The sequence below is a fragment of the Siphateles boraxobius genome, unplaced genomic scaffold (assembly GCF_051911475.1).
Source record: "Siphateles boraxobius isolate OS27281-9 unplaced genomic scaffold, OSU_SipBor_1 52, whole genome shotgun sequence".
Lineage (NCBI taxonomy): Eukaryota > Metazoa > Chordata > Actinopteri > Cypriniformes > Leuciscidae > Siphateles > Siphateles boraxobius.
In genome coordinates this window covers 1,548,100-2,124,815 of record NW_027509164.1, presented here as the reverse complement: position 1 = coordinate 2,124,815, position 576,716 = coordinate 1,548,100, and the positions used below count along the sequence as shown (strand labels likewise).

Below are 576,716 nucleotides of genomic sequence, written 5' to 3'. Positions count from 1 at the left end.
TACGTCCCATCCCACGAAGCCACTATTTGTCCAATAACCCACTATACGTCCCATCCCACGAAGCCACTATTTGTCCAATAACCCACTTTACGTCCCATCCCACCAATCCACTATTTGTCCAATAACCCACTATACGTCCCCATCCCACGAAGCCACTATTTATCCAATAACCCACTATACGTCCCATCCCACGAAGCCAATATTTGTCCAATAACCCACTATACGTCCCATCCCACGAGGCCATTATTTGTCCAATAACCCACTACACGTCCCATCCCACGAAGCCACTATTTGTCCAATAACCCACTATACGACCCATCCCACGAAGCCACTATTTGTCCAATAACCCACTATACGTCCCATCCCACGAAGCCACTATTTGTCCAATAATCCACTGTACGTCCCCATCCCACGAATCCACTATTTGTCCAATAACCCACTTTACGTCCCATCCCACGAAGCCACTATTTGTCCAATAACCCACTATACGCCCCATCCCACGAAGCCACTATTTGTCCAATAACCCACTATACGTCCCCGTCCCACAAAGCCACTATTTGTCCAATAACCCACTTTACGTTCCATCCCACAAAGCCACTATTTGTCCAATAACCCACTATACGTCCCATCCCACAAAGCCAGTATTTGTCCAATAACCCACTATACGTCCCATCCCACAAAGCCACTATTTGTCCAATAACCCACTATACGTCCCATCCCACGAAGCCACTATTTGTCCAATAACCCACTATACGTCCCATCCCACGAATCCACTATTTGTCCAATAACCCACTATACGTCCCCATCCCACGAAGCCACTATTTGTCCAATAACCCACTATACGTCCCATCCCACGAAGCCACTATTTGTCCAATAACCCACTATACGTCCCATCCCACGAAGCCACTATTTGTCCAATAACCCACTATACGTCCCATCCCACGAGGCCATTATTTGTCCAATAACCCACTACACGTCCCATCCCACGAGACGACTATTTGTCCAATAACCCACTATACGACCCATCCCACGAAGCCACTATTTGTACAATAACCCACTATACGTCCCATCCCACGAAGCCACTATTTGTCCACTTACCCACTATACGTCCCATCCCACGAAGCCACTATTTGTCCAATAACCCACTATACGTCCCATCCCACGAAGCCACTATTTGTCCAATAACCCACTATACGTCCCATCCCACGAAGCCACTATTTGTCCACTTACCCACTATACGTCCCATCCCACGAAGCCACTATTTGTCCAATAACCCACTATACGTCCCATCCCACGAAGCCACTATTTGTCCAATAACCCACTGTACGTCCCATCCCACGAACCAACTATTTGTCCAATAACCCACTATGCGTCCCATCCCACAAAGCCACTATTTGTCCAATAACCCACTATACGTCCCATCCCACGAAGCCACTATTTGTCCAATAACCCACTATACGTCCCATCCCACAAAGCCACTATTTGTCCAATAACCCACTATACGTCCCATCCCACAAAGCCACTATTTGTCCAATAACCCACTTTACGTCCCATCCCACAAAGCCACTATTTGTCCAATTACCCACTACACGTCCCATCCCACGAAGCCACTATTTGTCCAATAACCCACTATACGTCCCATCCCACGAAGCCACTATTTGTCCAATAACCCACTATACGTCCCATCCCACGAATCCACTATTTGTCCAATAACCCACTATACGTCCCCATCCCACGAAGCCACTATTTGTCCAATAACCCACTATACGTCCCATCCCACGAAGCCACTATTTGTCCAATAACCCACTATACGTCCCATCCCACGAAGCCACTATTTGTCCAATAACCCAGTATACGTCCCATCCCACGAGGCCATTATTTGTCCAATAACCCACTACACGTCCCATCCCACGAAGCCACTATTTGTCCAATAACCCACTATACGTCCCATCCCACAAAGCCACTATTTGTCCAATAACCCACTTTACGTCCCATCCCACAAAGCCACTATTTGTCCAATTACCCACTACACGTCCCATCCCACGAAGCCACTATTTGTCCAATAACCGACTATACGTCCCCATCCCACGAAGCCACTATTTGTCCAATAACCCACTATACGTCCCATCCCACGAAGCCACTATTTGTCCAATAACCCACTATACGTCCCATCCCACGAATCCACTATTTGTCCAATAACCCACTATACGTCCCCATCCCACGAAGCCACTATTTGTCCAATAACCCACTATACGTCCCATCCCACGAAGCCACTATTTGTCCAATAACCCACTATACGTCCCATCCCACGAAGCCACTATTTGTCCAATAACCCACTATACGTCCCATCCCACGAGGCCATTATTTGTCCAATAACCCACTATACGTCCCCATCCCACAAAGCCACTATTTGTCCACTTACCCACTATACGTCCCATCCCACGAAGCCACTATTTGTCCAATAACCCACTATACGTCCCATCCCACAAAGCCAGTATTTGTCCAATAACCCACTATACGTCCCATCCCACAAAGCCACTATTTGTCCAATAACCCACTTCACGTCCCATCCCACGAAGCCACAATTTGTCCAATAACCCACTATACGTCCCCATCCCACGAAGCCACTATTTGTCCAATAACCCACTATACTTCCCATCACACGAAGCCACTATTTGTCCAATAACCCACTATACGTCCCATCCCACGAAGCCACTGTAAGGGGTGTACAGTTAAAGACCCAGAACCAGATATGAAGAATGAAGACCCAGAGTCAGAATTATAAAAAATTAAAGAAAATATTTACTGAAGATAGTTTGCAGTTTCATCAGCAGAAGTCAGCTTCAATACTCGCACAGGAGTTCGTAGGCCGCCCCGCTTACAGTTACAAAGATCACAGCAGTTGTACGATTTCCAAGGTCTAAGCTACGTCATTGCTTACAGGATGAATGATTCTCATTGGCTATGAAATAGATAAACACAGTAATTTTCCACACATATACAGATAGACTGAAGCATATCTTCATCGATTATGCAGCTGAAGTTAGGCACGTCATGACCTTCCAGGTCGCAGATTTGGGTTGCTGGGCGCCAGCATGTCCAGAACAACAACTCAGTCAATCTCCAATAATACCAGTGGTTCCTTAACCTGTAACCAAGAAGACTAACACACACACCGACACACAGCTTTTCCAAGGTTGGATTTGGCCAGGCTCTCACTATAAACAGGAGAGTCCTCTCAAAACATCAAGATAATCCGTTCTTTCTCTGAAGGATAGCTAAACTTTAGTCTAACTGGAAAGAAAGGCTTTAACGAAGAAATGGCCCCTTAAACTATTGGCTTCAATGACCCCTATATGTTTTAACACATTGAAGACCTTTCTCAAACAAAAAACAAGTCCCTATTTCATTTCTGGAAGCTGTGTTAAATAAGCAAGCACTGCATTCAGATATCAAATACAGACATTAAAGAATACATGAAAAGAACATTTCAGTAATCACAATGGTAACTTATATAAATAAAGTAAAATCTCCAGAGAAGTCATTCAACTCATTTGATATTTAGAAGGAAAAATATTGATTAATACCTTAATTATAATCAATCATTACATATACATTGAAGCAGCAGTGGATTCCAATCCGACCCCTTCACCACTATTTGTCCAATAACCCACTATACGTCCCATCCCACGAGGCCATTATTTGTCCAATAACCCACTACACGTCCCATCCCACAAAGCCACTATTTGTCCAATAACCCACTATACGACCCATCCCACGAAGCCGCTATTTATCCAATAACCCAATATACGTCCCATCCCACGAAGCCACTATTTGTCCAATAATCCACTGTACGTCCCCATCCCACGAAGCCACTATTTGTCCAATAACCCACTTTACGTCCCATCCCAAGAAGCCACTATTTGTCCAATAACCCACTATACGTCCCCATCCCACAAAGCCACTATTTGTCCAATAACCCACTATACGTCCCATCCCACGAAGCCACTATTTATCCAATAACCCAATATACGTCCCATCCCACGAAGCCACTATTTGTCCAATAACCCACTATACGCCCCATCCCACGAAGCCACTATTTGTCCAATAACCCACTATACAGTCCCATCCCACAAAGCCACTATTTGTCCAATAACCCACTTTACGTCCCATCCCACAAAGCCACTATTTGTCCAATAACCCACTACACGTCCCATCCCACGAAGCCGCTATTTGTCTAATAACCCACTATACGTCCCCATCCCATGAAGTCACTATTTGTCCAATAACCCACTATACGTCCCATCCCACGAAGCCACTATTTGTCCAATATCCCACTATACGTCCCATCCCACGAATCCACTATTTGTCCAATAACCCACTATACGTCCCATCCCACGAAGCCACTATTTGTCCACTAACCCACTATATGTCCCATCCCACGAAGCCACTATTTGTCCAATAACCCACTTTAAGTCCCATCCCACGAATCCACTATTTGTCCAATAACCCACTATAAGTCCCCATCCCACGAAGCCACTATTTGTCCAATAACCCACTATACGTCCCATCCCACGAAGCCACTATTTGTCCAATAACCCACTATATGTCCCCATCCCACAAAGCCACTATTTGTTCAATAACCCACTATACGTCCCCATCCCACAAAGCCACTATTTGTCCAATAACCCACTTTACGTCCCATCCCACGAAGCCACTATTTGTCCAATAACCCACTATACGTCCCCATCCCACAAAGCCACTATTTGTCCAATAAACCACTATACGTCCCATCCCACGAAGCCACTATTTGTCCAATAACCCACTATATGTCCCATCCCACGAATCCACTATTTGTCCAATAACCCACTATATGCCCCCATCCCACGAAGCCACTATTTGTCCAATAACCCACTATACGTCCCATCCCACGAAGCCACTATTTGTCCAATAACCCACTGTACGTCCCCATCCCACGAAGCCACTATTTGTCCAATAACCCACTATACGTCCCATCCCACGAAGCCACTATTTGTCCAATAACCCACTATACGTCCCATCCCACAAAGCCACTATTTGTCCAATAACCCACTTCACGTCCCATCCCACGAAGCCACTATTTGTCCAATAACCCACTATACGTCCCCATCCCACGAAGCCACTATTTGTCCAATAACCCACTATACGTCCCATCCCACGAAGCCACTATTTGTCCAATAACCCACTATACGTCCCATCCCACGAATCCACTATTTGTCCAATAACCCACTATATGCCCCCATCCCACGAAGCCACTATTTGTCCAATAACCCACTATACGTCCCAAACCACGAAGCCACTATTTGTCCAATAACCCACTGTACGTCCCCATCCCACGAAGCCACTATTTGTCCAATAACCCACTATACGTCCCATCCCACGAAGCCACTATTTGTCCAATAAACCACTGTACGTCCCCATCCCACAAAGCCACTACTTGTCCAATAACCCACTATACGTCCCATCCCACGAAGCCACTATTTGTCCAATAACCCACTGTACGTCCCATCCCACGAACCCACTATTTGTCCAATAACCCACTATACATCCCATCCCACGAACCCACTATTTGTCCAATAACCCACTATACGTCCCCATCCCACAAAGCCACTATTTGTCCAATAACCCACTATACGTCCCATCCCACAAAGCCACTATTTGTCCAATAACCCACTATACGTCCCATCCCACGAAGCCACTATTTATCCAATAACCCACTATACGTCCCATCCCACGAAGCCAATATTTGTCCAATAACCCACTATACGTCCCATCCCACGAGGCCATTATTTGTCCAATAACCCACTACACGTCCCATCCCACGAAGCCACTATTTGTCCAATAACCCACTATACGACCCATCCCACGATGCCACTATTTGTCCAATAACCCACTATACGTCCCATCCCACGAAGCCACTATTTGTCCAATAATCCACTGTACGTCCCCATCCCACGAATCCACTATTTGTCCAATAACCCACTATACGTCCCATCCCACGAAGCCACTATTTGTCCAATAACCCACTATACGCCCCATCCCACGAAGCCACTATTTGTCCAATAACCCACTATACGTCCCCGTCCCACAAAGCCACTATTTGTCCAATAACCCACTTTACGTTCCATCCCACAAAGCCACTATTTGTCCAATAACCCACTATACGTCCCATCCCACAAAGCCAGTATTTGTCCAATAACCCACTATACGTCCCATCCCACAAAGCCACTATTTGTCCAATAACCCACTTCACGTCCCATCCCACGAAGCCACAATTTGTCCAATAACCCACTATACGTCCCCATCCCACGAAGCCACTATTTGTCCAATAACCCACTATACTTCCCATCACACGAAGCCACTATTTGTCCAATAACCCACTATACGTCCCATCCCACGAAGCCACTGTAAGGGGTGTACAGTTAAAGACCCAGAACCAGATATGAAGAATGAAGACCCAGAGTCAGAATTATAAAAAATTAAAGAAAATATTTACTGAAGATAGTTTGCAGTTTCATCAGCAGAAGTCAGCTTCAATACTCGCACAGGAGTTCGTAGGCCGCCCCGCTTACAGTTACAAAGATCACAGCAGTTGTACGATTTCCAAGGTCTAAGCTACGTCATTGCTTACAGGATGAATGATTCTCATTGGCTATGAAATAGATAAACACAGTAATTTTCCACACATATACAGATAGACTGAAGCATATCTTCATCGATTATGCAGCTGAAGTTAGGCACGTCATGACCTTCCAGGTCGCAGATTTGGGTTGCTGGGCGCCAGCATGTCCAGAACAACAACTCAGTCAATCTCCAATAATACCAGTGGTTCCTTAACCTGTAACCAAGAAGACTAACACACACACCGACACACAGCTTTTCCAAGGTTGGATTTGGCCAGGCTCTCACTATAAACAGGAGAGTCCTCTCAAAACATCAAGATAATCCGTTCTTTCTCTGAAGGATAGCTAAACTTTAGTCTAACTGGAAAGAAAGGCTTTAACGAAGAAATGGCCCCTTAAACTATTGGCTTCAATGACCCCTATATGTTTTAACACATTGAAGACCTTTCTCAAACAAAAAACAAGTCCCTATTTCATTTCTGGAAGCTGTGTTAAATAAGCAAGCACTGCATTCAGATATCAAATACAGACATTAAAGAATACATGAAAAGAACATTTCAGTAATCACAATGGTAACTTATATAAATAAAGTAAAATCTCCAGAGAAGTCATTCAACTCATTTGATATTTAGAAGGAAAAATATTGATTAATACCTTAATTATAATCAATCATTACATATACATTGAAGCAGCAGTGGATTCCAATCCGACCCCTTCACCACTATTTGTCCAATAACCCACTATACGTCCCATCCCACGAGGCCATTATTTGTCCAATAACCCACTACACGTCCCATCCCACAAAGCCACTATTTGTCCAATAACCCACTATACGACCCATCCCACGAAGCCACTATTTATCCAATAACCCAATATACGTCCCATCCCACGAAGCCACTATTTGTCCAATAATCCACTGTACGTCCCCATCCCACGAAGCCACTATTTGTCCAATAACCCACTTTACGTCCCATCCCAAGAAGCCACTATTTGTCCAATAACCCACTATACGTCCCCATCCCACAAAGCCACTATTTGTCCAATAACCCACTATACGTCCCATCCCACGAAGCCACTATTTATCCAATAACCCAATATACGTCCCATCCCACGAAGCCACTATTTGTCCAATAACCCACTATACGCCCCATCCCACGAAGCCACTATTTGTCCAATAACCCACTATACAGTCCCATCCCACAAAGCCACTATTTGTCCAATAACCCACTTTACGTCCCATCCCACAAAGCCACTATTTGTCCAATAACCCACTACACGTCCCATCCCACGAAGCCGCTATTTGTCTAATAACCCACTATACGTCCCCATCCCATGAAGTCACTATTTGTCCAATAACCCACTATACGTCCCATCCCACGAAGCCACTATTTGTCCAATAACCCACTATACGTCCCATCCCACGAATCCACTATTTGTCCAATAACCCACTATACGTCCCATCCCACGAAGCCACTATTTGTCCACTAACCCACTATATGTCCCATCCCACGAAGCCACTATTTGTCCAATAACCCACTTTAAGTCCCATCCCACGAATCCACTATTTGTCCAATAACCCACTATAAGTCCCCATCCCACGAAGCCACTATTTGTCCAATAACCCACTATACGTCCCATCCCACGAAGCCACTATTTGTCCAATAACCCACTATATGTCCCCATCCCACAAAGCCACTATTTGTCCAATAACCCACTATACGTCCCATCCCACGAAGCCACTATTTGTCCAATAACCCACTATACGCCCCATCCCACGAAGCCACTATTTGTCCAATAACCCACTATACGTCCCCGTCCCACAAAGCCACTATTTGTCCAATAACCCACTTTACGTTCCATCCCACAAAGCCACTATTTGTCCAATAACCCACTATACGTCCCATCCCACAAAGCCAGTATTTGTCCAATAACCCACTTTACGTCCCATCCCACGAATCCACTATTTGTCCAATAACCCACTATACGTCCCCATCCCACGAAGCCACTATTTGTCCAATAACCCACTATACGTCCCATCCCACGAAGCCACTATTTGTCCAATAACCCACTATACGTCCCCATCCCACAAAGCCACTATTTGTCCAATAACCCACTATACGTCCCATCCCACAAAGCCACTATTTGTCCAATAACCCACTTTACGTCCCATCCCACAAAGCCACTATTTGTCCAATTACCCACTACACGTCCCATCCCACGAAGCCACTATTTGTCCAATAACCGACTATACGTCCCCATCCCACGAAGCCACTATTTGTCCAATAACCCACTATACGTCCCATCCCACGAATCCACTATTTGTCCAATAACCCACTATACGTCCCCATCCCACGAAGCCACTATTTGTCCAATAACCCACTATACGTCCCATCCCACGAAGCCACTATTTGTCCAATAACCCACTATACGTCCCCATCCCACGAAGCCACTATTTGTCCAATAACCCACTATACGTCCCATCCCACGAAGCCACTATTTGTCCAATAACCCACTCTACGTCCCCATCCCACAAAGCCACTATTTGTCCAATAACCCACTATACGTCCCATCCCACAAAGCCACTATTTGTCCAATAACCCACTTTACGTCCCATCCCACAAAGCCACTATTTGTCCAATTACCCACTACACGTCCCATCCCACGAAGCCACTATTTGTCCAATAACCCACTATACGTCCCATCCCATGAAGCCACTATTTGTCCAATAACCCACTATACGTCCCATCCCACGAATCCACTATTTGTCCAATAACCCACTATACGTCCCCATCCCACGAAGCCACTATTTGTCCAATAACCCACTATACGTCCCATCCCACGAAGCCACTATTTGTCCAATAACCCACTATACGTCCCATCCCACGAAGCCACTATTTGTCCAATAACCCACTATACGTCCCATCCCACGAGGCCATTATTTGTCCAATAACCCACTACACGTCCCATCCCACGAAGCCACTATTTGTCCAATAACCCACTATACGACCCATCCCACGAAGCCACTATTTGTCCAATAACCCACTATACATCCCATCCCACGAAGCCACTATTTGTCCAATAATCCACTGTACGTCCCCATCCCACGAAGCCACTATTTGTCCAATAACCCACTATACGTCCCATCCCACGAAGCCACTATTTGTCCAATAACCCACTGTACGTCCCATCCCACGAACCAACTATTTGTCCAATAACCCACTATGCGTCCCATCCCACAAAGCCACTATTTGTCCAATAACCCACTATACGTCCCATCCCACGAAGCCACTATTTGTCCAATAACCCACTATACGTCCCATCCCACGAAGCCACTATTTGTCCAATAACCCACTATACGTCCCATCCCACGAAGCCACTATTTGTCCACTTACCCACTATACGTCCCATCCCACGAAGCCACTATTTGTCCAATAACCCACTATACATCCCATCCCACGAAGCCACTATTTGTCCAATAATCCACTGTACGTCCCCATCCCACGAAGCCACTATTTGTCCAATAACCCACTATTCGTCCCATCCCACGAAGCCACTATTTGTCCAATAACCCACTGTACGTCCCATCCCACGAACCAACTATTTGTCCAATAACCCACTATGCGTCCCATCCCACAAAGCCACTATTTGTCCAATAACCCACTATACGTCCCATCCCACGAAGCCACTATTTGTCCAATAACCCACTATACGTCCCATCCCACGAAGCCACTATTTGTCCAATAACCCACTATACGTCCCATCCCACGAAGCCACTATTTGTCCACTTACCCACTATACGTCCCATCCCACGAAGCCACTATTTGTCCAATAACCCACTATACGTCCCATCCCACGAAGCCACTATTTGTCCAATAACCCACTTTACGTCCCATCCCACCAATCCACTATTTGTCCAATAACCCACTATACGTCCCCATCCCACGAAGCCACTATTTATCCAATAACCCACTATACGTCCCATCCCACGAAGCCAATATTTGTCCAATAACCCACTATACGTCCCATCCCACGAGGCCATTATTTGTCCAATAACCCACTACACGTCCCATCCCACGAAGCCACTATTTGTCCAATAACCCACTATACGACCCATCCCACGAAGCCACTATTTGTCCAATAACCCACTATACGTCCCATCCCACGAAGCCACTATTTGTCCAATAATCCACTGTACGTCCCCATCCCACGAATCCACTATTTGTCCAATAACCCACTTTACGTCCCATCCCACGAAGCCACTATTTGTCCAATAACCCACTATACGCCCCATCCCACGAAGCCACTATTTGTCCAATAACCCACTATACGTCCCCGTCCCACAAAGCCACTATTTGTCCAATAACCCACTTTACGTTCCATCCCACAAAGCCACTATTTGTCCAATAACCCACTATACGTCCCATCCCACAAAGCCAGTATTTGTCCAATAACCCACTATACGTCCCATCCCACAAAGCCACTATTTGTCCAATAACCCACTATACGTCCCATCCCACGAAGCCACTATTTGTCCAATAACCCACTATACGTCCCATCCCACGAATCCACTATTTGTCCAATAACCCACTATACGTCCCCATCCCACGAAGCCACTATTTGTCCAATAACCCACTATACGTCCCATCCCACGAAGCCACTATTTGTCCAATAACCCACTATACGTCCCATCCCACGAAGCCACTATTTGTCCAATAACCCACTATACGTCCCATCCCACGAGGCCATTATTTGTCCAATAACCCACTACACGTCCCATCCCACGAGACGACTATTTGTCCAATAACCCACTATACGACCCATCCCACGAAGCCACTATTTGTACAATAACCCACTATACGTCCCATCCCACGAAGCCACTATTTGTCCACTTACCCACTATACGTCCCATCCCACGAAGCCACTATTTGTCCAATAACCCACTATACGTCCCATCCCACGAAGCCACTATTTGTCCAATAACCCACTATACGTCCCATCCCACGAAGCCACTATTTGTCCACTTACCCACTATACGTCCCATCCCACGAAGCCACTATTTGTCCAATAACCCACTATACGTCCCATCCCACGAAGCCACTATTTGTCCAATAACCCACTGTACGTCCCATCCCACGAACCAACTATTTGTCCAATAACCCACTATGCGTCCCATCCCACAAAGCCACTATTTGTCCAATAACCCACTATACGTCCCATCCCACGAAGCCACTATTTGTCCAATAACCCACTATACGTCCCATCCCACAAAGCCACTATTTGTCCAATAACCCACTATACGTCCCATCCCACAAAGCCACTATTTGTCCAATAACCCACTTTACGTCCCATCCCACAAAGCCACTATTTGTCCAATTACCCACTACACGTCCCATCCCACGAAGCCACTATTTGTCCAATAACCCACTATACGTCCCATCCCACGAAGCCACTATTTGTCCAATAACCCACTATACGTCCCATCCCACGAATCCACTATTTGTCCAATAACCCACTATACGTCCCCATCCCACGAAGCCACTATTTGTCCAATAACCCACTATACGTCCCATCCCACGAAGCCACTATTTGTCCAATAACCCACTATACGTCCCATCCCACGAAGCCACTATTTGTCCAATAACCCAGTATACGTCCCATCCCACGAGGCCATTATTTGTCCAATAACCCACTACACGTCCCATCCCACGAAGCCACTATTTGTCCAATAACCCACTATACGTCCCATCCCACAAAGCCACTATTTGTCCAATAACCCACTTTACGTCCCATCCCACAAAGCCACTATTTGTCCAATTACCCACTACACGTCCCATCCCACGAAGCCACTATTTGTCCAATAACCGACTATACGTCCCCATCCCACGAAGCCACTATTTGTCCAATAACCCACTATACGTCCCATCCCACGAAGCCACTATTTGTCCAATAACCCACTATACGTCCCATCCCACGAATCCACTATTTGTCCAATAACCCACTATACGTCCCCATCCCACGAAGCCACTATTTGTCCAATAACCCACTATACGTCCCATCCCACGAAGCCACTATTTGTCCAATAACCCACTATACGTCCCATCCCACGAAGCCACTATTTGTCCAATAACCCACTATACGTCCCATCCCACGAGGCCATTATTTGTCCAATAACCCACTATACGTCCCCATCCCACAAAGCCACTATTTGTCCACTTACCCACTATACGTCCCATCCCACGAAGCCACTATTTGTCCAATAACCCACTATACGTCCCATCCCACAAAGCCAGTATTTGTCCAATAACCCACTATACGTCCCATCCCACAAAGCCACTATTTGTCCAATAACCCACTTCACGTCCCATCCCACGAAGCCACAATTTGTCCAATAACCCACTATACGTCCCCATCCCACGAAGCCACTATTTGTCCAATAACCCACTATACTTCCCATCACACGAAGCCACTATTTGTCCAATAACCCACTATACGTCCCATCCCACGAAGCCACTGTAAGGGGTGTACAGTTAAAGACCCAGAACCAGATATGAAGAATGAAGACCCAGAGTCAGAATTATAAAAAATTAAAGAAAATATTTACTGAAGATAGTTTGCAGTTTCATCAGCAGAAGTCAGCTTCAATACTCGCACAGGAGTTCGTAGGCCGCCCCGCTTACAGTTACAAAGATCACAGCAGTTGTACGATTTCCAAGGTCTAAGCTACGTCATTGCTTACAGGATGAATGATTCTCATTGGCTATGAAATAGATAAACACAGTAATTTTCCACACATATACAGATAGACTGAAGCATATCTTCATCGATTATGCAGCTGAAGTTAGGCACGTCATGACCTTCCAGGTCGCAGATTTGGGTTGCTGGGCGCCAGCATGTCCAGAACAACAACTCAGTCAATCTCCAATAATACCAGTGGTTCCTTAACCTGTAACCAAGAAGACTAACACACACACCGACACACAGCTTTTCCAAGGTTGGATTTGGCCAGGCTCTCACTATAAACAGGAGAGTCCTCTCAAAACATCAAGATAATCCGTTCTTTCTCTGAAGGATAGCTAAACTTTAGTCTAACTGGAAAGAAAGGCTTTAACGAAGAAATGGCCCCTTAAACTATTGGCTTCAATGACCCCTATATGTTTTAACACATTGAAGACCTTTCTCAAACAAAAAACAAGTCCCTATTTCATTTCTGGAAGCTGTGTTAAATAAGCAAGCACTGCATTCAGATATCAAATACAGACATTAAAGAATACATGAAAAGAACATTTCAGTAATCACAATGGTAACTTATATAAATAAAGTAAAATCTCCAGAGAAGTCATTCAACTCATTTGATATTTAGAAGGAAAAATATTGATTAATACCTTAATTATAATCAATCATTACATATACATTGAAGCAGCAGTGGATTCCAATCCGACCCCTTCACCACTATTTGTCCAATAACCCACTATACGTCCCATCCCACGAGGCCATTATTTGTCCAATAACCCACTACACGTCCCATCCCACAAAGCCACTATTTGTCCAATAACCCACTATACGACCCATCCCACGAAGCCGCTATTTATCCAATAACCCAATATACGTCCCATCCCACGAAGCCACTATTTGTCCAATAATCCACTGTACGTCCCCATCCCACGAAGCCACTATTTGTCCAATAACCCACTTTACGTCCCATCCCAAGAAGCCACTATTTGTCCAATAACCCACTATACGTCCCCATCCCACAAAGCCACTATTTGTCCAATAACCCACTATACGTCCCATCCCACGAAGCCACTATTTATCCAATAACCCAATATACGTCCCATCCCACGAAGCCACTATTTGTCCAATAACCCACTATACGCCCCATCCCACGAAGCCACTATTTGTCCAATAACCCACTATACAGTCCCATCCCACAAAGCCACTATTTGTCCAATAACCCACTTTACGTCCCATCCCACAAAGCCACTATTTGTCCAATAACCCACTACACGTCCCATCCCACGAAGCCGCTATTTGTCTAATAACCCACTATACGTCCCCATCCCATGAAGTCACTATTTGTCCAATAACCCACTATACGTCCCATCCCACGAAGCCACTATTTGTCCAATATCCCACTATACGTCCCATCCCACGAATCCACTATTTGTCCAATAACCCACTATACGTCCCATCCCACGAAGCCACTATTTGTCCACTAACCCACTATATGTCCCATCCCACGAAGCCACTATTTGTCCAATAACCCACTTTAAGTCCCATCCCACGAATCCACTATTTGTCCAATAACCCACTATAAGTCCCCATCCCACGAAGCCACTATTTGTCCAATAACCCACTATACGTCCCATCCCACGAAGCCACTATTTGTCCAATAACCCACTATATGTCCCCATCCCACAAAGCCACTATTTGTTCAATAACCCACTATACGTCCCCATCCCACAAAGCCACTATTTGTCCAATAACCCACTTTACGTCCCATCCCACGAAGCCACTATTTGTCCAATAACCCACTATACGTCCCCATCCCACAAAGCCACTATTTGTCCAATAAACCACTATACGTCCCATCCCACGAAGCCACTATTTGTCCAATAACCCACTATATGTCCCATCCCACGAATCCACTATTTGTCCAATAACCCACTATATGCCCCCATCCCACGAAGCCACTATTTGTCCAATAACCCACTATACGTCCCATCCCACGAAGCCACTATTTGTCCAATAACCCACTGTACGTCCCCATCCCACGAAGCCACTATTTGTCCAATAACCCACTATACGTCCCATCCCACGAAGCCACTATTTGTCCAATAACCCACTATACGTCCCATCCCACAAAGCCACTATTTGTCCAATAACCCACTTCACGTCCCATCCCACGAAGCCACTATTTGTCCAATAACCCACTATACGTCCCCATCCCACGAAGCCACTATTTGTCCAATAACCCACTATACGTCCCATCCCACGAAGCCACTATTTGTCCAATAACCCACTATACGTCCCATCCCACGAATCCACTATTTGTCCAATAACCCACTATATGCCCCCATCCCACGAAGCCACTATTTGTCCAATAACCCACTATACGTCCCAAACCACGAAGCCACTATTTGTCCAATAACCCACTGTACGTCCCCATCCCACGAAGCCACTATTTGTCCAATAACCCACTATACGTCCCATCCCACGAAGCCACTATTTGTCCAATAAACCACTGTACGTCCCCATCCCACAAAGCCACTACTTGTCCAATAACCCACTATACGTCCCATCCCACGAAGCCACTATTTGTCCAATAACCCACTGTACGTCCCATCCCACGAACCCACTATTTGTCCAATAACCCACTATACATCCCATCCCACGAACCCACTATTTGTCCAATAACCCACTATACGTCCCCATCCCACAAAGCCACTATTTGTCCAATAACCCACTATACGTCCCATCCCACAAAGCCACTATTTGTCCAATAACCCACTATACGTCCCATCCCACGAAGCCACTATTTATCCAATAACCCACTATACGTCCCATCCCACGAAGCCAATATTTGTCCAATAACCCACTATACGTCCCATCCCACGAGGCCATTATTTGTCCAATAACCCACTACACGTCCCATCCCACGAAGCCACTATTTGTCCAATAACCCACTATACGACCCATCCCACGAAGCCACTATTTGTCCAATAACCCACTATACGTCCCATCCCACGAAGCCACTATTTGTCCAATAATCCACTGTACGTCCCCATCCCACGAATCCACTATTTGTCCAATAACCCACTATACGTCCCATCCCACGAAGCCACTATTTGTCCAATAACCCACTATACGCCCCATCCCACGAAGCCACTATTTGTCCAATAACCCACTATACGTCCCCGTCCCACAAAGCCACTATTTGTCCAATAACCCACTTTACGTTCCATCCCACAAAGCCACTATTTGTCCAATAACCCACTATACGTCCCATCCCACAAAGCCAGTATTTGTCCAATAACCCACTATACGTCCCATCCCACAAAGCCACTATTTGTCCAATAACCCACTTCACGTCCCATCCCACGAAGCCACAATTTGTCCAATAACCCACTATACGTCCCCATCCCACGAAGCCACTATTTGTCCAATAACCCACTATACTTCCCATCACACGAAGCCACTATTTGTCCAATAACCCACTATACGTCCCATCCCACGAAGCCACTGTAAGGGGTGTACAGTTAAAGACCCAGAACCAGATATGAAGAATGAAGACCCAGAGTCAGAATTATAAAAAATTAAAGAAAATATTTACTGAAGATAGTTTGCAGTTTCATCAGCAGAAGTCAGCTTCAATACTCGCACAGGAGTTCGTAGGCCGCCCCGCTTACAGTTACAAAGATCACAGCAGTTGTACGATTTCCAAGGTCTAAGCTACGTCATTGCTTACAGGATGAATGATTCTCATTGGCTATGAAATAGATAAACACAGTAATTTTCCACACATATACAGATAGACTGAAGCATATCTTCATCGATTATGCAGCTGAAGTTAGGCACGTCATTACCTTCCAGGTCGCAGATTTGGGTTGCTGGGCGCCAGCATGTCCAGAACAACAACTCAGTCAATCTCCAATAATACCAGTGGTTCCTTAACCTGTAACCAAGAAGACTAACACACACACCGACACACAGCTTTTCCAAGGTTGGATTTGGCCAGGCTCTCACTATAAACAGGAGAGTCCTCTCAAAACATCAAGATAATCCGTTCTTTCTCTGAAGGATAGCTAAACTTTAGTCTAACTGGAAAGAAAGGCTTTAACGAAGAAATGGCCCCTTAAACTATTGGCTTCAATGACCCCTATATGTTTTAACACATTGAAGACCTTTCTCAAACAAAAAACAAGTCCCTATTTCATTTCTGGAAGCTGTGTTAAATAAGCAAGCACTGCATTCAGATATCAAATACAGACATTAAAGAATACATGAAAAGAACATTTCAGTAATCACAATGGTAACTTATATAAATAAAGTAAAATCTCCAGAGAAGTCATTCAACTCATTTGATATTTAGAAGGAAAAATATTGATTAATACCTTAATTATAATCAATCATTACATATACATTGAAGCAGCAGTGGATTCCAATCCGACCCCTTCACCACTATTTGTCCAATAACCCACTATACGTCCCATCCCACGAGGCCATTATTTGTCCAATAACCCACTACACGTCCCATCCCACAAAGCCACTATTTGTCCAATAACCCACTATACGACCCATCCCACGAAGCCACTATTTATCCAATAACCCAATATACGTCCCATCCCACGAAGCCACTATTTGTCCAATAATCCACTGTACGTCCCCATCCCACGAAGCCACTATTTGTCCAATAACCCACTTTACGTCCCATCCCAAGAAGCCACTATTTGTCCAATAACCCACTATACGTCCCCATCCCACAAAGCCACTATTTGTCCAATAACCCACTATACGTCCCATCCCACGAAGCCACTATTTATCCAATAACCCAATATACGTCCCATCCCACGAAGCCACTATTTGTCCAATAACCCACTATACGCCCCATCCCACGAAGCCACTATTTGTCCAATAACCCACTATACAGTCCCATCCCACAAAGCCACTATTTGTCCAATAACCCACTTTACGTCCCATCCCACAAAGCCACTATTTGTCCAATAACCCACTACACGTCCCATCCCACGAAGCCGCTATTTGTCTAATAACCCACTATACGTCCCCATCCCATGAAGTCACTATTTGTCCAATAACCCACTATACGTCCCATCCCACGAAGCCACTATTTGTCCAATAACCCACTATACGTCCCATCCCACGAATCCACTATTTGTCCAATAACCCACTATACGTCCCATCCCACGAAGCCACTATTTGTCCACTAACCCACTATATGTCCCATCCCACGAAGCCACTATTTGTCCAATAACCCACTTTAAGTCCCATCCCACGAATCCACTATTTGTCCAATAACCCACTATAAGTCCCCATCCCACGAAGCCACTATTTGTCCAATAACCCACTATACGTCCCATCCCACGAAGCCACTATTTGTCCAATAACCCACTATATGTCCCCATCCCACAAAGCCACTATTTGTTCAATAACCCACTATACGTCCCCATCCCACAAAGCCACTATTTGTCCAATAACCCACTTTACGTCCCATCCCACGAAGCCACTATTTGTCCAATAACCCACTATACGTCCCCATCCCACAAAGCCACTATTTGTCCAATAAACCACTATACGTCCCATCCCACGAAGCCACTATTTGTCCAATAACCCACTATATGTCCCATCCCACGAATCCACTATTTGTCCAATAACCCACTATATGCCCCCATCCCACGAAGCCACTATTTGTCCAATAACCCACTATACGTCCCATCCCACGAAGCCACTATTTGTCCAATAACCCACTGTACGTCCCCATCCCACGAAGCCACTATTTGTCCAATAACCCACTATACGTCCCATCCCACGAAGCCACTATTTGTCCAATAACCCACTATACGTCCCATCCCACAAAGCCACTATTTGTCCAATAACCCACTTCACGTCCCATCCCACGAAGCCACTATTTGTCCAATAACCCACAATACGTCCCCATCCCACGAAGCCACTATTTGTCCAATAACCCACTATACGTCCCATCCCACGAAGCCACTATTTGTCCAATAACCCACTATACGTCCCATCCCACGAATCCACTATTTGTCCAATAACCCACTATATGCCCCCATCCCACGAAGCCACTATTTGTCCAATAACCCACTATACGTCCCAAACCACGAAGCCACTATTTGTCCAATAACCCACTGTACGTCCCCATCCCACGAAGCCACTATTTGTCCAATAACCCACTATACGTCCCATCCCACGAAGCCACTATTTGTCCAATAAACCACTGTACGTCCCCATCCCACAAAGCCACTACTTGTCCAATAACCCACTATACGTCCCATCCCACGAAGCCACTATTTGTCCAATAACCCACTGTACGTCCCATCCCACGAACCCACTATTTGTCCAATAACCCACTATACATCCCATCCCACGAACCCACTATTTGTCCAATAACCCACTATACGTCCCCATCCCACAAAGCCACTATTTGTCCAATAACCCACTATACGTCCCATCCCACAAAGCCACTATTTGTCCAATAACCCACTATACGTCCCATCCCACGAAGCCACTATTTGTCCAATAACCCACTATACGTCCCATCCCACGAAGCCACTATTTGTCCAATAACCCACTGTACGTCCCATCCCACGAACCAACTATTTGTCCAATAACCCACTATACGTCCCCATCCCACAAAGCCACTATTTGTCCAATAACCCACTATACGTCCCATCCCACGAAGCCACTATTTGTCCAATAACCCACTATACGTCCCATCCCACGAAGCCACTATTTGTCCAATAACCCACTATACGTCCCATCCCACGAAGCCACTATTTGTCCACTAACCCACTATACGTCCCATCCCACGAAGCCACTATTTGTCCAATAACCCACTATACGTCCCATCCCACGAAGCCACTATTTGTCCAATAACCCACTTTACGTCCCATCCCACGAATCCACTATTTGTCCAATAACCCACTATACGTCCCCATCCCACGAAGCCACTATTTATCCAATAACCCACTATACGTCCCATCCCACGAAGCCACTATTTGTCCAATAACCCACTATACGTCCCATCCCACGAGGCCATTATTTGTCCAATAACCCACTACACGTCCCATCCCACGAAGCCACTATTTGTCCAATAACCCACTATACGACCCATCCCACGAAGCCACTATTTGTCCAATAACCCACTATACGTCCCATCCCACGAAGCCACTATTTGTCCAATAACCCACTATACGTCCCATCCCACGAATCCACTATTTGTCCAATAACCCACTATACGTCCCATCCCACGAAGCCACTATTTGTCCACTAACCCACTATATGTCCCATCCCACGAAGCCACTATTTGTCCAATAACCCACTTTAAGTCCCATCCCACGAATCCACTATTTGTCCAATAACCCACTATAAGTCCCCATCCCACGAAGCCACTATTTGTCCAATAACCCACTATACGTCCCATCCCACGAAGCCACTATTTGTCCAATAACCCACTTTACGTCCCATCCCACGAAGCCACTATTTGTCCAATAACCCACTATACGTCCCCATCCCACAAAGCCACTATTTGTCCAATAAACCACTATACGTCCCATCCCACGAAGCCACTATTTGTCCAATAACCCACTATATGTCCCATCCCACGAATCCACTATTTGTCCAATAACCCACTATATGCCCCCATCCCACGAAGCCACTATTTGTCCAATAACCCACTATACGTCCCATCCCACGAAGCCACTATTTGTCCAATAACCCACTGTACGTCCCCATCCCACGAAGCCACTATTTGTCCAATAACCCACTATACGTCCCATCCCACGAAGCCACTATTTGTCCAATAACCCACTATACGTCCCATCCCACAAAGCCACTATTTGTCCAATAACCCACTTCACGTCCCATCCCACGAAGCCACTATTTGTCCAATAACCCACTATACGTCCCCATCCCACGAAGCCACTATTTGTCCAATAACCCACTATACGTCCCATCCCACGAAGCCACTATTTGTCCAATAACCCACTATACGTCCCATCCCACGAATCCACTATTTGTCCAATAACCCACTATATGCCCCCATCCCACGAAGCCACTATTTGTCCAATAACCCACTATACGTCCCAAACCACGAAGCCACTATTTGTCCAATAACCCACTGTACGTCCCCATCCCACGAAGCCACTATTTGTCCAATAACCCACTATACGTCCCATCCCACGAAGCCACTATTTGTCCAATAAACCACTGTACGTCCCCATCCCACAAAGCCACTACTTGTCCAATAACCCACTATACGTCCCATCCCACGAAGCCACTATTTGTCCAATAACCCACTGTACGTCCCATCCCACGAACCCACTATTTGTCCAATAACCCACTATACATCCCATCCCACGAACCCACTATTTGTCCAATAACCCACTATACGTCCCCATCCCACAAAGCCACTATTTGTCCAATAACCCACTATGCGTCCCATCCCACAAAGCCACTATTTGTCCAATAACCCACTATACGTCCCATCCCACGAAGCCACTATTTGTCCAATAACCCACTATACGTCCCATCCCACGAAGCCACTATTTGTCCAATAACCCACTGTACGTCCCATCCCACGAACCAACTATTTGTCCAATAACCCACTATACGTCCCCATCCCACAAAGCCACTATTTGTCCAATAACCCACTATACGTCCCATCCCACGAAGCCACTATTTGTCCAATAACCCACTATACGTCCCATCCCACGAAGCCACTATTTGTCCAATAACCCACTATACGTCCCATCCCACGAAGCCACTATTTGTCCACTAACCCACTATACGTCCCATCCCACGAAGCCACTATTTGTCCAATAACCCACTATACGTCCCATCCCACGAAGCCACTATTTGTCCAATAACCCACTTTACGTCCCATCCCACGAATCCACTATTTGTCCAATAACCCACTATACGTCCCCATCCCACGAAGCCACTATTTATCCAATAACCCACTATACGTCCCATCCCACGAAGCCACTATTTGTCCAATAACCCACTATACGTCCCATCCCACGAGGCCATTATTTGTCCAATAACCCACTACACGTCCCATCCCACGAAGCCACTATTTGTCCAATAACCCACTATACGACCCATCCCACGAAGCCACTATTTGTCCAATAACCCACTATACGTCCCATCCCACGAAGCCACTATTTGTCCAATAATCCACTGTACGTGCCCATCCCACGAAGCCATTATTTGTCCAATAACACACTTTATCTCCCATCCCACGAAGCCACTATTTGTCCAATAACCCACTATACGCCCCATCCCACGAAGCCACTATTTGTCCAATAACCCACTATACGTCCCCATCCCACAAAGCCACTATTTGTCCAATAACCCACTATACGTCCCCATCCCACAAAGCCACTATTTGTCCAATAACCCACTTTACGTTCCATCCCACAAAGCCACTATTTGTCCAATAACCCACTATACGTCCCATCCCACAAAGCCAGTATTTGTCCAATAACCCTCTATACGTCCCATCCCACAAAGCCACTATTTGTCCAATAACCCACTTCACGTCCCATCCCACGAAGCCACTATTTGTCCAATAACCCACTATACGTCCCCATCCCACGAAGCCACTATTTGTCCAATAACCCACTATACGTCCCATCCCACGAAGCCACTATTTGTCCAATAACCCACTATACGTCCCATCCCACGAATCCACTATTTGTCCAATAACCCACTATATGCCCCCATCCCACGAAGCCACTATTTGTCCAATAACCCACTATACGTCCCATCCCACGAAGCCACTATTTGTCCAATAACCCACTATACGTCCCATCCCACGAAGCCACTATTTGTCCAATAACCCACTATACGTCCCATCCCACGAAGCCACTATTTGTCCAATAACCCACTATACGTCCCATCCCACGAAGCCACTATTTGTCCAATAATCCACTGTACGTCCCCATCCCACGAAGCCACTATTTTTCCAATAAACCACTTTACGTCCCATCCCACGAAGCCACTATTTGTCCAATAACCCACTATACGCCCCATCCCACGAAGCCACTATTTGTCCAATAACCCACTATACGTCCCCATCCCACAAAGCCACTATTTGTCCAATAACCCACTATACGTCCCCATCCCACAAAGCCACTATTTGTCCAATAACCCACTTTACATCCCATCCCACCAAGCCACTATTTGTCCAATAACCCACTATACGTCCCATCCCACAAAGCACCTATTTGTCCAATAACCCACTTTATGTCCCATCCCACAAAGCCACTATTTGTCCAATAACCCACTACACGTCCCATCCCACGAAGCCACTATTTGTCTAATAACCCACTATACGTCCCCATCCCATGAAGCCACTATTTGTCCAATAACCCACTATACGTCCCATCCCACGAAGCCACTATTTGTCCAATAACCCACTATACGTCCCATCCCACGAATCCACTATTTGTCCACTAACCCACTATACGTCCCATCCCACGAAGCCACTATTCGTCCAATAACCCACTATACATCCCATCCCACGAAGCCACTATTTGTCCAATAACCCACTATACGTCCCATCCCACGAAGCCACTATTTGTCCAATAACCCACTATACCTCCCATCCCACGAAGCCACTATTTGTCCAATAACCCACTTCACGTCCCATCCCATGAAGCCACTATTTGTCCAATAACCCACTATACGTCCCCATCCCACGAAGCCACTATTTGTCCAATAACCCACTATACGTCCCATCCCACGAAGCCACTATTTGTCCAATAACCCACTACACGTCCATCCCACGAAGCCACTATTTGTCTAATAACCCACTATACGTCCCCATCCCATGAAGCCACTATTTGTCCAATAACCCACTATACGTCCCATCCCACGAACCCACTATTTGTCCAATAACCCACTATACGTCCCATCCCACGAATCCACTATTTGTCCACTAACCCACTATACGTCCCATCCCACGAAGCCACTATTTTTCCAATAACCCACTATACGTCCCATCCCACGAAGCCACTATTTGTCCAATAACCCACTATACGTCCCCATCCCACGAAGCCACTATTTGTCCAATAACCCACTATACGTCCCATCCCACGAAGCCACTATTTGTCCACTAACCCACTATACGTCCCATCCCAGGAAGCCACTATTTGTCCAATAACCCACTTTACGTCCCATCCCACGAATCCACTATTTGTCCAATAACCCACTATACGTCCCCATCCCACGAAGCCACTATTTGTCCAATAACCCACTATACGTCCCATCCCACGAAGCCACTATTTGTCCAATAACCCACTATACGTCCCCATCCCACAAAGCCACTATTTGTTCAATAACCCACTATACGTCCCCATCCCACAAAGCCACTATTTGTCCAATAACCCACTTTACGTCCCATCCCACAAAGCCACTATTTGTCCAATAACCCACTATACGTCCCATCCCACAAAGCCACTATTTGTCCAATAACCCACTTTACGTCCCATCCCACAAAGCCACTATTTGTCCAATAACCCACTACACGTCCCATCCCACGAAGCCACTATTTGTCCAATAACCCACTATACGTCCCCATCCCACGAAGCCACTATTTGTCCAATAACCCACTATACGTCCCATCCCACGAAGCCACTATTTGTCCAATAACCCACTTTACATCCCATCCCACCAAGCCACTATTTGTCCAATAACCCACTATACGTCCCATCCCACGAAGCCACTATTTGTCCAATAACCCACTATACGTCCCCATCCCACGAAGCCACTATTTGTCCAATAACCCACTATACGTCCCATCCCACAAAGCCACTATTTGTCCAATAACCCACTATACGTCCCATCCCACGAAGCCACTATTTGTCCAATAATCCACTGTACGTCCCCATCCCACGAAGCCACTATTTGTCCAATAATCCACTGTACGTCCCCATCCCACGAAGCCACTATTTGTCCAATAACCCACTATACGTCCCATCCCACCAAGCCACTATTTGTCTAATAACCCACTATACGTCCCATCCCACAAAGCACCTATTTGTCCAATAACCCACTATACGTCCCATCCCACGAAGCCACTATTTGTCCAATAACCCACTGTACGTCCCATCCCACGAAGCCACTATTTGTCCAATAACCCACTGTACGTCCCATCCCACGAACCAACTATTTGTCCAATAACCCACTATACGTCCCATCCCACGAAGCCACTATTTGTCCAATAACCCACTATACGTCCCCATCCCACAAAGCCACTATTTGTCCAATAACCCACTATACGTCCCATCCCACAAAGCCACTATTTGTCCAATAACCCACTATACGTCCCATCCCAAGAAGCCACTATTTGTCCAATAACCCACTATACGTCCCATCCCACGAAGCCACTATTTGTCCAATAACCCACTGTACGTCCCATCCCACGAACCAACTATTTGTCCAATAACCCACTATACGTCCCCATCCCACAAAGCCACTATTTGTCCAATAACCCACTATACGTCCCATCCCACGAAGCCACTATTTGTCCAATAACCCACTATACGTCCCATCCCACCAAGCCACTATTTGTCCAATAACCCACTATACGTCCCATCCCACGAAGCCACTATTTGTCCACTAACCCACTATACGTCCCATCCCACGAAGCCACTATTTGTCCAATAACCCACTATACGTCCCATCCCACGAAGCCACTATTTGTCCAATAACCCACTTTACGTCCCATCCCACGAATCCACTATTTGTCCAATAACCCACTATACGTCCCATCCCACGAGGCCATTATTTGTCCAATAACCCACTACACGTCCCATCCCACGAAGCCACTATTTGTCCAATAACCCACTATACGTCCCCATCCCACAAAGCCACTATTTGTCCAATAACCCACTATACGTCCCCATCCCACAAAGCCACTATTTGTCCAATAACCCACTTTACGTTCCATCCCACAAAGCCACTATTTGTCCAATAACCCACTATACGTCCCATCCCACAAAGCCAGTATTTGTCCAATAACCCACTATACGTCCCATCCCACAAAGCCACTATTTGTCCAATAACCCACTTCACGTCCCATCCCACGAAGCCACTATTTGTCCAATAACCCACTATACGTCCCCATCCCACGAAGTCAATATTTGTCCAATAACCCACTATACGTCCCATCCCACGAAGCCACTATTTGTCCAATAACCCACTATACGTCCCATCCCACGAATCCACTATTTGTCCAATAACCCACTATATGCCCCCATCCCACGAAGCCACTATTTGTCCAATAACCCACTATACGTCCCATCCCACGAAGCCACTATTTGTCCAATAACCCACTATACGTCCCATCCCACGAAGCCACTATTTGTCCAATAACCCACTATACATCCCATCCCACGAGGCCATTATTTGTCCAATAACCCACTACACGTCCCATCCCACAAAGCCACTATTTGTCCAATAACCCACTATACGACCCATCCCACGAAGCCACTATTTATCCAATAACCCAATATACGTCCCATCCCACGAAGCCACTATTTGTCCAATAATCCACTGTACGTCCCCATCCCACGAAGCCACTATTTGTCCAATAACCCACTTTACGTCCCATCCCAAGAAGCCACTATTTTTCCAATAACCCACTATACGTCCCCATCCCACAAAGCCACTATTTGTCCAATAACCCACTATACGCCCCATCCCACGAAGCCACTATTTGTCCAATAACCCACTATACGCCCCATCCCACGAAGCCACTATTTGTCCAATAACCCACTATACGTCCCCATCCCACAAAGCCACTATTTGTCCAATAACCCACTATACGTCCCCATCCCACAAAGCCACTATTTGTCCAATAACCCACTATACGCCCCATCCCACGAAGCCACTATTTGTCCAATAACCCACTATACGTCCCCATCCCACAAAGCCACTATTTGTCCAATAACCCACTATACGTCCCCATCCCACAAAGCCACTATTTGTCCAATAACCCACTTTACGTTCCATCCCACAAAGCCACTATTTGTCCAATAACCCACTATACGTCCCATCCCACAAAGCCAGTATTTGTCCAATAACCCACTATACGTCCCATCCCACAAAGCCACTATTTGTCCAATAACCCACTTCACGTCCCATCCCACGAAGCCACTATTTGTCCAATAACCCACTATACGTCCCCATCCCACGAAGTCAATATTTGTCCAATAACCCACTATACGTCCCATCCCACGAAGCCACTATTTGTCCAATAACCCACTATACGTCCCATCCCACGAATCCACTATTTGTCCAATAACCCACTATATGCCCCCATCCCACGAAGCCACTATTTGTCCAATAACCCACTATACGTCCCATCCCACGAAGCCACTATTTGTCCAATAACCCACTATATGTCCCATCCCACGAAGCCACTATTTGTCCAATAACCCACTATACATCCCATCCCACGAGGCCATTATTTGTCCAATAACCCACTACACGTCCCATCCCACAAAGCCACTATTTGTCCAATAACCCACTATACGACCCATCCCACGAAGCCACTATTTATCCAATAACCCAATATACGTCCCATCCCACGAAGCCACTATTTGTCCAATAATCCACTGTACGTCCCCATCCCACGAGGCCACTATTTGTCCAATAACCCACTTTACGTCCCATCCCAAGAAGCCACTATTTTTCCAATAACCCACTATACGTCCCCATCCCACAAAGCCACTATTTGTCCAATAACCCACTATACGTCCCATCCCACGAAGCCACTATTTGTCCAATAACTCACTATACGACCCATCCCACGAAGCCACTATTTATCCAATAACCCACTATACTTCCCCATCCCACAAAGCCACTATTTGTCCAATAACCCACTATACGTCCCATCCCACGAAGCCACTATTTATCCAATAACCCACTATACGTCCCCATCCCACAAAGCCACTATTTGTCCAATAACCCACTATACGACCCATCCCACGAAGCCACTATTTATCCAATAACCCAATATACGTCCCATCCCACAAAGCCACTATTTGTCCAATAATCCACTGTACGTCCCCATCCCACGAAGCCACTATTTGTCCAATAACCAACTTTACGCCCCATCCCACGAAGCCACTATTTGTCCAATAACCCACTATACATCCCCATCCCACAAAGCCACTATTTGTCCAATAACCCTCTTTACGTCCCATCCCACAAAGCCACTATTTGTCCAATAACCCACTATACGTCCCATCCCACAAAGCCACTATTTGTCCAATAACCCACTTTACGTCCCATCCCACAAAGCCACTATTTGTCCAATAACCCACTACACGTCCCATCCCACGAAGCCACTATTTGTCTAATAACCCACTATACGTCCCCATCCCATGAAGCCACTATTTGTCCAATAACCCACTATACGTCCCATCCCACGAAGCCACTATTTGTCCAATAACCCACTATACGTCCCATCCCACGAATCCACTATTTGTCCACTAACCCACTATACGTCCCATCCCACGAAGCCACTATTTGTCCAATAACCCACTATACGTCCCATCCCACGAAGCCACTATTTGTCCAATAACCCACTATACGTCCCCATCCCACGAAACCACTATTTGTCCAATAACCCCCTACACGTCCCATCCCACAAAGCCACTATTTGTCCAATAACCCACTATACGACCCATCCCACGAAGCCACTATTTGTCCAATAACCCACTATACGTCCCATCCCACGAAGCCACTATTTGTCCAATAATCCACTGTACGTCCCCATCCCACGAAGCCACTATTTGTCCAATTACCCACTTTAAGTCCCATCCCACGAAGCTACTATTTGTCCAATAACCCACTATACGTCCCATCCCACGAAGCCACTATTTGTCCAATAACCCACTATACGTCCCATCCCACGAAGCCACTATTTGTCCAATAACCCACTATACGTCCCATCCCACGAAGCCACTATTTGTCCAATAACCCACTACACGTCCCATCTCACAAAGCCGCTATTTGTCCAATAACCCACTATACGACTCATCCCACGAAGCCACTATTTGTCCAATAACCCACTATACGTCCCATCCCACGAAGCCACTATTTGTCCAATAATCCACTGTACGTCCCCATCCCACGAAGCCACTATTTGTCCAATAACCCACTTTACGTCCCACCCCACGAACCCACTATTTGTCCAATAACCCACTATACGTCCCATCCCACGAAGCCACTATTTGTCCAATAACCGACTATACGTCCATCCCACAAAGCCACTATTTGTCCAATAACCCACTATACGTCCCATCCAACAAAGCCACTATTTGTCCAATAACCCACTATACGTCCCATCCCACGAAGCCACTATTTGTCCAATAACCCACTAATAGTCCCATCCCACAAAGCCACTATTTGCCCAATAACCCACTATACGTCCCATCCCACGAACCCACTATTTGTCCAATAACCCACTATACGTCCCATCCAACAAAGCCACTATTTGTCCAATAACCCACTATACGTCCCATCCCACGAAGCCACTATTTGTCCAATAACCCACTAATAGTCCCATCCCACAAAGCCACTATTTGTCCAATAACCCACTATACGTCCCATCCCACGAAGCCACTTCGTATAGTGGGCCCAATAACCCACTATACGTCCCATCCCACGAACCCACTATTTCTCCAATAACCCACTATACGTCCCATCCCACGAAGCCACTATTTGTCCAATAACCCACTATACGTCCATCCCACAAAGCCACTATTTGTCCAATAACCCACTATACGTCCCATCCAACAAAGCCACTATTTGTCCAATAACCCACTATACGTCCCATCCCACGAAGCCACTATTTGTCCAATAACCCACTAATAGTCCCATCCCACAAAGCCACTATTTGTCCAATAACCCACTATACGTCCCATCCCACGAAGCCACTTCGTATAGTGGGCCCAATGACCCACTATACCTCCCATCCCACGAAGCCACTATTTGTCCAATAACCCAATATACGTCCCATCCCACGAAGCCACTATTTGTCCAATAACCCACTATACGTCCCATCCCACAAAGCCACTATTTGTCCAATAACCCACTATACGTCCCATCTCACGAAGCCACTATTTGTCCAATAACCCACTGTACGTCCCCATCCCACGAAGCCACTATTTGTCCAATAACCCACTTTACGTCCCATCCCACGAACCCACTATTTGTCCAATAACCCACTATACGTCCCATCCCACGAAGCCACTATTTGTCCAATAACCCACTATACGTCCCATCCGTAGAAGCCACTATTTGTCCAATAACCCACTATACGTCCCATCCCACGAAGCCACTATTTGTCCAATATCCCACTATATGTCCCATTCCACGAAGCCACTATTTGTCCAATAACCCACTATACGATCTCCTGTTGGTAATACTTTCAGGCCTGCTGTAAAATGCATTATTATCAAGCAAATTGTCACTGACAACACAGTCATTATGCCTGCAGTCTTAGCCAGGCCACACATTCCTGGCACTCTGAATGGGTGCCAGGGTCTGGTACGCTCCATGTTCTCGGTTACTCTGATCTGCTGTATGACCAGAAAGTGTTAAGACAGTTCAGTTCTTAAAAGCACTACCAAGAAAGTCTTATCTGTTCCGTTGGCCACACGGTTTCCAGATGGATACCGCTTGACAAAATCAAAGTTGTTTGCTTCCTCCTGTCTCCTCCCTGCTGCTTCAATGCAAAGGTCATTATCTGCAGGCTCTGTTATGTCTTTTGCATGGCCTTGCTCTTGCGCAGATAACGGTACCTTTTCTTGCTTGTCAATAACTGGACCTTGACGATTATGATTGTTGAACCCCCCTCCTGCGATTGCTCCGCCTCCGCAATGGGCGGCACCTTCCTGCAATGGTTCGCGTGCACCCACGTGGCCCTCTCTGCGACCTTCACCGCCGTGTACGTCACCAGAAGCACCTGGAAAGGCCCAAGCCACCTTTTCGCCTTCCAGCTCTTTCTCCTGTGATCACGAATCACCACGAAATCACCCGGCCTGACCTTGTGCAGAAACGTCTCAGCAACTTTCCCCTGGGCAGCTTTCACCTGCACAGAAATTTGTGATAACAGACAAGACATTTCTTTGCAGTAATTCAACATGTCATTCTCACACACATCCGTGGATGGCAGCCTTTGTTTACCCCCTTCTATGCCCATGAATGGCGGCCTGCCGAACAAAATTTCAAATGGGCTCAGGTTTGTTTTCACTCTTTTCCTCATTCTCATGTACATCAGTACGATTGGTAGGGCCTTAACCCAAGACAGACCCGTCTCTTCGCAACATTTTGCCAATTTGTTCTTGATTGTTTGATTTGATCTCTCTACCACCCCTGCTGACGAGGGAGCGTAACTGCAATGTGTTCTCATATCAATGCCCAAGAACTCTCCCACCTGCTTTATTGCAGCATTTACAAAATGTCTGCCATTGTCAGAGCTGATTTTTCTTGGTATCCCCCATCTTGGCACAATTTCGGTTAGCAGGGCCTTTGCCACTGCTGCCGAATCTTGCTGTGAGGTCGGGAAAGCCTCCACCCAATTTGACCACATGTCTACCATTACCAGACAGTGTTTCTGTTTCCCACAAGGGGTTAATTCGATGAAATCCATCATCAGATACTCAAACGGACCTGCTGGGGCTGGTTGGGATGCTAAGGTTTTTTTTATCCCTCTTGCCACATTGTGTGTGTTACAAGTGACACACCTTTTGCAAAAATTTTCAGCAAAGGCTGTAAATCCTTTAGTATACCATAAATCTTTCATCTGCATTACCATACTCCCCTTGGACACGTGGTCTAACCCATGTGTCAACTTAGCGTAATGCTGAAAGAAGTGTTTGGGTAAACAAGGAATGCCATCACTCATCCATACACCCCCCTGGAGGCTGCAGCCAGACGACCTCCATTTCTGTTTTTCTGCTCCTGTGGAAAAAGTCTGCATGCTTTCTAAACAAAGAGGAATGTCAGGGTTAGGCACAGATACCAAAGTACAAGTCGTTTCTTTTGTCTCCTGCGCTGCCGCGGCCTTCGCTGCCGCGTTGGCTCTCGCGTTTCCTGTGGAAATAAAGCTTTTATTGTTAGAGTGCGCTGCGCATTTACAGACTGCAACCTTGTCTGGCAAAAGAATGGCCTCCAAAAGCTTAGAGACTAGTGAGGCGTTCAATATCGGATGTCCATCCGACTTCAAAAAATTCCTGTGCTTCCAAATTTCTCCGAAATCATGTGTAATCACGAAAGCATAACGCGAGTCTGTGTAAATCGTCACACATTTGTCTGCCATTAATTTACACGCTTCTGTCAGTGCAACCAATTCAGCTGCCTGAGCTGAATAAGTTGCCGGCAATTTGCCAGATTTTACAACTTCAAATTCAGTGGTCACCGCGAAACCAACCTTATTCAGGCCTGTTTGTGGATCTTTGGATGCCGATCCATCCACAAAGAGGACGTTATCACAATTCTCCAAAGGTGTGTCCAACAGGTCTGGACGTTGAGTACACACCTGCTCCAAAACAGAAAGACAACAGTGATCTTCCTCCCCATCATCTTCTGTTGGCAGAAGTGTGGCAGGATTCAAAGTTGTGCATCTTTTCACAGTTATGTTCGGCATATCGAGCAAAATTGTATGGTATCTCAACCATCTGGCTGAAGATAAGTGTGATGTTTTCTGTTCTTGCAAAATCATGGTAACTGCGTGTGGGACCATCAAAGTCAAATCAGAATACCCCACAAATTCTTTTGAAGCCAGCACAGCCAGCTCAGCAGCTGCCACAGCCCTCAGGCAGAGTGGCAGACCTGCTGCAACTGCATCAAGTTTCGTTGAAAAATATGCTTAGTCTGTCACCATGGGTTTGCAAGAGCACTGAACTCATAAAGCCGTATTTTTCATCTACCATTTGTGTAAATGGTTTGTCAACTGCTGGAAGGCCCAACGCTGGAGCCTGAGCCAGTTGCATTTTCAAAGTTTCAAAAGCTTCCTGTGCTTCTGCTGGCCAATCAATCTTGTCACATGATCTCAGCCCTTTCCCTGCTGTCAGGGCTCTCAAGGGCTTTTCCAACAGTGCATAATTTGGAATAAACGTTCGACAATATGCACACATTCCCAAAAATGACAACAATTGTTTCTTTGTTATTGGTCTTGGTACATCTTTGATCGCTTTAACTCGTTTTTCAGAGAGAGCTTTACTGTTTGGTGTGATCGTGTGACCCAAAAAAGTTATTTTCTGCTTCACAAACTGCAGCTTAGCCAGACTGACCTTGTGCCCCTCCCTTTCCAAATGCTTCAGGAGAGACACACTGTCAGCCACACACACAGCCTCATCTCGTGCACAAATCAACAGATCGTCCACATATTGCAACCGCGCTGTTCCGTTCGACAAAATTAACGGTTCGAGGCTTCGTTTGAGCGCCTCATTATAAATAGTTGGGGACTCAGAAAAACCTTGGCACAAACGGGTGAAAGTATACGGTTTGTTGTCAAAATCAAACGCAAACCAGAACTGACTTTCCTTTGCCACTGGGACGCTAAAAAACGCGTTGGCCAAATCAACCACAGTGAAGTATGTTGCATCTTGCGGAATCTGTGACAAAATCGTGTACGGGTTTGGAACCCGCGGGGCTCTCGCGATAACAGCTTCATTAACTGAAATTAAATCCTGCACAAAACGCCACTGAACCATGTCATTCTGATTAGCTGTTGCCTTTTTTACTGGGAAAATGGGTGTTCGAACTGGAGAATCATGACACGGGATGATGACTTTCTCTTTCAGGAGAGATTCAAAAACTGGCCGGATCCCTCGCAATGCCTCCTTTTTCAGGGGACATTGCGGTTGACACGGCCTGTAATCAGACTTTGGGGTGATTACCACTGGTTCACAATTTTTAATCAATCCAACATCATACTTGTGTTTCGCCCACAATGCTGAAGGTATTTCTGCCAGGATAGGATGAATATCTGTGGCAGAAATAGCTCTGTGATCATGCTTCTCCATTACACTCTGAACAATAGCAGTCACAGCTCTGTGTACATCAACCTCAAAATCACATGGCAGCATGAATGCCCCTACACTGTCACTCTTCTGCACCCCGTCTCCCTTTTCAGCCCAAACTGTGGCTGTCATGCACTGTCTCACAAAAGGGCCCAAATCTGCCCACTGCTGCGCTTTGCCCTTGGTTACTGATAAGTGAGGCGCCGACATTCCTGTTATCAAATACAACTTCATTTGTTTTTCTGACAGGCAAGCTGAAAGCGCACACACATTCTCATTCCAGAACATTTTATCAAACTTCATTTTCTCATCTTCTGTCTCGTTAAACCACTCTTCCTCAAACTGAGGTTCACGCTCAAAGACAACATGTGACTTGCAATGCAATTTGTCAGGCATCATATTTTCTGTGTTATCTGATACTGTTCGATCTTTTGCCATGTTCAAAATCATTTGTGCCCAATCAGAATCTTTTACCTGCCACTCGTATGCCCATCGTGGCTCAAATTTTGCACAACACATATGCTGTTCTTCCTCAATAACAATACCCATCGGGCCCGCAGTGAGTTTCAAATTTAATTCACACATTAGATCTCTTGCCAACAATGGAGCTGGACAGGTTGCAGAGCACAAAAACGCATGTTTCAATGCTTTGCCCCCCTCCGTCTCGCATTGTAACGGCACAGTGAAATTTTCTGAAATTTCATGCCCTGACACTGACGTGCTTTCAAACACCACATTCGTCAATCTTGGTTTGCATGGCAAGTCATATGGCCTTATTGTGGACCGGGCTGCTCCCGAGTCCACGAGAAACTCTATCATTGTACCGTCAACTAACAGTGGATATCTCGGTAGTCTTAAAAATCCTGAACCTTTGTATATTCTCAGACATTCAGCAGAAACAGCGTTATTCAAATTTTCATCACTCACACATAAAGGTTTGCTAGCATTTTCTTCGTTGCAAGAAGCATTATGTGCATCAGTGTATGTGTGCGTGTTGTGTGTGTGTGTTAAAAAAATTTCACTTCCCTTTATCGCAGTCGGTTGAATGCCTGTCGCTCGCCCTCCCCTCTCCTGTTCTCCGTTCCTCTGTAGTCAATCCGCCCTTTGTGTCTCCGGACAATCCTTTGCCCAGTGTCCATCGCCCTTGCACACTCTGCACTTCGTGCATCTGGAAAATTCATGTTCGTTGAATTCATGTTCCTGAAATCGCACAAGCGGTGAGAGCAAGTTACATCGAGTGGCAGAGCGGGCGGCTAACAACCACCCTAGCGCACGCTGTGCACGCCGAGGAACAGCTGCTGACAAAGAAGGACAAAGCCGCGAAAGTAAAGGTGGAGAGAGAGCTGCAGCTGGCTGCTGTACAGATCAAAGTAAGTACGATCGCACCACCAGCGCGGCAGAACTGGGCCAACAAGAAGAAGAAAGTGTATCAGGGAAAGTGGAAATGTGGACAGTTACTTACTTTGATCTGTACAGCAGCCAGCTGCAGCTCTCTCTCCACCTTTACTTTCGCGGCTTTGTCCTTCTTTGTCAGCAGCTGTTCCTCGGCGTGTACAGCGTGCGCTAGGGTGGTTGTTAGCCGCCCGCTCTGCCACTCGATGTAACTTGCTCTCACCGCTTGTGCGATTTCAGGTCTCAGTCCATTCAGGAAACAGCTCTGCAAATGGCACTCCCATGTGCCTGGCTGCTCTCCTCTCTCCTCCGGCTCAGGCATGCCGCTGTGTTTCTGAAATGTTTCAAAAAGTCTTGCATAATAGTCACGAACAGACTCTTCTCTCACCTGGCAACAGCTGTTGATTTTTTCTGTGTCCACTCGTGGTGGGAAAGCCTTCTTTATTTCTTCGGCGAGTTTGCCCACTGTTGTTCGATACAGTTCGTTGGCATCATTCATCCACTCTCCGTGCGCTCTTCGTCGTTCGGCTGCCGGCATGTGGCTGCTCACTTTGTGCCAGCTCGTGGCTCCCAGTTTCACGGCTAGCAGCCGTTTCAGTTCTTGTGTGGTGGGGCTGAACTCTTGACAGAAAGTGACTAGTTCGTTTGAAAATCTGTCACCTGCATCGTCCGGGTTTGGCAAATGGGCCATTGCTTCTTTCATGTCTGTCACCGTCCACGGTCTGTAGACCATCACCGATCCATCCGGCCCCGCCACCTCAATCATTGGAGCCGTGATGTTAGCTGTTTCTTCTCTGACCTGCGATCTTGTGAAGATTTTCTTCGGCTTGGCTCCGCGTTGCTCGTCCGTGTTCTCTGTGATTTCTTCCTTCTCGCCCTGGGTCACGTGACTGGACGCTTGTCCCTCTGCTTGCACTTGTTGCATTGCCTGCGCCGTTTGCATCGCTAGTTGCTGGAATGCCAACGCCATCTGTGCTGTTTGCTGTTTTTGCGCTTCTGCTCGTGCGGCTTCTCTCGCCTCTTGTTCCTCCCGCGCGGCCAGCGCTTCAGCTCTTGCTGCTCGGTCATTTTGCTCTTCTTGCGCTTCACGCGCTGCTTCACGCGCTGCTTCACGCGCTGCTTCACGCGCTGCTTCACGCGCTGCTTGTGCTTGTGCCTCTCTCGCTGCTGCTTGTGCCTCGGGTTGCGGTTCGGCTTGTGCTCGCGGCTGGGTCGGTCTCGATGGAGAACAGTCAAGGTCGGGGTCGAACTTCAGTGCAGTCAATCCGGCTCCTGGGAAGTGTGTTTTGTACTCCGGCGGTGCCGGTCTCACCGCCATTTCATGTGGGGAAACACAAACATACTGTGGGTTAGTCGGTTCTGGTGGTGCAGACACACATACAGGCAGACTTTCACACTTTTCATTTTTCCTTCCTGCTAATTCTTTTTGCAGTTGCCTTCTTTCTCTTTTATCTGCTTCCTCAAGCCAGCAATCGACTGTGTCTTCACATTTTTTGCATACATGTTTAACACACTTGCAGCAGCAAGCTGATTGTTTCTCACTACTCTTTTCCACTGAGTCTCTCACCACTTTCAGCCTTGTGCGGCTCAATGTTCCCCCTTCGGGAAAATCTGGATGCTTGATTAATTTCTCAATATCTAACATACATTTCTGACCATAATGTTTTCTCATTTGGTAGTACACCGGTGTATCATATTTCATTATCTTGCTCTGAGATTTCCCCATACTGGCCGCTTTTCTGTTCTCTGTGGATTTCTCTTCAACGCGCGTTTTCTTGATCTGTTAGGCGTCCCCAACAGACCCGATTTTTTCTGTTAACCCAAATCGGTCGGGTTGCACTATTAGTGCCCTCCTAATTATGGTTCACCAAAAAAATCTTTTCTGGTTCCCCCCAATTAGCCTCAGCACCTAAAAACAATTTGCTCCGTGGTGGAACAACTGATTTTCAGGTTACCTATCTGTTTGAAATCTCTTGATCTGTTACAGACCTCAATTAATCTCAGATAATTTTCTCTCGTATCTGTTTGAAACCTCTTGATCTATTACAGACCTCAATTAATCTCAGATAATTTCCTCTCGTATCTGTTTGAAACCTCTTGATCTATATATAGATCTCAATTAATCTCAGATTACGTACCACAGAAACAGCCCTCAGCCAATATGGTTCAATTTCACTCTTCCCCCCTTTAAACTGAATTTAATTCGCTTACCCAGAGATGTTGCTCTGTGCCACCTTGAGTTCTTTTGATTCCAGTGGCCGGATCCGGTCCTAACGGCGGAAACGGTCCCTCGTCTCTTAATGTTTTTCTCGAGGTAGGGTTGGAACTTTGTCAGTTCCTAGGTGATCAGCCTCCGTCCGTCCGTCAGTCCCGGAATCACGTCCAAGGATCCCACTATTCTGACACCAAAACTGTTGTGGCTTTTTTTATCATCAAACAAACATCATCACTGAGTAAGAGACACTCTAAGTCCAAATTGATAGTTTATAAAGTATTTATTCTCTTGCAAGAGAGATCCTCGTCACCAATACACATTTGTGAGTCAGTGAGGAGAGATAAGGAGAAGCAGTGTCTGTCTTTTTTATATCTCATGTTCTCCAAGGCCTTATTTCTGCCCTCCCCTCAGGGAGAGAGGTATACTTTGTCTTTTCTATTCCTCCCTGGCCCTGAGAGGTAAATGCCCCCTTAACCCTTTAGGCTATAAAGTACAAATGCACTCAAGATGACCCCTTGACCATCTGCTTTTCCTTACCTCCACTGACCACCAACCACAGTAAATTATCACACAAGCCCCCCTCTCACTACAAGTGAGAAAACAGATGAGACCATAATTAGGAATCACTGAAAGAAGGGTAATAGATGGAAAATTCCATAACAGTCCCATCCCACAAAGCCACTATTTGTCCAATAACCCACTGTACGTCCCCATCCCACGAAGCCACTATTTGTCCAAAAACCCACTTTACGTCCCATCCCACGACCCACTATTTGTCCAATAACCCACTATACCTCCCATCCCACGAAGCCACTATTTGTCCAATAACCCACTATACGTCCCATCCCACGAAGCCACTATTTGTCCACTAACCCACTATACGTCCCATCCCACGAAGCCACTATTTGTCCAATAACCCACTATACGTCCCATCCCACGAAGCCACTATTTGTCCAATAACCCACTTTACGTCCCATCCCACAAAGCCACTATTTGTCCAATAACCCACTATACGTCCCATCCCACGAAGCCACTATTTGTCCAATAACCCACTTTACGTCCCATCCCACGAAGCCACTATTTGTCCAATAACCCACTATACGTCCCCATCCCACGAAGCCACTATTTGTCCAATAACCCACTATACGTCCCATCCCACGAAGCCACAATTTGTCCAATAACCCACTATACGTCCCATCCCACGAAGCCACTATTTGTCCAATAACCCACTATACGTCCCATCCCACGAAGCCACTATTTGTCCAATAACCCACTGTACGACCCATCCCACGAAGCCACTATTTGTCCAATAATCCACTGTACGTCCCCATCCCACGAAGCCACTATTTGTCCAATAACCCACTTTACGTCCCATCCCACGAACCCACTATTTGTCGAATAACCCACTATACGTCCCATACCACGAAGCCACTATTTGTCCAATAACCCACTATACGTCCCCATCCCACGAAGCCACTATTTGTCCAATAACCCACTTTACGTCCCATCCCAAGAACCCACTATTTGTCGAATAACCCACTATACGTCCCATCCCACAAAGCCACTATTTGTCCAATAACCCACTATACGTCCCATCCCACAAAGCCACTATTTGTCCAATAAACCACTATACGTCCCATTCCAAGAAACCACTATTTATCCAATAACCCACTATACGTCCCATCCCACAAAGCCACAATTTGTCCAATAACCCACTATACGTCCCATCCAACAAAGCCACTATTTGTCCAATAAACCACTAAACGTCCCATCCCAAGAAGCCACTATTTGTCCAACAACCCACTAATAGTCCCATCCCACAAAGCCACTATTTGTCCAATAACCCACTATACGTCCCATCCCACGAAGCCACTTCGTATAGTGGTCCCAATAACCCACTTTACGTCCCATCCGACGAAGCCACTATTTGTCCACTAACCCAATATACGTCCCATCCCACGAAGCCACTATTTGTCCAATAACCCACTATACGTCCCATCCCACAAAGCCACTATTTTTCCAATAACCCACTATACGTCCCATCCCACGAAGCCACTATTTGTCCAATAACCCACGGTACGTCCCCATCCCACGAAGCCACTATTTGTCCAATAACCCACTTTACGTCCCATCCCACGAACCCACTATTTGTCCAATAACCCACTATACGTCCCATCCCACGAAGCCACTATTTGTCCAATAACCCACTATACGTCCCATCCGTAGAAGCCACTATTTGTCCAATAACCCACTATACGTCCCATCCCACGAAGCCACTATTTGTCCAATATCCCAATATATGTCCCATCCCACGAAGCCACTATTTGTCCAATAACCCACTATACGTCCCATCCCACAAAGCCACTATTTGTCCAATAACCCACTGTACGTCCCCATCCCACGAAGCCACTATTTGTCCAAAAACCCACTTTACGTCCCATCCCACGAACCCACTTTTTGTCCAATAACCCACTATACGTCCCATCCCACGAACCCACTATTTGTCCAATAACCCACTATACGTCCCATCCCACGAAGCCACTATTTTTCCACTAACCCACTATACGTCCCATCCCACGAAGCCACTATTTGTCCAATAACCCACTGTACGTCCCATCCCACGAAGCCACTATTTGTCCAATAACCCACTTTACGTCCCAAACCACGAAGCCACTATTTTTTCGAATAGCCCACTATACGTCCCCATCCCACGAAGCCACTATTTGTCCAATAACCCACTATACGTCCCATCCCACGAAGCCACAATTTGTCCAATAACCCACTATACGTCCCATCCCACGAAGCCTTTTTGTAAAATGCTATCCCGCCCTTCATTCAATAAGCTGCAATTGGACACAATCCCACCTGCCATCGATTGAATGGGGATTGGGACAGTTTCTCTGATAGACATTTGAATTAAAGTTGCTGTCATGATGAAAACCATTTTACTGCACTCAGGGGCCTCCCCTGAGTCCGTAGCACCAAGTCCCATCCCATAATTCCACTGACCGCGAAACCACTATTTTTACAATGGAACAAATGCTACGTGGGATCTGACAGTTTCTGTGATAGTCATTTTTTGAAAAGTTTTTTTCTTGATAAAAACTATTTTACTGTACTCAGGGGGCCCCCCAGAGTCCGTAGCACCAAGTCCCATCCCATAATTCCACTGACCACGAACCCATTATTTTTTACTATTGAATAAATGCTACGTGGGATGTCCATAGCTCTGGTCAGGAAGGGTCTAGAGCCTCCATTTTTGCACTCAGGTCTAAGTCCCATCACCCTCTATCAGAATCCAGAGTTTCAAGAAGATTGGAGAAACTCAAAATCTCGACCCGAAACTCTTGTTCGACCCGAAACTCTTGATTCTGATAGAGGGTGATGGGACTTGGTGCTACGGACTCAGGGGAGGCCTATGAGTGCAGTAAAATAGTTTTTATCATGATTTGGAACTTTCATTAAAATGTGTTTCACAGAAAATGTTTCCCATCCCACGTAGCATTTATTACAGTACCAAAACGTGGTTTCGAGGACACTCGTTTTAATGCAAACTAAACACTGAAATGACTTGAAAATTAGTGAGATGTGTTCAGTGGGGTGTGCTTAGTACAGTAGAGGTGGTTGGGGCTGAAAAAGAAGTTTTTAATCATCTGAAAGTCCCGTTGGAGACATGGGTGACAGCCATATAACCACTGAACGTATGGGAATGTTTGTTTTTCACGAATATCTCAAAAACCACAAGGCGAAAAAATTTCAAACTTGGGTCGTCTGTAGGCCTCGAGGAGCCCTGTCCAACGAGGCCACCCCCGTCCCCGAGGGCCTCGGGGCCAGGGAGTTACGTCCGGTCAAAGGTGCAGCTTTGTCGGCTTATATCTCGAGAACTCCTGGCGCAATGTTCCCCAAACTCTACTAGATCGTAGTGCTGGACGGGCCCTTTCGAATGAGCCCACCCCTGAGGTCCAACTCGCCCGGGTCCCCGAGTTATAGCCGTTCAAAGTCGGGGGCCCCAGCGAACGGCGATCCGCTAGGGGGCGTCCCCGCGGCGCGCCACCGCCCTGGTTCGAGTAAGTCGACAAGTTTGTTTTCAAAACTGTGCAAGAGGGACTATTGCAGTTTATAACACAGCAGGTAGACGGCATCTTGAACACTGCATTCTTCCCTCCATGCAATCAAGTCTGGCGCCTTCTGTTTGTGCCGCGGATTCCCAAAATGCTTTGCGTTCACCACTGGTAATACGTCACGATGACGTCACATTAGCAATCTCTATTGAATGATTGAATCCGACAGAATATGACACAGCCCCACCTCAGATATTTTTCACCAGCCGCCACTGAATACTGCTCTAAATTTCATATGTATATATCATGTCTTCAACATTTAAAATATGCACAATGAGGCTAAACATGTCATGCCAACACAAGCAAACCCGAGTGACTGAACAATGCAGTCTCAACACTACAGGTTCCAGATTCACTGTACTGATGATCCACAGGTTAGTAACAGTACTAAACTCACAGAAACAGCAGCTGTTGAGAGAGTTCCTCACTAGATGTGTTAATGTTACCTGGGACAGTGTGGAGGTCCGGTCTGGCCTTCTCGAATGAAGGCCACCTCCACTCCTGTCCTCTGGCCCACTGTGAAGATCCCGGCTATTGGATGCTCCATTCTTAGGTTTGTCCGTGTTTCTTCTTCTTTTATGCGTTTCCTGATAATTAGCAAACAAACAAAGGTTGTAGGTTCATAGCGCCACCTACTGTGCTGGAGTTGAATTTATTAATCCTCGAATAACAATAACATGTGGAAAGGATGTAAAAGCTAAGGATTGGCAATACATACAAATACACACACAAAATAAAATAATACATAATTTCTACATAATTGACACATCTTACCACAAATTAAGAATAGTTACAAATTACTTGATAAAAGAAACCTAAAAGTTATTTAAAATATAATGACATGACAAGGACAAGTTGTATTAATTCACTAACATGCAGACATTGATACACTAGCAAATCTTCTAAATTATGGTGAAATTCTCAATAAAACAGCTAGTTTGGCATAATCTTACATTAGAACTATTTATCAGTAAATAAAATTAAATGGAACACCGTTGTTGTGAATATTATAATTATTTGGGGAATCATGTGAGTCAAGTGAAATTCCTGAAGTGTCAAGGTGGTGTAACCTTTAAATCCACCTTCCAATGTCGGCTATCAACTATTCTAGCTTTGAGCTGCAGCTATTCAAATGAAATACCTCATCTCCGACGCTGTGTGCAGTTGTGTATCGTCCACCGAGATTTAACAAAGATTTTATGCAAGACTTCGCTGATTTTATAGCAGGTCTAAGGTTAAACTATAATCATTTTATAATTTGTGGTGATTTTAACTTGCATGTTTGTTGTGAAAACAAACCTATGGTTAAGGACTTCTTAAATCTACTTAATGCTTTTAATCTAACTCAGTCGGTGTCTGGCCCAACACATGAAAAAGGACACACATTAGACTCATGTGTCTCATGGCTTGTGTGTTCATGTAAATGAAATGTGTAACGTATGTATTTCGGATCACTTTCCTGTTTTATTTACGATTACAGTCCCATGTTTTGTGGGCAAGTCTCCTTTTGCACACTGCCGCCGTGTAATTAACAGTCAAACCCCGGCACAGTTTCTTTTTTTCAACTCTTTTTAACTCAACCTGCACAAATATCCGTTGAGGATGAAACGCACGAAAGCACTTTCAGAGCCTTGGCTAAATGACGCCACCCGAGCGATCAGACGTACATGTCGGCAAGCTGAGAGAAGGTGGAAGAAAGATAAACTCAGAGTGTCATATGAAATTCTACAGCAATACCTATCTGATTATCAGAGAGCTGTAAAATTTACAAAATCTGTTTTTATTACTAAACTGCTCGCAAACAACCGTCACAGGCCACAGGTTCTTTTTAACATGTTTAATACTATTACAAATCCCCGTAACTCTGCTCCTATTACACCTACGTTGGACCTCTGTAATTCTTTTCTAGAATTCTTTGTTGAGAAGATTGTTACTCTTCGATCTTCTGTAACTTCATCCTTGCGACCATGATCCCTCTGTTCCTCCTATATGCCTCGCGGCGCTAGATCAGTTTGAGCCTATATCAATCCTCTCCCTATCTGAGATGGTCAATCATCTGCGGCCCACAGATTGGCCCTCAGACAGTATTCCCTCTCGTCTGATCCGAGAAGTCTTTGACACCGTTGGACCATGTATTTTATCATTGATAAATACTTGTCTTGTTTCTGGTCATGTTCTGTCCGCTTTTAAACAATCTTTCCGGGGGAGTTGTTGTTCCAGCAGCGGAAGGCCAGTGCTGGCTGGTGCCGAAACAGATAAGATTGGGATTGTTTGGTCTTGGGGCGAGTAGCCGCATTCCAATTTATACAGGCTATTCTCCTGGTCCGTTTTGGTCTATAGGTAGATATCTTCAACGTCCTCCACGGAAAGAGCCGCCAGACACACGACCCGCCACCTCTCCCACGCGTCCATCGTGTAGCCAGCTGCGAACGTCCCGGCAGGGCAGTCAGGTTCCCCCGAACCCAAGCTTCTCGTCCAGAAGATGGTGTCAATTGCGTTGAGAGACCAGTTGATCTCTTAGTTTGGAGGTTGTGCAGTTGATCAGTGCTGAGAGCGTCTCTCAAAGTACAAGACAGTAGACTAGACGTGACGAGAGGAGCAAAGCAGGGGAGGGAGAGGGAGAGAAAATGCGACCGCCTTCGTTGAGAGCAGAAGTAGAAGACATGTTTGTCGTAAGTTTTATTGTAAAAATATAGGATATCAACATAATGATGTAGTTTATATTTTCAGCTTCATTGCAAGTGTGTGACATTTTGTATAGAAATAAACAATGGTAATTGAGTGCTTTTCCTAAAAATGAGAAAGAAAATACAGGGTCATATATAAATATAAAGTCAGTATGTGAGGATAAATATGTGTTTTAGTCTGAATTAGGTAAGATGTGTGCTTCCATTTGTCATGGCCCCTCTGCTTTACAGGGGTGGTTTCTCCTGCAGGCACAGGAGGGTCGTTAGTGATTGGAGCCACCTGGGCTCAGGGTATTTAAACTTCCTCACTAACCACTCTGTCTCTCTCTCTCTGCTCCTCCAGGTATGATCCTGCTTTGTTCCTTTGTAGTTTTACTTAGTTTCCACTCAGTCATGTTCACACACACAGATTCACGCATCCCTGCACTTTACATACATACCATACCGGGAGCAGAAAAGCACCCATTCTTGTTTTCCATGCAGGAACATGTTCATTAGTCTTTGTATTGTATGGTGCAGTTTTGTTTTTGCAAAATCATCAATCTTTATACAATTAGAGAAGATCCACTTGGCTGTGCAAGTTTTCCTCAAGATTAATACGAGCAGCTCTGCGACGCAGCACAAAATAAAGGACGGCTCCTGACTAAATAAATTACAGCCAAATGGCGTTCATCTTCAGAATGGATCAAACTCGGGAGGTTTATTGTTCTGGTGTGCGTTTTAGACAGAAAGGAAGCGTTCCCTCTGACAATCCTCAACAATATGTGGTGAGTGTGTGCATGTGTGTGAGAGTATGTGTGAGTGTGTGTGTGTGTTACGTGCTTGAAGATGTTAACAGGATGATTGTGCAACATTTAAGTGAGATACAACTGTCGCCATGGGTGCAAGTAGCAGAAACTACCAAGAAGCAGAAAAATTAACGTTAAGTATGTTTTAATTGAAAAGCTGCAATGAGTTTACAAAACAGATTATAAGTATAAAAGAAAGACAAGTAAACAGAAATCCAAGAAAACAAGAGCGTCGCCAAATCAATGAAATAATCAAAACAGAATTTCCATAACTATTTAACCCAAACCTCTAAAATTACCTACCAAAAGAAAAATGCAGAAACAAACCCGATATCTTCAACGTATACGACGCCTTAAATAAACTACGCTGGCTAAAACAGAAAAGATACAGTGTATGGCAAACACTCTTCAACTAACTAACAAAAACAATGCTATCTACCGTTGTTTTTGAAGATGGATTTATAAAGGCCAACAATCAGTAGAATTCGAAATCAAGAAACGCTAAGTGGTTACTACCTGCAACACACTGCGTTTGAATCAGATTATCCGTGTGTAACACAGGGATCAGTCATACGCACACACCTGCACTTAATACGAGTTTTGAGTGATCTAGCGCTGAAACAGTGCATTCTCTCAGATCAGTCCAATAATACATCAACAACAACAATAAACAAACCCCAAGGTGTGTTGATTTCGAAATCACCGCATAAACAAACATTAATGTGTCGTGATCATGACTCTATTGACATTTTAACCCAAAGGCACGGGTGTTGAATGAGATCTGGTGCTGATCTGCTCACTCCTTGTCAATGGGGCCTTTTAAACTGCCAGAACATCAGCGGATTGGTCGAACATCAGTCGTGATGTGTGACATCGTTACGTCACGTATATGATGATGGACAGCCGTATTTTTGAAAATTGCATCATCGTCTACCGTAAGTAAGGCAGATCAATAATATTGTTGAATATTAAATGTCCCCAACTAAGCAAGCCAAAAGCCAAGGCAACAGTGACAGGAACCGAAACTCCATCAGTGACAGAATGGAGAAAAAACCCTTGTGAGAACCCAAACTCAGTCACTCAGTTCTCCTCTGGCCAACGAACCAACAGAGTATGATTATGATTCAGGAGCATTACAGGTCAGAGGTCAGATTGGATCGGAACATTATATTATGCAGTTCATCTGTGTGAAGACCGGAGTCATCACGCGTGTCTGGAGACGAGTGTGTGGAGGATCAGTGCCGAGGAGGCCTTCACAGGGAGAGTCTAGTGGACACAATCTCTGCTGACACTTCAGGGATGCGTTGTGGTCGTGTCCAGGCGCAGGTCCACCATCTGATCCGGATACGGCCCAGATCCGGCTGACTTCAGTAAACCTCGGAATAAACAGAAAGACTAATATTAGCGTAAATGCCATTCTTCTTATGATGTAGCGAGTACATCAGGTGTTATAGGAAGTGTTCCCGGTTCCGGCTGAGAGAGCTGCTTGAGAATGAGAGATATAACTTTCATTTGGTGACTAATAATCATTTAACTGATTTGAATAATAGAAATGTATAATGTTCTATATGAATGCCAGGTCAAAGAGATGTGTTTTTAGTCTAGATTTGAACTGACAGACTGTGTCTGCTTCCCGGACAATGTTAAAAAATCCCGGACAGTCGATTTAGATATTCTAGGTATTATCAACTGGCCAGAATTTTGAGATCGCAATAGACGTGAAGGACTATAATGCGTTAAGAGCTCGCTCAAGTACAGGGGAGCTAAACCATTTAGTGCTTTGTAAGTAATCAGCAATATTTAAAAATGTATACGTTTAATAGGGAGCCAATGCAGTGTTGACAGAACCGGGCTAATATGGTCGTACTTCCTGGTTCTGGTAAGAACTCTAGCGGCTGCGTTTTGGACCAGCTGTAGTTTGTTTATTAAGCGTGCAGGGCAACCACCCATAATAGCATTACAATAATCTAGCCTTGATGTCATGAACGCATGAACTAACTGTTCTGCATTTTTCATTGAAAGCTTATGATGTAATTTAGATATATTTATAAGATCGAAGAATGCGGTTTTACAGATGCTAGAAACGTGGCTTTCAAAGTGTGTGTGTGTGTGTGTCACTGGATAGATGCAGTGATGGTTGGAGACTCTGCTCTCCACATCAGGTCACTAAAGGTCAGAGATGAAGGCTTTTTACCAGCTGGAACATTAATCAAGTGTTATCAGTGTAACATTAAACCAGTTCTGAGCCTTAAACCAGCTCTAAACCAGCTCAGTCTGCACATTAACCCACTCGTGTGTCATGTGTCTGTAATCGAGTCACTTTGGCTGTGAGTCTCAAACATTAAAAATGTCTTTGAAACTGGTCAGATGAGATGTGCTCCTTTCACTCTCTCGATTAGTGATTTAGATTCATCTTAAATAACACATTTATACTGAAGGGTTCATGTTAGTCATTGAACAGAAACACAACCTTCACATTTATGCTGTTTGGTGACTCTGTGTGTGTGTGTGTGTGTGTGTGTGTGTGTGTGTGTGTGTGTGTGTGTGTGTGTGTGTGTGTGTGTGTGTGTGTGTGTGTGTGTGTGTGTGACACTACGAGTTGCACTTTTCCAGATTCCACCGCGTCTGGATATGATCAGTTCAGAGTGGCACTCTTAAGTGTCACATTAACGTGAGTAAAAAAAACAGTTTGCCTCATAGTCTGCCTAATTATTGAAAATATTTGTGTTTATTCGTATATTCGTGAAATGAATTATAATAAGCATATAGGCCTACGGTGTAGCCTAGGTCTAAAGAGGCATTTCAGTTAGGCTATTGATTTATTTCCCGCCTAAGTGGGTCGTATTGACATAAAAAAAAAAGTGTGTCGCATTAGGAAAAAGGTTGAGAAACCCTGTTCTAGACGACACGATCATCCTGATGTGAGGGACCAACGTTATTACAGGGTTTCGATCTTTTATAAACACCCAATTATACACTGAAAATTTAACATTATAAATCTAAAATTAGTTTTAATTAAGCTACATAATTATTATATATATTTGTGTGTGAAAACATTAAGTGTATTTATTGTGTCTGTGATCTTTCAGTTCTGCTGAACTTTGCCAATTTCATGGTTTTACATAAATTAGTATTCACTAAATAAATGGATTGTGCCTCTCTGTGGTAAATGATGCTCATTAATAAAAAATGAGCACCTCCTCTGCTCACTCGTGATCTGAAATGCTTTTCAACTTCCTGATGAAAAGCTGACCAGATCAGTGTGTGTGTGTGTGTGTGAGCGATGTTTTTCTCAACTAGGATGTTTATGTTGCTGGATTATTATTCCTCACTCACTCACTGATGTTATGTTAGTGCTGTGATCTAGAAGAGCCTTACATGCTCCCTCTGCTGGACAAGCCAAATTATGATGATGTTAGTCGTGTGTGTGTGTGTGTGTTCGCCAGCCGAAGCTCAGGATGTGGGCGAGTATCTGGAGATCTCTGGGATCGTTCGTTCTCAGTCTCACACACACTGTCGAGCACTCTCTCAGACACACTCGGTCTCTCACACACTGTCGAGCGCTCTCTCAGACACACTCGGTCTCTCACACACTGTCGAGCGCTCTCTCAGACACACTCGGTCTCTCACACACTGTCGAGCTCTCTCTCAGACACACTCGGTCTCTCACACACTGTCGAGCGCTCTCTCAGACACACTCGGTCTCTCACACACACTGTCGAGCGCTCTCTCAGACACACTCGGTCTCACACACAATGTCGAGCGCTCTCTCGGACACACTCGGTCTCTCACACACTGTCGAGCACTCTCTCGGACACACTCGGTCTCTCACACACTGTCGAGCGCTCTCTCGCACACACTCGGTCTCTCACACACTGTCGAGCGCTCTCTCGGACACACTCGGTCTCTCACACACTGTCGAGCGCTCTCTCAGACACACTCGGTCTCTCACACACTGTCGAGCGCTCTCTCGGACACACTCGGTCTCTCACACACTGTCGAGCGCTCTCTCAGACACACTCGGTCTCTCACACACACTGTCGAGCGCTCTCTCAGACACTCGGTCTCTCTCACACACTGTCGAGCACTCTCTCGGACACACTCGGTCTCTCACACACTGTCGAGCGCTCTCTCAGACACACTCGGTCTCTCACACACACTGTCGAGCGCTCTCTCAGACACACTCGGTCTCTCACACACGCTGTCGAGCGCTCTCTCAGACACTCGGTCTCTCTCACACACTGTCGAGCACTCTCTCGGACACACTCGGTCTCTCACACACTGTCGAGCGCTCTCTCAGACACACTCGGTCTCACACACACTGTCGAGCGCTCTCTCAGACACACTCGGTCTCTCACACACACACACACTGTCGAGCGCTCTCTCGGACACTCGGTCTCACACACACTGTCGAGCGCTCTCTCGGACACACTCGGTCTCTCACACACACTGTCGAGCGCTCTCTCAGACACTCGGTCTCTCTCACACACTGTCGAGCACTCTCTCGGACACACTCGGTCTCTCACACACACACACACTGTCGAGCGCTCTCTCGGACACTCGGTCTCACACACACTGTCGAGCGCTCTCTCGGACACACTCGGTCTCTCACACACTGTCGAGCGCTCTCTCGGACACACTCGTCTCTCACACACTGTCGAGCGCTCTCTCGGACACACTCTGTCTCTCACACACACTGTCGAGCGCTCTCTCGGACACACTCGGTCTCTCACACACACTGTCGAGCGCTCTCTCGGACACACTCGGTCTCTCACACACTGTCGAGCGCTCTCTCAGACACACTCGGTCTCTCACACACACACACACTGTCGAGCGCTCTCTCGGACACTCGGTCTCACACACACTGTCGAGCGCTCTCTCGGACACACTCGGTCTCTCACACACACTGTCGAGCGCTCTCTCAGACACTCGGTCTCTCTCACACACTGTCGAGCACTCTCTCGGACACACTCGGTCTCTCACACACACACACACTGTCGAGCGCTCTCTCGGACACTCGGTCTCACACACACTGTCGAGCGCTCTCTCGGACACACTCGGTCTCTCACACACTGTCGAGCGCTCTCTCGGACACACTCGTCTCTCACACACTGTCGAGCGCTCTCTCGGACACACTCTGTCTCACACACACTGTCGAGCGCTCTCTCGGACACACTCGGTCTCTCACACACACTGTCGAGCGCTCTCTCGGACACACTCGGTCTCTCACACACTGTCGAGCGCTCTCTCAGACACACTCGGTCTCTCACACACTGTCGAGCTCTCTCTCAGACACACTCGGTCTCTCACACACTGTCGAGCGCTCTCTCGGACACACTCGGTCTCTCACACACACTGTCGAGCGCTCTCTCGGACACACTCGGTCTCTCACACACTGTCGAGCGCTCTCTCAGACACACTCGGTCTCTCACACACTGTCGAGCGCTCTCTCGGACACACTCGGTCTCTCACACACACTGTCGAGCGCTCTCTCGGACACACTCGGTCTCTCACACACTGTCGAGTGCTCTCTCGGACACACTCGGTCTCTCACACACTGTCGAGCGCTCTCTCGGACAGACTCTGTCTCTCACACACACTGTCGAGCGCTCTCTCGGACACACTCGGTCTCTCACACACTGTCGAGCGCTCTCTCAGACACACTCGGTCTCTGACACACTGTCGAGCGCTCTATCGGACACACTCGGTCTCTCACACACTGTCGAGCGCTCTCTCATACACACTCGGTCTCTCACACACTGTCGAGCGCTCTCTCGGACACACTCGGTCTCTCACACACTGTTGAGCGCTCTCTCAGACACTCGGTCTCTCTCACACACTGTCGAGCGCTCTCTCGGACACTCGGTCTCTCACACACACTGTCGAGCGCTCTCTCAGATACACTCGGTCTCTCTCACACACTGTCGAGCGCTCTCTCGGACACACTCGGTCTCTCACACACACTGTCGAGCACTCTCTCAGACACACTCGGTCTCTCACACACACTGTCGAGCACTCTCTCAGACACACTCGGTCTCTCACACACAGTCGAGCGCTCTCTCGGACACTCGGTCTCTCACACACACTGTCGAGCGCTCTCTCAGACACACTCGGTCTCTCTCACACACTGTCGAGCGCTCTCTCGGACACTCGGTCTCTCACACACACTGTCGAGCGCTCTCTCGGACACACTCGGTCTCACACACACTGTCGAGCGCTCTCTCGGACACTCTCGGTCTCTCTCACACACTGTCGAGCGCTCTCTCGGACACACTCGGTCTCTCACACACACTGTCGAGCGCTCTCTCGGACACACTCGGTCTCACACACACTGTCGAGCGCTCTCTCGGACACTCGGTCTCACACACTCGGCCTCACACACACTGTCGAGCGCTCTCTCGGACACTCGGTCTCACACACTCGGTCTCACACACACTGTCGAGCGCTCTCTCGGACACTCGGTCTCACACACTCGGTCTCACACACACTGTCGAGCGCTCTCTCGGACACTCTCGGTCTCTCTCACACACTGTCGAGCGCTCTCTCGGACACACTCGGTCTCTCACACACACTGTCGAGCGCTCTCTCGGACACACTCGGTCTCACACACACTGTCGAGCGCTCTCTCGGACACTCGGTCTCACACACACTGTCGAGCGCTCTCTCGGACACTCTCGGTCTCTCTCACACACTGTCGAGCGCTCTCTCAGACACACTCGGTCTCTCTAACACACTGCCGTCAAACGCTCCCATCACACACTCCCATCACACACTCCCTTCACACACTCCTCCCACTCGCTCCCGTCCCGTCTCACACTCCCGTCCCGTCACACACTCCCGTCACACGCTTCCATCACACACTCCCGTCACACAATCCTCACACTCGCTCCCGTCCCGTCTCACACTCCCGTCACACACTCCTCCCACTCGCTCCCGTCCCGTCACACACTCCCGTTACTCAATCTTTCCACTCGCTCCCGTCCCATCACACACTCCCGTCAAACACTCCCATCACACACTCCCGTCACACAATCCTCCCACTCGCTCCTGTCCCGTCACACACTCCCATCACAGAATCCTCCCACTCGCTCCCGTCCCGTCACACACTCCCATCACTCACTCCCGTCACAGGCTCCTATCACACATTCCCGTCACACACTCCTCCCACTCGCTCCCGTCCCGTCACACACTCCCGTCACACACTCCTCCCACTCACTCCCGTCACACACTCCCGTCACACAATCCTCCGACTCGCTCCCGTCACACACTCCCGTCACACAATCCTCCCACTCGCTCCCGTCACACACTCCTCCCACTCGCTCCCGTCACACAATCCTCCCACTCGCTCCCGTCACACACTCCCGTCACACAATCCTCCCACTCGCTCCCGTCACACACTCCTCCCACTCGCTCCCGTCACACACTCCTCCCACTCACTCCCGTCACACAATCCTCCCACTCGCTCCTGTCTCGTCACACACTCCCATCACAGAATCCTCCCACTCGCTCCCGTCCCGTCACACACTCCCATCACTCACTCCCGTGTCACAGGCTCCTATCACACATTCCCGTCACACACTCCTCCCACTCGCTCCCGTCCCGTCACACACTCCTCCCACTCACTCCCGTCACACACTCCCGTCACACAATCCTCCGACTCGCTCCCGTCACACACTCCCGTCACACAATCCTCCCACTCGCTCCCGTCACACACTCCTCCCACTCGCTCCCGTCACACAATCCTCCCACTCGCTCCCGTCACACACTCCCGTCACACAATCCTCCCACTCGCTCCCGTCACACACTCCTCCCACTCGCTCCCGTCACACACTCCTCCCACTCACTCCCGTCACACAATCCTCCCACTCGCTCCCGTCACACACTCCCGTCACACACTCCTCCCACTCGCTCCCGTCACACAATCCTCCCACTCGCTCCCGTCACACGCTCCCATCACACACTCCTCCCACTCGCTCCTGTCCCGTCACACACTCCCGTCACATTTTGCTGTAAAAACACGTTATTGTGTATTGCTATCAGGAGAGCTCCAGTAAGCACACATCTCCAAAGTAGATGTACATAAACCATATACCTCTTAAAGATGCTTATTTTAAATGTCTATTTACATCTGACAAGAAAATCCTCTATAAGTATTGCAGATGAGCACATCACAACATGAAATAGACATCTGATGTATGTGTGCTATTTTAGAATTTACTGTTGTGGCAACACTGTTTACATTAGATAAATGTGCTGTAAGTAAGGTAAATACACAAATCTATAAAGTAAGTAAACATGTTATCTATTTTATTTGTCCATTAGTACTGTTGATAAATTGAGGAACATTTGGGGGAGTGGAGAGTGGCTCATGAAGCTGAATGCTGCATCAAAGGCTTTGAGTGAGTATACTACAGAAATGAATAACAAAATCTATTTAAATCTTAAGTTGTAGTTTATTTTAATTATTGTAATTTCAAACACAGTAATTACAGCACTTTTCTCATTCGGATCTGAAATGTCTGCAGACTGGTGTGAGCACTGAGGATGGAGAGCCCGGAGCTGAATCCTGGAAATGGTGACATGGATGAGACGCTCCATCACTCCACCGGCCCTTATCGCCTCAGAACAACCTCCGGCACGGAGGCACGGTCACCTGGTGGTCAGCTGATTCATCAGAATAAAGCCACAGAATGAGAACCGCTGTGTGGAGATGGCAGTAGGATGTGGGGTTCAGCGCCTGTAAATACATGCTTGTAGTTTGAATAAAGCTTTGTTTGTGTTGTTGACTTGTATATGCATTTGTTTATTCTGATGGTTACTTTTATTCATTATTTTACTTATCCATGTTTCTTATTGTTGTTGTCAGTAAATAAAATACAATTATTTAATATATTTATGCTTTAATTCATTGCTTGACTATAACTGTATTTACTGCATTTATCTAGTGTGTATTCATGCATGTCATATGACAAAACAAATTACATTTTGCTTGTTTTTACTAAAATATACAATTTTCAGTAAAAAAAAGTTTTGGTCAGCATTTATCATTATTATTGTGTAAGTTTTGGGGTGGGCTAGCGATGCAATTCATTCTGGGGTAATCTTGTTTTTTAAGGAGTGATACTTACATTTTTCTAGTATAAAAATCAACAGTCTTCTCCAAAGGTGAGATCTTCGAGCAGTCGTGTGCTGTGAGCAATGTGCAGACATTACAAACGCTGAGGAAAACTGTTCTAGGTATGGCTGTCGAGTTACTGATGTTATGAGGTGTTAGTGCACCTGTCGCTCATATCATTTTTTATTGCAGAACTTATAGTTACATACAAGATCAGGATGAACAATCATAATGACAGAAAACATAAATATGGGTTTGCATCCATCATAATATGATATTATATACACAGGAAAAAAAGAACAATGACAAGTTTAAATATCTTTGAATAATAGCGGTACAAACAAACTAATGTTGTTGTTGTTGTTATTTATAATCCAGAGGGATGAAACATTCAACAAGAAAAAGAGGAAAACATAAAGGACAGCCCTTAGGGGCCCAAAAGGGCTTTTTGCTTGTGGGTGAACATTTTGGATTTAAAATAAAGAAATTAAAAACATATTCAAGAGATGACGATTTAGGTTTTTTGTAATGAAAAATTATATATTTAAGGTGTTATATATAAGTATTAATATATATATATATATATATAGCATATTTAAACTGTGGGTCACATTAGAAGCGTTAAAAATAAGAACTTAAATCGACCCTTAATGTATTGATTATACTACAATCACAAAATAAGCAGGTTTAATCAATATCAAGATATTACAGAGATTAATTAAACGTGTCATTCATATCTTTTAAGTTGTTGCACTTGTGATAACGCGTCGTAGGTCACATGATAACGTCAACATGGCAGATGTCCGGTTCGCATTCATACTCAACGAGATTTGGCTATAAAGTACCTACTCTTTTAGAGCTCGTTAAGTCAAGTCAAGTCATCCTCATTTAAATAGCGCTTTTAACAATGTAGATCGCTTCAAAGCAGCTTTACAGAGACAAACATATAATTTAAGGTAACAGAGATTGGTTTAGTTTTATAGTGGTTCTTGAAAATGTTTTTTCCAGCTAAAGTTAGTTTTGATTGATTCACTTCCGTCTAAATGATCATTTGTTATTAAATTAGGGGCCGCTAAGACGACACCGTTCTCTCTAAACAGACTTTAAACGTGAACCTGTGATAGACGCTGATGGCGTTCACATGCGCATTAAGAATTGATTCTATAGTTATGTGCGTTTGAATATATGTGCGCAGGTTTGTAATTCTTACAAACCATGCCTAAACAAACAACTTGTCTTGTCTATAAATTTTGCAGAATTTTATTTTATCTTATCACTTCGGGTAGGTACGCGAACCAAAAAATTCCACAAGGCTTTATCTGTAGAGTGGTATAGGGATCCTCCATAGGGAGAGGCTAGTTGGCACTTCAGCACTGCATTGTCATCGGGTCCAGGCGAAAGTCCTTCGTCAGATCTGGAAACGGCCTGGATCCGGCAGGCTGCGGGAAAACCTCGGGATAAACAAAGACACTAAAATTAGCGTAGATGCCATTCTTCTTACGAGTACATCAGGATTTAAGGGAAGTGTTCCCAGTTCCGGCTGACCTTATCTAAGCAGCCTAATATTGAATTATAGAAGTCTATAGAGTGTTATGTGAATGCTAGGTCAAAGAGATGTGTTTTTAGTCTAGCTTTGAACTGACAGACTGTGTCTGCTTCCCGGACAATGTTAGGAAGATTGTTCCAAAGTTTTGGTGCTAAATAGGAAAAGGATCTACCGCCAGCAGTCGATTTAGATATTCTAGGTATTATCAACTGGCCAGAACTTTGAGATCGCAATAGACGTGAAGGACTATAATGCGTTAAGAGCTCGCTCAAGTACTGGGGAGCCAAACCATTTAGTGCTTTGTAAGTAATCAGCAATATTTTAAAATTTATACGATGTTTAATAGGGAGCCAATGCAGTGTTGACAGAACCGGGCTAATATGGTCGTACTTCCTGGTTCTGGTAAGAACTCTAGCGGCTGCGTTTTGAACTAGCTGTAGTTTGTTTATTAAGCGTGCAGGGCAAGCACCCAGTAGAGCATTACAATAATCTAGCCTTGATGTCATGAACGCATGAACTAGTTGTTCCGCATTTGTCAATGAGAGCATATGACGTAATTTAGATATATTTTTAAGATGGAAAAATGCGGTTTTACAGACACTAGACACGTGACTTTCAAATGAAAGATTGGTATCAAAGAGCACACCCAGGTTCCTAACTGACGGCGAAGACTTAACAGAGCAGCCATCAAGTGTTAGACGGTATTCTAGGTTATTACGTGTGGAAGTTTTTTGTCCAATAATTAGAATCTCTGTTTTTTCAGAATTTAGTAGTAGGAAATTACTAGTCATCCAATTTTTTATATCAACTATGCATTCCGATAATTTTGTGAATTGGTGAGTTTCGTTAGGTTTGGAAGAAATATAGAGCTGAGTATCATCAGCATAACAGTGAAAATTAATGCCATGCTTCCTAATGATATCTCCTAAAGGTAGCATGTACAGAGTGAAAAGCAGCGGTCCGAGAACTGAGCCTTGTGGTACGCCATACTGAACTTGTGATCGATAAGACATCTCTTCATTTACTGCTACAAACTGATAGCGGTCAGATAAGTATGATTTAAACCATGCTAGTGCAATTCCACTAATGCCAACATAGTTTTCTAGTCTATTTAAGAGAATGTTGTGGTCAATGGTGTCAAATGCAGCACTAAGATCGAGTAGCACTAATAGAGAGATACAACCACGATCGGATGATAAGAGCAAATCATTTGTGACTCTAATGAGAGCTGTCTCAGTACTATGGTGCGGTCTAAATCCTGACTGGAAATCCTCGCAGATATCATTTCCTTCAAGAAAGGAACACAGTTGTGAGGATACTGCTTTTTCTAATATCTTTGATAGAAAAGGTAGATTTGAGATCGGCCTGTAATTGACTAATTCTGTAGGATCAAGTTGCGTTTTTTTAACAAGTGGTTTAATCATAGCCAGCTTAAAGCTTTTTGGTACGTATCCTAGAGACAAAGACGAATTAATGATGTTAAGAAGAGGATCTATGACTTTTGGAAGCATCTCTTTCAATAGTTTAGTCGGTATAGGGTCTAACATACATGTTGTCGATTTAGATGAATTAACGAGTTTGCAAAAATTTTCCTCTCCTATGGCAATGAATGAATCAAATTTTACCTCAGGGAGACCATAATGCACTCCCTGATGCGATGCTGTAGTAGACGGTTGCATAGTTATAATTTTGTCCCTAATATTATCAATCTTATAAGTGAAGAAGTTCATAAAGTCATTACTGCTGTGTTTCTTGGAAACTTCTGGGCTTGAAGCTTTCTTTTTCGTTAGTGTAGCCACTTTTTCAAATAAATACCTAGGATTATGTTTATTTTCTTCTAATAGGGTTGAAAAATAAGCAGATCTAGCAGCTTTTAAAGCCTCTCTGTAAGCAATCGAGCTCTCCTTCCATGAAATCCGAAATACCTCTAGTTTTGTTTTCTTCCAGTTGCGCTCCGTTTTTCTGGCTGCTCTCTTAAGGGCCCGGGTGTGCTCGTTGTACCACGGCGTTGGACTATTTTCTTTAATCTTCTTTAAGCGCAACGGAGCAACTGTGTCTAAAGTGCTGGAAAGGAGAGAGTTAAAAGTTTCTGTTGCAATATCAAGTTCTTCTAAGCTATCTGGGATGCTGAGATGATGAAACTGATTAGGAAGATTATTGATAAAGCAATCTTTAGTGGCAGAAGTGATAGGTCTAACATACTTGTAACATGGAGTTGGCTTTGCAGCCTTGGCTAAATGTAATTTACATGAGACTAGATAATGATCTGAGATGTCGTCGCTCTGCTGCAGAATTTCAACAGCATCAACATTGATTCCATGTGATAATATTAGATCTAGAGTATGATTACGACAATGAGTAGGTCCTGACACGTGTTGTCTAACTCCAATAGAGTTAAGAATGTCTTTAAATGCCAATCCCAATGCATCTTTTTCATTATCTACATGTCTATTAAAATCACCAACAATTAGGACTTTATCTGCAGTCAATACTAATTCTGATAGAAAGTCAGCAAATTCTTTGATAAAATCTTTATGGTGCCCTGGTGGCCTGTATAATTTTGCCAGCAGAATTCTCAAACTTGATTTATCGTTTACATTATATATTTTTACATTAAGCACCAACACTTCAAAAGAAGTATATTTAAAACTAGATTTTTTAGTGGTTTTGAAAATATTACTATAAATTACAGCAACACCTCCCCCTTTGCCTTTCAGGCGAGGTTCATGTTTATAACAGTAATCATGGGGGGTGGACTCATTTAAAGTAATGTAATCGTCTGGTTTTAGCCAGGTTTCTGTCATACACAGCACATCTAGGTTATAATCTGAAATCATTTCATTAACTATGAGCGCTTTTGAAGTAAGGGATCGGATATTCTGTAGCCCTAGCTTTATCGTTTGTTCAGCGGTATTATATCTATTTTTTATTTGTTGAATATCAATTACATTATTAACCTTAGATCGGTTTGGAAGTTTTTTGGATTTCCAAATCCGGGGAACAGACACAGTCTCTATATGATGATATCTAGGTGAATGAGGCTCTATGTGATGGGATTTATCTGACCCTGGTGACACGAGGCCGCTAGCAGACGGTCGGTTTAGCCAGTTTGTCTGCTTCCTGACCTGAGCCCCAGATTGTCATGTTTTGTCTCTAAGACTATGAGCCAAATTACTAGAGAGAAGAGCAGCACCATCCCAGGAGGGATGAATTCCATCTCTTTTCAACAGGTCAGGTTTGCCCCAAAAACTTTTCCAATTGTCTATGAATTCTATATTATTTTGCGGACACCACTTAGACAGCCAGCCATTTAGTGATGACAATCTGCTAACTATCTCATCACTCCTTCAACAGGAAGGGGGCCAGAGCAAATTACAGTGCCTGACATCGTACTTGCGAGTTCAAACACCTCTTTAATATTAATTTTGGTGATCTCCGACTGGCGAAGTCGAACATCATTAGTGCCGACGTGAATAACAATCTTAGAGAATTTACGATTAGCATTAGCCAGCACTTTTAAATTTGCTTTGATGTCAGGCGCTCTGGCTCCCGGCAAACATGTGACTATGTTGGCTGGTGTCCCTATTTTCACGTTCCGTGTAATAGAATCGCCAATTACCAGGGCACAATCAACAGAATTCTCAGTGGGTGTTTCACTGAGTGGGGCAAATCGATTTGTTGTGGTAATCGGAACGGAAGAGTTTTTTTTTTATCCGCGACTAGAGCGATCCCTCACTGTCACCCATCTGCCTGGCTGCACAGGCAATAATTCAGCCGGAACCGAATCATGTAAAGAGTTCACTATGCTAGGCGCATCCAAAATAGTATCTAAAGCTCTAGCACACTTACTATCCTCAATTAAAGTTTGGATGCGTGTTTCTAATTCTGAAATCTTCTCCGTCAGCCTGACTGTCTCCTTGCATTTATCACAAATAAACCCTATATTGCCGACGGGGAAGGCTATGCTAAACATGTAACATGAAGTGCAGGTGACAATAACAGGACAAGACATTACTCACCGTATTTGTTGACTGATTCTTACTTACCTGGGCTTTTTATGAACTCAGAGGCGCGGGCGCGCAAGAGAAAAATAAATAAATAACTGAGCGCACGGGTGGCGCGTTAACAGGCTAGCGAGTTACTAGCGTGTTGTGCTAACAATAACGGAAGCTAGCGATGTCAGGTTAATCTGAGATGTTGTCTAAGCTGTATTTAGTAGTATAAACAACTAGATATGGTAGTAAATGATGGTTCAAAACAGAAAGAAATACAAAGCTAATACGAGGCTTAGACGGAGCTTACAGCCTCGAAGCAAACAAAACACAGCAGGCAGCAAGGCAGACAGGAGCAATCGATCAGGATCAGGATCAGCAATTCTGTTGAAAACAGAGTTAAGTAAGTACTTAAGTTAGGTAAGTACTTATTGAAATTAAGTACCTACTCATTGAGTATGCGGTTTCGGACGCAGCCCTCCTCTTCTGTCGCTTACTCTTGCGCTCACTCTCACACACCTCCTCTTCCGTCGCTTACTCTTGCACTCACTCTTCCTCTTCCGTCGCTCACTCACACACCTCCTCTTCCGTCGCTCACTCTCACACACCTCCTCTTCCGTCGCTTACTCTTGCGCTCACTCTTCCTCTTCCGTCGCTCACTCACACACCTCCTCTTCCGTCGCTCACTCTTGCGCTCACTCTTCCTTTTCCGTCGCTCACTCACACACCTCCTCTTCCGTCGCTCACTCTTGCGCTCACTCTTCCTCTTCCGTCGCTCACTCACACACCTCCTCTTCCGTCGCTCACTCTTGCGCTCACTCTTCCTCTTCCGTCGCTCACTCACACACCTCCTCTTCCGTCGCTTACTCTTGCGCTCACTCTTCCTCTTCCGTCGCTCACTCACACACCTCCTCTTCCGTCGCTCACTCTTGCGCTCACTCTTCCTCTTCCGTCGCTCACTCACACACCTCCTCTTCCGTCGCTCACTCTTGCGCTCACTCTTCCTCTTCCGTCGCTCACTCACACACCTCCTCTTCCGTCGCTTACTCTTGCGCTCACTCTTCCGTCGCTCACTCACACACGTCCTCTTCCGTCGCTCACTCTTGCGCTCACTCTTCCTCTTCCGTCACTCACTCACACACCTCCTCTTCCGTCGCTCACTCACACACCTCCTCTTCCGTCGCTCACTCTTGCGCTCACTCTTCCTCTTCCGTCGCTCACTCACACACCTCCTCATCCGTCGCTCACTCACACACCTCCTCTTCCGTCACTCACTCTCACACCTCCTCTTCCGTCGCTTACTCTTGCGCTCACTCTCACACACCTCCTCTTCCGTCGCTTACTCTTGCGCTCACTCTTCCTCTTCCGTCGCTCACTCTCGCGCTCACTCACACACCTCCTCTTCCGTCGCTTACTCTTGCGCTCACTCTTCCTCTTCCGTCACTCACTCACACACCTCCTCTTCCGTCGCTTACTCTTGCGCTCACTCTTCCTCTTCCGTCGCTCACTCTCACACCTCCTCTTCCGTCGCTCACTCTTGCGCTCACTCTTCCTCTTCCGTCGCTCACTCACACACCTCCTCTTCCGTCGCTCACTCACACACCTCCTCTTCCGTCGCTTACTCTTGCGCTCACTCTTCCTCTTCCGTCACTCACTCACACACCTCCTCTTCCGTCGCTTACTCTTGCGCTCACTCTTCCTCTTCCGTCGCTCACTCACACACCTCCTCTTCCGTCGCTCACTCTTGCGCTCACTCTTCCTCTTCCGTCGCTCACTCACACACCTCCTCTTCCGTCACTCACTCACACACCTCCTCTTCCGTCGCTTACTCTTGCGCTCACTCTTCCTCTTCCGTCGCTCACTCTCACACCTCCTCATCCGTCGCTCACTCTTGCGCTCACTCTTCCTCTTCCGTCGCTCACTCACACATCTCCTCTTCCGTCGCTTACTCTTGCGCTCACTCTTCCTTTTCCGTCGCTCACTCACACACCTCCTCTTCCGTCGCTTACTCTTGCGCTCACTCTTCCTCTTCCGTCGCTCACTCTCACACCTCCTCATCCGTCGCTCACTCTTGCGCTCACTCTTCCTCTTCCGTCGCTCACTCACACATCTCCTCTTCCGTCGCTTACTCTTGCGCTCACTCTTCCTCTTCCGTCGCTCACTCACACACCTCCTCTTCCGTCGCTTACTCTTGCGCTCACTCTTCCTCTTCCGTCGCTCACTCACACACCTCCTCTTCCGTCGCTTACTCTTGCGCTCACTCTTCCCCTTCCGTCGCTCACTCACACACCTCCTCTTCCGTCGCTTACTCTTGCGCTCACTCTTCCTCTTCCGTCGCTCACTCTCACACCTCTTCCGTCGCTCACTCTTGCGCTCACTCTCACACCTCCTCTTCCGTCGCTCACTCTCACGCTCACTCACACACCTCTTCCGTCACTCACTCTCGCACTCACTCACCAAGGTTATAATCGTTAACGAAAACGAACGAAAAACCAAAACTAGGTGGGAAAAAACATTGTCGTTAACTGAAATCAAAATAAAAACGAGGCATTACAAAAAAACGATATCTAACTAAAACTGTAATGTGTGTTTGGCAAAACTAACTAAAATAAAATAAAATTATAGAGTAAATGTCCTTAGTTTTCGTCTTTGTCAATGTCTTGGGCCGCCGCCCCGGCCGCCACATATTGCGTTTCGGTATTCATTTAAAAAAAAAAAAAAACGCAGCGTATTCGTTCAGCTGCATTTCCTTTCCCTGCTCTCTCTCTGTCACTCACGCGTCTCTCTCACATACGCGCACACACACACAAACACAGACAGACAGTCCCTCCCGCGTCTCCATGAAAACGAGTGTTCGTTGAAAGCAAGTTCGCGAAAGGTTGGTATCTCGTGAACACCTTTACACAATCACACATTAAAAAGTGGTATAACAAATATTTTAAAATATTTTAAATTCTGAATACAATTTTGTCAGTGTGTTAATGTCGACCCGAGAAGCGATTGCGGCTTCTTAAGGTAAAATGCAGTTGGGTTGTAGATGTCAAAACCATGGTCAAAACACGATATAAGCTGTGATTCAAATATTAGCTAAATAATGTTATGTCATTGTTTTTACTCCTACACTGAATGTTTGCTGCTTCAATCCAGATGAGTATTGTATAGGGTAAAATTAGTATAAAATTGTATAAAAATGTTATATTTTTTAAAAGTATATAAACGTATAAAATTGTGAAAATTGTACAGCTGTGGGATTTGTATAGGGTGTGAATTTTGTATAGAAGATGTGTAATGTAGATTTTTGGTACGGCGTGTGGATTTTGTAGAGGTAAATAGATTGAGCTCCTGACACTGACAGCAATGTCTTGTGAGGCTCATAAATGTGTTGATACATGCTGTTCATGTGTGTCGTCTTTAAGACTAAAAAGGCTATTTCGTTTATATCCTGACACACTTACACATTTTGCACTTAGTCTTGTGTAGACTGTTTACATATTTGTGCCCATATGTATATTTTATGTAGCTACTGGTGTTATTATGGAATACATATTTCTAAAATTGTATGATGTTTTTGTTGAGTTATTACAGGGGTTAAAGTGAAAAAAAATCCTGAGCCTGAACTTTTTCTTGCTTGGGGGGGGGGGGCAGACACTGAATAGACAGACTGCAGAGACGGACTTATTCTCAAATGGAACCATTTATTCTCAAGTATTACGGCTGTATCTTAATTGCATCTTTTTATTACTGGGCCAGTATCACTGATATTAATATAGCTACTGATGTCTCGATGAAAATTATTTCCCCCCCCAAATTTTAAACATTTGTTAGGCTTCAAAAAAATAACTTTTAATTAAAGTGAACTTAAAACAATCCTCACTTAAACCCATAATAAATGTCATATTTATCTGTACCTTTCCTGTCTAACAGGTATGAAATATACAGAAATTGAATAAGGTTATAAAACAGTCCGCACTGCATAAATTATAAATTAAATTAGATTAATCCTTACTAAAACTACAAGCGTTCTTTAGTCAAAGAGTAGTTAGTAGTTTTCTCTGTTCCCTTTGTTCTTAGGTTAACTTTACTGACAGAGAATTAGTGGCTGCTGTAACTTTAAGATCTGCCGCTGCTGACAGGATCTCACGCATCTCATTCTCTCACTACTCTTTAATTCCATTCTCCATCATGACGGACAAGTCTTTTGTTTGTTGTTGTTTTTTTACCGCTAGTGGCATAGTGAAGCTTTTTGTGGCAAACTATGCAAAAACAAGCTCCAGGCTCCGCAAGTTTACTGCACCAAGTGCCTAAAGCCTTCCCGTTTTGTCCTCTTTCTTCAAGCCATGCCCAGCGCCACTTGTTTTTTACTTTCTTCTCCAAAGCAGATGTATTTTCTCCTGGTTTGATAAACTCCATTCTCCATTGCGTGTGTAGTGCCAATTGACCCTTCGCTAAGCCCCGCCCTCCTTAGTTACTGTTGCTACGCCTGTCAAGCTTTCTCGTCTAGCACGTCTATTACAGTGTGTATGCACTGTATGCAGAAAGATGCACACACTGTTTTCCATTTTGAGGCAATCAAGGTTTCAGACATTAACCTCTTGTCACATCTCAAAGGTCAGCTGGGCCTTTTGTTGATCTAATCATCTCAAGACTCTGAGTTACACTGTTACTTGATGAAATCAGGTAACCAGCTGAATCAAGAGTCCCCTCCTCTATGAAATTAATTCCACCCCCTTGAAATGTATATAAACTGCAATGTAAAGTTCTCTTATTTAGACTTGATTGAGATGACTACAGCGACGCAATAAAGAACTTCTGCTCGAAAGATACCTCTTAAAGTCTCCTGGTCTGCACTTCTAAGTTTTCAACACTTGAGAAGGAAAAACGTCACAACAGATGCTGCCGCGACCCGGATAGAGCTACTCACCAGAATCCAGATTGAATCAACAAAAGATCTCAACAAAGAATGAACTTTCTGACTGAGTTCCAGAACTGAATCTCAACTGGACCTCAACAAAGCTGACTGAGTTTTCCAGACTGAATCTTTTCATTCAAACAACGATTCGGTGAGTTTCACTCTATTCAAAGAACCAGACCAGTACGAATTTTGTGCCTCTGTGCCGTCAGAGAAAGAGTTATCAGACAGCTGTAGTGTTTGATTACCTAAAGTTATCCTTTAAAAGTTGTCTTTTAAAGATGAAAATATATCCTCTGTTCAGGCAGGGGCGTTTTTAACATCACATGTTAAAAAGATATCCTCTGTGTCAGGCAGGGAAGATTAGTATTATTTTGCTAATTATTTGTTTTGTTGTTTGTTACCTTGTGGTGTTACCCTCTAAAAAATTTCTTTTAGAGAAGAGAGTTTGAACCTCTGTTCAGGCAGAGAAGTTTTTAACATCACGTGTTAAAAAGATATCCTCTGTTTGTCAGGCAGGGAAGATTAGTATCATTTGCTAATTATTTGAAAGGAAAACTTGAAAGGTCTGTTGGTTTATTTGTATAGGTTGTATAGTATTTACAGTCATTACGTTCCTGTGTATATTGCGTGAATGACGGGTGGTTGGGCAGATATTGTGTTTTGCGGTAGGTGGTATGCCATACGGAACCGTTGCCACTGAAACTGCATATTAACGCACCAGTGGGGCTCGACAGCCTTAGTCAAACGGGTTGGCGCGTATGGTTGGGTTGCGGAGAGATTGTGAGATTGTGGTTAGGTCTCAGCAGCAACTGGTGGTTTATTTGTAGAGGTTGTATTGTATTTACAGTCATTACGTTCCTGTGTATATTGCGTGAATGACGGGTGGTTGGGCAGATATTGTGTTTTGTGGTAGGTGGTATGCCATACGGAACCGTTGCCACTGAAACTGCATATTAATGCACCAGTGGGGCTCGACAGCCTTAGTCAAACGGGTTTGCGCGTATGGTTGGGTTGCGGAGAGATTGTGAGATTGTGGTTAGGTCTCAGCAGCAAGAGGGAAGTAGAGGTCAGTAAGCTGGGCTGATTTGAGTGGGGGACGGAGGGGGGTGACTCTGGGACGCCAGAGTCACTGTCGAGCCCTCTTGAGGTGTCGTGGGCTAGTCGACGAAACACTGAGGACGGAAGGTGCCCACTTGAAGACCCTAGAGATGTTCCCTACTCCGCTCAATCCAGGGGGTTGTTATGGGGGGACCGCACTGTGGTTGCAGCCGTTGTGTGTGCTGACGCGCAATATTAACACCAGACAGAAGATTCACGTCACCAGATGGAAAGAAGCGTAAATGGATGGAGAAGCATAGGTTACTGTAAAGCTACGTCTTAGTTGGTGATTATCTTGGCGAAAGCCGAGTACAAATCAGCATGAAGTTTTAACATCTACTCTCGTGTAATGGAAATCATTATTATTATTATTATTATTTTTTTGTTATTTTGTGTTGTTACCCTCTAAAAAAAATATTTTAGAGAAGAAAAGTTTGACCCTCTGTTTCAGGCAGGGAAGATTAGCGTAACCTGCTAATAGTTTGTGATGTGTTGGTAACAAGTCTGTGTTAACGAGTGTAACCTCTTCTGATCAGAGAAGTTTTAGTGTTTGTTTGTGTGCTAACAAAGAAATCCACAAAATGATTAAGAAAAGTGCTAGACTAATCTCCACAACTAAAAAAGGTGGTCTTGCTACTCCTTTGTGGTCAGATAGCGAATTTAAAACACTGTTAGGAGAACAGATGGATCTAATAGTCACTGAAAAAGTTAGACAAGAACTAACACGGAAATATGAGATTCATCCAGATAAGATTTGGTCTGTAGAAGAGTGTAAAAAAGTACTAGGAGCAAGTATTCGCAAGAACAATGTGAAAGCCATAATTTGTTGCCATAGAGAATTTCTTTTAGCAAAAGCTACAGAACAGTCTCAGCATAACGCAGAGCTAGAGAAAGAGAACAAAGAGCTACGTGCTAGAGTTTCCGCATTGACCAAGAAATTGAACCACAACAAAGATGCAGAAAAAACTGATGTGGAAGAAGTAAGTCAGCCTGATAACATTTACCCTGATTTATGAGCGTTCTTTGAAACAGATGTAGCCGTCTAATCAGTCACTGATAAGCCTGTAAATTCAGTTTATGTATGTGGAGCTAGAAAAAGATCACAGGGAATTGAGGAAAATGAAAGTGTTTCTACCCACCCTTCTGTAGTCCGAATACAAACTGTCGCAAAAGCCCTTGGACCTAAGGATATTCGACTCTCTGAGAGTTTACCCTCACCACGTAAACAGTTTTCTGAATTTAGAAGGGCATTGATCAGCAAAATTCGTCTATATGACATGTCGTTAACAGAAGTCACACAGTTAATGTCACAAATTTTAACTGATTCTGAATTCAACAGTTTTGAATCTGCAGTGACTTCTGAACTACAACATGCCAGTAGAGGCGATATGAGAGAAGGTGTTTTGAAAATCCTAAAGACTATCTTAGGACCCAAAATAGACTGGTCTAGAGTTACTAGCTGTGTACAAAAGAAAGAAGAAACGGTAAATGAATATACTGAACGGTTTTGTCAGTCAGCCATAACTTACAGTGGAATAGTGGATGATTCTGAAAGTGTGCTCGATGACAAAGGACCACTAATTCGTATCTGGTCAGATGGCCTTGTAGCCGAATACAGAAGAGCTTTGCCATTCCTAGATCTAACTTGGTCTAACAGAACTCTCAGAAGTAACGTTGACAGGTTAGCTGCATGGGAAAGAGATGCTGATGTTAAAACCAAAGTGAGAGTAGCAGCAGCAGCTACATTTAGCACAGCAAAACAAGAAAACAGGTGGTCTAAAAAAGAAGGGAGCTGCCACTATTGTGGAAGATTAGGACATTGGGAGAAAGAGTGTAGGAAGAAATTGCAAGATACAAAAAGAAATGCTATGCATAATTCTGCTCCTTCTCAGCCTGTTTACAACCCGGAAGCAGTTCCGAACGTGTCCACTGAAACTTTAGGACAGCTTGTTCAGGCTCTTTTAAGAGCACAAAAAGACCAGGAAAAAAACTAATTGTTGGGGCTGTGAGTAGCTACCTTACCCCTGTAATCCATCATAATGACACAAGAATTTTTGTGAAAGGTAGCATACAAGAGAAAGAAATTGATTTTTTGCTTGATACAGGTGCAGAAATTACCATAATTCCTACAAAATTGGCTAAAGGTTTAGACATTCCGTACAAGAAAACCAAATTTTCTTTAACTGGCGTAATAGGTGAAGATTCTGATTTGTATGAAACCCCGCCCATAGATGTACAATTTGGCCCGAAAACTCTGACTACAAAATTGTTATGTGCTCCATTAAATACAGGTGCAATTTTAGGCATGGATCTCCTGAGACAAATACATCTAACTTTAGACGTGTCCTCAGAATCTGCTAGCATTAAAATTTCCTCAGCACAAGTTTCTACCAATAATGTGATCCCTTCTGAGTATGCTTTCTTACAGAATCATCCAATTTGGGCTAAAGACAAGGATGATTGTGGTTTGTTGACAGGTGTAGAACCAATTAAATTGACGGGGATTCCACCCCCGGTCACCAAACAATATCCGATCAATAAGGAAGCTATACAGGGGATCAAACCTATTGTAGAAAAGCTGATGCTGGGAGTGCTAGTTAAAACCAATAGTCCCTGTAACTCGCCCATATGGCCCATCAAGAAATCCAATGGGACATGGAGACTCATCAAAACAGAGTAGCCAATAAAAATATTGATAAAATCACCCCTCTAGTGGCAGATCCTTCCACAATTTGTAATGGCATACCATTAGAGAGTAAGATTTTTTCAGTAATTGATATGTCTAATGGATTCTTTTCTGTACCATTGCACTCTGACAGCCAGCCATGGTTAGCTTTCACAGTTGACTATGAGCAATACCAGTGGACACGTTTGCCACAGGGATTTCAAAACTCCCCAACCATATACCATCAGGCTGTCAGACGTGATTTGTGTGACCCAGAATGTCCGGTAAAACAGTCCACTATGATCCAATATGTCGATGATATTTTGATTGCCTCAACAGATCACGAGGTACATCAAACTGAATTGGCATCATTGTTGGACTATTTGCATAAGAAAGGACACAAATGCAGCTTTCACAAAGCTCAAATTGCTAAAAAGCAAGTCACATTTCTGGGTCAAACAATTGGTGCAGGAAATAGATCCATTACACAGGATCGAGCGGCTTCAGTCAAAGCCATACCCCCGCCTACTACCATTAAAACACTCCGATCATTTTTAGGAACAGCAGGTTACTGTAGACCTTGGATTGAAGACTATGCCTCAATTGCACAGCCGCTCTATGACTTGTTGAAAGGCCATGGTAAAGATTCTGATACTGTTTGTATGGAAGAATGTCACCTCAAAGCGTTCAATGATTTGAAAAAGAGCGCTATGTCAAGCACCAGCATTAGGAATTGCCCAAACTGATAGACCATTTGTGCTTTATGTCCATGAACATTTAAGCTTCATGACTGCATGTCTAATGCAAGATCATGGGGGCAGTTTACGCCCAATTCATTACTATTCTGGTAAACTTGACATAGTAGCTCAAGGTATGGGCCCATGCCTCAGAGCAGTACAGGCAGTGCATCTAGCGCTACAGGCTTCATCAGGAATGGTGTTAGCACAGTCTGTAAACGTAAGATGTCCGCACGCTGTGTCCGCATTAATGAATCAAGCAAAAGTCACTTCTGTCACTTCCTCTCGCAGGGGAAATTGGTTAGCAACTCTCACAGCCCCGAATATTGTCTTACAGCGTGCACCTGTCACAAACCCATCCTCATGTATGATGTCTGCAATGACTGAGAATTTGTTAGAGGATGAAGGAGAAGTACTCACGATTGTGTTACGCTTACATATACACCTACGAGTGTAGTAAGAGAAACTCCCATAGAGAATTCAGAATTTGAGTTGTTTGTTGACGGGTCAGCTCAAGTAATTGAAGGTAACAGATGAGCAGGTTATGCAGTAACGTCCACCACGGAAGTGTTAGCTTCAGGACGTCTTCCAGATCATTTTTCAGCTCAAGCTGCAGAACTAGTAGCCCTAACAAGAGCATGCACACTAGCTTCAGGATCAGTTGCTAATATCTACACAGATTCCAGATATGCTTTCGGGGTAATTCATGATTTTGGTGTCATTTGGCAAACCAGACAGTTTCTAACTTCTGCTGGATCCCCCATTAAGCATGCTGAATTAGTGAAAGATCTAATGTTTTCCATGAAACTTCCAAAGAAATTAGCAGTGATAAAAGTGAAAGCACATCTCACAACTCATACTACGGAAGCTAAAGGTAATGCTCTTGCTGATATAGCAGCTAAACAGGCTTGTTTCTATGCAACTGTACAAGTGTGTTCAGGTAGTGCAGCACAGAAGACAATTATGCCTCCTGAATCAATAATTGATCTGTACAAAGACGTTCCTCTGTATGAAGCATGGACATGGTTAGACAAAGGAGCCACAGTGGATTCATCCGGGTGCTGGACCAAAGGGGAAAAGTATGTTGCTCCCGAATCACTGTTGCCATATTTGGCTCAACAAATACAAAATTTGGGTCACAGTGGTCCAGCAACGATGAATCACAGGTTCTCAAATCAGTGGTGGAATCCAAAATTCAGAAATGTAGCCACGGAAACATCCAAAAGGTGTGTTACATGTCAGAAAAATAATGATGTACCAGCAGCCACTACACCAGCAGCACATACCCCAGCCCCACCAGGACCATTTTGTCACCTGCAAGTTGATTACATATCCTTGCCTCGTTGTAAGGGAAAAACTGATGTTTTGGTAGTAATAGATAAGTTCTCAAGATGGGTAGAAGCTTATCCAACAGGGCGTGCTACAGCTGCACATACTGCTAAATGTCTTGTCACTGATTTCATTCCCAGATGGGGATTACCAGATTGCATTGACTCAGATCAAGGTACACACTTCACAGGACAGGTAGTCAAGGAAGTGTCTAGAATTTTGAAGATTAAGTGGAATCTTCACTGCCCATACAGGCCACAAGCATCAGGACAGGTTGAACGATCGAACAGAACAATCAAAACCAGACTAAGCAAAATGCATCAGGAAGGGGTACCATGGGTGGAAGCGCTGCCAGCAGTACTGTGTAGTATGAGAGCATCACCTAACAGAACAGTAGGACTGAGCCCTCATGAGATTATTTCTGGACGCCCCATGCAGATGCCAGGTGTGATTGATCTTAGAAATTCTGATGTACACATTGCCTCAGATGCCCTGATTGCTTACTGTGAAAACCTAACAAAGGCGGTACAGAGTGGCAGAGGGAGAGTTGAGTCATGTTGGCAGACTCCACCAGAAGGTGGACACACAATCATCCCAGGTCAATGGGTCATGATAAAGTCATTCAGGAAAAAGCCATTAGAACCTAAGTGGCATGGACCACATCAAGTGATGTTGATTACAGCAGCTGCAGTATTGTGTCAGGGAAGGAAAACCTGGACTCACGTATCACACTGTAAAGTTGTTCCCCCTCCAACAGGGATAGGATAGGACACAAACCAGTGGGGAGCCGAGGGAAGAACCGATTGCAACAGGCGTCGGGGCCAACCCTTCGGTGAAGAATCCCTCATTGGCCTTCCCATCCATTAATCCATCCTCACCTCACTGCGTTCTTTAGGTGTCATAATTAAGAAATAGGGAAAGAAGGAACAACAATAGCAGACTCGGAAAATTTACCACCCTAGTGTTTGAACCAGTACTGCTCTACTGTTTAGCAGACTCAGAAAAAGTTTACAACCCTAGTGTTTGAACAAATACTGCTCTCCTGTCTTTTGTTTTCTGTCTTCCTCTGTGCAGATACCACTTTGCTGTGATGGCTGTTCTGGGATCCATAGGCAACGACCTCATCTGCCTATGAAGCCACAACCTTAAGAAGACAACTAGACGCACTGCTGAACGAGCCAATCACAAAAGAAAAAAAATACACAACGCAGAGACTAACCTATGGGAACTTCAGTCATCCATCAGAGAACATACAAGAAGACATTCTTGATCTTTCAACAAAATTACACCAGATGACTGAAGATAACTTTTCATGGTTCGGAAAAAGATGAACAACACAGATCACGTTATGTGCCTGTAACTTAAAAAAGTTACAAGAATGAACTTGCTATGTGCCTGTAACTTACACAAGTTACAAGAATGAATTTTTAAGTGTCTAAATTTGTATTTTGTGAGAGTTATTTAGAACTCTCAAAGGGGGAAATGTAGGATTGCAAATTTTATTTAAATGTTTTATTGAGCTTCCAATACTATAGTATTTTAACTGAGAAAGATGCACACACTGTTTTCCATTTTGAGGCAATCAAGGTTTCAGACATTAACCTCTTGTCACATCTCAAAGGTCAGCTGGGCCTTTTGTTCATCTAATCAGGCTTGTTGAATTAGCATCTCAAGACTCTGAGTTACACTGTTACCTGATGAAATCAGGTAACCAGCTGAATCAAGAGTCCCCTCCTCTATGAAATTAATTCCACCCCCTTGAAATGTATATAAACTGCAATGTAAAGTTCTCTTATTTAGACTTGATTGAGATGACTACAGCGACGCAATAAAGAACTTCTGCTCGAAAGATACCTCTTAAAGTCTCCTGGTCTGCACTTCTAAGTTTTCAACACTTGAGAAGGAAAAACGTCACAACATATGCAACCGATTAGAGAATAATTTCATAAAAATTGAAGCTAAAGCCTATAGTCGCAGCAGCTGCCGCCTCGTATGCTGACCGATCATGGGAAACAAACACACTGAGGAACAGCTGTGTTCGTGCAAAGCAGGGTAAGTGAAATGTGAAACTAATCTAATAATTATAAATCAAACAGTTTATCCATAAATCTTGTGGAATAACACTAACACCGGGAGAGCCGCGATCGGATTGGGTTAAAGTTACTCAGTCAGGGCCAACAGTAGGCCGTCGATAAACAAAATGCTGAAATATATTTTAAAGTATGTCAGTGAGCCTCCGTCTTGTCTTTAAACGTCTTATTTTACGTTAAAACGTGCATTATGAACAAAGAACCGTTATTATTTCCAACTTCCAAGCAATATGTGTTTTTGTTAATCCTGTCGACACTTAGTTGTGAATGGGGTCACACACACTGCTTGATCCGCGCCGATCATTTCTCCCCTCGGCTTTTAGATTTTCGGGAAGGAAAAAAATTCCACTCCCCCATCCAAACTTTTAGGAATCCCGGGTATCAGATTTGCACAATCCATACGCACAACGCTTCGGCATGTTTCCCTCGCTCGAAAGCTTGCCAGACCTCCCGCGCCTAGTTACGGTTGCTAAGACACGATTGGCTAGTGGCGGTTTTCGGGCGTGGCTTAGCGAAGGGTCAATTGGGCATCGTTTAAATGCCACGGCCTACCTGAGCATTGTTTCTGACCATGTCCATCCCTTTATGGCCACCATGTACCCATCCTCTGATGGCTACTTCCAGCAGGATAATGCACCATGTCACAAAGCTCGAATCATTTCAAATTGGTTTCTTGAACATGACGATGAGTTCACTGTACTAAAATGGCCCCCACAGTCACCAGATCTCAACCCAATAGAGGTTGAGCTTTGGGATGTGGTGGAACGGGAGCTTCGTGCCCTGGATGTGCATCCCACAAATCTCCATCAACTGCAAGATGCTATCCTATCAATATGGGCCAACATTTCTAAAGAATGCTTTCAGCACCTTGTTGAATCAATGCCACGTAGAATTAAGGCGAAGGTATGGTTAGTATGGTGTTCCTAATAATCCTTTAGGTGAGTGTATTTTAACGCTTTGTTAGTTGCAAAATTAAAATGTATTACAGATTAGATATGTTTAACATTTTCAAGCAAAAACTGTAGCAAAATGATTGTTATTTTTCTTAATTGCATTTACACTCACAGTTAAGACACTTGCGATTGCATTTACATTAAATGTCCCGCAATGAATGTAGCAAAATTCAATGTGCAAATTGAAATTGCATTCCGAGCCGATCACGCCCCCTCCCGCCCTGTCAATCACTGCGTGAAGTTTCGGTTTCTTAGATATTAAAATCATATTGGTCATTCTGAGGTCACTCAGCATCCCCACATGCTCCAAATTCACGCAAAAAAGTCTCGTTTGTTTGTGCCGGTTAAAGTGTTGTTTATGCTGCTTCTATCGGGTGAAACTGCTTCAGATAGTGGAACAGGTTTGATGTGTTCCCGCTGCTAGTCGGCACCACTCTCCGCCACATTTTGCAGCGCGCTGAAACCTGAAGTTTTGAGATCTCAGCCGAAACACCACTGAATTAGTCTTTCCTCTCTTATCAACTATTTCGTCTGCTTTCTACTCGCTTGTGGAAGCTCGTTAAGTCACATTTGTATTGCGGTCAGGGGCGCTCATTCTGCAGCTGAAACTTGCCGCGTTGGAGAATGAGATCAGCCCACTCCTGCTGAGCTGAGCACTGGCTGCGTCCGCGTGTCTGTGGTGAACGTCATCACGAAAGTCGCCAATTGTGTTCTGCTCTTTCTGCCGGCTGCACCCCTAACGTCAGTCAGTGACAAATGCTGTATATCGAAATATCGAAAATGTGTTTAAAAATCATATCACCGTTATCGGAAAAAAAAAATATTGCGATATATATTGATATTATTACTTATTCTTCTGCTGTGCGGAACTGAGGAAGAGATGACGGAACAGTTTGATCTGCGGCTGACAAATCAGAGGAAAGGGGCGTTTCATTCCCGCCCACCTGTAGAAATAGAATATTCAAGCTGTTTATTTATTTTTCTACCTCAGAACGAAAAACGAAGAATCAAGCTGAATTCTTGATTTTCTGGGGGAATTTTCTATTTTCAGTATTAAATAAAGACTGAACAAATGATACACGGATTATAAGGTATCATATTTATACTTTCAATAAAGTAGTCTTTACATAATTTCTGATTACTAATTAGGCTGGCTAACTTTGAAAGTTTTCAATGTCAATATTGCTTGTGATCTTAATATGTATGTATTTGTATTCCTTCTGTTAACACTGATGCATGATCTTCTTTTATAGGCTATGAGGAAAAACTCTACCATGCACACAGAGAATAGAGTTCACTGCTGCTAACTGGGAGAGCAGCTGGACAACTAGAAGAGAGAACAGTAGAACACATATTAATACAGATGACTGTATTATTCTTCTGCAAGAACCAAGACAAGCGAAGACTGATGATGAGCGCTCTGAGCAAACACTGCAGTCAAGACGCATGATTGCACATTGGACTTTACTGAGTTCTTCATGTAATGTTGGGCATTTAGTGTACGCAGAACTTCTAATAATTTATGTGGATGCCATTTATAAACCTGTTAGATTTTGAGATGAATACAATTGTATGTTTTAACAACGTTATAGCTAAGCATTTTTTGTTTTGTTTAAGAGAACATTTTGGGAACAAAAATAAAACTTCCCGCTAAAAACTTTATAAGAATGTTAGGGGATGTAATGTTCTAAAAATGTTATGATTAAACCTTAATGATTAAAAAAGAAGGTCATCACAAAACATTTTTAGAGTGTTCTTAGAGAATGTTATGCCGTCTTTTAAGAGAACATTCTGGGAACCAAAATAAAACTACCAGCTGAAAATGTCAGAAGAACATTTGGGAATAATGTTCTAACAATATTAGCATTAAACATATTTAGAATGTTTTTAGAGAATGTTATCCTAGCTTATAGGAGATCATTCTGGGAACCAAAATAAAACTACCTGCTGAAAACATTATTAGAACACTGCATGGTAATGTTCTCAGAACATTTTTAGAACAAAAAAAATTCTAGCTGGGATGTCAAAGCAATAACTAAATCAGCATTCTATCACCTGAAAAATATTTCAAGAATTAGATGCTTTGTTTCCAGTCAAGACTTAGAGAAACGTGTGCATGCTTTCATCACCAGCAGAGTGGATTATTGTAATGGACTCCTCACTGGCCTTCCCAAAAACACCATAAGACAGTTGCAGCTCATACAGAACGCTGAGCAGAACCAGAACACATGAACACATCACACCAGTCCTCAGCTCTTTACACTGGCTGCCAGTTACATATAGGATTGATTTTAAAGTATTATTTCTGGTAAATAAATCACTAAATGGCCTAGGACCTCAATACATTGAGTGATCTGTTGGGTTTATATTCAGTGAGCATATCTGCAGATCATTAGGATCACATCAGCTAGAAACACCAAGGGTTCACTCTAAGCATGGCGAGTCCGCTTTAGCTACTATGCCAGCCGCAGCTGAACCAGCTTCCAGAAGAGATCAGATGTGCTCCTACAGTCACATTCAAATCCAGACTCACAACACTTCTGTTTAGCTGTGCATTTACTGGATGAGCACTGTACCACTGTTCGTCCGTCTGTACGTACTGCATTTTATTTTTTTATTCAAAACGGTTTTAATTATTGTGATTTCTTTTGATTATTTTAATTTCTTCTATGTAAAGCACTTTGAATTACCACTGTGTATGAAATGTGCTATATAAATAGCCTTGCCTTGACTAACTCTAGTATTTTTCATTAACTAGTCTTTTACTCTAATTATTTGTGTGAACTCATGAATTAACAACTCAAATGTTGGCATCTGTCTGGGCCGTGTGGATTGGCCTTTGCTGAAGGAACCATTATATTTTGGTGCTTTAAAGCACAAATTATTGAAAAAAAATTAGAAACAGATTTTTCTACAAATATTTTTTTATTTTTTTTAGTCCTGCTCCATCTGAAAATTAAATTGAAACAAACACAAGTGAATAATTTGCACAGCAGAAGTTGAATCATATCACAGGATGAACAAACACACACATACAAGCATACAAGAGTCTGCTGAATGAAAGAGCTCATAGAAAAGCTTGATGAAATTAATATTCCTAATAATAATACTAATAATAACCTTAATCTGGGACTGGGGACCGGGGACTGGGAGCTGCCGGAGGTCCCGGGGACCGGGGACTGGGAGCTGCCGGAGGTCCCGGGGGCTGGGGACTGGGAGCTGCCGTGGGTCCCGGGGGCCGGGGACTGGGAGCTGCCGGGGGCCGGGGACCGGGGACTGGGAGCTGCCGTGGGTCGGGGACTGGGAGCTGCCGGAGGACGGCTGTGGACATCATAGATCAGGTGTTAATGGGGAAAGGAATCAAGCTTCAGTGTGAAAAGCTACTGACAGAAGATTCAAAGCTTTAGGGTTGTGGTTGAGTGAGAGTGACAGAGTGTGTGTGTGTGTGTGTTCTCTGTGCTCTCAGAGAGGTGTGTGTGTGTGTGTGTGTTCTCTGTGCTCTCAGAGAGAGGTGTGTGTGTGTGTGTGTGTGTGTGTGTGTTCTCTGTGCTCTCAGAGAGAGGTGTGTGTGTGTTCTCTGTGCTCTCAGAGAGAGGTGGAGACAGAAGAACACTTCCTGATACACTGTGATCACTATAACAGCATTAGATCGGACTATTTCACTAGATTCCAACAGCTAGAACCAAATTTTATGGCATTACCAAATTCAGAAAAATTAAATCATATTTTGGGAGAAGAATCTAGCTCAATCACAACAGCAGCAAAGTATGTAACAGCCTGCCACAAACTACGAGAGTCAGCAAGTGGACAAAACCAAAGTCAGAATTGTTTTTGTCTTGTTTGAATGTTGGTACAAAATGTATTCATGCATTTTTTTTTTAATTATAGAGAGAGTGATTGTGAGTGATTGTGAGTGAGAGAGAGAGATTCCTCATCAAATATCACACCAAGAAACAGCTATGATAACTCAGTGAACATTAATGGAAAACAAATGTTAAAACTCTGTAAAGGTTTAGGACTCTACATCATTAATGGCAGGACTCGTGGAGATACTTTAGGTAGATTCACTTACTGCTCCAGATTAGGAACCAGTGTGGTTGATTCTTCAATAACAGATATTGACCCAAGCTTTATTAATGCCTTCACAGTCAGACCTCAGCTCCCGATCTCCGATCACTGTCAAACTGTGCTTTATCTGAAACCCTCATGTGATATAACTAAAACTTCTCCACTTAATTCTGAAAAACTGTTTCCTTTGAAACCTAAACTCAAATGGAATCAATCCAACTCGGATCAATTCAAAGAAAATATGAACAGTCCTACTATATTAAAAATGCTGGATGAATTTATGTCCACTAATTTCACTTTAGATATTAATGGAATAAATTTAGCAACAAAAAACTTAAATTACATATTCAAAACATTGATAACTCTATCTAACATTAAACCGCAAAGCAAACATAACACAAATCAACAGAGAATGAGAAAGGATGTGTGGTTCGATGATGAATGTGCAGGTCTCAGAAAAGAACTGAGGAGACTCTCTAACAAAAAGCACAAAGACCCGTCCAGCCAGACATTACGGCTTTCTTATTCAGACTGTCTGCAAAATTATAAAAGACTTTTGTGGAACAAAAAAGAAAAATATTTTAAAGTCAAAATTGATGATTCGGTAGATCAAAACACTTTCTGGAACCTATATAAAAAACTTGAAAAACCCAAATTAGAGATGTCACTCCAGAATGGCACAATTTGGAAATCTCACTTTGAAATTTTGTATCGAAAAATTGCACCAGCGGACCTTAACCAACCTCAGAGTAAAATACAGAAAACATTGGAAGACTTGGAGAAAACAATTAAAAATTATCAAAATCCATTACATAGCTCTAGCTATCTGGGCATCGACATCAGCGCTTCGGGACGCTTCGGTCTGGCTGTCAAAACACTGAGTGAAAAGGCTCAGAGGGGTTTTTATGCAATAAAATCCTGATGTGGCCACTTAAAATTACCCATTAAAACCTGGATAAAATTATATAATTCAATAATAAAAACAATTATTTTATATGGATGTGAAATTTGGGGACCAGCACAATAATTAAAAAAATTGGGAGAAAACACCAGTAGAAAAATTACAATTGCCAAAAATATTTTAGGGGTTCATAGAAACACATCCACTGCCGCCTGAGAGAGTGAGAGTGATTGTGTGAGAGAGTGCGAGAGAGAGTGAGTGATTGTGTGAGAGTGCGAGAGAGAGTGAGTGATTGTGTGAGAGAGTGAGAGAGAGTGAGGGAAGGAGTGTGTGAGAGAGTGAGGGAGGGAGTGTGTGAGAGAGTGAGGGAGGGAGTGTGTGAGAGAGTGAGGGAGGGAGTGTGTGAGAGAGTGAGGGAGGGAGTGTGTGAGAGAGTGAGGGAGGGAGTGTGTGAGAGAGTGAGGGAGGGAGTGTGTGAGAGAGTGAGGGAGGGAGTGTGTGAGAGAGTGAGGGAGGGAGTGTGTGAGAGTGAGGGAGGGAGTGTGTGAGAGTGAGGGAGGGAGTGTGTGAGAGAGTGAGGGAGGGAGTGTGTGAGAGAGTGAGGGAGGGAGTGTGTGAGAGAGTGAGGGAGGGAGTGTGTGAGAGAGTGAGGGAGGGAGTGTGTGAGAGAGTGAGGGAGGGAGTGTGTGAGAGAGTGAGGGAGGGAGTGTGTGAGAGAGTGAGGGAGGGAGTGTGTGAGAGAGTGAGGGAGGGAGTGTGTGAGAGAGTGAGGGAGGGAGTGTGTGAGAGAGGGAGTGTGAGAGAGTGATTGTGTGAGAGAGTGAGGGAGGGAGTGTGTGAGAAAGGGAGTGTGAGAGAGTGATTGTGTGAGAGAGTGAGGGAGGGAGTGTGTGAGAGAGGGAGTGTGAGAGAGTGATTGTGTGAGAGAGTGAGAGAGGGAGTGTGAGAGTGAGAGTGAGTGATTGTGTGAGAGAGTGAGAGAGGGAGTGTGAGAGTGAGTGATTGTGTGAGAGAGTGAGAGAGGGAGTGTGAGAGTGTGAGATTGTGTGAGAGAGTGAGGGAGTGATTGTGTGAGAGAGTGAGAGATTGTGTGAGAGAGATTGTGTGAGAGGGAGTGTGAGAGAGAGAGAGTGTGAGAGTGAGTGATTGTGTGAGAGAGTGAGAGAGAGTGAGGGAGGGCATGTGAGAGTGAGTGATTGTGTGAGAGAGAGTGAGTGATTGTGTGTGAGAGAGTGAGAGAGAGAGTGAGTGAGTACCTGAGAGTTCTCCTCGAGGAGGATGGCCACCGCTGCGTGGGCCGCCTTCTCTCTGGCCTGCTTCTTTGAGGAGCCGCTCATGGGGAGGAAGGAGCGGCCCCCCAATTTCACCTGGTAGGTGAACCTGAGAGACAGAGAGACCGTGAGAAGAGTGGATGACAGGTGTGCGAAACGTGATCATGACAGTGGGGACACAATGAGATGAGGTCCAGATGCGTGTGGGAGAGTTAAGTCACCTTTATTTATATAGCTCATACTGAGTGTTTCAAAGCAGCTTTACAGAGATAACAGGAAAGTGATGCAAAAGTTTGCTTCCAGAAGAAAATAGCGTCACAGCTTAAGTAAATTAAGTGATGTTTACCCCGTGAGTCAGTTTTAGGGGAAAATGGGGTCTACTGGAGACGTCCAATCGATTTCTTAGGCGGGCCGAAATAACACCACAGACACAGTGTAATCACCATGGGGAAATCTCACAGTAAAACAAGCAGCTGTGCATAATATTGATACACTGGTGTACACTTTGAATTGCCATAGTGTAAAAGGATAAAAGATACTCTATAAATACACTTGCCTTGCCTTGAGAGAGAGAGAGAGAGATAGTGTGTGTGTGTGTGTGTGTGTGTGTGTGTGTGTGTACCTCTGGGAATTGGGGGGCCCCGTCTGCTCCACTAAAACCACCTCCAGCTCCTCCCCATGAGCGGCAGCGTAATAGCGCAGGCCAGAGAGAGACTGCCGGTTCAGGCAGTCCTGCAGCCGTGGCCCTTCTCTGAGTCTCTGCTAGGACAGAGAAACTCGAGATTACATCATGTGACACACAGCAGAAGGGAATAAAAGAGTGTGGTTAGTGAACGTCTGACTCTAGTTCTGTATTAAACTGCTGAAGCGTCTCCTATAGAAACCATACGGGTCGCTACAGGTTTACTGCGGTGCGTCTTGTCTGTTTTACCTGGAATAACAATGGAAAACCGTCCCAGACACTGATGGCTACTAGTCGGAGTAGTTTTAGCACTATTAGTGCATTTCTCTCGGTTTCTGAACGAGTCTCTGCTGTGAAGTACTGAAGTATCGCGATTCTCAGAAATTAAAAACGTCACGATTCCTAAATGTATTAGTACCGATACTAATAAGCTGCAGCTGTCATGTGACAAACACTACAGCGAATTTTTGTCCCGCTAAAGACTTATTTGATCAGTGAGTAATGTAACTTAGATGAACTGCTAAGCGTGACAGGGCGCATGTTTAACTGAACGAGCAGAGAGGGAGAGGGAGGGCGAGAGGGAGGGCGAGAGGGAGGGCGAGAGGGAGGGCGAGAGGGAGGGCGAGAGGGAGGGCGGTTTAAACAACTGATCTTTCCAACACTGAACTCACGAGACGTCTGAATCGGTGTGTAACTAATCGGTAACACTTTACAATAAGGTTTCATTTATTACATAAAAATACAGTTTGCTTACTCAAGTGTAAGCTTTAAAACGAATAAAACCACTTGTTTTTCCCACCCAAAAAAGCATGACTACTTTTTTCCACACAGTGCTGTCAGGAATCGATAAGAGAATCGTTAAAGAATCGGATCGATAAGCAGAATCGTCAGTGGCATTGATATTGATAAAATCTTATCAGTTCCCGGTAACTCTTATTTATTATATTTTTTACCTTGAAGGTCATTGCTCTAATTTATTTTTTATATTTCATATTTTGTTCAAATGTTTAACATATCTGCTGTTCATATATTAGTGTGTTGTATGATTAGAATGTTGTCCCGGTTTTAAAATAAAGCACAGCAATGATATTTGACACTGTTTCTCCCTTTTCAGGAAAAGCATCGAAATCGCAGTTCTTGACTTGGTATCGGTATCGAAACAATAATTTTGGTATCGTGACAACACTACTGTGAACTAAAGCCTCATGCTTTCCACTAGCTGTCAGCGTCAATCATCTCTCACAGAGACTAGATTACAATAACTGGTGACGGTTCACTAATGAATAAAATATCATCTGGAGGGGACCGGTGACAACTATCGTCACACTGTTTCTGTGGTGTCGGTCGTTCTCTCACCCTCTCCGGCAGCGACCCTCTTCTCCTCAGCTCCCGCAGAGCTTTACGGGCCGCTGCCTCCCTCGCCGCCCTCTTATTGCTCCCGGACCCCTCCGGGAACTCCTCCAGTCCCAGGCGCACCCTCACCGTGAACCTAACAGAGGGAAAGAGGAGGAAGGAGAATATAATCTTTATTCCATGTCCACAACATGGACATGAACAAAGCCCATGTCAGTCAGTCAGTGAGAGAGAGAGAGTGAGAGAGAGAGAGAGAGAGAGAGACAGAGAGACAGATCAAACAGTGGAATTTGGAAACATAAAAAAAATACTCCGTCATTTTGTTCATAGAGGTTATCATTCAAACTGCAAAGTGTTTACTTATTTGTGTAACTTACACTCGCAATAAAACCCAACATTGTGCTTTTGTCACACTCTAAACTCTTGTCAAACTGTAACCTCACACACAGTTTTAAAAGCAACATATTTATCCAACTCCATTTCAAAACAGTCTGTGGGTTACATCTTTTGGACATTATTCATATCGCATTGGTTTTCATTTCTTGTCTTCAGAGCAGTTACATATTCAGATGAGAATAAAGTTAGGGTTAATTAAAATTAAGGAAAACAAATATATTGATCCGTTCTTAAAGGATAAATCAGGTATTTAGCACTTTGAGTCTATTTTCTAGTTTGTTTTGGATGAACTAAGTTAGAGTGATGGGTAGAATGTTGACGATGGGTCCTGTCTCGACTTTTTGAATCTTTTAGAATCGCCTCTGACCGCTTCAGAGTGGCTGTCTACGAGCATACACAAACATGTCCTTAAAACAACCCTTAACGTTCGTTTTCAAAACTGTGCAAGAAGGACTATTGCAGTTTATAACACAGCAGGTAGACGGCATCTTGAACACTGCGTTCTTCCCTCCATGCAGTCAAGTCTGGCGCCTTCTGTTTGTGCCGCGGATTCCCAAAATGCTTTGCGTTCACCACTGGTAATACGTCACGATGACGTCACATTAGCAATCTCTATTGAATGATTGAATCCGACAGAATATGACACAGCCCCACCTCAGATATTTTTCACCAGCCGCCACTGAATACTGCTCTAAATTTCATATGTATATATCATGTCTTCAACATTTAAAATATGCACAATGAGGCTAAACATGTCATGCCAACACAAGCAAACCCGAGTGACTGGACAATGCAGTCTCAACACTACAGGTTCCAGATTCACTGTACTGATGATCCACAGGTTAGTAACAGTACTAAACTCACAGAAACAGCAGCTGTTGAGAGAGTTCCTCACTAGATGTGTTAATGTTACCTGGGACAGTGTGGAGGTCCGGTCTGGCCTTCTCGAATGAAGGCCACCTCCACTCCTGTCCTCTGGCCCACGGTGAAGATCCCGGCTATTGGATGCTCCATTCTTAGGTTCGTCCGCGTTTCTTCTTCTTTTATGCGTTTCCTGATAATTAGCAAACAAACAAAGGTTGTAGGTTCATAGCGCCACCTACTGTGCTGGAGTTGAATTTATTAATCCTCGAATAACAATAACATGTGGAAAGGATGTAAAAGCTAAGGATTGGCAATACATACAAATACACACACAAAATAAAATAATACATAATTTCTACATAATTGACACATCTTACCACAAATTAAGAATAGTTACAAATTACTTGATAAAAGAAACCTAAAAGTTATTTAAAATATAATGACATGACAAGGACAAGTTGTATTAATTCACTAACATGCAGACATTGATACACTAGCAAATCTTCTAAATTATGGTGAAATTCTCAATAAAACAGCTAGTTTGGCATAATCTTACATTAGAACTATTTATCAGTAAATAAAATTAAATGGAACACCGTTGTTGTGAATATTATAATTATTTGGGGAATCATGTGAGTCAAGTGAAATTCCTGAAGTGTCAAGGTGGTGTAACCTTTAAATCCACCTTCCAATGTCGGCTATCAACTATTCTAGCTTTGAGCTGCAGCTATTCAAATGAAATACCTCATCTCCGACGCTGTGTGCAGTTGTGTATCGTCCACCGAGATTTAACAAAGATTTTATGCAAGACTTTGCTGATTTTATAGCAGGTCTAAGGTTAAACTATAATCATTTTATAATTTTTGGTGATTTTAACTTGCATGTTTGTTGTGAAAACAAACCTATGGTTAAGGACTTCTTAAATCTACTTAATGCTTTTAATCTAACTCAGTCGGTGTCTGGCCCAACACATGAAAAAGGACACACATTAGACTCATGTGTCTCATGGCTTGTGTGTTCATGTAAATGAAATGTGTAACGTATGTATTTCGGATCACTTTCCTGTTTTATTTACGATTACAGTCCCATGTTTTGTGGGCAAGTCTCCTTTTGCACACTGCCGCCGTGTAATTAACAGTCAAACCCCGGCACAGTTTCTTTTTTTCAACTCTTTTTAACTCAACCTGCACAAATATCCGTTGAGGATGAAACGCACGAAAGCACTTTCAGAGCCTTGGCTAAATGACGCCACCCGAGCGATCAGACGTACATGTCGGCAAGCTGAGAGAAGGTGGAAGAAAGATAAACTCAGAGTGTCATATGAAATTCTACAGCAATACCTATCTGATTATCAGAGAGCTGTAAAATTTGCAAAATCTGTTTTTATTACTAAACTGCTCGCAAACAACCGTCACAGGCCACAGGTTCTTTTTAACATGTTTAATACTATTACAAATCCCCGTATTTCTGCTCCTATTACACCTACGTTGGACCTCTGTAATTCTTTTCTAGAATTCTTTGTTGAGAAGATTGTTACTCTTCGATCTTCTGTAACTTCATCCTTGCGACCATGATCCCTCTGTTCCTCCTATATGCCTCGCGGCGCTAGATCAGTTTGAGCCTATATCAATCCTCTCCCTATCTGAGATGGTCAATCATCTGCGGCCCACAGAATGGCCCTCAGACAGTATTCCCTCTCGTCTGATCCGAGAAGTCTTTGACACCGTAGGACCATGTATTTTATCATTGATAAATACTTGTCTTGTTTCTGGTCATGTTCTGTCCGCTTTTAAACAATCTTTCCGGGGGAGTTGTTGTTCCAGCAGCGGAAGGCCAGTGCTGGCTGGTGCCGAAACAGATAAGATTGGGATTGTTTGGTCTTGGGGCGAGTAGCCGCATTCCAATTTACACAGGCTATTCTCCTGGTCCGTTTTGGTCTATAGGTAGATATCTTCAACGTCCTCCACGGAAAGAGCCGCCAGACACACGACCCGCCACCTCTCCCACGCATCGTGTAGCCAGCTGGGAACGTCCCGGCAGGGCAGTCAGGTTCCCCCGAACCCAAGCTTCTCGTCCAGAAGATGGTGTCAATTGCGTTGAGAGACCAGTTGATCTCTTAGTTTGGAGGTTGTGCAGTTGATCAGTGCTGAGAGCGTCTCTCAAAGTACAAGACAGTAGACTAGACGTGATGAGAGGAGCAAAGCAGGGGAGGGAGAGGGAGAGAAAATGCGACCGCCTTCGTTGAGAGCAGAAGTAGAAGACATGTTTGTCGTAAGTTTTATTGTAAAAATATAGGATATCAACATAATGATGTAGTTGTTTATATTTTTAGCTTCATTGCAAGTGTGTGACATTTGGTATAGAAATAAACAATGGTAATTAAGTGCTTTTCCTAAAAATGACAAAGAAAATACAGGGTCATATATAAATATAAAGTCAGTATGTGAGGATAAATATATGTGTTTTAGTCTGAATTAGGTAAGATGTGTGCTTCCATTTGTCATGGCCCCTCTGCTTTACAGGGGTGGTTTCTCCTGCAGGCACAGGAGGGTCGTTAGTGATTGGAGCCACCTGGGCTCAGGGTATTTAAACTTCCTCACTAACCACTCTGTCTCTCTCTCTCTGCTCCTCCAGGTATGATCCTGCTTTGTTCCTTTGTAGTTTTACTTAGTTTCCACTCAGTCATGTTCACACACACAGATTCACGCATCCCTGCACTTTACATACATCCTACATTATGACATTTTCACACCTCATTCCCTTTTCTTTGGTTAAAGTTAATAGTTTTTGGTTTACAATAAAGAACCTTTTTGATTGGCCTATACCCAGCTAACACAGTTACGTTGTGAAGACGTAACCGGACCAGACCATATTCGTCGTAGCGACGTACCACATAACGTTCCAGCGACGTAACTTTGTGATTCCCATAATCGTCGTGGCAACGTTATAGTGGTACGTCGCAAGAACGTGATGAGGACGTCTTAATGACCAAACTGGTATGTTGTGAGGACGTATCATCAAAGGACCGTGTTAGTTGTAGCGACGTACCACATAACGTTCCAGCGACGTAACTTTGTGATTCCCATAATCGTCGTGGCGACGTTATAGTGGTACGTCGCAAGAACGTGATGAGTACGTCTCAATGACCAAACTGGTATGTTGTGAGGACGTAACATCAAAGCACTGTGTTAGTTGTAGCAACGACCAAAACCACATAAAAAAAATCTCTAATCAGCATTTATTCAGTGTGTTACCTGTACGATTGTGTGTAGCCTATATGCACCGCATGCATCAATGTGTCACACACATGTGCCTCAAGAATCAATCAACTAGAAAACATTCATATCATTTATTAATCAGCAGTTAGTTGATGACATTTTCCACAGTAAGCTAATAAACAATTAACATATAATTTTTTAATATATATTGTAAAAGTTAACAACAAAGTTATTGAGAAGTGAAAATTTGGCATATACATTAATTTTAATTAATTTGATCTTTAAGAAAAAAAAAAGAAAAAAAACAATGAAAATTTCTAATGAATCAAAAAGTCTTATTCGTCTTCAAAAAGTAGGAGTGTTTCATCATCGTCATCATGCTGCTGCACACCTTTTCTCTGGTCCTGCTTCTGCAAAATGAAAAGTATATTTCAGTTTTATACAATTAATTGCACATAATTTTTTTTAGTTGACTTTGACATTTGTTGAAATTAAATTAAATGTTAGATTCAGCTGGTCAATATGATTTATTTAAAATATGATGGTTTCATTATATTAATCATATAAGATAACTATAAATATACTATAAATCCAGTAATTGTGTTTACTAAATGGCTCAAATGCAGGAAACAAATACATGCAATAGTGAGTTTATTAGTATTAGTGGATTAAAAAATAGTAGCCTATATAGGGATTACGTGAGAAAACCAGTTCTCTTCACACTTCATCACAGTAGGTGCACGGCGGCATGTTGGTTCGCAACCCGCCATTAAACCAAAATGAAGAACTGACGTTTGTTCGGCAGTTGTTGAATGAACGATATAAGAAAAAACTTCAGCTGCGCTGTGTGAGTAACCATGAATCATATCTTTCATTCTAATATTTTATTTGTTGTTATGATTGTCAGATGTCAACTGTATGTAAATTATGACGAGGTGAGATGCGCTAATCATGTTAGTTTATAGCACGAGATCCAAACTTTTGTTTTACCTAACGTTAATTAGATTCGAATGAGCGGAATTGGAATAGTTAAAATTCAAACATACCCCAAGCCTAATTGACCTAAACGACATAATGTGAAATGTTCCACTCACATGTACAGTCAGATGTTCTTTGTTTGTGTAAGTAAATCAAACCAGTGACTAAGCGGTCAACTTCACATTGTTTCTACTTTTACTAAGTGAACTGAACATGTCATCTCCCTTTTTTAAATGATATAATTAGAATATAATGATAATAACTATTTTACAGCAAACTGCACCAAAGGAGCTTACATTCTGACACCTTGCAGGAGCATGCTTAAGCGTGTCTGCCACAATGTCCTCCACTGTTGCTTGCTGGATTCTTGGATTGGACATCATCACTGCCTCTGTAATATTAAATTCCATAATTATGCAGCAATGGTTTAAAAAGTACTGGTAATACAGGTTTTTGAGTCACTAACATATTGGACTTACTTTTTATGACCTTCATAATGTTCAAGTTCTGCAGTGGTCTCTTCCCTTTCTTCCCCTTCAGACTAAACTCCTTCCACACACTGTAGGAGGCCACTGCCCGCATCACCCGCCGGGTGTTTTCCCCAGGGTTTGGACCTCCAACAAGACTTAAATGGTGTGTCTACAAGATGGAATACATTTTCAAAATGGTAATAACTTTTGTTATTTAACTTAATTCTAACACTTTTTTGTCATTTCACGTATAGTTCACTATTCACATACCACTCTATTCCGAAATGTCTCCTCTTTCATTTTTTCTTCAAGAGAGAGGAGTTCCTCCATAGTGCCACACACATCAAGGCTCATCTCCTCCACTCGCTGACGAGTGCCATCACCCAGGGCACGAGCATAGAGTTCATACAGGGCTGCTGTTGAGCTCCTCATCGCCTTCATCTCACTCTCTATGCTGATGATTCTCTGAGTGAGTAGGCTCAGGAGGTGATCTGGGAGAATCAATATTGATTCATTCAAATAAAGGTAAAAACTAAGTTTCAAATTATGTTTTGCATTTACCATTCTTCTGGATGTCTCTAGGAGGCGCTGGTCTTAATGATGCATCAAGAATGGTACAATCTTCAGGTCTTGATTGCGTTAGTGTGTTTTGTTTGTTCGGTTTAAATGCTGGGGGAAATGGCAGCTGAGGTTCCACTGTAAATAAGAAATGAAATGTACTGGTATTGGTATCAATCAACTAATGAAATTAATTTGGGTATTCTGAAAACCCCCAAACACTGTGGTAAAGTAAAAAAATTAAAACTAAGAAAGGCCTACCAGTTGTTGTACAGTTCACCCGGTTCTTCTTTTTGGGGTGAGGTACTGAAGAAGTATCTTTAAAGTAATTCAAAAATCATTTTTATTCATTTTTTTTTTAATTGTTTACTGGTAAACTTTTTCACATGCTCAGGTTCATACCTTCATCGGAGCTGCTGAGACACACTTGTCGTTTTTTTCTCTTAGGAACGTCATCAGAGCTCTCCACAGAAGACTGCACAGCTGCTCTTTTGGACCACTTTTTAGCAGTTTCATAGTCACCTGAAGTAAAAATACAGTGAGTATAATTTAGCATTCCTTAACAGTAGTTGCACTAACATTTTGTTTGAATGGTCCTTTAAAGTAAAATGAAATACCTGTTTTTGCAAACACTCTGACCCTGTGCCTGGTCCAATTTTTTTTATCAGGTAGTTCAAGCCTTTTAATTTTTTTGGTCACATTAATTGGTGGCCAGTAACAGTATTGTACTTGCATTAAAATAGTACAATTAAATTATGAAATAAATATTGTAGAAGTAGAAAATAATTGCAAACTGTAATATGAAAGCAATAGTAACTGAAAATCTAACTCAAGTAAAAAGTTAGATGTAAATGTTAATAATTGAGAATTGTACTCAAAACACGCTAAATGGAACTAACATTCGTTGGGAGAACAATGTGTTAAATTTGAAAAGAGAAACATGAGGAAAAAAAATAGAAGAGTTGTCCTTACAAGGAGGGCATGCAAATACTTTTGTAAAAAAAGATTAAAAGTGCTTTACAAAAAATGTGCATGAATAATTTTAAAGATGCACTGTTATGTTCCATAAAAGCAAGAATTGTCCATTTTGATTTTCATGGTGAATGTAAAGATATTTGTTAATGTATGTTGTTGATACAAGTGAGATTTAATACCTCATCTTCTTCAAAAAGCCAGGTCTGTAGTACCAAATCACAAGTCCCCTCCTCCAAAAATTCAACTATTGCATACATTCTGCAAGAAGCAAGAAAAATCATTATAAATGGAAAAGAAGCTAATTATATTTACCAATCGCCTCAAATCACATCATATGACAACCTATTACCTTTGATTATAACTTGTGGAGCAATGACAGAAAAATCACACTCCTGTCTTCTGCATTCATCTTTATCGCATGTTTTGTGAGTTCTGATGTTGGAATCCATTTGATAGTGTTGTTTTTTTGGTTGTACGTGTAGGCACCAATCAAAAATGACATGCATGGGCTGTGGAACAGAGGGTACGGTTTACTGTACACACGGCAAAGCACTCTTTCTTCCTTGTCTGGCACTTGAAGAATTTCACAGCATTGGCCCCCACTGAGGATGTATGCACAGTCTCGGGCCTTTGTAGAGATTTTCTGTACATTTGTATTGTTTGGAGTTTTTTTCTGTTTGCTCATCTCTTCCAGTCTCTTAGAAACCTGAATCAGTGGGTGTCTGCCAGAACGCACCATCTTCTTCAGTGACTGCAGGTAGTTTTCAAACATGAAGGCACTACAATTTTCCAGACAACCAAAGTTTTCTGCATCACTTGCTATGTGCAGCATGGTATGGGTGTTGTACACGAGGAACTCCTGTCCATAGAGTGTCCTACCTTTTTCCACAAAGTATTGCAGCAGTTCATTGGCATATTTGGAATGTTCCTGCACAAGACTTGGACATACTAGGATTGCCATGGCCACACTGAAAGAAAGGAAGTGTAAGTACATGTCATCTGGCAGTATTCCCTTTAACACAATCTTCCCTGTGTATAAAAGGAACTGACGAAACTCGGTTGCTTTCCATCTGTCCAGCTCCTCAAGACCCCTAGGCTTTCGCACAAATGCAGATGGTATGCAGTTCCGGAGAGACGGCAGTCTTGCACTAATCTCTTTGGTTTGGCTGGCCGAAACCCTCACAGCTCTGTCTCCTCTGGTCCAGATGAGCAGGAGCCTTTTCATTACACCGAGACAAGCCTGGTGCATGTAATCAATGGGAAAGCACCTCACCATGTCTATGGGGAGCTGAGACACAGGTGTGTTCCCATGGTGATGCTGAAATTGTGTTTGGTTTCTGAATGCTTCATCTGTCCAGAGTGTGAGGTCAGCAGTCTCTTGGTATGTGACTCTGTTTAACCACACACCTTTTTGCTCACATCGGTCACAGCCAAAGTACCCGGAATACAGTTTAATATTTTTCACTAATGCACGAGCTGGAGCATCACACACGAAGCACCTCAGATTGACATTTATTTTTCTTCCCATGAAGGTAATCCCGTCATTCATCAGATGACCCAGGTCCCTTACTGTGTCTTCCAAAAAACCAAGATCTGTTGGTCGACTTGCACCACATGTCAGAGCCGTGGGGAAAATGGTAACAGGATCTAGCATGACTGCGCAAAGGACTGGCCACATACATGTTTTGGAGCTTTTGTACAGTGGTAATCCATCAACGTTCAGGGATAAATCAATACAGTGGAGTTTAACTACTTCATCAAGTGGGTAACTTTCTAACGTTTCTTGTAATTTCTGTTTTAGTGGAAAGTAAACGTATTCCATTCCAGATGATTGCTGTGTGTCAAGTTGCCGGGGAGTGTGCAAAAGGGTCCGGGCAGTTGAGGGTAATTCACTGTGTCCATGCCTTTTTAACAATTTAAGAAGGTTGTCAAGTGCATTGTGTTTTATATGGTTTTCAATAGCCCAAGTGGACAGCTCTTCTGCCAGTGACGTGTCCTTACTGCCGTCGTCTTCAAGGTGAAAGGCCAAGGATTCATTCAAGCTGTTAATTACCTCCCATGTTGTTGCTATTGGCTGTTCTCTTGCATTTTCAGAGTGCAAATGGTGTTCAGTGTCAGATGAATATTCCTCACAATTCTGCTCCATATCAACTGACATTACTACTCCGTCAGCACCTTCTGATTGTTCTTCAACTGGAAGATCAAGTGATTGTACTTCAACGGCTGGATTAGTCTCCAGGTGAGATGGCGATCTGGACCATGCCTGCCTTGTGGTTCTCCAAGCATGCACATATTTCCTGTGCATCTCTCTCTTTTCAGAGCTCATTCTAGGAGAGTAGCATTTATTTAATTTATATTTAATTTGTACACCCTTTTTATATACCCAATCTGAGCTTTCAAGTTAGTTAAATTGTCTTATTTTTCTTAAATATTTAGGGATCACTGATTATCAGATTTTATTTTTAAATATTGTATTTTTGTAATGTTTGGTCCTTTTGTGGTCTTTCAGCACTAAAACCAAATCCTACTAGAAAGAACATGTTACTGTAAATTTGTAAATGTCTTACCTTGTAGTGTTGAAGGCAAAATGAAAGAACTTATGGACAAAAACTGCAACACATCAATGTGAATGGTTTGTTATTTTTAGGCACTTGCAATAGATATTAATTGGTAAAATGTTACTTTGCTATATATTGAACAATTCACATGAAATTAAACTGCAAATATATAAAAAAAAATCTATTTATCAAGTTGGAAGTTTTGCAGTGCTCTCTTAATTTCTGAATCTACATAAATAGCCTATGTATGGATAGTTGTCCCATCGCAAAAAAATTACCAAATATAAATATCCAATGTAAGTTTAAAAATAAAATATACAACATATATTACTGACAACACATTTAGGAGCAGCTAAGTAATATTATTTACCTTGCAATTAAAACTGAGGCGACAGAGGAAGACAATCCAAAATCTAATAAAACAAAAGTAGTTAAAAAATGTATTTCATTAATCAAACCTGGTAGCAGTCCTAAAGTTTCATGTTACATGTATGCTTCATTATGCCAATAAATACTGAAAACTTGTCTGATAGTTAGTCAAAACGTACTTACGAAACCAAAGCTCTTAAAAGTCTTAGCTCTTAAAAGAACTTTTGGGGTGTACAGTATCGGGCTGCTGTGGACACGTGCAAAAGAAAAAGAGAAAAACAATAAACAAGGCTAAATATGAGTGTGATGGGCCTCTATACGAGTTAAAATGCTGTGGACGAAAGGTTAATATATTAATTTATTACATGGCCTGGTTGAATTCTAATGGTTGAATTCTTGGTAGTATGCGGTCTATTATTTCTTGATAAAAGACATCTGTATAACACACCGTTGCCATGAAAAACAGAGCGTTGCCATGGACACAGTTCTGTTTGCTCTGGAGGATAAACCCCTTTTTAAAATCAATATTTTGTGTCAATTTATTGATTTATTTGTTAGGTAGCCATGTAATAAGTGTGATAATGTATAGCGATGCTGTTGTTATAGCGAATACATCCCCTTCAGACGGATTCAAGACCACTCCGTTCGCGTCGGGGTCCTGATCAGCCTGTCGGATTGCTCTACATTAACGTATCCCTACACATTTAACGTAACTTTACTTACCACAAATGTCACTGTATGTTTTAGCGGGGACAGTGGTCTAATGGACCTGAATTAAAAAACTAAAAATACCTGAACAACAATCTTTATATGAAAAAAATAAAATCAACTCGAGCTCGTCTATATCAGTCTATATCCACCACCGTCTTCAACCAACAAACGTTAATTCCGTTATGGCAGTTATTTAGTATGACTGACGAGGAGCATTCTATGCATTTTAAATGTCTTATTTCCTTTACAACCCTAACTGGGTCAGGGGATTATGATGCAGGTAAGTTAGGCTATAGCTTGTTAAGAATGTTGAGGCTGTTGCTCTGTGTATACATGGATAGTTCATTCATGGGGAAATTGTTTAGAGAGTGCATTCACGCAACCTAACAATTGATGCTCATTACTGTGCCCTCTGTTTCTGTGTTTAAGTGCCTGGTGTCATAGTTTACTTCCTGGCTTGAAGGATGAAGCTGTAGGTAAGCAAATTAAAATGCCACACAACTACCTGACACCTTATCACTATTTTATATATATATGTGTGCATTTTAAGTAATATCAATCAAACTGAAGCTTTGCAACTGTTTAAAATTAATTTTGTTTTGTGAGGAGAACAGTTGCAACTTTGAACTTTGCAACTGTTCTCCTCACGAAACAAAATAAAATTTAAACACAAATCTGGTAGCATCACTATAACAGAAAAGTTAATGTTTTATAGTTTAAGCTCAAACTAACCAAAGTAAAACCTTTAACATTTTAATTACTAAAAGTAATTGAATTTTTAATATACCTCAATACCGGTGTATGTTGCTAGTTTTTACCTTTGTTTAGGCATTTTTTTATACAGTGGTAGTGAGCGAGTGGCCATGCATGGTTTTACCTGTGGTTACCAACTCTCACTATCAGAATATTTTCGTTTATGCCTATGATAATTATAAATGAAATAATTATTACCAATTGCTATGAGTTTGTATAATTCATATTTATTCCAAGGAAAAAAGTTTTACACAGCTGTAAACAAGTTCTGATGCTGCCCTCTGTAACCGGTAGGCGTGGCTTGGGACTGGCCTCATAGGGCAGTGAAGCAAGTGCATTCTGGGAGTTGTCTTTCATCCACATGAGCCAAAAAATACATTTTCTGGATTTTCTCAGTCTAGAAGGCACCAAATTCTAAAATAATTTCACATTTCTACTACATAACCCAATTTAAAAAGACATTAATCTTTCCAGCGGTGAAGTATACCTTTAACCCACCGGCCCACCTCAACATTTCGATTTGATAATCCAGCCCCCGAATTAAGCTAATTGAATAGCCCTGTCATATGATGTAGTTTATTACATGAGAAAGAGTGCCATTTTCCCTAAATATCAGCATGATTACAAATGTGATATTTATTGTATAACAAAACAATAAGCAGAGTGGACTGCGATTAACATCAATGAAAAACATTACTGCAGGCTTCAACATGGCTGTGTTTACGATTAGAAATGTCAAACAAATTTCGCCTACATAGGTGATTGTAGCCCGTATAGGTATCTGTATGCATGAGACTGTCTGAATACCGGCAGAATTCACATTTTTGGTGTAAAAAGAGACACATTATGCAGAAGTATAATTTCCTGTTATGTGTGTTCGTCAGAACCTGCAGAATCACCTTTTGCAGCCTGACTTTTTGACAGTTTGTCAGTTTAAATTAACATTAAATTGTGGTTGTAGAATGTGATATAGCCCAAGATTACATGAGAATGTATGTCTTACCTGTATCTTTTTTGTTTTGTTTTTGTTTTCCAGTAATTCAGCAATTGGACTCGTTTCCATCCTTTTTGGCCTCTTCTGCACTTGGAGTCATTGCTTTCATCCGATTCAGCGACTGTCGGATCTTCATTTCTGTTTGCATTACTCTGCTTAAATTTTAAACCCTTAGCAACAATAAAAAGGTTTTCCATTTTGGCTGTAGTTGTAGTCAAGTTATATATATATATATATAGTGGCATGAAAAATAACCGCTAATAAGCATTGTCATACATTAAAAAAAATATCTGCACACTGATTTACATTATGAAGAACACATTAAATTGACAGTATTTAAAAGTCATGGTAATGGTAGGTTAATGTCAGCATTACAGGAAAGACACAGATTGGTGAAAGATTAATGACACCAGTGTTTTGCTCCAAAATAGTTTATTCTTTCCCCTCCCCCCTTCCTTTATTGGTCCTGCTTTTAATACTATTAGCACAGTTATTTCTTTTTTTTAATGCTGTAAAAATCTTTCTGTTATTTCTATTTTAATAAAACTTTTAAAGCCTGTTAGTGTAGTTGCATTGTAGTTACTTTATGACAACGTTGTGAGGACGTCGTGGTAAAGTTCCATTTTTTATAATCTTGGCTAACGTTCCAGAAACGTTGTGGGCACGTCCTCAAAAGACGTCGCTAGTTTATCCCATGGAGAACGTTGTAGAGACGTGGTCAACTGGTCTCCAGATAACTTTTCAGAATATTGCGTTGCAAGTATTAGCCTAGTGAAACGCCATTTATATATTATTTGGGAAATGTACTTAATTCAGCAAAAATTGTATTAAGTTATCTGGTGACCAGTTGACCACGTCTTTACAACGTTTTCCATGGGATAAACTAGCGACGTCTTTTGAGAACGTGCCCACAACGTTTCTGGAACGTTAGCCAAGATTATAAAAAATGGAACTTTACCACGACGTCCTCACAACGTTGTCATAAAGTAATGTCACGCTGACCAAGTGACGACTAACTGACGACGTCGTCACAACGTACTGTGTTAGCTGGGTTGTCACTTTACCTCCTGAAGGGTGTATGTCCCGTGTGACAAGCAACACACGAGACCAAGTCCAACAAGAGGCGATCGCTGTCTCAGACGTCTGACCAGACCACTTGATCTTAGCCAAAAGGCCGAGAAGCGATGACACAATGACGCAGAGGCGGGGGAGCCGTCAAAGGCCACGCCCACCTGGGCCGTGGCGAGAGGGTCTAAAGGTCGCCAACAAACAAGCTCAGCTCACAGCAATACAAGCTCAGCTTGACTGTTGACACCGAAAATGGATCACAGCAGAGCGCACAACACGACACTTTGGAGTGCAACCTGGGATTTTGGACCAACAAACATTCTGCCCTAAAAGTGAGCGGGCAGACCAAAGCGTACGTCGTAGAGACTTGAAACTCTTGAGGGATGGTAGTACCCGCCCGGTCTACAACATCACCAAGGCTCGGCCCAATCGGCCCCAAGGTGGCGCTGCAGCGATCAGAAGTACGAAATGCCTCGTAACTCCTGAACCGTCCGTCGCAGACCCAAGTGTCTTACATCACCGGAATCCTTGGCTCGGGCCGAACAAGACGCAGGCCTCGGATTCGATGGTTGCGCTGGCGAGATTTTCGGGTATTTGGGATTTTGTGAAAAAGCTACTTTTGCACACTAGTCCTAGGTCTTTCGCCCGATCTGACCCAAACCGGTGCAGAAAGATTCCCTGGAGTATGATTGCCAACAGCGATGGGGAAAAAAGTCGGAATTTCGATTCACGTTGGCGACGGGACGCCAAAACGTTGGGAGTGGGCGAGGCGGGCTTTACTTAAATGGCCATAACTCTCCAACGGAATGAGACAATTACACCCAAGTCGGTACACCTGTGCACGGGCTCAGCCTGTGCTCAGGTGAAAAGGGATGTGGCGACTGGCCACTTGGTGGCGCTGTAAACAGTAAAAACAACAACATGAATACGGCCATAGGCGACTGTATGTCAGGTGATTTTTCACACATGCACAAGGTATTCATAGGACCACTGCTGCCAATCAAAGCGCTGGTTGAATAATGGAGATTATTTGAAGAATGATGAAAAAAAAAACTAAAAAACAGCCCTACTTTTGCAGACTGGTTCTAGGTTGAGAGTTTTACATCTCTCGATCAACCACTGCAGTTCAATTCTCTGGACTTCCTAGGTCGTTAACTACCAGAAGAAGAGGAACTCGAACAATCTGCTCTTTTAACCAGTGTGTCCAGGGGAGAGCGCGAACGCAGTCCCCCACTACCATAAATTATGCAGTCGAGATTCCCACATTTGGGGAATTCGCAGGGGTCAGCACAACCGGAGTGCAATGGCCGAGCCTCGCCTTGGGTGAACCACCTTCCTGATCATGGTGTCTCCCCTGCCAGGTAAGTATGAATTCCCAGGCCTCCCGTCAGAGGCACCGTGTCCCTCTCCGCAATCCTCACCAACGTAAAAATGTCCACCAACAATCAAACACACACCTGATTCAACTCATCAGCTCATTCGTAAAAACTCCAAGAGATAAGAGAGAGACATCAAAAACCTGCAGCGTCGGGCTCTTTTGCTGTTGTTGTTGTGGATGATGTTGTTTTCATGCTCCGGATCCATGAGCCAAAAATCAATTTCATACGCGGTCACCGGATAGTGGACGAATCAGATGTTAAACGAGATAAGAACAGAGTTGTTGTTTTTTTTCCCCTCTCACACCACCATTACCTGTATAGCATATGATCACCTACAACACCTTTAAAGCACCCATACACAGCAATATACGTTACTTCCATTAACACCTGCTGCCACACAAGACTAAAACATCTCTTTCATTGAACACAGTTTTTGGGGGTGCACCGTTCCCAGAAATATTTTCTTTCGAAAAAAGTTTATTGTTACAAATTCATTCTTTACACTTCCATATTTATCTTTTAAACATTCCACATGTCTTTAAAACAAAATAACACAATTAAAGGTTAAAAATAAGTGTTGGATAGTGTGTCGTATAAAAGTCCATGTGTGTAAAATGTTGGTTTTTAAAAGAAAGTTAAAAGGAATGAAAATACAAAAGCAATAAATCAAATAAAACAATAAAACATGCCAACTAAAACATTGTCTCTTGTGCAGGATCGCGGTTGAGTCCCTATCAAGATTGTCCATTCACTCCAGGTCTCCAGAACAGGCCCCAGACTCCTCGTTTCCGATGCCCAGCGGAGATCCCCTCTCCTCCGGCCCGCTGGCCCGCTGTTCCCGTAGCCGGTGTGGTGAGGGTGCATCTACGGGCGACCAGGGTCGGTGGTGGCCGGGACCTCGTTGGTGTGACCCCAGCCCCCCCATCCGAATGACGACATCCGGCGCCTCCTGCAGCGTAGATCTAACTATTTGCTCGCACGCGTGGAGGGGCACCGTAACGCGTTTCCCCACCAGCAGGTTTCTGGTGGCCCAGATGGCATCCTTGATGTGGTTGAGGGTGAGCCAGAGTGAGGTGAATTGCTTTGATGTTAGCTCCTTTAAGCCCTGACCCACCCCCAGGATGGCGAGCCTGTATTCCATCTGGGCCCCACCTGCTGGCAGGCACGGGAATACCAGGGGGCTGGTCTTGGCCCACAGGTCCCGCGCAGCACCGCACTCCCAGAGCAGATGGTAGACGGTCTCCGGGGAACCACATCCGGACCGTGGGCAGATGGAGTTTTTGGCCATGCCTCTGGAGTGCATGACCGCCCTGACCGGGAGGATCTCATGGGCCCCCATCCACGACAAATCCTTAAGCCTGTTCTGGAGAGCTGGGTGGGCTGCGTTCCTCCAAACGTCTTTGGCCTCACCTAGTGTGAGGCCTGGAACCGGACACACCGATTCCCGATCCTGCACAAGAGAGATGAGAGACTTATGATTTGTTCAAACAGTGACATCTTGATTCTCTAAATCATGTCTTTTTAAAAAGGTTTTAATAAAACAATATTCTTGTGGAAGGTAATATCTTTCCCTCCATTTTCTTTCCTTTTCTTCACCACTTCTCTTTTCAGGCGCTCCCATTTTGACCCCCAGAAGAAATAAAACACTGCCCTCTCGACTGTCAGGAGGAAGAACCTTGGTGGCCTAAAAACAGAGCAAAGCAATAAAAACAAGGGTAAGATCACAGCTTTATAAATTAAAATCTTCCCTTCCAATGTCAGCGTCCGTAATCTCCAAAAGCCCAGTCTTTGTCTAACTTTCCCTACCATTTCTGTCCAATTTCCTTGTCCACCCCCCTCTTTGTCAAACTTTACTCCTAAAATCCTAATGTCAGTTTCCTTAAAATTCACGTCTAGTCCTGTCGTGTCTATGTCACCCCATGGTCCAAAAAGCTGGGCCTCGGACTTGTTTCTGTTGAGTTTTGCTCCAGAGGCTCGCCCGTATTGGTCAGTCAGGTCGAGTGCTCTCTGTACTGATAAAAGGTCAGTTGTTAAAATTGTCACATCGTCCATGTATAAAACACATTTTAAGTCCGTCAGTCCTTTTGTACCTGGAATTCTCAGTCCTTTGATCCATTGGTCCCTTCTCAAGAGCTGTGCCAGTGGTTCGATGCAAACCACATACAAGAGCGGAGATAACGGACACCCTTGACTGACGCCACTGCATACAGTTACTGCTTTTGACAAGTGCCCATTTATAAGAATTCTGCTGGTTATGTCTTTATACAGCATCCCCACCCACTTTAGAACCCTCCCTGGCAGCCCCAATTTTTCCAGTACCTGAAACAGGTACTGGTGCGAGACTCGGTCAAATGCTTTCTCAAAGTCTAAGTTTAGAACTATAAGCCAATTGTTTCTGTCTCTCGCAAAACAGATTGTGTCTCTTATCAAAATCAGGCTGTCCGTGATCTTCCTCCCTGGCACAGCGCACGCTTGATCTGGGTGGATCACGTCCTCTAAAATTCTTGACATACGACTAGCTAAAAGTTTACTAAAAATTTTACAGTCAACATTTAAAAGGGTGATTGGTCTCCAATTTTTTAAGTCTGCTTTGTCTCCTTTCTTGTGTAAAAGTGATACTATCCCTGATCTAAAACTGTCGGGTAATATGTCCAGTCTGTCAAACTCTTTAAAAACGGTCAATAGATTGTGTGCTAAAATGTCCCAGAATGTTTCATAAATTTCCAGGGGAAGCCCATCCATCCCTGGGGACTTCCCCTTTTTAAAACCCTTTCTACATTCTGTCAACTCGAGAACCGTAAAATCCTGTGTTAAAAAGGCACACTCCTTATTAATTTGTGTTTCTAAGAGGCTTAGCATTTCTCTTACTGCATCATCTTGCACTATTTTTTCATTGTATAACTCTGAGAAGAAATGTTCCACTTGCTTTAAAATTCCCTCTGTGTCTTTCACTTCTTCCCCACCTGTTTTTAATTTTGTTATTCCCCCACCTTTTGTTATAATCTTTTTAAAAAAATAGCGTGTACATTTTTCACCTTCTTCCATCTCTTGTTCTTTACTTCTAAGTATTACTCCTTTACTTTTTTCTTGTTCATAAGCAGACATTACTCTTTTGATTTCATTTACTTCTTTACTAAAATCAAGACCATTGTTTAAAAGATTAAAATATCGTTGTAACCTCTTTTGCAGCCCTACGATGCACCTCTTTTCCTTTTTTCTCTTCTCTTTGCCCTTCTTTCTAAAAAACGTCTGAGTCCTACCCTTCACCATTTCCCACCACAGTGCTTGTGAGTCAAAGAAATCTTGAAGAGTCTGCCATTGGCTAAACTGCTCCCTGTATTCTTTGACTATCTCCTCATCCTGCAACAGGGAGCAGTTTAGTTTCCACATCCCTCTGCCTACTGTCACGTCCGTGGGTAGTGCGAGGGTGCAGGATAGCATTGCCTGATCAGAAAAGTAAACGGGAGTCAATCTAGCATCAGCTGGCGGGCATTCACGTGTAAAAACATAGTCAATGCGAGAGGCTTTGGTGCCATCACCACTGATCCAGGTGAAGCCCTACTCTCTTGGATGCAGACTTTTAAAACAGTCAACTAGTTTAAAATCTCTGACTACGCTTTGCAGTAAAACTGATGTTTTGTCCACTCTAAAATCATCCCCCGTTCTTTTCCTATCTGCTCTAGTTAAAACACAGTTAAAATCCCCTGCTACTACCAGAGGAGCCCTCCCCAGAATGTGGGGCTGCAAGTCCTCTAAAAGCTCATACCTTTCATTTTTTTCCGTAAAACCATATACATTGCACACTTTAAAATCCCTTCCTAAAAAAGTCATGTTTGCTAAAAGTGCCCGTCCGTCCCTCACCACTGTGCTGCCCTTTACCAAGATATTTGGATTTTTAATCAGTATAGCGACTCCATCGTTTCGATTAAAATTTGACCCACTCCATATTGAGGGTCCAGAGGTCCACATCTCTTCCCATTTCCTGTACTGGGTTAAAAAGGGCAAAGCACACTCTTGTAATAAAAACATATCTGAATTACATGATTTTAGGAAGGTAAAAATGCTCTGTGCTCGAGACGTGGACCTCACACTTCTCACATTGATGGTCGAGATTGTGAGGGCCATGAGCAGTATTAAATAGAAAGGCATGAAGCTTAAAACATACGTTTTGTAAAAGGTTACAGTTTTAAACAAATAAAATCAAAGAATTCCCTGTGCCTCCTGCCTCTCCCTTCTCCCATGGGGACTGGGTTCAGGGGGGCAAGAGTTTGACACCTCCGGATCCACAGAGCTGAACTCTTGTGACTCTTTCGGTGTTGATGTTCTCAGCTTGAAGTGCAGAAAAGAAACTTCATTGGGGGATTCTGAGGGCCACATGCGGTCCAGATCTTCCGGGGAGGAACTATCTAGCCGATGTGTGGCCCTCTGCCTTTTCTCCACTGTTATGCACAGAGGAGATCCCGCAGTTCTCTTCTGCACTTGAGCATTTGGGAGTGAAGATTCAACTTCACTCCCACTGGAGGGCATACTCACCTCCGAGACGGTATTGAGGGAGGAAACCGTTTCGTCCTCTCCGTTTTCTATTTCTTTGCCTTTGTCTTGCCCGGGAGTGGTTCCCTCCCCCTGTTCCGTTTCCATTTGTGACTCCGCCCCTGTGGCCGCCCCACTTTCTCTTTCCTGACCAATCCCTGAGGCTGGCTGGGAATTTGAAATTCCCGCCAAAACCTCAGGGATCACCTCCTCCTTCCTTTGTTCTTTCCTTTGATCTGTTTGTGGGGCGGCCATTTTGTTGCTTTTCAGTTTGTTGGCAAAACTTTTCGGGCAATCTCTGTAGAGATGGGATGACTCCCCACAAAGGTTGCACTTTCTGCCATTGTGGCACTCTTCAAAGGTGTGCCCAATCTCTCTACACTTTCTGCAAATTATTTCCTGACATGCCTCGGCGAGATGTCCAAGTTTACCACATTTACGGCATAGCTTGGGCATCCCTTGGTAGTGAATGTAGCCTCTATTCTCCCCCAACACAATCAATGATGGTATTTGACTCAGGCCATGGTAGCTGTTGGGATCTGCCCGTTGTTGTATGGGCACTCTCCACGCACAGCTCCAGATACCGTCTTCGTCTAAAACCTTGACTGGTTGTCCGCGAATAGAGCAATATCTTGCCAACCACACTACAATGTCTTCTCCACTCACAGTTTCATTAAACATCCTGACAATCGCAACTTTCCACTGCGTGCGTTTTAATTTCAAGCCAAAAGAGGATGGTACTCTCCTGACTTGTTCTAGATTGGATTTTTCACGGAAGTACATCCAACAGACTCTAGGTTTTAAAGCAATGGATATAAACTGTTTGTTGATTCTGCCCCAAAATCGGGGTTTTGATGTAAGTTTTGCATCCGCTACTCAGCTGAATACTTTCTGGTCTCGTTTTGAAACATGCAAAGCCAATTTCTCCATGTTCACAGTGGAAAAACTGACTGATAATTCATTCATTCAACTTTCTGATAAGAACAGATTTTTTTTTCTTTCGAAAAGTTTTATTGTCACAGTTTTCCATTCCACTATTTCCATTTACATCCATTAATATTTTCTTTTAAATCACATTTATTTACACATATTAAACAAAAAAGAAAACAATTTACTGTTAAAAATTTGTTATGTTTGTGTATTGTGTAAAAAGTCCATGCATGTTTTTAAAAGAAAGGTAAATGGGTTAAAATAAATAGGAATAAAACAATAAAACATGCCAAATAAAACATCTCTTGTACAGGATCGAGGGTGAGTCCCTATCAAGATTGTCCATTCACTCCAGGTCTCCAGGACAGGCCTCAGACTCCCCGCTTCTGGTGCCCAGCGGAGATCCCCTCTCCTCCGGCCCGCTGGCCCGCTGTTCCCGTAGCCAGAGTGGTGAGGGTGCATCTACGGGCGGCCAGGTACGGTGGCGGCCGGGACCCTCTCCTATTGACCTCGGCCCCCCCATCCGAATAATGACGTGCGGCCCACCCTGCAGCGTTGTTCTTATTCTTTGCTCGCACGCGTGGAGGGGGACCGTCACGCGTTTCCCCACCAGCAGATTTCTGTTGACCCAGATGGCATCCTTGATCACGTTTAGGGTGAGCCAGAGCGAGGAAAATTTTGGTTGTGTCAGCTCCTTCAAGCCCTGACCCACCCCCAGGATGGCGAGCTTGTAGTCCACCTGGGCCCCACCCGCTGGCAGGCACGGAAAAACAGGGGGCCGGTCTTGGCCCACAGGTCCCGCGCAGCGCCGCACTCCCAGAGCAGATGTCGAACGGTCTCCGGGGAACCACATCCGGACCGTGGGCAGGTGGAGTTTTTGGCCATGCCTCTGGAGTGCATAACCGCCCTGACCGGGAGGATCTCATGAGCCACCATCCACGACAAGTCTTTAAGCCTGTTCTGGAGAGCTGGGTGGGCTGCGTTCCTCCAAACATCTTTGGCCTCACCTAGTGTGAGGCCTGGAACCGGGCTCACTGATTCTCGATCCTGCACAAGAGAGATAAGAGACTTGTGATTAGTTAAAACAGTGGCATCATTTGTCTCTAAAAAGTATTTCTTTAAAGATTTCTTGATAAAACTATGCTCTTTTGACAGATTAAAAGACACCGGGCACTTTAGGTCAACTGGTAAAATTTTCAAAGATCTTAGGTACGACCCCATCCAGAATCGGGTCATAGCTGCTGTCTTGTTCTCTCTGGATGGGGTCAGTGCGTATTTAATGTGGAGGGCGGTGAAGCGGCTGCCTAAAAACAGGTGGGGGTCTGGGAGCCCTTTTCCGCCGTTCTCTCTTTTTTTCTTGACGACATCTCTTTTGAGTCGCTCCCACTTGGACCCCCACAGAAAATAAAACACTGCCCTCTCCAGGTTGGTTAGGAAACTTCGTGGGGGACTAAAAACAGAACAGACAAGTAAAATCAGTGGTAAAATCACAGCTTTACAAATTAAAATCTTGCCTTCTAACGTCAGTTGTCTTAGTCCCCAAAAGCCCAGTCTTTGTCTAACTTTCCCTAACATGTCAGTCCAGTTTCCCTGTCCTCCACCCATTCTGTCAAATTTTACACCTAAAATTTTCAAATCATTATCTTTAAAATCCAAATCTAGTCCACCTGTGTCAACATTCCCCCACGGCCCGAAGAGCAGGGCCTCAGACTTGCTCCTGTTGAGCTTAGCGCCTGAGGCCCGACCGTACCAGTCAGTCAAGTCCATTGCTCTTCGTACCGATAAAATGTCAGTAGCTAAAAGGGTCACGTCATCCATATATAAAATGCAGGTTGCCGTCAGTCCACCAGTCCATGGAATGTTTAGTCCTTTAATCCATTTGTCCCTTCTCAAGATCTGTGCCAGTGGCTCAATGCAAGCCACATACAGGAGGGGAGATAAAGGACACCCCTGACGGACGCCGCTGTGGATATTTACAGCTTTGGTAAGATGCCCATTAACTACAATTCTACTGACCAGACTGTTGTACAGCAGTCCCACCCAGGCTATAAACCTCCCTGGAAACCCCATTTTTTCCAGTACCTTAAAAAGGAACTGGTGCGAGATGCGGTCGAATGCCTTTTCAAAGTCTAAATTTAGGACTACTAGCTGAATGTTTCTGTCTCTCGCGTAACAGATGGCATCTCTAATCAGTACCAGGCTGTCCGTGATCTTCCTTCCGGGCACGGCGCATGCTTGATCCGGGTGGATTACGTCTGCTAAAACTGTCGACATACGTATGGCTACAATTTTGGTAAAAAGTTTGCAATCAACGTTTAAAAGAGTAATGGGTCGCCAATTTTTTAAGTCAGTCTTGTCGCCCTTCTTGTGTAGTAGTGTCACTATCCCTATTCTAAAGCTGTCTGGAAGTCTGTTCAGGTTGTCAAATTCTTTAAAAACGGTTAGTAAGTCATGTGCTAAAACGTCCCAAAAGGTCAAGTAAAATTCAAGTGGAAGTCCGTCTAGTCCTGGGGACTTTCCCCACTTAAAACCTTTGAGAGCTTTTTGTGTTTCTAAAATTGTAAAATCCTGTCTTAAAAGTGCACATTGACTCTGGAGTTTTTTGTCTAAAAAATGTAAAACTTCCATCAAGCTGTCTTCGTGTACTTCTTTTTGGTCATATAAATCCCTGTAAAAGTTTTCCACCCCTCTTAAAATCTCTTCCGTTTCATTTACTACCCTCCCATCTGATTTCAAATTTGTCATAGCCCCTCCCCTCGTTATAATCTTATTAAAAAAATATCTTGTACACTTTTCACCTTCTTCAATCTCTTGTTCTCTACTCCTTAAAATGACACCTTCACTTTGAATTTGGGCTAAAATTGACATTTCTTGTTTTACAGCTTTTATTTCTTCACTAAAATCAAACCCAATATTTAAAAGGTTAAAATACCTCTGCAGTCGTTTTTGCAACCCCATCATGCATCTATTTTCTTTTTTCTTTTTCTCTTTTCCTATTTTCTTAAAAAACAGTCTCGTCCTTTCCTTCACCGTTTCCCACCACTGTGCCCGTGAGTCATATAAGTCTTGGAGGGTCTGCCATCGGTTGAACTGCTCTCTGTATTCTCTAACAACCTCCCCATCCTCCAACAGAGAGCAGTTCAACTTCCACAGCCCTCCTCCTACTGTCACACCCGAGGGCAGTGAAAGGGTGCAGGATAGCATCATGTGGTCAGAAAAGAAGAGGGGGGATAATGTAGCATCGGTTGGCAAGCAGTCCCTTGTAAAAATGTAGTCGATCCGAGAGGCCCTGGTGCCATCACCACTGAACCAGGTGAAGCCCTCCTCTCTTTGATGCAATGTTTTAAAACAGTCGACTAAGTTAAAATCTCTGACTAAATTCTGCAATAAAACCGATGTTTTGTCAATTTTAAAATCTTCTACCCTCTTCCTATCTCTCTGAGTTAAGACACAGTTAAAATCCCCTGCAACCACGAGGGGAATCCTACCCAGCATGTGGGGTTGCAAGTCCTCTAAAAGCTCATATCTTTCATTTTTTTCCGTAAAACCATAAACATTAAGAACGTTAAAATTCTTATCTAAGAAAGTCAAGTTTGCTAAAATTGCTCACCCATCCCTTACCACAATGCTGCCCTTCACCAAGATGTTTGGATTGTTAATTAAAATAGCAACACCTTCATTTTTGTTAAGATTGGACCCACTCCAGATAGAAAGTCCTGGGGTCCAAAGCTCCTCCCACTTCCTGTAATTCAATAAAAACGGCAAGGCACATTCTTGCAATAAACACACATCTGACTTAAAGGATTTTAAAAAGGATAAAACGCTCTGTGCTCGTAAATTGCTCCTCACACTTCTCACATTTATTGTAGAGATAGTGAGGGCCATGAGCAGTGTAGTTAAAAGAATATGAACTTTTAAAAGAAGACTAATAAAAGACATACAGAGGTATCTTTAAAATTATGTTACATCTTGTTTCTCATGCCTCTCCTTTCTCCCATGGGGACTGGGTTCAGGAGGGCAAGAGCTTGACACCTCCGGAACCACAGAGCTGAACTCTTGCGGCTCTTTTGGTGTCGATGTTCTTAGCTTAAAATGCAGAAAGGAAACTTCATTAGGGGATTCTGAGGGCCACATCCGGTCTAGATCTTCCAGGGAGGAACTATCTAGCCGATGCGTTGCCCTCAGTCTTTTCTCCACTGCTACACACAGGGGAGATCCCGCAGTTCTCTTCTGCACCTGAGAATTTGGGAGTGAAAAGTCAGTTTCACTCCCACTGGAGGACATACTCTCCTCCGAGACGGTGTTGAGGGAGGAAACCGTTTCCTCCTCTTCCTCTTCGATTTCATTTTCATTGTCTTGTCTGGGAGTGGTTTCCTCCCCCTGTTCCTTTTCAATCTGTGACTCCGCCCCTATGGCCGCCCCACTTCCTATTTCCTGGCCAATCCCTGAGGCTGGCTGGGAATTTGAAATTCCCGCCAAAACCTCAGGGATCGCCTCCTCCTCCCTTTGTTCTTTTGTTTGCGCTACTTGTGGGGCGGCCATTTTGTTGCCTTTGAGTTTGTTGGCAAAACTTTTTGGGCAATCTCTGTAGAGATGGGAGGACTCCCCACAGAGGTTGCACCGCCTGCCATTGGTACACTCTTCAAAATTATGACCAATTTCTCTGCATTTCCCACATATAATTTCCTGGCATGCTTCAGCTAAGTGCCCAAACTTTCCACATTTTCTACATAATTTGGGCATTCCCTGGTAATGAATGTAGCCTCTGTTCTCACCCAACACAATCATAGAAGGCAGATGATTCAAGCCCTGGTAGCCCCCAGCGTCTTCCCATTGTTTAATGGGAATTCGCCAGGAGCATGTCCAGATGCCATCCTCATCTAAAACCTTGACTGAATGGCTTCGAACTGTGCAAAATCTACCCAGCCAGACACAAATGTCCTCCCCAGTCACTGTCTCATTAAACATTCTGACAATCACAGTTTTAAGTGTGTTGTCAGAGAGCTTTTCAACAGTAAACATGGAGAACTGGGATCTGCTTCAAATCTGTGCCAGAAATCGTTCAGGTGGGAAACCGCTCTAAAGCTAACATCATAACATTTGTTCAGGGGCAGAGTCACAATACAGTTAAGATCCTCGGGTTTAAAATTTAGAGTTTTTTGGATCAGCTTCCTGGAGAAGTCAAGACGTGACATCCCCAGGAGCTTCCCCTCAACTTCTTTAAATAAAAAACGTACGCTGTGGTGCCTCCGCACGCCGGCACATGCAGCCGACATGGTGGAGGCACCAACAGCCTAAAACTTTAAAATACCAATAAATAAATAAATAAATAAATAGATAAAAAGGTCTTACCTTAAAACTGAACAGAAGTGAAAACAGCTGAATCAATATACCTCTCAAAAGTTTGGGGCTCAAGCCACTGAACGACCCAAGCCGGGAAAACCTCCAAGAGGCGATCGCTGTCTCTACCTTCAGACCAGACACTTGATCTTAGCCAAAAGGCCGAGAAGCGATGACACAATGACGCAGAGGCGGGGGAGCCGTCAAAGGCCACGCCCACCTGGGACGTGGCGAGAGGGTCTAAAGGTCGCCAACAAACAAGCTCAGCTCACAGCAATACAAGCTCAGCTTGACTGTTGACACCGAAAATGGATCACAGCAGAGCGCACAACACGACACTTTGGAGTGCAACCTGGGATTTTGTACCAACAAACATTCTGCCCTAAAAGTGAGCGGGCAGACCAAAGCGTACGTCGTAGAGACTTGAAACTCTTGAGGGATGGTAGTACCCGCCCGGTCTACAACATCACCAAGGCTCGGCCCAATCGGCCCCAAGGTGGCACTGCAGCGATCAGAAGTACGAAATGCCTCGTAACTCCTGAACCGTCCGTCGCAGACCCAAGTGTCTTACATCACCGGAATCCTTGGCTCGGGCCGAACAAGACGCAGGCCTCGGATTCGATGGTTGCACTGGCGAGATTTTCGGGTATTTGGAATTTTGTGAAAAAGCTACTTTTGCACACTAGTCCTAGGTCTTTCGACCGATCTGACCCAAACCGGTGCAGAAAGATTCCCTGGAGTCTGATTGCCGACAGCGATGGGGAAAAAAGTCGGAATTCCGATTCACGTTGCGGAACGGGACGCCAAAACTTTGGGAGTGGGCGAGGCGGGCTTTACTTAAATGGCCATAACTCTCCAACGGAATGAGACAATTACACCCAAGTCGGTACACCTGTGCACGGGCTCAGCCTGTGCTCAGGTGAAAAGGGATGTGGCGACTGGCCACTTGGTGGCGCTGTAAACAGTAAAAACAACAACATGAATACGGCCATAGGCGACTGTATGTCAGGTGATTTTTCACACATGCACAAGGTATTCATACCACATGATAGAACTCCTCATTCGGAACAACTTTGCTTCTAGGACCACTGCTGCCAATCAAAGCGCTGGTTGAATAATGGAGATTATTTGAAGAATGATGAAAAAAAAAACTAAAAAACAGCCCTACTTTTGCAGACTGGTCCTAGGTTGAGAGTTTTACATCTCTCGATCAACCACTGCAGGTAAATTCTCTGGACTTCCTAGGTCGTTAACTACCAGAAGAAGAGGAACTCGAACAATCTGCTCTTTTAACCAGTGTGTCCAGGGGAGAGCGCGAACGCAGTCCCCCACTACCATAAATTATGCAGTCGAGATTCCCACATTTGGGGAATTCGCAGACGTTCTCTCTAGCGAAGTGCAATGTCTACGTTGAACGTAGACAGTTACGGCCCCTCATTGGCCCAGAGTCTACGTTCACTGTAGACTCTAGGCCAATCAGAGAGCCGATCTGTCTACGTTCAGCCGGCGAACCGTTATTGGCTCAGAGTCTACGTTCACTGTAGACTCTAGGCCAATCAGAGAGCCGAACTGTCTACGTTCAGCCGCGAGCGTAGACTTTCAATCAGAGCGAACAGGTGATGGAGATCGGAATAAACCTTTTCAGAATTTGAAGGTAAGTGACAATGATATATTATTGTGTAAAAAATTATAAATATGATTGTATTATGTGTCAAACTACAAGCCAAACGTGACGCATGACTATACTTAACTGTTTATTACGTGATGTGTGAGAACGCTAGCATTACCGTTTCATTCAATCTATAATTATGTTAGATTGAAGTCTTTGATTGTATTACTTTGTTATTCATTATATATGTTAGATTGCTGTTTTCGATTGTATTGCTTACTACTGAATTTCCATATATGAACGATTAGCTCACACAAGGTAAACAATAATAAACGCCTGCAAACGATTACACATATAAGAATATGTTTACGATCTGCTGATCCTTCATGCTTATAAAATATCACGTGAAAAGTTAAGGTGAACTACACTATATTGGGCATTCAAGGTAAGCATGATGTCATCAATTTTGGGGGGTTTATATGTGTGAATGTTTACATACACTTAGTTATTGTGAACAGGTTATGTGTATACAATTGTGGAGGACCATTAATCAAATGATCACAGTATGATTAGATTTAGTATTCATCTCTAAGGCTGTGTGGAGGACCATTATCTTTTTGACTTACTATTTAATGTATCCAACGTCATTTTCCACAATTGTATACACATCACCTGGTCACAATAACTAAGGTTATGTAAACATTCACACATATTAGCCCCAAAAATTGATGACATCATGCTATGTCATCAATTTTTGGGGTTTATATGTGTGAATGTTTACATAACCTTAGTTATTGTGACCAGGTGATGTGTATACAATTGTGGAGGACCATTAATCAAATGATCACAGTATGATTAGATTTAGTTTTCATCTCTAAGGCTGTGTGGAGGACCATTATCTTTTTGACTCAAATGATCACAGTATGATTAGATTTAGTAGTCATCTCTAAGGCTGTGTTAAGGTCAACACTTTTAAGGACTGCCAACTGAATGTATATACCATACCATGTAAGGTTCCCTCAATCAGACTAAATTTGGAAGACTTGCAGCATCAGATAGACACTGGGGTAGGTGAGATGTTGCAAACATTACCCTTCTGGAGTTTTTATAAAACTTTGAGTATACTGTTTTTTATTTATTTTTAGACAATTGACCAGACATGGACCCCTTATTGTGTATCCTCGACACAAGTGTGCCAAAGGAAAGGCAACAATGCCTTCTTAAGGCAACAAAGGAGGCCAAGGCATATAAACCGCGCCAAACTACGGACGACGGCGACCTGAGGGATGCAAAGAAGACTTATAACAAAGGTAATACCTTGGGATGTTTTTTCCACCTTATGATTCCAACGCAGTCATGATAACCTACTGTTGTGCACTAGAGAATATGTGCTTGCGTGTTATCAAGGGCCGAACAATTTCTGTTTTCAGCTAAAGAGAGATGCCGGCTGGTCACGTCCACTCCAACGGAGGTGCAGTGTTTGGGTCAGCTAATAATCACGTTTAGGAAATACAACGGGAAAACTTTCAAATGGCTGGTAGAAAACGACGTTGGATACGTTAAATAGTAATCCAACTATGTTCAGTATGTTTTTCATAAATTAATTATGCTTTGTCACATTTTAGTGTCCTTGATCGCCACGTCAAAGAAAGCCGGCATCCTGATAAAAGAGCCATCAATGATCGGTGGATAAAGGACTACCTCCTGAGGTATGCGCAGCTGCTTCCACAGGTCTCCTGCCACCTCGAGATGAACGTGGACAGGGCCATTTACGGGCAGGGGCGGTTCAGGTCGTTCACGTTCATCGAGATGTGGCAGTGGTACAGTCTGCACAAGCTGCTTCAGGCTGTCCCGCAATCTGGGACCGACTACGAGCGAAAGATGGCTCAGGAGGCGTACTGCTCTGTGCGGCATTGGCTGGTGCTGAATGAGGAGGACATCACCACCAAATCCCTGAAGCGCTTCAGGCAGTACATTCTCGATAGAGAGGTAGGTTAAGGTGACTTTTAAACAGCCGTGATTGTTACTACACATGCTATGTTGACAAACTTCAAGAGCACAAAGCTGTAATTCACAGAAGCCTTCATCTGATGCCACTCCTGCTGCCGACTTCCAGCTCTTCAAGAAGAGAACCTGAAAGAGCTTTATCGCCAGGTATGTTTTGCACATACAAGGAATTTGTTTTGGTGACAGAAGCTTCTACAGCACAAACAGAATAACAGTGACAGGACACAGATAATACAAATAATAAAACTAGAATTAGTATGCAACAATGAAAAACATTTATTACAAAAAAGAAATACACAAAATACAAAAATGTATTTTTTTTTTAAAGAAAATATACAAAAAAGTAGACAACAGATGGTATGTACAGGTATGCATGTACAAATGCAAGGGGATGTAAATAAAAATAATGTAAATTAGAAGTGTGGTGTGTTAAATCAAGGTTTAATAAATCAAGGTTCCCCAGCAGCAGCTGACACCTCCCACTCGTCGTGGTCCGATGGCGTTCTGGACGACTCCGTCTTGGTGGATGCCCTCGACACCTTTGAGAGCCAAGAGGTGCCCATGTCCACCAGCCAGCCTGTGTCGGCCGGGGGTCCCGAACAGCCGCCGCCCTCCACCAGCGTGCCAGCAACTGCAGAGCGTCCCGAGCAGCCTCCTCTGTCTACTCGCAAGAAGGCAAAGCACAAGAAGCAGCATAAGGCCATGCTGTCCTCGCTTCACTCCACCAGCAAGGCTGCCTCTAGTGAGCGTCCCGAGCAGCAGATGCTCCTCCCGTCCTCAGCGCCTGGTCAGTCACCCTCTGATGCTCGCCCCAAGGAACTGCCGTCGACCTCCAACAGCCAGCCTGCGCCTGCCACCTCTTTGCCGCAGAGTGACTCTCCTGTAAGTGTAAAATCATAACATGCACAAGCAATTTTTAGAAAATCCCTAACTAAATGTTGTATGTCTTGTGTCTTGCAGGTGGAGCTGGAAGGCTGGGTGCGGCTGTGGGAAGACTCCCATGGCATCCCGTCAGCAGACATCCCCTGGCTGAAGGAGGACAGCGAGAGAGGCCTCTTTACGCCTGTCCAAATCTACAAGGACATCAAGGGCGTCATTAGAAGGCGGCGCGTCCTGAAGTCAGACAGGATGTGGTTTTATCCCCCCGAGCCACCCGGCTTCGTTAGCGGCGGCATCCCCACTCCACAGGCCTTTTTCCGAGGCCGTTTTTTCTTCTGGCGCCCCATCGGAGTGTGGCGGTGCTCCCTGAAGTGTCCGCGTGGAGATAAGTGCCCTGGGGCCGGAGGCAACACACACCTCTCCAAGTCTGGTTACCATACCCGGGTAAGGCTCAGTCTCTTCAGACCTTTGTTTAGAGTAATACATACATAATTATTGACTACTTAACACACATGAATTCTGACTGAGGCATCATGTACCTATTTATTTTTGTTTTTTAAGAGGGGGCACAGTGTCCACAACACACAGAAACATGTGCTCGCACTTACACCATCGGCCTCCTGCCATCCTCCTATATGACTGCTAACTACAGCAACATAAGTAGAAGATAAATTATTAGATAATAGTCATCCATGCATGAAAAAGTCCCCTTTGTTTTCATGAGTAAATGCTTTGGGAATTTTAAACAATTAAATATTTTTGTTACAGCATTTACTAACTTTCTTACAGCATTTACTAACTTTCTTAATGTTATTTACAATTTTCTATTGTTATTGTTAGTTTATGATGCAATAATAATGTTAATATGTATCATGTTAGTCCTGAAATACATTTTTAATTTATCAATAATTGTCAATCAAAATGTTAATCTGAAATGTTAATCAAAATGTTGCTGAAAATGAAATGTCCATCAACATGAATTTTAAATTCCTGAGACATTGTTATTATTATTTTTAATCAAAGCATGCACATTTTACATTCACAATGTAAAATGCTACAAACATTATAATGCTCTGATTTATAGCCTTGAAACCCGCAATATACAAGACGCCTCTGAATGCTGCTCTGTGACTGATGTGTGATCTCGCTCGCTCTCTCTCTCCCTCTCTCCGATGTGTGTTTTAGGTACGTCACATCTGTGACGTGTCCGGTTGGTACACCATGGCAACAGAGGTGGTCTCCTGTGGACCGTGCCTCAAGGCTGCCAGGGGTGGAGCGAGTGGTCCCATGGGTCGGTGGCTGGCCTGGGACGATGTAATATTGCAGCAGCTGAGCGAGGCTCATCGGGCCATGTTTCCGGCCGTGCTGACCGCAAAGCGTGGGGTGGACAAAACAGTAGTTCGCCTCATGCGTGACCGCACGGAGGGAAACACCATGATCAAGGTGTGGCGGCAGGTGCAGGAGAACCACATGGAGGACTACCATCAAAGGAAGGATCTCAACACCACGCTCCTCATGGCCTTGGTGGAACCCGGAGGAATCGTCTCTGCGTTGGGCCACGGGGAGTTCCAGGCGGCACCTCTACCCAGAGAGCTACCCTGCACGCGGCTCCTGCGGCACGCCTTCCTCCTGGCAGAGGCGGACAACGTACAGGACTACCGGAGCCAGATCCTCTCCACGTTCGGCACAGTCCTGAAAATGGATTCCACAAAGAAGGCAAGTGTGTTGACATACAAGTACTCACAGGGAAACGCAACATTATGCAAAACTAAACTAAACTGTTTTGTATTTGTTTGTTTGTTTTGTTGTAGGTGGTGAAGAAATTGTTTGGGGAGGGCAAGGGTTCGGCCGAGTGGTTCACCAGCATCGGCAACGAGTACTCACAGATCGTGTCTTTTGTCCTCACCTGCGAGGAGTCTGTAGAGAAGCTGGGTCCCATGTGCCGTGGCGTGGTGGAGCGGTTTCGGCTCGCCAATCAACCGGCACCCAAGATCCTGTATATCGACCGGGGATGCTGCAAGGCACAGGGTCCGACGGCCCTGGAGACGCTCTTCCAGCCTTGGGTGGACGACGGGATGGTGGTGAGGCTGGATATTTTCCATTGGATTCACCGCTTTGATGCTGCTCTGCGTACCGAGGCCCACACTAAGTATGCCGCCTTCAAGTCTGCGCTGGTCGGGGCAGTGTTGGCCTTCAACCGTGAGGACCTCCAGCTCCTCATCACGGCTGTCAGGGCCAGAGACCCGGCCACAATGGAGGTGGTGACGGACGAGGATGTTGTCCGGCGTTACATCTCCCGGGACCAGCTCCAGCATCATGTCCGGCGTCTCACCCTCGGTGCCCAGGAGACATTTCGTCTTGTCCACCTGGTAATTGAAGAGCTCAAGGGTCCAGCAGGGCTCGACGAGAGCGGGGTCAGCCTCTTCAAGTCCCCTGGTAAGAAAAAACACCTCACGCACACACACAATATGTGCAAAATGACAAGAGCTCATCATGCATGTCTGTGGGTTTTTGTGTTTACAGCAGCAATTGATGAGATGTGGGCCAGCCAGCAGCGACACCTGGAATGCATCCAAGACCCACCAGGCATGGCCATGTATCGGGTTGCCCGCACCACGACCATCAACGGTGTGGACCTCCTGTATTATAAGGGCCTGCGTGGGAGCAACAGCCTGGAGGGGTTCCACAAGTCGCTGCCCCATATGATTCCAGGTAATCTAAGGGAGAAAAATACTTGTTTAACAGCAAACAACACGTGTCCCTTTTGTATCATTCTGATAATACCTGTTGTTGTGATGTTCAGGTCCCCACTGTGCGGCACGCCCTTACCAGGTCTACCTCATCAGTGGGATCGCCAGGTGGAACTCCGACCGCAGCTCGGACGCCGTGTTTGGGGGCAGAGGCCGGCACAACAGAGTATACTCTGCACCGCTCATTGACCGCCTCAACTCCCGCTGCAAGCAGCTGTTTGGTGAGACGGTGGAAGAGAACTTCAGGGCCCCGGCCGCCGTCCAGTCAGACGAGCTGCTTGGCCTTGAATATCTTTTCAGCCAAAGCACGGGGGAGGCCTTCTCTCTTGAGGGCATTGTCAATGACGGTCCTGGGCCGGAGGAGGAGGTCATTCAGCCTGGGCAGGCTGACTCAGACGACGAAGCGGACGAGGCGTACCAAAGCGACGAGGACCATCCTGCTGTCCAGCCCCACATTACTCTTACCAGCAGTGAGACTGCTACTGTCAACCCTCCTGCCTTTGTGAGTAGAGTACCGACTTGTCTCATAGAAGAGAATACAGTAATCAATGTTGAAAAAAAAGATATTGTATGCATTGGAACTTACCTAATTTTCTGTGTGTGTGTGTGTCTCTGTGTATGTTTTACAGGAGGATGTCTGCAGTGACAATCCTCTGCCGGGGTTTCAAAAGCTGGAGGCATTCTGTGCTGCGCTGGTAGAGGTCGGCTTGACAGACGAGAAGCTGCTCCTCAACACCGCGCAAAGGAACAGGGTCCTCGAGGCCTGGAATGCGGTTGAGGAGCACGACAAGCAGCCACAAAAGTACCACCAGCTGTACCGCACACATTGGGGAAACACGCTGTACTGCCGTACTAAGAGGGATGACCTTGCTGACGCCGCCTTGGTCCAGAAAGTGAAGATGGCAAAAAGGTATGCGCCAGCACAGCAGGACATCAGCCCGCAGCACAACCGCCTCATGTATGTGCTTGTCAAGCTGCTGTGGCTGCGCTCCCCTAAGGCCTCTCGCTCCAACCCCGAGAAGGCCAGCATCCTCAAGGCCTATGACAGGATCCAGCACCGGGTCTTGGTGGATGACCCAATCCTGTGCAAGGCAGGCATCCCTCTCCCCAAAATAAACACCAAAACAGTGAGGGACTTCATCCGGCAGCAGAAGAGGTTGGTGAACCTTCACGCCACCAGGCAGCCAGCCGTCATCTCCAAGACCACCTCGGTGTCGTCTGAAGAGCTGCCTCCTGCACCGCGCCAGCCTGCCGTCCTCCCTCCACCTGACTACCCTGTGATGGAGTACGTCCCCACGCCCTGCACAGCCGGCACAAAGGTGTTGAAGGGACGGGCCAGCATGGTGGTGACGACGCCACAGCCTCCTCCACAGCTTCCTCCTCAGCCACCACTGCCCCTGCCAGTGAGAAGAATCCCCCCCACCTCCACCATCACCAGGCCTGTGCTGCCCCTCGTCTCCCAGTCTGCGGGCCCCTCATCCACGCAACCCATGCCCCCTGCTGGTCAGGCATCCATCCCGGTCACTCCACCTGTACCCATCAGGCCAGCTGTTCAGCCGGCCTCTGGACGGAACCCTGTGCTAGGATCGTCGTGGTCTCGATCCACACAGTATAAGAGGAAGCTGGCAGATCATCCCACGGACCTGGGTGTTAAGCTTACGAGGGTGAGGCATATCCCGACCTGCAGGGTGTGCGGGCAAACAATTCAGGGACACAAAAAGTACAAAAAAAAGACATATTGCCCTTCGATAAACCGTTCAGCCTCCAAGGGACTGGAGAACAGAGTATTTAAAAACTATGAACATTTTGTTTCTGTTGTGGACGGATTAGAGGAGTGAACGGCTGGCCCGTTGTAAATAGTGTATATAGTTCTTGTGTACATATATATATAGTGTATATATATATATATATATATATATATGTATATGTATATAGTTCTTGTTTATTGTTCTACGTTCTGTGTGTTCTTGTCTTACAATTGCCCTTTAACACGGCACCTTTGGTTCTCTGCACTGTTGCCCTGTTTCATGCACTAAAAATGCACTATTTCATGTGTTTCATGCACTTTATGAGGTGTTGTTCTGGTATTAAAAGTGCACTTTAACACAGCACCTTTGGTTATCTGCACTTTATGACAGAATTAATTTTTGGATGAACCATTCCTTTAATATGTTCTATTTTATGGTGAAAATTTGTTTTATCATTCAAAAGTGTCATGTGTGCAAGTTACATGTGTATATCTCCACAATGTTTACTTAAAACAATTTTCAATAAAATCAATGTAAACCTTTTGATTGATTATTGTAATGTAATGTGTGTGTGTGTATATATATATATATATATATATATATATATATATATATATTCTTGCATAATATATTCTATTCTATGTAACTAAATAAAATGATCATTTGTTTTATTGTTAAAAAGTGTCCTTTTATTTATATGAATGAGGCAACTTTTGAATAATTACATCAGATCAAACTTTCATCATCATTGTAAAGGAACTACATGCTTATATTAAATAATGAACATCCATAGTAAACTTATGTACATACTTAATTGGTGTGGAAAATTGGGGTACATATAAAATTATTCATAGTACTAGTTTATATAATCTGTACAATAAAGCAATAACAATGAAACATTAAGTTACTTAATATAATTACTTTAAATTAAATTACTTAATGTAAGATGAATACTCAAGTAAAAGAGAGAGATAGTAGTCAATCACATATAAACAGTATTTCATAATCCGTTGAAATGCTATTATTAGCCATGAATGAATGGTTGATGTCATCATAACAAGTTGTATTGGTGATGTCATTGCTCGGGGATTCCATCGCTCACGTGTGGACCTAGGAAGTAAACAGAACGATACCATGTGATCAATCATAGAATGACACCCAAACACGTTTACAATCAATTGCACTCCGGTACTGCGCAAAGCCATTCGCAGGGGTCAGCACAACCGGAGTGCAATGGCCGAGCCTCGCCCTGGGTGAACCACCTTCCTGATCATGGTGTCTCCCCTGCCAGGTAAGTATGAATTCCCAGGCCTCCCGTCAGAGGGACCGTGTCCCTCTCCGCAATCCTCACCAACGGTCGGACAATCAAACACACACCTGATTCAACTCATCAGCTCATTCTTAAAAACTCCAAGAGATAAGAGAGAGACATCAAAAACCTGCAGAGTCGGGCTCTTTTGCTGTTGTTGTTGTGGATGATGTTTTCATGCTCCGGATCCATGAGCCAAAAATCAATTTCATACGCGGTCACCGGATAGTGGACGAATCAGATGTTAAACGAGATAAGAACAGAGTTGTTGTTTTTTTTCCCTCTCACACCACCATTACCTGTATAGCATATGATCACCTACAACACCTTTAAAGCACCCATACACAGCAATATACGTTACTTCCATTAACACCTGCTGCCACACAAGACTAAAACATCTCTTTCATTGAACACAGTTTTTGGGGGTGCACCGTTCCCAGAAGTACTGCAATACCGGGTCGATGCGTGGAGTGGACGGAGCAAGCCCCTGTTCCATCTCCCAGTTCCAAAAATCAATTTAATATATGGTGCCCGGGTAGGGCACGTATCAGATATTAAACTGATAAGAACAGATTTTTTTTCTTTTGAACAGTTTTATTGTCACAGTTTTCACAACATACAACTTACAAAGACATTACATTTTTTCATTAAAAACCACAGTGGAATCATTTAAAAAAACAAAATTTGTGTATGTATGTATGTATGTTTGTTAAAAGTCTTTGTGCTTGTGTTTTGTTTGTAAAGTCCATGTGTGTTTTCAAGAGTCTTGTTGGTGCTGTTGTTGTTAGAATGTTTCAAAAACCATCTTTAGAAGATAAAAATCAATCATAAAATAAATATAAAATGCTAAAAAAGGAAGTCATCTTTTGTGCAGGACCGGGTTGAGTCCTTATCAAGATTTCCCTTCACTCCTCTCTCCGGAACAGGCAACCGGCCCAGCGCTTCCAGTGCCCAGCGGAGGTCCCCTCCCTCCGGCCCGCTGGCCCGCTGTTCCCGTAGCCGGCGTTGGTGAGGGTGCATCTACGGGCGGCCAGGTACGGCGGTGGCCGGGACCTCTTTCGTGCGACCGCAGCCCCCCCATCCGAATAACGACGTCCGGCGCCCCTGCAGCGTTGATCTTACAAGTTGCTCGCACGCGTGGAGGGGCACCGTAACGCGTTTCCCCACCAGCAGGTTTCTGGTGGTCCAGATGGCATCCTTGATATGGTTGAGGGTGAGCCAGAGCGAGGTAAATTGTTTCGATGTCATCTCCTTCAAGCCCTGACCCACCCCCAGGATGGCGAGCTTGTATTCCATCCGGACCCCACCCGCTGGCAGGCACGGGAAAACCAGGGGGCTGGTCCTGGTCCACAGGTCCCGCGCAGCACGGCACTCCCAGAGCAATGCCGCACGGTCTCCGGGCAATTACACCCGGACCGTGGGCAGGTTGAGTCTTTGGCCATGCCTCTGGAGTGCATAACCGCCCTGACTGGGAGGATCTCATGGGCCACCATCCACGCTAAGTCCTTATGCCCGTTCCGGAGAGCAGGGTGGGCCGCGTTTTTCCATGTTTGATTTGCCTCACCAAGGGTGAGGCCTGGGATTGGACTCACTGATTCCCGGTCCTGCACAGAAGAGACAAGAGCCTTGTGATTAGTTAAAACTGTGACATCTAAATCCTCTAAAACATGCTTCTTTAAAAACTTCTTAATAAAACCGTATTCTTTTGGGAGGTTAAAAGACACAGGGGTCGTCAAATCAACTGGTAAAAGTTTTAAAAATCTTAAATAAGACCCCATCCAAAATCGTGCAAAGGCTGCGGTCTTGTTTTCTTTGGATGGGGTCACGGCATATCTCAGGTGCAGGGCGGTAAAACGGCTGCCTAAAAACAGGTGGGGGTCTGGGAGGCCTTTTCCACCATTTTCTGGTCTTTTCTTGACCACCTCCCTCTTCAATCTTTCCCACTTGGACCCCCACAGGAAATAAAACACCGCTCTCTCTAGGTTCCTCAGGAATTTCCTAGGTGGGATAAAAACAGAACAAACAAGTGACATTAGAGGTAAAATGACGGCTTTAAAAATTAAAACTTTACCTTCCAAAGTCATCTGTCGTAGTCCCCAGAACCCCAGTCTTCTCCTAACTTTCCCTAGCAAGTCAGTCCAGTTTTCACGTCCACCCCCTTCCTTGTCAAATTTAACTCCTAAAATCTTGAAATCCGTGTCTTTAAAATCTATATCGAGTCCATCTGTGTCGGTCTCGTCCCACGGTCCGAAGAGCAGGGCCTCGGACTTGCTTCTGTTGAGTTTAGCGCCCGAGGCCCGACTGTACCAGTCAGTCAAGTCCATTGCTCTTCGTATGGATAAAATGTCCGTGGCTAAAAGAGTGATGTCGTCCATATATAAAACACACGTTGCTGTCAGTCCACCGGTCCCAGGTATGTATAGTCCTTTTATCAATGTATCCCTTCTCAAGATCTGTGCCAGTGGCTCAATACAAGCCACATACAGAAGGGGAGATAAAGGACACCCCTGACGGACGCCGCTGTGGATATTTACAGCTTTGGAAAGATGCCCATTTACAAGAATTTTGCTGACCAAGCCCTTATACAGCAGTCCCACCCAAGCTATAAACCTCTCTGGAAAACCCATTTTTTGCAGTACCTGAAAGAGGTACTGGTGCGAGACCCGGTCAAAAGCTTTTTCGAAATCTAAATTTAGGGCTACAAGCCGAATGTTTCTGTCTCTCGCATAACAGATGGCATCTCTAATCAGAACTAGGCTGTCTGTTATCTTTCTTCTGGGCACAGCACAAGCTTGATCCGGGTGGATTACGTCCTCTAAAACGGTCGACATGCGTGTAGTTAAAACTTTACTAAAAAGTTTGCAAACAAAATTTAAAAGCGTAATAGGTCTCCCATTTTTTAAGTCAGTCCGGTCACCTTTTTTGTAAAGTAAAGAGACTATCCCTGTTCTAAAACTGTCCGGAAGTCTGTCAAGGGTCTCAAAGTCTTTAAAAATAGTCAGTAATTCGTGAGCTAAAATATCCCAAAAGGTAAGATAAAACTCCAGGGGGAGTCCATCTGCCCCTGGGGATTTACCCCTCTTAAAACCTTTGAGTGCTTTTTGTGTTTCTAAAATGGTAAAATCTTGGGTTAAAAGCTCATTTGGGCTATTTACTTTCTTGACTAAAAAATTTAAAACTTCCTTTAGAGTGGTTTCATGTACTTCTTTTGGACTATATTACTCCTGGTAAAAATGCTCAACCCCTTTTAAAATTTCATGTGTTGTTTTTACTTCCCTCCCTTCTACTTTTACACTGGTCATAGCCCCTCCCCTTGTTAATATCTTTTTTAAAAAATACCTAGTACATTTTTCACCTTCTTCTATATCTCTCTCTTTACTTCTTAAAATAACCCCTTTACTTTGAAAACTGGATAAAACTGACATTTCTTTTTTGACCTCTTTCATTTCATCATTAAAATCAAAGCCATTGTTAAAAAGATTAAAATATCTTTGTAGTCTTTTTTGCAGCCCCATCATTTATCTCTTTTCCCTATTCTTCTTGTCCCTTCCTACTTTCATAAAAAACTGTCTTGTCTGGTCCTTTACCATCTCCCACCACTGTGCATGTGTATCGTAAAAGTCTTGGAGGGTCTGCCATTGGCTGAACTGCTCCCTATATTCCTTTACTACATCCTCGTCTTCTAAAAGGGAGCAGTTCAGCTTCCACAGCCCTCCCCCTACCGTCACACCCGTGGGCAGTGAAAGGGTGGAAGACAGCATTAAGTGGTCAGAAAAGAAGAGGGGGGTCACTGTAGCATAGGTTGGCGGGCAATCTCTTGTAAAAATATAGTCGATGCGAGAGGCTCTGGAGCCGTCACTACTGAACCAAGTGTAGCCCTCCTCTCTTTGATGCACATTTTTAAAACAGTCGACTAATTTAAAATCTCTCACTAGGCCCTGTAATAAAACCGTTGTCTTATCGACCTTAAAATCCTCTCCTACCCTCTTCCTATCTTTTTTTGATAAAACACAGTTAAAATCCCCTGCCACCACTAGGGGAACCCTACCTAACATGTGGGACTGCAAGTCTTCTAGAAGCTCATCCCTTTCATTTTTACCTGTAAAACCATACACATTAAGAACATTTAAATCTCTACCTAAAAAAGTCAGATTCGCTAAAAGAGCCTGCCCTTCCCTCACCACTGTGCTGCCCTTCACCAAGATATTGGGATTTTTAATTAAAATAGCAACACCGTCATTTTTATTTTGGTTTGATCCACTCCATATGGAGGGACCAGGGGGCCACAGTTCTTCCATCTTGGTGTACCTATTTAAAAAGGGCAAAGCACACTCTTGTATTAAAAACACATCTGATTTACAAGTATTTAAAAAGGATAAAATGCTCTGTGCTCGTATGGTGGACCTCACACTTCTTACATTGATGGTTGAGATGGTGAGGGCCATGAGCAGTAAGGTTAAAAAGGTATGAGACATTTAAAACAGAAGAAAATAAAAGACTACAATAAAATCATTAAAATCATGTGATCTCTTGTTGCAATTGCCTTTCCCTCCTCCCAGATGGACTGGGGTCAGGAAGGCAAATGCTTACCACCTCCGGGGCTACAGAGAAAGCCTCTTGCAGCTCTTTCGGTGATGATGTTCTTAGCTTTACGTGCAAAAAGGATACCGCATTTGGGGAATCTAGGGGCCACATACGTTCCGGATCGGAACTATCCGAACGATGTGCTGCCCTAGGCTTTTTCTCCTCTGTATCAAACAGAGGAGATCCCGCAGGCCTTTTTTGCACCTGAGCATTTGGGAGTGAAAGCTCAGTTTCACTCCCACTGGTTTCTGAAAACGAATCCGGAACTGTTTCTAAAGAGGACACCGTTTCTTCCTCTGTCTCCTCTCCTTCCTTATCTTTCACAATTATGGTGGCTTTCAATTCATTCGTGGTGGCTTTCCTTTCAGTTTGAATGTTTGACTCCGCCCCTGTGGCCGCCCCACTTGCTCCCTCTAGCCCAATCCCTGAGGTTGGCAGGAGATTTGAAATTCCCGCCAAAACCTCAGGGACCACCTCCTCCTTCCTTTGTTCTTTTGTTTGGTGTGCTTGTGGGGCGGCCATTTTTAGCTTGTTGGCAAAACTTTTAGGGCAGTCTCTGTAGAGATGGGTTGATTCTCCACAAAGATTGCACCGCCTGCCATTGGTACATATTTCAAAACTGTGACCAATTTCTTTACACTTCCCACATACTAATTCTTGGCATGCCTCGGCAAGATGCCCAACTCTTCCACATTTCCTACACAGCTTGGGCATCCCTTGATAGTGTATGTAGCCTCTGTTTTCTCCCAGCACAATCATAGAAGGCAGATGTTTCAGGCCCTGGTAGCCCCCAGCGTCTTCCCATTGTTTGATGGGAATCCGCCAGGAGCAATTCCAAATGCCATCCTCATCTAGCACTTTGACAGGCTGATTTCTAACAGTGCAAAATCTACCCAGCCAGACACAAATATCATCTCCAGTCACTGTTTCGTTAAACATCCTGACAATCACAGTTTTAAGTGTGTTAGCAGAAAGTTTCTCCACCGTGAACATGGAGAACTGGGCCTTAACAGTTTCAAACCTTTGCCAAAAATCATTAAGAAGGGAAGCAGTCTTGAAGCTCAAATCAAATCCCTTGTTTAGGGGCAGAGTCATCAAACAATTCAAGTCGTCTGGCTTAAAATGTAAGGTCTTTTGGATCAGCTTCCTGGAAAAATCCATACGGGACATACCCAGGAGCTTCCCCTCAACCTCTCTGAATATAAAACGCACGCTGTGGTGCCTCCGCGCGCCGGGACGGGCAGCCGACATGATGGAGGCACCGACAGCCTAAAAGGTTTAAAACTATACAATGAATAAATAAATAAATAACAAGATAAAAGGATAAAAAAGGTCTTACCTTAAATCTGTAAAATAGAAAGCAGCAAGTTCAATTTACCTCCCGAAAGGTGTAGGGCCCGGGACACAAGCGATCTCGAGCCAGGAAACCTCCAAGAGGCGATCGCAACTCCACCTGACGACCAGATACTTGATCTTAGCCAAAAGGCCGAGAAGCGATGACACAATGACGCATTGGCGGGGGAGCCGTCAAAGGCCACGCCCACCTGGGCCGTGGCGAGAGGGTCTAAAGGTCGCCAACAAACAAGCTCAGCTCACAGCAATACAAGCTCAGCTTGACTGTTGACACCGAAAATGGATCACAGCAGAGCGCACAACACGACACTTTGGAGTGCAACCTGGGATTTTGGACCAACAAACATTCTGCCCTAAAAGTGAGCGGGCAGACCAAAGCATATGTCGTAGGGACTTGAAACTCTTGAGGGATGGTAGTACCTGCCCGGTCTACAACATCACCAAGGCTCGGCCCAATCGGCCCCAAGGTGGCACTGCAGCGATCAGAAGTACGAAATGCCTCGTAACTCCTGAACCGTCCGTCGCAGACCCAAGTGTCTTACATCACCGGAATCCTTGGCTCGGGCCGAACAAGACGCAGGCCTCGGATTCGATGGTTGCGCTGGCGAGATTTTCGGGTATTTGGGATTTTGTGAAAAAGCTACTTTTGCACACTAGTCCTAGGTCTTTCGCCCGATCTGACCCAAACCGGTGCAGAAAGATTCCCTGGAGTCTGATTGCCGACAGCGATGGGGAAAAAAGTCGGAATTTCGATTCACGTTGGCGACGGGACGCCAAAACGTTGGGAGTGGGCGAGGCGGGCTTTACTTAAATGGCCATATCTCTCCAACGGAATTAGACAATTACACCCAAGTCGGTACACCTGTGCACGGGCTCAGCACGGGCTCAGCCTTTAATTTTTAAAGCAGTGATTTTACCACTAATTTTACTTGTCTGTTCTGTTTTTAGTCCCCCAAGACGATTCCTGGCCAACCTGGAGAGGGCGGTATTTTATTTCCTGTGGGGGTCCAAGTGGGAACGACTAAAGAGGGAGGTCGTCAAAAAGAAAAAAGAAAATGGAGGGAAAGGCCTCCCAGACCCCCACCTGTTTTTAGGCAGCCGCTTTGCCGCCCTCCACATCCAGTACGCACTGACCCCATCCAGAGAACACAAGACAGCAGCCATGACCCGATTCTGGATGGGGTCATACCTAAGAACTTTGAAAATTTTACCCATTAATCTTAAAAGTCCAGTGTCTTTTAATTTGTCAAAAGAGCATAGTTTTATTAAGAAACTTTTAAAGAAATACCTTTTAGAGACAAATGATGCCACTGTTTTAACTAATCACAAGTCTCTTACCTCTCTTGTGCAGGATCGAGAATCGGTGAGCCCGGTTCCAGGCCTCACACTAGGTGAGGCCAAAGACGTTTGGAGGAACGCAGCCCACCCAGCTCTCCAGAACAGGCTTACAGACTTGTCGTGGATGGTGGCTCATGAGATCCTCCCGGTCAGGGCGGTTATGCACTCCAGAGGCATGGCCAAAAACTCCACCTGCCCACGGTCCGGATGTGGTTCCCCGGAGACCGTTCGACATCTGCTCTGGGAGTGCGGCGCTGCGCAGGACCTGTGGGCCAAGACCGGCCCCCTGTTTTTCCCGTGCCTGCCAGCGGGTGGGGCCCAGGTGGACTACAAGCTCGCCATCCTGGGGGTGGGTCAGGGCTTGAAGGAGCTGACACAACCAAAATTTTCCTCGCTCTGGCTCACCCTAAACGTGATCAAGGATGCCATCTGGGTTACCAGAAATCTGCTGGTGGGGAAACGCGTGACGGTCCCCCTCCACGCGTGCGAGCAGAAAATAAGATCAACGCTGCAGGGTGGGCCGCACGTCGTTATTCGGATGGGGGGGCCGGGGTCACACGTAGAAGGTCCCGGCCGCCACCGACCCTGGCCGCCCGTAGATGCACCCTCACCACACCGGCTACGGGAACAGCGGGCCAGCGGGCCGGAGGAGAGGGGATCTCCGCTGGGCACCAGAAGCGGGGAGTCTGGGGCCTGTTCTGGAGACCTGGAGTGAATGGACAATCTTGATAGGGACTCACCCTCGATCCTGTACAAGAGATGTTTTATTTGGCATGTTTTATTGTTCTATTGTTTTTATGTTTTATTCCTATTTATTTTAATCCATTTACGTTTCCTTTAAAACAACACAAATATTAACATACATGGACTTTTACACAACACACAATCAATAATTGATTTTTAACTATAAATTGTGTCCTCTTATTTGTTTGTTTTGTTGTTTTAAGATGTGTAAATAAATACTAAATTAATACTAAATACTAAATTATTAATAAATAAATAAAAACATGGAATGAAAACTTGTGACAAAATTTTTTCGAAAGAAAAAAATCTGTTCTTATCAGTTTAATATCTGATACGTGCCCTACCCGGGCACCATATATTAAATTGATTTTTGGAACTGGGAGATGGAACAGGGGCTTGCTCCGTCCACTCCACGCATCGACCCGGTATTGCAGTACTTCTGGGAACGGTGCACCCCCAAAACTGTGTTCAATGAAAGAGATGTTTTAGTCTTGTGTGGCAGCAGGTGTTAACTCTCTGGGGTCGAGAAACGCGCCGGCGCGTTTTGCTGTTTTTTTTCCACATAGCAGCAACATAGACTTAAAATACTCCGTCATTTTTGGTCATATAAATAAAATCAACACATGATTATAAACTATAGAGGGTCTTCTTTTTTTTGTGTACACTCACATTAACATCAAAACCGTGTGCTTTTGTAAAATGAAGAAAATAAACAGGGTGTGCTTTCTGCCTCTCTGTCTCCGTTAAATTTTTTTCTGGTGCACGTCTCTAAACTTAAACAAAGCTCAGCGAATACTATTCACACAAGCACGAGCAATATATCTTTATAATCATTTAAATTTGTACTTTTAAAATATCTAATTCAAAACTAAAATAAATATTCTCTGTTTATGTAATCTATTAAAAAAGAGAGAGGTGTCAGCCGATCTCATTATCGTTCTCTCAGCTCATTATTCTGCTAATCTGACACGCCCACGGAGAGCGCGCGGTATTCAAACGCAAATGATCTGAAGCAACACATGCAAAGTGTCAACGCCCCTCATAAACGCGATAACACAACAAATGTAATCATCAGATTAATGTAGCCTACTATTTCTTCTTGCGAGGCTGTGTGAGGAATAATCCTGGGACATTTACCTCAGAACATGTACTGTTTTTTTTTCATTTCGAGGAGCAACGGATCCATCTGATAAGTAAGTTTTTTTTTATTATTGTTCTAATCGCGATATCATAGTGTATGTAAACCGCAAAAAGACTGTTTAAATATGAATCGCGTCTGTGTGTGAATGAATGAACTGAATATGTATGCCCTAATATAGGCTCATAAAAAAACGACATGCCTATGTTACAGACGAAATATGAAAAACTAGACTACTGCCACATTGAATAAGCTTTTGTTCACCAATTTCTGCTCAAATGTTATATATTAGGCTATGTTTGTTTTGTCAAAAATAAAGTCATCAACTAGGATGCTATTATAGTCTTTGTTCCAATGTAGGCTTTATTCAAACTAATGAATCCTTAACTTTGAAATATGTATGATAAAATGTATACTTTAGTTTTTACAAAGAAATATGAAATATCCATCTGAGAAGTAAGTTTTTGTATTAGTGTTCTAATTGCGATATCATAGTGTATGTAAACCGCAAAAAGACTGTTTAAATATGAATCGCGTCTGTGTGTGAATGAATGAACTGAACAGTTTTTACCAAACCCTATTGCTATACTGAGATGAGTGAAAATCGACTGAAATATGTTGATATAACGTTAAAATGTCTTTGTATTAGCAACGTATTAAACTGCAAATTAATATTTATATGCCCTAATATAGGCTATCATAAAAACAACAAACGATATGCCTATGTTACAGAAGAAATATGAAAGACAACATTTCGTTGACTAGTTTTTGGATAGATTATTAACTGTTTACTGTAGCCTAAACTATAGACTACTGCCACATTGAATAAGCTTTTGTTCACCAATTTCTGCTCAAATGTTAAATATATTAGGCTATGTTTGTTTTGTCGAAAATAAAGTCATCAACTAGGATGCTATTATAGTGTTTGTTCCAATGTAGGCTTTATTCAAACTAATGAATCCTTAACTTTGAAATATGTATGATAAAATGTATACTTTAGTTTTTACAAAGAAATATTACACTTGAAATATTGTTATTTTAATTGTTGCTGTAATTGTAACCTTTTTAATAAAATAGCAAATAATATATTTACAAGGTAGATGTAAACAAAATCTTAAAAGGTCAATATAAGCCTTCTCTTCAAATTATTTGTATTGTGTTTTATTAGTGACAAATTTGGGGAGAGGATACATATCCAAAACTTTCTGAAAATACAGTATGAGAATTAACTACACAATTACTAGAAATGTTCACCTTGGATATTATACAATTTGCAAGCAAAAATACAAGTGGAAAAATACTATTTTTTTATAGATGTTTCCAACTGTGAACCAATTTTGTAGTATATATACACATTTCTTTTCTTGTGTCCTTGTATTCTTTCTTGTGGCTCAGTGACACACATGTGAAAAGCTCATTATGCAGGCTCATTAAGCAGGTCTTTTGTCTTCACAGGTGTGAATCAGACCATTATACATGAGTCACGCCCATTTCGCATATTGCCTTTCCAAACAAAAAGTGTTTTACTAAATTTAAATCAATGTATTGTTTTATGTGAATGATTTGGAAGGATGATTTTCAGATCATTTTGAAGCAAAAATCCTAGGCGAGAACATCCATTAGTCAAAAGTCTTGTGGACACATATTTAGTATGTGTTTTGTGGCCTTATTTCAGAGACTTTAAGTTTTAGTTTTTTCAATAACCATGCATAAACAATATTCTCTCAAAAATACAAACATGTACATACATCTTGCTAACATATTATGGTAGCCCTGTTTGTGCTATATAGAGTGAATTTACACCTTTGCCATTAACATGTTTATAATAACTGAAAAAAGCACAAATGTTAGAGCATGTCAGAACACCTCCAGGACCCCAAAACACATAGGACCCCAGAGGGTTAATGGAAGTAACGTATATTGCTGTGTATGGGTGCTTTAAAGGTGTTGTAGGTGATCATATGCTATACAGGTAATGGTGGTGTGAGAGGAAAAAAAAACAACAACTCTGTTCTTATCTCGTTTAACATCTGATTCGTCCACTATCCGGTGACCGCGTATGAAATTGATTTTTGGCTCATGGATCCGGAGCATGAAAACAACATCATCCACAACAACAACAACAGCAAAAGAGATTTTTGATGTCTCTCTCTTATCTCTTGGAGTTTTTACGAATGAGCTGATGAGTTGAATCAGGTGTGTGTTTGATTGTCCGACCGTTGGTGAGGATTGCGGAGAGGGACAGGGTGCCTCTGACGGGAGGCCTGGGAATTCATACTTACCTGGCAGGGGAGACACCATGATCAGGAAGGTGGTTCACCCAGGGACTGTTTCCTTGGTTCAGATTTCTTTTCTGATTATTTGGCTTCGCCCCTTGGGTTTGGAGTGAGAAAATGGCGGCTCAAGTACCACGAAGGAATACAGCAAGATTTGTGCTGCTGGAAGATCTAGAAATGGATCGGCTGACTTTCAGCAGAAGGATATTGCAAACAGAATTGGGTTTTAGTGCTTCTCAACTGGACTTCATTTTTGCCTTACCGGGTAGGAAAACTTTTGAAGTTATTTTTGCAACGCTATTGCTATACGAACAGTGCTTAGAAAGATTTCAAACAAAAAAGAAGGAAGCTGCTTGCTTCCAAAAGATTGAATTGATTCCATTGGCTGAGAGAGAACTCAGAACTGTGACTGTGATGATGTACTCAGAGAGGATTAAAATTGAGGACTTATCTACTTGGTTTTCAATGCATTGCTCAGTTACAAAAGCCTTTCAAATCAAAGATGAAGATGGAATTAAGACGGGAGCATCTAAATTTCATGTTCGTTTGAGAACTAACGAGAAAGGAGAGCTTCTCCACTTGCCATCCATCATCCAATTAGGCACAATTAGAGGTTTTGTTTTCTACAACGTACAACCCAAAGAATGCAGAAAATGTGGCTCTCTGAACCATTTAGCAGCCCAATGTGAATCTGTTTTTTGTAGAAACTGCAAAAACCAAGGCCATTTGTCAAAAAATTGCCCGGTACCTATGAAGTGTAATCTGTGTGGTGCAGATAATCATAGATTTCGTGATTGTCCTTCTGCATATGCAAATAAAGTTCGACAACAACCTGGGATGATTTGGAAAAGGAAACCAATCCTCCGGAAACAACTGAAACGGATAATATCCCTTTCAGCAACCAACATTCTTCAGCAATCAACTCCACAACAGATCAGAGTGAAGATGCTACTCCGAGAGCCCTTCTTCCTCTGTCTTTCGGCGAGGAGGACCCTGTTCAGGCAGGAAGGAACTACATCACAAAAGATGGAGGAAATGTTACTCTACAAACGCAAGAGATTAATTTAGAAATGAATACGCCAAAGTCACTCACAGATTTTCCTCTTCTGGGCTCCTCCACTCCCACACAGAAACCCCAGTCCTGCAATGGAAACTTACTTCTTGATGTTTTGGGGACTCTCCCTGCGTCCTTTCCACTTCTTTCAGACTCCTCATCATCAGGCGATCAAATGGCAGAAGGGATAGATTCCTCTCCATCGACTAATGTATCATCGGGAATCCAAGATCAAGAGGACTCTCCCAATTGGGCATCCCTGTCATCTAATTCGACTCCCTTTCTTGATTCCAATGAAATAACTTCTCTTTCTTGTACCATGCATATTAATAAACAACCGCTCCCAAAAAGAACGGAAATGCAAGACAAAAAGAAAAAGAGGAAAAGGCTGAAAAGCAAAACAGAACTGTCTTAACGTTATTTGCCTGTCCTCCTTTCCCATCTCCCCATAATGGTTCCTCTATCTGTTTCTACTATTAACACTAGAGGTATCATGGATCCAGTGAAATGTACTTCAGTGTTTTCCTACTTATATAATGCAGATCATGATATTTGTTTGCTTCAGGAATGTAATATCCCCTTTAAACCAGATTATAAATATCTAGAAGACAGATGGACTTATGGTCCGTCTGTGTGGTCTGGAGACAACAACAACAGATCTTCCTCTTCAAAGGGAATGATTTAAAAATCTGTAAAACACAAGAAGTTGTAAATGGGAGATTGATATATGTTGACGTAAAACTTGACAATATTTATTTTCGTGTGATTAATGTATATTGCCCCACAGACTTACAAAGTCGAAAAGAAGTCTTGAAAGCAATACCATCTCTACTAATTTGTGGTAAAGAAGTTATTTTAGGAGGAGACTTCAATTGTCATTTAAGTCAGAAGGATAGAAAGTCTTCCTCTACAGCTAATTTGGACTCAAGTTCCCAAGAATTAATTAAATTAGTTAAAGACTTCGGACTAGTTGATGCCTTTAGAACCAAAAACCCAGATAGCCTTGGGTACAGTTGGTCTAATGGCCAGAGTTGTTCCAGGATTGATTTTCTTTTTACCTCATCGCAGATAACAGTATTGTATTCAGGAGTAAACCCAACCTTTTTTTCGGACCATGCTAAATTGGATGCTGAATTAGAACTTGGAGGGATAAGAGCGAAAGGTATGGGATATTGGAAACTGAATATCACCTTACTAGATCACCAGGAAGTGGTGCGTCGATACAGAGGAAAGTTGAGTCAATGGAAAAGTTTGCAGTCATTATATAATTCTATGGGTGAATGGTGGGAAGATTGTAAAATTAGAACAAAAAAATTCTTTATGAATGAGGGTAGAAAAATCAAGAGGAAAAAAGCAATGGCTTGTAAATCACACCAAAAGGAATTAAAACAATTTTATACTATGGCTCATTCTGGGTTCGACGTTATGGATGATATTAGGAGATTGAAAAAAAGAATCTTAGACATTTATGCGGATCAGAGTAAGAGTTTGATGATAAGAAGTAGACTACAACATATAGAATCTAATGAGAAATGTACACGCTACTTCTTTAAAAAAGTGCTCCGGTCAAAATCGGTTATAAATGAATTAAAAAATCAAGACAATGAATCTATAACTGAAACAAAAGAACTAATTTCATACATTCACTCCTTTTATCAAGATCTCTTTTCTGAAAAGAAAATAGATGAAGAAATAATGGATAGGCTTCTTCCAAAAATTCTTATTGAAGAAGAGTCACTGATCGATATGGAAAAAGATTTCACAATTGACGATCTGACAAGAGCACTTAAAAGTATGAAAGGTAATAAATGTCCGGGAATGGATGGTTTACCCAAAGAATTTTATGTAAAATTCTGGGAAGAGTTGAAAGATACAATGCTGTCAATGTTCAAAGAAAGTCTGGTTCTGGGCAAACTTCCCCCGACATTGAGAGAGGGTACCATTTCTATGTTATTTAAGAAAGGGGATAAAACCGATCTAAAGAATTGGCGCCCTTTAACATTGCTGGGAACTGATGTAAAGATACTGTCTAAAGCAATATTTTTTCGTCTTCAACCTATCATGACAAGTTTAATAGGGAATGAGCAAACAAGTGGAGTTAAGGGTAGATCCTTGCATCAAAATTTGGCTTTGATACGCGATTCTCTTCTCTATGCACAAGATCGCAAAATACCCTTATGTGTTTTAGGATTAGATTTAGAAAAGGCCTTTGATAGCATAGACCATTGTTTTTTGCGTAAAGCATTAGATGGCTTTGGGCTCGGGGAATCAATACGCAGATGGATTAATCTGTTATATACAGAGTGTCAAAGTCGCATATTGGTTAATGGCCATCTGTCCCCCCCTGTTATAGTTCGTTCAGGAGTGCGCCAGGGTTGTGGCTTATCTCCACTGCTTTTTGTGTTAGCTATAGAACCATTAGCTCAAGCTATTAGGCAAAATCCAGAATTGAAAGGGTTAGTAATTCCAGGGAGCTTGGGCAAAGAAGCAAAGTTATCGCTGTATATGGATGACCTCACCCAGCTACTTACAAATAATCATTCAGTAGAAATAGCACTACTGGTATGCGATCGTTTTAGGTTAGCAACGGGTATGAAGATCAAAAGGAAGTAAAAGTGAGACTCTATATTTTAATTGGACAGAACCTCAATACAATTTTGGGTTAAAGAACCAAGACAAAGCCATTAAATTACTAGGAATGGTATGGTGTAAGGATATGGAGGAAAGGAATTGGAATTCTAGATTACATCAAATAGAGTGGAAAATAAACCAGTGGGAAGAAAGAGATCTCACTCTTAGAGGTAAAGTGTTATTAATCAATGCAGAGATCATAGCATCACTTACATATGTAGCGGCAACTTTCCCTGCCCCAAGACGGTTTTTAAACTCCGTAAAGAAAATGATGTTTCGTTTCTTATGGAGTTCTAATCAAGAGAAATTGAAACGCGAAATATTATGTAAAATATTTGAGAAAGGTGGATTAGCAGTTCCAGATATTGAAACCAAATTGGATGCTATGTTTTCTCTTCCTATAATAAAAGCCTGTTTAAAAGACGAAGAAACAAACCTTAGTAGTTATTTTGCGAAGTTTTGGGTAGGCCAAGAAATAATGAGAATATGGAATAAGAGATCGCCACAAAACACTCCACATGCAGAAACTAGACCAGCTATATACGATAGATTATTATGATTACTTAAAAAATCGTCGTGGTCCAATATTTCAATCGATAATTTAAATAGACGGATAATAGAAGAAAAGTTATCCCCTTTCTTATTTAGAATGACCCCCGTGGGTAGGCTGACGGAAGCAGAATGTGTTGTAAGGGGTGTACAGTTAAAGACCCAGAACCAGATATGAAAAATGAAGACCCAGAGTCAGAATTATAAAAAATTAAAGAAAATATTTACTGAAGATAGTTTGCAGTTTCATCAGCAGTAGTCAGCTTCAATACTCGCACAGGAGTTCGTAGGCCGCCCCGCTTACAGTTACAAAGATCACAGCAGTTATACGATTTCCAAGGTCTAAGCTACGTCATTGCTTACAGGATGAATGATTCTCATTGGCTATGAAATAGATAAACACAGTAATTTTCCACACATATACAGATAGACTGAAGCATATCTCCATCGATTATGCAGCTGAAGTTAGGCACGTCATGACCTTCCAGGTCGCAGATTTGGGTTGCTGGGCGCCAGCATGTCCAGAACAACAACTCAGTCAATGTCCAATAATGCCAGTGGTTCCTTAACCTGTTACCAAGAAGACTAACAGACACACCGACACACAGCTTTTCCAAGGTTGGATTTGGCCAGGCTCTCACTATAAACAGGAGAGTCCTCTCCAAACATCAAGATAATGCGTTCTTTCTCTGAAGGATAGCTAAACTTTAGTCTAACTGGAAAGAAAGGCTTTAACAAAGAAATGGCCCCTTAAACTATTGGCTTCAATGACCCCTATATGTTTAAACACATTGAAGACCTTTCTCAAACACAAAACAAGTCCCTATTTCATTTCTGGAAGCTGGGTTAAATAAGCAAGCACTGCATTCAGATATCAAATACAGACATTAAAGAATACATGAAAAGAACATTTCAGTAATCACAATGGTAACTTATATAAATAAAGTAAAATCTCCAGAGAAGTCATTCAACTCATTTGATATTTAGAAGGAAAAATATTGATTAATACCTTAATTATAATCAATCATTACATATACATTGAAGCAGCAGTGGATTCCAATCCACCCCCTTCAGTCCCCCGTTTTAGACCAATGTGGAGTCCTAAACACCAACATCAGGTCTATCCATAAAGAGGCTGCTTCAAAATGTTAGGTTTCTGACCCATGCTCCTCTGTCAGGTTAATTTTTATAAAACAAACAATATATTTTTCCTTCAATGACTTAATATCAACAAAATATCCCACATACTATAATATTGATCTCCAGAACCTTTGGACATAGCTGTCTTTACATGTCTTACACAGCTATTATTCATCTAGGCTAATTTGGTTTCATCATCAAATTAACTGATACAATACAAGTACATATTTATTCTCTGGAAGCCGGCTAAATAAGCAAGCACTGTTGCTGTATTCCTAGCATGGGCTAGACCCGCAGTCACTACTCAGATCCCAAATACAGACATTGTCTATAATCATAAATACCAGGATATATGCACTAGTTTTTATAATTTCCAATTCATTTTATAATAAACTAAGAAGAATAGTTAATCCATTCTTTTCACTACTCCCATTTATAGACCCAAAAGGTTCAAACACTGGTTGAAAACAAAAAGGTTGTCAAACTGAAAATAAACAACAATAAAAAAAATAAGACCCATAATAATCCACTTTAAGTCTCTCCATGAATTCATCCTTCAGTTTACAGTCACCATCTTAATTATATAACATCTTATACTTTTTTTTACTCTTTTCAAAAATAGAAATAAAATAAAACAAATTCACATCATCATTTCGGTCATTATTTTACCACTAAAATATAGGATCGTTCCCCATTCTGCTTAATAAAGCTTTTGTTCATTCCTTATCCTTATATCACTTGAATCCCTGTCAATCATACAATGTCTTATTATTTTTATTTTGAAACTCACCATTTAAACTTAATTTGACTTCCATAAATTCTATCAGAAATTGTATTTTCATAACATACATTTTTTTTCTACTATATTTCTTCCATCTTGCCCTACATGCCAGTTCCTTCTGCATCCGAGTCTCTCACCACTGTCAGCCTAGTGACACTTAAAGTTCCCTCGTTAGGGAAATCATGGTATTTTATTAATTCTTCAATACTCTTGTTTTCTTATCATTAACTTCAACTTTATTTTTCATTATAACTACTTCTCACAGTATTTGTCTCAGTTCCACTTATCTTTATAGTTTTACAGAAACCAAAATATTATGTTACTCAGATCCCAGCCCACAGCCATATAGCTGCTTTCTCTTTTTACCTTTAGTAAATTGTAGTTTTCTTAGACATCTAATGTCATACATACATTTAATGGATGGAGAAATAAAACCTTTTCTTTTTAGAAGTTATATTCACTCCTCCTTTGTTCGCCCTCCGGCCTTTCAATAAAAATGAGGGAGCTCACTCTGGATAATTTGGATAGTGACTTAGCCAATGTGTCACTTTGTCTCTCTGCCGTCAAGTCTATATATATATATATATTTTTTTTTTCCTACGTTTATCCTTATGATCCCACCTAGTTGTATATTTAAATTTAGACCCTCAGTTGAATTTAGACAAGAGTTTTACCCCAGAATGGACGGCAATCTTCTTTACAATTCCAATTTATATAAAATACTAATCCAGAGAGTAATTCAGTTCAATATCATAAATGACAAAAGCATTCATAATTACCAATAGCAGACAGAGCTGGAGAACCACTCCAATTAAAGCTCGTCCCATGTTCTGCATTGTCTTTTCATCAGATTGACTTAGAATTATCAACTTTTTTAAAGTTGGTCATTTCACTTAACCCATCTGTAATGATAAAACACTAATTCCAGAGGTTAATGACACAATATCCTCAAAATCAGGAAATAATAGTACCCCAAACTAATACATACAAGACATAAAGTGCTGTCACCATCACACGCACTCATACTAGACACACATATGTTAACTGTTCATTTTCAATGTTCATTTTTCTTTATATTATTGCTAAAAGATTTAAATTTTAAATAAGATTTTAACTTCCCATTTTCCTGTAGCTTCTACCTAATTTTACATGGTCTCTTAACCAGTTTCAAAGCATGCCTGTTCATTATTCATTAGAATTTAACGAGGTCAGCTGGGTTGTTTTGTTTCATTATCATTATTTTGCTTCAGCTTGCTCTAGCAGGCCGATAACAGAAAGACAGACACAGTTACCAACCCTTCCTCCACTCAGACAGTCTCTCTCTCTCTAAACAAATAATCTTTTCAACAGCCTCCTAAGACTGTAATTTAGACAAAATGTAATATTAAATCCATTACATTAACCTTTTACCATTCAGCTTTATTATCCAGACTTTTCTCAAATCTACAAAGCTGTCTTCATCTTTAGCCACCACCATGCCTAACGACCTTCAGGAGTTAAAACTATGTTATAGACATATTAGCTCAACATTAACTCTTCTGTACATTTTACTTGCCCATATGGCAACCAACATCATGTCCCTCATATAATTAAGTTTTGTTACTGTCTCCGCAGCAAATAATGGCAATCACCTCATGGAATCAGCTGGCTCCTGAAAGCCCACTCCCGTTATCTCTTTATCTTTAATTTTCTTCTCTTCAGGGTGTCTTCCCCTGGCATAGTTGCAGACACTTGTCACAATGAAAAACAAGCCATACAATCAATGCGGTTTCTGGTGAGTGGTATAGAGGAACTCACATTTCTGGGTCAGACTGCCGTAACATTAATTTTAACCTCACAGCGCATCTCACCTCTCAATGCTCTGCTGACCCCGGTGGCCTCCAGTAATCAGCGCTCAACTCTCATACCTTTCTCACAAATAACACCTCCATCCGGAGTTGCCCAGTGTTCGTGACCCCCTGCGTTGGGCTGTCCCCTGGCCAGGAAGATCATCCCGTCATTGAGTAGCCACTCGTACACACGTACACACTGGTGACCGCTCATTCCCAATACAATCAGTTTTCTTCAACAGAACTCAGCTGTTTTCTGGAGCTTAGGAAAGGCACGTTCAAGAGTCACCAGAGCCATTCCGATTGCCTAATAGTGTTCACAGGGAGACAGGTTAATAACAACAGTATTTAATCACTTAAATCCATTAACTATCTTAAAAGCAGCAACCTAGCTACTTAGACTATACTCAGTGAATTTAGATCACAACCGTACATTCAGTGTACTTCATCTGTAGCCGGAGCCATCGGTCCTGAATGGTGGAGACTAAAATGAGACAAAGTTGTTACTGGTCCTAAAATACGCTAATCAAAATGTCACCTCTATCGTTTAAGGTCTGTATTATTATTTTAAAGACTTCTTTAAAGTCATTCAGTTTTACATTTAAAACATTTTTAACATTTAAATACAAAATTGCCCTCTGAATGGTAATGATTTCTTTTAACATCTCTGTGTCTCTGGTTTTCAACTGAAACACTGTGCTTTACTATCAATAACTTATTTTCACTTATGACACAGGCTCAGATAACAGCTTTTAGCTGACATTGAATGAGAGAGAGACTCTGAGGCATTCAGGACTGGTACACTGCATTGTCATAAAACTTTTAACATTAGACTTTATCTACCATCTTTTAACTCTAGCCCAGCTTAAGGCATCTTTGCCAGAAATTACATGTGTTTTCAAATAAACATAGTTTTACAGTTGTCTTTTGCCCACGTCAGGGAATCTAGACATTACAAATTTCCACTCAGATTGAGTCTCTGTCGCACTGGCAGTTTCAGCCACAGCACACATCAGATTTAGATAAGCGAACTGTTTCATTACAGCCAATAGCAGACTTATCTTTTGAAAGCAAAACATCAGCTTCTAGCTCTTTCATGGTCAACTTTTCAAGCTGTTTGTTTAATCAAATGCCTTTCAACACATTTTACATTTAGCAACTGTTAATTCAGTAGCCTACTACTTCTGCTTATTTGTTCTTACATAAAAATAATTATTCTAGTTCTCAATAACGTTTCATATTTCTCAATCTCAATTTTAATTGTCAAGTTCTCAACCATAGTTTAATATTTGACTTTAGTTTTCTCTTGGAGTTTATCAATCTCCAATTAGGATTCACACTATAAGTTTGACGAGGCAAGCACTCTCTGCTTGTGATACTTTTGCAGTTATTGTAAATCATCTGTGAGATTAGTCTCTCTATATCATCTAAAACCTTTTTAAAATGTTTAATTACAACACAATCATCCTTTTAGTTACTTTGATATATTTTGCAACTCACATCTGTTGGAGTCATTCATTTTACATCAACCTGTATTCATCAATTCACTTATAAAAATTACTATTATAGAAATTACTATTATAGATATTTTCTTCAAAAGGATTCACTTTAAGACTTCAATCTTTTGACCTTTTTATCTCTTATTTCTCAGACGAAAAATGTCACTGTCATCATTTAAACACTGATCTACTTTCAAACCAATATTATTACCAAAAATGTGTTGTCATTTTATCACATTTTAAACACCTTCTCGGTGGGCATTTACAGTTACGTATTAAATGGTCCTGATGACCACCATTAAAACACTCTCGGCTCCAACTTACTGCACACCCTTGAAGCAGTGTGTCCCATTCAGGAATGCAAACCGAGCTGATAAGCAGTTCTCTGTATTCTTTTACAGTCCACCAGTGGCTGATTTAATCATAATAGCCCAATCATAATCTTCATCATTATTATTGGCAGAACATTAATTTTCATAAGCTGCAAAATATTCTAAGTTGTTTTCACAAAGTGTCTGTTTAACTTTAGTCACACTTGTCCAAGGAAATGATCTTCGACCCATAATTTAATATACTTGCTTTTTGTAATCATCGTAAGCAATACAAGGCTAAACATTTTAATTTTTCAGTTTCTTTGTTTGTTTGTAGCCAGTCAAGTTGTTGTTTAAATTTCCAAACAGAAGCAAAACTTATCAAGACAACCATTTACTTAATAATTTCTGCAAATTTCTCTGAAGTGAGGGCTTCAGAGCACAGCTGCTTACAGCGTTCGCTCTTTTCTGTCTCACTATTAGTTTCAGGACTGTTCAGGTTACTGATCAAGTTACTCAGTTTGTCTGCCATATCTTAATAACAGTTCAAACTCACCTGAAGTCATTGCAGAAATGGAGGCGGCGATCTTTGAACAACACAGCTTGGCTTCTCCGTGATGAAACTGCAGAGTATACTCCAAAATCACAGTTCAGGGTTCCCACTCTAAACCAAATGTCAAATTCCCTGACTTTTCCCTGACTTTCACTGACTAAAAAGATGAATTTCCATGACCTATAATATGAAAGTAAAATAATGCCAAATGTTTTTTAAACAAAAAGCCTGTTGAATTGCAGATGGAAATTAGCCTAAGGCTATAATCTGACATATTTACATTTGTGAAAATGTTCATTAATATGTATTGTCCCTTTTGTTTTTTCAAAAAAAAATTAAAAAAAAATTGTACTACTTGAAAAAATATGTATTGCATTAACCCTGCTTGTATTTTAATGCTTTGTATTTTTAGGGTTTGCATTTTTATGGGCTGAAATTTAGCATGGTTGAATATTTAAGCTGTGAATATTTAAATTCAAAACATTTCAAACACACTTTCATTAGTCAAATTTCAATAATCCATATTCACCTTTCATATTTCACTTCCAAAATATTCAAACTGATTATAAATACAACCTATAATATTCAACAGGCGGATTGAACAAATTCAGTGGTTCAAATTCGACAGTAAATTCAACATTGACGTCCAGGAACTGCAGGAAACGCAGTAGATTACTCAGCATAATCTCCTTCTGCTGTCTGTCGACCTCACCAGCAGGGGGTGAAAGCGCGTGTTGTTGACGAAGACCGAGCAACAGTTAGTTAGAGCAAGCCATTCATTCATAAAAACTCATTTACAACAATGTAAGTGTATCTGTGACTATTATGTTTTATGTGAAATTCAGTGTCTTCACGATTACTTTTCCTGTGTAGCCTACATGCATCTCTACCGTGAACGAGATTATAATGTTATTCCACCGATACGGATGTATACAGATCCAATGTTACATTTGAGTTTGACATGTTTAGTTGCCTCAACCTTATATTGCGGCAATTGTGCTTCATGCAGTAGCTACTAGGGTTTCCCTCAATACGTCAGGATTCCCCTGCTGGACATATAAAGCGCTTAACGTAGCTTAATGGACTAATACAGTGATATAAAAGACCAAACTCGCAGGCAAGCAGAAGGACTCAGAATATGAACTTAACGCGCAAAGTTTACATCTGAGCGTTTCTCAGTGATACTGGCATAAGTTGGCTTGACATTGGACATTCGCACATTTAAGGACCGTCTCTAAAGTAACACACGACATTGGTAAACACGTTTCTAACTTTAATAGCATTTGAAGAGAACAACTTGCAGTCATAAAACCAACTGTTAAGTGTTCATGTAGGTGTCAGGCATAATGCGCAATTTATTCAAATAAATTGAAGTTTGCTATTGAAGTTAGAAACGTTTAGGCCTATAGGACTACCAATGTTACTTTAGAGACGGTCCCTACATGTGCGAATGTCAAGCCAATTTTACATTTAGTCTTATACATACATCCCAATAAGGTGCGAGTTTGGTATTTTATATCACTGTATTAATCCATTAAGCTACGTTAAGTGTTTTGTCCTGATGGAATGGGAATCCTTGAGTATGATCAGGTATTGAGGGAAACCGATTATAATCCCGTTCATGTTAGAAAAAGTTGATAACATGTAGTCTAATTCACACCGGACGCGAATAGCGCGTCAAATTCGCGCCTACCACGTCTAGTTATACGCTTGACCACTTTGAATCCATTCACGGGTTTCGATTGTGACGCGCGTAAATTTCGCTTCAAACTTTTGTTTTTTTACGCGCGTCAATTTCGCTCTTGACGCGCGTAAAAAAACAAAAGTTTGAAGCGAAATTTACGCGCGTCACAATCGAAACCCGTTGGCGGCCATCTTTTTTATGTTGATCGAGCATTCACCGAGAGAGTCACAGCTCTGTATTTGCCATGGAGAGCAGAACGGCGGCGTAGGGGTCATCGTCGCCGTATTTGTGTCCACCTGACCCTTTGACCCAGTGTGGCGAGTTTCACCATTTGCTCGCTCCAGGAGCTGCGCCTGGATGACAGCCGCTTTCAGCGGTACTTCCGCCGGTCCCGCACCCAGCTTGATGACCTGTTGTCCCGCATCGGAGCGAGGATCACCCTCGCCCTCATCCACCTAATCTGTCATTTATTTTTGTTTTGATGATGGAGCCAGCCTCCAAAAGTGATTAATCTGTCCTGTGATTTTTTTCTCTCTCACACACAACACTGTCCAGACATGAACGTATAATGCAGTATGTTTGTCTTCACATTATAATAATATTTAATATAATCTAGATATGGAATAAATAGCATTCAATACAAAATGAATGTCTATATATTGAAATCAAGTTTTATGTGATAAAATAGTTGCTTTGTTGTGCATTAGAACCATTACAAAATAATGTATTGAAGCATCCAGATACTTCACCACGTGACAGCAGCAAGCAGCTAGGCTTCTGATTGGTAAACGCGGCGCGAATTGACGCCAAAGTTCAGATTTTTCAACTTGGGCGGCAGACGCGAATTCGCGTCAAACGCGTGAATGCACAAAATGCACCATTCGCGCGTAACGCGCCAGACGCTCAATTCGCGCCATTCGCGCGAACTCGACGCGCGAATGAGGCGTATTCGCGTCTACCGCGCCGCGCTACACGCCTCATTCGCGCCGCAGGAATTTTTTACGAGTGTAACGCGTCTTTGCATTGACTTAACATTGAAATCACTCGCGCCTGACGCGCTATTCGCGTCCGGTGTGAACGCAGCATAAGGCTACACAGGGAAAGTAACAATGAAGTTAATGAATGAAACATAAAAAACAGCTTTTGTGCCTTTATCATCTTTTCCGCATATATACTGACCCAGATAATCATCACAAAAAACTTAATGCATGCTCAATTGTTGTAAATGAGTATTTATGAATGAATGTCTTGCTCTAACTGTTGCTATGTTCTTCGTCAACAACACGCGCTTGCACCCCCTGGTGGTGAGAATTGGTATAGAAAAATTACATTTTGATAAATGGAAACTAAAATTTAAAGCAACAAACTAAATTCCCTGATATTCCATGACTTGGACAAAAAATATATAAAATTCCCTGACTTTCAATGTCTGGAATAGACCTTTTAAAATTCCATGACATTCCAGAAATTCCATGACCCGTGGGAACCCTGACAGTTACATATACTGGTCCATGCCAATTTGGGTCACAACTTTTTTTTTTCTCTCTCGGGATCATTCCTGATGCATCCCTGGCAAACAACCCTATTTTTGTTAGTATCCCTAACTGCCTGATTCACTAAATTCGGGGATCCCCTATCTGAGATGGAAGAGATTGAGCAGGTTTACGGTGCCACTGGACCTCCCGTCCAGGGACGTACTCTGCTGGGGTGGTGCTACACCATTAATGCCCAGCGGGGCCCACACAGAGCACGCTTCGCTTGCGCTGTCTGCTGCCGTTACCCTTAACGACGCTCTCAGCGACTTCTTATCCTCTCAGCAGTAGGCCTACAACTTACTCCTTCACTCGCCTCATCGGAGTGAAGGCTACTTACTCCTTCACTCGCCTCATCGGAGTGAAGGCTCTCCCGCTCTCCTTCAAAATCTCTTCCAGTCAGACAGCCCTAACAATTAATAAAAGTTTACTACCTTGTGTGTTGATTTGCCAGAGATGTCACCACGGAATGATTGCCCGCATTCTCAGCATGTCCAGAACAACAACTCAGTCAATGTCCAATAATGCCAGTGGTTCCTTAACCTGTAACCAAGAAGACTAACACACACACCGACACACAGCTTTTCCAAGGTTGGATTTGGCCAGGCTCTCACTATAAACAGGAGAGTCCTCTCCAAACATCAAGATAATGCGTTCTTTCTCTCAAGGATAGCTAAACTTTAGTCTAACTGGAAAGAAAGGCTTTAACAAAGAAATGGCCCCTTAAACTATTGGCTTCAATGACCCCTATATGTTTAAACACATTGAAGACCTTTCTCAAACACAAAACAAGTCCCTATTTCATTTCTGGAAGCTGGGTTAAATAAGCAAGCACTGCATTCAGATATCAAATACAGACATTAAAGAATACATGAAAAGAACATTTCAGTAATCACAATGGTAACTTATATAAATAAAGTAAAATCTCCAGAGAAGTCATTCAACTCATTTGATATTTAGAAGGAAAAATATTGATTAATACCTTAATTATAATCAATCATTACATATACATTGAAGCAGCAGTGGATTCCAATCCACCCCCTTCAGTGTTAAGGTTTGGAGGAATGTGAATGATGATTTTTTATTTAACTGTCATAAAGATATCGCTTGGCAGGTTGTACACAATTGTTTACCCACTCGGGTTTTTTTGAAGAAAAGAAACTGTAACCGCACCACGCTGTGTCCTAGAATGAATTGTGGTGAAGAAGAGAAAATTAGACATTGTTTGTGGGAATGTTCATATGCCCAAAATGCATGGAATTTAATTCGTCTATGGTTGTTAAATCTTTATAGAGTGCCAAGTGAGGGAGATATTTGGTATGGAGAGCTAAAGGAGACTCATTTGAATAAATGGATTCGTTGGTGGACAATTTTAAACCTCTTTAAGGAAGCGTTATGGAAATCTAGAAATATTTGTGTTTTCCAGAATTATGAGATCCCGGCTAAATCAGTGGTAAAATCAAGCTTAAGATGTATTGGGGACCATATTTTAAGAGATATGCAGACACTTAAGACCCATGAGACAAAAATGTTATGGAACATACCAAATGTCCCCCCCTTTGACAAGATATTGAAGATCGGTTGATTTCTTCAATGCTGCATGGAACTTAAACAGTATTTTATTAACATTACAACAGGAATTTGTAGATATTTTGTATTTTGGTTTTGTTTTTTTGTATTTGAACTGTGATGAATTATAAATAAATAAATAAATAAAAAATAAATAAATAAAAAAAGGACTAGGAAGTTTTGCTTCTGCTTCCTTGCTAAGTACTTTTTGGACTCGGTTTGAAATGTGTAAAGCCAATTTCTCCATGTTCACTGTGGAAAAACTGACTGATAATTCACTGAAAGTTGTGATTGTCAGGATGTTTAATGAAACAGTTAGTGGAGAAGATATTTCTGTATGGTTGGCAAGATATTGCTCTATTCGTGGACAACCAGTCAAGGTTTTAGATGAAGACGGTATCTGGAGCTGTGTGTGGAGAGTGCCCATTAAACAATGGGCAGATCCCAACAGCTACCATGGCCTGAGTCAAATACCTTCTATGATTGTGTTGGGAGAGAATAGAGGCTACATCCATTACCAAGGGATGCCCAAGCTATGCCGCAAGTGTGGCAAACTTGGACATCTCGCCGAGGCATGCCAAGAAGTAGTGTGTAGGAAGTGCAGAGAAATTGGGCACATTTTTGAAGAGTGCCAAAATGGCAGAAAGTGCAACCTCTGTGGAGAATCATCCCATCTCTACAGAGACTGCCCTAAAAGTTTTGCCAACAAGTTAAAAAGCAACAAAATGGCCGCCCCACCCAAAGAACAAACAATTGAGGAGGCGGGCCCCGAGGTTTTGGCGGGAAATTCAAACCCCCAGCCAGCCTCAGGGATTGGACAGGAAGGAGGAAGTGGGGCGGCCACAGGGGCGGAGTCAATTCTGGCAGTTGGTGAGGGGGAGGAAGCCAATCCTCAAAATGAAATTGAAAAAGAAGACAGTATGGAGGATGAAGAGGAGGAAATGGCTTCCTCCCTAGTAACCGTGTCTGAGGTTAGTGTGTCCACGAGTGGGAGTGAAACAGATGTTTCGCTCCCCAATGCTCAAGTGCAGAAAAGAACTGTGGAAGCTGAACTGCTCCCTTTTTGAAGATAAAGACGTAGTTAGTGAGTATAGGGAGCAGTTCAGCCAATGGCAGACCCTCCAAGACTTTTACGACTCACGTGCACAGTGTTGGGAGATGGTAAAAGAACGGACGAGACAATTTTTTAGAGAGATAGGGAAAATAAAAAAGAACAGATTAAATCGACGCATGATGGGGCTGCAAAAACGACTACAGAGATATTTGAATCTTTTAAACGATGGGATCGATTTTAGTGAAGAAATTAAAGAAATAAAGCAAGAAATGTCAGTTTTATCCGAAATTCAAAGCAAAGGTGTCATTTTAAGGAGCAGGGAGAGGGAGATTGAGGAAGGTGAAAGGTGTACCAGGTATTTCTTTAAAAAAATTATTTCACGGGGTGGGGCAATCACTGCTTTGAAAAGTGGAGGGAGGGAGGTTTACACCACAAAAGAAATTTTAAAGGAAACTTACTTCAAAGAAGTTCACAATGACACGTTAAGGGAAGTTTTAGAGTTTTTAGAAAAGAAAGTTTATTGCGAATGTAAAATTTTATCTCAAGATTTCAACATTTTAGAAATTCACAAAGCTCTTAAAATTTTTAAACGAGGAAAGTCCCCTGGCACAGATGGACTTCCTCTGGAGTTTTATTTGACTTTTTGGGATATTTTAGCTTTTGACTTACTGACTGTTTTTAAAGAATGAGACTCTTGAAAGAGTTCCTGACAGCTTTAGAATAGGGATAGTTTCACTTTTACATAAGAAAGGGGACAAGACGGACTTATGGAACTGGCGACCCATTACTCTTTTAAACGTTGACTGTAAACTTTTTAGCAAAAATTTAGCCACACGCATGTCGACAGTTTTAGAGGACGTAATCCACCCGGATCAAGCATGCGCTGTGCCAGGAAGGAAGATCACGGACAGCCTGGTGCTGATCAGAGATGCCATCTGTTATGCGAGAGACAGAAACCTTCGGCTAGTAGTCCTAAATTTAGACTTTGAAAAAGCATTCGACCGCATCTCGCACCAGTTCCTTTTTAAGGTACTGGGTAAAATGGGGTTTCCAGGGCGGTTCATAGCCTGGGTGGGACTGCTGTACAACAGTCTGGTCAGCAGAATTTTAGTTAACGGGCATTTATCCAAAGCTGTCAATATCCACAGCGGCGTCCGTCAGGGGTGTCCCTTATCTCCCCTCCTGTATGTGACTTGCATAGAGCCACTGGCACAAATCTTGAGAAGGGACAAATGGATTAAAGGACTAGGCATTCCAGGGACTAGTGGACTGACGACAACCTGCGTTTTATATATGGACGACGTGACCCTTTTAGCAACGGACGTTTTATCGGTACGAAGAGCAATGGACTTGACTGACTGGTACGGTCGGGCCTCAGGCGCCAAGCTCAATAGGAGCAAGTCTGCGGCCCAGCTCTTCGGGCCGTGGGGGAACGTTGACACAGGTGGACTAGATTTGGATTTTAAAGACAATAATTTGAAAATTTTAGGTGTAAAATTTGACAGAGAGGGTGGAGGACAGGGAAACTGGACTGACATGTTAGGGAAAGTTAGGCAAAGACTGGGCTTTTGGGGACTAAGAAATCTGACGTTTGAAGGCAAGATCTTAATTTTTAAAGCCGTGATTTTACCACTGATTTTACTTGTCTGTTCTGTTTTTAGTCCCCCACGAAGTTTCCTGATCTACCTGGAGAGGGCAGTGTTTTATTTCCTGTGGGGGTCCAAGTGGGAGCGACTCAAAAGAGAAGTGGTGAAGAAAAAAAGAGAGAATGGCGGAAAAGGGCTCCCAGACCCCCACCTGTTTTTAGGCAGCCGCTTCACCGCCCTCCACATTAAATACGCCCTGACCCCATCCAGAGAACACAAGACAGCAGCCATGACCCGATTCTGGATGGGGTCGTACCTAAGATCTTTGAAAATTTTACCAGTTGATCTTAAATGTCCAGTGTCTTTTAATCTGTCAAAAGAACATCTTTTTATTAAGAAATTTTTAAAGAAATATCTTTTAGAAACAAATGATGCCACTATTTTAACTAATCACAAGTCTCTCATCTCTCTTGTGCAGGATCGAGAATCGGTGAGTCCGGTTCCAGGCCTCACACTAGGTGAGGCCAAAGACGTTTGGAGGAACGCAGCCCACCCAGCTCTCCAGAACAGGCTTAAGGACTTGTCGTGGATGGTGGCTCATGAGATCCTCCCGGCCAGGGCGGTTATGCACTCCAGAGGCATGGCCAAAAACTCCACCTGCCCACGGTCCGGATGTGGTTCCCCGGAGACCGTTCAACATCTGCTCTGGGAGTGCGGCGCTGCGCGGGACCTGTGGGCCAAGACCTGCCCCCTGTTTTTCCCGTGCCTGCCAGCGGGTGGGGCCCAGGTGGACTATAAGCTGGGGGTGGGTCAGGAGTTGACACCACCAACATTTGCCTCACTCTGGCTCACCCTAAACGTGATCAAGGATGCCATCTGGGTCACCAGTAACCTGCTGGTGGGGAAACGCGTGACGGTCCCCCTCCACGCGTGCGAGCAGTGAATAAGAACAACGCTGCAGGGTGGGCCGCACGTCGTTATTCGGATGGGGGGGCCGGGGTCACACGGAGAGGGTCCCGGCCGCCACCGTACCTGGCCGCCCGTAGATGCACCCTCACCACTCTGGCTACGGGAACAGCGGGCCAGCGGGCCGGAGGAGAGGGGATCTCCACTGGGCACCAGAAGCGGGGAGTCTGGGGCCTGTTCTGGAGACCTGGAGTGAATGGACAATCTTGATAGGGACTCACCCTCGATCCTTTACAAGAGATGTTTTATTTGGCATGTTTTATTGTTTTTATGTTTTATTCCTATTTATTTTAATCCATTTACGTTTCCTTTAAAACAACACAAATATTAACATACATAGACTTTTACACAACACACAATCAATAATTGATTTTTAACTATAAATTGTGTCTTTTTTATTTGTTTGTTTTTGTTGTTTTAAGATGTGTAAATAAATACTTGATTTATAAAAAATGTAAATGGAAAACATGGAATGAAAACTTGTGACAATAAAACTTTTTCGAAAGAAAAAAATCTGTTCTTATCAGTTTAATATCTGATACGTGCCCTACCCGGGCACCATATATTAAATTGGTTTTTGGAACTGGGAGATGGAACGGAGGCCTTCTCCCTGTCCACTCCACGCATCGACCCGGTATTGCAGTACTTCTGGGAACGGTGCACCCCCCAAAACTGTGTTCAATGAAAGAGATGTTTTAGTCTTGTGTGGCAGCAGGTGTTAATGGAAGTAACGTATATTGCTGTGTATGGGTGCTTTAAAGGTGTTGTAGGTGATCATATGCTATACAGGTAATGGTGGTGTGAGAGGGAAAAAAAACAACAACTCTGTTCTTATCTCGTTTAACATCTGATTCGTCCACTATCCGGTGACCGCGTATGAAATTGATTTTTGGCTCATGGATCCGGAGCATGAAAACAACATCATCCACAACAACAACAGCAAAAGAGCCCGACGCTGCAGATTTTTGATGTCTCTCTCTTATCTCTTGGAGTTTTTACGAATGAGCTGATGAGTTGAATCAGGTGTGTGTTTGATTGTCCGACCGTTGGTGAGGATTGCGGAGAGGGACAGGGTGCCTCTGACGGGAGGCCTGGGAATTCATACTTACCTGGCAGGGGAGACACCATGATCAGGAAGGTGGTTCACCCAGGGCAAGGCTCGGCCATTGCACTCCGGTTGTGCTGACCCCTGCGAATTCCCCAAATGTGGGAATCTCGACTGCATAATTTATGGTAGTGGGGGACTGCGTTCGCGCTCTCCCCTGGACACAGTGGTTAAAAGAGCAGATTGTTCGAGTTCCTCTTCTTCTGGTAGTTAACGACCTAGGAAGTCCAGAGAATTGAACTGCAGTGGTTGATCGAGAGATGTAAAACTCTCAACCTAGGACCAGTCTGCAAAAGTAGGGCTGTTTTTTAGGTTTTTTTTCATCATTCTTCAAATAATCTCCATTATTCAACCAGCGCTTTGATTGGCAGCAGTGGTCCTAGAAGCAAAGTTGTTCCGAATGAGGAGTTCTATCATGTGGTATGAATATCTTGTGCATGTGTGAAAAATCACCTGACATATGGCCGTATTCATGTTGTTGTTTTTACTGTTTACAGCGCCACCAAGTGGCCAGTCGCCACATCCCTTTTCACCTGAGCACAGGCTGAGCCCGTGCACAGGTGTACCGACTTGGGTGTAATTGTCTCATTCCGTTGGAGAGTTATGGCCATTTAAGTAAAGCCCCCCTCGCCCACTCCCAACGTTTTGGCGTCCCTTCGCCAACGTGAATCGAAATTCCGACTTTTTTCCCCATCGCTGTCGGCAATCAGACTCCAGGGAATCTTTCTGCACCGGTTTGGGTCAGATCGGGCGAAAGACCTGACTTTTGACCAGATGGCAAAAGTAGCTTTTTCACAAAATCCCAAATACCCGAAAATCTCGCCAGCGCAACCATCGAATCCGAGGCCTGCGTCTTCTTCGGCCCGAGCCAAGGATTCCGGTGATGTAAGACACTTGGGTCTGCGACGGACGGTTCAGGAGTTACGAGGCATTTCGTACTTCTGATCGCTGCAGCGCCACCTTGGGGCCGATTGGGCCGAGCCTTGGTGATGTTGTAGACCGGGCGGGTACTACCATCCCTCAAGAGTTTCAAGTCTCTACGACGTACGCTTTGGTCTGCCCGCTCACTTTTAGGGCAGAATGTTTGTTGGTCCAAAATCCCAGGTTGCACTCCAAAGTGTCGTGTTGTGCGCTTTGCTGTGATCCATTTTCGGTGTCAACAGTCAAGCTGAGCTTGTATTGCTGTGAGCTGAGCTTGTTTGTTGGCGACCTTTAGACCCTCTCGCCACGGCCCAGGTGGGCGTGGCCTTTGACGGCTCCCCCGCCTCTGCGTCATTGTGTCATCGCTTCTCGGCCTTTTGGCTAAGATCAAGTGTGCGATCGACCAGAATGGACGTTTCCAGAGAGGATGCTCCACTGCCGACCATGTTGGTGCGGCTAAAGAACACAGTGCACTTTCAGGTCAAGAAAGATGCACCGATGGATGTTAAGAAACGATTTGGAAGAGATTTTGTGGTGACTGAGCTGTTAAGGGAAGTTTTTGTGATTTCAGCGTCTTTAATTTTCTGTTTGCAAGATTTTTCGACTTCTGGTTTCATGGATTTGACTTTTTTTCAATTGAGAGACTGTGCTGCCTTTTATGAAGCTTGGGAGAAGAAAAAAGATCATCAGCGTTTGAGTGGCATACAGCTTTTCCCGGCTTTTGCTCAAGATTTTCTGCCCTTAACGATCCACCTCTACAATCCTTTTGTGGAAGATGGTGATGTTTTGACCTTCTTGGCCAGGTACTGTGAGACTGTGAAATGTGGTGAGCGGTTGAAAGATCGTTTTGGTATATGGACAGGGAAGAGAAGATACCTGGTGAAGTTGCGTGCAGACCCAGCTGTTGAAGGAGGATTAGTGCATCCGCCCGGTTCCTTCTTCATTGGTTCAAACAGGGGCTTTTTGCACTATCCAGCTCAGCCGGTGTACTGTAGGAGGTGTGGCGCACAGGGTCATGTGAAAGCAGAATGCGCAGGCCAGAGATGCCGCTTTTGTGGATCGACAGAGCACATGGCAATAGCTTGTCCGGAACCTAAGAAATGCAGTTTATGTGGAGGATTGGTCCACCTGTTCCGGGTATGCCCTAAGCGGAAAAAAACATATGCCAGCCTGTTCAAAGAGGGACAAGATCTACAGGCTGATTTTGATGGTCTATTATCAAGTGTTCCTGTGGCGAGAGACAGCCAGGAGGCGGGCCCTTCAAATGCGGGTGTTGGTGAAGCTACTGTGAGAGTGCAGGCAGCTGAAGTAAGGAATGGAGATGAGGTGGAAAAGAAAAGGATTGAAGAAGAGGTGGAGCTTCAGATTGGTTCTTCGCAAGTATGGTCAGAGTTCGATGTGGCAGAAGTCCTGTGTGGCATTTATGAGGAGAATGGACAGGGGTTGGGGGAGTCAGCGGGGGATGAAAAGGAGCTCCAGCCAATGGAAGTTACTGGACAGGGGCAACAGGACACAATGAAGCTGGGACAAGGCATGAGAAGACGGAAGCTTTTCGATCACATGACTGGTGATAGAGAGAGAAAATGCAGTAAGGTCCAGGCTCAGGATCTGGAATTCAACCGAGCCCAGGGAGATGAGGGTGGAGGTGAGATGGACATTGTGGAGGGTTTTATAGAAGAAAGTACTGTAAAGGGAAGAAGGGGAAGTGGAGGGGTGTTGGAAAAAGTAATGTCGATTTTGCAGGAGGATGAGGGAAGAGGGAGGGAAGATGTCGATGAGGAAGGTACTGAATGGACTGAAGTTTTTGGGAAGGGGAAAGGTAGGGGGAAAAAATGTTCTGAGCAAAAGGGGAGCTTGTGACATTGGGATGGGAAGCAGTCTGGTTTTCTTTTTTCCTATTAGGTGTTTTTTTAAATGATATGTTTAAAGATGGCTACCTTGAATGTAAGGGGTTTAAAAATGACACAAAGAAGGACTGCAATTTTCCTTTCTTTATAAATGTTACCTCTTGATGTTTGTTTTTTTGCAAGAATGCCATCTAAAGGACAAACATGATATTACTGTTTTTTCTGCAGAGTGGGATATGGGGCCTTCTTTTTGGGGAGTGGGGAACGTCAATGCGGATTGGGTGGGTATTTTATTTTATTTTATTCATGGGATTTTGTTATTGAGTCTGCTATTGTAATCATCCCAGGGAGGATAGTGGTTGTGGATGTGAGGTGGAGAGGGATTGCTTTTCGCTTTATCAATGTTTATGCACCGAGTAATTTGGGTGACAGGGAGGGGTTTCTAGATAGCTTGAATGCTATACTGTATACTAACAGGCTGCTAGTTTTGGGAGGGGATTTTAATGTGTCTTTGGACAATGGTTCAGGTAGTTTGCTGGCTCTTTTGACATCAGGGTTCTCGCTACGTGACTCCTTCCGAGGGGCGGGGGGGCGGGATCCCATTTTCACTTGGCAAAACAGCAGACAGGTGGGGGCACGTTTGGATTATATTTTTGTGCCGTCACACATTAAGGTGTTTAATTACACGCAAGCACCCATGTGGTGTTCAGACCACTGTATGGTGGGAGTATGGTTGGAAGTAGGAGGGGAGGAGCGGGGGAGGGGTGTGTGGAGGTTTAATACTTCCTTTTTGAGTGACAAAGTTTTTTGTACTGCGCTCTTTAATTTGGTGGCTGGATGGAAAAATTTGCAAGGTTTGTTTCAGTCACAAGGGGATTGGTGGGAGGGGTTCAAAGAGAGAGTAGCCTTTTTCTGCCGTAATTGGGGAAGGGAGAAGGCTAGAAGAAAGCGGGGAAAAATAAGCAAGTGGTCAGAAGAGCTTCAAGCTCTTTGGACAGAAGGTGCATTAGGGTCAGCTGAGGGATGGGCCAGGGCTAGAGATTTGCAGGATGACTTAAAAAACATTTTTGGGAAGAGGCTAAGTCTTTCTTGCAATGGTCAAGTGTCCGAAAACGACTCTATGATGAAAAGCCAACCAGTTTTTTCTTTGCCACAGTGCGAGCCAGACAAAGGAAAAGTTACATAGAGGGTCTGAGGGGTCAAGGGGAGGTGCAAACTTCGGTAAAGGGGATGCTGGATGTAGCTGAGGGTTTTTATAGGAATTTATTTAGTAACAGAACTCCTTCAGTTACAGCATATGAGGAGTTTTTTGGAGGTCTTGGAAGGGGGTTTAGAGGAAGAAGAGAGAGCCGCGCTAGAAGGGCCTCTGACTTTACAAGAAGTTGGCTCTGCGGTGTCTTCTCTTAAAAAGGGCACGTCTCCGGGATGTGATGGCCTTCCGGCTGCTTTTTATGAGATGGTTTTGCCGTGGATAGGAAATGAACTTGTGGGATGTGTACGAGGAATGCCTTAGAAGAGGTGAGATGGTAGCGACAATGAGAACAGGGCTGGTGTCGTTACTGTATAAGAAAGGGTTGAAGGAAGAATTGGGGAATTGGAGGCCAATTACCTTACTAACTACTGATTACAAAATTCTGGCCAAAGTTCTGACAGTAAGGTTGAAAAGGGTTATAGGGTCGGTTGTTCAGGCAGATCAGACATGTGGGGTCCCAGGCAGGTCAATATCTTTGAATTTGGCTCTAGTCAGAGACATAATTAGTTGGGCAGAACAACGTCAGCTTCCTTTAGCTATCTTGAGTTTAGACCAGGAGAAGGCTTTTGACAGGGTTAGTCATACCTTCCTTGAAGCCATGTTGAAGCGGTTGGGGTTTGGGACAGTCTTCAGGGCTTGGGTTAAATTGCTCTACAGTAAGGCTTTTAGTAGAATAGGGATAAATGGTCATTTTTCAGAAAAGGTGGAGCAGCTAGGGGGAGTAAGGCAGGGGTGCCCTTTGTCTCCCCTGCTTTATGTTTTGTCTTTGGAACCTCTGCTGGCGGCACTGAGAACAGCGCCTTCTTTCAGAGACGTTCATTTGCCTGGAGGAGGGGGAATATGTGCCAAAGTGGCTGCTTATGCAGATGATACAACCCTGTTTCTGTCTTCTGGTTCAGATTTTGAGGTGGTTGGCAGAATTCTAGAGGGGTTTTGCAAGGTGTCTGGGGCACGTGTTAACGTGGGTAAGTCCTCAGTTATGTTTTTTGGACTGTGGGATGATAAAACAAAGGCAAAAGGAGGTTATAATATTTGTGCAGACGGGCTGATAATCCTAGGGGTCAGATTCTTGAGAGGGAATAGTGCAAAGGAGAATTGGGAGGCAAGATTGAAGGTAGTCCAGGCGAAGATAGTGAGGTGGAACTCAAGGGGGCTATCCTTGTGGGGTAGGTTAGAGGTGGTGAAGGCTGACCTTCTCCCTAGCTTGAATTACTTGTGTAGGGTACACCTCTAAAGGTGTAGAGAAATCAGTTTCACCATATGGAGTGAGTTGGACTTTGTTGCAACCATCATATCTAACTGGTTTTTGTAAAGATCTAAACTGGTTAACAGTACTGGGCCGGTTACCAGTAAGAGAAAGATTATATAGACATGGTTCAGGTAGGTCTCCGAAGTGCCCAATTGGTTGTAGTCAAGATGAGACTGTTGAGCACGTCTTTTGGACATGTCCTGGGGCCGGTGCGTTTTGGAGGTTAGTAATGCGATGGTGGGATAGATGGGGAGGGCCGATTGTTTCAAGGAATCTGGTGATATATGGGGTGGGTTTAGAAGGTTTTGTAAAAGAACGTAGGAGAATAATTTGGAGTACGATTTCTGAGGGAAAACAGGTTCTTTGGGAATCGAGAACTGTGTGTTTGAGGAAGCAGATTCCTCGGATGGAGTCAAAGAGGTTATTTTTAAGTTTACTTGGGAAAATGTCAGCAGAGGTTAAAGCTTACAAAGTGTGTTATGGGGAAGAGGAGACTAAGAGGGTATGGAGAGGGTTGCAGAGGGTTGGAGTGGGGTAAAGGGAGAGTTTTTCTGTTTTTTTATTCTTTGCTTTTCAATAGTCTTTACATCATGGAATGTAAAAAAGAGAAATTATGCTGTATTAATATTGAGTGATATTGCTGTGACATATGGTTTTGGTGTAAAAAAGAAAAAAAAATCTGTTCTTATCAGTTTAATATCTGGTACGTGCCTTACCCGGGCACCATATATTAAATTGATATTTGGAACTGGGAGATGGAACAGGGGCTTGCTCCGTCCACTCCACGCATCGACCCGGTATTGCAGTACTTCTGGGAACGGTGCAACCCCCAAAACTGTGTTCAATGAAAGAGATGTTTTAGTCTTGTGTGGCAGCAGGTGTTAATGGAAGTAACGTATATTGCTGTGTATGGGTGCTTTAAAGGTGTTGTAGCTGATCATATGCTATACAGGTAATGGTGGTGTGAGAGGGGAAAAAACGGGGAAAAACACAACAACTCTGTTCTTATCTCGTTTAACATCTGATTCGTCCACTATCCGGTGACCGCGTATGAAATTGATTTTTGGCTCATGGATCCGGAGCATGAAAACAACATCATCCACAACAACAACAGCAAAAGAGCCCGATGCTGCAGATTTTTGATGTCTCTCTCTTATCTCTTGGAGTTTTTACGAATGAGCTGATGAGTTGAATCAGGTGTGTGTTTGATTGTCCGACCGTTGGTGAGGATTGCGGAGAGGGACAGGGTGCCTCTGACGGGAGGCCTGGGAATTCATACTTACCTGGCAGGAGAGACACCATGATCAGGAAGAAGGTTCACCCAGGGCGAGGCTCGGCCATTGCACTCCGGTTGTGCTGACCCCTGTGAATTCCCCAAATGTGGGAATCTCGACTGCATAATTTATGGTAGAGGGGGACTGCGTTCGCGCTCTCCCCTGGACACACTGGTTAAAAGAGCAGATTGTTTGAGTTCCTCTTCTTCTGGTAGTTAACAACCTAGGAAGTCCAGAGAATTGAACTGCAGTGGTTGATCGAGAGATGTAAAACTCTCAACCTAGGACCAGTCTGCAAAAGTAGGGCTGTTATTTAGGGTTTTTTTCATCATTCTTCAAATAATCTCCATTATTCAACCAGCGCTTTGATTGGCAGCAGTGGTCCTAGAAGCAAAGTTGTTCCGAATGAGGAGTTCTATCATGTGGTATGAATACCTTGTGCATGTGTGAAAAATCACCTGACATACAGTCGCCTATGGCCGTATTCATGTTGTTGTTTTTACTGTTTACAGCGCCACCAAGTGGCCAGTCGCCACATCCCTTTTCACCTGAGCACAGGCTGAGCCCGTGCACAGGTGTACCGACTTGGGTGTAATTGTCTCATTCCGTTGGAGAGTTATGGCCATTTAAGTAAAGCCCGCCTCGCCCACTCCCAACGTTTTGGCGTCCCGTCGCCAACGTGAATCGAAATTCCGACTTTTTTCCCCATCGCTGTCGGCAATCAGACTCCAGGGAATCTTTCTGCACCGGTTTGGGTCAGATCGGCTGAAAGACCTAGGACTAGTGTGCAAAAGTAGCCTAGCTAACGCCAGACCCAATCTCGTAGAGAATTGGGTCTGGGAACCACATGCGCAATTTCTAGTATTTGAGGCGTGGTTTCAGAATGCCCATCGCAGTTTATTGGGTGCTAAGAATGTCTATCAAATATGCCTGTACGTAGCTCATAGCCAATCGTTTCGATTATACCAGATGACGTATGTAGAGCGACAGAAATTAGACAAGGAAGAAGACGATGGGAAAGATCTTTTTTGTAAACAATGACGTTAAGCGATTATTGCCGTTTGTGCAAGATAAATATGAGGGTAGAAGGTATATATGGACACTCCACAGACATGTTTTCATCCAAAAAACCACCAAGTTTATCCGAGAGGTTAACAATATTAGGGGTGACAGTCGCACCGGAGTCAGGGGCATCGCGAAGATCCTGCCAGCGTTGCTCAAACAGAATTTCCAGGCTGGAAAGAGACTTGCCCACATTCAGACAATGGGAAGAAGAGTTCCGAAACACGGACAGCAACATAGCCAAAAGGCAACGCGAGCCTACACCATCGAAGACCCCGAGGGCTTTGAAAAAGACCTGCCCAAACCCACCGAGTCCACGAGACATCTCCACCAGGAAAACCACAACCCAGGTATCATACGTTTATTTGTATTTTCAGTCGTTTCAGCTTCTTAAATAACATGCACTTAAATAACTATTGTAACAGCTCATTAAAATCTTACGATAAGCAACCTATTAGTTCTTGCTTGGCGCTGCCTGAACTTTTTTTTTGAATTCAGTAGAAAGGGAAAAAAAATATATGTTTTGTTATTTATTTACTTGTCCCAGACAATCTAGAAAGGGGAGAGTATTTGACTTCCATGTTCCCCAAGCACTGTTAGAAAAGGTTGACAGAGGTTTGCTCCTACTATCTGGTTTATGTATGTTTATTGCCAAATGCGGCCTGGCTCATCTTTAAATCTTCTCTGTAATCTACCTGCAAACAGTCTGCCTGGCTGTGGCTTATCTTAACTTGGCTCTGAGCATATAGTAGTTTCAACAGATGTGTTTGATTACTGATTAGTGAGTATCAAACTATCAAAAATGATTCTAAGATTTGAAATTTATCATTTAAAAAAATATAAAAGCACATCAATGATGAAACTATTGTGTATAACTGATGAAATTAAGTGTACTTTTTATTTCAGGTTACCATCACATATCCGTCGCAAACAGTATCAAGGGTGTGCAATCCTGAGGAAGATCCAATCATAAAATTCATAATTCTAAAAAGATGGAAAGAGGCTGCCAGTCATGCATTAAAACATAAACACCTGCAAGAGGAACTCAAATCTGGAATCATTCAGTTAATTTTTGAAGAATGTGAGAAACTGTGCTCTCAAAGAAATGACTTCATTTTATGGAGGTCTAAACCAGCAGACCTTAAGTCATTCTCTTTCCACAGTTTAAGAGATGACCTCCATCGGCTTGCACCCTTTATGCTATCGATTTTCAATTGCATCACCAACAATAACAACTTGTCAACATGTACTGCTGCAGCAATTGCAATCAGAGGACGACAACCCCGTCTGGCTGCATTATCATATTACATCAACACCATTCTCCAGTATGGTGGAGCAAAAAAGTCAGTTTTCAAACGATTGAGCCAGTTATCAATAACCACATCACACGGCAGAGCCATAAAGAAGCAACATGAGTTGGCACTTGGCTGTGGGGCTGACTTCCAAAAACTCAAACTAAGCTTCAAAGATACAGACAATGATGAAGAATTCCAAGAAGCATTCCGAAGCATGGAGGACCTTCATCTGTCAGGTGAGGGAGAAATGAAACCAAAATAAAACACACTTACAGTTCTTTTTTTTTTTTATTGTTAAGTTCATGATGAGATCAATTTTTTTTTTTTTTTTTTACAAATTATGCTTTTATAAAGATGAAAACAGCGCACCTTCCACCAGACAGAAAGACAGCCGTGTGACCTGCCCATCATCATATTCAATTATCATGGACAATCTGGATCTCTTTGTACACAGACACCACCAGTCAATCGATAACAGCAACAGAAGTCTACACTGGATACACCATATAGCCGTCAAAGACCGAATACCCACCCACCACATCTCCAATATCAAACCCACAACAGACATTCAACGATACAATCTTGCCTTATCACTTCCACAGAGGAACACCCAGGCTTTAATGCGGCGCGAATTAATTGTTCTTGGGACCAGAATGCTGAACAAACACCTGACCGTATTTGAAAGCTTTGGAGACATTGTGGTGCATCACATTCCTCACGAATATTCCAGTGAAATGTCTACACGCTCAACCGATGTAAGATGTTACAATGACATTCTAATGTGGCTATATGTTATAAAAATGTTTGGAATTTAAATACCTTTTTATTTTTACTTTTTCTCGTTCTGGAGTACCCCTTAGGCCTCTATTTCAAGGACGAGAACAAAAGAAATGACTTGGTGGAAGTTATGAGACATATACAACAACAGTGAGTATTGATCATGATATATGTTACAATCTCTTGTGACCAAGTCTATGACAATCATATACCAATTCAGTTACTCTGTAAAATTTTTATTTGCATTCAAGTATGTTATTGTGTCTCTTTTTGCTTAGGTATATGCCCAAGGATCCTGATGGGGCACAACACCTACTAATTGGAGGGGACCGTCTCACAGAGGCTAACTGCCGCAATGTACAATGGGGATTTTCAGATGCAGACACTGAGGAGGAAAGAATGGAGGGGATGCATTTTAAATTCGAGGACTGGCATGCTATTCGAGTTATCTTTGAAGTGAGTTACCATGTGAAAAAGAACAAAAATTGGAATTATTTGTTTATTTTCAATATTCATTAAAAAAAAAATTATTTAAAATTATTAAACTTGTGTATATGTTTGAATGTGTTTTTATTTTGAAATTGTAGATCCATCATAAGATTTTCTTTAAGGAGTCTGCCAAGGACCATGGAACACTCTTTGCAAACATGACCAAGTGGAGGTATGACAATAGTAGTTATAACCATTCGGCTTATGTCAAAATGATTTATGACCCTATGATTGACAGGTGGGCGGGGCTAACCTTTGACCTTCCGGAGGGTGTTCCGGAGGTCCTTTGATGTAGGGATTAACCTTTGACCTTCCGGAGGGGTTGTTCCGGAGGTCGCTTAATTTAGGGATTAACCTTTGACATTCCGGAGGATGTTCCGGAGGTCGCTTAATTTAGGGATTAACCTTTGACCTATCGATCGATCAAGTTGACAGTTGTCTTTGCCCTATTGACCTTTGTATGATATATGAAGTTGCCAGTTGTCTTTGCCAGTTGTCTTTGCCCCATTGATTTTGACCTATTGACCCCGGGGGGAAATAACTTCTTGCTGTGGGAAATCCCCTCCGTGTCGGGGTGAGAAAATAATTGTTCTAATGTCGCATATAGATTAGAATAGATTAGAATTACAAAAGTAAAATCATCTTACCGTTTCACTATGGTGAAGAATTGGATTAAAGTTGACAGTCTCCGCACTGTGTGTGTGTGCGTCTGTCTGTGAGTGTGTGCGTGTCATCCGATATCCTGGCATTCCTGAGCACGCTATATAAATGGGGATATTGAGAAAAAGTTTTTCTAATACTCTCACACTAAAGTTGAAAAGCATGCTGCTCCTTTAAAAGTATATGAATGAAATATTTATAAAATTTAGTCATTTACAATTTTCACACTAACTAAAGTTGAACACATTGATCTTTTAAAAAGTATATAAATGATTATAAAAATCAAAACAAAAATAAATATCTTACTAAAAATCTACTGAAGCAGTCATTTCAGATTAAATAAGTTTAAAGTTTTTAAACACTCTGTGTTTTGACACTCTGTGATTCAGAGTGGTGGAGGAATGTGTTTGTGTGTGTGTGTGTGTGTGTGTGTGTATGTGTGTGTGCGTGTGTGTTTCATGACACCCTCCTTCCCCTCAGTCTCTCAAACACCAGCGCATGACAGCAATGGTCTCCGCGCTAAGTGTGTGCGTCTGTCTGTGAGTGAGACACCACCCTATTCCTGCACCCCCTGCTGGGGGCTGAAAGTGAGAAAATATCTCCCAGTAACTAAAGTTGAACAACATTGTTCATTTAAAAGTATATAAATAAAATGCTTGCATCATTCATTGTAAATAAAAAATATTCCAATTATAGCAGTCCAAAAATAAAAATCATCTTCCATTTAGACTGTTGAAGAAGCTATACAGTATGAACGGATGATCAGAAATAAAATCATAAAGTATTTCATGCAGTTTACGAACCGATGACAAAAATAAAAATCAGCTTACCGTTTCACTATGGTGAAGAATTGGATTAAAGTTGACAGTCTCCTATATAAATGGGGATAGTGAGAAAAAGTTTTTCTAATAATGCCAAATACCTTACACTAAAGTTGAAAAACATGTAGCCTACATTTAGAAATATAATATTTTTCATACTAACTAAAGTTGAAAAATCATACTGTTCTTTAAAAGTATATAAATGAAATGTACATTTAGTCATTCACAAATATCTTACACTAAAGTTGAAACACATTCTATTCTTTAAAAGTATAGAAAATATTTTTTTTCAAAATAAAAATCATCCTCCATGTTTTAGAGATACATACAGGTTATGAATGGGTTTACAAAAATAAAATCGTCTTACTGTTTCAGAGAATTGGGTTAAAGTTGAAAAGTTCCCCGAGTGATTCCCTCTCACACCCCTTGCATTTTGACAGTCTTTGAGTTAAATGTGTGTCTGTGTGACACCGGATATCCTGGCATTCCTGAGCACGCTATATAAATGGGTATAGTGAGAAAAAGTTTTTCTAATAATTTCACATATTTTACACTAGAGTTGAAAAACATTGATCTTTAAAATGGTTATAAATTTTAGTCATTTACAAATATCTTACACTAAAGTTGAACACATTCTGTTCTTTAAAAAGTATATAAATGATTATAAAAAATCTTTTAAAAACAAAAATAAAATCATCTTACATTTTAGAGAGTTGAAGAAGTAAATCCCAACACATCATTGTCCATATAACGTATGAATGTATTTACAAAGATGCAATAAGTTTAAAGTTTTGATACAAAATATCCCCGAGTGTTTTTCTCCCACACCAGCGTTTTGACACACTGTGATTCAGAGTGGAGGAGGAATGTGTGTGTGTGTGTGTGTGTGTGTGTGTGTGTGTGTGTGTGTGTGTGTGTGTGTGTGTGTGTGTGTGTGTGTGTGTGTGTGTGTGTGTTCAGCCAGCAGTATGAGACGTTGAGGATGTTTTGTTAGTGTTAATCTTAAAAGTTAATGTTAAAAATAAAAGATAATTTAAATTCAATGAATTATTTAAAGTCTTAATAAAAACGTTGTAATACAGTCGTATCTTCTATTTATCTTTTGAAGATTACTGTAATGATTTTATTTAACGGTGACCTAAAGTATAATTTTTATTAATATAGCCATAATGATTTTTGTACTGTAACAGCATATTTAATCCCGTACACAAACACGACCATCACAGAAAACAACATCTTTACATTGTTTTTACATACATTGCACTCACACTAACTCAGTTCCATAAATTAACTAATCTCCATATTTAAATTAAATGATTATAAATATAGAATAATAACAAGTATGTTACTAAAATGAATTCAAACAATTTAAACATAGTTTTAGCTAAATGAATTTATATAAAAAAGTATATAAAATTACCTTACATTTTCATAGTGCCGAAGATGTAGTTCTTTATGCAATGATAAAAACAATCCAAAGTCATAAACAGAGCCCTCCTGGTTCCTTCAGTGATAAACTACAGGGTGAAATGAATGCATGACCCCCTCACAGAGACGAGAGGAGTTACAGGACAGATGAGCCTCTGGGACACAATTTCATAGCATATGTAAAGTTAGTCTGCTTTCCAAAGTTTTATTCATACTAAATTCATTTGAAATATTAAAAGCTTAAATTAGATCTTTTAAAATTAAAAGACTGTTTAAATCAAAGCTTTAACGTTTTATTAAAATTGTATCTTCTATTTATTTTCTTAGAAGACTTATGTATGATATAAATGATTTTACATAAATTTAACCTAAGCTATTATTTTTACTAAAGCGTCTGTTCAAAAAATAAAGCAAAAAACCGTACTTTGGTATCTTAGACAAAAATATTTCAAACAGTATTTTTTGTCCATGCCGCATGAAACATGTTGTCACAATGTTTTTGTTGTTTTAAAAGAAATCCCAGGACTCTACATTGCTCTTATTTAGATTAAATTGTATCATTTAGAAAATCACCGCACATGTTCAGAGACGCGATGTGCCTCTGTGGTCCATGAGTAATAAGTAAAGTTTGTCTTGAGCGAATATATAATTTTACTCGTCTTAATTCAAAGCATGATCTTACTTTTTCTACGGTAGCTATGATCTATTGTACGTATAAGATCATTTTTACTTTTCTTGTATCTCCCAAACTATCCTTATTCATTGTGGAAACACACAGGGTGAACCCCTTTACTGAGAGTATACTATCGGTTATCTACTCAAAATATATGTAGAATTTTAAAATGTTAGCCTTTGTTGATGCGACAGGCCACATGAACAGACTTTGGAGAGAGCTGATGATACTATAGCGGGAAGCATGCCCCTTTGACCTCCTCCATTTTTGTAGGCTTTTTGTTAAATACCCTATAGCTTAGTCCTTAATGGTACGCTGTGTAGAAATTTCCCCATCTAGCGGTGATATTGTATTTTGCATTCAAACGCATAGTGCTCTCTAGCGCTTCGCTTTTTCAAATGCGTATTGCAACTACGGTAACCGCTATGTGCCAAGAAGCTACGCCCTGTCGTCCAATTGCACTTCATCCAGTTTAACTATACACGTTTTACCGTTATGTTGCCTATGTAATGAATTACACAACCACGGAATGAAAAAGCTTGTAATTTAGACCATAACACTGACTTAACTGTCGAGGAGAAAGCAGGACTTCGGTGTCCCTTTCAAAGTCTTTTCTCCTTCATTAGCTCTATCCACCTGGGAAAAGCCACCCCCATATTTACCCTCGTTTTAAATTTGCCGGTCGCGTTTCCTTTTAGATTAAATTTTTAAGCTTTATCATGGCTACGAGGATTGCATTATGAAGTGCCGTGCAATCTTTCAAGCGCCTCTCACTGACCGCTTCAGTGGTTTCAGTCAGCCGGCTCTGAACGAAAAGGTTGGCTAGTTGAGCTAGGCTAGTGCTTTTTGTCCCTCTCTGCTATTATAGTTTTTCAAGATGGCGGAACGACATGGAGGCCTCCATGGACTTACCCGTACCATGTAAATAAAGATAAGAAATTCTTTGCTTACGAGGATAAGTCAGTTCGTTGGCAAAGGTAATTTTACACCAACGAGAAAATATTTATGAATAAAGACATTGATTTTAGCTAATACAATACTTTATAAAAAAACTACCATAAGTTTAATTTCAGATGTGTAAATTACGAAACTCAATTTTTTAACCGAGTGAATCTACGCATGAGAGATCTTCATAAGTCATAACTTCAAACCAAAAGATTAAAAACCAAAGATTAAGCTAAATGACACTAGGTTCCAGCGTACCTAAAAAGTTAAAAAGTTAAAATCATGCATACTTGTTGTGTTCTGACACAAGGCCATTAGCTGATTCTTTTTGTTTTATAAATTTACTTTACTGATTTCTACAAATATCAGCCTGATAATATGTACTTAATACACGATGAAACAAGATAATCATGCTACCAATTACGTCTGACACAATGTTTTTAAGAAAAGTAGAGTTTTAAAATGCAACTAAACCAGATGATTTTTCTTTTGACAAACCTACAGAAATGCATGTCGATTACTAAGTTTCAGGCATAGTGCAAACATGCAATGTTCGAGAAAGTGTAATCTTTGCGAGGTCTCACCCACAAACGCAAAACTTTGTGTTGGGAAAATATTATGGAAGTAATTTTCAAACCGTAATTATATCATATTTATATTTTATTACTATTATGGTTTCATGTTGATTTAAAGTATTTGTTATTAATTAATACCTTTATTTTTATCTAACAATTCAATATCCAGCTCAAAATTTTGTTCAAAAATTGATCTCTGATCCCAAATAATTAGATAATGTAATGCTCACAAGCCACAGATATTCTCCTGCATAGTATGTGTGTAAATAGTAGTGCTTAAATCTTTGGCTGTATTTTGTCACCCTCATGCTGATCCATGCATAGCTTTTTACTAAAAGAAAATATTATGGAAGTCATTATCAAACTTGAATTAAACCATATTTTATTTATTAATATTAGGCTTTCGTGCTGATTTAAAGTTTTTTATTTGTTATTAACTAATACTTTTTTTTTTTTTTACATCCACCACAAATTTTTTTTCAAAAATTGTTCTCTGACCCCAAATAAACAGATAATGGAATCTTCACAAGCTACAGTTAGATATTATTCTGCTTAGTATGTGTGTAAATAGTTATGCTTAAATGTTTCGATGTATTTTTACACGCCAACACATTCTGTCACACCGTAGTGATGTAAAGTTCCACACTCTTGTAAAGACTATGGTCTAACTTTAAAACATAATCTTTATACATGAATTCAAAAGACCAAATCACTAAGAAAAGTACCGTTTAAAATAATAAATACACAAAAGTTCACAAATGATGGTTTTATTACTATTACTATTCAGATAGCAGACGACACTGGTTCACATTTTGAATGTGTGTCTGTTTTAGGTGAAGACTTTTCTTTGAGAGCCGTCGACATTCATTGTTTATAGGAATAAATGACCATTGATAATTTAAGTGATTGTACTCTGAAGTATTTCTGTTTGAGAATGTTTGACTAAATTGCAACTTTCCCTCTATCTACGATGTGGAATCACACAAAGTATTAACGCAAAAAGTATGTGCATGCTGTTTTACACGTTACAACAGAATCACATATGACTATTGCACTGAGAGAGGCGTATTCATTAAGACTGTTAAACAAATCGGTTTAAACCTGCAGATAACATTGCACAAAGTAAATTCTAGTGATCAACTTTCTAAAAAGCAAATACAACATGAGCCATACAGAAAAGCCACTTGTGATCAGTTTTGTATGTTTGTAATTGACATCATGTTTCTTTTTGTACAGTTTGCAAAAACTATAGTCTCCGAGCGTGGTCAAACATATAGGAATTTATGAAAAACATGAACAGATATTTCTACATGAGATATTTATTTTAGAACATCTTTCAGCTATGTCTACGAAACATCGACATGAAAGATGAGTATTGCTGTTTTTCTGTTACCTATAAAACTATTATACTTCAAACTCGTCTAGCTATTGCCCATTTCACAGCACAGTCGGTTATTTTTTCTACGTGGCTAAACAACGGTTAAGCTAATGAATTACCGTTGAAAGGCGGGATGATTCATTTTTTATTCCGTCTACACCGATACTTTGACACAAGAGTTTTAGTCAGGGGGTGTTTTAGGCCTGATCCAGAAAACAGACATTGTGTTTTATGTCTTAATAATCGTTCTTCTTTTTATGAAAAGTAAGCAGTTTTTGGCCTCATCATCAAAAATGTTTAAACATATTGTAAATATTAATTGTTATATAAATTATATGTGAAACACGCTCAGTCGCATTAGAGTCGGATTCTTGTTTATATTGAAGTTTGTTATTGAACCGCTAGTGTTCTTAAATTGTTTACCACGGTTTCATTTTTAACAACACAATCGTAACACTTTTCGTATTTTGTACAATGTTTTCTTTACACTCTCACCCCATGGATATCGGTTTCCTACAGTTAGCTGTAATGTTGGTTAACTCTAGGCCTTCTCTTTTTCATATACGACAGTATTTGCATGAATTGGCTTGATTTAATAAAATGATGGTTTAAACCACATTATATTATTATACCATTTTTAAATTGCGCTTAAATGTATATTTTAACCCTTTATGCAAATATAGAATAGGCCTACCGCACAAGGATCTCTGAAATATTTTTTTCGTGTAAAACATCTATGTAGATCTATGTTTTTAAAAATACAAAGACATCTTTCTACCAGCGACCCTCAAAATCTGGGCATACAACAAAACACAGTGCATCTGTGTAGCTACGATGATTGATCAGAAAATTACTTTTGTCGCTTTGTTTGAAGAAACACTTTAATCAGCTGGTGCTTGATAACTATTAAACAACCCTCAATTCGGTAATGATGCGATATTGATATCGCGTTTTAATTTCAACTCAATGCGCTAAAGGTCTATAACTGAACTTTAACGTCTTAATATTTGGTAAAAGTTAACTTAAAGCCTTACTTTCTAAACGCTTTTTACGGAACTTGTTTCTCGAACATTGCATGTTTGCACTATGCCTGAAACTTAGTAATCGACATGCATTTCTGTAGGTTTGTCAAAAGAAAAATCATCTGGTTTAGTTGCATTTTAAAACTCTACTTTTCTTAAAAACATTGTGTCAGACGTAATTGGTAGCATGATTATCTTGTTTCATCGTGTATTAAGTACATATTATCAGGCTGATATTTGTAGAAATCAGTAAAGTAAATTTATAAAACAAAAAGAATCAGCTAATGGCCTTGTGTCAGAACACAACAAGTATGCATGATTTTAACTTTTTAACTTTTTAGGTACGCTGGAACCTAGTGTCATTTAGCTTAATCTTTGGTTTTTAATCTTTTGGTTTGAAGTTATGACTTATGAAGATCTCTCATGCGTAGATTCACTCGGTTAAAAAATTGAGTTTCGTAATTTACACATCTGAAATTAAACTTATGGTAGTTTTTTTATAAAGTATTGTATTAGCTAAAATCAATGTCTTTATTCATAAATATTTTCTCGTTGGTGTAAAATTACCTTTGCCAACGAACTGACTTATCCTCGTAAGCAAAGAATTTCTTATCTTTATTTACATGGTACGGGTAAGTCCATGGAGGCCTCCATGTCGTTCCGCCATCTTGAAAAACTATAATAGCAGAGAGGGACAAAAAGCACTAGCCTAGCTCAACTAGCCAACCTTTTCGTTCAGAGCCGGCTGACTGAAACCACTGAAGCGGTCAGTGAGAGGCGCTTGAAAGATTGCACGGCACTTCATAATGCAATCCTCGTAGCCATGATAAAGCTTAAAAATTTAATCTAAAAGGAAACGCGACCGGCAAATTTAAAACGAGGGTAAATATGGGGGTGGCTTTTCCCAGGTGGATAGAGCTAATGAAGGAGAAAAGACTTTGAAAGGGACACCGAAGTCCTGCTTTCTCCTCGACAGTTAAGTCAGTGTTATGGTCTAAATTACAAGCTTTTTCATTCCGTGGTTGTGTAATTCATTACATAGGCAACATAACGGTAAAACGTGTATAGTTAAACTGGATGAAGTGCAATTGGACGACAGGGCGTAGCTTCTTGGCACATAGCGGTTACCGTAGTTGCAATACGCATTTGAAAAAGCGAAGCGCTAGAGAGCACTATGCGTTTGAATGCAAAATACAATATCACCGCTAGATGGGGAAATTTCTACACAGCGTACCATTAAGGACTAAGCTATAGGGTATTTAACAAAAAGCCTACAAAAATGGAGGAGGTCAAAGGGGCATGCTTCCCGCTATAGTATCATCAGCTCTCTCCAAAGTCTGTTCATGTGGCCTGTCGCATCAACAAAGGCTAACATTTTAAAATTCTACATATATTTTGAGTAGATAACCGATAGTATACTCTCAGTAAAGGGGTTCACCCTGTGTGTTTCCACAATGAATAAGGATAGTTTGGGAGATACAAGAAAAGTAAAAATGATCTTATACGTACAATAGATCATAGCTACCGTAGAAAAAGTAAGATCATGCTTTGAATTAAGACGAGTAAAATTATATATTCGCTCAAGACAAACTTTACTTATTACTCATGGACCACAGAGGCACATCGCGTCTCTGAACATGTGCGGTGATTTTCTAAATGATACAATTTAATCTAAATAAGAGCAATGTAGAGTCCTGGGATTTCTTTTAAAACAACAAAAACATTGTGACAACATGTTTCATGCGGCATGGACAAAAAATACTGTTTGAAATATTTTTGTCTAAGATACCAAAGTACGGTTTTTTGCTTTATTTTTTGAACAGACGCTTTAGTAAAAATAATAGCTTAGGTTAAATTTATGTAAAATCATTTATATCATACATAAGTCTTCTAAGAAAATAAATAGAAGATACAATTTTAATAAAACGTTAAAGCTTTGATTTAAACAGTCTTTTAATTTTAAAAGATCTAATTTAAGCTTTTAATATTTCAAATGAATTTAGTATGAATAAAACTTTGGAAAGCAGACTAACTTTACATATGCTATGAAATTGTGTCCCAGAGGCTCATCTGTCCTGTAACTCCTCTCGTCTCTGTGAGGGGGTCATGCATTCATTTCACCCTGTAGTTTATCACTGAAGGAACCAGGAGGGCTCTGTTTATGACTTTGGATTGTTTTTATCATTGCATAAAGAACTACATCTTCGGCACTATGAAAATGTAAGGTAATTTTATATACTTTTTTATATAAATTCATTTAGCTAAAACTATGTTTAAATTGTTTGAATTCATTTTAGTAACATACTTGTTATTATTCTATATTTATAATCATTTAATTTAAATATGGAGATTAGTTAATTTATGGAACTGAGTTAGTGTGAGTGCAATGTATGTAAAAACAATGTAAAGATGTTGTTTTCTGTGATGGTCGTGTTTGTGTACGGGATTAAATATGCTGTTACAGTACAAAAATCATTATGGCTATATTAATAAAAATTATACTTTAGGTCACCGTTAAATAAAATCATTACAGTAATCTTCAAAAGATAAATAGAAGATACGACTGTATTACAACGTTTTTATTAAGACTTTAAATAATTCATTGAATTTAAATTATCTTTTATTTTTAACATTAACTTTTAAGATTAACACTAACAAAACATCCTCAACGTCTCATACTGCTGGCTGAACACACACACACACACACACACACACACACACACACACACACACACACACACACACACACACATTCCTCCTCCACTCTGAATCACAGTGTGTCAAAACGCTGGTGTGGGAGAAAAACACTCGGGGATATTTTGTATCAAAACTTTAAACTTATTGCATCTTTGTAAATACATTCATACGTTATATGGACAATGATGTGTTGGGATTTACTTCTTCAACTCTCTAAAATGTAAGATGATTTTATTTTTGTTTTTAAAAGATTTTTTATAATCATTTATATACTTTTTAAAGAACAGAATGTGTTCAACTTTAGTGTAAGATATTTGTAAATGACTAAAATTTATAACCATTTTAAAGATCAATGTTTTTCAACTCTAGTGTAAAATATGTGAAATTATTAGAAAAACTTTTTCTCACTATACCCATTTATATAGCGTGCTCAGGAATGCCAGGATATCCGGTGTCACACAGACACACATTTAACTCAAAGACTGTCAAAATGCAAGGGGTGTGAGAGGGAATCACTCGGGGAACTTTTCAACTTTAACCCAATTCTCTGAAACAGTAAGACGATTTTATTTTTGTAAACCCATTCATAACCTGTATGTATCTCTAAAACATGGAGGATGATTTTTATTTTGAAAAAAAATATTTTCTATACTTTTAAAGAATAGAATGTGTTTCAACTTTAGTGTAAGATATTTGTGAATGACTAAATGTACATTTCATTTATATACTTTTAAAGAACAGTATGATTTTTCAACTTTAGTTAGTATGAAAAATATTATATTTCTAAATGTAGGCTACATGTTTTTCAACTTTAGTGTAAGGTATTTGGCATTATTAGAAAAACTTTTTCTCACTATCCCCATTTATATAGGAGACTGTCAACTTTAATCCAATTCTTCACCATAGTGAAACGGTAAGCTGATTTTTATTTTTGTCATCGGTTCGTAAACTGCATGAAATACTTTATGATTTTATTTCTGATCATCCGTTCATACTGTATAGCTTCTTCAACAGTCTAAATGGAAGATGATTTTTATTTTTGGACTGCTATAATTGGAATATTTTTTATTTACAATGAATGATGCAAGCATTTTATTTATATACTTTTAAATGAACAATGTTGTTCAACTTTAGTTACTGGGAGATATTTTCTCACTTTCAGCCCCCAGCAGGGGGTGCAGGAATAGGGTGGTGTCTCACTCACAGACAGACGCACACACTTAGCGCGGAGACCATTGCTGTCATGCGCTGGTGTTTGAGAGACTGAGGGGAAGGAGGGTGTCATGAAACACACACGCACACACACATACACACACACACACACACACACACACACACACACACACACACACACACACACACACACACACACACACACACACACACACACACACACACACAAACACATTCCTCCACCACTCTGAATCACAGAGTGTCAAAACACAGAGTGTTTAAAAACTTTAAACTTATTTAATCTGAAATGACTGCTTCAGTAGATTTTTAGTAAGATATTTATTTTTGTTTTGATTTTTATAATCATTTATATACTTTTTAAAAGATCAATGTGTTCAACTTTAGTTAGTGTGAAAATTGTAAATGACTAAATTTTATAAATATTTCATTCATATACTTTTAAAGGAGCAGCATGCTTTTCAACTTTAGTGTGAGAGTATTAGAAAAACTTTTTCTCAATATCCCCATTTATATAGCGTGCTCAGGAATGCCAGGATATCGGATGACACGCACACACTCACAGACAGACGCACACACACACAGTGCGGAGACTGTCAACTTTAATCCAATTCTTCACCATAGTGAAACGGTAAGATGATTTTACTTTTGTAATTCTAATCTATTCTAATCTATATGCGACATTAGAACAATTATTTTCTCACCCCGACACGGAGGGGATTTCCCACAGCAAGAAGTTATTTCCCCCCGGGGTCAATAGGTCAAAATCAATGGGGCAAAGACAACTGGCAAAGACAACTGGCAACTTCATATATCATACAAAGGTCAATAGGGCAAAGACAACTGTCAACTTGATCGATCGATAGGTCAAAGGTTAATCCCTAAATTAAGCGACCTCCGGAACATCCTCCGGAATGTCAAAGGTTAATCCCTAAATTAAGCGACCTCCGGAACAACCCCTCCGGAAGGTCAAAGGTTAATCCCTACATCAAAGGACCTCCGGAACACCCTCCGGAAGGTCAAAGGTTAGCCCCGCCCACCTGTCAATCATAGGGTCATAAATCATTTTGACATAAGCCGAATGGTTATAACTACTGACAATAGAGTTATTATTTGTTAAAATAATAACTAGCATTTAAATTTAAACATTTTCTTTGTGACAGAGGTTATGAATGCTGTTCAGCACCTCGAGTACTTTGACTGCAAAGCCATTGAACTGTATATTGTCTTTGATAAGTTAACGGTCTATAATGCTTCCCACAGTTCATGATGACTCTAAATCCACGGCTAACATGTCTGGATAATGTTCTTTACTGTGGGATGGGAAAAACAGTCCTGACATCATGACCTAAGCTGTGCTATTCCCGGGGAGGTGGTTAATGCAATTGTTATGGTGGTATGATTTCATCTATGAACTGTATGAATGTTTTTTTTTTATTATCTAACATTATAACAAACTATAACATAATAGAGTGAGTGAATGTGAGTTTGTGTTACTGCGCTTCATAGCGATCTGAAAAGACTTCAGAGAGAATAACTGTTGTGAACAGCAATAATAATTTATTATGTCAGTGAGTGAATGAGTCACTTCACTTGCATGGGATGTGAAGTGGCTACAGAGAGACTAACTGTTGTGTGCGGCATAAGTGATTGTGAGTTATTGAATGTGTCATATAACTTACAAGTTATGTGAAGCAGCTCCAGAGTGACTGATTGTTTTTTGACACAAGACAATAATGTGTAAGGCCAACACTACATTGAAATATTTTCTCATCCCAGGTGCAGCAATGCCAAGAGTGGACCCCATGCTGCGTTCAATGCTTACAGGGACTTTGTGATAAAGGACACGACTGCTCTATTCCTAGCTGCGGCGATTGAGCATCTTGGTTTTAATCATGTAACAGGTAAACCATCAATTAACATCAACACATTTTGTTGTCACAATAAATGAAACTGATGATTATATATTGTAAAAATTTAGCTGGTGTGTATAACAAACTTTTAACTCGCACATTGGTCTTGATACCTTCGAGATGGCTGATTCAATATTGAAGCTGGCAAATATCTGCATGTGTGGGGTTGGAATACTACCTCTATTAATTGGTCCCTGTTTTGTTTGTCCTTTAACAGATTGTCCTGAGTCCCTTATACCAGAACACATCAAAGAGGCCTCTCCAGAAGCAAGGAGGACATGGTTCAACAACTTAACTGCCTCAATCGTGGACAAATATGTTCTTCTTCCTGACATCACTGATGCTGCAGAGGCTGCAAGTAAAACATCTGCCACACCAATTCAAAAGAATAAGTTCCATTGTCGTATGGAGGGTTGTTCAAGAATGTTCACTTATTGCAAAAGAAGACAAAGCAACGAAATAAAGACACACAACCTGGTTGTGCCAACAGACTCGATACCAATCATCCCCACTCACTGTGACCACAAGTATGAACACACCGTTGCCAGACTGGGCTTCAGCTTTATTCTTTTGGACATTTTAGATGCAGTAAAGGAAGGAGATGGTGAAAGACTGATGCGTCTCTACACAGTAGCTGAATGAGACTTCAGCAGCAAGAATAAGCAGGTCTATAGGAGTCATGAAAGAAATGATGGCAGGCACTGATATTGAGCTGGGCATATCTGGGCAAACGGGTGCTCACCATGTGGACATGACCAAAGACATCCTCACCTTGGTGGACACTGCAAGAGGCAGAGCTTTTTAAACAACAACCAGGTCGAGTGTAGGCTGCCTTCCCTGGCTTCCGAAAAAACCTATTGGCAAAGCTGGATCATAAAGCACTGTGGAAATGGATGATGAGCAAACTAAATGAATGACGCAGTGTCCCTTTGTAAACCTTGAGAACATGACCACATTGTGTTAATTGTGCTGTGTGTTTATGTAAACACATTTTTTTGTTTTTAAACATTTTGATATTTCCTCATGCTCATTGATATTATTAAAGCTGTATGTTTACAAACCTTGTTGTAAATTTGCTTATTCATGAATTTAAACACATTGGACACATTACTGAAGTGTAAATAGAAATATTTATTCAGAATCAAACATATATACAACTGTGTAGTTATTTACAGTGGCTCAGTAATTAGTCTGATATTGGAAGCACAGATAAGCCTGACTCAATGCTGCTTAATGAGTTTTCATCATCCTCATCCTCCAAATTAAAGTCCCCCTTGAAGTTAATATCAGGCTGCAAATATGGTTCTTCTGTAGTCTCTGGGTACTTGCATAAATCAAAGTCTTCAAAAACTTTGTGCACAATTTGTAGGATTTCCAGGCCATGGTTTATGTCTAATACAGGTAGATTCTGCATGACATAGGTGATGTCAAATATTTCACATACATTTTCAACTACTGATTCAATTAGTACATTGCTGAAACCGGTGCAGAATGATGCATGTGTGTACAGGTGTTCATCTGGTGAAATTAGACTTTCTCTATATTTCTCTAAAAGCTCTCTGACCAATCCCTGCTCATCTAATGTGACTTGTCTGCAATTGTCAGGTGATGGAATCTGTTTTGGCATCTCGTAATTTGGTGTTTCTACAGAGCAACTGTCAGAGCTACACTTGCATATTGAATGGCAATAGGTGCAGCAAGAATGTCCAGGCTCAACACTAGACGTGTCTTTCTCAAAATGAGAGTATAGGGCCTTCCTAAAACAGCCATTTAAGCTTTTTTGAAGAACATCCTTTACTGCCTTGTCAGTCTTGGCAAGTTGATTGTTTGCATAGAGAACAGCATGAGTTGGAGAGCCATCTCTGCCTGCTCTTCCAACCTGCTGGAGAGTGGCCTCTGGGTCCTCTGGTAACCCATACATGACCACATGGGAGACCTTTGGGAAATTTAGGCCAACTCCAAGTGCTGTAGTTGCCACAGTCACTCTGCAGCTGCCTTCTCCATTAAATGAAGAAAGTACCCTGCTCTTGTTTACAGGTAGAGTCTGGCTGTGGAACATCCCAATCAATAGGTTTTTACCTATTTACTCTTCACCGACCCAGGCGCTATCCCCAAGTTCAGCCTTGAGGTGGCAGAAAACTCGTGTAACAGTGTTTATTGTCCGGCAGTATATGTAGAACTCCGTGGCTAACATGTCTTGCCACGTTGCGCTCATCCAGGCCTCGGGACTGCCGAACAGAAGTTGGTATCGACCATTTTTAATCGCATTTTCTTTATCAGGACTCAGCTGAGTGGCAGAAATTCCAAGCTTAACAGCCTCCTGTACCTGGTCATCCATTAAGGCGATTAATGGCGAAACAACTATGACGACTGGGGTCTCGCGAAGCCCCATTGCCTTAGCCACTAACGGGGCTAGTTGATATATCAGACTTTTTCCAAAGCCTGTTGGTAGCAGGGCAAAAACATCATTCTTGTTTAAGAAATGGTTTAACGCCGAAAGGTGTTCTTTTTTCAAAATGAACTTGCATTCTAAACTACTTAGACATTGTTCTAAGGCTGCATCAAAGAGTAGCCTCGCGTCTTCAGCCATGTTAAATCGATATAAACAAACTGTTTCCGTGTGTCGCATAGATGTCGTCATCGTCTAGCTGCTCCCTCCCCGTTCTGTGATTGGTTCCCTAAATGAGGCGAAAAATCTGGCCATGGTATCCAGACTGCCTTTCAGCGTGAATTGAATCGCGCTGCGGTAAGGCAGTATGGGAAACCCAGGCTAGTGCAAAAGTAGCTTTTTCACAAAATCCCAAATATCCGAAAATCTCGCAAGCGCAACCATCGAATCCGAGGCCTGCGTCTTGTTCGGCCCGAGCCAAGGATTCCGGTGATGTAAGACACTTGGGTCTGCGACGGACGGTTCAGGAGTTACGAGGCATTTCGTACTTCTGATCGCTGCAGCGCCACCTTGGGGCCGATTGGGCCGAGCCTTGGTGATGTTGTAGACCGGGCGGGTACTACCATCCCTCAAGAGTTTCAAGTCTCTACGACGTCCGCTTTGGTCTGCCCGCTCACTTTTAGGGCAGAATGTTTGTTGGTCCAAAATCCCAGGTTGCACTCAAAAGTGTCGTGTTGTGCGCTCTGCTGTGATCCATTTTCGGTGTCAACAGTCAAGCTGAGCTTGTATTGCTGTGAGCTGAGCTTGTTTGTTGGCGACCTTTAGACCCTCTCGCCACGGCCCAGGTGGGCGTGGCCTTTGACGGCTCCCCCGCCTCTGCGTCATTGTGTCATCGCTTCTCGGCCTTTTGGCTAAGATCAAGTGGTCTGGTCAGACGTCTGAGACAGCGATCGCCTCTTGTGGGACCTTGGTCTCGTGTGTTGCTTGTCACACAGGACACACACCCTTCAGGAGGTACATTGACAAGCGGCTTTTATTGACGACTCGTTCTACGAGGAATCTACTTGTTTTAAGGTAAGCAGTTTTTAACTTATTTATTGTATATTTATTCAATTCAATTCAATTCAATTCAAATTTATTTGTATAGCGCTTTTCACAATACACATTGTCTCAAAGCAGCTTTACAGAAATTGCATTTCGGAAATGTACATAGAAAAATACAGTTAGTTAATCAAGTATTAATTTATGGCATAACATATCGCCGGCTTTGAGTCGTCTCTTCACAGGCGTCGAGTCGTCTCTTCACAGGCGTCGAGTCGTCTCTTCACAGGCGTCGAGTCGTCTCTTCACAGGCGTCGAGTCGTCTCTTCACAGGCGTTGGGGCATCTGAAGTCTCCGTGAGAGGCTGGATACAAACTGGAGCTGACGAACGCTATTTAACAGCAGAAAGGCCGATGGGAAATAATTAGCATAGCTGATGTTCATAATGTTAATGCATTCGAACTGATTCAGCAGTAGTATCAAACGTTAAGCATTAAGTGAATGCTTGGTTAAAGAGATGCGTCTTTAATCTAGTTTTAAACTGGGACAGCGAGTCTGAGTCTCGTACAATATCAGGAAGGCTATTCCAGAGTTTAGGAGCTAAATGCGAGAACGCCCTCCCTCCTTTAGTGGACTTAGATATCCTAGGAATGACCAGAAGCCTCGAATTTAGTGATCTTAAAGAGCGCGATGGATTGTATGGCGATAGAAGGTCTGTTAAATACACAGGAGCTAAACCATTTAGGGCTTTATAGGTCAGTAGGAATACTTTGTAATTGATACGGAACTTGATAGGTAACCAGTGTAGAGATGATAAAATAGGTGTTATATGATCATATTTCCTTGATCTAGTAAGAACTCTAGCAGCTGCATTTTGCACTAACTGTAGCTTGTTGATTGAGGATGCAGGACAGCCAGCTAATAAAGCATTACAGTAATCTAGTCTCGAGGTCATGAATGCATGAACTAACTTTTCTGCATCAGAAACAGATAGCATGTTGCGTAGCTTAGCAATGTTTCTAAGGTGGAAAAAGGCTGTTCTTGTAATATATGAAATATGATTTTCGAAGGTCAAGTTGCGGTCTAGTATAACACCCAGGTCTTTTACTGTAGTGGATAAAGTAACAGGACATCCTTCTAAATTAAAGTTGTATTGTAAGGGATTTTGTGGGTAGTTTTTTGGACCAATAAGTAATACCTCCGTTTTATCTGAATTTAATAGCAGGAAATTACACGTCATCCAGCATTTTATATCATTTAGACACTCTGTCAATTTAGATAAGTTAGTGTTTTCATCTGGTCGTGATGAGATATATAATTGAGTGTCATCAGCATAACAGTGGAAATTAATTCCATGTTTTCTTATAATATTACCAAGTGGCAGCATATATATTGAGAATAGCAGAGGGCCTAACACCGATCCTTGCGGCACTCCATAGTCTACTGACGTTATCTTTGATTTTTCCCCATTTAAACAGACAAAATGGTAACGGTCTGATAAGTACGATCTAAACCAGCTTAATGCCTGTCCCTGAACACCAGTGTAGTTTTGTAGTCGATCCAAGAGTATTTTATGATCGATAGTATCGAACGCAGCACTAAGATCGAGTAGAACTAGTATTGAGATACAGCCTTGGTCAGAAGCTAAAAGTAAATCATTTGTAATTTTAACTAGCGCAGTTTCTGTGCTATGATGCGGTCTGAATCCCGACTGGAATTTTTCATAGATATCATTTTCTTGTAAGAAAGAGCACAATTGAGCGGACACAATTTTTTCTAGTATTTTAGACATAAATGGAAGATTTGAGATGGGTCTGTAATTTGCTAAGTTATTTGGATCTAATTGCGGTTTCTTAATGAGAGGTTTTATTACTGCCAGCTTGAATATTTTTGGAACATGACCTAAAAATAAAGACGAGTTAATAATATTAAGAAGAGGCTCTTCGACTACAGGTAACACTTCTTTCAGTAGTTTAGTGGGTATTGGATCTAATAAACATGTTGTTGGTTTCGATGCAATGATAAGTTTATTTAGCTCTTCCTGTCCTATAGTTGTAAAGCGGTGTAGTTGTTCTAGAGGGGCCATAATTGAGGCTGAATCATAAGACATCATAGAGGATTGTATATTTACAATTGTGTTTCGGATGCTTTCTATTTTCTCATTGAAGTAATTCATAAAATCATTACTACTATATTGTAATGGAATATTTTGCTCTGGTGATGTTTGTTTATTTGTTAGTCTAGCCACGGTGTTGAATAAAAACCTTGGATTATTTTGGTTATTTTCTATTAGTTTGCGGAGGTGCTCAGCCCTGGCTGCTTTTAGAGCCTTTTTATAACGTGACATACTGTCTTTCCACGCGATTCTAAAGACCTCTAAATTAGTTTGTTTCCATTTACGCTCTAAGTTACGAGTTTCTCTCTTGATTGCATGCGTAGCACTGTTGTACCATGGTGCTTTAGTTTTCTCTCTAACCTTTTTTAATCTAATTGGTGCAACAATATCTAGTGTACTAGAGAACATGGTGCTCAAACTGCTAGTCATTTCCTCTAGTTCATCTGTTTGTTTGGGTTCACTGAGCAGCTGAGATAGATCAGGTAAGCTATTTGAGAATCTATCTATAGTGGTTGGAAGGATTGTTCTGCCTGGTCTATAACGTGGCGCAACATGACAAATTTCAGCAGTACGTATTATACAAGTTACCATGTAATGATCAGTGAGATCATCACTTTGCGGTATAATATTTATATCAGTTGGATTGGTTCCATATGATAAAATTAAATCTAGTGTATGATTTAGACGATGAGTGGGACCACTGACGTTTTGCGTGACCCCAAAGGAGTTTAATAAATCTGTAAACGCAGTCCCTAACGCATCATTTGTATTATCTACGTGTATGTTAAAGTCTCCAACAATTATTGCTTTATCGACATTGACCAATAGATCTGAGAGAAAGTATGCAAACTCTTTTAGGAAGTCAGCATAGGGCCCTGGAGGTCTATATAGGGTAGCCAAGGCTAGAGATAATATGGATTTGTTTCTTGCATCTAAGAGCGTAACATTTAGCACAAGTACTTCAAACGAATTAAACCTGTGACCTGTTTTCTGAGTAACATTAAGAATATCTCTATAGATTGTTGCAACACCGCCGCCACGACCGATCAGACGGGGCTCATGCTTATAACAGTATCCTGGCGGAGTAGACTCATTTAGACCGAAATAATCATTTGGTTTAAGCCAGGTTTCAGTAAGGCAAAGTACATCGAAACTATTATCTGTGACCATTTCATTTACAATAACCGCCTTAGGTGTGAGCGATCTAATGTTTAGAAGACCTAGCTTTAGAAATTGTTTTTGTTCACTGATATTTAGATTTTCTGGTTTAATTACAATAAGATTTTTGCTAGATCCTACACTAGATTTATTGTTTGGCCTCACTAAGCGAGGAATAGACACAGTTTCTATATAATGTTCTACACTACTTATATCAATTAAGTTGGGACAGCAAAGACTGTGATTTGGACTTTGACTTACTAGTCATATGTGACCAGTCACGGAAACTAGGGACAAAAGTCGGTTCTGGGGCATTTTGAGTTATTCATAGATTCTGAGAGTGTAATATCCAAGCTTTCCAACGATGTGTAACATGTGGAAATCTGATAATATTTGGAGAAGTTGTGGCCATTTTAAAGTAGGCACTTAAAAAAGCTCAAAGAGGAGAAAACGAGCTAAAGATTGTGCAGTTCTCACCTGTCTCTGCTGCTGGGGGTGACAATAGGGCTCATTTACATCTCATTTAGATAAGCCATACCCCCTGTAAAGCTCCTCCATGTGCTTTACAGCTTTTTTTACACTTCGAATGAGTGCACTTCTGCCGCACTAGGCGAAAAACAATTGTGCTGCCCCTCTATTTGCAACGTACCAGCAACAACACACAAAGACCAATAATGCCATATAGCCTGCATATAACGCGAAACCAGCAACAACACATAAAGACCAATATGCCATATACATATAACGCAAAACCAGCAACAACACACAAAGACCAATATGCCATATAGCCTGCATATAACGCAAAACCAGCAACAACACACAAAGGCCAATATGCCATATACATACAGTATAACGCAAAACCAGCAACAACACACAAAGACCAATATGCCATATACATATAACGCAAAACCAACAACAACAAACAAAGACCAATAAGCCATAGGCCTACATATCTATAGCGCAAATAGTACGCAACGCTCGTGTGCCCAAAATGTCAACAATATTAAAGTTTATGTAGGAGGCAAATGCCTGCTGGCATTTTTCTTTAAGCAGTCATTTCTGCAATTTTCCAAATAATCACATTTCACCTCCTCAAATTACTGTTGCAAATCTCTTTACACCACTTTCTTATGTGCGTATACACACACAAATGAAATGTCCGCAAGCACATTATATCATCAGCAGGTTCAGCATCTTAAATAACGACTAAAGAGCAAATGAAGCTTAACTTACATTTCAGAAACACGCACGGCAGGCCTTCATCGCAGCAGCAAAGGTCTTAACTGCATCCTCTATTTCGATTCTCCGTCACATATGAAACAGCCAGCCACCGCTGTCAGCGAGCCGAGCCGCCGTATTGAAGCACTGAGGGCGAGCGCGCTGCGCCCATACCTCCGGTTCAGTTTCCCGAGCCCACGAAGTGCGGCGAAAACATTTTCGGTGTAACTGCCAGACGGTTCATCTCGTCTGCGACAATCTTTGCGGCATCCATCTTCATTGAATTTTGATATCAGAGAGAGCTGGCCAGAGCACAGCATAATAAGTAGCCATGTGGTTGACTTGGAGGGCGGGGGCAAAAGCGCCGGGTTATTCAGTATGGAAATACACACAGACAATGACACGCCACGCCCCTACTGCATGCTAGAATCTCCGAAAACAAGCCGATTTCAACCTCAAAATGTAAGCTTTTAAATATACCAATACTGCTATCTCAAACATGGAGAGGCTTCTTCGTGATTTCAATTAACAGATTCTCCAAAAAATTGAAAATCACCAATTTTGAAAAAAAACTCTTCTTTCTCATTTTGCTCGAAAGTTGTGCTGCCGACTTGTGTCCCTGGTTTCTGTGACGGGTCACATATGGTGTGTAACGTCTTGGAGATGTTGTCCGACAGAACAGCCGCTCCGATTCTGCTGGGGTGCAGGCCATCAGCACGGTAGAGCCTAGGTCGCTCCCAGAACAGATTCCAATTATTTACAAAGAGCAGTTTCTGTTCATTACACCATGACATTAACCATTCATTTAGAGCAAATAATCTACTGAACCTTTCTTGTCCTAGTCGGTACGTGGGAAGCGGTCCAGACACGATGATCGTTGCTTCAGGCGATGTGCTGCGAACCGTCTCGATCAGGCTCCTGTAGTCCTTCTTCAGAACCTCCGTCTGCCGCAGCCTGATGTCGTTCGTCCCCGCGTGTAGGACCACAGCTCCGACGCGCTCGTCACCGTTCAGGATCTCGGGAATCTGTGCAGCGACATCAAGAACACGAGCACCAGGAAAGCAGTGAGTGCGCACCTTACGCTTACCTGAGGTAGCACGGACATGACGGACCATGGAAGTGCCGATGATCACGGCGGTGTCACGTTCCGGCTCGCGAAGAGGGGAGAAGCGGTTCCGGGTGGAGATCTCGAAGACCGGGAGGGGCGGGGAAGTCCTTGGTCTGGTCCTGGCTCGTGTCTTCCGCTGTGGGATCACCCAGGGTCCATGGTGTTGCCTCGGTGCCGGAGTGAATGAAGGCAGAGATGATCGCGTCCTTCTGGGCAGAGAAACGCACGGAGTAGACGAAGTCGGAGTCAAAAAGTTACTAACCACTGACTTGTGAGCATCGGCGCGTGATGTTTCAAGCGTTGATCGCCGATCTCGCAGCTCGGCTTGCTTCACCAGCAGAACGCGGATCTGTTTCTCCACCGACTCCAGCTCCAATCGTACCGAAACCAGCTCGAATGTGTCCTCACCTGCACTCAGAGGTAACGTTAGACACACATCCGATATGTTCGCCATTATAACAGATGAACAGTAAATTAGTAGTGATACTACCAATATCACTACTAATTTAGGACTGAAATGATGGATATAACCCGTATCCTTTCAGTCAAACGGGTGTAAAATGAGAGGGTCGATAGGCGCGAGGCCACGCGTGAAATGCTAGCGGGCTAAAGGCTAGTAGCCGAGATTCGGAAAGTTGGATCTAAGTAGCGATATCAAAGCAATCCGATTGTTTTTTATAAGGAATAGTGTCGAGGATAAGTTCACATGATATAAAAATAGAAAGTGCTTGTTTATAAATGAGTGGTAAAGAAGAAAATCAGGGATTAATGAATCAATTCGACGGAGCTCCAAAAAAACTTTTTGTTAGGTTTTAGCCGCAGTGTGCTGGTGGTGCCTCCAACATGTCGGCTGCTCGTGCCGGCACGAGGAGGCACCACAGCGTGCGTTTTAAATTTAAACCAAAAGAGGATGGCACTCTCCCGGTCATGTCTATATTGGACTTTTCTAGGAAGTGCATCCAACAGTTACTCGGTTTTAAGGTTGTGGACATAAACTGCCTGTTGACTCTGCCCCTGAAACATGGTTTTGATGTGAGTTTTGCTTCTGCTTCCTTGCTAAGTACTTTTTGGACTCGATTTGAAATGTGTAAAGCCAATTTCTCCATGTTCACTGTGGAAAAACTGACTGATAATTCACTGAAAGTTGTGATTGTCAGGTGGTTTAATGAAACAGTTAGTGGAGAAGATATTTCTGTATGGTTGGCGAGATATTGCTCTATTCGTGGACAACCAGTCAAGGTTTTAGATGAAGACGGTATCTGGAGCTGTGCGTGGAGAGTGCCCATTAAACAATGGGCAGATCCCATTGCCATGGCTGCCATGGCCTGAGTCAAATAACTACTATGATTGTGTTGGGAGAGAATAGAGGCTACATCCATTACCAAGGGATGCCCAAGCTATGCCGCAAGTGTGGCAAACTTGGACATCAAACCGAGGCATGCCAAGAACTAGTGTGTAGGAAGTGTAGAGAAATTGGGCACATTTTTGAAGAGTGCCAAAATGGCAGAAAGTGCAACCTCTGTGGAGAATCATCCCATCTCTACAGAGACTGCCCTAAAAGCTTTGCCAACAAGTTAAAAAGCAACAAAATGGCCGCCCCACCCAAAGAACAAACAATTGAGGAGACGGGCCCCGAGGTTTTGGCAGGAAATTCAAACCCTCAGCCAGCCTCAGGGATTGGACAGGAAGGAGGAAGTGGGGCGGCCACCGGGGCGGAGTCAATCCTGGCAGTTGGTGAGGGGGAGGAAGCCAATCCTCTAAATGAAATTGAAAAAGAAGACAGTATGGAGGATGAAGAGGAGGAAATGGCTTCCTCCCTAGTAACCGTGTCTGAGGTTAGTGTGTCCACGAGTGGGAGTGAAACAGATGTTTCGCTCCCCAATGCTCAAGTGCAGAAAAGAACTGCGAGATCTCCTCTGGTTCAAACAGAGGAGAAAAAGCTGCAGATAGCGCATCGGCCAGATAGTTCCCCCATGGAAGATCTAGACCGTATTTGGCCCGCAGAATCTCCTAATGAAGTCTCTTTTCTGCATTTCAAGCTAAGAACATCGTCGCCAAAGGATTCGCAAGAGGCCTTCTCTGCGAGCCCTGAAGCGTCAAGCACTTGCCCCCCTGATCCCAGCTCATCTGGGGAAAAGGGAAGGCAAGTGCAACAAGAAATAACATGATTTTAATTATATCTCTGTAGTCCTTTGGTTGCTTTTAAATGTCTCACACCCTTTTAACCATATTGCTCATGGCTCTCACTATTTCCACAATCAATGTGAGAAGTGTGAAGAGCAATATACGAGCACAGAGTGTGTTATTTTTTTTTAAATCCTTTAAGTCAGATGTGTCTTTATTGCAAGAATGAGGTCTGCCTTTTTTAACAAATTTACAGGAAGTGGGAGGAGATTTGGACCCCAGGACTTTCCATCTGGAGTGGGTCCAATTTTAACAAAAATGACGGTGTTGCTATTTTAATAAAAAATCCCCATGTTTTGGTGAAGGGCAGCACTGTGGTGAGGGATGGGTGGGCAATTTTAGCTAATCTGACTTTTTTAGGTAAGGATTTTAACATTTTAAATGTGTATGGCTTTACAGATAAAAACAACAGGTTTGAGCTTTTAGAAGACCTGCAGCCCCACATACTCGGGAGGGCTCCCCTAGTGGTAGCAGGGGATTTTAATTGTGTTTTATCAAGACAGGATAGAAAGAGGGTAGGAGAGGATTTTAAGGTCGACAAGACATCGGTTTTATTACAAAATATAGTCAAAGATTTTAAGTTAGTTGACTGCTTTAAAACAATGCATCAAAGAGAGGAGGGCTTCACCTGGTTCAGTGGCGATGGCTCCAGAGCCTCTCGAATTGACTATGTTTTTACAAGGGACTGCCCGCCAACCGATGCTACATTGAGTCCCCTCTTTTTTTCTGATCACATGATGCTCTCCTGCACCCTTTCACTACCCACGGGTGTGACCGTAGGGGGAGGGCTGTGGAAGCTGAACTGCTCCCTATTAGAGGATGAGGAAGTGATTAGTGAATATAGGGAGCAGTTCAGCCAATGGCAGACTCTCCAAGACTTTTTCGACTCACGTGCACTGTGGTGGGAGATGGTGAAACAAAGGACAGGACGGTTTTTTAAACAAATTGGAAAAGAAAAAAAGAATAAAGAAAAAAGACGCATGATGGGGCTGCAAAAAAGACTGCAGAGATATTTTAACCTTTTAAACAGTGGATTGGATTTTACAGAAGAAATTAAAGAAGTAAAGAAAGAAATCTCAGATTTGTCCGAAACAAAGACTAAAGGTGTCATTTTAAGATGTAAGGAGAGAGAAATAGAAGAAGGGGAAAAGTGTACTAGATATTTTTTTAAAAAGACCATAGCACGGGGAGGGTCAATTAATACTTTAAAAACTTTTACAGGTGGGGAGGTAAATACAACAGATCTGATTTTAGGGGAAATTGAAAGTTTTTACAATAATTTATACAGCACTAAAGAGGTACACAATGGCATCTTAGAGGAAGTTTTAAGGTTTTTAGACAAAAAGGTAAAGAGTCCAGATGTGCTTTTATCCCAAGATTTTACCATTTTAGAAATGCACAAAGCGCTAAAAAGTTTTAAAAAGGGGAAGTCCCCAGGCTTGGATGGACTCCCCTTTGAGTTTTATCTGACTTTCTGGGACATTTTAGCGCACGACTTATTGACAGTTTTTAAAGAACTTGAGACTCTTGACAGACTTCCAGACAGCTTTAGAGTAGGGATAGTTACATTACTATACACAAAAGGGGACAAGGCTGACTTGAGAAACTGGCGACCAATCACTCTTTTAAATTATGATTGTAAACTTTTTAGTAAGATTCTAGCTACACGTATGTGGACTGTTTTAGAGGACGTAATCCACCTGGATCAAGCATGCGCTGTGCCCGGCAGGAAGATCATGGACAGCCTGGTACTGATCAGAGACGCCATCTGTTTTGCGAGAGACAGAAACATTCGGCTAGTAGTCCTAAATTTAGATTTCGAAAAAGCCTTTGACCGCGTCTCGCACAACTACCTGTTCCAGGTACTGGAAAAAATGGGTTTTCCAGGGAGGTTTATAGCCTGGGTGGGACTGCTGTACAACGATCTGTCTAGCAGAATTTTGGTAAACGGGCATTTATCAAAAGCTGTAAAACTCTACAGCGGCGTCCGTCAGGGGTGTCCTTTATCTCCCCTTCTGTATGTGGCTTGTATTGAGCCACTGGCACAAATCTTGAGAAGGGATAAATGGATTAAAGGACTAGACATCCCAGGGACTAGTGGACTGACGGCGACCTGTGTTTTATATATGGATGACGTGACCCTTTTAGCGACTGACCTTTTATCAGTACGAAGAGCAATGTACTTGACTGACTGGTACGGTCGGCCTCGGGCGCCAAGCTCAATAGGAGTAAGTCCGAGGCCCAGCTCTTCGGGCCGTGGGGGAACGTAGACACAGTTGGACTAGATTTGGATTTTAAAGACAATGATTTGAAAATTTTAGGTGTAAAATTTGACAGAGAGGGTGGAGGACAAGGAAACTGGACTGACATGTTAGGGAAAGTCAGGCAAAGACTGGGCTTTTGGGGACTGAGACAATTGCAGTGTGGGGGCGCACACTGATAAGAACAGATACTACACTTGAGAAGCGATGACACAATGACGCAGAGGCGGGGGAGCCGTCAAAGGCCACGCCCACCTGGGCCGTGGCGAGAGGGTCTAAAGGTCGCCAACAAACAAGCTCAGCTCACAGCAATACAAGCTCAGCTTGACTGTTGACACCGAAAATGGATCACAGCAGAGCGCACAACACGACACTTTGGAGTGCAACCTGGGATTTTGGACCAACAAACATTCTGCCCTAAAAGTGAGCGGGCAGACCAAAGCGTACGTCGTAGAGACTTGAAACTCTTGAGGGATGGTAGTACCCGCCCGGTCTACAACATCACCAAGGCTCGGCCCAATCGGCCCCAAGGTGGCGCTGCAGCGATCAGAAGTACGAAATGCCTCGTAACTCCTGAACCGTCCGTCGCAGACCCAAGTGTCTTACATCACCGGAATCCTTGGCTCGGGCCGAACAAGACGCAGGCCTCGGATTCGATGGTTGCGCTGGCGAGATTTTCGGGTATTTGGGATTTTGTGAAAAAGCTACTTTTGCACACTAGTCCTAGGTCTTTCGCCCGATCTGACCCAAACCGGTGCAGAAAGATTCCCTGGAGTCTGATTGCCGACAGCGATGGGGAAAAAAGTCGGAATTTCGATTCACGTTGGCGACGGGATGCCAAAACGTTTGGAGTGGGCGAGGCGGGCTTTACTTAAATGGCCATAACTCTCCAACGGAATGAGACAATTACACCCAAGTCGGTACACCTGTGCACGGGCTCAGCCTGTGCTCAGGTGAAAAGGGATGTGGCGACTGGCCACTTGGTGGCGCTGTAAACAGTAAAAACAACAACATGAATACGGCCATAGGCGACTGTATGTCAGGTGATTTTTCACACATGCACAAGATATTCATACCACATGATAGAACTCCTCATTCGGAACAACTTTGCTTCTAGGACCACTGCTGCCAATCAAAGCGCTGGTTGAATAATGGAGATTATTTGAAGAATGATGAAAAAAAAAACTAAAAAACAGCCCTACTTTTGCAGACTGGTCCTAGGTTGAGAGTTTTACATCTCTCGATCAACCACTGCAGTTCAATTCTCTGGACTTCCTAGGTCGTTAACTACCAGAAGAAGAGGAACTCGAACAATCTGCTCTTTTAACCAGTGTGTCCAGGGGAGAGCGCGAACGCAGTCCCCCACTACCATAAATTATGCAGTCGAGATTCCCACATTTGGGGAATTCGCAGGGGTCAGCACAACCGGAGTGCAATGGCCGAGCCTCGCCTTGGGTGAACCACCTTCCTGATCATGGTGTCTCCCCTGCCAGGCAAGTCTGAATTCCCAGGCCTCCCGTCAGAGGCACCGTGTCCCTCTCCGCAATCCTCACCAACGGTCGGACAATCAAACACACATTCGTAAAAACTCCAAGAGATAAGAGAGAGACATCAAAAATCTGCAGGTTGCACTCCAAAGTGTCGTGTTGTGCGCTCTGTGCTGTGATCCATCCAAAAATAGTTTTTTTTGTCAGTTCAGTGTTTTTATTTCGATCGGATTAATGGTTTCGAAGATAATCACAAGTTTTTTAAGCACTAAATGACACCATTACACAAACCATAAGGCGAAACCTGGCATGTTTGGCATCGTTGGACTCGGCAATGATTCAGGAGTCTAAGGAGGTCACTCCCGTGAAAAAGGTGGCTTGAATCTTCTCAGGATCCTTCAGGGCATACTGAGTTTTTTGAGATATGCCAATGTTCTCATAGACTATCATAGCACCCTTGACAAAGACACTGCATGCCAATTTTCATCGGACTAACGGTTGGGTGCGGTTATAGCCATTTTCATGATTTTTTACCCTGTTATAGCACCACCAAGTGGCCAATCGTCGCAATGTTTTTTTTATGTGACCTCAACATTGAGCTCATGAACATGCGTCCTGAGTTTAGAGAAAATATCTCTTTCCGTTCACAAGTTATAGCCGTTCTAGTAAAAGTGGCCCTGGACACATTGAATATTTTGATTCCCCTTAGCGATCGTGAATTGAAATTATTATTTATAGTCACTGTCCAGAGAATATTTCTGCAGTGGTTTGGCTCCGATCAGGCAAAAAAACTAGTAGTTCGCAAAAGTATGTTTTTTGAAAAACCATAATTTTCTCAGAACTGGAGCCTGAAATGCGAGCAAATCCGAGGCACGTGTGTTGTCTGCCTTGAGCCAAGGATTTCAACGATTTAAGACACTTGAGCCTACGCCCAACGGTTTAGGAGTTATGAGCCATTTTATACTTTTGACCACTGTAACGCCCCCGTCGGGCCTTTGTGACGTTGTAGGCGGATTGAGTACTATCCGCCCTCAAAGTTTCAAGTCTCTACGACTTACTGTTCGGTCTGCCCGATCAGTTTTAGATGGAGAATGTTGCATCATGGGAAAATTAACAATAACAATAGGGTTTCAGCACCACGTGCTTGAACCCCTAAAAATCAGTCAGCAGGGGATGCTGCAAAAATAAATTAACTACATGTCAAAAATTAAGAACTCAAACAAAAACATTGCATTTTTACTAACCAGTCAACTTTGTGACATAGAAGTAAAAGCAGACACGTCCATCTTTTACCATTCCTGTTGTTGCCTTTTTTAAAGTTGCCTGGTCAGTTTCTGTCGGTATTTGACCACGTCACATGGAGACATAACATCGCTAAGTTCCAAACCATCATTGATCATCTTCAACATTTCATACCTTTCCTTACACCTCACCTGCACAATATATATCTCCTTCTCGCTACTGATGCTCAGCCTGGCCTTTTTGCTGTCCTCAGGTAGATGAAGATTAAGATGGAAAAAGATTACGGTTTTTGTATCAGACATGATCACATCGGCGCTGAAAGGCGCCAAAATCATACCTGGTTTCCCTGGGCGAATGGCTTTCCTGGATCATAGGAATTAGTTTACCCTTTTAGCATTTCAAAACGCCCTTTCTGACAGACCTGTACAAAGTAGATCTCATCATAATGAGCCAGTGAGTTTAAAAATAAAATAAATAATAAGTCATACCTACTTTCCCTGGGCAATTGGCTTTTCTGCCTTCAGGATGTGGCAGCATACCGTAATAAAAACCACAGTGACGGTCCGTCACCATTGAGCAGAGAGTGCTCTCAAATTCCTGTACAAAAACTTTAGCATAAACATATTTGACAATGGTACGTACAGTAAGGGAGGTATCGTCAAAATTTCACCTGTAGTTAGTCAGTCTGGTCACTGGGAAAGCACTACAGCCTTTGGAACACGAAAAAACAGCTTAGGTGAATTACAGTAATTTTTTCATAAACATATTTGACAATTGTACGTACAGTCTCCTCTCCACCAGTAAGCTGGTGTGTGGTGGGCGTTCTGGCGCAATATGGCTGCCGTCGCATCATCCAGGTGGATGCTGCACATTGGTGGTGGTTGAGAGAGATCCCCCCTTCTATGTAAAGTGCTTTGAGTACCCAGAAAAGCGCAATATAAATGTAACGAATTATTATTATTACAGTAAGGGAGGTATTGTCAAGATTTCACCTGTATTAAGTCAGTCTGGTCATTAGTAAAGCACTACAGCCTTTGGAACACAAAAAAATACTTTAGATGAATTACAGTAATTTTTTCATAAACATTTTATTATTGTACGTACAGTAAGGGAGGTATTGTCAAGATTTCACCTGTATTAAGTCAGTCTGGTGAATAGGAACATGCTACAAACTTTGGATAATAAAAAAATCACTTTGGTAAATTGATGTAATTTGATTCTAAAAAATATTTGTGTACAGTGAGGCAGGTTTCCTAAACACAATCATTATAATGCACTTTTTATTGTTGCTAAAGGTCAATCAACAGCATTAGAACACATTATGTGAGAGATATTTGCTGGTACATCTGTAGTTGGCTAAAATGTAGTTGTCTATTTGCACACCATGAAAAAAAAATACAACTTTTTAGACGGTCCCTATCTTGTTTAACACGCTACATTGGACATTCGCAAGTAAGTATGCCATTAAAACAATACTTGCCCATTTTGATCGATTGTGGAAGATGTAGTAGTTGACCATATTTTTTGTCAACATCATGTAGTTGCTTAGAATTTGCACAAAAAAAAATTATTGCACACACTATTGAAAAAGTGTTTAAACAACCTGCACTTGTGTAGCGATGTTGTCCAACAGATCAACCATTAGGTTGTCAGCCTCATTAAAAGCCAGTGATCGCTCCTCCTCCTGGCTCATCTGGGACTGTGCCAAGTTGATCCGGTTTTAGGCTCCCATTCTAAACATCCATGTTGTACCCATTGTGACGATGTCATCATGAAATAAATAAATAAATTGCAATGAAAAGTTTTTGTCCTACATTTATCAGTCATCATTCATCTGTAATATAACTCTGAGATCATTATCTACAAATATCAAAACATCTCTATATTATATGAATCTACAATCATCATAACATAAGTGCCAGAATCAAGATGGCGACGTCTTTAGTCCAGCCCCTAGTTACCTTTATCTGGATGACGTGCATCGCTTATAAAAAGATGGCGGTGGCTATCGGGAGGCATTGAGTGTACCTCGCGGAGCTCCTCTAGAAGACTCCCGCGGCGGTTTATTGTTTTATCCGCGGCAAGAGTGTTTATCGTCGGCGTTCTAAGCGGATCGCGCTCTGGATCACAAAAAGGAAAGTATCCTCGTCATTGTGTGGCTAGCTGACTGTCGTTGAGACACTGAAGGGGAAGCAGAACGAGTGGGTAGTTCCAAAACCTGAACTGGATTGACGGATGGGGAGTCTAGAGCCTATATATTCACGTCTGAGAAGTCCTGGAAAATGTGGACCAGATTCTTAAAAGGAAAAGGAGTCGTGAGTACAAATTAGCCAGCACTGGATGACTGTTTGACTTGACTTAACATTTGACTGTTTTTGAGTGGGGAAGTTATTCTTTTTTCCCCTACTGACTATGTGAACTATTTTTGCTGTGGATTACTGTGGGGATTAATGATGGTTTTTTGAACTGGACTAATTTTGTTTCTTTTTTTGTAGCCTGTTTTATGGCTGGACAATTTATGAACTGTTTTTTGTTTTTCTTCTTTCTTCTTGTGGATTTGGTGAATATACTTCTTTGAATGCAATTCTATGTGTCCTGTCGTATTGAATGGTTGGTGGTCTATTTAAGAGTTATTATTATGGGTATTACTATATTGATTACTGGTGTAAAATCTTTATCTCATTAAGTGACGGGTTTTGTGAAAGAACAATCAGACTGCACAAGATCTTTGTACATTTTCCTAAACTGAAACTTAAATTACTGACAGAAGTCCTGTCTGGCACCCCAGCATGTAAAAAACCCAAACAAAAGAGAGTGGGAAAACTTTACACCATGGCAATGATATTTGGGTAAATGTATGTCAGGTCCAAGTCGAAGCCATCTTTCCTGGTTCCTTTTTTTTAATTTGCAACAACAGTTTTTATTATTAAATTACAATTTAAATTATTAAGTGAATCAGCCACTGGATCCCTGCGTAATGTCGCTGTGTTCGTCAGTAACAATAACACTCACCAGCCACAAATCAAGGAATCGCACCACATCAATGCTGTTTCTGTAGACACCCTCCAGTCGTCTGGAACAGGAGCTTCTGTATGGATTATAAGTGCCTGTTGGAATAATTATTGACACAATCAAAGAAAACATCTGGAATATATTTCACAAACTATGAGCAGTGGAGAGACTGACCGAATCCCGAACGAGAAACCGTTCCTGCGGGCTTCTTATCAGACACTCTCTTCTCCGACTCACTGAAAAGCAGACATTGTGTCATTAACATGATATGCCGATTTGTTGGGCTGATCGCTCTCTTGATCATATAGCCCTGGCAAGAGGAGAGTGTTTAAAAAATAAATTTAAAAAAAGGTAGAAAAATAAAAATAGTGATGAGCTGGTGAATAAAAAAGTAGGCTTAATTTCTTAAAAAAAAATATATATATATATATTTTTTTTTTTTTTACTTTTTATATATACACTTTTCAAAACTTTTTTTAAAATATTTTGTCTTTGTTTCCCATTGATCTCTTTGTTCTTACGTTTCTTCGAAGAGTCTTTATGCTTTGTTTCCTTTTTGTTCTTATAATCTCAGAAATTTCAACCAATCCGTTTCCATGGTCCAGTGGATGTTATCTGCTACCATTCTGAATGATTTTGTCGGCAAGAGTGGAATGTGCTGTGTCTTGTCCTTTAAAATTTGTTTTAAAATTCTAGATTCTCTCTAATATGCGTGGGCAGTTTTTTGTCGTAGTTGATGAATTGAAAAAGTATCATTAACGATGGAAATGTTTGTTTGGCCGCTCCCAACAGTCTCTCAGCTATTTTGTTGAAGATTGTGACATTTCCCTGTTCGCGGTTATTTATTCCATAATTAAGGATGACAATTTGGACCTCCGGAGTTATTTCTGTTTTGTTTTTTAAGATGTGCTAGGCATGTTCTAACTTTGATCCAGGGTAACTAACTACCTGAATTTTCTCATTATTCAGTTTGGGCAGGTCAGAGAGGTTTGATGCCCCCAGAAACAGAATTGTTTTTTTTTGGACTTGGGGACCAATTGGCATACTTGTTTTGTGCATGTTCCTGGCGTTCGAGAATACCAAAGACCTGGGTCCTTGTCTCTACTGGAGTTTAGGGGTTGGTAGTTCAGCAGGTTCTGTTGAGCTACCACCGGGTTTGGCTTTTCTTAAAGGCCCTCGTGGGACTGAGATTTTCTATATTTTATATTTTTTGAGACAATGCAAGACACAATCAAACACGTGCCTATCTTCATAATTGTAGTTTTGACTTCTAAAGTTTTAAAATTTAGCTAGCAATTTAGCAATTGCGGTAAAAGTCCAAAATACTGCTCGAAACCATTTTTTAGTAATGATTAATATTGCATTGCATACAATGTGTATTGGTCAACTACTCTAAAATTAAGAAACCCCTAGAAACCGTGAAAAACAACAATAAATAGATGTGTACATTTAAGATAGGCTACCTAATTTATTATTCCAATATCCAAATATGATACTAAATCGCACAGAAAAAAGGACTTTTATTTGTGACGTGCTGTCTTTGCATTTGAACATTGCACATTTTAAACAGGACACGCATTAGCTGAATAAATGTTAGCCAATACAAACATATTTATAGAAAATAGTTGACAATGAATAGACAGGAGTCCAATAATAGCAAAACGAATCACTTATTCTAAAAAGAATATCAAGTATAGGTTTAGAGATTAATCCGAAATATGGGGCTGTGTTAATAGTAAAACGTCTATCTTTTAACGAATTTTAAAAACACGGATGGATAATACAAACTGCTTTCTGACATTGACAGAAAAAAACACAACCAAGAACAAAATTTAAACTTAGCCCGTCAATTTACAATTATCTTCTCTCTCTGTGTGCGCGCGGTCTGTGTTTGTGAGAGAGAGAGAGCGCAGCACTGATACAACGGTACTTTTTAATCCATAACTAATGCGCTAGTTTTCATACAAAATAATTATGTAACATAATTAGGTACTTTAGTTATTATTAACACAATAACGTTACACATGCAGACTACGTTTCCCATTTTAAACATCCATGTTGTACCCATGGCAATGATATTTGGGTAAATGTATGTCAGGTCCAAGTCGAAGCCATCTTTCTGGTTCCTGCTTTTTAATTTGCAACAACAGTTTTTATTATTCACAAGTCCAACTAGAACAACCACTAATCTCCAATATGGTGACCTTAAACAAACCTCAATAAATCATCACCTTCTAAACCTCTGTCACTTCTTGTGTCTCTCCATCTATGTCTGACTCCGGTTTGACAATAAAAGGCTAAACATTTTTGAAATTTTAAGTGCATGTTTGTTTGAGGTAAAAGGACAGAACATCTTGAGCTCCGCCCCCTGTGCGGGGAGCAGCAGCTCATTTGCATTTAAAGTTTTTCTTTCCTTCAGTGATTTTGCTTGGTAACAGCAGGTGTTCATCACTAATGCTCAATCATCAGTTCATTAGTCACTTAATTAATCGCTTAACTTCTTGACTGCAATGTATATCTTCTTTTAGTTTTTAAAATTAAGGTAATCGGTGTCCTCAAATGTAATGAGTTAGCTTAACTTAAAGGATTTGACTTTGTGTGTGATAATGTGTGCTAGCAGTAACTACAAGCACTTAGAAGTTCATTTAAAGTTTGTAATTTCACTCTTTTTACTCAATATAGTGAAGTTTCAGCTATATAAGATATTTGAATGAAGTGTAAAGTTTAATTGTGTATTAAGAAATATCCTTGTTTTAGTGGAATTGATTAAAATAAGTTCAGAGTACTCATAACTATTGTTTTTATAAATATGTTACAGCCCTTAATCTAATTCAGCTGGTTTAAATCATACAACAGACAAGGACCGAACATATCAAAAATCACAGGCGATTGGGTAGCGTTTCTGATGTTAATCACACCATAAGCTTTAATGACAGAGACAAAGCACCTCATGAGATGAACAAGCAATAAATCATAAATTAACCAAAATAAACAACACAGTTAGGGCAGCTACAGGAAAAACAGGAACCCTTAACTAACCCTGTAGTTCCAGGCGAGATCTTACCTAACTCCCGAAAAGAACTAGAACGGGTGAATCTTCCGGGCAGCTGCTTACCTTCACTGTACTAAATAAATAACAAAAAGTGTACTAAGAAAATAACACCACTACCTGGTTTAAACAAATAAACTAAAGTCAAAGAAACAATCATTAGGATCACTCCAGCATGGCGAGGCAAAACAAAGAGTGATCTCGCCGCAAGTCGAGAAACCCCCAGCTGGCGACCAGGCGAGAGAGGCGGAGAGAGCGAGAGCAACGCCGTCACAGCTTAAATAGCAGGAACTCCCATGATGTCACTTCACTTCCGCTGTGCAGGGAAAATCCCTTCTCAAATCTCCACCTACGAACTCAAAAGAAATAACACACACACTAATGGTTCAATATACCCACACGTAACAAAACTTAATTGAATTGAGGTAATAGGTCTCAAATGAAATGAGTTAACTTATTGGGTTTTACAGTGCACCTCTCAGATATTCAATACATACATTAGAGAATACATGAAATAACGTTTTCGATAATCACACTATACTTTGTTATAGAAATTACCAATCTCATAAGACTATAGAAGTCATTCAACTCATTTGATATTTAGAAGGAAAATATTGATTAATACCTTGATTATAATTACTCATTAGATATACATTCAAGCAGCAATGGATTCCAGATTTAAATCATTACAATAAGATTGTCGCTTATTTATAATGTTAAAAATATGATTAACCTTTAGTAAGTTAGTCCGATCACTAGGAACATTTTCCAACCTTTGAAACAGGAAAAGAATGCTTTAGGGAAATTAGTTACTTTTTTCATAAACCTATTTGATAATAGTACGTACAGTAAGGGAGGTATTGTAAAAAGTATATATATATGCAACATTTTTTTATTTTACATGATTAAACATGTCCCCCACACAACAGCTTTACTATTTATGAAACGCATCTTCCACTGTTTGTTTGAACATGTCATTTCATGAGGCTTTCTGAAAAAAAAATCCTCTCAACCTGCTGCGTCTGAACTACCTGGTGCATCCACTTCTCTCTCTTCATTATCAATCTCTTCCACTAATGTTACCACTTATTAAAGTCAGAAACACTGCGTACATATGACAATACCCAAACTATGAGCTGGAGTGTGTCTTTTGGAGGTGCTTAATAATGTTCAAGTTGTTTGGGGTTCATTTGTGTAACCAGTAAAAAGTTATTGAAAATTTCAAAGTGCGGGTAGGAGATTTTACATATCCTCTTAATTTCAATCCAGGCATAAAGTATTGAAATATAAATGTTGACTCATTAAATATTGCCAATACCTCCCTTACTGTAAGTACAGTACGTACAAATTTTTATGAAAAAATTTCTGTAATTCACCTTAAGTGTTTCTTTATATTCCAAAGGTTATAGTATGTTCCTAGTGATCGCTCTACTCAATTAATTTTGATGAATGTATTAGCTAAAAGTATGTATTAGAACTGCTGTTCCTGGTACAACACATTTCGTTCATTGATTAAAAACTGTAAAGATTTTAGCTTAAAAGGAAATCAAAACATTTAATAGTTATTGCAATACATTGGCGCAAAGCAGAACTGTGTGCCTTTAGCACCACACACGGACAGCGACATGTCATACAACCACTGACAAGTCATCCTGAAAATGAAAATTGCCATGTTTATTTGAGGGTGACCTTACTGAATACTACAGTTAAATGTTTAAAGAAAGACAATACAGACATTACATTTTAAAACAGCCAGTACACTCCTGTAAAATGTTGAGCTCTACATGCTATAGCATATCAAAGTCAAGTGAACTCAGTAGTATGACTATACCCAAACTATGAGGTGTAGTGAGTTTAAGGGTGCTTCATCATTTAAAAGTTATTCAAGGGCAATATGCATAACCACTGAAAATATATTGAAGTTATTGCAGTCAGAGAGGGTTAGGATTCTCAGGCATCTCAAAAAATATCAAATAAAACGATGTAAAAAATTATAAAATAGTGCTAAATTGCCATGGGTTGTGCTAATGTGGGCTTTGAACAAAGAAACGAGTGGAAAGTTTTAGAGATGCACCGATTACAATTTTCTAGGCTGATTCAGATTTCTGATTTTTCATTGAGTTTGAATTTGAGCTGCCGATGCCGATTTTAGCCGATTCCGGTTTCACTTTTTCTAACCGCTTTACAGCACACACAAATATTTATTTTCCATCTTCTCTTTAATAGAACATTTTACGTAGAACATTTTTAGAACAACAGATAATGGCTATAAAATATAACTATATAAATTACTCCTGGTGTGGGAAATTCACACACATCTACAGAGCAGTGTGTTATGAAAGAACCATTTCCGTTTCACATCCAATATCCAAACCAAAATATTTTTAAAAAAATATATTTTTCAAATGAAGCTTCTATGTGAAAACAGGTAATGGCAATAAAATATATAAATAACACAAAAATAAAATAAATATAGCCTTGCCGTATACAACTATTTCTCAAAACAAACACACACACACACACACACACACAAACACACACACCCACGCAGGCCTTTTGCAATCACTTGTACATCAATGGCAAGTGTTATTTCACAAACAGTTCTTCTCTCTCTGCCACATGTCCAGCCGGGATAAACAAGCACTAAGCTCGAGGAAGTGCTGGAAAACGATTGGGAAATAATAAAAACAAGTTTGAATGGGTAAATTTTCTATAAATATTTTTGAGTCTTCATTTTCTTTTCTGACAAAGCCTACTCCAGTTATTGTTAAAACACTGTATTTTTTTGTCTCCCACGACCTCTTAAGACATCCATCCTTCAAGTGCACTGAGAAATAATATTATGAGTGAAAAATAAAAATAAATGATCAAACAATTCAATAGCCATGTTTCAGTATACAATATCTTCTTCAGGTAGGTTTAAAAGAAATAGAGATTATATTTTATATGTATTTTATGATTTACATAACGGTTTTTGAGTTGTAAAGCAGCAGAAAGATTTTCGTGTCAGCGCGTTCTCCAAACTGAAGTGTGATTGAGCGCGCGCGCCCTGCGCGCCCCCTCAAATAGACCGTGTTGGAAAAAAAAAAAACTTTTTTCTTTAAGTCTGCAAATGAGCTTAAAACATTCAAATCCAAAAATGTAAATCAGCGAATTGTGAGTAAATGTGATCAGTAACAGATGTATAAAAGATTTTTTGTGGAAATAAATGTATTATTGAAGTTGCATGAGCTTTTGTGTAAGTAGGTCACTCTCTCCTCGTGCACTGGTAGAGCGACGAGTGGAGAGACGATAAAACAACTCATCACACGAGGGAAAATTGTAATATAAAATCGATTATTGGCTATGACTGTGAAATAATGATCTATATATGTACTTATGACTGTGTTGAACAATATCTGTCTGGAAAAGAGTGTATATTTTACTTTTAAGTGCTGTTTTGAATTTAATATCTACTATCCTCGTGGCGACGACATCGGATGACGTCACGATCATCGTTCGTCGTGTGGAAAGCTGTTTTCCGATGGAAGTTCCTCACGAGGGAAAATGGTGATTTAAAATGTACCCTTTTGCAGAGGTGGAAGTAACGAATTACAACTACTCACGTTACTGTAATTAAGTAGTTTTTTCATGTACTTGTACTTTTATGAGTATATTTTTAAGTCTGTAATTTTCCTTGTACTTAAGTACAAATTAAGTGAAGTAATGTACTTCGCTACTTTAAAAATCACATTCGTTACTAAGTACTTGTACAATTTGAATTAAATTAATATTCAAATCTTTGACCAGCATTTGGGTATCCAATAGAAATAAGTGATCTCGGGCGGGCCAATAAAAACCCATGTATTTGGACCGGGAAAAAAGCCCGGTTTCTGGAGAGCTATTCGTCCTCGCACGTCCTTCACTGTGAAGGTGTATAGTGTTATCAAAGAACTTTGGCGTTATAGACATGGAGATTCGAGACGCTGAATTCATTGAAAATTCCGAAGAAATACCGGATGACGAGTGCCCATGGCCGCACCTGGAAGAGTTGTTCACATACAGAGGAAGGAAAGGAGACAGCGTGCAAATGCAATGCAAACTTTGTTTGCCATCTGCAGTGATTTCGGCTTACAAGACTTCAGCCTCTAATCTCAAAAAACACATTACGGTAAGAAGACGTATAACTATATTTATGTGATAGTTGTTTTCGTTTTTAATGTTGGGTAGACCTCACGGATAATTTGACTAAAAACATCACTTGAAACATGAGCTTCAGCGTTACCCAGGTGACTAGCACGTAGACCGTAAAAAATGATTTAGCATTGTAAAGTGGCGCTCAAAGTTAAATTGTATGTCATTGTCAACAGCAACACATTGTTTTATTCATATTGAATCCGTGTTTTAAGCTTATAATGAAGGGTTTAATAATTACTCTTTCATAAATACAGTCTCTTGCCGACCCACTGCTTCAGCGTTACCTAGGTGACGAGCACATAGACCGTAAAAAAAAAAGATTTAGCATTGTAAAGTGGCGCTCAAAGTTAAATTGTATGTCATTGTCAACAGCAACACATTGTTTTATTCATATTGAATCCGTGTTTTAAGCTTATAATGAAGGGTTTAATAATTACTCTTTCATAAATACAGTCCTTTCCTACATGCAACGATGTGCTGACAGATGTGCTGTCGGATTAAAATGTGAGAAGAGTCGTCACTGTGTTTGTGACACTCATGAGTGGGTTTCTTTTGATCAACGGTCCGATGCAGGGAGTTATTAAAGTGAGGAGAAACAAAATTAGTATTCATGCATTTCAGAGTTGATGTGCTCAACTTCTGATCTGTGATTCAAATCCGAATCATAAACATCAAGTTGATTAATGAGTGTCAAGACTAACCCACAGGGAATTAAAATTGTACTAGACTACATTGTACTAAAATATTAAATCTTTAATAAAAGAGAACATTTAGTGAATTATGAATGTATGAGGAAATATTATTAGTGAACTATAACTTACATTGCAGTCTGTTCCTCACACAAAACCTATAATATGCCTTGAGAAGACTTGAGATATTGTTGTGCTTTTGTCTATAAGGATGTGTAATGTGGTCATGTGTAATTTTTGTTTTGTTTCATGTTCATGTTTCATGTTTTTTTTATTTTGAAGTTTAGTCGAAGTCATGGTTCCTGTTTGTCATGTGACTCCCTCATTTGATCATGTCATGTGCTTCCCTTTTCTCGTGTTATGTTCCCATTGGTTGTTCTGGTCATGTGTCCTGTTGTCTCATTGGTTGATTGTTTGATTATTCACAGGTGTCTTGTTTGGTCATTGTCTCTTGTCTAGCAATGTTAAGTTTATCAAGCGACGAGAATACTTTTTGTGCGCAAAAACAAACAAAAATAACGACTTTATTTCAACTATTGATTTCCTTCTCTGTGGGCCTCGAGTGAGTTCACTAGTGTAACAGCGCAGCGCTTCTGTGTTGCCTACACTTTGTTTGTTATAATTAGAGGATTTGCCAGCTTACAGAATTCAGCACTGAACAAAAAGTCCGTTTTGAGCGGTGAGGAGAGTATATCTTAAATGCTTCTGATTGGCCATTGCGTTCAAGAAATCAACACATATGTCTGTGATTGGCTAAATCGCTCAACGCTGCAAACATGTTATAAATAGAAACTCTGGCCTGTAAATCGTTTCTATTTTGTTTTAGTTGTTCTTGTTGCTTTTCTGTAACAGATGAAAAAAATGTATTAGTTTTTATATGTTTTATTCATAGATATTTCTAGTTTGCGGGAGTCCGCAAATCGTTTTTTTCTCCCGCACACACAGAGTGAGTGCATTACCGCCCGCGCTCGCACTCGGCCATCAAATCTAGTCCCGCACCGCACTCTATTGCGTTGGGAGTGCACGTCTATAGATCAAGAGCCCGGCCCGAGGATAGTGACGGGAAATATCGGGCCGGGTCGGGGCCAAGTTCGGGCTCGGGCATAGAATCTAAGTTCTATGTAATACAATTACATACAGTAATTTCCTTTGTATACTTCCTGTTATATTTTCAGAGGAAACATCCATCAAAGATTGATCAGTATGATGACATTGTGACAGCAGCAGCACGTAGTCAACGTAAGACCACAGCCACACCAAACAAGCTCTCATCAAGTAAGCAATCCAAGTTACCAGATGTGATGTTAGCAGCTGCAAGCAAACGTGTCCCTCAAACAACTGTTGACAAGCTTATCATCAATTTTATATGTGAAAGTGTACAGCCATTTACAGTGGTAGAACAGCCAGCTTTCAAAGAATTAATTACCACACTGCAACCTCAAGCCAAAGTCATCTCCAGATCCACCGTCCGTACCAGAATCTGTGATGCTGCTGATGACATGAAGAAGACTTTGATTGCAGAATTGGGTAAAGCCAAATTTGTTGCAACCACCACAGATTGTTGGTCAGCTCATCAGAAAAGTTACCTTGGTGTAACTTGCCACTGGATTGATGAGGAGACCTTAGAAAGAAGATCTGCAGCACTAGCATGCAAAAGATTAAGGGGGTCTCACACATTTGACGTGATTGCTGGTGCTCTTGATGATGTCCATTGTCAATATAAGATTAGAGACAAAGTTGTAAGGACCACAACCGATAGTGGATCCAACTTCCTCAAAGCTTTCCATGTGTTTGGAATGCAGAAAGATGCAGAGGTAGATGACGATGAAGAAGACATGGATGCTCTTGACGTAAGTGACCATATTGAGTATCATGATGCAAGTACAATCCTTGATGAAGACTCTGGTATGGAATATCAACTACCCCCTCATCAACGATGTGCATGTCACTTGCTAAATCTTGTGGCAACAACTGATGCTTCCCTTGCAGAGGCCATGAATGACACCTACAAGAGGCTTTTCCGTGCAACATTTGCAAAATGCCAGGCCATTTGGAACAAAACTGGGCGATCTCATTTGGCTAGTGAAGTGGTAGAGGACAAGTGTGGGCTACAGATCATTCGCCCCAATGCAACACGGTGGAATTCCACCTGTCTTATCACTGAAAGAATGATACGCATCATTGATGAGAAAGGTGAAGATTCCATTAGGGGTGTATGTGACGAGCTCAAGGTGAAAATGTGAGTAATATTAGTTACCATGTATGCGGTCTTTCCCTATAGTCATGATGTGGCTTAGTTGTTTGCCATAAACATGTATTATCTTCCAGGTTGAGTCCTGCAGAAGTTGCATTCCTCCGGGAGTATAGCATCACCATGAAGCCACTGATGAAAGCGTCAAACATCCTCCAGTCAGAGTCCAGTGTTTACATGGGATGGCTGCTGCCAGTAATTCACCAGCTTCTATCCAAACTCAACAGGCTAGAGACATCAAGCAAGACCTGCACAACACTCATCAGAGCCCTGCAAAATGGCCTGCATAAGCGTTTTGGACAGATGATGGAGGATCCAGAATTGGCTGCTGCTGCAGTCCTCTTACCCAAGTTCAAGACCTCCTGGACTGACAGAGCAGATGTTATAGAAGCTGGTAATTTCAAATTTATATTATCTCATTTGTGTCTATAACTGCACGCCTGTATAAGCATGTAAAAGGTTGTTATTAAAGTATCATTTGTTTTGATTTAGATAATTTAAGTGTGGGTTTACTAAAATACGGATTGAAACGTCAATCAATTGAAACGTACACAAGGTTCCCCACAGCATAGACAGGCCCGGATTAAGAGGACTTTGGGCCCTGGGGCTATAGCAACACCAAGGGCCCCCTTTCATCTGATTGCCACACCACAGTCTTCTACCGCAATAAATATTTTTTTATTATTATTAAAGCTGCAGTCCGTAGCTTTTCCTTTTTGTCACCATCTCGGTTCGAAAACCGCAATTGCAGTTATTTGCAGAATTATCAACTTTACGTGAGTTGTACATCGGCATGAAACAGCGCGGATGAATCCAATGTTTTGAGGTGAATGTGCCGCTGTCAATCACCGTGCCGGTGTGGATACGGGCATTCGAAATCACACATTATACTTTTTGGAAGTATGACCAATATTAGAATTTTCAACAGAAAATAACGTCTGAACAAGTAAGTAACATCCACTTTTGTTCTAATCAACTAAGGGGGGGAAAAGTATTGCAGTAAATCATATTTTGTATAAACAAATAACAATCATAGTACTATGAAATAAACAGTGTATGAACGGAATCCCTGTTATGCATAAACATGTTATAATATAACATAATATAAACATCTTATGACAGGAAAATTATTTTTTTCTTATTATTTTTGCACACTAAATAGTCCAGGCTATTTAACATATTAACCCTCTACTGCACAGATTTTGATGGAATATTATGATAAAAATTACTCCACATAATTTCTTGGTTCATTTTGGGAACATTTTATTGATAAATGTATTGACATTTTTACCCCCACCCCTTCCATAAGTGCATTTACTCCAGATATGAACTCAAAAACATAAAGGTTGCCAAAATCAGCAAAAACATGTCTTAACCATGAATAATTTAAAGGGAGAGTTCAACAACATCACCCTCATGTTGTTCAAAACCTGTATGAATTTATTTCTTCTGCTGAACACAAAAGAAGATACTTTAAAGAATGTTGGTAACCAGACAGTTGACGGCACCCGTTGACTTCCATAGTAGGAAAAATATATATTAAGTCAATGACTACCGTAAACTGTCTGGTTACTAACACTAAATAAAATATCTTCTTTTGTGTTCAGCATAAGAAAGAAATTCTTTCAGTTTGAACAACATGAGGGTGAGTAAATTATGACAGAATTTTCATTTTTGGGTGAACTTTCCTTTTACATAGGGTCTAGTCTCAGCCTCAGACGTCACGCCCACGGAACGTTGGCTAAACGTCTGATGCATATGGTACACTTAACTGGAAACACTTCAGGAATGTCGAAGTCGTCATCTGATTGGTTGAATTTTATCGGATTTCCGGGGGGCGCGAGTGTCGCGTTTATTTTCGGTCCACCGGGAAACAAAGCGCAGACGTGGGATTGCGGAAGAAAAACTGTTGTGTTTACATGAGTGACAATGAGCATTTATCAAGATCAGCTAAACGTAGGATTCTCAAAAGTATGCGAGGTTCACGGCATAGACTCTTTAAGAGATGTCCAGGAGTTTTGTTTGAGGCACTTAGTGGAGACAAAAAGAGATATTTTAGCCTGTTTGCCGACGGGATTTGGGAAGAGTATTATTTTCCAAGCCTGGCCGACCCTTTGTCAGCATTTAGAAGGATTCCCAGCAGATCCAATTTTACTAGTTGTGTGTCCCCTCCTATCTATTATGGAAGATCAAGTGAATTACCTAACTGCGAAGGGGATATCAGCCGCGTTTGCAGGCAAACATGAAACAACAGACGCTGACATCGCAGCTGGCCGATTCAGTATTGTGTTCGGTTCTCCAGAATTGCTTGTGGGTGTTAAAAAGTGGAGAGATATGCTTCAAACAGATGTTTACCGCGAGCGTCTCATTGGTATGGCTGTTGATGAAGTGCACACCATTGTTCTATGGTAAGTAATGGTATTCTTTATTTAAATCCTATTTGGTTGTAGTGGAAATGTGTGCATACTTAAACAAAACCCCTCTTGATTACTGTTGTCATTACATTTGTAGCTACTTGTAAACTTTGTCAGTTATTTATTGTGGGTATCCATTCAACTACAGCTGTATTACATACAATGTCCTTTTTATTAATTATATTGTATTATAAAATGTCAGTGGTTATGACATTATCTGTCATGTAATTTTTTTATAAAATAAATTATAAAAGGAAACTGCATTGAATAAATACATGTTCATAATGAAATACATTATACTCACAACAACAAATATAATAGCAAATGTTCTGTGTGTCTGTGTTGCAGGTGGGAACGCCATGGCAGTGATGCTCCATTCAGAAAGTGTTGTGGTTTGGTTGGTGAGCTCAGATCACTCCTGCCTATCTCCTTACCAGTGCTGGCCCTAACTGCTACAGCATCTTTGACAACACGCAAGAAAATAATGAAGCACTTAGGACTACAGAAGTGCTTAGAAGTTGTCAGAAGCCCTGATCGGAGCAACATCAGACTTGCAGTTAAAAAAACTGTCTTCTGATGTAACTAATACATTTTCTTGGCTTATCAACGAACTCATGGTAAAGGGCCCACAGACTGCACGTACTGTCATTTACTGCAAATCTATATCTGACTGTTCAATGCTGTTCCATGATGTGTTCCTTGCCTCTCTTGGACAAAGATCAGTTCACCCACCTGGCACTAGCAATGTGTCATCTAACAGAGTTGTTGACATGTTTCATTCAATGACATCAGACAGTGTCAAAAACAACATAATTCAGACTCTCAGAGACCCTCAGTCTGTCCTCAGAGTGGTGATAGCAACGTCAGCTTTGGGCATGGGAGTTGATTTGAAAAATGTACAACACGTAGTTCAGTATGGGCCACCAAAAGACATCGAATCATACATGCAAGCATTTGGGAGAGCAGGGAGAGATGGCTCTATGTCCCATTCCCTCATTCTTTACCATGGAAAGCAGCTTATAGGCATTTCAGAGAAAATGCGTGAGTGTGTCAGTAATGTCGCTTCTTACAGAAGAACACAACTAATGAACTTGTTTGATGGGGAGGTTGTACAGCCACTTGCAGTAAAGCATGCTTGTTGTGACAATTGTGCGAAAATGTGTCAGTGCAAGGAAAGTTGTGATGGTAATGCCAGTGACCTGGAACTTCATGCTGCAAAGCCAATTGCACACAAAGTGAGAACTGTCAGCAATCATCAAAGGGAATCTCTCCGTCAGATGTTGATGGACAGGCTTGAGGGAGACGTGGATCATGGACTATGTGGAAAGATCTCAGTTTACCACACATTGCAGGAACACTACTCAACAAAAGACCCAATGATTAATGAGACACTACAGTCATGTGAGACACTGTTTTGCATTGATGACATAATTTGCCAAGTTCATGTGTACGATTTCAATCATGCCAAGATCATTCTTGAAACTGTGATGGAGGTTTTTGGAGACTGTGAATCAGACATGGACAGTAACACTTTTGATGACAGTGTCAATGTCTTTGAATTTGAAGTGATGTCATTACATGACTGAATTAAGTCTCAGTTATATGGCACATTTAAGAGACATTTGATTTCTTTAATGTTTATGTAAATATGACCTGCTTTATTTCATAACTGAATGTGTTGTTCTACTTGTAATTGTCAACATGCTTTTTTTTTGGTCAAAGTACAAACAATAAATATTCTTTGAATTACTGCATGTGTTGTTGAGAAAATGTCTTCAAGCATGAAACTGCACTACATTAATAGTTCAATATAAAAGTAAAGCTTAAAACATCAGTGTATATAAACATCTTTAATAAAATTCTGGACACGTTATATATTTGTGTATAAGTATTTATTACTTGTAAACATATCAATCAGAATTTGTATCAAAAATGTATTTGTATCATAAGTTAAGATTCAGCAACTTAAAAAAACAAACAAAAACTATTTACAGTTTTTACAATACACTTGCTTTTTGTTTACAGTTCTTTTTTTAATATTTACTGTACATGTACAGCATGCTGCTCTTTACTCTTAAAGTACCCAGAAGCTAAACTGCCCACTCAAAGAAAATAAAATGCAAAAACACAAACCAAAAAAATTCTATGTGACCAGATCCAAAGTCTAGGTAACCTTTAATTGCTCTTAACATGATGTCTACATGTTCTAGGTCAGGATTTTTTTTTTGGACCAATTGAAAGCGATGACATTTTCTCATGTGTTCCCATATCCAGCCAGTTAAATGTTTGGACGTGAGATTGTGAAGTGGATTGCCATTAAATGATGGGAATGCAGCATAACATCTACCAGGTGTGATTTTGTAGATTTCTTGTTGTTTTAGTACAGCGACCATTGCATCGATGTCTTCTTCCTTGGATGCCATTGTGTGTTTCCCAGACTCTGGACTTAGTTGAACATCAGCATCAAAGTTATCCATTAACTGTCTCTGCCTTTGAAGTGTTTGTACTGTGGCCACTTAATTAAGTTTTGTTTTGTAGAAAGCCTTTCTTTAAAGTGAATTTCGTTTTGTATAAATTGTATCTTAATTTTAATATTTTTTTCATCAACCAATTGCCTGGATTTAATAAATAGGAAGCAAATAGACAATATAATCATAACATGGAGGCGCTGGCGCGGTCCCTTGCATTGCACGTGAACTGGAGCGCATCTCATCATAAATTAACCGAAACTCAGCGTATGCCTCACACATGAGAAATATATCTATATAGAAAGCTTGAAATGTCTTTAAACGAAACAATTAAAAACGAAAAGAAATAGGTTAGGCCTACTCTCTGATTATGTAATCCATTACATGCATTTCTCTCTAGGTGAGATGGTGATAGTCAATTTCATCTTTGAATGAATCGGACTTTCATGTTTTTTTCTGTCTATTTTGAAAGTTTGGCTAATAAAAATGTTGCATTCTATACGGCCTGATTATGTCATTTTTTAAGTTACATAGCCTGCCTCCAGTTTTCCTCAGCTTGACTAATTAAGAGGCGATATTTGACCGGCATACCATCAAAATGTCCGTAAAACGAAACCTCTGCCGGTCACTTTGACCGGCACCATTTTTTTCTAGCGGAAACTCTGATGTATACATTGTTAAATATTGTTATCTGACTATTATTTTTGTCCCTGTGCGCCGATCAGAAGCCGGAGTTCACTGCTGATATTCTGAGAGCTTTCTAGTCTCGCGGCTGTCATCAGCAGCGCCTTGTATCGCCCAATCAGCGGATGGCGGGCGGGTGCGGTTTTGAAAATTGGTCAAAAACGTTGGTGCGGATGGATGGCGGACGGATGATGAGTTTTGTGATGCGGTTGCGGATGAAATAATAGCCCATCCGCGCATCTCTAACGCACGCCTGCAAACAAACGCCGACACACACAAAACTGTGATGACGCTCTTTATCCGCTCGGGCTAATTTAAGCTTTTGTCGTTTCCCCCTGTGGCTCAGTGGCGAAACCCAAAGCCTTCGCACGGGAGACCCGTGTTCGATCCCAGCTCTCGCAGCAAATAAAATCTAGTCTCGCCACGGCCAGACTTGCATCCAAACTTTTCACTCGTTCAATTCCAAGAAAATGCGACTGTTCCAGTGTATTTTGCAGTAAACAAGCCGGTACCATGGCCCGCTTGCCTGCACGCAAATGCCGTTTCCACAGCGACCCAGAAAAATCATATAAGCAGTGTATTTTCTGGTATTCCGGCCACAGCCGATGGTGTTATGAGTGTATTAAAAATGCCACAGCCCATAGAACACAGGACCACATTACTCGAGAATCTCGAGAATCTGGGTCTCACAGTCAATTGGGTGAAGAGTTCGCTGTCTCTCAGCCAGAAAATTTCTTTTCTGGGAACAGTGCTGGACTCGCTATCCATGACAGCGCGTCTGTCGCCGGAGCGCGGACTGGACATTCAGCGCGCCGCGAAATCCTTCCGCTGCGGCTCGATAGTCCCGCTCAAAAGGTTTCAGAATACGCTGGGCCTCATGGCCTCAGCAGCTTCAGTACTCCAGCTGGGTCTGCTTCGCATGCGCCCACTCCAGCTGTGGCTGAGAGCACGAGTTCCGCCCCGGGCATGGACCGCTGGTCGGTTTCGCCTCCGGGTCGATCTAAAATGCGTTTCAGCTTTGGAATCTTGGAAATTAACTGACTGGTATCAGTCAGGTGTGAGTCTGGGGACTCCCTCGAGTGTGAAGGCGGTGTCCACGGACGGCTCCACCTCAGGATGGGGAGCGCTGCTCGAGGGCAGACCGTTCTTTGGCCAGTGGTCGGAACGGGAAAAGCTCCTGCACATAAACTGTCTGGAAATAATGGCAGTTGACAACGCGCTACGGCGATTCTGTCCCCAGATAAAGGGTCACCACGTCTTGGTCCAGTCGGACAACATGTCAGTGGTGGCATACATAAATCACCAGGGCGGCATCAGGTCCCGAAACCTTTACAGGCTAACGGAACGCCTCCTGGTCTGGGCTCAGCACAACCTGCTTTCACTGAGAGCGGCGCATGTGCCTGGTCACCTGAATCTGGGACCAGACATACTGTCCAGAAACAATGTCCCAGCAGGGGAATGGTCGCTGCACCCGCAGACGATCCGACTGCTGTGGGAGACATTCGGCAGAGCGCGGGTGGACCTGTTCGCGTCCCACGAGAACGCTCACTGTCCGAAATATTTCTCCAAAAGCAAGGATGCACTGGCCCACGTCTGGCCCCGCTGTCCCCTCTATGCTTTTCCCCCTGACTTGCTCCTGCCTCAAGTGCTGGAACGAATCAGGGAAAACGGATGCCCAGTGCTGCTCGTGGCTCCGCTCTGGACAAACCAGACTTGGTTCCCAGTCCTGATGCAGCTGACCAGCACTGCGCCGTGGCCAATACCGTTGAGGAAAGACCTCCTCTCTCAGGCCAAGGGCTCGATTTGGCATCCTCGACCAGAACTATGGTCCCTACATGCATGGGCCATCAACGGGTACCCGCTAACCTCCCGGGGGGAGTGTTAAACACGATCACGCAGGCGAGGGCCCCGTCTACTAGACGGCTCTATTCCTCGAAATGGTCTGTGTTCTCTGCCTGGTGTAAAGCTCAGGGCTTTTCACCCGTAGACTGCGGGGTCACGGAAGTACTCTCCTTCCTTCAAGAGCTGCTGGATAAGGGCAGGACACCATCCACGCTCAAAGTATACGTGGCGGCCATAGCAACGTTTGCAAAACCTGTCTGGCCAGTCACTGGGGAAAAATGACCTAGTCGTGCGATTCCTCAGGGGAGCTCGGAGGCTGAATCCTCCCAGACCTCCTTCAGTCCCAGTATGGGACCTTTCTACGATTTTGGAAGCCATGAAAGGTGCACCATTCGAGCCAATCCATTTGTCAGACATGAAGCATCTGTCTTTCAAAACGGTGTTTCTTTTGGCTCTCGCTTCAGTGAAGCGCATAGGGGACTTACAAGCGCTTTCAGTAAGCGCGTCATGTATGGAGTTTGGGCCTAATGACTCAAAAGTCATACTCAAACCAAGGCACGGGTACGTGCCCAAATCCCTCAACACACCGTTCAGGGCCCAGGTTATTTCCCTGTGCGCCCTCCCGGTTCATGATGAGGAGGAGGATGCGAGTCTCCTTTGCCCCGTCAGGGCACTGAGAGCTTATGTGTCCCGCTCGTCTGTTTTCAGACAGACCGAGCAGCTCTTCGTTTTGTTTGGCGGACGCTCCAAGGGACTGGCCAAAACAGAGCCTATCCAGATGGATAGTCGACGCCATAGCGCTGGCTTACACTTCTAAGAGCCTGCAGTGTCCTTTGGGTATCAGAGCGCACTCCACGAGAGGCTTGGCCTCGTCGTGGGTGTGGTATAGTGGGATTACCCTGCAAGATATCTGTACGGCCGCGGGCTAACCCTGCAAGATATCTGTACGGCCGCGGGCTAGGCCTCGCCGTCTACATTTATAAGGTTTTATAACCTAGAGGTTCCCGCCTTACAAGCCAAGCTTCTGTCGGTCTAGAATTCAGTGCTATCTGCCCCGCTGCGCCGGCCCAGATGCTGAGTTTTGCTTGTGCATCGCTCACTGATCGATAGAACAGCTCCATGGGTGTTGAATAACCCATACTATTACCCAGTTCAGGCTGAACACGTTCACCCTGTCTGCGTGAAACACTGTTAACATAACTAGCTCCTGTAGGATGCTATTTCATGGGGAATGATGCTTGCAGCCTCTCTTCTCCGACTCTCTGTGAGTCTATGGTGATTGTGCACTATACGTGCCCCGCGCTACTGCCCTTGGGACTTTGGTGTTGGATCCCAGTACGCACGGCGTGTTACAGTGTGTTCCCCATAGCGTAAGATATTACGCAGTACGAGAGATACTCTCGTAAGAGAACGTATTCGGTTACTAACGTAACCTCGGTTCTCTCTAGAGAGGGAATGAGTACTGCGTATCTTGCCGTGCATACAACAGCTCTGGTTCGCTTCGGCGATGAAAACCAGTTGTATCAGCCTAATCGAGCTATATTTATAGGACGAGGCCACGCCCTTTCTGGCGGGACGTGACGAAATGGGCGCGAAATGCCCCCATTGGATATGGTGTCACGCAGAGCCTCTCTCGATAGGCTGCTGCTGTTGCCGCTGGGCAGCCAATAGGCGCGCAAGCCGTCCTGCCTATGGCTGCATGCTGCCGCACAGCGTTTTACATTAATTCAAAATTAAGGATAATTTTTGGCTTCAATATCTCGTGGAAAAGAGGTTCTCCCCATAGAGTAAGATATTACGCAGTACTCGTTCCCTCTCTAGAGAGAACCGAGGTTACGTTAGTAACCGAGTACGTTTTATACTGCACGTATACTTGCAAGTTTCTTTTAGTGTACTCCCGGTAAACTACTAGTTTAGTAGTTTTATACTACAAGAATACTTGCAAGTTTATTTTAGCGTACTCCCAGTAAACTACTAGTTTAGTAGTTTTATACTACAAATTTTCTTTAAGTGGACTTAACATCAAAGTTTACTAATTATTTTTTCACTTTAAGTACATTACAACATTCCTATTTAGGTATTATTATACTTGAAATATACCTTTAATTGTACTTTAAATTTTAATTAAATTCTTATGTACACTATCAGTGTACAAAAAATCACATACTCAGAATTACGAGCATACGTTATCTTTATAAATCAATAATTTCAAACAAATCTATTGTATTGGATTACACATATACAAGCATTTTCCAGCATCATTACTCTAGTAGCTATAGGCTAAAGTACATCCTTCGCGGACGTGAGAGGACGCTGGCGCTGTTTGTTCGCCGCTTCTCTGTCTGCTATTCCTTCTTGTGTTTATGTTTTGTTTATGTTCACTGTAACCCTTCCTCTGGACAGCCTCACAGCTGGTTCCCGAAGCCGCTTGGGCACCTCGACCGGACTGTCGCCTCGTCGGTTAGCCGCTTGCTGGCTGCCCGGCTTCATCAACGCGTGCCTGCTAATTCTAATTCTAGCTGCAATAGCGGCTAACCCGATTGCCTACCTCTTTCTCACAGGCAACCTCCACCAATTGCTTTCATCTCCTCCTGTCATGCCATGGATCATTTTGGCACTTACATCAGTCATCCATTTCTGTGTTCCTAGTCCATCACTAACTGCTATCACGGAGCTCTCAGTCCCTCCGCTCGGCATCATGTTCAAATATTCAACTCTGCAACTGGTCGAACTGATCAACTACTCAATTCCATCCTGCATCCCAGTCATCAAACAGCTCGGACTTCTACGCCGACCCCGTTACATCCACAGAAGTTTTCGCCGCAAGTTTGTTTACTTCCAACACGGACAATCCATTCCATCCATCTGGTCACCTGCACGCTCTGTCGCACCTCTGGCACGTCATCGGAACGCTTCCCCCGCTGGATCACATAGAGCTGAGCGCACCGACTGGCTGCACAGAAAACCCGAACTGGACTACAGTACTAATCATACTTCACATATACCTATTCTCCATTCACTTGTAAATCCACTCACTGTCCCTTATCAACTGCATTACCCCCTCACTCGCACTGCTAATCGGGACAACCTCAGATCTTTCCAGCCTGCCCCCATCTCACCACCCTCTCACCATGCCAACTTTGGCCTCCTCATCACCCGATCCCTTAACAATAAAGCCCCTGCCCTCCATGAATTAATCCTTGACAACACGCTGGATTTCCTTCTGCTCACCGAAACTTGGCAACAACCCAATGACTTCTTCTCCCTCAACCTTGCATCCCCCACTGGCTACAATTACATCTGCAAACCCCGCCCCTCCCGCCGTGGAGGTGGCCTCGCCGTTATTTATAATCAGAACTTCCGGATTACTGAACTCACCCTCCCTTCAGTATCATCATTTGAATATCTCGTCTTCAAAGCTCTTTCCTCCATGACAGTTATCCTCATTTACCGGCCACCTAAACCAAATCCCTCCTTCCTCTCTGATTTAACTGAACTCCTCACACTAGCTTCATCTCTCTCTCCACGTCTGCTACTACTCGGTGACCTAAACATCCACATAGACTCCTCCACCTGCAAGCTGTCATCAGAATTCACAATTTTATTGGACAACTTTACTCTCACCCAACATGTCACATTCCCCACCCATGAAAAAGGACACATCCTCGATCTGGTCTGCTCCACTAACCAACCAGTGCTCAACCTCCATCCATGCCTCTTTCCCCTCTCTGATCACAAACTGATACGGTTCACCATTCCGTCTCCAACCCCCCGCCCCCGCCTCCTCAGAGAAATCACCTTCCGCAACCTTAAATCAATTGATCCCCATCATCTCTCTGACCTGCTCTCCACCACTCTCCACGTGGATTCAACCCTCACCTCACCTGATGATCTCACAAACCACCTCAACTCCGTTTTGTGTACCTCCCTTAACACTCTGGCCCCCCTCAAAACAAAAACTGTCACTTTTAACAACTCGTCACCCTGGTACACACCTGCACTCCGGAAAATGAAACAAACTGGACGCCAACTTGAACGCCTGACAAAAAAATCATCTCTCACAGTCCACCATGAAGCCTATAAACTCCACCTCATTGCCTACAAAGATGCCCTCATTGCCGCCAAATCTGCCTACCTCTCCACCATCCTCACCAACCCATGTCTAAACCCCAGAACCCTCTTCTCCACATTGAACAACCTCATCAAGCCTCGGACCAACACCTTCCTTACCTCTACTCCGGATCTCTGCAACTCATTCCTTCACTTTTTCGCTGATAAAATCAATATCATTCATCAATCTCTATCCCCTGCATCCGACCTTCCAGTATCTACTCCAGCACCTATCACGGGCCCTTTTCCCCCCATCCCTCCTGACCTCTCTCCCCCTTCTCCACACTGCCTCCTCTCCCAGTTTAATTTGGTCACCACTCTTGAAATCTCTAAACTCATCAGCTCTTCCAAACCGACTACCTGCTCACTTGACTCCCTCCCTACTCCACTCCTGAAGTCCTGCCTCCCCGTCCTTTGCCCCTACCTCACTAACCTCTTCAATTCCTCATTGTCCCTTGGAACTGTTCCCTCTGCTTTCAAAACTGCCGCTGTCACCCCTATCCTCAAAAAACCTGGTCTGGATCCCTCTTCCCTCAACAACTACCGCCCAATTTCCACCCTCCCCTTTCTGTCTAAAACCCTGGAACGTATAGTCGCTTTACAATTACAAACCCATCTTCATGCCAATAACCAATTTGAACCTCTCCAATCTGGTTTTCGCCCCCTCCACAGCACAGAAACTGCTCTCCTCAAAGTCCTTAATGACCTCCTCACCTCCGCTGACACTGGTTCCCTCAACATCCTTATTCTTCTCGACCTGAGTGCAGCCTTCGATACCGTGAGCCATAACATCCTGCTCACCAGACTCAAAGACCTTGGTATCGAAGGTACTGCACTCAGCTGGCTCCGTTCCTACCTTTCCAACAGATCCCACTTCATCTCTCTTCATAATCACACCTCTGCAACAGCCACAGTCACCCAAGGCGTTCCCCAAGGATCCGTACTCGGCCCCCTCCTCTTCATCATTTACATCCTCCCCCTTGGTCAGATACTTCGTCACTTCAAACTGAATTTCCACTGTTATGCCGATGACACTCAGATCTACCTCAGCACCAAATCCCCCCACAATCCTCCCCTCTCCCATATCAACTCCTGTCTGTCAGCTATTAAAACCTGGATGCAACATAACTTCCTCAAACTCAATAGCAATAAAACAGAATTCCTCCTCATAGGCTCCAAATCCACTCTCAGCAAAACCAATAACATCACTCTCACCATTGACGACACCATTGTCTCCCCATCCCCACAGGCCCGCAACCTCGGCGTGGTTTTTGATTCAACCCTCTCCCTTGAACCTCACATCTGTCATGTCATTAAAACCTCCTTCTTTCACCTCCGCAACGTCGCCAAAATCAGATCCTCACTCACACCCTCTGCTGCTGAAAGACTCATTCACGCCTTCATCTCCTCACGACTGGACTATTGCAACTCACTACTCCTTGGTATTAGCTCAAACTACATAAAAAGACTCCAACTGGTCCAGAATGCAGCCGCCCGACTCATCACCCGCTCCAAATCCTGGCACCACATCACTCCAGTCCTAAAACAACTACACTGGCTCCCTATTTCCCACCGGATCACATACAAAATCCTGGTCCTTACCTACAAAGCCATCCACCACCTGGCCCCCTCATACCTCACTGACCTCCTCTCCCCCTATCAACCCTCACGGTCCCTCAGATCCACCTCAGCCGGTCTCCTCTGCATCCACAAGTCCAAGCTCCGCAGTTTTGGGGACAGAGCCTTTTCCAGGGCAGCTCCCAGGCTCTGGAACTCCCTCCCCCATGAGATCCGCACCTCTGAGTCCCTCACCATCTTCCAGTCCCGCCTCAAGACCCATCTCTTCACCTCTGCCTATCCGTAGCCCCACGCCCCTCCCATCCCTATATGTTTTTTTTTCTTTTTTTTTTCTCTTGCTGATTCACCTGCCCTGTAAAGCGACTTTGAGTTCGAGAAAAGCGCTATACAAATTCAATTTATTATTATTATTATTATTATATACATAAAATAACAATGACACTCACATTTACACCCCAGTTCAAAACAAAACAGTAAACACAATGTTTAAGGTAGGGTCATGCAAGAAATCAGTTCCTGGAGAAACCACAAATCCAAACAATAATTGTTCATGACAACAAAAAATGTTCTATTCAAATGGTCTTCTTTGCAGCAGCTTGCTTGATGTAGTTTTCGTTGTTGCATTTTTTTCTTATGATGCGTCTCACATCTTGCATGGTGATGTCAGGGAACTTTGACAGAGCATGGTCTGCGAGTTAAAACACACACACACACACACACACACACACACACACACACACACACACACACACACACACACACACACACACACACACACACACAGAAAAAAACATTGCTTTTACATATTTTTCTGTCACCCCAGAACAGTCAAAGTAGCATGTAGTGATATGCAATTCAAGTTTCTGAACACGAATACAATAACAATTTCTATATTTACAAAAAGACAGCTGACAATGCTCTTTAAATGTCTAACTTTACATATAGGGCTATTTTTTTGGCATCATCTAAGGGGCCTTGGTTCTTTTGTTTGGACCATTGTGTGATTATTTCTTTTTTCTTTTGTGACATTCACAAATCCAAACTGATGATCCCAATTAAACTTTTATAGATTATGTTTGGAATGTTCCTGTTTGGTCCATGTTGGAGGTGACAGTAATTTAACACAATCACTGTCACCTCCAATGTCGAACATCATTTTGCAAAATAGAAGTGTATGAGAAATGTGTAGGAATTTATTTTAAAATTAAATTTCCCTTTAATTTAATACACTCACCAAGTATAGCATCAAGTTTTGTGCCATCAAGCTGTGGCTTAGATTCCACGTCTTTGTGTGCCCCTGACTGTCTCCCGGTCAAGCTTGGATGAGACAGGGTTTCCCTGCCATAGACCAGCACGGCAAGGTCCCCGATGTACACTGATGGATTTGCCGTCCGCAGAGCATTAAGCTTTCGCTTGGGGACCTTGACATCACAGCCTGGCACGAGAAACACCTGAAAAATAATTGTTAGACACTAATGAGATGATGATGAAACACATTCCCTGGGATATACTGTATATCATCAGTGCATTAATGCAACATTTTTTTAAAAGTTTAAATAAAAGTTATTATTCCCCAACCAAACAGGAAATCTGAGAGGCATTCCCACTTTTCCCAATAAAATTAACAAGGTTGCGAAATGCTCCTGTGCAATGTTGGAGAAAGCTTGTCCACACTGCTTTTTATTGACTCCACAGCATTAAAAATTTCATAGGGAAATATGGGAATGCTTCCTAGATTTCCTGTGGTCAGGCAATATTCATAATAACCACTTAACATGCACATTCACCATACAATTGAATATGCAGATTTTTCAGGTAATGTGTATAATTACTGCCAAATTGATTTACTGGGACATTGTATAATCACCTTCCCACATGGACCGTAACAGTTATATGCATGTGCAGTAGCTACCATATCATCAGACAACACTTGAGGAGAAACGCATGCAGAAACTGGTAAGTCGTTGGTAACAGAGGTTGTTTCACAGGTGGATGCAGGAGGTGAGGTCTGAAGAGTGATTTGTCCAATGACTTTTTTCAAACTTTGTCACTACTGCAGAAAACTCTGTTAAAAGAATGGAGATATAAATGATTATAAGACAATTGTGAAAAAGCTTCATAACTGCCAAAAATAAATCACAAATCACTCGCAACAAAATTATTATTTTTTTAAACCATTTAAATTGTATTCAAAATAAATACTCAGTGACTGATTCAATCGTTGCCATGCAACACTTGTTTATGCTTTATATAATATTAAAAAGGTTTAATTTGAGTTACGTCTGGTAAGGACACTGTTAGTTGCAGCGGTTACTTTGCTAAAGCAGTCAAACATGCTGCACTGCTTCAGATTTATAGAATGTTGTAATTGTAAGCGTTTCATGAGGTTGCAGGTGTTTACCCCAACACACAGTATACCGTTTTTAATGTATTGCTTTTAGCTGCATTTTCATTAAGTTAAGTAAAGTAAAAGCCAACACTTTCTGTAGTTTTGCTCTGTCAGCCATGACTGGAGAGTGAGTGAGTGTGTGTGTGTGTGTGTGTGTGTGTGTGTGTGTGTGTGTGTGTGTGTGTGTGTGTGTGTGTGTGTGTGTGTGTGTGTGTGTGTGTGTGTGTGTGTGTGAGTGTGTTCTTGTCTTCAAACGGGCAGAGTATTATTTTATTTTTTATTATTTATATAATTACCTCTCATGGCATCAAGTATCTCTTTAACATTGTCTTCTTTTAGCCTCTTGTTCTCTCTTTTAAGTTCCTTCATTTTCAGCTGTACCTTACTCCAGTTCTTGGCAAGTAGATCCTCATCTGATGATGACTCATTTTCGATAGTTGACTTGAACACAATGAGCAAGAAAATTCAAACAAGTCAAACAAGATTAAATAGTCTGCATTCTATTCTGCAGCAATAAAGTTATTCTTTCAACTCAATATATATATATATATATATATATATATATATATATATATATATATATATATATATATATATTCCTTTATTTAACCAGAAGAAAACTCATTGAGATTAAAATCTCTTTTCCAAGAGTGTCCTGGCCAAGACAGGACTCAGCACAATTAACAAAGTTGCTGACATAAAAAACATATAACATAAACATAAAACATATTAAAAAAAGGTTTGTAAGAAATATTGAGTTATAAGTCACAAATGATAAACAACAGCAAGGATCATCCAAATAATTAATCATAACAACTACAGCCAGTATGTGTAGCCTCTATGTCATTTAAAAGAAATTTAAAGCAACCAGTGATATCAGTTCCTGAAGATTCAGGACATTTTGGAGTTGATTCCAAGCGCTGGGGGCCGCATACATAAACGACCCTTTTCCCAGTTCAGTCCGGACATGAGGGACAGATAACAACAATAAGTCCTCAGAACGAAGACAATATCTCCTGTGCCTTTCTTTTTAATATAAGATTGGAGGTATGGGGGGAAGCAGACCAAGAATAGCTTTATGAATAAGAATGTGCCAGTGATTAAGCCTACGGGTGGACAATGCAGACCAACCAACCCGATCATACAGAGAGCAGTGATGGGTAAGTGCTCTAAAGTTTGTGATGAACCTAAGGGCTCCGTGGTAAACAGTATCCAGAGCCATATATAGTGAGAGTTGCGACAACTCCATTGACTTCAATGGAACGTTTTTTTTACTGCAATGGCGGCCTCTCAATAGTTCCCGGAGGTAGCAGCAGCGCGGTAGAGTTACAGCAGAACAGACCGTTTGTGATGCACTTTTAAAAGGTAAGACGTTTAAAGAATAAGATTGTGTATTATCAGTACATCTGAATCAAATTAACTTATGTATTAAAGCATGCTAGTTGATTATTGCTCTCTAAATTAGTAGTTTTAGGGGACGTTATCAGGTAAAATAAAGGTCATTGGATAAAGTTAATACCGCATAACAAACCACGAACAGCCTATTAATGGTTAAACCCGTTCTATTAATGCATGTTTATCCTTTGTTGTGCAATAAGAGGGAAAGCCTTCTAAACAGGGGTTAAATATAACGTTGGGGAGTGTGATAGTTGTAATTGATAAAATGAGAATAGCGGTTTCATTCCATATTAAGCGTGCAATAACGGGAAAAAAATCCTTATTTTAGATTTCATATTTGAGTAAGCAAAAACGTATGGTTAGAGTTTTGTATTTATTGTGTTTCTGTTGACTATTACCTGTGTAGGGTCTGGACCAATCAGACACACACTAATTATTCATATTCACTATATTTAATGAATATAAAGGTCTATGAAACTCTCCCCCAAAACTAACCTCACAAATGAAGTTACTTTGTCAGCCGGGTGTCCGGTTACAGAACACTTTAAGACTGATAACAGACTTTACGACCTCAAAGGAATGTGGCCACATGCGCCACATGCTTAAGAGAGAGAGAACATCTTTAATTAAATAAACTTTGCGGTGTTACTCTGATCTATGACGGGAACATGCCTCACAGAAACTGTGATGATTTACTGTCTCGTGTACTATTAGGTATAACAACATGGTATGTTTGATTGGGGTGTATGTGGTTGAACAACCACCCAACGGTCAATATAACCTCACCTGTATCATGCTTCCTAGCAAATTAATCCTCATTTAATGACACACACTTTGATGTACATCACCTTCTCTTAGAATGCAATGTGAATTTGTTATGTCTATTTGAGCTTGAATGAACAGTCTAAGCATGCTGGGGACAAAGACCATAAATCAACTAAGAGCCGCTTCCCCTCTCGGACATGTCACCTTACTCATAGGTCCATTCAAACCTTAGGGGTTGGTTCTTTCTCAGGGTATATCAGAGGCAGGCAACAGTGACCGCCCTCTCTTAGTTTTTCATCCAGCCGCAACACTGTTCTGGTGAGACTGGGGAGCCCCCTCCCCCTCCACGGGGGCCCCAGGGCCCAGCAGGCCTCGATTCCAACCAGATCCGGCCTCATGGAAAAGAGAGAAGACTCTCTCACAAAGAACCAAGGACAATCTCAGGAGTTTTGGAACAAAGACTCCAACCAACAAAGACTCCAACCAACAACGACTCCAATCACCCATCCTTCCGACTTCCTCACTTCTCCTGGGTGCCCGGCGTGGCCTCAACAGAGTCCCAGGCCTTCACCAAACCAGTCATGCGTTCCTGGAGAAAGAGAACGCTCAACCAACTTCCACTTGACACTGCCGGAACCATCAACGACTCCAATTTTCAACAACTTCAAGAATTGTTTCCATTACAAATGCAAGTATTCAATTCAATGAAATGTGAAAATGAAATTCTGATGGTTCTTCTCATAGACCCTCTTCCGGTTTCCAATTTCATCCTATCACTAACCTATTTATGTATTCATGTGTGTATGTTGTTTAGTTTATTTATATTCATATAAATATCTATATTTAGTTAGTAAAACTTGTACATAATATGTATTTGGTTCTGTTTTGTTTGCAATACAAGTCACTTTACGATCACGGTTTTTGCTACTGGCTCAAAGTACTGTACAGGCGAAGAAATAATTATTCTTCGGTGGCCATGGAAGATACCCTTTATTAGAATAAATTAATAATCAAAATAGTTCGTTGGAAGAACTGATTAATTGATTGTAATATTAATTCAGCCACATCAAGTTAATCCAATTAACTGACCCAAATATTTATAATTAATAATAACAAGATATTATTGATTATTAATATTTCCAAAAAGCTGAGTTCCTTACACCTGTCTATTATGTTTCAGCTCAGCTGATTTGTATTGATGGGAAAGGGAGATGGAAGTTTATAAGTAAGATTAAAAACCATGCTTAAAACGGCAGCAAGCCATTTTCTAGATCAAATCACACTAGGCTAAATGGGGTGTTATAAATACCATAACTGTATTATATACTGACTACTATATACAAATTATCCCGTTTTTGTATCCTTTCCTTTGTTTCTCTTTCAACACGAGAAGCACAAAGGGGATTCAGTGGATCCGGAAGACTCCTGCACTGACGCTGTACCTCACCTTCAGTCTCAGATCCTTGGATTTTGCAAGACTTTACTTGCTCCTTATTTTTAATAAACATTAAACTTCCCAGTGTTGGTCTTTGTGAAAAAGTGCAGATACACCTAAGTATGATTAGCACAAAATGTTTAGTTCTATTTAGATTGCTCCTGACTTGAGCATATTTCCCTCTTGGCTCTCAACGAAGGCGGTCGCATTTTCTCTCCCTCTCCCTCCCCTCACCTCTCCTGCTTTGCTTCTCTCGTCACGTCTACTGTCTTGTACTTTGAGAGACTCTCGCTGCACTGCTCTCCAAAACCAAGAAATTATGGATTTGATCAACTGGTCTCTCAACGCAATTGACACCATCTTCTCGACGAGAAGCTTGGGTTCGGGGGAACCTGACTGCCCTGCCGGGACGTTCGCAGCTGGCTACACGATGGACGCGTGGGAGAGGTGGCGGGTCGTGTGTCTGGCGGCTCTTTCCGTGGAGGACGTTGAAGATATCTACCTATTCGGCACCATGATAACAGGCCTTCTGCCGATTGGATTAGGCATTGCCCTGGTTTATCGAGGAACTATGCAGACGGTGACAGCTGTCAAAAGCCCCGCAAGGCTGCCCGTGATGATTGAAGCGGTGGGCAGAGCTGTCAGCACTCAGACTGGGTCTATGAACCACAATATGGATAACATCATGGAGAAGCTCACAGCTTTGCAAAGGCAAATGGATCGTTTCAGAGACCAAAACGGACCAGGAGAATAGCCTGTATAAATTGGATGCGGCTACTCGCCCGAAGACCAAACAATCCCAATCTTATCTGTTTCGGGCCCCCCCATACCAGCACTGGCCTTGGCCAAGGCCGCTGCTGGAACAACAACTCTCCCGGAAGAGCACTGCAGTGAGCCGCTCTTGCATTCCTTCCCCGACTCCTCAGACACCTGCTGATTGTTGACTCTGCCTGGGACATGATCAAGGTTGTCTCCATGGCAACTTGCTGTGTATCGCTATGACAATCCTGCGGACTGTGGCTCCTAGATTATGGTGCTGGCTTAGCGACTCTCTCCAGGCCTACACACACATGAACTTACACATACACAGATATGCACCTAACCCACACCCCATCCCACGCCTTCGCCGCTTCGTACCCCCAGTCTGACAGGCGGGTCTGTGACCAGCGCCATAATGGCTGCAGGACCGGATGCTGCTTGCCTGGGCTGGACTACCTCCATCCCCCACTCCCCACCATGTTGCAATGTCTTGTTTGTAGAGTGTACTGTTTATGTGCTAATGTTGCTGAGGTGTTTTTTCCTGTTCCCAGACTGTTCTCCTTACAGGAGCCTTTTTTTCTCCTCACCTCTCCTCATGTCATGCTGTATTTTTTTCTCAAGTTGGCGCTGATATAGCAGCCTCGGTAACATCTTATTACCAAAGCAAATTCCTTTTATGTGCACAACACTACTTGGCAATAAAATTGATTCTGATTCTGATTCGGATTCTGATATTTCTGCTCTCTGTGTCGGACAGTACAAGAACAACATAGAGGAAAGGACAGACAACATGCTTGACGTGCAGTTTATTAGACATTTATAAATCCCTTTGTGCTAAATCAGTGCAAAAGTGTGTGTGTGTGTATATATATATATATATATATACACACATATATATAAAGGTCAATGACAAAAAAATGTTTTTTTAAATATTTTCAAAACTGATGTAATGTATATTTTTGTGTCATGAACAATGTATTTAAACAAGTTTAAGTTGTGAACATTTCTAAGTGTTTAAATTCACCTGAAAGTGTACCAACCTACTCATACTTGAAAGCAGTTTTTACCAGTATTTGATAGAGATCTACAAGGATCATTAAGGCTCCTCTGGACAATGCTTTATCACGCATACTGTAATTACCATAATAAGAGAGCCATGTTTGCAGTTGTGCCATTCTGACATGCAAATTGCTTGAGAAAAGGTTTTCAATTATCTTAACAGCTATAAATCTACTGAAATGTATAACATTTGTTTATATGAACGGTGAAAATGATGCCATAGAATTTCATTTTTATTTTTTTATTCTTAAAACACCATTTAAATTAGTATTTTAGTCTGTTCATTTGTGCGGACAGTTGCACAACCTGATATTTTGGGGGTTTAAGATATAACAGGACTATAAAATATATTATGTATTCATTATTTATATAGTAATAAGTGCATAAGCATTGTAAACATTAAGATTAATGCAATTTTACATTTTACAATCACCTGTTTCCTGCAAGTCTCCTGTCCTTGTGAAACCATAGTGAACATTACGTGATAACCCTTAAATAACATACACGTTTAAGAACACAAAAATACTTCAAAACAACTGCAAAACGGTGTTTAACCAAGGTAAAGTTAGCCAGAAAATATGTTAACAAAGGCAGGCAACGCTGGTTGACCACAATAAACATTAAATATTAGCAGATTTGTATCTTTTAAAAACAATATTGCTGTAACTACATACACATACTACATCCAAATGTCAATGTATTATATACATATTGTAAACCAACGCATTTATTGACTACAAACTACCAAAAATCACAGTTCTGCTCTCTAACTCAATTGATTTGAATTGGCGCCGAAGCACTTCCTGGAACTATCTGAGGTCTACGCGAATCACGTGACAACCAAGCATTTAGAACTTCCGTTGTCGCAACTCTCTCTCTATATGGCTCTGACAGTATCCAATGATTTCAAGCATTGAATGGATGCATGCATGTATATAACATCACCATAGTCGAGCACTGACATGAAAGTGGCAGAAACAAGCCTTCTTTTTGCCTCAAAGGAGAAACATGACTTGTTTCTAAAATAAAAAACCAGTCTCAGCTTCAGTTTTTTAATCATCCATTAGAATACCAAGGTACTTGTATTGGGACACAGTCTCAATCTCGAAGCCCTGAGAAGTAGTAATGCGTAGAAGGTTTTGTGGCTTTGATTTCGCATTTGAAAACAACATAAGTTTAGTTTTGTCGTTATTCAAAACAAGTTTTAAATCAAACAAGTTACATTGTACAGTATCAAAAGCAAGTTGTAGCTGACAAAGAGCTTGGTTTGGTGTTGCAGCAGAGCAGTATATCACAGTGTCATCGGCATAGAAATGAAAATTTGCGTTGGAGACATTTTGATCAAGAATGTTGATGTATAATATAAATAGGAGTGGTCCCAGCACTGACCCCTGGGGAACACCCTTGGATATACTAAGAGGGCTGGAGGTGAGACCATCCACCCATACGCTTTGCGATCTACCTGATAGATAATTTTCAAACCAGCAAACTGTTTGTTCTGACAACCCGACACTGAGAAGTCTTTGTTTTAATATTTTGTGATCCACAGTATCAAAAGCTTTAGATAGATCGATAAAAAGAGCTGCGCACTTGGCCATGAAGTCTCAGTGAAATGTCCAAACGTTTGTGTGTTCGCTCACATGAGCGAGAAAACATTTTATCGTTAGCCTATTGTAGACCTTTACAGTTTTAAAAGATGATATCTTATCTGTATGACTGTAATGGAAATTTCTTTTGAATGTATCTTTTGAAACTTATATCTGCTTGTGTGTTTTACAAAACATAGATGTGTTGAGGAAGTTGCAGGATGCATTAATATTCTTTGCAAATAGTTCAATAGTGTCTTCTTTGCAAAGAGGTCAAAGGGACAGTGCAAGGGGACAGAATTATTAGTTTTTCTTAGCAATAGATAATTTAGAGTTCATCAAGAGGGAGACATGTTTGGTTAGGTGTTTCTTAAAGTGACATTTGTGCTGACTGTGGAGATGCATTGATAAGGGTAGGGGAACTGAAAACTGTCCACGTGCAGGGGCCTTAGTCCAAAGATCTTCAGAGGAGGGGTGATCTTTTGGGTATATAAACTCTGTGAAAAGAGAAGACTTTTGCCCTTCTCATGTCAGACTCTGTCTGTGTGTGAACTGCCTTTCTTGCAAGAAATAAATACGTATACTTATAACTTTCGAGATCTTCATTTGTTCTTCAACTGTTGTATAAGGTGTTGAAAGAATTTCCACAACAATCTGGCGACGAGGATGGGGTCGCAAAACTGATGACCTCCGTGGGAGAAACAATTGACTGATCACCCCAAAGACAAAAAGTCTATGGCTCCAAACCCCCAACTTTGAGGGACGGGAGAATTGTGGACACCACGGAAGGCCTAGGTGGACGCGATCTTGATTAAAAGAAATCACGCTGCAAAAAGCACGGTGAGAAACATTTTTTACATTATAAGATATTTCTAAAAGGGCCAGTGAGACGTGCACATTTCCCAAAAGGGCCAGTGAGACGTGGGAGTCTCAGTAAAGACCAATAGTGACGATTATTGGCGGGGTGCGGTGGCCGCACTGGGAAAGTCTCAAAGTAAAGACCAAGTAGTGACGGACTACAAGGCAGGGTGTGGTGGCCACAACGGAAAATTTCCGGAACGGTATACTCTGGAAAAAGGCTAATTAATGTAAAAAATGGGTAGTAGTAATAGTAAAAAGTCGTTGGAGACAGTGAATTTCTCGAAAGGAAATTATAGTTCCCTTTCGTTGTCACTCCGAGTTACGTCGGATGACGACGAATGGGGTTTCGCTTAGAACACCTATCGACTTCGAGTATTACAAAACGAGCCAATGGCAAAGAAATGCCATGGGTCTGCGGAATTTGCATAGCGTATCTCCGCCTTACCTCGTGGGTATAAAAGGAGGACGCCGGCAACAGGCAGATATGTTTTCGCTTCGGAGCCAAGAGCATTTCTTCACTCCACAGTCATCTCTGACTTCGCTCTACGAGACGAGCTTCTCTCTCCGGTGTTGGTGTGACGGCGATCTGCAGCGAGCTCACAGTGCCTGCTGATCTGTGCAGTAATCTGCCAGTGTGTGTGTGTCTCCCTGTGCGCTTCAACATCGCGGAGTTTTTTCTCTCCTCTCATAAAAGAGCTCGCACGCGGCACGTCTTTTTAAAGACGGCTCGCCCGTGCATTTCTGGTTGCAGCGGACTGGTATCGGACTCTGATGGGCACGAGCGCTGTCTAGTGTGTTTGATCATGCTTGAACAGCGCTCGTGGGTGACTCATGTTCTCGCAAGGGAACGTGATCATCGCGTCATAAATAGGTCGAGACTCGGTGAACTCGCAAGAGTGAGAGTCCCCTCATCCACCCCCCGATCTTCGGCGGGTGGCCAGGGTGACCTGAGGGTTACGGTCTGGAACAAGGCGCCGACTATGTGTCCGTGACCCCAGCCCCCCTCTTCAATGACGGTGCCCGCTAGTGAACTGCTGATTCCCGCGAGTCTACCCTCTGGTGGCCCGCGTGTTTCAGTTGAAGCTACAGAGGAAGATGCCATGTCTGTTGCAGCATCACTAGGTGGGCTTGAGTCTTCTGGAAGTGAGGGCTCGTCACAGCTGCCACCTTCCGGTGTGCATACGGCTGTGCCTGAGTCTGATCCGGAGATGACGGCCATGCTTTCCTGGGACGATTGGTTTTGGGTAAGGCCGCCGACCCTTGTCCGTGGCAAACCCCAATACCTCTCTTCCCGGACGTGCATGATGAGATCTCGAAGTCCTAGAAGACCCCCTTGTCTTCTCAGGACCGCTCGCTGATCTCATCCGCCTTTCCTCCCCTCGATGGGGCCGCTGCCCTTGGGTACACTGGGGTTCCCCCGGCTGAACGCTCTGTTGCGATGCTATGTGTCCTCAGAGTGCTTCTTCTCGGCGCAATCCTAAGCACCCGCCCGTGGCCTGTAGTTTTTCGTCTACGCTTGTGGCGAGATCCTATAGCGCCACGGGACTGGCAGCCGCCTCACTGCATGCCATGGTCATTCTGCTGGTCCACCTGACCCAGATGCTCATGGACCTGCACGAGGGCGGGACTGACCCAGGGCTCTTCACTGAGCTGCGCGCCGCCACTGACCTTGCTCTCTGAGCGACGAAAGTGGCCGTACGCTCCCTGGGTCAGGTGATGCTCACCAGTCTGTGGCTGAACCTGTCTGATGTGCTGGATGTCGCGCGGACCCGTCTGTCCGACATTCCCATATCCCAGGTCGGCCTCTTCGGCGGTGCGGTTGAGGGCTTGCCCAACAGCTCTCAGCCGCCCATGAGCAGAGTGAGGTAGATTCTGTCCCGACGGCCCCGCCGTCCGCTCAGATCCCTCGTCTGCCCACCGCCGAAGGCGCCCTCCCGCGGCTCCCACCCCGCCCGTTCACGGGCCGGCTCTGGGGGCCGCGGGCGGACGCCACAGCCCTCTCCAGCCCCGCCCCCCGCTACACGCCGGGTTAAGCGGCGCTCGTGAGACGGGCACCTCGGCGATGGAGCAGACTGAGGTTGATTCTGTCCCGACGGCCCCCCCCGTCCGCTCAGATCCCTCGGTCTGCCCACTGCCGAGGGCGCCCCCCCGCGGCTCCCACCCCGCCCGTTCACCCGGGTCGGCTCTGGAGGCCGCGGCCGGACGCCACAGTCCTCTCCAGCCCCGCACCCCGCTACACGCCGGGTTAAGCGGCGCTCTTGAGTTGGGCTCCTCAGAGATGGGACTCAGTTCTTTCCAGGAGTTGGTAGCAGGACCACTCCTTTCCCCGGGGAGGGCCGGGGAAGAATCCTTATTCTCCAAAGAGCTGATTCTCCCGTCTCTGAGCACAGAGTTCTCGGACGTCACAGAGCGCCGCCCACAAGCCGTGCTCTCCTCGTCCCCCTCTGTCCCAGAGGTGGTTGACATGGTGTGCCGTCCACGGACCGCTTCGCCCCTGTCCCCCTCTGTCGCCAGACCCCTGGCAGAGCAGGCCCCCGCGGGACGACCAGCCTGGTCCTCCCCTGGCCCCTCTGCCAGGGCGCGGTTGCTAACTGTGCCCCCACATCGGGCCGCTATGCCGTCCACGTCTGGGCCAGTTACTCCGCTTCGCTGCCCCTCCGGGGGGATGCCTGTGGTCGCATGATCCCGCTGGTTCAGTTCCTGGGAGCCTGGTTAGAGCTTCCCCGTCTGTCCCGCTGGGTCGCGCGGACCATCAGGCTCGGCTATGCGATTCAGTTCGCACGGTCTCCTCCCCACTTGGGGAGTCCGCTCCACTTTTGTCGGTGGCTATGCCCCCATCAGGAGAGCAGAGATTGCCACCCTGCTGGCGAAGGGCGCAATCGAGACTGTCCCTCCAGCCGAGATGAGGTCCAGCCGGCTTCTCAGCCCCTACTTCATTGTCCCCAATAAAACCGGTGGGTTACGGCCAATCCTGGATTTGCGCGTGCTGAACCGCTCCCTTCATAGGATGCCGTTCAAGATGCTCAAACGCGTTTTCGAATGCATACGGCCCAGGATCGGTTTGCAGCGATCGACCTGAAGGACGCCTACTTCATGTCTCTATTCTCCTTGACACAGACCATTCCTTCGGTTTTCTTTCAGGGGCAGGCATCCAGTACGCGGTTTTCCCTTTCGGGCTAGCCCTGTCTCCTCGCATCTTCACGAAGGTCGTCGAGGCTGCCCTTGTTCCCCTTCGGGAACACGTGGTTCGCATCCTGAGTTATATCGACGACTGGCTGATCATAGCTCACTCTCGAGTTCAGGTTGCGAACACAGGGACCTAGTGCTTCGGCACCTAGCTCGTCTGGGCCTTCGGGTCAACTGGGAGAAGAGCAAACTTTGCCCTGTGCAGAGGATTTCTTTTCTCGGTATGGATATCGACTCGGTCGCCATGTCCGCGCAGCTTACGAGCTAGCGCGCGCGCAGTCACTGCTGACTTGCCTGAGCAGTTCGAGGGCAAGAGTGCGGTTCCACTGAAACTTTTTCAGAGGCTCCTGGGCATATGGCTTCTGCAGCCGCGGCAACGCCGCTCGGATTGCTTCATATGAGACCGCTTCAGCTTTGGCTTCGCGACCGAGTCCCGAGGTGGGCATGGCAACACGGCACCCTCCGAGTAACAGTTACTCCGACCTGTCGGCAGACCTTCACCCCGTGGTCGAACCTCAGTTTTCTACGGGCCGGAGTGCCCCTGGAACGAGCTTCGTGGCATGTTGTTGTAACGACAGATGCCTCCTCCACGGGCTGGGGTGCCATGTGCAATGGACGTGCTGCCGCGGGCTCCTGGACAGGACCCCGCCGCCTCTGGCACATCAATTGCCTCGAGTTGCTGGCCGTACGTCTTGCTCTGCGCCGCTTCCGGGCCGTGCTCAAGAACCAACACGTACTAGTCCGTTAAGACAATACCGCCACTGTAGCGTACATCAACCATCAAGGTGGTCTACGCTCCCGCCGTATGTCGCAACTCGCCCGCCACCTCCTCATATGGAGTCAGAAGCATCTGAGGTCGCTTCATGCCATTTACATCCCCGGAGCCCTGAACTGTGCAGCGCACGGCTTCAGCCCCTCCCGGGAGATTGGCGACTCCATCCCCAGTCGGTTCAGCTGATTTGGGACCAGTTCGGGGACGCACAGATAGATCTGTTTGCCTCTCACGACTCGACCCATTGCGCCCTGTATTATTCCCTGACCGAGGGCACGCTCGGCACGGATGCACTGGCGCACAGCTGGCCGCGGGGCCGCAAATATGCGTTTCCCCCAGTGAGCCTTCTTGCGCAGACCCTGCGCAAGGTCAGGGAGGACGAGGAGCAGGTCATTCTGGTCGCGCCATACTGGCCCGCCCGGACCTGGTTCTCCGAACTAGTACTCCTCGCGACAGCACCTCCCTGGCCGATTCCCCTGTGCAAGGACCTCCTTTCTCAGGGACGGGGCACCCTATGGCACCCTCGTCCCGATCTTTGGAACCTCCACGTGTGGCTCCTGGACGGGACGAAGCAGGTTGAGTACCCTTCCACCTACGGTGGCGGCTACCATCACTTCCGCTAGAGCGTCGTCCACGAGACATGTCTACGCGTTGAAGTGGAACCTCTTCGTCAACTGGTGCTCTTCTCTTCAAGAAGACCCCCGGAGATGTTCGATTAGTGTCGTGCTTTCCTTCCTTCAAGATAGGCCAGAGCGAAGGCTGTCTCCCTCCACCCTGAAAGTCTATGTTGCCGCTATTGCCGCACACCATGACCCAGTCGAAGGTAAGTCTGTTGGAAGGCACGACCTGATCATCAGGTTCCTGAGAGGAGCGAGGAGACTGAATCCTCCTCGCCCTCCTCTCGTTCCCTCTTGGGACCTCTCAGTGGTTCTAACTGCCCTGCGGAGTGCTCCCTTTGAGCCTTTGCAACCAGTGGAGCTTAAGTTCCTGTCTATGAAGACAGCGCTCCTGGTTGCATTGGCCTCCATCAAGAGGGTGGGGGACTTGCATGCATTCTCCGTTGACGAAGCGTGCCTGGAATTTGGGCCGGCTTACTCTCACGTGATCCTGAGACCCCGGCCTGAATATGTGCCCAAGGTTCCTACCACTCCCTTCCGGGACCAGGTGGTGAACCTGCAAGCGCTGCCCCCGGAGGAGGCAGACCCAGCCTTGGCACTGCTCTGTCCAGTACGCGCCCTCCGCGCCTATGTAGACAGGACGCAGTGTTTCAGGACCTCAGACCAGCTCTTTGTCTGTTATGGTGGGAAGCTGAAGGGAAAAGCTCTCTCCAAGCAAAGGTTGTCTCACTGGATAGTGGAAGCCATTGCCTTGGCATACCAGCAGCAAGGTCGACCGTGCCCCCTTGGTGTGACTGCCCACTCCACCCGGAGTGTGGCATCCTCTTGGGCTCTAGCGCATGGCGCCTCGCTAACAGACATCTGCAGAGCTGCAGGCTGGGCGACACCTAACACATTCGCCAGATTCTACAATCTCCGAGTGGAGCCAGTGTCCTCTCATGTACTCGCTTCAACCAGCTAGTACTGGACCCGCTCAGGTGTCTTCGCTTGCTCGCCATTCCACTCCACGGACTGGATACGTGCGATATTCTCCTCAGGTGAGCTTCCCCGAAAAGCCCTGAGTTCCTCCAGCACTCCTGACGTTGGCGCCAGTGTCTATTGCCTGTGCGTCGGCTAGGTGCCTCCCGTGTGCATGGTCCCTCCCCTGAGCGACCCCCACATGTGTATTTCCACTGTAAGCCTCCCGAGCATGTGTCTTTCCCTTGGCAAGCCACCTTGCCACCCCTGGGGTTGAAATATTCCACCTGCGGCTGGACACCCCAGTGTTCTCCATGTCTCCTTCGGGTCACATGTGTATTCTCTAAGTCCCCCCCTCTGGGTTGGCAGTAATTGCATATTTTCCCTGAACTTGGGATATGCTCCCCAGTGTACCTTGGTATTCCTGTGCTAAATAGGAGTCCTTCGTCCGTGCCAGTCTCACGACAGGGATCTCAGATTTACGCAGGGCACTGGAAGACAGCTGAGAAGGTGGCGTGATTAGACTGGTAACCCCATTCGTCGTCATCCAACGTAACTCGGAGTGACAACGAAAGGGAACGTCTCGGTTACGTATATAACCCTCGTTCCCTGAGTAGGGAACGGAGACGTTACGTCTTCCTGCCACTTTCCGCTGTACCGCGGGGATCGCCTGAGCTCAGTCTTGGCTCCTCAGCGAAGAAACATATCTGCCTGTTGCCGGCGTCCTCCTTTTATACCCACGAGGTAAGGCGGAGATACGCTATGCAAATTCCGCAGACCCATGGCATTTCTTTGCCATTGGCTCGTTTTGTAATACTCGAAGTCGATAGGTGTTCTAAGCGAAACCCCATTCGTCGTCATCCGACGTAACGTCTCCGTTCCCTACTCAGGGAACGAGGGGTTACATACGTAACCGAGACGTTCTATGACAAAGAAAAATGGAACATGGTGGCATCACAGGATACCACAAATGATTAAAAAATATGGGTTTAATGGGGGTTTGAGTGTAAGCCATCTGCAGAAGACTAAAGAAAATTGGACAAAAACAAGTCCAAAAAGAAAAGAAAAAGATGATTATGACCTCGATGGTCAAATTATAGATATATGGTTAAATGAGGCAATTATCAGACAAAGAAAACAGATAAATGCAGCATTAGCACCATTAGGAAATGCAGATAATAAAAATGAAAAGGCAGAAGAGGTCAGAAAAACTTTACTAAACTCTGTTTCTTATTCTTCCGAGGAAATGAGATGCATGAAAACCCGCCTGGCTGAGGATGACCGCTGTCCGGCTCACCGCTCCCCCTACCAACCGCAACTGCCAGTCGACAATGAACCGCAAAGACAGCCAGAGGCGGCTGGAGGACAAGACCCTGACGAAGATGACAAAGAAGAGGACAAGTCAACACCCGTATATCCAAACCTGACAGCTTCAGGTACTTTTCCCTCTGCCCCTCCTGCCTATGCTCCTCCAACACAAAGTTTTGCTGATTCTAAATCACCGACAAAAGGATGACTCAAAAGAGGGCTCCAGGAAAAACCACCAAGGACAGGTCGAGGTAAAGGAGTTATTAGACCCCAAACCAGATCATTGACAAGAGGTGATTCAGGAAAAAGATTCCTGATCCTGAATGCGGAGGACGATTGGAACACAGCGGAGGAGGAAGATGAGGAGTATGAGGAGATGATGATCAGAGCACCCATGATCGAAGTCGCGGGACACGAAGGTCCAATCCTGATCCACAGACCATGGACACAGGCGGACGTCAAAGAAGCAGCCTGTCATTTGTCTGAACTGGACGCAGGAGGAAAACAACTGGGTGAGGAAATTGAAGCATTCTGCAAAGAATTCAGACCAACCATTGATAAACTGATAAGACTTTTGAAACTGAAACATGGTCCTACCAAGCTGTCAAAAATGACTGGGCGCTGGCCCACAAACGCACGCTTGGTGAACCCAATCTGGGAGGACGCGGGCAACGCTGCCTATGTGGGCAAAATCAACGCGCTAAAAACCTCACTTGCAACAGCTTTTCCAACTCACGTCCACACCGACAAGATTGCGTGTAAGCAGAAAGACGGAGAGGACACCGAAGATTTTTTTCAAAGACTGAAAGCAGTATTTGACCAGTGCAGTGGTTTGACTGAACCAGGTCCACCAGCCGAGGGAGCTGTGGTCCCGCCCGGCATAAGTACGTATGAAGAATATTCAAAAACTGTTTTCCTAGATGGCCTGGACCCTGAAATTGGGAAAAAGGTGAAAACATCTTGTGTGGGCTATCATCAAGCGCGCCTGGAAGAAATCCGACGACACGCAACCCATCAACAACAGCTGCTAAGAGATCAAGCCAAGACTAAGCAGAAAAAGACTGACAAAGACACTCAACTTGCTCTGCTGAAAATGGGAAGTTTGATGATGGAAAATCATCCGAGAAGAGGTGGAGATGGAGGTAAAAGAGGAAGAAGGCGAGGAGGAAAAGGACGAGGAGTGGGTAACAGACCCGCAATAGACTCTGAAGCCTGTTTTAACTGCGGACAACAGGGACATTGGAAAAATGACTGTCCATATCCTCCAAGGCAAAAAGGAGTTCAGCAACATCAACAACCAGAGAAGCAAGGAGATTGAGAGGGGGAGGGGAGCGACGGTGAGAGGTCTGACTCCCAGGTGGTAAATATGTCTAATCTCATTTCTATTTCTGCTTCTTGCAATGAAGAAATCTTGCTTGCAAACACTGTACAAATGTATAAAGCATCTGCTAGATTACCAATGATTGAAGTAAAGGTTGAGGGCAGAAAAGTTAAGTTTTTAATTGATTCAGGAGCAACAAACTCCGTAATTAAGCATACAGAATTGCCTGATTTAACTGTATTATCTGGTAAATGGGCAACCTCCAGGAGTGCCACAGGGCATCTGGTGAGGGAACCATATACTACAGATTTATCTTGTCAGATTGGTGATCACTTATTTGCGCACGCTTTTCTTGTGACAAAAACTTGTCCGTGTAATCTGCTGGGCAGAGATTTAATGTGTAAGCTGAAGTTGAATTTGTACTGTGATGACAATGGCCTCACTGCTGATATGACTATGATACAAATGCCTGCTGAAATATTGTATGTGTTTGAATGGAGCACTCCTCAAAGTGGGCTAAAAATCAAAGCCACAAATAGGATGTCTCCTAACCATGATTTCATGGAAGAAAGTGATTTGCATTGTACATGTCACGTCAGCAGTGAGCCAGATGAAATTTTTGCTGAAAAATTTACTGAAATAGAGATTGAGGAACTGCAGTCCTCAGAGCTATTCTGGTCAGATAAGTGGTGTGTTGTAAAGATTGAATTGACTGATAGTCAGCTTGCACTGTATGATGTGGTGGGGGTCGTCCCACACATCTCTCTTGCAAAACCACACACTGCTGAGTGGCAAGATTTGGGGCCTTTTGTGAAACAGTGTGACTCATTAACAGACTGGTTTCCAGCCACTGACAAGAATGTGTGGCAATCTGAGAGCACAGGGTTTTACAAACAGCCACTAAGAAAACAAATAAAGGGGATTAGGACTGTTGAAGTGTTGTGTGATAATACAATGACCAAAAATGAGGAAATGTCTATTCCTGAGGGTTTAGAAGCAGTTCCACAGGGACTCTGGGCACGTGACAAATACGACGTAGGTCTGATTAAAGGGTGTGACCCTGTTAAAATCACTCCAAAAAGTGATTACAGACCTAAGAAGATGCAATATGCTCTAAAACAAGAGGCTATTGATGGTATCACTCCAGTATTTAATTCATTACTGGAAAAGGGCGTGATTGTGCCGTGTCCAGATTCACCTGTCAGAACACCTATTTTCCCAGTAAAGAAAATCAGGGATAGCAGGAAGCCGACTGAATGGAGATTCGTCCAGGATCTCCAAGCGGTCAACAGCGCTGTACAGGCCAGAGCTCCGAACGTGCCAAATCCGTATACAATACTGTCTCAAATTCCGCCCAAGACAGTCTGTTACACTGTGGTAGACATTTCAAATGCCTTCTTCAGTGTACCAGTTGATAAAGACTCTCAATTCTGGTTCGCTTTCAATTTCAATGGAAAACCGTATACGTTTACAAGATTGTGTCAAGGGTATTGCGAAAGCCCAACAATTTATAACGAAGCGCTGAAACGAAGCTTAGAGCCATTATACCTGCCGGAAGGCGTCGCTTTGTTGCAATACGTCGACGATATTTTGCTATGCTGTCCGTCAGTGGAAGTATGCAAAGTTGCAACAATGGCTCTGTTGACACATTTGGCTGAGCAGGGTCACAAGGTTAACCCTTGCAAAGTGTCTGTGGCACAGACATCTGTCGTATTTTTAGGACACGTCCTGTCAGCTGAAGGGAAGTCACTCTCAGACAAAAGAGTGACAGCCATTCAGAATATTCCAAAACCTATAACAAAGAAACAAATGATGTCTTTTTTGGGTATGACATCAAATTGTAGAACGTTCATCTCAGGTTATACTGATAAAGAGGCACCATTAACAAAAATGATTTATGGTAACAGAATGGCTGCAAAAGATACGTTGACATGGACTCCTGAGGCTGAGCAGGCTTTTGTTGATTTGAAACATGCTTTGCAAACTGCCCCTACTCTTGGGATACCGGACCCAAGCCGACCTTTCACACAAACTGTGGATGAAAGAAAAGGGCATATGGTTTCAGTCTTATTACAGGAGCATGGAGGAAAACTGCGCCCAGTGGCCTATTTCTCCTCCAGACTGGACAGTGTTGCACAGGGACTTCCTCCCTGTCTGAGAGCAGTAGCTGCTGCTGAAAAAGCTGTCATGGCTTCAAATGAGTTTGTGGGGTTTGGGGAATTGACTTTATTAGTCCCTCACGCTGTGGCCATGATTTTGCTAGAACAAAAGACATCACATCTATCAACAGCACGATAGTTGAGGTACAATTTTGTGTTGCTAGAAATGCCAAATGTTCATGTCAAACGATGCACAGTGCTAAATCCAGCTACACTTCTCCCCATTGAGGGGGAGGGGGAGCCCCATTGTTGTATTAGTGTTCTGGAGGAAGTTTGCAACCCCAGAGTGGATTTGCAGAGTGAGGCTTTGATGAACCCCGATCTCATCCTATTCGTGGATGGCTCATCGAGTCGGGACGAGTTTGGCAAAAATAGAGCTGGGTTTGCTGTGGTCTCATCTACTGATATTCTGGCTCAGGAAGCTTTGCCTCCTTCCTTTTCAGCTCAGGGGGCGGAGTTGGTAGCACTCACAACTGCATGTACCCTGGCTGAGGACAAACGTGTCACCATTTACACGGACTCCAGGTATGCTTTTGGTGTTGTGCATGATTTTGGGGCATTATGGAAACACAGGAAGTTCATGAAAGCTGATGGTAAGCCGATCCTGAATCATTCCTTGGTAAAAGATTTGTTGGATGCTCTTCTACTCCCCTCTGCCATTGCTGTTTGCAAATGCCAGGCTCACACTACAGGCCGAGATGAGGTCTCAGAGGGTAACAGAAAAGCTGATTTAGCTGCAAAAGCTGCAGTCCTGCTTCCTCTTTCTGTGACTCGTGCAGTTAAATTGGCTGTGCGCCCAGAACCTCTGGGTACAGTTCAAGCCATGCAACAATTTAGCTCTGATATTGACAAGAAACAATGGAAGCAGGCAGGGGCTACTTACATTGCAGGTATCTGGAGGGGACCTGATGACAAACCATGTTTACCTAAACATTTCTTTTCAGCTTTTGCTAAGTTGACGCATGGATTGGACCACACGTCAAAAGGAGGGATGCTGAAATGTATGCAAAATAACTGGTTTACAAAAGGTTTTTCCACAGTGGCCCAGGAGTATTGCAGCAGATGCATGATTTGTGCAACAAATAATGTGGGTAAGGGTCAGGCAATGAAACTAGTGGGGCATCCCAGCCCAGACAAACCTTTTAGTCACGTCATGATTGACTACATTGAATTAACACCAAGTGAAGGGAAAAAATACTGTGTGGTCGCAGTAGACATGTTTTCCAAATGGGTCGAAGCAATGCCAACAAAGCACCCAGACAGCAAAGGGGTGGCTAAGCTTCTACTACAAGAAATTGTTCCCAGGTGGGGAATACCAGGTAAAATTTCTAGTGATAATGGAACACATTTTGTGAATCAGGCCATTTCCGCAGTAGAAAAATATTTAGGGGTGTCATGGAAGTACCATACTTCCTACCATCCGGAATCAGCGGGAGCTATAGAGAGGGAGAACCAGACCCTCAAGACAAAATTGTCTAAAATATGTGAAGAAACGAATTTGTCATGGACAAAAGCACTGCCCATAGCACACACATGAGAATGAGACACAGAGGGAGGGTAAATCTCTCCCCGTTTGAAATCCTCTTTGGGAGACCACCACATATGGGCTGGGAACCACACGATCAAAGAACATTGCCTGACACTGCTTTGTGTGAAAAAGATATGCTGAATTATTGTGTTGAACTGGATAAGGTTTTCTCTGATATATCTCGACAGGTAAAGGCAGCTGTACCGGAGGTGGCAGACGGACCTCTGCATTCCATCCGGCCTGGAGATTTCGTGGTCATCAAGGACTTTAGAAGGAAGCACTGGAAACAAAAGAGGTGGCAAGGGCCATACCAGGTGCTACTGGTCACTCACATTGCTGTGAAGGTCGCAGAGAAGGTGCCGTGGATCCATGGGACGCACTGTCGAAAAGTGCCAGCTCCTGCGGTAGCTGCAACGGTGCCAGCTCATGCGGTAGCTGCAACGGAAGGAGGATCCCATTCACAGCTGACGAGTACGAAACAGGTGCCAGACTAACCAAAGTTGCTTGTCAGCCTGTCGGTTACTCACTAGAAGACCATCGTCATTGGAGAGAGGACGAATCAATAGTACAGGACGATTCTGCAATTTTAGGAGTAGTACGTACCGCGTCAAGAACTCTGTGGTGTTTTGACGGAGTGGGCATTGCAGTTAACTGTCTAATAATATCTACTAGACCTGCCCTGAGACCAACGATACATAGGGAAACAGGACTCATAGCATTTTCACAAGAACATTTCTTGGCCTGGCGTGGTAATACCAGGTGGCAATATGTTACTAAAAGTTATCCTCTTAATTAGTGGGTGCCTCCAGGTATTTCGGACAGGAAGGTGTCCAATTGGGTATGACAAAAGGGAAAGGATCTAAACTCACAATAATATGTGACCCCATCTCAGCATCAGGGTATGCACAGGAAGAAGCTATTAGAGAGTGGGGAAAGGCTATGTATTTTTGTAAGAAGCCATGTGCCTGGAAAGATGTTTATGGGGGTAACCAAGAAGCCATAAAGAACGGGCTGTTAAAAAATGCAGGGAAAAGTGAAAATCCTGAATATACCTCTAAATTTGTTCATGGTGATCCCCAGATGGTTTATAAATGAAATTTCTGTTTTGTTTTTATTTTCAAGATATGAAAAAGGGGTGGAATGTAATGGAAATTTCTTTTGAATGTATCTTTTGAAACTTATATCTGCTTGTGTGTTTTACAAAACATAGATGTGTTGAGGAAGTTGCAGGATGCATTAATATTCTTTGCAAATAGTTCAATAGTGTCTTCTTTGCAAAGAGGTCAAAGGGACAGTGCAAGGGGACAGAATGATTAGTTTTTCTTAGCAATAGATAATTTAGAGTGCATCAAGAGCGAGACATGTTTGGTTAGGTGTTTCTTAAAGTGACATTTGTGCTGACTGTGGAGATGCAAGGGTAGGGGAACTGAAAACTGTCCACGTGCAGGGGGCCTTAGTCCAAAGATCTTCAGAGGAGGGGTGATCTTTTGGGTATATAAACTCTGTGAAAAGAGAAGACTTTTGCCCTTCTCATGTCAGACTCTGTCTGTGTGTGAACTGCCTTTCTTGCAAGAAATAAATACGTATACTTATAACTTTCGAGATCTTCATTTGTTCTTCAACTGTTGTATAAGGTGTTGAAAGAATTTCCACAACAATGACCAAAAATTAAGGAGTAGGCTATAGCCTATTAAGTTCTTTTAGCTGTTATGAGAAAAATAAATTAAAGTGAACGCGCCGCCGCGTTTGTCGAACTCTAATGCCCCTTTGCGCCACCTGGCGGTCATTTCGCGAACGACTTTGAAATGAGACTGGATTATTTTTGCCGCGGTGGATTTGCCGCGGTACAAGTCGCGCGGTAATAGGCATTCTGGTTGAGTACCTACTGTAGAACAGGGGCGTGGCAAAATACACTCAAAAGCCTATAAATCATAAATAAAAAGTCAGAACTTCACAAAAATTGGTGTGCATATGTAACATAACATCATGAACAAGCATGCAAAGTTTCATGGAGATCGGACCATAGGTGGCGCTATAACTGTAAAAAAGCTTTAAACCCATATATTTCCTATGGTAAATTGCCTGTATTGGCTGTAAATTGTGTTTTCCATCTATGATCATATAATGTTAATATCATAATGTTCAAAATCAGTGCAGTACAATACTCTGGACGCTCTAGATCAATAATTATCAGAAAAAGTTGAACTTCTGCATTTGGATGACTTTAATAGGGTCACTTCAAAATGTGGCCTTGACCAAGTGTCCCTGAAAGCCTATATCTCTTCAATGAATGCTCAGATCTTCTTAAAAACAAGTCAGAACATGTAACTAAATAAGCATGACAATTTTCAGACAAATTGGAGCAAATATGCCTCTATAACAGTTAAAAAGGTGAAAATGATATGAACATAATGGCATATTAAGCCAATAAGTGGTATTCTACTGCCCCCTGCTGTTTAAAATAGTCATTTCGTCATGCTACTAACTAATATAATTCTATAATTCTTATTTAGACTTTATAAAATCACTGTTTTAACATTTACACTCACATTTAGTCAAAATTCATCTATTGAAGTATTGCTACTGACTATTGTGGCACATTGAGAAATGTGAATCCTGAAGGAGACTTGCAGTAAAAAAAAAATTCCATCACATAGTTCAAATGTCTGTGTGTAGTTCTATATTTCTGAATAAATGCTGAATAATCGGATTAATAGATTACAAAGACATTATGTGAAATGCTTATAGACCATTAAAGTATATTTTCATAATGACACATCCCAATAGCATTGGAAAAATCAACAACAACATTTGTCTGTGTGTGTGTGTGTGTGTGTGTGTGTGTGTGTGTGTGTGTGTGTAAGCATATGTCTAAATAAGAGACCTGTGAAAACACTTTATTAATAAGTATAATGGCCAGCAGAGGGCAGTAGAAGACCACTTATTGGCTCAGTTTCATTTTGACAGACTTGATTTTCACCAGTATTCTGCACTAAAGCAAACCTTTTTTTCCATGTTAACTATTATAAGACAATAATAATTTTGTCAGTTTATCACTTCATTGCTATAGACACTTCACATCAATGTTAGCAATGTGGTAAATCATGGTAAATCACGATAGAAACATGGTAAATCAAAGTAAATAATACTATTACATGGTGTATCATGGCAAATCATGCTAGCAATGTGATGAATCATGGTAAATCATGCAACAATCCTGGTAAATCATTCTACAATGTGGTATATTATGGTAAATCATTCTATAACATGGTAAATCATTGTAGAATCTGAATAGTTACTGTAGTTACATATTATCCACTACATTATCTACTGTACAGTTTAAAACAATTAAAGTATAAATCTCGCCCAAACAGCATCCACAGTTTTTGGCACGTCTTTATTCCCACAGAAGGAACAGAAGTCGATGTTTGGAACTGACAAAATAAATGTTGATGAAGCAATGTGATGAATCATGGTAAATCATGCAACAATCCTGGTAAATCATTCTACAATGTGGTATATTATGGTAATGTCACGGTTGATCCATTCACTGTCTCTCTCTCGTCCGGCGTGCTGTTGCGTGTGTGTGGGTGTGGCCGCTGATTATCCTTGATTAGCGGCGTCAGCTGGTTCCACTTGTTTGTCCCTTTATATGTCAGTAACTGCTGTCTCATGTTGTCAGATCGTTGTATGGTTTCCCTGGCGTGTTCCTGGTCCTGTTCCCGTGTCTGTCTTCCTGGATTGTGGATTCCCCGTGTCTCTCGTCGTGTCGGATCGTTGGATTGTCTTCACCTTCACTGAACCACAGAGCACCTCATTGGGATTTCCACTGGATCACAGAGCACTACCGTTGGATCACAGAGCACTACTATTGGATCACAGAACACCACCTCCTGTTGCCCACCGAGGTCCCTGCGTCACCTCCCATCCAGCGCTGGTGACCGCTCGACCAGTCCTCTGTGTTGCGTCCTGTGTGTGTGTGTACCTTGATACAGTTTTGAGATATTAAACAGCGTTCTTTGCAATTGCATCCTTCTTCTGTCATTCCTTAACAGAACGATCTGACCAATCATGGATGCAGCAGGCGCTACGAGCTGGGATGACTTTGCCGCCAGGAGCATCACAAGAATGGATCAACAGCAAGAGTCGATCGCCAACACCAGTCGAGCGGTCCAAGCGCTTGTGACGCAGGTGTCCGAGCTCACCCAACAGCTTCAACAACTAAGAGTTCCCACTGCGCCACCCACACCGCCCGTTCAACCCATTCCACCGGAGCCGCACCATCAGCGAGAGCCACGACTTCCTACACCAGAGGGATATGCAGGTGAACCTGAATATTGCAGAGCTTTCCTGACTCGTTGTGCTATGCATTTTGCCTTACAGCCCCAGACGTTCAGTCAAGAACAATCTAAAGTGGCGTTTGTTATCACTCTGCTCTCTGGCAAGGCGGCTCTTTGGGGAACGGCGGTGTGGGAGAATCAAGACCCATGCTGCGCCTCGTTCCAGGCACTCTCCAAGGAGATGAAGAGGGTTTTCGATCGCGCGGTAGCGGGTAGGGAGGCAGCCAGACTACTCGCTGACCTCCGCCAAGGAAACGGCTCGGTGTTCGGAATATTCTATCCAGTTCCGCACCCTGGCTGCAGAGTGCCGATGGAACGAGGAGGCGCAGTGGGATAGATTCCTGCATGGGTTGGCTGACCGTGTCCAAAGGGAGATTTATATGCTGGACTTGCCACCTCGGCTGAATGGACTCATTGAACTGGCATTGAGAGTGGATGCCCGCCTGAGTAGAATGGGTCGCTTCCAGCAGAACCAGCCTATTCGCGGCGCGGAGGGTACGCGCACTGATTACTTGGACACGGTCAGTCCCATCTCCGATCCCGAGCCCATGCAGGTGGGTAGAGCTCGGCTTTCCCGAGAGGAGAGAGAACGGCGGAGATCCCATGGACTGTGTTTATACTGCGGGAAGACGGGTCACTTTATCCACTCGTGCCCAGTAAAAGATCAAGCCCGGTAGTAACAGTGAGGCTACTATCGGGTGGGATCTCCGCCAAGAAGACCTCATCACCATCATCATCTACTCTCCTCCCGGTAAGACTTAGGTGGGCAACCCATACGCACGACACTAAGGCTTTACTGGACTCGGGGGCAGAAGGTAATTTTATGGACTCTGGACTGGCACAACGTCTTCACATTCCTGTTTCTACTCTCACGCACAAGATCGCTGTCAATGCTCTCAATGGACAACAACTTCCTAACATTTCACATGCCACTGAACCCATCACTCTCACTACATCTGGCAATCACACTGAGACAATAACATTCCTCCTCATGGACTCCCCACTTACACCCATTGTACTTGGTCACCCGTGGCTCACACAACACAATCCCAGAGTCGATTGGGGTCACAATTCTGTGTCTATGTGGAGTAATATGTGTCATGAGTCATGTCTACTGTCCGCCTGTTCGTCTGTACCAGTCTCTGTGTTCCAGGAGGAGGCGGTGAATTTGTCGAACGTGCCCGAGGAGTACCAGGACCTGAGGGAAGTGTTCAGTAAGTCTCGTGCTGCCTCTCTTCCTCCGCATCGTCCCTATGACTGTGCCATAGACTTAGTGCCGGGTAAGTCTCCGCCAAGAGGCAAGTTATATTCACTTTCTGTTCCAGAGAGGGAGGCTATGGAGAAATATATTTCTGATTCTCTAGCATCCAGGTTCATTCGTCCTTCCTCATCTCCTGCAGGGGCGGGATTCTTTTTTGTGGGGAAGAAGGATGGATCTCTGCGACCGTGTATTGATTACCGGGGGTTGAACAACATCACGGTAAAGAATACTTATCCTTTACCGTTGATGTCTTCAGCCTTCGAGCGGTTACAGGGGGCATCCGTCTTCACAAAACTGGATTTACGTAACGCTTATCATTTGGTTCGCATAAGGAAGGGCGATGAATGGAAGACCGCGTTCAATACCCCTAGGGGGCACTTTGAATACTTGGTCATGCCGTTCGGGGTGTCCAACTCCCCGGCGGTCTTCCAGGCACTCGTCAATGACGTGTTGAGAGATATGGTCGATCAATTCATATATGTTTACCTGGATGACATATTGATTTTTTCATCTTCTCTCCAGGAACACGTTCAGCACGTCAGACGAGTGCTTCAGAGGTTGTTAGAGAATGGGCTTTTTGTCAAGGCGGAGAAATGCGTTTTTCATGCACAGTCTGTTCCTTTTCTAGGATACATCGTCTCGTCTGAGGGAATGCGTATGGATCCTGACAAGGTTAAGGCTGTGATTGATTGGCCAAGTCCAGATTCCCGTAAGGCCCTACAGAGGTTCCTGGGGTTCGCCAATTTTTATCGGCGTTTTATTCGCAACTTCAGCCAACTAGCCGCACCTCTGACTGCCTTGACCTCCCCCAGAACGACGTTCAGGTGGTCCGATACAGCTGAGACTGTATTCGCTAAACTTAAGAGCCGCTTTGTTTCGGCACCCATCCTCGTTGCCCCTGATCCATCACGTCAGTTCGTGGTGGAGGTCGCCGCGTCAGAGGTGGGGGTAGGAGCAGTTCTTTCCCAACGTTCTTCCACAGACGACAAGGTGCATCCCTGCGCGTTTTTGTCCCATCGTTTATCACCTGCTGAGCGTAACTATGACATTGGTAACAGAGAGTTGTTGGCAGTCAAGTTAGCACTGGAAGAATGGCGTCACTGGTTAGAAGGGTCAGGGGTACCTTTTATCGTATGGACCGATCACAAGAACCTTGAGTATATTAGAACCGCCAAAAGACTCAATTCTAGGCAGGCTCGATGGGCACTTTTTTTCGGACGTTTTGACTTTTCTCTTTCGTACCGCCCGGGTTCCAAGAACATCAAACCCGATTCTTTATCTCACATTTTTGACCAATCCGAACGCCTGTCTACTCCCGAGTGCATTTTACCCGAGACTTTAGTCGTCTCCACTCTCAGGTGGGAGGTCGAATCGAAGGTCATGAAGGCCTTAGAAGGGGTAACGCCTCCGCCCGATTGCCCACCGAATCGCTTATTTGTGCCAGAGGAGTGTCGGTCCGACGTGATTCAGTGGGGGCATTGTTCTAGTGTGGCCTGTCATCCAGGAGATAATCGCACCAGTTTTTTGGTAAGGCAACGATTCTGGTGGCCACTTATGGCTCGTGACATACGCAGTTTTGTCTTGGCTTGCTCGGTTTGTGCCACTGGTAAATCCTCCAATCGACCCCCAGATGGGTTACTCCAACCGCTGGCTGTCCCTTCGAGACCCTGGTCCCACATTGCGCTAGATTTTATCACCGCCCTCCTGCCCTCCCAGGGCAAGACGGTCGTTTTGACCGTCGTGGACCGGTTCTCGAAGGCGGCTCACTTTATTCCCTTGCCCAAATTACCCTCCGCCAAGGAGACAGCGGTAACTGTCATTGATCACGTATTTCGCTTACATGGCATACCGATAGACGTGGTTTCTGACAGAGGTCCCCAATTTGTGTCCAAATTTTGGCAAGAGTTTTGTAAGTTACTGGGGGCGACTGTCAGTCTTTCTTCGGGGTTTCATCCCCAAAGCAATGGTCAAACCGAGAGAACCAAGCAAGATTTGGAGAGAGTGTTGCGATGTTTGGTTTCCAAGAATCCTTCCTCCTGGAGCCAACAACTTTCTATGGTGGAGTACGCACACAACTCGTTACCAGTGTCATCCACGGGCCTTACGCCGTTTGAAAGTAGCTTAGGTTACCAGCCACCAGTTTTTGCCAGTACGGAATCCGAGGTCGCGGTCCCCTCTGCTCACGCCTTCGTCCAGAGGTGCCGCCACACTTGGACTAGAGCGCGTGAGACTCTTCTCCAAGTGCGGGCGCGCACCAAGGCTAAGGCTGATCGCCACCGGTCGAAGCCTCCGATATACGTCGTTGGTCAAAAAGTGTGGCTTTCTACTAAGAACATCCCTCTCCGATCCGTTTCTAACAAGCTTGCTCCTAAATTTATTGGCCCATTCCCTGTCACCAAGATCATTAGTCCGGTGACAGTCCGACTCAAACTTCCTCCTGCGTACAGGAGAATTAATCCCGCCTTCCATGTGTCCAAAATTAAACCTGTGTTTTATGCACCCATTAATCCGCCGGTCCCGGTTCCCCCCCCCGCCGCGACTCGTAGATGGGGAACCATCTTATTCGGTGAATCGCATTCTGGACTCGAGAAGGAGGGGGCGCGGATTCCAGTACCTGGTGGATTGGGAAGGTTACGGTCCGGAGGAGAGAAGTTGGGTCCCTGCTAGGGACATTCTGGATCACTCCCTGATCGATGATTACAATCGACAGGTAAGTCCATCTGGGAATGCCAGGAGGCATTCCTAGGGGAGGGGGTACTGTCACGGTTGATCAATTCACTGTCTCTCTCTCGTCCGGCGTGCTGTTGCGTGTGTGTGGGTGTGGCCGCTGATTATCCTTGATTAGCGGCGCCAGCTGGTTCCACTTGTTTGTCCCTTTATATGTCAGTAACTGCTGTCTCATGTTGTCAGATCGTTGTATGGTTTCCCTGGCGTGTTCCTGGTCCTGTTCCCGTGTCTGTCTTCCTGGATTGTGGATTCCCTGTGTCTCTCGTCGTGTCGGATCGTTGGATTGTCTTCACCTTCACTGAACCACAGAGCCCCGCATTGGGATTTCCACTGGATCACAGAGCACTACCGTTGGATCACAGAGCACTACTATTGGATCACAGAACACCACCTCCTGTAGCCCACCGAGGTCCCTGCGTCACCTCCCATCCAGCGCTGGTGACCGCTCGACCAGTCCTCTGTGTTGCGTCCTGTGTGTGTGTGTGTGTACCTTGATACAGTTTTGAGATATTAAACAGCGTTCTTTGCAATTGCATCCTTCTTCTGTCATTCCTTAACAGGTAAATCATTCTATAACATGGTAAATCATTGTAGAATCTGAATAGTTACTGTAGTTACATATTATCCACTACATTATCTACTGTACAGTTTAAAACAATTAAAGTATAAATCTCACCCAAACAGCATCCACAGTTTTTGGCACGTCTTTATTCCCACAGAAGGAACATAAGTCGATGTTTGGAACTGACAAAATAAATGTTATATATATATATATATATACATATATATATATACATATATATATATATATATATATATATATATATATATATATATATATATATATATATATATATATATATATATATACATACATACATATGAACTGTAAGTTTGAAAGAAGTATACATAAATGTAATATATACAATGATACCTGATCCTTTTAGAATGTCTTCAGCCATTTCTCTTCTTAGATTTTGAAGAGATTGCCTTGATGAGTCAATCTCAAACATCTGTGGAACGTTTGGAAATTCCATCACTGTCATCTCGGCCATCTGTACGGATGGCATAAGAACATGTATTGTGTCTTATACAGTAAAAATACAGTACGTGTTATCACATCTATCCTAATGTTAATATGTTTCATAGAATTACCTGCATCACAAAGATCCCACAACTGGTAGCATCTTTTTGGAAAGTGTGGGTTATCTTTCCAGGCTGGCACTTGATGTTAACCCAGTCCTCCTTTCCAAGTCTATTCCGTCGCATCTTGAAATACTCTCTAAAAAGAAAAATTATAGTGATTTGCATTTCCATTTTTAATAACTTTCCAATAGTTTCCATAATCCATCTTATATTACCCAAATTTGTAGCAGGCCTTTTTGGAGTCCTTCACTTCGTTTGACCCATGCATAGGGTCAACCACAAAAATGTGGTTTGAAAGGGCATGAAGATACTGTTGAAAAAAAATTACATATCATTATACCATTCCATTAAGACTCAAATCTTTAAATGAATAGGGACCATTAATCCAAAGGTGTCAAAGCTGATTTTCTACATCTCAAGACACACTGTCAACACACTCTCAACAGGTAAATAAGTTCTTTCTTAAAATGTCTGTATAATTTAAATGTATAATTGTTACAATTTTCTCTGTAATCCTACCAATTATTTATTTTTTTAACAGAACATGTGTGATCAGCTCTGTTCAGCTGAGGATACTTATCTTCACTTCTCTACTAAGTAACAAATATTGTTTTTGTTGATTTATGATACATAATTCATTTTCAAGGTACCTTTATGCATAAAGTAATAATTAAAATGTTATAATTAAAATGTTTAAGTTATCCCATGACTTATTATCATTTGGTCCTTTTAACATAGTAAAGGGCTCACATACTGTCAATTTTTGATAGTTTCGGCCTCCATAAACATAACTGTTTTCACATAAATTAATAAGACATTAATAAGGAAAAATGCCAAGATAGTTGTCAAAAAGGACATCAACAATGCCTGGGCAGAAGTACGCATTTTCTTCGTCATTTGTAGGAATCCTCTTTTTCAAGCTCTTCCTGTACCTCCTTCAAGACATTCTTGAATTCGTATGTGAAGGGAGATCTACCAACAATTGTGCGGGCATTTGTTCTGTCCACATCATTTTCTTCCTGAGTTAAGGGGCTGTTCTGTAAATTGTCAGTCTCTTCCATGTCGGGAATCTTGCCTTCTTTTATTAAGTCCTGCATGGCCTTCAGATTGATTCTGACAGTACTGGTGTTGTGTTTCCCAATTAATAGAGTGCACAGTGACCGGAAGATTTTGAGGGCTGTGGTCATTGAGGTAATGTTTTGCAACCTGGCAAATGCAGATGTTGCAAAATCCTTCAAACCTTTGTCTGCCGTTTTTCTCCCAAATGACTGAGAGACAGCTTTCAGCACATGTGCAGAACAAATGTGTAGCACTGTAAATGCTCTGAAATCCTTCCATGTCTTCAGTTTTGAACAAATGTCAAAAGCCCTGTCCAAGTAGCTGACAATGCTCTCCCGGTTGAATGCCAGAAGAACACTTTGGAGTAGTGTCCAGCTATAGTCTGTTTCTATCTGATGAACTCTTAGTTTTGTGTACTGTGACAGTTTTCAATCCAGAATGTGATTGGTGGTATAGAGTGTTCATTTGTCAGCATTTCACAGACGGTGAGGAAAGGTGCATTTTGACCACATCCAGGCAGAGTGAGAGAGTAGTAAGGACTCTTTTGGTCTGACCAGTAACTTTTGATGCAACATTTCCTGTAGCATCTAGGTATAAGGCCAGTGGAGTCTTCCTTCTTAGGTCTTGCACAACTATGCTTACTCCTGTTTCAGTGTACATGTGCACACCGAAGGGGTCTACTTGAAAGTGTACCCAGGCATTTTGTGAAATTTGATGTCACATTCCTTCATGATATTTTGAGTGAGGTACATCTCAATGAACATGTCGTCATGAATTCTATTACTCTTTCTAAACTCTGAGCTTATCACTTTTAGGACATTTTTGTTCAGACTTCGGGTTATGTTTCCTGAAATTAGTTCAGGAACGGGTGTTTTTTGAAGTTTTCTGTAGAAGAATTGGCTAACTCCTTTGTGTAGGGCTCTTGCAATTCTCCCTCTTCTTGTGTTTGATGCTGGTCTGAATTTTCTTTCACTTTTTTTGTGTGCAATTTTTCCTCTTTGTAGCACAGATATCTTCACTGGGTTGTCTCCCACTGGCTCCTTTTTCTTTTTAAAGAAGTATTTTGCACTGCAGGATGGAAATGTACAAACTGCTGTAATTAAATATGGACTATTAATTTTCCGGCTCTGATGAGTTATAATATGCTGGCTCTTGAAGGCAAGGGTACAACAGGGATTTTTCTGTCTGAAACTGTTGTACAATATATGGGTCCACGGTTGTCTCAGTTTCGTTGAACCGTGCAGTGGAACAATTTTTTGCCATTTCTTTTTGTTCACTGTAATTATGAACCTTTTTGAAACCACTGTCATCTTTCTCGATTGTTTTTTGTTCCCTGTTTTTCCACATTCAGATAGGACTCTGCTCTCTAATGACACATTCTGCTGTTCATCTTCTGTATCAGTTTTGTCTGATACTTCCTCAACATCTGTGACTGCTTCCTTTCTTCCGTCCCACTGTCTGGAGTACATGCTTCTGTAACATGTCTCTCTTCATTAGTTTTGTCTGTGTTGCATACTGATGGCTCCTCAGTTTTACAATCAGTTGCTTTTTGATCCATTACCTGAGCATCATTCATCTGTGTTTTACTAACTAAATCTCTTACTCCATTTCGATTTGTTGTCCACATGACCCATAGCCAATGACGGTTTTTATTATGATCTTGACCAAACAGAGTCTGAGAGAGTTCAGACCAGATTTCTGAGGAATAACTTGTATCTCTCTTTGAAATGTTAATGTTTCATTATTCTGACCAAAGCATCCATTCCACCAGCCATTGCACACAAGTTTTTCCTCTGAACTCTCTGTCCTTTTTTAACTCGACCCATTTTGTTTCAAATTGCCTTTCGGAGCTAGGACAAAGGGAACAGACCTTCAACCTTTCGTCAAGATACAGTCAGTTTGTGCTGTAAAATATTTTGCCAATAAGACAAGTAGGCCCTATGTATGTAAAGATACAGTAGGCACTTTTAAAAAAAAATCTTTAAATGATTTAGGGCTGTCCATCGATTTAAATCATTCATCAGATAAAGTACATATATTTTTTATTAATTCATGTTGATTACTCAGTAGTCAACATGATTACATTACATGATGACAATTGCATATTGATATTTGCTGAAAGAACGTCCCAAAATACGTTACATTGCCTTATTGTTGCAGACAGAATCATTTAGATACCACAAAAAAGCCTTTTATTAATTTAATACCAAATGTTATAATAATAAATCATAACTGTGCAAGGACCTGTTCATACATAGGGTGATCATATGTCCCTTTTTATATAGCCTACATATAAATGCACGTTTATTTATCAATATGCAGAGCAAAAAAAAATGGTGATCCATTTTGAGAATCCAGTTATTTATTAATATTTTGAAAATGCATTTTCAACATTAAATTACACTATTTAATTATGAATGCATTCATGCTTTTTTTATGGTGCACCTGTTTTGTTTGTTTTTTTGTATTCTTTTTTTATTTGAACTGCTTTTGATTGTTTAATATCTCATTTATTAACCCATTTTAAATTTACTCTTTTTTTATTATCAATTAAAATATCCAAACATAAATTACTTTGTCACTTAGTGCATTAATGATTAATACATTTACTAGTAAACAGCTTTTAAATTCCTCTTTTTACTGTACAATTAGTTATTTATGAAATGCCTATTTACGAGACGCTGCCTTGCAAATTGTTGCTATTAATTCAACTGAATTAAAAACAACTGCTTTCTAACTAAGTTTTTTACGCTTGTTTTTCAACAAGACAAATGCGCGGCAGGAATTTGTGTTACGCTAGGGTCGCTGTCCCTGTTCACGAAGTGCTGAAACGTCAATCACTTACTGGTACTCCTGTTCATGAAGTGCTAATATCAATGAAAATGTCAAGCACACGTCATTAACTCGTTAAGAGCCTGCAAATGACAATAGATAATTTCCCTTTAAATATAATATTCCCACTCCCTCTGAATTGAAAAACGCATTCATTTTTTTAGCGAGTTATTTTGTTAATTGTGTTATTTTCTAACTAAATTAACATTAGATGGGCAGCCCCAATTCAAGTATATAATTTGATTAATGACTAAAGATAGACAAAAGATAGTTAGACAAAACTTGTGTCTAAGTCTGAACAGGTATATAAGAGTAATTCAACTAACTACATTAATACATAGGCTACAAAAACAAAAGATTACTTACATGTACCGATGGAACTTGACCGAAGAAAAAAATGTCAGACGATTCAAAATGTATGAAAAGATTCGAACCTAGTTTTTACAGACAAAAAAAATTGTCCATCTCTACCAGACTTCACTAGCCAATCAGGAGCAATATTGATGTAGGCATGCAGTAATACAGATAGAGATTAATTGAAAGTTGCTAAAAGGTTTAGTCACCCCCTACAACTATCATTTGATTGGCTTATAGGCAGTAGCCATGAGACAAGCATGCACACTTAAAAAAAAAAGTAGTTTTTACAATTTTGGAAAATATAGAAAAATACAGAAAATGTAAGGTTTTGTATTCATAGATTTTCATGTTTGTATAAACAATGAATAAACATTACTGAAAAATTAAGCTCTTTTATGATGCATTTCAAAAAAAAAGAAAAAAAAAAGAATGTGTTTCTTGCAAAAGCAATAACTTGAACTTTGTCTCCAACAAAGATCAAGTTACTGTCCATCAGTGATGTATTTGAATAAGGCATTAATGCAGTGCGTAACACTGAAGTTATTGAATATTTGTAATAATAAAAAATCTAATAAAAACATAAGTGTTGTAGTATAACCATCAGGACAGCAGTGATGTGTGAACTGAATTTGGCAACAATACAGTAAATTACAGTGAAGTTATTGAATATTTTTCCTAATCAAAAGCATTAAAATGATACATTTACAATTGTATATACAATTAAAAATATTTTTCCCCCGAAAATAAGTGTTGTAGTATAACCAACAGGACAGCAAGGATGTGTAAACTGGATTTGGCAACAATACAGTGAATTACAGTGAAGTTATTGAATATTTGTCATAATAAAAATCATTAAAATTATACATTTACAATAGTATATACAATTAAAAATAGTTTTTTCCCCCAAAATAAGTGTTGTAGTATAACCATCAGGACAGCAGTGATGTGTAAACTGGATTTGGCAACAATACAGTGAATTACAGTGAAGTTATTGAATATTTGTCATAATAAAAATCATTAAAATTATACATTTACAATAGTATATTCAATTACAAATATTTTTTCCCTAAAATAAGTGTTGTGTGTAAACTGAATTTGGTGACACTATAGTGTGTGACAGTGAAGTTATTGACTGTTTTCGTAGTAACGCTTTTCGGGGTTTGCACTTTGCAGACGGTCCCTTCGGATCTGTCTCTCAGCCGCATGCGCATATAGAGAACAATGTATTTTATCCATTGCGAAGGAAAGCTCGTTTCGAGGAAAATTAGGTTGTAGCTGCTTATCTACGTTACTACGATTAAATAGAGGGGTTATTTGTGTAGTAACAACGTTTAGCTCACGAGTTATTGACCCGGGAATTTCGAATCTGTGAATTTATCGCCAACTTTACTCAACTAGACGAGTTCCAGTTCACGCGCAGGCGCCTCCGCGTCGTGATTAGATCTATTGTCTGATATTTCCTTCTTATTTATTAAATCCAGGCAATTGGTTGATGAAACATTTATTAAAATTAAGATACAATTAGTACAAATCGAAATTCACTTTAAAGAAAGGCTTTGTGTCTTCTGTTTGAGGTCTCTGTGAAAGTTTTAAAACAGTATTTTAGTGCCGCTTCAGAGCGGTCGCGTCCGTAACGGAGAACTGTCACGTCCGTAACATTGTTTTTTCCTCATAAATGCGAACACGAAAAATAAAATAAAATGAATATTTTATGTTCTGTGGAGGGCCAACCCTTCTTCATCCGGTGGGTAGTATTACTTTTGATTTGCGCAGTGTAATTCACAGAATTACAAAAAAATATATTATATATTTATTATATATATTATATTTTTTTTGTCACACATGGATGCGTGTGTATTTCCCTCATATTAAATATAAAACGCATGTGTAGACTGATATTTTTCTAATGTCTGGACTCTTTTAAGGGGGTAGCCTATGAATAAACAGACGTTTCAATATTATTGGTATTAAATGCATTTTCTGAGAATTTATATTTCAAGTTTTGGCTGCAATTGTCACGTCGATATCGCTAGAATTCCCCAATTTTAAATAACTTATCCTCAACTAGTTTTGTGGTGAAGGTCTACGTATTTTATAATGTTGAATAATATAAAATATATTTATAAACTTCAAAATTCAAATAATACTAATAGTAATTTAAAGATGTGGTAGCATTGGATCTGGACGGTATGGATAACGCTGGGAGTTGGAAGGGGTGTGTTGCGATTCTGCAGGTTCGTGGATCTGAGTGTCGCGATTTCGGGTTCATATCGCATATCGTTACAGCCTTAGAATGTTAAGTTCTACTACTGTATAGCTATTTTGGTGAAAGTAGCTAAAAAAAACGCATTACAATTCTGAGACAGTAATATTGTATGGTAATGAATTACTTTTAAATAACAGTAACAAGTAATGTATAATGTATTACAGTTTGGAAGTAACTTGCACAACACTGATAATATATTCCAGATGAATATAGATATATTTGTGGACTTACATCGATGCATAAAAGCAGTACACAGAGCAGCACGTACAAACATTTGCAGACTTGTCTTCCCGTGTGCAACACTGAATTCAGGATGCATGGAAAAAGTAATTTTGGTTCCTGTGACAATCGCGATTAACTTATCTGTATAATAAACTGTTGAAGCGTGCATTCCCCTGAACAATGTTGAGTATTTATATGGTATTTATTTTCCTCCATGAAGTTTCGAAATTTGAAACAAAATTTCATTCTTTTTATTTTTAATTAACTTTAATGACTTCCTCAACGATTCCATCTCTGTTAAGAATATATTACCAGGGCTGCCAACTTTTGAGTTTAGCTTGGCGTGAGACTACTCCAACGGGGGGGGGGGGGGGGGGGGGGGTCTGCACACGCAAGGTCTCTCGCTCGCTTACCTCTGCCGTGCGCGCGGTTTGGAGCACAATATCTTTACTCTAGATTACGGGATATTTAACTAATTTGCGGTATAACTAGTCGATCGCGAGTGGCTCAACAGGTAGATATATAGATAAACTCATCTTTCAGGCATTTTACCTACCGGGTTGACACTTAAGCGTGAGAAATCGGGGGTGTGGCGTGAGAGCGTGAGAATTGGGTCAATTGCGTGTGTCTCACGCTCAATGCGTGAGAGTTGGCAGCCCTGTATTACATTTGGGTATGCATTTTGCTAAATTTTGTTTATGGATGTACTGAGGGGTGAAGGGGCATCTGTGTGTGGACAGGTCTTTGCTGGCATGTGATACGATAACACACTTCCTTCTTGCACTTTTCCGAACACCGAGTCAACCAGAGGTACATTATTGGCTATCGCCATTGTTGTTATCAGTGGAGCCACGTCACTGGGAAGGTCATGGTAGACTTCATGCACCCTGAGGTGAACTGACTCCCTTATACAAGTTGCTCCTATGCAAAAAATTGCTCCTATGCTTATTGTTTGTGTAAAGTAAGTTAAGCATATGTTTAAATGAACAAACATTAATGTGAAAAGCCTGAAGAGGTATTGATTTGGGCTTTTGCTTTATCATCTAACAGAATAAATACTAAAAATGAATAGTAAAATACAATGTATCCTATAATTTAGCACATGATTATTTCATTTGAGTTCTCACAGAAAATGACTAATAATAATAATAATAACAACAACAATAATAACCTGTAATGCCGGGGTATTATGTGGGGGTGCAGGACCACCACCGGTTTGTTTTTTTCTTTTCTTTTTTTCTCAGCCTTTTTCTTGGTTGCTTTTATAAACAGGCAAACATTTATTAACAATGATAATTTGTACTACTCCTAGTCTCTTTTAAAAAGTCACTATGTAGAACATTATAGTACTTCACTTTTAGTTGTTCTAGTAGTGGGTGGTGACTCTGACATTATAATGAAAAAAGTTATTAATTATTTAGAAATGATTAAAATACAAAAATATATACTGTAATAATTGATAAAAACATTTAACTTGGTCACTACAAACTATTTTGTCTGCTACTTTTTGCCAGCCCTCTCTCCTGGCTTTTGCACACTTTGAGGAGTTCCCTGGGGTTTAATTAAAGGGCATCTTGCAGGTAAAAAAAAAAACTAAATTAATTCATAACCTTGTATGAAAATACCATATGAAAAGTTAATGCAGGATTTAAAATGTTTTAAAACAACATAAGGGCACCAATTTAGTAGATAAAGTGAGCATTTCTTTGACTGCTCGTAAAAAACGCTTTTTTTCAGCATCGCGTCATTTTACGTCACACGAGGGAGTTGTATGTGTGCTCTGCGTCAGCTCAGCTCAGTGCTGAGTAGGTTGGTATTCAGCGGTCGTGAGTCAGTGTTTTCGGTAGTTTTTGTATTTTAATTTATCATCGGGGTGAGGTCCTCAACCAGCGACCAAAACGCGCTCACCTCCCTACAACAGAAGCTCTCCACCACAGTTTCCATGGGACGACACCGCCCACACAGACACCTGCCAAACACAGCGACACAGACGCTTACTACTCACTCCTTCTCCCGGTAAGCCTGACTGTGTCAATGACAATCAATCACGAGGAAAACGAGTTGGCACAATCAACAATAATCACACTGAAGACATGACCAGCCTACTCGGCGTCGGCTACGTTTGCAAACAACATTTTCACCGGAGAAAAAGGTAAAAGCTTAGAAATAAACACTAGGGGTTCACAGGTGGGACTGTCGAGCTAGCCCATAGCTAGCATAATATACCTTCTATTTATAGATCTTCTGACTAAGTTTAGGGTACTTATCTGAGTCAACGACATAATCACTGTCACTAGATATAAAGAAAATGTTGACTTTCACTCGATGCTATTCACTGACAGTAAAAACAAAAGTTGTTATTGAATGCACTGCTGTTCATAGACTACTAGCTCCAGCGGTCATTGCTGCGTTTCTAAATGGTAGCAACTCACCAGGAGACTTCACCAACTCTCCAGTCATTCTCCTCTGACCATGCATTTATTTATTCGCACGGGATAAGTATTACCTAGTGACCTCTAGTCATTTGTAATAATTGCGGAGTTTGTCTGAGATCTTAATCCCGTGCGAATCGGCCATGTCTGTAATTTGTAAAGTAAAAATTCCCCCGCAAATTACCTACTATATTTTGCCGAATACCGAGGTCCAGTGATAATATTAGTCCCGTGCGAATCGGCATCTCTGTGATTTGGGCGGATCCGTATATTTTTTCAAGGTTTTTGTTTCATGTGCGCCTTTTTATCCATCTTTCGCGAAGAATGGAAGCTGTGTTGGAGTGTTTTGATAGTATTTTGGGTGCTGGGTCATATCGCTATACACAACTACACAATTTGCAGAAAGTGAAAGCTGAAAATCATCAGAAGAGCAAAAACAAAACGAAAGGCTGAGGCTACCTTCCACCACGTCTACCTTATGTGACGTCATCGCCGAGTTGCGTAAAAAATAACCGTCACTTACCAAAAACTACAAAAACTGTAGTTAATGTACCCATTAATCGACAGTGGTGTTTAACCTGCACCATGGCCTTTAAGCTTTCAAATTCAGAATAACCTTCAAGCAATAACTCTTGCTCTGCTGCGGATAAAAACTCACAGGTATATATGGGTGATTATATAATTAGGGGTACATTTCAGATCAACAAAAAAGTGAAGAAATCAGTGTGCTTTTTGCTAAATAATCGAGTTGTTTCCATAATATACCCCCATATTGTTCTAAATTCATTAGTTGCCAAGCTTAAGCTCGAATTACTTTTTAAATATTTAAATGAAAATAAATGTTCGATTCATTGTTTGGTCAACTGTGTTACAGACAAAAGTGGTGTCATAGAAGACATAAATGAAGTACTACACATATGATAAAACATTTGCTTGAAAGTTCTTGAGTCTATTCACCAGGGGTTTTGAGCTTGTCTCTCTAACAGATTTAAAAAATATGAATTTTAAACTGAATAACGGATATTCTTTGGTATACTATCATCAAGGATGGATATTTTTTCAACATAATTCTCCATTACACTGAATTTAGAGTTATTAAACGTCTTTATGTAATACTGTTCACTCTAGAGATGTCCTTTTTATGATTTTATTAAATTTTAGTCTACATTTAAAGATTTATGATGCAAAAATCACACGTGTAACAGTTGACAAAGTAACACAGTTGACAGGAGTAACACAGTTGACAGGATGCATTAGGAGAAAAAGAGAAACCTTTTGTCAAAATAAAAAGGTTTTATTTTAAGGCGAGACACGGTAGGCAAAAACATCGTTTTTTTTTCACTGGTCAATTTTGAGATTTTGGGATATTTGTCTTCAATAACGTCTTCTTTCAGACTTGTGGTGAAAAAAAGTCCAAAATACACATTTAGGTCTTGATTTTACTACACGTTGTCAGTTTGCGTCTGTAGATTTCTCATAAATTCATCAAAAGTTGTCGTTATAAATCATCCCTCTGCTCCACGATCGCGATCTGCACCCTGTCATCACACACATCGTTAGAAAGCTCGCTCTCTGCTGTACAGTACTGCCGGATCCAAATATGGTCATTTCCTTTTTATCAGCAACCAATCGTGAAAGTAAAAGGGGGGATTTTACTCTAAATGCGCAATCTCATTGGCTGATGCTAAATCTTTAAAGCCCGTTTTCTCAAAATGACTGTTCTCTCTCACTCCAAGTCCGAAATCTCCATTTCAGTAGCACCTATATACACCAAACTTTCCAGTCTAGTACCTAGTTATATTATGCAGACATTTACAGAGGGATTTGTAAATATATTATTCCTAGCCTGATTTATATAGCATTTTATTCCAAAAAACATGGCGAAAATCATATTTTTAATGCTATTGGCAGTATATTCTGATTTACAGGATAACAAAAGTAGATATCCATAAATCCCTCTGTAATTTTTTCCCCATCTAAAATGTAAACACAATGAAAAAATAATCTTGAACCTGGCTTTGTCCAATACTCAGATTTCGTTTTTTAAAATATATGCAAAATAGCGCATATTTAATTAGACAATGCCTCATTTGCATATTTAAACATTAAATTACAGAAAACTTGTAATACATTTTTTTCTAATATTAATGTAGGTAATCAACTGGCAAAGTTTCATGGTGATATCTGATAGTTAAAAAAATTACCCTATTCACCTGTAGTGTCTCGCCTTAAAGAGTGTCAGTAACAAGTAATTAATTAACTCTCTTGAAACAATGGAGAAAACAAACATCAACTTTAAAAAATGCTGAGGCTGTGAATCAACTTCAAGACTCGGAGTAACCTGGTTCTATATCCCTTGCTTTTTCTCTCTGGACTGGTGGTGGGCTTTTCTCAAATATGCTCGTTTCCTTCTCTTCTCCCTCTCACTTAAATCTTTTACTGTCTTCACCTTTCCTAGCTTTTGTCCTCATGCCACGTCTCTCTGTGTTTCTGTAAATACGCAGCCCTTCTCTCAGGATCAGCATCAGCAGTGCTTTATAAACATACTTACAACAGCCAGAGAAAATGTAATATTAAAGAGTCCAACTAAAGCAAACACTGACCACCATCATGGTGACCTAAAATACAACTATTGATTTCATTAAAATGGAAATTAATTAAAGGAAATATGTTTAGTAATAAGTGAAGCAAGTAATGCTGTTTATGGAGTTGTTTAATCCTCCTCTGCTGAGATCTTCAGAGATTTAACATCTTATTTTATCTTCAGTTGATTTCATCTAAGACTGTCTGGAAGTCAGTTATAGTTCTTGCGTTTCTCTTTCCTTCAGTGGTTCTGCTTGTTAACAGCAGGTGTTCATCATTAATGCTCAAGCAACACTTAATTATCTCATTAACTTCAACACTACTTCAAATACCTAAATCTTATGTTTAGACATTTTTTTGAGTGTATATTTCTAGAGATGATATAAATTTTGCTGAAAAATCTATGGAATGCTCCTTTAATCATATGTAGTTAAGTCTAGTTAGAGTGTAATTATTTATTCAGTGTAATATAATATAATAGTGTTAAGATTAGTTAAATTAATCCCTTAATGTGAATCACATGTTTTTATAAAATAACTATTACTATGCATTTACACTTGTTCATATTTTACCATGTCATTCCTGTGTAATAACAATAGTTAATGAATGTTTTTATCAACAATACTCAATATAGGCATTAACTATGAAAAGAAACCAGCCAACATTGTCAACCATGTTAATCCCTGTCAACTGTGTTATACTTGATGGGTAACACAGTTGACGAGTAACACAGTTGACATTTCTTCCATTTTAGAACCTTGTGCTAACTAGACCTTGAACATGTCCCCACATTACCTTGATCAACTTGTGTTCTTATACATTTTCTATACATTTTGGTAAATATAATATCTAAAGTAAGTACACAAGACCATGTTGATAACACAGTTAATGAGCAATTCATCTACTCTATGTGTAGACAATAATAATGATTAAAAATTGAAGAGGAGGAGTAGAAACTTACCACACTGTATTTAAAATTCCCGCCACTGAAGGACGTGACATCACATGATGTTGGACATGTGACTTTGGAATAAACCATTGCTGATTTATGGGGGTTTTGTCAATGGGTAACATAGTTGACACTGATTTCTCGGACACACACAAAGTTAATAATTTAATAGATATAAATGAGTGAATTAGTTTTTAAAATACATTTGCCTTGTTTTAATGATTATTATTAACAAATAATGATGAAAATAATATACAAAAACATGTATTTTAGTGTTAATTTGAAAGGCAAAACTTGACTTTTAGCAAATCGGACAGCACAAAAACTGCAATTTCCAGTATAGCATATACATTTTCTCCTAATTAACTTCTGGAACTGGTTTACTCTTCTGCATGAAATAAAGAGAATATAAATATGTGCCTAAATTTAAAAGTGATCATTGTTTGAAGTGAATATTAAGTAAAAATGATAAATACAACCCATGGACTTGAAATGTACCCCTAATTATATAATCACCCATATATCTATGAGAAAAACTGAGCGCGCTCTTTGGCCACGGTGAGCAGCCATCAATGTTTCTACTATCATACATATCCCCTTTTAAACCAGCGCATGAACGCGCAATTTGATCTCGGATGTTTTAAGCAACGTACAAAGAACGGGACCCTGATCATTGAATCCTGTGAATCAATCCAGGGAAAGTGCAAAATGGACAACAAACCACAAGCAGACCCAGAAGACAATCAGTAACAATAAGTAAGTATAACCCACACCTAACATACATAATTGAATAATAACAATACAACAATATTGTGTTTTTGCAATAATAATAATAAGTAGAATTTTTAATACTTTTTTCACATGTAAATTTCAACAATACAATAACAAACACCTTGATTTTACAACAGGCTTCAAGGAGAAAGACGACTTCGATGTGCAATGTGTTAAGCAGACCACCATTGAAGTAACAAAAATACCATTCCCTCACAAGCCTCCCAAAGACACTGCTTCGCTAACCATACTTGAAATAAAGCCCACGAACTCCAAGCAGTCGGTAAGTACAATACTAACATTTCTAATAAATGTTTTTACACACCATATAGAACAGTTCATGTAATTGTATTACTTTTTAAAATGTCTGCATTATTTAAATTGTGTCATAGGCCAAAATATACACAATTTGACAATAAAGGCCCAGCTCAATGCAATGCCAGGCGCAACACAAATGTTTTTACTTCAGGACAACGCAGTTTTCATTTTCTCGTCCTATACACCACATTGTTTAAATGGCAAATTCCTCTGTGCGCCCTTAGGCTGCTGCTCTGAAAACGAGGTGTGATCAGGCGAATTGCTGGAGCGTTGGTATTTTGAGGAACTGAAATAATCTGCGCCATTTACCAACTGAAACCTGACCTAAAGTCAAATGCGCAATTTTTTTGTTTTTGTTATTTAAACAGCGTATTAGTAATGTGTGCATACTGTATAGGCAGGTCCAACACGCACGTACAATCTGCTTATTACTAGGGTTGGGTACCAAAACCCGGTACTGATATGTATCCAATTACCTAAGAAACCAATATGTACCCGGACCAAATCAAAATACAAATCTCAATGCCTCATTTCAGTGAAACTTATGCGTTAGCTGGTGGTTGAAATATTTCTCTCTGGATCTTTGAAACAAACGTAAAAGCATCATCACCGCATGTGATTACTAGTTAACCCTTCAATGCATACAATCGTTCACACCAGTGTGATTAAAACGTTCAGATTGATCATCAACTGTTAAATTCAAATCTGCGTTCACATGTTGGCTGGCACTGAGCCAAAGACAGACGCGCATGCTCAATAACAATCCTTTCATTTGTGTAAATAACTAAATTCTTCTACTCTATTCTTCTGAACTGCAATACAGACTAACATAGTGCACATTGTGCTTTAGATCAACTAGCATGAATCATGATCATTATAAATGATCATGATTATTTCTTAAATGACAAACCACATTCACTTACATATATTTAAGAATAAAATATCAGCCAAGCACTGACTGACATGTCAGAAAAAATAATTGCTGAAATGTAAAGCTGGTTTGTAGCATACCAAGAATACAGACTACTTTGCTGTTATTAGTACTGTAACTGTGATTTAGTGTTTAATTATTGTAGTTGAGTTAGGTGGCTTAGGTGTTATTGTGAATTTGTTCTGTTTTCTTTTTTTTAGGCTACTCCTATTTATATAGGCTACTTCTATTTATATATTTTAGTAGACTTTAAAAGTTTAATATATTGTTGTTTTCAATAAAAAGCAGTTTTTTTTTAAATCTCATTACCCATTGTTTTCAGGCTCTTTTTTTAAGTATCGGTTCAAACACTGTTTAGGTACCAATACCGTTTTAAAACTTTCGTTTTGGCACCAGTATTGAAAAAAACCCAAAGAATACCCGACCCTACTATTACGCACACACACACACACACGGATGCACAGCAGCACACAAACCAATCAAATATTAAAAATAAAAGGATGACAATATAAAATAGTATTATTGTGTACATAAAAATATGGTGGAATCCTGCTTGTCTCGTACAGTAGATGGTCTGCTTGCGCACTATCCTCACGCATGAGTAAATCCGTTTGCACTTTGGAGACGCGTTCAATCTTTCCACTAACTGTCACGGAACAGGTAAGGAAAAAAGTGTGAGGACTCAAGTGCAGGAGAAATTATATTTATTTACAAAAGAAAACAAACACAAAACAAAACCCACGAGGGGGAAAACATAACTAATACATATAAAACAAAAACAGAACATGAAACTTACAGGAAGATCACAGGGAACAGGAAACATTAGACAGCGATCCGACAAAGACTGCAAACAAGAGGAGACTTAAGAAGGGAACAAATCAAGAGGGGACAGGTGGAAGAACTCAAACAATAATCAGGTAACGAGGGGGAGGGATCAGACAAGGACAAGAGCACATGGCCCACAATAACAAAACACCCATGTGCAACACAAGACAGGACAGGCATGTGACATTACCCCCTCCCTACGGAGCGGCTACCAGACGCTCCATAAGAACAGGGCGGGACGGGAGGGACGGGAGGGACAGACCAGGGCGGGACCGGAGGGACAGACCAGGGCGGGACCGGAGGGACAGACCAGGGCGGGACGGGAGGGACAGACCAGGGCGGGACGGGAGGGACAGACCAGGGCGGGACGGGAGGGACAGACCAGGGCGGGACGGGAGGGACAGACCAGGGCGGGACGGGAGGGACAGACAGGGGCGGGACGGGAGGGACAGACAGGGGCGGGACGGGAGGGACAGACCAGGGGCGGGACGGGAGGGACAGACCAGGGACAGACCAGGGCGGGACGGGAGGGACAGAACGCTTAGTCCTGGGAGGCCAGGGCGAAGCAGACAGTCCATCGGGCGGCCAGGGCGAAGCAGACAGTCCATCGGGCGGCCAGGGCGAAGCAGACAGTCCATCGGGCGGCCAGGGCGAAGCAGACAGTCCATCGGGCGGCCAGGGCGAAGCAGACAGTCCATCGGGCGGCCAGGGCGCAGCAGACAGTCCATCGGGCGGCCAGGGCGCAGCAGACAGTCCATCGGGCGGCCAGGGCGAAGCAGACAGTCCATCGGGTGGCCAGGGCGAAGCAGACAGTCCATCGGGCGGCCAGGGCGAAGCAGACGACCCATCGGGCGGCCAGGGCGAAGCAGACGACCCATCGGGCGGCCAGGGCGAAGCAGACGACCCATCGGGCGGCCAGGGCGAAGCAGACGACCCATCGGGCGGCCAGGGCGAAGCAGACGACCCATCGGGCGGCCAGGGCGAAGCAGACGACCCATCGGGCGGCCAGGGCGAAGCAGACGACCCATCGGGCGGCCAGGGCGAAGCAGACGACCCATCGGGCGGCCAGGGCGAAGCAGACGACCCATCGGGCGGCCAGGGCGAAGCAGACGACCCATCGGGCGGCCAGGGCGAAGCAGACGACCCATCGGGCGGCCAGGGCGAAGCAGACGACCCATCGGGCGGCCAGGGCGAAGCAGACGACCCATCGGGCGGCCAGGGCGAAGCAGACGACCCATCGGGCGGCCAGGGCGGTGAAGACCCCCCATCGGGCGGCCAGGGCGGTGAAGACCCCCCATCGGGCGGCCAGGGCGGTGGCTCAGGCTCACGAACAGCAGACACCGGCTCAGGTACAGCAGACACCGGCTCAGGTACAGCAGACACCGGCTCAGGTACAGCAGACACCGGCTCAGGTACAGCAGACACCGGCTCAGGTACAGCAGACACCGGCTCAGGTACAGCAGACACCGGCTCAGGTACAGCAGACACCGGCTCAGGTACAGCAGACACCGGCTCAGGTACAGCAGACACCGGCTCAGGTACAGCAGACACCGGCTCAGGTACAGCAGACACCGGCTCAGGTACAGCAGACACCGGCTCAGGTACAGCAGACACCGGCTCAGGTACAGCAGACACCGGCTCAGGTACAGCAGACACCGGCTCAGGTAACGCAGACACCGGCTCAGGTAACGCAGACACCGGCTCAGGTACAGCAGACACCGGCTCAGGTACAGCAGACACCGGCTCAGGTACAGCAGACACCGGCTCAGGTACAGCAGACACCGGCTCAGGTACAGCAGACACCGGCTCAGGTACAGCAGACACCGGCTCAGGTACAGCAGACACCGGCTAAGGTACAGCAGACACCGGCTAAGGTACAGCAGACACCGGCTCAGGAACATTAGACACCGGCTCAGGAACAAACACAAGAACTGTAACAGTCACAAGAACAAACACAAACACAGAAACAAACACTGGCTCTGGCGCTGGAACCGGCGCTGGCTCTGGAACAGACATTGGCTCCAGCTCTGGAACAGGCCTTGGCTCTGCCTCCGGCTCAGGAACAACAGACACCGGCTCAGGAACAGACACAAGAACTGTAACAGTCACAAGAACAAACACAAACACAGAAACAAACACTGGCTCTGGCGCTGGCTCTGGAACAGACATTGGCTCCAGCTCTGGAACAGGCCTTGGCTCTGCCTCCGGCTCAGGAACAACAGACACCGGCTCAGGAACAGACACAGGCTCTGCCTCCGGCTCTGGAACGGGCACTGGCTCTGCCTCTGGCTCTGGAACGGGCACTGGCTCTGCCTCTGGCTCCGGCTCTGGAACGGGCACTGGCTCTGCCTCCGGCTCTGGAACGGGCACTGGCTCTGCCTCCGGCTCTGGAACGGGCACTGGCTCTGCCTCCGGCTCTGGAACGGGCATTGGCTCTGCCTCCGGCTCTGGAACGGGCACTGGCTCTGTCTCCGGCTCCAGAACAGGCATTGGCTCTGCCTCTGGCTCTGGAACCGCAGACACTGGCTCCGACTCTGAAACAGGAGACACTGGCTCCGGCTCTGGAACAGCAGACACGGGCATGTCCAGGATCCGAGCCAGACGCTCCAGATAGTCCGTAAGTGCCTTGGCGGCCACACAAATGGGCATTTCCGGATCTGTCTCTGACTGGGCAGACTGGACGTGCTCATTCTCTGACTGGGCAGATTGGAGGTGCTCAGTCTCTGACTGGGCAGACTGGACGTGCTCAGTCTCTGACTGGGCAGACAGGACGTGCTCAGTCTCTGACTGGGCAGACAGGACGTGCTCAGTCTCTGACTGGGCAGACAGAGCGTGCACTGTCTCTCGCTGGGCAGACGTGACGTGAACTGTCTCTCGCTGGGCAGTCGTGACGTGAACTGTCTCTCGCTGGGCAGACGTGACGTGAACAGTCTCTCGCTGGGCAGACGTGACGTGAACAGTCTCTCGCTGGGCAGACGTGACGTGAACAGTCTCTCCCTGGGCAGACGTGACGTGAACAGTCTCTCGCTGGGCAGACGTGACGTGAACAGTCTCTCGCTGGGCAAACGGAGCGTGAACAGTCCCTGGCATGACCCCTCTTCTCCGCTGAGTCCTCATTAGGTCGGATCGTTATGTCACGGAACAGGTAAGGAAAAAAGTGTGAGGACTCAAGTGCAGGAGAAATTATATTTATTTACAAAAGAAAACATAAACACAAAACAAAACCCACGAGGGGGAAAACATAACTAATACATATAAAACAAAAACAGAACATGAAACTTACAGGAAGATCACAGGGAACAGGAACATTAGACAGCGATCCGACAAAGACTTCTTCTTCTTCTTCTTTAAGAGTTTTATGGCGGTTGGCAAACCAGCTAAAAAGGTGCATTTACCGCCACCAACTGGACAGGAGTGTGAAGCGTCAATAGCGTTAAGCAACTTATCCAAAAAAAAAAAAAAAAAAAAAAAAAAAAAAAAAAAAAATCTATTTAACTATATCCTGTCAACCAATCCTGTTTCCCTTAGATATCTTATTAAAGCACTATACACCCTTTTCTCTTTTTGTGCGTTTTGAAATATGCTATCTAATGTCAACGTATTAATGCCTAAGTATTCTAATGTTTCTATTAAATTGCTTCTTTCTCTATTGTATCCTGAACACTGAATCAACACATGTTCAACTGTTTCTGACAATCCACATTTATCACAATTCCCCGATTCTCTTTTCCCAATAATAAATAATGAGTAATTAAGTCCTGAATGCCCTATTCGAAGCCTAGATATAATAGAATCTTCCTTTCTGCTTCCGTATTTCTTTCTCTCAACCCCAACTTTGTTTTGAATTTTATACAAATGTCTACCTTTTGTCTCCTTATCCCATTTCTCTTGCCAGATCTTATTTAGAGCAGATTTTATTAATACTTTAACTTCAGTTTTACTCAGAGATACATTAATGTCTATTACATTACGTTTTAAAGATCTCTTTGCCAGCTGATCCACCTCCTCATTACCCTCTACTCCCACATGTGCTGGAACCCAAAGAAATGAAATACTTACTCCTATTCTGTATATTCTGTACAAGTTTTGTAACACTTCATACAAAATATCCTGCCTAGAGGCTGACTTTCCACTATTTATACTCATTAAAACTGAATAGGAGTCTGAACAAATCACTACATCCATTGGTCGAACTTCTTCCACCCATTGAAGTGCCATTAAAATCCCAATCATTTCTGTTGTATATACCGAAACATAATCTGTAATTCTCTTTTCAATACTATATTTAAAATGAGGAATGTAAACTGCTGCTGCTGTATGTCCATTGTCTGGGTTCTTAGATCCATCCGTAAATATCTGGATACTATTGAAATATTCCTGATTTAGATGCTGTTTCACCACTATATTCTTTGTTATGTATATTTCCTTTATTTGCATCTTTTCTTTCAATGTTAAATCTACATATGGTTTAGGGAAAAGCCATGGTGGTATAGAAGGTATTACCAGTGTGGGACTAATATTTATATTACTTATTTCTATGTTCTGGGCTTCTTTTTCTACATTCCATCCAAAACTTTTTATTTCTCCTTTTCCATACTCCCAGCACTTTTCTAGGACCTTTTTCACTGGATGATTCTCTTTGTGTCCCTTTATATTACTCCAATATGACATTTTTAATTGTAACCTCCTAACATCCAGAGGCATTTCTGCCATTTCTACCTGCATTGCTGGAATAGGGGATGTTCTGAATGCCCCACAACTTATTCGTAAAGCTTGCGACTGGATAATATTTATTGTCTTTAACCTGGATGCTGATGCTGAGCTATATACTATGCAACCGTAATCTATTACTGGTCTGATTATTGCACAATATATTCTTTTTAATGATTGCCGACTTGCACCCCAATCTACCCCTGCCAGACATCTTAAAACATTTATTCCTTTTTTACATTTATCAATTATTTTCTTTATGTGACTGTCAAATTTCAATTTTGAATCCATCCACAACCCCAAATATCGAATTTCCGATACTTGCTCCAAAGTTTGATCATATAGTTTTAATTTTATTTGTGGGCTACTCTTCTTTTTTGAGAAACAAACAACTTGCGTTTTTCCTACTGACAATTTGAAACCCCATTTGTTTACCCATTTTTCCACTTCCTCTACTGCTCTCTGCATGCTTTTCTCAACAAATTTAACATTCCGTCCTCTTTTCCACATGGCTCCATCGTCTGCATAGAGGGATTTACCTATTCCTTGTCTTACCTGAGAAAATATATCATTTATCATTATATTAAACAAAATGGGGCTACAAACACTACCTTGAGGAGTACCGTTATCTATTGTATATATTTTTGAATAACTTGAACCGATCTTGACCTGTATTGTACGCTTGAAAAGAAAATCCATTATCCAATTATATAACCTTCCTTTAATACCTATTTTATCCAACTTAATTAATAATCCCTCCTTCCACAACATGTCGTATGCTTTTTCCACATCAAAAAACACTCCAACCAATACTTCTTTATTTACAAAGGCTTTTCTAATTTCTGATTCTAGACATATGATAGCATCCATTGTATTACGACCCTTTCTAAATCCACTTTGATGTGGGCATAAAAGATTTTTATTTTCTATTATGTAATTTAATCTAGCTATTACCATTCTTTCCATGATTTTACACAAGTTTGATGTTAGTGCAATTGGTCTGTAATTAACTGCTCTGGAATGATCTTTCCCAGGCTTAGCTATTGGAACAACTACTCCATGTTTCCAGGAAGAAGGGAGTTTTCCTGTCTCCCATATTTTATTGAACAAATTTAATATTAAATTCAATGATACATCTGATAATTTCTTTATCATCTCATTACATATTTCATCCTTTCCTGGAGATGAATTTCTTAAACCTATAAGTACCTGTTTTAGTTCATACAATGTAAAAACTTCCTCCATAGTACTTTCAGAGGGCCTTCTTTGGACCATGATATTAGGATTTTCTCTTATCGTTTGCTCTCTTATCCTTCTCATTTCCTCTGATATATTACAATTACTGTGAATCTTTACAAATGCTTTTGCTAATACCTCTGCTTTTTCACTTTCAATAGTTATACATTTATCCTCATCTATTATTACAGGTATATTCCTATTAAATGTATTCCCTCCCATTTTCCTAATCATACCCCATAATTCTCTTATATCTACACTCTCCCCAATTTCATCACAATATTGTCTCCAGTAATTTCTTTTAGCAGATCTAATTACTTTTCTAACCGCTGCCTGAGACCTCTTATATTTTATTACATCCTGAAATGAATATGTTTTCTTGACATTTTTAAACGCTTTATTTCTAACTGATATTACTTCACTGCATTCCTCTGTCCACCATGGTACATTTTTTCCTTTTCTTACTCCTAAACTTTTCCCAATTACCTCCTCAGCTGTACTACAAATGATCTCAATAATTGTATTATTTAATTCCTCTGGTTCTTGGTTATCAATTACCATTCCTAACATTTTAGCCTCACTTACTTCCTTAAACTTTTCCCAGTCTGCTGTTTTAAATTTCCACCTGGGGATTTCCTGTTTTATATTTTGTTCCACTTCTATACCTACTACACATCTGATGGGGTAATGATCACTACCTATTGTATTTTGATCAAGCACTTCCCATTTGCATTGTCTTGCCAGACTTTGAGACACTATAGTTAAGTCTATTACTGACTGATGACCTCTTGCAACATCTATCCTAGTTGCTCTTCCATCATTTAAACACACTAGATCATTATCATCTAAAATATTTTCCACTATTTTTCCATTATGATCATTAACTTCACTACCCCACATCGTATTATGTGCGTTAAAGTCACCACACCACACTAATTTAAAACTTCCCTCACCACAAGCTTTTTGTCTTAAATCTTCTTTAAGCCTATCACATGGATTATAAAAATTAATTATTCGTATTTTCTGATTTTTTGTACATACCTCCACCACTATCGATTCAACTTCTCCATTCACATCTATCTCCCGAAATTCGATTTCTTGTTTAATTAGAGTTACTACACCACCACCATTTATTATTTTCCTATCATTACGTAATACTGTATATTGGGGAACGACAAATTTTAAATGAGGTTTTAGCCAAGATTCTTGTATGCAAATAATATGAGGTTTTTCTTCATATCCATCAATATATTTTTTAAATTCTTGCCCATTTGATATTAAGCTTCTTGCGTTCCACTGCAATATTATCAGTACCATTATACATCTCCACATGCAGCCTGCGAGTTTGTTATTTGCATCTTTAATTTCTCATTTACCTGTTCAACTGTTAATCCCTCTGCCTGCAAGTACTTTTCTGCTGCTCTAATTATTATTCTTATTCTCTCTGTTCGGCTTTTTGTTTGTGCTGAGCAATTTATTACATCCGCCATAAAGGTGATAAGTGCCAGTTTGTCTACATTGATAAAGTTAGTAGGTCTACTTATTTCCTCTTGGGTCTGCCTCTGTATTCTTTGTTCATCTTCACTCTGTTGTGCATTCCTTTGTTCTGTTCCTTTGACTCTTTGTATGGCCTCAGCGTAACTTATTCCTTCTGTAATTTTAACATGTTGTATCTTGACAGCATTCTTCCTCACCTGACAACCTCCATATGCCGCACTATGCTCCTCTCCACAGTTACAGCACTTTAGTTTCGCTCCTTCTTCACATTTCCCATACTCATGATTACCACTACATCTTGTACACCGTTGTCTCCCTTTACACACCGATGCCACATGTCCATATTTTTGACACTTGTAACATCTCAATGGAGGAGGGGTGTATAGTCTTACTGAATAACTCATAAATCCTAGAAACACTCTTTCTGGCATTTTAACCTCGTCAAAATTCAGCATCACCGACAAGCTATCCATTTTCTCCTTATTATTGATGTACTTTAGTCGTTTGACTTCAATCACTGAGGCGCCTGATATGCTTTTTTTGATTACCTCTTCAGACATACTAGTTGGAATTCCTGTGATCACTCCTCTCATCCATTTTTTCTCTCCCATTACAGAACAATTTACTTTTTGTCCCATCAAAGTTTTTAGCCCTAGAGCTTTCTTTTGTTGATTGCTATCTTTACAGACCAGCATCAGTTTACTTTCCTGTAATCTCCTAGCATTCTCTATATCTCCAATCGTTTCTTTCAACGCCTTTGACAGTTTTAAAGGATTCAAAGAGCTTATATCCCCTGTCATGAATTGTATCATTACCTTATATTCCTCTTTCCTCCTTCTCGTCATATGGTTTTCTCTCTCACTATCCGTACCCGATACTTGATTAACACTCTTCTTCCTTTTCCGATTTTCTACTAAATTCCATTCATTTTGTTTACAACCTTTAATCCCACCGCCAGTATCTTCTTCCATCTCCGGATCACTTCCGGAACTACCGTCACTTCCTTCCATCAACGCTCCAGTCACTGCCCAGTGTTTGCCAACCTACCCCGGCCCAATGTCTGAATCGAGCACACTCCCGCTTTACCAGATCCACAGAAGATTCGACGCTGCCACCCACAGGTCTCAGAGCATCTACTCCACACTCATGTGTGCTGCTTACTTCTGCCTCCTTCCTCCCGACAAAGACTGCAAACAAGAGGAGACTTAAGAAGGGAACAAATCAAGAGGGGACAGGTGGAAGAACTCAAACAATAATCAGGTAACGAGGGGGAGGGATCAGACAAGGACAAGAGCACATGGCCCACAATAACAAAACACCCATGTGCAACACAAGACAGGACAGGCATGTGACACTAACCAATTCTGTCATGTTTGTAGAGAATCCGCCATGGCACAAGCGCAACTTGCATTTAAGGGGAATGGGAGATGAGACTCTGATTGTTTTATTGCACGTAATGCTCAAAACACACCCATCATCTAAAACATGTTTTGAGCCTTAACTCAAGAATCAGTGATATGCTTTTTCCAAAAGCTGCTGATAAAACCCAGTTATTTTGATAACACATTGAGAACTGCACTTACCACCACCTATCATTCTGTTTATATATTTAATTTTATTATGTTAAATCTCACTTTCTTTTTTTTTCAAATATCTGCAACAAAACAAAAACAGCTTCCGTACCATACATGCACATCACTTACTGTTGGTAACATCAATCATCAAGCTTTCTAACCTATCTAGTTATTTTTTTTATATTTTTAATATTCAAAAATATGAATATTAAAATAAAATTTAAAATAAAATAAATCTCCCAATTAATTTGCTTATCCAAATGTTTTTTCCCTTTATTAACTAATTATGACATATTTTCTTCATTGCAGATCACCAAACTGGAAGCATCTGTCCACACAATGGACATTTCCAACACTACAGTCACAGTAAATGACAACGGCTGTGAGCTGAAGACCTGCTGCCTGGCAGACGCGACAGGAACGATCTCACTGTCCTTATGGGACTCACAAATCGATCTTGTGGAAGTAGGCAAGCCACACTGCTTCACAAATTTGTCTACCAGGAGATTCAATGAAAACGCCACACTGACCACTACACGTACATCCACTATCACACCAATACACAAAAAAAATCAGTACCTACTACTCCGCCCACACTACACACAAGAGATCACAGGTGCAGCAATCACAATTAAAAAACAATGTCCAAAATGCCATACCCCCCAACATACCTTGTCCTCAAAGGACAACTTCCTGTGCAGTACCTGTAAATACTACGTAAAGGTACCAGTTACATAACAAGATGTAGTGGATTTGTAACCATTGAACAGAAACAACAAGAAACATCTCCATCCATCACAAATTCCCTTCTAACACACTTTGTGAACAAAAAAAATAAAAATGATGTGAGCACCTTGGACAACCAAGATATTGAGGAATACTTCATGACATTTGGTCCGCTCACGCTCACATTCACTGACAACAATCAAATAATAGATATTCAAACACAACAGCAAAACACAGCAGAACTCTATAACAGTGATGAGGAACTATGTGCCGTAATAATAGATGTCCCTGAAGATCGACATGGTCCTCACTGCAGAACATGAAATCCACGGGGAGGAGTCGGATCCAGATCCACCACCAGATGAACCAGCATTTTGGTGAAGGTGGTCACCATTGTTTACTCTCATCAATGTAAGTCTACATTTTGATTACTAATATGTGACCCTGGACCACAAAACCAGTCGTAAGTCGCACGGGTATATTTTTAGCAATAGCCAACAATACATTGTATGGGTCAAAATTATCGATTTTTCTTTTATGCCTGTCACGGTTGGTAAATCCTATGTCTTCTCCTTGTCTCGTGGTTCTGTTATTGTATGTGTGTGTGCTGTTTAGAGGGGCGTGCCGCTCATCAGCGCTCGTCAGCAATCACCCATCACCAGCTGCAGTCTATCATTCATGTGTATATATTCTCATCAACTTCTCATCTCCTTTGTCAGATCGTTGTTTGTGGTTCCCGGTGTGTGTGTGTTCCCAGTCTTGTTCAGTCGTGTGCTTCTCTTGTTCCGGTTCTTGTTCGTTGGATGTTGGATTACTGTTCGTCGTTGGATTTTCACCACCACTACCACTGCACCCTGCACTGTCATCTGACCATCGGAGTCCCTGCGCTACTAACCTGTTTGCCTGGACTTTGGACTGCCTTTCTATTTCACCATTTAAATAAAGAGTTAACTGCAATTGCTTCCGTTTGATCACTCATGACAATGCCAAAATCATTAGTATATTCAGTAAAGATCATGTTCCATTAAGATATTTTGTAAATTTCCTACCGTAAATATATATAAAAAATATTTTTGTGAATGGATGCAGCAAAATCGGGGAAAAAAAAGTCAGAAAACACGCCTACAAACTTCGCTCGCTGCTGCCCGCTCTTTGGGTATTACCCACTCAAGTTTGGTATCTATGTCAAGCTTAGATTTCCCCCTTTCGGTTTCATAACTCTCCACAACGTCATTAGAGCAGTAAGCCAATAGAGAGCGTTAAAACAAACCCTTCTCGTGTAAAAAAAAAAAAATCTTCTTAGCAACGGTCTGCTACAGCGCCTCTCATTGGCTGGCGACTTCTTCGCGTGCACAGTGTACACAATCCGCAATGGTTACGGTGCAAGCCATGGATTCTGAGATAGCGCGTTTGCTCAATTTAAACTTTAATTACAGCAATAATTTAACGAACATAGTAAATGATTTTTTCGCAAATGATTGGGAAGATGATACAGAATGTCCAGAGACTGGCTTGGCAAAGGAGGATAACCTGAAAGACGACGAATTCGATCAATGTGTGGAACAGTTTTGTAACCACACACACACACACACACAGACAAACACATACGGGCATGTACGCATATTCATATACACACACACACACACACACACACACACACACACACACACACACTTGAATTTAGTGGTGGGAAACTCACAATGGTGTAAATTTCATTTATTTCCTTTCATTAGTAATGCGTAGCTAAGGACTTCATTTGGAGAACTTTAAAGTTGATTTTCTCAATATTTAGATTTTTTTCCCCATCAGATTCCAGATTTTCAAAAGGTTGTATCTCGGCCAAATATTGTCATATCCTAACAAACCATAGATCAATGGAAAGCTTATTTATTCAGCTTTCATGTGATGTATAAATCTCAATTTAAAGAAAATGACCCATAAGACTGGTTTTGTTGTCCAGGGTCACATATAGTCGTGATAGAGACTAATATAGTCGCGCAAAAGCATACTAATAAAATGTAAAGATGTGAATTAAGTGGAAAACCAATTTTTTGTCAAATAGGCCTAGATAGTTTTAAGCTGTGAATGGGATATTCACTATGAATAACAACGTTTATTACATTGTACTAAATAATTACATTTTACCAGAGAGAGACAGGTGATGTCACACCACCTGGAATTTATTCGCTAACCCTTGGAACACATCATACACGACTTGGATTTGGAAAACGTCATTTCGTCTATTTTTAATACATTTTTGAAATACGCAAATCTATATAACTTCCTGGTCATGTGACCTGATGATGTCATACCACCTAGAATTTATTCGCTAACCCTTGGAACACATCATACACGACTTGGATTTGGAAAACGTCATTTCGTCTATTTTTAATAAATTTTTGAAAAATGCAAATCTAAATAACTTCCTGGTCATGTGACCTGATGATGTCACACCACCTAGAATTTATTCGCTGACACCTGGAACATTTGTACAGGTTTTTTACAGTTTTTTATTTTTTTAATTGATATTAAAAGAGGAATTTGACAAAGCTGTCAAATTAGTCCATTATTTAATTGGTTGATTTCACAAGTAATGACCATTCACATTAAGAAATACATGTTTTGTGATTTTTTTCATAGAGAAAAAAATTTATTAAGGGCACACAGTTAGCTCATGACATCCCTTTATTGGAGAAAACATACAAAAGTTAAACAATTAAAAGTTTGATTTAATGTTCATCCTGTTTTTTTACTATAATAACAATTGTGAACTTGGTCTTGGGATTTTGTAATATCATCGTTATACAGTGAAATAAGTAGTTACAGTCTTATAACTTTAAAGCCAAATGCTATATTTCAAAAGGCACCAGAGTTTTTACTAAAATGCAATTTTGATGTTAATAACATATCAATTACACTTGTACACTCATAAATAGGTTTTAGTTTGTACAAAAATAATTTATTCCTCCTCAAGGATTAATGCACAATTTGGAATAGTAAATAAATCAAGGATAGAAACAAAAATGTTTTTTTAATGACAGTTGGTTTGGGAATTTTTATTGAGGAATTGATTAAAGATTGATGTTATCTTTAGTTTTATAGAACTTAAAAATGTTTAGCCAATATTTAATTGTATGCAATTCCCAGAGAACTTTAGAGACACTTGAAGTGCTACTTCCCAATTTAGGCTGGATAAAAATAAAAATATTAAGTTATGGATGTAATAATAACAAAATATATTCTTGCTGTTACAAATACATTGAACTTTCTGTTCAATAAACATATTTTAGATTGGAGTAAATTGTAGATGACACCTCATGAATATTCTATAACAAACAAAGTTAAGGAGTTTTCATATAAGATAAATAACATTGAGTAGGCCTACACTCATTAAAGACACTTGTGCTTTAAAGTTAAAGGGATAGTTCACTTTAAATTTCTTTCTTCTGCTGAACACAAAGGAAGATATTTTGAAGAATGTCAGTAACCAAACAGTTAACTGGAGCTATTGAGTTCCATAGTAGAAAAAAAAATACTATGGAAGTCAATGGCTCCAGTTAACTGTTTGGTAATGTATATGTATATCTTTAATGGCATGGTTGGCTGACATTCAGATTCTTTTATATATTTTTGTTGTAATGTAGTTCTAATAAGTCCTCTAAGTCCATATAATAAAAAGCCATTGCCTATTTTTTGGAGTATCTTTTCCAAATATTTGTTTGGATAGTGTGTGCCAGATATAGGGGATTTCTGAGTAGTGTCTTCATTTACTATATTTTCAGCTATGAATTTTTTTATCTCCTCTGTTCCCCCAGCAGCTTCCCACAAGTCTTTCCTCAATGCTCCCTTACCTCTTTTAGATCTTGCCATTGTTCATCATTGATTTCATTTGTCTTTTTATGGACAACTTTGTTTTTTGTAATGGTAAGACTGGAATTCTATGTAGGCCTTTTATATATTTCTGTTAGCAGTAGAAGCTTCTAATCATAGTTAGCAATTAGCAAAGGTATGTGGCTGGTTTTTGTGCATCACAGCTGACCATTTTTGTGATGTCAGCAAACTAATTCGAAATTTTAGAACTATGTTAAAGCAATGATATACATATATATATATATATATATATATACATATACTTTCACATACATGCACATGGCTATAAAAATGTATTACCTAAAGTAGGTGGACAACCAGAATGCCTATTACCGCCGCGACAAAAATAAAATAGTCGCATTTCAAAGTCGTTCGCGAAATGACCACCAGGTGGCGCAAAGGGACATTGTGCAAAACAGAATATTTTTTTATAAATAGGCCTATTTGGCTACTACAGCAGAATAGAACAAAAGATAGAATACATTTTAGAAATGAAAAATAGAATCAAAAGTTAAAAATAAAGACGATAACAATAAGCCTATTCCTCGGGGGACCAGCTTTGACAAACAAACAAAAAATACACCAAAAGACCGTCATATCTGCAGTCAGTGAAAATAAATTAAGTGCAATGACGCTGAATATTTTTACAACTTTTCCAATTCTATTGAGGAATTGAGGAATGAGAATGAAACGAATGAAGAAAGCTTCTCTCTCGTGAGCGATATAATTTCATAGTAATTTCAAAAGCAGTTCTGTTAAAAAATGTTTTGACTACATGGGGTAGGCCTATACCATATAGCCTACAGAAATAATTATTTTTGAGAAATAACATGGAGCGCGTTTCAGTTAAGATCCTGGTTTAAATGCCCTTAATGTAGGCCTATCCTACTGCTTTTAAAATAATGTCACAAAGCGTTTTGAGATTGAAATACTGAAGTTTAAAATTAAGTGATTTGGCACACCAGGTCGAGTGGCGTTACGCATTGTTCAAAAATCGGGTTTTATTCTGGCATGTTTAATTAGCATTTGACAAAGGCGCCGGCGCGTTCACTTGGCTTTTTTTTTTCTCATAACAGCTAAAATAACTGTAAACCTTGTTCTTCTTAAGTGTAGAAAAACTCAGAAGCGAAGACCAGGAGACTTGGGGGTATCTTTTAAGCAGGACTCTTTATTTGCTGTAGTCTGCTTCATCCAAAATCTTACCCAAGTCTGCTGGTCTTCGCTTCTGAGTTTTTCTACATTTAAGAACAAGGTTTACAACAAAGAACTCTGCTTAAAAGATACCCCCAAGTCTCCTGGTCTTCGCTTCTGAGTTTTCTACACTAAGAAGAACAAGGTTTACAACAGATGGTGCCCTGTGACCCGGATAGAACTACTCACCAGAATCCAGATTGAAGCAACAAAAGATCTCAACAAAGAATGAACTTTCTGACTGAGTTCCAGACGGAATCTTGAAAACCTCAAGCTCAACAAAGATCTCAACAAAGATCTGACTTTCCAGTTCCAGACTGTATCTTGAAACTTCAAGCTCAACAAAGATCTCAAAGAATGAACTTTTCTGACTGATTTTCCAGACGGAATCTTTCCGTACAACAAACGATTTGGTGAGTTTCACTCTATTCAAAGAACCGCTGAAGACCAGTACAAATTTGTTATTCCTCTGCGCAGTCAGAAGAAGAGTTAACAAAGCGATATCAAAACAATCCGATTGTTTTTTATAAGGAATAGTATCGAAGATAAGTTCACATGCTGTAAAAATAGAGAGTGCTTGTTTATAAATGAGTGGTAAAGAAGAAAATCAAGGATTTATGAATCAATTCGACGGAGCTCCAAACACAAACCGCACGCGCATCAAATAAGAGGTTTGTGTGTTACTGGTATGAGTCCAGTCTGCTGGTGCGGGTTCTACGATAACCTCTGCCTGATGGTAACGGTGAGAGCAGTCCATGGCTCGGCTGTCTGGATTCTCCGTGCTTTCCTCACACACACACCTGTAGGAAGGGAAGTTTCCTCACACACTCCCTTGTCCTGGAGGGAGGTAAGCTCACCTCCAACAGTGTTCTGTGTTAACTAAAGGCGGGCGTACACAGTGCGAATTCCGAAGGTCGGAAGATCATATGTCCACGCACACTTTACGAGTGTAACGGGGGGAATGATGACAGAAGATGCAAGTGCAGAAAACCAGATTTATTGAACACAGAATGAAGGTGGTGAGAAAACACAGTCCAGAGCACAATGGTAGCGCAGGGGCAGATGAGCAACCCGACAGTCCGTGATGCGATGACACCCGATGATCCGTGAAGTGAAGAGAGCCACCTGATAATCCGTGAAGTGAAGAGATGAGACAGAATCCTCCGATGACGGTAGGCAGACAGGAACTCAACACGACGGCAGGCAGACAGTAAACTCAACACGACTCCAAAACAGGAACGGGAACACCAGGCGAAGAACAAACAGCACAGGATACATCCAACAACGATCTGACAAACACAAGACGAAAGACCAGGGTATAAATAGAGATCGCTGATCAGGATCAGCTGGCGCTGATGACAATCAGTGGCTGATCAGCGACCACGCCCCTACTAACGAGCAGCACAAACACAGCGCGAGAAAGAGTCAGTGAATCAATGAACCGTGACATTACCCCTCCCCCTAGGAGCGCCTCCTGGCGCTCCCAGGAGGACCTACCTGTTGATTGTAATCATCAATAAGGGATTGATCCAGAATGTCCCTGGCAGGTACCCAACTTCTCTCCTCCGGACCGTAACCTTCCCAGTCCACCAGATGCTGGTATCCGCGTCCCCTCCGTCTCGAGTCCAGAATACGATTGACCGAATATGTAGGTTCCCCGTCTACGAGTCGCGGCGTTGGGGGAACCGGGACCGGCGGATTAAGATGAGAACGAAAAACAGGCTTTAATTTGGAAACATGAAAGGCGGGGTGAATTCTCCTGTACGCAGGAGGAAGTTTAAGGCGGACTGTCACCGGACTAATGATCTTGGTGACAGTAAATGGGCCAATGAATTTTGGAGCTAGTTTATTAGACACGGAGTGGAGCGGAATGTTCTTGGTAGAAAGCCACACTTTTTGACCTACGACGTATACGGGAGGCCTAGACCGGTGGCGATCGGCTTTAGCCTTGGTGCGTGCCCCCACCTGGAGCAGAGTCTCACGGGCTCTGGTCCATATGCGGTGGCACCTCTGGACGAAGGCGTGAGCGGAGGGGACCGCGACTTCGGATTCCAGGCTAGAAAAAACTGGTGGCTGGTACCCTAAGCTACACTCAAACGGAGATAGGCCCGTAGATGACACTGGTAACGAGTTGTGTGCGTACTCCACCACTGAGAGTTGCTGACTCCAGGAGGAAGGATTCTTAGACACCAAACATCGCAACACTCTTTCAAAATCTTGGTTGGCTCTCTCGGTTTGCCCATTGCTTTGGGGATGGTAACCCGAAGATAGACTGACAGTCGCTCCCAGTAACCTACAAAACTCCTGCCAAAATTTGGACACGAATTGGGAACCCCTGTCAGAGATCACGTCAGTCGGGAGGCCATGTAGACGAAAAACGTGATCTAAGACAGCCACCGCTGTCTCCTTGGCAGAAGGTAATTTTGGCAAGGGGATAAAATGAGCCGCCTTCGAGAACCGGTCCACTACGGTCAAAACGACCGTTTTGCCCTGGGAGGGTGGGAGGGCGGTGATAAAATCTAGCGCTATATGGGACCAGGGTCTCGAAGGGACAGACAGCGGTTGGAGTAACCCATCTGGGGGTCGATTAGAAGTCTTACCAGTGGCACAAACCGATCAAGCCAAAACAAAACTCCGAATGTCGCGAGCCATTAATGGCCACCAGAACCGTTGCTTGACCAAAAAACTGGTGCGGTTTACCCCTGGATGACATGCTATGCTGGAACAGTGACCCCATCGAATAACGTCGGACCGAACCCCCTCTGGCACAAACAATCGACTCGGTGGGCAACCGGGCGGAGGCATTACCCCTCCTAAGGCAGTCCTGACCTTCGATTCGACCTCCCATGTGAGTGGAGATAAATAGTGTCTCAGGTAAAATGCACTCGGGAGTAACCGGGCGTTCGGATTGGTCAAAAATACGAGATAAAGAATCGGGTTTGATGTTTTTAGACCCCGGGCGGTACGAGAGTGAAAAATCAAAACGACCGAAAAAAAGTGCCCAACGAGCCTGCCTGGAGTTGAGTCTTTTAGCAGATCTAATATATTCCAGGTTCTTATGATCAGTCCAAACGATAAAAGGTACCCCCGACCCTTCTAACCAATGACGCCACTCCTCCAGCGCTAACTTGACTGCCAACAACTCTCTGTTACCAATGTCATAGTTACGTTCAGCAGGCGATAAACGATGGGACAAAAACGCGCAAGGGTGCATCTTGTCGCCTGTGGAAGAGCGCTGGGAAAGAACTGCACCTACCCCCACCTCTGATGCGTCGACCTCCACCACAAACTGACGTGATGAATCAGGGGCAATCAAGATGGGAGCTGAACTGAAGCGGCTCTTGAGTTTAGCGAATACGGCCTCGGCTGTATCGGACCACCTGAACGTCGTTCTGGGGGAGGTCAAGGCAGTCAGAGGAGCGGCTAGTTGGCTGAAATTGCGAATAAAACGCCGATAGAAATTGGCGAACCCCAGAAACCTCTGTAGGGCCTTACGGGAATCTGGGCTTGGCCAATCCATCACAGCCTTAACCTTGTCAGGATCCATGCGCACTCCCTCAGACGAGATGATGTAACCTAAGAAAGGAACAGATTGTGCATGAAAAGCGCATTTCTCCGCCTTGACAAAAAGCCCATTCTCTAGCAACCTCTGAAGCACTCGTCTGACGTGCTGAACGTGTTCCTGGAGAGAAGAAGAAAAAATCAATATGTCATCCAGGTAGACGTATATGAACTGGTCTACCATATCTCTCAGCACGTCATTGACGAGTGCCTGGAAAACCGCTGGGGAGTTGGACAGCCCGAACGGCATGACCAAGTATTCAAAATGGCCCCTAGGGGTGTTAAAAGCGGTTTTCCATTCATCCCCCTTCCTAATGCGAACCAAATGATATGCGTTACGTAAGTCCAATTTTGTGAAGATGGAGGCTCCCTGCAACCGCTCGAAGGCTGAAGACATCAACGGCAAAGGATAAGTATTCTTTACCGTGATGTTGTTCAACCCTCGGTAATCAATACACGGTCGCAGAGACCCGTCCTTCTTACCAACAAAAAAGAACCCCGCCCCCGCCGGAGAAGAGGAAGGACGAATGAATTCGGAAGCTAGAGAATCAGAAATGTATTTCTCCATGGCCTCCCTTTCTGGGACAGAAAGCGAGTATAACTTGCCCTTAGGCGGAGACGTACCTGGTATAAGATCTATAGCACAGTCATAGGGACGATGCGGAGGAAGAGAAGCACCCCGAGACTTACTGAACACTCCCTTCAGGTCGAGATACTCCGCGGGCACGTTAGACAGATTCACCGACTCCTCCTGCAAGACAGAACTGGACACCGAAGAACAAGCAGACATTAAACAAGACGCATAACATTGGGTGCTCCAAGCAGACACAGAGTTATGGCCCCAGTCAACCCTGGGATTGTGCTGGGTGAGCCAGGGATGACCGAGAACCACTGGAGTGTGAGGACAGTCCAGGAGTAGAAATGAAAGTTTCTCTGCGTGGTTGCGTGAGGTTATGAGTGTCAGATGATCAGTGGTGAGTGTTATGACTGGAAGTTCTTGTCCATTGAGTGCGTTGACAGAGATGGGATTCGTGAGTGGTGTGATGGGAATTTGCAGCTTACGTGCTAACGACAAATCCATGAAATTCCCCTCGGCCCCAGAATCCAGAAGTGCTTGACAGTTGTAGAATCGGGTTGCCCATTGCAGTCTCACCGGGAGGAAAGTAGAGGAGGTCTTGCTGGTGGAGATCCCGCCCAACAGTAGCCTCCTGCTTACTGCCGGGCCCGATCTTTTACGGGGCAGGTGTTAATGAAGTGACCGGTACCTCCGCAGTAAAGGCATAACCCCCTCTCCGTCTTTCCTTCTCCTCCCGGGAGAGCCGAGCTCTACCCACCTGCATGGGCTCGTGATCGAAGGTGGGGCTGACCGTATCCCCGCCACTGGCTCGAGAGGGTCCGAAGGTCTCCGGAGTCAGGGTCCTGCGGGAATGCTGTTCCACCCGCTGTAAGCGGGCATCCACCCGCAGGGCCAGCTCGATCAGTCCGTTGAGATCCTTCGGGAGATCCAGGGCGTAGATCTCCTTCTGGATACGGTCAGCCAGCCCATGCAGGAACATGTCCCACTGCGCTTCCTCGTTCCAGTGACACTCTACGGCGAGGGTACGGAACTCGATCGAGTAGTCGGCGACTGATTGGTTCTCCTGGCGAAGATCAGCTAAACGGCGTGCAGCCTCTCTTCCAGCCACCGCCCGATCAAACACCCTCTTCATCTCAGCCGAGAGTGTTTGGAACGAGGAACAGCATGGATCGTTATTCTCCCACACCGCCGTTCCCCACAGGGCTGCCCATCCGGACAGCAGGGTGAGTACCAGAGCCACCTTGGTTTCCTCAGTGGCAAACGTCTGGGGCTGCAGGGCAAAAAACATGGAACACTTCGTTAGGAATGCCCTGCAAAACTGTGGCTCACCATTATACCTCTCAGGGGCAGGTAATCGAGGCTCCGGTGGATGGTTGGTAGGAGAGGGCGTGGGGAGAGTCGGCGGTGTGGGTGGCGCAGTGGGAGTCGCTAGTTGTTGGAAGCGCTGGGTGAGCTCGGTCACCTGCGCTACCAAGGCTTGCACGGCCCGACCAGTCAGGGCTAGATTTTCTTCCTGCTGGTCCATCCTTGTGGCGTTCCTAGAAAGGAATTCGCTGAGCTCCGGGGTTCTCGCTGCATCCATGGTGTGTCAGATCGTTCTGTAACGCGGGGAATGATGACAGAAGATGCAAGTGCAGAAAACCAGATTTATTGAACACAGAATGAAGGTGGTGAGAAAACACAGTCCAGAGCACAATGGTAGCGCAGGGGCAGATGAGCAACCCGACAGTCCGTGATGCGATGACACCCGATGATCCGTGAAGTGAAGAGAGCCACCTGATAATCCGTGAAGTGAAGAGAGCCACCCGATAATCCGTGAAGTGAAGAGATGAGACAGAATCCTCCGATGACGGCAGGCAGACAGGAACTCAACACGACGGCAGGCAGACAGTAAACTCAACACGACTCCAAAACAGGAACGGGAACACCAGACGAAGAACAAACAGCACAGGATACATCCAACAACGATCTGACAAACACAAGACGAAAGACCAGGGTATAAATAGAGATCGCTGACAAACACAGCGCGAGAAAGAGTCAGTGAATCAATGAACCGTGACAACGAGTGAGTTTATCCGAAAATCGTACGGAGGCAGTGACATACGACACGATTTTACGACCTGCTGACTTCCGAAGAAATCGCACGAAGTTCCGCGCCAAAAACTCTCTCATAACTGCATTTAAAATATTGATACAAAGCGTGATTATTTTGCTACATATATAGGCTTGTTTTCAGCACCGGGAAACGGACGTCCGGTCACCCTTGTGTGTGTGTGTGTGTGTGTGTGTGTGTGTGTGTGTGTGTGTGTGTGTGTGTGTGTGTGTGTGTGTGTGTGAATGACTTAAAAAATGTAGTTACGGTAGGCTACACATTCACAAATAAAATTTCAAGCTCTCTGAATGATTAATTAGCCCTTTTAAACCACCTCATGTGAGTGTTTGCAATTCATTGTGCTGCGAGAAGCTAGCGCAGTGAACGGGGCTTGAGTGAGCTTGAGCGCGTTGTGAGTGAGGGCGCGGGTGCCAGATCCCGTGTTGCCAGATCCACATAATGAAATGGTGACAGTAGTATTCTGGACTTGTTTTTTGGATTAATGTCACAGTTTAGGACGTTATTAAAGTGGTTCATGATATATTAATCTTATTTCCAAAACACAAGCTTTTAACTTATTTCAGATTTTTATATAATTTCTTTGTTCCCTTACGAAGGGAACTCAACGATGCGTCCATCGACGCCATGGGAACGCCCCCAGCGTGACTGCGTCTGAAGCATCTATGTCAACTAGTCCAATGGAAAGAATGAGCGTCACGGGCGGGTGACGTCATGACCAGGATATGATAAAAGCACATCCGGTGCAAACCGGCATTTGCTTCTGTTGCCTCAGCAAGCGATCTGTGTCAAACTGTCTGTTATATTTACTGTTGTCTGTCTGATATATATATTTATGGAAACTAAACAATTGCACAAACTCTGTGTTCTCCCTGCTCGCGCTATTTAACGAGTAGGGACACACACGAGCTTTGTGTGATGGGTTTGGGAGTAGAGCATGCGGTATCAGCCTCCGAGGGGGCTGATTGCCAACATTGTGAGAAGCTTTCGCTTCGCATGCTCCGCTCCCGCCTGTCACTTTTCGAGGAAAGTGGCCGGGCTCGCAATTCTCAGGGTGACAGGTCCCGCGTCTGCCGAGGCAGCGCGGAGAATGCATTCCTGTGGATCGCGAATAGGATCTCTTTACGGGGTTGGAGACGGGTCCGCGGATCTTATCTCCTCCCTTTCCACGAGGGATCCAGTGCTCTCTCGCCGGTCTCGGAAGCCCGCGCTGCGGTCTCTTCCGCCCGGGGAGAGAGAGAAATCAATGCTTCAGTGCTCTACCTCCGAGGAGGTAGATGTGCTGGGCATTGAAAGTGACACAATCATGGGGGAAGTGAATTTGCCATCTCTTTCCCCAGCGTATGAGAAATATATATAACCTATATATATATATATATATATGATAGTTTATATATTATATATAAAATAAAGTGAATATATATAAAATATATATATAAAAATAATAAGCTGGTGGAAGTGTTTACTAAGGCTGTAGATAAATTAAATATTTATGGCCAGCAGAAATAAGGGGGCACTCGTCCTAAAAATAAAATAGATTAAACGAGTTTCCTTCCCTCTGTTTTTCCACCTCCATCACGGGGCCTTCCATTTTTCCCGATCTGCACAGCGAGCTGTCTAGATCATGGAAAAAGCCTTACTCCTCTTGTCTTTTAGCCCCCACATTCATGTATATTCAGATATTTGGGGGTTAAGAGGGTATGGCTATGGGGCAATACCCCGGGTAGAACAGACGCTTGCGAGCTATCTGTCTCCCGGTTCAGTATTGTACCTGAAGGCGTCGGCTTCTCTCACTAAACCATTAAAGAAAACTATTTTTTAATCTAGTGGGAAAAGCATATATGGCAGTGGGTCTAGCATGGGCCTGCTTGCACACCATAGCAGTGCTACAAGCATATCAGGCTGACCTGCTGCGGTATTTGGACAGAAGTGAGGGAGTTTGGCCCGATGGGGTTTGAGAACTCCGTCGGGCCACAGATTTATCTCTCAGGGATGGCAGCCCTTGTGGTCACTGAGAGACACCTCTGGCTCAATTTGATGGGAATCATAGAGAAAGATACAAGATAATCTCTCCCTCGCTATGTCCAACCCCCTGGGGCTGCTGGGCGTGAGCAGCTCCAGCCGTCTAGTTTCTCATACACAACACAGCAGCCAAAGCCTTCAAAGCAGAAGCCGGATCCGAGGACCGTTCTTCACGCTGAGAAGGCTGCGGCTCAAAAGAAAAAAAGGTCCTGATGTTCACGCATCAGGCCTGTGAGGACAGCCCCGACCGAAGTGGAGCGGTGTACACCTCATTTTACGGTGCCCGTTCCATTTCGGGGTCCTCACGAGACCGTTCTGCCAACCCTGCCACCCTCGGTGCTTCAGGGCGCAGCGGTCTCCAGCGAGTCGCTGATGCTATGCTGCGGCACAGCATCGGTTTCGCGCCCTCTGAGGGGGGCCTTAGAGCGGCCAGTTCAGGTAGTTCCTGCCATTATGTTTCAGGCTCCGGAATTGGCTGTCTCGATAACACCAGAGACCAGCCTCGAGAGGCTGGTTCCCTTAGTAAATTTTCTGGCAGCGTGGAAGCTTCTGCCGAATATTTCTCATTGGGTCCTGCAGATTGTAGAGAAAGGATACAGAATCCAGTTTGGTTCTCGTCCTCCTCGTTACAACGGGGTGCTGCCCACAGTGGTGCATCCCGAGCAGGCTCTGGTAATGGAGCAAGAGGTAAAGGCCCTGTTAGCAAAGGAAGCTATAGAGCAGGTGTACTCACCCGACATTGCGTCGGGTCTTTACAGTCGTTATCTCATTGTTCCAAAAAAGGATGGAGAGCTGCGTCACATACTAGATCTTCGTCTGTTGGAGTGTTTGGTGCTGGAACTCAATTCCAAAATGCTGACACTCAAGCAGATCGTGACTCAAATCAGATCCGAGGACTGGTTTGTCACGATAGATCTAAAAGACGCATACTTCCATATCTCCATCCTCCCTCAGCACAGGAGGTTCCTGAGGTTTTCTTTGGGGCAAAGAACACCAGTATCAGGCACTTCCTTTCGGTCTAGCTCTATCACCCCGCACATTCACGAAGCGTGTAGACGCAGCTCTGGCCCCGCCAGGCTGCAGTGCATATGCATTATGAATTGCATAGATGACTGGCTGATTCTAGCGGAATCAGAACAGTTAGCGGTTCGGCACCGAGGTGTCGTTCTCGCTCCTATGCAGATGTTGGGGTTGAGGCTCAATGCCAAGAAGAGTGTGCTTTCTCCAGTACAGAGAACCACTTTCCTTGGTGTGGTATGGGATTCAGTGACGATGCGGGCCACTCTGTCGCCCGTTCGTGTAGCTGCTATCCTAACAGCCACAAAAGAGCTGAGGCTAGGCCAGTCACGCACTGTAAAACAGTTAGAGAGACTGTTGGGTCTTGTGACAGCAGCGTTCAACGTGATAACTTTTGGCCTGCTGTACATGAGACCTTTACAGTGGTGGCTCAGGACCAGAGGGTTCTCCCCGAGGGGAAACCCACTTCGTATGATCAAGATCACGCGGCGGTGTCTCCGCACCTTGGTTATATGGAGGAAACACTGGTTCTTAACCCAGGGTCCGGTGTTGGGAGCTCTTTGCCATCGAGTTGTGATCTCGACAGATGCTTCCCTCACCGGCTGGGGAGCGGTATTGGAAGGCCGCTCAGCTCAGGGCTTGTGGAGGAGTCATCATCTCTCTTGGCACATGAATTGCCTAGAGATGATGGTCGTCTTCAATGCGTTGAGACATCTCCTCCCAGACCTGAGGGGCCATCATGTGTTGTTCTGGTGACTGTTAGGCCTCAGGGCAGCAGCGTCCAATGTGATACCCTTTGACCTGCTGTACGTGAGACCTTTACAGAGGTGGCTCAGGACCAGAGGGTTCTCCCTGAGGGGAAACCCACTCCTTACGATCAAGATCACGCGGCAGTATCCCCGCGCCTTGGTTATATGGAGGAAACTCTGGTTCTTGACCCACAGACAACACGTTGGTGGCCTCTTATTTTGGTCCCTCAAGAAATTGCGCTGTCTGAGGGCAGTGTATATTCCGGGGGGGGCCAGAATATTGGAGCAGACACCCTGTCGAGGCAGGGGCTGAGGCCAGGGGACTCCACCCCGAGGCGGTGGAGCAAATATGGGAGTTTTACGGCCAGGCAGAAGTGGATTTGTTCTCGTCTCAGCATACGACGCACTGTCCACTCTGGTTATCCCTCACTCAACCAGTCCCCTCGGGGCTGGATGCTATGGTGCAGACGTGGCCGAGGCTACGTCTGTACGCATTTCCCTCCGTTGCTCTGCTCCCAGGAGTTCTGGAGTGAATCCGCCAGGATGGAATAAGCCTATTTAGTAGCACCACCCTGGCCGAGCTGAATTTGGTTTGCGGACCTAATTTTTCTCCTCGACGGACCTCCCTTGGAGACCTTCTGTCTCAGGCAGGGGATGCAATATTGCACCCCCGGCAGGGGATTTGGGAACTGTGGGTTTGGCCTCTGAGGGGGCCCAACTCATAGAGAGTGGTCTCTCAACCGAGGTTGTTTAGACCATTCTAAGCTCCAGAGCTCCCGCTACGAGGAAACTATATTCACTATTTCGAGAGTTTTTCACTTCTTGGTGTTACCAGCGTCAGTGGGATCCGGTTAACTGTTCAGTAAACACAGTATTCGAGTTTCTGCAAGAACGCTTTGTATCAGGTCTATGTCCTTCCACGCTTAAGGTATAATATGTGTGGCGGCCATTGCGGCTTTCCACGCCCTGGTGGGTAGTACATTTTTGGGTCGAGACCCCCTGATCACTCGTTTCCTTCGTGGCACTTTGAGGCTGAGGCATGCAACTTGCACTAAGGTGCTGGCTTGGGACCTTGCAATAGTTCTAGAAGGCCTATCTGGGGCTCCCTTCGAGCCCTTAGATTTGGTCTCAGAGAAGTTCCTTTCTTTTAAGACTATTTTCTGCTAGCTATTTCGTCCCTATAAGAGTCAGACCTTCAGGCCCTTTCGGTCCCCACCTGCCTTGAGTGCACCGGGATGGCCAAGGCAATCTTACCCGAAACATGGATATGTTCCAAAGGTGCCTACCATTATTCCGAGGCCTATTGTGCTGCAGGTTTCTGTCCTCCCCCATTTTTCGGACCAGGAAAAGCTGAACCTCTTGTGCCAGTGCGAGCACTGGACACTTATGTTCATCGGACTTCTCTGTCGAGAAAATCCAACCTATTGAGCATATAGATAGTCGAGACTATTCTTCTTGCTTGTGAGTCTTCTGGCCAACCATTTGGTGGTCAGGGCTCATTCCACTAGGAGTATGGCTTCTAAGCGTATTATCTGGAGTTCTCTCCAAGACGTTTGTGATGCGGCGGGCTGGTCCTCACCGCTCACATTCATGAGGTTTTACAGCTTGGACCTGGATGCTGCCCCAGGATCCCAGGTGCTTGGTGCAGTGTGACAACAGGCTGACACTCAGGCATTTGAAAGTCTGGCGCTTTGGGTATTCTCGTTCCCATGGCGTCGATGGACGCATCGTTGAGTTCCCTTCGTAAGGGAACGTCTCAGGTTACTATTGTAACCATAGTTCCCTGAGAACAGGGAACGAGACGATGCGTCACCCTGCCATACTTCCTGCATCCCTGTGATCGGCTTGCTTCGGCAATTTTCGAAGCTAATGCCGGTTTGCACCGGATGTGCTTTTATCATATCCTGGTCATGACGTCACCCGCCCGTGACGCTCATTCTTTCCATTGGACTAGTTGACATAGATGCTTCAGACGCAGTCACGCTGGGGGCGTTCCCATGGCGTCGATGGACGCATCGTCTCGTTCCCTGTTCTCAGGGAACTATGGTTACAATAGTAACCTGAGACGTTTTTGTTAGTCTTTGCTTGTTTTTTGTAGCAATATCTGGCAACATTGTTCTGTCGGCAGTAATAATAAAAAAAAAGCTTAGGCTGTAGACAAACTTTAATTGCTTTTAGGAAGATACAAACGTAATGATCATCGTGACGTGTAAGAAATGTATAACACTATCAAAAACAATAGCATAATACAGATCTGTATGTTACAGAATGAAATATGCCAAATACTGGCCAGCAGGAACACGGCAGATGCTGTTTAGTTAACCTTTCACAAAGTCATCATAAAAACATTAATTGAAGCAGTGTTTCTAGTAGTCCACACCATTTTCGTCTTTCTTCTGTGGATTTCCTCAGCTCCTGATTGGTCAAATTCAGATAGATCGACAAATCGGCTCATTCAACCGCACACACCTCACGAATGCAAGCTGACAGCTCCCGAACTTTTTCGACATGCTTAAAAATTATCGGGAGGTCGAGAGGTGCTCGGCTCGGCTTGTATTTCGCAGCGCGATACGAGCCGCGACATGCGATCATAACCGATTTACACGCGATTTCTCCCGAGTGAAAAAAATCATCTGCGAGCTCGTAAAACAGCAAAAAAAAAAGAAGTTTATCCTCTAAAGTTTTCTGTTAGAAATGAAAGTTTTCCTCTGTCCAGGCAGGGAAGATTAGCATTACTTGCGAAATACAGTAATGAGATTTGAGAAAGAAAGTAATGAGATTTGAGAAAGAAATTTGGTATTCACCCAGAAAAGGTATGGTCTATTGAGGAATGCAAGAAGGTGTTGGGTGCATGTATCAGGAAGAGAAACATAACTGGTGTTATCCTCTAAAATTTTCTTTTAGAGATGAAAGTTGATCCTCTGTTGTCAGGCAGGGAAGATTAGCATTACATGTTAAAATTTGGTGATCCTCTGTTCACAGAGAAGGTTAGCATTACATGCTAATTTTTTTGTTTTATCCTCTGTTTTCAGCAGAGAAGAATTGTTTATCTCCTGTTCTTATAAGCAGGAAAGATTAGCGTAAAGTGCTAGTAATTTGAAGGAAGGTTAACGTTAGTTGATCATTTTTGAATGTACCCTCTGTTTGATCAGAGAAGTTTTAGTGTTTGTTTGTGTGGTAACAAAGAAATCCACAAAATGTTTAGGAAAAGTGCTAGACTAATCCCAACTACTGAGAAAGGTGGACTAGCTACCCCTTTATGGACAGACAGTGAGTTCAAGTCATTGTTAGGGGAGCTGATGGACTCCATAGTGACTGAGTCAGTCAGATTGGATTTGAGAAAGAAATTTGGTATTCACCCAGAAAAAGTATGGTTTATTGAAGAATGCAAGAAGGTGTTAGGTGCATGTATCAGGAAGAGAAACATAAAAGGAATTATCTGCTGCCACCAATAATTTAGCTTATCCATTGCACAAGAACAAGCTAGGTGTATTGCTAAGTTAAAAGAACAGAACAAACAATTGTTCACTCGAGTTTTCTGTCTCACGAAAAAGGTGGGCCATAACAAGTCCTCAACCAAATTTGACTCAGAAGACCAACAGTCAGATGAGATTCATCCTGATTTAAAAGCTTTCTTTGAAACAGATGTAGCCATCCAATCAGTAACTGATAAGCCTGTAGATTCAGTAATGGTATGTGTCGCAAGAAGATCTCAGGGAATTGAGGGAACTGAAAGTGTTCGTCCCAACTCTTCTGTTGTCCAAAACCAAACTGTTGCCAAAGCACTCGTACCTAAAGACATAGAAAGACTATCCCAAAGCTTACCTTCAGAACGCACAGATTTTTCTGAATTTAGAAGGGCATTGATCAGTAAAATGCGTGTCTACGACATGTCGTTGGCAGAAGACTCACAGCTGATGTCACAAATTCTAACTGAATCTGAATTCAACAGTTTTGAGTCTGCTGTTACTTCTGAACTACAACATGCCAGAAAAGATGAATTGAGAGAGGGAGTTCTGAAAGCATTAAAGAACATTGTTGGACCGAACATGCACTGGTCAAAGATCACAAGTTGTGTACAGAAGAAGGATGAAACTGTGAGTGAGTACACTGAAAGATTTTGACAGTCAGCGGCCGCACACAGCGGGATAGCTGACCCTTCAGAGAAGGTGCTAGAAGATAATGGTCCCCTAGTGCGCACATGGTTTGATGGTCTTTTGTCAGAGCATAGAAAAGCATTGCCTTTCTTAGAAGTCACATGGTCCACTAGAACCCTGCAAAGTAACCTAGACAGGTTAGCTACTTGGGAAAGAGATTCTGATGTCAAGGCAAGAGTAAAAATTGCAGCAGCATCCTTTAAGGTCAACACAGAGAATCGACAGAAACGCAAATGTCCTAAGAGAGAGGGCAGTTGTTATTATTGTGATAAACATGGACATTGGGGAAAAGAGTGTAGGAAAAACAAAAAGAACTTTAAACAAGTTAACAAAGTTACTCAGCTCCTACTCAGTCATCTTGCTACTCTGAAGCAGCCCGTCCCCTCGTCATTAAACTTGTTGGGCAGCTTGTTGATGTGTTAACCATTTGGGCTGTGAGTGCTTAATTTCCCCAGTAACTTAAAACAAAGATGAAAGACTTATTTTTGTTTAATAGAACAAAAGGAAAGTGACAGTCTCATCCTTCCTTTGGGGGACACTAGTTAAGTAAACTCACAGCCTTAAATGTTATGCTACAGCACAGGCCCTTCATCAGTAATGGTGTTAGGTCAGATTGTAAATGTAAAATGTCTTCATGCAGTGTCCACACTGATGAATGAAGAAAAAGTCACTTCTGTAACCTCCTCCCGTTGGGGAAATTGGCTTACTACCTCCAGAGTCCCGAACATTGTTTTACAGCGTGTACCTGTCACAAACCCATCCTCATGTATGATGTCTGGAATGACTGAATTTGTGTTAGAGGCTGAAGGAGAAATGACTCATGATTGTGTTACGCTTACATACACACCTTCGAGGGAAGTAAAATAAACTCCCATAGAGAATTCAGAATTTGAGTTGTTTGTTGACGGTTCAGCTCAAGTAATTGAAAGTAATTCCTATGTGGCATGGACCACATTAACTGATGTTGATTACAGCAGCTGCAGTATTGTGTCAGGGAAGGAGAAACCTGGACTAATGTGTCACAGTGTAAAGTTGTTTCCCCATCTAGAAGGATAGGATATAGGACACGGAACAAAGTGACGAGCCCAGAAAAGAACCGAATGCAACAGGCTTCGGGGGTCAAACTCTGCGGTGAAGACTTCCCTCATAGGCCTTACCTATCCTAGTCCACCCTTACCTCACTGTTTCTTAGGTGTCAAAGGATTTAAGAAATAGGGAAAAATGGAACAACAATAGCAGACTCGGAAAAGTTTACAACCCTAGTGTGTGAACAAATACTGCTCTCCTGTCTTTTGTTTTCTTTCTTACTCTGTGCAGATACCACTGATGACTGTTCCGGGACCCATACGCACCGACCCCGTCATCTGCGTATGAAGCCACAAGAAAACCTCAAGAAAACGACTAGACCCACTGCCGACGCAACTATCACGAAAGAAAAAAGAAAAAAATACACAACGCAGAGACTCACATATGAAACCTTCAGTCATCCATCAACATGATCAAGATTGTCGTACCAGTAACATGACGGACACTCGAATTTTTCATGGTTCGGAAACTTGATTGGTAAACCCTGGCTGTGGATAAAGGAAATAGCAATTATGTTGTTGTTTGTTCTACTGGTGTACTATCTATGCGTCCACAGTATCAAGTGTTTAATTCAGCCATTTCATTCATTCAGTGTTTCATTGAATACAGCCTCTTATTTGATGTTTGATATCGCTACTTAGATCCAACTTTCCGAATCTCCGCTACTAGCCTTTAGCCCGCTAGCATTGCACGCGTGGCCTCTCGCCTACCGATCGTCTCATTTACACACTTTTCACTGAAAGGATACGGGTCATATCCAGGATTTCAGTCCTAAATTAGTAGTGATATTGGTAGTATCACTACTTATTTACTGTTCATCTGTTATAATGGCGAATATATCGGATGTGTGTCTAACGTTACCTTTGAGTGCAGGTGAGGACACATTCGAGCTGCATTCGGTGCTGTTGGAGCTGGAGTCCGTGGAGAAACAGATCCGTGGTCTGCTAGAGAGGCAAGCCGAGCTGCGAGATCGGCGATCAGCGCTTGAAACATCACGCGCCGATGCTCACAAGTCAGTGGTTAGTAACTTTTTGACTCCGACCTCGTCTACTCCGTGTGTTTCTCTGCACAGGACGCATGCTCCGAGGACGCGATCATCCCTGGCTTCATTCACTCCGGCACCGACACAACACCATGGACCCTGGGTGATCCCACAGCGGAAGACACGAGCCAGGACCAGACCAAGAACCTCTCCGCCACTCCCGGTCTTCGAGATCTCCACCCGGAACCGCTTCTCCCCTCTTCGCGAGTCGGAACGTGACGACGCCGTGATCATCGGCAGTTCCATCGTTCGTCATGTCCGCACTACCTCAGGTAAAGGTAAGGTGCGCACTCACTGCTTTCCTGGTGCTCGTGTTCTAGATGTCGCTGCGCAGGTTCCCAAGATCCTGAACGGTGACGAGCGCGTCGGAGCTGTTGTGCTGCACGCGGGAGTGAACGACATCAGGCTGCGGCAGACGGAGGTTCTGAAGAAGGACTACAGGAGCCTGATCGAGACGGTACGCAGCACATCGCCTGAAGCAACGATCATCGTGTCTGGACCGCTTCCCACGTACCGACAAGGACAGGAAAGGTTCAGTAGATTATTTTGCACTAAATGAATGGTTAATGTCATTGTGTAATGAACAGAAACTGCTCTTTGTAAATAATTGGAATCTGTTCTGGGAGCGACCTAGGCTCTACCGTGCTGATGGCCTGCACCCCAGCAGAATCGGAGCGGCTGTTCTGTCGGACAACATCTCCAAGACGTTACACACCGTATGACTATTAAGTCCAAATCACAGTCTTTGCTGTCCCAACTTAATTGATATAAGTAGTGTAGAACATTATATAGACACTGTGTCTATTCCTCGTTTAGTGAGGCCAAACAATAAATCTACTGTAGGATCTAGGAAAAATCTTATTGTAATTAACCAGAAAATCTCAATATCAGTGAACAAAAACAATTTCTAAACCTAGGTCTTCTAAACATTAGATCGCTCACACCTAAGGCGGTTATTGTAAATGAAATGGTCACAGATAATAGTTTCGATGTATTCTGCCTTACTGAAACCTGGCTTAAACCAAATGATTATTTTGGTCTAAATGAGTCCACTCCACCAGGATACTGTTATAAGCATGAGCCCCGTCTGATCGGTCGTGGCGGCGGTGTTGCAACAATCTATAGAGATATTCTAAATGTTACTCAGAAAACAGGTCACAGGTTTAATTCGTTTGAAGTACTTATGCTAAATGTTACGCTCTTAGATGTAAGAAAGAAATCCCTATTATCTCTAGCCTTGGCTACTGTATATAGACCTCCAGGGCCCTATGCTGATTTCCTAAAAGAGTTTGCAGACTTTCTCTCAGAGCTATTGCTCAATGTCGATAAAGCAATAATTGTTGGAGATTTTAACATACACGTAGATAACACAAATGATTCGTTAGGGACTGCGTTTACAGATTTATTAAACTCCTTTGGGGTCACGCAAAACGTCAGTGGTCCCACTCATCGTCTAAATCATACACTAGATTTAATTATATCATATGGAACCCATCCAACCGATATAGATATTACACCGCAAAGTGATGATGTCACTGATCATTACATGATAACTTGTATAATACGTACTGCTGACATTTGTCATGTTGCGCCACGTTATCAACCAGGCAGAACAATCCTTCCAACCACTATAGATAGATTCTCAAATAGCTTACCTGATCTATCTCAGCTGCTCAGTGAACCCAAACAAACAGATGAACTAGAGGAAATGACTAGCAGTTTGAACACCATTTTCTCTAGTACACTAGAAATTGTTGCACCAATTAGATTAAAAAAGGTTAGAGAGAAAACTAAAGCACCATGGTACAACAGTGCTACGCATGTTATCAAGAGAGAAACTCGTAACTTAGAGCGTAAATGGAAACAAACTAATTTAGAGGTCTTTAGAATCGCGTGGAAAGACAGTATGTCACGTTATAAAAAGGCTCTAAAAGCAGCCAGGGCTGAGCATATCCGCAAACTAATAGAAAATCACCAAAATAATCCAAGGTTTTTATTCAACACCGTAGCTAGACTAACAAATAAACAGACATCACCAGAGCAAAATATTCCGTTACAGTATAGTGGTAATGATTTTATGAATTTCTTCAATGAGAAAATAGAAAGCATCAGAAACACAATTGTAAATGTACAATCTTTTATGGTGTCTTATGATTCAGCCTGAATTATCGCCCCTCAAGAACAACTACACCGCTTTACAACTATAGGACAGGAAGAGTTAAATAAACTTATAATTTCATCTAATCCAACAACATGTTTATTAGATCCAATACCCACTAAACTACTGAAAGAAGTGTTACCTGTAGTGGAAGAGCCTCTTCTCAATATTATTAACTCGTCTTTATCTTTAGGTCATGCTCCAAGAATATTCAAGCTGGCAGTAATAAAACCTCTCATTGAGAAACCGCAATTAGATCCAAATAACCTAGCAAATTACAGACCCATTTCAAATCTTCCATTTATGTCTAAAATTCTAGAAAAAGATGTGTCCGCTCAATTGTGCTCTTTCTTGCAAGAAAATTATATCTATGAAAAATTCCAGTCGGGATTCAGACCGCATGATAGCACAGAAACTGCGCTAGTTAAAATTACAAATGATTTACTTTTAGCTTCTGACCAAGGCTGTATCTCAATACTAGTTCTACTCGATCTAAGCGCTGCGTTCGACACTATAGATCATAAAATACTCCTGGATCGACTACAAAACTACACTGGTGTTCAGGGACAGGCATTAAGCTGGTTTAGATCGTACTTATCAGACCGTTACCATTTTGTCTGTTTAAATGGGGAAAAATCAAAGATAACGTCAGTAGACTATGGAGTGCCGCAAGGATCGGTGTTAGGCCCTCTGCTATTCTCAATATATATGCTGCCACTTGGTAATATTATAAGAAAACATGGAATTAATTTCCACTGTTATGCTGATGACACTCAATTATATATTTCGTCACGACCAGATGAAAACACTAACTTATCTAAATTGACAGAGTACCTTAAAGATATAAAATGCTGGATGACGTGTAATTTCCTGCTATTAAATTCAGATAAAACGGAGGTATTACTTATTGGTCCAAAAAACTACCCACAAAACCTCGTACAATACAACTTTAATTTAGAAGGATGTCCTGTTACTTTATCCACTACAGTAAAAGACCTGGGTCTTATACTAGACCGCAACTTGTCTTTCGAAAATCATATTTCATATGTTACAAGAACAGCCTTTTTCCACCTTAGAAACATTGCTAAGCTACGTAACATGCTATCTGTTTCTGATGCAGAAAAGTTAGTTCATGCATTCATGACCTCGAGACTAGATTACTGTAATGCTTTATTAGCTGGCTGTCCTTCATCCTCAATAAACAAGCTACAGCTAGTGCAAAATGCAGCTGCTAGAGTTCTTACTAGGTCAAGAAAATATGATCATATAACACCAATTTTATCATCTCTACACTGGTTACCTATTAAGTTCCGTATCAATTACAAAGTATTACTACTGACCTATAAAGCCCTAAATGGTTTAGCTCCTGTGTATGTAATGGACCTACTATCGCCCTACAATCCATCACGTTCTTTAAGATCACTAAATTCGAGGCTTCTGGTCATTCCTAGGATATCTAAGTCCACTAAAGGAGGGAGGGTGTTCTTGCATTTAGCTCCTAAACTCTGGAACAGCCTTCCTGATATTGTTCGAGGCTCAGACTCGCTGCCCCACTTTAAAACTAGATTAAAGACGCATCTCTTTAGCCAAGCATTCACATAATGCTTACCTTTTATACCACTGTTGAATCAGATCGAATGCATTAACATTATGAACAGCAGCTATGCTAATTATTTCCCATCTGCTCTTCTGCTGTTATCTCGGGACGCTAGTCCCGAGGTAAATAGCGTTCGTCAGCTGCAGTTTGTATCCAGCCTCTCACGGAGACTTCAGATCCCCAACACCTGCGATGAGATGACTAAACGCCTGTGAAGAGACGACTCGACGCCTGTGAAGAGACGACTCAACGCCGGCGATATGTTATGCCCTAAATTACTACATGATTAACTAACTGTATTTTTTTCTATGTACATTTCTGAAATGCACTTTCTGTAAAGCTGCTTTGAAACAATATGTATTGTGAAAAGCGCTATACAAATAAACTTGAATTGAATTGAATTGAAATACTATAAAACCTATACAAATAAACCAACAGACTCTTCAAGTTTCAAGAATTCTACGAAACCGTAGCATGGCGGCCTGTACACAGCCAGCTAGAATCTTTCCGTCTCAACCACAGCCAGTTGCTGCTCCTTTCTGCTGCTTCAGATAAGTTCTTTACTGTGCGACGCAACTCTTGGCCACTGAATCCGACGTCTCTGAGGAACCGGGTGTCACGGTGCGTGGTGTGGAATAAATCCGTGGATTCAAGTGCAGAGTAAGAAGTATTTAATGAAGACAAAAACATAAAAATAAACAAAAGAAAACAACAACGTACAAACTTAATCCAGAACAAACAAGGCAGGGCAGGAACAGAACTCAACACGACGAATACACGTAACAAATACAACGAACGAGCACAGGACAGCAAACACAGGAAGACTAAATAGGGAGGCAAACAAAGGAGGGTAACGAGACAGACAGGTGGAGCAATTAAACCAATAATCAGATAACAAGGGGGAGGGATTAAACAATGACAAGAGCACATGGCTCAAAATAACAAAACACCCATGTGCATAACAAGACAGGACAGACATGTGACATAACCCCCTCCCTACGGAGCGGCTACCAGACGCTCCATCCGACCCGGGTGGTACAGGAGGGACAGGCCAGGGGGGAAACAGGAGAGACAGACCAGGGCAAAACACACAACACGAGAGTTCAGGAGGGAGGTGGAATGGTGGAGGATCAGGGGGAGGGATGGGGGGCCAAGTCCATGAAAGGGAACAGAAACAGGGGGTGATGGTTTAGCCGGGGGCCAGGGCGAAGCAGACGACCCATCGGGCGGCCACAGAGAAGCAGACGACCAATCGGGCGGCCAGGGCGAAGCAGACGTCCCATCGGGCAGCCACGGCGAAGCAGACGACCCATCGGGCGGCCAGGGCGGTGAAGACCCTTCGGGCGGCCAGGGCGGTGAAGACCCCTCGGGCGGCCAGGGCGGTGAAGACCCCTCGGCCGGCCAGGGCGGTGAAGACCAATCGGGCGGCCAGGGCGGTGAAGACCCCTCGGGCGGCCAGGGCGGTGACGACCAGGGCGAGGGCGACCATGGCACAGGAACAGCAACAGACACCGGCTCATGAACAGACCCCGGCTCATGCACTGGAACAGGCACTGGCTTTGGAACAGACATTGGCTCCGGCTCTGGAACAGACACTGGCTCTGCCTCCGGCTCTGGAACAGGCACCGGCTCTGGAACAGACACCGGCTCAGGAACAGACACCGGCTCAGGAACAGACACCGGCTCAGGAACAGACACCGGCTCAGGAACAGACACCAAAACTGTAACAGCCACAAGAACAGACACAAACACAGAAACAAACACTGGCTCTGGCGCTGGAACAGGCACTGGCTCTGGAACAGACATTGCCTCCGGCTCTGGAACGGGCACTGGCTCTGCCTCCGGCTCTGGAACGGGCACTGGCTCTGCCTCCGGCTCAGGAACGGGCACTGGCTCTGCCTCCGGCTCTGGAACGGGCACTGGCTCTGCCTCCGGCTCTGGAACGGGCACTGGCTCTGCCTCCGGCTCAGGAACGGGCACTGGCTCTGCCTCCGGCTCAGGAACGGGCACTGGCTCTGCCTCCGGCTCAGGAACGGGCACTGGCTCTGCCTCCGGCTCAGGTACGGGCACTGGCTCTGCCTCCGGCTCAGGAACGGGCACTGGCTCTGCCTCCGGTTCAGGAACGGGCACTGGCTCTGCCTCCGGCTCAGGAACGGGCACTGGCTCTGCCTCCGGCTCAGGAACGGGCACTGGCTCTGCCTCCGGCTCAGGAACGGGCACTGGCTCTGCCTCCGGCTCAGGAACGGGCACTGGCTCTGCCTCCGGCTCTGGAACAGCAGACACGGGCATGTCCAGGATCTGAGCCAGACCCTCCAGATAGTCCGTAACTGCCTTGGCGGCCACACAAATGGGCATTTCCGGATCTATTTCAGACTGGGCAGACTGGACGTGCTCAGTCTCTGACTGGGCAGACTGGACGTGCTCAGTCTCTGACTGGGCAGACAGAGCATGTACTGTCTCTCGCTGGGCAGACGTGACGTGAACTGTCTCTCGCTGGGCAGACGTGACGTGAACTGTCTCTCGCTGGGCAGACGTGACGTGAACTGTCTCTCGCTGGGCAGACGTGACGTGAACTGTCTCTCGCTGGGCAGACGTGACGTGAACTGTCTCTCGCTGGGCAGACGTGACGTGAACAGTCTCTCGCTGGGCAGACGTGACGTGAACAGTCTCTCGCTGGGCAGACGGGTCGTGAACAGTCTCTCGCTGGGCAGACGGGGCGTGAACAGTCTCGCTGGGCAGACGGGGCGTGAACAGTCTCTCGCTGGGGAGACGGGGCGTGAACAGTTTCTCGCTGGGCAGACGGGGCGTGAACAGTCTCTCGCTGGGCAGACGTGACGTGAACAGTCTCTGACTGGGCAGACGGGACGTGAACAATCTCTGACTGGGCAGACGGGACGTGAACAGTCTCTGACTGGGCAGACGGGACGTGAACAGTCTCCGAATGGACAGGCGCAGGTCTCCTCCTCCTCCTCCGTCCCTTCTGACGGATATGCGCAGACTGGCTAAAACCATCGACAGGGCTGGCTAAAACCATCGACGGAGTACCAACACTGGACGGATCCAGTGACGATGATTCTCTTCCCGAAGAGACCAGTGGAGAAGACTCTGCTGCCCTCCTCTCCTCGTTCCTTTGAGCGCACAGGGAGAAATATTTTAAAAGAGAAATCCCATTCTCCCTTTCTGCAGGACAAAGTTCGCTCCGCTGAATCCACATAATGGCTCGTTCGTTCTGTCACGGTGCGTGGTGTGGAATAAATCCGTGGATTCAAGTGCAGAGTAAGAAGTATTTAATGAAGACAAAAACATAAAAATAAACAAAAGAAAACTCCAACGTACAAACTTAATCCAGAACAAACAAGGCAGGGCAGGAACAGAACTCAACACGATGAATACACGTAACAAATACAACGAACAGGCACAGGACAGCAAACACAGGAAGACTAAATAGGGAGGCAAACAAAGGAGGGTAACGAGACAGACAGGTGGAGCAATTAAACCAATAATCAGATAACAAGGGGGAGGGATTAAACAATGACAAGAGCACATGGCTCAAAATAACAAAACACCCATGTGCATAACAAGACAGGACAGACATGTGACACCGGGTTGTAGAGTGTGCTACAAAACCTCGACAACCCACTTCTACTGGATAAACCTGGACTCTCCATCCTCGCTGTTCTGCTTCAGTGGCCAGATGAGCATACCGCAGTTTCTTCCTCTCATATGCTTCATCTACCGCATCCTCCCATGGCACTGTTAACTCTTTCAGTTGAACAATGCGTGCTGATCCAGACCACAAAACAATATCTGGTCGTAGGTTAGTGGTGGCAATCTCAGGTGGAAAAATGAGCCGTTGATCAAGATCAGCCAGCATCTTCCAGTCCCTAGCAGCTTCCAGTTGTCCTGGGCGAGAATTGGTGTTAGCACCTTTTCTTGGTGGTTGCTCGCCTGGGCGGAGGAATATTGTCTTCTGCGTGAAATGTTTAGCTAGAACAGGCGGCAACTTATTGGTCATACTACGCTTGCCTTCCAATGCTAAAGCCAAACATCGCAATACTTGGTCATGGCACCAAGTAAACCGACCCTGGCTAAAAGCCACCTTACATCCTGTCAAAATGTGCCTTAATGTGGCAGGTGATGAACACAAAGGACAAGAGGCATCCTCTCCTACCCAGAGGTTTAGGTTCTGCGGTGATGGGAGAACATCATATGTTGACCTGATAAGGAAACTGATCCTACTCTCTACCATTGACCAAAGATCTTGCCAGCCCATTTTGCGTTGTTCCACACTCTCCCATCTCATCCACTCTCCCTGCTTGGCCTGGGAAATGGCCTTTATACATCTCATCCTCTCCTCCTGCTTTCGCACCTCGTTGACTACCAGCTTCCTCCTTTGAGCTGGGCCTGCCTTGTGCCATTTAGGAGGAGCTAAGAGCCCAAAACCCCCTCTTCCATGCTGTACCTGTCCCACGATATCTCCAATTTGAAGGTCAGCCTTTGCCTCTACTACAGATTTCTTTGCTGACCACTTTCTACCAGTTTTACCACAGGTGCTGCCTCCCTTACACATTTGACGCGTGACTCTGCTAAAGTCATTTCCAGTCTGACCTTGGCACACTTAAACTCCTCGGTTAAGGCAGAGACTGGCAGCTGCAATACTCCTTTACTATAAAGTCCCACTCTGCTGAGGCAGCGTGGAACTCCCAACCATTTCCTGATGTATGAACTTATTAACGCTTCCAGCTTATCCACTGTTGTCAAAGAATCCTCGTACACAGTCAGTGGCCACAGCAACCTTGGCAGTAGACCAAACTGAAAACACCAGAGTTTTAGTTTGCCTGGTAGAGCACAGCTGTTTATGCTCTTCAACCCTTCCACTGCTTGTCGTCTAACTTCTCCCACTCGAACTGTGTCCTTTAGATCCCCATCGTACCATCTCCCTAGACTCTTCACTGGCTTCTGAGAAACTGTTGGTATTGCCTCACCATTAATGAAGAATGTTTTATCTACTACCTTGCCTTTAATTATTGAAATGCTCCTTGATTTAGGGGGCTTAAATTGCATTTGTGCCCGTTCAATATTATCTGTTAACTTCCCCAATAACCGATTAGTGCAGGCTACCGTTGTAGTCATGGTTGTCATGTCATCCATGTATGCTCTGATTGGTGGTAGTCGCATCCCAGAAGCCAAGCGCTCTCCTCCTACTACCCATTTTGATGCCCTAATGATTACTTCCATTGCCATGGTAAAAGCCAGTGGAGAAATGGTGCATCCTGCCATTATTCCAACCTCTAAGCATTGCCATGTAGTGGTGAATTCTGGAGTTGAGAAACTAACTAAATTGCCAATCTCCAAAATCTCCAAAATAGGCTTTCACTAAATTTGTTATCGACATCGGTACCCTGAAAAAATCAAATGATGCCCAAAGAAGCTCATGTGGCACTGAACCATATGCATTAGCCAAATCCAGGAATGTCACGTGGAGCTCCTTCCTCTCCTTTTTAGCTGATTGAATTCGTTGCCAGATAACACTGATGTGTTCTAAGCATCCTGGGAATCCTGGAATGCCCGCTTTTCGAACTGAAGTGTCAATGAAGCCATTCTTTACTAGGTAGGTTGACAATCTCTGAGCAATAATGCTGAAGAAAATCTTGCCTTCGACGTTTAATAGTGAAATAGGGCGAAACTGACTGATGCTTGTAGCATCTTTTTCTTTGGGTATAAAGACTCCACCTGCTCTGCGCCATGCTCTAGGTACAACCTGCTTTTCCCAAGCCACTTTCATCAATTTCCACAGAATTAGTAGAACTCCTGACGCACTCTTGTACACTCTGTACGGAACTCCATTAGGCCCTGGAGATGATGAAGCCCTTGCCTTTCTCACAACCTGCTCTATCTCTTTCCACTTAGGTGCACAGACCTCCATTTGGTATTCTGGTGGATTGACAGGTGGGATGTCTGACGGAATTGACATAGGCTCATGCTTTTTTGCATCTGTATGCGTTTCCTCCAAATATCTCTCTAGCTCAACCCTAGATGCTTTTAAAGTGCCATTCTTCTCACTGGTGAATAACTTCTTTACGAATTTGAATGGATCTTTATAGAAATTAGCCCTCGCACGCTCCTTCTTTTTGTAGCGTTTCCGTAGGCGCTCAGCTCTGCGTAACGTTGCAAGCTTATCTTTTATGGCCCTTTGTAAGAGATTGAGTCCCTCCTTCTGACTTTGTTCCGCTCTTTTCCATTGCTTCCCCAGCTGTCTCCTTTCTCTAACTAACCCTTCAATTTTCTGCTGCCGTCTAGACATTCCAGGAGTAGTTTGTACTTTTTCCTTCCTTTTTTCCACACCAAATCTCTCACTTCCATATGCGTAAATGATGTCCCAGAATTTATCCAGCTTCTTTTCAACTGTACCAGTTAATCTTTCCAATGCAAAGCATAGATCTGTGTTTACCGTGTCCCATGCATAAAAAATATTGTGAGTACAGTTTATAAACTGAAGAGACGGATTGCACAACCGTCGCCACGGATTGTTTTTTTTTTTTTCCCAGAGATGGAGGGTTTTTCCCTCATAATACGGGGTTGAAATATATATTATTTACCATATTCATATTCATCATTTTATATTGTCCATTTATGCTACATAATAAAAAGAATACACTAGCCTACAAAATCGCATCAAGGTAAGCTTTAAACTGTTCACGTATTGGGTGTTAACTTACGATTACCGGCTTATTCTGGGAATTCAGGAAGCAGCTTCTGAATTTGGGACGCAGCAAACCAGCTCTGACCATTATCTGGCTATTAAAGCCGAAAATACATGACTGAAACATCCTCACCATGTCCTCCAGTAAAATATAAAACAAAAAAATGACAATAGCCAATTCTGGATCCATAGCTGTTTATTCAATTATAACAAATGAATGATCAGGATGGCAGCTGCACTCTCGCACCGTTGCTAGGCGCCAGGAGCGGTAATCGAGAACACCTGGATGCGCAATTAGGAAATCCTACGAAGGCTACATGGTGCGTCCTTGGAAGGACGAATAGGCTGCATCCTTCAAAGTCCGCGGCCTTCGGAGGATGCAGCCTTCACATTGGGGCACAGCTACAGTGTTCTGTTGTGACTCGCGCACAGTCTTCACACGGACGCGCGCTTCAATCCGTTGTGGAGACTCTCCATTCGTTCCGGTGAAATCACAAAACATAATGCAGAAAAAAACGTGACCCTGCTTGATAAACAACCACTAATGTTCTGCCACTGGACCATTAAACTACATGTGGACATTAGTCGGATCTATGTATTTATTCATTTTCAGAACATTTCAGTTCATTGAAAGGAGGGTTTCATTTGTCTGTCCAAAATAATAATTTGTCCACTGCATACATCACAGGCAAGTTAAGAAACAATTGTATTGTTTGCTTTGTTCATTCATTATTTTATTGCATTAAAAGTTAAGCTGACCGAATTCCAACTAAATAAATAAATAAGTGGGACCGTACTTTCAATTAAATGAAATGTTCTCATTAATTTATAATTTATTCATTGATTATATTGTTTAATTTATGAATTGATGTCTTCAGTTTTCTGTACTTGTGACTTGGAAACACCTTACATGGTTAAATAATTGGGAAAAATTCTAAATGTATTGGCTGTGTGTGTGTAAAAAGTGTGTGTAACACTGAATAAATGCTGATTAATAATCAAATGCAGTGCGTTCTTGGCCATAAAAACAATACAATTTACTTTAACCATTTGAATTTAGAGGGTTTATTTGTTTTGCAACATAGAATAAAAATAAAAAAAAGAATAAAAGCCCAAATTCAATTTGTTCATTATATAAAGTTATCGAGTCTCTTCTGAGAATTTGGGTGAATGAGTTTCAATGGACGGACAGACATCTCTCAGATTTCGTTTAAAATATCTTTATTTGTGTCCCGAAGATGATTGAAAGTCTTACATGTTCGGAACGACATGAGGGTGAGTAAATTATAACATTATTTTTTTCTCTACATTTTTGGGGTGAACTATCCCTTTAATTATGCGTGCTCGAGCGCTAGCAGAGCAGCAGTTGTGACGTCACGGGCAGCGCGAGTTCCATGCGACGTCACAGACCGAGTTCAACAGCCGTTATCAGACTCAAGATTCACTAACGGACAAAGTGTTACAAACGCAGTTTACCGCTTTAAACAACAGGCACACAGTGTCTACACGGCTCGTTGAGATTCAGAATCTGACAGAATACGGTGTCATTCAATATATATTATACAATATAAATTGAGTTACTTTGACGGAATCTTCTGATCATAACAGTAGTTCAGTCACTAACGGACGAAGTTTGCAAACGCAGTTCACGGCTATAAACAACAGGCAGAGACAGTGTCAATCCGACATCATGTTGTATGCAAACTTCCCACTGGATCTGAAGATCGTGTCCGAGGTGTTCGATGGGAGACAGCTGAACACAACTGTGGCTTGTGTGGACCACACAACAGGTACTGAGTTATACACATCAGAACTGACACACACATAGACATAAATGGCAGGACTTGTGTGTGGCACAGCATTAGTGCTGCCACCCGTCCCGGTTCGTCCAGGATTGTCCTGGGAAATGTGACTCTCCCGAGACACTGAATGTCCCGGTTTTCGAAAGTCTCCGTGAATATGTATGTAGAAACAGCGCGCGCGCACGGCAGAGAGGGAGAGAGCGAGAGACCTTGACAACTCTCCCTTTGTATAACTCTATTTTTACTTAAATAATACAAGCAAAATTATACTTGCAAGGATATGTACACAGAGGCCATGTTTAGCAGAGTGTGTTATTGTGCTGTAGCTGGCATGTTTAGGACTGCTGACTCCTCAAGTGTGTGATATTCTTCATACTCTGTGTGTTGGTCAGTTCACAGCAGTGACAGAAATTAATTTTTCCCAACACGTTTCAATTGATTGTTTACATTTTATGGGCAGTTTTACCTTTATAAATTTATTTAAACCTAATTTTAAGCATGCGCCACCTTTTGTATGAATTTCATACATTTAATCAAATTAAATTATAATAATAAGACACATTAGGGCTTCTACCAATACAATTCTATCAACAAAATCTTTGCAATGGAGAGGAAACACAGAATCTGCATCTGAAGTGGCATTTAAATGCATTTACACAGACTGTTTGATGACAAATGAAGAACCTGCAGTTATGCATAAATAATGTTTTGATGTTTTAAACATAAAACGTTAAATATTGATATTTGAAATGATGTAAAACATGAAAAGGTACTTTAAATGTAAGATTAAAACCGCCAGTATGAGGCAGCAAGTCACTGTTAATGAGTGAGTCATTGAGATTTAAACTGATTCTTCAAAAAGCTGATTCATTCAGTGAGGAAACGCCTCGCTGTGTTTCTCAGAGACTAATACAGCGCTGTGGCTTCGGTTTCAGCTGCTTTAGTTGGCGAAATAGAGCTAAAACTGGCAATATGGTGTCTTAAATGTACTTCACTTAATATTAACTTCTTGTTTATTAAACTTGTATAAAATCAAAATCACATTTTGTTATCATGCTATATCCAGGGAAAACTGCACTCTTTGTGTGATATTATATTAGATGAACTAGCCTATATTAAATGATATAAACCGACTAAGTCACACAATACACGACTTCATCACGTAGTGTACACTCTATGGGTGTGTGAGGACAAAGCGATGGAGAAAGTATTGGTTTGAGTCTGGAACCAATAAAGGGATATAACTCTAATATAATGAGCTCAACGTGATCATATTCTCTGATGATTTCTCCTGTGTTTTCAGACTCTTCTCTGGATCTGATCATCCCTCTGGTTCTGGTTCCTCTGGGTCTGATCTACGCAGGACTCTTATTACGGTTTCTCTGGAAGGAGCTTCAATCTCAAGGTAAAACTCCTTAAATACTTTGCATGGAGAAACTCTCCATTTATACCGAGTTTAAAACCGATAGATTTCTTTGACCTGTTTCCCACTTTCTGGCACCACCTATAGGCTGCAATGAGACATGAGCAAAATAGATACTTGATGTGTATTTATTTATGCATTTATTTATTTATTATATCGGCAGCTTTGACATTCCATAGTGGAAAACGTGTTGATTTAAGTGAAGAATATGTCGTTTTACATACTTACTGTTATATACGGTTCAAAAAGGACAAACTAGTTGTACATTCAGTCCTATTCAAACGCAACTGATGCGCACACGCAAGACTAGATCGTTATTTAAATGTTTAGCATAAATGTACAAAGTGAAACCTAGAAACCGGTTTGATTTTATAGTGGCAAACATTTTTAAATCACTGAATAAGAGACAGACATGTGCCAGTTGTCTTTAGAGATTATTTATTCCCTTGCAAGGAAAGGTCAGCGGCGATCATACAGTCACACAGAGAAGGAGGGCATCCTTTCTTCTTTATAGTGGACTCCCTCTATGCCATCATGAACAACATGTCCCATAACTAACACACTGTTGATCTACTACCCTTGAGTAAAGGCCCTTTCTCTCAGTCATACATTAGTCACACATTTCTTATTGTCCAGCAGTGTTGTGCAAGTTACTTCCAAACTGTAATACATTATATATTACTTGTTACTGTTATTTAAAAGTAATTCATTACCTTACAATATTACTGTCTCAGAATTGTAATGCGTTACATTACTCCTGTATTACTTTTGAGTTACTTTCACAAAAATAACTATACAGAAGTAGAACTTAACATTCTAAAATGACTAGGGCTGTAACGATATGCGATATGAAACCGAAATCGCGACACTCAGATCCACGAACCTGCAGAATGGCGACACACCCCTTCCAACTCCCAGCGTTATCCATACCGTCCAGATCCAATGCTACCACATCTTTAAATTACTATTAGTATTATTTGAAGTTAACTTAACATTATAAAATATGTAGACCTACACCACAAAACTAGTTGAGGATAAATTATTTAAATTTTGGAAATTCCAGCATTATGGACATGACATTTGCAGACTTGTAGTCAAAACTTATATAATTATATAAATTCTCAGAAAATGCATTAATACCAAAATATTGAAACGTCTGTTTATCCATAGTCTCCTCCCAGAAAGGAGTCCAGACATTAGAAAAATATCAGTCTACACATGCGTTTTATATTTAATATTAGGGAAATCGACAGTCATGTGTGACAAAAAAAAAAATCTTTAACTTTTAGGAGGAAACGATTTTTTTGTTGTAATTCTGTGAATTACACTGCGCAAATCTAATGAAGAAGGGTTGGCTCTCCACAGAACATAAAATATTCATTTTATTTTATTTTTCGTGTTCGCATTTATGAGGAAAAAACAATGTTACAGACGTGACAGTTCTGCGTTACGGACGCGACCGCTCTGAAGCGGCACTAAAAGACTGCTTTAAAACTTTCACAGACACCTTACACAGAAGACACGAAGCCTTTCTTTAAAGTGAATTTCGTTTTGTATTAATTGTACGGACCTGAAAAATATATCTATATTGAAATGTCTACTTGTAAACAGAACAATTCAAAACGAAAGAAAACAGACTGCTCTGCTTATGAAATGAAATGTGCATTTCTCTCTGGTGCATTCACTACTGCGAAGATCGCGAGTCAGCATCGTCAACTTCATCTCGACTTTATTAATAAACAATCAACATGTCTCCTTGCTATATTTGACATTTTCAAAATCTTTTGCCGGTTCTTTGTGATATACTTTATACCCATTTTATACTTATAAAATAGTATTACTGACATTATAACAAAATAAATGAGTATGAGAACATGTAAAAACTAAATTAATCATCAATCTCTTAAATATTTTCTAATTTCATGAACATTTTTATTAAACATGGACCTTTATGTTCGAATCTTCAGCACAGTTTGCAGTGCAGGCTGCAATATTAATATTACATGTTTTGTCTCGAAACGCATATTTGACAGAGAGTTAACAGTAAATCTGCATCCTAACTCAAGCTAATACTACTATGTTAAATTTATGTTCATTAACAAAAACAGTAACATCTGTCAAAAAAAATGTCACAACCACATTTTTATTTGGTAAAATGTAATAATCTGACTGTTTGAGTTTATAAAAATTAACCATTGGTCATCCAGTATCATGCATTTAGATCATGATAACCACAGATAAAACCAGGCATAGCCTATAACTTAGCACCTCACTAGCATGGCAAAATGTAACTTTATGGTTTCTATGGTATTTATGAAAAACAGTAGCCTAAATACATTATTAAATACTGTAATTATATTCCATTAGTCATTTAATACATTGTCTACATTAATAATATAATACAATTCAGTATGTATATCCCACATTTCATGGTGCAGTTAATATTACTAGGCTAACGTTACAGTAAATCCATGGTAAATGGATTCAGTATCAATTCAGATTCTGACAGTATCGTTGCGCACAGTGTTTCTCCTGTTTGTCAGCGCTGTTTCATCTGTCTTTAAACTGGTTTAAATCAGTGAGATATTTGTGTTCTTCGTTGAATTCAAGCGCTTCTCACTGGATCTCGTGACCGAGGCCGATCAGAGTAACACGTCTGCTCTAGTGAGCTCGCGCTGCGCTGCCGTTTAGACTTTGAGCCGCGCGGATAAATGGTCCGTGTGGCGCGCGGTTCAAATGAGTTTCTTTCCACTTTTGCCTTGTGCAAGTCAATGCACAGACTTCTTTTGCTCAATTTGCACACTGAACATGGGTTGGAGCTCTTAATTTTGAACCTTCAAAGACAAGTGCTCTAGATTAATGAATTTATCTCTAAAATGTAGAAAATTGTCTTAAGGGGGGCATGGTACCCCAGAGGTACCACGGTCCACCAATGCAAATACTGTGGAGAAGAAAATATATGATAGCCTTCCAGATTAAAAAAATGAACTGTCTTACTATTAAAATACCATCAGTAAATGAACGCCGTTTTACCACCTCCGCCTTCTTTCGAGCCAGGAAAAACCCTGCATGGCCTAATTTTCATTTGAAAGTGAACTACTCCTATAAGGGCTTTTATTAGGAGAACATTATTTAAGACGTTTCAAGATGAGGACTCGCCGAGACCACCTGTCATCATAACATCGTAATATACATCATATACATAATTAGGGATGCACCGATATGAACATTTTGGCCGATACCGATAACCGATAATTCTTTACATTTGTAAGCCGATAACCGATATATTGGCCGATAAATCGTCTCAGGTTACTATTGTAACCATAGTTCCCTGAGAACAGGGAACGAGACGATGCGTCCATCGACGCCATGGGAACGCCCCCAGCGTGACTGCGTCTGAAGCATCTATGTCAACTAGTCCAATGGAAAGAATGAGCGTCACGGAAGGGTGACGTCATGACCAGGAATTGATAAAAGCACATCCGGTGCAAACCGGCATTAGCTTCGAAAATTGCCGAAGCAAGCCGATCACAAGGATGCAGGAAGTATGGCAGGGTGACGCATCGTCTCGTTCCCTGTTCTCAGGGAACTATGGTTACAATAGTAACCTGAGACGTTCCCTTACGAAGGGAACTCAACGATGCGTCCATCGACGCCATGGGAACGAGAATACCCAAAGCGCCAGAATTCCAAGTACCTGAGTGTCAGTCTGTTGTAACTAAGCACTAAGCACCTGAGAACCTGGGGCAGCATCCAGGTCCAAACTGTAAAACCTGACAAATGTGAGCGGTGAGGACCAGCCTGCCGCATCACAAACGTCTTGGAGGGAAACCCCAAATAACAAGGCTTTAGAGGCCGCCATACCCCTCGTTGAGTGAGCTCTGACCACCAAGGGACACGGATGGTCAGAGTACTCGTATGCAAGTGAAATAGCCTCGACTATCCACTTGCTAACCGTCTGTTTAGAAGCAGGAAGACCCTTCTTAGGTGATCCAAAGCAAATAAATAACTGGTCGGACTTCCTCATAGAAGATGTCCGATGAACATAAGTATCCAGTGCTCGCACTGGACACAAGAGGTTCAGCCTTTCCTGGTCCGCAGATGTAAAAGGAGGAGGACAGAAAGCCTGCAGCACGATAGGCCTCGGAATCAAGGTCGGCACCTTAGGGACGTATCCCTGTTTTGGATATAAGAATGCCTTGACCATCCCCGGTGCAAACTCAAGGCAAGTGGGGGAAACCGAAAGGGCCTGAAGGTCTCCAACTCTCTTAAGGGACGAAATAGCTAGCAGAAAGATAGTCTTAAGGGTAAGAAATTTCTCTGAAACCGAATCTAAGGGCTCGAATGGAGCCCTAGACAGGCCTTCTAGTACTAATGCCAAATCCCAAGCTGGCGCCCTAGTGCGAGTTGCAGGCCTCAGCCTCAGTGTGCCACGAAGGAAACGTGTAATCAGGGGGTCTCGACCCAACGATGTACCCCCAACCAGGGCGTGGTAAGCCGCAATGGCCGCCACGTAAACCTTAAGTGTGGAAGGACATAAACCTGACGTAAAGCGCTCCTGCAAGAACTCGAGTACTGTGTTCACAGAACAGTTAACCGGATCCCACTGATGTCGGTGACACCATACAGAAAAAACTTTCCATTTCAGCGCATATAGTTTCCTAGTAGCTGGAGCTCTGGAGCTTAGGATGGTCTCAGCAGCCTCAGCTGAGAGACCACTCTCTATGAGTTGGGCCCCCTCAGAGGCCAAACCCACAGGTTCCAAATCTCTGGCCGAGGGTGAAATATTGTGCCCCCGGCCTGAGACAGAAGGTCTCTCCTGATCGGGATCTCCAAGGGAGGACCGTCTAAGAGATGGATCAGGTCCGCAAACCAGATCCGACTCGGCCAGCGTGGTGCTACAAGCAGTAGGCTTATTCCGTACTGGCGGACTCGTTCCAGAACTCCTGGGAGCAGAGCAACAGGGGGAAATGCGTACAGACGTAGCCTCGGCCACGTCTGCACCATAGCATCCAGCCCCAGGGGGGCTGGGTGAGTAAGGGAGAACCAAAGTGGACAGTGCGTCGTGTGCTGAGACGCAAACAGATCCACCTCTGCTTGGCCGTAAAACTCCCAAATTTTCTCCACCGCCTCGGGGTGGAGTCTCCAATCCCCTGGCCTCAGCTCCTGCCTCGACAGGATGTCTGCCCCCACATTCTGGTCCCCAGGAATATACACTGCCCTCAGGGAGAGTACCTTCCCCAGAGACCACAGGAGGATCTGGTGCGCCAGTTTGCAGAGCGGACGCGACCGCAGACCCCCCTGACGGTTCAGATAAGAGACCACTGATGTGTTGTCTGTTCGTACAAGCACATGATGGCCCCTCAGGTCTGGGAGAAACTGTCTCAACGCATTGAAGACAGCCATCATCTCCAGGCAATTGATGTGGCACGAAAGATGATGACTTTTCCACAGACCCTGAACCGAGCGGCCTTCCATTACCGCTCCCCAGCCGGTGAGGGAAGCATCTGTCGAGATCGTAACACGATGGCAAAGAGCTCCCAATACCGGACCCTGGGTTAAGAACCAATGTTTCCTCCATATAATTAAGGCACGAAGGCACCGCCGCGTGACCTTGATCATACGAAGTGGGTTTCCCCTCGGGGAGAACCCTCTGGTCCTTAGCCACCACTGTAAAGGTCTCATGTACAGCAGGCCAAAAGGAATCACGTTGGACGCTGCCGCCAAGAGACCCAACAGTCTCTCGAACTGTTTCACAGTGCGTGACTGGCCTAGCTTTAGCTCTTTGGTGGCTGTCAGGATAGCAGCTACACGAACGGGCGATAGAGTGGCCCGCATCGTCACTGAATCCCATACCACACCAAGGAAAGTGGTTCTCTGTACTGGAGAAAGAACACTCTTCTTGGCGTTGAGCCTCAACCCCAACATCTGCATATGAGCGAGAACGACACCTCGGTGCCGAACCGCCGACTGCTCTGATTCCGCCAGAACCAGCCAGTCGTCGATGTAGTTCAGAATACGTATGCCCTGAAGCCTGAGAGGGGCTAGAGCTGCATCCACGCATTTCGTGAACGTGCGGGGTGATAAAGCTAGACCGAAAGGAAGAACCCGATATTGGTATTCTTTGCCCCCGAAAGAAAACCTTAGGAACTTCCTGTGCTGAGGGAGGATGGAGATATGGAAGTAGGCGTCCTTCAGATCTATCGTGACAAACCAGTCCTCGGATCTGATTTGAGTCGCGATCTGTTTGAGTGTCAGCATCTTGAACTTGAGTTTCTGTACTGAACGATTCAACAGACGAAGATCTAAAATGGGACGCAACCCCCCATCCTTTTTTGGAACAATGAAATAACGGCTGTAAAAACCCGACTCTCTGTCGGGTGAGTACACCTGTTCTATAGCTTCCTTTGCTAACAGGGCCTTTACCTCTTGCTCCATTACCAGAGCCTGCTCGGGATGCACCACTGTGGGCAGCACCCCGTTGTAACGAGGAGGACGAGAACCAAACTGGATTCTGTATCCTTTCTCTACAATCTACAGGACCCAATGAGAAATATTCGGCAGAAGCTTCCACGCTGCCAGAAAATGTACTAAGGGAACCAGCCTCTCGAGGCTGGTCTCTGGTGTTATCGAGACAGCCAATTCCGGAGCCTGAAACATAATGGCAGGAACTACCTGAACTGGCCGCTCTAAGGCCCCCCTCAGAGGGCGCGAAACCGATGCTGTGCCGCAGCATAGCATCAGCGACTCGCTGGAGACCGCTGCGCCCTGAAGCACCGAGGGTGGCAGGGTTGGCAGAACGGTCTCGTGAGGACCCCGAAATGGAACGGGCACCGTAAAATGAGGTGTACACCGCTCCACTTCGGTCGGGGCTGTCCTCACAGGCCTGATGCGTGAACATCAGGACCTTTTTTTTTGAACCGAAGTCTTCTTCGCCTGAAGAACGGTCCTCAGATCCGGCTTCGACTTAGAAGACTTCGGTTGAGAGGGTTGCGTCTGTCTCCAGTCTCTACGTGGAGGTGCACGAGATGCAACACTCTCTTTCTGATGCACACGATATGATGAGCTCGACGGCTGGGGCTGCTCACGCCCAGCAGCCCCAGGGGGCTGGACACGGCGAGGGATAAACTTTTTAAAAGCGTCAGCTTGTTTTTTAGACTCCTGAAATCTCTCGACGACCGCGTGGACTGCGTCGCCGAAGAGACCAGAAGGTTCAAGCGGAGCATCTAATAAAAAAGCTCGATCTTTTTCTTTAATCTCTGACAGATTTAACCATAAATGTCTCTCAGTAGCTACCAAGGCTGCCATAGACCGCCCAATTGCTCTGGCGGTCTCCTTAGTAGCCCTGAGAGAAAGATCGGTAGCCCGACGAAGTTCTCGAATATCGTCATGAGAAATTCCCTCACTACTATCCAGATCCCCCAGCAGGTCAGCTTGATAAGCCTGAAGCACTGCCATTGTGTGCAGGCATGCTCCAGCTTGACCTGCTGCCGTATAAGCTTTGCCCACTAAAACCGAGGTGGCTTTAAGCGGTCTAGTGGGCAAAGCCGAGGCTTTCAGGGACGATGCGGGACCAGGCGAAAGATAGCTGGCTAAATTCTGTTCCGCCTGGGGCATCGCCTCATAACCATACTCTTTTAGCCCTCTTATTCTCGAATAAGTGTTAACTTGAGGGCTAAAAAGTCGTGAAGAGTAAGGTTTATTCCACGATTTCGATATTTCATTATGAAGATCGGCAAAAAAGGGAAGCCCTCGTGGTGGAGATAATGTCGTGGAAGATAAAAAGCGCTCATCTAATTTACTTTTAGGACGAGCGCCTTTATTCTCAGATGGCCATTCAATATTTAATTTCTCTACAGCCCGTGACATAACATCCACCAGCTCATCATATGCTGGGGAAATAAATTGTGAATCTCTTTCCCCCATGTGTGTGCTTTCACCTTCCATACTCATAACATCGACCTCCTCGGAGGAAGAGCATTGAAGTAATGGAGGGCTCTCTCCCCGGGCGGAAGAAACCGCAGTGCGTGCTTCCGACACCGGGGGGAGAGCGCTGGATCTTCCGGGTAAGGAAGGAGAAAAGGCCCGCGGACCCGTCTCCAACCCCTCCGAAAGATCCTTTTGCGATCCCCAGGAATGCATTCTCCGCGCCGCCTCGGCAGACGGCGGTCGGCAGTCCTGATCCCTGAGGATCGCGAGCCTGCCCACTCTTTACATCAAAGAGTGACAGGCGAGAGCGGAGCATGCGGAGCGGTAGCATTTCACAGTGTTGACACTCAGCCCCCTCGAAGGCTGAGACCGCATGCTCCACTCCCAAACAAATGACACAAAGCTCGTGTGTGTCCCCACCCGTTAAATAACGCGGGCAGGGAGGAACACACTGCTTGTACACTTGTTTCGCCATAACGTTTCCGAATAAATTGCAACAGACAACAATAAATAGACAGAGACAGTATAACACAGATCGCTTGCTGAGGCAACAGAAGCTAATGCCGGTTTGCACCGGATGTGCTTTTATCAATTCCTGGTCATGACGTCACCCGCCCGTGACGCTCATTCTTTCCATTGGACTAGTTGACATAGATGCTTCAGACGCAGTCACGCTGGGGGCGTTCCCATGGCGTCGATGGACGCATCGTTGAGTTCCCTTCGTAAGGGAACTAAATTAAAATTTTGATATACTTTGATAGCCTGTATACAATATCAAAAGGCTCACCATTAAAAGCCTTGTCTCAAACACTTTTATATATACAAGTACAACATATACAATACAGTTTAGTTTGAACAAGATTCCTTAACTTTTAAAATTAATTTTACACTCCTATGGTCAACTTTCTTCATTAAAAAATGGTAAAACTTTATAATAAGGTTTAATTTTGTTAGCATTAGTTAGCATGAACCAACAATTAATGAACACTTCTACAACATTTAGTAATCTTAGTTAATGTTAAGCTCAACATTTTATAAGACATATTTAAAAAGTTGTATCTGTTAACATTAGTCAATGCACTGAACTAACATGAACACACATATTTTATTAACTAACAATAACAAAGGCTATTGCTCTCTGTTAGTTCATGTTAGTTAATGCATTAACAAATGAGACCTTATTGTAAAGTGTTGTAAAAAAAACTAAAAAAACTAAATAATGCAAACAAGTCATTGGATAACATTGGGATGCATATAGCCTAAAGAAACAAAATGCTTGTGCCATCGATCAATAAAATAAATGGAATCGCCTCCGCAAGGACAATAAGGAAATGATTTTAATCAAACCATATCGTTGATGAAAATAATACGAGAACAAAATAATGTTAGTTATTTATTATAATGCAATATTTTTGAAAAAAATTAAACATTTTTGATATTACAGTAATAGTAAACATCTTTAATAGCATGCTTAGTTACTGTTTCAAATGACATTGATGTATGAGCTGCGCGCGCTGAAGCTGAAGAGAACGAACGTTATCGAATCGCTTTGCTAGAAGGTTAATCAACTCAACGGTTGCTGAAGAATGCAAACCCAAAGAATTTACAAATTTATTAAAATAGTGAATACAATTATAATCATATGACAGTCCCAATCATAGCTTTTAATATGTTGCATTGTTGTTTTATCTGCGCGCGCTGAAGCTGAAGAGAACGAGCACCGGGAGACTGAAGAACTTTTCATGCAGGTTGTTTAAATCCACGAAACGCATCATATGTGAGATTAATCAGATATTTATATTACATCAGCTTTATATTACGACTTATCTGCACAAAATGACTTGAATGCACAATCGAACTTGTGCTGGTCATAATGTGTAGGTTAATCTCCCTGTTCTGGACGCGCTATTCCACAACAACGCGCTGAAACGGCAACTAAACCCAGAGAAATCACAACGTTTTATTACAATAGTGTTCTCATTATAATGGCATATATATGACAGTCCAAATTATAGTTAGAAATGTGCATTGCTGTTTGAGCTGCGCACGCTAAAGATAAAGATGATCACAATGAAGCGCTACTGCATCGTTTATTAACTCAACCAAACGCATCCTATATATAAATGTATATATACATACACACACAAAATAAACATATTACAACTTACAATGGCACAGAATGCTGCGAATGCTCAAGAGAACTTGACTGTGCTCGTCATGAAGGCTTAACTCCATAGACGCGCTCTTTCCGACACAACGCGCTCGCGCTGAAACACTGGCGAACAAGAATTCACAACATTCTTTTGCAGGCGTGCTCTTATTATAATGTTATGAAGCTTATGTGACAGATTTGTGCTGCACATGTTACACTGAACTGTATTCTTCCTTTTCGAAGTGAATCCAATCATTCAGAACCATCATGGCGAACAGCGGCATCTCTCAACTGAAGTAAATAATCTATTATTTATCGGCTTTGATATATCGGCCCAATTTTCTTATCGGATCGATAACGATAACATCAAAAAAGACCATTTATCGGCCGATATCGATATGTGGTCGATATATCGTGCATCCCTATACATAATTCACCTGTTGTATTGCTAAAAGTACCCAATTTTTCATATCAACATAAAAATAGTTTTGACTGCAAATGTCACGTCCATAATGCTTTGGGCTCAGTTTAGCTCCTCCTAAATGGCACAAGGCAGGCCCAGCTCAAAGGAGGAAGCTGGTAGTCAACGAGGTGCGAAAGCAGGAGGAGAGGATGAGATGTATAAAGGCCATTTCCCAGGCCAAGCAGGGAGAGTGGATGAGATGGGAGAGTGTGGAACAACGCAAAATGGGCTGGCAAGATCTTTGGTCAATGGAAGAGAGTAGGATCAGTTTCCTTATTAGGTCAACATATGATGTTCTCCCATCTCCGCAGAACCTAAACCTCTGGGTAGGAGAGGATCCATCTTGTCCTTTGTGTTCATCACCTGCCACATTAAGGCACATTTTGACAGGATGTAAGGTGGCTCTTAGCGGTCGGTTTACTTGGCGCCATGACCAAGTATTGCGATGTTTGGCTTTAGCATTGGAAGGCAAGCGTAGTATGACCAATAAGTTGCCGCCTGTTCTAGCTAAACATTACACGCAGAAGACAATATTCCTCCGCCCAGGCGAGCAACCACCAAGAAAAGGTGCTAACACCAATTCTCGCCCAGGACCACTGGAAGCTGCTAGGGACTGGAAGATGCTGGGAGATCTTGATCAACGGCTTATTTTTCCACCTGAGATTGCCACCACTAACCTACGACCAGATATTGTTTTGTGGTCTGGATCAGCACGCATTGTTCAACTGATAGAGTTAACAGTGCCATGGGAGGATGCGGTAGATGAGGCATATGAGAGGAAGAAACTGCGGTATGCTCATCTGGCCACTGAAGCAGAACAGCGAGGATGGAGAGTCCAGGTTTATCCAGTGGAAGTGGGTTTTCGAGGTTTTGTGGCACACTCAACAACCCGGTTCCTCAGAGACGTCGGTTTCAGTGGCCAAGAGTTGCGTCGTACAGTAAAGAACTTATCTGAAGCAGCAGAAAGGAGCAGCAACTGGCTGTGGTTGAGACGGAAAGATTCTAGCTGGCTGTGTACAGGCCGCCATGCTACGGTTTCGTAGAATTCTTGAAACTTGAAGAGTCTGTTGGTTTATTTGTATAGGTTTTATAGTATTTACAGTCATTACGTTCCTGTGTATATTGCGTGAATGACGGGTGGTTGGGCAGATATTGTGTTTTGCGGTAGGTGGTATGCCATACGGAACCATTGCCACTTAAACTGCATATTAACTAGGGCTGCAACAACGAATCGATTAAATCGATTAAAATCGATTATTAAAATAGTTGGCAACGAATTTCATTATCGATTCGTTGTGTCGCGCGACTATCAATAAGTCGCGGAGATGTTTGAGTATAAAAAAATGTGTTGAGCGCGGAGCAGAGCTATGAGGCACCGGACTGGACGCTGCGCGCGAGAGAGACCGGGTGTGTCAGCGCGCGAGCGACAGTGTGCGAAACATACCGAGTGTGTCTGCACGCGAGAGAGACCGAGTGTGTCAGCGTGCGAGAGAGACCGAGTTTTTCAGCGCGCGAGCGACAGTGTGGAAAAGACACCGAGTGTGTCTGCGCGCGAGAGAGACCGAGTGTGTCAGCGCGCGAGTGAAAGTGTGCGAAACATACCGAGTGTGTCCGCACGCGAGAGAGACCGAGTGTGTCAGCGTGCGAGAGAGACAGAGTTTTTCAGCGCGCGAGCGACAGTGTGGAAAAGACACCGAGTGTGTCTGCGCACGAGAGAGACCGAGTGTGTCAGCGCGCGAGAGAGACCGAGTTTTTCAGCGCGCGAGAGAGACCGAGTGTGTCAGCGCGCGAGGGACAGTGTCCAAAAGATACCGAGTGTGTCTGCGCACGAGAGAGACCGAGTGTGTTTGCGCGCGAGCGACATTGTGCGAAAGATACCAAGTGTGTCTGCGCACGAGAGATACAGAGTGTGTATGCGCGCGAGAGAGACCGAGTGTGTCTGCGCGCGAGAGAGACCGAGTGTGTTTGCGCGCGAGCGACATTGTGCGAAAGATACCAAGTGTGTCTGCGCACGAGAGATACAGAGTGTGTATGCGCGCGAGAGAGACCGAGTGTGTTTGCGCGCGAGAGAGACCGAGTGTGTTTGCGCGGCGAGAGAGACCGAGTGTGTCAGCGCGTGAGAGAGACCGATTGTGTCAGCGCGCGAGCGACAGTGTGCGAAAGATACCAAGTGTGTCTGCGCACGAGAGATACAGAGTGTGTCTGCGCGCGAGAGAGACCGAGTGTGTTTGCGCGCGAGAGAGACCGAGTGTGTTTGCGCGCGAGAGAGACCGAGTGTGTCAGCGTGCGAGAGAGACCGAGTGTGTCAGCGTGCGAGAGAGACCGAGTGTGTCAGCGTGCGAGAGAGACCGAGTGTGTCAGCGCGCGAGCGACAGTGTGCAAAAGATACCGAGTGTGTCTGCGCGCGAGAGAGACCGAGTGTGTTTGCGCACGAGAGATACAGAGTGTGTCTGCGCACGAGAGATACAGAGTGTGTCTGCGCGCGAGAGAGACCGAGTGTGTTTGCGCGGCGAGAGAGACCGAGTGTGTCAGCGCGTGAGAGAGACCGAGTGTGTCAGCGCGCGAGCGACAGTGTGCAAAAGATACCGAGTGTGTCTGCGCACGAGAGATACAGAGTGTGTCTGCGCACGAGAGATACAGAGTGTGTCTGCGCACGAGAGATACAGAGTGTGTCTGCGCGCGAGAGAGACCGAGTGTGTTTGCGCGGCGAGAGAGACCGAGTGTGTCAGCGCGTGAGAGAGACCGAGTGTGTCAGCGCGCGAGCGACAGTGTGCGAAAGATACCAAGTGTGTCGGGGCACGAGAGATACAGAGTGTGTTTGCGCGCGAGAGAGACCGAGTGTGTCAGCGTGCGAGAGAGACCGAGTGTGTCAGCGCGCGAGCGACAGTGTGCAAAAGATACCGAGTGTGTCTGCGCGCGAGAGAGACCGAGTGTGTTTGCGCGCGAGAGAGACCGAGTGTGTCAGCGCGCGAGCGACAGTGTGCAAAAGATACCGAGTGTGTCTGCGCACGAGAGATACAGAGTGTGTCTGCGCACGAGAGATACAGAGTGTGTCTGCGCGCGAGAGAGACCGAGTGTGTTTGCGCGGCGAGAGAGACCGAGTGTGTCAGCGCGTGAGAGAGACCGAGTGTGTCAGCGCGCGAGCGACAGTGTGCAAAAGATACCGAGTGTGTCTGCGCACGAGAGATACAGAGTGTGTTTGCGCGCGAGAGAGACCGAGTGTGTTTGCGCGTGAGAGAGACAGAGTGTGTTTGCGCGCGAGCGACATTGTGAGAAAGATACCAAGTGTGTCTGCGCGCGAGAGATACAGAGTGTGTCAGACCGCGAGAGAGACAGAGTGTGTTTGCGCGCGAGCGACATTGTGAGAAAGATAGCAAGTGTGTCTGCGCGCGAGAGATACAGAGTGTGTCAGACCGCGAGAGAGACCGAGTGTGTTTGCGCGCGAGCGACATTGTGCGAAAGATACCAAGTGTGTCTGCGCGCGAGAGAGACCGAGTGTGTTTGCGCGCGAGCGACATTGTCTGTGAGTGTGAGAGTTTGTGAGTGTGTGCGTCTGTGAGTTTGAGAGTTTGTGAATGTGTGCGTCTGTGAGTGTGAGACTTTGTGAGTGTGTGCGTCTGTGAGTGTGTGCGTCTGTGAGTGTGTGCGTCTGTGAGTGTGAGAGTTTGTGAGTGTGTGCGTCTGTGAGTGTGAGAGTTTGTGAGTGTGAGAGTTTGTGAGTGTGTGCATCTGTGAGTGTGAGAGTCTGTGAGTGTGAGAGTTTGTGAGTGTGCGTTTGTGAGTGTGTGCATCTGTGAGTGTGAGAGTTTGTGAGTGTGAGAGTTTGTGAGTGTGAGAGTTTGTGAGTGTGCGTTTGTGAGTGTGTGCATCTGTGAGTGTGAGAGTTTGTGAGTGTGAGAGTTTGTGAGTGTGCGTTTGTGAGTGTGTGCGTCTGTGAGTGTGAGAGTTTGTGAGCGTGAGAGTTTGTGAGTGTGTGCGTCTGTGAGTGTGAGAGTTTGTGAGTGTGAGTGTGTGCGTCTGTGAGTGTGAGAGTTTGTGAGTGTGAGAGTTTGTGAGTGTGTGCGTTTGTGAGTGTGTGCGTCTGTGAGTGTGTGCTTCTGTGAGCGTGAGAGTTTGTGAGTGTGTGCGTCTGTGAGTGTGAGTTTGTGAGTGTGAGTGTGTGCGTCTGTGAGCGTGAGAGTTTGTGAGTGTGTGCGTCTGTGAGTGTGAGTTTGTGAGTGTGAGTGTGTGCGTCTGTGAGTGTGAGAGTTTGTGAGTGTGAGAGTTTGTGAGTGTGTGCGTCTGTGAGTGTGAGAGTTTGTGAGTGTGTGCGTTTGTGAGTGTGTGCGTTTGTGAGTGTGAGAGTTTGTGAGTGTGAGAGTTTGTGAGTGTGTGCATCTGTGAGTGTGAGAGTTTGTGAGTGTGTGCGTCTGTGAGTGTGTGCGTCTGTGAGTGTGAGACTTTGTGAGTGTGAGAGTTTGTGAGTGTGTGCGTCTGCGAGTGTGTGCGTCTGTGAGTGTGAGAGTTTGTGAGTGTGAGAGTTTGTGAGTGTGTGCGTTTGTGAGTGTGTGCGTCTGTGAGTGTGAGAGTTTGTGAGTGTGTGCGTTTGTGAGTGTGTGCGTCTGTGAGTGTGAGAGTTTGTGAGTGTGAGTGCGTCTGTGAGTGTGAGAGTTTGTGAGTGTGAGAGTTTGTGAGTGTGTGTGTCTGTGAGTGTGAGAGTTTGTGAGTGTGTGCGTTTGTGAGTGTGTGCGTCTGTGAGTGTGAGAGTTTGTGAGTGTGAGTGTGAGAGTTTGTGTGTGCGTTTGTGAGTGTGTGCGTCTGTCAGTGTGTGCGTTTGTGAGTGTGTGCGTCTGTGAGTGTGAGAGTCTGTGAGTGTGAGAGTTTGTGAGTGTGTGCGTCTGTGAGTGTGAGAGTTTGTGAGTGTGTGCGTCTGTGAGTGTGAGAGTCTGTGAGTGTGAGAGTTTGTGAGTGTGTGCGTCTGTGAGTTTGAGAGTTTGTGAATGTGTGCGTCTGTGAGTGTGAGACTGTGTGAGTGTGTGCGTCTGTGAGTGTGTGCGTCTGTGAGTGTGTGCGTCTGTGAGTGTGACTTTGTGAGTGTGAGAGTTTGTGAGTGTGTGCGTCTGTGAGTGTGAGAGTTTGTGAGTGTGAGAGTTTGTGAGTGTGTGCATCTGTGAGTGTGAGAGTTTGTGAGTGTGCGTTTGTGAGTGTGTGCATCTGTGAGTGTGAGAGTTTGTGAGTGTGCGTTTGTGAGTGTGTGCGTCTGTGAGTGTGAGAGTTTGTGAGTGTGTGCGTCTGTGAGCGTGAGAGTTTGTGAGTGTGTGCGTCTGTGAGTGAGAGTTTGTGAGTGTGAGTGTGTGCGTCTGTGAGTGTGAGAGTTTGTGAGTGTGAGAGTTTATGAGTGTGTGCGTTTGTGAGCGTGTGCGTCTGTGAGTGTGTGCGTCTGTGAGCGTGAGAGTTTGTGAGTGTGTGCGTCTGTGAGTGTGAGAGTTTGTGAGTGTGAGTGTGTGCGTCTGTGTGTGTGAGAGTTTGTGAGTGTGAGAGTTTGTGAGTGTGTGCGTTTGTGAGTGTGTGCGTTTGTGAGTGTGTGCGTCTGTGAGTGTGAGTTTGTGAGTGTGAGAGTTTGTGAGTGTGTGCGTCTGTGAGTGTGAGAGTCTGTGAGTGTGAGAGTTTGCGAATGTGTGCGTCTGTGAGTGTGAGAGTTTGTGAGTGTGTGCGTTCTGTGAGTGTGAGAGTTTGTGAATGTGTGCGTCTGTGAGTGTGAGACTTTGTGAGTGTGAGAGTTTGTGAGTGTGTGCGTCTGTGAGTGTGTGCGTCTGTGAGTGTGAGAGTTTGTGAGTGTGTGCGTTTGTGAGTGTGTGGGTTTGTGAGTGTGTGCGTCTGTGAGCGTGAGAGTTTGTGAGTGTGTGCGTCTGTGAGTGTGAGAGTTTGTGAGTGTGAGAGTTTGTGAGTGTGAGAGTTTGTGAGTGTGTGCGTTTGTGAGTGTGTGCGTTTGTGAGTGTGTGCGTCTGTGAGTGTGAGAGTTTGTGAGTGTGAGTGTGTGCGTCTGTGTGTGTGAGAGTTTGTGAGTGTGAGAGTTTGTGAGTGTGAGAGTTTGTGAGTGTGTGCGTTTGTGAGTGTGTGCGTCTGTGAGTGTGAGTTTGTGAGTGTGAGAGTTTGTGAGTGTGTGCGTCTGTGAGTGTGAGTTTGTGAGTGTGAGTGTGTGCGTCTGTGAGTGTGAGAGTTTGTGAGTGTGAGAGTTTGTGAGTGTGTGCGTCTGTGAGTGTGAGAGTTTGTGAGTGTGAGAGTTTGTGAGAGTGTGTGTCTGTGAGTGTGAGAGTTTGTGAGTGTGTGCGTCTGTGAGTGTGTGCGTCTGTGAGTGAGAGTTTGTGAGTGTGAGAGTTTGTGTGTGCGTTTGTGAGTGTGTGCGTCTGAAAGTGTGTGCGTCTGTGAGTGTGAGAGTTTGTGAATGTGAGTGTGTGCGTCTGTGAGTGTGTGCGTCTGTGAGTGTGAGAGTTTGTGAATGTGTGCGTCTGTGAGTGTGAGAGTTTGCGAATGTGTGCGTCTGTGAGTGTGAGAGTTTGTGAGTGTGTGCGTTCTGTGAGTGTGAGAGTTTGTGAATGTGTGCGTCTGTGAGTGTGAGACTTTGTGAGTGTGAGAGTTTGTGAGTGTGTGCGTCTGTGAGTGTGTGCGTCTGTGAGTGTGAGAGTTTGTGAGTGTGTGCGTTTGTGAGTGTGTGGGTTTGTGAGTGTGTGCGTCTGTGAGCGTGAGAGTTTGTGAGTGTGTGCGTCTGTGAGTGTGAGAGTTTGTGAGTGTGAGAGTTTGTGAGTGTGTGCGTTTGTGAGTGTGTGCGTCTGTGAGTGTGAGAGTTTGTGAGTGTGTGCGTCTGTGAGCGTGAGAGTTTGTGAGTGTGTGCGTCTGTGAGTGTGAGAGTTTGTGAGTGTGAGAGTTTGTGAGTGTGTGCGTTTGTGAGTGTGTGCGTCTGTGAGTGTGTGCGTTTGTGAGTGTGTGCGTCTGTGAGCGTGAGAGTTTGTGAGTGTGTGCGTCTGTGAGTGTGAGAGTTTGTGAGTGTGAGAGTTTGTGAGTGTGTGCGTCTGTGAGTGTGTGCGTCTGTGAGTGTGAAAGTTTGTGAGTGTGTGTGTCTGTGAGTGTGAGAGTTTGTGAGTGTGTGCGTCTGTGAGTGAGAGTTTGTGAGTGTGAGTTTGTGAGTGTGAGAGTTTGTGTGTGCGTTTGTGAGTGTGTGCGTCTGTGAGTGTGTGCGTCTGTGAGTGTGAGAGTCTGTGAGTATGAGAGTTTGTGAGTGTGTGCGTCTGTGAGTGTGAGAGTCTGTGAGTGTGAGAGTTTGTGCGTCTGTGAGTTTGAGAGTTTGTGAATGTGTGCGTCTGTGAGTGTGAGACTATGTGAGTGTGTGCGTCTGTGAGTGTGTGCGTCTGTGAGTGTGAGACTTTGTGAGTGTGAGAGTTTGTGAGTGTGAGCGTCTGTGAGTGTGAGAGTTTGTGAGTGTGTGCGTTTGTGAGTGTGTGCGTTTGTGAGTGTGTGCGTCTGTGAGTGTGAGAGTTTGAGTGTGTGCGTTTGTGAGTGTGTGCGTCTGTGAGTGTGAGAGTTTGTGAGTGTGTGCGTTTGTGAGTGTGTGCGTTTGTGAGTGTGTGCTTTTGTGAGTGTATGCGTCTGTGAGTGTGAGAGTTTGTGAGTGTGTGCGTTTGTGAGTGTGTGCGTCTGTGAGTGTGAGAGTTTGTGAGTGTGTGCGTTTGTGAGTGTGTGCGTCTGTGAGTGTGAGAGTTTGTGAGTGTGTGCGTTTGTGAGTGTCTGCGTTTGTGAGTGTGTGCGTCTGTGAGTGTGAGAGTTTGTGAGTGTGTGCGTTTGTGAGTGTGTGCGTCTGTGAGTGTGAGAGTTTGTGAGTGTGTGCGTTTGTGAGTGTGTGCGTTTGTGAGTGTGTTCGTTTGTGAGTGTGTGCGTCTGTGAGTGTGAGAGTTTGTGAGTGTGTGCGTTTGTGAGTGTGTGCGTTTGTGAGTGTGAGAGTTTGTGAGTGTGTGCGTTTGTGAGTGTGTGCGTCTGTGAGTGTGTGCGTCTGTGAGTGTGAGAGTTTGTGAGTGTGTGCGTCTGTGAGCGTGTGCGTCTGTGAGCGTGAGAGTTTGTGAGTGTGTGCGTCTGTGAGTGTGAGAGTTTGTGAGTGTGAGAGTTTGTGAGTGTGTGCGTTTTTGAGTGTGTGCGTCTGTGAGTGTGAGAGTTTGTGAGTGTGAGAGTTTGTGAGTGTGTGCGTCTGTGAGTGTGAGTTTGTGAGTGTGAGTGTGTGCGTCTGTGAGCGTGAGAGTTTGTGAGTGTGTGCGTCTGTGAGTGTGAGAGTTTGTGAGTGTGAGAGTTTGTGAGTGTGTGCGTCTGTGAGTGTGAGAGTTTGTGAGTGTGTGTGTCTGCGAGTGTGAGAGTTTGTGAGTGTGTGCGTTTGTGAGTGTGTGCGTCTGTGAGTGAGAGTTTGTGAGTGTGAGTTTGTGAGTGTGAGAGTTTGTGTGTGCGTTTGTGAGTGTGTGCGTCTGTGAGTGTGTGCGTCTGTGAGTGTGAGAGTCTGTGAGTATGAGAGTTTGTGAGTGTGTGCGTCTGTGAGTGTGAGAGTCTGTGAGTGTGAGAGTTTGTGCGTCTGTGAGTTTGAGAGTTTGTGAATGTGTGCGTCTGTGAGTGTGAGACTATGTGAGTGTGTGCGTCTGTGAGTGTGTGCGTCTGTGAGTGTGAGACTTTGTGAGTGTGAGAGTTTGTGAGTGTGTGCGTCTGTGAGTGTGAGAGTTTGTGAGTGTGTGCGTTTGTGAGTGTGTGCGTTTGTGAGTGTGTGCGTTTGTGAGTGTGTGCGTCTGTGAGTGTGAGAGTTTGAGTGTGTCCGTTTGTGAGTGTGTGCGTCTGTGAGTGTGAGAGTTTGTGAGTGTGTGCGTTTGTGAGTGTGTGCGTTTGTGAGTGTGTGCGTTTGTGAGTGTGTGCGTCTGTGAGTGTGAGAGTTTGTGAGTGTGTGCGTTTGTGAGTGTGTGCGTCTGTGAGTGTGAGAGTTTGTGAGTGTGTGCGTTTGTGAGTGTGTGCGTCTGTGAGTGTGAGAGTTTGTGAGTGTGTGCGTTTGTGAGTGTGTGCGTTTGTGAGTGTGTGCGTCTGTGAGTGTGAGAGTTTGTGAGTGTGTGCATTTGTGAGTGTGTGCGTCTGTGAGTGTGAGAGTTTGTGAGTGTTTGCGTTTGTGAGTGTGTGCGTTTGTGAGTGTGTGCGTTTGTGAGTGTGTGCGTCTGTGAGTGTGAGAGTTTGTGAGTGTGTGCGTTTGTGAGTGTGTGCGTTTGTGAGTGTGAGAGTTTGTGAGTGTGTGCGTTTGTGAGTGTGTGCGTCTGTGAGTGTGAGAGTTTGTGAGTGTGTGCGTTTGTGAGTGTGTGCGTCTGTGAGCGTGAGAGTTTGTGAGTGTGTGCGTCTGTGAGTGTGAGAGTTTGTGAGTGTGAGAGTTTGTGAGTGTGTGCGTTTTTGAGTGTGTGCGTCTGTGAGTGTGAGAGTTTGTGAGTGTGAGAGTTTGTGAGTGTGTGCGTCTGTGAGTGTGTGCGTCTGTGAGTGTGAGAGTTTGTGAGTGTGTGCGTCTGTGAGCGTGAGAGTTTGTGAGTGTGTGCGTCTGTGAGTGTGAGAGTTTGTGAGTGTGAGAGTTTGTGAGTGTGTGCGTTTGTGAGTGTGTGCGTCTGTGAGTGTGAGAGTTTGTGAGTGTGTGCGTCTGTGAGTGTGAGAGTTTGTGAGTGTGAGAGTTTGTGAGTGTGTGCGTCTGTGAGTGTGAGAGTTTGTGAGTGTGAGAGTTTGTGAGAGTGTGTGTCTGTGAGTGTGAGAGTTTGTGAGTGTGTGCGTCTGTGAGTGTGTGCGTCTGTGAGTGAGAGTTTGTGAGTGTGAGAGTTTGTGTGTGCGTTTGTGAGTGTGTGCGTCTGAAAGTGTGTGCGTCTGTGAGTGTGAGAGTTTGTGAATGTGAGTGTGTGCGTCTGTGAGTGTGTGCGTCTGTGAGTGTGAGAGTTTGTGAATGTGTGCGTCTGTCAGTGTGAGAGTTTGTGAATGTGAGTGTGTGCGTCTGTGAGTGTGTGCGTCTGTGAGTGTGAGAGTTTGTGAATGTGTGCGTCTGTGAGTGTGTGCGTTTGTGAGTGTGTGCGTCTGTGAGTGTGTGCTTCTGTGAGTGTGAGAGTTTGTGAATGTGAGTGTGTGCGTCTGTGAGTGTGTGCGTCTGTGAGTGTGAGAGTTTGTGAGTGTGAGAGTTTGTGAGTGTGAGAGTTTGTGAGTGTGCGTTTGTGAGTGTGTGCATCTGTGAGTGTGAGAGTTTGTGAGTGTGAGAGTTTGTGAGTGTGCGTTTGTGAGTGTGTGCGTCTGTGAGTGTGAGAGTTTGTGAGTGTGTGCGTTTGTGAGCGTGAGAGTTTGTGAGTGTGTGCGTCTGTGAGTGTGAGAGTTTGTGAGTGTGAGTGTGTGCGTCTGTGAGTGTGAGAGTTTGTGAGTGTGAGAGTTTGTGAGTGTGTGCGTTTGTGAGTGTGTGCGTCTGTGAGTGTGTGCGTCTGTGAGCGTGAGAGTTTGTGAGTGTGTGCGTCTGTGAGTGTGAGAGTTTGTGAGTGTGAGTGTGTGCGTCTGTGAGTGTGAGAGTTTGTGAGTGTGAGAGTTTGTGAGTGTGTGCGTCTGTGAGTGTGAGAGTTTGTGAGTGTGTGCGTTTGTGAGTGTGTGCGTTTGTGAGTGTGTGCGTTTGTGAGTGTGAGAGTTTGTGAGTGTGAGAGTTTGTGAGTGTGTGCGTCTGTGAGTGTGAGAGTTTGTGAGTGTGTGCGTCTGTGAGTGTGTGCGTCTGTGAGTGTGAGACTTTGTGAGTGTGAGAGTTTGTGAGTGTGTGCGTCTGCGAGTGTGTGCGTCTGTGAGTGTGAGAGTTTGTGAGTGTGAGAGTTTGTGAGTGTGTGCGTTTGTGAGTGTGTGCGTCTGTGAGTGTGAGAGTTTGTGAGTGTGTGCGTTTGTGAGTGTGTGCGTCTGTGAGTGTGAGAGTTTGTGAGTGTAAGAGTTTGTGAGTGTGTGCGTCTGTGAGTGTGAGACTTTGTGAGTGTGAGAGTTTGTGAGTGTGTGCGTCTGTGAGTGTGAAAGTTTGTGAGTGTGTGCGTTTGTGAGTGTGTGCGTTTGTGAGTGTGTGCGTCTGTGAGTGTGAGAGTTTGTGAGTGTGTGCGTTTGTGAGTGTGTGCGTCTGTGAGTGTGAGAGTTTGTGAGTGTAAGAGTTTGTGAGTGTGTGTGTCTGTGAGTGTGAGAGTTTGTGAGTGTGTGCGTTTGTGAGTGTGTGCGTCTGTGAGTGTGAGAGTTTGTGAGTGTGAGTGTGAGAGTTTGTGTGTGCGTTTGTGAGTGTGTGCGTTTGTGAGTGTGTGCGTTTGTGAGTGTGTGCGTTTGTGAGTGTGTGCGTCTGTGAGTGTGAGAGTCTGTGAGTGTGAGAGTTTGTGAGTGTGTGCGTCTGTGAGTGTGAGAGTTTGTGAGTGTGTGCGTCTGTGAGTGTGAGAGTCTGTGAGTGTGAGAGTTTGTGAGTGTGTGCGTCTGTGAGTTTGAGAGTTTGTGAATGTGTGCGTCTGTGAGTGTGAGACTTTGTGAGTGTGTGCGTCTGTGAGTGTGTGCGTCTGTGAGTGTGTGCGTCTGTGAGTGTGACTTTGTGAGTGTGAGAGTTTGTGAGTGTGTGCGTCTGTGAGTGTGAGAGTTTGTGAGTGTGAGAGTTTGTGAGTGTGTGCATCTGTGAGTGTGAGAGTTTGTGAGTGTGCGTTTGTGAGTGTGTGCATCTGTGAGTGTGAGAGTTTGTGAGTGTGCGTTTGTGAGTGTGTGCGTCTGTGAGTGTGAGAGTTTGTGAGTGTGTGCCTCTGTGAGCGTGAGAGTTTGTGAGTGTGTGCGTCTGTGAGTGTGAGAGTTTGTGAGTGTGAGTGTGTGCGTCTGTGAGTGTGAGAGTTTGTGAGTGTGAGAGTTTATGAGTGTGTGCGTTTGTGAGCGTGTGCGTCTGTGAGTGTGTGCGTCTGTGAGCGTGAGAGTTTGTGAGTGTGTGCGTCTGTGAGTGTGAGAGTTTGTGAGTGTGAGTGTGTGCGTCTGTGAGTGTGAGAGTTTGTGAGTGTGAGAGTTTGTGAGTGTGTGCGTTTGTGAGTGTGTGCGTCTGTGAGTGTGAGTTTGTGAGTGTGAGAGTTTGTGAGTGTGTGCGTCTGTGAGTGTGAGAGTCTGTGAGTGTGAGAGTTTGCGAATGTGTGCGTCTGTGAGTGTGAGAGTTTGTGAGTGTGTGCGTTCTGTGAGTGTGAGAGTTTGTGAATGTGTGCGTCTGTGAGTGTGAGACTTTGTGAGTGTGAGAGTTTGTGAGTGTGTGCGTCTGTGAGTGTGTGCGTCTGTGAGTGTGAGAGTTTGTGAGTGTGTGCGTTTGTGAGTGTGTGGGTTTGTGAGTGTGTGCGTCTGTGAGCGTGAGAGTTTGTGAGTGTGTGCGTCTGTGAGTGTGAGAGTTTGTGAGTGTGAGAGTTTGTGAGTGTGTGCGTTTGTGAGTGTGTGCGTCTGTGAGTGTGAGAGTTTGTGAGTGTGTGCGTCTGTGAGCGTGAGAGTTTGTGAGTGTGTGCGTCTGTGAGTATGAGAGTTTGTGAGTGTGTGCGTCTGTGAGTGTGAGAGTCTGTGAGTGTGAGAATTTGTGCATCTGTGAGTTTGAGAGTTTGTGAATGTGTGCGTCTGTGAGTGTGAGACTATGTGAGTGTGTGCGTCTGTGAGTGTGTGCGTCTGTGAGTGTGAGACTTTGTGAGTGTGTGCGTTTGTGAGTGTGTGCGTTTGTGAGTGTGTGCGTTTGTGAGTGTGTGCGTCTGTGAGTGTGTGCGTCTGTGAGTGTGAGAGTTTGTGAGTGTGTGCGTTTGTGAGTGTGTGCGTCTGTGAGTGTGAGAGTTTGTGAGTGTGTGCGTTTGTGAGTGTGTGCGTCTGTGAGTGTGAGAGTTTGTGAGTGTGTGCGTTTGTGAGTGTGTGCGTTTGTGAGTGTGTGCGTCTGTGAGTTTGAGAGTTTGTGAATGTGTGCGTCTGTGAGTGTGAGAGTTTGAGTGTGTGCGTTTGTGAGTGTGTGCGTCTGTGAGTGTGAGAGTTTGTGAGTGTGTGCGTTTGTGAGTGTGTGCGTTTGTGCGTCTGTGAGTTTGAGAGTTTGTGAATGTGTGCGTCTGTGAGTGTGAGAGTTTGAGTGTGTGCGTTTGTGAGTGTGTGCGTCTGTGAGTGTGAGAGTTTGTGAGTGTGTGCGTTTGTGAGTGTGTGCGTTTGTGAGTGTGTGCGTTTGTGAGTGTGAGAGTTTGTGAGTGTGTGCGTCTGTGAGCGTGAGAGTTTGTGAGTGTGTGGATCTGTGAGTATGAGAGTTTGTGAGTGTGTGCGTCTGTGAGTGTGAGAGTCTGTGAGTGTGAGAATTTGTGCGTCTGTGAGTTTGAGAGTTTGTGAATGTGTGCGTCTGTGAGTGTGAGACTATGTGAGTGTGTGCGTCTGTGAGTGTGTGCGTCTGTGAGTGTGAGACTTTGTGAGTGTGTGCGTTTGTGAGTGTGTGCGTTTGTGAGTGTGTGCGTTTGTGAGTGTGTGCGTCTGTGAGTGTGTGCGTCTGTGAGTGTGAGAGTTTGTGAGTGTGTGCGTTTGTGAGTGTGTGCGTCTGTGAGTGTGAGAGTTTGAGAGTTTGTGAATGTGTGCGTCTGTGAGTGTGAGAGTTTGAGTGTGTGTGCGTTTGTGAGTGTGTGCGTCTGTGAGTGTGAGAGTTTGTGAGTGTGTGCGTCTGTGAGCGTGAGAGTTTGTGAGTGTGTGCGTCTGTGAGTATGAGAGTTTGTGAGTGTGTGCGTCTGTGAGTGTGAGAGTCTGTGAGTGTGAGAGTTTGTGCGTCTGTGAGTTTGAGAGTTTGTGAATGTGTGCGTCTGTGAGTGTGAGACTATGTGAGTGTGTGCGTCTGTGAGTGTGTGCGTCTGTGAGTGTGAGACTTTGTGAGTGTGAGAGTTTGTGAGTGTGTGCGTCTGTGAGTGTGAGAGTTTGTGAGTGTGTGCGTTTGTGAGTGTGTGCGTTTGTGAGTGTGTGCGTTTGTGAGTGTGTGCGTCTGTGAGTGTGTGCGTCTGTGAGTGTGAGAGTTTGTGAGTGTGTGCGTTTGTGAGTGTGTGCGTCTGTGAGTGTGAGAGTTTGTGAGTGTGTGCGTTTGTGAGTGTGTGCGTCTGTGAGTGTGAGAGTTTGTGAGTGTGTGCGTTTGTGAGTGTGTGCGTTTGTGAGTGTGTGCGTCTGTGAGTTTGAGAGTTTGTGAATGTGTGCGTCTGTGAGTGTGAGAGTTTGAGTGTGTGCGTTTGTGAGTGTGTGCGTCTGTGAGTGTGAGAGTTTGTGAGTGTGTGCGTTTGTGAGTGTGTGCGTTTGTGCGTCTGTGAGTTTGAGAGTTTGTGAATGTGTGCGTCTGTGAGTGTGAGAGTTTGAGTGTGTGCGTTTGTGAGTGTGTGCGTCTGTGAGTGTGAGAGTTTGTGAGTGTGTGCGTTTGTGAGTGTGTGCGTTTGTGAGTGTGTGCGTTTGTGAGTGTGAGAGTTTGTGAGTGTGTGCGTCTGTGAGCGTGAGAGTTTGTGAGTGTGTGCGTCTGTGAGTATGAGAGTTTGTGAGTGTGTGCGTCTGTGAGTGTGAGAGTCTGTGAGTGTGAGAATTTGTGCGTCTGTGAGTTTGAGAGTTTGTGAATGTGTGCGTCTGTGAGTGTGAGACTATGTGAGTGTGTGCGTCTGTGAGTGTGTGCGTCTGTGAGTGTGAGACTTTGTGAGTGTGTGCGTTTGTGAGTGTGTGCGTTTGTGAGTGTGTGCGTTTGTGAGTGTGTGCGTCTGTGAGTGTGTGCGTCTGTGAGTGTGAGAGTGTGTGAGTGTGTGCGTTTGTGAGTGTGTGCGTCTGTGAGTGTGAGAGTTTGAGAGTTTGTGAATGTGTGCGTCTGTGAGTGTGAGAGTTTGAGTGTGTGTGCGTTTGTGAGTGTGTGCGTCTGTGAGTGTGAGAGTTTGTGAGTGTGTGCGTCTGTGAGCGTGAGAGTTTGTGAGTGTGTGCTTCTGTGAGTATGAGAGTTTGTGAGTGTGTGCGTCTCTGAGTGTGAGAGTCTGTGAGTGTGAGAGTTTGTGCGTCTGTGAGTTTGAGAGTTTGTGAATGTGTGCGTCTGTGAGTGTGAGACTATGTGAGTGTGTGCGTCTGTGAGTGTGTGCGTCTGTGAGGGTGAGACTTTGTGAGTGTGTGCGTTTGTGAGTGTGTGCGTCTGTGAGTGTGAGAGTTTGTGAGTGTGTGCGTTTGTGAGTGTGTGCGTCTGTGAGTGTGAGAGTTTGTGAGTGTGTGCGTTTGTGAGTGTGTGCGTCTGTGAGTGTGAGAGTTTGTGAGTGTGTGCGTTTGTGAGTGTGTGCGTCTGTGAGTGTGAGACTTTGTGAGTGTGAGAGTTTGTGAGTGTGTGCGTCTGTGAGTGTGAGAGTTTGTGAGTGTGTGCGTCTGTGAGTGTGAGAGTTTGTGAGTGTGTGCGTTTGTGAGTGTGTGCGTTTGTGAGTGTGTGCGTTTGTGAGTGTGTGCGTCTGTGAGTGTGAGAGTTTGTGAGTGTGTGCGTTTGTGAGTGTGTGCGTCTGTGAGTGTGAGAGTTTGTGAGTTTGAGAGTTTGTGAATGTGTGCGTTTGTGAGTGTGTGCGTCTGTGAGTGTGAGAGTTTGAGTGTGTGCGTTTGTGAGTGTGTGCGTCTGTGAGTGTGAGAGTTTGTGAGTGTGTGCGTTTGTGAGTGTGTGCGTTTGTGAGTGTGTGCGTTTGTGAGTGTGTGCGTCTGTGAGTGTGAGAGTTTGTGAGTGTGTGCGTCTGTGAGTGTGAGAGTTTGAGAGTTTGTGAATGTGTGCGTCTGTGAGTGTGAGAGTTTGAGTGTGTGTGCGTTTGTGAGTGTGTGCGTCTGTGAGTGTGAGAGTTTGTGAGTGTGTGCGTCTGTGAGCGTGAGAGTTTGTGAGTGTGTGCGTCTGTGAGTATGAGAGTTTGTGAGTGTGTGCGTCTCTGAGTGTGAGAGTCTGTGAGTGTGAGAGTTTGTGCGTCTGTGAGTTTGAGAGTTTGTGAATGTGTGCGTCTGTGAGTGTGAGACTATGTGAGTGTGTGCGTCTGTGAGTGTGTGCGTTTGTGAGTGTGTGCGTTTGTGAGTGTGTGCGTCTGTGAGTGTGAGAGTTTGAGTGTGTGAGAGTTTGCGAATGTGTGCGTCTGTGAGTGTGAGAGTTTGTGAGTGTGTGCGTTCTGTGAGTGTGAGAGTTTGTGAATGTGTGCGTCTGTGAGTGTGAGACTTTGTGAGTGTGAGAGTTTGTGAGTGTGTGCGTCTGTGAGTGTGTGCGTCTGTGAGTGTGAGAGTTTGTGAGTGTGTGCGTTTGTGAGTGTGTGGGTTTGTGAGTGTGTGCGTCTGTGAGCGTGAGAGTTTGTGAGTGTGTGCGTCTGTGAGTGTGAGAGTTTGTGAGTGTGAGAGTTTGTGAGTGTGTGCGTTTGTGAGTGTGTGCGTCTGTGAGTGTGAGAGTTTGTGAGTGTGTGCGTCTGTGAGCGTGAGAGTTTGTGAGTGTGTGCGTCTGTGAGTATGAGAGTTTGTGAGTGTGTGCGTCTGTGAGTGTGAGAGTCTGTGAGTGTGAGAATTTGTGCGTCTGTGAGTTTGAGAGTTTGTGAATGTGTGCGTCTGTGAGTGTGAGACTATGTGAGTGTGTGCGTCTGTGAGTGTGTGCGTCTGTGAGTGTGAGACTTTGTGAGTGTGTGCGTTTGTGAGTGTGTGCGTTTGTGAGTGTGTGCGTTTGTGAGTGTGTGCGTCTGTGAGTGTGTGCGTCTGTGAGTGTGAGAGTTTGTGAGTGTGTGCGTTTGTGAGTGTGTGCGTCTGTGAGTGTGAGAGTTTGTGAGTGTGTGCGTTTGTGAGTGTGTGCGTCTGTGAGTGTGAGAGTTTGTGAGTGTGTGCGTTTGTGAGTGTGTGCGTTTGTGAGTGTGTGCGTCTGTGAGTTTGAGAGTTTGTGAATGTGTGCGTCTGTGAGTGTGAGAGTTTGAGTGTGTGCGTTTGTGAGTGTGTGCGTCTGTGAGTGTGAGAGTTTGTGAGTGTGTGCGTTTGTGAGTGTGTGCGTTTGTGCGTCTGTGAGTTTGAGAGTTTGTGAATGTGTGCGTCTGTGAGTGTGAGAGTTTGAGTGTGTGCGTTTGTGAGTGTGTGCGTCTGTGAGTGTGAGAGTTTGTGAGTGTGTGCGTTTGTGAGTGTGTGCGTTTGTGAGTGTGAGAGTTTGTGAGTGTGTGCGTCTGTGAGCGTGAGAGTTTGTGAGTGTGTGGATCTGTGAGTATGAGAGTTTGTGAGTGTGTGCGTCTGTGAGTGTGAGAGTCTGTGAGTGTGAGAATTTGTGCGTCTGTGAGTTTGAGAGTTTGTGAATGTGTGCGTCTGTGAGTGTGAGACTATGTGAGTGTGTGCGTCTGTGAGTGTGTGCGTCTGTGAGTGTGAGACTTTGTGAGTGTGTGCGTTTGTGAGTGTGTGCGTTTGTGAGTGTGTGCGTTTGTGAGTGTGTGCGTCTGTGAGTGTGTGCGTCTGTGAGTGTGAGAGTTTGTGAGTGTGTGCGTTTGTGAGTGTGTGCGTCTGTGAGTGTGAGAGTTTGTGAGTGTGAGTGCGTCTGTGAGTGTGAGAGTTTGTGAGTGTGAGAGTTTGTGAGTGTGTGTGTCTGTGAGTGTGAGAGTTTGTGAGTGTGTGCGTTTGTGAGTGTGTGCGTCTGTGAGTGTGAGAGTTTGTGAGTGTGAGTGTGAGAGTTTGTGTGTGCGTTTGTGAGTGTGTGCGTCTGTCAGTGTGTGCGTTTGTGAGTGTGTGCGTCTGTGAGTGTGAGAGTCTGTGAGTGTGAGAGTTTGTGAGTGTGTGCGTCTGTGAGTGTGAGAGTTTGTGAGTGTGTGCGTCTGTGAGTGTGAGAGTCTGTGAGTGTGAGAGTTTGTGAGTGTGTGCGTCTGTGAGTTTGAGAGTTTGTGAATGTGTGCGTCTGTGAGTGTGAGACTGTGTGAGTGTGTGCGTCTGTGAGTGTGTGCGTCTGTGAGTGTGTGCGTCTGTGAGTGTGACTTTGTGAGTGTGAGAGTTTGTGAGTGTGTGCGTCTGTGAGTGTGAGAGTTTGTGAGTGTGAGAGTTTGTGAGTGTGTGCATCTGTGAGTGTGAGAGTTTGTGAGTGTGCGTTTGTGAGTGTGTGCATCTGTGAGTGTGAGAGTTTGTGAGTGTGCGTTTGTGAGTGTGTGCGTCTGTGAGTGTGAGAGTTTGTGAGTGTGTGCGTCTGTGAGCGTGAGAGTTTGTGAGTGTGTGCGTCTGTGAGTGAGAGTTTGTGAGTGTGAGTGTGTGCGTCTGTGAGTGTGAGAGTTTGTGAGTGTGAGAGTTTATGAGTGTGTGCGTTTGTGAGCGTGTGCGTCTGTGAGTGTGTGCGTCTGTGAGCGTGAGAGTTTGTGAGTGTGTGCGTCTGTGAGTGTGAGAGTTTGTGAGTGTGAGTGTGTGCGTCTGTGTGTGTGAAAGTTTGTGAGTGTGAGAGTTTGTGAGTGTGTGCGTTTGTGAGTGTGTGCGTTTGTGAGTGTGTGCGTCTGTGAGTGTGAGTTTGTGAGTGTGAGAGTTTGTGAGTGTGTGCGTCTGTGAGTGTGAGAGTCTGTGAGTGTGAGAGTTTGCGAATGTGTGCGTCTGTGAGTGTGAGAGTTTGTGAGTGTGTGCGTTCTGTGAGTGTGAGAGTTTGTGAATGTGTGCGTCTGTGAGTGTGAGACTTTGTGAGTGTGAGAGTTTGTGAGTGTGTGCGTCTGTGAGTGTGTGCGTCTGTGAGTGTGAGAGTTTGTGAGTGTGTGCGTTTGTGAGTGTGTGGGTTTGTGAGTGTGTGCGTCTGTGAGCGTGAGAGTTTGTGAGTGTGTGCGTCTGTGAGTGTGAGAGTTTGTGAGTGTGAGAGTTTGTGAGTGTGAGAGTTTGTGAGTGTGTGCGTTTGTGAGTGTGTGCGTTTGTGAGTGTGTGCGTCTGTGAGTGTGAGAGTTTGTGAGTGTGAGTGTGTGCGTCTGTGTGTGTGAGAGTTTGTGAGTGTGAGAGTTTGTGAGTGTGAGAGTTTGTGAGTGTGTGCGTTTGTGAGTGTGTGCGTCTGTGAGTGTGAGTTTGTGAGTGTGAGAGTTTGTGAGTGTGTGCGTCTGTGAGTGTGAGTTTGTGAGTGTGAGTGTGTGCGTCTGTGAGTGTGAGAGTTTGTGAGTGTGAGAGTTTGTGAGTGTGTGCGTCTGTGAGTGTGAGAGTTTGTGAGTGTGAGAGTTTGTGAGAGTGTGTGTCTGTGAGTGTGAGAGTTTGTGAGTGTGTGCGTCTGTGAGTGTGTGCGTCTGTGAGTGAGAGTTTGTGAGTGTGAGAGTTTGTGTGTGCGTTTGTGAGTGTGTGCGTCTGAAAGTGTGTGCGTCTGTGAGTGTGAGAGTTTGTGAATGTGAGTGTGTGCGTCTGTGAGTGTGTGCGTCTGTGAGTGTGAGAGTTTGTGAATGTGTGCGTCTGTGAGTGTGAGAGTTTGCGAATGTGTGCGTCTGTGAGTGTGAGAGTTTGTGAGTGTGTGCGTTCTGTGAGTGTGAGAGTTTGTGAATGTGTGCGTCTGTGAGTGTGAGACTTTGTGAGTGTGAGAGTTTGTGAGTGTGTGCGTCTGTGAGTGTGTGCGTCTGTGAGTGTGAGAGTTTGTGAGTGTGTGCGTTTGTGAGTGTGTGGGTTTGTGAGTGTGTGCGTCTGTGAGCGTGAGAGTTTGTGAGTGTGTGCGTCTGTGAGTGTGAGAGTTTGTGAGTGTGAGAGTTTGTGAGTGTGTGCGTTTGTGACTGTGTGCGTCTGTGAGTGTGAGAGTTTGTGAGTGTGTGCGTCTGTGAGCGTGAGAGTTTGTGAGTGTGTGCGTCTGTGAGTGTGAGAGTTTGTGAGTGTGAGAGTTTGTGAGTGTGTGCGTTTGTGAGTGTGTGCGTCTGTGAGTGTGTGCGTTTGTGAGTGTGTGCGTCTGTGAGCGTGAGAGTTTGTGAGTGTGTGCGTCTGTGAGTGTGAGAGTTTGTGAGTGTGAGAGTTTGTGAGTGTGTGCGTCTGTGAGTGTGTGCGTCTGTGAGTGTGAAAGTTTGTGAGTGTGTGTGTCTGTGAGTGTGAGAGTTTGTGAGTGTGTGCGTCTGTGAGTGAGAGTTTGTGAGTGTGAGTTTGTGAGTGTGAGAGTTTGTGTGTGCGTTTGTGAGTGTGTGCGTCTGTGAGTGTGTGCGTCTGTGAGTGTGAGAGTCTGTGAGTATGAGAGTTTGTGAGTGTGTGCGTCTGTGAGTGTGAGAGTCTGTGAGTGTGAGAGTTTGTGCGTCTGTGAGTTTGAGAGTTTGTGAATGTGTGCGTCTGTGAGTGTGAGACTATGTGAGTGTGTGCGTCTGTGAGTGTGTGCGTCTGTGAGTGTGAGACTTTGTGAGTGTGAGAGTTTGTGAGTGTGAGCGTCTGTGAGTGTGAGAGTTTGTGAGTGTGTGCGTTTGTGAGTGTGTGCGTTTGTGAGTGTGTGCGTCTGTGAGTGTGAGAGTTTGAGTGTGTGCGTTTGTGAGTGTGTGCGTCTGTGAGTGTGAGAGTTTGTGAGTGTGTGCGTTTGTGAGTGTGTGCGTTTGTGAGTGTGTGCTTTTGTGAGTGTATGCGTCTGTGAGTGTGAGAGTTTGTGAGTGTGTGCGTTTGTGAGTGTGTGCGTCTGTGAGTGTGAGAGTTTGTGAGTGTGTGCGTTTGTGAGTGTGTGCGTCTGTGAGTGTGAGAGTTTGTGAGTGTGTGCGTTTGTGAGTGTCTGCGTTTGTGAGTGTGTGCGTCTGTGAGTGTGAGAGTTTGTGAGTGTGTGCGTTTGTGAGTGTGTGCGTCTGTGAGTGTGAGAGTTTGTGAGTGTGTGCGTTTGTGAGTGTGTGCGTTTGTGAGTGTGTTCGTTTGTGAGTGTGTGCGTCTGTGAGTGTGAGAGTTTGTGAGTGTGTGCGTTTGTGAGTGTGTGCGTTTGTGAGTGTGAGAGTTTGTGAGTGTGTGCGTTTGTGAGTGTGTGCGTCTGTGAGTGTGTGCGTCTGTGAGTGTGAGAGTTTGTGAGTGTGTGCGTTTGTGAGTGTGTGCGTCTGTGAGCGTGAGAGTTTGTGAGTGTGTGCGTCTGTGAGTGTGAGAGTTTGTGAGTGTGAGAGTTTGTGAGTGTGTGCGTTTTTGAGTGTGTGCGTCTGTGAGTGTGAGAGTTTGTGAGTGTGAGAGTTTGTGAGTGTGTGCGTCTGTGAGTGTGAGTTTGTGAGTGTGAGTGTGTGCGTCTGTGAGCGTGAGAGTTTGTGAGTGTGTGCGTCTGTGAGTGTGAGAGTTTGTGAGTGTGAGAGTTTGTGAGTGTGTGCGTCTGTGAGTGTGAGAGTTTGTGAGTGTGTGTGTCTGCGAGTGTGAGAGTTTGTGAGTGTGTGCGTTTGTGAGTGTGTGCGTCTGTGAGTGAGAGTTTGTGAGTGTGAGTTTGTGAGTGTGAGAGTTTGTGTGTGCGTTTGTGAGTGTGTGCGTCTGTGAGTGTGTGCGTCTGTGAGTGTGAGAGTCTGTGAGTATGAGAGTTTGTGAGTGTGTGCGTCTGTGAGTGTGAGAGTCTGTGAGTGTGAGAGTTTGTGCGTCTGTGAGTTTGAGAGTTTGTGAATGTGTGCGTCTGTGAGTGTGAGACTATGTGAGTGTGTGCGTCTGTGAGTGTGTGCGTCTGTGAGTGTGAGACTTTGTGAGTGTGAGAGTTTGTGAGTGTGTGCGTCTGTGAGTGTGAGAGTTTGTGAGTGTGTGCGTTTGTGAGTGTGTGCGTTTGTGAGTGTGTGCGTTTGTGAGTGTGTGCGTCTGTGAGTGTGAGAGTTTGAGTGTGTCCGTTTGTGAGTGTGTGCGTCTGTGAGTGTGAGAGTTTGTGAGTGTGTGCGTTTGTGAGTGTGTGCGTTTGTGAGTGTGTGCGTTTGTGAGTGTGTGCGTCTGTGAGTGTGAGAGTTTGTGAGTGTGTGCGTTTGTGAGTGTGTGCGTCTGTGAGTGTGAGAGTTTGTGAGTGTGTGCGTTTGTGAGTGTGTGCGTCTGTGAGTGTGAGAGTTTGTGAGTGTGTGCGTTTGTGAGTGTGTGCGTTTGTGAGTGTGTGCGTCTGTGAGTGTGAGAGTTTGTGAGTGTGTGCATTTGTGAGTGTGTGCGTCTGTGAGTGTGAGAGTTTGTGAGTGTGTGCGTTTGTGAGTGTGTGCGTTTGTGAGTGTGTGCGTTTGTGAGTGTGTGCGTCTGTGAGTGTGAGAGTTTGTGAGTGTGTGCGTTTGTGAGTGTGTGCGTTTGTGAGTGTGAGAGTTTGTGAGTGTGTGCGTTTGTGAGTGTGTGCGTCTGTGAGTGTGAGAGTTTGTGAGTGTGTGCGTTTGTGAGTGTGTGCGTCTGTGAGCGTGAGAGTTTGTGAGTGTGTGCGTCTGTGAGTGTGAGAGTTTGTGAGTGTGAGAGTTTGTGAGTGTGTGCGTTTTTGAGTGTGTGCGTCTGTGAGTGTGAGAGTTTGTGAGTGTGAGAGTTTGTGAGTGTGTGCGTCTGTGAGTGTGTGCGTCTGTGAGTGTGAGAGTTTGTGAGTGTGTGCGTCTGTGAGCGTGAGAGTTTGTGAGTGTGTGCGTCTGTGAGTGTGAGAGTTTGTGAGTGTGAGAGTTTGTGAGTGTGTGCGTTTGTGAGTGTGTGCGTCTGTGAGTGTGAGAGTTTGTGAGTGTGTGCGTCTGTGAGTGTGAGAGTTTGTGAGTGTGAGAGTTTGTGAGTGTGTGCGTCTGTGAGTGTGAGAGTTTGTGAGTGTGAGAGTTTGTGAGAGTGTGTGTCTGTGAGTGTGAGAGTTTGTGAGTGTGTGCGTCTGTGAGTGTGTGCGTCTGTGAGTGAGAGTTTGTGAGTGTGAGAGTTTGTGTGTGCGTTTGTGAGTGTGTGCGTCTGAAAGTGTGTGCGTCTGTGAGTGTGAGAGTTTGTGAATGTGAGTGTGTGCGTCTGTGAGTGTGTGCGTCTGTGAGTGTGAGAGTTTGTGAATGTGTGCGTCTGTCAGTGTGAGAGTTTGTGAATGTGAGTGTGTGCGTCTGTGAGTGTGTGCGTCTGTGAGTGTGAGAGTTTGTGAATGTGTGCGTCTGTGAGTGTGTGCGTTTGTGAGTGTGTGCGTCTGTGAGTGTGTGCGTCTGTGAGTGTGAGAGTTTGTGAATGTGAGTGTGTGCGTCTGTGAGTGTGTGCGTCTGTGAGTGTGAGAGTTTGTGAGTGTGAGAGTTTGTGAGTGTGAGAGTTTGTGAGTGTGCGTTTGTGAGTGTGTGCATCTGTGAGTGTGAGAGTTTGTGAGTGTGAGAGTTTGTGAGTGTGCGTTTGTGAGTGTGTGCGTCTGTGAGTGTGAGAGTTTGTGAGTGTGTGCGTTTGTGAGCGTGAGAGTTTGTGAGTGTGTGCGTCTGTGAGTGTGAGAGTTTGTGAGTGTGAGTGTGTGCGTCTGTGAGTGTGAGAGTTTGTGAGTGTGAGAGTTTGTGAGTGTGTGCGTTTGTGAGTGTGTGCGTCTGTGAGTGTGTGCGTCTGTGAGCGTGAGAGTTTGTGAGTGTGTGCGTCTGTGAGTGTGAGAGTTTGTGAGTGTGAGTGTGTGCGTCTGTGAGTGTGAGAGTTTGTGAGTGTGAGAGTTTGTGAGTGTGTGCGTCTGTGAGTGTGAGAGTTTGTGAGTGTGTGCGTTTGTGAGTGTGTGCGTTTGTGAGTGTGTGCGTTTGTGAGTGTGAGAGTTTGTGAGTGTGAGAGTTTGTGAGTGTGTGCGTCTGTGAGTGTGAGAGTTTGTGAGTGTGTGCGTCTGTGAGTGTGTGCGTCTGTGAGTGTGAGACTTTGTGAGTGTGAGAGTTTGTGAGTGTGTGCGTCTGCGAGTGTGTGCGTCTGTGAGTGTGAGAGTTTGTGAGTGTGAGAGTTTGTGAGTGTGTGCGTTTGTGAGTGTGTGCGTCTGTGAGTGTGAGAGTTTGTGAGTGTGTGCGTTTGTGAGTGTGTGCGTCTGTGAGTGTGAGAGTTTGTGAGTGTAAGAGTTTGTGAGTGTGTGCGTCTGTGAGTGTGAGACTTTGTGAGTGTGAGAGTTTGTGAGTGTGTGCGTCTGTGAGTGTGAGAGTTTGTGAGTGTGTGCGTTTGTGAGTGTGTGCGTTTGTGAGTGTGTGCGTCTGTGAGTGTGAGAGTTTGTGAGTGTGTGCGTTTGTGAGTGTGTGCGTCTGTGAGTGTGAGAGTTTGTGAGTGTAAGAGTTTGTGAGTGTGTGTGTCTGTGAGTGTGAGAGTTTGTGAGTGTGTGCGTTTGTGAGTGTGTGCGTCTGTGAGTGTGAGAGTTTGTGAGTGTGAGTGTGAGAGTTTGTGTGTGCGTTTGTGAGTGTGTGCGTTTGTGAGTGTGTGCGTTTGTGAGTGTGTGCGTTTGTGAGTGTGTGCGTCTGTGAGTGTGAGAGTCTGTGAGTGTGAGAGTTTGTGAGTGTGTGCGTCTGTGAGTGTGAGAGTTTGTGAGTGTGTGCGTCTGTGAGTGTGAGAGTCTGTGAGTGTGAGAGTTTGTGAGTGTGTGCGTCTGTGAGTTTGAGAGTTTGTGAATGTGTGCGTCTGTGAGTGTGAGACTTTGTGAGTGTGTGCGTCTGTGAGTGTGTGCGTCTGTGAGTGTGTGCGTCTGTGAGTGTGACTTTGTGAGTGTGAGAGTTTGTGAGTGTGTGCGTCTGTGAGTGTGAGAGTTTGTGAGTGTGAGAGTTTGTGAGTGTGTGCATCTGTGAGTGTGAGAGTTTGTGAGTGTGCGTTTGTGAGTGTGTGCATCTGTGAGTGTGAGAGTTTGTGAGTGTGCGTTTGTGAGTGTGTGCGTCTGTGAGTGTGAGAGTTTGTGAGTGTGTGCCTCTGTGAGCGTGAGAGTTTGTGAGTGTGTGCGTCTGTGAGTGTGAGAGTTTGTGAGTGTGAGTGTGTGCGTCTGTGAGTGTGAGAGTTTGTGAGTGTGAGAGTTTATGAGTGTGTGCGTTTGTGAGCGTGTGCGTCTGTGAGTGTGTGCGTCTGTGAGCGTGAGAGTTTGTGAGTGTGTGCGTCTGTGAGTGTGAGAGTTTGTGAGTGTGAGTGTGTGCGTCTGTGAGTGTGAGAGTTTGTGAGTGTGAGAGTTTGTGAGTGTGTGCGTTTGTGAGTGTGTGCGTCTGTGAGTGTGAGTTTGTGAGTGTGAGAGTTTGTGAGTGTGTGCGTCTGTGAGTGTGAGAGTCTGTGAGTGTGAGAGTTTGCGAATGTGTGCGTCTGTGAGTGTGAGAGTTTGTGAGTGTGTGCGTTCTGTGAGTGTGAGAGTTTGTGAATGTGTGCGTCTGTGAGTGTGAGACTTTGTGAGTGTGAGAGTTTGTGAGTGTGTGCGTCTGTGAGTGTGTGCGTCTGTGAGTGTGAGAGTTTGTGAGTGTGTGCGTTTGTGAGTGTGTGGGTTTGTGAGTGTGTGCGTCTGTGAGCGTGAGAGTTTGTGAGTGTGTGCGTCTGTGAGTGTGAGAGTTTGTGAGTGTGAGAGTTTGTGAGTGTGTGCGTTTGTGAGTGTGTGCGTCTGTGAGTGTGAGAGTTTGTGAGTGTGTGCGTCTGTGAGCGTGAGAGTTTGTGAGTGTGTGCGTCTGTGAGTATGAGAGTTTGTGAGTGTGTGCGTCTGTGAGTGTGAGAGTCTGTGAGTGTGAGAATTTGTGCGTCTGTGAGTTTGAGAGTTTGTGAATGTGTGCGTCTGTGAGTGTGAGACTATGTGAGTGTGTGCGTCTGTGAGTGTGTGCGTCTGTGAGTGTGAGACTTTGTGAGTGTGTGCGTTTGTGAGTGTGTGCGTTTGTGAGTGTGTGCGTTTGTGAGTGTGTGCGTCTGTGAGTGTGTGCGTCTGTGAGTGTGAGAGTTTGTGAGTGTGTGCGTTTGTGAGTGTGTGCGTCTGTGAGTGTGAGAGTTTGTGAGTGTGTGCGTTTGTGAGTGTGTGCGTCTGTGAGTGTGAGAGTTTGTGAGTGTGTGCGTTTGTGAGTGTGTGCGTTTGTGAGTGTGTGCGTCTGTGAGTTTGAGAGTTTGTGAATGTGTGCGTCTGTGAGTGTGAGAGTTTGAGTGTGTGCGTTTGTGAGTGTGTGCGTCTGTGAGTGTGAGAGTTTGTGAGTGTGTGCGTTTGTGAGTGTGTGCGTTTGTGCGTCTGTGAGTTTGAGAGTTTGTGAATGTGTGCGTCTGTGAGTGTGAGAGTTTGAGTGTGTGCGTTTGTGAGTGTGTGCGTCTGTGAGTGTGAGAGTTTGTGAGTGTGTGCGTTTGTGAGTGTGTGCGTTTGTGAGTGTGTGCGTTTGTGAGTGTGAGAGTTTGTGAGTGTGTGCGTCTGTGAGCGTGAGAGTTTGTGAGTGTGTGGATCTGTGAGTATGAGAGTTTGTGAGTGTGTGCGTCTGTGAGTGTGAGAGTCTGTGAGTGTGAGAATTTGTGCGTCTGTGAGTTTGAGAGTTTGTGAATGTGTGCGTCTGTGAGTGTGAGACTATGTGAGTGTGTGCGTCTGTGAGTGTGTGCGTCTGTGAGTGTGAGACTTTGTGAGTGTGTGCGTTTGTGAGTGTGTGCGTTTGTGAGTGTGTGCGTTTGTGAGTGTGTGCGTCTGTGAGTGTGTGCGTCTGTGAGTGTGAGAGTTTGTGAGTGTGTGCGTTTGTGAGTGTGTGCGTCTGTGAGTGTGAGAGTTTGAGAGTTTGTGAATGTGTGCGTCTGTGAGTGTGAGAGTTTGAGTGTGTGTGCGTTTGTGAGTGTGTGCGTCTGTGAGTGTGAGAGTTTGTGAGTGTGTGCGTCTGTGAGCGTGAGAGTTTGTGAGTGTGTGCGTCTGTGAGTATGAGAGTTTGTGAGTGTGTGCGTCTGTGAGTGTGAGAGTCTGTGAGTGTGAGAGTTTGTGCGTCTGTGAGTTTGAGAGTTTGTGAATGTGTGCGTCTGTGAGTGTGAGACTATGTGAGTGTGTGCGTCTGTGAGTGTGTGCGTCTGTGAGTGTGAGACTTTGTGAGTGTGAGAGTTTGTGAGTGTGTGCGTCTGTGAGTGTGAGAGTTTGTGAGTGTGTGCGTTTGTGAGTGTGTGCGTTTGTGAGTGTGTGCGTTTGTGAGTGTGTGCGTCTGTGAGTGTGTGCGTCTGTGAGTGTGAGAGTTTGTGAGTGTGTGCGTTTGTGAGTGTGTGCGTCTGTGAGTGTGAGAGTTTGTGAGTGTGTGCGTTTGTGAGTGTGTGCGTCTGTGAGTGTGAGAGTTTGTGAGTGTGTGCGTTTGTGAGTGTGTGCGTTTGTGAGTGTGTGCGTCTGTGAGTTTGAGAGTTTGTGAATGTGTGCGTCTGTGAGTGTGAGAGTTTGAGTGTGTGCGTTTGTGAGTGTGTGCGTCTGTGAGTGTGAGAGTTTGTGAGTGTGTGCGTTTGTGAGTGTGTGCGTTTGTGCGTCTGTGAGTTTGAGAGTTTGTGAATGTGTGCGTCTGTGAGTGTGAGAGTTTGAGTGTGTGCGTTTGTGAGTGTGTGCGTCTGTGAGTGTGAGAGTTTGTGAGTGTGTGCGTTTGTGAGTGTGTGCGTTTGTGAGTGTGTGCGTTTGTGAGTGTGAGAGTTTGTGAGTGTGTGCGTCTGTGAGCGTGAGAGTTTGTGAGTGTGTGCGTCTGTGAGTATGAGAGTTTGTGAGTGTGTGCGTCTGTGAGTGTGAGAGTCTGTGAGTGTGAGAATTTGTGCGTCTGTGAGTTTGAGAGTTTGTGAATGTGTGCGTCTGTGAGTGTGAGACTATCTGAGTGTGTGCGTCTGTGAGTGTGTGCGTCTGTGAGTGTGAGACTTTGTGAGTGTGTGCGTTTGTGAGTGTGTGCGTTTGTGAGTGTGTGCGTTTGTGAGTGTGTGCGTCTGTGAGTGTGTGCGTCTGTGAGTGTGAGAGTGTGTGAGTGTGTGCGTTTGTGAGTGTGTGCGTCTGTGAGTGTGAGAGTTTGAGAGTTTGTGAATGTGTGCGTCTGTGAGTGTGAGAGTTTGAGTGTGTGTGCGTTTGTGAGTGTGTGCGTCTGTGAGTGTGAGAGTTTGTGAGTGTGTGCGTCTGTGAGCGTGAGAGTTTGTGAGTGTGTGCGTCTGTGAGTATGAGAGTTTGTGAGTGTGTGCGTCTCTGAGTGTGAGAGTCTGTGAGTGTGAGAGTTTGTGCGTCTGTGAGTTTGAGAGTTTGTGAATGTGTGCGTCTGTGAGTGTGAGACTATGTGAGTGTGTGCGTCTGTGAGTGTGTGCGTCTGTGAGGGTGAGACTTTGTGAGTGTGTGCGTTTGTGAGTGTGTGCGTCTGTGAGTGTGAGAGTTTGTGAGTGTGTGCGTTTGTGAGTGTGTGCGTCTGTGAGTGTGAGAGTTTGTGAGTGTGTGCGTTTGTGAGTGTGTGCGTCTGTGAGTGTGAGAGTTTGTGAGTGTGTGCGTTTGTGAGTGTGTGCGTCTGTGAGTGTGAGACTTTGTGAGTGTGAGAGTTTGTGAGTGTGTGCGTCTGTGAGTGTGAGAGTTTGTGAGTGTGTGCGTCTGTGAGTGTGAGAGTTTGTGAGTGTGTGCGTTTGTGAGTGTGTGCGTTTGTGAGTGTGTGCGTTTGTGAGTGTGTGCGTCTGTGAGTGTGAGAGTTTGTGAGTGTGTGCGTTTGTGAGTGTGTGCGTCTGTGAGTGTGAGAGTTTGTGAGTTTGAGAGTTTGTGAATGTGTGCGTTTGTGAGTGTGTGCGTCTGTGAGTGTGAGAGTTTGAGTGTGTGCGTTTGTGAGTGTGTGCGTCTGTGAGTGTGAGAGTTTGTGAGTGTGTGCGTTTGTGAGTGTGTGCGTTTGTGAGTGTGTGCGTTTGTGAGTGTGTGCGTCTGTGAGTGTGAGAGTTTGTGAGTGTGTGCGTCTGTGAGTGTGAGAGTTTGAGAGTTTGTGAATGTGTGCGTCTGTGAGTGTGAGAGTTTGAGTGTGTGTGCGTTTGTGAGTGTGTGCGTCTGTGAGTGTGAGAGTTTGTGAGTGTGTGCGTCTGTGAGCGTGAGAGTTTGTGAGTGTGTGCGTCTGTGAGTATGAGAGTTTGTGAGTGTGTGCGTCTCTGAGTGTGAGAGTCTGTGAGTGTGAGAGTTTGTGCGTCTGTGAGTTTGAGAGTTTGTGAATGTGTGCGTCTGTGAGTGTGAGACTATGTGAGTGTGTGCGTCTGTGAGTGTGTGCGTTTGTGAGTGTGTGCGTTTGTGAGTGTGTGCGTCTGTGAGTGTGAGAGTTTGAGTGTGTGAGAGTTTGCGAATGTGTGCGTCTGTGAGTGTGAGAGTTTGTGAGTGTGTGCGTTCTGTGAGTGTGAGAGTTTGTGAATGTGTGCGTCTGTGAGTGTGAGACTTTGTGAGTGTGAGAGTTTGTGAGTGTGTGCGTCTGTGAGTGTGTGCGTCTGTGAGTGTGAGAGTTTGTGAGTGTGTGCGTTTGTGAGTGTGTGGGTTTGTGAGTGTGTGCGTCTGTGAGCGTGAGAGTTTGTGAGTGTGTGCGTCTGTGAGTGTGAGAGTTTGTGAGTGTGAGAGTTTGTGAGTGTGTGCGTTTGTGAGTGTGTGCGTCTGTGAGTGTGAGAGTTTGTGAGTGTGTGCGTCTGTGAGCGTGAGAGTTTGTGAGTGTGTGCGTCTGTGAGTATGAGAGTTTGTGAGTGTGTGCGTCTGTGAGTGTGAGAGTCTGTGAGTGTGAGAATTTGTGCGTCTGTGAGTTTGAGAGTTTGTGAATGTGTGCGTCTGTGAGTGTGAGACTATGTGAGTGTGTGCGTCTGTGAGTGTGTGCGTCTGTGAGTGTGAGACTTTGTGAGTGTGTGCGTTTGTGAGTGTGTGCGTTTGTGAGTGTGTGCGTTTGTGAGTGTGTGCGTCTGTGAGTGTGTGCGTCTGTGAGTGTGAGAGTTTGTGAGTGTGTGCGTTTGTGAGTGTGTGCGTCTGTGAGTGTGAGAGTTTGTGAGTGTGTGCGTTTGTGAGTGTGTGCGTCTGTGAGTGTGAGAGTTTGTGAGTGTGTGCGTTTGTGAGTGTGTGCGTTTGTGAGTGTGTGCGTCTGTGAGTTTGAGAGTTTGTGAATGTGTGCGTCTGTGAGTGTGAGAGTTTGAGTGTGTGCGTTTGTGAGTGTGTGCGTCTGTGAGTGTGAGAGTTTGTGAGTGTGTGCGTTTGTGAGTGTGTGCGTTTGTGCGTCTGTGAGTTTGAGAGTTTGTGAATGTGTGCGTCTGTGAGTGTGAGAGTTTGAGTGTGTGCGTTTGTGAGTGTGTGCGTCTGTGAGTGTGAGAGTTTGTGAGTGTGTGCGTTTGTGAGTGTGTGCGTTTGTGAGTGTGTGCGTTTGTGAGTGTGAGAGTTTGTGAGTGTGTGCGTCTGTGAGCGTGAGAGTTTGTGAGTGTGTGGATCTGTGAGTATGAGAGTTTGTGAGTGTGTGCGTCTGTGAGTGTGAGAGTCTGTGAGTGTGAGAATTTGTGCGTCTGTGAGTTTGAGAGTTTGTGAATGTGTGCGTCTGTGAGTGTGAGACTATGTGAGTGTGTGCGTCTGTGAGTGTGTGCGTCTGTGAGTGTGAGACTTTGTGAGTGTGTGCGTTTGTGAGTGTGTGCGTTTGTGAGTGTGTGCGTTTGTGAGTGTGTGCGTCTGTGAGTGTGTGCGTCTGTGAGTGTGAGAGTTTGTGAGTGTGTGCGTTTGTGAGTGTGTGCGTCTGTGAGTGTGAGAGTTTGAGAGTTTGTGAATGTGTGCGTCTGTGAGTGTGAGAGTTTGAGTGTGTGTGCGTTTGTGAGTGTGTGCGTCTGTGAGTGTGAGAGTTTGTGAGTGTGTGCGTCTGTGAGCGTGAGAGTTTGTGAGTGTGTGCGTCTGTGAGTATGAGAGTTTGTGAGTGTGTGCGTCTGTGAGTGTGAGAGTCTGTGAGTGTGAGAGTTTGTGCGTCTGTGAGTTTGAGAGTTTGTGAATGTGTGCGTCTGTGAGTGTGAGACTATGTGAGTGTGTGCGTCTGTGAGTGTGTGCGTCTGTGAGTGTGAGACTTTGTGAGTGTGAGAGTTTGTGAGTGTGTGCGTCTGTGAGTGTGAGAGTTTGTGAGTGTGTGCGTTTGTGAGTGTGTGCGTTTGTGAGTGTGTGCGTTTGTGAGTGTGTGCGTCTGTGAGTGTGTGCGTCTGTGAGTGTGAGAGTTTGTGAGTGTGTGCGTTTGTGAGTGTGTGCGTCTGTGAGTGTGAGAGTTTGTGAGTGTGTGCGTTTGTGAGTGTGTGCGTCTGTGAGTGTGAGAGTTTGTGAGTGTGTGCGTTTGTGAGTGTGTGCGTTTGTGAGTGTGTGCGTCTGTGAGTTTGAGAGTTTGTGAATGTGTGCGTCTGTGAGTGTGAGAGTTTGAGTGTGTGCGTTTGTGAGTGTGTGCGTCTGTGAGTGTGAGAGTTTGTGAGTGTGTGCGTTTGTGAGTGTGTGCGTTTGTGCGTCTGTGAGTTTGAGAGTTTGTGAATGTGTGCGTCTGTGAGTGTGAGAGTTTGAGTGTGTGCGTTTGTGAGTGTGTGCGTCTGTGAGTGTGAGAGTTTGTGAGTGTGTGCGTTTGTGAGTGTGTGCGTTTGTGAGTGTGTGCGTTTGTGAGTGTGAGAGTTTGTGAGTGTGTGCGTCTGTGAGCGTGAGAGTTTGTGAGTGTGTGCGTCTGTGAGTATGAGAGTTTGTGAGTGTGTGCGTCTGTGAGTGTGAGAGTCTGTGAGTGTGAGAATTTGTGCGTCTGTGAGTTTGAGAGTTTGTGAATGTGTGCGTCTGTGAGTGTGAGACTATGTGAGTGTGTGCGTCTGTGAGTGTGTGCGTCTGTGAGTGTGAGACTTTGTGAGTGTGTGCGTTTGTGAGTGTGTGCGTTTGTGAGTGTGTGCGTTTGTGAGTGTGTGCGTCTGTGAGTGTGTGCGTCTGTGAGTGTGAGAGTGTGTGAGTGTGTGCGTTTGTGAGTGTGTGCGTCTGTGAGTGTGAGAGTTTGAGAGTTTGTGAATGTGTGCGTCTGTGAGTGTGAGAGTTTGAGTGTGTGTGCGTTTGTGAGTGTGTGCGTCTGTGAGTGTGAGAGTTTGTGAGTGTGTGCGTCTGTGAGCGTGAGAGTTTGTGAGTGTGTGCGTCTGTGAGTATGAGAGTTTGTGAGTGTGTGCGTCTCTGAGTGTGAGAGTCTGTGAGTGTGAGAGTTTGTGCGTCTGTGAGTTTGAGAGTTTGTGAATGTGTGCGTCTGTGAGTGTGAGACTATGTGAGTGTGTGCGTCTGTGAGTGTGTGCGTCTGTGAGGGTGAGACTTTGTGAGTGTGTGCGTTTGTGAGTGTGTGCGTCTGTGAGTGTGAGAGTTTGTGAGTGTGTGCGTTTGTGAGTGTGTGCGTCTGTGAGTGTGAGAGTTTGTGAGTGTGTGCGTTTGTGAGTGTGTGCGTCTGTGAGTGTGAGAGTTTGTGAGTGTGTGCGTTTGTGAGTGTGTGCGTCTGTGAGTGTGAGACTTTGTGAGTGTGAGAGTTTGTGAGTGTGTGCGTCTGTGAGTGTGAGAGTTTGTGAGTGTGTGCGTCTGTGAGTGTGAGAGTTTGTGAGTGTGTGCGTTTGTGAGTGTGTGCGTTTGTGAGTGTGTGCGTTTGTGAGTGTGTGCGTCTGTGAGTGTGAGAGTTTGTGAGTGTGTGCGTTTGTGAGTGTGTGCGTCTGTGAGTGTGAGAGTTTGTGAGTTTGAGAGTTTGTGAATGTGTGCGTTTGTGAGTGTGTGCGCCTGTGAGTGTGAGAGTTTGAGTGTGTGCGTTTGTGAGTGTGTGCGTCTGTGAGTGTGAGAGTTTGTGAGTGTGTGCGTTTGTGAGTGTGTGCGTTTGTGAGTGTGTGCGTTTGTGAGTGTGTGCGTCTGTGAGTGTGAGAGTTTGTGAGTGTGTGCGTCTGTGAGTGTGAGAGTTTGAGAGTTTGTGAATGTGTGCGTCTGTGAGTGTGAGAGTTTGAGTGTGTGTGCGTTTGTGAGTGTGTGCGTCTGTGAGTGTGAGAGTTTGTGAGTGTGTGCGTCTGTGAGCGTGAGAGTTTGTGAGTGTGTGCGTCTGTGAGTATGAGAGTTTGTGAGTGTGTGCGTCTCTGAGTGTGAGAGTCTGTGAGTGTGAGAGTTTGTGCGTCTGTGAGTTTGAGAGTTTGTGAATGTGTGCGTCTGTGAGTGTGAGACTATGTGAGTGTGTGCGTCTGTGAGTGTGTGCGTTTGTGAGTGTGTGCGTTTGTGAGTGTGTGCGTCTGTGAGTGTGAGAGTTTGAGTGTGTGCGTTTGTGAGTGTGTGCGTCTGTGAGTGTGAGAGTTTGTGAGTGTGTGCGTTTGTGAGTGTGTGCGTTTGTGAGTGTGTGCGTCTGTGAGTGTGAGAGTTTGTGAGTGTGTGCGTTTGTGAGTGTGTGCGTTTGTGAGTGTGTGCGTTTGTGAGTGTGTGCGTCTGTGAGTGTGAGAGTTTGTGAGTGTGTGCGTTTGTGAGTGTGTGCGTTTGTGAGTGTGAGAGTTTGTGAGTGTGTGCGTTTGTGAGTGTGTGCGTCTGTGAGTGTGAGAGTTTGTGAGTGTGTGCGTTTGTGAGTGTGTGCGTCTGTGAGCGTGAGAGTTTGTGAGTGTGTGCGTCTGTGAGTGTGAGAGTTTGTGAGTGTGAGAGTTTGTGAGTGTGTGCGTTTTTGAGTGTGTGCGTCTGTGAGTGTGAGAGTTTGTGAGTGTGAGAGTTTGTGAGTGTGTGCGTCTGTGAGTGTGTGCGTCTGTGAGTGTGAGAGTTTGTGAGTGTGTGCGTCTGTGAGCGTGAGAGTTTGTGAGTGTGTGCGTCTGTGAGTGTGAGAGTTTGTGAGTGTGAGAGTTTGTGAGTGTGTGCGTTTGTGAGTGTGTGCGTCTGTGAGTGTGAGAGTTTGTGAGTGTGTGCGTCTGTGAGTGTGAGAGTTTGTGAGTGTGAGAGTTTGTGAGTGTGTGCGTCTGTGAGTGTGAGAGTTTGTGAGTGTGAGAGTTTGTGAGAGTGTGTGTCTGTGAGTGTGAGAGTTTGTGAGTGTGTGCGTCTGTGAGTGTGTGCGTCTGTGAGTGAGAGTTTGTGAGTGTGAGAGTTTGTGTGTGCGTTTGTGAGTGTGTGCGTCTGAAAGTGTGTGCGTCTGTGAGTGTGAGAGTTTGTGAATGTGAGTGTGTGCGTCTGTGAGTGTGTGCGTCTGTGAGTGTGAGAGTTTGTGAATGTGTGCGCCTGTGAGTGTGAGAGTTTGTGAATGTGAGTGTGTGCGTCTGTGAGTGTGTGCGTCTGTGAGTGTGAGAGTTTGTGAATGTGTGCGTCTGTGAGTGTGTGCGTTTGTGAGTGTGTGCGTCTGTGAGTGTGTGCGTCTGTGAGTGTGAGAGTTTGTGAATGTGAGTGTGTGCGTCTGTGAGTGTGTGCGTCTGTGAGTGTGAGAGTTTGTGAATGTGTGCGTCTGTGAGTGTGTGCGTTTGTGAGTGTGTGCGTCTGTGAGTGTGTGCGTCTGTGAGTGTGAGAGTTTGTGAGTGTGAGAGTTTGTGAGTGTGAGAGTTTGTGAGTGTGCGTTTGTGAGTGTGTGCATCTGTGAGTGTGAGAGTTTGTGAGTGTGAGAGTTTGTGAGTGTGCGTTTGTGAGTGTGTGCGTCTGTGAGTGTGAGAGTTTGTGAGTGTGTGCGTTTGTGAGCGTGAGAGTTTGTGAGTGTGTGCGTCTGTGAGTGTGAGAGTTTGTGAGTGTGAGTGTGTGCGTCTGTGAGTGTGAGAGTTTGTGAGTGTGAGAGTTTGTGAGTGTGTGCGTTTGTGAGTGTGTGCGTCTGTGAGTGTGTGCGTCTGTGAGCGTGAGAGTTTGTGAGTGTGTGCGTCTGTGAGTGTGAGAGTTTGTGAGTGTGAGTGTGTGCGTCTGTGAGTGTGAGAGTTTGTGAGTGTGAGAGTTTGTGAGTGTGTGCGTCTGTGAGTGTGAGAGTTTGTGAGTGTGTGCGTTTGTGAGTGTGTGCGTTTGTGAGTGTGTGCGTTTGTGAGTGTGAGAGTTTGTGAGTGTGAGAGTTTGTGAGTGTGTGCGTCTGTGAGTGTGAGAGTTTGTGAGTGTGTGCGTCTGTGAGTGTGTGCGTCTGTGAGTGTGAGACTTTGTGAGTGTGAGAGTTTGTGAGTGTGTGCGTCTGCGAGTGTGTGCGTCTGTGAGTGTGAGAGTTTGTGAGTGTGAGAGTTTGTGAGTGTGTGCGTTTGTGAGTGTGTGCGTCTGTGAGTGTGAGAGTTTGTGAGTGTGTGCGTTTGTGAGTGTGTGCGTCTGTGAGTGTGAGAGTTTGTGAGTGTGTGCGTCTGTGAGTGTGAGAGTTTGTGAGTGTAAGAGTTTGTGAGTGTGTGTGTCTGTGAGTGTGAGAGTTTGTGAGTGTGTGCGTTTGTGAGTGTGTGCGTCTGTGAGTGTGAGAGTTTGTGAGTGTGAGTGTGAGAGTTTGTGTGTGCGATTGTGAGTGTGTGCGTTTGTGAGTGTGTGCGTTTGTGAGTGTGTGCGTTTGTGAGTGCGTGCGTCTGTGAGTGTGAGAGTCTGTGAGTGTGAGAGTTTGTGAGTGTGTGCGTCTGTGAGTGTGAGAGTTTGTGAGTGTGTGCGTCTGTGAGTGTGAGAGTCTGTGAGTGTGAGAGTTTGTGAGTGTGTGCGTCTGTGAGTTTGAGAGTTTGTGAATGTGTGCGTCTGTGAGTGTGAGACTTTGTGAGTGTGTGCGTCTGTGAGTGTGTGCGTCTGTGAGTGTGTGCGTCTGTGAGTGTGACTTTGTGAGTGTGAGAGTTTGTGAGTGTGTGCGTCTGTGAGTGTGAGAGTTTGTGAGTGTGAGAGTTTGTGAGTGTGTGCATCGTTGAGTGTGAGAGTTTGTGAGTGTGCGTTTGTGAGTGTGTGCATCTGTGAGTGTGAGAGTTTGTGAGTGTGCGTTTGTGAGTGTGTGCGTCTGTGAGTGTGAGAGTTTGTGAGTGTGTGCCTCTGTGAGCGTGAGAGTTTGTGAGTGTGTGCGTCTGTGAGTGTGAGAGTTTGTGAGTGTGAGTGTGTGCGTCTGTGAGTGTGAGAGTTTGTGAGTGTGAGAGTTTATGAGTGTGTGCGTTTGTGAGCGTGTGCGTCTGTGAGTGTGTGCGTCTGTGAGCGTGAGAGTTTGTGAGTGTGTGCGTCTGTGAGTGTGAGAGTTTGTGAGTGTGAGTGTGTGCGTCTGTGAGTGTGAGAGTTTGTGAGTGTGAGAGTTTGTGAGTGTGTGCGTTTGTGAGTGTGTGCGTCTGTGAGTGTGAGTTTGTGAGTGTGAGAGTTTGTGAGTGTGTGCGTCTGTGAGTGTGAGAGTCTGTGAGTGTGAGAGTTTGCGAATGTGTGCGTCTGTGAGTGTGAGAGTTTGTGAGTGTGTGCGTTCTGTGAGTGTGAGAGTTTGTGAATGTGTGCGTCTGTGAGTGTGAGACTTTGTGAGTGTGAGAGTTTGTGAGTGTGTGCGTCTGTGAGTGTGTGCGTCTGTGAGTGTGAGAGTTTGTGAGTGTGTGCGTTTGTGAGTGTGTGGGTTTGTGAGTGTGTGCGTCTGTGAGCGTGAGAGTTTGTGAGTGTGTGCGTCTGTGAGTGTGAGAGTTTGTGAGTGTGAGAGTTTGTGAGTGTGTGCGTTTGTGAGTGTGTGCGTCTGTGAGTGTGAGAGTTTGTGAGTGTGTGCGTCTGTGAGCGTGACAGTTTGTGAGTGTGTGCGTCTGTGAGTATGAGAGTTTGTGAGTGTGTGCGTCTGTGAGTGTGAGAGTCTGTGAGTGTGAGAATTTGTGCGTCTGTGAGTTTGAGAGTTTGTGAATGTGTGCGTCTGTGAGTGTGAGACTATGTGAGTGTGTGCGTCTGTGAGTGTGTGCGTCTGTGAGTGTGAGACTTAGTGAGTGTGTGCGTTTGTGAGTGTGTGCGTTTGTGAGTGTGTGCGTTTGTGAGTGTGTGCGTCTGTGAGTGTGTGCGTCTGTGAGTGTGAGAGTTTGTGAGTGTGTGCGTTTGTGAGTGTGTGCGTCTGTGAGTGTGAGAGTTTGTGAGTGTGTGCGTTTGTGAGTGTGTGCGTCTGTGAGTGTGAGAGTTTGTGAGTGTGTGCGTTTGTGAGTGTGTGCGTTTGTGAGTGTGTGCGTCTGTGAGTTTGAGAGTTTGTGAATGTGTGCGTCTGTGAGTGTGAGAGTTTGAGTGTGTGCGTTTGTGAGTGTGTGCGTCTGTGAGTGTGAGAGTTTGTGAGTGTGTGCGTTTGTGAGTGTGTGCGTTTGTGCGTCTGTGAGTTTGAGAGTTTGTGAATGTGTGCGTCTGTGAGTGTGAGAGTTTGAGTGTGTGCGTTTGTGAGTGTGTGCGTCTGTGAGTGTGAGAGTTTGTGAGTGTGTGCGTTTGTGAGTGTGTGCGTTTGTGAGTGTGTGCGTTTGTGAGTGTGAGAGTTTGTGAGTGTGTGCGTCTGTGAGCGTGAGAGTTTGTGAGTGTGTGCGTCTGTGAGTATGAGAGTTTGTGAGTGTGTGCGTCTGTGAGTGTGAGAGTCTGTGAGTGTGAGAATTTGTGCGTCTGTGAGTTTGAGAGTTTGTGAATGTGTGCGTCTGTGAGTGTGAGACTATGTGAGTGTGTGCGTCTGTGAGTGTGTGCGTCTGTGAGTGTGAGACTTTGTGAGTGTGTGCGTTTGTGAGTGTGTGCGTTTGTGAGTGTGTGCGTTTGTGAGTGTGTGCGTCTGTGAGTGTGTGCGTCTGTGAGTGTGAGAGTTTGTGAGTGTGTGCGTTTGTGAGTGTGTGCGTCTGTGAGTGTGAGAGTTTGAGAGTTTGTGAATGTGTGCGTCTGTGAGTGTGAGAGTTTGAGTGTGTGCGTTTGTGAGTGTGTGCGTCTGTGAGCGTGAGAGTTTGTGAGTGTGTGCGTCTGTGAGTGTGAGAGTTTGTGAGTGTGAGAGTTTGTGAGTGTGTGCGTTTGTGAGTGTGTGCGTCTGTGAGTGTGAGAGTTTGTGAGTGTGAGAGTTTGTGAGTGTGTGCGTCTGTGAGTGTGTGCGTCTGTGAGTGTGAGAGTTTGTGAGTGTGTGCGTCTGTGAGCGTGAGAGTTTGTGAGTGTGTGCGTCTGTGAGTGTGAGAGTTTGTGAGTGTGAGAGTTTGTGAGTGTGTGCGTCTGTGAGTGTGTGCGTCTGTGAGTGTGAGAGTTTGTGAGTGTGAGAGTTTGTGAGAGTGTGTGTCTGTGAGTGTGAGAGTTTGTGAGTGTGCGTCTGTGAGTGTGTGCGTCTGTGAGTGAGAGTTTGTGAGTGTGAGAGTTTGTGTGTGCGTTTGTGAGTGTGTGCGTCTGTGAGTGTGTGCGTCTGTGAGTGTGAGAGTTTGTGAATGTGAGTGTGTGCGTCTGTGAGTGTGTGCGTCTGTGAGTGTGAGAGTTTGTGAATGTGTGCGTCTGTGAGTGTGTGCGTTTGTGAGTGTGTGCGTCTGTGAGTGTGTGCGTCTGTGAGTGTGAGAGTTTGTGAATGTGAGTGTGTGCGTCTGTGAGTGTGAGAGTTTGTGAATGTGTGTGTCTGTGAGTGTGAGAGTTTGTGAATGTGAGTGTGTGCGTCTGTGAGTGTGTGCTTCTGTGAGTGTGAGAGTTTGTGAATGTGTGCGTCTGTGAGTGTGTGCGTTTGTGAGTGTGTGCGTCTGTGAGTGTGTGCGTCTGTGAGTGTGAGAGTTTGTGAATGTGAGTGTGTGCGTCTGTGAGTGTGAGAGTTTGTGAATGTGTGTGTCTGTGAGTGTGAGAGTTTGTGAATGTGTGTGTCTGTGAGTGTGAGAGTTTGTGAATGTGTGCGTCTGTGAGTGAGAGGAAGACCATCACACCAGAGTTGTCATCACTGGGTACATCTCTCTCTCTCTCTCTCTCTCTCTCTCTGAGTTGTGTTAGATGTGTGTTGATTGTGTGTGTGTGTTTCGTCAGGCTCTGGCACTGAGGAAGAAGAAGGTGAGGAGAATGAAGAGGAAGAGTCCAGCAGCCAGAGTGAGGGCGAGTCAGGATCAGAGTCTGAGGGGCCAGAACACAGCGGAGGTTCACACACACACACACACACACACACACACACACACACACACACACACACACACACACACACACACACCGCGGGGGAATGGCGGCATATTCTGGTTTAGTACCAACTGTATGCAGAAATAACAGTGGGACACATGGGGGTGTGCGATATCACAGTATTTGATCGTCTCCACGATCTGCTTCTGAAGAAATGTCGCAGTATCGCGTTATTGCGCTCATTCTATTGCAGGAATTCTTGAGGAAATTCAGGAAGAAACGGATGAGGTTTTGGGAATGGAATGCACGGCTCTATTCGCTATGGTACTACACAACATAGACCCGTCCTGGGGTAAGATCGATAACAAGAACAAAGTGGAACTAACATTGCTTGGAAAACACATAAAGCTCTGAAACATAAAGTGACAGTAAAATGATAAGTGTCAAACCTTGATGACGAATGAGCAAAGTGTAAAACACGGGGGACTGATAATGAATGTTAGCAGTGATTAGATGTTCATGTCATAGTAACAGCAACAAATGCTTTGTATGTCATGGTAACATTCACCTTACGTGTACACGCCTATTACAGAAAGGCCAAACGTGATTAATCCGCTCTCTTCACAGCCATTTCCCCAGAACATGTGCCTGATGCAAAATACTACTTGACAACAGAGAACATGGCGGATCATCCCTGGTTTGCAGAAGATTTGGACAGAGAATGAAGAAGAGAGAAGCCAAAAAAGTAAGAACAAGACATTTTTTCTTTTGTCTCTTTTTGATTTTTTTGTTTTGATTTTTTGTTTTTTGTTCAATTCAGGTCTTTAAATCAAAAAGACATTATTTGAGATAGAACAGACTCGGACCTAGTCACCCTGAACAATATAATCTAAATAAACTTGAAATCGCTATGGCTTTATGAAAGTGCTCAGACTTGTGGGTGACTGACAACTGCGAGTCTGGAGAAACAAGCATTTATTTATTCATTCTCAGTGTTGAGAAATGTAGCATTAAGAATGTGTAATGTTCTTGTGCTAAAAATAACTAAAGTACCTAATTATGTTACATATTCATTCAGTATGAAAACTAGCGTGTTAATTACTTCTGGATTTAAAAGTACCGTTGTCTCAGTGCTGCGCGAGCTCTCTCACAGACGCGACACAGAGAGAAGACGGGCTACTGTACGTCTAAAGTTTGTTCTTGCTTGTGTTTTTCTGTCAAAATATCAGAAAGCATCATATCTAGTAGCCTATATAATGAGGGGTTTTGTTTACCGTATTTTAACGATTTTTAAAAATGGAGAATACAAAACCCCTCATTATATAGGCCTACTTCATATTCTTTCTTGAATAAGTGATTAGTTTTGCTACTATTGGTCCTATCTATTCATTGTCAACAGTTTTCTATATATGTTTGTATTGGCTAACGTTTATTCCGCTAACGCGTGTCCTGTTTATAATGTGCAAGACAGCACAAATATAAAACCTTTCTCTGTGGGATTTAGTATCATATTTGGATATTGGAATAATAAATTAAGTGGCCTATTTTAAATGAATCACATGTACACACAATGTTCTTATGTTTTTTTATTTATTGTCTTCTATGAGTTTCTTAATTTTAGACTTGACCAGCACACATTACGCAAATCAATATTAATCATGAATAAAAATAGTTTTGAGCTGTATTGAAACTTTAAACTTTCACTTTATTATAATGTAGTGTACATTATAATGTAACCCATTCAGTGCGGTGCAAGTGAACTTTTTGATTTGGGTCAAATTCAAAAAACGTTATAAGTATAAACTAGAATAATGAAGATAGGCGTGTGTTTGTGTATATCTTGCATTCTCAAAACTGTGAGAATATATGAGCCCACCCAAACCCCGTGTCCCGTCCCACTGATGCTACTCAGAAAAAATGTCAAGGTTGGCCGGTCTGCAGAGTAATAAATAACTAAAATTGTTTAATAGATGAAATTACTGTCACACAACAGCCAGTTCTTCAGTCGAGCAGTTTTAAGGACTATTACTATTTTAAACAATATTTAATTGTCTATAGTAGTGAGATACAGGTTACAAACGCAGTCTATAGACACAGTAGTGAGATACAGTTCACAAACACAGTCTATAGACACAGTAGTGAGATACAGTTTACAAACACAGTCTATAGACACAGTAGTGAGATACAGGTTACAAACGTAGTCTATAGACACAGTAGTGAGATACAGGTTACAAACGCAGTCTATAGACACAGTAGTGAGATACAGGTTACAAACGCAGTCTATAGACACAGTAGTGAGATACAGTTTACAAACGCAGTCTATAGACACAGTAGTGAGATACAGGTTACAAACGCAGTCTATAGACACAGTAGTGAGATACAGGTTACAAACGTAGTCTATAGACACAGTAGTGAGATACAGGTTACAAACGCAGTCTATAGACACAGTAGTGAGATACAGTTTACAAACGCAGTCTATAGACACAGTAGTGAGATACAGGTTACAAAAGCAGTCTATAGACAGTAGTGAGATACAGTTTACAAATGCAGTCTATAGACACAGTAGTGAGATACAGTTTACAAACGCAGTCTATAGACACAGTAGTGAGATACAGGTTACAAACGCAGTCTATAGACACAGTAGTGAGATACAGGTTACAAACGTAGTCTATAGACACAGTAGTGAGATACAGGTTACAAACGCAGTCTATAGACACAGTAGTGAGATACAGTTTACAAACGCAGTCTATAGACACAGTAGTGAGATACAGGTTACAAAAGCAGTCTATAGACAGTAGTGAGATACAGTTTACAAATGCAGTCTATAGACACAGTAGTGAGATACAGGTTACAAACACAGTCTATAGACAGTAGTGAGATACAGTTTACAAACGCAGTCTATAGACACAGTAGTGAGATACAGTTTACAAACGCAGTCTATAGACACAGTAGTGAGATACAGTTTACAAACGCAGTCTATAGACACAGTAGTGAGATACAGGTTACAAACGCAGTCTATAGACACAGTAGTGAGATACAGGTTACAAACGCAGTCTATAGACACAGTAGTGAGATACAGGTTACAAACGCAGTCTATAGACACAGTAGTGAGATACAGGTTACAAACGCAGTCTATAGACACAGTAGTGAGATACAGTTCACAAACGCAGTCTATAGACACAGTAGTGAGATACAGGTTACAAACGCAGTCTATAGACACAGTAGTGAGATACAGTTCACAAACACAGTCTATAGACACAGTAGTGAGATACAGTTTACAAACACAGTCTATAGACACAGTAGTGAGATACAGGTTACAAACGTAGTCTATAGACACAGTAGTGAGATACAGGTTACAAACGCAGTCTATAGACACAGTAGTGAGATACAGGTTACAAACGCAGTCTATAGACACAGTAGTGAGATACAGTTTACAAACGCAGTCTATAGACACAGTAGTGAGATACAGGTTACAAACGCAGTCTATAGACACAGTAGTGAGATACAGGTTACAAACGTAGTCTATAGACACAGTAGTGAGATACAGGTTACAAACGCAGTCTATAGACACAGTAGTGAGATACAGTTTACAAACGCAGTCTATAGACACAGTAGTGAGATACAGGTTACAAAAGCAGTCTATAGACAGTAGTGAGATACAGTTTACAAATGCAGTCTATAGACACAGTAGTGAGATACAGTTTACAAACGCAGTCTATAGACACAGTAGTGAGATACAGGTTACAAACGCAGTCTATAGACACAGTAGTGAGATACAGGTTACAAACGTAGTCTATAGACACAGTAGTGAGATACAGGTTACAAACGCAGTCTATAGACACAGTAGTGAGATACAGTTTACAAACGCAGTCTATAGACACAGTAGTGAGATACAGGTTACAAAAGCAGTCTATAGACAGTAGTGAGATACAGTTTACAAATGCAGTCTATAGACACAGTAGTGAGATACAGGTTACAAACACAGTCTATAGACAGTAGTGAGATACAGTTTACAAACGCAGTCTATAGACACAGTAGTGAGATACAGTTTACAAACGCAGTCTATAGACACAGTAGTGAGATACAGTTTACAAACGCAGTCTATAGACACAGTAGTGAGATACAGGTTACAAACGCAGTCTATAGACACAGTAGTGAGATACAGGTTACAAACGCAGTCTATAGACACAGTAGTGAGATACAGGTTACAAACGCAGTCTATAGACACAGTAGTGAGATACAGGTTACAAACGCAGTCTATAGACACAGTAGTGAGATACAGTTCACAAACGCAGTCTATAGACACAGTAGTGAGATACAGGTTACAAACGCAGTCTATAGACACAGTAGTGAGATACAGGTTACAAACGCAGTCTATAGACACAGTAGTGAGATACAGGTTACAAACGCAGTCTATAGACACAGTAGTGAGATACAGATTACAAACGCAGTCTATAGACAGTAGTGAGATACAGGTTACAAACACAGTCTATAGACACAGTAGTGAGATAGAGGTTACAAACACAGTCTATAGACACAGTAGTGAGATACAGGTTACAAACGCAGTCTATAGACACAGTAGTGAGATACAGTTTACAAACGCAGTCTATAGACACAGTAGTGAGATACAGGTTACAAACGCAGTCTATAGACAGTAGTGAGATACAGTTTACAAACGCAGTCTATAGACACAGTAGTGAGATACAGGTTACAAACGCAGTCTATAGACACAGTAGGCAGTCTATAGACACAGTAGTGAGATACAGGTTACAAACGCAGTCTATAGACACAGTAGTGAGATACAGTTTACAAACGCAGTCTATAGACACAGTAGTGAGATACAGGTTACAAACGCAGTCTATAGACACAGTAGTGAGATACAGGTTACAAACGCAGTCTATAGACACAGTAGTGAGATACAGGTTACAAACGCAGTCTATAGACACAGTAGTGAGATACAGGTTACAAACGCAGTCTATAGACACAGTAGTGAGATACAGTTCACAAACGCACTCTATAGACACAGTAGTGAGATACAGGTTACAAACGCAGTCTATAGACACAGTAGTGAGATACAGGTTACAAACGCAGTCTATAGACACAGTAGTGAGATACAGGTTACAAACGCAGTCTATAGACACAGTAGTGAGATACAGATTACAAACGCAGTCTATAGACAGTAGTGAGATACAGGTTACAAACACAGTCTATAGACACAGTAGTGAGATAGAGGTTACAAACACAGTCTATAGACACAGTAGTGAGATACAGGTTACAAACGCAGTCTATAGACACAGTAGTGAGATACAGTTTACAAACGCAGTCTATAGACACAGTAGTGAGATACAGGTTACAAACGCAGTCTATAGACAGTAGTGAGATACAGTTTACAAACGCAGTCTATAGACACAGTAGTGAGATACAGGTTACAAACACAGTCTATAGACAGTAGTGAGATACAGTTTACAAACGCAGTCTATAGACACAGTAGTGAGATACAGTTTACAAACGCAGTCTATAGACACAGTAGTGAGATACAGTTTACAAACGCAGTCTATAGACACAGTAGTGAGATACAGGTTACAAACGCAGTCTATAGACACAGTAGTGAGATACAGGTTACAAACGCAGTCTATAGACACAGTAGTGAGATACAGGTTACAAACGCAGTCTATAGACACAGTAGTGAGATACAGGTTACAAACGCAGTCTATAGACACAGTAGTGAGATACAGTTCACAAACGCAGTCTATAGACACAGTAGTGAGATACAGGTTACAAACGCAGTCTATAGACACAGTAGTGAGATACAGGTTACAAACGCAGTCTATAGACACAGTAGTGAGATACAGGTTACAAACTCAGTCTATAGACACAGTAGTGAGATACAGATTACAAACGCAGTCTATAGACAGTAGTGAGATACAGGTTACAAACACAGTCTATAGACACAGTAGTGAGATAGAGGTTACAAACACAGTCTATAGACACAGTAGTGAGATACAGGTTACAAACGCAGTCTATAGACACAGTAGTGAGATACAGTTTACAAACGCAGTCTATAGACACAGTAGTGAGATACAGGTTACAAACGCAGTCTATAGACAGTAGTGAGATACAGTTTACAAACGCAGTCTATAGACACAGTAGTGAGATACAGGTTACAAACACAGTCTATAGACAGTAGTGAGATACAGTTTACAAACGCAGTCTATAGACACAGTAGTGAGATACAGTTTACAAACGCAGTCTATAGACACAGTAGTGAGATACAGGTTACAAACGCAGTCTATAGACACAGTAGTGAGATACAGGTTACAAACGCAGTCTATAGACACAGTAGTGAGATACAGTTTACAAACGCAGTCTATAGACACAGTAGTGAGATACAGGTTACAAACGCAGTCTATAGACACAGTAGGCAGTCTATAGACACAGTAGTGAGATACAGGTTACAAACGCAGTCTATAGACACAGTAGTGAGATACAGGTTACAAACGCAGTCTATAGACACAGTAGTGAGATACAGGTTACAAACGCAGTCTATAGACACAGTAGTGAGATACAGTTCACAAACGCAGTCTATAGACACAGTAGTGAGATAGAGGTTACAAATGCAGTCTATAGACACAGTAGTGAGATACAGGTTACAAACGCAGTCTATAGACACAGTAGTGAGATACAGGTTACAAACGCAGTCTATAGACACAGTAGTGAGATACAGGTTACAAACGCAGTCTATAGACACAGTAGTGAGATACAGGTTACAAACGCAGTCTATAGACACAGTAGTGAGATACAGTTTACAAACGCAGTCTATAGACACAGTAGTGAGATACAGGTTACAAACACAGTCTATAGACACAGTAGTGAGATACATGTTACAAACACAGTCTATAGACACAGTAGTGAGATACAGGTTACAAACGCAGTCTATAGACACAGTAGTGAGATACAGTTTACAAACGCAGTCTATAGACACAGTAGTGAGATACAGGTTACAAACACAGTCTATAGACACAGTAGTGAGATACAGGTTACAAACACAGTCTATAGACACAGTAGTGAGATACAGGTTACAAACGCAGTCTATAGACACAGTAGTGAGATACAGGTTACAAACACATTCTATAGACACAGTAGTGAGATACAGGTTACAAACACAGTCTATAGACACAGTAGTGAGATACAGGTTACAAACACAGTCTATAGACGCAGTAGTGAGATACAGGTTACAAACGCAGTCTCGAGATTCTCCGTCAATAGGCAACATGGAGCCATTGTTGGATTACGCTCAGCCCAGCAGTAACCCAACAGATGCTGTTTGAGGACATTAATACAAGCCAAAACTCACATGTGTGCAGAAATAACAGTCGCACATGATTACTGGGGGACTTCTCACTCAACTCAAGCTTGCTAACAGTATGAATGAGAACGTAAGAATGCAGATTTGTCATTTTAACTGAAATTAGGACTGGTATTGCTTAAGACATTGTCGGTCAGTGTTTCTGTAAAAAAAAGAAGAAGAAAAAAGAATAACTCTGATAGGATATAATACTACTACGAATTCTGCTACTAATTAGAATATAAACCGCACTAAGGATTGATGAGCTGCCGGGTTCGTGAATATTAATCACTGCATTCGCTCAAACTGATTTGCTGAAATCAAAACGATGAGATTGCCGTTTGCGCATTAGTTTCTTGCTCATAAAGGCTGAATAGTTGAAATGAACTACATTATTTTTACAGGACAGTAAAAATAATATCATTCCCATGTAGCACATCAATGGACTACTTGCACAACTACTTCCGCGTTCTAGTTAGTGTATATCGGGAGTTCAGAGCACCTCCACACATGCAGATTATTATCAGTTTAATTGCTGCCATTGATTAAAACAGTGAATAATGATCTCTGTATTCATTATCTTGAGCCTGCTGAAATGTTCCTACAAATATATTTTCTTTCCAACTGTGCATTCTGAATTCTGGTGTTTATCCAGTCTTTTAAAATGGGGTGCCGAGGTGCCTGTAACCATGTTAAACAGGCTAGGCTATTTAATCAATAACGCACACAGCGTAGAGGAGAATGACACTCAACTACTTGGAATATTATAGCATTTTGGGCATAAACATGTAAATAGTGAAAAGATTGACATTGAAAAATGACACAGAATGGTTAAAATATTTAATCCCAATAAACAAATATTGGTGGTTCGCACTGATGTTATTCCTCTGTTCTCACACACTTCAGCGTCGCGGTCGCTAGTTTAGACGAACACTGACATCTCATTGATCACAGTACATTGAAAGTAAACATAACCAGAAATAAGTGAGGTGTACTATATCATTCAAATATTATAAAGTTGTTGTTGTAATTTGTGTCCAGGTGCAGGTCCACCATCTGATCTGGATACGGCCGGGATCCGGCTGACTTCAGTAACAGGGAAGGGACTGCTTGACACTTCAGGACTGCTGTGTCGTCATGTCCAGGCGCAAGACCTTCATCAGATCTGGATTCGGCCTGGATCCGACTCGCTGCTCTGCTGAGTTGGTTTGCGTCTGTAGCTTCTAGGGATGGGAATCGAGAACCGGTTCTTCTTCAGAACCAGTGCCCAGTGAACCAATTCCTTGGAACCGTTAGTATGCCTGCTTAACGATTACGCTTATCGGTTCCGCGTTGCAAATGTGTCATGACGTGACGCGCTGCCTTGTTTTGGTTCAGAACGCAGCAAACATGGCATCGAGGCAGAAGCGCTCTAAAGTTTGGTTATATTTTACGCGAAAAGACAACAATATGAGGCGCCGTCTAGGGCTTAAATCAAATTTCATTCACGCACACATATATGAAACACTTGCATATACGTATACTAGTCAAACATACATGTACACTGCTGAATGCTCAAACAAATACATTTGAAATGCACAACGACACACCCTAAAGTCGCTCACGCACATACACGCAAACTCTACACACACGAGATGCGAGATACGAGATACCGGTACTCACTCATATGAGACGCGCGCGCGCACACACAATATCTCCACGCACATACTCATATGAGACGCGAGCACACACACACACACTCAAACTCGCGCATATACTCAATTAGAGTATGACGGCGCCTCATAACAATACGGTCACTTGCAACACTTGTAAAATTTCCAATTCGTCAAAGGGGTGGGGGGGGTGGGGGGGGGGGTTCACGAACAGGTGAACACGCGCACGCACACATCACTTTTGAAGTAAAATTGAAAATTGAGGAGGCAGTGCATGTAATGCGAGATATTGAATTGAACTGAATCGATGACATGATAATCGTAATCGAACCGAGCAGTGAGACCAGTGTAGGTTCACACCCCTAATACTCTGTGCTGTGTCAGCTAGTTAATAATAATTAACAAACAAATAAATTATAAGTTCAATAAGTTAATACAAACAGACAAATTTGTACTTATTCCCTCACCCAATGAGAATCGATAAGAGAATCGATAAGGAATCGAATCGTTAAGCAATATCGATAATGGAATCAGAATCGTTAAATTCTTATCAATTCCCATCCCTAGTAGCTTTGTATATCTTTCCGTTTTGAATCATTATTTACTATCATTCTCTGTTGTTTATATTGCTAAAATATAACTTACTCAACATCACATATTAACCCGACATCACTAGCTTCAATCTAAATCGTTACTAGTACAACACGCTAGTAATTCGCTAGCCTGTTGACGTGCCATCCGTGCGCTCTTTATTTGTTTATTTATTTATTTATTTATTTCGCTCATGCCTTTGTGGTGGAAAATTTAAACTGAATATTAAGAAAACCATGTTTTAATATTTGACCTTGTTTAACCTGCTAAATCTCTAAAAACCATGTCCTAAGACTTTCTGTATTTTACATGAATGTGTGTGTGTCGAACCCCTGACTGTGTGTATAAATAACAAATATGGGAAATGAAACTAGACAGATGACTAAGTTAGAACTTGTGATCAATGAAGTAATCGTCAAAACATATTCTTCTCTACCCAGTAACAGAAGAGACTGTAAATGAATAACCAATCAAATTAATGTCATTATGCCATACCTCCCTATTGTATAAAAACTGTTGTTTCCGTGTTTTCGGTGGGATTCTCAATGGAAATTGTCTGAGATCCTCCGGCCTTCTTTATTCTTGGGAGATTCTCTGAGAAATGCTCGAGAACTCCTGGCCGTAATAAAGAGCATTCAAGGGACATCTACTGAAGTCTGTCTGTCATTTAAGCTGCGCAGCAAAGGAGTTGTTAGGTAAAGGAAAAACTCGAAGCTAAGACGTCGATTGGGGACGTAAGAGAGCTTGAGTAGAGTAGTTTAGCAAACTCGAAGCTAAGATGTCGACTGTAGACGCAAGAGAGCTTGAGTAGAGTAGTTTAGCAAACTCGAAGCTAAGATGTCGACTGTAGACGCAAGAGAGCTTGAGTAGGGTAGGATTAGAAGAAAAACTCAGCGGTTGTCGATTGTAGACGCAGGGAGCTGGAGTATTACAGAGTGAGCATTTTAGGGAAAGCGGATAGTCAGATTATAGGTTAGCATTAGGAAAAAGGAAAATTCCATCACACCTTTTACAAATCCATCAAAGCTGTGGTAAGTAGAATCAGTCAACAAACACGGTAAGTCATGTCTTCTCCTCTTATTGTCACTTGCACTTCATGTAACATGTATAGTATAGCCTTCTCCGTCTGCATAGGATTTACATGTGATAAATGCAGGGAGATAGTCAGGCTGACGGAGAAGATTTCAGAACTAGATACACGCATCCAAACTTAATTGAGGATTGTAAGAGTGCAAGGGCTTTAGATACTGCTTTGGATGCGATTAGCTTAGAGAACACTGTACATTGTTCGGTTCCGGCTGAAGTAGAGCCAGTGGAGCAGGGCAATTGGGTGACGGTGAGCCGCTGTAGTTGCGGGACAAAACACCGCTCTTCCGTTCCGATTACAACATCAAACAGATTCTCCCCTCTCAGTGAAACACCCACTGAGAATCCTGTTGAAAGTGCCCTAGTTATTTGCGATTCTATTACACGGAACGTGAAAATAGAGACACCAGCCACCATAGTCACATGTTTGTCGGGAGCCAGAGCGCTTGACATTAAAGCAAATTTAAAAGTGCTGACTAATGCTAATCGTAAATTCTCTAAGATTATTATTCACGTCGGCACTGATGATGTTCGACTTCGTCAGTCGGAGATCACTAAAATTAATATTAAAGAGGTGTTTGAACTCGCAAGTACGATGTCAGGCTCTGTAATTTGCTCTGGCCCCCTTCCTGTTCGCAGGAGTGATGAGATGGTTAGCAGATTGTCATCACTCAATGTCTGGCTGTCTAAGTGGTGTCCGCAAAATAATATAGAATTCATAGACAATTGGAAAAGTTTTTGGGGCAGACCTGACCTGTTGAAAAGAGATGGTATTCATCCCTCCTGGGATGGTGCTGCTCTTCTCTCTAGAAATATGGCACATAGTCTTAGAGATAAAACATGACAATCAGGGGCTCAGGTCAGGAAGCAGACAAACTGGCTAAACCGACCGTCTGCCAGCTGTCTCACGTCACCAAGGTCAGATAAATCCCATCACATAGAGCCCCTTTCACCAAGATATCATCATATAGAGACTGTGTCTGTTCCCCGAATTAGGAAATACAAAAAACTTTCAAACCCATCTAAGGTTAAAAATTTAATTGATGTTCAACAAATAAAAAACAGATTTAATACAAATGAACAAATGATAAAGCTTGGGTTGCTGAATATCCGATCCCTTACTTCAAAAACACTTATTGTTAATGATATGATTACAGACTATAACCTAGATGTGCTGTGTTTGACAGAAACCAAACAATAACATTACTTTAAATGAGTCCACCCCCCAAGATTACGGTTATAAACATGAACCTCGTCTGAAAGGCAAAGGGGGAGGTGTTGCTGTAATTTATAGTAATACTTTCAAAATTAGTCTAGTTTCAAATATAATTCTTTAGAAGTGTTGGTGCTTCATGTAAAAATATATAATGTAAATGATAAATCCCGTTTGAGATTTGTGCTGGCTACTGTATACAGGCCACCAGAGCACCATACAGACTTTATCAAATAATTTGCTGACTTTCTATCAGAGTTAGTACTGGCTGGAGATAAAGTCCTAATTGTTGGTGATTTTAATATACATGTAGATAATGAAAAAGATGCATTGAGATTGGCATTTAAAGACATTCTTAACTCTATTGGAGTTAGACAAAACGTGTCGGGACCTACTCATTGTCGTAATCATACTCCAGATTTAATATTATCACATGGAATAGATGTTGATGCTGTTGAAATTCTGCAGCAGAGCGATGACATCTCAGATCATTATCTAGTCTCGTGTAAACTTCATTTAGCCAAGGCTGCAAAGCCTTGTTACAAATATGTTAGACCTATCACTTCTGCCACTAAAGATTGCTTTATCAATAATATTCCTAATCAGTTTCATCATCTCAGCATCCCAGATAGCTTAGAAGAACTCGATATTGCGACAGAAACTTTTAACTCTCTCCTTTCCAGCACTTTAGACACAGTTGCTCCGTTGCGCTTAAAGAAGATTAAAGAAAATAGTCCAACGCCGTGGTACAATGAGCACACTCAGGCCCTTAAGAGAGCAGCCAGAAAAATGGAGCGAAACTGGAAGAAAACTAAACTAGAGATATTTCGGATTTCATGGAAGGAGAGCTCGATTGCTTACTGAGAGGCTTTAAAAGCTGCTAGATCTGCTTATTTTTCAACCCTATTAGAAGAAAATAAACATAATCCTAGGTATTTATTCGAAACAGTGACTAAATAAAGAAAATAAAGCTTCAAGCCCAGAAATTTTCAAGCGGCACAGCAGTAATGACTTTATGAACTTCTTTACTTACAAGATTGATAATATCAGGGAGAAAATTATAATTATGCAACCGTCTACTACAGTATCGCATCAGACAGTGCAGTGTAGTCTCCCTGAGGAAAAATTCGATTCATCCATTGCTACAGGAGAGGAAAAATTTTCTAAACTCGTTAAATCATCTAAATCGATAACATGTATGCTAGACCCTATACCGACTAAACTATTGAAAGAGATGCTTCCAGAGGTCATAGATCCTCTTCTTAATATCATTAATTCATTTTTGTCATTAGGATACATACCAAAAACTTTTAAGCTGGCTATGATTAAACCGCTTGTTAAAGAAACGCAACTTGATCCTACAGATTTAGTCAATTACAGGCCGATCTCGAATCAACCTTTTCTGTCAAAGATAAAAGAAAAGGCAGTTTTTTCACAACTATGTTCCTTTTTAATGCTTAGTGCTGCATTTGACACTATCAACCACAACATTCTTTTAAATAGACTAGAACATTATGTTGGCGTTAGTGGAATTGCACTAGCATGGTTTAAATCATACTTATCTGGCTGTTATCAGTTTGTAGCAGTAAATGAAGAGATGTCTTATCGGTCACAAGTTCAGTATGGTGTACCACAAGGCTCAGGTCTAGGACCGTTGATGTTCACTCTGTACATGCTACCATTAGGAGATATTATTAGGAAGCATGGCATTAGTTTTCACTGTTATGCCGACGATACTCAGCTCTATATTTCTTCAAGCCCTGACAATACTTACCAATTCACCAAATTAACGGAATGCATAGCTGATATAAAAAATTTGATGACTAGTATTTTCCTACTACTAAATTCTGAAAAAACAGAGATTCTAATTATTGGACAAAAAACTTCCTCACGTAATAACATAGAATACAGTCCAACACTTGATGGCTGCTCTGTCAAGTCCTCGTCGTTGGTTAGGAACCTGGGTGTGCTCTTAACGCATGGCTTAACGCATTGCTTAACTATTGCGATCTCAAAATTCTGGCCAGTTGATAATACCTAGAATATCTAAATCGACTGCTGGTGGTAGATCCTTTTCCTATTTAGCACCAAAAATTTGGAACAGTCTTCCTAACATTGTCTGGGAAGCAGACACAGTCTGTCAGTTCAAATCTAGACTAAAAACACATCTCTTTGGCTTAACATACACATAACACACTATAGACTTTTATAATTCAATGTTAGGCTGCATAGTTTAGATCAGCCGGAACCGGGAACACTCCCCATATTTCCTGATGTACTCGTTACATCATAAGAAGGATGGCGTCTACGCTAATACTAGTCTCTCTGTTTTTCTGAGGTTTGCCGCAGTCCGCCGGATCCAGGCCGTATCCAGATCTGATGAAGGACCTTCGCCTGGAGACGACGACAACGCAGTCCTGAAGTGTCAACCAGTCCCTTCCCTGTTACTGAGGTCAGCCGGATCCCGGCCGTATCCAGATCAGATGGTGGACCTGCACCTGGACCCATCCATGACGCATCCTTCATCAGCCCTGTGAAGGCCTCATCGACACGACAGCCATCGGCACTGATCCTCAACAATCTCGTCTCTATACCGGCGGGATGACTCCGACTTCCAACCAGATGAACTGCATAATATAATGTTCTGATCCAATCTGAACTCTGACCTGTAATGCTGCCTGGATCATAAACAGACACTGTTCACTCGTTGGCCAGAGGAGGACTGGCCCCCTGACTGAGCCTGGGTTCTCCCAAGGTTTTTTTCTCCATCCTTTCACTGATGGAGTTTTGGTTCCTTGCCACTGTCGCCTTGGCTTTTGGCTTGCTTAGTTGGGGACATTTAATATTCGACAATATTATTGATCCGCCTCACTTAAGATGGACGATGATGCAGTTTTCTTCTAGAAATAAACTTTGTTGTATTATTTTCACGTTATCACTGTGAAGCTGCATTGATACAATCTGTATTGTAATTAAAGCTGCAAGCAGCCTTACGGGGCCAAGCCCTTATGGTTGTTTGGCTTGTTTGGATACATGATTTATTAAGTTGGCTTGTGAGTTACTGAACTTACTGAAATACTATTTAAACTTCTTCTTTTTCTTCTTAACATAAAATGGCTGACTCTAACTCCAAACTCGGCTCAGACACTCAGACTGTTCTGACTCGAGTTGCTATATCTTTTCTAACTAATTTGACTTTCAGATTTCTTAAAAATTAATATTAAAAACCTTAAAAATCCCATAGACTTTCATTGCAGAATGTTCAAATTGAGCCAAGGCTACGGTGGCCCAGTAGTGCACAAAAACTCAAATCGAAACTGACTGAAGCCCTAGACTCAATTAAACTACCATTCAATAATAATAATAATAATACATTTTATTTGTAATGCGCCTTTCTCAGTCTCAAAGCGCTACAACATGAACAAAACAAAATAATCAAACAGGAAAATAAAAATATATATATAAAAGGATCAAAATACATAAAAATAATACAATTATAAATTAAAAGCTTTACCAAAAAGATGTGTTTTAAGAAGTTTCTTAAAACAACCCACAGAGACAGCATCCCTAATAGATGTGGGTAGTGTGTTCCATAACTTGGGTGCGTTATAGAAAATTTCAGTTTTGGAGCAGTTTAGTTTTAGAAAGTTGAGTTTCATCCACGCTTTAATTTCCAACTAGGCATGTGCCGGTATCAAATTTTCATGCTGCGGTTAATTGATTGAGATTTTATCACGGTATACGGTATTATCACGATATTTTAATTGCTCAAGAGAAACAGATGGATTGTGGGTATCTAAAAAAAAAAAACTTGCATTACAATGTTTAATTGTGATTTTCAAAACATATGGTAACTAAACAGAATTTTATCAAGTTTAGTGACAACATGTTACAATGTTTACATGGTACAATGACTGGTAGGCTACTGTTTGTATTATTCAATTAAATTCTTGAATTTGATTTCAATCTTAATTCAATATTGACTCATTTGGATAAATATTAGGTAGGCTACAGTCTGCATGTAAATTTTTCTCAAGAAAAAAATATATTTCACATAATGCTGTAAACATACAGAGAGAAATTAAATATAATGCGGTTTTCATTATAATAACAATTATGTAATGACAAGTAAACATATAATAAATGTAATACAGTGCACATATTTAGCTAAATACTCCTCGCTATTTTTTCTAGTCAACTAACGTGCTGCTCATTAAATGGCTTTCCTGAGGTAAATGTAAATGTTTATAAATGTAAATGTGTAAATGTTCTGTGACATAACTGTTCTCCTGCAGTTTTAGTGACCTCTTTCCGTGTTTGAAAAACACTGATTGATCGATATTATGTATGAGGCATTTACCTTTCGGTAAGCTGTACTGTATCTTTAAATAAAAAGTAACAGATGATCGGTTTACTTGAACTGAGGCGCAGTGATCTGTCACAATGTACAGAACCTAAGAGCTGATTTTTATTTATTTTTTTCATATCAAAAGTAACCTGCGCTGTCTAGTCTGTCGGTGTCAGTGTCCTCTTTGCTCCGCGATTTTTCTCTGCGTGAGAGCGTGTGAAAAGTGTCAATTGCGTAAAGCGCCTTTCAGACAGGACGCGGAATGCGCGGCGCTGGTCACTGGGTTCAAGGTTGCCCTTCAGATACAACGCGATTTGCTATTTTGCAAATAAAAAGTTGAACTATTTTGAACTTTGAACCAGGTGTGCTTTGGTCGACGCAGCAACAAAACGTCCCCGCGTGTGTTCTGCGTCCTGTCTGAAAGGCGCTTGAGTCTCAAGCTGAATGCGTGAGAGTTGGCAGCCCTGCGGAGGATAAATCGTCGGCAGCGTTCCTCCTTCCGCCATGCTTCTACTCCATGTGAGGATTGTTTACATTAGACAAGAGTGCACACTGCGCCGCATGCACACAGTGCTTATACATGTGGGGATTGTTTACATCAGTGTGCGCACGTGTTTATTGTTTAAGCGGTATTTTGAAGTGCCCGCGATAACAATATTGTGCATATTCATTACCGCGATTTATCGCATTACCGAATACCGGCATATGTCTATTTCCAACAGACAGTCAGAAAGTTTAGAAGAGGCAGAATTAAGATCGGGCTGAGAGCTGATATAAATCTGCGTGTCATCCGCATAACAGTGATAGCTCAGGCCATACTTCTGAATGATCTGCCCAAGAGGCAACATATAAACACTAAATAAAACAGGACCCAAAACTGACCCCTGAGGGACACCCTGACTCAGGGGCACAGTCTGAGATCTGTTAGAACCCAGGCAGACAAATTGGGAACGATCTGAGAGGTAGGATTTAAACCAGTTTAACACAGTGCCAGACAGACCTATCCACGTATGCAATCTGTCCAATAATATGCTGTGGGATATGGTATCGAATGCAGCATTAAGGTCTAACAAAACCAGAATGCCCCAAGCCCCAGAGTCGGCTATAACGAGGAGGTCGTTCAGGACCCTGACTAGAGCAGTCTCTGTACTGTGTCCTGATCTAAACCCGGATTGAAAAGTTTCTAATAGGCTATTAGTACAGAGATGAGTATGGAGTTGGCCAACAACCACACGCTCAAGCACTTTTGCCATGAAAGGTAAATTGGAGATGAGTCGATAATTTGACATATCGGTGATATCTCTCCCAGGCTTTTTAAGAACTGGCGTAACTGCAACCATTTTTAGAGCAGAAGAGACATTCCCTGTATTGAGTGAAGCATTTACAATAGCAGTGATGTGGGGCACAATGACAGGCAGACAGTTTTTCAGAATAGTTGTAGGTAGGGGATCAAGTATGCAAGTTGTAGAATTCATTGACAAAACAAGTTTAGAAATGAAATCAAAATCAACAGAACCAAAACTTGAAAAAGCATGACCAGAAAGATTAGGAGAATGCACCTCAACAAACTCAGAAGCATCCTCACAGGCAATGGCGTTATAAATATTCTCAATCTTAGATGAAAAGTAGTTGAGAAATGCATTACAGTGCTCGTTGGTAGAACAGTTAAAGCCACTGGGAGATTTTATTAGATTGTTGACTGTTCTAAAGAGAACTCTGGGATTCGAGATGTTACTGCTAATGATAGTAGAATAATATGCTACTTTTGCAGCTTTGAGAGCATTATAATACTCAATCTGATGCTGATCAAACATTGATCTATGAACTGTTAGGCCAGATTTTTTATATTTTCGTTCCAACTGCCTGCCTATCACCTTCAATTTGCGCAACTCAGATGTATACCAAGGGGATGATCTTTTAAAAGAAACAACACGTTTTTTCAAAGGGGCAAACTCCTACAGAATAGATGTGAAAGCAGCATTATACTGATCAATAGAGGCCGCAACTGGTAAATCACCCATAGTATGACTAAGCAGATCAAGATCCATCTCACTGATTTTCCTAAAACAAATAACACGTTCTTTCACTGTCTGCAAAGAAGAAGGAGTTAAATTGAACGTGAGGAGCTTGTGATCACTTATACATACCTCAGTACACTCAAGTTGTTCAATAAGTAGGCCTACTCCTGAAGTGCAGATCAGATCTAATATATGACCGTGTTTGTGTGTCGAAAAGTTAACATGCTGTGTGAAGTTAAAACATTCTAGTGTATCCATGAAACCCATAGCATTATTGCAAGCCATATTGTCAACATGAATATTAAAATCACCAGTTAAAAGAGTAACTGGACAGAGTGCACTGGCAAGTGTCAAACAGTAAATTCAGAAAAAAAGTCAGAGTTAAGCTTGGGAGGACGATAGATGTTTAACACAATAACTGATGAGAGACCAGTCAGCTTAAAGGCCAAGCATTCAAATGATGAAAAGCACGGCAATGAAACCTCAGTTACTGCAACATCAGATCTGTAGATGACAGCAAGACCGCCACCTCTACCGGTGTAGCGCGGCCGGTAAAGATAAGTGTAGCCAGGCAAAGCACACATATTTAGATTGAAATAGTCATTTGGCTGATGCCACGTTTCACACAGGCAGAAAAAGTCCAGTTTTTTGTCCGAAACAATATCGCAGAGTATAGCCGCTTTATTATTTATAGAGCGAGTGTTCAGATGTGCAAACCTGATTGTGTCAAGGCGGACACCACAGCTGGATGGAGTAGACTTCTGGTGGTAGGAGAAGTTAGCAGGGCAGACATGACGGAAAGGTAAATAGCGGCGATCCAAACGCCTTTGCGACCAAACTGAGTTAATACCGTCTCCGCTTGAATGCAAATTCCAGTGGGAGCCACGATGAACGTATTTAGGCCGACGGAGAATTTGTAGCGATCGCAGTTTTTCCCAAACACCAGTCGCAGGGGGCGCAAGATGACCAAGCTGTAAAAATTCCATGGCAGAGTATTTCAGCATAGTGCAGTCCGGGAGGTCGAAATAAATCTTGCCGTAAACTCCAAAAAATGGCAGTATAAAAACAAATAAAAACCAGCAAGGCCGCATATTAGCAGCAGGTAACATCAGCCGATAAAACCAATCAACAGCACCATAAAATAAACAACTTAACGCGCTGAAGGAGAAGCGGCAGCCAGAATTGCGCCAGCGTCCTCACACTTCCGGGCACCAATCTATCTATAACTAATCTATCTTTCTAACAAATATTTCTTTCTTTCCTTCTAACTATTCTTTCTTTTTTCTTTCTAACTAATCTTTTTTTTTAACTATAAACTTTTTAAAACTTTAAACTACTTCAAACTACTTTAAACTACTTTAAACTTCAAACTACTTTAACCTTCTTCAAACTTTCTGGTCCAAACTTTCACAAGCCAACTTAAAGGTTGTCTCGACAAACTTTTCAATCTAGTTTTTTACTAGGAATCTTTTGAACATTGCACAATTCACATGTTTTAACGCTTGCTATACATTGGATTTGATTAAACAATCTTCAAAGTTATAGCCTTTTGCTTTGCTCAGCATTTGCTTTATACTCATACACTGTGGTTTGCTTAATTTTACAGAGACTTAAGTTGTTGAAGGTAGAACTGCAGCAACTGGCTCCAAATTACACAATCATCTAAAGTTGTATAACATGGAGCTCGAACCCACTATCTCTGTGTCAGAAGCCTGTCACTCATCTCATTGCGCCACTGTGAAGTTGTGTTTTTGCTAAGATGCAGAAGGTCCATAGTTCAAGTGCATAAACCAAGAAATATAATGACATAAAGCAATCAAATTTTTAACTATGATTTCAAAAGTTATAAGCGTTTTGGCAAAAAAAAACGTATATCTCTGGAACACTAGGTGGCGCTCTGTTCAAACTTCTCATGTACCTTCAGGACATGGTGTTGATGATCCATACTAAATTCTGGTATCTGTAAAAATCGGTATCTGCGGATTCGAAATGACACAAGGAATGCATTGATACCACATTTATGATTTTCTGACAAACTGTTCAAAAGTTATTGGCCAAAATAGCCATTTTTACCAGATCTCATGACCTGTAGGTGGCGCTGTTCCCAACTTTGGCATGGACACTCAGATCATGGTTCTGATGAAGCGTACCAATTTTCTTTTCGATTGATCAAAGTTTGGCCGAGATACAGCCTCTTAGCCAATTTTGGGTGGACCTCGTTCAGTTTGCGACACCATAACTTTTTTTTTTCCAGTAAAACAAAAGAATCGCGAACAGTACTTCTATGCGGCTCAGTCCGAAGATCATTTCAGCACATGTTTGGAGAAAATTGGACAAAATTTGAAGGAGGAGTAGCGAAAAAACTGTTTTACATTCGCTCTAATATGGCGGACAGACACATTGTTGGAAAATTACAAATGAGATGTTGTCTGAATCGGCATAAACCAAGGAACATAATGACATAATCAAAATTTGATCAATTTTTTCAAAAGTTATAAGCGTTTTTGCAAAAAAACTTATATCTCAGGAACACTAGGTGGCGTTGTTCAAAATTTGCATGTCCCTTCAAGACATTTTGTCGATCATCCCTACCAAATTTTGTGCTAATATGTCAAATAATTTAAAAGATATTGCAATTTATGACAAAATTCAAAATGGAGGACATTTGGTACATCCAATCCTGGAAAAAATTATATCCACAGAATCGACATGACACAAGGAATCCATAGATACATTTATGATTTTCTGACAAACTGTTCAAAAGTTATTGGCCAAAACATCCATTTTTCATATATCATGACCCATAGGTGGCGCTATTCCCAACTTTGGCATGGAACCTCAACACATGCTTCCGATGAAGTGTACCAATTTTCATTTCGATTGATCAAACTTTGGCCGAGATACAGCCTCTTAGCCAATTTCTGGTGGACCTCGTTAAGTTTGCGACACCATAAGTTTTTTTTTCCAGTATATCAAAAAAATCGGGAACAGTACTTTTATGCGCCTCAGTCCGAAGATCATTTGAGCACATGTTTGGAGAAAATTGGACAAAATTTGAAGGAGGAGTAGCAAAAAATTTGAGTACTATACATTTCAAAATGGCCTCTACTGTCATGGACGGGGTCTTAATGTAAAGCATTGGTTGTGATCAGCATGATGAGTGGAATCAGGTGTACTATGTCAGTTTCATGTCTCTAGATCAAAGGGTTCAAAAGTTATAACCATTTCAATGTTGCATTTTTGAACTGGTGGTGGCGCTATAGAGTTGGTTCTAGAGACTCAAAATTTGGCTCAATTACTTTTCATGACCATCCCTATAACCATGCCAAATTTCATCATTTTCCTACTTACGGTTCTTAGGGCTGCCATAGACTCCCAATTGCAGAATAATAATAATAATAAATATAGCTGCAAGCAGCAATTGCGGGGCCAAGCCGCTGAAAGGCCTGTAGCACAATGCGGAGCCAGAAGAGCAAAAACAGCAGAAATTGAATGTACATGAAGAACATATATGTCCAGAAGTACAGATGAAATCAAAATGAACAGAAGGTCTGATGAGAATGAACACAGAATGAAGTAAAAAAAAAGAAGCTTATTTCTAATCCAAGAGTAAGAAAGATTAGTACAGCTTTTACCTGGATATTAAAGGACTTAAAATGACAAGTTTATACACAATTTTAAAGTTGTCCCACATAGGACTCAAACCCACTATCTATGAGTCAGGTGTCTGTCACTCATCTCACTAGGTCAAATTCGGAGACAAATATCTCAGGAACGGTAGCGAATATAAAAAATCTGTTAAGTCATTTCTGTGCGGCTCGGTCCAAGTAACATCTGATCAAATTTTGGACAAAATTGAGTAAGATTTGAAGGAAGAGTAGTGAAAAAACGGTTTTTCATTTGCTCCAATATGGTGGACAGTCACATTGTTGGAAAATGACAAATGAGTTATCATATAACACTAGGTGGCGCTGTGTTCAATCTTCTCACATTGTGTCAATGATCCATACTAAATTTTGTGAAGATAGGTCAAATAGTTTAAAAGTTATTGCAAATTATGACAAAATTATAGAAGTATACAGACAATTATACAGAAGTAAAGATAGGATGAAATCAAAATAAACAGAAGTTCTGATGAGAATGAACAAAGGATGTAGAAAAACACACTTTTTTCTAATTCCAATTCAGTGTAAGAAACATTAGTACAGTTTTTACCCAGATAATGAAGGAATTAAAATGACAACTTTATACAAAACTTTCCCCTTTGGGGACAATAAAGTGCATTTCATTGATTTCATTTACACAGCTGCCAAAATTCAATAGTTCAAGTGAGAATGAACTCAAAATGAAGAATGTTTTTTAAAGATGCACCACGTGTTAGATTTAAGTTCTCAGAAAGACAAAATGTTTTGAACAGAAGCAACTTTTGCATCACTTCTGGCCACAGTACCACTTCCAGACTGCATGTGCCACACAGGATTCAAGTGGAATGATGTGGGGCTTATGGCAAGTCGTTTTTCAGATTGTTTACAGATTGCTAAACTAACCAACAGAAGTCTTATTAAGCTTTGTTTTCTTTTCTTTTTTATGTATGGTGTTGAATTGGTTAAAGACTGCAAGTTGAGGCAAGTCAAAAAAAGTTTTTTTTTAATTAAAAATCAAAGTGTATATATTGGTTAAATGTTAGAAATTAAAGTTTTTAAACATGGATGGCTAACAAGATTTATTTTTCATGTGTGCTGGTGCATTGGTAAAAGTCGCATTGAGGGAAGTTTGTTGGTTGGAAATTTTCATTTGATATGATCATTTGTCGTATTTGAATGCCAATTGTTATCTGCTTGTGTTGTCTTAAGAAAGAACTTCAGTCTCTTATTTACATGTACATTTCTTTTTACAGATGCCACGTTCAAAGAAGAGGTCGGCAATAGCCAAGAGGCTAAATGCACAACGATGTGCAGCAGAGGCTGCACTGCTTCCTCTTAAAATAAGTCAAGCAGAGGCTGCACAGCTCCCTCTTAAAACAAGTGGAGCCGAGGTTTTGCTGCTTCCTCGTAAAAAACTGGCCGATTTTCCTGACCCTGTCACGCAGTCAAAAACGCAGTCAAAAACGTAGTCAAAAACGCAGTTACCCCCACAGAACTCTGAACAAAACTTTGAAATTGACAGAACTTTACATGAAAATGCTTTGAATACTTTACCTGCATGTGTTGAATTTCTACAGAAACCATTACTGAAAGGTTCCTTTCATCAAGGTGATGCCCGCTTTGGAAATTCACGTGGCAGACAGTGTGGTGCCATCAGTCTGATAGCAGTGTTGACGAGCAAGATGAAGAACGTGTTGACCTGGACAACACAAGATCTCAATTGTGTATTGGTGGCAGGAACACGCCTTTATGAATCTTTACGAAACCAGGGTAACATAAATGACCAGGAAGTCATGGGTAGGCATTACATTGCAGTCCATGAATTACCACGGAGACATGTGCTGGGTAACACTGTATTTTCCATAGAGTATGCAGAGTCTCTCACTGGATTTGTTAATGTTGATGACTATGATGAATCCTTAAGGAATGTGGCCATGCCAGTTGATGTAGCTCTTCAGCGAGCTCTACTGAGTGCTGATGCTTTCCTTTTATGTATTTGTGCCAACACATGTGCAGTTATTAAGGAGGATTCATGGTATGCCTTTGTTGATTCTCATGCTAACATGACAGAGACAAGTTGTGTTGCTTATCACAGCACCATAGAATCTTTGTATGACTACATTAATGAGATGGCACAGTCATTTGGGGTAATTGCGCCACGATTTGAGATAACTGGAGTTTTTGCCCATGCAGATGCTGAACTTTCTCACTCGCTGGAGGTAGACCGCAGCGGTTTTCCATGCTCTTCCGGTAAAGCACTTTACAGTGAAGTCTTAAAACGCAAGCCCAAGGTATGCAAATCTGTGACGACTGAGGTAAGGTCATCTGACTTTCAATTACCTGAGGTTGAAGTTCAAAATACAAGCACTGATGTTCCCATGCCACAACCAGTGTATAATGTGTTGCAGAGTAAAGGAAAAAGGGGGACAAGTAAAAATCAGGATGAACTATCAGAGAAATGGGTTACGAAGTCCCTCTCGCTGGAGGCAGACCACAGCAGTTGTCCACAGTCCTCTGGTAAAGCACTGTTGTAAACTTCTTCCTTCTTCAGTGTAGAAAAACTCAGAAGCGAAAACCAGGAGACTTATTTAAGCAGGATTCTTTATTTGCTGTAGTCTGCTCCGTACCCAAGTCAAGTGAAGTCTAGTCTAAGGCAGTATACATTGAGTTCATATATACATTTCAAGGGGGAGGGATTACATTGTGATGAACAAAGCATGTAAATGAGCTGAGACAACGAGAACAGGAAAGGCATAGACTTCTCGTACTGAGATGAGACAAATGGTCTCAGTAATAAAATAACAGGTGTTCAAACTTGCTCAGCATGACTCTTCACCCGGTAAACAACGAGAACAGGAAAAGCCTAGCCTTCTCGTACTGAGATGGGACAGTCAGGAATATCCAGCTGGGAACCCCTACCGTTTGCAGAGATTTCCTGGTCTCATAATTTCTAAACTTTCTCAATATAAAATACTATTGTATTGGAAATCTAAATTAAACATTTAAATAAATTTGTAATCCTACAGCACTTTATAGCGAAGTCTTAAAACGCACACCCAAGGTATGCAAATCTGTGACAACTGAGGTAAGATCATCTGACATCCAATTACCTAAAGTTGAAGTTCAAAATTCAAGCAGCACTAACCTTTCAATGTTGCAACCAGTGTGTAATGTGTTGCCAAGTGAAGGAAAAAGGGGGAGAAGAAAAAAGCAGGATGAGCAGGTCTCTGAGAAACGGGTTAAAAAATCTCATGTTGAAAATGTTGTAGTAGATGACATAATTATTACTGAGGTTTCAATTCCAGAAGTGTTTTTTTCTCCCTTGACTCTTAGAGATCAGCAAGCTTTATGTGATCTCTTGCTTCTGAAAAATGATAACAGTGACTGTGATGTTACAACAAACTTTGGTCCCATTGCAGGTCCGTGTCAGACAAAGAGTATCAAACCAGATGGTAGCTGCTTTTTCAGGTCACTGGCATATGCAATTTGTGGAAGTGAGGACAAGCATTTGAAGATTCGCCGTGCAGTTGTCAAACACCTGAAAATGAACGCTTCAATATTTGAGAGGTATGTGAGAAGTGAGTATACTTCAGTAGAGGACTACTTGACACAATCTAGAGTCTATTATTCTGGGTCATGGGTCACTGAAATTGACATCTTTGCTTCTGCTGATCTATTTAAAACAACCATAATGACTTTTAATGATGGCCGGTGGAATTCACACAAACCTACTGGAGAGGTAATTGCAAACAATGCAATATATTTGAAAAACTGTAATGGTAATCATTATGAAGTTGTGACATGTGTCAAGCACAGAGATCAAGACATTTGCGCAGGAAAGTGTGGGAATGCTACTTCAAATGAGGTGAGAATGCCATGTCTGCGTAAAAGGAAGGTAAGCGAAGCTGCAGAATGTGATCAAGAGACAGAAAAAATGGAAGTATGAGAAGTCCAATGTCATTATCATACTTGATTTCAGACAGAATAAAATTGCCCATGCCAAAACAAAATACCGTGATGTTCAGTTTCAGAAACATGTTTGCCAGTATTCTCAGATGAAATATAAAAATAATGTCTCATTTCAGGCAACTGTACGTGAGTATTCCGAGAAGAAATATCTTCAAAACCTGGCCTTTAACGCAAGAGTGCATGAGTATTCCAAGAAGAAATATCTTCAAAACCTGGCCTTTAACGCAAGAGTGCGTGAGTATTCCAAGAAGAAATATCTTCAAAACCTGGCCTTTAACGCAAGAGTGCGTGAGTATTCCAAGAAGAAATATCTTCAAAACCTGGCCTTTAACGCAAGAGTGCGTGAGTATTCCAAGAAGAAATATCTTCAAAACCTGGCCTTTAACACAAGAGTGCGTGAGTATTCCAAGAAGAAATATGTTCAGAACTTGGTCTTTAAAGCAAGACTGCGTGAGTATTCCAAGAAGAAATATCTTCAAAATCTGGACTTTAAAGTAAGAGTGCGTGAGTATTCTAAGACAAAATATCACAAAGATGTAAACTTTCATTTCAGTAAAATATAAAAAGGCTGTGAGGTATATGCAAAAAAAAGGGAAAAACAGAAAGACATTGGTGTTGCCATTGCTGGTTTTCGTCAAGAAGTGAGTAGAGGTCCAGAGTTTGTGTGCTGTGTCTGTCACCGTTTACTTTTCAGAAAGCAGGTTATTGAATGCAAACCAGAATGCTATGAAGACAAAGGAGACAAAATTGCTGCTTTGACGAGAAGATGCATCACCCTGAGGTATGTGCATGTTTGTGATGAAAAATGTCATAATACTTCTGTTTTTTCTCCAAGGTGCAAATTGTGGATTTGTCCAACCTGTCATTGAAAAATCATCAGTGGAAAACTGCCTGAAGAGAGTGTTGCTAACAATATGCATTTGGTGGACATTCCAAATCAACTAAAGTGTCTAAACTCTTTGGAACAACATCTTGTGGCACGTAATATTCCTTTTTTGAAGTTACTCTGTCTTCCACGTGGAAAACAAAATGGCTGCCATGGACCTGTCGTGTGTGTTCCTGTAAATACTGCAGATGTGTCAAATATTCTTCCACGAAATGAATGTGATGACAAGATGATAAGGATAAAACTGAAGCGCAAGTTAACCTACAAAGGGCATTATGAGTACAAGCATGTACACACTGATCGTGTTAGAAATGCTCTGAGATGTTTGATCAGGTGCAATAAATGGTACAAGGATGTGGAGATTAATGAACAATGGATCAACTCTTTGAATTAACCAGAAGAGAATGTTGCTGACGAAATGGAGGAACAAGCTGAAGGTGAAAAGAGTGAAGAGGAAAATGATACAGAAGAACAGCCAGAGGAAGACTCGACTTGCATCAAAGAGCAGAGTGGTCTTTTGTCAGACACATGTTTACAACTTGTCGATCTTGGTTCAGAAGTAATTGATCAGCATTTTCAAGATGTATTAAATGTGGCACCAGCTGAAGGTAACAGTCCTGTTAAATTACTGTCAGATAAAAGCAATGAAGCAAAATGTTTTCCTGTTCTCTTTCCAACTGGTGGTCCAACATTCCATGATGAGAGGGAAAAAAAGATCACACTGTCACGATACTTAAATGCAAGAATCCTCAACGCAGATGGACGTTTTGCACGGAGCACAGACTTTATTTTCTATGCACAATACATGTCGGAGTTGGATCAAATTGTATCTAATGTTTCTATTGCTTTGCGAAAAGGGTCAGACAAGAGGTTGTTGCAAGGAGTAACCTCGGATATGCTGACAAACCCAGAGTCATTAGCTAAAATATTGAATTATGATGAAGGATACAAGTTTTTGAGACCAGTCCGTGGAACGCCACCCTATTGGCAATCGACTCAAAAAGACCTTTTTGCACTCATAAGACAACTAGGTATTCCAACTTTCTTTGCATCCTTTAGCTCTGCTGATCTCAGATGGCCTGAAATGATCAACACCATCCTGGAGCAAGAACAGAAAAATGTCAGTGTTGATGAGCTTGACTGGTCTGAGAAATGTGGACTAATTAGACGAAACCCAGTCACTGCTGCAAGGATGTTTGATTATAGATGGCATTGTTTTTTGAAAGATGTCATTATGTCACCCGCTCAACCTATTGGAAAGATCAAAGACTACTTTTATCGTGTAGAGTTTCAACAGCGTGGATCTCCTCATGTTCATTGTCTGTTTTGGGTTGAAAATGCTCCAAAGTTAAATGAAGACAATGAAGACAATGATGCTTTGGTTGCTGCTTTCATAGATCATTACATCACTTGTGAGACACCAGGAGATGATGACACTGAACTGTATGAGACTGTGAACAGTGTTCAAAAGCACAGCAGCAGACATTCCAAGACATGCCGGAAGAAAAACACTGTGTGTAGATTTAATTTTCCACGACCTCCATCTAACCGCACCTTTATAACTAGAGCCATACGAGATGACTTGAAAGGCAATGATGGAAATGACACTGCAAGTGCAATTCTGAAGAAAATCAAAACTGCGTTAACAGAATCTGAATTCAATTTTGATTCAACAGATGCCTTTTTCTAATCCATTGGAATCAATCAAGCTGTGTTTGAGAAGGCGTACAAGAAATGTTCTAAAAAGAAGAGTGTCGTCTTGAAACGAAGTCCAAAAGATGTTTGGGTAAATCAATATAACCCTTGTTTATTGCGCGCATGGCAAGGCAACATGGATATCCAGTATGTCACAGATGCTTACTCTGTAGTGGTTTATATTATTAGTTACATCACAAAAGCAGAACAAGAAATGGGACTGTTGTTGCAGCGTGCACAAGATGAAGCTATGAATGGAAATCTTGAAGCAAGATCATCATTAAAAATGTTGGGAAGTGTATATCTACACAACAGAGAAGTTTAAGCACAAGAGGCTATGTATCGCCTAACAGGTATGCACCTGAAAGAATGCTCTTGCAAAGTCCAGTTTATTCCAATTGGAACCGATCCTGTGAAGATGAGTTTGCCTTTGCGTGTTCTCCAAAACAAAGATGACCATTCTGGTGAAGAAAACTGTTTTTGGATGAATAGTTTGGTTGACCGATACAAGAGTAGACCAAAAACAAAACATTTTGAGATTCTGTGTCTGGGCAGTTTTTGTTCAGAATACAGGATATTGTCAACAGCTGAGCTATCTTCACAAAACAAAGAAAATGTGATCAAGCTTGACAACAATTGTGGTTATATGGTAAGAAGAACTCGAACTGAACCTGCAGTAATAAGGTATCCAAGATTTTCACCAACAAAAGATCCTGAGAAGTACTACCATTCACTGCTACAACTTTTTTAACCACATTATGAAGATTGCCAGCTGAAGCCTGAGAAGTTCCACACTTATGATGATTTCTACAACAATGGTGCTGTGAAATGTGGAAGTAATGTGACTGAAGTAAAATCTATTGTTGATTCTAATAGAGCACTGTTTGAAAAGGACAGCGATGAAATGGACAGAGCTCAACAGGTTTTGGAGCTGGGTGTTGATTTGGAAGATGCTTGGGCTGCATTGTGTCCTGAAACAGAGAAGGAGCGCCATGAATGTATTGAGCTAAAGAAGAATAACGTACTTCCTGAAGAAGATGATTCTGACACACTTATTCCAGATCTTGTAGTGAACCCTCGAACTGCATTCACAATTGAGAACAGTAATGCTACAATGTCTCGAGATGAAGCATTGGGTTTACTAAGATCATTAAATGCTAAACAGTCTGCAATATTTTACAAAGTTCACGACTGGTGTTTACAAAAACTGCATGGAGAAAACCCTGAACCGTTTCGGTTGTTTGTTTCTGGTGGAGCAGGCACAGGAAAAAGCCATTTAATTAAAGCAATATGCTATGAATCTTCTAGACTCTTGTCTCAGCTGTCTGACAACCCTGATGATTGGAGTGTGATTTTATGTGCATCAACTGGAGTAGCCGCATACAACATTGGCGCTGCTACCATACACCACACTTTTTCAATTGGTGCTAATGTCAAACTGCCATATCAACCACTAAGTGATGACAAAATCAATTCTCTGCGTTCCAAACTTGGATGTTTGCAGATTTTGATTATTGATGAAGTATCCATGGTTGACCATCACCTTTTGTCATATGTTCATGGGAGATTGAGACAAATCAAACAAACTGGTGATTACTCCCTCTTTGGAAAAGTAAGTCTTGTAGCTGTAGGAGATTTTTATCAGCTGCCGCCTGTCAAAGGAACTCCACTCTATGCTGATACAAAAGGAGTGAACCTTTGGGAAAACAACTTTGAAATTGCTGAATTAACTGAAGTTGTTCGGCAACAAGATGTAACTTTTGCTGAAACCTTAAATCGTCTGAGAGTTCGTAAAAAAAATGAACCTCTAAGCTCAAGTGACATCAACATGTTGAAGCAACGTGAAACAGGAGAAGAAGGCGGGGATGTTCATATATTTCCTACAAATAAAGAGGTTGATGAATACAATATTCAGAGACTAAATGAGGTTTGTCCTGAGGCAATCAGTATTCGAGCTCAAGATTTTGTGAGAAATCCAAAAACTGAAAGGATTGAAAAAAAAAGTTGGATTTCATTTAACCGTTTTCAACTCATGTTTGGCTAAATGTGTTTCCTTGGGTGTTGGAGCAAGAGTTATGTTAAAGAAAAATATTGATGTTTCGGATGGACTTGTGAATGGAGCCTTTGGTACAGTTGTCCATATTAGCAGAAGTCAAAAACAGGACGATGATTATGATGATGACTTTCCATCAGCCATTCATGTGGAATTTGATGATCCAAATGTGGGAAAAATTCAGAGATCAAACCAACGACATAGATTTTCCCAAAATTCTACAGTAATTGAAGTTCAAGAAGATCAAGTCACAACCAACGGTGGATTAAGACGCCAATTTCCACTTAGACTGGCATGGGCATGCACTGTTCACAAAGTCCAAGGGCTCACAGTAGATAAAGCTGTCATATCCCTTGACAAGATCTTTACTTCAGGACAAGCATATGTTGCATTGAGTCGTGTGAGAACTCTCAATGGACTAATAATTCAAAACTTCAAGGAGTCTGTAATCTACTGTAATGATCAAATTGACTTGGCAATGAAAAATATACCAAAATTTCCATTAGAAAGTCACACTTTCTCAAAGACACCTGGTATATTTACAATTGCTCTTCACAATGTGCAAAGTCTTCAAGCTCATGTTCAAGATATTCAAGCTCACAGACAACTTATGAATGCAGATTGTATTTGTTTAACTGAAACATGGCTAAAAGTTGAAGACCAAGTACAAATACCAGGATTTATGTTCAAGCATAATCCAAGAGCTAAGTGCTATGACAACAGCACTCCACTTTTCAGTAATTTAAAACTACAGCGAGGAGGTGGAGTTGCTATTTACTGTTGTGAAAACATGTTTTTTAAAGTCATCATTCCAGAACCTTGCAATTTGGAATGTTTGTACTTCTCAGTTCCACATTTCAGTTTGAATGCTGCTCTGCTGTACAGGCCTAATTCATATCAAATTGATGTGTTTCGACAAAATCTGTTACATGTCATTACTGAGCTGGAAAAACATCCAGGAAAGAAAGTAATTATGGGTGACTTCAATGAGGACCTCTTAACATCATCTTCAATTGGGAAACTAATGGAAGTCCATGGATACAGTCAACATGTGCAATGTCCTACAACTGAAAAGGGTACGTTAATAGACCATGTCTATATTAAAGATGCAGAAAATGTTACAATTGAAATTGTTTCAACTTATTATAGTTACCATGAAGCAATACTAGTTTCAGTAAGGTAATTGACATTTATGACACATAATGAAGACTGTATAACTGCATTTTTCTTTTCTGTGCCCCTACCACGCTACAATTAATCTGAGATTGAGGTCCATGAAGGTCTGTTCAAGTTCACAAGTGAAAACGGTATGTTATTAGACCATTTATTTCAAATAATTTCAATAAGAAAATGATTCATCTGTTGTAATTTCTGCAAGTCCACTAGTATGCTATCAAGAAAGGTTTACTCATGTAAGGTAATATGTCTGATTTATGCAGCACGCTGAACTAAGAAATGTATATAACTACACCGTCTATTCTGTTTTTGTTCGTACAATGTGACGCACATCTTGAGATTCCAAGGTCTATACAGTCCTGACCATTCCATACCAAGTTCCATCCATTGTTCATCGGGCACAAACCAGCACCTCCCATAATTGCTCTTCTTTCTGGCGCTCCAAAGCTACATCCAGTCAAGGTTTTTGTAGTGTTTATGCATTCAATTTGTAAAATTTGTGTTTCTGATTTTTCTTCATTTTAGACAATGGTTTTGGTTTTTAGCTGAATTTGTTTTTGATCTAATTTCTGCCAGTCTAAGCCATCCAAACAACACTGGATGCTTCCAATCTGCATAGGAAGCATCCACAAAGACTGCCTGGAATTGTCTTATAAAATGCAATTAAATTAATAGGATTACAAGAAAACATCTAAAAATGATCTAGAAAACTTCACATATAAAGGTAAGTTGGCATGATTGTGTACATTTTAATAGTTTAAAAAGAAAATATTTAAGGCACTATCAACTAACAATATAATTTCAGATTTATAAACTGTGTTATCTTACCTTTTTGTCAGTAATTTTTTTTTTTTTAGATTTCTGAAACACTGAAGTCATAATTCCTCCATATACCCATCACAAGATTTTCTGCTCCATGAACTCCTCTACAGAAGCACAAAGCTGATCAAAAAAGGTTTTTTTGATTTTATGTCTGCAAAGCTTGAATGAAAGCATGTCAATTTCAGTTAACAGATTATCTACATTAATGGCAATATGTCTTTGTGTAAACCGCTTCACTTTCATCAAGCAGTTTGTTATATGCATGTAATCTCTGCAGATTTCTGAACGAACTGAAGTTATAATTTCCTCCATATGTCCATCACAAGATTATCTGCACCATGAAGTTTTATAAAGAATCGCACAACTTTTAAGACGGTAAGTTTTATTGAAGTAAATTTAAGTTGTGGACATTTATACAAGCACTGATAATCTACTAATGGTACGCTTTCAGATTTGTGCAGCAACTCTAACTACTGTTGATATTTTGAAGTCCACATATCCCTATACAAATGTCCACAAAAGGTAAGCTAACAGACCATGTCTATATTAGTTGTGAAATGTTTAATGTGAAGAATTCACTTATAGCATTTTGTTGAATGAATGTAATATTTTCAGATTTCTGAAATTCACCAAAGTCCTAACTTCCTCCATATATCCATCACAAGATTATCTGCACCATGAACTTTTATAAAGAATCACACAACTATTAAGACGGTAAGTTTTATTGAAGTAAATTTTAAGTTGTGGACATTTATACAAGCACTGATTAATCTACTAATTTAACGCTATAATAACGCTTTCAGATTTGTGCAGCAATGTTGATATTTTGAAGTCCACATATTCCTATACAAATGTCCACAAAAAGGTAAGCTAACAGACCATGTTCATGTTAGTTATGAAATATTTAATGTTAAGATTTCACATATAGCACTTTGATTAATGAATGTAATATTTTCAGATTTCTGAAATTCTGAAATTCTGAATGACTTCTGAAAGTCATAATTTCCTCCATATACCTCTCAATTTAAGTTGTGGACATTTATACAAGCACTGATTAATCTAATTGTACACTTCCAGATTTGTGCAGAAACTCAATAACTACTGTTGATATTTTGAAGTCCACATATCCCTTGTAAGGGGTGTACAGTTAAAGACCCAGAACCAGATATGAAGAATGAAGACCCAGAGTCAGAATTATAAAAAATTAAAGAAAATATTTACTGAAGATAGTTTGCAGTTTCATCAGCAGAAGTCAGCTTCAATACTCGCACAGGAGTTCGTAGGCCGCCCCGCTTACAGTTACAAAGATCACAGCAGTTATACGATTTCCAAGGTCTAAGCTACGTCATTGCTTACAGGAGGAATGATTCTCATTGGCTATGAAATAGATAAACACAGTAATTTTCCACACATATACAGATAGACTGAAGCATATCTCCATCGATTATGCAGCTGAAGTTAGGCACGTCATGACCTTCCAGGTCGCAGATTTGGGTTGCTGGGCGCCAGCATGTCCAGAACAACAACTCAGTCAATTTCCAATAATGCCAGTGGTTCCTTAACCTGTAACCAAGAAGACTAACACACACACCGACACACAGCTTTTCCAAGGTTGGATTTGGCCAGGCTCTCACTATAAACAGGAGAGTCCTCTCAAAACATCAAGATAATGCGTTCTTTCTCTCAAGGATAGCTAAACTTTAGTCTAACTGGAAAGAAAGGCTTTAACAAAGAAATGGCCCCTTAAACTATTGGCTTCAATGACCCCTATATGTTTAAACACATTGAAGACCTTTCTCAAACACAAAACAAGTCCCTATTTCATTTCTGGAAGCTGGGTTAAATAAGCAAGCACTGCATTCAGATATCAAATACAGACATTAAAGAATACATGAAAAGAACATTTCAGTAATCACACTGGTAACTTATATAAATAAAGTAAAATCTCCAGAGAAGTCATTCAACTCATTTGATATTTAGAAGGAAAAATATTGATTAATACCTTAATTATAATCAATCATTACATATACATCGAAGCAGCAGTGGATTCCAATCCACCCCCTTCAGTCCCCCGTTTTAGACCAATGTGGAGACCTAAACATCACATCTGGTCTATCCATAAAGAGGCTGCTTCAGAATGTTAGGTTTCTGACCCATGCTCCTCTGTCAGGTTAATTTTTATAAAACAAACAATATATTTTTCCTTCAATGACTTAATATCAACAAAATATCCCACATACTACAATATTGATCTCCAGAACCTTTGGACATAGCTGTCTTTACATGTCTTACACAGCTATTATTCATCTTGGCTAATTTGGTTTCATCATCAAATTAACTGATACAATACAAGTACATATTTAATCATAAATACCAGGATATATGCACTAGTTTTTATAATTTCCAAGAATTTCCAATTTTCATTTTATAATAAACTAAGAAGAATAGTTAATCCATTCTTTTCACTACTCCCATTTATAGACCCAAAAGGTTCAAAACACTGGTTGAGAACACAAAGGTTGTCGAACTGAAAATAAACACATAAAAAAAATAAGACCCATAATAATCGATGTAAGCACTTTAAGTCTTTACTGAAATCATCCTTCAGTTTACAGTCAGATAGCATGTACCATTTTAATTGTATAACATCTTATACCCTTTTTTGTTTGTTTCAAAAATAGAAATAAAATAAAACAAATTCACATCATCATTTCAGTCATTATTTTACCACTAAAATATAGGATCGTTCCCCATTCTGCTTAATAAAGCTTTTGTTCATTCCTTATCCTTATATCACTTGAATCCCTGTCAATCATACAATGTCTTATTTTTTTTATTTTGAAACTCACTTTTCCATACCATTTAAACTTAATTTGACTTCCATAAATTCTATCAGAAATTGTATTTTCATAACATACATTTTTTTTTCTACTATATTTCTTCCATCTTGCCCAACATGCCAGTTCCTTCTGCATCCGAGTCTCTCACCACTGTCAGCCTAGTGACACTTAAAGTTCCCTCGTTAGGGAAATCATGGTATTTTATTAATTCTTCAATACTCTTGTTTTCTTATCATTAACTTCAACTTTATTTTTCATTATAACTACTTCTCACAGTATTTGCCTCAGTTCCACTTATCTTTACAGTTTTACAGAAACCAAAATATTATGTTACTCAGATCCCAGCCCACAGCCATATAGCTGCTTTCTCTTTTTACCTTTATTAAATTGTAGTTTTCTTAGACATCTAATGTCATACATACATTTAATGGATTGAGAAATAAAACCTTTTCTTTTTAGAAGTTATATTCACTCCTCCTTTGTTCGCCCTCCGGCCTTTCAATAAAAATGATGGAGCTCACTCTGGATAATTTGGATAGTGACTTAGCCAATGTGTCACTTTGTCTCTCTGCCGTCAAGTCTATATATATATATATATATATATATATTTTTCCTACGTTTATCCTTATGATCCCACCTAGTTGTCTATTTAAATTTAGACCCTCAGTTGAATTTAGACAAGAGTTTTACCCCAGAATGGACGGCAATCTTCTTTACAATTCCAATTTATATAAAATACTAATCCAGAGAGTAATTCAGTTCAATATCATAAATGACAAAAGCATTCATAATTACCAATAGCAGACAAGAGCTGGAGAACCACTCCAATTAAAGCTCGTCCCATGTTCTGCATTGTCTTTTCATCAGATTGACTTAGAATTATCAACTTTTTTAAAGTTGGTCATTTCACTTAACCCATCTGTAATGATAAAACACTAATTCCAGAGGTTAATGACACAATATCCTCAAAATCAGGAAATAATAGTACCCCAAACTAACACATACAAGACATAGAGTGCAGTCACCATCACACACACACATATTAGACACATATTTTAACTGTTCATTTTTAATGTTCGCTTTTCATTATATCATCTCTAAAAAGATTTAAATTTTAAGTAAGATTTTAAACTTCACATTTTACTGTAGCTTTTACCTAATTTTACATGGTCTCTTAACCAGTTTCAAAGCATGTCTGTTCATTATTCATCTGATCTTAGAAAAGTCAGCTGGATTTTGGTTCATTATCACTATTTTGCTTCAGCTTGCTCTAGCAGGCCGATAACAGAAAGACAGACACAGTTACCATCCCTGCCTCCACTCAGACAGTCTCTCTCTCTCTAAACAAATAATCTTTTCAACAGCCTCCTAAGACTGTAATTTAGACAAAATGTAATATTAAATTTATTACATTAACCTTTTACCATTCACCTTTGTTATCCAGACTCTTCTCAAATCTACAAAAGCCTGTCTTCATCTTTAGCCACCACCATGCCTAACGACCTTCAGGAGTTAAAACTATGTTATAGACATATTAGCTCAACATTAACTCTTCTGTACATTTTACTTGCCCATATGGCAACCAACATCATGTCCCTCATATAATTAAGTTTTGTTACTGTCTCCGCAGCAAATAATGGCAATCACCTCATGGAATCAGCTGGCTCCTGAAAGCCCACTCCCGTTATCTCTTTATCTTTAATTTTCTTCTCTTCAGGGTGTCTTCCCCTGGCATAGTTGCAGACACTTGTCACAATGAAAAACAAGCCATACAATCAATGCGGTTTCTGGTGAGTGGTATAGAGGAACTCACATTTCTGGGTCAGACTGCCGTAACATTAATTTTAACCTCACAGCGCATCTCACCTCTCAATGCTCTGCTGACCCCGGTGGCCTCCAGTAATCAGCGCTCAACTCTCATACCTTTCTCACAAATAACACCTGCATCCGGAGGTGCCCAGTGTTCGTGACCCCCTGCGTTAGGCTGTCCCCTGGCCAGGAAGATCATCCCGTCATTGAGTAGCCACTCGTACACACGTACACACTGGTGACCGCTCATTCCCAATACAATCAGTTTTCTTCAACAGAACTCAGCTGTTTTCTGGAGCTTAGGAAAGGCACGTTCAAGAGTCACCAGAGCCATTCCGATTGCCTAATAGTGTTCACAGGGAGACAGGTCAATAACAACAGTATTTAATCACTTAAATCCATTAACTATCTTAAAAGCAGCAACCTAGCTACTTAGACTATACTCAGTAAATTTAGATCACAACCGTACATTCAGTGTACTTCATCTGTAGCCGGAGCCATCGGTCCTGAATGGTGGAGACTAAATGAGACAAAGTTGTTACTGGTCCTAAAATACGCTAATCAAAATGTCACCTCTATCGTTTAAGGTCTGTATTATTTTAAAGACTTCTTTAAAGTCATTCAGTTTTACTTTTAACATTTTTAACATTTAAATACAAATTGCCCTCTGAATGGTAATGATTTCTTTTAACATCTCTGTGTCTATGGTTTTCAACTGAAACACTGTGCTTTACTATAAATAGCTTATTATCACTTATGACACAGGCTCAGATAACAGCTTTTAGCTGACATTGAATGAGAGAGAGACTCTGAGACATTCAGACTGGTACACTGCTCTCTCATATACTTCTAACATCAAACTTTTATCTACCATCTTTTAACTCTATCCCAGCTTAAGGCATCTTTGCCAGTAATTAAACGTGTTTTCAAATAAACATAGTTTTACAGTTGTCTTTTGCCCACGTCAGGGAATCTAGACATTACAAATTTCCACTCAGATTGAGTCTCTGTCGCACTGGCTGTTTCAGCCACAGCACACATCAGATTTAGATAAGCGAACTGTTTCATTACAGCCAATAGCAGACTTATCTTTTGAAAGCAAAACATCAGCTTCTAGCTCTTTCATGGTCAACTTTTCAAGCTGTTTGTTTAATCAGATGCCTTTCTACAGATTTTACATTTAGCAACTGTTAATTCAGTAGCCTACTACTTCTGCTTATTTGTTCTTCCATAAAAATAATTATTCTAGTTCTCAATAACGTTTCACATTTCTCAATCTCAATTTTAATTGTCAAGTTCTCAACCATAGTTTAATATTTGACTTTAGTTTTCTCTTGGAGTTTATCAATCTCCAATTAGGATTCAGACTATAAGTTTGACGAGGCAAGCACTCTCTGCTTGTGATACTTTTGCAGTTATTGTAAATCATCTGTGAGATTAGTCTCTCTAGATCATCTAAAACCTTTTTAAAATGTTTAATTACAACACAATCATCCTTTTAGTTACTTTGATATATTTTGCAACTCACATCTGTTGGAGTCATTAATTTTACATCAACCTGTATTCATCAATTCACTTATAAAAATTACTATTATAGAAATTACTATTATAGATATTTTCTTCAAAAGGATTCACTTTAAGACTTCAATCTTTTGACCTTTTTATCTCTTATTTCTCAGACGAAAAATGTCACTGTCGTCATTTAAACACTGATCTACTTTCAAACCAATATTATTACCAAAAATGTGTTGTCATTTTATCACATTTTAAACACCTTCTCGGTGGGCATTTACAGTTACGTATTAAATGGTCCTGATGACCACCATTAAAACACTCTCGGCTCCAACTTACTGCACACCCTTGAATCAGTGTGTGTCCCATTCAGGAATGCAAACAGAGCCACTGATTAAGCAGTTCTCTGTATTCTTTTACAGTCCACCAGTGGCTGATTTAATCATAATAGCCCAATCATAATCTTCATCATTATTATTGGCAGAACATTAATTTTCATAAGCTGCAAAATATTCTAAGTTGTTTTCACAAAGTTTCTGTTTAACTTTAGTCACACTTGTCCAAGGAAATGATCTTCGACCCATAATTTAATATACTTGCTTTTTGTAATCATCGTAAGCAATACAAGGCTAAACATTTAAATTTTTCAGTTTCTTTGTTTGTTTGTAGCCAGTCAAGTTGTTGTTTAAATTTCCAAACAGAAGCAAAACTTATCAAGACAACCATTTACTTAATAATTTCTGCAAATTTCTCTGAAGTGAGGGCTTCCGAGCACAGCTGCTTACAGCGTTCGCTCTTTTCTGTCTCACTATTAGTTTCAGGACTGTTAGGTTACTGATCAAGTTACTCAGTTTGTCTGCCATATCTTAATAAGAGTTCAAACTCACCTGAAGTCATTGCAGAAATGGAGGCGGCGATCTTTGAACAACACAGCTTGGCTTCTCCGTGATGAAACTGCAGAGTATACTCCAAAATCACAGTTACATATACTGGTCCATGCCAATTTGGGTCACAACTTTTTTTTTTTTTTCTTTTTTTCTTTTTTTTTCTCTCTCTCGGGATCGTTCCTGATGCATCCCTGGCAAACAACCCTATTTTTGTTAGTATCCCTAACTGCCTGATTCACTAAATTCGGGGATCCCCTATCTGAGATGGAAGAGATTGAGCAGGTTTACGGTGCCACTGGACCTCCCGTCCAGGGACGTACTCTGCTGGGGTGGTGCTACACCATTAATGCCCAGCGGGGCCCACACAGAGCACGCTTCGCTTGCGCTGTCTGCTGCCGTTACCCTTAACGACGCTCTCAGCGACTTCTTATCCTCTCAGCAGTAGGCCTACAACTTACTCCTTCACTCGCCTCATCGGAGTGAAGGCTCTCCCGCTCTCCTTCAAAATCTCTTCCAGTCAGACAGCCCTAACAATTAATAAAAGCTTACTACCTTGTGTGTTGATTTGCCAGAGATGTCACCACGGAATGATTGCCCGCATCCTCCACCAAACTGTAAGGGGTGTACAGTTAAAGACCCAGAACCAGATATGAAGAATGAAGACCCAGAGTCAGAATTATAAAAAATTAAAGAAAATATTTACTGAAGATAGTTTGCAGTTTCATCAGCAGAAGTCAGCTTCAATACTCGCACAGGAGTTCGTAGGCCGCCCCCCTTACAGTTACAAAGATCACAGCAGTTATACGATTTCCAAGGTCTAAGCTACGTCATTGCTTACAGGAGGAATGATTCTCATTGGCTATGAAATAGATAAACACAGTAATTTTCCACACATATACAGATAGACTGAAGCATATCTCCATCGATTATGCAGCTGAAGTTAGGCACGTCATGACCTTCCAGGTCGCAGATTTGGGTTGCTGGGCGCCAGCATGTCCAGAACAACAACTCAGTCAATTTCCAATAATGCCAGTGGTTCCTTAACCTGTAACCAAGAAGACTAACACACACACCGACACACAGCTTTTCCAAGGTTGGATTTGGCCAGGCTCTCACTATAAACAGGAGAGTCCTCTCAAAACATCAAGATAATGCGTTCTTTCTCTCAAGGATAGCTAAACTTTAGTCTAACTGGAAAGAAAGGCTTTAACAAAGAAATGGCCCCTTAAACTATTGGCTTCAATGACCCCTATATGTTTTAACACATTGAAGACCTTTCTCAAACACAAAACAAGTCCCTATTTCATTTCTGGAAGCTGGGTTAAATAAGCAAGCACTGCATTCAGATATCAAATACTGACATTAAAGAATACATGAAAAGAACATTTCAGTAATCACACTGGTAACTTATATAAATAAAGTAAAATCTCCAGAGAAGTCATTCAACTCATTTGATATTTAGAAGGAAAAATATTGATTAATACCTTAATTATAATCAATCATTACATATACATCGAAGCAGCAGTGGATTCCAATCCACCCCCTTCACCCTATACAAATGTCCACAAAAGGTAAGCTAACAGACCATGTCTATATTAGTTGTGAAATGTTTAATGTGAAGAATTCACTTATAGCATTTTGTTGAATGAATGTAATATTTTCAGATTTCTGAAATTCACCAAAGTCCTAACTTCCTCCATATATCCATCACAAGATTATCTGCACCATGAACTTTTATAAAGAATCACACAACTATTAAGACGGTAAGTTTTATTGAAGTAAATTTTAAGTTGTGGACATTTATACAAGCACTGATTAATCTACTAATTTAACGCTATAATAACGCTTTCAGATTTGTGCAGCAATGTTGATATTTTGAAGTCCACATATTCCTATACAAATGTCCACAAAAAGGTAAGCTAACAGACCATGTTCATGTTAGTTATGAAATATTTAATGTTAAGATTTCACATATAGCACTTTGATTAATGAATGTAATATTTTCAGATTTCTGAAATTCTGAAATTCTGAATGACTTCTGAAAGTCATAATTTCCTCCATATACCCATCACAAGATTCTCTGCTCCATAAACTTTTATAAAGAAGCACACAACTAATAAAACGGTGAGTTTTATTGAAGTAAATTTAAGTTGTGGACATTTATACAAGCACTGATTAATCTAATTGTACACTTCCAGATTTGTGCAGAAACTCAATAATGTCACAGTGTTGGGTTTGTGTTCCCCAGGTGTCCACTAGAGGTCCTCGTTATCACGGTGTCCTTCACTATTGACTTCATTTCCCAGCATTCTGTCTGTCACTGTCACTCATCAGTTCATTGCACTCAGCTGTTCCCCGTCATCATTGTTCCCAGCTGTTCATTGTTAGTCTTGTTAGATCTGTGTATATATTCCCTATCTGTGTTAGTATGTGTACGGATTCGTTGTTTAATGTCCCCACACTTCCGTTCCTGTTGTTGCTTCTCTCTCGTGTTTTGTTGTTTATTCTTGGACTGTCTTTGTTGGAATTTGACCCTTGCCTGGACTGGATGTGAGTACGGATTACCCCTTTTAATAAATACCTGCTATTGGATCTACGCTGTCTGTGTGTGTGTTCGTGACAGAACGAATCCGTCGTCACAAGATCCAGCGGTATGTTTTGCAACATCTCTTCCCCAGCCACCGAGCGGGAGAGAAGGGAGTTGTTTAAGGGGACCCGGTTGGTAAAGTTCCGTGGGACCCGTGGAGGTCGCCGCAGAGGAGGTGAAAGGGAGATGTATCACGTCCCGTCTGCCCAGTCAGAGACTGTTCACGTCCCGTCTGCCCAGTCAGAGACTGTTCACGTCCCGTCTGCCCAGTCAGAGACTGTTCACGTCCCGTCTGCCCAGTCAGAGACTGTTCAAGTCCCGTCTGCCCAGTCAGAGATTGTTCACGGCACGTCTCTCAAGTCAGAGACTGTTAACGTCGCGTCTGCCCAGCGAGAGACTGTTAACGTCGCGTCTGCCCAGCGAGAGACTGTTCACGTCACGTCTGCCCAGCGAGAGACTGTTCACGTCACGTCTGCCCAGCGAGAGACTGTTCACGTCACGTCTGCCCAGCGAGAGACTGTTCACGTCACGTCTGCCCAGCGAGAGACTGTTCACGTCACGTCTGCCCAGCGAGAGACTGTTCACGTCACGTCTGCCCAGCGAGAGACTGTTCACGTTCCGTCCGCCTTCCTGGACCTGGACTATCTGGAGCGTCTGGCTCGGATCCTGGACATGCCCGTGTCTGCTGTTCCAGAGCCGGAACCAGTGTCTGCTGTTCCAGAGCCGGAGCCCGAGGCAGAGCCAATGGCCATTCCAGAGCCGGAGGCAGAGCCAGTGCCCATTCCAGAGCCGGAGGCAGAGCCAGTGCCCATTCCAGAGCCGGAGGCAGAGCCATTGCCGGTTCCAGAGCCGGAGGCAGAGCCAATGCCTGTTCCAGAGCCGGAGGCAGAGCCAGTGCTGTCTGCCTTCTTGGATCTGGACTATCTGGAGCGTCTGGTTAGGATCCTGGACATGCCCATGTCTGCTGTTCCAGAGCCGGAGGCAGAGCCCATGCCCGTGCCAGAGCCGGAGGCAGAGCCCATGCCCGTGCCAGAGCCGGAGGCAGAGCCCATGCCCGTGCCAGAGCCGGAGGCAGAGCCCATGCCCGTGCCAGAGCCGGAGGCAGAGCCCATGCCCGTGCCAGAGCCGGAGGCAGAGCCCATGCCCGTGCCAGAGCCGGAGGCAGAGCCCATGCCCGTTCCAGAGCCGGAGGCAGAGCCCATGCCCGTTCCAGAGCCGGAGGCAGAGCCCATGCCCGTTCCAGAGCCGGAGGCAGAGCCCATGCCCGTTCCAGAGCCGGAGGCAGAGCCCATGCCCGTTCCAGAGCCGGAGGCAGAGCCCATGCCCGTTCCAGAGCCGGAGGCAGAGCCCATACCCGTTCCAGAGCCAATGCCTGTTCCAGAGCCAGTGCCTGTTCCAGTGCCTGAGCCAGTGTTTGTTTATGTGTTTGTGTGTGTCCTTGTTACCATTTCTGTTCTAGTGACTGTTCCTGAGCTGCTGTTTGCAGTTCCTGAGCCGGTGGCTGCTGATCCAGAGGCAGAGCCAGTGCCTGTTCCAGAGCCGGAGGCAGAGCCAGTGCCTGTTCCAGAGCCGGAGACAGAGCCAGTGCCTGTTCCAGAGCCAGTGTCTGTTCCAGAGCCGGAGGCAGAGCCAGTGTCGGTTCCAGAGCCGGAGGCAGAGCCAGTGTCGGTTCCAGAGCCGGAGGCAGAGCCAGTGTCTGTTCCAGAGCCGGAGGCAGAGCCAGTGTCTGTTCCAGAGCCGGAGACAGAGCCAGTGTCTGTTCCAGAGCCGGAGGCAGAGCCAGTGTCTGTTCCAGAGCCGGAGGCAGAGCCAGTGTCTGTTCCAGAGCCGGAGGCAGAGCCAGTGTCTGTTCCAGAGCCGGAGGCAGAGCCAGTGTCTGTTCCAGAGCCGGAGGCAGAGCCAGTGTCTGTTCCAGAGCCGGAGGCAGAGCCAGTGTCTGTTCCAGAGCCGGAGGCAGAGCCAGTGCCTGTTCCAGAGCTGGAGCCAATGTCTGTTCCAAAGCCAGTGCCTGTTCCAGTGCATGAGCCGGTGTCTGTTGCTGTTCCTGTGCCATGGTCGCCCTCGCCCTGGTCTTTACCGCCCTGGCCGCCCGAGGGGTCTTCACCGCCCTGGCCGCCCGATGGGTCGTCTGCTTCGCCCTGGCCGCCCGATGGGTCGTCTTCTTCGCCCTGGCCGCCCGATGGGTCGTCTGCTTCGCCCTGGCCGCCCGATGGGTCGTCTGCTTCGCCCTGGCCGCCCGATGGGTCGTCTGCTTCGCCCTGGCCGCCCGATGGGTCGTCTGCTTCGCCCTGGCCGCCCGATGGGTCGTCTGCTTCGCCCTGGCCGCCCGATGGGTCGTCTGCTTCGCCCTGGCCGCCCGATGGGTCGTCTGCTTCGCCCTGGCCGCCCGATGGGTCGCCTGCTTCGCCCTGGCCGCCCGATGGGTCGCCTTCTTCGCCCTGGCCGCCCGATGGGTCGCCTTCTTCGCCCTGGCCGCCCGATGGGTCGCCTTCTTCGCCCTGGCCGCCCGATGGGTCGCCTTCTTCGCCCTGGCCGCCCGATGGGTCGCCTTCTTCGCCCTGGCCGCCCGATGGGTCGCCTTCTTCGCCCTGGCCGCCCGATGGGTCGCCTTCTTCGCCCTGGCCGCCCGATGGGTCGCCTTCTTCGCCCTGGCCGCCCGATGGGTCGCCTTCTTCGCCCTGGCCGCCCGATGGGTCGCCTTCTTCGCCCTGGCCGCCCGATGGGTCGCCTTCTACGCCCTGGCCGCCCGATGGGTCGCCTTCTTCGCCCTGGCCGCCCGATGGGTCGCCTTCTTCGCCCTGGCCGCCCGATGGGTCGCCTTCTTCGCCCTGGCCGCCCGATGGGTCGCCTTCTTCGCCCTGGCCGCCCGATGGGTCGCCTTCTTCGCCCTGGCCGCCCGATGGACTGTCTGCTTCGACCTGGCCGCCCGATGGACTGTCTGCTTCGCCCTGGCCGCCCGATGGACTGTCTGCTTCTTCCTGGCCGCCCGATGGACTGTCTGCATCCGCCCTGGCCCCCGGCTAAACCATCACCCCCTCTTTCTGTTCCCTTTCATGGACCTGGCCCCCCATCCCTCCCCCTGATCCTCCACCATTCCACCTCCCTCCTGAACTCTTGTGTTGTGTGTTTTGTCTTGGAGCGTCTAGTAGCCGCTCCGTAGAGGGGGGGTTATGTCACAGTGTTGGGTTTGTGTTCCCCAGGTGTCCACTAGAGGTCCTCGTTATCACGGTGTCCTTCACTATTGACTTCATTTCCCAGCATTCTGTCTGTCACTGTCACTCATCAGTTCATTGCACTCAGCTGTTCCCCGTCATCATTGTTCCCAGCTGTTCATTGTTAGTCTTGTTAGATCTGTGTATATATTCCCTATCTGTGTTAGTATGTGTACGGATTCGTTGTTTAATGTCCCCACACTTCCGTTCCTGTTGTTGCTTCTCTCTCGTGTTTTGTTGTTTATTCTTGGACTGTCTTTGTTGGAATTTGACCCTTGCCTGGACTGGATGTGAGTACGGATTACCCCTTTTAATAAATACCTGCTATTGGATCTACGCTGTCTGTGTGTGTGTTCGTGACAAATAACTACTGTTGATATTTTGAAGTCCACATATCCCTATACAAATGTCCACAAAAGGTAAGCTAACAGACCATGTCTATATTAGTTGTGAAATGTTTAATGTGAAGACTTCACTTATAGCATTTTGTTGAATGAATGTATTAATTTCAGATTTCTGAAATTCACCAAAGTCCTAACTTCCTCCATATATCCATCACAAGATTATCTGCACCATGAACTTTTATAAAGAATCACACAACTATTAAGAAGGTAAGTTTTATTGAAGTAAATTTTAAATTGTGGACATTTATACAAGCACTGATTAATCTACTAATTTAACGCTATAATAACGCTTTCAGATTTGTGCAGCAATGTTGATATTTTGAAGTCCACATATTCCTATACAAATGTCCACAAAAGGTAAGCTAACAGACCATGTCCATGTTATTTATGAAATGTTTAATGTTAAGATTTCACTTATAGCACTTTGTTGAATGAATGTAATATTTTCAGATTTCTGAAATTCACCGAAGTCATAATTTCCCCACATATACCAATCAAAAGATTGTATGCGGTATGAACTTCTCTAAAGTGTACAACTGATTAAAAAAGGTAATGTACAATGCATATATTCAAACTTGTTACTGAAAACGTATCATTTTTGTGATTTGGTTTATTTCTTTTCCCCTTCTAGAAATAGTGACAACATTCTTCTCAACTATCAATTCAAAAAATGTTCTGAAAAAGCTTTAAACATATGCAGGCAGTCAATAGTCAATTATGTTATTTAACAACTGAATACATAATCTCCACAGTAACAATGTTGAATGGATGGCTTGTATTACATTTGGCCTATGTATAGTTACTTTAATATGTGCCAGCCAAAAGAGGATGGCCTGCCCCTGCTGAGTCTGGTTCCTCTCAAGGTTTCTTCCTTTGCCACTACGCTGATTATGCTCCAGCCCTTGGTCCATGATGTTCCACACTGCTATCTCAGGGAGTTTTTCCTTGCCACTGTCGCCTTTTGGCTTGCTCACTGGGTTATTAAGGCACAACATGTTTAAAATAAAGTTTTTTTTTTTTTAATAAAATTATTGAAATATACTTTGTCCCTGTAGCCATATACTTCATTTTAATGTCTTTGATTTTCTACTTGTACTAAATGGATATAGACACTATATTATATTATATGAATTGATTCTACACAAACTTTTGGTGTCTTTTACAAAGTGCATCATAAAAAAGCTTAGTGGATAGAGCATTTACATAATTTTCATTTAATTTGTAGTATGCTGTTATTTAACAGTTGTTTTTATTATTTTCAAATATTAAAATTAGTAAGTGACTGTCTGCAGGACAACAGTTAAAACATTGTCCAACCTGAATGTTAATTTTAACTAACTTTGCCCATTGACAATATTTAAACTATTGTATATGCACTTGTTTGATTTAAAGCTTTATGTAGTTAACTTGAAATTTATAAAAGCCAGCATAATTAAATAAAAATAGGTTTAATTAGACCATGAAAAACATCAAATCGAACACAGAATGAATAATGAAGTAATAAAAAATAAAAAAACATGTTTACTTCTAATTCAAGAGTAAGAAAGATTAGTACAGCTCTTACATGGATAATAAAGGAATTGAAATGACAACTTATATATGATTTTAAAGTTGACGCACACAGGACTCGAACCCACTATCTATAGGTCAGGTGCCTGTCACTCATCACATTGCACCACTTGGCCAACACACATTTACACAGCTGTTGAAATTCAATAGTTTCAGGAGAGAATCAGGTCAAAATGAAGTATTTTGAAGAAAATGCAGAGCATATTGTATTTAAAAAGTTTGATTAAATCATCCAAAATTGGTCAGATTACTACTCATTACCATTACATGTGTGCACATTTTCCTACTTGTGGTTCATATGGCTGCCACTGACAACCATTCGGGTCGAAGAAGAACAATTTTACGTAAAAGAATTGCATGTTGTATGTGACAGCTTCAGATGAGATCATTCTTAGGCACAATGCCTGGAACAGACGCAACTTCCACATCTTTTCCTGCCACAGTACCTCATGCGGTCTGGGCACGTGTCACACTGAGTTGCGAACCCACAACGCTAAGCATCGAGATCCGTGGTGTAACACGTTGAGCTAATCACTCATGCGTGTTCACCAGCCTGCTGAGGAGGGGGTTCAGTGTGAGAATGAGTTCACAAAAAAGTTACATGACATGTTAACCAGATTAGCATGCTAAGCTAATTAATGCTAATTTAGCTTATGACTTGGTACATCCAATCCTGGTAAAATAGATATCCTCTGATTCGACATGGCGCAAGGAATCGATAGAGCACATGTTTGGAGAAAATTGGACAAAATTTGAAGGAGGAGTAGCGAAAAAAACTGAATACTGTACATTTCAAAATGGCCACTACTGTAAAGGGCGGGGTCTTAATATAAGGGATTGGTTTTGATCAGCATGATGACTGGAATCAGGTGGACTAAGTTTCATGTCTCTAGATCAAAGGGTTCAAAAGTTATAACCATTTCAATGTTGAATTTTAGAACTGGTGGTGGCGCTATAGAGTTGGTTCTAGAGGGTCAAAAATTGGTCCAATTACTATTCATTAGCATCACTACAAGTGTGCCAAATTTCATAATTTTCCTACTTACGGTTGATAGGGCTGCCATAGACTCCCATTTGCGGAATAATAATAATAAGATTAAAGCTGCAAGCAGCCTTACGGGGCCAAGCCTTCAATGGTTCCATGAGTTCAAAAAGTACTTAAAAATACTTTGCTTTCAAAACTTTAAAAGAAACTTTAATAACCAAAGTATTCTTACTTATTAACTTCTTACCTCACAGAAGAAATGAGTTCATCCAGCTGCTGAGGTTCAGTAGTTAAAAAGAGAATGAACTCAAAATAAAGACTTTGCATATAAATGAAACACACGTTATATTTAATAGGAAGAAAGAATATTACAATGCTTTTCAGTATTGTAACAGTCACTGCCTGTCACTTGTTTGTTTGTTTTCATTTTCAGTGCTATGTCCATCCCATCCATCAGGGGGCACCAGTAGCACTTCAACCTTATAGATAAAAGAGGAAGTAGGAGAGTAAGAGGGAGATTCAGTTTGGTAACCACATGGTATCTGCTGTCCTCAATGGTAATCCTGGTTTGAGAAACGTTAAGCTTGCTGCTCAACCGTGAGTTTAGAGTTCGTATTTCATCTTGTGTATGCTTTGGTAAAAGAACTTGTAAAGATGTTAATGAGTTGTTTTCTGTTATAGAGGATTTTTGTATTACCCGTGACTTACATAGCCCTTGAGTGCTGGATTGGAGTTTACTTGGGTGCATTAGGGCAACTGCTCAAGGACTTTATTCAAAGAATCCCGGGCTGCAACCAGAAGGACAAATACTTCATTTCATCAGTTCCAGATAAGACTGTTAATTCTAAAGACTGCTCACTTCATCTACATTTATCCATCAACATCTTTTATGGGGCATTTCACATTCATCCATTCCCACCAGGACTTTTCTTCTGTGATATTTTGTTTGTTTAGGGGTATGATAAAGTGTTTTGTGTAAAAATTCAATATAGTTGAAGAGAGAAGATTTTCATTTAGTTGTCTTTTGTTGATTCATGCATACCCTGAACAAAGTATCTGATGCAAGGCTGATTTCCCCCTCCTTCTACTGTAGCGAGCTTGGTTTAAAATAGCCAAGATAGTTATAGTATGATAAAGGAATTGAAATGACACAACTTTATAAAGTTGTAAGACAAAGGACTTGAACCCACACTCTCTGGGTCATATGCCTGTCACTCATCTCATTGAGCCCCTGGGAAGACATGTGTTTCCATAGATGTAGAAGTTCCATAGTTCAAATGAGAATCAACTCAAAATGAAGATTTAGTATTTAAATGGACAGCATGTTATGTTTAATGAGTTTAGTTGATATTATTGTGATTCACTGTTAGGTGGTTGTCCTGCACCTTTAATAAATAAAGTTAGTCCAAGATGCAGTGTATAGATTAATAAAATATTATATTACAACCAATTTTCATTTTTACAATTATTACTTAAGTTCTGTATTGATTACGAAGTTTTGTCATCATCTAAAGGTTCTAAATGGTTTAGATTTAGTGTATTTAACTGATTTTGTACTGATGTTCCTCATCTCTATTAAGATTAACAGGTTCTGGTAGGAATCTTACAATTCTGGACTTTTGGTACTACTTAGGATATTGAACTGCACTAAAGGAGAGAATGTTTTGTTTTTGCATGTGGGTCCTAAAGTCTGGAACAGGTTTCCTGATAATGTTCACTATTCTGACAAACATTCCTAGTTTAATTGTAGATTAAACACATCTCTTTAAACAAGAATTCACGCAATGCATTTTATAATTTTGTCATTTTGTTATATTAGATCTAATACATATTTTTATGTTCTATTTTCAGTTTCTAAATGGTCATGGGCATATTAGATATTATGTCATCTCCAATTTGGATCCAGCTTCATATGAGGATTTCAGATGATGCTAACTTCTGTGAAGAGATGATGCCAACTCTGTTTTAAAGTTGACATGAAATAAAAATTGACCTTATTAACTTTGTTAGCACATATAACTTGTCTTGTGGTGAACAATTAATCTGTGGAAGTCAATACTCAGAAAAAATACAAGTACTCCACATCGACTCTAGGGGTCACTGTTTGACAAATGGAAATTTTGCATAGTGTGCCTTTAATGTAATACAACACTATTAACTAAAGCTTAAAACAATTATTGAACCTGGTCTTTAAACTGTAGAAGTTTGTCAGTTTATAGGTTTACAGGTAAATTTACTTGTATAATGCCTGCTAGGGATGGAGAAATGAAGCCTCTTGAATTTAATTAGGCTTTACTCTGATTGTTTTGGGAAAATATTCAAAGCATCAGGAGCAGCAATAAACCTGCAGTGCAGCTCTGTGTATTATGATAGTGTATTGTTTGATGTGTAATGACATTTTGTTGCTTATTTGAGAATAAATAATTGTATACATTATGTAAATTGATTTAGGTTAGCTTTTAGTCTTTTGGCAATATACCTAAACTAATTTAAATAGTCTGTTGATCCAAATAATTTACTGTTACAATAGTAACTATTTGTAATTTAACATTCATGTAGTAACTAATTAACTTCTATTTACAATTACAATTTATTTTTTAAAACAATTCTTAATGTTAAATAATACAAAAATGTTCAAGTATTTTAATGTGATTTTATGGTTTACTATTATGATAAAATAACTTTTATTTATTGTCCACATGACGAGAAGGAAAAACTGATATTCAAGTCACTAAGTAAATCTAATGTTTATGGGACTTAAAATAATTAAAAGATATGCATATGTACACATTCAAATGTTTAATGTCAGATCAGTTGGCCGCACAATGTTGTCTATTATCGAGAGCAGTAATTAAATCATTAGTGACTAATGTAGTAGCTGTTATCGTACTATGGCCCGCTCTAAATCCTGACTGAAATGCGTTCAAAATATTATGACTAAGTAGATATTCTTTCATTTGATCATTTATAATAGATTCAAAAACTTTTGCTAAAACCGGTAATTTAGAAATCGGACGATAATTATTCAAATCGGAAGGATCGCCTCCTTTTAATAAAGGCATAACCATAGCCGATTTCCAAGATGGCGGAATTACATTAGTGGATAGACTCAAATTAAAAATCGATGCAATAGGTTCGGCAATAATATCTGCTGACAATTTTTAAAAAATTGGTTGAATTTGGTCAGACCCACCTGATTTCTTACAGTCTCAATTTCGGAGTAGTTTATAAACTTGGGACGGCAAGACAGGGGCAAAAGAAAATAAATCTGATTCACTATTAGTCAACTCATCAGTTCTCTGTTCATCAAGGACCAACGAATTGTCTGTTATCAAACCAGCTGAAATAAAATGACTATTAAACGTATTAACAATATCAGCCTTGTCTGTAATCAATCTTTGATTCAATTTTAAAACTTTTGGAAGATTAGTGGATGTATTTGATCCTATAAAAGATTTCGTTAATTTCCAAAATTTAGAAGGACAATTCATGTTATCATTAATCAGGTTTAAATAATACTGACTCTTCGAACTTTTTATTAATTTTGTACACTTATTTGATAATATATACATTGAACCAAGGATTATTTCTACCTCTCACCCGAAATCTACGTAAAGGAGCATGTTTATCACAAATTTCTAGAAAGATAGATTTGAAATAATCCCAAGCATCAACCACATCAGGTATAATTGAAACCAACTGTAAATCACTATTATATACATCATGCAAAAAAGCCTGTACATTAAAATTTTTAAATTGACGTTTAAGATTTGAATTGAGAATTGAGATCCCCAACATGTGAGGCCTCCATCTTGAAGGTTTTTGTAGCAGGCCCCTCATCTGACCCCTTCCTGATGTTGGCGCCAGGTCTGTTAATAGCATGAGAAAAAGTAGATGTCATCACAGGCCTCTGCCCAGTCGAACACCAACAGGTGCCGTGTAAGCTCAAGGATAACTGATTAGTGGGCCAGTGGCGCAATGGATAACGCGTCTGACTACGGATCAGAAGATTCTAGGTTCGACTCCTGGCTCGCTCTGCCTCATTTACTATGCTGTCAGCCCTTAGCCGTTTTATTATCCCATAGTTTTTGTTATTATTATTATTTGATTGGTTGAGAAATATTAGAAATTGACAGTCCAACAATAGGCTGCTTTGTCAGTAGGATAACGGTTACCATCAGTGTTGTGCAAGTTACTTCCAAACTGTAATACATTATATATTACTTGTTACTGTTATTTAAAAGTAATTCATTACCTTACAATATTACTGTCTCAGAATTGTAATGCGTTACATTACTCCTGTATTACTTTTGAGTTACTTTCACCAAAATAACTATACAGTAGTAGAACTTAACATTCTAAAATGACTAGGGCTGTAACGATATGCGATATGAAACCGAAATCGCGACACTCAGATCCACGAACCTGCAGAATCGCAACACACCACTTCCAACTCCCAGCGTTATCCATACCGTCCAGATCCAATGCTACCACATCTTTAAATTACTATTAGTATTATTTGAAGTTAACTTAACATTATAAAATATGTAGACCTACACCACAAAACTAGTTGAGGATAAATTATTTAAAATTTGGGAATTCCAGCGTTATGGACATTACATTTGCAGACTTGATTCTCAGAAAATGCATTAATACCAAAATATTGAAACGTCTGTTTATCCATAGTCTCCTCCCAGAAAGGAGTCCAGACATTAGAAAAATATCAGTCTACACATGTGCTTTATATTTAATATTAGGGAAATCGACAGTCATGTGTGACAAAAAAAAATCTTTAACTTTTAGGAGGCAACGATTTTTTGTTGTTGTAATTCTGTGAATTACACTGCGCAAATCTAATAAAGAAGGGTTGGATCTCCACAGAACATAAAATATTCATTTTATTTTATTTTTCGTGTTCGCATTTATGAGGAAAAAATAATGTTACAGACGTGACAGTTCTCCGTTACGGACGCGACCGCTCTGAAGCGGCACTAAAAGACTGCTTTAAAACTTTCACAGACACCTTACACAGAAGACACGAAGCCTTTCTTTAAAGTGAATTTCGTTTTGTATTAATTGTACGGACCTGAAAAATATATCTATATTGAAATGTCTACTTGTAAACAGAACAATTCAAAACGAAAGAAAACAGACTGCTCTGCTTATGAAATGAAATGTGCATTTCTCTCTGGTGCATTCACTACTGCGAAGATCGCGAGTCAGCATCGTCAACTTCAACTTGACTTTATTAATAAACAATCAACATGTCTTGCTATATTTGACATATTCATAATCATTGCTTTTGCCGGTTCTTTGTGACAGCTTTTAGATGCTTTATCGGCAGCGCAGCCGCCCTTACATGAACGCATCACCACAGCATTAAAAACATGATTGCGTGATGAAAACATGAAAAATACCACATAAACATAGCCTAACTGTTTAAAAAGAAAACAGAACGAATAGCCTAATGCTCATACGTCCATCTCGCGAATGTAGTCTTCTTCATGCCATCTTCACCATTAGCCGCTTTTCCTCTGGCCAGCGCGAGCACAGAGGCCGAAATCATACCTCACGGCACTCCTGTAAAAAATAAATCGCTATACAAATATATCAGACGCTGCCATTTAGTCTTTAATTGCAGACTTGGACCTCACACGCGGCTATTGACTGACCACGAACAGGTAATTTAGCCTACTTGCATCTTTCATTCGTTAATGTCTGGCGGTCTTGCTGGTTTTTTTTTGTTTGTTTGTTTTACAATTAAAACTAAAAGTCTGTTGTAACGCAAGCCTTACCGAACATGTACCGAGTAAAATATTACTGAAAATTGATTAGTAATGCCTTACACTACTGCGTTACAGCAAAACGTAATATGTTACTGTAATGCATTACTTTTGTAACGCGTTACTCCCAACACTGGTTACCATACAATACTATGCTTCTTTTAAAATGCATTGCATGAGTACTGTCACAAGGACCTTGCTTTACGACCAGTTTGTAGTGTCTATTATGCCATCGCAAGAATGGGAGGAAACTGAACCCCCTCGTGAGGCAAATGAGAGCTCCCTCTGTTGAGCCTGATGAAATTGAATTCAGTAAACAATCCCTTCGGATCATTCCCATGTTCTTAAAGGGGACGGTCACACACTAAAACTAAAAGGGTCTGCTCCAGGCAGAAGGAAGATCCCATATGGTCTAGCGGTCAGGATTCCTGGTTTTCACCCAGGCGGCCCGGGTTCGACTCCCGGTATGGGAAGATCGGGTTGTCTTTGCATCACTTAATCGAAACAACCAGCATGTATGTCTGTAGCAGTTTTAGCCGGTGGCGGAGATTCAGCAACGTGATATGTTGAGGTTCTGTCCCCAATCAGTGTGCCTTCGATAGCTCAGCTGGAAGAGCAGAGGACTGTAGGTGGCAAGTTGGCAATTCTTAGGTCGCTGGTTCAACTCATAAACATTTCCTTGGCCCTGCTTCTCGACGAGGGCGTCAGCGCTTGAGTTTCGTAGTTCGCCATTTTACAATCACGACCGCAGGTGATGGGCAAAAGCTTAGGTCGCTGGTTCAACTCCGGCTCGAAGGAGTTCTTTTTCACACATAAACATTTCCTTGGCCCTGCTTCTCGACGAGGGCGTCAGCGCTTGAGTTCGTAGTTCGCCATTTTACAATCATGACCGCCGGTGGTGGACAAAAGCTCATTCCCTGACCGGGAATCGAACCCGGGCCGCGGCGGTGAGAGCGCCGAATCCTAACCACTAGACCACCAGGGAAGGTCTGCTGATGACTTGCCCTCAAGCCTGCGTGTGGCCTCTACCAGATTTTGCAGCAAGACCACTAATACTTGTATTTTCCTCCAGGAGAGGAGACGTCACTGACCCTGGCAAACTGACAAACTGTCACAGACTCTGTAGGATTATCTTAACAACACCACAACTTGCCATGAAAACAAAGCAACCGAGATCCCCAACATGTGAGGCCTCCATCTCGAAGGATTTTAACGCAGTTTTTTGCAGACGTCTCTGTTATTATTATTATTGGATTGGTTGAGAAATATTAAAAATTGACAGTCCAACAATAGGCTGCTTTGTCAGTAGGATAACGGTTACCATACAATACTATGCTTCTTTTAAAATGCATTGAATGAGTACTGTCACAAGGACCTTGCTTTACGACCAGTTTGTATTGTCTATTATGCCATCGCAAGAATGGGAGGAAACTGAACCCCCTCGTGAGGCAAATGAGAGCTCCCTCTGATGAGCCTGATGAAATTGAATTCAGTAAACAATCCCTTCGGATCATTCCCATGTTCTTGAAGGGGACGGTCACACACTAAAAGTAAAAGGGTCTGCTCCAGGCAGAAGAAAGATCCCATATGGTCTAGCGGTCAGTATTCCTGGTTTTCACCCAGGCGGCCTGGGTTCGACTCCCAGTATGGGAAGATCAGGTTGTCTTTGCATCACTTAATCGAAACAACCAGCATGTATGTCTGTATCAGTTTTAGCCGGTGGCGGAGATTCAGCAACCTGATATGTTGAGGTTCTGTCCCCAATCAGTGTGCCTTCGATAGCTCAGCTGGAAGAGCGGAGGACTGTAGGCTGACAAACTGTCACAGACTCTGTAAGAATATCCTAACAACACCACAACTTGCCATGAAAACAAACCAACCGAGGTCCCCAACATGTGATGCTTCCATCTCGAAGGATTTTAACGCAGTTTTTTGCAGACATCTCTTACCCTGGATCCTGGTTCATCCGCTGAGAAACTGTCACAGACTCTGTAGGAATATCCTAACAACACCACAACTTGCCATGAAAACAAAGCAACCGAGATCCCCAACATGTGAGGCCTCCATCTCAAAGGATTTTAACGCAGTTTTTTGCAGACGTCTCTTACCCTGGATCCAGGTTCTTCCGCTGAGAAACTGTCACAGACTCTGTAGGAATATCCTAACAACACCACAAACTTGCCATAAAAACAAAAAATTTGAGATCCCCAACATGTGAGACCTCCATCTCTAAGGTTTTTTTCAGCAGCTTTTTGCAGACGTCTCTGTTATTATTATTATTGGATTGGTTGAGAAATATTAAAAATTGACAGTCCAACAATAGGCTAATTTGTCAGTAGGATAACGGTTACCATACAATACTATGCTTCTTTTAAAATGCATTGCGCATGAGTACTGTCACAAGGACCTTACTTTACGACCATTTTGTAGTGTCTATTATGCCATCGCAAGAATGGGAGGAAACTGAACCCCCTCGTGAGGCAAATGAGAGCTCCCTCTGATGAGCCTGATGAAATTGAATTCAGTGAACAATCCCTTCGGATCATTCCCATGTTCTTAAAGGGGACGGTCACACACTAAAAGTAAAAGGGTCTGCTCCAGGCAGAAGGAAGCTTGCTTGAGTTTGTAGTTCGCCATTTAACAATCACGACCGCCGGTGGTGGGCAAAAGCTTAGGTCGCTGGTTCAACTCCGGCTAGAAGGAGTTCTTTTTCACACATAAACATTTCCTTGGCCCTGCTTCTCGACGAGGGCGTCAGTGCTTGAGTTCGTAGTTCGCCATTTTACAATCACGACCGCCGGTGGTGGGCAAAAGCTTAGGTCGCTGGTTCAACTCCGGCTCAAAGGAGTTCTTTTTCACACATAAACATTTCCTTGGCCCTGCTTCTCGACGAGGGCGTCAGCGCTTGAGTTCGTAGTTCACCATTTTACAATCACGACCGCCGGTGGTGGGCAAAAGCTCATTCCCTGACCGGGAATCGAACCCGGGCCACCTTGGTGAGAGCGCCGAATCCAGCTTCAGCAACCTGATATGTTGAGGTTCTGTCCCCAAACAGTGTGCCTTCGATAGCTCAGCTGGAAGAGCGGAGTACTGTAGGTGGCAAGTTAGCAATCCTTAGGTCGCTGGTTCAACTCCGGCTCGAAGGAGTTCTTTTTCACACATTAACATTTCCTTGGCCCTGCTTCTCGACGAGGGCGTCAGCGCTTGAGTTCGTAGTAAGGGAAGTCAAGCTGTTCGTGGTATTTTCCCCATTCATTTATGTTGCCATTGTCAGCACCGAAACTTCGAGGTCCGCGTGCTCGAAATGGACGACACGAGCTGCTTATTCAGTGGTGCCGTGTCACTTTTCCAAAATCGGACGCCTCTGGGGGTGCCATTGCACCACGTGGGAGTCCACCAAGTGCTTTTGGGGTCCGCCAACTACCTACTCTTCACCATAGTCCTCCTCAGTACCACGAAGTGCCTATTTTGACCCCTAACCACCTATTTTCTTCTTCATTGCCACGAAGTGCCTATGGGGTCCCCTAACCACCTAAACTTCATCATAGTCTTCCTCAGTACCACGAAGTGCCTATTTTGACCCCTAACCACCTATTTTCTTCTTCATTGCCACGAAGTGCCTATGGGGTCCCCTAACCACCTAAACTTCACCATAGTCTTCCTCAGTACCACGAAGTGCCTATTTTGACCCCTAACCACCTATTTTCTTCTTCATTGCCACGAAGTGCCTATGGGGTCCCCTAACCACCTAAACTTCACCATAGTCTTCCTCAGTACCACGAAGCGCCTATTTTGACCCCTAACCACCTATTTTCTTCTTCATTGCCACGAAGTGCCTATGGGGTCCCCCGACCACCTAAACTTCACCATAGTCTTCCTCAGTACCACGAAGTGCCTATTTTGACCCCTAACCACCTGTTTTTTGTCTCAAGTCACTGTGTCTCTAACTCTGAGCCGAAAAGTCACAGGGCCTCGAAATTCGGCGTGAGGGTAGCCCAGCGGGCCCCGGGGCGAGATCCTTAGTTTCAAGGTTCTACGTGGTTCCCAAGTGTGCGTTTCGGCGGTTCGGCCTGATCCACACATGGTTCAGCTTTCTCCATCCCCCAGGGTCTTTCTGGGCCCCAGTGACAGCAGGCAGATCAAGTTTGGGGCCGCCAGGGCCCCCGGGGGCCAAACGGCAAAGCGTCCCACGTACAACTTATCCCATTGATTTTCATAGGTGTTCTGTGGACATTGGGCAACAAGTGGTTTTTTTGTGTGACTAGACGTTCCCCTCTCTGTGTGCTTTCCGGGGCCGAGTGACGCAGTTTTCCAAGAAGTTTCGGGCCCCTAGCATCTCCAGGGGCCGAACGAGGTTCAGTGACACGTGCAACTTATTCAATGCGATATCACAGGTACTTGGTGGACGGTGGTCCGATTGGGCCCCCGGCTCGAAGGAGTTCTTTTTCACACATAAACATTTCCTTTGCCCTGCTTCTCAACGAGGGCTTCAGTGCTTGAGTTCGTAGTTCGCCATTTTACAATCACGACCGCCGGTGGTGGGCAAAAGCTTAGGTCGCTGGTTCAACTCCGGCTCGAAGGAGTTCTTTTTCACACATAAACATTTCCTTTGCCCTGCTTCTCGACGAAGGCGTCAGCGCTTGAGTTCGTAGTTCGCCATTTTACAATCACGACCGCCGGTGGTGGGCAAAAGCTCATTCCCTGACCGGGAATCGAACCCGGGCCGCGGCGGTGAGAGCGCCGAATCCTAACCACTAGACCACCAGGGAAGGTCTGCTAACGACTTGCCCTCAAGCCTGGCTGTGGCCTCTACCAGATTTTGCAGCAAGACCACTAATACTTGTATTTTCCTCCAGGAGAGGAGACGTCACTGACCCTGGCAAACTGACAAACTGTCACAGACTCTGTAAGAATATCCTAACAACACCACAACTTGCCATGAAAACAAAGCAACCGAGATCCCCAACATGTGAGGCCTCCATCTCAAAGGATTTTAACGCAGTTTTTTGCAGACGTCTCTTACCCTGGATCCCGGTTCTTCCGCTGAGAAACTGTCACAGACTCTGTAGGAATATCCTAACAACACCACAAACTTGCCATAAAAACAAAAAATTTGAGATCCCCAACATGTGAGACCTCCATCTCTAAGGCTTTTTTTAGCAGTCTTTTGCAGACGTCTCTGTTATTATTATTATTGGATTGGTTGAGAAATATTAAAAATTGACAGTCCAACAATAGGCTGCTTTGTCAGTAGGATAACGGTTACCATACAATACTATGCTTCTTTTAAAATGCATTGCATGAGTACTGTCACAAGGACCTTGCTTTACGACCAGTTTGTAGTGTCTATTATGCCATCGCAAGAATGGGAGGAAACTGAACCCCCTCGTGAGGCAAATGAGAGCTCCCTCTGCAGGCAGAAAGAAGATCCCATATGGTCTAGCGGTCAGGATTCCTGGTTTTCACCCAGGCGGCCCAGGTTCGACTCCCGGTATGGGAAGAATGGGTTGTCTTTGCATCACTTAATCGAAACAACCAGCATGTATGGCTGTAGCAGTTTTAGCCGGTGGCGGAGATTCAGCAACCTGATATGTTGAGGTTCTGTCCCAAATCAGTGTGCCTTCGATAGCTCAGCTGGTAGAGCGGAGGACTGTAGGTGGCAAATTGGCAATCCTTAGGTCGCTGGTTCAACTCTGGCTCGAAGGAGTTCTTTTTCACACATAAACATTTCCTTGGCCCTGCTTCTCGACGAGGGCGTCAGCGCTTGAGTTCGTAGTTCGCCATTTTACAATCACGACCGCCGGTAGTGGGCAAAAGCTCATTCCCTGACCGGGAATCGAACCCGGGCCGCGGCGGTGAGAGCGCCGAATCCTAACCACTAGACCACCAGGGAAGGTCTGCTGATCACTTGCCCTCAAGCCTGGGTGTGGCCTCTACCAGATTTTGCAGCAAGACCACTAATACTTGTATTTTCCTCCAGGAGAGGAGACGTCACTGACCCTGGCAAACTGACAAACTGTCACAGACTCTGTAGGAATATCCTAACAACACCACAACTTGCCATGAAAACAAAGCAACTGAGATCCCCAACATGTGAGACCTCCATCTCGAAGGATTTTCACGCAGTTTTTTGCAGACGTCTCTTACCCTGGATCCCGGTTCTTCCGCTGAGAAACTGTCACAGACTCTGTAGGAATATCCTAACAACACCACAAACTTGCCATAAAAACTAAAAATTTGAGATCCCCAACATGTGAGACCTCCATCTCTAAGGTTTTTTTTTGCAGTTTTTTGCAGACGTCTCTGTTATTATTATTATTGGATTGGCTGAGAAATATTAAAAATTGACAGTCTGATAGGCTGCTTTGTCAGTAGGATAACGGTTACCATACAATACTATGCTTCTTTTAAAATGCATTGCATGAGTACTGTCACAAGGACCTTGCTTTACGACCAGTTTGTAGTGTCTATTATGCCATCGCAAGAAGGGGAGGAAAATGAACCCCCTCGTGAGGCAAATGAGAGCTCCCTCTGATGAGCCTGATGAAATTGAATTCAGTAAACAATCCCTACGGATCATTCCCATGTTCTTAAAGGGGACGGTCACACACTAAAATTAAAATGGTCTGCTCCAGGCAGAAGGAAGATCCCATATGGTCTAGCGGTCAGGATTCCTGGTTTTCACCCAGGCGGCCCGGGTTTGACTCCCGGTATGGGAAGATCGGGTTGTCTTTGCATCACTTAATCGAAACAACCAGCATGTATGTCTGTAGCAGTTTTAGCCTTGGCGGAGATTCAGCAACCTGATATGTTGAGGTTCTGTCCCCAATCAGTGTGCCTTCGATAACTCAGCTGGAAGAGCGGAGGACTGTAGGTGGCAAGTTGGCAATCCTAAGGTCGCTGGTTCAACTCCGGCTCGAAGGAGTTCTTTTTCACACATAAACATTTCCTTGGCCCTGCTTCTCGACGAGGGCGTCAGCGCTTGAGTTCGTAGTAAGGGAAGTCAAGCTGTTCGTGGCATTTTCCCCATTCATTTAAGTTGCCATTGTCAGCACCGAAACTTCGAGGTCCGCGTGCTCGAAATGGACGACACGAGCTGCTTATTCAGTGGTGCCGTGTCACTTTTCCAAAATCGCATATAAAGTGGCCGAGATTAGCATATATTAGCATAGGCTCTCTGTGGGCGCCTCTGGGGGTGCCATTGCACCACGTGGGAGTCCACCAAGTGCTTTTGGGGTCCGCCAACTACCTACTCTTCACCATAGTCCATGTTTATGTGTGAAACGCCCGATCGGCCCGAAACTAACGTATGCGTCCCGTCACGGGCCCCTGGGACGGGTTCTAGAGTTCCACGTCCAAAGCTGCTCGTTTGGCCAAAAAACACCCCCTTGACCTGGAAGCGCCTGTGAAGTTTAAACTGAATAAGTTGGACGTGGGAGGGCGGATATACAGGGGTCGAAAGGTCGCACCGCCTCCAAATTCGCCGCCCTGGTAGTCGAGGGGCCCCCGGTTCTAGATCCCGGATCGCAGGGTTCTAGATCGGTTCCAAGTGTATAATTTTTTTGTGCAAAAATCTCCTCGCTTTGGTTCTACTGAGCATATGTCTTTCTGTGTGTGCAAGAGGGCTGCCATTAATTGGACCATGTGCTCGGTGAAGGGTGGACAGAAAGGTCCGATCGGCCCGAAACTGACGTATGCGTCTCGTCACGGGCCCCAGGGACGGGTTCTAGAGTTCTGCGCCCCTCTGACCTTTTTTCGCGCTAATTGGCCACCAACAGCCCCATGGAATAAGTTGCACGTGGGACGTCAAAAAAACAGGGGCCAAAAGGGGTCGAAAGGTCGCAGCGGCCCAAATTCGGCACGGCGGTGGTCCGGGGGCCCCCAGTTCTAAAGCACGGGTTTGGTGGTTCTAGATCGGTTCCAAATATGTGTTTCAGCAAAACGGTTCGAAGGAAACGCCCGATCGGCCCCAAACTGACGTATGCGTCCCGTCACGGGCCCCTGGGACGGGTTCTAGAGTTCCGCGTCCCTCTGACCTTTTTTCGCGCTATTTGGCCAACAACAGCCCCATGGAATAAGTTGCAAGTGGGACGTCAAAAAAACAGGGGCCAAAAGGGGTCGAAAGGTCGCAGCGGCCCCAGACTCGACGCGGTGGGTGTTCGGGGGCCCCCGGTTCTAGATCCCGGGTTTGGTGGTTCTAGATCGGTTCCGAGTGTGTTTTCAGTTTGACCCTTCAAGAGGGAATGCCAGTCTATGAGCTGACTATGAGTGCATGTGGCCTTTGAAGAGAAACTTGAACAAATGTGGAAAAAAAATTAGCCCTGAGTTCTAGAGACTTGTCCTCCTGATATGTCGTTCGGGGGTCCGAGGGGGCCCGGCACGCAGTGTTTGGGGCCCGTGGGACCTCCGGGGGCCGAACAGGGGCCACTGACACGTGTGACTTATCCCATTCATTTTCACAGGTGTTTGGTGGACGTTTGACAGAAAGGTCCGATTGGCCCGAAACTGACGTATGCGTCCCGTCACGGGCCCCTGGGACGGGTTCTAGAGTTCCGCGTCCCTCTGACCTTTTTTGTGCTAATTGGCCACCAACAGCCCCATGGAATAAGTTGCACGTGGGACGTCAAATAAACAGGGGCCAAAAGGGGTCGAAAGGTCGTAGCGGCCCCAAATTCGGCATGGCGGTAGTCCGGGGGCCCCCGGTTCTAGATCGGTTCTAAGTATGTGTTTCAGCAAAATGGTTCGAAGGAAACGCCCGATCGGCCCGAAACTGACATATGCGTCCCTTCACGGGCCCGGGGACGGGTTCTAGAGTTCCGTGCCCAAAATAGCTCGTTAGCTAAAGGGTGGACAGAAAGGTCCGATCGGCCCGAAACTGACGTATGCGTCTCGTCACGGGCCCCTGGGACGGGTTCTAGAGTTCCGCGTCCCTCTGACCTTTTTTCACGCTAATTGGCCACCAACAGCCCCATGGAATAAGTTGCACGTGGGACGTCAAAAAAACAGAGGCCAAAAGGGATCGAAAGGTCGCAGCGGCCCCAAATTCGGCACGGCGGTGGTCCGGGGGCCCCCGGTTCTAGATCACGGGTTTGGTGGTTCTAGATCGGTTCTAAGTATGTGTTTCAGCCAAACGCTTTGAAGGAAACAGCCGATCGGCCCGAAACCGACACGCGGGTCTCGTCACGGGCCCCGGGGACGGGTTCTAGAGTTCCGCGGCCCTCTGACCTTTTTTCGCGCTAATTGGCCACCAACAGCCCCATGGAATAAGTTGCACGTGGGACGTCAAATAAACAGTCGCCCTAAGGAGTCAAAAGGTCGCAGGACCTCGAGATTGGTCACGGACGACCGCCACGGGCCCCCGAATCGGGCCCCAGAGTATCGTGGCTCTAGATGCTTCCTGAGCCTAGTAGGCCGTCTAATCCTAACTGCTGAATTAACCCTTGCAGACACATGCTCCCATAGAGATCAATGGGAGACAGAGAGGTGCATAAAAAATATCTAAAAATAAACTTGGCATGTCTCGACCTAGCCCGCTCTGTCTGTCGCAGAGGGCCACGTGACGCAACTTTTTGTAGAGTTTGGGGCCCCTCGGACCCCCGGGGGCCGCGTGGGAGCCACTGACACGTGCAACTTATCCCATTCATTTTCATAGGCGTTTGGTAGACATCCCCACGCAACGGTCCCAATAGCTCCGAATGGCTCCGATTTGAAATCTGTGTCCCCTCAGGGTCCCCTCAGACGGTCCGCAAAGACTGGGGTCCGTAGTACCCCGTTAAGTGCGTTACAGTCAAAAACAGCATCCCATCTGTAACCTATTTGACGGGTGCCCTAATTGCTGTCCGTGGACAGTCCATTTTTAGGCTAATTATGCATAATTATTAGCTTTAATGTACATCAGTGTGGTTTACAGTAGGTTTGACCACATAAAACCATTGTAATTATGAGATATGACCTATTAATGCATTGACCACGGACAGCCTATTTGGACCCCGTCAAATAAGTTACAGGTGGGCCATTACTTTGCCCACCTGTAACTTATTTGACAGGGTCCAAATAGGCTGTCTGTGGACAGTCCATTTTTAGGCTAATTATGCATAATTATTAGCTTTAATGTACATCAGTGTGTTGTATTGTGTCCCCTGTGTGGTGTACAGTAGGTTTCACCTCATAAAACCACTGTAATTATGAAATATGACCTGATAATGCATTGACCACGGACAGCCTATTTGGACCCCGTCAAATAAGTTGCAGGTGGGACTTCAACACATGTGATGAAATCGCCTAATCATTACGGGGATTCACCCGCTGAAAATGTCTAAATTAAAAACAGCATCCCACCTGTAGCTTATTCGACAGGGTCCAAATAGGCTGGTCATGGACAGTCCATATTTAGGCTAATTATGCATAATTAATAGCTTTAATGTACATCAGTGTGCTGTATTGTGTCCCCAGTGTGGTTTACAGTAGGTTTGACCACATAAAACCATTGTAGTTATGAGATATGACCTATTAATGCATTGACCACGGACAGCCTATTTGGACCCCGTCAAATAAGTTACAGGTGGGCCCTTACTTTGCCCACCTGTAACTTATTTGACAGGGTCCAAATAGGCTGTCTGTGGACAGTCCATTTTTAGGCTAATTATGCATAATTGTTAGCTTTAATGTACATCAGTGTGTTGTATTGTGTCCCCTGTGTGGTGTACAGTAGGTTTCACCTAATTATGAAATATGACCTGTTAATGCATTGACCACGGACAGCCTATTTGGACCCCGTCAAATAAGTTGCAGGTGGGACTTCACCACATGTGATGAAATCGCCTAATCATTACGGGGATTCACCCGCTGAAAATGTCTAAGTTAAAAACAGCATCCCACCTGTAGCTTATTCGACAGGGTCCAAATAGGCTGTTCATGGACAGTCCATATTTAGGGGACGGTCACACACTAAAAGTAAAAGGGTCTGCTCCAGGCAGAAGGAAGATCCCATATGGTCTAGCGGTCAGGATTCCTGGTTTTCACCCAGGCGGCCCGGGTTCGACTCCCGGTATGGGAAGATCGGGTTGTCTTTGCATCACTTAATCGAAACAACCAGCATGTATGTCTGTAGTCGGGGAGCCAAAGTCTCAAAAATGGGTTGAACCTGACATGGTCTGCCATACTTTTTATTTGTGTTTTTTCTGTTAACTTTGACCCTTTGATATTTTTTATCACAAAAATGTGAAAAATGATTCTTTTCCTTAAATCCTCAGTGGATTGGGTAGGCTGTCAATAAATGCATTCCAGATACACAGAACACATGTGCTGACAACATCCACTGAAAAAATAACTCTTAAAACACATTTATACATGATTTTGCATCAATTTAATGCAAAAAAGTAGGCGTTTTCTCACTTTTTTCCAATATTTTCATCTTTACTTCATTAGCAATCAACTATTACCCTAAGTTATGACATCAGTCGATATGCCATTCTTTTCACTAAACAGTATACTCATTCCACAGAAAAAATTATAAAAATCCAACCAAAATCAATGAATCTGTGATGATTTCACTACTAGTTGGCTATCAACAGGCTCAGAACTCAAAATTCTAAAAAACATGCTGCATATTTAGCATCATGGCACACTTACACACACACCCATGATCTTAGTAATTTGAATGAGTTTGGAACAACAAACTAACGGTTACCAACGGATTTTGAAGCTGCTCATCATTGTCTGTGGGAAGTGACAGTTAGTTTAGTGAATACCGGTAGGTCTGCCCCAGCGTTTTGCGAAAATAATGGTATGGTTATTGTAATGGTAATTAATTGAAAGGACCACGCCAGTCTGCAAACAAGTATATTTCTGATGATTCCTCATCCCAAACGTATCCCTGTAGCATCAGCATTCATTCTCTACTAGTTTACTTAGCTAGCTTTAGCTGTTTTAGCTAATTTCAGTGGTTTCTTTAAAGGGCCATTACTCCTCACAGGAATGGGGTAGAGACTGACTTTTTTCATACACTTCATACACTTGTATGAAGGCTGGTGTGGACCTTGAAGTGTTTTTCATGTCAGACAGATAGTACGCTAGTAAGGATAACTAAAGTCTGCACTAAATGTTAACTACTGTTAGCAATTAGCTACATGGCCGGTTGATACGTTCAGGTTCAGAAAAATTTTAGCTAGTTAGCTTGTGGCAAGACTGGCCACACAAAAATGATATGTAGCAATATTGGATATCAGACTGTACACAATAATGAAAAATACAAATGTTATGTAAGATCTAAACATACTATATATTATGCATAGTTTGTTTTTGCATATAGTATTGTACAGTATATAGTGAGTGATTTGTCAAAAGCTAGTTAGCTAGTAGTGTCAAACATCTAGATTTCTTTCACCTGAATGCACAATATTTCCCATTTGCAGATTTGGTTCTGATCTTATTGAGTTTGTTGTGGAGGAAAAGTTAGCGAGAAGAGAAGGCAGCAGAGGATTGAAAAGGCCAGTAAAGAGGAGTGGAGTGGAGAGGAGAGTGGAGGATTAAACAGAAGAGAAGAGTGAAGAGGACAGGGGTGGACTGAACAACAGATGTAGATCAAGATGGCGGCGCGAATACATCGCGAGGCTCGTGGTCTCTCCAGATTCTGCAATTTTGCTTTATTTTTTTTTCTTGCTCATTTCGGGTCTGTTCGTGCAGAACAGTTGTGCCTTCACATCGTACACCCGATTCGAGCTTTTGGATATTGGTTCGCGAACTTCCAACAGGTTTATGGACAACCTTCGACTGCTTCCTGAGATCGCCAGAACACCCGAGGCTATGCACCCTGCCCGGCCGGGCGGAAGTGCTCGCAGGCGGCGTCGAGATCGTAAACAAAGGCGGGGGAAGCGCGGAGGACTAAGAGCTAAGCTAAAGCTAACACCACATAGGCTCTCGTTACCCAGCATTTTCCTTGCCAATGTACAGTCGCTGTTGAACAAAATGGACGAGATTCGACTCAACATCACATGCAACAAGAGACTTTTGAACTGTAATGTCCTAATCTTCACAGAAACATGGCTAAACAGCGGAATACCGGACAACGCTATTGAGCTAGCGGGACGCCATACATTCCGGGCGGATAGAACATTAGATGGCTCTGGTAAGACCAGAGGTGGTGGATTGTGCATTTACATTAACAAAGCTTGGTGCACAAACTCTGCTATTGTTGGGAGACATTGTTCAGCTAACCTTGAGTTTCTCATGGTTAAATGTAGACCGTTTTATCTACCGCGGGAGTTCACTTCCACTATTATCACTGCAGCCTATATTCCCCCGGATGCTGATGCCAAGTTTGCTATGAAAGAACTTCATGCAACCATCAGTAAACAACAGACCGTCCACCCGGAAGCTGCGTTTATTGTTGCGGGTGATTTTAATCATTCAAACTTAAAGTCAGTGCTACCGAAATTTCACCAGCATGTTTCCTGTCACACCAGAGGAAACAAAACTTTAGACCATGTTTACACAAGCATGGCTGGAGCTTACGTCGTGACACCCCTCCCCCACCTGGGACAGTCAGACCACCTTTCTTTGTTCCTCACGCCCAAGTAGGCACCTCTCATCAATCGCGTGAAGCCATCAGTGAAGACCATCAAGGTGTGGCCTGCGGGGGCAGATTTCTCACTCCAGGAAAGGTTTCTACACACTGACTGGAGTATGTCTGCCTTCCTGAACGAGCTAAATGACTTTTATGCTCGCTTTGAAAGAGACAACAGTGAAACTGCCACCAAGCTCAAATCCCCAGCAGACCACCCGCCAATCACACTCTCCTCCACAGATGTCTGCAAGGCACTGAGCAGGATCAGCGGGCACAAGGCTGCTGGACCAGACAACATCCCTGGACGCGTACTCAGGGCATGTGGGGAGCAGCTCGCTGGGGTTTTTACAGACATTTTCAACCTGTCTCTTGCCCAAGCAGCAGTACCAACATGCTTTAAATGCACTTCCATTGTGCCAGTGCCAAAACACTCCAGCCCGAAGTGCCTTAACGACTACCGCCCAGTAGCACTCACACCCATCGTAATGAAGTGCTTTGAGCGGCTGGTCCTGGCACACCTAAAAGACTCTCTACCATCCACATTGGACTCACATCAGTTTGCCTACCGTAGCAATAGGAGCACAGATGATGCTGTTTCCATGGCACTGCACTCTGTGCTCACACATCTGGACAAAAAGAACACCTATGCACGCATGCTGTTTGTTGACTTCAGTTCAGCATTCAACACTGTCATCCCAACTAAGCTAATAGCCAAACTTGGAGACCTGGGGATCAACACCTCCATGTGCAACTGGATTTTGGACTTTTTGACCAACAGACCCCAGAATGTTCGATCTGGCGCCACCTGCTCCACGTCCATTACACTCAACACTGGTGTACCACAGGGCTGTGTGCTAAGCCCGTTTTTCTACTCCCTCTTCACCTCCGACTGCAAGCCTGTGTACGGATCTAATTCCATCGTCAAGTTTGCGGACGACACTACGGTGATTGGTCTCATCAGCAACAACGATGAGACTGCCTATAGGGAGGAGATCAAGCACCTGGCCACATGGTGCACTGAAAATAACCAGCTCCTCAACACCACCAAAACGAAGGAGCTCATCGTGGACTTCAGAAAAGAGTCAAGAGGCACACATGACACCATCCACATCAATGGAATGGCTGTTGAGCGTGTCTCCAGTTTCAAGTTCTTGGGAATCCACATCTCGGCGGATATGTCCTGGACAACCAACACCTCCTGCCTGGTCAGGAAGGCTCACCAGCGCCTTTTCTTCCTGAGGACACTGAGGAAGAATCAGCTTTCCTCGACTATCCTGGTGAACTTCTATCGCTGTGCAATAGAAAGCATCCTGACCAACTGTGCTACAGTGTGGTATGGGAGCTGTTCTGTTGCAGAGCGCAAGGCACTGCAGCGGGTGGTGAAAACCGCCCAGCGCATCACTGGGACTCAACTACCTGCCATCGAGCACATCCAGAGGAAACGCTGTCTGCACCGAGCTCGCAGCATCCTTAAGGACTCCTCTCACCCAGCCCACAGACTGTTTTCTCTACTGCCCTCCGGCAGGCGTTTCAGGTGCCTCCGGACCAGGACCAGCAGACTAAAGAACAGCTTTTTCCCCAGAGCTGTCTCTTTACTGAACTCTAACCCTCACTGATCCCACTCCCCTCATATACTGATAATCTCTCCTCTCCCTCCTCACACCTAACTCCATTTTGTTATTGGTTATTTGTTATTTGCAATGCTATAATGTTAATTTGCACTGCTGACTATTATCATAGTAACAACTGTTTACATATGCATCTTGCACTACTCACCTGACTAGAATATCAATTTGCACTGCCGACTGTTTATTTACAGTACCAATTGTTTACATATACATTTGCAATACCGTACTTTAACTGTAATATGCAATTACTTTCCATTGCACTTTTACTCGGATAGCTTCTGTCCAACTTAATTTGCACTACTTTAAATCCATTGTTATAATGCTCATTTAGCCTTACTTATTACATATATCTATCTGAAAATCCTGTTTATAGTAATAACCATCTGTTTATTATGCTCACATTCTGTATATTATCACATTCTATATATATCACATTAGTATACTAAGCTCACATTCTGTTTATAGTAATAGCCATCTGTATATATATTCATAGTACACATTCACCTGTAAACTCTGTTTATAGTATAAATCATCTGTATATTATGTTCATTGTACATATCTGTAAAAATTCTGTTTATAGTAATAGCCATCTGTATATTATATTCAGTACATATCTAGCTATATTTATTCAGTACATATCCATGTACTGCACTTACGGAACCATTGTATATCCTGCACTTGCTGCTATTGCACTTCTGGTTAGACCCAAACTGCATTTCGTTGCCTTGTACCTGTACTTGTGTAATGACAATAAAGTTGAATCTAATCTAATCTAATCTAATAGTAGAGGAAAAAAGAGACGTGAATTGACCAGGAAAGAAGAGTGGAGTGGAGAGGTATGGAGAGGAGTTGATTGAATTGGAGAGAAGAAGAGGGAAGAGGAGAATAGTGTAGAAAGGTAGAAGAGGAGAAGAGTAGAGAGGATAGGAGAGGAGAGAAGAGTGGAGAGGAGTGGATGGAATAGAAGAGATTAGGACTGGAGAGGGGAGAAGAGTGAAGAGGAGAGGATTAAACAAGAGAGGAGAAGCGTGGAGGAGAAAGGAGAGGAGGAGAAGGGAGAGGAGTGAACTGAACAGGAGAGGATAAGAGTGACGAGGAGAGAACAGGAGAGGAGTGATGTGAATTGGAGAAGTATGAAGGATGGAGCCTGAGTTCTCAACCAAGAAGCTGGAGAGAAAGCTGCTCAGTACCAACTATACTGCTTGCATAATATGTCAGAAAACAGACAGTGACGCTGGTCCTCATCAGAAACTGACAAATCAAGGCTACCCTTCCCTCCTATATGCTGTAACCAATAGAAAGGATGCTGTCTCATACAGACTTGACAATGAGATGAAACCTCAATGTGACTTTCTGGGGAGGAAGCCTTTGTGGCACACACAATGTCGTGCAAAGTACACAAATCGTAAAACTGTTGACCAGAAGAGGAACAAAGGTGAAAAGCCAGAAGGCACTTCATTTGAAGCAGAACTTAATCCTGAGCCAGACAGCAGCAGGCCTACTAAAAAAACACGGATGTCAATGCCACAGCCCATCAAACACAGGGAAGAGTGCTTCATTTGTGGAAGAGCACGCACGACCGGGGGGAATAGATCCCTCGTTTTGATTGCCACGTATGACAGACAGAATGCAGTATGGGAAAAAGCAAACAAACTTGAAGATGAAGAGATACTACACACGATTCGTGGTCCTGATGAAAACAAGTGTACTGATATGATTGCTGAGGACTTCCGGTACCACAAGGAATGGCATTTGGTGCATAGCTGCCCTACTGTACTATTGGAGGACCTGAAACCAAGTTGAGCTGCTCCAACATGGAGTTCATTCCAAGCATTTTTCATACCAGATACCATCCCTGCAACTGTGATCAGCTATGGTCCCTTCTTCCCCAAGTCACCAACAAACGCAGATGTGGTTGAACAGTCTGTTCAGTACTGCATGGATGTGTCGAGAAAACAAGGTCAAGAGTATGCCATCATCACATGTGACCAAGCAATATATGACACTGCGTCAAAAGGGGTGTATACGGGAGAATTCAGACAATGAATACGCCCGCTAAATCTGCTGTTTGGCAGGGATCTTTGGAACTTTGTTACGCGTACCTGTAAATGCCCGTAAAGGCCCGAAAACAGGAACTTGTCTGACCACATGCTGTTAGTTGATGGCTTGGCTTTGTAAATGCTAATTTGTGTTGGGACTGGCAGCTCAAGATTGCCCCTATTCCCCTGCCCCCCTCATTAGTTTTCAGGAAAGGTGGGCTGATAAGTGCTTTACATTGTGTCAATCTACAACAAAGACTGTAGACCCTGAAAAGCAGTTTGTATCTGGGTGTCCTCTGCTCTTCAAGATGGCTTGCAAAAGATCGCTGGAGTTTTAGGGAGAGCAGAGTAGAGATGTTACTCCTTTACGTCGGGACAATGTGGCTATTTAAACTCCGAGTCCGAACAAAAACAGACTGGTGTATATGGTAAATGCAAGTTTGAAGAGGATATTTGAAAAGCTGGAGACGATGGACAAGAGGTTGGATAAGATGGAGGCTGACATCAATGAGCTCAAAGAGGCAAAAGAGGAGCCTGCTTCAAAGAAATTAAAGAGAGCTGGAAATAATTCTGTTGCGGTAAGTTATTTTCTGACCGTCACAAACATTTGGCGGTGTCCGCTTAACTTCGTGTGCTTTATTTATTAATGTATTTGAATTGAGCCCTCATACTATGTTGGATGTTTACAGGAAGCTGTACGGAGATTGCACAATGGGGAAAACAACATACACAAATATGACCCACAGACAAGGTATATCTTTAAAACTATTGTTTCATAACAGTCCTTTCTTCTAAATTATATTTTTAATCAACCTTCTTTAATTACTGCTCCACAGTCTATCCTCCCCCCACAACCTCGAGGTCACAACCTATCTTTATAATGGCGTCTCCATGGCTGTGATGGACGTAGATCCTGCTGTTTTTAAAGGTAAGTCACAAGAGAATGTCCCAAGGCTACAACTATTTATCTGTATAGATTAGTTAGTTATAAATAAACACATTCTCCCCCCTCACTATCTTCCTCTCTCTAGCATCCTGAAGACGTATTTTGAAACTGTTAGAAGGGGTTTCAGGATGGCCCAAGATGAGAACAAAGACAAGATGGAGGACAGCAGGATCATTGTGCGCATGAGACAAAGAAAAAGAAGAGTAAGTGTAAATAAATATAAATCTCAGTAAAAGACTCAGCCTGGGAGAGGCTCCCATCCCAACCAATTTGATATTTTCAGTGGTTTAATTACTTTTTTCCCTCCTATTTTGCAGCTGCTGAGCAGCAGGACTGGCGTTCTCCAGACAGAGGAAGAGGCAGCTATCTGGAAGACTACAACAGTTGACCACATGTCTGAAGAGGAGGATGCTATCTTGGATGGAAAGTCGGTGTGGGTTGTTCGGGCTCCAACCCGCAGTACAGTTTTGTCTGCGCTGTGTGGGGTGCTACAAAAAAGACTGGAAGCAGACCAGAAGTACTTGGGAACTCATCATGCACGAGTTGGTGCAGATTGAGTCGCGGTGGAGACCACAGAAGCTGGCCTGTGAATTATTTTAGTATTACGCATAAAAATATTATTCTATAGTATAATTTGAATATTCTGTTGTTTTTTTTATATATAGTATTATTTATATTATAAAGTATTATTTATAGATTGTATTATATATAATTCTATATAGTTTTCTATATATATACTGCATTTATATGTTCTATACAATTCCATATTGTTATCTATTTATAAATTGTATTATTTATATATTGTACTATTTATATATTCTAAAGTATTTATATTATATTGTTTTCTATATATTATAAACAGGCCTTATATATTATATGGGGTTATATATTGTATGACTAATAGTAAAGTGTATTCTGTGCTAATGTATTTTTATTTATAGAATTTTGACTGTGTGTATATATATATATATATGTCATGTGCCCAGTGTCATTTACAAATAATAAAAATAACAAACTCAACTTTGTCTATCTGATTGTCTTGACATTATAACCATGAACACCAATGATAATAAATATTAATAATGAGTAATAATAAACCCAAATGAGGCCATAAACTGGACCAATAGTGTGGGGGTTTAGAGGAGGGACAAAGCATTGAGCAGCCAATCCTATGTAAGACCTCTGACCAATTGAAGGAGGCCACTGGCTTGTGTCCCAAAGGTGTGAAATGCTAATGTTCCCTTGCATTGACCCCGACCGGGGGATTATTCACCATGGTAACTGATGGCCCTTAGTGGCTCCCTGCTGTGCCCCAAACTTGGTACATATCCAGGAGTATTGTGTGACGGGACAGCAAACTCCCGTACACACACGTTTATTTGTGGAGTACACAGGAGTAATCAGGAGTTTTACATGCCCGATTACAGCTCTTTTCAAGCAGTGTGAGGTGGTTCTAAGTCTGCAAAAGAAGAACAAAGACAAGTATGCCAAAATTATCTTATGCATGGGTGGCTTCCATATTGCTCAGAATTTCCTTGGAGCCATTGGGCATTTGATGCAGTCCACTGGAATCGAAGACATCATGGTCGAAGCTGATGTATGTCTCCGTGGAACAGCAAACAAAATCATCAGTGGGAAAGACTACTATGCAATGCTGCACGCCCACACTATGGTGTATGCAGCCATGTTTGCCCTACACTGGGAAGCATTTGCCAGATGGTTGGTCGATGAAGAGAAGGACCTGGAGTATATATATCCAGCTACTCCTAGATGCCCTGTCAGAAGAGGATGTAGAGAAGGCAACTTCTGTGTGTGCTGATGCAACTGACCAACTGAAAAAGTTGTCATGTTTGATGGCTGAGTTTAATGAAGCACGTACCTCACCTACCACAAAGTTATGGCTAATGTACATGGATATGGTGATGATTCTTAGACGGTTCATCCATGCTGAGCGTGCAGGTCTGTGGGAGGAACACCTGGCTGAAGTGGAAAAGATGTTACCATACCTTATAGCTGCTGGCCACTACAAGTACGTATGCTGCCTGCCCCACTATCTAGAAGCTATGAGAAGCTTGCCTACACTAGCTCCAAACATCTATAGGGAATTCAAGGATGGGAAGTTCACTGTACGTCAAACAGAAGGGCGGTTCAATGGTGTCTGGACAGACATGGCACTTGAAAAATCCTACAATCGTGATGCCAAGACAAAACTCTTCACTGGCATCAGTCAGCAGCCAGCAGCCATGGAGAAATACTTGAAAGCTCTTCCAGTTCTGACAGCTGTGTCAGAGCAGACAAATGCTATGGCACACCTGGATGCGGATGACACCAAACACCACAAGGACAAGGACAGCCAAGGTGCAAATGAGGCAGAAGGAAAATAACGGATGTCATCAACAAACAGATGATCAATCCTTTCACATCTGAAGAACAGGAGCTGATCAACATTTCAACAGGCCACAAAGCCACATCTGCTGACTTGATCTGTGCTTGTGAAAAAGGACTGGAGGCATTGGCTGCAGCAAGAAGAACAGGCAGTGAGAAAGTAGCCCAAATTAAACTTTCAACCTTCGCAGCAAAGCCAAAGAAGTCAATGTCCATGGCATTCAAAGCCAAAAAGGTCTATGAGGAGGAGAGTGCAGTTGTACGTAACCTGTACTTTGTTCAGGACTTAGAGGAAGACAGGAAGGTGGAAGTGTTTGGCCATGAATGGACAAGTTGCCCAGCCTCCCTGTTTGAGCCAGATCCGTCCCTTGACTAAAGTTATGCAATGCGTAAAGGAAACAAGGCAGACTACCTGGCTGCAATCAAGACAGCCCTTGGCAGCTCATGGGGGGAAGTGGACAAACTACCGCCGTCTGACAAGCCTGTTATAATGGTAGTAGATGCCATGGCGTTCATTCAACATTACCAACATCTTGGGAGCAGCACCTTCCATGAACTGCAAGGAAAGTACCTGAGGCAGCTCCTTGGAATCCTACCAGACAAGTGTGACTGCATCCACTTTGTTGGTGATCGATATGATGTCTCCCCTGCTGAAAGTCTGAAAGGGGAGGAACGAGAGAAGAGGATGAAGACCTGCCCCAGCAAAATGAAGGAGTACAAGCCACATGATACTCTCCCTATACCTGAATGGAAAGGCTTCATTCACAATCCAGTGAATAAAGCTAATCTGTTGAACTACATGGGGGAAGCATGGGCAGCTCAGAACAAGTCACTTCCTGCAGGATGCACACTTATTCTTGGTGGAATCTTTTGTGATCCTGGTCGCACTGTACTCTTGTCAGCGGATTGTCAGGTTGAGCTTCCAGAACTTTCCTGTGAGAAACATGAGGAGGCAGATACCAGGATGTTTGCTCACATTGCCTACTCAGTTCAAATTCTGCACCTCAAACGGGCTGTCGTGGTTGCGACTGACACAGATGTGATCATGATGTGCATGTACTACATCACACACATGGATGGGCTGCAGGAGCTGTGGGTGAAGACGATGGATAACTTCCTGCCTGTTCATGCCATCACAGAAGCTCTGGCGAGGAAGTATGATGTTGCAGCTTCAGATCTTACATACCTTCTCCTCAGCACCTACATACTTACTGGATGTGACACAGTGAGCTATCTGTACAGAAGAGGAAAAAGGCGGGCCTACACAACTGCTATTAAACACCTGACAGACCTTCTACCGCTGTGCAGGTACGGTGACCCTGAGGAAAGCCTGGATGTTCAGGAAGAGGTTATAACAGCAGCACGGCAATACATGGTGTCACTCTATGACAGGAGTGACTTTGGTGGTACTCTAGATGCACTGCGAGCCCATCTCTTTGTGAGCATCAAAGGAGACATGCGTTGCCTTCCACCAACTGAAGATGCCTTCCTATTACATCTTCGCCGAGCCCTGCATCAGTTGGCTGTGTGTAAGCGGGCACACATGGTTCAGCCAACCTACCCAGCTGCCTCTGATTTTGGGAGACAACTTGTCAATGGAAAATTGGTGGCAACCATGATGCTGAAAGAGGCAAAACCTTCCAAACTCAAACACAGCAAATACTGCCGCTGCAAGAAAAGCATGTGTGCCCGAGGATGCTCCTGTGCAAGAGCCAATGTGAAGTGTGGCATTGCATGTCTCTGCACCGGGGACCCCAACAGATGTTCAAGGATTGAACTTGCGCTTGAAGACAGGGACACGTAAGTAGGCCACGTGTGTGTGTGTTAGAGAGAGAGAAGGGGGGGGGGGGGGGGGGTGCATCTTTTATCGCGCAGCTGTATAACCCACCCTGCCGGTCTTGTTTGCTGTCTCCTCAGTTGGTGAGGGTGAAGGTCTGTCCCCAGAGCAGTATCTGCAGTGTGCCACCCTCCTGATTATCCCACCTCACAGGGACCTGCACCTAGTTAATTAAGTTATGTTAAATTATTTTGTTCTGTTAAAGTTGTAATAGTTGTCATCTGAGGCAATAAAATAATGAAAGTCATTTTGCTGTATTATATTTCTTGTGTGACACATTTCCATAGGGAGAACAGGGTTATGTTGAAATTTAAAAGATGCCTAGGTCATGATGTTTAATAATGTGGACATTAACAACCATGTTAAAGTCATCATGAAATCAAATTTTACCATTCGTATTTTTATATGTAATATTGTAGTGTTTATTATAAAGGATTTATCTGTGCACTTCATTATTTTTTTTTAATTCATGTACCCTTATAATCTTTAATCAAATACGTTACCCTTCCCTCCCCCCTTGATTCGACTTCTCTTCTCTTCCGGTCAAAATCTATTACTAGAGGGCATGACTATCAGCCGCCTCATCTTGGTTCACAGGAGGCTCATATAAATATGGGGTGATTCCTTACGGAAAATTTGGCTGCTCGTCCTCGTTCTCATCGTCGGTTTCCTCAATTAAAAATGCTTCATGGTAGGGTAACGGTGGTGAGTCCGGTGGAGAGAAATCCTCCACAACAGACTGTAAACTGGCATTCAAATCTGCCTCCATTTTGTTAGCAACGCCCAACCTCCAACGATCCAATTAATTCCAGAAGGACGAAATCAAGCCCCACCCTAAATTTTTTTCCAATTTCAGAAGCCGTTTCACTCGGATATACGTCACAATAAGGAAAAAAGGACAATCTCAACTTCCGTTTCATGACGATTTTAAATATCCAGTATGTCTTTCAAAATTTTGAGAGTAGCCTAAAATTCTATTGAGATTCTGAGCCTGTTGATCGCCAACTAGTAGTAAAATCATCACAGATCTATTGATTTTGGTTGGATTTTTATAATTTTTTCTGTGGAATGAGTATACTGTTTGGAGAAAAGAATGGCATATTGACATGTCATAACTTAGGGTAAAAGTTGATTGCTAATGAAGTAAAGATGAAAATATTGGAAAAAAGTGAGAAAACGCCTACTTTTTTGCATTAAATTGATGCAAAATAAGTATAAATGTGTTTTAAGAGTTATTTATTCAGTGGATGTTGTCAGCACATGTGTTCTGTGTATCTGGAATGCATTTATTGACAGCCTACCCAATCCACTGAGGATTTAAGGAAAAAAATCATTTTTCACATTTTTCTGATAAAAAATAAAGGGGGCATACACTAAAATGGCCAAAAAAAATTTCGCGATATTTCCGGCAGAGCAGACCCTCCAATTATTGGTTCTTAGGGTCAAAGTTAACAGAAAAAACACAAATAAAAAGTATGGCAAACCATGTCAGGTTCAACCCATTTTATTGAGCTTTTGATTTTGCTTCTCGACGAGGGCGTCAGCGCTTGAGTTCGTAGTTCGCCATTTTACAATCACGACCGCCGGTGGTGGGCAAAAGCTCATTCCCTGACCGGGAATCGAACCCCGGCCACGGCGGTGAGAGCGCCGAATGCTAACCACTAGACCACCAGGGAAGGTCTGCTAACGACTTGCCCTCAAGCCTGGCTGTGGCCTCTACCAGATTTTGCAGCAAGACCACTAATACTTGTATTTTCCTCCAGGAGAGGAGACGTCACTGACCCTGGCAAACTGACAAACTGTCACAGACTCTGTAAGAATATCCTACCAACACCACAAACTTGCCATAAAAACAAAAAATTTGAGATCCCCAACATGTGAGACCTCCATCTCTAAGGTTTTTTTTAGCAGTCTTTTGCAGACGTCTCTGTTATTATTATTATTGGATTGGTTGAGAAATATTAAAAATTGACAGTCCAACAATAGGCTGCTTTGTCAGTAGGATAACGGTTACCATACAATACTATGCTTCTTTTAAAATGCATTGCATGAGTACTGTCACAAGGACCTTGCTTTACGACCAGTTTGTAGTGTCTATTATGCCATCGCAAGAATGGGAGGAAACTGAACCCCCTCGTGAGGCAAATGAGAGCTCCCTCTGATGAGTCTGATGAAATTGAATTCAGTAAACAATCCCTTCGGATCATTCCCATGTTCTTAAAGGGGACGGTCACACACTAAAAGTAAAGTGGTCTGCTGCAGGCAGAAAGAAGATCCCATATGGTCTAGCGGTCAGGATTCCTGGTTTTCACCCAGGCGGCCCGGATTCGACTCCCGGTATGGGAAGATCGGGTTGTCTTTGCATCACTTAATCGAAACAACCAGCATGTATGTCTGTAGCAGTTTTAGCCGGTGGCAGAGATTCAGCAACTTGATATGTTGAGGTTCTGTCCCCAATCAGTGTGCCTTCGATAGATCAGCTGGTAGAGCGGAGGACTGTAGGTGGCAAGTTGGCAATCCTTAGGTCGCTGGTTCAACTCCGGCTCGAAGGAGTTCTTTTTCACACATAAACATTTCCTTGGCCCTGCTTCTCGACGAGGGCGTCAGCGCTTGAGTTCGTAGTTCGCCATTTTACAATCACGACCGCCGGTGGTGGGCAAAAGCTTAGGTCGCTGGTTCAACTCCGGCTCGAAGGAGTTCTTTTTCACACATAAACATTTCCTTGGCCCTGCTTCTCGACGAGGGCGTCAGCGCTTGAGTTCGTAGTTCGCCATTTTACAATCACGACCGCCGGTGGTGGGCAAAAGCTTAGGTCGCTGGTTCAACTCCGGCTCGAATGAGTTCTTTTTCACACATAAACATTTCCTTGGCCCTGCTTCTCGACGAGGGCGTCAGCGCTTGAGTTCGTAGTTCGCCATTTTACAATCACGACCGCCGGTGGTGGGCAAAAGCTTAGGTCGCTGGTTCAACTCCGGCTCGAAGGAGTTCTTTTTCACACATAAACATTTCCTTGGCCCTGCTTCTCGACGAGGGCGTCAGTGCTTGAGTTCGTAGTTCGCCATTTTACAATCACGACCGCCGGTGGTGGGCAAAAGCTTAGGTCGCTGGTTCAACTCCGGCTCGAAGGAGTTCTTTTTCACACATAAACATTTCCTTGGCCCTGCTTCTCGACGAGGGCGTCAGCGCTTGAGTTCGTAGTTCGCCATTTTACAATCACGACCGCCGGTGGTGGGCAAAAGCTCATTCCCTGACCGGGAATCGAACCCGGGCCGCCTTGGTGAGAGCGCCGAATCCAGCTTCAGCAACCTGATATGTTGAGGTTCTGTCCCCAAACAGTGTGCCTTTGATAGCTCAGCTGGAAGAGCGGAGGACTGTAGGTGGCAAGTTGGCAATCCTTAGGTCGCTGGTTCAACTCCGGCTCGAAGGAGTTCTTTTTCACACATAAACATTTCCTTGGCCCTGCTTCTCGACGAGGGCGTCAGCGCTTGAGTTCGTAGTAAGGGAAGTCAAGCTGTACGTGGTATTTTCCCCATTCATTTAAGTTGCCATTGTCAGCACCGAAACTTCGAGGTCCGCGTGCTCGAAATGGACGACACGAGCTGCTTATTCAGTGGTGCCGTGTCACTTTTCCAAAATCGCATATAAAGTGGCCGAGATTAGCATATATTAGCATAGGCTCTCTGTGGACGCCTCTGGGGGTGCCATTGCACCACGTGGGAGTCCACCAAGTGCTTTTGGGGTCCGCCAACTACCTACTCTTCACCATAGTCCTCCTCAGTACCACGAAGTGCCTATTTTGACCCCTAACCACCTATTTTCTTCTTCATTGCCACGAAGTGCCTATGGGGTCCCCTAACCACCTAAACTTCACCATAGTCTTCCTCAGTACCACGAAGTGCCTATTTTGACCCCTAACCACCTATTTTCTTCTTCATTGCCACGAAGTGCCTATGGGGTCCCCTAACCACCTAAACTTCACCATAGTCTTCCTCAGTACCACGAAGTGCCTATTTTGACCCCTAACCACCTATTTTCTTCTTCATTGACACGAAGTGCCTATGGGGTCCCCTAACCACCTAAACTTCACCATAGTCTTCCTCAGTACCACGAAGCGCCTATTTTGACCCCTAACCACCTATTTTCTTCTTCATTGCCACGAAGTGCCTATGGGGTCCCCCGACCACCTAAACTTCACCATAGTCTTCCTCAGTACCACGAAGTGCCTATTTTGACCCCTAACCACCTGTTTTTTGTCTCAAGTCATTGTGTCTCTAACTCTGAGCCGAAAAGTCACAGGGCCTCGAAATTCGGCGTGAGGGCAGCCCAGCGGGCCCCGGGGCGAGATCCTTAGTTTCAAGGTTCTACGTGGTTCCCAAGTGTGCGTTTCGGCGGTTCGGCCTGATCCACACATGGTTCAGCTTTCTCCATCCCCCAGGGTCTTTCTGGGCCCCAGTGACAGCAGGCAGATCAAGTTTGGGGCCGCCAGGGCCCCCGGGGGCCAAACGGCAAAGCGTCCCACGTACAACTTATCCCATTGATTTTCATAGGTGTTCTGTGGACATTGGGCAACAAGTGTTTTTTTTGTGTGACTAGACGTTCCCCTCTCTGTGTGCTTTCCGGGGCCGAGTGACGCAGCTTTCCAAGAAGTTTCGGGCCCCTAGCATCTCCAGGGGCCGAACGAGGTTCAGTGACACGTGCAACTTATTCAATGCGATATCACAGGTACTTGGTGGACGGTGGTCCGATTGGCCCGAAATTGACACGTACGTCCCGTCACGGGCCCCTGGGAGGGGTTCTAGAGTTCGGCGTCCCTCTGACCTTTTTTCGCGCTAATTGGCCACCAACAGCCCCATGGAATAAGTTGCACGTGGGACGTAAAAAAAACAGGGGCCAAAAGGGGTCGAAAGGTCGCAGCGTCCCCAAATTCGGCACGGCGGTGGTCCGGGGGCCCCCGGTTCTAGATCACGGGTTTGGTGGTTCTAGATCGGTTCCAAGTATGTGTTTCAGCAAAACGGTTCGAAGGAAACGCCCGATCGGCCCGAAACTGACGTATGCGTCCCGTCACGGGCCCCTGGGACGGGTTCTAGAGTTCCGCGTCCAAAGCTGCTTGTTTGGCCAAAAAACACCCCCTTGACCTGGAAGCGCCTGTGAAGTTTAAACTGAATAAGTTGCACGTGGGAGGGCGGAAATACAGGGATCGAAAGGTCGCACCGCCTCCAAATTCGCCGCCCTGGTAGTCGAGGGGCCCCAGGTTCTAGATCCCGGATCGCAGGGTTCTAGATCGGTTCCAAGTGTATCATTTTTTTGTGCAAAAATCTCCTCGCTTTGGTTCTACTGAGCATATGTCTTTCTGTGTGTGCAAGAGGGCTGCCATTAATTGGACCATGTGCTCGGTGAAGGATGGACAGAAAGGTCCGATCGGCCCGAAACTGACGTATGCGTCTCGTCACGGGCCCCTGGGACGGGTTCTAGAGTTCCGCGTCCCTCTGACCTTTTTTCGCGCTAATTGGCCACCAACAGCCCCATGGAATAAGTTGCACGTGAGACGTCAAAAAAACAGGGGCCAAAAGGGGTCGAAAGGTCGCAGCGGCCCCAAATTCGGCACGGCGGTGGTCCGGGGGCCCCCAGTTCTAGAACACGGGTTTGGTGGTTCTAGATCGGTTCCAAATATGTGTTTCAGCAAAACGGTTCGAAGGAAACGCCCGATCGGCCCGAAACTGACGTATGCGTCCCGTCACGGGCCCCTGGGACGGGTTCTAGAGTTCCGCGTCCCTCTGACCTTTTTTTGCGCTAATTGGCCACCAACAGCCCCATGGAATAAGTTGCACGTGGGACGTCAAATAAACAGGGGCCAAAAGGGGTCGAAAGGTCGTAGCAGCCCCAAATTCGGCATGGCGGTAGTCCGGGGGCCCCCGGTTCTAGATCGGTTCTAATTATGTGTTTCAGCAAAACGGTTCGAAGGAAACGCCCGATCGGCCCGAAACTGACATATGCGTCCCTTCACGGGCCCCGGGGACAGGTTCTAGAGTTCCGTGCCCAAAACTCCTCGTTAGGCCGAAAAAAGGGTGGACAGAAAGGTCCGATCGGCCCGAAACTGACGTATGCGTCTCGTCACGGGCCCCTGGGACGGGTTCTAGAGTTCCGCGTCCCTCTGACCTTTTTTCACGCTAATTGGCCACCAACAGCCCCATGGAATAAGTTGCACGTGGGACGTCAAAAAAACAGAGGCCAAAAGGGATCGAAAGGTCGCAGCGGCCCCAAATTCGGCACGGCGGTGGTCCGGGGGCCCCCGGTTCTAGATCACGGGTTTGGTGGTTCTAGATCGGTTCTAAGTATGTGTTTCAGCCAAACGCTTTGAAGGAAACGGCCGATCGGCCCGAAACCGACACGCGGGTCTCGTCACGGGCCCCGGGGACGGGTTCTAGAGTTCCGCGGCCCTCTGACCTTTTTTCGCGCTAATTGGCCACCAACAGCCCCATGGAATAAGTTGCACGTGGGACGTCAAATAAACAGTCGCCCTAAGGAGTCAAAAGGTCGCAGGACCTCGAAATTGGTCACGGACGACCGCCACGGGCCCCCGAATCGGGCCCCAGAGTATCGAGGCCGTCTAATCCTAACTGCTGAATTAACCCTTGCAGACACATGCTCCCATAGAGATCAATGGGAGACAGAGAGGTGCATAAAAAATAGCTAAAAATAAACTTGGCATGTCTCGACCTAGCCCGGTCTGTCTGTCGCAGAGGGCCACGTGACGCAACTTTTTGTAGAGTTTGGGGCCCCTCGGACCCCCGGGGGCCGCGCGGGAGCCACTGACACGTGCAACTTATCCCATTCATTTTCATAGGCGTTTGGTAGACATCCCCACGCAACGGTCCCAATAGCTCCGAATGGCTCCGATTTGAAATCTGTGGCCCCTCAGACGGTCCGAAAAAGACTGGGGTCCGTAGTACCCCGTTAAGTGCGTTACAGTCAAAAACAGCATCCCATCTGTAACCTATTTGACGGGTGCCCTAATTGCTGTCCGTGGACAGTCCATTTTTAGGCTAATTATGCATAATTATTAGCTTTAATGTACATCAGTGTGGTTTACAGTAGGTTTGACCACATAAAACCATTGTAATTATGAGATATGACCTATTAATGCATTGACCACGGACAGCCTATTTGGACCCCGTCAAATAAGTTACAGGTGGGCCCTTACTTTGCCCACATGTAACTTATTTGACAGGGTCCAAATAGGCTGTCTGTGGACAGTCCATTTTTAGGCTAATTATGCATAATTATTAGCTTTAATGTACATCAGTGTGTTGTATTGTGTCCCCTGTGTGGTGTACAGTAGGTTTCACCTCATAAAACCACTGTAATTATGAAATATGACCTGATAATGCATTGACCACGGACAGCCTATTTGGACCCCGTCAAATAAGTTGCAGGTGGGACTTCAAGCCATGTGATGAAATCGCCTAATCATTACGGGGATTCACCCGCTGAAAATGTCTAAATTAAAAACAGCATCCCACCTGTAGCTTATTCGACAGGGTCCAAATAGGCTGTTCATGGACAGTCCATATTTAGGCTAATTATGCATAATTAATAGCTTTAATGTACATCAGTGTGCTGTATTGTGTCCCCAGTGTGGTTTACAGTAGGTTTGACCACATAAAACCATTGTAGTTATGAGATATGACCTATTAATGCATTGACCACGGACAGCCTATTTGGACCCCGACAAATAAGTTACAGGTGGGCCCTTACTTTGCCCACCTGTAACTTATTTGACAGGGTCCAAATAGGCTGTCTGTGGACAGTCCATTTTTAGGCTAATTATGCATAATTGTTAGCTTTAATGTACATCAGTGTGTTGTATTGTGTCCCCTGTGTGGTGTACAGTAGGTTTCACCTCATAAAACCACTGTAATTAGGAAATATGACCTGTTAATGCATTGACCACGGACAGCCTATTTGGACCCCGTCAAATAAGTTGCAGGTGGGACTTCACCACATGTGATGAAATCGCCTAATCATTACGGGGATTCACCCGCTGAAAATGTCTAAGTTAAAAACAGCATCCCACCTGTAGCTTATTCGACAGGGTCCAAATAGGCTGTTCATGGACAGTCCATATTTAGGGGACGGTCACACACTAAAAGTAAAAGGGTCTGCTCCAGGCAGAAGGAAGATCCCATATGGTCTAGCGGTCAGGATTCCTGAATTTCACCCAGGCGGCCCGGGTTCGACTCCCGGTATGGGAAGATCGGGTTGTCTTTGCATCACTTAATCGAAACAACCAGCATGTATGTCTGTAGCAGTTTTAGCCGGTGGCGGAGATTCAGCAACCTGATATGTTGAGGTTCTGTCCCCAATCAGTGTGCCTTCGATAGCTCAGCTGGAAGAGTGGAGGACTGTAGGTGGCAAGTTGGGAATCCTTAGGTCGCTGGTTCAACTCCGGCTTGAAGGAGTTCTTTTTCACACATAAACATTTCCTTTGCCCTGCTTCTCGACGAAGGCGTCAGCGCTTGAGTTCGTAGTTCGCCATTTTACAATCACGACCGCCGGTGGTGGGCAAAAGCTCATTCCCTGACCGGGATCGAACCCGGGCCGCGGCGGTGAGAGCGCCGAATCCTAACCACTAGACCACCAGGGAAGGTCTGCTAACCATTTGCCCTCAAGCCTGGCTGTGGCCTCTACCAGATTTTGCAGCAAGACCACTAATACTTGTATTTTCCTCCAGGAGAGGAGACGTCAATGACCCTGGCAAACTTACAAACTGTCACAGACTCTGTAAGAATATCCTAACAACACCACAATTTGCCATGAAAACAAAGCAACCGAGATCCCCAACATGTGAGGCCTCCATCTCAAAGGATTTTAACGCAGTTTTTTGCAGACGTCTCTTACCCTGGATCCCAGTTCTTCCGCTGAGAAGCTGTCACAGACTCTGTAGGAATATCCTACCAACACCACAAACTTGCCATAAAAACAAAAAATTTGAGATCCCCAACATGTGAGACCTCCATCTCTAAGGTTTTTTTTAGCAGTCTTTTGCAGACGTCTCTGTTATTATTATTATTGGATTGGTTGAGAAATATTAAAAATTGACAGTCCAACAACAGGCTGCTTTGTCAGTAGGATAACGGTTACCATACAATACTATGCTTCTTTTAAAATGCATTGCATGAGTACTGTCACAAGGACCTTGCTTTACAACCAATTTGTAGTGTCTATTATGCCATCGCAAGAATGGGAGGAAACTGAACCCCCTCGTGAGGCAAATGAGAGCTCCCTCTGCAGGCAGAAAGAAGATCCCATATGGTCTAGCGGTCAGGATTCCTGGTTTTCACCCAGGCGGCCCAGGTTTGACTCACGGTATGGGAAGATCGGGTTGTCTTTGCATCACTTAATCGAAACAACCAGCATGTATGGCTGTAGCAGTTTTAGCCGGTGGCAGAGATTCAGCAACCTGATATGTTGAGGTTCTGTCCCAAATCAGTGTGCCTTCGATAGCTCAGCTGGTAGAGCGGAGGACTGTAGGTGGCAAATTGGCAATCCTTAGGTCGCTGGTTCAACTCCGGCTCGAAGGAGTTCTTTTTCACACATAAACATTTCCTTGGCCCTGCTTCTCGACGAGGGCGTCAGCGCTTGAGTTCGTAGTTCGCCATTTTACAATCACGACCGCCGGTGGTGGGCAAAAGCTTAGGTCGCTGGTTCAACTCCGGCTCGAAGGAGTTCTTTTTCACACATAAACATTTCCTTGGCCCTGCTTCTCGACGAGGGCGTCAGTGCTTGAGTTCGTAGTTCGCCATTTTACAATCACGACCGCCGGTGGTGGGCAAAAGCTTAGGTCGCTGGTTCAACTCCGGCTCGAAGGAGTTCTTTTTCACACATAAACATTTCCTTGGCCCTGCTTCTCGACGAGGGCGTCAGCGCTTGAGTTCGTAGTTCGCCATTTTACAATCACGACCGCCGGTGGTGGGCAAAAGCTCATTCCCTGACCGGGAATCGAACCCGGGCCGCCTTGGTGAGAGCGCCGAATCCAGCTTCAGCAACCTGATATGTTGAGGTTCTGTCCCCAAACAGTGTGCCTTTGATAGCTCAGCTGGAAGAGCGGAGGACTGTAGGTGGCAAGTTGGCAATCCTTAGGTCGCTGGTTCAACTCCGGCTCGAAGGAGTTCTTTTTCACACATAAACATTTCCTTGGCCCTGCTTCTCGACGAGGGCGTCAGCGCTTGAGTTCGTAGTAAGGGAAGTCAAGCTGTACGTGGTATTTTCCCCATTCATTTAAGTTGCCATTGTCAGCACCGAAACTTCGAGGTCCGCGTGCTCGAAATGGACGACACGAGCTGCTTATTCAGTGGTGCCGTGTCACTTTTCCAAAATCGCATATAAAGTGGCCGAGATTAGCATATATTAGCATAGGCTCTCTGTGGACGCCTCTGGGGGTGCCATTGCACCACGTGGGAGTCCACCAAGTGCTTTTGGGGTCCGCCAACTACCTACTCTTCACCATAGTCCTCCTCAGTACCACGAAGTGCCTATTTTGACCCCTAACCACCTATTTTCTTCTTCATTGCCACGAAGTGCCTATGGGGTCCCCTAACCACCTAAACTTCACCATAGTCTTCCTCAGTACCACGAAGTGCCTATTTTGACCCCTAACCACCTATTTTCTTCTTCATTGCCACGAAGTGCCTATGGGGTCCCCTAACCACCTAAACTTCACCATAGTCTTCCTCAGTACCACGAAGTGCCTATTTTGACCCCTAACCACCTATTTTCTTCTTCATTGACACGAAGTGCCTATGGGGTCCCCTAACCACCTAAACTTCACCATAGTCTTCCTCAGTACCACGAAGCGCCTATTTTGACCCCTAACCACCTATTTTCTTCTTCATTGCCACGAAGTGCCTATGGGGTCCCCCGACCACCTAAACTTCACCATAGTCTTCCTCAGTACCACGAAGTGCCTATTTTGACCCCTAACCACCTGTTTTTTGTCTCAAGTCATTGTGTCTCTAACTCTGAGCCGAAAAGTCACAGGGCCTCGAAATTCGGCGTGAGGGCAGCCCAGCGGGCCCCGGGGCGAGATCCTTAGTTTCAAGGTTCTACGTGGTTCCCAAGTGTGCGTTTCGGCGGTTCGGCCTGATCCACACATGGTTCAGCTTTCTCCATCCCCCAGGGTCTTTCTGGGCCCCAGTGACAGCAGGCAGATCAAGTTTGGGGCCGCCAGGGCCCCCGGGGGCCAAACGGCAAAGCGTCCCACGTACAACTTATCCCATTGATTTTCATAGGTGTTCTGTGGACATTGGGCAACAAGTGTTTTTTTTGTGTGACTAGACGTTCCCCTCTCTGTGTGCTTTCCGGGGCCGAGTGACGCAGCTTTCCAAGAAGTTTCGGGCCCCTAGCATCTCCAGGGGCCGAACGAGGTTCAGTGACACGTGCAACTTATTCAATGCGATATCACAGGTACTTGGTGGACGGTGGTCCGATTGGCCCGAAATTGACACGTACGTCCCGTCACGGGCCCCTGGGAGGGGTTCTAGAGTTCGGCGTCCCTCTGACCTTTTTTCGCGCTAATTGGCCACCAACAGCCCCATGGAATAAGTTGCACGTGGGACGTAAAAAAAACAGGGGCCAAAAGGGGTCGAAAGGTCGCAGCGTCCCCAAATTCGGCACGGCGGTGGTCCGGGGGCCCCCGGTTCTAGATCACGGGTTTGGTGGTTCTAGATCGGTTCCAAGTATGTGTTTCAGCAAAACGGTTCGAAGGAAACGCCCGATCGGCCCGAAACTGACGTATGCGTCCCGTCACGGGCCCCTGGGACGGGTTCTAGAGTTCCGCGTCCAAAGCTGCTTGTTTGGCCAAAAAACACCCCCTTGACCTGGAAGCGCCTGTGAAGTTTAAACTGAATAAGTTGCACGTGGGAGGGCGGAAATACAGGGATCGAAAGGTCGCACCGCCTCCAAATTCGCCGCCCTGGTAGTCGAGGGGCCCCAGGTTCTAGATCCCGGATCGCAGGGTTCTAGATCGGTTCCAAGTGTATCATTTTTTTGTGCAAAAATCTCCTCGCTTTGGTTCTACTGAGCATATGTCTTTCTGTGTGTGCAAGAGGGCTGCCATTAATTGGACCATGTGCTCGGTGAAGGATGGACAGAAAGGTCCGATCGGCCCGAAACTGACGTATGCGTCTCGTCACGGGCCCCTGGGACGGGTTCTAGAGTTCCGCGTCCCTCTGACCTTTTTTCGCGCTAATTGGCCACCAACAGCCCCATGGAATAAGTTGCACGTGAGACGTCAAAAAAACAGGGGCCAAAAGGGGTCGAAAGGTCGCAGCGGCCCCAAATTCGGCACGGCGGTGGTCCGGGGGCCCCCAGTTCTAGAACACGGGTTTGGTGGTTCTAGATCGGTTCCAAATATGTGTTTCAGCAAAACGGTTCGAAGGAAACGCCCGATCGGCCCGAAACTGACGTATGCGTCCCGTCACGGGCCCCTGGGACGGGTTCTAGAGTTCCGCGTCCCTCTGACCTTTTTTTGCGCTAATTGGCCACCAACAGCCCCATGGAATAAGTTGCACGTGGGACGTCAAATAAACAGGGGCCAAAAGGGGTCGAAAGGTCGTAGCAGCCCCAAATTCGGCATGGCGGTAGTCCGGGGGCCCCCGGTTCTAGATCGGTTCTAATTATGTGTTTCAGCAAAACGGTTCGAAGGAAACGCCCGATCGGCCCGAAACTGACATATGCGTCCCTTCACGGGCCCCGGGGACAGGTTCTAGAGTTCCGTGCCCAAAACTCCTCGTTAGGCCGAAAAAAGGGTGGACAGAAAGGTCCGATCGGCCCGAAACTGACGTATGCGTCTCGTCACGGGCCCCTGGGACGGGTTCTAGAGTTCCGCGTCCCTCTGACCTTTTTTCACGCTAATTGGCCACCAACAGCCCCATGGAATAAGTTGCACGTGGGACGTCAAAAAAACAGAGGCCAAAAGGGATCGAAAGGTCGCAGCGGCCCCAAATTCGGCACGGCGGTGGTCCGGGGGCCCCCGGTTCTAGATCACGGGTTTGGTGGTTCTAGATCGGTTCTAAGTATGTGTTTCAGCCAAACGCTTTGAAGGAAACGGCCGATCGGCCCGAAACCGACACGCGGGTCTCGTCACGGGCCCCGGGGACGGGTTCTAGAGTTCCGCGGCCCTCTGACCTTTTTTCGCGCTAATTGGCCACCAACAGCCCCATGGAATAAGTTGCACGTGGGACGTCAAATAAACAGTCGCCCTAAGGAGTCAAAAGGTCGCAGGACCTCGAAATTGGTCACGGACGACCGCCACGGGCCCCCGAATCGGGCCCCAGAGTATCGAGGCCGTCTAATCCTAACTGCTGAATTAACCCTTGCAGACACATGCTCCCATAGAGATCAATGGGAGACAGAGAGGTGCATAAAAAATAGCTAAAAATAAACTTGGCATGTCTCGACCTAGCCCGGTCTGTCTGTCGCAGAGGGCCACGTGACGCAACTTTTTGTAGAGTTTGGGGCCCCTCGGACCCCCGGGGGCCGCGCGGGAGCCACTGACACGTGCAACTTATCCCATTCATTTTCATAGGCGTTTGGTAGACATCCCCACGCAACGGTCCCAATAGCTCCGAATGGCTCCGATTTGAAATCTGTGGCCCCTCAGACGGTCCGAAAAAGACTGGGGTCCGTAGTACCCCGTTAAGTGCGTTACAGTCAAAAACAGCATCCCATCTGTAACCTATTTGACGGGTGCCCTAATTGCTGTCCGTGGACAGTCCATTTTTAGGCTAATTATGCATAATTATTAGCTTTAATGTACATCAGTGTGGTTTACAGTAGGTTTGACCACATAAAACCATTGTAATTATGAGATATGACCTATTAATGCATTGACCACGGACAGCCTATTTGGACCCCGTCAAATAAGTTACAGGTGGGCCCTTACTTTGCCCACATGTAACTTATTTGACAGGGTCCAAATAGGCTGTCTGTGGACAGTCCATTTTTAGGCTAATTATGCATAATTATTAGCTTTAATGTACATCAGTGTGTTGTATTGTGTCCCCTGTGTGGTGTACAGTAGGTTTCACCTCATAAAACCACTGTAATTATGAAATATGACCTGATAATGCATTGACCACGGACAGCCTATTTGGACCCCGTCAAATAAGTTGCAGGTGGGACTTCAAGCCATGTGATGAAATCGCCTAATCATTACGGGGATTCACCCGCTGAAAATGTCTAAATTAAAAACAGCATCCCACCTGTAGCTTATTCGACAGGGTCCAAATAGGCTGTTCATGGACAGTCCATATTTAGGCTAATTATGCATAATTAATAGCTTTAATGTACATCAGTGTGCTGTATTGTGTCCCCAGTGTGGTTTACAGTAGGTTTGACCACATAAAACCATTGTAGTTATGAGATATGACCTATTAATGCATTGACCACGGACAGCCTATTTGGACCCCGACAAATAAGTTACAGGTGGGCCCTTACTTTGCCCACCTGTAACTTATTTGACAGGGTCCAAATAGGCTGTCTGTGGACAGTCCATTTTTAGGCTAATTATGCATAATTGTTAGCTTTAATGTACATCAGTGTGTTGTATTGTGTCCCCTGTGTGGTGTACAGTAGGTTTCACCTCATAAAACCACTGTAATTAGGAAATATGACCTGTTAATGCATTGACCACGGACAGCCTATTTGGACCCCGTCAAATAAGTTGCAGGTGGGACTTCACCACATGTGATGAAATCGCCTAATCATTACGGGGATTCACCCGCTGAAAATGTCTAAGTTAAAAACAGCATCCCACCTGTAGCTTATTCGACAGGGTCCAAATAGGCTGTTCATGGACAGTCCATATTTAGGGGACGGTCACACACTAAAAGTAAAAGGGTCTGCTCCAGGCAGAAGGAAGATCCCATATGGTCTAGCGGTCAGGATTCCTGAATTTCACCCAGGCGGCCCGGGTTCGACTCCCGGTATGGGAAGATCGGGTTGTCTTTGCATCACTTAATCGAAACAACCAGCATGTATGTCTGTAGCAGTTTTAGCCGGTGGCGGAGATTCAGCAACCTGATATGTTGAGGTTCTGTCCCCAATCAGTGTGCCTTCGATAGCTCAGCTGGAAGAGTGGAGGACTGTAGGTGGCAAGTTGGGAATCCTTAGGTCGCTGGTTCAACTCCGGCTTGAAGGAGTTCTTTTTCACACATAAACATTTCCTTTGCCCTGCTTCTCGACGAAGGCGTCAGCGCTTGAGTTCGTAGTTCGCCATTTTACAATCACGACCGCCGGTGGTGGGCAAAAGCTCATTCCCTGACCGGGATCGAACCCGGGCCGCGGCGGTGAGAGCGCCGAATCCTAACCACTAGACCACCAGGGAAGGTCTGCTAACCATTTGCCCTCAAGCCTGGCTGTGGCCTCTACCAGATTTTGCAGCAAGACCACTAATACTTGTATTTTCCTCCAGGAGAGGAGACGTCAATGACCCTGGCAAACTTACAAACTGTCACAGACTCTGTAAGAATATCCTAACAACACCACAATTTGCCATGAAAACAAAGCAACCGAGATCCCCAACATGTGAGGCCTCCATCTCAAAGGATTTTAACGCAGTTTTTTGCAGACGTCTCTTACCCTGGATCCCAGTTCTTCCGCTGAGAAGCTGTCACAGACTCTGTAGGAATATCCTACCAACACCACAAACTTGCCATAAAAACAAAAAATTTGAGATCCCCAACATGTGAGACCTCCATCTCTAAGGTTTTTTTTAGCAGTCTTTTGCAGACGTCTCTGTTATTATTATTATTGGATTGGTTGAGAAATATTAAAAATTGACAGTCCAACAACAGGCTGCTTTGTCAGTAGGATAACGGTTACCATACAATACTATGCTTCTTTTAAAATGCATTGCATGAGTACTGTCACAAGGACCTTGCTTTACAACCAATTTGTAGTGTCTATTATGCCATCGCAAGAATGGGAGGAAACTGAACCCCCTCGTGAGGCAAATGAGAGCTCCCTCTGCAGGCAGAAAGAAGATCCCATATGGTCTAGCGGTCAGGATTCCTGGTTTTCACCCAGGCGGCCCAGGTTTGACTCACGGTATGGGAAGATCGGGTTGTCTTTGCATCACTTAATCGAAACAACCAGCATGTATGGCTGTAGCAGTTTTAGCCGGTGGCGGAGATTCAGCAACCTGATATGTTGAGGTTCTGTCCCAAATCAGTGTGCCTTCGATAGCTCAGCTGGTAGAGCGGAGGACTGTAGGTGGCAAATTGGCAATCCTTAGGTCGCTGGTTCAACTCCGGCTCGAAGGAGTTCTTTTTCACACATAAACATTTCCTTGGCCCTGCTTCTCGACGAGGGCGTCAGCGCTTGAGTTCGTAGTTCGCCATTTTACAATCACGACCGCCGGTGGTGGGCAAAAGCTTAGGTCGCTGGTTCAACTCCGGCTCGAAGGAGTTCTTTTTCACACATAAACATTTCCTTGGCCCTGCTTCTCGACGAGGGTGTCAGCGCTTGAGTTCGTAGTTCGCCATTTTACAATCACGACCGCCGGTAGTGGGCAAAAGCTCATTCCCTGACCGGGAATCGAACCCTGGACGCGGCGGTGAGAGCGTCGAATCCTAACCACTAGACCACCAGGGAAGGTCTGCTGATGACTTTCCCTCAAGCCTGGGTGTGGCCTCTACCAGATTTTGCAGTAAGACCACTAATACTTGTATTTTCCTCCAGGAGAGGAGACTTCACTGACCCTGGGAAAATGACAAACTGTCACAGACTCTGTAGGAATATCCTAACAACACCACAACTTGCCATGAAAACAAAGCAACCGAGATCCCCAACATGTGAGGCCTCCATCTCGAAGGTTTTTAACGCAGTTTTTTGCAGACGTCTCTTACCCTGGATCCCGGTTCTTCCGCTGAGAACCTGTCACAGACTCTGTAGGAATATCCTAACAACACCACAAACTTGCCATTCGGCACGATGGTGGTCCGGGGGCCCCCAGTTCTAGATCACGGGTTTGGTGGTTCTAGATCGGTTCCAAATATGTGTTTCAGCAAAACGGTTCGAAGGAAACGCCCGATCGGCCCGAAACTGACGTATGCGTCCCGTCACGGGCCCCTGGGACGGGTTCTAGAGTTCCGCGTCCCTCTGACCTTTTTTCGCGCTATTTGGCCACCAACAGCCCCATGGAATAAGTTGCACGTGGGACGTCAAAAAAACAGGGGCCAAAAGGGGTCGAAAGGTCGCAGCGGCCCCAAACTCGACGCAGTGGGTGTTCGGGGGCCCCCGGTTCTAGATCCCGGGTTTGGTGGTTCTAGATCGGTTCCGAGTGTGTTTTCAGTTTGACCCTTCAAGAGGGAATGCCAGTCTATGAGCTGACTATGAGTGCAAGTGGCCTTTGAAGAGAAACTTGAACAAATGTGGAAAAAAAAATAGCCCTGAGTTCTAGAGACTTGTCCTCCTGATATGTCGTACGGGGGCCCGAGGGGGCCCGGCACGCAGTGTTTGGGGCCCGTGGGGCCTCCGGGGGCCGAACAGGGGCCACTGACACGTGTGACTTATCCCATTCATTTTCACAGGTGTTTGGTGGACGTGTGACAGAAAGGTCCGATTGGCCCGAAACTGACGTATGCGTCCCGTCACGGGCCCCTGGGACGGGTTCTAGAGTTCCGCGTCTCTCTGACCTTTTTTTGCGCTAATTGGCCACCAACAGCCCCATGGAATAAGTTGCACGTGGGACGTCAAATAAACAGGGGCCAAAAGGGGTCGAAAGGTCGTAGCAGCCCCAAATTCGGCATGGCGGTAGTCCGGGGGCCCCCGGTTCTAGATCGGTTCTAATTATGTGTTTCAGCAAAACGGTTCGAAGGAAACGCCCGATCGGCCCGAAACTGACATATGCGTCCCTTCACGGGCCCCGGGGACAGGTTCTAGAGTTCCGTGCCCAAAACTCCTCGTTAGGCCGAAAAAAGGGTGGACAGAAAGGTCCGATCGGCCCGAAACTGACGTATGCGTCTCGTCACGGGCCCCTGGGACGGGTTCTAGAGTTCCGCGTCCCTCTGACCTTTTTTCACGCTAATTGGCCACCAACAGCCCCATGGAATAAGTTTCACGTGGGACGTCAAAAAAACAGAGGCCAAAAGGGATCGAAAGGTCGCAGCGGCCCCAAATTCGGCACGGCGGTGGTCCGGGGGCCCCCGGTTCTAGATCACGGGTTTGGTGGTTCTAGATCGGTTCTAAGTATGTGTTTCAGCCAAACGCTTTGAAGGAAACGGCCGATCGGCCCGAAACCGACACGCGGGTCTCGTCACGGGCCCCGGGGACGGGTTCTAGAGTTCCGCGGCCCTCTGACCTTTTTTCGCGCTAATTGGCCACCAACAGCCCCATGGAATAAGTTGCACGTGGGACGTCAAATAAACAGTCGCCCTAAGGAGTCAAAAGGTCGCAGGACCTCGAGATTGGTCACGGACGACCGCCACGGGCCCCCGAATCGGGCCCCAGAGTATCGAGGCCGTCTAATCCTAACTGCTGAATTAACCCTTGCAGACACATGCTCCCATAGAGATCAATGGGAGACAGAGAGGTGCATAAAAAATAGCTAAAAATAAACTTGGCATGTCTCGACCTAGCCCGCTCTGTCTGTCGCAGAGGGCCACGTGACGCAACTTTTTGTAGAGTTTGGGGCCCCTAGGACCCCCGGGGGCCGCGCGGGAGCCACTGACACGTGCAACTTATCCCATTCATTTTCATAGGCGTTTGGTAGACATCCCCACGCAACGGTCCCAATAGCTCCGAATGGCTCCGATTTGAAATCTGTGGCCCCACAGACGGTCCGAAAAAGACTGGGGTCCATAGTACCCCGTTAAGTGCGTTACAGTCAAAAACAGCATCCCATCTGTAACCTATTTGACGGGTGCCCTAATTGCTGTCCGTGGACAGTCCATTTTTAGGCTAATTATGCATAATTATTAGCTTTAATGTACATCAGTGTGGTTTACAGTAGGTTTGACCACATAAAACCATTGTAATTATGAGATATGACCTATTAGTGCATTGACCACGGACAGCCTATTTGGACCCCGTCAAATAAGTTACAGGTGGGCCCTTACTTTGCCCACATGTAACTTATTTGACAGGGTCCAAATAGGCTGTCTGTGGAGGGTCCATTTTTAGGCTAATTATGCATAATTATTAGCTTTAATGTACATCAGTGTGTTGTATTGTGTCCCCTGTGTGGTGTACAGTAGGTTTCACCTCATAAAACCACTGTAATTATGAAATATGACCTGATAATGCATTGACCACGGACAGCCTATTTGGACCCCGTCAAATAAGTTGCAGGTGGGACTTCAACACATGTGATGAAATCGCCTAATCATTACGGGGATTCACCCGCTGAAAATGTCTAAATTAAAAACAGCATCCCACCTGTAGCTTATTCGACAGGGTCCAAATAGGCTGTTCATGGACAGTCCATATTTAGGCTAATTATGCATAATTAATAGCTTTAATGTACATCAGTGTGCTGTATTGTGTCCCCAGTGTGGTTTACAGTAGGTTTGACCACATAAAACCATTGTAGTTATGAGATATGACCTATTAATGCATTGACCACGGACGGCCTATTTGGACCCCGACAAATAAGTTACAGGTGGGCCCTTACTTTGCCCACCTGTAACTTATTTGACAGGGTCCAAATAGGCTGTCTGTGGACAGTCCATTTTTAGGCTAATTATGCATAATTATTAGCTTTAATGTACATCAGTGTGTTGTATTGTGTCCCCTGTGTGGTGTACAGTAGGTTTCACCTCATAAAACCACTGTAATTATGAAATATGACCTGTTAATGCATTGACCACGGATAGCCTATTTGGACCCCGTCAAATAAGTTGCAGGTGGGACTTCACCACATGTGATGAAATCGCCTAATCATTACGGGGATTCACCCGCTGAAAATGTCTAAGTTAAAAACAGCATCCCACCTGTAGCTTATTCGACAGGGTCCAAATAGGCTGTTCATGGACAGTCCATATTTAGGGGACGGTCATACACTAAAAGTAAAAGGGTCTGCTCCAGGCAGAAGGAAGATCCCATATGGTCTAGCGGTCAGGATTCCTGATTTTCACCCAGGCGGCCCGGGTTTGGCTCCCGGTATGGGAAGATCGGGTTTTCTTTGCATCACTTAATCGAAACAACCAGCATGTATGGCTGTAGCAGTTTTAGCCGGTGGCGGAGATTCAGCAACCTGATATGTTGAGGTTCTGTCCCAAATCAGTGTGCCTTCGATAGCTCAGCTGGTAGAGCGGAGGACTGTAGGTGGCAAATTGGCAATCCTTAGGTCGCTGGTTCAACTCTGGCTCGAAGGAGTTCTTTTTCACACATAAACATTTCCTTGGCCCTGCTTCTCGACGAGGGCGTCAGCGCTTGAGTTCGTAGTTCGCCATTTTACAATCACGACCGCCGGTGGTGGGCAAAAGCTTAGGTCGCTGGTTCAACTCCGGCTCGAAGGAGTTCTTTTTCACACATAAACATTTCCTTGGCCCTGCTTCTCGACGAGGGCGTCAGCGCTTGAGTTCGTAGTTCGCCATTTTACAATCACGACCGCCGGTAGTGGGCAGAAGCTCATTCCCTGACCGGGAATCGAACCCGGGCCGCGGTGGTGAGAGCGCCGAATCCTGACCACTAGACCACCAGGGAAGGTCTGCTGATGACTTGCCCTCAAGCGTGGGTGTGGCCTCTACCAGATTTTGCAGCAAGACCACTAATACTTGTATTTTCCTCCAGGAGAGGAGACGTCACTGACCCTGGCAAACTGACAAACTGTCACAGACTCTGTAGGAATATCCTAACAACACCACAACTTGCCATGAAAACAAAGCAACCGAGATCCCCAACATGTGAGGCCGCCATCTCGAAGGATTTTAACGCAGTTTTTTGCAGACGTCTCTTACCCTGGATCCCGGTTCTTCCGCTGAGAAACTGTCACAGACTCTGTAGGAATATCCTAACAACACCACAAACTTGCCATAAAAACTAAAAATTTGAGATCCCCAACATGTGAGACCTCCATCTCTAAGGTTTTTCTTAGCAGTTTTTTGCAGACGTCTCTGTTATTATTATTATTGGATTGGCTGAGAAATATTAAAAATTGACAGTCTGATAGGCTGCTTTGTCAGTAGGATAACGGTTACCATACAATACTATGCTTCTTTTAAAATGCATGGCATGAGTACTGTCACAAGGACCTTGCTTTACGACCAGTTTGTAGTGTCTATTATGCCATCGCAAGAATGGGAGGAAACTGAACCCCCTCGTGAGGCAAATGAGAGCTCCCTCTGATGAGCCTGATGAAATTGAATTCAGTAAACAATCCCTACAGATCATTCCCATGTTCTTAAAGGGGACGGTCACACACTAAAAGTAAAATGGTCTGCTCCAGGCAGAAGGAAGATCCCATATGGTCTAGCGGTCAGGATTCCTGGTTTTCACCCAGGCGGCACGGGTTCAACTCCTGGTATGGGAAGATCGGGTTGTCTTTGTATCACTTAATCGAAACAACCAGCATGTATGTCTGTAGCAGTTTTAGCCGGTGGCGGAGATTCAGCAACCTGATATGTTGAGGTTCTGTCCCCAATCAGTGTGCCTTTGATAGCTCAGCTGGAAGAGCGGAGGACTGTAGGTGGCAGGTTGGCAATCCTTAGGTCGCTGGTTCAACTCTGGCTCGAAGGAGTTCTTTTTCACACATAAACATTTCCTTGGCCCTGCTTCTCGACGAGGGCCTCAGCGCTTGAGTTCGTAGTTCGCCATTTTACAATCACGACCGCCGGTGTTGGGCAAAAGCTTAGGTCGCTGGTTCAACTCCGGCTCGAAGGAGTTCTTTTTCACACATAAACATTTCCTTGGCCCTGCTTCTCGACGAGGGCGTCAGCGCTTGACTTCGTAGTTCGCCGGTATGGGTCACACACTAAAATTAAAATGGTCTGCTCCAGGCAGAAGGAAGATCCCATATGGTCTAGCGGTCAGGATTCCTGGTTTTCACCCAGGCGGCCCAGGTTTCACTCCCGGTATGTTTTCACACATAAACATTTCCTTGGCCCTGCTTCTCGACGAGGGCGTCAGCGCTTGAGTTCGTAGTAAGGGAAGTCAAGCTGTTCGTGGTATTTTCCCCATTCATTTAAGTTGCCATTGTCAGCACCGAAACTTCGAGGTCCGCGTGCTCGAAATGGACGACACGAGCTGTTTATTCAGTGGTGCCGTGTCACTTTTCCAAAATCGCATATAAAGTGGCCGAGATTAGCATATATTAGCATAGGCTCTCTGTGTACGCCTCTGGGGGTGCCATTGCACCACGTGGGAGTCCACCAAGTGCTTTGGGGTCCGCCAACTACCTACTCTTCACCATAGTCCATGTTTATGTGTGAAACGCCCGATCGGCCCGAAACTAACGTATGCGTCCCGTCACGGGCCCCTGGGACGGGTTCTAGAGTTCCACGTCCAAAGCTGCTCGTTTGGCCAAAAAACACCCCCTTGACCTGGAAGCGCCTGTGAAGTTTAAACTGAATAAATTGCACGTGGGAGGGCGGAAATACAGGGGTCGAAAGGTCGCACCGCCTCCAAATTCGCCGCCCTGGTAGTCGAGGGGCCCCCGGTTCTAGATCCCGGATCGCAGGGTTCTAGATCGGTTCCAAGTGTATCATTTTTTTGTGCAATAATCTCCTCGCTTTGGTTCTACTGAGCATATGTCTTTCTGTGTGTGCAAGAGGGCTGCCATTAATTGGACCATGTGCTCGGTGAAGGGTGGACAGAAAGGTCCGATCGGCCCGAAACTGACGTATGCGTCTCGTCACGGGCCTCTGGGACGGGTTCTAGAGTTCCGCGTCCCTCTGACCTTTTTTCACGCTAATTGGCCACCAACAGCCCCATGGAATAAGTTGCACGTGGGACGTCAAAAAAACAGGGGCCAAAAGGGGTCGAAAGGTCGCAGCGGCCCAAATTCGACACGGCGGTGGTCCGCGGGCCCCCGGTTCTAGATCGGTTCTAAGTATGTGTTTCAGCAAAATGGTTCGAAGGAAACGCCCGATCGGCCCGAAACTGACACGCGGGTCTCGTCACGGGCCCCGGGGACGGGTTCTAGAGTTCCGTGTCCCTCTGACCTTTTTTCGCGCTAATTGGCCACCAACAGCCCCATGGAATAAGTTGCACGTGGGACGTCAAATAAACAGTCGCCCTAAGGAGTCAAAAGGTCGCAGGACCTCGAGATTGGTCACGGACGACCGCCACGGGCCCCCAAATCGGGCCCCAGAGTATCGTGGCTCTAGATGCTTCCTGAGCCTAGTAGGCCGTCTAATCCTAACTGCTGAATTAACCCTTGCAGACACATGCTCCCATAGAGATCAATGGGAGACAGAGAGGTGCATAATAAATAGCTAAAAATAAACTTGGCATGTCTCGACCTAGACCGCTCTGTCTGTCGCAGAGGGCCACGTGACGCAACTTTTTGTAGAGTTTGGGGTCCCTCGGACCCCCGGGGGCCGCGTGGGAGCCACTGACACGTGCAACTTATCCCATTCATTTTCATAGGCGTTTGGTAGACATCCCCACGCAACGGTCCCAATAGCTCCGAATGGCTCCGATTTGAAATCTGTGGCCCCTCAGGGTCCCCTCAGACGGTCCGCAAAGACTGGGGTCCGTAGTACCCCGTTAAGTGCGTTACAGTCAAAAACAGCATCCCATCTGTAACCTATTTGACGGGTGCCCTAATTGCTGTCCGTGGACAGTCCATTTTTAGGCTAATTATGCATAATTATTAGCTTTAATGTACATCAGTGTGGTTTACAGTAGGTTTGACCACATAAAACCATTGTAATTATGAGATATGACCTATTAATGCATTGACCACGGACAGCCTATTTGGACCCCGTCAAATAAGTTACAGGTGGGCCATTACTTTGCCCACCTGTAACTTATTTGACAGGGTCCAAATAGGCTGTCTGTGGACAGTCCATTTTTAGGCTAATTATGCATAATTATTAGCTTTAATGTACATCAGTGTGTTGTATTGTGTCCCCTGTGTGGTGTACAGTAGGTTTCACCTCATAAAACCACTGTAATTATGAAATATGACCTGATAATGCATTGACCACGGACAGCCTATTTGGAACCCGTCAAATAAGTTGCAGGTGGGACTTCAACACATGTGATGAAATCGCCTAATCATTACGGGGATTCACCCGCTGAAAATGTCTAAATTAAAAACAGCATCCCACCTGTAGCTTATTCGACAGGGTCCAAATAGGCTGTTCATGGACAGTCCATATTTAGGCTAATTATGCATAATTAATAGCTTTAATGTACATCAGTGTGCTGTATTGTGTCCCCAGTGTGGTTTACAGTAGGTTTGACCACATAAAACCATTGTAGTTATGAGATATGACCTATTAATGCATTGACCACGGACAGCCTATTTGGACCCCGTCAAATAAGTTACAGGTGGGCCCTTACTTTGCCCACCTGTAACTTATTTGACAGGGTCCAAATAGGCTGTCTGTGGACAGTCCATTTTTAGGCTAATTATGCATAATTGTTAGCTTTAATGTACATCAGTGTGTTGTATTGTGTCCCCTGTGTGGTGTACAGTAGGTTTCACCTAATTATGAAATATGACCTGTTAATGCATTGACCACGGACAGCCTATTTGGACCCCGTCAAATAAGTTGCAGGTGGGACTTCACCACATGTGATGAAATCGCCTAATCATTACGGGGATTCACCCGCTGAAAATGTCTAAATTAAAAACAGCATCCCACCTGTAGCTTATTCGACAGGGTCCAAATAGGCTGTTCATGGACAGTCCATATTTAGGGGACGGTCACACACTAAAAGTAAAAGGGTCTGCTCCAGGCAGAAGGAAGATCCCATATGGTCTAGCGGTCAGGATTCCTGGTTTTCACCCAGGCGGCCCGGGTTCGACTCCCGGTATGGGAAGATCGGGTTGTCTTTGCATCACTTAATCGAAACAACCAGCATGTATGTCTGTAGCAGTTTTAGCCGGTGGCGGAGATTCCGCAACCTGATATGTTGAGGTTCTGTCTCCAATCAGTGTGCCTTCGATAGCTCAGCTGGAAGAGTGGAGGACTGTAGGTGGCAAGTTGGGAATCCTTAGGTCGCTGGTTCAACTCCGGCTTGAAGGAGTTCTTTTTCACACATAAACATTTCCTTTGCCCTGCTTCTCAACGAGGGCGTCACCGCTTGAGTTCGTAGTTCGCTATTTTACAATCACGACCACCGGTGGTGGGCAAAAGCTTAGGTCGCTGGTTCAACTCCGGCTCGAAGGAGTTCTTTTTCACACATAAACATTTCCTTGGCCCTGCTTCTCGACGAGGGCGTCAGCGCTTGAGTTCGTAGTTCGCCATTTTACAATCACGACCGCCGGTGGTGGGCAAAAGCTTAGGTCGCTGGTTCAACTCCGGCTCGAAGGAGTTCTTTTTCACACATACACATTTCCTTGGCCCTGCTTCTCGACGAGGGCGTCAGCGCTTGAGTTCGTAGTTCGCCATTTTACAATCACGACCGCCGGTGGTGGGCAAAAGCTAATTCCCTGAACAGGAATCAAACCCGGGCCGCGGCGGTGAGAGCGCCGAATCCTAACCACTAGACCACCAGGGAAGGTCTGCTAACGACTTGCCCTCAAGCCTCGCTGTGGCCTCTACCAGATTTTGCAGCAAGACCACTAATACTTGTATTTTCCTCCAGGAGAGGAGACGTCACTGACCCTGGCAAACTGACAAACTGTCACAGACTCTGTAAGAATATCCTAACAACACCACAACTTGCCACGAAAACAAAGCAACCGAGATCCCCAACATGTGAGGCCTCCATCTCGAAGGATTTTAACGCAGTTTTTTGCAGACGTCTCTTACCCTGGATCCCAGTTCTTCCGCTGAGAAACTGTCACAGACTCTGTAGGAATATCCTACCAACACCACAAACTTGCCATAAATACAAAAAATTTGAGACCCCCAACATGTGAGACCTCCATCTCTAAGGTTTTTTTTAGCAGTTTTTTGCAGACGTCTCTGTTATTATTATTATTGGATTGGTTGAGAAATATTAAAAATTGACAGTCCAACAATAGGCTGCTTTGTCAGTAGGATAACGGTTACCATACAATACTATGCTTCTTTTAAAATGCATTGCATGAGTACTGTCACAAGGACCTTGCTTTACGACCAGTTTGTAGTGTCTATTATGCAATCGCAAGAATCGGAGGAAACTGAACCCCCTCGTGAGGCAAATGAGAGCTCCCTCTGATGAGTCTGATGAAATTGAATTCAGTAAACAATCCCTTCGGATCATTCCCATGTTCTTAAAGGGGACGGTCACACACTAAAAGTAAAGTGGTCTGCTGCATGCAGAAAGAAGTTCCCATATGGTCTAGCGGTCAGGATTCCTGGTTTTCACCCAGGCGGCCCGGGTTCGACTCCCGGTATGGGAAGATGGGGTTGTCTTTGCATTACTTAATCGAAACAACCAGCATGTATGTCTGTAGCAGTTTTAGCCGGTGGCGGAGATTCAGCAACCTGATATGTTGAGGTTCTGTCCCCAATCAGTGTGCCTTCGATAGCTCAGCTGGTAGAGCGGAGGACTGTAGGTGGCAAGTTGGCAATCCTTAGGTCGCTGGTTCAACTCCGGCTCGAAGGAGTTCTTTTTCACACATAAACATTTCCTTGGCCCTGCTTCTCGACGAGGGCGTCAGCGCTTGAGTTCGTAGTTCGCCATTTTACAATCACGACCGCCGGTGGTGGGCAAAAGCTTAGGTCGCTGGTTCAACTCCGGCTCGAAGGAGTTCTTTTTCACACATAAACATTTCCTTGGCCCTGCTTCTCGACGAGGGCGTCAGCGCTTGAGTTCGTAGTTCGCCATTTTAAAATCACGACCGCCGGTGGTGGGCAAAAGCTTAGGTTGCTGGTTCAACTCCGGCTCGAAGGAGTTCTTTTTCACACATAAACATTTCCTTGGCCCTGCTTCTCGACGAGGGCGTCAGCGCTTGAGTTCGTAGTTCGCCATTTTACAATCACGACCGCCGGTGGTGGGCAAAAGCTCATTCCCTGACCGGGAATCGAACACGGGCCACGGCGGTGAGAGCGCCGAATCCTAACCACTAGACCACCAGGGAAGGTCTGCTATCGACTTGCCCTCAAGCCTCGTTGTGGCCTCTACCAGATTTTGCAGCAAGACCACTAATACTTGTATTTTCCTCCAGGAGAGGAGACGTCACTTACCCTGGCAAACTGACAAACTGTCACAGACTCTGTAGGAATATCCTAACAACACCACAACTTGCCATGAAAACAAAGCAACCGAGATCCCCAACATGTGAGGCCTCCATCTCGAAGGATTTTAACGCAGTTTTTTGCAGACGTCTCTTACCCTGGATCCCGGTTCTTCCGCTGAGAAACTGTCACAGACTCTGTAGGAATATCCTAACAACACCACAAACTTGCCATAAAAATAAAAAAAACTGAGATCCCCAACATGTGAGACCTCCATCTCTAAGGTTTTTTTTTATCAGTTTTTTGCAGACGTCTCTGGCCCTGGATCCCAGTTCCAAGTTCTTCCGCTGAGAAACTGTCACAGGCTCTGGAGGAATATCCTAACAACACCACAACTTGCCATGAACACAAAAACAATAAGATCCCCAACATGTGAGGCCTGCATCTCAAAGGTTTTTAAAGAAGTTTTTTGCAGACGCCTATGGGCCTGGATCCCAGTTCTTCCACTGAGAAACTGTCACAGGCTCTGTAGTAATATCCTAACAACACCACAACTTAACATTTATTTTATTTTATTTCCTTTATTTTTCCAGGAAGGTCCCATTGAGATTAAAAGAAATCTCTTCCTCCAGGGAGTCCTGGCCAAGATGGCCACACTACAAATCACACACAAACACACAACACATATAAAACATTCCAGAAACATTCCATATTCCTAAATATTTATAAGTTGGTATTCTTTCTATATTTAAAACCCTCAATAGTCAGAATAGGCATAACAGTAGACATAGAACGGCTACGTTTATTTACATTTAAAACTAATTTTAGTTTCAACAAAGTAAGCTGAAAAGTATAAAAAGAATCCTTAAGAATTTCAATAGCCTGAGACACAGAGGATGCAGTGGAGTAAATAATTGTATCGTCAGCATAAAAATTTAGCTTTGCCGATTGTATTCCCTGCCCCAATTCATTAATAAAAATAGAAAAAAGAAGTGGTGCCAATAAAGAACCTTGCGGGACACCCTTCCTGACTATTACCATGGATGAGGTGTAATTATCTACAGCAACACATTGAGTTCTATCCGATAAATAATTTTTAAACCAACTCACAGCCGAATTATCGAGGCCAACACTTTTAAGCCTCCGTAACAGTAAAACACGATCCATTAAGTCAAACGCTTTTGTCAAATCAAAAAATAAGGCCGCACAATGTTGTCTATTATCGAGAGCAGTAATTAAATCATTAGTGACTAATGTAGTAGGAGTTATCGTACTATGGCCCGCTCTAAATCCTGACTGAAATGCGTTCAAAATATTATGACTAAGTAGATATTCTTTCAATTGATCATTTATAATAGATTCAAAAACTTTTGCTAAAACCGTTAATTTAGAAATCGGACGATAATTATTCAAATTTAGAAGGATCGCCTCCTTTTAATAAAGGCATAACCATATCCGATTTCCAAGATGGCGGAATTACATTAGTGGATAGACTCAAATAAAAAATCGATGCAATAGGTTCGGCAATAATATCTGCTGACAATTTTAAAAAAATTGGTGTAATTTGGTCAGACCCAACTGATTTCTTACAGTCTAAATTTCGGAGTAGTTTATAAACTTGGGACGGCAAGACAGGGGCAAAAGAAAATAAATCTGATTCACTATTAGTCAACTCATCAGTTCTCTGTTCATCAAGGACCAACGAATTGTCTGTTATCAAACCAGCTGAAATAAAATGACTATTAAACGTATTAACAATATCAGCCTTGTCTGTAATCAATCTTTGATTCAACTTTAAAACTTTTGGAAGATTAGTGGATGTATTTGATCCTATAAAAGATTTCATTAATTTCAAAAATTTAGAAGGACAATTCATGTTATCATTAATCAGGTTTAAATAATACTGACTCTTCAAACTTTTTATTAATTTTGTACACTTATTTCGTAATAATCTATATTGAGACCAGTCCTCCTCACCATTTGTTTTCTTTGCTTTAGACCAAGCCACGTTTCTTTGCTTAATAAGATTAGAGACGGATTCATTGAACCAAGGATTATTTCTACCTCTCACCCGAAATCTACGTAAAGGAGCATGTTTATCACAAATTTCTAGAAAGATAGATTTGAAATAATCCCAAGCATCAACCACATCAGGTATAATTGAAACCAACTGTAAATCACTATTATATACATCATGCAAAAAAGCCTGTACATTAAAATTTTTAAATTATATTTAAGATTTGAATTGAGAATTGAGATCCCCAACCTGTGAGGCCTCCATCTTGAAGGTTTTTGTAACAGGCCCCTCATCTGACCCCTTCCTGATGTTGGCTCCAGGTCTGTTGATAGCATGAGAAAAAGTAGATGTCATCACAGGCCTCTGCCCAGTCGAACACCAACAGGTGCCGTGTAAGCTCAAGGACACCTGATCAGTGGGCCAGTGGCGCAATGGATAACGCGTCTGACTACGGATCAGAAGATTCTAGGTTCGACTCCTGGCTGGCTCGCTCTGCCTCTTTTATTATGCTGTCAGCCCTTAGCCGTTTTATTATCCCATAGTTTTTGTTATTATTATTATTGGATTGGTTGAGAAGTATAAAAAATTGACAGTCCAACAATAGGCTGCTTTGTCAGTAGGATAACGGTTACCATACAATACTATGCGTCTTTTAAAATGCATTGCTTGAGTACTGTCACAAGGACCTTGCTTTACGACCAGTTTGTAGTGTCTATTATACCATCGCAAGAATGGGAGGAAACTGAACCCCCTCGTGAGGCAAATGAGAGCTCCCTCTGATGAGTCTGATGAAAAAACAATCCCTTCGGATCATTCCCATGTTCTTAAAGGGGACGGTCACACACTAAAAGTAAAAGGGTCTTCTCCAGGCAGAAGGAAGATCCCATATGGTCTAGCGGTCAGGATTCCTTGTTTTCACCCAGGCGGCCCGGGTTCGACTCCTGGTATGGGAAGATCGGGTTGTCTTTGCATCACTTAATCGAAACAACCAGCATGTATGTCTGTAGTCGGGGAGCCAAAGTCTCAAAAATGGGTTGAACCTGACATGGTCTGCCATACTTTTTATTTGTGTTTTTTCTGTTAACTTTGACCCTAAGAACCAATAATTGGAGGTTCTGCTCTGCCGGAAATATCTCGAAAAATTTAATGTATGCACGCTTTATTTTTTATCACAAAAATGTGAAAAATGATTTTTTTCCTTAAATCCTCAGTGGATTGGGTAGGCTGTCAATAAATGCATTCCAGATACACAGAACACATGTGCTGACAACATCCACTGAAAAAATAACTCTTAAAACACATTTATACATGATTTTGCATCAATTTAATGCAAAAAAGTAGATGTTTTCTCACTTTTTTCCAATATTTTCATCTTTACTTCATTAGCAATCAACTATTACCCTAAGTTATGACATCAGTCGATATTCCATTCTTTTCACTAAACAGTATACTCATTCCACAGAAAAAATTATAAAAATCCAACCAAAATCAATGAATCTGTGATGATTTCACTACTAGTTGGCTATCAACAGGCTCAGAACTCAAAATTCTAAAAAACATGCTGCATATTTAGCATCATGGCACACTTACACACACACCCATGATCTTAGTAATTTGAATGAGTTTGGAACAACAAACTAACGGTTACCAACGGATTTTGAAGCTGCTCATCATTGTCTGTGGGAAGTGACAGTTAGTTTAGTGAATACCGGTAGGTCTGCCCCAGCGTTTTGCGAAAATAATGGTATGGTTATTGTAATGGTAATTAATTGAAAGGACCACGCCAGTCTGCAAACAAGTATATTTCTGATGATTCCTCATCCCAAACGTATCCCTGTAGCATCAGCATTCATTCTCTACTAGTTTACTTAGCTAGCTTTAGCTGTTTTAGCTAATTTCAGTGGTTTCTTTAAAGGGCCATTACTCCTCACAGGAATGGGGTAGAGACTGACTTTTTTTTTTAAATGCTCAGAATCCTATGCTCTGCGAGAGGTATGTGTCATATATGTCTATTTTGCTTCGACCGGAAGTTGAGAAATTCAACAATTTCAACTTGACTTGCTAGTTAAAGAAATAGACATGAGCATAAATGCTGCTACAGGGATATGTTTGGAGCGAGGAATCATTAGAAACACACTTGTATGAAGGCTGGTGTGGACCTTGAAGTGTTTTTCATGTCAGACAGATAGTACGCTAGTAAGGATAACTAAAGGCTGCACTAAATGTTAACTACTGTTAGCAATTAGCTACATGGCCGGTTGATACGTTCAGGTTCAGAAAAATTTTAGCTAGTTAGCTTGTGGCATGACTGGCCACACAAAAATGATATGTAGCAATATTGGATATCAGACTGTACACAATAATGAAAAATACAAATGTTATGTAAGATCTAAACATACTATATATTATGCATAGTTTGTTTTTGCATATAGTATTGTACAGTATATAGTGAGTGATTTGTCAAAAGCTAGTTAGCTAGTAGTGTCAAACATCTAGATTTCTTTCACCTGAATGCACAATATTTCCCATTTGCAGATTTGGTTCTGATCTTATTGAGTTTGTTGTGGAGGAAAAGTTAGCGAGAAGAGAAGGCAGCAGAGGATTGAAAAGGACAGTAAAGAGGAGTGGAGTGGAGAGGAGAGTGGAGGATTAAACAGAAGAGAAGAGTGAAGAGGACAGGGGTGGACTGAACAACAGATGTAGATCAAGATGGCGGCGCGAATACATCGCGAGGCTCGTGGTCTCTCCAGATTCTGCAATTTTGCTTTATTTTTTTTTCTTGCTCATTTCGGGTCTGTTCGTGCAGAACAGTTGTGCCTTCACATCGTACACCCGATTCGAGCTTTTGGATATTGGTTCGCGAACTTCCAACAGGTTTATGGACAACCTTCGACTGCTTCCTGAGATCGCCAGAACACCCGAGGCTATGCACCCTGCCCGGCCGGGCGGAAGTGCTCGCAGGCGGCGTCGAGATCGTAAACAAAGGCGGGGGAAGCGCGGAGGACTAAGAGCTAAGCTAAAGCTAACACCACATAGGCTCTCGTTACCCAGCATTTTCCTTGCCAATGTACAGTCGCTGTTGAACAAAATGGACGAGATTCGACTCAACATCACATGCAACAAGAGACTTTTGGACTGTAATGTCCTAATCTTCACAGAAACATGGTTAAACAGCGGAATACCGGACAACGCTATTGAGCTAGCGGGACGCCATACATTCCGAGCGGATAGAACATTAGATGGCTCTGGTAAGACCAGAGGTGGTGGATTGTGCATTTACATTAACAAAGCTTGGTGCACAAACTCTGCTATTGTTGGGAGACATTGTTCAGCTAACCTTGAGTTTCTCATGGTTAAATGTAGACCGTTTTATCTACCGCGGGAGTTCACTTCCACTATTATCACTGCAGCCTATATTCCCCCGGATGCTGATGCCAAGTTTGCTATGAAAGAACTTCACGCAACCATCAGTAAACAACAGACCGTCCACCCGGAAGCTGCGTTTATTGTTGCGGGTGATTTTAATCATTCAAACTTAAAGTCAGTGCTACCGAAATTTCACCAGCATGTTTCCTGTCACACCAGAGGAAACAAAACTTTAGACCATGTTTACACAAGCATGGCTGGAGCTTACGTCGCGACACCCCTCCCCCACCTGGGACAGTCAGACCACCTTTCTTTGTTCCTCACGCCCAAGTATGCACCTCTCATCAATCGCGTGAAGCCATCAGTGAAGACCATCAAGGTGTGGCCTGCGGGGGCAGATTTCTCACTCCAGGAAAGGTTTCTACACACTGACTGGAGTATGTCTGCCTTCCTGAACGAGCTAAATGACTTTTATGCTCGCTTTGAAAGAGACAACAGTGAAACTGCCACCAAGCTCAAATCCCCAGCAGACCACCCGCCAATCACACTCTCCTCCACAGATGTCTGCAAGGCACTGAGCAGGATCAGCGGGCACAAGGCTGCTGGACCAGACAACATCCCTGGACGCGTACTCAGGGCATGTGGGGAGCAGCTCGCTGGGGTTTTTACAGACATTTTCAACCTGTCTCTTGCCCAAGCAGCAGTACCAACATGCTTTAAATGCACTTCCATTGTGCCAGTGCCAAAACACTCCAGCCCGAAGTGCCTTAACGACTACCGCCCAGTAGCACTCACACCCATCGTAATGAAGTGCTTTGAGCGGCTGGTCCTGGCACACCTAAAAGACTCTCTACCATCCACATTGGACTCACATCAGTTTGCCTACCGTAGCAATAGGAGCACAGAGGATGCTGTTTCCATGTCACTGCACTCTGTGCTCACACATCTGGACAAAAAGAACACCTATGCACGCATGCTGTTTGTTGACTTCAGTTCAGCATTCAACACTGTCATCCCAACTAAGCTAATAGCCAAACTTGGAGACCTGGGCATCAACACCTCCATGTGCAACTGGATTTTGGACTTTTTGACCAACAGACCCCAGAATGTTCGATCTGGCTCCACCTGCTCCACGTCCATTACACTCAACACTGGTGTACCACAGGGCTGTGTGCTAAGCCCGTTTCTCTACTCCCTCTTCACCTCCGACTGCAAGCCTGTGTACGGATCTAATTCCATCGTCAAGTTTGCGGACGACACTACGGTGATTGGTCTCATCAGCAACAACGATGAGACTGCCTATAGGGAGGAGATCAAGCACCTGGCCACATGGTGCACTGAAAATAACCAGCTCCTCAACACCACCAAAACAAAGGAGCTCATCGTGGACTTCAGAAAAGAGTCAAGAGGCACACATGACACCATCCACATCAATGGAATGGCTGTTGAGCGTGTCTCCAGTTTCAAGTTCTTGGGAATCCACATCTCGGCGGACATGTCCTGGACAACCAACACCTCCTGCCTGGTCAGGAAGGCTCACCAGCGCCTTTTCTTCCCGAGGACACTGAGGAAGAATCAGCTTTCCTCGACTATCCTGGTGAACTTCTATCGCTGTGCAATAGAAAGCATCCTGACCAACTGTGCTACAGTGTGGTATGGGAGCTGTTCTGTTGCAGAGCGCAAGGCACTGCAGCGGGTGGTGAAAACCGCCCAGCGCATCACTGGGACTCAACTACCTGCCATCGAGCACATCCAGAGGAAACGCTGTCTGCACCGAGCTCGCAGCATCCTTAAGGACTCCTCTCACCCAGCCCACAGACTGTTTTCTCTACTGCCCTCCGGCAGGCCTTTCAGGTGCCTCCGGACCAGGACCAGCAGACTAAAGAACAGCTTTTTCCCCAGAGCTGTCTCTTTACTGAACTCTAACCCTCACTGATCCCACTCCCCTCATATACTGATAATCTCTCCTCTCCCTCCTCACACCTAACTCCATTTTGTTATTGGTTATTTGTTATTTGCAATGCTATAATGTTAATTTGCACTGCTGACTATTATCATATTAACAACTGTTTACATATGCATCTTGCACTACTCACCTGACTAGAATATCAATTTGCACTGCCGACTGTTTATTTACAGTACCAATTGTTTACATATACATTTGCAATACCGTACTTTAACTGTAATATGCAATTACTTTCCATTGCACTTTTACTCGGATAGCTTCTGTCCAACTTAATTTGCACTACTTTAAATCCATTGTTATAATGCTCATTTAGCCTTACTTATTACATATATCTATCTGAAAATCCTGTTTATAGTAATAACCATCTGTTTATTATGCTCACATTCTGTATATTATCACATTCTATATATATCACATTAGTATATCAAGCTCACATTCTGTTTATAGTAATAGCCATCTGTATATATATTCATAGTACACATTCACCTGTAAACTCTGTTTATAGTAATAATCATCTGTATATTATGTTCATTGTACATATCTGTAAAAATTCTGTTTATAGTAATAGCCATCTGTATATTATATTCAGTACATATCTAGCTATATTTATTCAGTACATATCCATGTACTGCACTTATGGAACCATTGTATATCCTGCACTTGCTGCTATTGCACTTCTGGTTAGACCCAAACTGCATTTCGTTGCCTTGTACCTGTACTTGTGTAATGACAATAAAGTTGAATCTAATCTAATCTAATCTAATAGTAGAGGAAAAAAGAGGAGTGAATTGACCAGGAAAGAAGAGTGGAGTGGAGAGGTATGGAGAGGAGTTGATTGAATTGGAGAGAAGAAGAGGGAAGAGGAGAATAGTGTAGAAAAGTAGAAGAGGAGAAGAGTAGAGAGGATAGGAGAGGAGAGAAGAGTGGAGAGGAGTGGATGGAATAGAAGAGATTAGGAGTGGAGAGGGGAGAAGAGTGAAGAGGAGAGGATTAAACAAGAGAGGAGAAGCGTGGAGGAGAAAGGAGAGGAGGAGAAGGGAGAGGAGTGAACTGAACAGGAGAGGATAAGAGTGACGAGGAGAGAACAGGAGAGGAGTGATGTGAATTGGAGAAGTATGAAGGATGGAGCCTGAGTTCTCAACCAAGAAGCTGGAGAGAAAGCTGCTCAGTACCAACTATACTGCTTGCATAATATGTCAGAAAACAGACAGTGACGCTGGTCCTCATCAGAAACTGACAAATCAAGGCTACCCTTCCCTCCTATATGCTGTAACCAATAGAAAGGATGCTGTCTCATACAGACTTGACAATGAGATGAAACCTCAATGTGACTTTCTGGGGAGGAATCCTTTGTGGCACACACAATGTCGTGCAAAGTACACAAATCGTAAAACTGTTGACCAGAAGAGGAACAAAGGTGAAAAGCCAGAAGGCACTTCATTTGAAGCAGAACTTAATCCTGAGCCAGACAGCAGCAGGCCTACTAAAAAAACACGGATGTCAATGCCACAGCCCATCAAACACAGGGAAGAGTGCTTCATTTGTGGAAGAGCACGCACGACCGGGGGGAATAGATCCCTCGTTTTGATTGCCACGTATGACAGACAGAATGCAGTATGGGAAAAAGCAAACAAACTTGAAGATGAAGAGACACTACACACGATTCGTGGTCCTGATGAAAACAAGTGTACTGATATGATTGCTGAGGACTTCCGGTACCACAAGGAATGGCATTTGGTGCATAGCTGCCCTACTGTACTATTGGAGGACCTGAAACCAAGTTGCGCTGCTCCAACATGGAGTTCATTCCAAGCATTTCTCATACCAGATACCATCCCTGCAACTGTGATCAGCTATGGTCCCTTCTTCCCCAAGTCACCAACAAACCCAGATGTGGTTGAACAGTCTGTTCAGTACTGCATGGATGTGTCGAGAAAACAAGGTCAAGAGTATGCCATCATCACATGTGACCAAGCAATATATGACACTGCGTCAAAAGGGGTGTATACGGGAGAATTCAGACAATGAATACGCCCGCTAAATCTGCTGTTTGGCAGGGATCTTTGGAACTTTGTTACGCGTACCTGTAAATGCCCGTAAAGGCCCGAAAACAGGAACTTGTCTGACCACATGCTGTTAGTTGATGGCTTGGCTTTGTAAATGCTAATTTGTGTTGGGACTGGCAGCTCAAGATTGCCCCTATTCCCCTGCCCCCCTCATTAGTATTCAGGAAAGGTGGGCTGATAAGTGCTTTACATTGTGTCAATCTACAACAAAGACTGTAGACCCTGAAAAGCAGTTTGTATCTGGGTGTCCTCTGCTCTTCAAGATGGCTTGCAAAAGATCGCTGGAGTTTTAGGGAGAGCAAGGTAGAGATGTTACTCCTTTACGTCGGGACAATGTGGCTATTTAAACTCCGAGTCCGAACAAAAACAGACTGGTGTATATGGTAAATGCAAGTTTGAAGAGGATATTTGAAAAGCTGGAGACGATGGACAAGAGGTTGGATAAGATGGAGGCTGACATCAATGAGCTCAAAGAGGCAAAAGAGGAGTCTGCTTCAAAGAAATTAAAGAGAGCTGGAAATAATTCTGTTGCGGTAAGTTATTTTCTGACCGTCACAAACATTTGGCGGTGTCCGCTTAACTTCGTGTGCTTTATTTATTAATGTATTTGAATTGAGCCCTCATACTATGTTGGATGTTTACAGGAAGCTGTACGGAGATTGCACAATGGGGAAAACAACATACACAAATATGACCCACAGACAAGGTATATCTTTAAAACTATTGTTTCATAACAGTCCTTTCTTCTAAATTATATTTTTAATCAACCTTCTTTAATTACTGCTCCACAGTCTATCCTCCCCCCACAACCTCGAGGTCACAACCTATCTTTATAATGGCGTCTCCATGGCTGTGATGGACGTAGATCCTGCTGTTTTTAAAGGTAAGTCACAAGAGAATGTCCCAAGGCTACAACTATTTATCTGTATAGATTAGTTAGTTATAAATAAACACATTCTCCCCCCTCACTATCTTCCTCTCTCTGGCATCCTGAAGATGTATTTTGAAACTGTTAGAAGGGGTTTCAGGATGGCCCAAGATGAGAACAAAGACAAGATGGAGGACAGCAGGATCATTGTGCGCATGAGACAAAGAAAAAGAAGAGTAAGTGTAAATAAATATAAATCTCAGTAAAAGACTCAGCCTGGGAGAGGCTCCCATCCCAACCAATTTGATATTTTCAGTGGTTTAATTACTTTTTTCCCTCCTATTTTGCAGCTGCTGAGCAGCAGGACTGGCATTCTCCAGACAGAGGAAGAGGCAGCTATCTGGAAGACTACAACAGTTGACCACATGTCTGAAGAGGAGGATGCTATCTTGGATGGAAAGTCGGTGTGGGTTGTTCGGGCTCCAACCCGCAGTACAGTTTTGTCTGCGCTGTGTGGGGTGCTACAAAAAAGACTGGAAGCAGACCAGAAGTACTTGGGAACTCATCATGCACGAGTTGGTGCAGATCGAGTCGCGGTGGAGACCACAGAAGCTGGCCTGTGAATTATTTTAGTATTACGCATAAAAATATTATTCTATAGTATAATTTGAATATTCTGTTGTTTTTTTATATATAGTATTATTTATATTATAAAGTATTATTTATAGATTGTATTATATATAATTCTATATAGTTTTCTATATATATACTGCATTTATATGTTCTATACAATTCCATATTGTTATCTATTTATAAATTGTATTATTTATATATTGTACTATTTATATATTCTAAAGTATTTATATTATATTGTTTTCTATATATTATAAACAGGCCTTATATATTATATGGGGTTATATATTGTATGACTAATAGTAAAGTGTATTCTGTGCTAATGTATTTTTATTTATAGAATTTTGACTGTGTGTATATATATATGTCATGTGCCCAGTGTCATTTACAAATAATAAAAATAACAAACTCAACTTTGTCTATCTGATTGTCTTGACATTATAACCATGAACACCAATGATAATAAATATTAATAATGAGTAATAATAAACCCAAATGAGGCCATAAACTGGACCAATAGTGTGGGGGTTTAGAGGAGGGACAAAGCATTGAGCAGCCAATCCTATGTAAGACCTCTGACCAATTGAAGGAGGCCACTGGCTTGTGTCCCAAAGGTGTGAAATGCTAATGTTCCCTTGCATTGACCCCGACCGGGGGATTATTCACCATGGTAACTGATGGCCCTTAGTGGCTCCCTGCTGTGCCCCAAACTTGGTACATATCCAGGAGTATTGTGTGACGGGACAGCAAACTCCCGTACACACACGTTTATTTGTGGAGTACACAGGAGTAATCAGGAGTTTTACATGCCCGATTACAGCTCTTTTCACGCAGTGTGAGGTGGTTCTAAGTCTGCAAAAGAAGAACAAAGAGAAGTATGCCAAAATTATCTTACGCATGGGTGGCTTCCATATTGCTCTGAATTTCCTTGGAGCCATTGGGCATTTGATGCAGTCCACTGGAATCGAAGACATCATGGTCGAAGCTGATGTATGTCTCCGTGGAACAGCAAACAAAATCATCAGTGGGAAAGACTACTATGCAATGCTGCACGCCCACACTATGGTGTATGCAGCCATGTTTGCCCTACACTGGGAAGCATTTGCCAGATGGTTGGTCGATGAAGAGAAGGACCTGGAGTATATATATCCAGCTACTCCTAGATGCCCTGTCAGAAGAGGATGTAGAGAAGGCAACTTCTGTGTGTGCTGATGCAACTGACCAACTGAAAAAGTTGTCATGTTTGATGGCTGAGTTTAATGAAGCACGTACCTCACCTACCACAAAGCTATGGCTAATGTACATGGATATGGTGATGATTCTTAGACGGTTCATCCATGCTGAGCGTGCAGGTCTGTGGGAGGAACACCTGGCTGAAGTGGAAAAGATGTTACCATATCTTATAGCTGCTGGCCACTACAAGTACGTATCCTGCCTGCCCCACTATCTAGAAGCTATGAGAAGCTTGCCTACACTAGCTCCAAACATCTATAGGGAATTCAAGGATGGGAAGTTCACTGTACGTCAAACAGAAGGGCGGTTCAATGGTGTCTGGACAGACATGGCACTTGAAAAAACCTACAATCGTGATGCCAAGACAAAACTCTTCACTGGCATCAGTCAGCAGCCAGCAGCCATGGAGAAATACTTGAAAGCTCTTCCAGTTCTGACAGCTGTGTCAGAGCAGACAAATGCTATGGCACACCTGGATGCGGATGACACCAAACACCACAAGGACAAGGACAGCCAAGGTGCAAATGAGGCAGAAGGAAAATAACGGATGTCATCAACAAACAGATGATCAATCCTTTCACATCTGAAGAACAGGAGCTGATCAACATTTCAACAGGCCACAAAGCCACATCTGCTGACTTGATCTGTGCTTGTGAAAAAGGACTGGAGGCATTGGCTGCAGCAAGAAGAACAGGCAGTGAGAAAGTAGCCCAAATTAAACTTTCAACCTTCGCAGCAAAGCCAAAGAAGTCAATGTCCATGGCATTCAAAGCCAAAAAGGTCTATGAGGAGGAGAGTGCAGTTGTACGTAACCTGTACTTTGTTCAGGACTTAGAGGAAGACAGGAAGGTGGAAGTGTTTGGCCATGAATGGACAAGTTGCCCAGCCTCCCTGTTTGAGCCAGATCCGTCCCTTGACCAAAGTTATGCAATGCGTAAAGGAAACAAGGCAGACTACCTGGCTGCAATCAAGACAGCCCTTGGCAGCTCATGGGGGGAAGTGGACAAACTACCGCCGTCTGACAAGCCTGTTATAATGGTAGTAGATGCCATGGCGTTCATTCAACATTACCAACATCTTGGGAGCAGCACCTTCCATGAACTGCAAGGAAAGTACCTGAGGCAGTTCCTTGGAATCCTACCAGACAAGTGTGACTTGTGAAGTGTGACTGCATCCACTTTGTTGGTGATCGATATGATGTCTCCCCTGCTGAAAGTCTGAAAGGGGAGGAACGAGAGAGGAGGATGAAGACCTGCCCCAGCAAAATGAAGGAGTACAAGCCCCATGATACTCTCCCTATACCTGAATGGAAAGGCTTCATTCACAATCCAGTGAATAAAGCTAATCTGTTGAACTACATGGGGGAAGCATGGGCAGCTCAGAACAAGTCACTTCCTGCAGGATGCACACTTATTCTTGGTGGAATCTTTTGTGATCCTGGTCGCACTGTACTCTTGTCAGCGGATTGTCAGGTTGAGCTTCCAGAACTTTCCTGTGAGAAACATGAGGAGGCAGATACCAGGATGTTTGCTCACATTGCCTACTCAGTTCAAATTCTGCACCTCAAACGGGCTGTCGTGGTTGCGACTGACACAGATGTGATCATGATGTGCATGTACTACATCACACACATGGATGGGCTGCAGGAGCTGTGGGTGAAGACGATGGATAACTTCCTGCCTGTTCATGCCATCACAGAAGCTCTGGCGAGGAAGTATGATGTTGCAGCTTCAGATCTTACGTCCCTTCTCCTCAGCACCTACATACTTACTGGATGTGACACAGTGAGCTATCTGTACAGAAGAGGAAAAAGGCGGGCCTACACAACTGCTATTAAACACCTGACAGACCTTCTACCGCTGTGCAGGTACGGTGACCCTGAGGAAAGCCTGGATGTTCAGGAAGAGGTTATAACAGCAGCACGGCAATACATGGTGTGAATCTATGACAGGAGTGACTTTGGTGGTACTCTAGATGCACTGCGAGCCCATCTCTTTGTGAGCATCAAAGGAGACATGCGTTGCCTTCCACCAACTGAAGATGCCTTCCTATTACATCTTCGCCGAGCCCTGCATCAGTTGGCTGTGTGTAAGCGGGCACACATGGTTCAGCCAACCTACCCAGCTGCCTCTGATTTTGGGAGACAACTTGTCAATGGAAAATTGGTGGCAACCATGATGCTGAAAGAGGCAAAACCTTCCGAACTCAAACACAGCAAATACTGCCGCTGCAAGAAAAGCATGTGTGCCCGAGGATGCTCCTGTGCAAAAGCCAATGTGAAGTGTGGCATTGCATGTCTCTGCACCGGGGACCCCAACAGATGTTCAAGGATTGAACTTGCGCTTGAAGACAGGGACACGTAAGTAGGCCACGTGTGTGTGTGTGTGTTAGAGAGAGAGAAGGGGGGGGGGGGGGTGCATCTTTTATCGCGCAGCTGTATAACCCACCCTGCCGGTCTTGTTTGCTGTCTCCTCAGTTGGTGAGGGTGAAGGTCTGTCCCCAGAGCAGTATCTGCAGTGTGCCACCCTCCTGATTATCCCACCTCACAGGGACCTGCACCTAGTTAATTAAGTTATGTTAAATTATTTTGTTCTGTTAAAGTTGTAATAGTTGTCATCTGAGGCAATAAAATAATGAAAGTCATTTTGCTGTATTATATTTCTTGTGTGACACATTTCCATAGGGAGAACAGGGTTATGTTGAAATTAAAAAGATGCCTAGGTCATGATGTTTAATAATGTGGACATTAACAACCATGTTAAAGTCATCATGAAATCAAATTTTACCAATCGTATTTTTATATGTAATATTGTAGTGTTTATTATAAAGGATTTATCTGTGCACTTCATTATTTTTTTTAAATTCATGTACCCTTATAATCTTTAATCAAATACGTTACCCTTCCCTCCCCCCTTGAAACGACTTCTCTTCTCTTCCGGTCAAAATCTATTACTAGAGGGCATGACTATCAGCCGCCTCATCTTGGTTCACAGGAGGCTCATATAAATATGGGGTGATTCCTTACGGAAAATTTGGCTGCTCGTCCTCGTTCTCATCGTCGGTTTCCTCAATTAAAAATGCTTCATGGTAGGGTAACGGTGGTGAGTCCGGTGGAGAGAAATCCTCCACAACAGACTGTAAACTGGCATTCAAATCTGCCTTCATTTTGTTAGCAACGCCCAACCTCCAACGATCCAATTAATTCCAGAAGGACGAAATCAAGCCCCATCCTACATTTTTTTTCCAATTTCAGAAGCCGTTTCACTCGGATATACGTCACAATAAGGAAAAAAGGACAATCTCAACTTCCGTTTCATGACGATTTTAAATCTCCAGTATGTCTTTCAAAATTTTGAGAGTAGCCTAAAATTCTATTGAGATTCTGGGCCTGTTGATCGCCAACTAGTAGTAAAATCATCACAGATCTATTGATTTTGGTTGGATTTTTATAATTTTTTCTGTGGAATGAGTATACTGTTTGGAGAAAAGAATGGCATATTGACTGATGTCATAACTTAGGGTAAAAGTTGATTGCTAATGAAGTAAAGATGAAAATATTGGAAAAAAGGGAGAAAACGCCTACTTTTTTGCATTAAATTGATGCAAAATAAGTATAAATGTGTTTTAAGAGTTATTTATTCAGTGGATGTTGTCAGCACATGTGTTCTGTGTATCTGGAATGCATTTATTGACAGCCTACCCAATCCACTGAGGATTTAACCTGTTAACCGTTGCCAGAGCGTTGGCGCACTGAAGCGTTTTTTTTTTTTTTATTTAGTTCAAATTTACTATCAGATTTAATGTTATACCTTGACAAACTATACATCATTAAAAAGATATAAGATTCAAGATTCAGTATTTGACCACTATTGTATTCTGAGAAACTTATAGTGACAGTTATGTCTTAATTTGTGTCAGGAGTTATGAAATGAAAAAATGAGTCGATACCTTTAATATGAATTATGAGCGTCAGCTGGTCCATTCATAAAAAACACTCCGTGCTGTCGTCATGACAGCGATTCACAAAACAACGTCCCTCAGGGCTTTAGCTCAAAAATGTGCAGACTTGGAGAAATATTGATATATTCTCATTGATTCACATCATATTTCTATAGAGGAATAATATGTATTGAATTTATACCCAAATGCGTCGATGTAATCATCATGATCGCTTCTTACTGAGATGTGCTGTGTTTTCAATTCATACCAATAGCCTGAGGGCGCTATATGCACAATAATAGTCCATATATGGATCACGAAGAAGACCCATAGTCATGTGACATTCCAGACGTCACCTCGATACAGAAAGTAGCTGACAGAGATCGCTGTAACATGCAGATAAAGATGTTTTGAAGACAATAAACATGATTGCAATGATATTTGAGTTACCTGTGTTCTTCAAGCCATGTCAGGTATTTCATAATAATAGATTATATTTATAATGTAATGCTAATCGATATAGATTTCATCATCGTGCAGAACACTATAAATAATAAATTTTCTGTCGGATTTTCTTTTTATCTGAAGCCAAATTAGATCACATAAGATTATTTAAAACACTCGACTTGCGTTATAAAGTAAGTTTGGAGCACAAACATGGTTTTAATCTCATAAATGGTCGTGTATTGATGGTGTCCTAAGCTAACATGCTAGCTAGCCCAGGTGCACCTGCCACCAGCAGTTATTGATTTATGATTTTTTTCTAAATAGGAATGCTTACTGCAATGTTTCAGTGCATTTGATACCAGTTTCAAATATTTAGTGAGAACTTTGATAAAATAAATTAGGGTTTGAAACCCTATGAATAGCCTGTGAATAGCCAGTCGTTAGTAGCTATAATGCAGACAAAAGAAATGCATATTTAGAGCCATAATCAGTCTGGAGAGGTGTAAATGTGTGCAGGGGAGACTGACTCTGAATGGGGCTCGTTTACACCACAAAATAATAGAGACAATAGACTGAATAGATGACTCAGAAGATGACTAAACATCAGTTTGCATTTTAGAGTCTAATCAAAATAAAGTAATTTGACATGATCTTGAAAAACATTTAACTAAATACAGAGTTTTAGACTTATCATTTTCAGATTTTAAATATAAAATGGTCACACATATGGCTTTAGCTGCAGTGCATTTCTAGATTGCTCCAGGGCCAACTTCAATTTTATTTTTATGAAGATGTTTCATAAAAGTAAATTTCTAATAACTTTACAAAACTTTGAAGCTATTTAAACATTTTGTTTTCATTATGACAATAATTAATTCTACATTTACAATAAACTACTAGGTGTCAGCTTTCAAATGAGATCATACTTGTGCTTTTAGTGCAAAGGGTTCATGAACTGTATCTGTTTAAGATTGGGTATGCCATTTCTGGGGATTTTTCAAAAGTGGCCTTGAAGGTTAACAGGTTAAGGAAAAAAATCATTTTTCACATTTTTCTGATAAAAAATAAAGGGGGCATACACTAAAATGGCCAAAAAAAATTTTCGCGATATTTCCGGCAGAGCAGACCCTCCAATTATTGGTTCTTAGGGTCAAAGTTAACAGAAAAAACACAAATAAAAAGTATGGCAGACCATGTCAGGTTCAACCCATTTTATTGAGCTTTTGAGACTTTGGCTCCCCGACTACTGTAGCAGTTTTTGGCGGAGATTCAGCAACCTGATATGTTGAGGTTCTGTCCCCAATCAGTGTGCCTTCGATAGCTGAGCTGGAAGAGCGGAGGACTGTAGGTGGCATATTGGCAATCCTTAGGTCGCTGGTTCAACTCCGGCTCGAAGGAGTTCTTTTTCACACATAAACATTTCCTTGGCCCTGCTTCTCGACGAAGGCGTCAGCGCTTGAGTTCGTAGTTCCCCATTTTACAATCACGACCGCCGGTGGTGGGCAAAATCTCATTCCCTGACCGGGAATCGAACCCGGGCCACAGCGGTGAGAGCGCCGAATCCTAACCACTAGACCACCAGGGAAGGTCTGCTAACGATTTGCCCTCAAGCCTGTCTGTGGCCTCTACCAGATTTTGCAGCAAGACAACTAATACTTGTATTTTCCTCCAGGAGAGGAGACGTCACTGACCCTGGTAAACTGACAAACTGTCACAGACTCTGTAAGAATATCCTAACAACACCACAACTTGCCATGAAAACAAAGCAACCGAGATCCCCAACATGTGAGGCCTCCATCTCGAAGGATTTTAACGCAGTTTTTTGCAGACGTCTCTTACCCTGGATCCCAGTTCTTCTGCTGAGAAACTGTCACAGACTCTATAGGAATATCCTACCAACACCACAAACTTGCCATAAAAACAAAAAATTTGAGATCCCCAACATGTGAGACCTCCATCTCTAAGGTTTTTTTTAGCAGTCTTTTGCAGACGTCTCTGTTATTATTATTATAGGGTTGGTTGAGAAATATTAAAAATTGACAGTTCAACAATAGGCTGCTTTGTCAGTAGGATAACGGTTACCATACAATACTATGCTTCTTTTAAAATGCATTGCATGAGTACTGTCACAAGGACCTTGCTTTACGACCAGTTTGTAGTGTCTATTATGCCATCGCAAGAATGGGAGGAAACTGAACCCCCTCGTGAGGCAAATGAGAGCTCCCTCTGATGAGTCTGATGAAATTGAATTCAGTAAACAATCCCTTCGGATCATTCCCATGTTCTTAAAGGGGACGGTCACAGACTGAAAGTAAAGTGGTCTGCTGCAGGCAGAAAGAAAAGATCCCATATGGTCTAGCGGTCAGGATTCCTGGTTTTCACCCAGGCGGCCCGGGTTCGACTCCCGGTATGGGAAGATCGGGTTGTCTTTGCATCACTTAATCGAAACAACCAGCATGTATGTCTGTAGCAGTTTTAGCCGGTGGTGGAGATTCAGCAACCTGATATGTTGAGGTTCTGTCCCCAATCAGCGTGCCTACGATAGCTCAGCTGGAAGAGCGGAGGACTGTAGGTGGCAAGTTGGCAATCCTTAGGTCGCTGGTTCAACTCCGGCTCGAAGGAGTTCTTTTTCACACATAAACATTTCCTTGGCCCTGCTTCTCGACGAGGGCGTCAGCGCTTGAGTTCGTAGTTCGCCATTTTACAATCACGACCGCCGGTGGTGGGCAAAAGCTTAGGTCGCTGGTTCAACTCCGGCTCGAAGGAGTTCTTTTTCACACATAAACATTTCCTTGGCCCTGCTTCTCGACGAGGGCGTCAGCGCTTGAGTTCGTAGTTCGCCATTTTACAATCACGACCGCCGGTGGTGGACAAAAGCTCATTCCCTGACCGGGAATCAAACCCGGGCCACGGCGGTGAGAGCGCCGAATCCTAACCACTAGACCACCAGGGAAGGTCTGCTATTGACTTGCCCTCAAGCCTCGGTGTGGCCTCTACCAGATTTTGCAGCAAGACCACTAATACTTGTATTTTCCTCCAGGAGAGGAGACGTCACTTACCCTGGCAAACTGACAAACTGTCACAGACTCTGTAGGAATATCCTAACAACACCACAACTTGCCATGAAAACAAAGCAACCCGAGATCCCCAACATGTGAGGCCTCCATCTCGAAGGTTTTTAACGCAGTTTTTTGCAGACGTCTCTTACCCTGGATCCCGGTTCTTCCGCTGAGAAACTGTCACAGACTCTGTAGGAATATCCTAACAACACCACAAACTTGCCATAAAAACAAAAAAACTGAGATCCCCAACACGTGAGACCTCCATCTCTAAGGTTTTTTTTATCAGTTTTTTGCAGACGTCTCTGGCCCTGGATCCCAGTTCCAAGTTCTTCCGCTGAGAAACTGTCACAGGCTCTGGAGGAATATCCTAACAACACCACAACTTGCCATGAAAACAAAAACAATAAGATCCCCAACATGTGAGGCTGTAGAAGAACAAGAACTGCATCTCAAAGGTTTTTAAAGAAGTTTTTTGCAGACGCCTGTGGGCCTGGATCCCAGTTCTTCCACTGAGAAACTGTCACAGGCTCTGTAGTAATATCCTAACAACACCACAACTTAACATTTATTTTATTTTATTTCCTTTATTTTTCCAGGAAGGTCCCATTGAGATTAAAAGAAATCTCTTCCTCCAGGGAGTCCTGGCCAAGATGGCCACACTACAAATCACACACAAACACACAACACATATAAAACATTCCAGAAACATTCCATATTCCTAAATATTTATAAGTTGGTATTCTTTCTATATTTAAACCCTCAATAGTCAGAATAGGCATAACAGTAGACATAGAACGGCTACGTTTATTTACATTTAAAACTAATTTTAGTTTCAACAAAGTAAGCTGAAAAGTATAAAAAGAATCCTTAAGAATTTCAATAGCCTGAGACACAGAGGATGCAGTGGAGTAAATAATTGTATCGTCAGCATAAAAATTTAGCTTTGCCGATTGTATTCCCTGCCCCAATTCATTAATAAAAATAGAAAAAAGAAGTGGTGCCAATAAAGAACCTTGCGGGACACCCTTCCTGACTATTACCATGGATGAGGTGTAATTATCTACAGCAACACATTGAGTTCTATCCGATAAATAATTTTTAAACCAACTCACAGCCTAATTATCGAGGCCAACACTTTTAAGCCTCCGTAACAGTAAAACATGATCCATTAAGTCAAACGCTTTTGTCAAATTAAAAAATAAGGCCGCACAATGTTGTCTATTATCGAGGCTCGTGGTCTCTCCAGATTCTGCAATTTTGCTTTATTTTTCTTGCTCATTTCGGGTCTGTTCGTGCAGAACAGTTGTGCCTTCACATCGTACACCCGATGCGAGCTTTTGGATATTGGTTCGCGAACTTCCAACAGTTTTATGGACAACCTTCGACTGCTTCCTGAGATCGCCAGAACACCCGAGGCTATGCACCCTGCCCGGCCGGGCGGAAGTGCTCGCAGGCGGCGTGGAGATCGTAAACAAAGGCGGGGGAAGCGCGGAGGACTAAGAGCTAAGCTAAAGCTAACACCACATAGGCTCTCGTTACCCAGCATTTTCCTTGCCAATGTACAGTCGCTGTTGAACAAAATGGACGAGATTCGACTCAACATCACATGCAACAAGAGACTTTTGAACTGTAATGTCCTAATCTTCACAGAAACATGGTTAAACAGCGGAATACTGGACAACGCTATTGAGCTAGCGGGACGCCATACATTCCGGGCGGATAGAACATTAGATGGCTCTGGTAAGACCAGAGGTGGTGGATTGTGCATTTACATTAACAAAGCTTGGTGCACAAACTCTGCTATTGTTGGGAGACATTGTTCAGCTAACCTTGAGTTTCTCATGGTTAAATGTAGACCGTTTTATCTACCGCGGGAGTTCACTTCCACTATTATCACTGCAGCCTATATTCCCCCGGATGCTGATGCCAAGTTTGCTATGAAAGAACTTCACGCAACCATCAGTAAACAACAGACCGTCCACCCGGAAGCTGCGTTTATTGTTGCGGGTGATTTTAATCATTCAAACTTAAAGTCAGTGCTACCGAAATTTCACCAGCATGTTTCCTGTCACACCAGAGGAAACAAAACTTTAGACCATGTTTACAACAAGCATGGCTGGAGCTTACGTCGTGACACCCCTCCCCCACCTGGGACAGTCAGACCACCTTTCTTTGTTCCTCACGCCCAAGTATGCACCTCTCATCAATCGCGTGAAGCCATCAGTGAAGACCATCAAGGTGTGGCCTGCGGGGGCAGATTTCTCACTCCAGGAAAGGTTTCTACACACTGACTGGAGTATGTCTGCCTTCCTGAACGAGCTAAATGACTTTTATGCTCGCTTTGAAAGAGACAACAGTGAAACTGCCACCAAGCTCAAATCCCCAGCAGACCAACCGCCAATCACACTCTCCTCCACAGATGTCTGCAAGGCACTGAGCAGGATCAGCGGGCACAAGGCTGCTGGACCAGACAACATCCCTGGACGCGTACTCAGGGCATGTGCGGAGCAGCTCGCTGGGGTTTTTACAGACATTTTCAACCTGTCTCTTGCCCAAGCAGCAGTACCAACATGCTTTAAATGCACTTCCATTGTGCCAGTGCCAAAACACTCCAGCCCGAAGTGCCTTAACGACTACCGCCCAGTAGCACTCACACCCATCGTACTGAAGTGCTTTGAGCGGCTGGTCCTGGCACACCTAAAAGACTCTCTACCATCCACATTGGACTCACATCAGTTTGCCTACCGTAGCAATAGGAGCACAGAGGATGCTGTTTCCATGGCACTGCACTCTGTGCTCACACATCTGGACAAAAATAACACCTATGCACGCATGCTGTTTGTTGACTTCAGTTCAGCATTCAACACTGTCATCCCAACTAAGCTAATAGCCAAACTTGGAGACCTGGGCATCGACACCTCCATGTGCAACTGGATTTTGGACATTTTGACCAACAGACCCCAGAATGTTCGATCTGGCTCCACCTACTCCACGTCCATTACACTCAACACTGGTGTACCACAGGGCTGTGTGCTAAGCCCGTTTCTCTACTCCCTCTTCACCTCCGACTGCAAGCCTGTGTACGGATCTAATTCCATCGTCAAGTTTGCGGACGACACTACGGTGATTGGCCTCATCAGCAACAACGATGAGACTGCCTATAGGGAGGAGATCAAGCACCTGGCCACATGGTGCACTGAAAATAACCAGCTCCTCAACACCACCAAAACGAAGGAGCTCATCGTGGACTTCAGAAAAGAGTCAAGAGGCACACATGACACCATCCACATCAATGGAATGGCTGTTGAGTGTGTCTCCAGTTTCAAGTTCTTGGGAATCCACATCTCGGCGGACATGTCCTGGACAACCAACACCTCCTGCCTGGTCAGGAAGGCTCACCAGCGCCTTTTCTTCCTGAGGACACTGAGGAAGAATCAGCTTTCCTCGACTATCCTGGTGAACTTCTATCGCTGTGCAATAGAAAGCATCCTGACCAACTGTGCTACAGTGTGGTATGGGAGCTGTCCGTTTGCAGAGCGCAAGGCACTGCAGCGGGTGGTGAAAACCGCCCAGCGCATCACTGGGACTCAACTACCTGCCATCGAGCACATCCAGAGGAAACGCTGTCTGCACCGAGCTCACAGCATCCTTAAGGACTCCTCTCACCCAGCCCACAGACTGTTTTCTCTACTGCCCTCCGGCAGGCGTTTCAGGTGCCTCCGGACCAGGACCAGCAGACTAAAGAACAGCTTTTTCCCCAGAGCTGTCTCTTTACTGAACTCTAACCCTCACTGATCCCACTCCCCTCATATACTGATAATCTCTCCTCTCCCTCCTCACACCTAACTCCATTTTGTTATTGGTTATTTGTTATTTGCAATGCTATAATGTTAATTTGCACTGCTGACTATTATCATAGTAACAACTGTTTACATATGCATCTTGCACAACTCACCTGACTAGAATATCAATTTGCACTGCCGACTGTTTATTTACAGTACCAATTGTTTACATATACATTTGCAATACCGTACTTTAACTGTAATATGCAATTACTTTCCATTGCACTTTTACTCGGATAGCTTCTGTCCAACTTAATTTGCACTACTTTAAATCCATTGTTATAATGCTCATTTAGCCTTACTTATTACATATATCTATCTGAAAATCCTGTTTATAGTAATAACCATCTGTTTATTATGCTCACATTCTGTATATTATCACATTCTATATATATCACATTAGTATACTAAGCTCACATTCTGTTTATAGTAATAGCCATCTGTATATATATTCATAGTACACATTCACCTGTAAACTCTGTTTATAGTAATAATCATCTGTATATTATGTTCATTGTACATATCTGTAAAAATTCTGTTTATAGTAATAGCCATCTGTATATTATATTCAGTACATATCTAGCTATATTTATTCAGTACATATCCATGTACTGCACTTATGGAACCATTGTATATCCTGCACTTGCTGCTATTGCACTTCTGGTTAGACCCAAACTGCATTTCGTTGCCTTGTACCTGTACTTGTGTAATGACAATAAAGTTTAATCTAATCTAATCTAATCTAATAGTAGAGGAAAAAAGAGGAGTGAATTGACCAGGAAAGAAGAGTGGAGTGGAGAGGTATGGAGAGGAGTTGATTGAATTGGAGAGAAGAAGAGGGAAGAGGAGAATAGTGTAGAAAAGTAGAAGAGGAGAAGAGTAGAGAGGATAGGAGAGGAGAGAAGAGTGGAGAGGAGTGGATGGAATAGAAGAGATTAGGAGTGGAGAGGGGAGAAGAGTGAAGAGGAGAGGATTAAACAAGAGAGGAGAAGCGTGGAGGAGAAAGGAGAGGAGGAGAAGGGAGAGGAGTGAACTGAACAGGAGAGGATAAGAGTGACGAGGAGAGAACAGGAGAGGAGTGATGTGAATTGGAGAAGTATGAAGGATGGAGCCTGAGTTCTCAACCAAGAAGCTGGAGAGAAAGCTGCTCAGTACCAAATATACTGCTTGCATAATATGTCAGAAAACAGACAGTGACGCTGGTCCTCATCAGAAACTGACAAATCAAGGCTACCCTTCCCTCCTATATGCTGTAACCAATAGAAAGGATGCTGTCTCATACAGACTTGACAATGAGATGAAACCTCAATGTGACTTTCTGGGGAGGAATCCTTTGTGGCACACACAATGTCGTGCAAAGTACACAAATCGTAAAACTGTTGACCAGAAGAGGAACAAAGGTGAAAAGCCAGAAGGCACTTCATTTGAAGCAGAACTTAATCCTGAGCCAGACAGCAGCAGGCCTACTAAAAAAACACGGATGTCAATGCCACAGCCCATCAAACACAGGGAAGAGTGCTTCATTTGTGGAAGAGCACGCACGACCGGGGGGAATAGATCCCTCGTTTTGATTGCCACGTATGACAGACAGAATGCAGTATGGGAAAAAGCAAACAAACTTGAAGATGAAGAGATACTACACACGATTCGTGGTCCTGATGAAAACAAGTGTACTGATATGATTGCTGAGGACTTCCGGTACCACAAGGAATGGCATTTGGTGCATAGCTGCCCTACTGTACTATTGGAGGACCTGAAACCAAGTTGCGCTGCTCCAACATGGAGTTCATTCCAAGCATTTCTCATACCAGATACCATCCCTGCAACTGTGATCAGCTATGGTCCCTTCTTCCCCAAGTCACCAACAAACCCAGATGTGGTTGAACAGTCTGTTCAGTACTGCATGGATGTGTCGAGAAAACAAGGTCAAGAGTATGCCATCATCACATGTGACCAAGCAATATATGACACTGCGTCAAAAGGGGTGTATACGGGAGAATTCAGACAATGAATACGCCCGCTAAATCTGCTGTTTGGCAGGGATCTTTGGAACTTTGTTACGCGTACCTGTAAATGCCCGTAAAGGCCCGAAAACAGGAACTTGTCTGACCACATGCTGTTAGTTGATGGCTTGGCTTTGTAAATGCTAATTTGTGTTGGGACTGGCAGCTCAAGATTGCCCCTATTCCCCTGCCCCCCTCATTAGTATTCAGGAAAGGTGGGCTGATAAGTGCTTTACATTGTGTCAATCTACAACAAAGACTGTAGACCCTGAAAAGCAGTTTGTATCTGGGTGTCCTCTGCTCTTCAAGATGGCTTGCAAAAGATCGCTGGAGTTTTAGGGAGAGCAGAGTAGAGATGTTACTCCTTTACGTCGGGACAATGTGGCTATTTAAACTCCGAGTCCGAACAAAAACAGACTGGTGTATATGGTAAATGCAAGTTTGAAGAGGATATTTGAAAAGCTGGAGGTTGGATAAGATGGAGGTTGACATCAATGAGCTCAAAGAGGCAAAAGAGGAGCCTGCTTCAAAGAAATTAAAGAGAGCTGGAAATAATTCTGTTGCGGTAAGTTATTTTCTGACCGTCACAAACATTTGGCGGTGTCCGCTTAACTTCGTGTGCTTTATTTATTAATGTATTTGAATTGAGCCCTCATACTATGTTGGATGTTTACAGGAAGCTGTACGGAGATTGCACAATGGGGAAAACAACATACACAAATATGACCCACAGACAAGGTATATCTTTAAAACTATTGTTTCATAACAGTCCTTTCTTCTAAATTATATTTTTAATCAACCTTCTTTAATTACTGCTCCACAGTCTATCCTCCCCCCACAACCTCGAGGTCACAACCTATCTTTATAATGGCGTCTCCATGGCTGTGATGGACGTAGATCCTGCTGTTTTTAAAGGTAAGTCACAAGAGAATGTCCCAAGGCTACAACTATTTATCTGTATAGATTAGTTAGTTATAAATAAACACATTCTCCCCCCTCACTATCTTCCTCTCTCTGGCATCCTGAAGACGTATTTTGAAACTGTTAGAAGGGGTTTCAGGATGGCCCAAGATGAGAACAAAGACAAGATGGAGAACAGCAGGATCATTGTGCGCATGAGACAAAGAAAAAGAAGAGTAAGTGTAAATAAATATAAATCTCAGTAAAAGACTCAGCCTGGGAGAGGCTCCCATACCAACCAATTTGATATTTTCAGTGGTTTAATTACTTTTTTCCCTCCTATTTTGCAGCTGCTGAGCAGCAGGACTGGCGTTCTCCAGACAGAGGAAGAGGCAGCTATCTGGAAGACTACAACAGTTGACCACATGTCTGAAGAGGAGGATGCTATCTTGGATGGAAAGTCGGTGTGGGTTGTTCGGGCTCCAACCCGCAGTACAGTTTTGTCTGCGCTGTGTGGGGTGCTACAAAAAAGACTGGAAGCAGACCAGAAGTACTTGGGAACTCATCATGCACGAGTTGGTGCAGATCGAGTCGCGGTGGAGACCACAGAAGCTGGCCTGTGAATTATTTTAGTATTACGCATAAAAATATTATTCTATAGTATAATTTGAATATTCTGTTGTTTTTTTATATATAGTATTATTTATATTATAAAGTATTATTAATAGATTGTATTATATATAATTCTATATAGTTTTCTATATATATACTGCATTTATATGTTCTATACAATTCCATATTGTTATCTATTTATAAATTGTATTATTTATATATTGTACTATTTATATATTCTAAAGTATTTATATTATATTGTTTTCTATATATTATAAACAGGCCTTATATATTATATGGGGTTATATATTGTATGACTAATAGTAAAGTGTATTCTGTGCTAATGTATTTTTATTTATAGAATTTTGACTGTGTGTATATATATATGTCATGTGCCCAGTGTCATTTACAAATAATAAAAATAACAAACTCAACTTTGTCTATCTGTTTGTCTTGACATTATAACCATGAACACCAATGATAATAAATATTAATAATGAGTAATAATAAACCCAAATGAGGCCATAAACTGGACCAATAGTGTGGGGGTTTAGAGGAGGGACAAAGCATTGAGCAGCCAATCCTATGTAAGACCTCTGACCAATTGAAGGAGGCCACTGGCTTGTGTCCCAAAGGTGTGAAATGCTAATGTTCCCTTGCATTGACCCCGACCGGGGGATTATTCACCATGGTAACTGATGGCCCTTAGTGGCTCCCTGCTGTGCCCCAAACTTGGTACATATCCAGGAGTATTGTGTGACGGGACAGCAAACTCCCGTACACACACGTTTATTTGTGGAGTACACAGGAGTAATCAGAAGTTTTACATGCCCGATTACAGCTCTTTTCACGCAGTGTGAGGTGGTTCTAAGTCTGCAAAAGAAGAACAAAGAGAAGTATGCCAAAATTATCTTACGCATGGGTGGCTTCCATATTGCTCTGAATTTCCTTGGAGCCATTGGGCATTTGATGCAGTCCACTGGAATCGAAGACATCATGGTCGAAGCTGATGTATGTCTCCGTGGAACAGCAAACAAAATCATCAGTGGGAAAGACTACTATGCAATGCTGCACGCCCACACTATGGTGTATGCAGCCATGTTTGCCCTACACTGGGAAGCATTTGCCAGATGGTTGGTCGATGAAGAGAACGACCTGGAGTATATATATCCAGCTACTCCTAGATGCCCTGTCAGAAGAGGATGTAGAGAAGGCAACTTCTGTGTGTGCTGATGCAACTGACCAACTGAAAAAGTTGTCATGTTTGATGGCTGAGTTTAATGAAGCACGTACCTCACCTACCACAAAGCTATGGCTAATGTACATGGATATGGTGATGATTCTTAGACGGTTCATCCATGCTGAGCGTGCAGGTCTGTGGGAGGAACACCTGGCTGAAGTGGAAAAGATGTTACCATACCTTATAGCTGCTGGCCACTACAAGTACGTATCCTGCCTGCCCCACTATCTAGAAGCTATGAGAAGCTTGCCTACACTAGCTCCAAACATCTATAGGGAATTCAAGGGTGGGAAGTTCACTGTACGTCAAACAGAAGGGCGGTTCAATGGTGTCTGGACAGACATAGCACTTGAAAAAACCTACAATCGTGATGCCAAGACAAAACTCTTCACTGGCATCAGTCAGCAGCCAGCAGCCATGGAGAAATACTTGAAAGCTCTTCCAGTTCTGACAGCTGTGTCAGAGCAGACAAATGCTATGGCACACCTGGACGCGGATGACACCAAACACCACAAGGACAAGGACAGCCAAGGTGCAAATGAGGCAGAAGGAAAATAACGGATGTCATCAACAAACAGATGATCAATCCTTTCACATCTGAAGAACAGGAGCTGATCAACATTTCAACAGGCCACAAAGCCACATCTGCTGACTTGATCTGTGCTTGTGAAAAAGGACTGGAGGCATTGGCTGCAGCAAGAAGAACAGGCAGTGAGAAAGTAGCCCAAATTAAACTTTCAACCTTCGCAGCAAAGCCAAAGAAGTCAATGTCCATGGCATTCAAAGCCAAAAAGGTCTATGAGGAGGAGAGTGCAGTTGTACGTAACCTGTACTTTGTTCAGGACTTAGAGGAAGACAGGAAGGTGGAAGTGTTTGGCCATGAATGGACAAGTTGCCCAGCCTCCCTGTTTGAGCCAGATCCGTCCCTTGACCAAAGTTATGCAATGCGTAAAGGAAACAAGGCAGACTACCTGGCTGCAATCAAGACAGCCCTTGGCAGCTCATGGGGGGAAGTGGACAAACTACCGCCGTCTGACAAGCCTGTTATAATGGTAGTAGATGCCATGGCGTTCATTCAACATTACCAACATCTTGGGAGCAGCACCTTCCATGAACTGCAAGGAAAGTACCTGAGGCAGCTCCTTGGAATCCTACCAGACAAGTGTGACTGCATCCACTTTGTTGGTGATCGATATGATGTCTCCCCTGCTGAAAGTCTGAAAGGGGAGGAACGAGAGAAGAGGATGAAGACCTGCCCCAGCAAAATGAAGGAGTACAAGCCCCATGATACTCTCCCTATACCTGAATGGAAAGGCTTCATTCACAATCCAGTGAATAAAGCTAATCTGTTGAACTACATGGGGGAAGCATGGGCAGCTCAGAACAAGTCACTTCCTGCAGGATGCACACTTATTCTTGGTGGAATCTTTTGTGATCCTGGTCGCACTGTACTCTTGTCAGCGGATTGTCAGGTTGAGCTTCCAGAACTTTCCTGTGAGAAACATGAGGAGGCAGATACCAGGATGTTTGCTCACATTGCCTACTCAGTTCAAATTCTGCACCTCAAACGGGCTGTCGTGGTTGCGACTGACACAGATGTGATCATGATGTGCATGTACTACATCACACACATGGATGGGCTGCAGGAGCTGTGGGTGAAGACGATGGATAACTTCCTGCCTGTTCATGCCATCACAGAAGCTCTGGCGAGGAAGTATGATGTTGCAGCTTCAGATCTTACATCCCTTCTCCTCAGCACCTACATACTTACTGGATGTGACACAGTGAGCTATCTGTACAGAAGAGGAAAAAGGCGGGCCTACACAACTGCTATTAAACACCTGACAGACCTTCTACCGCTGTGCAGGTACGGTGACCCTGAGGAAAGCCTGGATGTTCAGGAAGAGGTTATAACAGCAGCACGGCAATACATGGTGTCAATCTATGACAGGAGTGACTTTGGTGGTACTCTAGATGCACTGTGAGCCCATCTCTTTGTGAGCATCAAAGGAGACATGCGTTGCCTTCCACCAACTGAAGATGCCTTCCTATTACATCTTCGCCGAGCCCTGCATCAGTTGGCTGTGTGTAAGCGGGCACACATGGTTCAGCCAACCTACCCAGCTGCCTCTGATTTTGGGAGACAACTTGTCAATGGAAAATTGGTGGCAACCATGATGCTGAAAGAGGCAAAACCTTCCGAACTCAAACACAGCAAATACTGCCGCTGCAAGAAAAGCATGTGTGCCCGAGGATGCTCCTGTGCAAGAGCCAATGTGAAGTGTGGCATTGCATGTCTCTGCACCGGGGACCCCAACAGATGTTCAAGGATTGAACTTGTGCTTGAAGACAGGGACACGTAAGTAGGCCACGTGTGTGTGTGTGTGTGTTAGAGAGAGAGAAGGGGGGGGGGGGTGCATTCCTTTATCGCGCAGCTGTATAACCCACCCTGCCGGTCTTGTTTGCTGTCTCCTCAGTTGGTGAGGGTGAAGGTCTGTCCCCAGAGCAGTATCTGCAGTGTGCCACCCTCCTGATTATCCCACCTCACAGGGACCTGCACCTAGTTAATTAAGTTATGTTAAATTATTTTGTTCTGTTAAAGTTGTAATAGTTGTCATCTGAGGCAATAAAATAATGAAAGTCATTTTGCTGTATTATATTTCTTGTGTGACACATTTCCATAGGGAGAACAGGGTTATGTTGAAATTAAAAAGATGCCTAGGTCATGATGTTTAATAATGTGGACATTAACAACCATGTTAAAGTCATCATGAAATCAAATTTTACCATTCGTATTTTTATATGTAATATTGTAGTGTTTATTATAAAGGATTTATCTGTGCACTTCATTATTTTTTTTTTATTCATGTACCCTTATAATCTTTAATCAAATACGTTACCCTTCCCTCCCCCCTTGAAACGACTTCTCTTCTCTTCCGGTCAAAATCTATTACTAGAGGGCATGACTATCAGCCGCCTCATCTTGGTTCACAGGAGGCTCATATAAATATGGGGTGATTCCTTACGGAAAATTTGGCTGCTCGTCCTCGTTCTCATCGTTGGTTTCCTCAATTAAAAATGCTTCATGGTAGGGTAACGGTGGTGAGTCCGGTGGAGAGAAATCCTCCACAACAGACTGTAAACTGGCATTCAAATCTGCCTCCATTTTGTTAGCAACGCCCAACCTCCAACGATCCAATTAATTCCAGAAGGACGAAATCAAGCCCCACCCTACATTTTTTTTCCAATTTCAGAAGCCGTTTCACTCGGATATACGTCACAATAAGGAAAAAAGGACAATCTCAACTTCCGTTTCATGACGATTTTAAATATCCAGTATGTCTTTCAAAATTTTGAGAGTAGCCTAAAATTCTATTGAGATTCTGAGCCTGTTGATCGCCAACTAGTAGTAAAATCATCACAGATCTATTGATTTTGGTTGGATTTTTATAATTTTTTCTGTGGAATGAGTATACTGTTTGGAGAAAAGAATGGCATATTGACTGATGTCATAACTCAGGGTAAAAGTTGATTGCTAATGAAGTAAAGATGAAAATATTGGAAAAAAGTGAGAAAACGCCTACTTTTTTGCATTAAATTGATGCAAAATCAAGTATAAATGTGTTTTAAGAGTTATTTATTCAGTGGATGTTGTCAGCACATGTGTTCTGTGTATCTGGAATGCATTTATTGACAGCCTATCCAATCCACTGAGGATTTAAGGAAAAAAATCATTTTTCACATTTTTCTGATAAAAAATAAAGGGTGCATACACTAAAATGGCCAAAAAAAATTTTCGCGATATTTCCGGCAGAGCAGACCGCCGGTGGTGGGCAAAAGCTCATTCCCTGACGGGGATTCGAACCCTGGCCGCAGCAGTGAGAGCGCCGAATCCTAACCACTAGACCACAAGGGAAGTTCTGCTGATGACTTGCCCTCAAGCCTGGCTGTGGCCTCTACCAGATTTTGCAGCAAGACCACTAATACTTGTATTTTCCTCCAGGAGAGGAGACGTCACTGACCCTGGCAAACTGACAAACTGTCACAGACTCTGTAAGAATATCCTAACAACACCACAACTTGCCATGAAAACAAAGCAACCGAGATCCCCAACATGTGAGGCCTCCATCTCGAAGGATTTTAACGCAGTTTTTTGCAGACGTCTCTTACTCTGGATCCCGGTTCTTCCGCTGAGAAACTGTCACAGACTCTGTAGGAATATCCTAACAACACCACAAACTTGCCATAAAAACAAAAAATTTGAGATCCCCAACATGTGAGACCTCCATCTCTAAGGTTTTTTTTAGCAGTTTTTTGCAGACGTCTCTGTTATTATTATTATTGGATTGGTTGAGAAATATAAAAAATTCACAGTCCAACAATAGGCTGCTTTGTCAGTAGGATAACGGTTACCATACAATACTATGCTTCTTTTAAAATGCATTGCATGAATACTGTCACAAGGACCTTGCTTTACGACCAGTTTGTAGTGTCTATTATGCCATTGCAAGAATGGGAGGAAACTGAACCCCCTCGTGAGGCAAATGAGAGCTCCCTCTGATGAGCCTGATGAAATTGAATTCAGTAAATAATCCCTTCGGATCATTCCCATGTTCTTAAAGTGGACGGTCACACACTAAAAGTAAAATGGTCTGCTCCAGGCAGAAAGAAGATCCCATATGGTCTAGCGGTCAGGATTCCTGGTTTTCACCCAGGCGGCCCGGGTTCAACTCCCGGTATGGGAAGATGGGGTTGTCTTTGCATCACTTAATCGAAACAACCAGCATGTATGTCTGTAGCAGTTTTAGCCGGTGGCGGAGATTCAGCAACCTGATATGTTGAGGTTCTGTCCCCAATCAGTGTGCCTTCGATAGCTCAGCTGGAAGAGCGGAGGACTGTAGGTGGCAAGTTGGCAAACCTTAGGTCGCTGGTTCAACTCTGGCTTGAAGGAGATCTTTTTCACACATAAACATTTCCTTGGCCCTGCTTCTCGACGAGGGCGTCAGCGCTTGAGTTCGTAGTTCGCCATTTTACAATCAGGACCGCCGGTGGTGGGCAAAAGCTTAGGTCGCTGGTTCAACTCCGGCTCGATAGGAGTTCTTTTTCACACATAAACATTTCCTTGGCCCTGCTTCTCGACGAGGGCGCCAGCGCTTGAGTTCGTAGTTCGCCATTTTACAATCACGGCCGCCGGTGGTGGGCAAAAGCTCATTCGCTGACCGGGAATCGAACCCGGGCCGCGGCGGTGAGAGCGACGAATCCTACCCACTAGACCACCAGGGAAGGTCTGCTAACGACTTGCCCTCAAGCCTGGCTGTCGCCTCTACCAGATTTTGCAGCAAGACCACTAATACTTGTATTTTCCTCCAGGAGAGGAGACGTCACTGACCCTGGCAAACTGACAAACTGTCACAGACTCTGTAAGAATATCCTAACAACACCACAACTTGCCATGAAAACAAAGCAACCGAGATCCCCAACATGTGAGGCCTCCATCTCGAAGGATTTTAACGCAGTTTTTTGCAGACGTCTCTTACCCTGGATCCCGGTGCTTCCGCTGAGAAACTGTCACAGACTCTGTAGGAATATCCTAACAACACCACAAACTTGCCATAAAAACAAAAAATTTGAGATCCCCAACATGTGAGACCTCCATCTCTAAGGTTTTTTTTAGCAGTTTTTTGCAGACGTCTCTGTTATTATTATTATTGGATTGGTTGAGAAATATTAAAAATTCACAGTCCAACAATAGGCTGCTTTGTCAGTAGGATAACGGTTACCATACAATACTATGCTTCTTTTAAAATGCATTGCATGAATACTGTCACAAGGACCTTGCTTTACGACCAGTTTGTAGTGTCTATTATGCCATCGCAAGAATGGGAGGAAACTGAACCCCCTCGTGAGGCAAATGAGAGCTCCCTCTGATGAGCCTGATGAAATTGAATTCAGTAAACAATCCCTTCGGATCATTCCCATGTTCTTAAAGCGGACGGTCACACACTAAAAGTAAAATGGTCTGCTTCAGGCAGAAAGAAGATCCCATATGGTCTAGCGGTCAGGATTCCTGGTTTTCACCCAGGCGGCCCGGGTTTGACCCAAGGTATGGGAAGATCGGGTTGTCTTTGCATCACTTAATCGAAACAACCAGCATGTATGTCTGTAGCAGTTTTAGCCGGTGGCGCCTTCGATCAGTGTGCCTTCGATAGCTCAGCTGGAAGAGCGGAGGACTGTAGGTGGCAAGTTGGCAATCCTTAGGTCGCTGGTTCAACTCCGGCTCGAAGGAGTTCTTTTTCACACATAAACATTTCCTTGGCCCTGCTTCTCGACGAGGGCGTCAGCGCTTGAGTTCGTAGTTCGCCATTTTACAATCACGACCACCGGTGGTGGGCAAAAGCTTAGGTCGCTGGTTCAACTCCGGCTCGAAGGAGTTCTTTTTCACACATAAACATTTCCTTGGCCCTGCTTCTCGACGAGGGCGTCAGCGCTTGAGTTTGTAGTTCGCCATTTTACAATCACGACCGCCGGTGGTGGGCAAAAGCTCATTCCCTGGATTATATAACAACACTGATATTGTCATCAAACCTGCTGATAAGGGCAACGCGACGGTCATCTTAGACAGAGCACAATATGTGGGTGAGGGATTGAGACAGCTGTCTGTCACAGAGCATTATCGTCCACTTGAGGGACCAATCTACATGGAAACGGCGAAGGAAATAGAGGTTATTCTGGAAGATATGCTAGACAAAAAAATCATTAACGCCAAACAAAAAGAGTACCTCACTGGTGATGGACCACCACGTCCTAGACGATTGTACCTCCTTCCAAAAATCCATAAGGATCCGGAGAAGTGGAGTGTACCTTTTGAGGTCCCCCCCGGCTGACCTATTGTATCAGATTGCAATAGTGAGACGTATTTCACGGCCGAATATGTGGAACATTTTCTGAATCCTCTTTCCACCAGACACCCCAGTTACCTGAAGGATACATATCATTTTATCTCTAAGATTAGCAAGCTTCACATTCCAGAAAACTCATTCCTATTTACTATCGATATTGATAGTTTATATACAAACATTGACACCACAATTGGCCTACAGGCAATAAAAAAATGTATGTTAAAATACCCTGACCCTCACAGACCTGATGAACATATTCTTAAATTCCTAGAGATCAATTTGACCCGGAACGATTTTGAGTTCGATTCTAAATTTTACTTACAGGTCAAGGGCACGGCCATGGGCAAGAAGTTTGCCCCGTCGTATGCGAACATTTTCATGGCAGATTGGGAGCAAACGGCTCTTGAAACTTCTGCCAGGAAACCATTCGCATATCACAGTTTTCTAGATGATATTTGGGGTGTCTGGACTCATTCTATGGATGACTTTCTTGCCTTCGTCACTCACCTTAATACTCACCAGGAGTCCATTGGTGTTAAATACAGTGTGGACAGGTCAGAGGTAAACTTCCTTGATGTAGTCTCGTACAAAGGACCCAAATTTGCTGAAACGGGACAATTAGATTTTAGGGTCTACTTTAAGGAAACCGACACCCATATTCACTATTACACAAGAGTAGCTTTCACCCAAATCATACCTTTAAAGGCATTGTTAAGTCGCAACTCTTGAGATTTAAGAGAATCTGCTCACAGCCCTCGTCCTTGCTTGAGGCCACTGGTACTCTGTTCCAAGCCCTCCGGAAACGAGGTTACTCCAGATCCTTCCTGAGGAACATATTAAAAACATATGACAAACCCAAGAGTCAACCGGCGACTGATGTTCAAAACAGTCATAAAATTATTCCACTCACGGCCCTCTACTCTAAACAAAGTGTTGCTCTTAATTTGGCCATTAGGAAAACTTTTTAAAGTTTTTGACACACACAAAGTTTTTGCAACACCACAGGCCTATAGCGGCCTACAAACGCAATAGGAATCTGAAGGATATCCTCGTTCATAGCAAATTGCGCGTACCCACTTCAGTGGGACGGGTCGGTCATTGCAAATACTTTGTGCCATCTAGATGGGTTATGAGTAGATTCAATAAAAAATCTTTAAAATTCCTCGACCTTTGACCCACGAAACCACCAACTGTGTTTACCTGGCGTTTTGTTCCAGATGTCGCAGGCAGTACGTGGGCCAGACCAAAAACGAGCTCAGAACCAGAGCCTATCAGCATGCACACAATATCGTCCATAAACTGGATAAGAGACGACGTCTGGTTCAGCACTTCCTGGCTCACGGCTTACCTGCTTTCAGGATCACCTGTCTCCAGACGAATCCTACATGGTCCCTGAGGGAAAGACTCCGAGCAGAAAGTGTATGGATCAAACGTCTGGACACAGTATTTCCCAGAGGCCTAAATGAGGCCTAAAACCCTTCGGGATTAATGTTAGAGCCTGATAAAATCACTCTACGGCTACTCACACTTCTTCCCTAAAACCTACCCGTCTATACCCTCTTGCAATTAGACCTGATTCTATAACACACCCTAAATTTATATAGCCCTAACCCTTCTCCACTAAAACCTACCCACTTACCTGGAGTCCTGGACAGCCCTCTGCGGGGCACCCCGACTTCTCACAGCCCGATTCAGACCTAGGAGAACAGGGAGAAAAATACAAAATTAGAAATTATTACACACATATTTTTACTCAACAAAAATACAAGATTAGAAGTTACACACTATCTGTACACCACTTACCTGGATCCTGGGCCCGGTTTACACTTAGTCGTGTAGCCCGACCTGTTGAAAGTCCTCTTCGACTCAGACCTGGGATAACAGGGAGAAAAAAACAGGTTAGAAATGGAGGCATCGGGGCATTGCATTGTCTACGAGCTTGGGCCTGGGGTGACCTTTAGTGGTCAGCAGAAGGTAGGCCAATGCACAGCCATTTCTGGAGCCTTAGGGCTTCAGATCTTGGAATTTCAATTTCCTAACCCTAACCCTCGCCTGCCTCAGAGGGTGCGTTAAATTGGACATGAGCCCATTATAGTAGAGCTACTCCTCTAACATAATCCACATTTTGAGCAATTATTACTGTGGAATTATTTTTTTATGAAGCTTTGAACTTGACACATTACACAATGCACAATGAGCCGTCTATTGCATTTCCTGCCCATTGCGTGGCGCTGTTTCTCGCCTGCCTCAGAGGGTGCGTTAAATTGGACGTGAGCCCATTATAGTAGAGCTACTCCTCTAACGAAACCCACATTTTGAGTAATTATTACTGTGAATATTTTTTTTATGAAGCTTTGAACTTGGCACATTACACAATGAGTGTAGTTGGACATAGTGGTGTATTAGAGGTAAAAAAAAAATGATATACATACTGTTCGGTTTCTCGCACAAACCAATCGTTTCATGTCTTAGGACATCAATGTGTCGTCACGAGCCGCAGGGTTTAATTTGGATTTGTCTGTGCATGTTTTTTTTACTCTTATAGATTGAGTTCCCATTGCCGTGCATTATACAACTGACAGACTGCAACGGTTGGAGTTAAAAATCATCATTTGTGTTCTACTGAAGAAACAGTCACCTATATCTGATGCCCTTGGGGGCAAGCAGATAAACATCACATTTAATTTTTGGGTGAACTATCCCTTTAAATCTATTCTTCAAACAATGTAAACAATAATTATTAGATTGTAAAACAATGTTTGTTTCTGTTCTAAAAGAGCATGGCGCTGCTCGAAGAACTCTTATGCTTCAGCAGCTCCGTGAGGGCCTCCATCTTTACAATCTAGTGGACAAAGAACAAAGAAGTGTGCCGTGGCCTCTTTGTTTTTGAAGGTGGCAATGATCAGGTAAGGTGCATAGCTTTTGTAAAAATCGTTAGAGCAGTGGTTCTCAACTCAAGTCCTGAGGAACCACTGATTTGGGCTGTTTCTCCCAAAACCATTGTTAGCCTAAGTTGATGGGAGAACCATTGTCACCAGTGAAGCTATGATCAACTTAGGGTTTGAAGGGGGTGGATTGGAATCCACTGCTGCTTCAATGTATATGTAATGATTGATTATAATTAAGGTATTAATCAATATTTTTCCTTCTAAATATCAAATGAGTTGAATGACTTCTCTGGAGATTTTACTTTATTTATATAAGTTACCAGTGTGATTACTGAAATGTTCTTTTCATGTATTCTTTAATGTCTGTATTTGATATCTGAATGCAGTGCTTGCTTATTTAACCCAGCTTCCAGAAATGAAATAGGGACTTGTTTTGTGTTTGAGAAAGGTCTTCAATGTGTTTAAAGACCCAGAACCAGATATGAAGAATGAAGACCCAGAGTCAGAATTATAAAAAATTAAAGAAAATATTTACTGAAGATAGTTTGCAGTTTCATCAGCAGTAGTCAGCTTCAATACTCGCACAGGAGTTCATAGGCCACCCCGCTTACAGTTACAAAGATCACAGCAGTTATACGATTTCCAAGGTCTAAGCTACGTCATTGCTTACAGGATGAATGATTCTCATTGGCTATGAAATAGATAAACACAGTAATTTTCCACACATATACAGACAGACTGACGCATATCTCCATCGATTATGCAGCTGAAGTTAGGCACGTCATGACCTTCCAGGTCGCAGATTTGGGTTGCTGGGCGCCAGCATGTCCAGAACAACAACTCAGTCAATCTCCAATAATGCCAGTGGTTCCTTAACCTGTAACCAAGAAGACTAACACACACACCGACACACAGCTTTTCCAAGGTTGGATTTGGCCAGGCTCTCACTATAAACAGGAGAGTCCTCTCCAAACATCAAGATAATGCGTTCTTTCTCTCAAGGATAGCTAAACTTTAGTCTAACTGGAAAGAAAGGCTTTAACAAAGAAATGGCCCCTTAAACTATTGGCTTCAATGACCCCTATATGTTTAACTGTACACCCCTTACAGGTTATAATGCTTTTGGGGTGTCTTTTTTTTTTTACGCACCCGATTCAGATCTTGTAAGAGACCTGATTCAGATTGTAAAGTTGGAGCTTGTTATGAGACAGCTCCATGAACTAAACAGTTTGTGTCAGATAAAAGAGACATACAGAATGTGCACAGCAGTGGGTCCCCAGAACTGGAATTGAGAACCACTGTGTTAGAGAAACTCTTTTTTGAACTCCTATTTTTGAATACTGCATACAGAATTTTTTTTAGATGATATTTGGCTTTTTATTTTCTCTCTGGAATGTTTTTCGAGGTGGACTATGATTACATTGTGTCACATCTTGACCCACAAATGAGTGAGAGTGGCACTCTAAAGCACAGCAAAGAAATGCAAATCTTGTATAACTTCCAGGATTTTTTAATGGAACTTGAAGGTAAGTTTGTTGTTACTCAAGTGTTAAGGCAATGTCTATTTTTAGATACTTCAAATACATGTATGTTTACTGCCCTAGATGGAGATTCTGAGGATGAGGAGGCACTTTCTGTGTCAAAAGTAATGCAGTGGCTGTCTGGTCAAGCACATAGACATCTGCTCCTTTCAGAGAGACAAGCTTTTAAAATCACGGTTCTATTTGACCACACATGCATGGAACGTATGCCAGACCACAGAATGTGCTACCCTGTGGTCAGTGTATGCACCCAGACAATCACATTTCCCACTGCACATTTAACAAGTTTAAATGAATTTAAAGAAAATATGAAAATTGCAGTGCAACAGGGAGCTTGCTTTTACAGGGTTTAGAACAGATTTTTTACTGCACTCTTACATCCTTTTAATTGTTTAATTTCACCTCTTTAAAAAAATGCACACACTACTTTATCATTTATCAAAAGAGTGGCTAACAAAGTTTTAAATTTGCACAACATTGTTATGAAGTTAGTTTTGCCAAAACGTTGTTACATGTGATGTTCTTGTGAATTACATTTCTGATGTAACTACATATGTTTTTGTGAGTTTTTTTATTATGTTAGAAGTCAAATGTTAGTAAAGCACAATCTTTGAATAATATCAAGTGACTGGACATAGAGCTCTCGATAGTTCAGTGATGATGGCAGGAGATCAATTAATCCCTGCAGAACAGCTAGGCTCTGTTCAGATAAAGGGCAGTGGATCTCTGGAACCACCACACCATCTTCTGGGTCAGTATCAGACGTTTGCTGTTGACACAGTTGCTCGATTATCTGCAAAATCAAAGAAACATTAAGTAGGTCAAAATACCAACTGTTCTGAAATATTGTCAATGACTTGTATCCACGTTGTTACAAACTCATGTAACTTTGTTCGTGTTCAGATCTATTATTAAAATGCACTTTAAATTATACAAATCAAAAGTGGTCAAGTAAGGCACATTTACAAAGGGGTCTGCTAACATGCTCCTAAGGAGCTATTATTGTAACAAAGACATTAGGCAAAATGTGAAAAATAGCTAAATATTACGCCAAAAACTTTAAGATCCAGAAATAATTCACAGGTTTTTAATGAAATAAGGGTGAGGACATTAAGAAATCTATAGGTTAAATACAGATAGCATTAAATAGATGATTAAAGAATACCTCTACATCTGGATCAGCTACTGGAGTCTGCAGCATTCCGATGTGCCAAAGCTGATCTGGTGTAAGATTTGCTTCTGTTCTGATTGGGTGGTTGTTCCAGCTCCCAGTGAAGCACTTCAGGTCCAGTTTCAGGCGTGGAAGAATTGTGTAGTCCACACAAAAGAGGTGTAGATGATTTGACAGATCAAGCACTCCATCTTCTACAATTGCATGCAGGATTTTGTAGTATTTTGATGTGACGGCTGACCACACATCACGCCACAGGCGCTCAATTCTTTAAAAACAACAACAACAGACCTATGTTCAGTAGGCCTACTAAACAAAATATTATCTTATGTTTTTTTACTTATCTCAGAATTTGATTTTCTGCTATAGCTTCATGAGAGATTGCAACACAGACTTGAAAACCTCCGTGTGCGATTGTAAAGGAAGCCTGAGGAAACTGAAACTGTCACATGACTCCTATCTTATCCCTGATTGGTGGAATTGATAGTGTTACAACTAGCCCCGTGTTACAACCGTCCCCGGTCTCCCCTATGCCTACAGAACAGCAAACAGACTGAGGGGTATTGTAATGCCACACATTAACATGCCTAATAACGATGTCATCAAGTCAGGCAAGTGATTTTTTGGGGCCCCACCAGAAATAAACAACAAAACAGTATTTGCACCTTTGATTGTGAACGCTTTTTCCGACAATGAAGCTACCTCGACCAGTTCCTCGCACTGAGAATGTGCAATATCCCATTTTCAACTCCCTGGTCACCACGTACTCTGGAAAAGATTTAGGGAATATTCATGCAAAGTTAAGTTTCATACTTCAACAAATATTTGCAACTGGACTTTATAGTCATTAGCTTTCAAAAATTATAACACGGTACCCCCAGGATCCTCCAACTTAAATTCAAGGCTTTTTAAGACCTTTTTAATACCATTTCAAATAAAATTCAATGCCAACTTTGTACCCATTCCGAAAGACGTATGAGGGGAAAATGTCAAATCTGTATACATTTTAAACCCTAGAAATAATTATGTACAATTAGGCTACTTGAATTAAATAAAATATTTTACTTAAATTATCAGTCATTTTTAATACATATACACAACAGCGTTGTAGCGCGCACGTGTGTAAAACGCGTAGAAAACGGACGCGCTTGGAAAAAACGAGCGCGTCGCACCGCGACCGCGTCGCTTCCATTATGAGCGCGCATACCGCATTGCCTACATTTGAAATAACGAACTTGAGCGCACAAAAGACGCGATATGTGAACAGGCCCTTAGTCGCACAAACAGCGCAAGCGGCTCGTGACAGAACACAGGCCGACTGAATGACACTTTAATTTAGGTAGAAAATCTCAAATGAAGATTGCTGAACTCCAGCTTGTCTGTGTTTTCAGATCATCCGCGCTTCTTCAGCAGTGTAGAGGGAGCGCGAGCATGGTTGCAAAAACTATTGAAAAGACCGGTTAAAAAATGTTCTTTTTACATTAAAGCTCTGATTTGGGGTTTAAATTATTGAATTCTGGCTTTTGTGGCCACAGCGGATTAAACCGACACTTTTCCATTTCAGATGGCAAACTAGGCTAGGTTACTATCTTGTTTGGTACCTCACTTGCCTAGTAACCATAGTAACGAGTGCGCGCTCTATCAGTTTTTCTGCTATGACGTGGAGGTGCACTCAACGCTGCATGAATTTTGAATTAGCCTACATTAGTAACAGTTAATTTTGCTACGGTATGAACTTAATCCTAGGAAAGGAAAAATAATATTTAAGACCTTTGTAACGAAATCCAAGACTTTGTATACTCAAATCAAGGCTTTTAAGGCCTTAATTTGAGATTATCAAATTCAAGACTTTCTCAATGCTTTTAAGACCCGCGGGTATCCTGTATAAACATAGGTCACTTTTTATAAAGACTGAACACTGCAAGATTTAAAAAAAATCCCAAACTCACATTTGTGAAGAATTCAAAAACTTTTGGTAAAGGTCAAAGCATATCTAATATCATCATTCACTCAGTTCTATTAATTAGATTTTGGAGTACCAAACACTGATATCAAACAACATGATGTTTTATTATAAAAATTCAGGTGGAGCAGGTTCAGATAATTAACCTAATTAGCACAGGTGGAGAGCATTCAGTTAATTAGCTCAACCAATGATGAGGTATAAATACAGCAGACTTACCTCTGTTCATCTGAGAGTTTATCAGCATCCCTCCTCCACCCATCTCCTGACTTCTGTTCTACCTATTTTTACCACACTGGGGGAGTACTCTGGGTTCAGGCCAATATTCAGAGCTTGGAGCCCTCCCCCCGGACAGCACGCCAAATACACTTAACCGTTATTCTATTGAATTACATGTACATGTGAACTTGTAAAATGTATTTAAGATGTTGACTCCTAAAATAAAGACATCACATGTTAACAGTGTTCTTACCTTGAAGGCCACGCATGTTTGTGAACACCCTCCAGAAAGAAAGAGAAGGCAGTTGATGCCTTGTTGTTTTCAGCAGCATCAAGGTAAAGGATCTATGACAAAAAGGGGTTTAGGAGTAAGATTTAAATATTTCTTTAATAAAATTTTCACTTTAAATTGACATTTTAGAGACCAGTGTTGCAAGCAATATTATATATATATATAGCCCGGTTTCTCAGACAAGACTTAAACCTAATCCCAGATTTAAATGCATGTTTGACCTCCAGTAATGGTCTAATGGCCCCTTTATTAAATCTACTTAAAGGCCTGCTGGCTTAATCTAAGCCCTATCTGTGAATCCAAGCATTTAAAGGGGTAGTTAACCCAAAAATAAAAGTTTACTCCCCACTTACATACCCTCCACTTGTTCCAAACCTGCATAAGTTTCTGTCTACTTTGAACACCAAAGAAGATATTTTGAAGAATGAGGCTAACCAAACAGTTGGCAGCAGCAACTGATTTCCATAGTAGCTCCAGTAGACCTGTAATTAAAGCTTCTGGGATGTTGACATAATTTGATGCAGTAATTGCCAAATCCAGTTCTTGCTGAGCAGTATCCAGGAGGTAATACAAATCTAAAGTCGATGGCTACCATCCTCTGTCTGTTTACCCAAAATATCTTCTTTTGCATTCAGCAGAAGAGAGAAACTTATATAGGGTTGGAACAAGTGGAGGGTGAGAAAATGATGCCTGCCGGTCTCCAGAATCTCCCTGTTTTAGTTCCTGGATCCCATCGTAAAAATTCCAGTGATTACCAGTGATTCAATGAAACGAAACAAAATGATTTTCTGACTTGAGGTGAAACGTCACTGCAACAGGTTGGTATCTGATAGTGAACAAAGACATGTAATGACATAAAGCAACTGAATAATTCCAATTAAACAGTTAATTACATAAATAAAGATATATAATATAAAGTATTTTTAATTTAGAACCTTTTAACACTAGAACTACCAAAGTGGTCATTTTGACCGTTTTTGAATTATACAGTGTAATAACTTTGTTAAAATAAAATCCGTGTGGCTGTATGACTCTGACTTTTCCTAAATATGTGTATATTGTATTCTGACACTGTTATTTTATTAAAATCAGAAAACACAAAACAGTTCTGAGTATTTCTACCAAGAATGGCCATGGCGGGCATTTTGACCGCACACATTAGATATCATAAAACGTCCGTTACATTTCCTGCCTCTGTAATGAGTGTCCCCGTTGCATAGCAACGATTTGTCTTTTTTTCACGCTATTCCGACGCTAATAAATATTATACATTTGAGCTAACAAAATGTCATCAAAAAGAACAATGACAGCCACAGAGGTTTTAGCCATGCTTAGAATGCTTGACGATGAGGAGTCTGATGGGGGAGCAGATACGGATAGGGACAGCGATGTCTCTTGGTCCCTGGACAGTTCATCCAGCGCTGAGAGTGATTCAGATAATTGATTCATTCCCCGTCGAAAAAAGAGCTGCTGGACATCTCGGATCCTGGAACTGACCTTGTTCCATCGGATAATATTCCAGGTATATTTCTCTTCGCTATCTTTTTATTCTTTGCGAGGCAGACTAGCTCAATAATCGTTGTAACGTAACTTCAAATGAAAGTTAACAAAAACTCCAGTGGAGTTTATATGGCTCCAGACTCAAGTGTAAAGGGTTAAAATATGAGTGTTAAAGTTAATGAGATAATTAAGTGATTACTTGAGTGATAATTGAGCATTATTGAAGACACCCGATGTTAACAAGCAGAATCACTGAAGGAGAAAATCTCAAATTGTATGTCACCATTATATAGATCAGTTTTTGCTTTAGTTGGGTTCTTGACCCTTTTATCTGTTTTCATGAGATTTTGTTTGTCTGGTGTTATTGAGTTATAGCAGCCAGATGAACAAAGACAAAAAGTGATTGGATGGTGTTGGTTATGTTTTGACATAATCATGTTGTGATTTGAAAATCTAAACTTACTGAGATAGTTTAACTTGTTAAATACAACTGCTCTGTGATTCTACAGCATAGGACTTTCAGTGCTTTTAATATATTCAAAAATATCTAAAAAACGTATTCTTTTTATTTAGAAACACAGACATCAATAATCAGACTGTGAATCTCAACAATGATGACAATAATAAAGCATGTTGCAGTGCATTCTGGCAGCCACCAATCACAACTCATTAATGACTCCCATCATGCATTGCGGTATGAATAAATTATGATCTGAATTGTCTATATAATTTACTTTTCCTAATTGAATATTCTGCTCGTCACCATTGTTGAGATGCATAGATTGAATCTTGATATCTGTGTGTGCCTAAAATAAATACTTTTTTATTTTTGAAAACAACTTTTAAGAAATCCTTTGTATTATATAGAAAATTCTAGATCTTTGACGTATAATCAATGATGTTGTAATTAACAATATGTATCTATGTCACAAGATTCTTAATGAGTTCAGTGATCAAGTTCAAATGATGATTACATCATAACATAATCAACAATGTCAAATCACGTTTTTCCTTTATTCATCTGGCTGTTATAACTAAGTAACAACAGACAAACAAAATCTAATGTTAAAAATAAAAGGATCAAAAGCCCAACTAAAGCACACACTGATCTCCATAATGGTGACGTACAATTTGTGATTTTCTCCTTCAGTGATTCTGCTTGTTAACATCAGGTGTCTTCAATAATGCTCAATCATCCCTCAATTAATCACGTAATTATTTCATTAACTTTAACACTCTTGAGAGTTAATTTAACACTCATATTTTAACACTTTACACTCTTGAGTCTGGAGCCATATAAAAGCAGAAGTGCTGGTTCAGATTTTATTGTTTGTTGTTTAAACGTGCATCTTGCATATTTTAAATATATTTAGGCTAATTATAGCATTGATTACTGTGTGGAGGGGGGAAAATCCACCACCGGCAAATCACACCTTGCTTAGCTTAGGTTATGTTTTTAAAAATTCTTTCTGCATGGAACCCCATGAAGTTTTATTTTCTATTTTTTTAACAGAACTGCTTTTGAAGATGTAAATTCAGTCAATCTGTTGGATGAGATTTGTTCCTTAGTGTAAAATGGAAATGCATGGTAATTTTATAAATACCATGTTTATTCGGGATTTGAAACAGTGTCATCAAAATGATTGAAACCTAAGTTCTACCATTCAACCATAACTTTTCTCACTGAGAAATGCCCAGAAGTTGGGTTGTTCAGCAGTCAGTGTGTGTGCGCGCATGCGAGAGAAGCTGTCTTCAATCTTCTTATTCCTCAATAGTTTAGCATCATTGATTGCACCTAATTTATTTTCACTGACCACGAGATAGGCCTATTTTAACTTTTGATTCATAAAATGTTCTGCTCTAAAAGTTTGCTATATTCTATTTAAAATGTGGGCTACTTTTACATAATTACATTTTGCTTTCGCTAAATGTCCCTTTGCGCCACCTGGTGGTCATTTCGCGAACGACTTTAAAATACGACTGGTTTATTTTTGGCGCGTTGGATTTGCCGCGGCAGTTGCCATTCTGGTTTTCCACCTACTGTATATATATATATTAGGGCTGTCACAATGTTAGATTTTTCACACCACGGTTATTGTGGCCAAAATAATTCACGATATTTATATATGTGATATTTATAGAGACCTTGGGGGGGGGGGGGGGGGTTATCAGTCAAATTAATTTGTACTTTGTTTATTTAATTTTTCTTTTTTACCCAACAAACATAAGGAATACTGATAAACACAAGGCACATGCATTTTTACTTCTTGCGTTCTCAATGTATGGCAAAAAAAAAATTGTTTCCACAGACACAAAAATCGTCAGCTGACCTGAGACTCTGTCTCTGGCTTTCTCTTCTTTAAAACTCCCTATGAAATAACAAGAGAGAAAATACTGTCAAGTTCAACAGTATGATGAATTAATATTATCATCTACACTGATACTTTAACCTGTTAACTTGCGTAACGTTACCCATATTTTAAGCTCTTAAACCTATCGTTGCACCGGCGCCAATAAAGTCATGCAGATTTGAGGTGTCTAAGGTGCTGTTTTCTTTGAAGGTAAAAAACTGTATACTGGCGAGCTTACTGTTTTTCGGGTGTGGACAGAGCGTTTCACTCTCTCGCTCAGACGACATGGATCCTTTCAGAACAGCGGCTGCGGGCGTGCACTGCGTCTTCTTGTTTGATAGGTGTCAGCGAGTGCAATACTGCCACCTGAGAGGTCAACCAGGCACTGGCGCTGGATTATTTACGTGTCATGTTATCATAAGAGTCCTATTCATTTTAAACATTGTGGTTGTCGCCAATACCGGTATATTGTCACACTCTAAATTTACACGATGTCGATATTTCATGCTTTGAATATCACAATTATCGTCAATACCGGTATATTGTGACATATATATATATATATATATTAGGGCTGTCAGTTAAACGCGTTATTAACGGCGTTAACGCAAACCCATTTTAACGGCGTTAATTTTTTTATCGCGCGATTAACGGTCTTTTTGGCCTAGCAAACTTTGTAGTTTTTTTTCACATGCTTCTGCAATAGGACGCGGCATGGACGTTTTGAAAGCGCAAGCGGATCTAGCTAGACCGGAAACAAAACAACAGGCACGCCGCACACACTTGTTTGGGCTTGCGAGCCGGATGCGCGAGCGCGAATCTCTCTGCTCGCGCGTGGAATATAATGTGCCGAGCACGAATCTCTCTGCTCGAGTCGCGCGCTCTCAGATACACGCTGCTCTTGTTAGAATTTTCTCTGGGCTCGCTAGGACAATATGTGCCTGCACTTAAAACGTGTTCAGTGCAATCGCGAATCTCTCCTCTTCCCCAGCTAACAATTTTAGGTTATAAGAACGTTTTCATAACGTTCCCATTAAGTTATAAAAACGTTATTTCTGAATGTTATAGGAACGTTCAAAACGTCCAGTTTTGAGTGGATGACGAGCGCGAGACACCGAAATGGATGCCAATAAGATTCTGAATGGAACGTTTACTTTTAAAAAGTTGCCAAATGGTTCCATTGACGAGACCAAAGTGATCTGTGTGTTTTGTCGTTGTGAACTGAGCTATCATCATCGCAGCACGTCCAGTCTGAAATACCACTTGATGATGGCCAAACACACACACACACACACACACACACACACACACACACACACACACACAGCTGATGCGAATTCTCCGCCCCCTCGTCAATATCAGGACCTCGTCAGTATTTCTTTCACCCTTTTATTGATGGACAGTGTTACATTGTGTGAGAGATTATTTGCTCCAAGTAAGAATGTTTTAGTGTGAAATTGAACACAATAAATGCCAATGTTGTTTTCAATAAAAAACATTTGCACAAAGCAAGCCGATCCACTTTTCCATGTTAATAAGAGCATTAAAATGAGAAAAAATAATGGGACAAAGAAATCAAGAGACATTTAGAATAGATAAAAATGTGCGATTAAATGCGATTAATCGCGAGTTAACTATGACATTAATGCGATTAATCGCGATTAAATATTTTAATCGTTTGACAGCACTAATATGTATATATATATATTCTACAGAATTTTTTCAAAGTTAGAGTTGGAAACATCTTGAAAAAATTTGTCTTTTTCCACAAATTTTGTATGCATGCAAATTGTATAATATCAAAGGTAAACATTTCTAGTAATTGTGCAGTTAATTCTCATACTGTATTTTCAGAAAGTTTTGGAATATGTATCCTCTCCCCAAATTTGTCACTAATAAAACACAATAAAAAAGGTTACAATTACAACAATATTTCAAGTGTAATCTTTCTTTGTAAGAAGTATACATTTTACGTATTTCAAAGGTAAGGATTCATTAGTTTGAATATTGGAACAAACAAACACTTTGATAATTCAATATACCTACGTTATTTTTGAAAAAACATCCCATACTATATATTTAACATATGAACAGAAATTCGTGAACAAAAGCTTATTTAATGTGGCAGTAGTATTTCTTTTACAGTAAAAACTTTATAATCTATCCAAAAGTAATCAACGAAATCTTGCCTAAATATTCATATTTGGTCTGTAACATATCGTGTTTATGCAAGTGTGAGATGCGCTCTGTTCAGCTGTAGTAAACAACACTGCGTGCGCCTGTGCTATTTATTCATTCACACACAGACACGCAATTCATATTTAAAGTCTTTTTGCGGTTTACAGACACTATTCTATCGCGATTAGAACAAAGCACTTAAGAATAAATAACTTACTACATCAGCTGGATCCGTTGCTCCTCGAAATGAAATTACCAGCACTTCAGAGGTAACTTTTCCAGGATTATTAGATAGTATTATTCCTCACAGCGCAGCAAGATGAGGTAAAGTAAATGATTCTCATTAAACTTGATGTTTTTATCCAGCTGATGTGGGCGTTAAGTGTTGTGAAGTGTTGTTGCTAAATGTAACAATATCTAGCATAAATGATAAATCACATTTGAGATTTGTGCTGGCCACTGTATACAGGCCACCATACAGACTTTATCAAAGAATTTGCTGACTTTATCTTGTTACGACCCCTCTAAGACTTGTCTAGGAGCTAGAGGAGCAACATTAAAGAAACATGGCAAAACTGTGTTAATAAGAAGCGGCAAGAAACTATGAGCGAACACCGACTGTCAATGAGAAATGTAATTTATTATACAAGGAAAAAGGAACTACCAAAAAAAAAAGAATGCACAACAATATTGAGGCTGCAAGCCACCAACAAAAATGTACAATTTTACAATAAGCAAAACAAAAGAATAATTAATAAAAAAAAACAAAAAAATAATAAATAAAAAAAAACAGACTAACCCAAAACTACCCTAAAGAAAAGGGGACTCTAGTGATGCCAAAAAAAAGAAAGAAACAAAAGAAAACAATTCTAACTCATTTCAAACCTCTTACCTAACTAATGAAAAGAAAAAAAAGAAAAGTTTCTTCAGCGCCAAGCGCCGTATTTTTCCCTAGCCTAAACTAACAAAACAAAACATTGTGGCGGTGCGAAGAAAAACGTAAGTTGCGTGACTGGAGGGAGGAGGGAAATCCATTATCCGGAAGTGAGGAAACGAGTATATAAGGTGGAGTTGTAAGAGGAAGGGGAAGGAAAAAAAAGAAACGGGTTTACCTGAGACGAATCCACAGTCAGTGAGTTGCGAGACGCTGTGTTTGGGCTGTGCGTGGATCTAGAGTGAGCATGAGTTGCCTAGCGATTGGCACTGAGGGTGCGCTGCACCTCTGGACACCGGCTGCACTGCGAAGCTTGTCGACTTATTATCGGCCAAATACTCTTTCACAAACACACACGCCCGCACGCACACGCATGCGCTGTCTTCAAGCCAACCAAACATTCACGCAACCACTTTCACCACATATTTCGTATCTGTATAATACAGTGAAGTGTTTCGTTTAAACGGTTGGTTTCATTGTTAGTTTGATTTAATGTATTTTTTTTTTTTACTTATTTTACCAATTCAAAAAGAGTGGTGTAAAGACTGTAGGATTTTGAACTTGAACCAAAGTTATTTGGTGTGTGTTTGAGTTTGTTTTGATTCTTTGCTTATGGTAAAACTGATATTTTGGTCTGTCTGATTTCTTTGAAAATTATGAAAATATAACTGTGAAACTGAACTTCATTTGTGTGATTCTGATTCATGTTTATTCGTAACCGGTGGCTTAAAGAGCTATTCCGAGGAAAAACATTTGACAAGATTAAGCTTGTCTGGCGCCCGAACTAATTGGTTTTTTTTTATACATCTTTCACTTGATGATTTTCATTTCGTTTGGGGCCCACCACCGTTACGACATACCTCTTACATGGGGTTTCTATACACAGAGTTATCTAGATGTTGCACAATGGAAGTCGTACGACATCTTTCCTATCCCCATTCCTCGGAGCAAAGGTAAACATCAAAGAGCGCGAGCTCTACATGTATCGGGAAACAAACGACATCCAAAAACAAGAAGTTAATCAAACAAAGTAATAAACCAAGAATTAACAAACACAAACTAGCATAAGCAAATAACAAAACAAACGAGTCCCAAACGAAAACAAATCAAAATGACAGCAGAACCGGAAACACAACGGGACTTCCTTCCACTCTTCTCCAGCGTTCTTTTATCTGGCAGCGGGAAACATTACGGACAGCAGATAGGTCAACGTCACATCCCTCAATGATGACTGACAGTCTCCTGAGCCAATCAGCGATCGAGGAAGGACGGCCTAAAGGTGATGATACACAGGGCAACTTTTTGAGCAATATTGCTGGGCAATCTTGCCGAGCGATTGTTGCTTGGGCACTTTCCCATTGAAAATGGGCAATAAATTTATATCTGGTTAATTTAGATCGGTCGTGGGCCCTGTGTCTCATCTGGTTGCCCATTGACGGCAACATTGCCCAGTAACATTGCTCAAAAAGTTGCCCTGTGTATCATCACCTTAAGAGATCGATAGAAAGAGAGACAGAGAGCAGGAAAACAAACACAGGCATTCCCACAAAATACCTACGTACGTAACAATCTGATAAAGCAAATAAAGTCCCAATTGTTGGTGATTTTAATATACATATAGATACATGTAAAAAAAATGCATTAGGATTGGCATTTAAAGACATTCTTGACTCAATTGGAGTTAGACAACACGTGTCAGGACCTACTCATTGTCGTTATCATACTCTAGATCTAATATTATCACATGGAATCAATGTTGATGCTGTTGAAATTCTGCAGCAGATCGACGACATCTCAGATCATTATCTAGTCTCATGTAAACTTCATTTAGCCAAGGCTGTAAAGCCGACTCCGTGTTACAAGTATGTTAGACCTATCACTTCTGCCACTAAAGATTGCTTTATCAATAATCTTCCTGATCAGTTTCATCATCTCAGCATCCCAGATAGCTTAGAAGAACTCGATATTGCGACAAACTTTTAACCCCTTTTTTTTCCAGCACTTTAGACACAGTTGCTTCCTTTGCGCTTAATCCCGTGGGGTCGGCAAACGCGCCGGTGTGTGTTGCTAGATTTATTTCACATAGCAGCAAAATAGACTTAAAATACTCCATCATTTCTGGTCATACAGACTTAAGAAATATGAAAAAATAAATAGTTAAATATCTACTTTTGTATGTGTTCACTCACAATTGAAATAAAACATTGTGCTTTTGTAAAATAAAGAAAATAAACAGGGTGTGCTTTCTGGCTCTCCGTCACAGTGAGCTTTTTTTCTGGAGCACGTCTCTAAACTTAAACAAAGCTCAGCGAATACTATTCACCCAGGCAAGAGCAATATATCTTCATAATCATTTAAGTGTATACTTTTAAATGATCTAATTCAAAACTAAAACAAATATTTTCTGTTTATGTAATCTATATAAAGAGAGAGAGATGTCAGCCATTCTCATTATAGTTCTCGCAGCTCATTTAATTGTTTGGTTTTAGCCAGATTTCAGTCAAACATCTAGGTTAATGTCTGTAATCACAAGTGCTTTGAAGGAAGGGATTGAATATTCAGCAACCCAAGCTTTATCATTTGTTCAGTTGTATTATATCTGTTTTTTATTTGTTGAACATCACTTACATTTTTACCCTTAGATGGGTTTGGAAGTTTTTTTGTATTTCCTAATTCGGGGAACAGACACAGTCTCTATAGGTGAAAGAGTCTCTATGTGATGGGATTTATCTGACCTTGGTGACGTGAGACAGCTGGCAGACGGTCGATTTAGCCAGTTTGTCTGCTTCCTGACCTGAGCCCCAGATTGTCATGTTTGAGGTCTAAGACTTTGAGCCAAATTACTAGAGAGAAGAGCAGCACCATCCCAGGAGGGATGAATACCATCTCTTTTCAACAGGTCAGGTCTGCCCCGAAAACTTTAACAATTGTCCATGAATTCTATATTATTTTGCGGAAACCCCTTAGACACATCATCTGTCACCTTCTAGTTAAAACAACTGACTCTGCCTGCACCCTCCAATACTGCACCTTCCAAAACACTGTAGACAATAGACAGACTATAAGCTTTGTTAAAACTTTAACAATTGTACATGAATTCTATATTATTTTGCGGACACCACTTAGACACATCATCTGTCACCTTCTAGTTAAAACAACTGACTCTGCCTGCACCCTCCAATCCTGCACCTTCCAAAACACTGTAGACAATAGATAGAGATAGACGATAAGCTTTGTTATTGTAATAAACAGCTGAAATACACCAGATTTAATTTACAAAAGTTAACCCTCTCAATGAAAGTCAGTTGATTTTTATTTCTTGGTTTATAAAAACAGTCAGGTGTATCAGTTAGAAAAGCTATAGCAACTAAAGTCAGACTAGTCTGAAGGTCTGGTCCAATTTTTGTGGTTGTAGCTTTGAATGTCTAGGAGGAGAGGTCTAAATTTTGGCTAACAGCTTTAATAGTAGATCAGTAAGTTTGCTTGACGTCTTCTTAATGCTTTCAGACAGTGAAAAGTAGCTATAGCTTTATCTGTAAGGCACATACCTGGATTGTTTGAAGCTGAAGAGCAGGCAGGATTTTCTTTTGTACTGGTGCTGGGAATTTGTGGTCTTCCAAAAGATCAGCGTCTATTCTTAAGATAGGTTAGACAGGGGTGGTGATGGCGCAGTGGATAAGACACATGCCTTTGGTGTGAGAGATCGGGGTTCGAATCCACTGTGAGACACCAATGTGACCCTGAGCAAGACACTTAACCCCTAGTTGCTCCAGAGGCGTGCGACCTCTGACGTATATAGCAATTCTAAGTCGCTTTGGATAAAAGCGTCAGCTAAATGTAAATGTAGGTTAAGATTAGGGCATTTGAGGCTAACACCTTTGTGGCAGAATCCAAACACATCGTGGCTCTTGATATTGATCTGTAGCAGCTTATTTTTTGTTAAAATCTGCAGTTGCCACAACAATGTATTGGAGACTTGCTGTTGCAGTCTACTTGGGGCTTGCCACATTGGACATTCCCATGTTTAAGAGACTTCAATTGCGGTGACTTTGGAGTTTGTGCACTGATATTTCTCATATTCATCAGATATTTCTTCTTTGTACTTGGTGTCAGTGTCTTGTGTCTTCCATATCTGCAATTTTGGTAATCATGGTGTTCTTTGTGGTATTTAGAGAGAATTTCCTGTAATATTTTCTGGTTGTCATATTTATAAGTGTGTAGGTGGAACTGACAGTGACTGCAGTGATTTGTGTCGTTCCACAAATGTATTTATACGGTGCCAGTCTGATCACTGCCATATGCCTTGCTTAGGTCCATTTCTATGCCTCTGACATTAATGATCTCTGCTGCAGTCATAGACACAATTTTGATGTTCATGTATTTCACCTAGAGGAAATGAAAATATTGAAACTTACTGTGAATAAAGTACATTCTATAAACACTTCATGTATCTGGCAATTGAGATTTTGGGCTTGTCATAAAGTGAAAAAAATTGGGGTAATGGTTCACATATATTTTATAACTTGAGCCAATATATAACTTCCCCAAACCAATAGTTTCTGTGTCAAACTATTTCATTATAATGTTTGGTCACCATTATGATGATCATTGTTTTTAGTTGGGCAGTTTGACTCTTGGCTTTTTATGAGAGTTTGTAGACTTTGTAACAGTGTTTACTAAAACGCAGTTTGTTGCGAAGGGAACCAGAAACAAAGATGATCGGGAGATCGTTATCATCATAAAGTAGAATGGTTCAATAATCTTATCCCTGTCCAAAAGTGGTTATTTATCAATAAATGATTTTAAGCTTTCTTGCCACAGACTAGACATTCAAAATTTTGACTTAATACATTGCAATGAATTCTTTTATTAGGTGCACACACAGATATCAAGAGTCATCTTATGAATCTCAACAAGGGTGACATGCTTTATGCTGTAATGCATGCTGGGAGCAATGAGTTTTATACTATGGTGGCTCCCAGCACGCATTGCAGCATGAAACGTGTCACCCTTGTTGAGATTCATATGATGATTCTTGAGATTCATATGCTGATTCTTGATGTCTGTGCGAGTCTAAAAAAATCAAAACTCAGATTGTCTGATCTGTGGCTTGAAATTACTGCTGGTGAATAAAATCTATTAATACCATAATTAGTTTTGATCTGGGATAAGAGTGATTTCCTCTATTTTATGATGCTAAAAAAAATAATGCTTGATCATCTTTGTTTCTGGCTTTCTTTACAACAAATAATCTGTTTTGGTAAACACTTACAAAGACCACAAACTCACATAAAACACCAAAAGTCAAACTGCCCAACTAAAGGAAACACTGCTCACCATAATGACACTTTTAATAAATCGTCCGTATTAGTTTAGTCAACTATAAGTATGTTGAGCCTGATGGAAGTGCGTGTGCAGTGCCGTAGTGGGGCCACTTTTCAGCCCGGGAGTTTCAGGCCTAAGACCGGCCCACTTTTTCCATGGTGGTGAAAATTGGATGAATAAAAGCACCAGTTAAGCTTTTACTATTGTGTAGTTTTTATTAATACCATGGTTCACCAAATAATGTAAAGGTTAAATAATAATTCACTTAAGCTGAGAAGTTAACAAAAAATATTCCACTATTCCACAAGGATATTGATAAATTAACAAAAGCATACTGCTCTTTCTTACATTAAATACTTTAATTCACATTGTTTACTCTGGTATCCTCTTTACCTGTCCCTGTAGTCATTGCCTCCTCATTTTCAGTGGGGACTGGCTTATCTGCTGCTCAGAAGCTACAAAAAAATAATTAAGAGGTTAGTTTACTGCATACCATAGGCGTAATTTGCAGGTGGGACATGTCCCCACCACTTTTGAAACATCATGCGGCACGGATGTAGGCCAATACAAATAAATAAAACGTCTCGTTAACTCTATTAGAGCATTCATTTCGTTCGTTTGTTAAATAAGAGGCGATCTGAAATGTGTTGTTTTTTAAATCAAGTGACCAAAGTGCTCGTTGCCGTTGCTATCATCAGTGCCGCGGATACAGTGTTCTGTTGTGACTCGTGCACAGCCTTCACACGGACTTCAATCCGTTGCGGAGAGACTCTCTATTTAGAATCAGAAAGAGCTTTATTGCCAAGTGTGCTTGCACACACAAGGAATTTTCCTTGGTACTGAGGCTTCCAGTGCACATATACAAATACAGATACAACAAGTAATAGTAATACAAATAGTAATACAAATTCTACAAATAAAATTATAAAAAATATGAAAATACTATAAAAATATATGGTCACAGTTGGGTTTTGTTAGAATAAACATTTACAGATAATGAATATATTTACAGTATTTTGTATAGTATGAATAAATATAAATATAAATATCACCTTAATTTTTAAGATATTGCACTAAACAGTGGGAGTCTTGCACTTACAGGCATATGCCTTGGGAGATATGTTAACTGTTCAGAAGGGAGGTGGCCTGTGGGAAGAAACAGATCACTGGCCTCTAGAACATCTCGGCACAGGAACAGAGTCGCCGTCTTGACGGTAACAGTTCAAACAGGAGGAGTCCAGGGTGAGTGGAGTCTGTGATGATTTTACCTGCTCTCTTCCTCATTCTGGAAGAGTACAGGTCCTGGAGGGATGGCAGGGGGGCACCAATGATCCTCTCCGCAGTCCGGACTGTCCGTTGTAGTCTCCTGATGTCTGATATGGTAGCTGGACCAAACCAGACAGTGATGGATGTGCATAAGACAGACTCAATGACGGCTGAGTAGAACTGAATCAGCAGCTCCTGTGGCAAGTTGAACTTCCTCAGCTGGCGAAGGAAGTACAGTCTCTTCCGGACCTTTTTCACAGTGGAGTCAATGTGATTGTCCCACTTCAGGTCCTGAGAGATGATAGTGCCCAGGAACCTGAATGACTGATGGTGAGTGGGGGAGTGCTGGGCTGTTCCTCCTGAAGTCCACGATCATCTCCACTGTTTTGAGCGTGTTCAGCTCAAGGTTGTTATAACTGCACCAGACAGCCAGCTGTTCAACCTCCAGTCTGTAAGCAGACTCGTCACCGTTTTGGATGAGACCGATGACAGTGGTGTCGTCTGCAAATTTCAGGAGCTTGACAGTGGGGTCTTTAGAAGTGCAGTCATTAGTGTACAGGGAGAAGAGCAGTGGGGAGAGAACGCACCCTTGGGGAGCGCCAGTGCTGATTGTGAGTGTCTTGAATATGTGTTTCCCCAGTCTCACTCGCTGCTGCCGGTCCGTCAGGAAGCTGGTGATCCTCTGACAGATCGAGGATGGCATGGAAAGCTGGGTCAGTTTGGCTGTGAGAAGACAGGCATGATGGTATCGAAGGCCGAACTGAAGTCCACAAAGAGGATCCTTGCATAAGTCCCTGGTCTGTCGAGATGTTGCAGGATATAATGCAGTCCCATGTTGACTGCATCATCCACAGACCTGTTTGCTCTGTAAGCAAACTGAAAGGGATCCAGCAGGGGTCCAGTGATGTCCTTCAGGTGGGCCAACACCAGTCTTTCAAACGACTTCATGACCACAGACGTGAGAGCGACAGGTCTGTAGTCATTAAGTCCAGTGATTTTGGGTTTTTTGGGGACAGGAATGATAGTGGAGCGTTAGAATGAGCAGGGAACTTCACACTGCTCCAATGATCTGTTGAAGATCTGCGTGAAGACCGGGGCCAGTTGACTCTGCTCTGCTCACGTCCTCCACACAGACCTTAAGCTCAGGTTGGATGTCAGGAGGGGGAGTAATGGGAGAGCAGGAGGTGATGGTGAATGTGTGAAGTGCAGATCAGACCGGGTGTGTGGTGTGAATGAGGGCTTTTCAAACCGACAGGAAAATGAATTTAAATCATCAGCCAGGTGTTGATTGTCCACAGATCGGGGGGATGGTGACTTGCAGTTGGTGATGTTCCTCAGGCCATTCCAGACTGATGATGGGTCGTTGGATGAAAACTGTTTTTTCAGTTTATCAGAGTAGTTCCTTTTAGCAACTCTGATCTCCTTTGCCAGTCTGTTTCTGGCCTGGTTATACAAGATTTTATCCCCACTTCTCTAAGCATCCTCTTTGGCATGACGAAGGTGTTTGAGTTTCCCAGTAAACCATAGTTTATCATTAGTGAATGATAAGAATGTCCTGGTAGGAATGCATGTATCCTCACAGAAACTTATATATGATGTTACAGTATCTGTGAGCTCATCCAGATCGTTGGTAGCAGCTTCAAAAACAGTCCAATCAGTGCAATCAAAGCAGGCCTGTAGGTTCTGCTCCGCTTCATTAGTCCATCTTTTTACAGTCCTTATTACAGGTTTAGCTGATTTCAGTTTCTGCCTGTAGGTCGGTATGAGATGAACCAAACAGTGATCAGAGACCCCCAAAGCTGCCTGTGGGACCGAGTGATACGCATTTCCTATTGTGGTGTAACAGTGGTCCAGTATATTACTGTCTCTATTCGTTACGGTGCAATCATAAAACATAATGCACAAAAAACGTGTCCCTGCTTGATATAATGTACAACCACTAATAAACAATCGGTTTTGATGAGGGGGAAAAAAACTATACAACTCAGTGTGGATTAGAACCCAGAACCTCTGACACGCTTGGCAAAAGTTCTGCTACTGACATTACATTACATGGGGAGACCAGTCAGGTCTATGTATCTATTCACGTGGAAATTCACGTGGAAATTCACCACTAACACACTTAGTAGAATACAGTAACGCACCATATATTGGGTGATACAAAAAGGCTAATATTTTAAATACATTTAATATTTGTCACATGCCTGTCCTGTCTTGTGTTGCACATGGGTGTTTTGTTATTTTGGGCCATGTGCTCTTGTCCTTGTCTGATCCCACCCCCTCGTTACCTGATTATTGTTTGAGTTCTTCCACCTGTCCCCTCTTGATTTGTTCCTTTCTTAAGTCTCCTCTTGTTTCCAGTCTTTGTTGGATCGTTGTCTAATGTTTCCTGTTCCCTGTGATCCTCCAGTAAGTTTCATGTTCTGTTTCTGTTTTATATTTATTAGTTATGTTTCCCCCTCGTGGGTTTTGTTTTGTGTTTATGTTTTCTTTTGTAAATAAATATAATTTCTCCTGCACTTGAGTCCTCACACTTTTTTCCTTACCCGTTCCGTGACCTACCGATCCGACCTAATGTGGACTCAGCGGAGAAGAGGGGCCAAGTCAGAGACTGTTCACCTTGCGTCTGCCCAGTCAGACCAGCGAGAGACTGTCCACGTCACGTCTGCCCAGCGAGAGACTGTTCACGTCACGTCTGCCCAGCGAGAGACTGTTCACGCTCCGTTTGCCCAGTCAGAAACTGTGCACGTCCCGTCTGCCCAGTCTGAGACAGATCGGGAAATGCCCATTCGTGTGGCCGCCAAGGCACTTATGGACTATCTGGAGCGTCTGGCTCGGATCCTGGACATGCCCGTGTCTCCTGTCCCAGAGCTGGAGCCAGTGTCTGCTGTTCCAGAGCCGGAGGCAGAGCCAATGCCTGTTCCAGACCCGGAGGCAGAGCCAATGCCTGTTCCAGACCCGGAGGCAGAGCCAATGCCTGTTCCAGACCCAGAGGCAGAGCCAGTGCCGTCTGCCTTCATGGACCTGGACTATCTAGAGCGTCTGGCTCGGATCCTGGACATAACCGTGTCTCCTGTTCCAGAGCCGAGGCAGAGCCAATGCCTGTTCCAGAGCCGGAGGCAGAGCCAATGCCTGTTCCAGAGCCGGAGGCAGAGCCAATGCCTGTTCCAGAGCTGGAGCCAATGCCTGTTCCAGAGCTGGAGCCAATGCCTGTTCCAGAGCTGGAGCCAATGTCTGTTCCAGAGCCAGTGCCTGTTCCAGCGCCAGAGCCAGTGTTTGTTTCTGTGTTTGTGTCTGTTCTTGTGACTGTTACAGTTCTTGTGTCTGTTCCTGAGCCGGTGTCTGCTGTACCTGAGGCGGTGTCTGCTGTACCTGAGGCGGTGTCTGCTGTACCTGAGGCGGTGTCTGCTGTTCCTGAGCCGGTGTCTGCTGTTCCTGAGCCGGTGCGTGCTGTTCCTGAGCCGGTGTCTGCTGTTCCTGAGCCGGTGCCAGTGTCTGTTCCAGAGCCTCTGCCATGGCCGCCCGAGGGGTCTTCACCGCCCTGGCCGCCCGAGGGGTCTTCACCGCCCTGGCCGCCTGATGGGTCGTCTGCTTCGCCCTTGCCTCCCAGGACTAAGCGTTCTGCCCCTCCCGCCCCGGTCTGCCCCTCCCGCCCCTCCCACCCCGCCCCGCCCTGGTCTGCAACCCTCCCACCCCGCCCCGCCCTGGTCTGCAACCCTCCCACCCCGCCCCGACCTGGTCTGCAACCCTCCCACCCCGCCCCGCCCTGGTCTGCAACCCTCCCACCCCGCCCCGCCCTGGTCTGCAACCCTCCCACCCCGCCCCGCCCTGGTCTGCCCCTCCCACCCCGCCCCACCCTGGTCTGCCCCTCCCGCCCCGCCCTGGTCTTTGTCGGATCGTTGTCTAATGTTTCCTGTTCCCTGTGATCCTCCAGTAAGTTTCATGTTCTGTTTTTGTTTTATATTTATTAGTTATGTTTTCCCTCTCGTGGGTTTTGTTTTGTTTTGTGTTTATGTTTTCTTTTTTAAATAAATATAATTTCGAGTTCTTGAGTCATCACACTTTTTTCCTTACCCGTTCCGTGACAATATTTTGCTTAAATGCAATTGTATATTGTTCATTCGAATGTATTAAAAGTGCACTTTATTGTCTCTCCTTGTATTGTTCAAGTGGTTGAGGTTGATATGGGATTTATAGAGTAATTAGTAAGAAGTATACCAATACTTTCTAGAGTTAGTAAAAATGCAATTGTGTGTTCATGTATATGTTTGATGTTAAGTACAAATGCAAACATATGACTTAATTGTACATTAAAATTATCAGTGTGATGTATTATGATCTTGTAAATGTACAATATATTCATTCAACTTTTTATTGTATTTCTCATTTTCAGCTGATGTGGCCGTAGATGTTCCTGCATCAGGCGGGGAAACCAATTTGTGAGTAAAGGTTTTGTTTTTTTCTTTCATTCAAAAGTTTGGTGCCAGTAAGATTGTTTTTGAAAGAAGTCTCTTCTGCTCACAAATGTTGCATTTATTCGATCAAAAATACAGTGATATTGTGAAATAATATTACAACTTAAAAATGTAGTGAAAAAGTTGAATTTTAATATATTTCACACTTAATTTATTCCTGTGATCAAAGAAGAATTTACAGCATCATTACTCCACACTTCATCCTTTAGAAATCATTCTAATAATATAATAATGTTTTTGTCTTATCCTGAAAAACTACGTTACACCTGTAATAAGTGTTTATATGGGGACTACTTTAGACTGTATGGCAGAACGAAATCCGGTAGCCACTTGATTAAATATTTATTTTTATTTATTTCTGTTGACCAATTAGAAGAGGCTACTCATTTGTGACGAACTATTTAAGGAGGGGAATGGTTTCGTCGGAAGTGGCGGAAGTGAACTGGTGTCATGAGAAATCTTGTTGCTACTGAGATGCTTGCTGTCTGTTAAAAGAGGTGTGAGAAGTTTGTGTGTTTCGGTACGAGAAATGAGTCTGTTTGGGAGAGAAGAGTGAAGGAAGCGTGCAGTGTTCAGGAGGTGTGGCTTATGCTTACTTTGGTTTGGATGACGTGACTGTGTGAACGAGAGTGCAGTTGTGAAGCGGCGGCGGAGGCTCTCTAACTTGGCTACCGGTAACGTTAGAGGTGCATGCCTTGGATTATGCCTAATTGACTGTGTTCCTGGACTGTGCAGCAAAAGAAGCTCCTGTTTACTTACCTGATATTCCAAATGAAGACCAGCGGTACCGGGTACAACCTTGATGCACACACAGTAAATGCACACGCCCCGCAAGACGGGCACACACACACAAACACACACGCGCAATCAATCGTACTCTTTCTTGACTGTTTGTGAGCAAGTTTATAAATTGAGTTGGCCTAGCGATTTCAGTGACGAAATGCCACCACTTCCTCCTTACTAAAGTCATGGCTTTGTTTTGTTTTCTCCCTCTGTTATACTGATACAATATATTTTATTTGTACTGATAGTTGTCTCTGTTTGGTTTGTTTTCCCTTTTTGTCTTGTTTTCCATGAAGGTGTGTTATTGTCTTAACCCATGTTATGATATTTGACTATGAGTGTCATGTTTTGCCTTTTTCGAGTATGTGATTGTGCTGACTGTCTAAAATAAATTAGCAAATTAATTGATTGGTTTCCTACAAGTTTAATTTGATTCTCTTTTCTTCCAAGTCCTTATGTAGTTGGTGGTTTTTTTTTTTAAATAAGCTATCCGGAGTTTACTTATTGCCAGGATTAAATCCCTGGCTGGCGCCCAAACAAATCAAAATAGATATAAAAGTATCATAACATTTTTATTGATGGGTGACCATCGCTACAGAAATGGCGCCCAAACAGGGACTTGAATTATTTAGAAGTGGTGACCTGAAACTTAAATGGGGACCGAATTAAACTGAACAAACAGATTTAAAATGAATTATAAGAGACATTAATATGGGTCATTTCAAGAGGTGACAATTAATTTTGAACTTGAAGGAAATTAATTTAATTGAGCTGAACTGTGAACTGAATCTGAGCTTTGGAAAACGTCTTGGTTACGTATGTAACCTTTGTTCCCTGAGTAGGGAACGGAGACGTTACGTCGGGTGACGACGAAATGGGGTTTTCACTTAGAAGCCTATCTCCTTTGAGTTTTAAAAATCGAGCAAATGGCAAAGAAATGACATGGGTCTGCGGAATTTGTATAGCGTAGCTCCGCCCCACCTCGTGGGTATATAAGGAAGGATGCTGGCAACATGCAGATATGTTTCCTGCTGAGGAGCCAAGACTGAACTCGGCGTTCCAGCGGAACAGCAGAGGTGGTAGGAAGACATAACGTCTCCGTTACCTACTCAGGGAACGAGGGTTACATACGTAACCGAGACGTTCCCTTTCGTAGTCACTCCGAGTTACGTCGAGTGACGATGCAATGGGGGTATCAGTCCAATCACGCCATCTCTCAATTGTCTTCCAGTGCCCTGCGTAAGTGTGAGCTCCCTGTCGTGAAGCTGGCATGGACGAAGGACTCCAACTTAACACAGGAATACCAAGGTACACTAGGGAGCATATCCCATTGGAAATATGCAAACCATGCCCGCCCGAAGGGAGGTCGCAGGAATACACGTATGCCCCGAGGGAGGGTAGCATACGGAAGAACACTGGAGTGTCCAGTCCGTAGGGTGGAATCTTTCAACTGGAGGGGAGGCAAAGTGGCTTGCCAAGGGAAAGACACATGCTCAAGGAGGCTTACAGTGGAAATACACATGTGGGGGTCGCCCAGCGGGGAAACCATGCACATGGAGGCACCTAGCCAACCACGAAAGCTGCCGGTGGCATAACCTTGGCGTTGACGTCAACAGTGCTGGAGGAGCCCAGGGCTTCTCGGGGAAACTCACTTGAGGAAAATATCGCACGTATCCAGTCCATGGAGTGGAATGGCGAGCAGGCGAAGACACCTGAGCGGATCCTAGTTACTGGCTGGTTGAAGCGAGTAACTACCAATTAAATCTTTTAATTGGTAGTTAGGAGGATGCATTGGTGCATTACAACCTGACGGATTGGCAACACCCCTATCAGACAACTACTGTCACAGTGTTGGGTTTGTGTTCCCCAGGTGTCCACTAGATGTCTTACTTCCCCACGGTGTCATTCACTTCATGAACTACATTTCCCACGATCCTTGTCTTATCATTGCACTCAGCTGTTCCTCATCACTGATCATTGCACTCAGCCATTTCCCCATTATCTTACAATTCCCTGTGTATATAACCCTGTCTGTTTCAGTGTGTGTCACGGAGTCCTTTTTTTATGTCACTACACTTTGGAGGTCTGTCTTGTTTTGTTTCTGGACTGCTTTATGGATTTTGAACCTTTGCCTGGCTGACGATGACCATGGATTACTCCAATTAATAAACTGCACTTGGATCTACCTTTTGTGTGCGTGTCGTGACAACTACACCCTACTCCGAGGATCCAGTTGGGCTATCTCAAAATTTCAGAATGGGTAACTTCACTCTTCAATTTGAAGAATGATGGACAAGACAAAAAGATATTATTAGCAGAAAGCTGTCTAAATCGATTGAAGAACGTCCCACCATTGAGGAATGCCTTCAGTCTTTCACATGTATGTTCCAAGACTTACACTCTTCTCTTCACCTCATTAATAAAACATTGTAGATTTTATAAAAATGTTGTAGAAAAAAAAACATTCTTAAATTATTGGATATACATAACAATTGTGCATTTACAGGTTTCATACACCAGTCTGATTACACTGGACCCCAAAACAACTACAGCAACGTGAATGAAAATGAAGTACTTGAAGTACTCAACAGTTGAAGACTAAAAATACAACAGTGATTCTAAAACTGTGTTAGGAGATAAACCGCTCATAACACTGGGCTCTAGATGAAAAAAAAACAGACCTTAAGTCAGTTATATGTTACATGGATTCATACACTGTTATTGTTTTTCAGGACAGAACCCATACAGCTGATTGTTGTCCCCAAACATCAGATGAGATGGACATCCTAGAGAGTACTGACAGTGATAAGCCAGAAAGTGTTTGCAGTGACATGATGGATTCATCTTCTCACACTGAGGAGGAATTATATGAGTTTGAAATGGTAATTAGGGGTTTTATTACGTGACCGGGTGATGAATAATGCATAGACTATTAACATACGGGGGAAAAGTTTAATTTATAACATTGTTATTATTTGCAAATACATTTCAGTTGTGTGTTTCTGTATTACTGAACAACAGGTTTCCCTTTCCTTGGAAATTTCAGAAGAAGAAAAAAAAAAAAAAAAACTGAAGGACAAGTAGCAGAAGGCATCCGAGGAAAACCACTTATGAAGACTTGGATGGAAATAGATGAAAGTGCCCATGGCTGTAGCTCTCAACAACATAAAATCAAAGTAAAAATGTCCTCAAACAGTGTACATAAACACATCTATAACAAGAAGATTACTGTCTTTACTGTGAGAAGCCTGTGAGAAGCCTTAAGACATCTACGGCAGAAACATTCTGAAAAAGTTGAAGTTGCAAAGGCACTGGCACACATCCAAGGCTCAACCATGCATATTCTTTTATTATCCAAAGTAAGGAACATAGGAAACTATCACCATAACAGTTCAGTCCTATCCTCTGGGAAAGGAGAGATCATACCAAAAAGACAAGCAACTTGTGAGACATAGCAAACCAAAACTTGCAAAGAAGATAGTCCATTGCTGTTAAATGTCAAAAAAGATCTCTGGAGACATCACAAACGTTGCAAATTACAAGTGAAAGAGAATATGCCAGTGAAACGAAAAGTTCAGACAAGTTGTTCTCTTCTGTTGCCTATGGACTCTGAAGTTTCCAGTGGACTTTTTTGGACAAAAAAAATTATTGGATACATGACATATGACACTGTTACTCGAGTGGTAAAATCTGACCCGTTGATTCTGTCACTGGGTGAAAGAATGTTCCTCAAAAACGGAGAAGTTTCACGGCACCGGGCAGACATTAGAAATAAGATGAGAGAACTTGCCAGACGACTTCTAGTGACAAGAACTATTGACAAAGACATTGTTGCTTTGAAGGACTTGATCAACCCAGGAAAGTTCAACATAGTACTTGAGGGAGTAAAAAATATGACTGGATTTGATAACTCAACAAACCGATTCTCAGTCCCTTCAACAGCACTAAAACTGTGCCATTCCCTTGTGAAAGTGTCATATATTTTTCAGGGAGAGGCTTTACGTCAAGAAGATGATGCCTTGAAGGGAAGAGCAGAGCAATTCAGCAAATTAATTGAACTGGAATGGACAATTCATGTTTCATTCAATGCACTGAAAACCTTGTACCAGAAAAAGTGGAACAGTCCACAAATGCTGCCTTTAGCAGAAGACATAAAGAAGCTTCAGGATCATCTAAAGTGTCTTGAGGAGGTCAACAAAAAAGCACACATTGAGCACACATCAAAGGTCATGGAGTGATCTCTCTCAGGTGACTCTACCACAGCTGATATTTGTAATGATGCAGTAATAAAAGCTGCAAATGGATCCCCTTGAGTCTAGAGTAATCAAACAGGCAGGAATCAACAACAGTAAACAGGGCAACGGAGACAAGGCAGAAACAAACCAGATAACAGGCAATGGTCAGTGCAGGCGGCAAGAAGCAAGGTCCAGTAAGCATTCCAAGTCGGGGCGGGCAGAGAACAATCAGAAACAGGATACACAGTCCAATGTAATAATCAATCCACTGGAATAAACGCTCAGTAATGACAGCCAGGGCAAATCAAGACTTCGCACTGGTGTGGTGCGTGAAAGTGGTTTATATGTTTGTGTGTGTGAATGAGATGCAGGTGTGTGCGCAATCAGTCCCAGGTAAGAGGCATTATGGGAATTGAAGTTTGGTAATGATTAATATTCCGGAGACGGATCCCTCCGGTGGTGCGGAGGAGGCAGTGCGGGAGCCTCTTCTGTAACAATATTATTCAATCGGCGCAGAGAAGGTGAGGTTTCTAGGATGGTAGTCAAAACATACCTGCAGAGAAACAAACACATGATTCAGGATGAAATTATGCAGAGCCTGTCACCCTTTGAGAAGAAACTCTGTAAGAATCTCGCCAGAGTAGAGGTACGGGGGAAACAAGGCCGCAAAGTACCAGTACTATTTCCAGCAAATGTCACAGAATCTGTGGAACTTCGGATTAAAACTAGAGAAGATGTTACATATTTGCTCGTCCTTTTTATGGATCAGAGGAGAGTATCTGTGGTTGTGACTGCTTTAGTGATTTGCAGAAAGCTGTGGGGCTAAACATCCAGAAAACATTACATCTACAAAGTTGAGAAAACATGTAGCCACAGTTTCTCAGCTACTTAACCTACAAACACATGAACTAGACCAACTTTCATGGGTCACAACATTGAAGTCCATAGGGACTTTTTTACAGACTTGAAGAAACCTTACAAGTAGCAAAAGTGAGCAGAATTCTTTTTGCCCTTCAAAGTGGAATAGGCAAATTTAATGGGAAATCTCTGGAGGACATAACACCAAACAGCAACTGTAAGTAAATGAATTATATGTATATGTATTTTTAAATCAATTCAAAGTGTCCGTGCTTTGTTAAAATCTACTTTTAGTTTTAAAGAATACGATATGATCATTTTGTTACAGTTGAAGGGGACTCTCTTGCAACTCAGATACAGAGGATGCTAAATCTTAAAAAAAGGATGCCAGAGGATGATCATTCTGGAAAAAGGGCTGGCACAAGACTGCAGCCTCCATACTTTAGTATATCACCACTGCCATTAAATAAAAAGGGTGTGTTATTCCACTTACCATAAATAATTGCATCTACATGAAACATCTTAACATGTATTTTAAGAATTGACTGTGCTCTTCAGCTTTGTAAAATCTACATTATTTAAATTTTGTTCATTCTTTAATTCAATTCACTTTATTTACTTAATTTCTTAATTTATTTTAACAGGAAAGTCCAGAAAGACCTGGTCAGAAAAGGAGAGTAAAACCATTGAACATAATTTCAAGATTTTCCTAAAGGAAATGAAAGTCCCTGGAAAAGTGGATTGTGAAAGATTCTAAAATTTTAGATTTTAAATGATAACGAAAGAGACTGGAAAGCAGTAAAATAGGGGGGCTCTTTTAGTGAGCTTGTGAGATTTTCTATGTGATAAACTTAATGGTTTATTATGTGAAAATACATTTCTGTTGTCAGGAGTGCAGCAAGAGCAAGTAAAACAACTTCATTTTAGGAGTGTGTGGACCTTAAATAAACTTTTACTTGATTTCATTCAACATGCTGTAGGTATGCATTTTTTCACTACTAATTCTGATTGCAAGATCTGTTTTTTTAAGTGTCAAAAAATGTCCACTGATAGATGGTAAGGAAGGAGTGACATGTTTGGTTGTATTTAAATTAAGCAATATTTCAAACACTGTTTCTAGGATGTTGATGTACAGAAATAAAGAAAACAAAAAAGGACATGCCGATTGATATTATTAGAGTAGAAATTATTTTTAATTAATAGGCAGCCAATACTATCAGTCGCATTATTAATATCTTGGTGTTCTTGACAATAAACTTAAATGGGATATGTGGACCGATCATATACTGTAAGCAGTGTTTCCCCTCGAAATGTTTCCAGCAGCGGTGTTACGTTGTGTTAGCTGTTACGTGCCCAAGGTTGGTACCAAGCCGCGAGTGGTGGGGTGCGGGGGCATGCACCCTGGAAGATAAAAAAAAAAAAAAAAAAAAAAAAAACTTAAACCATGACTTCTGGCAAGTTTTGTTGATAGAAATGGACATTTTGAGAAAAACAAATATGACATACCATCAACTGATTCAAGGCATGATTATTGCAGCACGTACCTTGAACTGTCACAAACAGAAACCTTAATTATATAATTTTAGACAGGATTATTCATGTTTTTCTTTTGTGTTCATTTTCAGCTTGGTAGAAATTGTTTAGGGGAAAAATGAAACGGCACAGCCCAGAAAAAGATTATTTACAATTTATTGAAAATTTTATCTTAATGGGAAAGGCCACACCCAATCTGTGAGCACTTAATTTTTCTGGGCTTTTCATCGAAGATCTCTAAGGCTCTCTGGTAATTGAATGATATTGTGGGGGTATTTTTTGTTTTTGCAAGAAGTCTTATGCTCATCTAGCCTGCATTTAATCAAAAATACAGAAAAAACAGTAGCCTAATTTTGTGAAATATTATTACATGATTGTTCTTTTTAACTTTTTATTAATCAAAGAATCTTAAAAAAAAGAGCATCACATATCATCATATTACAATAATTTCTGTAGGACACCAACAAGTTTAGTAGACTCATCTGAAAAATTAAATATATTAAATATGGAACTGCTGCTATGGCGCTCGGAATGTTCCATTGTGTATACGTGCGTGTACGTCTCCATTTGTTTTATATGGAGACGTACATGCAATGGGGGGGGGGGGGGGGGGTGCTATGAGGTGTGATTTATGCATTTACTTTGCAAACTAAGCAATCATCTGTCAATCGTCATGTACCTTGCCGTGACCAATGACGTGTGATAACGTACGCGTGGATAAACGCCTGGATAACGTACGCGTGGATAAACGCCTGGATAACGTACGCGTGGATAAACGCCTGGATAACGTACGCGTGGATAAACGCCTGGATAATGTACGCCGTGGACAAGCCCCTGGATAACGTACGCCGTGGATAAACCCCTGGATAACGTACACGTGGATAAACGCCTGGATAACGTACGCGTGGATAAACGCCTGGATAACGTACGCGTGGATAAACGCCTGGATAACGTACGCGTGGATAAACGCCTGGATAACGTACGCGTGGATAAACGCCTGGATAATGTACGCCGTGGACAAACCCCTGGATAACGCCTGGATAACGTACGCGTGGATAAACGCCTGGATAATGTACGCCGTGGACAAACCCCTGGATAACGTACGCCGTGGATAAACCCCTGGATAACGTACACGTGGATAAACGCCTGGATAACGTACGCGTGGATAAACGCCTGGATAACGTACGCGTGGATAAACGCCTGGATAACGTACGCGTGGATAAACGCCTGGATAACGTACGCCGTGGACAAACCCCTGGATAACTTACACGTGGATAAACGCCTGGATAACGTACGCGTGGATAAAGGCCTGCATAACGTACGCGTGGATAAACGCCTGGATTAATACTTTTAGGCTAATTTCTATTATCTATACCAGGGCTCGACATTAAGCCTTTTCATGTGCGTGTCCTTCGGACAAGTAAATCTGTCATTCACATTCTGTCCGTGTAAAAAAGTTGATTTGTCCGGATTTTTGTTTTGTTTTTTGTGTATGTTAATTTATTCTGAACCAATATTCTCATCAGTGTTCAATCAGCTTTGATATTTAAATCGGAATATTGTAATATCTGCATCTTTAAAGGGAATCCTCTTCCCCAATCTTATTAAATGTATGCTTCATCTTTCATTTTAAATTCCTAAATTTGATCAATAAGTTCAATTATTTAGAGTAAGACATCTGTTACCTTAGAGCTGATCAAATTAAATCATTTACACTGAGAAATTACAATTGCACAAAATAATGTTATGAAATTGATTTAAACATACAAATAAGAAACGTTGGAATGAATGATACTACTTATAAACATAACTAAACCACCAGTAGGGGGTGGCAGGCGACCGTCATAATGAGTGAGTCATTGATCCGTTCATTCAAGCGATTCGTTCAAACGGCTGATTCATTCAAGAATGAGACAGATGTTTATGAATGGGTCATTGAATCTTTGACTCATCCGATTCGTTCAAAATTTTTAGGGACTGTATTTTACCATATAAAAAAGTCTGTTTCTCAACCCTGTTCCTGGAGGCACACCACACACAACACATTTCCATCATGCACATCTCTATGAACTCATCAGCTCTTCAGTGGAGCCTAACATACAGCAGAGGGAGACTTCATCAACAACGTGCAGTACTGTTATAAAAAAGAGAGTGAGGGAGGAGGGAGGAGAGACTGTAAAGAGGATGTAAAGAGGGAGGAGAGAATGTAAAGATGGAGGGAGGAGAGACTGTAAAGGGATGAAAAGAGGGAAGAGAGCTTTATACTTGTTGAACAGCGCTGCGCAGACCGATCAGCGGCTGACTTGAGCAGTGCATGACGGTTAGAACTTGTCCACCTTCAGACAGCGACGCCCCGTGACTGTGATGTATGGTATCAGAGTACGGCGAGAGCGATTCGAGAGCAAGAGTCAGCCAGAGCAGTTTCTCCAGAGCGACTCACGAGCTCTGATGACGACACAACTGATCCACGATTGGCGGAATCCACCGCATGACAACGACCACATGTTTATTCTCACACCTTCAGTTCCACTAATGCTCACAAATCTGTTTTTTATAACAGTGAAAGTTCTTTTCATGTAGTTGCAATGTTATATTGTCATGTTTATCAAAATAAAACTGATACAATGTAGACCCCACTTCTTTTGGTATTTAGACTTATATTGAACTTTATTCTTGTACAAACAGACGCTGTATTAAGCAGTACATGTATTGAATCAAAATGTCTCTGAAATATCTGTGTATTTGGCAAATAATAAATTTATTCCTCTTCAGCTGTGGTAAAGTATGAAAAAAGAGCATGATGTGCAAAGTGTTTGTGGCTCCCTACAAACCACCCTTTCTTTTAAGAGTCGTGATCCTGTTCCGCACAATTTTTTACATCAGTCGCTGTTCGCTGCTTCAAAGCCTCTGGCTCTACGGGAAGCAGAAAGTGTCAGACTCACGTCTCAGTTTTCAGCTCCTCCCGCCTCCACACGGCAACTCTCACAAATCGGTTACATCCAGCCACAGCCGATGTCCAACACACCTATAACACTCTTCACTTTTTTTTATCATTTTTACATTCTCTCCTCCCTTTATAACAGAAATATCAAAAAGTTTAACATGACATTCCATCCAACTTCATTGCAACTGAACAAAGAAAACTGAATAATGAAAATTGACTATCTTACTATCCTCTACTTCTTCATTAGCTTTTTAACTTTTCACTTTATATTCTGTTTCATTCCATCCTCAGAATATTTCTACACCTTTATCCTCATTTCTTTAATTTAACTCCATTTCTTACAAAAAACCACTACAAGCCACCCTTACTTTTAAGAGTCGTGATCCTGTTCCGCACATAATTTTTCACACCAGTCCATGTTCGCTGCTTCAAAGCTCCTGGCTCTGCGTGAATGCATCTTTCACAGTCTTGCTTACCAGGAACTTTGCATGTCTTGATGAACTTCATCATGTGTCTCTCCTACTGCTTTTACCTCACTGTCCTCCCATGTCTTTTTTGGATCGTTTGAAGAACCTATGAAATAGTTAAATAGTAAATTCTCATTACAAGTTCTTATTACAACTAAATCGGTGATTAAAGACCAAATCAAGATTGTGTTCTAATGTGTTGATTATTTGAATTTGGCTGGAAATTGCTGCATGGAGCTAAATCATGTTTATTTGATTATTGTTGTTTGTGCAGTTTAGAGATTTTTCTTACCTTGATCCTCCTGTGAAACAGAATGATCAGATTGAACATGTTGATCAGTCTCTGCTGGTGCTGTTGACTGAGATTGGTCACTGTAATCCATCACTTGACATGGAATCACCTTGGGCCTCAAGTTGCTCTAAATAATTAATTGACAAAAAAAACTACACTTTATTGTTTATACTTAGCATCTGTGACATGATTATATAGATCGTTTTGCAAATATGTACAGCACAGATACACACAGACAGTCCAAGTATACTCATACCATTTGGGTCGATTTCAATGTCATCAAGTTTCTTTCCTTTGTAGTCAGACAGTGTTCCTTTCTCCATGGCCATTAGGACTTTACTCATTTTTGTCAGCTGCAGTTTTCCCTCTGGTAACCGGTAATACCGTCTGTGGATACTGATATCGTGACCAAGGAAATCAGCCAGTTGGTCTGCTTCCTTCTCATCAAGGTTAAGAATTTTAGACATGGTTGCTATGTGTATCCTGAGCCTAGTTGATGACAGTGCTGCAGGGTTCTTTATGCCACATTCGCAAGCAGCTTTGTTGATACACTCTCCTCCTCTGTAGGCAGACATTGCTCCACATCTGGCAAACATAAAGGGATTCTCTGCTGGAACACCACAAAGCTCACGCGTTTCAATGAGCAGCTCCATGACAGAAACCATTGAAGGCTTGAGGAGCACAGGAACCTTTCTGCGTCGTTTACCACGGATCTCAACTCTTGTGAAGTGCAGATATAGCTTCCACTCAAACTCAGACAGACAAATGGCAATGTCTTCGTGTAGCTCAGAAGAATCCCTACTTTTAAAAGCTGACAAAAGCATCCGGGATACCTCACCTTCTCTCCTTCGGTTGAACAGGATGACCTGGGACAGCGTGACCTTGGCTAGAGCAGCGTAGCTGTCAGCAGAAGGGCAAGTTCTGAGCTTACTCCATTTTGTTTATTTTCAAGATGTGTGTGCAGGACTTTGAAAGAAGCCAAGTGGAACACACCACAGATCATTCCTTTCACTCTGGATGTCAATGTAGTTATAGCACCAGCAGAAATGTACTCATTCCACCTTGCCTGGTGTATTTTGCTGAAGTCTCGGGCACAATCGGCACGATCATGATCTCCATTCATCATGGCATTGCTCTCAACAATGCTACAGATCTTGTTTAAGTCTCGCTTTTTTTCTTATTAGTGCAAAAGAAACTCAAAATACTCTGTTGATTTTGATGTTACTTATTAAGTGTTGTACATCATTAGATCCTGATAAGTGTCTATTTTTTTTGTGGATACTCACAATAAAAACAAAGTGTTGTGCTTTTCGCCAAATAAAGAAAAAGAAACATGATGCGCGTTCTGCCTTCTCTCTGTCAGTGAAGTCCATTCTGAAACGCGTCCCAAAATTAACTGTAATTCCGCGAATACTCGTCATACAGGCACGAGTGTTTTTCCATAATGAAGCTTGAACTCTCTTCTTTTAAATGAATTAATTTATATAAAAAAAACAAATATTCTCAGTTTATGTAATCTGTATGAAAAGAGAGAGATGTCAGAATTTTTTTTCTTTCCAGCTCATTATACCTGATTACGCGTTAATGTGCCACGCCCACGGAGAGCGCGCGGTATTCAAACGCAAATGATCTAAGGCAAGCCATTCAAACATGCCAACGCCCACATCAGCTGGATTATAAAACACATCGTGTTTAGTAAGTTTCTTACTACAGCTGTGTACACAGCGTATCTAATAGTAATAGTATCTAATAACCCTGGAAAAAGTACCAGAAGTGGTGGTAGTTTCATTTTGAGGAGCAACGGATCCAGCTGATGTAGTAAGTCATTTATTCTTAAGTGCTTTGTTCTAATCGCGATATTGAATAGTGTCTGTAAACCGCAAAAAGACTGTTTTAATATGAATTGCGTGTCTGTGTGTAGGCTAAATGATGAATGAACAGCACAGACGCGCGTGCGTTGTTTACTACAGTTAGACAGTGCGTGTCTGTGCCGTTCATTCACTCTCGCATCTACATTAGTAAACATGTTATTTTTACATGAACACATCCAAACTATATTGCTATAGCCCACTAAGATGAGTAAAAATAGACTGAAATATGTTGAAATAAAATGTCTATATAAGCAACAAACTGCAAATTAACATGTATATGCTAATATATCATACACAATATGTTACAGACTAAACATGAATGTTTAGACAAGATTTTGTGATTAGTTTTGGATAAATTTGACTTTAAAACAAGACTACTGTCACATTAAATAGGTACGCTTTTGTTCACCAATTTCTGCTCATATGTTAAATATACTATAGTATGATGTTTTGTCAAAAATAAAGTAGGTATATTGAATTATCCACTAAGATGTTATTATAGTGTTTGTTCCAATATTCAAACTAATGAATCCTTACCTTTTTTAATACGTGTGATAAAATGTTTATTTTTTACAAAGAAATACACTAAATATTGTTAAAATTGTAATTTTTGTTGTAATTGTAAACTATTTGTAATTGGTTACAATTTCTAATTGTAAAATATGTATACTATATAGATAATTTATTTTGTCCTTGCATTCTTTGGGACCCTGTGACACAGTGTGAAAGGCTAATTAATATGCAGCTCATTATGTATGTGGCACATTATCCGGCCTTTGTCTTCTCAGGTGTGAACACGCCTCCACGCATATTGCCTTTCCAAACAAAAGGTGTCTTATAAAATTTAAATCAATGTATTGTTTTGTGTAAATGATTAGGCAGGATGATTTTCAGATCATTTTGAAGCAAAAATTCTAGGCAACAACATCCATTAGTCAATAGTCTTGTGGACACATTTAGTATGTGTTTTGTGGCCTTATTTCAGACACTTTAAGTTTTAGTTTTTTCAATAATCACGCATAAACATTATTCTCTACAAAATACAAACATGTAAATGCATGTTGCTCAAATATAACGGTAGCCCCGTTTGTGCTATATAGAGTGAATTTACACCTTTGCCATTAACATGTTTATAAATAACTGAAAAAAGCACAAATGTAAGAGCCTGTCAGAACACTTCCAGGACCCCAAAAACACCTTAGACCTCAGAGGGTTAAAGAATGCCCAAGTTTGAGAGCTAAAAAAGGAATGCGGTAGGATTTTTTCTCTTCATCGTAGCCAGATACAACTTTAACAGCTGCTATGACATGTTTAAAGTTTGCTGGTATGATGAAGTCTACCATTGTTCTCAGTGGGGTAATCATCCTTGCTTGAAGAAGAAGTCTGCCTACTTCTCTCATCTTCTGTCTGATGTAGTCATGTTTGATCACATCAGACCCCATCCTGTTGAACATGTACTCCCCCAGCCGCATGATGCATCTGTCATGATGCGTGCTATCAAATGATGCACGCGAAAAATCATCATAGTTCATAAAGGACAGTATTTTCTTGAAACCTTTGCTCACTTCTAAGCCGACTGGTGTGTTTAGAGCACACAGAGATCGAACTCTTTTCCTGCCCTGGGCATCATCTTCTTTAGGTTTCAGGGGACATTTTTTGATATGTTTCCAAAGGCTACACTTGTTATAAAGCCATTGGCAGTGAATGCAGTGAATAAATTCTTTGGCTCTTTGTCTATTTTTGGACGGTGGCAGGCAATCATATCCCCATGTCCTTGTCTCAGCACATCTGTGTTGTGGGTAAAGTTGCCCCTTTTTCTAAGGAGGTTTAACTGGACTCGTCTTTCTTTGGAATGTTTTGGAAATGCTACTGCCTTTACAACCCCCACTTCATTGCGATGGAGAAATTCAAGGTGTCTTGCCATTTTTTAATATGGCTTAGAGCAATAAAGGCAATACTGCTTCTTGTTGTACGCCTTGCATTCCTGCTTTGGTGATGGCATTGACTGAATAAAAGTCTTATCATCAGACAAGGTGTTTGTCTCTTTAGATTGGCATTTCATCTTTTTTGGTGATGGTGCTGTCATAAATTGATCAGATGAACTACCTGCCTCGTTGGGAGATGTTGGTGTCATGGTCCTGGCTTTCTTTCCCTTTACTCTGTCTTCCCCTTCTGGACACATACATGTACACTCGCTGATGACCACACCATTCATCACGCACGCACGCATCTCTCTCTCATTCATTACGCTCACACATCTCTCTCATCACTCCCAGCTGTCTCCACTCTCTACTCATTAGCATGTCATCCTTTCCACACCTGTTCTCTCTTTCTCTAATTATCCTCTAATCCCGCTTCTCAAGATCTCCGCGAAACAGCGGAACTGCGGGTCAACAACCCCCCATGCTTTTCGGGTGAGCCCACTCAATGTCGCGCCTTCTTGACTCAGTGCGAGGTTGTCTTCTCTCTCCAGCCCTCGACTTATGCTTCGGATCGAGCCAGGGTCGCCTTCGTCATATCTCTCCTTGCTGGACGAGCGCGTAAATGGGGAGCAGCCAACTGGGAGGCTGAGGCAGACTGTGTGTTTAACTTTTCCCAGTTCAAGGCCGAGATGATCCGTGTATTCGACCGCACTGCTTATGGGGAAGAGGCGTCTCGTTTACTCTCCTCTCTTCGCCAAGGTAGACGCTCTGCTGCGGATTTCTCCATCGAGTTTCGCACTCTAGCTACCACTGGAATGAGCCGGCCTTGGTGGCTCGCTTCCAGGAGGGGCTTAATTCCGAGCTTAAGGATGAGATCTTCGCTCGAGGGGTGCCGACTCGTCTTGACTCCCTAATCGACCTGGCTATCCGTATTGAGAAGCGCTTCGACCTTCGCCGCCCGGCACGCAGTCTTGAGTCTTCTCTGCTCTCTTCTCCACCTGCTGCTCTTTCTTCGCCTCCTACTGGTCCGGAGCCTGAGGCGATGCAGCTCGGAGGATTACGTATCTCCACAAGGGAACGGGAGCGGAGAGTAACCAACCGCCTTTGTATGTACTGTGCTTCACCCAGTCACTTTGTCAAGACGTGCCCGGTAAAAGCCAGGGCTCGCCAGTAAACGGAGGGCTACTGGTGTTGTGGTTTTCAATCTTTCTGAAAAATAACTTCGGAGAGATCTTTGATGCCAGAAATAATTAGACTTTATTTTCGAACGCCGTCCCGTTCCATAGAACGACGCTCTAACGCTCTCTGGCCCTCTGGCCTTCCAGTGCGCTCCCGAGTATCTTTTGGTTCAGAGTTATATACATACATCTTCTTCCAAAGAAGGTAACACACCCTATAGATAGTTTTGGGTAAAGGTCTTTTACCATGTGACTTCTCAGAATAGAATTTTCTGCAGCAAACAACATTCCATTCAAGGTCTTTCACATACACAGAGGAAATCCAAAGTCACAGACAGAAGAAATAATTGTGTCCAAATATATAGCAAAATTACTTGTTTTCTAAATAATCAAATCTTCAACATTCCCTCCTCTGAGGCTTATCTAAGCCTCACTTTCACTAGTTTTTTTCCAGAGTGTAGTTTCAAAATCCAGCTCCCTCAGTTATACTACCTAGTGACTCAACTGAGTCACTCATTCTCCTTTCCAATTACTGGATTAAGCCACCACACTCCGGAGGAGCACTCGAGCCAAACATCTTCTTCCATACATTTTTATTTCTTTTAGTTGTTCTTTCTTTTTTGTTAAATGGAAAAAGTAAAAGAATCGAGTTCTCCCTAATCAGACAACTTAAACATTGTTATAAGTGTGTGTATACCTTTGTTCTTGCTTTGCATGTTATTGTCACAGTTATGTAGAGTATATCAAACATAAAAGTCTCTTATACTATTGAAAGTTTTCTTGCGGTGTAGATATCCCCTAGGGTCTGGCTCATCAATCATCTTCTTCGTCCTCAATTCCTCATTTACTGGAATCAACATCCAGGGTTTGTAGATATCAATTTGGTTGCCCTCTCAAATTAGTTTTCATTATCTTTTTTCCGCATTTTCATTCGTTTAACCGTGGTTTTCCAACTAATGATCTTAATATACAAAGTACACAACAGAACAATAACCCACTTTTAATACTGCATCTCCAAAAACATCTTTAATTGAGAAAATCATAATTTTCCAGACTTTACATTACGTTTTTCTTAACTTCTGCTCTTAAGTTTTTCTTGACTCAATCGTAATCGCTAAATTTTCCTCCCTGCACAATATTATTTAGTAAAAGTGCAACACTGATCACCAAACATAAGTCAGTTTACTTTTTTCACATAATTGTTTTTCTCCTAATGCAGACAAAGCATTATAATAAATATCTGCTTATTATAGTAGTCTAATTGATTTATTATGCATTTTTGTTCTACTTGATCCATATGACTATTAATTCAAAATATGGCTGGGTAAACATAACTCTATCATTTTTATCACTTCTTATGAGAGAATATCATTTCTTAAATTTGAAGAATCCATCTTTTAGTCAGTCAATTTTAGTGAACATAACACTTTACACCTATCTAATAAATTGCAATACATTTCACTTACTGTCTATTTTATTACCAAATTTAAACAATAAATTCCATTTTGACCTTTTTAATCTCGCGTGTTGCTTCCTATTCTCACTGTAGCTCCTCAGTTCAAGACTAAACTGAATACATTTTCTTCGTTTCTACTAATTTCTAAATAAACTATCATGAATAAACTAATTATGTGTCATGTAATCACTCTAACTAAGAAAGCTTCAGAGCAATGTTACATTTATCTCATAAAAGTCATTCAATAAACTTATTAGACAATTAGAAAAATAACTCTAGAGAACAACTTTTTGCACTCTTACATATTCCTTATATGTACATTTCTTTTTCTTTATATCTAACAATCTAAAAGTTTGTCTATCATCCTTTTAAACCATTAGCATTATAACTTAATTATTATTAAAACTTCCTTGTATTCGTATGCAATTTATTTTCAATCTTCAATACTTCTGTTTAGTTGACCCATTATCTGACCTTATTTCTGATAGACTTCCAATCTAAGGATTACTTCTCTGTCAGAGATTTAATTTCTGTTCCTGCCCCTCCTCTGTTGATTTCATTGCTTTTACCCATCTATATCATGTCCACATGGTATACTGATATATGGCCTATTTTTGTCGCTATTCTTTTCTTAACTTTGTTTTTGCCACAAATTTCACAAAACTTTGCAAAAATGACTTTTAATTTAAAATGCCTATAATTTTATATTCATTTTAATTTTTAATTTCCTTATCTTACTCCCCCCTTTGCGCACTGGTTTAAAACCATTGCGCATCTGGACTGAGAATATTCAAAAGTATTCATTGGTTCAATAATCTGTCGTTCATGTGAATGGCAAATATCTATTCTTGACCCCCCTCTGGTGCCATTTAGATTGTTCATAAGGGCTTGTTTGTTACTTAATTTCAATAACTTCTTGTAAGTCTATAAACTTTCTAAAAGTACTACTTAATATTAGTCAATTGCATATTGAATCAAATCTTATAAATTCAATTTTGACATTGAATATTTGTTAATACCCAGTGTTAATACTTGCTTTAATTTCAACTGTAGCCTTAAATTAATTAAGTATACCCTTGTATTGACAAGTTACATCTGAGTACCCTTTAAGATTTATTTTAAAGTTATTTTTAGTTCTAATTTTTTCCTTCATGAATTGTCCTAATTCCCATTATGCTATATCAATTTCTTAAATTAATTGTTAACATTATTTTAGTTTCTTTTCTTAATTAGTCATTATCATTGTTTTCTATGTTGCGTAATATATTTTTACTTTCAATCATTTTTGCTATGATGGGGTTATTATTAAGTTGCTACTGAATCTATTCAAGGGCTGAACATCCAATCATAGGAAAGTTGGTTGATGTTGACTATTGTTTGAGCTTGTACTCATCTCTGTTGAGTCTCTCTTTTGCACAGTTCTTCTCATTACTGTGTTTCTGGTCAAGTTTGTCTTTTCTTCCATTCTTGATTTGATTATTCTGTTAACCTTGTCATCAATCATTACATCTTTCACCAGGGTGTCTCCAGTGAGTCGTTTGTTGCAATGGACTCTTTCTCTCATTGTCAGCATGTCCTTGATCCTTCACTTCAGTTGTGGGGGGTTGCTGAAGTTAGTTGGTTTATTTTAAGTTGAGAGGCATGAACTCAAATGTCACACTGTTGATCACTTCCTCTGAAATTACAAAATACAGTTACTGATTCTTTTTGTTATTGTCCTTCTCGCTGTTACCTGTAGAAAGGTCATGTGGGCTGAGTGGTGTCCTTTCTGCTTTCATTAACAGCAGGACTTTAATCCATATATTCTCATTTGTTTTTCATAAATTTGACTTTTGATCATTATTTGCAACTTTTTGCATTTTTCTCACAATAAATTTCCAATGTACTTTTATAATTAGTCAATACAACTCAGTTATCTCTTTGTCTTGAGTTCCACTATCAACCCACTATTTATTAGGCATCTTGGACAATACTCAACCCACTTTGACAAAAGTTACAAGACAATATTTCATACTTTTGACAAAGATCAGCTCCATCACGATATGCTGAAAAGAAAGGCAGATGTGTTAAGCGCAAAGAAAGTCAGATATGTTATGCGCTGCGCAAATGTGGCACTGTTTTTTCTCTTTTTATTTTTCTCTTTTCATTCTTTGTTTTTTCATATTGTTACTTCAGTTCCTGACCAGGAAATTTAACCAAATCCATCCATGGTCATTATTTTATTGGGCAGAATTTGCCCTGTGGGCCCACATGTTAAATTTTAAATACAGCTGTATTGGCAAAATAATTGATTTGCCTTAGTGTTTCTTCAAACACCATCTCTCACTCATTCACACTCAGTCTCTCTCACACACACTGGCCAGCATACACTCTTGCAGGTTGTGCTCTAAATGTGGCATCCTATAATTTTAGCCAAGGGTTGATCAGGTCAACACAACTATGTCAAACACTATTAAGAAGAGTCAATGATCATAAGGTTTAGTTTAACACCATTGTTATAATCCTTTTTTTTTTTTTATATAAATTCTAATTGACTAAATATTTTAGAATAATAAGCCTGCCATTGTAATTTTTCAAATACATTTTGTCATTTGTTTTTCTGATTTTTCCTATTCTTTTTTTTTTTTTTTTTTCATGAGCTGCTTTATGAAATAAATTGGAGATCTCTGCATAATCTTGGATCCATGGCCAACAACATTTCCATCTCAGTATCCCAGTTTTGAAAGCATTTTTTGCGATTTCATAATTTTGGACCTTTGGAGTAATTTTTTCTCCAATCTATATCTCTAAAAAATTATCAAAACAAAATGGAGTGACCAGTATCATTGTTTTGCAAACAATAATAATAATTCTTTGACATTTTGTGTCTATCTTTTTCTTTTCTACAGAATAATTTTTCTCATACTTTTAGCCCTATAGTTGTTTAATGTAATAGCCCTCACTATACCAAATCCAGCCTCAGTTTGAACTATTTGGTGAGTTGAGCACCCACTTCTCTCTTTCAGTGTATTCTCTTTCTTTTTTATATGGCTGGACTTGAACCTACTGGAAAAGCAGAGAGGGTTAGTTTAGCAGAGAATATAAAGAATTGCTTATGAGACCAGTGAATAATCAGAATGAATAAAGTTAATATAATAACTAAATTTGAAGCAGTCTCTAGAGTGATCATCGGAGTTGCCACACCTGTGTTGCCCGTAAGGGAAGGGTTTCGGTCAGTTCTTCTGTTTTTAGATTATCAGTCTGTTGAAGCTTCATGGCTGTCGCTCTGCATGTGTCGTCAGCCTAGCTGTCACTCAAAGGCCTGTTGTCGTAGACTGGAATATAGGCTCTGTTGTTTCTCTGCCCCTTCTCAGTTTGGGCTTTTGATAGATTTTGCCACAGCTTTGCATCTCAGGATTTTCCTCTTGTCCTCAGGAAAAAGTCTCCAGTGAAATAGTGAAAGTTTCACCTTTTCCAGCATTAAACAGTCTTTCTCCATGCTGAGTTTTCCAGAAAGTGGTCATCTTCAGAAGGGGAGCTGAAAGCCCCTCACCCACTCTTTTTCTTCTCTCTGCAGTCGCGTCTTTGACCTTTCACCTCTTCCATTCGACACTGAAGCCATCTGAAACTTGAACACTTAGAGAGCTGCATAGATCAAATTAGTCTTTATAAATATTTGTTCCTGAGCTATTAGCTCTTTATCTAAATTCCACTTTTTAACCATCTTTTTCCTAGTTCTTTTATACTATATAATAATCACTGGTTGACAACAGCAGTTCTCCCATTCTGTTTTTAGTAAAGCAAGTTCTTCGTTGCAGGAAAAAGCAAGCTATTTCTTCATTGCAATATCAGCAATAATCTAACTTTGATTTTCTGAGTATAATACAATTAAATAATTTTCCCTATCATAAAATCAGCCTTCAATCGTTCTTCTGTATTTGCATGCTGTGTTCAAAATAATCTAACATGGTGAATAAACTTTTCCTCACCCATTCCCAACAATTCCCATTTACTACAATTCTAAGATTGCTGTAAATTATTTATGACTGTTGAAACTTGGTCACCCAATCTTGTTCACTTTTAGCACACTGCACAAGTTATTTTTTCCTTAGCACAAACTTAATTATCTACAATAGAATCATTTTTCTCACTTTGTCTTCAGGGATAATGAGATACAAATTTTAGACGTCTTCAGATATAAGATATAATATATTAAGCACGTGCATTTTTATTTATTTATCCATTAATATATATCAGTCCATTTATTAATTAAATATATATTTTATAACTTTAACTTATTTCATACTACAATAATCTGCAAGATTATTATCTTGAAACAATTGTTTTCTTTTACTATTTCCTTTACTTTTAATACTCATTTATATATTACTTGTCTCTCAAGCTCATTCACACATTCCTTGTCACCTATTTTTAACCACAGTCACAGTCAAGCAGACACACAGGACAGGATCCTACATACACACACAGAGCTATATTCTACTCACAGTGTTTCTCACTGTTTTTACAAACAATACTTCACTGAATAACTTTAAACTGTCACAGACCTCTGCGATTCAATTTAGCTTACCCGAGCAGTCCATTGTCATTCCTATAACAATGCGGTAACCATAAGCTAAACTTATCTGTGCGCATGCTATCTTATTAACCTTAATAAGAAACACAGATAAAACTGATAACCTTACCAGTATACTCATTATCCTTAATGAGCAGAAAATGATTAACCTTAATCATTAACATTTACCATTATCCTTAACAGTAAATATAAAACAACAACTGATTAACCTTAACCAGTACACTTGTTAAACTTAACAAGCAAACATCTCAAATCCTTACATACGTATGACAAAACCTTTAGCGGCACATCAGCAGTACCAATATTCATACAATCTGCACCAGGTTATTTAAACACAGGCAAACACTAACGGGAGCTCCGCCGCGCTATAACACAGTACTTGATATCATCAACAACAATAGACAATTATTTCTAGAATCAAAGATCCTCTTTTCAATTTTTTAGTTCTTTAAACTTGGAGAAGCATTTTTAAAGGGTCTTACCACTCTGGCTCACTGGTGACAACACATACTTTTTCAAAAGCAAAAATTTGCTCACCTCAAAGTACAGTGGCCACTGTTGTCTGTGTCGGTCACCAGTGTTGCCTTTCGTGGTTCCTTCAGCCTCAACCCAAGTCCTGCCGGGGTCGCCAAATGTTGTGGTTTTCAATCTTTCTGAAAAATAACTTCGCAGAGATCTTTGATGCCAGAAATAATTAGACTTTATTTTCGAACGCCGTCCCGTTCCATAGAACGGCGCTCTAACGCTCTCTGGCCCTCTGGCCTTCCAGTGCGCTCCCGAGTATCTTTTGGTTCAGAGTTATATACATACATCTTCTTCCAAAGAAGGTAACACACCCTATAGATAGTTTTGGGTAAAGGTCTTTTACCATGTGACTTCTCAGAATAGAATTTTCTGCAGCAAACAACATTCCATTCAAGGTCTTTCACATACACAGAGGAAATCCAAAGTCACAGACAGAAGAAATAATTGTGTCCAAATATATAGCAAAATTACTTGTTTTCTAAATAATAAAATCTTCAACACTGGCGAGCGCTTCTTCCAGGGACTCTCTATCGAGGTCATGTACTACCACTCTGCCTATTTCTCTGCACTGGCCGGGCTTCTCTGTCACCAGCTCAGCCCTGATAGATTCTGGAGCAGAGGGGAATTTTGCTGACGAGGCGTGGGCTCAAGAGCAAGGTATTCCCCTCAAAGACTTAAGAGACTCCACCCCCCTTTTTGCCCTAGATGGTAGTACCCTTCCTAAGATTCAGAGGAAGACCGTCCCTCTCTCCCTTACTGTCTCTGGGAACCACAGAGAGACTATTTCTTTTTTTCTTTTTTGTTCGCCTTATTGTCCAGTGGTTTTAGGTCACCCCTGGTTGGTTCAACATAATCCTCAAATCAATTGGGCTAATAATTCTGTTTTGTCTTGGAAATTGTCTTGTCATGTCGAGTGTTTAACCTCTGCAATTCCTCCTGTTTCCTCTGTTTCTCAGGAAAAACCAGGTGATTTGTCAGGAGTGCCGGAGGAGTATCACGACCTGTGCGGGGTGTTCAGTCGTTCCCGAGCCACTTCTCTTCCTCCTCATCGACTGTACGATTGTAGCATCGACCTCCTCCCGGGTACAATGCCTCCACGGGGTAGACTTTATTCTTTGTCGGCACCCGAACGCAAAGCACTCGAGAACTACCTTTCCGAGTCTCTAAATGCGGGTACCATTGTACCGTCTTCGTCACCGGCCGGCGCGGGTTTCTTTTTTGTTAAAAAGAAGGATGAATCTTTGCGTCCCTGCATTGACTACAGAGGGCTGAACGAGGTCACTGTCAAGAATCGTTATCCCTTGCCACTGATGTCGTCAGTTTTTGAACTACTCCAGGGAGCAAAGTTTTTTACAAATCTCGACCTTCGTAACGCATACCATCTCATGCGCATTAAGGAGGGCGACGAATGGAAGACCGTCTTTAACACGCCCCTCGGTCACTTTGAATACCGGGTTCTAGCATTCGGTCTAGTCAACGCTCCTGCCGTGTTTCAAACCCTTGTCAATGATGTCCTTCGGGACATGCTAAATATCTTTGTCTTTGTTTATCTCAACGACATTCTGATTTTTTCACCATCTCTCGAGGTGCACGTCCAACACATTCGTCGGGTCCTCCAGCGCTTGCTGGAGAATTGACTCTTTGTTAAAGCCGAGAAGTGCTCTTTTCACGTCCCATCTGTTACGTTTCTCGGTTCGGTCATTTCTGCGGAGGGGATCCGTATGGATCCTACTAAGGTTCAAGCTGTTATCGATTGGCCCGTTCCTGACTCTCGTGTCGTGCTTCAACTGTTTCTCGGTTTAACTATTTTTTATCGCCGTTTTATTCGTAACTTTAGTCAGGTGGCTGTTCCTCTCACCGCCTTGACTTCAGTTAAGTCTAAGTTCGTGTGGTCAGTTTCTGCTCAGCGCGCTTTCGATTTTCTTAAATCCCTTTTCACGACCGCCCCTATTCTGCTCACTCCCGACATCGCGAGGCAATTTATCGTCGAGGTCGACGCTTCTGAGGTGGGGGTCGGGGCTGTTCTTTCCCAGCGCTCGTCAGTAGATGAGAAGGTACATCCCTGTGCCTTCTTTTCTCATCGCCTCTCGCCCGCGGAAAGCAACTATGACGTCGGGAACCGTGAATTACTCGCCATACGCTTGGCATTGGGAGAATGGCGTCAGAGGGAGCTCAGGTTCCTTTTGTGGTTTGGACGGACCACAAAAACCTCGAGTATATACGTTCTGCCAAGAGGTTAAACGCTCGTCAAGCTCGCTGGGCTTTGTTTTTCACGCGTTTCGATTTCACCATCTCTTTTCGTCCCGGGTCGAAGAACGTAAAGCCTGACGCGCTTTCCCGCCTCTTCGACTCCTCGACTTCCACCACTGCACAGGATGGTCCTAAGGAGAGGAGTTGGGTTTCGGCTCGGGACATTCTGGACCCCTCGCTCATTGATGATTTCCTCCAGTCTCGTCAGTCCCCTTCCTCGGGAGCGCCAGGAGGCGCTTGTTGAGGGAGGGGTACTGTCATGGTCCTGGCTTTCTTTCCCTTTACTCTGTCTCCCCCTTCTGGACACATACATGTACACTCGCTGATGACCACACCATTCATCACGCACGCACGCATCTCTCTCTCTCATTCATTACGCTCACACATCTCTCTCATCACTCCCAGCTGTCTCCAGTCTCTACTCGTTAGCATGTCATCCTTTCCACACCTGTTCTCTCTTTCTCTAATTATCTCTGCTTCTTTTACCCCTGCTTTCCCCTGTCTCTTTGCCAGATTATTTCGTGAGTAATGCGGGTGAGGTTTCTGTGCTCTTACCGATCTTTTCTGTCTTGTCCTGTCCTATCCAGTGCTCTGCGGAGTTTGTTCAGCCACACTGTGTTTGCGACTAAGCTGTGCTTGTTACAGAGTTCCTGCCCAGTACCCATCCTACATTGTCTGGTGATACCTGACCTTCTGTGAGTACCTGGGTTGGCTGGCACCGCTTCAGTGTTGTCTACCACCGAGATCGTTCTGCTGTCTGAATGGGGACCCATATTACTTTCTGTCATCCCTGCTCCGTTGGAGGACTCTCAGTTACACTTAAGATTGAACTTTCAGTACTAAATCCTCCGGACAGCATTTTCTGTTTATTAAGTACAGTCTTACTGCTGCATTTCGCCTTTGGGTCGTCCTTCTCACCACATCACAGTTGGATGCATCAAAGCACTTTTGACCATGTCATGTCCAGAAGAACTACCATCCAATTCATCCGAGCTGATTTTTGGTATGTAGTCAACATCGCTGCAGTCTGTGACATCACTGTAGTCTGGTCACATAACGCACTTCCTGAATACTGAATGAGAGAATTTAACACTTACTCAAGGCAGTGATTGCTGTAACATTACGTCTGATCGTATTGCGGATACTATTATGCAAGCAAAGCTTTAAAAAATGTAGCATATAAAGTATCACATGGCAAGTCACATACCTGTCTGTCTTTTTCTTGATGGCCTTAAAGAGCATATCTGGAAGAGGATGAATACAAACAAATATAAATAATATATAATTTCATATAATCTATTGTTAGTTCTACCATTGCAATACACCCCGACCATCCCAATAATTCAGCAAATGAATCTACCCACCTCCCTTAAAGGCCATGGTGCAGGTTTTTTTTTTTTTGTGGCAATTTTCTATTTGGTAATAAACATTTAAAAAGTTATCCATTGTATTTGATGTTGTAGGGTACTAAAAAATTAAAATATAATACGGAAAAGTAGGTGATATGTTAGCATTTAGCTACAGCTTAGCGATGATTCTTATTTCTCCCACAATGCATTCAATGACGTCACATGAGGTACTCGCTGACTGTTGGACGACAGACGAAAGCCCGCGGCCCGCCTTACCATTGAGGGAGAGTGATACGAGGAGTAGCTAGCTAGTGAAAGAGTGACAGTGACAGATTTATAAGTAAAGAAAGATAGATAACGATAGATAGATAGATAACGATAGATAGATAACGATAGATAGATAGATAAGCATAGCATATATAGTGAGAGATAGCATAGCATAACAGATAGCTTAGAGATGAATAAAGAGTAGATCATAAATAACGTTAGTCAAAATGGTTTATTACAGTGTTTGTGGCGGGTGCAAGAACTCCAGCAAAACTGGACATAGGGTCCATTGCTTCCCCAAGGACAAAGGGATCTTCCGAAGTTGGGTGCAGTTTGTGAAGATTAGGCGGGCAGATTTTTCAGCGAGCTCTGTCACCGCCTACTCGAGAATATGCAGCGCGCATTTCAAAGAGGAGGATTACAACTCAGGGGACGCCAAGATGGTCTCACTTGGTTTCAAGAGTGAGAGAAGTGCTAAATTACTTCCTACCGCCGTGCCGTCTGTGAACGCAAACCTCTCTAAGAGGGTCGAGAGACACCGTCTGCCGCAAGCGAGAAATTGCCACGGAAAGCATCATGCTAACGTTAATGTTTACAAGCTGCGTGTTAGCTAGATCTGTGTGTATTTTGTATACCGTGCTCCCTTTGACACAGCCTCCACTAATTTACAAGCACGATCACTCTGACATTAGAAGAGCATATTTCGTGATTCACGAATAAAAATTAGAATAATAACAAAATTGCCCTGAGGTAAAAGTCCATATCATCATGAGTGTTTGGATCAGATCAAGCGGCTTTCGCAATGGTGTGTTCGCGTTTTGTTTTTTGACTGCTACGGTTCTCTTTCACATATATGTGACCGTGTCGCCAGGGCTGTAGTGAAGGCTAAACGCAAGTAAAACATTTAGTATCGCATATCTGGGTCCACTGTACTGTAATCTAAGTCAGTGGTTCCCAACCTTTTTTCTCTTGTGTAGCCTCTTAGCATTTTTCTCACCCACTCGCACTGTTTTGATTTTGGTACGGCTGTGCCATAGGTTATTGTTTCCACTGGGAAACTAATGTTAGTTGTAGCACACACGTCCCATTTTATCGATGGACTTATGAAATGATTGGGAATATTTACTTATCGTCTTGGAATTTCAAAGATAAGTAAATAATTCTCAGTACTTCCAAGTTGAAAATAAATGATTAAATGTTTAATGTGCTCCTGCAATGTGCCTGTGCACCCAATGTGCTTGCGAATCACTTCTAAGTATTCATAGTATACCCACCTCTTATTTCACCACTACACCCTTGCATTTTGCTGACCCTTTTTCATATTTGTTTTTGCAAGATGTTGATAGACGCCTCACAGCAGGAGACTGTGGACAGTGTAGACACTGTGGAGAGTGTCTATACTGGGGATCAGCCCTTGCCCTCCTCCACTTCTGACGCTGGGACACAGTGTTCTTTGAAGCCCCCCCCCCCGATGGTCTCACGGTAAAACTTGGGTATTTTAAGGGGTAGATATTATCATATAGTCTAAAACATTGCCAGTATCTATGCAATCAGAAGATTTCCATACACATTGATTAAATTAATACATAGCCTACACCAAAAAACATAGCCGTTTAGATTTGCCACGATTGTCACATGTTTGGGTGTTTACTGCCTCTCCACAGCTGTGCAGGTTAACCTGAAGCCCAAGATGGTCAGTGTGAGCACACAGACATCATTCTGCCCACAAACCTCCACTCCCCTCACTAGTCCTGAACAGACAGATGAAGATGATGATAATGCCTCTGTCATCAGTGACTTATCATGGGTGCCCGAAGAGCCGATGCATGAGGAGCATGAGGAGGACTTGTTTGATGAGCCACCTTACACGTGTGATCCCCACCACAAGTGATATCATTTAAAACCAACATAGACTATTTTGAATGCTCATTTTTGTATACTGTAGCTTTGGTAGTTTGAATGATGCCCCCCCCCCCCCCCCCCCATACAACAATTTTTTTGTTTTTGTAGTGGCATTGACAAATTCATTGTTTGCCAAGAGGAGCTGATGTGCCTTTTTGACATCTGTCCGGCCTGTTGTGAGAGGTCAGATAGTAGCATCGTGCAGCAGGAAGGAACTTTTCTTAAGATCAAGCAGGTATGGTTTTGTTTACTCAGCAAGCCATCTGATTATAAAATCAGAATATCTAATTACAATTTGATAGCTCTGACTGTCTTGCCAGTTAATTTACAATGTATGTACCAGGCTGGCTTTAGTCTATTGGTTTGTGATGGCATCATATTTGAGTGTTATATACTGTATTGGTCATGTGTGTTTCATTGAAAACACGAAATCTTTGACCAGTAATGTACAGTACTTAATCTATATTGAATCCTGATATACTGTTGATTACTCTTTTTATTTATTTATTTATTTTTCTAACTTATTTATTTATTTTTGACATATCCAGGTCTGTGCATCATGTGGCTACCACCGGTTCTGGCAAAACCAGCCAATGCTCCACAGGAACATGCCAACCTGCAACCTCCTGTTAAGCGGGGCCATTCATTTCACTGGATGTTTGGCCACCCAGACATTAAGAATGTTGACTCTGTTTGGCCTGCAGTGCATCAGTGCGAGCAGTTACTTTCGCCATCAGCGCCGCTACACCATCCCAGTAATCGTTCAGGCCTGGCAAAACGATCAAGCGAAGAATTTTAGTGACCTACGGGCAATGGATGGTGGGCTAGTTCTTGCTGGTGACTGCAGGTAAACCAGTGTGAGAGCTCATAGACCAGTTGCACATTTTGATTTTGTTATTTGTTATCCTGTAGGGTGGCTTTATTTGGCATTTTCAGATGACATGGTGGATGGTCTTTACAGACCTTGGTTATTAAAAACTTGAAACCTAATTCAAATTTGTAATTAATTCCAGGTCAGATTCTCCTGGGCACTGCGCAAAGTATGGATCCTACTCTCTGATCGAGGACAGAGTGAACAAGGTGGTGGATGTTCAGCTTGTTCAGGTAAACCTGATGTTATTAGACAAAGAAAGGAACTCTGCAATTTAGTAAACTGATTGTATATTAATATAACATCTTTCCACTAGTACAACGATGCTTAGAGCTTTGTGTATTGCCTAACTAGAGTATAGTGTATCGTAATGCTTGGACCAGCAACGCGTCGGTTCATTCACGCCTCCTTCAACAACACCAGCATTCTACACTTACACTCTTATGTCATGTTGCAGAGCTCAGAGGTCCCCAACAGCTCATGGTGTGAGCTTGAAGGGCTCAAGCGCAGTGTTGGCCTGCTGAGGGGAAAAGACCTGCATTTGGCAACGCTGATCACGGACCGTCATCGCCAGGTATTTACAATAAAAATGCAGTATAGAATGTAAATATCTGAATTGCACTGAAGCTGGATTTTTGTGGTTTGCTTATGCACTGAGGGCCACACAGGTCAATCATCCACTAAAGCTTGTTTATTTCTCCTTAGGTTGCCAAATGGGTGAGAGAGGAGCTGAGCCCTGAAGGGACACAGCATTATTTTGATGTGTGGCACATTGCCCAAAGTATGTATCCAATGTTGGAACCTTGAAGCAGTTTTTGTTAGTGCATATCAATTAATACCATTTGTTATAAAACAGGTCTGGGGAAGGCCTTAGATGCAGCTTCAAAAGAGTGTGACCAACTACAGCTGTGGAGGCCTGCTATAGTGAATCACCTCTATTGGACTGCAGCCTCGACCCCAGACGGCAACCCAGCAGTCATGGAGGCTAAATGGAAAAGTTTAGTCAACCACATCCAGGACATCCATGACCATGACACCCCTGCCTTCTCCAGTTGTGCCCATGGCCCTCTAGACGGGGATCAGCGCAACAAAGAGTGGCTGGACCCAGGTACAGCACACACAGCATGTGGTATTATGTACGCTCTACAGTTTTGTTGTATTTGCTGTCTGAGTGCTTAGATATGTGACCTATGATGATTAAATTATTTTTTCATTCCCTGGCAATCTCATAACATTCTGTTTACTGTTTATGTTTGCTATAATTCATAAGCAGGACCATTTCATGTGTTTCCATTAAAAAATTGTTTTTTTGTCTGAATCTATCTTCTTGTCTATTTATACGTTTTCCATCTGTGTGTGTGTGTCTGTCTGTCTGCCTCCCTGCCTACCTGTCTTGGTCTTTGCAGGCTCATTGGCAGCAGTAAAGTTGGAGAACATAATCGCGAGGACTGCCTTACTCAAAGATGTTCGACAGCTGTCTCCACAGCACCAGACCTTCTCCCTTGAGGCTTAGCACTCCCTCATCTTGCACTTTGCGCCCAAGCACACAGGGTTTTCATACCTTGGGATGTATAGCAGGTCAGTGCTATCCAATGGAATAATACAGCCAATTATTATGCCTTTTATAGTAATAATAGTACCTATTATCATGCCTATTGTAGTATTTTGTCATACATAAACCAAGTTTCAAAAAATTTCTCAAATGTGTTATTTTGTAGGCTTCTCTTAGCGGCGCTGCATTATAATCACAATGCCAACCGGGAGACAGCACGGAGAAGTGATGGGACGGAGAAGTACTGCGTGCGGTATCCGCGCTTCAGAAAAGGTGCCCATGTGGTGCGTCCCATCAAAGAGGCAGCCTCATACGGTAAGCAGTGTCATGCAGCTCTATCATATTTTGAGATGGCTCACGAGACATCTGTGATCACTGGCAATGATCTTTATTAAGTATTATTATTATTATTATGTCTGCAGGTTATGCAACATCATTGATGAAGCCCCTTCAGGAAAGCTACACCCATTCACCTGCAGCTCTTCGAGAGGTTAGCGCTAATCTGTCCTCTGATGCACCCGCCCCCATCGCCAAATCCTTTGAACAGGTTCCTAAGGAGGAGGCCGTCAGCCTCTTCCTAGCCCGGCAGTCACGCTACAAGAGAACCTAAATTCACATTATTACATTTTTTTTTCCACAGACAATTCCAATGATTTAGTTGTAAGTATTTATTTTATTTTAATTTATTTTAGTAAGTATTTATTTAGTTATCTTCTTTCCTTCTGTCCCTGTCATCTCATTTGGTGGTGGTTTCCTGTATTCTGCATCTTTTGTTTTTTCTTTGTGTGCTGTTGCTTTGGTTTTACTTTGCACTAAATCATTACATTTTTTCGTCTTTGTAAGTGGCAATAATTGTCGCTGTACCCCATTCACGGGGTCCTGCATGCTGCATGTCTGCTCCTCTGTCTGTTATTTGCATGAAATTTGTTGTATGTAATTCAAAATAATTTACCAATCATTTTACCTGTGCCTTGTCAACGTCTGTGTGCGGTGTTGTCTGGGCTCACTGTGTCAGCTTGATGTGCTTTTGCATGTAACACTGCATATGCATTCATGAAAGAGTGTGTGTGTGTGTGTGTGACTGTGTGTGTGACTCTGTGTGTGCGTGCGTGTGTGTAAGTGAGTGTGAGTGTGAGTGAGTACGAGAACCATCAGTTGACCCTCAGGTAAGACCGCACTTTTCCAGGCATCTGAGAAATATAGCCAAGATTCGACCATTTTTATCCTTGGATGATGCTAAGCAACTCATACATATTTTTATTTTCTCCCATCTTGATTACTGCAAAGCTATGTACACTGGCCTTTCGAAGAGTTCTTTAGCGAAGCTACAATTGATACATAATGCTTCTGCCAGAGTACTAATGAAATTAAAGCGTAGCATTCCATGAATGAAAAGTGCTATACAAAAAATTTTTTTATTATTATTATTATTTATGAAAGGTATCAGGTCTAGCCCTTCATCAGTGGGCTTTTTTATATAGATTTGTTCACTTGCAACCTGTGTCTTTGTTCAGTAATCTTTGTCCTTGTTCAATAAATATTTAGTAACCCTTACAAGCAATGCCAATAAACTGTTTTTACTTATTAAAATTCATGTGTTCTGTGTACTTTATAACATTTTAAGGGCGATCACAACAGAATATTTATTTATTAATATTTATTTACAGAATTATTTTTATTCATTCTCATTCAAACGAGGCTACTTTGGAAGTTTTGACTTATGGTTGAAACCACACAAGAGGGTAGAGGCTTCCTTATACTCCTCCCTAAAACTCCATAAGCCCAGCGTATAGCCTGCCTGTACGCAGTGTACCGGTATTGCCTAGGGATAAGTAGGAAAGATTCGTAAGTTTTAAACTCTGTAAGTAGGTTGGAAACGTCATTTGAAGCCTGTCTCTTATGCATGTTTGTGCATGCAACACATCTCTTGTCACCTATAGCTGTTGTTCAAAGGACTCCCTGTAAAAAGATTGGTAAAGTAAACATAAACCATGAACATACTCGTGCGTGCTGGCTTGAAGGGGGTCATGATCCTGCCTGAAGTGTGAATAAGCTATGTGTAGCACAAACGGATTCAGGCAGCATGCCTCAAATCCAGGATGCTGCGTTAGGCACGTTACATCTGCTGGCCGCGGGGTGAGATCCTCGACCAGCGACCAAAACGCGCTCACCTCCCTACAACACAAGCTCTCCATCACAGTTTCCATGGGACGACACCGCCCACACACACAACTGCCAAACACAGCGACACAGACACTTACTACTCACTCCCTCTCCCGGTAAGCCTGACTGTGTCAATGACAATCAATCATGAGGAAAACGAGTTGGCACAATCAACAATAATCACACTGAAGACATGACCAGCCTACTCGGCGTCGGCTACGGTGAAACCACATTTTCACCCGGAGAAAGAGGTAAAAGTTTAGAAATAAACACTCACAGGTGGGACTGTCAAGCTTGCATTATATGCCTCTATTTATAGATCTTCTGACTAAGTTCAGGGTAACGTTACTTTTCTAAGCCAACGACATAATCACTGTCACTGGATAAAAAGAAAATGTTGACTTTCACTCGATGCTATTCACTGACAGTAAAAAAATTTTTTTATTGTATGCACTGCTGTTCATTGACTACTAGCTCCAGCGGTCATTGCTGCATTTCTAAATGGTAGCAACTCACCAGGACACTACACCAACTCTCCATTCATTCTCCTCTGACCATGCATTTATTTGTCTTTGACGGCCATCGGCTCTCGGTATTTCCTCATTCGCCCTCTCACGTCTAAACGGTTCGAAATTGTATGGCTGTGGCCCATCATAAATGTTAACTGTGGGTCTTGCCACCTCTTCCTCATCCCAGTTAGATGCCATAGTAGTCAGTGCCAGTCTGCTAGAATTAGTTCATGTAGCTGAGAACGGCTGAGGCTACATTCCACCGCGTCTACCTCGTGTGACGTCATCGCCGAGTTGCGTAAAAAATAACCGTCACTAACCAAAAACTACAAAAACTAGACTTTAACACCATTTGGGAGACATTTCTAACTTTATATACATATCTTGACTGCTTTATCTACCCATTAATCGACAGTGATGTTTAACCTGCACCATGGCCTTTAACATGAGTCCTCCTGACTTTGAGAAGGCAAAACACTCAAACTGGGCTTGCGATCTTTGCAAATAATTAATTTTGTTATAAAACCATTATTTATTTTACTTTTTAATAATACCTGACTTTCTTTTCGACTTGTAACAACAACAAAACATATGAAGAAATTGTTTTATGTGTCTGAATTTTTTATCTGTATCATTACATCTCTATATACACTGTATTCCAAATTATTGTGCAAGTGACATCAGTAGGATTTCAGGAAAATAAAAATTATGATTTTAGTTTTTCAAATAAAGCTATTTTTTTATTTCTCATTTATATTTAGAAACTTATAAATCTCTGACAGGTTTGTTCAGTAATTTACCAGGTCTTCTTAGGTAAATAATAGAAAACCTACTTAAAGAGGTTATTCCACATTGTTAATATGAGCCTATTAATGCAGAGAGATTTGTCTAGGTCTAAAACTGTTGCACCATAGGCCTATAGATATATATCAGATATATGGAACAAATATTATCCACGAAATGAATTTACATCTGTAATTCCAATTGTAATTTCAAAAGCAGTTCTTTAAAAAATGTTTTTAAAAAATCAATGCTACACTGATAAAAATTCTCTGCTGGATTTACTTAAAAAATATGATGAATTTTTTGCATAATTTTATTACGTAGATCCAAAAAGACTAATATTTGTACAAACTACTTAATTTTTTTGTTTGTTGAAATAAAATTTACACATAAAGTCATTTTTGTGTTTGTGTGATCTACATAACTTTGAGTTCTAAATGTTTATTTTTGATTGAATCCAAATTAATTTTTTTATTTCCATATTACAAATTTCAAGTGGGATCTACTTTGTTTTTCAAAATGTGTTAGTGTATTTTAAAGTTACAAGTACTCAAATTTTCCAATTAGCAATTGAGTATTTCTACTGAAAGTATAAATGCAAATAGTTCATTTTTTACTACTATTTACTAGTTCAACACTGGTTCTTGTAAACAGAATGCCAGTAGAATGTACTCATCAAATATTGAAATCTAGTTATTACATTACATAAAGCTGACATTTTGGCCATTTGATAGTAAAAATTGACAAGGTCAGTATTAAAAAAAAAAGTATAATAAAATGTATTCACCTCACAGGTTGAGACAATGTGTTCAATAGAAAATTGGAGCATGGTGGTGCTAAAGCAAAGTTCATTAAGTTGGCAGGCTTTATTGTCTTCAGGAATATGGTCACAAAACTTCCCCTTAATCCACTCAATACATCTCAAGATATGCATGCTGTGGCCCAGGGTTGACCGTAATATGAAATATGTCAGTCTCAACCTACCAACCGGATGTTTAACTCTATTTCAACACTTTCAGTAAGGACTTTTCAATAATAATAAAACAAGACATTTACAGATTATGTTCTATACAATTGTGTTTTTCAGTCCTGTACAGTAACATACTGTAAGACTTTAAAACAATCTCACAAATATGATCCTGTATGAAAATGGAGATCTAAGAAACCTACATTTCAGTTTCTTTGGGTTTCTATTGAAATAAGTTCACATTGTGCAATATAGTTTCCATGAGTAACATTTCTGACTTATTAACTGTCCTCCCTCCTTCAACATTAATAGACTCACAAACAGACCCTCAAACCCTCCAACTTCAACAATGGCTGTATCGCTTTTAGGCCAGTAAGCTGATCTTCAGATCGTGGATTTTGGAGGACATGTTTTTGTTAACATCCAGCTCCAGGAAGATCTTCTGAAATACCTCAAAGGTGTATTTCAAGTTTTTTAGATAGTTTAGTTCCAAGGCAGAACTTTAGCCTAAAAGTTTAAGAATTTAAGATAAAATCTTTCAGTATACATACATATGCAGAAATATAATTTCTTTACCTGGTAGTCCTTGATTAATTCCTCTTTTTTCACCAAGTTAGAGAATGAGGCCTCTGACTCTCTTCTGGACTCAATGCTGTTGTTCTACAAATATATAAAATATGGGATTATCTTAAAGGGTTAGTTCACTCGGAAATTAAAATTCTGTTAGTAATTACTCAACCTCATGTCGTTCTAAACCCGTAAGACTTTCGTTCATCTTTGGAACACAGATTAAGATATTTTTGATGAAATCTGAGAGCTGTCTCACTCCTTCATAGACAGCAACATCATGACCACTTTCAAGGCCCAGAAAGGAAGTAAAGACATCGTTAAAATAGTTCATGTGACTCCAGTGGCTCAACCTTAATGTGATGAAACGGCAAGAATTTTTTTTGTGTGCAAAAAAACAAACAAAAAGAAAACTTTATTTAACAATTTTGTCTCTTCTGTGTCAGTCTCCTACGCTGTTTATGTAGTAAAGCAGAGTTGAACTACTGGCAGACGCTGTTCACGTAAGCACCATGATGCATGCATGTGATGCTGACGCAGCAGCTGGCCAACCAGAGGCCAATACTGAGCCGGCGTTTTGAAGTAGAATACGGAAAGGCAACGCTGTGTTTACTACGTGAACAGCATAGGAGACTGACATGGAAGAGAAGAAATAGTTGAATAAAATCACTATTTTTGCGTTTTTTGTGTGCACAAAAAGTATTCTCATGCGAGACTGTCCAGATACGCTACAATTATAATCACTCATTACATATACATTGAAGCAGCAGTTTATTCCAAAATCCACACCCTTCACACCCAAAATAAACATCATGTTTGCTGTCATGTTTTCTGAGTGCTTGTTAAACTCATGATGGATTCAGTGTCATGGACAGTAATATTTCTGCAGGACTGTAAACATCAATCATGTACATGAATTTGTGTTATTGTTAGAGTTCCATGTTAAACACAGATGTGATACAACAGGAAAACATAAAAGATAGTTTAGCCATTCTTTTTATTCAACACCTGGAGAACACTGTTACACAGTCTTTATCACAGAGAAAAACAGAAAAACAGAGGTGAATAAAACAGCAAGACATGGGCTGTAGTATGTTCTGACCGATATAAAGTTTGTTTGACGTTGGAAGGAGTCCAAACTATTCCATTATTCTTAGCTGCGGTATTCAGCGGCGACGGGCGGCATGTTTTGTCATTTCCTGCTGCAGTACAATACACCCATTCCTTCCGATCACTGCGATTGCTCACATCGACCAACGTGACTGTTTTCGGCCGCCCCTATCATGTCTCCCTCAATCTTGGCACCAGGTTCCAGGATCCCACAAAATAAAACCGGAGTCGTATTACATTATTCTTAGCTGCGGTATTCAGCGGCGACGGGCGGCATGCTTTGAACACTCGTCGTCCAGCGTGGATCTTCACAGTGTCTCGCGTGACGTGAATCGGCTCCATTCATTCTAAGTGCCTATACAGATCCATGTGCATGTGTACCATGTATTTGCTACATAAAGAAATAAAAAATACCTTAAGGACATAATTCTCATTTTGTATATTGACACATGTCATAAAGATGCTCCTTGTTTGTTATATTAGGCACCCTGAGGAGGCAGAGATCAGTGTCAAAATGTTTTCTAACTGTTAACTTTATTAACTTGAATGTATCTTTAAAATTTTTATACTGATATTCGCTTTTTCCACCCCCTTTGTTCACTTTGAGAAACAAGTTTAATGAATAAATATGTTTGAACTCTAAAAGAATCCTTTGTTTAACAATGTATGTGCTATTTCTGATTTAGTTTTATATATTGTTCTCCAATGTTTTGCAATGTAACCTTTGATTAATCTTGTTAATAAAATGCAATTTCCCTTAACCTAATAATTTCATATTTTTTTCTTTTATTAGTAGCCTACCATTGCAATTATCTGTGCTGAAAGTTAAGAAAATGTTAATCTATGACTTTTTTGAAGACTAATAAAGGAAAATGTGCATTGTCCCTTATAAAATGAAATAAAGAATAGTAAACTTGGTTGAGACCAGGGTAAACAGCATCACCTGGGGAGAATCTTAGCCGGGTCGTAGGGTCACAAAAGTAGTGTAATATATGAATAAATTAGTAGATAATGAATAATAATTGTCTAAAGTGACATTTTTGAAAAATCGTTTTTTAGTACAAGGATTGTCTTTGACACTACATTCACCAAATGTTAGAGTGACTGAGATAAAATAGGATTAAAATAACTTCCTACTACATATCAAGCTTTATGGGATGTGTGCAAATGAAAAAGTAGCATTACAACAGGTATTTCTTTGAAGCAAAACGTTTACTTTGTGAAAAAACCCACTACTAACAATATTCACAAAATGTACACATTTTTATGTTTTCTTGTCTACATGTCAACTTTTCAACAAAAAAATATTCAAACCGAAGATGAACTATATATTAGAAATAACACAGAAACCCACCACTATCCATGTCAGCTGGTATTTTCCGGGGTGGAGGAGGGAACTTAACCCTAACAGGAGATTCAAAGTTGAAAACTGGAAAAGTGCTCCCGAACGTTCACCACGCCAGTGGGTTCACAGAGGAAACAAGGCCAATTCGACGACCTCTCATTCGCGCTAGGAACATGATACTGCCAAATCATTAGTACACTAGTAAAGTGCTCGTACTGAGCTTTATTTTGAAGCCACACACGTCAACAGCTCAAGGTTTGGCTGATTTAAAGACGTTTTGCTATGTAACACGTGACATTACCGGCTGCAAGTGACATGCAGAACACAGCTTTGAGCGGATCTCTTCCCCGCTCGAGACCAAGATACAGCATAATCAGTGTTAGCACTGAAAAGTGCAGTACTCGCCGTTTCATTTGATGCAAAAAGCAGAAAGAAAGCTTGAGATTTGAGTTAAATACAGACTTTTTTGTACCAACACAGCATGAGGACATAGGCCTTTTGTGACCTCAACTGTGCCTTTCTGACCTTTGCCCTGTAATTTTAACTCCCTGAACGAGATACAGGAAATTGATTAGGCACGCATTAAACTACACGTTATAAGCTTTAAATACACGTGCAAAACATGGCTGTTGCTTAAAAACTGACTGAAAGACATTTATTTCAACAGGAGATTCAAAGTTGAAAACTGGAAAAGTTCTCCCAAACGTTCACCACGCCAGTGGGTTCACAAAGGAAACAAGGCCAATTCGACGAACTCTCATTCACGCTAGGAACACTATGAAAAAGTTATATTACAAGGAATATCATAGGGGGTGCTTCTCATTTCTTATTTGTGCATCCTCATTTCCTTTCCTCGCTTCCTTTCCTAGCGCCTCAGCTCCTCCCCCTGTAGGTTGTGAGGGAAGGACGCAAGGAAATAAAATGAGGACTTAGAATTAGAGAATTGAGATGTCCTTCAAGATGGCTGTGCTTGATTGGTTTCCGGGTCATAGGATGGAGGATGGAGGAGATGAGGAGGGATATTGAGAAGCACCCAGTGACATCATACCTTTCAGAAAGTATCATTTGTATCTTAATAATGCAATGAAAACATATTTAACAGAAATGTATATGTCCACGACAGGGTGGACATATCTATGCTTTATGCTCTAAAAAATGGACCATTATTTTAAAAAAATAAATTGTGGGAGCTCAGATAATATATTTATTATAGTATTTGAGTGTCTAAACTTTGGTTTCGAAATCACACAACAGTGTGATCACAAGTTCATGAGGAGTTCAAGGAGGAGCTCAAGTTCACCTAATTAAACAAAAACGTCGTGTGACTCTCTAATTAAATCTATTTTCACGAAAATGATATTATTTACATTTACATTTATCTGACGCTTTTATCCAAAGCGACTTACAATTGCTATATATGTCAGAGGTCGCACGCCTTAATTAAACAATGGATTAAGGGACATTTTATTATTTATATACAACAAAGCACAATGAACAATAAATAAAATAATGTCAACAAGAACAACTCTTTTATTTTTATTGGCAACCCCCCCCCCCCCCCCACCCCCCCTCTTTGGAGGACAACTTTATTTTTTAATAAAGCAAAGTATATACACAATATGTTATAATACAGACAATAGATTTATATACAGTGCGTAAGAACAAAACTGATGAACTCGCAGAGACTATGAAAATGAAATAAGAAGTGTAATGAGCAATAGCACTGAAGACGTGGCGGTCTGTCCAAGTCCTGGGGCCTCATTTATAAACGTTGCGTACGCACAAAAGAAGGCGTACGCCGCTCTCTACGCAATAATTGGTATTTATAAAAAGCAAACTTGACGGGAAAATGTGCGGTCCTTCACGCAAGCTCTGACCCAGGCGTACGCACAAAAACGGGTGAAATGAGAAATGGCGACACCGTCGGCAGATGGAAGAAACACGTGAAAGTGTGTGAAACTGTAGACCGTTGTGTAAAATAAATGGCAATACTGCCTCTCATAAATAACACGAAGACTTCACAAAGCAAGTCTTACAATCAACAGCCTACACGAACACCCGTTTGATCGATCTGAAACAGAAATGCAAATTAATATTTCCAAAAAGAAAAGTCAAATATGTTCTGCAATAATATTGGCATGTTATACAATTCATCCTCATAAATAAGATGGTAAACAGAACAAAATAATGTACAAAACTGATATTCTCGCCAATGTGTCCGTCTGGCGGAGCAGGTATAGATGCAATTAGATAGTCAGTCAGATAGATATATAATTAGGGAGATATATAGCCTAGATAGATTTATAGACAGATAGATAAATAGTTGTATTATTTGTCCTCTGGGGAAAGTTGTTTTCATACTAAAAATGTCTTCATCAGCTACGGAATCATAGTATTCATGCATATGCCTTTAGTTTGTTTTATTTTTGATAAAATAACGTATGACGTAGCCTATGTCTCAACCATTCAGAAAGCTGCAAGAAATTACATTTGCGCTGAACTAATTCCCATTTCCAAGTAGATTATAACCAACATCTGTAGCTTGTCAGATGCAATTAAATGGATGGAAATAAAATGCCCCATCACAATGCGTAATGACGCACAATGGCTGATCTTGCGCTCTTAGAAGATGTGGCAAATGGAAGGATTCGGAGTGAACGCATCTTCAGACAGCAAGAAGATTTGCTGGCAAATGAGGACGAGTGGCTCATGAGCCGGTTCCGACTTCCTCGAGCTGTCCTGTTGGACCTCTGCGGTCTTTTGGCCCCCGCGTTACAGAGGAGCACTCGGAGGAACCATGCCGTGCCAGTCCCACTTCAAGTCCTAACAACACTAGGATTCCTGGCGACTGGCACTTTTCAGAGGGAATTGGCTGACAGGTCAGGCATATCTCAGCCGACCTTTAGCCGAATAATGCCAGACGTTTTAAAAGGCATAATAGCTTTATCCCATGAGTGCATAAAGTTTCCATACACGGCGGGTGAACAGGCAAACAAGAAAGCTCAATTTGCAGCTATGTACGGTTTCCCAAACGTTATCGGTGCTGTTGACTGCACTCATGTTGCCAAAAGGGCACCGAATGTGAATGAAAATGCTTTCATTAATCGAAAGCATTTCCATTCGATCAATGTCCAAATTATTTGTGATGCAGACAAGTTGCTCACTAACGTAGTAGCTCGGTGGCCTGGGTCAACCCATGACTCATTCATTTTAAGACACAGCAGTGTTGGGCACAGACTCGAGGCTGGTGCTGTGCGTGATGGCTGGCTTCTAGGTAGGCTACGTTTAATTACTAGACATTTTACTGTACTTCAAAGTCTTAACCCTTTCACTATCCTTGCAGGGGACAGTGGATATCCCCTCAAACAGTGGCTGCTTACACCTTTCCTCAATCCACATAATGCAGAGGAAAGGCACTACAACATGTGCCACAGCCGAGCTCGCGCTATAGTGGAGCGCACCATCGGCCTGTTTAAGGGCAGATGGCGCTGCCTCGACTGCACTGGAGGGAGGTTATTGTACACTCCTGAAAAGGTGTCCAAAATCGTGCTGGCATGTGCTGTGCTACACAATGTGGCACAGCTTAAAAACGTGCCTCTACCCCCTGACGCCGATTACTGTGTTGGCCCCGACCCTGACCCCCATCCCCAGGCATTTGAGCCAAATGCTGCTGCTGTGCGCCAGCGTTTGGAAGTGATGCGTCGCTTGTAAAGAACAACAAAAGGTGTGGAAAAAATATATTATTTATTCAAGAATTCCCTCATTGTGCTGTTTATTTCAGTTAGGACAGTCTTGATTTCACCCAACTCCTTTGCCACCTCTCTGACTGAGTTAATGACTTCCCTCTGCATTTCAAGGACTGCATCGGTGAGGACATGCCCGCTGCTGGAGGGTTGAGAGCCGCGTGCCGTGGAGACGCTTGGCACAGACGGCTGCTCAGCTGCAGCCTCTGAACCACTGGCACTGGCCCAGCTAGAACACCCAGCGACTGAAATAAAGATTGTTCTATATGAATAAATTGTAATCGTGTAGTCTACATACATGTGACTTGACTGCATTCATTTGACTTATTTCACTTACCTGTGTCATCCGGTGCATCTGGCGCATCAGTGTCCCCCTCCGCCTCAGTCACCACTCCACTTAATAGGGATTCCCCAATAATTGCCGACAGTCTCTCATCAAGAGGGGTCAGCTCCGGGGTCCCCTTTCCCCCACCCGTGGCAGACACACTCTGGCGATGGAGCGCTAGACGCTTTTTTGCCTCGACTTTGATGTCTGACCATTTCTTTTTTATTTCGGCCACAGTCCGAGGTTGTGAGGCTACAGCATTTACATCGTCTGCAACCTTTTGCCACTCAAGTGCCTTTTTGGCATTAGTAATGCCCACACTGTGCCCTCCAAACAACATTTTTCTCCTCTTTTCCACCTCGCCAACGATAACTTCTACTTCACATTGAGTGAAGTTACGTTTTTTTGATTTCCTCTCTATGTTTGCCATAATTTCACAATCTATGAATATTAACTTGTGGGCGTTTCACGGACTATTTATGGGCAACTATGGGCGTGACATGAAGCCGCAAAAGCTGCGCTACATTTAGAATTGATTGGGATTTATTAAGGAAAAAATTCGTAGGATGTGCGTGCACACGGTTTTATAAATCCGAATATTTCTGTGCGTACGCACGTCCTATGTTTCATCCGTACGCCACTTCTGACGCAAAACCTACGCAAAGTTTTATAAATGAGGCCCCTGCAGTCCATGTCTAACACCCTGGGAGACGTCAGTGGGTGACGTCCTCTGCTCAGCTCCTCGGAGAGCTCCAGATCCTGCTTAGTCTGCTCTTCTTCAGTCAGAGAGCTCCACTGTCCATCCGCATGTTTCGAGCTGCTGAGGGATCCGATGTCACTGTCAGAGAACTCCTGCTTGCCGTTGGGTGTGACGATGGCTGCATACACTCGTTTCCTGTAGAGGTTTTTGCCCTAAGCCGTAAAAAACAAACAAAAAAACAACAACGGGCGAAGCCATCTTCCTGGTTCCTGTTTTTAATTTGCAACAACATTTTTTATATTAAATTATAATTAAAATGATTAAGTGAATCAGTCACTGTTTTGATTCAAGGAATCTCACCACATTATATGTGTTATTTCTGTGGACACCCTCCAGTCGCCTGGAACCCAAGCTGCTCATCTTCATCCTCACTTTTGCCAGACACAATAATGTCTCGCACATCTCCGAATCTGGGCCGCTGGGCAGCACACGGCTTTGGGCGCTTTCTTCTGGAAGAACTCAGAAACAGCCATGTACAGCCAAAACATACGTTGTGCAGGTGTGTGTGTGTGTGTGTGTGTGTGACCTTAACTGGTTGCGTGTGTCCGTAAAGCATGTCTGTCCTCCTCTGGTCCAGCATCTCAGCAGGTCAAATCACTGGAAAACAAAAATAAGTCAGTGATATCTGCTTATAGAGATCACTGAACAACAAAACAGCAGAAGAGGCCGTAATCTACAAATAGAATTGTTGCAGTTTTAATGACTCCACTGGTCCACTGTAGCCTGTTCACCACATGGTCTTGTGCGCCTCCTCTTTCTTCTGTGGCTCTGGGCAACTGGAATACCATTGAACAAAGTGTGGAGCACAGATGGTCGATATAGGTTAAATCCAAATCGAACCCATCCTCCTGGTACCTCCTCTTATTCCGAATGACTATGCAGTGGCACTGTTGCGCTTCCGTACTGGGAGATGTCCGTGTGTTCGTCTTCACTTTCCTCCCCAAGCTGCTCGTCTTCATCCTCACGTTTGCCAGACACAATAATGTTAACTAACCCCAACTAATAATGTTTTGCACAGGTGCCAGACCGTAATGCATCAAATGATCAAATATCAAATAAAAGATCAACAAGATAATGTTATAATGTTAACTAACCACAATGACTATGCAGTGGCACTCACACAGGATGGAGCCCTTCCCGAAGGCCTTGGTTGCAGCAACGCCTGTGGACAAAAAGAGGAGTCATTAATGTGCTGTCCATGATGTTGTTTATCCACTCACAAATAGTAACCTAAACACATAGAAAAGCAATGAAATATTTTTATACTTTTTTATACTACATAAACTTTGTAAAACATTGCTCATTACAACACGATTTTAGATAGGATCATTTTCATTTCCCCCCCCCTGTGCCTCCTAATAAAAGCAAAAAAATGCAGTTAAACCATAAATACATAAAATAAAAAGTCTTGGTACTTGCCATAAACACTTTCGTCAACTTTCGTCATCATCTTTTGTTCATCGTGCAGGCAGGAGAGTAGTACGAGTACTGTATATGTATGTATGTGTTAGGTGTGCTTTTTTTATTATTTGTGTGTAGAGTTCTGAGAGTCTCTCACTGCATCTCTCACTGCCTTCAAAGCTCTCGTTTGAATATTTGCTACTACCACCAAGATCTGCACCCACCGCGGCTCCACCCGGGCGAAGGCGTGCCCTTTGCCTTCGACGGAAAAGTTAAACTAAAGAACTTACATCTTGTTTTAGATGGCAGAAAAGCTAGTTTGATTAATCTGTGGGTGCAAATCTGGATTCCCTCTTTCGCTATACTTGCTACTTGTAAACTGTTCTCTAGAATGTGCAGCTCCATCTTTTGCGTCTTCTCATTTGTGGTACAGTATGTTAGTACGTATGGGCCCGACGCTCCAGCGCCATCCATTTTCAGGGCTAGTTGATTCGGCAGGTGAGTTGTTACACTCCTTAGCAGAGTCCGACTTCCATGGCCACCGTCCTGCTGTCTATATCAACCAACACCTTTTCTGGGGTCTGATGAGCGTCGGCATTGGGCGCCTTAACCCGACGTTCGGTTCATCCCGCAGCGCCAGTTCTGCTTACCAAGAGCGGCCCACTGGGCGTCTCGCATTCCACGCCCGGCTCCAAGCCAGCGAGCCGGGCTTCTTACCCATTTAAAGTTTGAGAATAGGTTGAGATCGTTTCGGCCCCAAGGCCTCTAGTCATTCGCTTTACCGGATAAAACTGCGTGGCGAGCGCCAGCTATCCTGAGGGAAACTTCGGAGGGAACCAGCTACTAGATGGTTCGATTAGTCTTTCGCCCCTATACCCAGGTCGGACGACCGCTTTGCACGTCAGGACCGCAGCGGGGGGGGGTGGGGGGGGGGGTTAGCTAACCCTAACTGATGATCAAAATATGATTACACGAGGAAAGAACTATAGCCGACTTTAAACAGGAATAAAAAATAAACTGCAGGATTACACATGGAGAACTTTTATTTTCTCACCCAAAAACAATAGATCTTTTTATTAGAATGAAAATAATTTAATGCCCCATATATGGGAACGGGATTAAACATTAGGGCTGGGATGGTTACCACATTACCGCAGTCACGTGACTCCAACCGCGGGTCTGAGCTCGTCACCGTCATCACCGAAAAACAAAACGAAAAAAAAAAACCATTGACCTGCATGTGTGCATGTTGTGTCTAATGACATGGATTCATTGATTCTAATGACATGGATTATGTCTTTTGATATTGTGTCTTACATGGATTCAAGGTTTCCTAAACAAAACTTATCAAAAGATGGAGCAAATCCGACCTTTCGCGAGTTGAGGAGCGCAATGTTCCACGACACATAATAACATTCCATTCGTATTAGAGATGCGCGGATGGGCTATTATTATTTCATCCGCAACCGCATCACAAAACTCATCATCTGTCCGCCATCTACCCGCACCAACGTTTTTTGATCACATTTCGAAACCGCATCCGAGGCGCTGACTGTATGAAGGTCTATGAGCAATGCGAGGCGCTGCTGCCGCGAGGCATTTAGGCCTAGCCCCCAGTTCACGCGCAAGAGACCCAACCGGCGCTTCCACGTCCTCCTGATTATATGTCTGCTATATTTGCTTCTTATTTATTAATTCCAGGTAATTAGTTAATGAAACAGTGATTAAAATTAAGGTACAATCTATACAAAACGAAATTTAATTTAAAGAAAGGCTTTCTACAGAACAAAACTTAATAAAGTGGTCAAAATCGTGTCTGACCCATCTTATGGTCCTATCTTACTCATGCTGTTCACTTTTCATATAATCGACATAGATTAAATAACACTATATTATGTAAACATAAATATGGAGTATAATATTTGTAACTAAGACATGTTGCAAAAGGTGTTCATCTTTCATTTCCAATGTGAACATCATAATGTATTCTCCAATTCAATGCGAATGTATCTGAGAATATTCTTAAATAAGGAAATCTATTCAGTGATTGGTTCATGCCAGATTACTGCTTGATGAAAATTTGACTATTTAAAATTGTGCTCGTTTTTTTGGGGATGTAGGTGACAATATTTAACAAAGTCTGTCAAGCAAAAACGACTTCTGGTGCGTGCGCGAAAGTCTGTCGGGGTGGGGGGGTATTTAAAGCGGTTTACCTCCATACAGCGGGAAAATCTTGCTTTTCAACCGCGGTTAGAAACTATTTGGACTCTATGCTAGGAGGATGAGAGACTACAAGAATACTATTAAACACAAACAATACATTCTCTTATTGACAATATATCATTGAACTAAAAATATACATGGCTGAACAGAAACGACACAGTACATCCTATCTAACTTATGCAACATTGCATTTAACGTGACGTTAAGCCAGTGATCCAGGGGCTGAAGAGAGTTGAACCAGGAGGCAGTAGTAGTGAATGAATGATGGTGTTAGCGCTTCACGGGCGCCGACACGTTTGTTTTTGTTGCAATGCATTATGTGAAGTGAAGTTTTTTTTTGTCTACATGAACTTCAGCGCGGTAGAAGCTAAGACGTCATTTCCCAGAGTGCTTTGCAACAAAAACAAACATGGCCGCGGCCATGATGCGCTACCGTTTCCCGAGTGTGAAAACGCAAATATCTCGGCGAAAACTCAGCGGATTTGGCGAGCACTGAGCTCACTCGAACCGTCTTGATGAACTGAAAAGAACAATATATGTTTCATGATTTTGAGTAGTGTTTTCGCGGAGATCAATGGGCGCGCGGTGACGTCACGATCTCAGAAGAAAATCGGCGAAAACTGCTTTCAGCACCAAACGCACGTGATTGTATGTGTTTAGGGAGAAGGTGAGTGGCTTTTTTTCATTTGTAATGAACATTAATAACTGAAAACAGCTAGGTGATACAGATGATGATGATAATAACAGTGAAGACGACACACGATGACAGGTAGCCAAGGAGAACAGGCCTGATGAGCATATATACATTTCCATTTAGCTCAAAATAAGCTCTTTAATTTAATAGTCCTAGTTAGTGTTTGTGTGTGTATCCATCCTGCCTGCAACTGTTAGCTAAAACATTTTTGTGGTTGTTTTTTGCAAAGTATGATCCAATTGTCAATTGCTTTGTCATTTCCTGTTGCAGTACAATACACTAACAACATAAGAAAAGAACCCTAACCCTAAGACCAATCTTATGGGTTGTGTTGTCTCAGACATGGGCCAATATCATTTAAAAAAACATTATTTCTCTTAGGGCTTAAATGAACTGCTCAACCTATTTTGAAATATTTGATTTAAATATATTTTAACACTTGCGTTTAACACACAAATAATGCATGTAGTGGCAATCTCATTTCAAAATACACAAATGTTTAAATGTATGTTCGTAAATGTACCAGCCCTAGATTTTAAGATTGTGAGCTTTGGCTGTCCATGTTAAAGAAAGGCCTTGAAATATATGGTGATGCAGCTACTGAATGAGTTAATCATTTGTATTGTAGTGTGCACAGAGTCTGGATTATTGGTGACAGTTACATTAGACGTGGCCAACAGCGAGCAAGAGAGACCGCAGGCCCAAATCTTGGAGTGGATTTCCAGGTCCAGTGGTTTGGCTGGGGAGTCATGTGTTGGAGAGACCTCCTTCCCTTCTTCCAACCGTGCCTTAAAAGAAGAACTGCTCCGAATGTCCTAGTGATTCACTGTGGAGGGAAGGACCTAGGACATGTGTAAAGTGTGCTGCTTCTAATGTATTAGTTTTCTCGGGCCCGAAGTGTAAAGTGTATACACAAGTGTAAACTCATTAATAAAGATAAACGTACTGTCAAACCTAAATACATTTTGGAAACACTATATTTAACAGTGTCTTTGTAACATATGCTTTCTGTGAAGGATGATGTGACACTATCTCTTATAGGACTCACCAGAGCACTTTACAGATGCTGGCTCCGTTTCTGGCTGAAAATGTGGCTTGCTCTCAGCATCTCGAGGAGCTCTGAGGAACAGAAGATGCTGCAGGAAGGAGTGGAGGTATAGTTTCCCAAGACTTTCGTTCTTGATTAACTAAAATTGGGCTGCCCTTCATCATCACTGCCACTAGCTAGAATGCTTTGATTGCCTTCATGGTTACCGCTACTGAGGGAATCCTTGTTAGTTTCTTTTTCTCCGCTTAGTGATATGCTTAAATTCAGCGGGTCGTCTCGCCTGATCTGAAATTCATTTTTATTGCTGCATTCTCCCAATCGACATAATATGCTTGAACAAAAGTTTCAAATAACACTTAAAGTGCATGGAAATGAAGCAGCACATATCACATTGACTGTGTTTTGAAATATTGGGCACCTGTCAAAACCGAATAATTTTCGGCTCTCGGCTGCTTGCTTTCTCATGGAAACGAGGTTGGTGTCTGTCCTCCTCTTCGTCCCCTGTGAGACAGAAGGCTTCAATGAGCACTCTCCATTGCATTCAGTCCCTGGCAGCATGTTGGGCCTCTCCCCATGACAGGTTCTTATTAAGGCCAAAATATCTGGCATATTCATTTTCCTCCTCCTTTTTCACATCCGCATGTTTCGAGCAGTTGAGGGATCCGATGTCACTGAGAGAATTCCTGCTTGACGTTGGGTGTGACGATGGCTGCATACACTGTGATTAATTGCCAGATGGGCACAGTCTATGGCAAAATAATCCCACTTATCAACATCAATGCCATTTTGCTTGAGCACTGCCTTGGACTGCTTTTGTTGAAGCAGTTGGGCACGTTGCTGCTGCTGATCGGCCGCTGAAAGATCAACTCCACCTGTTCACATGGGCATATTTCTTGCTTTACACTCCAGCCAAACATATTTGTTTTCTGTAGAGGCTTTTGCCCTAAGCCGTAAAAAAACCATTTTTTTTCGTTTCACTACATTCACACGTTTCCGAGTCTGGGCCGCTCACGGCTTTGGGCTCTTTCTTCTGGAGCTGATGCACAGAGAACCAGAAGACCCTTTTAGCATCTCAAAAAAGCTCTTTGCCACTTTCATCATCAGAACTGTGAGTCAGAATGAGCTGGTGAGTTTAGAAAAAAGAAAAGTCTAACTCTTTCAACACTAAGAACTCAAAAACAGCCATGTACAGCCAAACCATACATTGTGGAGGTGTGTGTGTGTGTGACTTTAACTGGTTGCGTGTGTCCGTAAAGCATGTCTGTCCTCCTCTGCTCCAGCATCTCAGCAGGTCAAATCACTGGAAAACAAAAATAAGTCAGTGACTTCTGCTTATAGAGATTCAAGAAATGATTTTAAGATCTACATCTGTAAAGCAAAAACATGGATGTGACATTTTATAGAGATGCAAAAAAAAAAAACACCTGGGACGGCGCCAAGTTGACCCGGTTATAGGCTTCCAGTCTAAACATCCATGTTGTACCCATGGCAAAGATATTGGGGTAAATGTACGTTAAGTCCAAGTTGAAGCCATCTTTCTGGTTCCTGTTTTTAATTTGGAACAACATTTTTCATTATTAAATTATAATTAAAATGATTAAGTGAATCAGCCACTAGATCCCTGCGTAATGTCGCTGTGTTCGTCAGTATCAATGACACTCACCAGCCACTTATGGATTTGTGTTTTGAATCATGGAATCGCACCACATTATCAATGTTGTTTCTGTAGACACCCTCCAGTCGTCTGGAACAGGAGCTTCTGTACGCATTATAAGTGCCTGTTGGATTAATTATTGGCACATATATTGACAATTAATTATTGGCAAATAATTCAGCAGGGGATGCTGCAAAAAAATTAAAAATAGACTACATGTCAAAAATTAAAAACTCAAACAAAAACATTGCATTTTTAATGACCATTCCTGTTGTTGCCTAGTTTTATGTTACCTGGCTGTTGTACGCACACCTCCACAAGTTCTGATTGGCCTGGGAGGTGAAAATCCAGACTTGTTTGAGCCGAGAGACTCAGTTTCTGCCTGTACTTGGCCATGTCACCCATTTCAAAACGGCCGGCACTGCATATAAATTGTCCACTGGGATGTTGAAAAACCCTGTATTTGAGATGCATGCAGATCTAAAGTGTGAGTGGGTGTGCGCGCCCAAATTTTACATTTTTGTAGGAGAAATTAAAATAGCAGCTTGAGCTTTGACTGAATTACGAACATTTTTCTATTTCTGTTTTTCTACATTTTTTCTTTCAAATAAAAATAAAAAATCTTGCATGTCTACTATTATGCTCATCAGGCCTGCATTGGGCCTGAGGGAAATTGTATTTTATTAACAAAATTATTAAAAGGTTACATTACAACAAAACAAAGTAAAGAGAAATATCTAAATTAACAAAGCTAAAGAAGAAATAACAAATGAATAAAGTTACAAATAATTTTTTTTGCAGTGTGAAAGTTTTTTTTTGTGCACATTTCACTGTTTTATTTGGTAGCGAAGCGCACACATGTTTGATGTGCTTTACCGTTTTAGTGGTGTTCTGCAATCTGTGATTCCCTATCGGTCAGTCACTACAACGTAGGTCATGACTGACCAATAGGAATCTCGCTAGAGAGGCCAATCTACTTCGAGTGAAACTAAAACAAGCCAATACACATTGGCGTGCAATCATTTGTATCAGCTGCGCGCCCTCGTTAGCGCGGGTATAAACGAGCAGCTGGTGCGATTGCACACTAGCTTTTTGCTTCGGAGCCAAACACTTCGATGTCTCTGCTTTCAGTTGAAACCAACTACTACGAGCCTTTCTGGACCTCTCCTTCCCGGTGCGGGCGTGACAGCACGGCAGCGCGAGCAGTTTCTCTTTCTCTCTCTTTCTTTTTTTTTTTAATTTATTTTAAAAACTGAGCAAAGAAAAAGAGCTGTTTTAACAGCTGGTGAGGTGCGCTTCAGAGCGCTTAAAAGCTGTTATAACAGCTGGTAAGGTGCGCCTGGCAAGCGCTCAAAAGCTGTTGTAACAGCTGGTAAGACCTCCAGCGAGAGAGATCCAGCGCACAGACGGGTGCACATTCCCGTCTGTGATCGCTGTGGCTGTTCCCCTGCGTGCTTCAGCACCAGTGAGAGTAGTCCCTAAAAGAGCTCACACAGATAGTTCGCGTCTTTTTCAAGATGACGTTCTATCTGTGTGTTTCTGGATGCGGTCGTTACCTGGGGTCGCGGGATGGTCACGATCGCTGCCTCGTGTGTCTGGGCCTCGAACACGCACAGGCAGCGTTCGTGGATGAGTCATGTACCCATTGTGGGAAGATGACCATCTCGGAGCTGAGGTCGAGACTCACGTTCCTGCAAAGGGGCGGAGTCCCCGTGCCTGCACCTCGTTCCAACCCCCCTTCGCGGGTTGCTTCGGGCAGTGACACGGGTGATCTGAGGATTACAGTGAGCGCGCTTCCTTCGGGGAACCAACCCCCTAGGAACCCTCACTCCTCTCATGCTCCGCAACCAGTTGAGCTGCCAACGGAACGTTCTGGACCGTCCTCGAGATGTGTACCGGTCGTTTCGTTCGGCGCTCCCTGCGACGACCAGATGTCGATCGCTGCATCGGAGGGTGGGTCAGACCTCTCTGCGGACGACGGCTCGGAGCCGCTGCCTCCTTCAGGTGTGTCAGCGGTGCCCGAGTCGGACCCGGAGATGATGGCCATGCTTTCCCGGGCCGCCAACAGGATCGGGCTCGTGTGGAACCCTCCACCGTGTCCCGAGCCCTCGAGGTTGGACGATTGGTATCTCGGGGTGGCGCGCGCTGGTTCTCAGCAACCCACCCCAGTGCCTTTCTTCCCGGAAGTGCATGAGGAGCTCACAGGGACGTGGACGGCACCTTTTACTGCCCGAAACCGTCTCGGTGGCTCCTCCTCCCTCACCACCCTTGATGGCGGGGCAGCTAAGGGATACGCGCGTATCCCGCCAGTGGAACGGGCCGTTGCTATGCAACTGTGCCCTAACTCCACTTGGCGTGGAGAACCGTGTCTTCCTTCCCGGGCCTGTAAGTACTCGTCGGACCTGACCGGCAAGGCTTACAAGGCCTGTGGGGAAGCTGCCTCTGCCATGCACGCTATGGCGTTGTTGCAGGTTCATCAGGCCAAGGCACTGAAGGACCTGCACGAGGGTGGTCATGATCCACAAGTTCTCCAAGAACTTCGTGCCGCAACTGACCTCGCGCTCCGTGCGACGAAGGTCACTGCGCGGTCAGTGGGTCGTGCGATGTCCACACTAGTGGTCCAGGAACGCCACCTCTGGCTGTGTCTGGCTGACATGCGGGAGACCGACAAGATCAGGTTCCTTAACTCCCCCGTGTCCCAGACCGGCCTCTTCGGCGACGCGGTCGAGAACTTCGCCCAGCAGTTCTCGGCTGTACAGAAGCAGACTGAGGCCATTAAACATATCCTGCCGCGGCGGTCAGCTGCTGCCTCCACCCCACCGCCCGCGGCTCCTCGGTCTGCTCGTCGCCGTGGGCGTCCGCCTGCGTCTGCCCCTGCTCCCGCGCCGCAGCAGCAGCCTCCATCCAAGCGGCACCGTGGAGCCAGTCGCAGGCAGGGCGCCCCGCCCGTCCAGGCCCCCGCCAAGAGGGGCGGCAAAGCCAAGGGTAAGCGGCCCTAGGACGGGCGACCCAGAGGTGGAAGGGACTGCTCTCCAGGAGACGATGACTGCATCGCTCCCTCCCCCGGAAGAGGGCCGGGTGGAAAATCCTTTGTTCCGTTTTGTTTGTGTTCCGCCGCTGGCCTTAAAACCAGCGGTACCCAAATTTTCAATAAAAGAGCAGTTTCTATCATCTCTGGGTCCGAAGAGGGCCCGGAGAGTAGTGGGGGGTCAGAATCCTCACCACTCTCATCCGCCTCTTCTATCGCCAGCCGGCAGCTGCGTACGGTCCGAGAACGCCATCGAGCCGCCTCCCGCACCTCCTGCCCCGTGGAACCAGGTAAGTGCTGCACAGCACACTCAGACCCCGCTACGGGCCGCCTCCCAGAGAGAGCCTCCCGAGCTGCGTCCCTGTGTTCCACTTCGCTGCCCCACTCCGGGTACGCCTTCGGTCCCTTTGGTCCCGCTTGTACGGTCTCTGCGAGCCTGGTTAGCGCTCCCCAGGCCGTCTCGCTGGCTCATTCGAACCATCAGGCTCGGCTATGCGATTCAGTTCGCCCGGCGTCCCCCCAAGTTTCGGGCCATCCACTCCACTACAGTGAGAGCAGCCGATGCCCATGTCTTGCGTGCGGAGATCGCAGTCCTACTGGCGAAGGATGCGATAGAGCCGGTCCCTCCAGCCGATATGAGGTCAGGGCACTACAGTCCCTACTTCATTGTACCCAAGAAAGGGGGTGGGTTACGACCGATCTTGGATCTGCGAGTTTTGAATCGGAGCCTCCACAAGCTACCGTTCAAAATGCTCACGCAGAGACGCATTTTCGAATGCATCCGTCCCCAAGATTGGTTTGCAGCGATCGACCTGAAGGACGCGTACTTTCATGTCTCGATTCTTCCTCGACACAGGCCATTTCTGCGCTTTGCGTTCGAGGGTCGAGCATATCAGTACAAAGTCCTACCCTTCGGGCTGTCCCTGTCCCCCCGTGTCTTCACGAAAGTCACGGAGGGGGCCCTTGTTCCCATGAGAGAACAGGGCGTTCGCATCCTCAACTATCTCGACGACTGGCTCATACTAGCACACTCTCGAGATCAGCTATGCGAACACAGGGACCTAGTGCTCAGGCACCTCAGCCAGTTGGGTCTTCAGGTCAACTGGGAAAAGAGCAAACTCTCCCCTGTGCAGAGGATCTCTTTTCTCGGTATGGAGTTGGATTCGGTCGCCCAGACAGCGCGCCTCACAGAGCAGCGTGCTCAGTCGGTGCTGAACTGCTTGAACACGTTCAAGGGCAGGACAGCGGTCCCACTGAAACTCTTTCAGAGGCTCCTGGGGCATATGGCAGCAGCATCAGCGGTAACCCCGCTCGGCCTGCTACATATGAGACCGCTTCAGCACTGGCTTCACGGCCGAGTCCCGAGATGGGCGTGGCATCATGGCACTCACCGGGTGGCAATCACACCGGCGTGCCGCCAGACCTTCAGCCCGTGGTCAGACCCCTCGTTCCTGCGGGCAGGAGTCCCCTTGGAACAGGTGTCCAGGCATGCTGTGGTATTCACAGATGCCTCTGCCACC

General features: G+C 43.2%; 6 protein-coding genes, 7 long non-coding RNA genes, 45 other non-coding genes and 4 pseudogenes across 59 annotated transcripts; 43 read left to right on the top strand and 19 right to left on the bottom strand.

Moving 5' to 3' along the window:
- Positions 1-88,126: 88,126 nt before the first annotated feature.
- LOC143713573 (uncharacterized) lies at positions 88,127-88,687 on the bottom strand. Its single transcript, XR_013195131.1, has 3 exons — positions 88,571-88,687; positions 88,310-88,469; positions 88,127-88,221 (listed from the first exon to the last, which is right to left on the bottom strand). It is a non-coding gene; the product is annotated as an uncharacterized LOC143713573 (long non-coding RNA).
- A 1,324-nt stretch (positions 88,688-90,011) lies between these two features.
- Positions 90,012-92,192, bottom strand: LOC143713572 (uncharacterized). The gene is made up of 2 exons (XM_077204881.1): positions 90,183-92,192; positions 90,012-90,091 (listed from the first exon to the last, which is right to left on the bottom strand). Exon 1 carries the CDS (start codon positions 92,157-92,159, stop codon positions 90,189-90,191), a length of 1,971 nt encoding a protein of 656 aa, XP_077060996.1. The 5' UTR covers positions 92,160-92,192; the 3' UTR covers positions 90,012-90,091; positions 90,183-90,188.
- A 5,299-nt stretch (positions 92,193-97,491) lies between these two features.
- LOC143713638 (U1 spliceosomal RNA) lies at positions 97,492-97,655 on the bottom strand. Its single transcript, XR_013195193.1, has one exon. It is a non-coding gene; the product is annotated as a U1 spliceosomal RNA (small nuclear RNA).
- A 20,949-nt stretch (positions 97,656-118,604) lies between these two features.
- On the bottom strand, positions 118,605-118,757 carry LOC143713657 (U1 spliceosomal RNA; annotated as a pseudogene).
- Positions 118,758-119,187: 430 nt separating this feature from the next.
- LOC143713774 (U2 spliceosomal RNA) lies at positions 119,188-119,363 on the bottom strand (annotated as a pseudogene).
- Positions 119,364-127,072: 7,709 nt separating this feature from the next.
- On the top strand, positions 127,073-127,245 carry LOC143713719 (U2 spliceosomal RNA; annotated as a pseudogene).
- A 22,183-nt stretch (positions 127,246-149,428) lies between these two features.
- Positions 149,429-149,606, top strand: LOC143713793 (U2 spliceosomal RNA; annotated as a pseudogene).
- A 433-nt stretch (positions 149,607-150,039) lies between these two features.
- On the top strand, positions 150,040-150,203 carry LOC143713622 (U1 spliceosomal RNA). Its single transcript, XR_013195178.1, has one exon. It is a non-coding gene; the product is annotated as a U1 spliceosomal RNA (small nuclear RNA).
- Positions 150,204-155,961: 5,758 nt separating this feature from the next.
- LOC143713791 (U2 spliceosomal RNA) lies at positions 155,962-156,143 on the top strand. The gene has a single exon (XR_013195286.1). It is a non-coding gene; the product is annotated as a U2 spliceosomal RNA (small nuclear RNA).
- Positions 156,144-156,587: 444 nt separating this feature from the next.
- Positions 156,588-156,751, top strand: LOC143713652 (U1 spliceosomal RNA). The gene has a single exon (XR_013195206.1). It is a non-coding gene; the product is annotated as a U1 spliceosomal RNA (small nuclear RNA).
- Positions 156,752-157,559: 808 nt separating this feature from the next.
- On the top strand, positions 157,560-160,239 carry LOC143713571 (uncharacterized). The gene is made up of 5 exons (XM_077204880.1): positions 157,560-157,998; positions 158,555-159,179; positions 159,298-159,698; positions 159,794-159,870; positions 159,999-160,239. The coding sequence occupies exons 1-5, from the start codon at positions 157,624-157,626 to the stop codon at positions 160,237-160,239; spliced, it is 1,719 nt and encodes a 572-aa protein (XP_077060995.1). The 5' UTR covers positions 157,560-157,623.
- Positions 160,240-172,708: 12,469 nt separating this feature from the next.
- Positions 172,709-174,142, top strand: LOC143713561 (uncharacterized). The gene is made up of 3 exons (XR_013195122.1): positions 172,709-172,995; positions 173,379-173,503; positions 173,730-174,142. It is a non-coding gene; the product is annotated as an uncharacterized LOC143713561 (long non-coding RNA).
- Positions 174,143-188,324: 14,182 nt separating this feature from the next.
- On the bottom strand, positions 188,325-188,488 carry LOC143713650 (U1 spliceosomal RNA). Its single transcript, XR_013195204.1, has one exon. It is a non-coding gene; the product is annotated as a U1 spliceosomal RNA (small nuclear RNA).
- A 2,891-nt stretch (positions 188,489-191,379) lies between these two features.
- LOC143713576 (uncharacterized) lies at positions 191,380-572,307 on the bottom strand. Its single transcript, XR_013195133.1, has 3 exons — positions 572,219-572,307; positions 571,939-572,059; positions 191,380-191,409 (listed from the first exon to the last, which is right to left on the bottom strand). It is a non-coding gene; the product is annotated as an uncharacterized LOC143713576 (long non-coding RNA).
- On the bottom strand, positions 216,451-218,019 carry LOC143713560 (uncharacterized). The gene is made up of 3 exons (XR_013195121.1): positions 217,902-218,019; positions 217,224-217,440; positions 216,451-216,677 (listed from the first exon to the last, which is right to left on the bottom strand). It is a non-coding gene; the product is annotated as an uncharacterized LOC143713560 (long non-coding RNA).
- LOC143713570 (uncharacterized) lies at positions 367,687-372,003 on the top strand. Its single transcript, XM_077204879.1, has one exon. The coding sequence runs from the start codon at positions 367,825-367,827 to the stop codon at positions 368,602-368,604; it is 780 nt and encodes a 259-aa protein (XP_077060994.1). The 5' UTR covers positions 367,687-367,824; the 3' UTR covers positions 368,605-372,003.
- Positions 383,007-385,844, top strand: LOC143713566 (uncharacterized). Its single transcript, XM_077204877.1, has one exon. The coding sequence runs from the start codon at positions 384,257-384,259 to the stop codon at positions 385,526-385,528; it is 1,272 nt and encodes a 423-aa protein (XP_077060992.1). The 5' UTR covers positions 383,007-384,256; the 3' UTR covers positions 385,529-385,844.
- LOC143713568 (uncharacterized) lies at positions 386,096-390,715 on the top strand. Of its 2 annotated transcripts, none has more exons than XM_077204878.1 (5): positions 386,096-389,224; positions 389,862-389,959; positions 390,036-390,106; positions 390,200-390,298; positions 390,662-390,715. In XM_077204878.1, the coding sequence occupies exon 1, from the start codon at positions 386,438-386,440 to the stop codon at positions 387,575-387,577; it is 1,140 nt and encodes a 379-aa protein (XP_077060993.1). In that variant the 5' UTR covers positions 386,096-386,437; the 3' UTR covers positions 387,578-389,224; positions 389,862-389,959; positions 390,036-390,106; positions 390,200-390,298; positions 390,662-390,715. The 2 variants fall into 2 exon arrangements, 1 of the variants encoding a protein (XP_077060993.1); XR_013195128.1 differs by lacking the exon at positions 386,096-389,224 and adding an exon at positions 389,414-389,486.
- Positions 402,794-403,883, top strand: LOC143713569 (uncharacterized). The gene is made up of 3 exons (XR_013195129.1): positions 402,794-402,850; positions 403,286-403,384; positions 403,467-403,883. It is a non-coding gene; the product is annotated as an uncharacterized LOC143713569 (long non-coding RNA).
- On the top strand, positions 405,882-407,408 carry LOC143713559 (uncharacterized). Its single transcript, XR_013195120.1, has 2 exons — positions 405,882-405,986; positions 406,071-407,408. It is a non-coding gene; the product is annotated as an uncharacterized LOC143713559 (long non-coding RNA).
- Positions 411,574-411,645, top strand: trnae-uuc (transfer RNA glutamic acid (anticodon UUC)). Its single transcript has one exon. It is a non-coding gene; the product is annotated as a tRNA-Glu (tRNA).
- On the bottom strand, positions 412,086-412,157 carry trnae-cuc (transfer RNA glutamic acid (anticodon CUC)). The gene has a single exon. It is a non-coding gene; the product is annotated as a tRNA-Glu (tRNA).
- Positions 412,754-412,825, top strand: trnae-uuc (transfer RNA glutamic acid (anticodon UUC)). Its single transcript has one exon. It is a non-coding gene; the product is annotated as a tRNA-Glu (tRNA).
- trnay-gua (transfer RNA tyrosine (anticodon GUA)) lies at positions 414,232-414,318 on the top strand. Its single transcript is given in 2 exon segments — positions 414,232-414,268; positions 414,283-414,318. It is a non-coding gene; the product is annotated as a tRNA-Tyr (tRNA).
- trnae-cuc (transfer RNA glutamic acid (anticodon CUC)) lies at positions 415,870-415,941 on the bottom strand. Its single transcript has one exon. It is a non-coding gene; the product is annotated as a tRNA-Glu (tRNA).
- Positions 416,601-416,672, top strand: trnae-uuc (transfer RNA glutamic acid (anticodon UUC)). The gene has a single exon. It is a non-coding gene; the product is annotated as a tRNA-Glu (tRNA).
- On the top strand, positions 416,792-416,878 carry trnay-gua (transfer RNA tyrosine (anticodon GUA)). Its single transcript is given in 2 exon segments — positions 416,792-416,828; positions 416,843-416,878. It is a non-coding gene; the product is annotated as a tRNA-Tyr (tRNA).
- trnae-cuc (transfer RNA glutamic acid (anticodon CUC)) lies at positions 416,994-417,065 on the bottom strand. Its single transcript has one exon. It is a non-coding gene; the product is annotated as a tRNA-Glu (tRNA).
- Positions 417,820-417,891, top strand: trnae-uuc (transfer RNA glutamic acid (anticodon UUC)). The gene has a single exon. It is a non-coding gene; the product is annotated as a tRNA-Glu (tRNA).
- On the top strand, positions 422,157-422,228 carry trnae-uuc (transfer RNA glutamic acid (anticodon UUC)). Its single transcript has one exon. It is a non-coding gene; the product is annotated as a tRNA-Glu (tRNA).
- On the top strand, positions 435,846-435,917 carry trnae-uuc (transfer RNA glutamic acid (anticodon UUC)). Its single transcript has one exon. It is a non-coding gene; the product is annotated as a tRNA-Glu (tRNA).
- On the top strand, positions 436,037-436,123 carry trnay-gua (transfer RNA tyrosine (anticodon GUA)). Its single transcript is given in 2 exon segments — positions 436,037-436,073; positions 436,088-436,123. It is a non-coding gene; the product is annotated as a tRNA-Tyr (tRNA).
- Positions 436,912-436,998, top strand: trnay-gua (transfer RNA tyrosine (anticodon GUA)). Its single transcript is given in 2 exon segments — positions 436,912-436,948; positions 436,963-436,998. It is a non-coding gene; the product is annotated as a tRNA-Tyr (tRNA).
- On the top strand, positions 441,752-441,823 carry trnae-uuc (transfer RNA glutamic acid (anticodon UUC)). The gene has a single exon. It is a non-coding gene; the product is annotated as a tRNA-Glu (tRNA).
- trnay-gua (transfer RNA tyrosine (anticodon GUA)) lies at positions 441,943-442,029 on the top strand. The gene is given in 2 exon segments: positions 441,943-441,979; positions 441,994-442,029. It is a non-coding gene; the product is annotated as a tRNA-Tyr (tRNA).
- On the bottom strand, positions 442,145-442,215 carry trnae-cuc (transfer RNA glutamic acid (anticodon CUC)). The gene has a single exon. It is a non-coding gene; the product is annotated as a tRNA-Glu (tRNA).
- Positions 443,066-443,152, top strand: trnay-gua (transfer RNA tyrosine (anticodon GUA)). Its single transcript is given in 2 exon segments — positions 443,066-443,102; positions 443,117-443,152. It is a non-coding gene; the product is annotated as a tRNA-Tyr (tRNA).
- On the top strand, positions 443,653-443,739 carry trnay-gua (transfer RNA tyrosine (anticodon GUA)). Its single transcript is given in 2 exon segments — positions 443,653-443,689; positions 443,704-443,739. It is a non-coding gene; the product is annotated as a tRNA-Tyr (tRNA).
- Positions 448,493-448,564, top strand: trnae-uuc (transfer RNA glutamic acid (anticodon UUC)). Its single transcript has one exon. It is a non-coding gene; the product is annotated as a tRNA-Glu (tRNA).
- On the top strand, positions 448,684-448,770 carry trnay-gua (transfer RNA tyrosine (anticodon GUA)). The gene is given in 2 exon segments: positions 448,684-448,720; positions 448,735-448,770. It is a non-coding gene; the product is annotated as a tRNA-Tyr (tRNA).
- trnae-cuc (transfer RNA glutamic acid (anticodon CUC)) lies at positions 448,886-448,956 on the bottom strand. Its single transcript has one exon. It is a non-coding gene; the product is annotated as a tRNA-Glu (tRNA).
- Positions 449,807-449,893, top strand: trnay-gua (transfer RNA tyrosine (anticodon GUA)). The gene is given in 2 exon segments: positions 449,807-449,843; positions 449,858-449,893. It is a non-coding gene; the product is annotated as a tRNA-Tyr (tRNA).
- trnae-cuc (transfer RNA glutamic acid (anticodon CUC)) lies at positions 450,153-450,224 on the bottom strand. The gene has a single exon. It is a non-coding gene; the product is annotated as a tRNA-Glu (tRNA).
- trnay-gua (transfer RNA tyrosine (anticodon GUA)) lies at positions 453,860-453,946 on the top strand. The gene is given in 2 exon segments: positions 453,860-453,896; positions 453,911-453,946. It is a non-coding gene; the product is annotated as a tRNA-Tyr (tRNA).
- Positions 454,206-454,277, bottom strand: trnae-cuc (transfer RNA glutamic acid (anticodon CUC)). Its single transcript has one exon. It is a non-coding gene; the product is annotated as a tRNA-Glu (tRNA).
- trnae-uuc (transfer RNA glutamic acid (anticodon UUC)) lies at positions 455,032-455,103 on the top strand. Its single transcript has one exon. It is a non-coding gene; the product is annotated as a tRNA-Glu (tRNA).
- Positions 455,223-455,309, top strand: trnay-gua (transfer RNA tyrosine (anticodon GUA)). Its single transcript is given in 2 exon segments — positions 455,223-455,259; positions 455,274-455,309. It is a non-coding gene; the product is annotated as a tRNA-Tyr (tRNA).
- Positions 458,493-458,564, top strand: trnae-uuc (transfer RNA glutamic acid (anticodon UUC)). Its single transcript has one exon. It is a non-coding gene; the product is annotated as a tRNA-Glu (tRNA).
- On the top strand, positions 458,684-458,770 carry trnay-gua (transfer RNA tyrosine (anticodon GUA)). The gene is given in 2 exon segments: positions 458,684-458,720; positions 458,735-458,770. It is a non-coding gene; the product is annotated as a tRNA-Tyr (tRNA).
- Positions 460,003-460,074, top strand: trnae-uuc (transfer RNA glutamic acid (anticodon UUC)). Its single transcript has one exon. It is a non-coding gene; the product is annotated as a tRNA-Glu (tRNA).
- trnay-gua (transfer RNA tyrosine (anticodon GUA)) lies at positions 460,194-460,280 on the top strand. Its single transcript is given in 2 exon segments — positions 460,194-460,230; positions 460,245-460,280. It is a non-coding gene; the product is annotated as a tRNA-Tyr (tRNA).
- trnae-cuc (transfer RNA glutamic acid (anticodon CUC)) lies at positions 460,684-460,755 on the bottom strand. The gene has a single exon. It is a non-coding gene; the product is annotated as a tRNA-Glu (tRNA).
- trnar-acg (transfer RNA arginine (anticodon ACG)) lies at positions 463,287-463,359 on the top strand. Its single transcript has one exon. It is a non-coding gene; the product is annotated as a tRNA-Arg (tRNA).
- On the top strand, positions 478,699-478,785 carry trnay-gua (transfer RNA tyrosine (anticodon GUA)). Its single transcript is given in 2 exon segments — positions 478,699-478,735; positions 478,750-478,785. It is a non-coding gene; the product is annotated as a tRNA-Tyr (tRNA).
- On the bottom strand, positions 478,901-478,972 carry trnae-cuc (transfer RNA glutamic acid (anticodon CUC)). Its single transcript has one exon. It is a non-coding gene; the product is annotated as a tRNA-Glu (tRNA).
- Positions 479,732-479,803, top strand: trnae-uuc (transfer RNA glutamic acid (anticodon UUC)). Its single transcript has one exon. It is a non-coding gene; the product is annotated as a tRNA-Glu (tRNA).
- trnay-gua (transfer RNA tyrosine (anticodon GUA)) lies at positions 479,923-480,009 on the top strand. The gene is given in 2 exon segments: positions 479,923-479,959; positions 479,974-480,009. It is a non-coding gene; the product is annotated as a tRNA-Tyr (tRNA).
- trnae-cuc (transfer RNA glutamic acid (anticodon CUC)) lies at positions 480,269-480,340 on the bottom strand. The gene has a single exon. It is a non-coding gene; the product is annotated as a tRNA-Glu (tRNA).
- Positions 493,720-493,791, top strand: trnae-uuc (transfer RNA glutamic acid (anticodon UUC)). The gene has a single exon. It is a non-coding gene; the product is annotated as a tRNA-Glu (tRNA).
- trnay-gua (transfer RNA tyrosine (anticodon GUA)) lies at positions 495,246-495,332 on the top strand. The gene is given in 2 exon segments: positions 495,246-495,282; positions 495,297-495,332. It is a non-coding gene; the product is annotated as a tRNA-Tyr (tRNA).
- On the bottom strand, positions 500,947-502,292 carry LOC143713558 (uncharacterized). The gene is made up of 3 exons (XR_013195119.1): positions 502,211-502,292; positions 501,540-501,813; positions 500,947-501,167 (listed from the first exon to the last, which is right to left on the bottom strand). It is a non-coding gene; the product is annotated as an uncharacterized LOC143713558 (long non-coding RNA).
- LOC143713532 (uncharacterized) lies at positions 546,841-552,131 on the top strand. The gene is made up of 7 exons (XM_077204861.1): positions 546,841-547,138; positions 550,216-550,438; positions 550,562-550,688; positions 551,002-551,300; positions 551,467-551,557; positions 551,782-551,898; positions 552,030-552,131. The coding sequence occupies exons 1-7, from the start codon at positions 546,841-546,843 to the stop codon at positions 552,129-552,131; spliced, it is 1,257 nt and encodes a 418-aa protein (XP_077060976.1).
- Positions 572,308-576,716: the final 4,409 nt, after the last annotated feature.

Coding starts and splice junctions, on each gene's coding strand:
- LOC143713572 (XM_077204881.1), bottom strand. CDS start 92,159: ATGAGCTCTGAAAAGAGAGAGATGCACAGGAAATATGTGCATGCTTGG.
- LOC143713571 (XM_077204880.1), top strand. CDS start 157,624: ATGACGTTAAGCGATTATTGCCGTTTGTGCAAGATAAATATGAGGGTA. Junction 159,699..159,793: donor TGTCTACACGCTCAACCGAT/GTAAGATGTTAC, acceptor CTCGTTCTGGAG/TACCCCTTAGGCCTCTATTT. Junction 159,871..159,998: donor ATGAGACATATACAACAACA/GTGAGTATTGAT, acceptor CTTTTTGCTTAG/GTATATGCCCAAGGATCCTG.
- LOC143713570 (XM_077204879.1), top strand. CDS start 367,825: ATGCAGGGAGATAGTCAGGCTGACGGAGAAGATTTCAGAACTAGATAC.
- LOC143713566 (XM_077204877.1), top strand. CDS start 384,257: ATGGAGGAACAAGCTGAAGGTGAAAAGAGTGAAGAGGAAAATGATACA.
- LOC143713568 (XM_077204878.1), top strand. CDS start 386,438: ATGGACAGAGCTCAACAGGTTTTGGAGCTGGGTGTTGATTTGGAAGAT.
- LOC143713532 (XM_077204861.1), top strand. CDS start 546,841: ATGGCGTCAGAGGGAGCTCAGGTTCCTTTTGTGGTTTGGACGGACCAC. Junction 550,439..550,561: donor ACGTGTGATCCCCACCACAA/GTGATATCATTT, acceptor TTGTTTTTGTAG/TGGCATTGACAAATTCATTG. Junction 551,899..552,029: donor TCACGGACCGTCATCGCCAG/GTATTTACAATA, acceptor ATTTCTCCTTAG/GTTGCCAAATGGGTGAGAGA.